This window comes from Petromyzon marinus, chromosome 19 (assembly GCF_048934315.1).
Source record: "Petromyzon marinus isolate PM22_M1 ecotype Great Lakes invasive population chromosome 19, UKy_Petmar_22M1.pri1.0, whole genome shotgun sequence".
NCBI classification, from domain to species: domain Eukaryota; kingdom Metazoa; phylum Chordata; class Hyperoartia; order Petromyzontiformes; family Petromyzontidae; genus Petromyzon; species Petromyzon marinus.
This window is the reverse complement of record NC_133685.1, coordinates 3951098-4363607: the sequence shown is the minus strand read 5'-3', so window position 1 is coordinate 4363607 and position 412510 is coordinate 3951098. Positions and strand designations below refer to the sequence as shown.

The 412510-nt window shown below is 49.1% G+C and overlaps 5 protein-coding genes across 9 annotated transcripts; 2 read left to right on the top strand and 3 right to left on the bottom strand.

Annotated features, from left to right (window-relative positions):
• The first annotated feature begins 9003 nt into the window (after window positions 1-9003).
• Window positions 9004-19362, top strand: CCDC126 (coiled-coil domain containing 126). Of its 4 annotated transcripts, XM_076067962.1 has the most exons (6): window positions 9004-9236; window positions 10628-10726; window positions 12368-12438; window positions 13636-13687; window positions 14715-14977; window positions 16960-19362. In XM_076067962.1, the coding sequence occupies exons 5-6, from the start codon at window positions 14752-14754 to the stop codon at window positions 17118-17120; spliced, it is 387 nt and encodes a 128-aa protein (XP_075924077.1). In that variant the 5' UTR covers window positions 9004-9236; window positions 10628-10726; window positions 12368-12438; window positions 13636-13687; window positions 14715-14751; the 3' UTR covers window positions 17121-19362. The 4 variants fall into 4 exon arrangements, with proteins under 4 accessions (XP_075924077.1, XP_075924076.1, XP_032812833.2 ...); XM_076067961.1 differs by lacking the exon at window positions 12368-12438; XM_032956942.2 differs by lacking the exons at window positions 10628-10726; window positions 12368-12438.
• DNPEP (aspartyl aminopeptidase) lies at window positions 19245-49788 on the bottom strand. 2 transcript variants are annotated; one of them, XM_076067958.1, is made up of 16 exons: window positions 49549-49788; window positions 45050-45187; window positions 43152-43242; window positions 41524-41612; window positions 39716-39829; window positions 37163-37288; window positions 34225-34349; window positions 33171-33255; window positions 31697-31804; window positions 28768-28845; window positions 27975-28058; window positions 26357-26517; window positions 25198-25237; window positions 23867-23968; window positions 21664-21831; window positions 19245-19895 (listed from the first exon to the last, which is right to left on the bottom strand). In XM_076067958.1, exons 2-16 carry the CDS (start codon window positions 45059-45061, stop codon window positions 19845-19847), a joined length of 1434 nt encoding a protein of 477 aa, XP_075924073.1. In that variant the 5' UTR covers window positions 45062-45187; window positions 49549-49788; the 3' UTR covers window positions 19245-19844. The 2 variants fall into 2 exon arrangements, with proteins under 2 accessions (XP_075924073.1, XP_032812829.1); XM_032956938.2 differs by lacking the exon at window positions 45050-45187 and having other exon boundaries at window positions 49549-49786.
• Window positions 49789-59551: 9763 nt separating this feature from the next.
• Window positions 59552-339895, top strand: LOC116943788 (receptor-type tyrosine-protein phosphatase N2-like). The gene is made up of 20 exons (XM_076067957.1): window positions 59552-60001; window positions 129359-129484; window positions 136277-136431; window positions 137907-138174; window positions 140718-140851; window positions 141091-141260; window positions 152009-152095; window positions 155369-155448; window positions 198118-198182; window positions 316979-317227; window positions 318280-318525; window positions 322424-322571; window positions 324301-324374; window positions 326051-326128; window positions 327654-327773; window positions 327934-328100; window positions 330331-330384; window positions 331240-331304; window positions 336526-336599; window positions 337806-339895. Exons 1-20 carry the CDS (start codon window positions 59944-59946, stop codon window positions 337875-337877), a joined length of 2490 nt encoding a protein of 829 aa, XP_075924072.1. The 5' UTR covers window positions 59552-59943; the 3' UTR covers window positions 337878-339895.
• A 34803-nt stretch (window positions 339896-374698) lies between these two features.
• On the bottom strand, window positions 374699-391576 carry STK16 (serine/threonine kinase 16). The gene is made up of 8 exons (XM_032957261.2): window positions 391390-391576; window positions 388975-389083; window positions 385535-385754; window positions 383064-383197; window positions 382255-382375; window positions 380996-381091; window positions 380384-380505; window positions 374699-377195 (listed from the first exon to the last, which is right to left on the bottom strand). Exons 2-8 carry the CDS (start codon window positions 389058-389060, stop codon window positions 377057-377059), a joined length of 918 nt encoding a protein of 305 aa, XP_032813152.1. The 5' UTR covers window positions 389061-389083; window positions 391390-391576; the 3' UTR covers window positions 374699-377056.
• Window positions 391577-396294: 4718 nt separating this feature from the next.
• NOM1 (nucleolar protein with MIF4G domain 1) lies at window positions 396295-411662 on the bottom strand. The gene is made up of 11 exons (XM_032957262.2): window positions 409338-411662; window positions 407917-408065; window positions 406722-406917; window positions 405916-406284; window positions 404814-404924; window positions 402840-403034; window positions 401887-402008; window positions 400183-400315; window positions 399762-399893; window positions 398295-398404; window positions 396295-397796 (listed from the first exon to the last, which is right to left on the bottom strand). Exons 1-11 carry the CDS (start codon window positions 410943-410945, stop codon window positions 397619-397621), a joined length of 3303 nt encoding a protein of 1100 aa, XP_032813153.2. The 5' UTR covers window positions 410946-411662; the 3' UTR covers window positions 396295-397618.
• Window positions 411663-412510: the final 848 nt, after the last annotated feature.

Here is a 412510-nt window from a genome sequence, read left to right as displayed (position 1 = left end):
TGTGGCCAGGTCCCTTCTGAACAAGAGCTGTATAGCTCAGTGGGCCTTACTGGTAAAGTAAAAAAAATGTTGTAATAGTTTTCGACATTTTGAATGGTCAACTACTTGTTGCAACTAGATTTTAGTTTATAAACTCAAAAAGTGAATAAAAACATTTTATATCTGCAGCCTACTTGGGCAACGCCAGTTGGTGCGGGTTATGTTAAGCTGGGCGGAGGTGTGGGAAAGGACGAGAAAGAACCAGTATCATTCACCAATCATGTTAGAAAACGTTCGATAAAACATAAATAACTGACCGAAACGTCATCAATTATATATGTACATATTTTCCCTTCGAAGGCCACTTTGTTATTTTCGAACGTGTTGAGTTTACTGTAATTTGTGCTCGTGTATCACCGTCAACGCAGTATCATTGCCCAATCATCGGCTGCGTCTCAAAATATAGACCACGTGGTAACAGCACCGCCCGCTGCAAACCAATCGGTGGCCTGACAGCATTTAAGATATTCAGCAAGCCACTCATTATATTGCCCACTTGCTCACCAGAATCATGATATGTATTAATACTAGAGGAATCCGATGGGCTATAAAGCACTTTTCACAGATGTCCAGTAGAGGCGGGTCAGAACGTTACAACAACAAACAACTACAACAAAAATGCTATAGCGGTGGAAAGTATAAGAAAGGTAAACATAGCGTTTAAAACGAATCAAAGAAAACTACATTCATTTTATCTTACCAAGTAAAGCCCACCGAGGTGTTAACTTATTTTTCAGAAGCGACCTGACCACATATGATAGCTTTGATGCATTAGTGGAAGACGTCTTACAAATAAATGTAAATTATTATTATTAAGAAAGTGGCTTATGATGTGGACATTTACAGCAGCTGAATAATCTCTAACTGTAGGTGAACAGATATGTGTTGCTGATCAACTCAACAATAAAAAACTAGGGATAGAGCACTCTAGCTTTGTTACAAAATTCATTGCAATGATTTCATCTCCTCCATCATAACCATCAGCCATTCTCGACCAACTGCTGGTTGAAAGCCTCCCCAAGCAGTCGCCACCAGAGCATTTCTTGAGTCTGAGCATTTCTGTTCGGGCACTCTTGCGAGGCCAGTCCCGTCACGAATGTGCACCAATCACACGTAGAAGGTGAGCTGGTAAATCGTTCCCGGTCTTTGGGCCGGCGACCCCGAAACTGCGTTGGCAGTTCCGCACAAGGTTCGCAAGCGGGCAGTGGTGGAAATGGAGCGGAACGCCCCGGGACACTGTGGTGGGAGTGAAAATTTGAACACGACTACGTTCCGGAAGGAATCAAAATTTTTTTTGACTCACATACACCCCTAGACTAACAAAGAGACCCACCGACGCGTACAGAAACCCACAGACACGCTCAGAGAATCACAGATATACACAGATACCCACAGACACGCACTGAGACTCACAGATATACACAGATACCCACAGACACACAGAGTTTTGATTGTGGTGTGTTGATCTTTAAAGGTGTATTGAGAAATTTTGATTCTGCTACTGAAGCTCCTGCTGTTATGGAGTGACTCATGCAGCCAGCTATGGCTGCGGGGTTTGGTCGTACATGTTATGTATATCGTTTGTTGTTGGATTTGAATCACAGTTCCTATGATCACTGTTACATTGTTTTTGTGGCTTTATTTTGGTGATTTTGAGGACGGTTTGGTCTGTCCATGTTTGTTTGTTGTAGTACAGAGTTGGCCTGATAACTTTAATCTACATTGTCTTATGGTTGTTATTGTTTGACTTGCATCCCACTGGGATTTTTGCACACAGCGTTGAAATGCGGTATTTTTTTCTGGTAGACTTTGCTGTTTTTTCCAGGATTTTTCTGTTGCGTGTAGTCACTTTAAGATGTTTTTTGTTCATGTTGTATTGTTGTTGCGGTTGCACCCGAGTTAAGAGCCGCATGGCTCACAGGGTTATACCTAATAAATGAAAAAAATGATGACTCAGACACACAGAGACCCACAGACACACAGAGACCCACAGACACACAGAGACTCACAGACACAGAGAGACTCACAGACACACAGAGACCCACAGACACACAGAGACTCACAGACATACAGAGACTCACAGACACACAGAGACCCACAGACACACAGAGACTCACAGCCACACAGAGACCCACAGACGAAGCGAAGCTCCTCCTCAGATCTAGTGTACGGTCCAGATCTAGTGGTGGGGGGGGGGGAGGAGGGCGGAAGCATTTATGAATTTCCCCAATAATTTGTTCCCATTTCCATCCCTGCACGCGGCTAAAGCAGATCACCATTAGCTGGCACGGACCTCCAACGTCAACGACCCCCTCCACCCAAGTGAGCTGCGCCACGAGCTGACATCATCGCTCCGTCATCCTCTCGAATGCGTCTTCCTCCCTTTGGCTGCCACACACTCCCGTCGATATTCTCGAACACGTGCAGAGAGTTATTTGTATACTGACAAATGACAAAACTAAAATGTACGAACTGAAGACTTAAAACAGTGGTGGTGGTGGTGGAAGAGTAGGCCAGAACAATATCTTGAGAGGCTCTGTATAGCTCCCTGCGATTGGTGGCCCTTCTGCCAGCATTGGCACGAGCAGGCAATTGCAGGGCCGCGCCTTTCAATTTCTCGCAGTGTTTCAATAATGCACCTACCGTCATTTTACCGCACATTTATTGTAGAGTTTGCACTGTGCCACCTTGTGTGATACACTGGAGGTCGTGAGTTCGATCCCGACCCTGACCGCCTGCATATTTGGAGTTTGCGTGTCTCTCTCTCCCCGTGGTTGCGTGGATTTTCCTCCGTGACCTCCGGTCGGTTTTCCCCTCAACATTAACAAACGCGCGTCTCCAGTATTTGGCTGCTACAATTGTCCACACGATAAGCCACTTCCGTTGAGCTTTCATTTGTGGCCCGGTCGCTTCTGAGAAAGAGCGACACAGCTCAGTGAGCCTTACCTGGTAGAAAAATACCAAAATGGTTTGTGTCATGATAATCGGTTTTTACCCTTTTATCTGGCAACAAAACTGACACCCTATTATCATATTTTGCTACTGGCAAAGGAGGTCTCATGATGGTTTGTGTCATAGTTTAGTTGACTCTTCGATGCAGGATTCACGACTGCAACATTGCATGTCCTCATTTATTAGCGAATGGCACCCCCTAGCGGCGAAGATATGGCAATGCATCTTACGTAAAAACGTCCCTGCAGGGTGGGCTGGTAGGAACATTGGAATTTTTCACTTCGTTAAAGTATTGAAAGGGGACGGACGGACACATTAATCTATTGCAGGCTGGTACACTCAGTTTACAACTTCGTTCCTACCAGTATTAATGCATACATAGTAATCACAGATAATGAGTTTTATTTTGAGTTAGATCGCGTAAATATGAATGTGTCGTTAAACCCACCACAGCCAATAAGTAAGGTTTGTCACCAAAAGAAAACATGACACTTCGTTACTAGTACAGCACATCGATGTGTTGGAGAGCAAATCCACAACATTTAACACAGCAGTGTGCTGTACTAGAAATTAATTGGCATGTTCTATTTACGTGACAAACCTTACTAATTGGCTGTGTCGGGTGGTGGCGGGTTTAACGACACATTTATATATTTACGCGATCTAACCCCAAAAAAACTCTATTATGGATATTGGTCGCGAAAACCTACGTGTTACAGTAATCATAGAGTATACGCATTAAACAAATGTCCTTCCTGCATATGTCAGATGCATTGTCATATTTTTTATGACACACACATGGAAATGTAAAACTCTCCCGCAGTGTGTGACTGTTGTCACCCAGACCATGGAACATGTAACGACTCAAAGCCCTATTCACAAAAAATAGGCATCACAGCGATGTACTCTGCTACTCCTGACGAAATTATCCGACTCAACCACATCAATGTCAAATTATGGCAAGTAGCTCGACATCGTCAGCAGCCATCGAAGAAGAGACTCAGTATAACAGTTAAACCACGACTAGTACTATTCACTTAATTGCTTGGCCGTTAATTGCCCATGATTAAAGCTACCATTTTAGCACACAGGGCACGGTGGTTTACGAAAACCGTGGGTTTGATTAACGTTCGTGAAATTTTGGAAACGGTTTTCAAAACACATGAGTTCCAATCTTTCAACATAAATCTATTTAATTTCCTCTAAATGTTCTGGGGTTAATGGTGTTTGCAACAGTTGGTTGAGCAGTTTGCTACGCACCCGCCAAACTGAATTCGAGTGCCGTACATCAGCCTATTAATTGACTTTCCACACCAATATTATCAACACAGCGTTTGTTTCTGCCGTGTAGCCGTAACATAGCCGTGGATGTTGCATACGTGGAGAGACAAACGCGGGAAGGAGGCTTGATACCTGCTGTGTCTTGTGCGACTGTAACAGCCGTGATCTCGTCGTTTACACATTGGGCTTACAGCCAAGAGGGCCTACATCTTCTGGCAATGCGGTTGAAACATTTGGGCAGGTTTCTCAAATTCCCCTCGCATCTCTGTTGACCCAGCAGTACAACGTACAATTAATTGGTTATAATGTGCTGTCGTTCTTTGCCAGTGGTGCATACATAAAATACCACAACATTTTTTTAAAATAACACTGCCTTAAAAGGAAACATGTGTTATAGGCCACGTGTCCGGGCAATGGCTCAGGACTGCACCACTTAGTGGATTATGTAAATAATGCTTTGGTGGAACTCACTGTTACCGGGCTGCCATGTAAAAATTCAAAGCAAAATTGAATCGCAAGGGCGAAATACATTCAAATTAAACGAGTGTAAAATGGCTCTCATACAATTATCTACCCTACCTGCAAGGTTCATGAAATTAAAACAATTGAAAGTCCCTTTGATCCTTTTAAAGAGCCTCTCTCATCCTATGGAAATAATTGGTCACATAATTGCGTCACTAAATAGATTAAGTTACTGTAATGGTTATGCTGCTAAAATGTGTTCAGTTTGTTGACCTTCCCCTGCACCTCCGATTAGTACGGTTGGCTACGTAGGCACGAAAGAACTTCAACATGCATATTCTGTTGAACGAAAACTTGGTTACCCACAATGTTACGTGTTAGGAATATTTAATCATTTATCTTTAACATGAGCTTATTTCGTAATGTGTTTGATTATTGAAAGATCTGTCTTGTTACTCTATACCTACTAATAATAGGTAACATGCCAATTAAAAATTTTCATTAGGAAGCATTTTTATTCGATTTTAATCAGATCCCATGGTGTAAAGTGCAGACTAGAACTCATAATACCCAATCTCTGGCCTCGTGTGTTATAAAGGGTCTTTGCCCAAAACGTCCCCTAGTACCTTATACAGTATGATACTGTATATTATTGCTTTTAAAAATAAATTAAATGGCTACAAATAAAAAAATGTTAACCGTTCGGATAGCTAGGAAGCGAATAATCAAATATATATTTTGAAATGCATGCCTATACAGGTCACCATACTTGAATTGGGATTACCGTTGGCACGGCTATGTTAGTGCACACAATCGACAGGATGTACAAGTGTAATAAGATCATTGTTATAATTCAGTAGGCTCACATGACATTGACTTCTCCAAGACAGAGGTTCTCTGCAAGCCATCTGGCTACCATGAGAGATTCGTTCATGAGGCTATCCACATATACAAACACAGAGACAATTTCAACCGAGAAGATGGATTCTGGCTTAGCAATCATTGGAAGGATTTGATAAACCATTTCGGGTCTTAATTGATTGTTCACGCTTACAGTGGCTTTCAGACCGCATCCATTATTTTCGTCTCCCCCCTCCTCTTTTCCGAACATAGATGGACTCGTCCATCTGAAGAAACTGCCAAATCGCTCTCCGTGGTGCTAACGTTAAAAAACCGCCACTTTTTCAAAATTTATTGCTGTGGTTTTCACACCTGATGATGATTGCTTGTGTTTCAGTCGAAACGTCGTGAGAATTTTATAGTTTTATATTTTTTTATTTTTTTATTGTTTCCCTCCTACGTGACTTTACCGAAAGAACCAAGAATATAAGTGTAATAAGCTTGCATAATGTGCATGCATAACGTACGTTGATTACCATATAAACAATCAAACCGCCAATAGATACCCATTGTCATTTCTATGCATTCATTAATCCTCCCCAAACCATTTCGCGCAAGAAGTGTTCGCAAGTGACGTCATCACATCTACGCCTCTATTTAAGGAACGAAACAGGAGGATTTATCCACAAATCTGGCTGTCGCCTGATGAAGCTAGTTGTAATTACTGGCGAAACGTCGTACTCAGATTGTAAATGTTGTGGCTTGGCTCTCCAACACACCGGTTTTGCTGTACTCAAAACAAATCGGCATGTTCTGTTTATGTGACAAACCTTACTAATTGGCTGTGTCGAGTGGTGGCGGGTTTAACGACACATTTATATATTTCCGCGGTCTAACCCAAAAAGCCTGTATTATGAGACAGATGCCATCCAGGCATCCACCCTACGTCCTTCCTTGTGGAAGAGATACTTAAATGACACATTCGTCATCTGGCCACATGGCCTACCAGCTCTGGACCAATTCTTCAACCACATCAATTCCATACACCCAGCCATCAAATTCACCATGGAGGTGGAAAAGGATGGCAAGTTACCATTCTTGGATGTTTTAATCGAAAAGAGACCAGATGGCTCAATGGAACACTCTGTCTACAGGAAAGCCACCCATACGGATGCCTACCTAAAACCTGACTCCCACCACCATCCATCCCAGAAGAATTCCCTCATCAAAATTCTACACCATAGAGCTAGTTGTATTTCCGACCATCACCACCTAACCAGTGAACTGGAGCACGTACACCAAGCCCTCAAGAAGAATGGATATTCAGACTACACAATCCATAAAGCTATCACCCCAACCGTTGGGAAATAACCATCTGAGGACCCAATCAAAACCGTCACCTTGCCATACATAGCAGGGGTCACCAAAAATATTTCCAAAATCATGAGCAAACACAAGATCCAGGTTCGATTCAACACAGTACGTAAAATTCGTGAGCTGATCCCATCTGTGAAGGATGTGATCCCTGACATGTCTACAAACTAAGCTGTGTATGGGGCAGCAGTTACATTGGGGAAACTAAGCGACATGTCTTGGACCGGGTTCGTGAACACAAGGCAGATCTGAAACACGGTAGGACCAATACCTCAGCCGTGGGTGATCATTGTTTTAACGCTGTGGGCACACACTAAATTGATTTTGCCAAGACGAATGCCCATCTAACCACGCTACGGCAGAATTAGACACGGTTCGCTATCCCGGTCCGGACCACAAGCTGGGTCCAGGACTGCGTGGCTAGAGGCTTCTTCTCCCCGACGTGGATCTTCGAACACCAACACTGGAAGAACCCCGAGCTCCTCATGGAACTCTCGTTATACGCTCCCTGGCTGGGGATGGCTCCGCCCTTAGCCCCGCCCACCTTCCAGGCTACTCGGGCCCCTTCTCGAATGTTCCCGAGAGCTCTCCGGGACCACGTGACCGCCCCTCGGCCCTCGCCCACCGGTGGGCCCCCCTCCAGTACCGTCCGGTCACGTGACAGCAGGTCAGCCAGAGTACCATGCCCCAGCGTAACCGTGGCTGGCTGACGCTCGCTCTCGCTCCCTCACTGGGAGCCGGCACCCCACACTGCTCATGGTGCCCCCGAGCGCTAACCAGCGCTCACCCAACCACCGCTAGTGTTGGTACTGCAGCCTGCAACCCAGGCTGCCCGCAATGACATTACCAGGCCGTGACTTCGCAAGTCCCGGCACCACACAGTGACAAGTACAGTCACTACACATTGACATGCTAATCTCTCACAATACAATGGCCACCCCCACAGCTTCGTCATCGTGGGTATGGCTCAGCTCTCCGATCTTACATTTGCATGCAAATTTCATCTCTAGCCCCGCCCATTTACCTTTCGGCTACACCCATCTCAAACCTTAATAACATCCTGCCTTAGCAGCTCTCCCGCCACATATTTTTCCTGCCTCAGCAGCTCTTCCGCTATATTTTTGTTCACCTCATGACGATTGCTTGTGTTGCGATCGAAACGTCGTGATATTGTTATTATTTTTACTATCTACGTGGCTTTACCGAAAGACCCAAAGAATATGGGTGCACAGTCGACCGACAGGTCGACTGTGGTGGGGAAAAGCGTGGGCATTTGCCACATCTGGTCAGCGCAAAATGATTAGACCAAGCGCAGAGCGCCTTCGGCGGGATAGAATGAATCCGTGACAGAAGTTTCAGGGCTGCGCCTTTACCCACGTGGATACGAGACACGTGGCTCGTGTCGTCAACAACCACGAGCACGCGGTTCAGAATCCTCTGGAAGCATCAAAAGCTTCCGCAAAACCATCTTCCGGAAAAGGGTAGACACTTCCATAAGTTCCGAATTCCTGAACTTGTGGACGTTCTACCTTGTGGAAGTTCTACCTTGTGGAAGTTCTACCTTGTGGAAGTTCTACCCTCTGCCGGAAGACGCCTTCCGATCTTCCGCAACCTTCAAAAAACGTCTTACGGAAGAAGGAATTCCAAACTTCTGGATGTTTGAATTTGGAATTACTTCTGTAATTTCTGCTTTCTGGAAGTTCGGAATTCCTTCTGGAAGTTCCAAATTCCTCCTGGAGGTTCGGAATTCCTTCTGGAAGCTCTAACCTTCTTCCGGAAGACCTCTTCCGATCCCCCAGAAGTTTCAGTTAAACTATCTTCCGGAAGAAGGCATACCAAACTTCTGGAAGTTCTACCTTCTGGAAGTTCCACCCTGCTTCCGGAAGACATCTTCCGTTCTTCCGGAAAGGTTTTACGCAAAAAAAAACAATCTTCCGGAAGCAGTAACTGCGATCTTCTGGAAGTTATTTTCTGTCTTCCGGAAGAAACAGATCTCCCATAACCGCACACAACACAACCGGTGCTCTTAAACCCGATTGGCCGGTCCCTGTGATGACGTAATAGGCCAAGCGGGCGGTGACGTCATTTGTCTTCAACACGCAGCGCGGCGTTGCCGCTTCGACCGCAGCGACAACAGGCGTCGTCGTCTTAGTTTGAGTGTTTATTATTATTGGTGTGATTAGCGCGTGTCGGGTGTTTAATCTTTAATAGCCGCCGACTTGCCGCGATTGTCGGCGGCGGGAGCAGCCGCGGTTGTATAAAGTCCACAAGTTGCCGCACGCTGCTGTGTGAGTATAACGCGCGCGCGCGCGCACATTGAATACATTGGTTCAAAGATAGCGGAGTTTGACTAGAGTTATTACATTGCACAATTAGCGACATGGAACTCGGCACGTTCGGCAATGGTAACGTCGTGTCAGTGTGTGTGTGTGAGCGCGCGGCAAGGAAAATAAAGCGAGGGTGTAAACAGGCGACGTTTCGAGCAATAGCCCTTGTGCAAGCGTGGAGAAATACGTATACACTGTACACGCTGTCGTATGTAGAGCCGAGTGTTTGTCAATCCACGTGGAGGGCTATTTGGCCATACTTCACCACGCTGGTCAGTGCCTGGTATGGCGGAGGAGGATAGAACGATTTTATTTTATTTCACATGGCCCTCTGCAACCCAGGCTACGTTAGAAACTAGCGCTCCGCGTGTTTATTTTGGTTATTTGTTTTGGCCTAGGTTTAGAAGAAAGAAAGAAAAACATGTTTTGGGGGAAATAAATGACCACGGTGTTCGGGGGGGGGGGGGGTTACGCCATAGCGGCCTGGTTACAACAACATCAACAACAACGTAACAATCCAACAGCAACTGGCCAAGTGGGTCCGTACGGTTTTTGGATTGGGCCAACGTGGTGGTTTTCTACCGAAATTCTTCGTCGTTCACGTCGCCCAAACGTCAATTGCGTTCACCCGTTTTCCTTTGCCAGTACTGAAGCGGTCGTGACCATTCCGCATTTCTGTGACGGGACCAGGTATACAATAATGCGGTAGGGCAGGCCAACTGCTGCAGTGTTCGCCACGACGTGGTTCCATCCTTGGCTGTGTGTTGGTATTGACCCTGGGAGAGAGATTGTTGATGAGCACAGTATATGATGATGATGTTTATTGTGATGGGGGTTTTTTTTAAACTAATTTATTTAAAACGGCTTTTTTCCGTTTAGTGTATTGTCCTCCCCTCCGCACCTCCCGATTCGTACGCACGGTGCGAAAGAAGTTCCAACACGCACAGTGGTTTTTTTTGGGATCTCAATGTACGCAGACGCAAATTTCATCCGAACTCTGTCGCCTTGCCCATTTCCCAGCAAGGCACGCAGAGGAGGAAAACTTATTTTAATTTCAGTCGCACGCTGAGAACCCGGATTTCGCTTCCCCAGTCTATTTAAGAACACTCCCTGAGCACCTTGGCATTACCCGCGAGCGAACAAAACTGACCAAACCGGACGGGCGGAAAGGGCCATCCATGTGCTTACCAGTGAAGTTCATGCCAAAAAAAAACACCCGGAGCCTGTGGGTGGTGCAGTAGTTGGTAAACGTTGCGTCTGTTGTCATTTGAGCTGGGTCGATTAAGTCAACCGTAAATCGTAAATGACTATTTTTGTAGATGTTTACGCAAATTTTTTTTATCCACGGCCAGAAACCCCAGAGGGGTCACATCAATCGTGACGCCGATTCGAATGACGTCTACCAAGCACTGTCTATCACCTCCCGTCCAGCGGCACACATGGGAACAGGGGTGAGACTTATTTTTCGTGTGACATCCAATAATTTAAGTAATCAAACAGTTAATTAAATAATCGTATAGGCCAGCCCTGGTGTTAATGACACATGTAAGTTATAACATGATTAATGCGTTTTTTTTTCTTATTTTACTATTGTTATTCTGTTGTACATAGTATTTTATTATACGTTTATATTTGTATGTTTATTCTGTCATGGCCTAGCCGGAGCACAGTTCCTCTTTGTTGGAGACGAAATACGTTCGAATCCAGAAGCTGCTATGGCTATTACTGGGTGCTTTCACTGTAAAACTACGCACAGCCTACTCACAGCGGACGTGAAAGATCGTCATTCGCAAGAGTAGACTATTTGTGTGTGGGTGTCATGGTCCAAAACGTGCCAAATTTGAAAAATTACCCATAAATTATTCAGTTGGAATTAAACATGTAAATCATCACCCCCTTAATGCCAAAAACTTGGCAAAGCCCTGCTGAAAAGGGCACGTGACTCAGAGAGGCTCTCCTAAGTAAAGCAACATAATAATAAAAATATTTTCCCCGATTGTGCTGGTTGAATCTTGGACCCACACCAATAGGACTAACATCAGCCTCCTCTCTTATTTTGTTTTACCATGCCACCAAACCACGCCATCAGCTCTGCCGCACATCGTAGCGTTAAGTCACAGACCTCGCCAGCCTAGAAATATTCCCCGGCCTCTTGAGAGGGGCCGACCAGTAAGCCACAAGTGTGATCTGGTGGGACAATTAAACACAAACGGGCACTGCCCCAATCATTCCATGGGTCACAGCAAAAATTGGTACCACCAGAGGTAGCAATTTTAGTCTTACCAAATTTATGTATGTAGCTAATAAGAGCGACTAATTTGATAACCTCATTTGGCGTATGGTTATTACGTAATTTACTGTTGCTGGGCCACAAAGAAATTGGAACCGCTAAAGTTCTGCCACCTCTGTGTTACCGACAAGTGAAATATCTGGCCTGGGCCTAATGGACTCTGCCTCATATGGTCCTTTGGAGGGAAGGGTAAAGGAAGATACTTGCTCACGCCACTGCGGTAAGCTTCACAGCCTCTATAGAGAGTGTTGGCCTACTCTTCCATCTTGGGAGAGGTGGAGTAGCCACATTTTATGCCACCACAGGCAACATGCCCATTGACTGGTGTACCCATTTATGCTGTGTGGCGGACAGGCGGGTGGGGGGATTTAAGGAACGCGACTTATCACTTCAACGTCCATACCGGGCTATGGAAGCCGGCGACCACTGGATTGGAAGTCTCTTGTGCTAAACATTACACCACGGCAACATCCTAAGTAGAGTCATTTCTGTGAATATTTTATGAAGGCCAGTCGGTCAAAATCTTAATTCCTGAGGGATTTGAAAAAAAAAAATTGTTTACATGTTAAATGATTCGTGTATAATGCATATGACCAAATCGCTTGCAATTTTCCTGATCTTGTCACATTTCAGAAGCTATGCTTGCACATGGATAGTGTTTTGGATTGGTAATCACAATTTCCGCTAGGTTGTTATAGGCGGCTGCTGGGTGGTGAGTATGGACAGTAGAGAGCATTCTAGTCAAATCCATGATTGTCCTGTGTTTCTATGTTCCCACATCTATGATTCCCGTCTTCACCAGGCCACCCCTGTGACTCATAGCGAGGAGAGGGTCCTCATCCAGCAGTGGATTGATAAAAGGGCCGTACACATGTGGGTTCATTGTTTGTATGGTCTTATTACAGTAATGTATATGTGAACCATTTACTAGATTGTCATACTCATCCAAGCAAATTAACACCAGCTGGCTGAGAGTTTAACATCTCCAATATATATGTGTTCGACACTATCTAAATATGCGCTTGACACAGTGCGGAATTTATATGCAGAGTAGTTGGGGGCATTTGCAGTACACCGCTAGACATTGTTGATGCTGGTGTTTGGTGCAAGATTGCATTGCAGGATCGTCGATGGCAACCAGCTGTGGGAGGCCTTCATCCAGCAGTGGATATATCATGATCATTTAAACTTCAATACAGCCAAAAATGGTGAAGGGTGGCAAATCAGATCATGCACTGTGCTCTGAACTGGGCAACGTGAGTTTTATTCGCAGCCACGGCTAAAATCAGTGGCGAGTGGTATCTGAACTGGTCCAGCACAAGCCCGCTTTCCCCCCCGTCATCAACCTGTACTGACAAGCATGGTAAAGTACGGTAAATAAGTTCCCAAGACGGACGCAACGTGAGGGCCCTTCATCCATAATAAAGGTCTTGTGTACCAACGAGAAAAAGCAGTTTCCATTGCACGTAATTATCTGACGTTATCTACAAATGTAGCAGTCGTTCTCCCTTCTCTTTCACCAACCACACATTGACTGGTGAAGTATGGTCAAACAACACTCATTACTCTTAAAACTGCATGGGGAGGCCTACTTCCAACAATGTATTGACAAAGACCTTAAAATTAACAATACAACAAAAAATTCAAGTGCAATAAAAACATACAATCGGCAAACATTTTGGCAGGGATATTTTTGATGATGGAGATTGTCGCGTAATTATCAAACTTAGATTTGATACCGAATGCAAATCATTCATGCACATTACTATAAAGGTGTTTCTACGTTATTATTAACCCAACCAAGTTAATTTATTTAATTCTAGATGTGCATTTTAAGTTATTTCACTTTGATATTTCGCTTGAAACCGAGAAATTAATTGGGACAAGAAGCACCCGGGAAAGGCATTGGGTGTTAAAAGGCACCTCTGTTAAGCCACAGAAACTTCGTAATTGTGGATGTTTATTATTTGCTAGCACGCCTGAAATGCTTGCGGCCCTGACCTCTGCACACGTGTGTGACATTTATTATCGAGTTACTCATTTCCCCTTGTGTTGTGCGTTTGTTTGCAGGTGCCGTGACATCCTCGCATAAAAGCCCTTCTGCGTCGTCTGCGACTCTGTGGTGAGGCAATCGGTTACTGTAATTTTCCAAGGAACTCAAATCAATGTCCACGATGGACACGGCAGCTCACCGTCAGATTACCGCCTACTGCCCCCACCTCACTCTCGACCCTGACAGTTGCGCCGCCGCAGCAAGCTATCATCAGATAACGTGCCCGCAAAGCAAGGCAGTCTTCCAGTAACATTTGAGAGCAGGAGGCGTGCGAGCGGGGTGCATATGTTCAGTAGCGTTGGCTGCATTGGTAACTGCTTGTAAAAAAATATATATAAAGTGCGGCCCAGTGTTTGCTGACACCACTGCTGGAGGAGTGGCCTCCACTGGAGGGAGCTCTGGATACCTCATCTCGAGGATATGTTTTAAGATACTTTCCACACTAGCCAGACATCTTACAAGAGGTGGGAAAACCCACATTTTTCCCCGTTACAGGCAAATCTGCCTATCGACTAACTCTGGCGTATCCATGCATACTGCTGGGTGGACAGGCGGGCGGCGGGGGGGGATTTTAAGAAACTCGCCCATTGTTTCAGCTGCTGCGCCAGGTGATCGAACCGGCCGACCTCTGAATTTAAACTTCGGCATGCTAACAATTACACCATGGCAGGACTGCTTGTAATAATTAGTAAATGCATGGGTCGCCTGTGTCGCATGTAAACAAAATTGGGTTTCCAATAGTGTTTTTCCTCTTTTTTTTAATCGCTCAGGAAACCTGCAAGATGCAATCTTGTGTATGTAACCACTAAAGATGTCATCTTGTAAGTATTGACTCAAGCTGTTTATCGACAGCTGAAGCTTGGGAAATTGTTGCTTGTCAAAGCCGTTGTCGGTTAGTCAAGATATTTGTAAAGAATGACCTCCCCTGCCACTTACCAAACTTTTTCAGTCCTGTTTATCGATGGCCTTCACAGATTCCGTTTGCAAGCTATTTTCTAAAAACTAAATCGACACGTAACACGCTCCGCAACCAGGCCTGCACTGCCCCCACCCATCATCGTTACCCAACACCCCTCATCCATTCCCACCTCTTCAGGAAGGCAAGCAGGAAAGGAAGGGGGAAGTGAGGTGCCATGGCAATGCAATGGAGGCTGGGTTCCCATCGCACTGGCCTGGTGCTTGTCGGCATGGGCCTCATTTGGATGCTGCTCCTGCTGCTGGTGACGCTGAGGCAACACGGCGGCGCCAGGCAGTCGAGCACGGCGCAGCTGCGCGAGCAGATCCTGCGGCTGAGCCGCGAGTACGTGCACCGATTGACGCTGGAAAAGGACGACGTGTTTGCGGGGACATCTGGGCACGGTGTGTGGCGACCTGGGATGTACAAAAAAAAAAGCAGAAACTACACGCAAACGCTTGGCTGTCGGCGGTAACAGCGCAGTTCTAAATCCATTTAAAAATTCTAGTTCAGACGCTTTGAAAGGTATTTTTTTTATTGGCATTGGTCAAATAGGGCTACGTTTGAATGCTGTGAAGGTGGAATTTATGTATGCAAAAAAAGGTCTCCCTTGAAAATAATGTTTCTTGCATCATTAGGTTCTTGTACATGTACACAGCTCTTTTGTCAATCTACTGCCAGATTGTGGAGGTTTAACAATGCTAGTCGGTGCACGTTAGTAAAGGCATGTTACAGACATTGGGGCATGGTAAATGACAATGGATTTTTCTGCACAGGCTTACGCTGACAACGTAACCCTGCACCAACCCACAGAACCTGTTTTATGCATGGCGGTCACTCATCCGAGGCACTCTCCAGGCTTAATTCTGCTTAGCTTCCATGATCTAATGAGGTCGGGCACATTCTGGATGATTTGGCCACATCCTTGGATTCTTACCCAATTAAAATAAGGTCCATGTTAAAAAGGTTATTTTAATTATTACTTAACGAAACTGCAATGTTTCCATACAGAGGGTGGCATAAGCCGAAGTATTAAAAATACAATAACCTTGGCAAATTGTGCAATGTGAGCGGTCATTTTTTGTGGCTGACGTGTAGCGAATCCTGGCATATTGCTGAAAATTACTGAAATTCCATTTTTATCACAATAGTTATAAATGTATCATTAGTCGTGGTCAATCCACTGCTGGATGAAGGCCTCCCCACCATCCTGCGATGCGTTATCGTTTGGGGGGGGATTTTAACGTTCGATATATTGTTTTGAACAGCAGTTAATTGAAGAGTTAATGGGTAAAAGATGCATTTATATGCATACTTTCCATAATTATGTTATTGGCTCTAATCTAGCTATAATTACATACAATGAAGACTTACAATTGGGAGTGGCTCGCAATCAGGTTGCGAGTTCAAATCCTGTTTGGGGATTAACTCGGGCCATCATCGTTCTGGGATCAACGTGGCTTTTGCGAGTTTCAATACAACCCACGCAGTACTTCACGCAAAAAGTATCTACACACATTTTTTTTTTCAAATTCAACTGCAGAACCGTGCCGTGCTTGTGCAAAAACAACAAGTTGTTTGCTTTAACTCAATTGGCGGTTGTTGTTTTTTGCCTTGATAAATAACATCTGTACAACGGAGCTAAATTAAACAAAATATAATGAAAACCTTTTTTAAATGACATGAACCTTATGGCGGGAACCCGGTGTCCCAAATAAACGGGGGGGGGGGGGGGGGAAAGAAAAAGAAATCGTTATTTATTTATTTTTGGCGACTCCATCCCACCGCGCACACAAACGCTGCAACCCACCTGGCGCGGATCATTATGTTGTCATGTCCAAGCGCAGAGAGCACGAATGCGCAGAAGCAAAACTTTGATTAGCGGATCGTGTAGAGCTCGTCGAGAGGAATAGATTGCCGTATCGTTTGCCTTCAGCGGACATAAAATGATGTCGCAACGCAGTTACAGCCCCGGGGGCTTATGGGACCCCAGGGTCCCGCCATAAGGTGTATATATAGGACTCGGGAAAGCTTAGCTCTCACTCATTTTGAGTTTCTTCCTGGATCAGCATGTTTGGCCAGTTCTATTCATGCATGCGAGGGGGCCGGTAACACTGCAACAACTTTCCAAAAATACATTGCTCTGCTGTCATCCTACCACTATCTCGCAGCCCAAGTGCACAACACTTGGTATATTCCCATGCAGTTCCCCCATCCGAGTACTAACCCACGCTCAACTCGGCTTCCGAGATCTGACGATAACCAGACTTGTTTACGGCGATTGGGTTAATTTAGTCATTGACTTGAGCGGAAAATGATGTTTTCTCGTGTGTAAAAAATAATTTGTCGGAAGCAATAATTTTCTCTGTACCATTTGTCGCAACAGACCTAAAGAGCACCATTGCGGTGCTGATGGAAAACATTTTGAGTAAGGTCGTGGAGCTGGAGAATGACGTCGACAGACTCTACAATTGCACGAGGTTAAAAAGAGACCAGGAGCGTGACCGACGGGATTCTTCACACGAAATAGAGAAAGGAAATGGATGAGAGCCGAAAATGAATAATCACAACTTCTGCGACGGCGCTTGAAGGCTCGCTAAATGCACCACCTGCAGAATTGAAAGCCAAGGAGAAATCATCCAGCGTAAATGATATTAACAGTTTAACTCAAAGCTGTGACCTGGTTATGGTTGACTTAGGTTTTTAAAAACTTCAAGCAAATCATGAATCACATATAATCAAGTGGAACTGCAGCACAGTCACAAAGAAACTATTCTTATGCTGTTTGTTTACCCAGGAAAGACTCGCAGAGTCTCACGATTCGCTCAGGAGGGTCGTTCTGCCGAGTCTTCGCAGTTGAGGGCGATGATTGCCATGCTTATTCCAAAAGAGTTTTCAGTGCTTCGTGTTTTTTGGCAAGGAAAGTTGGACGATATCATCAGCACCTTTGGCCTTTACTACTTTAATAATGAAGACAATAATTATTGTTTGTACGATTTGCTGGTTCCACGAAGTAGTGAAAATTGGTCTTAACGTGAAGATGGCAACAGTAGGCATATGGCATGCTGTTAATAAGTACGATTCTAAAATCCATGAGAATCATGTCGTTCTCTTCCTAAATATCGTTCTGTCGCAATTGTTGCTAATTTTATTTTAATTAAATATAAAATGTTCTCATGTAAATGTATAAAATTATTAACTCAATTATGTAAATGCACAGCTATTATCCATTAAATTACCACTTTGTCAAATGTTTTAGAGCAATTTCACAACTTGGCGATTATATGAATTCATCATTTTCATAGTTATTGTAATTATTTATTTCTCGTGCGACTGACGAAGTGCACGTTTTACGTATTATATATTGTAAAGTTGCAAATAGGAGACTTATGGCAGGATTGAGTGAACTGCAGTTGCAGAAAAATATAAGCACTGTAATCTTCGTACTGGAAGTACAGCAAAAACACAAATGAAATCAAACAATACCATTGCAAAGTACAATTTGCAAAGTTATGGAAAACTAATATCGCTACGATACCTTGTTGAAATGTAAGATCATATGTGAAAAATCATTGTGCGGCACGCCTGCTTAGCAAACATACAAAAGGCACATAGGGGGCATGATTGTACCTCAGTATTGAAATATAGCCTTTTGCCCATCCAAGAGCGGGTGTATTGCAGTTAATCTAAAACTTGCAAGCGAAAATCAGACTGCAAGGTGATATTCATTGCATTAATGCGTGTGCAATTTGTAAGGGCGCGTTGACACAGACCTATTTCATTTAAAGGTTATAAACCCTTGTTCATCCTGACGTCCTTACTTTGATGTCTCAACAGCGTTACAGAGATCACGTGACGTGAGGGTTCTGACTTTGTAGTGAGGGTTGTCAGTTGACGCCGAGGAGGGCGGAGGAGGCGCCTCGGCCCCCCATGTGGAGTGACGTCACCCGCTAATTATGAATAGGGGGGTTGGGGGTGTGTGTCCATTTGGAGGACGTCACTTGCTCATGATTATTAATGGCTGTTCGATGTGGAATGACGTCACTTGCGCATTATTCGTGCGGGGGGGGGGGAGTACTCCATATTGAGTGACGTCACCCACTCATGATTATTGAGGGATGGGGGGTGTTCATTTGGAGAACGTCACCTCATGAATATTAATGAGGGGGGCTGGTCAATGTGGAGTGACGTCACGAGCGTTAAGGACATTCCTGGGTGATTATAGCAGGTATATTCCGTTTGCTACAGATCATTTGATGCAAGCTATATTTTTCAGCATGCTTTTCCTCGAATTTACCATAACGTTTAGTTTTGCCGAGTTGGACGGTGAATTGCCACCTTAAATGTAATTTTAAAATAAATAATATATATCTTGATTAATAATCATGAAATAATTTACATCACTAAGCCAGTCCACTGCTGGATGCTGTTCTTCGCATATCACACCGATCATGGGGGTTGTTTGAACATACTTCACCATACTGGTCCTGGCAGCCCAGGACGAGTTCAGATACCACTCGTCCACCGATATCCATGGCTAAGAATCGAACTCAGCTCGTTGGGTTAATGGCGCAGAGCGCTAACCACCGCACCAGTTCCACCCCTATCTCTTGAATAATTATCCTAAAATTAAATCAATCGGAAACACAACCACACAGTAAATATCAATCAGCAAGTGCCAAAGAAAGTGTTTATTTTTTTCATGTATGAAGAAAATTAAAATGTCAATGTTTGGAGGAAAAAAGTTATTCTATTAAAATCTATTGTCAAAATAAATTGCAGTTGACAACCCAGTGTTTTTGGTTCATTAATACTCTGTGGCAGAGAAGGGTATGAGGGTAGTGTTAAATGGAAGTGATGTCTCGTACGTGTGAATAACTTATTATTTTGCACCGTACGCAGCCAACTGTACTAATCGGAGGTGCGGGGGAAAGGCCAACTGCTGTGTGAAAACATTTGAATGAATCGGAGGGTAACAGAACATGATTTGGTTTTATTAAAGTCATATCAATGTTTAGTCCCACTTACAAGTCGATGTAGTTTTGCATTTTAACAACATGCTGGTTTTCACACAATGACAACTTAATTAACAAATTAAGTAACGTTTTTTTATATTTGGAAGAAACGTATTGTAAAGCACCAGTTTTCGTTGCCAAGTGATAAATAGCAAGAATCTCAGGGCAGATTAAGTCTCGAAGAAGGGCTTTTGTTCATGGGATGCGGGCGACTTGTTTTCCAACACGGCACCCTTCGCAGTCCAAACTTGCCATCTCAGTCCACGACCAGGGAGGCATTCACAGAGGGGAAATGCTCAAAAAAGGCCTGCAGCACAAAAAAAACAATGGATTACACACACACAGCAGAACTTAAATTTGCAGCACTTCAAAGGTTTGTTCAAGCCACTGCAGGCTTTCGAAAGGTCTCTTCGAGGGCCCCTCTCAAAGGTACTTAGGCCTACTCTTTCATGCTGGCCAGATATCCTGGAAGGTCGTGAAAATACCCACACTTTGCCCAACCACAAGCAAGCTACCGATCGACTAACTGATGCACCCATTTATACTAAACGATTATGATTCTACCCGCTGGGTGGACGGGTGGGTGGGATTTTAAGAAACCTTTTGATTGAAAGTTCCCGTGACGACCTTTGGATTTCAAGTTCCAGTGTGCTAACCATGACATCACGGCAGCATCCTTAATCTGCAGTATACCTTTTTTTCTGCTTGTTCCAAATTTTATTTCGACATCACTGTCACGAGACCAAGAATCCAAGATAAACTTTAACTGAGCAGTGTAAACCTGTATACGAGAATGATCTGCAGAAAGAACAATTCACAGATTGCCTTTAGAGATAATGGCAAATTTGATTTTTTTTTTTATCCACACTGGCACAACTGTCCCAAATGCCGTAGTCAGAAAAGTGTTGCACAACATTCAAAAGAGATACATTTTGTCATCAGCCAAAACGTATCCAAATTAATGAAAAAAACTGGTCCAACGGTGACCAAACTGAGATCAACTCGCTACACTTACAAACTCCATAGAAATCACAGGTCAGGTTCATTCGTTCATTTCTCAGTCCGCTTGTCCTGGTGAGGGTCGCGGCAGCAGCGTGTTGAGAAGGGCGGTCCAGCCCTCCTTTTCCCTGGTGACGGACTCTTCCTGGGGAATTTCCTGGCCAGCCGAGCTACATAGTCCCACCAGCGTGTCCTGGGCAGGCCCTGGGGTCTTTGCCCAGTAAGGTGCCAGTGCAAATTTGAAACTGATTGTGACCAATGCCAGCTCTGTGCTCTTGACCTCTGAACCACCCACGTGGCCCAACTCTGGTACTCTTAAAAGATGCATTTTAATTATTACAACAAATATAACGCCTACACAAACGTTTGCAGTTTATACCTAACGACAATTGGCGGCGATTTCACAATTCCAATTTCATCACGAATATATATAAAAGTATTGCCGAGTCATAACTTTCTCGTGAGGGCCCTGTATTGGGATCTTTTCATTATGGTCAAGTGGGAGTGCGACACGACTTGCCGATCACCTCGTGGCCATGAAAAAAAAGTTCCTCCACTTGCTTAAAGCCAAAATCTGCAAAGCTCTAGGACTGCAAGTACAGTTACCACCTGTTCTAGTTTTTTTTTCCCCATGATCGTCCTCTTTTTTCTTCAACGGTTTTAACTTAACTTGACTCCTATGTTTGTCGTGGTCTAATTTTGTAATAAAAATGTAGTCTACTTCCTGTTGTCCAATCTAGTTATTTACTTTTTAGTGCACTTTAAAATAAAACCGTTGTTTAAAAAAAAAAAACTTGTTTCAACGAGTTTATTTTTCAAGTAGCTGCTTGTCCTGGGAAATCTAAGAGCCTCCCCAGGACATTTAAAGTCCCTGTGTTTAGAGCACACTCGGATGCCATTCTCCCCTCTTCCGGCGTGATCCACCTTTTCCGATATTCCTCCCACGACATGTTATTTGTCGTTGTTGCCGCCTCAAGAGGTTGCCACCCGCGTGCGCTCGCGCACCAGGCACAAGAGGTGGCAACCGTGCACGCGAGCCCAGGCAGGCGAGCGCGTGTCGCGTGTTGCGTGCGTACGTGGAACAGCTGGATGCTGAGCAGCACGTCCGAGGTGCTGCACATCTCGCGTATGGAGTGCATGGAGAGCTGCGGCGCCCCAATGTCGAGCACGCGCATGCCCAAACGAGCGGACAGGATGGGTCCGATGGTGCTGCCACACGGGCTGTCGTTTTTCACCATCACATCCTGCGTACACTCGCGCACCAGGCACGCGCACACGTGGTGGGGCACGGATTCAGCCGGTGACGTTAACGCTGTCCCCCAACGACGCTAATGAAAATGCCGTAACGTAGCTAAAGGTCAGCGGTATACTTCGCTGTACAGCAGGGGAAACCCTACAGCCTGCGGGGCGGGTACGACCCCGCGACATTTCATACGGCTTGTGGTCGTGTGAGCCTTATTACACGAGGCCTGTCGTGAGAGGCCGATCGTGAAATGGCCTTAAAACTATCGGCGCGGGCATCTCTGCGGCACTAATCAGGTACTATGGGGGAATATTTTCGAGCTGCCAACGCCATTTATCATTTTAGCGCAGCCAGTAAAGTTTGGCGTTATTTTGTTCTCGACGGATAATGCTCAGCTTTGTGTTCGTGTGTATGCTTGCCCGCCAAAGGTACTTGAAAAGTCTGTTTTGGCCCACGGTTGCCCACCCCCTGCCGTGTGACCTCCCACAGTCATTGAGTAAACGACGATGGTTCTGAGAACAAACACCGTGCGGCCTAATGACGGGAGCAACAGATGCACACGCGCTACAAAACAATTAGGATTGACGGAGCGTATAAATGCGACTGCCTTCTCAATACACTGTAGCGCACACGGAGAGAACCATTCCATGTAGAGTAGGGGGGGGCGCTGGCGGGAGCTGAAGCCCCCCTACCTCCCACTGCTGAAGACTCAGCCCCCGCCCCCCCCCTTTCTAAATTCTTATAGGGAAATGAGACGTTGGTTACAATATTTAATGCCAGTGGCAGTTAAGTGATGGGCGTCACAGCATTTCCTTATGCACACGGGGGGGGGGGCGAGAGCCAGAGAAGAATGCTTAATCGACAAAAGACAGCATAATTACTCATTATGTTTAGCATTTGATATTTGTTGAAATCTGTCTGTAATCACTGGTTGTAATCACCGGTTGTAATCACTGGCGAAACGTCGCACTCGGATTGTAAACGTTGTGGGGTTTGCTCTCCAACGCACCGGTGTGCTGCACTAGTAACGAATTGGCCACGTTCTGTTGACGTGACACAAGCTTACTAATTGGCTGTGTCGGGTGGTGGCGGGTTCAACAACACATTCATATTTACGTGATCTAACCCCCCAAAAAAACCTTACATTATGTTAAAAGTTTGTTCAGCATTCACTGTCATGCCCCCCCCACCCCCCCCCATGAATGTTTGTATGCGTATCCTCCCCCAACCCTTATAAACAAGATCACATTACAGGGCTGAGAGGTACCATGCACATGGAATGGACTTGGAAGAAGAGAGGGGGTTTTTAGGAAAAAAAATGTACCGCAGGGAGTGGCATAGAGGCAAATCAGGGACAACGGGAAGGCAAAGACTTTGAAGATAGGCGGGAATGTATCGGAAGTGTTAGGATGAATCACAAGAGAGAATAGTAAAGTCGACGGTGTGAATGGAGTGCTTATGAAGCCACTTCGTAGAGAAGGGACAATCACAGGCGAAGAAGAAGAGTATGACCTTGAGGCTGGCCTTGAATCGAGGGAAAGGCCGTGCAATCAGCACAAAGTGGCTTTTATTTCCTCCACCACAGATTGATTGCACCCTTCACACAAGTCTATCAAATACAGAAAATGTTGTGAAGAGTTGAGCAGAGAATCATTCTGGTTGGAAGCAACCAGGGACCTCGGGTTATTGGTGATGCCCTATGTCGGCAGTGTCATTCCGATATTTAAAAGTTCAGAATTGGGAATAATTTTGGAAAATGCAAAAAGAAACAGGTAACACTTGACCACCAAATGAAGTCTCTCCAATGGGTACTTCAACCACGCGGGGAAAGATTTGGTACTGGCGCACGAGTGGTGCAGCTACTGGGTGTGCAGGCCGTGCAACTGCACCAGGGCCCCATGAGCTTAGGGGAGTGGAGGGTCTAGACACCAGGCTACGAAAGGGGGGGGGGGTCCTCCCCCACCCCCAATTTCATTCTTGCACCAAGGTCGATCCCACCCATGCTAGACCACTGAGAAGCATCATGGGTAACGTACCTGCAACGGGACATCGGCTTTGGCCGCCACCTCCCTGACGAGTGCTGCCGTGATGGCGGTGGTGGCGTAGCGCTGGTTGCTGTTGAACTTGATCACAGGGCCCTGCGGAGCGCAGCGACGGAGGATGTCAAACAGCTGACGGCGCACACACACGCACGCCCCGGTGTGGATCGGGCATCGACGCCGGCGCAACGCGCAGCGCTGGCATTTTCCTAATCGATGAACGGATTGATTCATTTATTTCGAAGGAAGCGATGAAAACCGGATTGAAATTGACACTTCTTTGTATGTATATATATTTTTTTTACTATGGCCAATATATTATTTTTCAGTATTATGCTGTTGTTTTGTCTACCCAATGCCGATCGCAGCTTTGGTCTGGACACCTGTAAAAAGTAGCTTCATAAGCTCATTAGATTATTCCCGCTGTAATCAAATATCAACGTCTAATAATGGGGACATTTAAACAGTCACCTTCGCTCACTAGTTTCCACTCCGCGCTAAAAACTCACTTATTTTTCCCTAGCTCACCCCACGACTCGTTAATCTCCTCCTCATAATCGCCACCGCACTACTTTTCCCTCTTTGTATTCTCATTAAAAGGCTTTCACTCAATCCCCATACATTCAATCCATTCATCATCATTTACTGCCACCAAATTCCCACATTACAGATTCGCCCCCATTGCTTCCGCTCATCAATGTCATTCACCTCATCTCCACCATTACATCCATGTTGTACCATTGTTACTTGTGTAAAGCACCTTAGACAAGGTGCTACATAAATTCATTTGACTTAAGATATGCAATTTTCTCAAAGGCTACCATATTCTCCGGATTAATAGATGCTCTGCCAAAAAAACAGAGGCACCCACGAATTCTGCCAGATGTCAATAAAAATGAACGAATCTTGTCGCACGCGCACACACACAGTTGCCAGATTTTAAGATGCACAGCCAAATGTTTATTAACAATACGAGGGGGAAAAAGTGGGCCTTTTAATCTGGAGAATTTGACAGTCATTTATCAAGGTAAAAATTCCTTTTAAAAAGTTATTATAACCTTTGATATATTAAATTATGTGCTGACAAGTGTATATATTTTTTTGAAATACACAATTAGTGAAGCTGTCTATTGTATTTACTTAGTAGGATTTGTGCTTGAGGTGCTCTGTAACATTTTGTTTGACGATGAAATGTAGCTACGAGTGAACACTTATTCATATTTACTTCTTACAATGTGCAATACGCAGGCAGTATTAATACATACATTCTGTAAACAGCACTGGCTCATTACAAAAGCAGCACGTAGTCAAAAGACGAATGGACTTACCTTGTGGAACAATGGACGGTGATTCTCTTCGTGCTTGTCTCTTAAAAGAAAACAAAAAATAACCATGCTTTATAGCAGATAATACGAATGTGCAATTTACGGCCATTTGCATCATGAAACCTCTTGAGGTTTTTCACATCACATCTCAGAATGTGCCACACTGTAGTCACCGGTAAGCTGTGGCTTCTGGTAAGAAGTGCACGCATGCCAGGTGGCCTCGGGAACTGGGGATCAGAACCGTGGCAGACACCGCTGAGATCCTGCCTTTGAATCCAGGATTCATTCGCCAAAGAATAAACTGGGTCCCTCAAGCGTAGCGGACTTGACGGCCTCAGCATTGTTATCGATGACTGCGCAGGGAAAAAACACTATTGTGTTCAAGGTCGTTATTTTTTTTGTTTCTGCTAAAATTTGGCTACATTTCGGATGAGAAATAAAAAATTATGACGTTTGTTAACGTGACAAACAATTCTCTCAGCAGGGCACATGGGAAAGTGCATCCTACCCACCCCCCCCCCACCAAGTCTGTGTATTAAAAAATAAACGAAAAAGGGAAGTCTCATGCAGAAAAATTACAGCAATATCTCTGCCGCTTCGACAGGCTGTTTATCAAAACGCAGGGGTCGCCGTAGCTGCACGCGATTTCCACACAGATACCCTTGTCTTGTGGAATGTTGGCGATAGCACAATCGCAATCAAATTAGATTTTTTTGTTTAAAGAGGTTTCACAAAGTCACGAGTCCAGTTGACCGTGCCTGCTGTGTGTGCGCGCCATTGATTGTTTCCCTTTTCGCAGGCCTCTGCGGAGGAACTTCCCCTCCTCGGTTGTCAAAATGGAGTCGCCGAGGGCGGTTGTGGTCCGAAGGTGCCGTGTCAGAAAACTAGTCGCGCTTCCCAATGAAGCCCTCCCCTCTCAAATTACATCGACGCGAGAATCTTATTTTTGTTAAGTGTGACAAAACCACTTGCCGATGGAAATGGGTTGCTCAAATTATTTGTTCGTGACAAACCCCACATACCGCAGGACGCACGCCGACTTCCGCGCAACCGCCATCAAATTGGAGGGAAAAACAAACACGCGGCAGCAGAAGCAATCGTCAAAAAACACACAAACACACACACACACCAATGCGTTTTTCACGAAAAAACGAGCACTCACGCGTAGTTGGGGTGCACGCCGTGCGCCATGTCGGCGCTGATGATCAGCGACTTGGGCACCGCCTGCTCGAATGCCACGGGGTTGGAGGCGCTGGACGCCAGCCGCCGGAGAATCATCTCCGTGAGGTTGGACGCGGCGCCGTGCGCGCTCTCCGAGCCGACCTGTCGACCAGACGCGGAGCAGTGGTGCCGGCGCCGTTACGGGGGGGGGGGGGGGGGGGGGCACGATGAGCATTAGGGCAAGGGTGGGGAAACCTCTTTCTTACAGAGAGAGGGGGGGGGGAAATATATCTCCACCATCATGAGGACGTTTTCTATGCATGCCAATCTTGTGTTTTAGTTTGTCGTCATTCCCCCCCGCACCTTCGATTAGCACGTTTGGCTGCTTACGGTGTGAAAGAAGATCGACATACCGTACATACAATCTTATAACGCAAGACGATCACGGAGGCACGATGTTTTCACAGACTATAGTCTGCGGTTGTTGCACACTGAGGGCCAATGCTGCCAAATGTTTTTTTTTTATCCAATTCCGTATTTTTTTTTGTCATTTTCACACTTGCCAAATGTTGACCATTGCGGCGGCACATGTGGCCTATACTTTTTCTAACGCCACGGGTTTTTTAACATCCACTCTGAGGCGGATTGCGTATTTATTTGTTTGATTAACACACCGACGCTATTAACCAGGGCGGCCGCTGGACTTGAACCGCGAACCCCTGCAACATGTACCAAACGCTCTATCACTCGGCTATGTTACCGCCCATGAGTCGATACTAAACTCTGCCCAAGCTAAAGATTGTATGCATTAAATCTGCTCATAACTACTTGCAAAACAACAGGTGACCATCGCGAACTAAAAGGCCCCCCCCCCCGCCTCGGCCTTCTGGCTTTCGGCCTTGATTTCAGCTTTGGCCTCATGGGTCCTAGCCTTGAATGCAAGAAATCCAGGTTGCAATAGTTACTCGTAATAAATGCGTTGCCAATCGAGAAAGACTGGTCACAATCCCCCTAAAATTTCGCGAGTATATCACAGCTTTCGAATTGTCTTCATACTCAAACAAGCGTTAGGTGGTGATTATCTCTGCTGATGGTCTGGAGCCAATGCTAGCCAATGTATTATTTTCCTGTCCATGAAAAAGCGTGATTTTTTGAGCTTGAAGAGAGTGCCTCAAGAGACAGATTAGTGAGCTCAACTTCACAGCTATCCACTCTTTTTCAAGCAAGCCGTAAGGTAACCCTAAGTACACATCAGAGGGATAGAGCACTGAGATTGACGCTGCTTGACTGTGCCCAACTGGTTTCAAAATAGCTGCGATCAATAACATTCAAAACATCAAAGCGCCCTCATGAGCAACTCAATGTCGGCAACATTTTTCTCCTTTGGAAAATTCATTTTGACGAAATGTATTACCCTGGCTCTGCTTGGCCCCAAAGCCAGATAGATTCACATGCCTCGCGAGGCCAGAGTTTCATGATTCAGCTCCGGCTCGACACGACAAGACGGTCAGTGGAAAAAGACCCACACTGCGAGGGCCCCGTGCTGGCGCAGCTTGGATGTGCCAGTGGAAAATGGACAAGCAATTCAATCAGTTCTGACAGGGACCAGAAGACATTACCTCCTCATTGTCAAAGAGTGTCACGATGCGGATGTTGGGGTCGTTGTCAAGGGAGGCGCCAGCCACACTCGACTGGATCAAAGCCTGGTGCAGAAGGCGTGAAACAGTCAGAGAAGCTGCGCTCCAGCTCCCAAGGGTCAAGTCGCTTACATGACATGGATAAACACTTGAAGTATAAATATTTAGACGGTGTTATTTGATGAAAAGGCTTGCGTGCGTGACTTAAGTATTTAAATATTGCCGATCTGTAAAAGTTTGCGCAATGTTGGTACAACATTTACGTGGAGCAATTGCATGCGGACAAGATCGCGGCCAGAAAAAAATGCAAAAATAAAATTCTGCACGTGCAGCTATCCATAAACGGAAGCTTGGTCATGCCACTGCTAGGTTTATATTTTTGACCTCTTCCACGCTGGTCAGACATTTTGGAAGAGGCGGGAGCACTCACACTTTACCCCACCACGAGAGACATGCTGGTCAACTTTACAGAGGTGCTGGGTGGACAGAATATTAAAAAACTTGCTCCCATTGTTTCAACTGCCGCACCGGGAGATCTGAATGGCGACTTCTGGATTGCAAGTCCAGTGTGCTGCCCATTCCAATCATGCGCCAGCAGCCAAAACATGTGACCAAAATTCAAGATAGCCACATGTAAACAGATTGAAATTCTGAGTTACAGACACATTTTTAATAAACACAAAAGTAATAGGTCTTGGCTATAGAGGCTAAACAGGGAGAGAAACAAATGCGAACTGGAGTGACAGCAAGGATAAGAACTCCCACTGGTTGTTACCTGCATGGCACAGTAACAACTGTGCAAATTATCCAGCCGTGGCCCAAAAATGAATTCTTCAAAGGCTCCACCCAAGGCCTTGCACGGGAGAAAAAAATATATATTACAAAATGCAGACAACCTGAAATTGGAACGTGATCTCAAAGTCGACTGTTGATCCCATTCCATGAAAAATAAATGTGCTGGAATTAAAAATTAAGTTGTGCCACATCCACGATGACATTTAATGAGAACAAAAAAAACCTGAATATGCTAAACGATCAAATAAAACAAGACGTCCAAATTTTTTTTTAAACAGGTACAAAATCATGTTATGGGGGGAAAAAAAAAAATCACAATTATAATTACATAAACCATTGCAAATTACAGCATTTCATGCAACGAATGTCATTCTTAAGTGAAAATGTTCCAACAATAATAATTTTAACAAACGCTATTGCAATAAAAATGCACGTGGTTTTCGTAACGGCCTTATTGAAATACGACAAGAATTAACAATTTACGCATTCGGCTTCCTTGAAACGCAGTCGAAATTATCGCGCGAAAAATTAAGAAATCCTGCTTCATGCCCGTGAGATGGCCTTCTCCGAAGTACCGGCGCCACAGCGCGCACAACATGGAAAAATTGCACTTGAAGGGAGGAGACGACTTTTGCCTCACGATGTTACAACACTTTTGATTTAAAGCTTTCGTGACTGCAGGGATTCATATTCTTGGTTCTTTCCGTAAAGTCACGTAGAAGGGAAACAATAAAATAATTAAAAAATAATAAAAATATAAAACAATAAAATTCTCACGACGTTTCGACTGCAACACAAGCGATCATCCATCATCAGGTGTGAAAACCACAGTAAGAAAATTATTTTTTTATTATTTTATTGTTTCCCTTCTACGTGACTTTACCGAAAGAACCAAGAATATGATGTTACAACACGTTTCCGTGCCAAACTTCACATTTAATCAAATGTCCGTTAAGTTCCATTCAGTTCATCGTCTCCCCCCCACCACCAAGCCCTCACCACCTTCCCCCTTCACGATTCTGCAACGCAACAATCCACCCAACGGCTGCGCAGGGGTTTATTCCGTGCTGCGCATCCTCCCTCGGTGGACGTCCTCTCGGAAGAGTTCCACGCCGTCACTATTCCAGACGTCCGTGAAAAAGAGCTTCATAGCTCATCGGATTTCTCGACGGTAAAATAAAGATTCTACCGATTCCGTTCGTTGGCCATCATCCCTTCTAGCGATGTGTCCTGCTCAATCGCACTTTTCTAAACGGTATAAATTATGTCAGATGTACAGATTCCCCCCATGCCACCCCCCACCCCCCCCCCAGAGATTCTATGAATTGTGATGTGGGGGTGCGATTCGATAAAAAAAAGGATTCTTTGTAATATTTTTAGCATCTCACTTGCATACATTTTTTTCGTTTGTCCAGTTTCGCTTGCTCCATTAGCATACAAAAATACGGTGATTTTATACAAAACGTTCACACAACCCTTTGTCAAGCCACTGCATAGCCTTTCCATGCCGTGTCAGTCATTGGGTTTGCTCGACTGTACTTCACCATGATGGTAAGTGCAGTGTGAATTAGAGGAGGGGCCAGAACCGGTTCACTAATGACGTTAGCTTTGGGCACAAATGGAACTCAGGTATCCGGGTTCAGTGCGTAGGGCACTAACTGCTTACCGAACGTTAGGATATAGTCGACATCATAATCATCCATTTTAAGTCATTGATTCTTACATGCACGATCAATGCATGTATAGTAAGCATACATAAGTTACCAACTCAATATTCCAGTTCACTCTCGGTTATCCAAGGATGGGACTATTGGAATTGCGGATTATAAAACGTGTGTTTTTACGCTGGCTGTTTTAATCGATTATTCTCTTGATTCCCGCTCGTCGAAGCGTTCATGACAAGCAACTTTAAGAAGCAACGAAAACAGTCAACACATTCTCCGTCTTAAACTGCATCCTACATCGGTGAGCAATAATTATGTTGTTGTAGCCTCATCTGCATTGGTTTTGCAGCACCCTAACTTTTATTTTACCCGAGCAATCCCTCCGTGCTCCATAACCCTAGATAATTGAGAGCTGACTGTACAACGCAATGGTATTTGGTAAAATAAATATTTAAAAAAAACACGCATACTGCATTGGAGGTGGTGCACAAGTACAAATCACACAACACACATAACATATTCGTCAAACATTGCAGAGATGCTACGAAGAAAGGCCGTTGACTGAAATGTCACTTGTTATAGATTGCTTTTCTCTCTCTCTCTCTCCCCCCTTTTAGGGCAGTGCTATTGACGAATGTGTTGAGTTTTTAGTAATTTAGTAAACAGTGCCCGACGCTGAGCAATGTCAGAAGACAGCCGTCAAAACGTGACGACTCGTGTGCTCGCTACTGAGCACTTTCTGTGGGTAATTATCAAAGCCTGATGCTGGCTGCAGAGCACATTGGAAATAAACCTGTGACATCATCATAGATGAACACACAGACCCATCCACCACCGTCTTGTCACCACCAACATTCTGACTATTACCCATTTCAAGTGCGGTGGATTGTGCACGCGTCAATACTGCCATGTGCGTATAACAAAAACCCATAAGACAAAGATCCACCGTATAGCCTTAAGACTGTTGGGGCAAGTGCTGTTAGCGAGCACCCATGAAGGCCGGAACGGCACACCAGGGGGTGGGTGGCCAGCACCACGCCCAGCCGTCGTTGTCTCCCCGATGGCGATGTTTACACACTGCACCAGGTACTCATTTGAGGCCGAGTCGACCTAGGGGAGACCGAGGACCGGTTCAGATAATTGTCACGGTGTTGGTCATGAGCGGGAATCGACAAAGCCACCCAGGGCGAGGATAATTATGGTTTTCAATTGTAGGATACGTGCAAGGGGAGGAGGCGCACTTACCGCGGGCTGCGTGTCCGCCAGACAGAGCTCAAAGTCGAGGAGGTCGCCGGGGTCAACCTTGAGTCTCTCGCAGAGGATGGAGAGGAGCACGGGGTGGTGCTTGTCCGCCTAACGAACACGCCAAACACACGCTTGTCATGGGTTTTCGTCCCGTACGTAGGATTAGAAACATTTCAAAACACTGGCTGCCAAAGCCAATCACCCCCCCTCTCCCCCCATCACGCCCCCCCCCCCACTCCTTCATCGCCATGTCTACGTTTTGGTCCGAGCGGTTCAGGAGGGGGGGAAAAAAGGCAAGCACCAGGGGCACATGGTGGATGAATCACATGACTCCTATAAGTACATTCTGAAGACAGAAGCATCAGCAGCGGCTAGAACGTGGGCACTGTTCACGCACAGCGCTTGTTGTCAATCCCCAACTGGGAGAGGATCTCTCTGGCCTCTCTCTGTGCTGTGAAGGGCCATTGCCCAAAACGTTGGCTATCATATAAACCTTATGGCGGGACCCCGGGGTCCCGAATAAACAGAAGTCAAAATCGTAATTAATAAATTTACTTTTGGCGACTCCGTCCCACCGCGCACATAAACGCCGCGACCCACCAGAAATCAACCCTCTCGTTCTTCGCCAAGCACCCGTGTCGTTGCCAAAATTTCCGTAGCCATAAACAAAACTTTTAAACATAGCGCATCGTATAGAGCTCGTCGAGAGGAATCGTTCGCCTTCAACAGACATAAAATGACGTCGCAACGCAGTTTATGCGAGAGCCGGAGGCTTATGGGACCCCGGGGTCCCACCATAAGGTTAATTTATATTTATTTTTAAGGCGGTGTTATGAACGAATGTGTTGAGTTTCACGGTTGCTATTTGTGCTTGTGCACCCCACTGCCAATGTAGAAGAAGCACCAAATAAATGTTTTATTACTCAAGTTCATTCAACATCCAAACGTGCAACAGCCTTAGCTCCTTCGTATTTCATCATGCGGTGACGACAATGTTTTTTTTTATTCTCTCTGCTTGAAGAATTACACAGGTCTAATGTGTTAACCTACTATATGGTATTTCACCCTGGCCCATCAGAGATTCCTCTGAAATTAATCCTGCTCTGCTTACAGGTCGACACATCCACGGAGACAGATTTGAACAAGGTAATCAATTCCACGTTCATGAAACCTGTAGTTGTAAAAGCACGTGAATCAACACTATTGTGGAGCCCTTTTTTCCCCCGTACAGAAAGCAATCTCTCTCATGCTGCGTCTAAAAAGAAATAGAAATAAACGGACGCGCGCATGCCGCGTTTGAAAATATGTTTGCATTTGGCGGCAGGCATACGCCGCCCATCTACGGCACAATCAAAAAGGATCAATGGCTTCAAATATTCTGCATTCCCAGTCATGTCAATATTAATCATGTACTCTGCTTTGTGTGCTCAGGGGTCCCTCCTGCCATAATGAAAGGAACCCATTAGAGGCTTACTGTTTTCACCGCACTGCTGACATCGCTGCTGCTTTTAGCGCCAGTCTCCAACTCCTCCTGGATGGACGTGGCCAGAATCGGCACTCTGGTGGGCAAAAGTATGCAAGCAAAAAAAAGATAGTGTTATTACCGTATATTTTTACGGATTACAAGACGCACGTTTTTGTTTTTTCTCTCCCCGGCTTTTAAAAGCCAACGTTTCGGGGCGCGTCTTAGGGCCCAGTAGCTGTGTGCGAGATTAAAGTTGTATCACTTTAATAGCACGGGCCGCAAGCTTGTGCGTTTTACTTTCCGAAAGGTCTTATAATCCGGAGAATGTGGCATGTTAAAATATAAGACTATTTAAGTGGCTGGGATACAGTTTAGTTGGTAATGTCAGGCTACCAGGTTGTAAGGTACAGCCCTGCAAATTTTTTGCTCATACTCCGGCAGGCAGAAGGGCCATCACTCGAGGGTGCTCTATTGATTGCCGCGAGCAGGTATTTTGTTCTACTCTTCCACACTGAACAAGCGTCTTGAAAGAAATTGAGACCTTCCGATCAACTGTTGTGCACCCATTTATACTGCTCTGGGTGGACAAGAGGCAGGCGGAAATGGGGGATTTAAGAAACTTGCCCCATTGTTTCAACTGCAGCACCGGGAGAACAAACCGAACTGGGCGATCCTCTGGATTTCAAGTCCGATGCGCTAACCATTACCACAGCAGCAACCCCAGCAGTTGCAAGGCCAATGATAAAATCCTTCCTGGGTTCGATTCAATTCTGTCACTCCACCATCGTTGGTAAAAACGATAACCGCCTAATAAAGCCGCATCACTCAGTAGGAAATGAACGCACAAAAAATGCACACACTCCACGTGAACTATGTATGACACGGAAAATTATGTTTGGTCAGAGCACAGCCGCACCACGCTAAATGAGACGTTAATTGTCGCATCGTGTTCCGTGGTTACTGTTCACAGCCAGGGCATTCAAATACACGTGCATGGTCGTGCGGGGGTGTAAGAGGTGGTGGGCGCGCGTGCAAATGCCATCTCCCAGCGTCCCACAATTACAGGTGGAGCTGCTTGTTGGGGCCAAAGCTCTCATTGACGTCCCTCTGCAGGTGAATGGCTAGGTGAGGGATGCGAAGAATCGGCCGTTCCACGTGTACGAGGCGGTGCTCCAACTTATCGCCATTCTGAAAGAGAGGAATAATAACATGCATGTACTGAACTCTGTCTTCCCGACATATATATATCGTGAGATCTAACAAGGCTTGCAACAATGTAATGCACGGGTGACGCACGGCCAGGTCGTCATCGGCATCTGCGGAGTTTACATGATGGGCAGTGCAGAAGATTCCATTGTCGTTGCAATATTCCTACGCTCCCACAGTCTACGATCGCCTCCTTCACTGACCTGCACCTGTCAATGTGGTGGGAGTATCACTAATTAACTGCCGCAACTAGTCCGGCATGGGTCAGCCCCTCATCCAGCAGTAGATTGACAAAAAAGGGCCGTACAGGTAGACGTATCTTCTAATGTCACCGAAGACTTTTTCCCACAACTTGGCGCATGTGAAGTTCGCATTGTGAATAAACCGCGGGGCACACAAGTCCATTTGCACAGTCATGCATCCTGTGGCATTACAGAGCCTTAACAAGTGTCAAATCATGAGGTCGGTGTAGCGGCTCGAAGACGTGGATACATACAGACAGGCATTCTCCACACACCATTTTAATAAGAAGCGCGATTGGCCCTTGTCGTATCGAGGTACAGCTGGCTACCGAGCTATTACACCCCTTGGGGGCAGCGCCAGTTTCACCTGTTAGCGAGCACCCTTAATGCGACCCCAAGGGAGGCCAACAACGCACCTGACGATCCCCTCTACATTTATTTTCTTCTCTACAGCACAGGGCCGTACCGGGGAAACGCGTTCCGCAGGGACGGGTCGTTTAAGACTGTGTCCAAACCAAGAGAAACCGTGGCAAATTCTGACCCAGTACTGACGGCGATAAGAGAATCCAGCGCCCGTGCAATCGGGCGTAAAGCAAAGCCAATGCCACTGTGGCAGAGAATCACCCAGCTGTTTAGTCAGGTTGCCCGCCATACTCTTGTTCACGACACGCTACGTTAGTAATTTTCACAATGCGCCAATTACCGCAACGCAAGCGTCACTTAACTGTGCAACGGAATTTTCATAACAGGGTCGCAGTGTGGCGCAGTAGTAAGTAACACTTGTGCCTCTCGGCAAGGAAGGCCCAGATTCGATTCCTGACTCAGGCGGATTTCTGCGTGTAATATGTATGTCCCCCCCCCACCCCCCTGCTGTTGCTGATGTGATTATCATGGATCTTACATTGTACAATGTATCCTCGTATTTGATCTTACTATGATCTGTCCAAGTTTGGTACAGGTTTGGTATGAAGTTCAATAATAATTAAAACCTTTAACGTGCACAGTATTTACTCACTCTCGAAGACAGTGAACAACTCATTAGTGTGAAGCCCTGCGGTCCTACATCCCGTAAATTTGTTAAAGTGTTATCAGCCAACTGATGAGTGTTTACATTTGGGAGGAAACCGGAGCACCTGGAGAATACCCACGCGTGCGAGGGGAGACACTCCATCCCTCCATATATACGGAACAGATGGGGGTCCACATTTACTTTTTATACTGCCACGTATGGCACCCCGACGCCCACGAGAAGGGAGTTTTGCAACATTTGTGCGATCCACAAACTCTCGACTCCTCGGCGCTAGATTACAGGCCACTTACATAGCCATCACTGCCGAAACTGCATTAAGAACATTCCCAAAGCAGGCGGTAATGCTGCCTGTTTAAGCTAATCTGGCAAAAACGGGTGCAATACTGGAGACAAACGTCGGTTCTGGTTCGGGGATCGAGGTGCTCGCGCAACAGGAGATTCTGTGGCAGCATTTGAAATAGCATTCGGATTAGATTGCATAACAAAGGATGGAAGGGGGGCATAAATAAAAAAAAGATTGCTTGCACTTGTGATATCGGATACAAACGAGGTTGTGGTTTGGCGATGGCCACGGTGCCAGAGGTCGCCAAGAGGACAATTACATTCACGTAACGGTCGTGGGTGTAATCGAATAAGCAGCCCCTGCAAATGCTATTGTGACAAATTGCATTAACTGGTCAAAAATCAGCTGAGCAGGCTGCTAATGACATTTAAAGAGCACGCGCTGGGGCTTATAATAAGCAAGACCCTGCGAGCAAAAAAAAAAAACTAGACCGGTTAAAAACACACGTGCAGAGAGGTGAACAATCGGCAAGTAAATATTAAAATAGATTACTGCACGCACGATACACGTGTTGATTCATGCGTGTGAGAATTGATTACTGGACGCAAACGAAATGCCAACGTTACATGCCAGGCTTATGGAGTGAACAAAAAATAGGAGACAGAGATAACAAAATTATACAAAAAAAGACCAACAAAAATATTGATCCTGGATGGGAATTGCAACCTCAATCCGTGATGATCCATCGAATCGCTGGGAGGGGCAGAGGGACGGGAGGGTATGAATTGTTACGGTGAACAGCATGCGCTGAATGACTTTCTTTTTAATGTCCAATATCATGAATTCGTTATGAAGCTATTCATGATGTTTAATTAAATTAATCGTCCATAAATCATAATCGATTACCTACATCGTGGTCGATTTGCTCAGCCACCTTTTTAAATGGCGGACACGCCCACATCCTGCCTACTGAAGTTAGGAAACCCCCCCTACAAGCCATGCCCAGCGCAACAGTATGCATGTTGAACTTCTTTCGCACCGCACGTAGCCAACCGTGCCGATCATGCCGATGACGTCGCTAAGCCTCATCCACCACCTCCCGTCCAGTGGTACATGTGTGAAAGGACAGGCGAAATATTGTCGTGTTATCCGATGGGCGTGAGTAATCGAACTAACAATCGGCAGAGTAAACAATCACTTAAATAATACGAGAGCCCAGGTGTACGAAGCGATGTACCACCTTGACAATGACGCGGCCGGCCACGGTGAGGTCCCGGTCGAACCACGTGTTCCAGATGCCTCCTCCGTAGCACTCCACGCTCACTTGCAGGCAGCCGGCGCTCAGCTTCCGCGAGCGTGGTTTCACCTGATTATTCATAATAAAAAGGGCGGGAGGGGGTGGGTTTGGGTTAGAAGTTTAAATGGGTCGTTAACCCGCCACCACCTGACAACGGCCAAACAGGTGAGGGTTTGTCACGTAAACAAAATGTGCCAATTAGTGACTACTTCAGCCCACCCGGTGTGTGTTTGGAGAGTAAATCCACAACATTTACAATTTGAGCACCGTGATGTCTTCGCCGGTAAATTACATCCAGCATCACCGGGGCGATTTTGCCAGAATTGTGAAGAGCTCTACCTGCTCCCGGTCTTAACTAGAGCAAGATGACGTCATCACTGCAAGCCAAACAGGTGCGCAGAGCGGGGGGGGGTTAATTGTAATGATGTTACAATGAACCGCCCCCTCGGCCTATGCACACGCACGCACGTGCAAACATAGCCGCAGCAATAACAACTATAGCTACCGCCACTTGAAACTCCGCGACGATATCGTGACGACGACGACGGCGCTTCTGCCAGGCTGTGCGCGACTTGAGGCCCATGTGAAGTGTCAAAGATTCACTGGCAGGTCACGGTACGGGCCCAATTGTTATGGTGTCAGTGGCCGAGATGGCTCGGATGACACGCGCGCACAGTTTAGCCGTACAAGCTGATGAGGCAAGTGCTGTTAGTGAGCACCTATGAAGACCAGTATCAACCAATCAATCACTGTTTATTTATATTCTTTGGGTCTTTCGTTAAAGCCACGTAGATAGAAAAATAAAAAAATATATCACATTTCCTGCCTCAGCAGCTCTCCCGCTATATTTGTTCACCTGATGACGATTGCTTGTGTTGCGATCGAAACGTCGTGTTATTTTTATTATTATTTTTCTATCTACGTGGCTTTACCGAAAGACCTAAAGAATATGAATTCCTGTAGTCACGAAAGCTTTAAGTCAAGATTTCACGGTTGATTTGTTCTACAGATATTATGATGTATGAGGGGGCGGTACAGCCAGCACCATGCCTAGCCACTTTCGTATCCCCAGTGCCGATATTTACACAATGCAACAGATACTCATTTATGGCCGAATGGACCTGACGGGAGGGCCCAAGCCCAGTTCTGGTATCACTTCCAATGGTGTTAGCAGTAGCCAAGAATGGAACTCAATTTGTCGGGTTCATAGCGCAGTGTTGCCAACCAGTAGGCCAACTGCTACCAAATCAAGGTACACATGCACGCACACACAAATTGACAACAGTCCCCCATTTACACTTATAGACAGTTGGAGCAAGTGCTGTTGCAGCCCGAACCACTCCTGACGTGACAATCAGCAGACAGCCAACAGCGGACGTTAGAATAACAAAACGCACACTCAAACACGTTGGCAGCGAAACTGTAGGCAGCATTCATTCCAGGGTGAAAGCTCTCCACCAGTGTCATGATTAGCGCAGCCTTATGGGTGACGTGTAAATGGATGGCGTATAATTCACGTCCTCATATCCTGTCTCACCGAGGCTTGGCTTGGCACAATATTGCGAGAGCTCCACTCCACTCTCTTGAGCTGCCCCCCTTGGCTACCACCTCTACGTGGGCACAGCTTTACTCCTCTTGCCCGTGGGGCTGGGGAGAATTACTGTCGTATTAAAACCCCGAGTTTAAATTCTCTTGCTAGAAATTCCTTTAAAAATTTCACCACTTTTGAGCATATCCCATCACCCCCCCCCCCCCCCCACCTTTCAAGCTGGTGCCGAGATCAGCAAGGTGAGCCGTGCAGCTTTCACTCCCATCCTGCAAAAATATCCCCCTCCTCCCCCTCCTCCCTTTTCACTCGAAAAAATCCTACAAGGGGCTATATTATCCTATCTCTCCAAACACCTCTTCCCCCCTCCATGGCCGTCCTGCAACGACTCAGTGTCATCTGGTTTCCACCAAGGCCATTCAACAGAAACCGGCCTCCTTCATGTGTTAAATAATATTATCTCTGCAGACCTTGGGCCATTCTCAGTCCTAGTTCTCTGCAACATTTCTGTTGCATAACAACAGCACTCCATTCTCTGTGAGCATGTCTATGACTAAATAGATATCTCCGCGAAACTACTTCCCAGATTCCACTGCCACCTCTCGAACCTTTCCTTTTGTGTTTCCACAACCGAAGATGCTTGCTTTTTTATGTTTTTAAACGAAGATGCTTAAATAGGCCTTACTCTGCTGATGAGACCCAGAACATAGAAGCCAGTCCACAGGTTTTCTTACTTAACAAATGCAGCTCTAAATATCATCGGTTCGCAAAGTCCATACACTGACGGACTGAAAAATAATGTTTTATATTCGCCTGCAGAGATGGCGTCTGGATTTTTCGATTATCAGATGACAATCAAGCGAGGTGAGCAGTCTCTTTTTTTGAAGGGAGAGCTCATGATGAGACAACAATGTTGGAATCGGTGAGACAAAGACCACGGTGTTTCTGACCCTGAGACAGGGGCTGTCCGTGTGAGCTCCGATGATGCTGAACCCATTCCCGGGCTTGTACTTGCCGCCCACGGCAAACGCGATGATCGTCGAGTAGTTTCTAGTCACAAAGTACTGAAAAAACAAATACATAAAACACACACCATGTAAACTCCGGCATGAGATTGAAGGCGACATTGCAAGTACCGGAGGTGCAATTATCAGGAGTGTAAAGATGCATATTGTATGTTGAACTTCTTTCGCACTGTGCATAGTCAACCGTGCTAGTCGGAGGTGCATCCATTAACATAGAATGTCTTTAGTTACTCATAATATTTAAGCCAAACTGTCAGTTGAAGATAACTTCACTTGCAATTGCATTTGACAGCATACATAGTTGACACAGTTGCTTTTGCACCGATTACAATCGCTTATTCGTTTCACTCTTGCCATTGTGGTGATGAACTGCGACAATCCTAGTCTCTAGAGTTCTTACTTGTGTTAATAAATATAAAACTTGAAACTCTACTCTTAAGGCTCCAGATGCATACAATTGTGTGTAACGTTTATGTGAATTATATGCTAATTATATGCTCGAGTTAAGTTTGGGATAATTCAGTGAACAAATCAGACAAATAAAAAAAACATAGACAGTAATAATTAGACGAATAAGGATGGATTCTTGAACAAAGTGGCAGCCGTGAATAGCAACAATTTATCACCAGAAAGGTGATTCATTGCAACCTAACCAACAATGCAAAAATTTTAATACATTTTTTGTCACGATACACACATCAAATCGCACACGTGAGAATGCAATATTTAAACATTTGTATACGTTGTAAGGAATGAGGTCATGTGACCCCCCCCCACCCTGCAACCCGAGAGGCTGCCAGATTCGAACCGTGACCTCTGAACCATAAGGGCCTGGCAAATCATAACAACAGGCCTATACACAGTACAGTGCAACAAAGTCGCATTTATAAATACCAGGGCAAGGTATAAAAAAATTCAAGACATATTATGACGATGCCAACACTCTCCAGAAAGCCTTTTAAAGGCTCCAATTGTTGAATCGCGCCTGCCTTCTGTCTGTTTCGAATAACAAAATGCTTCTCTTTTCGGCATTGTATACAACCAATGAGGCGGCAACAATTTGTGTTTAACAACACGTACTACACAATGCGCTGCTTGTATAATCCTCAAGTCACCAATAGCAGCCGTCGGTCCGTGAGTAATACTGTAATACCCAACTTGCCATGCAAAATGGAGATTTCGTGTCGCAGTGACGTCTTCAGAGATCCTTAGTGCGTGTGGTTTTTTTTTTGGTTCATTAATATTCCCACATTGGCGAGAATCAATCTTTGAGGCCCGCCTGTGGAGCAGACAATCTAGGACGCCCGGGTGAACTCATTTTAAAAAAATATATATAAAGATACAGCCCTGCAATTGCTTAAACACTAATGCTGGCACAAGAGCCACCATTAGAGTGAGCTCTGGAGATCCCCTCTAGCAGGTAATTTGGCCTACTCTTCCACGCTGGCAAGGAGCTGTGAAATAATCAGGGGCAAGCACTGCCGAATGACAGTGCTGTACCCATTTATTCTGCTGAGTTGACAGCGGCGGGGAGATATAATAAAACCTGCAACCTTGTTTTAACTGCTGTGCCGGGACGTCGAACCGGCGAACTCTGGACTCAAAGTCCATTGCGCTCTAACCATTACATCGCAGCAGCAGCAACTCGGAAACCCATAGCGGCCACAGTTTAAATTGAGCTGGGAAAAGGGAGGAGTGCATGGCAGAGCTGACGACCAAGGTGAAGGGGGTACCTTGTTTTCTGGCGCAATGTCCCACTGCTCAGTCTCCTTGAGCTCTTGGAATCCCGCCAGCTTCAGCTGAACCTTGCACTCCTCCACCACTGGGAGAGGACCCACGCGCACAAGACATGAAGAGGCCACACCAACTCGGCCCACTGAAGTGCATCGCAAAGTCACTACGATTTTTGGCCTATTTTTCAACTTTTGTTTTTTTTTGTTGCACGCAATGACATTTCCTGCAGGCGAATTTCACAACGTAATAAGGCAACTGACAAAAAGTTAATGTCCAAAGGTGCAGTGCTTGTTACAATATCTGAGTATTTTTTTGCATTAAACTGACAACTTGCAAAAATAATGGCAAGAGTTTCCAAATCGGGAGAAATTAGCACTTGCATGATCTGATATTTTGTAAAAATATATGCACTGCACTGCACGTTATGGACGTCTATTGTTAACACTTTTCAAACTAAGGTTGAAAGCAGAGCTAATTCATGCATTAGCTGTCCTTCTTTCTGTCCATCTGCCTGTAACATGGGGTCATGAGAACTCCTATAAAGGTGATCTAAAATAAGTACAATGATCACACTAACCTGTATAGCTATTAGGCACTTACTGGATAGAAAACCAGCCGAAAAATCAGTGCCAAATAAGCCTTTGCAGCCAAGGCCGTGATGTCACACGCCATGCATGTACCTCGCCTCCCATGAACTTGTGTGACATCATCTGTCAACGTCACACTTCAAGCCCTATGTGACGTCATCTCATTGTGAAAACTCGGATCGTGACATTATTACCGTTAATTAAATACATGGGAATGCATGATTTTTATTCCTGGACGTATACTATGCTGGTACTAACACTAAACATAACAATTTAAATGTGCACCCTAGGGGAGATCAAACTTACCACCCTCTAGTCACATCACAAAGTTAACTATAATACAAAGATGTTTTGATTTAAAGCTTTCGTGACTGCAGGGATTCACATTCTTGGTTCTTTCGGTAAAGTCATGTAAGAATAAAGAACCAAGAATAAAGACAATGTTTGTTTAATGGGCCTGGTTTGCTCAAAATATTTTCTTGCAATGAAATTTTACTTGGGATTTGTTTGCAATTTAAATGGAACCGCATTTTAGTACAAATATTGGATAAAGCTCTCCGATGTGTTTCGAGTTGTGCCGAGTGTCGTTCAGCGTGATGTTCAACGTATCACTCCAAGTGCTGGGATCTTCTTCACGGTAACTTCTTCAGAAAAAATTCAGTTTCTGAGAAGCTCTCAGCATTTGAAGAAACTCAAAAAACACATCGAAGAGCAGCACAGGACAGAACCGCAATAACCTACGCAGTATATACGAGACACAGGAAAATGGAATTTAAACTGAAATTGCATCTCGTGTAATTTAATTGAATGCACGCTGGACAAAATCCACATCCCCCCCCAGAAACCAACATTAGTTTAATAATGGAGGGGAGGGAAAGCCTCAGCAAGGATGGCAATCGTGCCGGCAAACCTGCTTTCATGTAGACGTGACTCAATGGCAAGTGAAGATAATTAACCGAGCATAAAGAGCAACATCTAAAAGGAGGCAGGGTTGTGCGGTGGTGACGTAAATACAATTTGAAAGTTAATGACGCGCTTACCATGGTAAGGTGACGGTCCCTTGTTGACAAATGAGAGGAAGTCCTTTGCCACCGTGCGGATGGTGTCACTGCGAGAGGCTTTAATTGTGGCCTGAAATCAAATCAGCAGGGTTTTTTTGTAAACTGCATTGGGCCATACACTTTTTTTTTTACAAAACGTTCCAAAAATGTAAATATATTTAGTCCAGAATTGCCCTGCAATTATCTTTACCCTGGACCTGTAATGGTAGGCAGATACATTTGTGTTAATAGAATCCGGGTTAGGTGTCTCATTAACTCATTCTTTTGTGCATCTGCACTGTACTTGCATTATTAGCATGCTGCGAATCGGCACCTTCATTAACAACTCGGGCGTTTCTTATCCTTTAAATGAAGTTCTCACTCAAGACAATGACTCAGGTTCCCCCGTCGGCCCACAACCCAATAGTAGTAGAGCTGACCACAATTAGCTCTCGATTTTATCCGTGGGCAGAGCATTCGGGTTGCGGATTAACCTTGATCATCCATGCGTATTGGTTAAGTTATTAGCTCCTCCTAAATCGTTGGAGGTCAGTGACTCAGTGTGCCCACATTACTACAAACACAAAGGCAGACAAAAATAGATTATTTTCAGAAAACAAATCCAGATGACACATTCTACATCTTTACCCCCTGTTCTCCATTAGTAAACAGAACGGATGTGTTTAAAGCTTAATTTAAAATTTGTTTTGCATTATCCTTGTTTTGGTTTTATCTGGGCCATCACTCCCCCCCCCCCCATTACCCCAGATAATCGAGGCAACTGTAGCTCTGGGTGTGAGTCTGGTAAACCTGCACAATACTGAGTTACACTGGAGCACAGATTGCACAACTAAACACTTACCAAAAAATGGGCTCAACGGGCATTTAATTACAGCGATATTTAAGATATTCAACCGTTTAATATGAAAGGTTTGTTTAGAAGCTACATTTTTAGGACATAAAATGATGGGTGTTACATTGGATGCCTTTTACCATATCACCCCGGATGCGCCCCAATCTCAGCAAAAGTCAGAAGCCAAGCAAGCACTAGTCCGCTTAACGTACAAACCACGTGAAGACCTTAGTCACCATGTGGTACGTTTGCGCTTGTCTCTAAGTTGAAAGATTAGGGTGCACAACAAGTACGTTGTTTTTCCACACACGACTGCGAAACTTCTCCCATTACGGACCCAAAGCAGCCTCCCCGAACAAGCCGGATTTCGAAACTGGACGTAGCTGCTGCGAACTCATCCGTTGCCTTCAGCATCCTCAAAGAGAATGGTTATGCTGTGTTCCCAACAAAACCGGCACATGCATTGACTGACTTCTCTGCTGCCCTTTGACACCTTTTGGCGTCACGGCCTGCTGCTGAAGATGGCTAAAATGATCAGATGCCATTCTACTGTACTCTTAGGGTGCACATCGCCAGTAAACACAGCCGCAAGAGAATTGTGAACAATATTCTCCCTCAAGGCTCGGTACGAGCACCATGTGTGCGTGTACGTTAAACTTCTTTCGCACCGTACGTAGCCAACCATACTAATCGGAGGTGCGGGGGAAGGACAACAAACTAAACACTAAAAACAGTTCTAAAGAAGTGAGTTTTCCTAACATCGGAAGAGCATCTGAAAGCGTGCAATGCAGTAACCGACTTTGTTCCATGGTTAGCCAAAAGCAGCTGCTGTGAGGAAGACCATCACTATTCAACAATATGTGACCTGCCATTAACATCATCTCGCAGGTTCATATTTGCAGATGGTATAGCCCTTTATGTGCAGGGCAAAAACTTCGAAGACATTGCCAATTCTCACACAGCTGAGATTATGCTATTCGAGGGATATTTCAATCGCCAGAGACTCCAACCAAATCCATCCAAAACCACCGCAGGTGCTTTCCACCTCAACGTTCATGCCAGCAGATAACCACCCTTGATGTTGTCCTTCGGTGGTAACCCAGTGTACTATAACCCCCTCTTCAAAAATATCCAGGGGTTATCATGGACAGAAGTCTGGCCGTCAAGCTCCACGTAAACTGATCTGTGAAAACAGCAAATCAAGATATTGTCCTGCTGCAGAAACGTTCAGGAACAACCTGGGCTGCCTCAACCCATGTGCTGCCAACTGCCGCCCTACCACTGCCCATCTACTCCAGGGGTGGGGAACCTTTTTTCTGCCAAGGGCCATTTGGATATTCATAACATCATTCGCGGGCATTACAAAATGGTCAACTTAAAAATTAGCCTGTTATATTTGGTCAAACATTTAATTAACTCGCCCTTAATGCGATGGTTGGAACTGCTTCTCTGTGACGAGGCGTGTGATGTTAGCTGGTATTGATGTTCCTACTAGCAACTGCTTTTCCAGGTTTGCTCCTAGATTTGTTGAATTTCGAGTTCCGCCTGCGGTTGCCTTGGCAGGGCCAGAGACCAAATGATTTCGCGGACCTCATACGGCCCGTGGACCGGACGTTCCCCACCCCTGAACTACTCAGTGGCAGAAGTACTGTGCGCCTGGCTTGAGAACTCGTACGCAAAACTGCCACGTGCACAATTGAACAACGCAATGCACATCCATAACCAGGACACTGAAAACCGACGCCAATCCCCTGGGGCTCCCTGGATCTGCGGACATTGATGCCACCAAATATCCACAGAGACATGCAAACCTCAAGGGAATATACTGTACACGTGTCTTACCAATGACAACCACCTATACCCATCATCAACCAAAACCTCAACAAGGTACCTGGCAACAATCTCAATTCCCCTTTCTGGGATCGTTCTGCCACCATTCTATAAACTCGCTCAGATCCCGAAGAATAAACCACCTCGTTTGAAACCCGAATGTCGCCCCTTCTGGCTTGTGACGGTTCTCAAAGACACTGTTGTAACCATCGGCCGCATCAGAACATCAACACGCTGATGTGCATACATATCCTTCACGGACGGAACATTAAAGGCATGCAACCCAAACTATGAACCGCACACTAAATCACTGTAGTCACGGTGGCCAATCATTAAGCCAACGCCGCCACCTCTCATGATCCTGGCGAGATGTTAACTACCTCGCCTGGTATACAGGAGGTTGCGCGTTCGATCCTGACCCTGACGATGCCTGCAGTATATTTGGAGTTTGCGGTGTCTCTCTCTCATCATTATCACAATTGCGAGATGTTAACTACTTCGCCTGCTATACAGCAAGTCGTGGGTTCCATCCCGACCCCGGACGCCTGCTGTACAGCGGTGCTTCAAAACAATGTTAACAACTTCTGAGACTTTGCAACAACACCACAAAGAAGGAATGTGCTGCTGCCTCTGGAGACCACCTGGAGAAGGTTCCAGGGCACACGTTGACAACGATGGCGAACAAGTGGAGATGATTTGAAGCTATTAACATCCACGTGTCAATATAATTATTATATAGTATTAATCCGTTATTTTATCCATTAAAAACGACAAGTCCCATAGAAGTGTTAACAATATATTTTGAAGCACCAACGTGGTCGCGTGGACTTTCCCCTCCACTCACCACCACCACCACCCCGCTTCGTCCATGTTGAGACTCAACGTGCGATTAAAGAATCTCAAACAAGCAACGTTTGCCCGAACTTAAAATAGCGCAGCGCCGTTTACTGCCGTGCCACGTGCGAGTGTCCTTTAAGTCTGGCTCAACGAGCACACACAAACACACACACACACAACAACAACCGCCATTCGCCACTAAGTGGCGGTGACGTCACCACGACGCTTGTGCCAGGACATGTGCACCTTGAGGCCACGTGAAGTGTCGAACTCCCCCGCGGGCAGGAGGTCACGGGGCAGACCCAGGTGCCACGGGTTGACTGACTGAGATAACTGGCTGATGCACCACCTGTGCCCCCTACTGTGCCAACCTGCTGTGCTTTAGCCACCCGGCGCTCCGCTCGTTGTTGTGAGCGTCGCTCCTCCGCCCTCCGTTGTTGTTGGAGGGCGACTACCTCCAACTGCCCAGTAGCATCCTTCACGAGCCTCCTGCACAGAGGCCATATTGACACCGCTGGTACCAGTCATCGGCAAGTCCACTGAGCTCCACGTCCTCCTGTACCACATCACTCCATCTCTTCTCTAGCCCGTGCCGCGCCCGTTTAGCCCCCTCGATCCGGCCGAACAAAAGCTGTTTCGGCATGCGGTGGCTGGGCATGCGGGCTACATGACCCAGCCATCGCAGCCTTGCCCGTCGGAGCTCACCGATGGGACCTTGCCCAGATCTTTCAAGGATTTGTGAGCTACTCACACAATCCAGTCTGGTTAAACCCCGGATGGATCGTAGGCAGGCCAGCCTAAATGTTTGTAACCGGCGAAGATGTTCCATTAGGGGGGTCCACGTTTCGCAAGCGTAGAGAAGGGAGGGAATGACCGTGGCCGAGAAGACCTGAAGCTTAGTGCGGAGCGACAGACCAGGTAGCTTCCACACAGCGTTACGCAACCGATGAAAAGATATTGCCGCTCGACTGATTCGGAGTGAGACCTCTGCTGTTAAACTGGAGCCGGTCATAAGCACACTTCCCAGGTATGGGAAACTCTTCACTCTCTCCACAACTGCCACATCACCGATTGGGAGTTGTGGGGGTGGAGTGTCCGATGGTACAAAATACCCAGGCAGGTGCTTAGTTTTGGTGGGGCTGATGGTAAGGCCCCATCTCTTAGTGGCACGCTCCAGTCTCAGCAGCAGCGTCTCCAACTCCTCCTCTGAATAAGCAGCTATTACCAAATCATCAGCATACATAACGTGGTTGAGCAATAGGGAGCCATCCCTTGACCGCACCCGGGCATCGATCAGCCTCCCATTATATCTGTACCATATGGAGATTCCCCCGGTACAGCTATTGAAGGCTTCACGAACTACGTGGTCGAAATAGATGTTAAATAGTGTGGGAGCCAGAGGACATACCTGTCGCACCCCAAGGTGTACAGGGAAACGCTCAGACTCCCGGCCACGTAGTTTTACCCGGGCCCGCTCACCATCATAAAGGTCCTTAATGATCGTGAGCAGAGGGTCAGGTACTCCAAAAGCACGAAGAACAACCCAGAGCCCAGGCCTATTGATGGTATCATAGGCCTTGACCAGGTCAATAAAGCAGAGATGTAGGTCTTGCTGGAATTCCCTACACCTCTGCTGTAGCAGACGGACAGAAAATATGGCATCTGTGCAGGACCGCCCTTTCCTGAAACCGCATTGGGGCTCCGCAAGCCTCTCCTCAGCGTGCCTGGCAAGACGATGTTGAATAATCCTTGCCAGGACCTTTCCCGGCACACTGAGGAGTGAGATGCCCCTGTAGTTGTTACAGTCTGTGCGGTCCCCCTTCTTAAAGAGGGGGACCACCAGGGCATCCTTCCAATCCTGCGGAACCCGTCCAGTGGTCCAGACTGTTGTTATGATGTCATATAGGGCAGTCTGTGCACAAACTCCACCCTCCCTCAGCATTTCGCTTGGGAGAACATCTCTGCCCGCTGCCTTTCCTGGTCTCAGACTTCGGATCGCCCTCAGTACTTCCTCAACAGATGGCACCTCAGCCAGCCACTCACAGGGGGTGACTTCTTCCAATATTTGAGGCACCGCAGCCTCAGCAGGGTCATCCTCACTTTGTGCCACAATGTTTTCCTGGCTGAGGGATTTTCCCTCCCCCAGGACCTCACAGAAATGCTCAGCAAATCTGCAAACCTGTTCCTGGGGGTCGGAGATTGGATCACCGTTTTTTCCCCTAATGTTGGTAATAGGTGTGGTGCTGCAGGTTACTTTTTTGATGGAGTTAAATAGAGATTTGTGATCGCGGGCCACTGAGGCAGACTCCATCTCCTCAGCAACCCGCGACCACCACCCATCCTTGCAGCGCCTCACGGCTCTCCGAACCTCCGAGCGAAGGCTGCGGTAAGCCTCCTCATTCTCTGACGTGGGATTCTGTAGCCGATGACAGTGGGCCTGTCGCTTTTTCTCAACCATCCTGAACGCCTCCTCTGTCAGCCAGGGTCTCTGGGGACCTCCCCAGAGACAAACACACAAACACACACATAAACACACACGCAGGCCAACCCAGCACCCGAGTGGGTGAAGGCGGGGGGGGTAACAATGACAGGTTTTTTTATGCGTGCATTTCACGTCTTAAATCATCAACGTGCCACGCTCAATCCGCCGCTCGATGGCAAATGACTTCTCGCCCGCTGACACAAATCGACGTGGACCCCCGTGCGAGTTGCATCGCTCTCACGTCTCCTGTCGGTGAAAATACTAAAAAAAAGAATATATTTTAAAAAAAAAAGTCTGTCCCGGATTCGCTCTAAGACAAAAACGTAACCTTGGCGCGTGAATAACGTGTGTAGTACACACACACATAAGACTTATTGTTGTGTGTATGTATATACCTGCATGCTTGCTGTGGGTGCCGTTTCAAATTCGGTCCGAGGAAGCTTTTTCAATCTTGATTTGAAGCGTCGTGATTTGTTTCAGTTTATTTCTACCTCAGCGACTTTACCGTAAGAACCAAAAAGAGCGTGGAGCTTTATATTCTTGGTTCTTTCGGTAAAGTCACGTAGAAGCTTTCTTAGTTTCCGGCAGACGTCCGCTTACAGAGAGAGTGAATCGATTCCGGATGTTTAAAAATAAACTACGGAGGACCCCCACAATCGACTCCCGCGATTTACCCCGCAAGTCGGGCGGTGGTTTGGGCGGTGCGGGAGGGAGAATCGTTTCTACACATTTAATCGTTTCGATTAGGCTTGCAATCGAGAGAATCGAAAGTGTGTGGGGCGGTAGTAGGGAGCGGTGGCGCAGCGGTTAGCGCTAACCGCTGCGCTACGAACCCGGCGCCCGAGTTCGATTCCCGCTCGCGGTCAACACCGGTGACGGGTTATCTGAACCGGTCCTGGGCCCCCTTCACCTAGGTCGACTCAGCCTGAAATGAGTACCTGGTTTGGTGTGTGAACATCGCAACTGGGGAGACAAAGGCGGCCGGGCGTGGTGCTGGCCACCCACCCCCTCGTTAACAGCACTTTGCCCCTACAGTCTGTTGAGGCTACACGGGGGATCTTTTGTCTTTGTGGTGTATTGATATTTACAGCGAGAGGATATGGAGCTGAGTGGACTTGCCAATAGCTGGGACCAGCGGTTGTCAAGATCGGCCTCTGTAGAGGGAGGAGGCTCGCGAAGGACGCCGCCGCTGGGCAGCAGTCGCCCCTCCAGCAACAACGGAGGGCAGCAGAGGAGCGACGCTCACAACAACGAGCGGAGCTCCGGGCGGATAAAATGCCTGCAAGTTGGCATAGTAGGGGCCACAGATGGTGCATCGGCCAGTCATCTTGAGTCAGTCGACCCGTGGCATCTGTTGTCGGGTCTGTCCAGTGACCTCCTGCCAGCGGGCGCTCAACACTTCACGTGGCCTTAAAGTGCACCTAGCCTGGCACATGCGCCGTGGTGACGTCACGAATGACGGTTGTTGTTTATAGAGCTGAATAAGACCGTATTCTACAGATTATAAGACGCACTTTGTTTTTCCCCGACCCTTTCTGAAATTGTTTCGTAACGTTCTTACCCCATGCCCCGACTGGATATTTGTGAAAAAGAGCTTTATAGCTCATCGGATTCCTACTCCAATAGAAATAAATATTATGATTCTGGCTGCGTCTTATAATCCGGCAAATCCTGTGTGTATATGTGGCTAGATTTGTGTGTAGTTTTCCTGACGCCAGGCACAAGCAAGGTTTTGGGGGTGAATGCGTCTTACCCTCCAGAGTGTCTTGTCGTAGTGTAGAATACGATACGGGCAAATGCTCGTGCCGATAAAGGGTGCGTGTGTAAAGTCTAACGCGTAGACAGCTTTAGGGCGTCAGCGTATTTTTCGCGAGTGCGTACAAGTAATGTGTTTAATTTCATTCGCGCATCTCTCGAACAAATGTATAATTTAAAGGCCCAACCCTGCAATTACTCGTTCAGCAGTGTGCTAACCATTACACTATGCCAGAATCCCCAAACGATGCTGATAATGCCATTTATCCAAGAAAGCCTCATTGAGTCTCAATACTGTTTTTTTTTTGCAAGATGGTCCTGCTACATTGTGGATGGCTGACCAATTACTCTACATGAATGAGAGCCTGGATTCATATGAGAGGAATTAAACTGCAGAACCCAGAGAAAATCCGTCAGGTACACAAGAGTGTGGTTGTACCTCGAAACGTGAACATTAAGTGAAACATCGTATAGCGAAACGCGTTTTCCCACTAGATCCCATTATATAACCTAACATGTGTTCCTAAAAAAATATTTCCTGACCTAAAACCTACAAAAATAACACGTTTCAAAACAACTAAGATATTTGCATGCGTATGTAGTGAGTCCATTGAGTCGCAGACGTTGTCTTGGGAGCAACACTATTTATTACATCAATTCAACACAACATAAGTTAACGTACACTTGGGTGTTGAACGCCCATCTATCCACGCTACGGCAGAACTAGACACGGTCCCGCTATCCCGGTTCTGGATCACGAGCTGGGTTCCGGACCGCGTGGCTAGAGGCTTCTTCAACCCGACGTGGATCTTCACTCACCAACAGTCAAGAACCCCAAGCCCCACACGGGGCCCCCCGTTATATCGGCCCGGGCTGGGGCTGGCTCCGCCCCTCGCCCCGCCCACCTTCTAGATCTCTCGAGCTCTTTCACGAAGGCTCCCGAGAGCTCCTTGAAACCACGTGACCACCCAGCGGCCACCGGTGACCCCCCTCCAATATCATCCGGTCACGTGTCGGCAGGTCAACCACCGTATCATGCCTCAACGTAACCCTGGCTGACTGACACTCCCTCTCGCTCCCTCACCGGGAGCCCGCACCACACACTGTACGTGGTTCCTCCACGCTGACCAGCGCTCACCCAAGCCCCGCTAGGGCTAGTACTACGCCCAGTAAGCGGGCTACACATAATGCCAACATTGTCCGCCATGACCTAGCAAGCCCGGCACCACACAGTGACATTCACAGTCACTACACATACAGTGAGGGAAAAAAGTATTTGATCCCCTGCTGATTTTGTACGTTTGCCCACTGACGAAGAAATGATCAGTCTATAATTTTAATGGTAGGTTTATTTGCACAGTGAGAGATAGAATAAAAACAACAAAATCCAGAAAAACGCATGTCAAAAATGTTATAAATTGATTTGCATTTTAATGAGGGAAATAAGTATTTGACCCCCTCTCAATCAGAAAGATTTCTGGCTCCCAGGTGTCTTTTATACAGACAGGTAATGAGATGAGATTAGGAGCACACTCTTAAAGGGAGTGCTCCTAATCTCAGCTTGTTACCTCTATAAAAGACACCTGTCCACAGAAGCAATCAATCAATTAGATTCCAAACTCTCCACCATGGCCAAGACCAAAGAGCTCTCCAAGGATGTCAGGGACAAGATTGTAGACCTACACAAGGCTGGAATGGGCAACAAGACCATTGCCAAGCAGTTTGGTGAGAAGGTGACAACAGTTGGTGCAATTATTCGCAAATGGAAGAAACACAAAAGAACTGTCAATCTCCCTCGGCCTGGGTCTCCATGCAAGATCTCACCTCGTGGAGTTGCAATGATCATGAGAACGGTGAGGAATCAGCCCAGAACTACACGGGAGGATCTTGTCAATGATTTCAAGGCAGCTGGAACCATAGTCACCAAGAAACAATTAGTAACACTACGCCGTGAAGGACTGAAATCCTGCAGCGCCCGCAAGGTCCCCCTGCTCAAGAAAGCACATATACATGCCCGTCTGAAGTTTGCCAATGAACATCTGAATGATTCAGAGGACAACTGGGTGAAAGTGTTGTGGTCAGAGGAGACCAAAATGGAGCTCAGTGGCATCAACTCAACTCGCCGTTTTTGGAGGAGGAAGAATGCTGCCTATGATCCCTAGAACACCATCCCCACCGTCAAACATAGAGGTGGAAACATTATGCTTTGGGGGTGTTTTTCTGCTAAGGGGACAGGACAACTTAACCGCATCAAAGGGACGATGGACGGGGCCATGTACCGTCAAATTTTGGGTGCGAACCTCCTTCCCTCAGCCAGGGCATTGAAAATGGGTCGTGGATGGGTATTCCAGCATGACAATGACCCAAAACACATGGCCAAGGCAACAAAGGAGTGGCTCAAGAAGAAGCACATTAAGGACCTGGAGTGGCCCAGCCAGTCTCCAGACCTTAATCCCATAGAAAATCTATGGAGGGAGCTGAAGGTTCGAGTTGCCAAACGTCAGCCTCGAAACCTTAATGACTTGGAGAAGATCTGCAAAGAGGAGTGGGACAAAATCCCTCCTGAGATGTGTGCAAACCTGGTGGCCAGCTACAAGAAACGTATGACCTCTGTGATTGCCAACAAGGGTTTTGCCACCAAGTACTCAGTCATGTTTTTCAGAGGGGTCAAATACTTATTTCCCTCATTAAAATGCAAATCAATTTATAACATTTTTGACATGTTTTTTCTGGATTTTGTTGTTGTTACTCTGTCTCTCACTGTTCAAATAAACCTACCATTAAAATTATAGACTGATCATTTCTTTGTCAGTGGGCAAACGTACAAAATCAGCAGGGGATCAAATACTTTTTTCCCTCACTGTACATATTGAGAATAATAACGAGACAGGTAAGTAAAAACAAACTATACTGTAAATTACTAAACCAGAAACTGGTGCACGTCTTGTGAGGTGTTAAGGGGTGGAGGGGTTACCGGGAGGGAGACGGAGGGGCACTGGGGCTCCTGCTTTCCCCTGTGGTGGAACACATAGTAGTTCGAACTGGCTTGAAACAGTGGATTCAAGAATCCACGGTGTAACTGACATCTCCTGGGCAATTTGCCTTACAACACTTGGTATTCCCAAACCGTCTCCTATCCAAGTACTAACCAGGTTCAAAGCTGCACGGCTTCTGACCGCCGATAAAATTGTGCGAATGCATAACTGAGCGGATAATAGAGATTTTGATGAGGAATTGTTCAATTGATGATACAAGGCAAGACACATTGCATGAACATTCTTACTGTGTAAAATAAAAAAAAGTAAATACGAGCTTACTAAAAATGCAAGATGGACTCCATACTTAAAGATGGTCACATTTTTCACCCGCTGATGCCCATCTTCAACATACATTGGCGGAGTTGTCAGATGTGAGTTGCCATCTGCCAAGGCCTGATGGTCACCCATCTCAGTACCATATGAACTAGGCTCAGGCCTGCTTAGCTTTGACCAGATCGGGCACATTTTAGGTAATTTGTTCATCTTAGAATGATGTAATGTTTTTGTTGGCAAATAATCAGGAAAAAACATGAGAAAAGAAAAATGTAATCAAGTGAAACCAATCACCCCCAGCGTAGCATGTAATGTAAGCTTTAACACAATTTTAAATACAATTAACTTAAGCCAATTTATTTTGTAGCAGTGATTCAGGGTGCATATGCATCACGATTAAACCGGTTTGAAATTAATTTAAAACAAGAAAGAAAATCATGCATACGCATTGATTCAATAATTCTTTCCAGCACACTTTTCTTATCCTGGGATGTATTTAATTAACGGTAACAACAACAATATAGCTCAGGCCAGGCGCACAGACTTACACTCAAGGTAGGTGCTCATATTGGATAATCTTGATGAGATTGTCCATGTACCTTCCTCCGTTACAGACAGACGGACAGAGGGAACGCTGTGTCAATTTCAGCCTTAATTGTAAAACGTAAAAGATAATAACAATCTGTAGATATTTTTTCAAGCTCAATAATTTGATTGAATTAAAAGCTCAAATAGAAACACAGCCTTTGCTGTGGTAGCAACTATCACTGTAAATGAGATAACATGTATCCATTCCATGCTACTTTTTTGTTTTTAATGCAATTGTAGTGACATCGGGGATGTCACTGTATGGTGCCGGCCCGGAAGGGTCATGCCGTTCGATGTTCCTACATCGTGGACAGCACCGTGTGGGTGGCTGTGTGTAACACCAGCCCTAGCGTGGACAGCACCGTGTGGATGGCTGTGTGTAATACCAGCCCTAGCGGGGCTTGGCGAGCACTGGGATAGTGCGGGCACCACACACAGCGTGTGGTGGGGGCTCCCCCGAGGGGGAAGGGGAGGGGGTGAGTGACAGCCCAGGGGCAGGGTTGCCCCGGGCCGTGGCACTCTGGTGGACCCCGTAGACACGTGATCCGGAATGTCCACACAGGGGGCCCCAGGTGGGGGGACTAGTGGGTGATCACGTGTCCGGAGAGAGCTCTTGAGAAGGATCGAGAGGGAATGAGAATGCTCGAGAAGGCGGGCGGAGTCGAGGGCGGAGCGGCCCCGACCGTAGGGGGATATAAGGCGGGTCCCTGAGAGGGATCAGGGTCACTGCATTCTACAAGCTGGAAGCTCAACATCTACAAGCGGGAAGCTCTACGTCTCAAGCTGAAGCTCTCCGTCCTATGAGGCAACCACGTGGTCGGAGACCCGAGTGAGGGATCGACCCTTCGTAGCAGTAACTCGGTGTAGTCTGGTAAAAGGGCAGTTACCCCTTTGTGTTACAGTGTTATGCTGTTACAAATAAAAGTGTTGCCTCTAAAAGGAACAACGTCTGCGACTCAGTTGGACTCACTACAACTGGTGTCGGAAGTGGCCAACACGCTAGTTACTCAGCTATGTGTAGACTATGTCTACACGTCGTGGCCCGAGTACCTGGAGATCGAACGACGAAGACGAGGACTTCGTGCAGCTTGCAGCTCAGGAGGATGCAGGGGAGACGCTGTCAGCGGAGCCGGGCGTCGATACTTCGCCGTATGCGGTGGTGACCCTCCGGGAGGCGCACAAGCGTCTCGCGGAGCTCCTCCACATGCTTCGCTCCTGGCGGAGTTTAGCCTCGCGGTCTCGCTGGCGACGGAAGGTGCTGCGATACTGCTCGTGAATGGCGACTCTGCCGCCATTTAACGACGGGAGGGAAACTCGGTGGCGCAGCTCGTGCGATCGGCTTCATTTTACCGTTGGCACGGAGTCGGGCAGCCCGCCAAACTTGAAGGCGCGCCGTCGGCGCCGAGGGACAGCCCAGCTCTCCAATGTCAGCTTCCCTTTGTCGAAGAGTTCATGGCTCCCAGTGGCAACTGAGTTGCCTTTAAGCGGCGGTTCCTTGCGAACGCCGGTTTGGCGAGGTGGTCAGAGAAGGAGGCGCTGCGGGCAGCATTTTTCGTCATCCCGCTGCTGGCATCCATCTACGGGCCTCCGGCGGATGCACACCACAAAGTCGCCAATTGCGTCTGAGCCCAGCAACTTTTGCATCGAGATGGGGCGTTGGCGACTTGTGCTGTGTACCGCACAGAGCCGGGACCACCGCATACGGCGGGGCCCCGTACGGAAGGTGCGTCGACTCGGAGGGGTGGCGATCGGGGTTACGGTGGCACGCGGCGGACGGACAAGCGGGGGCGGTCGAGGTCGTCTTCTCGTTCCAGAGGCTGCCGTGTTACCTGCTACCAGTGCGGCCTGCCGGGCCACGTGGCTTTGGGCTGCCGCGTCCCACGTCGATGCCTCCCGGCATCATCTCCATCCTGCTCTCCTCTATGACCTGAGGCGAGTCGCGAAGCACTCCACACTCGACCCCTGGCCTCACTTCACCCATCTAGGCAATTTGGTTCACGGCCCGATTGCGCGTCGGTAGGGGAAAGTCCTACGCGGAATCACGAGGTGCGTCAGCTCCGACCAGGTCAGTGGTTGGAGCTGGCCCATCGAGTTGTGGCTGCGACCGAGGGTTGGCCTACGGTGCTTGGGTCTAGCGAGGGTGTGGAGATAAGGATGCTGATTTACATGGGTGCATCGGCAACTATCATTACGGTCCCGATTTTTTACATTCTGCCCCCTAAGTGTCAGGTTCTTGACCTTGTCGATGCGCTGTGTGTCACTGCTGACGGCGGCTCGTTGGGTATCATCGGTCGGATCATGGCCGAGGTACGCATCGCAGATGTTAGCTTGTCGGGACACATTTTTGTTTCCACGTCCCTGACTGGTCCATGTTTACTTGGAACCGATTTCCTTGGCAGGATGCTATTGGAAATTTGCATTGACGGCGGTCGTTTGAATTGCCATCCGGACTCCGTGTGGCATTTTTGCCTTCCCCTACCCGGTTGTGTGCGGCTAACTCTACGGTGCAGATGTCCGCGCGCCGAACGGGGGAAATTCCGCCCGGCGCGCAAAGTCTGTTCCCCTCCGTTTGAGGGAGCCGCTCGATTTGGGTACTGCGGGGTACGGAGCTATAGCTCAGACGTTGGTGTCCGACGACCAGGAACCTTGTGTTCAGGTTAAAAATGCTGGGTTGGACATCACGGTCATTCAGGAAAGTACGGGGTTGGCTCATGCGGATCCGAAACGTCCGGTAGGTGGCGTCGGGAATGCGAGTGCGGAGCCTTGCACGCGACGATCCCGGGATGTGGTTAGTTGCTGTGCTGTCCGTCCCTCTCGCCTTGAACCGGTCATCGCGCTGCGCGAATTCATCTCATCTCCATATCGTCGGGGCTGAGTGTTGAGTGCGTCCGGCGACCCGAGGTGGGTGGCCGCGCATGCCGGTTTCGCGGGCATCGAGGGGGGGTGGACCCGCCGGCCTGGCCTACTGCTTTTCGTGAGGAGCCGGGTCCGGCAGAACATTGATACATTCCCTGCGGGTCCTCCAGGGGTGCGAGGCCACCTCCCCTGTGGGGGGGGGGGGGGGGGGGGGCGGCGTCATGAACCCGCTCAAAGACTCGTACGTGATCCTCTTGCACACACGCTCCCACGCTGACGGTTGTTCGTCGCGCCCGCTGAGTCGTTATTAGTTTATCCTGGCCGCCATTGCGCTCGCGTGCATCGTTACACAGTGAAGGTGGGAGGTGTGATGGTAATGGGGGATCCCGTGGGTTACGCGTTTTTTTTTTTATATTATTGTTGGAATAGCGTTTTTTCGTGATTCCCTTGCACACATGCTCCCATGCTGTTGGTTGCTTGTCGCGCTCGCTGAGTCGTGGCTGTCATTGGTTGAACCTTGCCGCCATTTGCACTCGTGTCCATCGTTACACGATGAAGGTGGGAGATCTGATGGTAATGGGGGATCCCGTGGTTCACGCTGTTCTTTTATATTGTTGTTAAGACCGAGTGGTTATTATGGGTTCGTTGGTTGCCACCCTTCTCCCTGTTGGTTTTGTACATTTGTATATCGTGTAATGTTTGTACAGGTAGGTTGGGGTATTTATTTCGGTTCTTGTTATTGTTGAGGCACACTGTGTTTTTTTTTTTGCTCGTTGCATTCCACTTATTGTTCGTTGAGGGGGAGTTGACAGCCGGGACGGCTGGATGCTACGAAGGGGGGGGGGGGGTGATGTAGTGACATCGGGGATGTCACTGTATGGTGCCGTCCTGGAAGGATCGTGTCGTTCGATGTTCCGACATCGTGGACAGCACCGTGTGGGTGGCTGTGTGTAACACCAGCCCTAGCGGGACTTGGCGAGTACTGGGATAGTGCGGGCACCACGCACAGCGTGTGGTGGGGGCTCCCCCGAGGGAAAGGGGGTGATTATCAGCCCAGGGGCTGGGTTGCCCCGGGCCGTGGCACTCTGTTTGACCCCGTAGACACGTGATCTGGAATGTCCACACAGGGGGCCCCAGGTGGGGGGGACTAGCGGGTGATCACGTGTCCGGAGAGAGCTCTTGAGAAGGATCGAGAGGGAACGAGAATGCTCGAGAAGGCGGGCGGGGCCGAGGGCGGAGTGGCCCCGACCGTAGGGGGATGTAAGGCGGGTCCCTAAGAGGGACCGGGGTCGCTGCATTCTACAAGCTGGAAGCTCAACATCTACAAGCGGGAAGCTCTTCGTCTCAAGCTGAAGCTCTGCGTCCTACGAGGCAACCACGTGGTCGGAAACACGAGTGAGGGATCGACCCTTCGTAGCAGTAACTCCCTGTAGTCTGGTAAAGGGGCAGTTACCCCTTTGTGTTATGGTGTTACAAATAAAAGTGTTGCCTCTAAAAGGAACAACGTTTGCGACTCAGTTCGACTCACTACACAACAAATATACTAATTACTATATTTCTGGGTGGTGCAGTGGTTACCGCATTGCACAACGAACCAGTGGCCTGAGTGAGTTCAATTATCATCTGTGGGGAATGCAATCTCACCCGGTGCAGTGGCTACATCACTCCTCCGACCTTCACTAACCCGCACTGAGCAGCGTGCTGATGGGAGTGTTGTCGAACATTAACCTAGTCCAATCTGATTAATTTCGGTGTATTTTCCTTAACGTGCAAAATTATCCAGACTCACTATTCCCCTAAGCCAAGAGCGGTCACAGTAAGACCACCAGAACAGCCTCCCATCCCTGTGCCCCCTTCCCCGCGAGACACACAAGGCAGCCAGGCCGTCCCTCCTCCTCGCTCTCTCTCTCTCCACCCTCATCCCTCCCTTCCCCTCCTACCTCTCACCCAGAACGCCTGCGGTTTCCTTTATGCCGACTGCACACATGCACAGAGCAGCACACTTTGGGCGGGCTAGGGGGCTGGGAAGGATGGTGATGGTAGGGCACAAACTGAGCCTGTGATATGTGAGCGCGCATCAAAGCGACAGAAACGCACCCACGCACACGCACGCACGCAGACACGCACACACACAGAGAGACGCGCGTGGACGAGGAGACATCACAGCAGAGGAGACAGGCGCGTAAGAGCGGGGCAAGCAAGCGAGGAGGCGGATTGTGTGCAGTCTGCGAAGACAGCGGCACGCTATGTTGTTCCTGAGCTGAGTATACGGACGGGAAGATGCTCGCCTCCTTTATAACGTTAGCTCTTTTGGTGATCGTTGCCGGCTCTGAATATGGTGAGGAATCACGCGTACATACATACACACGTACATACGAACACTCACGGAGTAATATTCACACAAATCCTGAAACACGAATGTACATTCACAAATACCCGTTCGAACGTTCATATTGTATACAAAAGCAGCACGTACACACACACACATGAACCACCAAGCGCGCACGCGCTTGCTCGCAATACCGTTGCGTGTCTACGCGACTGGGTTATGAAGATCATGTTGCATGCTTGATTTGTACTCTGCCTTGTATTTCTTGCGCGTTTAATTCGCACTACGTGGTGAGTATGAAATCCTCGTGTGATTGGGATAAGTGGGGCGCAGCTTGCGGACACGTACAATGAATGATTGTGCAAGCAGTCTTGGTAAGGAGGCCGTATTCTTTCAACATCGTGGACAATGTCAAGATTTGGCCTCGAGACGACGATGCGAAATAAAATCGTGTTTGTTATATCTGGTGTATACAAGTACATGATTCTACAGTAGCATATATAACATCCAACATATTCGGCAATCGCTGTCTTAAAGGAACCGAATATACTCTACGACGTTTCGGGCGATGGCCCTTCATAGTACATTAAAAGGCCACTTAAAGCGCCATTGTCCGAAACGTAGCATATTATATATTGTTTCTTCTTTTAAGGCAAGGGTTATTGATGAGTGTGTTGAGTTTTTTTTATTGTTGTTGTTGTCTGTGCTTGTGCACCACTGCCAATGCAGCAGCATCACAAAGTAATTTGTCGAATAAATATACAGCGTTGTACATTTAAACACACGCACACCCTTATCAATAGTCGCCACTTCTTGGCAGATCTCACAAAAGTTCACCCCAGCAATTCAAATGGATTATGAGAAGATGATGATAAATAAAAGGTTTACATCTCTTTATGAATGGGTTATTGTCGAGAGTGCATTGGAAAAAGCAATTTTTGCTAATGCAAAATACCGTCTATTAGTGCCCCGTAGACCCTGCACAGTGTGGCACCTCTGAATGTTAGTCTCACACAAGCACTTCAAATGCACTCGAGGATTATAATTTCTCTCTCTATATATTTTTATCTTTAGCTTTATTATTCCGAGAAAATGATTTCAGGATTTTGCAGCTGCAGCAGCAGCAGCAGCCAGAATTGTAATCTTAAATTCAGCACCACTGCCCCGTGGACAGCTCCCGAGTAGTGGGACCGCCCGGTTGTGCAGATTTGGCCCGGCTGTGCGCACTGTATGTAGAAGCAAGGCAAGTCGTGCCGTTATTGATGGGCAAGCAGAACATGGGTGAATTATAAAGGCTCGTGTCTTTGAATTGCAATAGGGGGACATACAGATCGGGAATCCCTGATTCAATGAATCAATAACATTAAGCATTGATTTTTGGGCACCCCCCCCCCACCCCAATAACCCAATATAGTAATGTAATCTTCCTTACAGTATAATTGATTTTTTGTTATATAAAATATAGTGATATACGCCATGGAATTAAATCTACTGTATAATATGTTATGCATTAAATAACGGCCAGCCATTCCCAATTCCCCATTAGATGAAGGCTAACCCATGTCATGTTGGTCATGGGTTTTGACAATACTTCACCACGCTGCTTAGTGCGGGTTGGTAAAGGGTGAGGGGGGAGAGGGCCGGATCTGTTCTGATATTAATTGCCACTGATCTTAGCCATGCTGGAAATGAATATTGGGTGGCCAGGTTCACAACAGAGCATGGTAATCACTCTTCCACTGATCACCCAATGTGATGCTTATGATTTGGCACCTTGTCAACATACACTGTACTATGGAATTATCTGCATGTCAAATGTGTTGCCTTGTAGAATGTTGAGCCCAGACGGATGTGTCGAAACCCAGCATGCAGACGTGCAGCCCCAGAGGTATTTTTGCGTAAAAGCGCAACGACAATTGTGGCCGTCTGCCGCTAAGCGACGGCGACGTCACCACAGCACTTGTGCCAGGCTAGGTGCACTGAGGCCATGTGAAGGGTCGAAGGCTTGTTGGCAGGAAGGAACGACACAGACCCAGGTACTATGCCAACTTATAGCGCGCGCACACACACACAAACCTATTTGGGTGGCATCCAGGATCTATAATGCTAACCTTTGCAATTCAAAAGAGAGTCTGGGATAATTCAGAATGGCTCATCGGGTATATATAGAAAGCAAAAGAGCTCAGTGTGTGCAATGCATTATGGAGGACTGTGAAACAGCATGAGGAATGCAATGTGATGGATATGATCCGGCTCAGTGATTCTTTAATGCTTATTATCATTATTATACCCAGGCTTTGGCTGCCAAAGAGACAATGTAACCGAACAAGATTCTCACATTCATGCAACTAAAGAACATCTTAGATTCATTCATTATCGAGGTGATTGGTCACTCGCCTGGGCACTTTGCCAGATAAAATGTCCACGTGCCACATTGACAGCTCATTTTCACCGTAACTACATGATATAATCACCATGTCTAATAACAATAGAGTACCCTTTGTCAATCCACCACCGAATGAAAGCCTCCCGACGCCGCGTTAGTCGGGGTGTTTGGCTATACTTCACCATGCTGGTAGTGTGGGTCAGTGAAGCTGTAGGTACGGGCGGTGGGGGAGGGTGGGAGCGGCAGCGGAGCGGTCAGCGAGCTGCGCTATGAATAAGGCGACCCGTGTTCGACACCCACTCACGACCAACATCCGGTGAGGATTATCTGGTCCTGGGCCTCTCCTAGGTCGACTCAGCCTCAAATGAGTGCCTGGTGTAAACATCGCCACTTGGGAGACAAAGAGAGCCGGGGGGGCGGGTTGTGGAGGGTGGGTGGGAGGGTGTGTGACAGGACTGGTTCCGAAATAAAGATATCACTCGCCATTGTGGTTAGGACTCGCGACAACAGGGTTCATCGCGCAAAGTGCGCAATGTGCGCTATGAACCATTTCGGCACTGCGTGTTCCATGTTACGTCTTGCGACGTGTGAATTATGTTTAAATCGTATTGCATTGCAAAAAAAACAATACTGTAAAGCACTGCAAATATTCCAAGTGCACTTGTTGTTGAGCTGTAATGGCCATATCTCTTAATGCAATTTGTTAATATTCGAGAAAATAAATTATATATTGTCTGTTTTCAGAGCTGTAGTACAACGTGATAATTCTAGATTTGAAGCTTTCGTGACTGCAAGGATCCATACTCTTTGGTTCTATTCGGTAAAGTCACGTAGGTAAAAAATAAAATAACAAAAATCACGACGTTTCGGCCACAACACAAGTGGCCTTCATCAGGTGAAGGGACCGTGCTGTCATGAGGACAGCGTTGGAGTGAAAACAGCCAAGCCCAGGTCGCGTCCTTTAAGCTGTGTGGGAGGAAGCAAAACGCTTGACAAAGGAATTAGCGTAAAAATGAGCACGATGTACGTAGGAGGTGCATAATTAACAACGTGATAATTACCAATGATTTTTATATTAATTACATTCATTTTATATTCTTAGTTTTTTCGGTAAAGTCACGTTGAAGAGAAACAACAAAATAACAAAATATATATAAAACAATAAAAAATTCTCACGACGTTTCGACCATAACTCAAACGGTCATCATCAGCAAACCGACACACCTGATGATGACCGTTTGAGTTATGGTCGAAACGTCGTGAGAATTTTTTATTGTTTTATATATATTTTGTTATTTTGTTGTTTCTCTTCAACGTGACTTTACCGAAAAAACTAAGAATATGAATTACTGCAGTCACGAAAGCTTTAAATCAAAATTTACATTCATTTTATTTTTAAATGTACATTTTTTTCCTCCTCAGAGCTGTAGTACAACGTGATAATTCTAGATTTGAAGCTTTCGTGACTGCAAGGATCCATACTCTTTGGTTCTATTCGGTAAAGTCACGTAGGTAAAAAATAAAATAACAAAAATCACGACGTTTCGGCCACAACACAAGTGGCCTTCATCAGGTGAAGGGACCGTGCTGTCATGAGGACAGCGTTGGAGTGAAAACAGCCAAGCCCAGGTCGCGTCCTTTAAGCTGTGTGGGAGGAAGCAAAACGCTTGACAAAGGAATTAGCGTAAAAATGAGCACGATGTACGTAGGAGGTGCATAATTAACAACGTGATAATTACCAATGATTTTTATATTAATTACATTCATTTTATATTCTTAGTTTTTTCGGTAAAGTCACGTTGAAGAGAAACAACAAAATAACAAAATATATATAAAACAATAAAAAATTCTCACGACGTTTCGACCATAACTCAAACGGTCATCATCAGCAAACCGACACACCTGATGATGACCGTTTGAGTTATGGTCGAAACGTCGTGAGAATTTTTTATTGTTTTATATATATTTTGTTATTTTGTTGTTTCTCTTCAACGTGACTTTACCGAAAAAACTAAGAATATGAATTACTGCAGTCACGAAAGCTTTACATCAAAATTTACATTCATTTTATTTTTAAATGTACATTTTTTTCCTCCTCATTATACACACCACACTTACATCACGAAGGAAAAACGCTGTACTGTGGTACGTAGTCTTTGGTTTTTACTATGCCGCAGTCAAGCCTGTACAGTTATTTCTCAAGATAAGGGCATATTAGTGTAACAACAAACTACAGAGCGTAACGGATTAAAAATGCCACACTCTGACTTCAGATGGCAGGCGCTTGCAGGCACAAATGGCCCCCGCCTTCATCCTCCCTTGCTAACCCCATACTCGCCTCCTTACCTCCTCCCTTCACACTCCTCCCTCCATCCTCACCCCACCCCTCCATCACCCACCCACCAAGCCACCACCAACCTCATCGTTTCTCTTCTTCCATCCTTCTCCCCCTGGCGCACGGGCAGATTACCCAGGAGCACTTTCTCCCTTGTTTAACAAATAATGCCCCATGATATTTCCAACGCGCCAGCCCCGCAATTGACAGCCTCCGCTGGGACCCGGAATGTGTTCCCTGAGCCTTCGCCTGTCGATTACGCAAGGTCTCAAATTCACCCCCCCTCCCCCACCTCCCTACAGCAAATTAGTGACCCGTAGATCCGTAAAGCCTTCGCACACCACACTCAGCCACCGGCGTAATTTGCTAATTTCTCGACCGTTTTGTTGTTGTTGTTCTTTTTCCTCTTTCCCTCGTCTCTTCTCACGAGCTCAGGAAGGCCCCCCACCCCTTGTTTTTCACGGCGCGCTGATCGCCCCCCACCCCCCCCCCCCAGCAATTTTCCGAGATCACCATTAGTGGCGGATAATTGTCACCGCATCGTCGTCGTTGTTGTTGCTGCTGCGTTCGTGCCGCTCGCCTTGCTGGCATGAACAAAGAGTGCCCCCTCGATATTCCCCCACCATCCATCATTCGCGATGCCGTGTTTGTAGTTTATGGCACGCAGGTGGCGATTATGGATCTCCGACGCGCGCGTGCACGCACGCACTGCACGGGACAGCTGCACCGCTCAGCTGTTCGGCCGCGGCGTTCAACCCGTTCGTTGTGTGCTTGTGTGTGTTTTGTGTGGCGTGGCTTTTGAATTATTAAGAACCCATTTTGCAGGGCGAGTTTCTTGTGCTTTGTTTCGCGCGCACCTGACGGGCGAGCGAGCGGGCGGGCGGGCGGGCGGGCGGGCGGTCGCGCGCGCGTGCACTTTCACGAGCGACGTTCGACGACGAGAAGAGACTCTCGGCTTGGACGTGCGGCACGGGGGGTGGGGGTGGCCGTCGTCACGGCTACTGCTGCTTCTGCTACGGCGGCGGCGGCCCTTCGTCGTCGCATAAGAAGGCTCGAACGAGCTTGTGGTTTGGTCTTTCTTGTGTGTGTGTGGACGAACGAAAATACGCCGCGGTGGCCCGAGGCCCCTGAAATGTCACGAGGACACGCTTCCGCACATCGTTGGCGGTGTCAGCTTAAGACGATGATGATACAAAAACAAACAAACGTGTTACGCTGTGGATCAATGTGTTACGCTCCTTTTGTCGTTTTTGTTGTTGTTGTTGTTAACACTGAAGCGATTGGAGATGCTGTGCCCCCGCTATAACGACATTTGTAGGTAATAGCCTTGGCAGGGCGAGAGTGTGAACTGCTGACATCCATTTGACAGGCAGGCATTGTTTTAGGTTTAGCGAAAATCCATTTCTAATGCACTGCAGGTAAGACCGTCTTTTCTCGTGTCGAAAATAGCCCGCTCATTGCGGCTGCACTCGTGTGATTGCATGGACAGCAGCTAGCAAACGAGTCACCCTCCCTAGCGATGGAAATAAGTGTCTTGATTCAGGGTCACAATTTGATTCAACAATCAATTTTTTGGAAGAAAATAAAAAAAACAGAATAGGTTTTACCCTTTCTGGCAATAAAACAGGGAGGCGTTAAGATCGTCAAACACCAAATAGAAACCTTTTTGCAAGGAATAAAGTCACTGCATTAACCAAACACGGTACTCGTGGTGAACATGCAAACAAACATGCCGTGATAATCAATGGCATTGTCTTTGAAACGGATTAGCCTAGACCAGAGACAGTCTGCTTTAGTGCCTGGTCTCACCACCAGTGTCAGACGAGAAAACGCCAAAAGGCGAGCTGAACAAGGACAATGCCACTATCAGAATATTTATAGCTCGGAGTGAGCAGCTACATCATGGGACCTTTTTGGCAGTATCAAAGTATGAAAAATAAACATCTATATTTGCTAAACATTGCAGCGATTGTAGCGCCCTCTCGTGTCTTGATGGGTTACAAAATAAATTTAAATAAAATAAACAATTAAAACACGACGTTTCGGAGGCAACGCAAGCTTCCGTCTTCAGGTGGGACCAGTCACGGCAAAATCGCTGCATCACTTTGTGCAGCGATTTTGCTGGAAGCTTGCGTTGCAAGATGGAAGCTTGCGTTGCCTCCGAAACGTCGTGTTTTAATTGTTTATTTTATTTTAATTTGTTTTACCTACGTGACTTTACCGAATAAAACCAAAGAGTATGAATCCTTGCAGTCACGAAAGCTTAAAATCTAGGGTTACAATGTACACAAATCGAACAACATCAGTTCTTACAAACGCAATTCGATGCGTACATCAAGGACTTAAACATCAATATGAATCGATTATTCGAGGCATAATTTCACTTATTATTTATAGTAATGGTGTGAAATGGAGCCCCAATAATTCTGCAGCACTTGCGCCAATGGCCTATTACTGTATTCTCCGGATGCTATGGTGCACTTTGTTTTTCTCAGCGTCCACTCTACCTATGTTTTTAATGATATATGTTACGGTGTCTTCTGCTTTCACAGGAGGTAGTATATTGTCTACAAAAATAATTGTCAAATGGACCATGAGTTTGGGGAGTGTCTTACTTTTCAGAGTGTCTTTTCATTCCGAGAGTATGGTAAGTAGTGCATTTTTTGTTGGAATATAATACATATACTTTTTTTTGGGCCTACCAATGAGGCCAGAATTTGACAATTGGTGATGACTTCCAATTTAATGACAATCATGCAAAACAGTACACTGGTCAGCAAACGGGAACATTTGCCAACTTCCATCATTATATCGACAAACATCGACCTACGATGCTTTATTTAGCCAGAACCTTAACCTTCCCCCGAGCAATTTAATTTAGCATGCAGACTTTACTCAGGATTAACACATCTGTTCCTAGTAACCATATATTTCACCGTTGTCACTATAACGACGGTGACGCAGAGCTTCGTCCAAGTGTGCTTGTGTTTGGCTATGAAATTGGTTTGATAAATAACGCCGCTAAGTAAGCAGAGAGGTGCACTTTACCACGCTCGCACGGTTTTTGGTGAGGCTCCAAATGCCCCATCAGTGCCGCCCAACAGAACGGAAAGTTTCGACGGATGTGTCACTGAAAAGGAAACAACACAGGTTGACATAAGCGGGGTTTTGTGAAATGTTAAAGGTTCACAAGGGAGACATTAATTAATAATGTGGTGGCGAAAGCCTACGTGTTAAACTGATATCATGTCAGTCTGTCTGTCTGTATAGATGTCCATCCATCCAGCTGATGACACTTCGGGCAAACTACAAACCCCCTAAACTGACTGCTACGAAACTTAACACACACAGCTTACCAATTCACCACTGTGCAGACCGGTATAGGTTTTGGGTAAGATTGGTGATTACATATTTGAAGATTTTGCTTATTATTTTTTTTTATTTTACTACCGCATCGGTTTTCGCATTTGTGCTGTACAGCGTAACGTCAGTTCCTGAGAAAGTCCTCGGCACGTGGAACGGTACGTTGGACATAAAAACCCAGCGAGGCGCCGTAGAACCCAAAACCCCATAGGAGAGAGATATTTGGCGAACAATAAATCGTGACATTCAACACACCAGTGCAATATGAAGTGCGCGTGCGTGGGTGTGAGATTGATGACGATTATCTGAACCGGCCCTGAGCCCTGCCCCCCCCTCCGAGGCTGGTTCAGCCGTAAACGAGTACCTGGTGTGCTGTGAGCGGACAAAAGGCGCTGGCCACCCACATCCTCGTGCGCCGTGTCGGCCTTGATAGGTGACTCTTGTACTCAAGAGTCTGTTAAGGCTATAGGGAGTGGGAGGGAGGTGGGCTTTGTCTTGAACATACACGTACGTTGCGCGTCCATTTTGCACGCGAGTTTGCCCCCCCCCCCCCCCCGTTAGGGTGCTCGCAATTATTTGCACAGTAAAAATTTATCACGAAACGGGGACTCTCCTTTACGCTGCCGCTGACTCGCCAGATTGCCATTTATATTATAATAATCCTTGTAAAAAGGTTTCAGTTTTGTTGCCAGAAAAAAGGGGGAAAACCCTATTATTACATTTTGGTACTGGCAAAGGAGGTCTAATGATGTAATTTATGTTTGCTTTTTTTTTTACTTACACAAGTGTTCGGCGCAACAAACGAAGGACGAATAACGCTTCAAAATGTGTGTTGCCGCTGTCGATCATCTTTTTAAAATGGGCAAAAAAATGTCTAAGTGCTTTTTTTTCTAAAAAGCTTCAGGTGTGTGGAGGATGATGTTTGTTTGTTGTTCTTGTTGAAGGAGAAAGTAGTCACGGGTGCCAATGTCGAGCAGACAGAAGCGGCCCTAAAGACTATGACCGGAATTCCATTCAGATTATAAGACAAACATTTTTTTTTAAATCCCCGTATCTTTAAAGCAAATGTTGTGGAGTGCCGTCTTAATATGCGGTCGCTGTGTGCGGCGCGCATAAAACGTCAGCACTTGGGGAGACAAAGGCGGCCGGGCGTGGTGTTGGCCACTCACCCTCTCGTGCGTCGTGCCGACCTTCACAGGCGTCGTTCGCTCACAGCGCTTGCCCCGACAGTCTGTTGCGGCCCGTACGGGGGGGTGGGTGGGTGGGATATTTGTCTTTGTTTGGGCAGAATTGTAAAGCTTTATTATCGTCGTGCACATTTTTGAATCTCCAAAGCGTCTCATAATCTGGGGAGTACGGTGATTTGATGGGTGGCGCAGCAGTACGGCTTGCACCTTCCTGTCCAAAAAGGTTCAGGGAAAGAGCATCTGCCTCTTCTCTCCTCGAGTTTACACAAGCTTTGGTAGGGCAGCATTAGCGAGGTAATGTTACCCATTTATTTGATGGCCATTTACTTGTTAACCATTTACTTGCAAATGTGTGTGTTTTTTTTTAAGTACACATATGCACTATGCACTCAAAGACATAGAAATGTCAACAACAATAATGCTTCCAATGCGAATATATATATATTTTTTTAAATGCAAACGTAAATAAAACAGGTCCCTGCAGGGTGGGCTGGTAGGACAAGTCTCTGCGCTGTCTATTGCTGATTTTACACCCAACAGCACGAGATTTCACTTCGTTAAAGTATTGAAAGGGGACGGACGGACGGACACTTTAATCTATTGCAGGCTGGTACACTCAGTTTACAACTTCGTTCCTACCAGTATAAACGTTTTGTCATTGTTGAGCGCAGGTACTTGGGAAGTATACATGAATCGCGAAAATCTGACCCATGTACGAAATTTCAAATGATGTGGAAAAATATATAATTATTTCAGATTGATCCGAAAGTATGACATCACACGTCATATAAGTGATGTCACTTTGTATGGCATCTCTTCCGTGCTTTTCCAACAACAATTGGTGTCTTGGTGCCAGGTCTAATGACGCCTCTGTTGTCGGAATAAAGACATTAAATTACGACGTCATGTAAATTATCCAAAAATCTGATAAATACATCCGAAATTGAGACGTTGCATTGTTAGGGAAACTTAATTTTTAGGTTTTGTTGCACAGATTCCAACCTTGACCTGTTAACAAGGTCCACTTACACTCTGCCATCATTAATAGAAAACATGCGGTCCACTGGTGTCACATTAGCAATGCAAGATAGCCTTGTAATGTAGCAGTTTGTATCGTTGTCACTGTGAAGACAATCTTATCGCATCTCCCAATTGTCAATTTACGCTGCCAATGTGGTATGTCATTTCACGCGAACTTTTTCTAAGCGCTGCATCTCTCAGCAATTATGTTCAACATCAGGAGTGCTGTCCCTCAGCTTTTGACTCAATGCTTTAAAGGGTGCAATAGGCCATCGCTAATTAAAGGCTGCTTTTATACACTTCGTTGTTTGATGTTTGTGGTGTTAATGGCGGTGCCCTTGTCGCCTATCAGCAACGGAGCATGAGTTCCTGTTTCTATGGCAACAAGCAGGCACTGTCTGACCTCTGACCCAATTTGAAATGACATCAGCCTAACAACAGGATTGGCCTGGAAATTCGCACCACTGCGAATGTATTATTAACGTGGGCTAATAATGGCACAGAGTCACTCCCACCAATTATTTATTTTGCAACCAACCCTATGATTATCGTTTGCCTCTTGTAATAATTACCGTTAACGCACCACTCGTATCTGTTGAAGCATATGGGCCTGTCAAGAAAACCATCGAAGTTAAAACCTAACTGTAAAAAAAACCCGTGTTTTGTAATGCGTGGCCACTGGCTGGTTTTTTGGCAGACTTAAAAAAAGTCCCCGTGTGGTATAATTAGAGTATTGGAAATCAAATCACCTTGCGTGTGGCCGACCTTCGTCAGATCTCCCACAAGCCAGGCATGGCTGAGTGTAATTCGGACTTGGGATTAAGACAGTGCCTGGGGAAGGACACTTGGTGTTGTCAGCTTAAGCTGCGAGGTGGCCGGGAGATGACGACACAGCAATACATTTGTTGAACCTTTATCTCGTTGGACGTACGAGTCGGTGGGTTTTCTCCGAGCACTCGAAGATTCCTCCCATCGGGAGCTGCTCGTTCGGTGGAATTGACCAAACATCCCGTTGCAGTAGGACCCTCCTGAATTCAAAGTCCCAAGACTCGCCGAGGGCTTTTTTTTAAATGAGTAAATAAAAAAAGGCATTATTACGATTCTTACCCCCAAAAATATGAAAAATAGCGATCGCACAGATTTTCGCGGTCGACCTGCAGCTCTCCGACGTGCGTGTGGGTTGCGCCGCTCTCTATCATCCAAGTGGCGCGCTGCCTGAAGAAGAAGTAGACGAATAAGAAGCACGTCTTGGCACGCGAAGTGAAACGTCGGACATGGTGCCGGGGGGCAAAAAAAAAGGTCTCATATTACGCCACGTCTCACTATCAATTAAAATCCAGTACGCCGTACACGAGAGTATGTAATTATGGAGCATTTAGAGCGGGCGTCACTGTTTAAACGACGCGTTTCCAGCTCAGCAGAAGATTTGCGGCAGGGACACGAGACGTTATTTCGCGCCATCGCACGTGGTCATTCCCGTCGTGCGCGTCATCACGCACGTGGTGCGTGCGGCAAATCGTGTCTGCCGTCTGTGGACTGCTGACTTTCCTCGCAACCAGCTCTTGCCTGCTGGGCCATCGAACAAAGACGGTGGTCACCGCATCGCGCGCTTTTCAGATGCGCTTCAGCGGCCGTCTGGAACGCTCTTCCTTCCGATATTAGGAAGCCACAGAGAGAACCGCTTTTTGTCGTTTAGTTTATTTTCCGTTTCCCCAGACCTCCGATTAGCACTGTTGGCTACGTACGGTGCCGAAAGAAGTTCAACGCACAGTACATACGTACGTACCCGAGTGGGCATCGTCGAAGGAGACACAAGCCGAGTGATTACTTCAATGACACAGCTCCTGCAGATTGCAGTTAAAGGCCTCGGGGCAGTGCGTAAAGGCCTCTTCGTGTCGTGTCGGGCAGCTCCGATTTAAACAAATATATATTGGTAAAGGTGCTGCCCTTAAATTCCTTGTTCACGCCACTGCTGGCAGAAGGGCCTCCGCTACAGGGAGCCCTGGAGGGATACTCCAGAGGGCATTTTGGCCTACTCTTCCACACACGGCAGATGTCCGTGGGAGCGGCCACAAACTGTACTCCTACCATATTCGCCCTGCCGATGGGCTAATTGCCGTGCACCCATTGTATACTGCCATTGTATAATGTAGGACAGAACCGCCGATTATAATCACACAACGGTAACATCCCGATACATACATCATTGCAAATTGTAGGAATAGGTTTTACCCTTTTAACTGGCACAAAAACTGACACCTTTATTCAAGGCATCATGTTTGCAATAACCACAACACAAGCAGTCAAAATGCAAACAAAAAAGACAACTCTGATAATATGCACTGTCCTTGAATTTAATTGGTCCACACCCGAGACAGCTTTTGCAAATTGTTTATCCAGGAAAGCTACATTGAGTCTCAAGACAAAACATTTTTTTCAGGAGGATCCTGCAGCGAGATGTTTGGACAATACCCATTGATGGGGATGTTTGGCGTCATATGTGGCGAGAAACCGGAGGACACGGCGGGGGGGGGGGTGGAACAAACCCAGCCATGCCAGAGGTAACACTCAACACTGCCCTCTCCTGGCCATCTGATAGCCCCCACTTGTTTGACATGAACATCTGTTTCAACTGGAGCCTCATAAACGCGTGCTCCTGGCTTCTCGACCATGCTGTGGTTTTCATCTTTCCTGACCGGTATACCCTCGTGCGTATATCGGTGTTTTACGCGAAAATATTTTTTCCCTCCTTCACATTATCCTTTCTCTTCTTCGTCGCCTTCTTCATCTGATCCTTCTTCATATTCTTCTTCATCTTCTTCATCATCAACACCTTACTGAATTACCTTTTACCCACATCGACGCGTCTGACGACTACGTGGTCGGCCGAGTTTATTCTGGTTTCGTCGGATTCCGGTTTCAATCAGCCGCGACAGGCAACCCGAACCGGCGCGCCGGCCCTCCGGGGTTTTGAAGGTCCATCGACGCCAACACCATTAGGTGGACATGGGCAGGAAAGAGCCTTGCGGCTCATCGGATTTTTCCGGGATAAAACAAAGATTCTGATTTACAGCGCAGCAGAGGCGAGACGAGCGCTGTAGAAATGAACGTTGCCCGTCGTTCTTTATCCGTTATTATTTCATTTATCCGCCTATTTATTTCGCGGAGGAAGAGCGCATGCGAGTTGCCGTCGTCGACTGCAGAGTCGTGCCACGCTGATCGTATGCCTTGGGAATATTAAAATGAGGCATGGAGAGAGAGAGACAGAGAGGGGACGGGTGCTCCTGTTGCAAAGGGCACTCGTTTTATACCAGGCAAAGCTGCGCCATCCGAAGTCGTGTGTTTGGAATAGGTAGGTGACAAGGGTAGTGGGTAAAGCAGAGAACAGAGAGAGACAATTTAATTTTGCTCGTTGTTTTAGCTCAAAGGCTCTTCATTGCACCATGCAGTGCCGGATTATCGTAGTAGCAAAAGTAGCTGCATATGTAGCAGCTATACATATATAGTAGCTACGGGCCCCGCAATTTGAAGGGCTCCGCGCTAAATGCTTTCAAGCTATCAATTCCGGTTCAGTGATTCTGCACTTGCTCTATTACTATAGTACTATACCGCCTTCAACTTTTATAAACGACTGGGTGTTTAAGGTTAGCAATTTTTAATTTGCTGTATAGCAAATAAAAAAATACAATTACTTTACTATGCAAGAAAAAATTGTGTTTTAATATTTACGTGTTTTTTGTTTTTAATTTAGGGTCCTTTTATAACAGATGCTGCAGGCCCCGCACTAGCTTAATCCGGCACGGGCACAATGATGAATTGATTGTCACCCTTTGGCCACATGACCTGAAAAAGTAGACGCATTTCATGAGCTCGGGTAGAGGCGAATTGAAGAGGCAATGCAGTCAATATTTTTAGGATTTTAAAAAATGCAGCTCAATATTTTTAGGATTTAAAACAAAGCAATGGCAAGTAAATACATCTAGGAAGGGCCTTCACAGTTTTGGTGCGAATTAAATTAACGGTGCATAGAGCGGGGCAGTAATCATAAGCCATGCTCCATCCACTGCTAAATGAAGGCCTTCCCGAACCATCGCCATCCCTCACGGGCCGGCGATGTCACTCACGATCCATTTCACGCCCGCAACAACAAACTCGTCCCCGTAATTTCATCTCGTCCGGGGGGTCCCCCCTCGTGTGCCCATTATTTCCTGCGCGTGGATAATAGCTACAATGAAACACGAAGCAGATAGCATTGCCTCTCCGCGAGAAGAGGGCGAGAAGAAGGCCTTATCGCGGCGTAGCTTTTTGTTGTTGTTGTCGCTGTTTGTTTACCGCAGATGTTAAGCGTATGCCCAGTGGTCAATAGTTTTTAATGCCCATCAACTAAAGATCGCTAATGATAGGCACAGCCAGACGAGAAAGCTTATCGCAGTGCTTGAACGAGGCAAGGCTACGGATGGGGGGTGACTGCCAACGCCAGCAAACCAAGCACGGCTGGTGGACGTCAAAGACGTTTCTTGAATCGAGAGCGGCTACGAGAGCGTGGGAAAGTGGACGAAGGGAGGGCAGCACGAATGGTCTTGGCGTGCGACGAACGAAGGAGAAGAGAGAGAGACGTGCGCACGGTGGTTGAACGCGGCGGACGCGAGGAGCGACAAACCCATAGTGGTAGAAAGGAGCTTCCTCTGAGCTGGCGGGAGCCGTTGTCAGCGTGAAGTTCATGGGGACAATGACCACGGCAACGGGTGGTAAAGAGGAGGGACGAGGAGGTGACCACAGGGAATCAGTGAAGAGGGGGGTTAAAAGAAATCGACACCCAGCTGCTGGGAGCTCCGTCCCCTTCTCCTGCCACTCCCTGCCCCCAGCCCAAGCTATGGCCAGACCTTCCACAAAGCCCCCTCCTTAACCACTCCCTGCCACCCATTCTCTCGTCACAATAACCCAACTAAATTTTGATTTAAAGCTTTCGTGACTGCAGGGATTCATATTCTTGGTTCTTTCGGTAAAGTCACGTAGAAGGGAAACAATAAAATACTGTTTTGTTTTATATTTGTATTATTTTAAAATACTGTTTTGTTTTATATTTGTATTATTTTATTGTTTCCCTTCTACGTGACTTTACCGAAAGAACCAAGAATATAATAACCCCACTCTTTATTTCAACCACTGCCACACCACCATTGTCGCAAAAAGCGCGTTGGAAGAAGGCCGCTATGTAAAGCTACGTAGGATAACATAAGCAGCGGTTACCCCCCCCCCCCAACCTTTAGCCGGACGTGTGCGTCGTACAGCAGCAGTGAGTGGGCCGGAGGTGCGGATGGTTCGGCAGGGAGAACAACACGAAGCCAACGACTGCTTCTGATGAATCGTTTTTTTTTTCTCTCGCAGATGTAACAAAAATACACGTTTTATTTTTTACTACCTGCAGTTAAGGCCCCACAGAGCTATCGCAGCTCTTTGTCGGAAGCGATCTGGCTGTCACAAATGATAGCTCAACGAAGTGGCTTTACATCGCGTGGAAATTGAAAGCGGCCAAATGATCGAATCGCGCGATGATGATTCTAAATGTGGAGGGAAAAATCGGAGGACCCGGAGAGAAAAAAAACTCCACGCGACCACGGGAGAGAGAGAGACACACACGCTCCAAATATACAGCAGCAGCAGCAGGCGTCAGGGTCGGGATCGAACCTACGACCTCCTGCATACCAGGCGAGGGAGTTAACATCTCCTAGCCACCGTGATGATGAGAGAGAGACACGCAAACTCCAAATATACAGCAGCAGCAGCAGGCGTCAGGGCCGGGATCAAACCCACGACCTTCTGCATACCAGGCGAGGAGTTAACATCTCCTAGCCACCGTGATGATGATGATAAGAGAGAGACACGCAAACTCCAAATATACAGCAGCAGCAGCAGGCGTCAGGGTCGGGATCGAACCCACGACCTCCTGCATACCAGGCGAGGGAGTTAACATCTCCTAGCCACCGCGGCGTCCCACCGCGTTGTGCTGTTATAGCTCTCCGATGCATTTTCGTTCGGCACGATGTCCAACGTTTCGCTCCACGTGCCAACAGCTTCTCCGGTAACGAAATGCTCCCAGTACATGCTCCCTTCGTTGACAGCCAAATTGGACGTCTCTAATTTGCGATTGTTCTCTGATCCACGTGTCCAGTTACGTAAATGTGTGCACCTTCATCCCTAAATGGGGGTAAAAAAAAAATAAACACCCGGGAACTGATTAATGTTATATTTGTATCTTTAACACAGCTTTCACATCCCTGAACAGTTGTGTTTACCACGTCAGAGTAATTGCTATACTGTACGCATAATAATTCACCCTGCCCTTATCCCTCTAACTTTCCAATATGATGAGTTTTCGTAATTTATTTTGGGGGGGGGCACAATTTTATTTCAGGAAACCAATTACTTTTTGCATTGTTTGTGCTATCTTGCTCATACCATATGTTTCATACGTACCGTCTGCAATTGCCGGTCTCGTTTAAATGTGCGTTCCATCTGCACTGCCTGTTGCCATTTCTTGTCCTTCTGCACTTTGTCATTTGTAGTCTGTCTCAACCGTGGCTTGTGTCAATGCTGTCTGTCCCACGTGCAGCGTCTGGTTCCGATATCGAGAATAAGCTCACCACCGTGGCTAGGAGTCGAACTCAGGTGGTCAGGGTCATAGTGCTGTGTGCAAGGGTGGCAGTACGGTACGGTATAATATTTTTTTGTCCGTATTTCGTAAACGAAAAAAATATCGTATCGTTATTTCGTACCTTTTGTCGTGTCTAAGAGAAAACAAATCTTATGGAAATAAGGGATCGTTGACAAGCAAGCTTCCAGTACGCTATTTTGTTTTGCTTATATTTTTTTATAGAAAGCTCCTTCCTTTGTAATAGAAAAAATTATGTAAAACGTTTGTTTGTTTGTTTGTTTTTTTAACTCGAATTGACGAAAATTTTTAATCCAAAATCGCATATTCGAAATATTGATTTAAAACACTTAACATTATCATCCGTTTTCAATAGGAAGTGAGTGGCAGTAAGACAAATTAATCTTGCCTGCCGTTTAAGTTTTTTTTTTTACAACAGATGTGTTAAAATTATTCTCGCCGCCTTTGAAGACAAGAGAGTAGAATGATGATCAGGAATGAATAAAGCTTCGCTTCCAATTAATTCATCTCCTGCAGTTGGTACGAAAAGGGCACGAAAAAATATATATATACCGTATTTTCGTACCGTACGTGATGTAAAAAAAATATTGTACCGTAATATTGTACCAAAATATCCCCGTAACGTGTCATCATTTCGTACCGTACCATACCGCCACCCGTGCCTGCGTTGCTAATCATAGCGCAGTGCGCTAATCACTCGGCCACCCTTCCCCCAGTGTGTTTATTAACGGTGATATAATTCACACCTTCCGCCACAGCTGATGAGCACCGCTCCTCGTTTCCTTCTGACAACTTACACGAAGCGTTCCCTTGCAAGCAATGACGCAGCCTCGCAACATGAATAATAATGATTCCGTATCTCTAATGAACATGGGAAGAACACGTGTTTTTTTTTGTTTAAATCATCACAGTAACGACGTGAGTTTCATTCGACGTATGCTCTGGTTTAGTCGGTCACCTTCAAATAGACGGTATACCGTGTAATTAATTCAAAGCACAGTTTCCTCTGGTTACCACGCTGGATTTCCAATCCAAAGCTCACCGCTTTGATTCTATCTTACGGCGCAGCAGTTGAAACATCCGTGCAAGGTTCTTAAATCCCAACCATCTCTCCCCCGCCCCGCCACCTCTGTCCATTCAGCAGCACAAATGCTTCCTTATCTGACCTGTAGTCTGCCCTCCTATCGGTTGTTGTATTGTTTGTTGCTGTAACCTTCTGCCCCCAGTGCCCCCGACCTCGAAAATCTCTGATCCTCATAAATGGGCACACCATCGCAGCGAGTCGATCGGCGGTTGCCTGTGATGGGATAAAGTGTGGGTACTCCTACCTCTTCCAAGACCTCTGGTCAGCGTGGAAGCGGAGGGCAAATACCCTCGAGAAGGGCTCTCTCGAGCTCCCTCTAGTGGAGGCCCTCCCACCAGCAGTGGTGTGAGCGAGCACTTGGAGGGCTGCGCTTTTACCTCCTTTTACAGTATTTCTATGGATGCTGTGAATTTAATCAATCAAATGTACTAAGTACAAACACACGCACACTGTGCTCAATAATTTATACCTCGGTTGTGAGCACCTTCAAATAAATGGCTCTCGCTAAATATTTGCTCAAATTCTGTGCTGGGCTTCCTCGTGTCGTGCCAAGCATCCATTCAGCGCGGGCCATCGAGCCTGTTTATTAAATTAAACTTCGCCGCGTCGTTCATCGAGAGACGACAACAACGCCGCTGAACGCGAACATATGTTTCCTAGTCCGGAAATAGAAGCTACAAATGACCAGCGCCACGTCCGGTTGTGCTTAACTCAACCCCTAAGACCCCCAATAATTGGTACGTGATTGATATTCCCCAGAGAAAATTATACGCTTAATGATTATTTTATGTAGGGCATTATATACACAACTTGGAATGTCGGGACCGCCACCACTCCCCCCTGGGAGGTGTCTTAATCCACCTCTGCTGAAAACTGATTTTGAAAAATGCACTTCATCATCATTATATGTACGTGTGTTGAACTTGTTTCACACCGCACTTAGCCAACCGCGCTAATCGGATTGTGCGGGGGAAAGACAACAAACTAAACACAAAAAAGCAGTTCGAAAGAAATGCGTTTTCAATTTAGATTTTAAGGTGCATAGCTCCAGTGGTTCTCCTTCATATCGGAAAGAAGAGCGTTCCAGACGGCCGCAGAAGTGCATCTTAAAGTGCGCGATGCGGTGACCACCGCCTTTGTTCGACGGTTAGCAGCCAAAAGCTGCCGCTGCTGCGAGGATGCGCGGAGTTTGCGTGATGGTGGTTTATGCTCCTTTACGAGATCATCAAGGTATTGTGGTTCATTTGTGGCAAGCGCTTTGTGATTTGATGATGATCCCATCATCATCATCATTAAATGTCAATTTCAAACCACGTTTCCCTGAAGAAGGTCCCATTACCTTGAAAGCAAAACGTCTGCCATCGCAACCCGAAACACATACATGCACATTGTGAATTTAAACAAAGAACAAACTCAACAGGAAATAATCGATGAAATACTGTCTTTCACAACAGTCGAGCTGCTGTTTGATGAATGTGCCAGATCCTGATGGTGCATTGGCCTTGCGGGGAACCTTTGAGAGCGCGTACAAAGTTTGCACGCGTTTATGGAGGCCACGCAATACACAGCAAAAATACATTTTTCTTTTGCTGTAACATCACAGCGTGGGGCAATTGAGATTATTTTACCAATGGCTTGATCGTCAGAATGGGCCGGTCAGACATTGTCGGATGAGCTTTTGCGGTTTCTTAAACTTCACCCCACCGAATGACGGGAAATGCTGCTTGAGAGGCTCGATTTTTAGCGAGGGTTCTTCTGCCAGCAGTGGCGTGAGCCAGCGATCGCAGGGCTGCTCCTTTGCCTTCACGAGTCAGAGTGGAGGCTCTGTTGAGAGGGGGGTGCACCCAGGGTCGGAATTCGAGATTACTAAAGGCCCTATTAGCCCAATGGGTTAATCCAGCCGTGGGCCCACACTCTGAGACGTCGGTTTTCACCCTGTGAAACATTGCCACGTGGAGCGGCTCGCAAGTCAGGAGCGCTCATCTCGCCGGATAATGGCTTCCAATCCGGCGTTAAAGCCACACCCGTGATCACGTTCAGGGTGCAGTGAGTTTTGACGGTCTGAGCCCGGTCGCCCGTGACTGCGGACAAAAAATTTAATGAAGCCCAGCGTATTACATTTGTGCTTGCACTTAATTTAGCAAAACAAAAATTCCAGCTCTTGAGGATAATTGAAAAATGTCAGCTTGACTGCCGTGCCGCGAAATGAACGCGTCTGTGGCAAGGCTTGTTGGATAGTGCAGTGTCCCCAAGTGTGGGTTGAAAACGTCACTTGAAATTATCTCATAAGTAGCTCTGTGAAATCACCTTCCACGGGCCGTTCTCCAGCACACAGCATAATGCACGACTCTGCAATTGTCTGGAATGGATACTCTGTCTCGTAACACACTTAGAACAACAAAAAATGAAAGTCATATATTGTTTCCATAATTGTCTCCAGATTGTGCGATCAGCGTCACGTCACAAGACAAAGATTGCATTTGGATCTCTCGCAGAGCAGTGCAACCCTTCCTGTTACGGAACGGCCCGTGGAAGTGGATATCACAGGGCTACCTCCGAGATGCTTTTATAAAGTGACCTCTGATCTATTTCCCGCACCTCCGATTAGCACGGTGGGCTATGTACGGTGCGAAATACATTCAACATACATACATTTGGCAGATGTCTACATTTTTCCCACCTGTCTTGCCATTGAGACCAATATGCAACACATGAGCGACAAACCAATAGTTTTCACTCTCAGAAATGGAATTTGTTTCAGATCTAAACTTAACGTGATGATTTGTTTTTCGTGAGGGCATTTGTAACCAAACCTGCGACCATCAGCTCACCACGCTTGAGAACACCTGTTTAATCATGCGCATCTGAACCTCGGAATCGAACCTCGGTTCTCAGCGGTACCAGCTTAGCGATTTGACCTCTTAGCCACTGGGTCACATCAATCAGATGCTATCTTAATTATCGGCACATTCAGTGACTTTGGCAACATTGCATGTGAAGGTCAACGTTATAGGTTGAGGATTGTGGCCTATAGGGAACTGTAGCTGTGTACCACCAACAAGGGTAAAAATGGGTCCGTAAATTACATTTCATATGCAACGTTTGACAAGACATGCAAGTGCACGTGGAAACAAAACAACCTCACTCAGTAACACAAATTTGCTCAGCTGGGGACAAACGTGCACAACAACACTTTGGGTTTAATTTGTGCTTGCTCATGGCAGGGTCGCCAACCTGTCCTGATTTTCCCCAAGATCGTCCTATTTTTGGGGTAGCCGCTGTCCTGGGAAATCTGTAAGTTCTCCCAGACCATTAAAAGCCCTGTTTTTTTTTTGCATTTACATATTGCTTCCCACCCCCTCTTCCAAAATTGAGACATTTTTACGTTCCCTCATGATACGTTCTGGGTATTTTTTTCCCCTTTCAGAGGTGGCAACCCTCGCTTGCGGTGTCAAAACGTGAGAGAGAGAGAGCGAGCGAGCGCGTGCGCGCAGTTCGACATCAAAACTCGGTGTGCACAAACTGTGGTCACCACCCACAACAGAACCGTGGAACACGCACAACGACGACTCGATTAAATCTATAAAAGCTTACGATTTTTTTTTTCACCAGGTAAGGCCCCTTCACCGACGTGTGGTCAAATAACGCCCCTGCAACTAACGTGGCATCGGAAAGCCATCATCCAGCAGTGGATTGATAAGAGGGCTGTAAATTATTAGTGACATGAATGTATGCAAGGGAATTCACAGCCCCTTTGTTAATCCGCTGCCGAAGAGCTCTCCATTCTGTGTCGGTCGTAAGGGTTATTTGACCATACTTCACCACGGTAGTCAGTGCCCGCTTGGTGAAGAGGGGTGCCCAGGATCGGTTTAGATATTGGTCGACAATGATGGCCAGGAATTGATCTCGGGTCGTCGGGTGAAAAACTATTTTATTTATTTTACCGTGTCATTGATTCGATTCTAAATGTGGAGGGGAAACCCGGATGGAAGCGGAGAAAAATCCACGTGACCACAGGGACAGAGAGGGACACGCAAATTCCAAATATACGTACGTCGTTAGGGTCGGGATCGAACCCATGACCCCGCCTGTATACCAGGCGAGGTAGTTAACATCTTCGAGCCACCGTGACTCAATGCCCCATTCATAAATCGGAAGGAGGAAGAGGCGGCGGTGGCGGCGGCGGCGGAATCATCACAGCGGCGACGATTGACCACTCCGCTACTCCTGACGCAATTGTATATGGCACAGGCGCCTCGGTGTTTAAATTTTAGCCGCTACTCCCCACATCAGCGTCAGCGACGCGAAAACAGACGACGGTGAAACTCGGCAAAAAAATACAAAAACTTCTCTTCTTACATTCACACCCTTCTCATCGCGTGTTTTGTGTCTGCCGGGTGCGTCATTGCCATCCTGTGTGCGTCGACTGGGACGCTTTTGCACGTGTGGATGCGACGCATGTCACGTGCACGGGTTGCAACGTTTTGAAATGAAGATAAGGTACACGGCACGCCTACATTATGATGAAATTTCAGCGCGTGTAAATTGTTCTATCCACAGTGATCAACCATCCAAAGCCACTGTCCAGGCTAAAAATTCAGCACAGACTTCTTGAGATTTGACAGACATAGGCGATTTCTGGGTTAATTTGGTCCAAAAATTGTAGTTTTGAATTTCGATTTAAAGCTTTCGTTACTGCAGGGATTCATCTTTTGGGTTCTTTTGGTAAAGTCACGTAGAATGGAGATAAAATAATAAAAATAATAACAGAATAAAATTCTCACGACGTTTCGGCCACAACACAAGTAGCCTTCTTCAGGTGAAGAAACAGGACTGTCTGGAAAACTGCGCTTGAGTGAACCCTACCAATTATGGCAGCGTCTTTTAAGCTGTGTGGGAGGAACAGAGCGCCTTGACAAAGGAGTTGACATAAATTAGCATGTAACTGGGGGATTAGCATGATGTTGGTGTGGGAACGGAGGAGGGGGGAGAGGAGTTTACATATAAATTAGCATGTAACTGTGGGATTAGCATGATAATCCCACAGCTTAAAAGACGCTGCCATACTTGGCAGGGTTCACTCAAGCGCTGTCTTCCAGACAGTCCTGTTTCTTCACCTGAGGAAGGCTACTTGTGTTGTGGCCGAAACGTCGTGAGAATTTTATTCTATTATTATTTTATCTCCATTCTACGTAACTTTACCGAAAGAACCCATAAGATTGTAGTTTTGAGTTTGTAAATGTGTAGTGGTTGAACTTTACACGAACAACTTGTGTTTCTTCAACCACATCTTTATTTTCATCGTTTAAAACACGTCCTCCACACTCCACCGTATCCTGGACACCGCAGCTCGCTCGCCGTGCTTCGCCCGTCTCTCTCACCACCTTGGTTCCCAGTATCACGTCGCTTTGCTCCGCACACACACACGTCTTCAACTCTTCTATTCCTACGCTCTCTCCACTGCTGGCTATCCTCCTCAGCTATACAGCGTCGTCGCACACAGCGAAACCCAATCTCACTTCTCTGTCTCCACACACCTCGTCTCCAGCTCCTCTATTAATACGCTCTCTCCACTGCTAACTGCTTCGTCTTCGCTATCACTATGCTCTCTCCGCTGCTAACTGCTCCGTCTTCTTCAGCTTCGCTATCACTATGCTCACTCCACTGCCAACTGCTTCGTCTTGCTTCGGCTTCGCTATCACTATGCTCACTCCACTGCTAACTGCTTCGTCTTGCTGTAGCTTCGTTATCACTATGCTCACTCCACTGCTAACTGCTTTGTCTTGCTTCGGCTTCGCTATCACCATGCTCCAACTCTCTTCTAAACTCTGTTTCCGAACTCCACGTCTTCACCGCACAGCTCCCAACTCCAATCTCCCTCTCTCTCTCTGTCTCCCCCCAAATTTATCCCCATTCTCATTATCGCTAATTAATTGGTCCGCGTGCCTCCGCACGCCTCGCGTCTTCAACCGCCTCCCTTTTTCCAGACACCTCGACGCCTCCTCGGCCCCAGCAACAGCACCAACCAATCACAGCCCTTCTGGCTTAATTGGCCCGACCGTTACCTCATCACCCCAGCCTCTTCACCTGGCTGTCCTAACACGACCCCACTGAATTTTGATTTAAAGCTTTCGTGACTGCAGTAATTCATATTCTTAGTTCTTTAGGTAAAGTCACGTTGAAGGGAACCAACAACGTGACTTTACCGAAAGAACTAAGAATACGACCCCACTGTTTCCGCCGTCTCCTCAGGCTGACCCCAGATAAACCCCACACTGTCCGTGTGATCAATACACTCGGGCAGTTTCCCCAGCACACCTTCCTACTCCACTACAAATGTATATTCTTACAGACGACCCGTATTTTCAGTGCACGTGTAGCTTTTCACAGCATGCAACACACGCGGAACTAGCTGACACAGCTGATATGCATTGTTCCATTTAGAGTGATTCCGACAAGGGCGTGCCCATTAAAATGTTTCATTACAACACAGTGATGACATGAATGTCACATGTCACAGTATGAACCATAAGCTGAGTTACCCCCCCCCCCCAAATCCACCCAACCCACATTTTTTTTGAAAACCCCATTACAGATAAGGGGACATTGTGAATAATGTCAGGTCGTTTCGGGTAAATGGCATTATAGAAAACGTGTTAGACGGGCGAGTTTATTTATTTAAACGTTTTGAATATGACCTCTGCAAAGAGAGGAGAGGGGGGAGAAACACACAGAGCAACTGTAGATTCATCCCAACCTCCCTGAGACGTGCAGTCCTAAACTAACACCCCACCCCGGCAGTGCCGGATTAAGCTAGTGCGGGGCCTGTAGCAATATGTTATAAAGAGGCCCTAAAAAAAAACACGTACATATTGAAACACTAATTTTAACTTGCATAGTAAAGTAATTGTATTTTTTCATTTGCTATACAGCCAGATAATACGACAAATCGCTAACCTTGAACACTCAGTCGTTCATAAAAGTTGAAGGCGGTAAAGTACTATAGTAATAGAGCAAGTGCAGAATCACTGAACCGGAATTGATAGCTTGAAAGCATTTAGCGCGGGGCCCTTGAAAGTGCGGGGCCCGTAGCATGTGTAGCTGCTACATATGTGGCTGCTACATATGTGGCAGCTACATATGTACATATGTAGCTGCCACATATGTAGCAGCTACATATGTACATATGTAGCTGTGTAGCTGCTACATATGTAGCAGCTACATATGTACATATGTAGCAGCTACATATGTACATATGTAGCTGCTACATATGTAGCTGCTACATATGTAGCTGCTACTTTTGCTACTCGTATAATCCGGCACTGCACCCCGGGGCAATAAGGGGGACCATGAGCCGTGCAGAATTGTCCACCCTATACCCACAGCAAAAATCAAAGATCTCCCCATCCACCCAACCCGCGCCCCGTAGCCTTGAACAGACAGTTGGGGCAGGTGCTTTGAGCGAGTCGCACCTATGAAGGCCCGCACTGTGTGCACACGAGGGGGGGGGGGGGGTGGTCAGCGCCACGCCCGGCCGCCTTTGTCTCTCCCCAGTATGCGACGTTTACTACACACCTCGCGAGCGCCACCTTCTCCTCCACACGGGCTCCCTCCTGAAGCAACCCCGGGGTGCGTGGAGGGTGGCGGGGCCGAGCGGGAATCGAGTCTGATGTTGTGTTTAACTTGATGTTGTTATTTACTTGATGTTGTTATTTACTTGATGTCTGGTGGTGATACTGCCCATGCCCCTGGCAGCAGCGCACAAGCGCTGTTAACAATGACACTGCGGCTTAAATAAAATAAAAATTGGCGACGTTTCTGGCAATGGCCCTTCTTCACAGCACGTCAGGTGTTGTCGCTAACACGTTTCCCACACCTCCGATTTCAGCACGGTTGGCTACGTACGGTGGGAAAGAAGTTCAGCATACATTTCATCTTGATGATCATGGAATGGGTACATTTGACAAATCTCCTCACTTGTCTTCCTCCTTCTCTTTCCTCAAGCTACTGAACTTTGGAACTCCCCATCATCTCGTTGGCACGAGTTCCTAAACCCTCTGCTTGATTAAACAAAAACACGTCTGGGTCCTAACCATCTGCTGTACATTGAATTCGAGAGCTCAGTTGCTGGCTTTGTGACCCCCCGCCCCTTCCTCCTCCTCCTCCTCCCCATAGTCCCTTCTGTCGTCCTCAAGTTCCTGCTACAATCACTGTGTGAATAGATGACACGTGTGCTGATGGGGTTGTACGTGTTGTTGACCGTGTGTGTGCGTGTGTCGGAGTGGGGAGCGGTAGTGTCGCGGTTAGCGCTACGCTGCGCTGTGAACCCGGCGACCCGGGATCGATTCCCGCTCACGGCCAACACCACCAGTGACGATTATCTGAACCGGTCCTGGGCCTCCCCCATGTAGACTCCGCTTCAAATGAGCACCTGGTGTGGTGTGTAAACATCGCCACTAGGGAGACAAAGGCGGCCGGGCGTGGTGTTGGCCACCCACCCCCTCGTGTGCCGTTCCGGCCTTCATAGATGCTAACAGCACTTGCCTCAACAGTCCGTTAAGGCTACACGGGGAATATTTGTCTTTGTTGTCGGTGTGTGCTTGCCATCTGCCACAGTAAGGGCGGCACAGCTGGTTGCACCTGCCGGTCATCTCGGTCGGTCAACCCATGCATGTCACGTGGGTCTGTCCCCGTGACCACCTCCTGTCGTGCGTGCCTTCAAGAATCAATTCACGTGGCCTCGGAGTGCACTTGGCCTGGCACAGGCGCTGTGGTGACGTCGCCGTCACTTAGTCGTGGTGAATGTCCGGCACCTCCCAGAGGGTGATGCCCTTTCTGGGGGTGCGAGACATGCCCGATTTTTTCATTATTATTTATTAACATTCTAAAAAATTGTTAACGATTGAGGAATCAGTGAAGGTCAAGAACCACTGATCTAACGACCCCGCCAGTGAGTCGCGTGGCAACTCAACATTTCCCAAAGGTTATAAAGGCGCAGGCGAAGTAATAAGGTGCCTCGTGACCGATATCATAAACACACACAGTGAAAGCCTCCTTTGCCGCCACCACCACCGATGTTCTGTTTATATTAATTTATACAATCGATGGACTTTGGAACTGTTATATTCCAACGTTCGGAGGCGTGTACTCTAACTCCACGTTATATAGCTGGCTGTGCATGGTAACACTCGTAAAAAAGGAAACACGATGAATATAATTTTACGGCCTCCCTTTGTCAATTACGGTTGCCATCCGTCCCGACTTTCCCAGGATCAGTGCTCTTATGAGACAGCTGTCCTGGGACGTTAAATGTCCTGGCTTTGTCAGCTGCGCAACAGTTGCACGCCAGTCGACACAATGCGTTCACAACAAATACGTACGCAGTTGTCCTCCTTTCAGTACCGTGAGTTAATATCCTTACCCTTAGTCCACATTTTGTTGGTACCCTAAGAGGTTGGCCACCCTACTGTCAATCAGCCCTTTGAGAAAAGCCTCCCCATACCGTGTCAGTTGCGGGGATTGTTTGAAGGTACTTGAAGGCACTTTACCACGAGGGTGACCCAGGACCGGTTCAGGCATCACTTGCCACTGAAGGTTGCCCGTAACCGGGAATTGAATTCTCGCTCCGTAACTCGGTGTACGCTTCTCGAACCTGCACCACCACTCCACCACCCCTCCACCCCATAACGACCACGCGCTCTAATTCGGTTGATTCTATTTGTACGCAGGATATTATAAACTACCGTATGCACATCAAACTGAACGTGCTTCTACGTGTAAAAATAGCGACATTACCAATCATACAGCCCCCCCCCCCCATCTCTGCCAGCGATTTGATAAATTGTCACGATGTGAAATAAGAGTGTTCATTTATTGACACGTTGCGGTGAATGTTACAGTACGACCAATTTTCGCCTCGTCCTAATGGACCTCCAAAGCTGAGCAAAGTTGAGCCTGGCAAGTGCTCGGATGGAAGATCAACAAAGCACACACACAGGTGGAGTCGGCATTGTGTGCAGTAGCGGGCAGTGCAGGAACAATCCTCTCTTGTCCAGGTAATCTCCTTGAATATACACTTACCTCCTCATGGCCTATACGGAGTGCGTTGAGGACCTCATACAGCTGTGGATTTGGCAAACGCTCCGTGCACGTGGCGAGCGTAGCGGCCTCTAGTGGCTGCGCCAGAGGTCGCGTGAACCCATTACGTACGGCGTGTAAGAAACACAAACACAACTGTGTTGTGAGATGAGAGAATCGGTGTTAAATTGATTAAGAGAATCGTTGTTGCATTCCTAGTCATGAGCTTTTCAAACAACGAGGAAATTATTTTAAATGAATTTTTTAAAAATGGAATATGTTAACATTTTCTACAGGCTGTTATATATGTTTTCAAACGACGATCTTTTGATCAAAATGTTGATTCCAGCCGATTAGAGAGAAGATAAAAGGGTGTCTATTCCGCCTTTATTTCTATATTGTTTTGTTAGATATATTTTGTTGAGCACAAAGCCAATACCGCAATGGCAGACACTCAAACAATATCCACACACGTTAGATTAAATCAAGCGATAATGCAATGGCATTAAGCATTCCGTGTGTGTGTTTTGAACATTAAAGTACTGTATTATTCATTATAATGTGCTGTATATCCTCTATTGCCTTGCATAGATATAGGAGGGAAAATAACCAAATCACCCAGCATGCCCCCGGTCTAATAAGATATCGCAAGCTAAGTAGGGGAAAACATGAACCTGGATAATGCTCGGACGGGTGAACAACGGTGGATAAGACAGCTAAAATGCAGCGGGACTATGTTGTTAGCAGAGGGCAGTGCAGCAACATCCATGTTGTACTGCACTTCTAGTCATCCAAAGTCTTACGCAGGACCACGTGGTGTTACTCACTTTCGCCATACCGCAATGGCCAGAATGGTGAAATATGGTCGAACAGGGCTCCATGACCAACACGGGTGATAGGGAGGCCCTCGTCCAGCAGATGGACAAAGGTGGCTGTACGCGTAGCCCGTGAATGTCCATGCGTACGCATTAATGTGCACTCATTGATATAAGCCAACGTCGAGACGCGCATTTTATAGACATATCTAATTCAACCTCCGCATTACAATCCAGGGAAGCACAACATGTTTCACAAGACACACACAGTGCACGCTTTGTCCACATTACTATATTCATGACCACTATTTTAATATTTTAAAGACACTGTTGCAGGTGACATCAATGGGTGGGTACTCGCGGTCGCCGCGTGAAAAGTGTTGCCCGCTGCGCCGCGCCGTTGCGCGCGCGCGTGGGCCGGAAGTTGTGGTGGGGGCGCGTGGGCCGACAGTTGTGGTGGGGGCGCGTGGGCCGATAGTTGTTGTGGGGGCGCGTGGGCCGGCAGTTGTTGTGGGGGCGCGTGGGCCGACAGTTGTTGTGGGGGCGCGTGGGCGGACAGTTGTTGTGGGGGCACGTGGGCCGGCAGTTGTTGTGGGGGCACGTGGGCTGTAAGTTGTTGTGGGGGCACGTGGGCTGGCAGTTGTTGTGGGGGCACGTGGGCTGGCAGTTGTTGTGGGGGCACGTGGGCCGACAGTTGTTGTGGGGGCACGTGGGCTGGCAGTTGTTGTGGGGGCGCGTGGGCTGGCAGTTGTTGTGGGGGCACGTGGGCCGGCAGTTGTTGTGGGGGCACGTGGGCTGGCAGTTGTTGTGGGGGCACGTGGGCCGGCAGTTGTGGTGGTCGCGCGCGCGATGGCTCTTTGTGTCCACGCGATCGTCGCCTGGCGATGAGCTTTGCTCGGACCGTGTTAGGGAGTTGGCGGTGCCGCCGTGCGTAAGGCCAAAACGAGAGTGACATGTCAATAATGTCTGACGGGCCATCTGAAGAAGGCGCTGTCCACAGTGTCCCGCGCAGAATTCGCATTCCATAGGATTCGTTTTAGTATGCAGGCTGCTGCGGACAATATATATTCGGCAGTGTCGCCGATGATATACAGGGTGCTTCAAAACATTTTTTTTAACACTTATATGGGACTATCGTTTTTAATGGCGAAATAACGGATAATACACTGTGACGAGATAGAAAATGGATGTTAATAGCTTCAAAAAGTCAAAGAGTCTCCATTTGTTCGCCATCGTTGTCAACGCGTTGCCTGGAACCTTCTCCAGGTGGTCTCCAGAGCCCGGAGGCGCTTCTCTTGCGGTGTAAAACATTTATTTTGAAGCACCCTGCACTTCTTTTAGAGTCACGGAGCTATTGACGAAGGTGTTGAGCTGTTTGCTGTTGGTTGCCCGTGTCTTGTGTGCCACTGATCAACGACTGAAATAACCGACGCTCGCGATGCTATTCCAATATTTTGGTAAACACTGACGATCGTTGACCCTGGCAGACGATGTTGTTGTAGCCTAGCGTCCTTGCATTAGTGCGCCTGCCGTTTCATAGAAACGCCCATCGTTTTGGGTAACCTACGTGGTCCCCTGCCGTCACGACGGCGTGTTACCCTTTGACCTTTCGTTTGCACTCGCTGGCCAATCGTTAGCCGTGGCCGGAATCAAAGGACACCGGGTTTATAGCCGAGTGTGCCAATCGCTGTGCCCCCCCTCCCCCACCTCCCGCCTCACTCCTACCTGGTGGGTAGGTGAGACTACGGAATAGATTGGTCGTGTGATGGGTCGCTCCCCTCGTTACTATGTTGTCACAATGCAGGGTCACAATTCAATTCAAGGATCGGTTACTTTATGTTTCGTGTCCCCTCCTTCGATCGCGGACGAATGCGGCCGCCCTCAAGTGGTTACGTCAACACGTGAGCACGAGCCAAAATCTATCCACTGCTGCGCGAAAGCCTCCCGCACGCCATCACCCTCAATCCTACTTGTGTCACAGTCCATCTCGCCAGCGCACACATGGGCTGGTGTGTCATTGCTTTGAATCCCATGGCGGTTTGTCCTCTCCGATGTGGCCTTACCCAAGGCCACGTTCCTTCGCGACCAATGGGATGCCCCCCTTACAGGGACCCCTCCACTTGCGGACATTCGACTTACGCACTTTCAGAGATACGAAGCAAACCTGTGCGAATGTCCGGTTACCTGGTCGGACCGAGAGACGTAAGTTCAAACGCCGCGTCAATAGATGGCGGTGGTGGCATCTGCATCTGCAGAAGATGAAGAACCAGTGGCATTTACAGGAGATTATACAACTTTTAAAGCCATGCCCCCTGTTTAGTGGACACGCCGTACGTGTTTGGAATCGACAGGAGTAAAGTTGGACTTACGAACAAATCGACTTACGAGCAGACCTCTGCAACCTCACTTCTTCGTAAGTAGAGGAGTCCCCGTATTTGTGTTTGCACCCCCCCCCCCCCGATTCGTGTGCTCCTCCTTTGTTGTGTCTGGGAGTGTAATACTAAATAGGCATATCTCCGTGAATAATGGTGTACTTTTGAGGTTTTATTTAATTTCCCTTGTCAGCGTTCACCTTTGTGATCTAAAGCCATGCCTGGCGATATGCACTTCAGCGCTCAATTGATGGCTCTTCTTTGTTTGCATCTTTGATTCATCATTTTTTGTATCCACATTGTGTTTTTTTGCAAGAGCTGTTGAGCACAGGTTCAAGGGACCAACACATCAGCTGGCCAGCAACAAACGGTACCGTCGAATTTGTAGATAGACGAGTTAGTGCGTTTCTTGAATTAAGCTCGGAAAAAATAGATGAAGGGAGCGAATTCCAAAGTGGGAGCAGTGCGAGGATAGAAGCAGAAAGGGAAGGGAGGTGACCTGCGGTGTGGTGGTTAGATGAGTGAGTGAGTGATTGAGTGGGTGAGTGTGTAAGTGAGCGGATGAATGAGTCAGTGGGTGGGTGATTTGAGTGGGGAGTTGAGAGTGTGAGTAAAAGAAAGAGTGGGTGGGTAAGTGAGCGGATGAGTGAGGCGGTGGATGGGTGATTTTAATAGGTGAGTTGAGAGAGTGGGTGGGTGAGTGTGTAGGTGAGCGGATGAGTGAGTCGGTGGATGGGTGATTTTAGTGGGTGAGTTGAGAGATAAAGAGTGGGTGGGTGAGTGTGTAGGTGAGCGGATGAGTGAGTCGGTGGATGGGTGATTTTAGTGGGTATGTTGAGAGTGTGAGTAAGAGAGAGAGAAAGAAAGTGGATGAGTGAGTGTGTTGCTTTGACCTGCAGTGTGCTGGTTAAATGAGTGAGTGGTTGGGTGAGTGAGTGAGAGAGTGGATGCGTGGATGAGTGAGTGTGTTGTTGTGACCTGCAGTGGTGGTGGTGGTTGAATGCCGTGTGATGAATGAAACGAAACAGTGTCTGGTAGACCGAGTACTGGACATGGGTGGTGATATCAATGAGCGAATTTCATGGGAACGATTGCCGTGGCCGTGGTTGACTTACGCAAGTAACTATATTGCTGCGTTTTGCAGTTGCGTGTGTTTATTTATTTAGTTAGTTTCCAAATATCCAAACGCAAGTTGAGAGTAATTGCTCCTTGCGCGTCCGTCTCACTGCGTGTATCCTGAGAGTAGGGAATTGATGAATCGATGCACTGTTACATCCCTGCTGTAGAGGGCATGAAGTTGTACGGATCATTTAGAGTGGCGTTCACAACAACAGTGGGGTTGGTTGTGCCTTGCGCGTGAAATATGAAAACGAAGATAAGTAAAAAAAGTTTGTGATTTTTTTTTCAACGAATATAATATTTCACGCTTTGAGCAGTTAGTTTGTCTTCGGAAGTATTCAATTAGCGCTGATTGCTTTATGTTTCAAGCCGCACAAGGAGATGGTGCGCCATGTAATGACGTCATGGGGGTGGTGTCGTAAGGAAAGGGAAGGAGGAGTCATTTGTCTTTTAGCGCTGGTTTTTGGGGAAAAAAATGTGTGCCGGTATTTTATCTCCCATATGTTGACAAACCCTCTGATCAATTTGCCCGGTCGTCTCTAGGACAAGTGCCTAATGAAGCAACACAACTTTACGTTACAGGCTCACTCACGGTGGCTCATCTTCTCTAGCGTTACCTCCTCCCACCGCTCCCAGACCCACAAAGTTGTGGATGGTCAGATGGACGGACAAAACACCCTATGTTAACAGTATTCGCTTGCTATCCGCGATTATTCACAAACTCGCTATCCGCGATTATTCACAAACTTGCTCTCCGCTATTTTTTATTTCCGCTAATCGCATCTGGAGCTCGACAATGCCTGTATCACAAAAGAGTTCTAGAGAGAGAGAGAGCGATGAGAGCACAAGTGATGAGGTCAAGTGACGAGAGAGAATGTGATGCGAGATAGTGATGAGCTAAAGCGATGAAGTGATGATGTGACGCATTATTATAATTTAAGGTAAGTTCATGTATTCACAATTATTTAATACTTTCATATGTATTTAAATTTACTTTATGTTAATTGTAACAATGTTTTTGTTGTTATGCTAATTTACATGTATTTAATAGCTTACTTACGTATTTATTAAAGGTCGTTCGTTAAAAAAAAAAGGTTTTATCATCACCATCCACGAAATTTGCTATTCACGGGCATCCCTCGCGAAAAACGAGGGAACACCGTACTCTCAACCTTGGCAGGTGAACCGTTACACAAGGAAACCTCACACATTGGATCAACTTTCCGATTTCCCGCTGGCGCTGGTGCGTCCCCTGTGCCTTGAGCCAAAACACGCGTGATTGCATGCCGCCTTCAAGGTTCGAACCGCCCGCTGAACTTTTTGTCGAGCAAAAAATGTCAGGTTTGTTCTGAGTGAGAGACCTGGGTGTTTATTATCCATTAGGACAAACAACAACAACAACAGCAGCAACAAAAACAGCCCCCCAATCAAGATGAAACAATAAGGGTGAATGATTGTCATCGTGGGGGTCACGAGTTGATCATTATCACAGCGTGCTAAAGTGGCTCATCATCTGCCACCGCCTGTTTTCTCAGTGTCTGTTCATTACCAATCGCGCTTCTCCCAAGCTGCGGCGAAAGTGAAATGTAAATTCACGACAGTCTTTGACGATTTACAGCGCTTTTTCCAGTCATCCTCGCAGCAGCAGCAACAGCTGTTGGCGAACCATCGAACAAAGACGGCAGCCGCACCCCATCGCGCGCCGCTTTCAGATGCGCTTCTGCGGCCGTCTGGAACGCTCTTCCTTCCGATGTTAGGAGGAGCTATGCACCTTTAAACCTCGATTGCAAAACTCATTTCTTGAGAACTGCTTTTTGTGTTTAGTTTGTTGCCCGCACCTCTGATTAGCATGGTTGGCGACGTACAGTGCGACATCCATACACAATCCACTGCCTGTGAGATGTAAAGTTTTGACCTAAACTGGAATAACCCTGTGAGCTTTGAGGCTCCTTTTCACAGAGGTCCAACCCGAAGCTGGCAATTGGCAACCGTGGGAAATTACAGAAGAAGTTACATGGGTAGATAAATTCAACAAATGATGAAGTGGAACAACGGAAGAGTATGGGGGCGGGGGGGGGACAATAACAGCAATGGTTAATGATAATACAAATAAATTATGTATTACACTGACGAAGGTCCTCGCCACGCCAAGTAGGTTTGCCGAGGTAGGTTTGCTGCTCTGAAAGTGACATTTTTCGACAGTTAACGGTTTGCAGATCTCTGTCAATGCATGCACTGCTGTATGAAGGCCTGCACCCACGCCGTGCCAGTCTGTGGGCACTATTCGATCAATCGTGTTTGACCCCTCCTGGTCAGCGCTGGCTGACACAGTTGAGCGAGGGAGGGGTGGAGGGAAGAGGCGTTGCTTACCGCTGATGTTAGCGGTGGGTAATGCCTGGCACGAAACCCCACGAATCAGCACGTTCACTGCCAAGCACTGCACCACTCCTTCCACTCGAAGCAAAATTATAAATAAGATGAATACATTCCACCCACTCTCAATCCAATCTTTTCTCACGTCATGTTGGTCATGGTTATTTTTTTCTACCATACTTCACCACGCTGGTCAGTGCAGCTTGGTTGATGGGGGGAGGGAAGGCAGGACCGGTTGTGATATCACTCGCCACTGATGGTAGCTCTGACCAAGAATTAAACCACGACTCGTGGGGTCACAACGCAATGTGCATCAAGACTGAGCCCCCCCTTACCACCCGCTCCTCCACTCCTACACCCAAAGTAAAACGACCGAGCTAAAATTAGCGCCACGTACATCCGGCGATTGATTTTAAAGTAGATTTTGCTCAATTTCGTCTCACAGAGGAGGGGGGAGGGAGATGCAATTCACAGTGGCTAGAGACTGCGAAACGCTCATGATTTTTTTTTTACAATAAATAAGAAACATTATTTTTCTAAATTATAAAAGGGGGGGGGGGGGGGCGGGAAATATTGCCAATGTCAGCTGTCCTGCCGTTGCCATGGTGGCGATTGCACGCTAAGCGATTGCGTCATGGAACGGCTGCAATTTACGGTGCTGCTTGTTCGGTGTCATCAATCTTTTGTTGTGTGGTGTGGTGTGAAACATCGGTCGGCTCCGCCCGGCCGGCAATCCACAACTCTCTAAGGCCTCTCTCGGGGGTTCTCGACTGCCCAAGACGATTTCGGGAGAAGCGGCCCCATCGGAGGACAGAGATCAAAACCAGATCAATGTGAAAACGACGAAATGCCGAGGGGGCATTTTTAGCATTTCCCCCCCCCCACACGCACACCACCCCCATCTTCCAACCCTTACGTATATTTTAAAAAAAAATATTTCCGTGGTATTCCTGATTTTATTCGCCGTGAGATTTTTCACGAATGCTCGCTCGTTCCGTGGCACGTCGCCCGTGCGCTTATCTCCTTGGAATAACGACGGGCTGCGTTGCATCGTCGCCTGTCTGTGGTCGCTGTTACTCGACAACGTCAACCGTTTGAATATCCGTACATTGAAGTGACGTACTTTGACGTACCATGCAATGCATACGCAGAGACTGCTTTCAAATTTTTTAATAAAGTACTAGCAAAGATGGACTTATCATACCTGACGTGAGACAGGTCTCAATGTTGTAGAAGCAGAACACGCAAATATAATTGATATAATCTGAAAATAGATTCAAAACTCAGTGAGTGACAAGAGTATGTTTTTTTGCCCTTTGGCATTTGATATCTTGACCGGTCCTGTCATCGAGCCATCTACACTTCACGTGGCCTCAAAGTGCACCTGGCCTGGCACAGGCGTCACCGTCACCACCTATGCACCAACCTTCAATGCCCAGCGTGGTGAAGTATAGCCAAGCCCCCCCCACCCTCCCCCCGCCATGAACAACAATGCATTGGTGGATTGTCAAGGGGTTGTCAATTTGAATTATTTTGCAGATGCATACTTTGATTTAAAAGACACATGGTGGTGCGAAAGGGAGGTGTAGACGTGGTACAGTGGCTAGTGCACAACTCTAAGCACCCGGGAGATCCGATTTCGATTATCGGCCACGGCTAGCATCAGTGGCACGTTCTGTCAGAGCTGGTCCTGTATCCTCAACCATCGCGCAATCCTCCAACCCCTCGCCAACGGCAAAATGGTGAAGTATGGTAACAAAAAATCGCCATGAGGCGACCTTCATTCAGCAGCCGATTTACAAAAGTCTATAGCGTTTTTTTTTATTCTGGTCATTATTCAAAAATTATTTTAATAAAAAAAACATCGGTGTACCATTATATTGCAATTATTTGAATCGTTAAAAATTAAATACCTTCTTTATACTTCTCGCGCATCACATCCCCTCTGATTTTGAAGACTTCTCCGATTATGATTTTTCTTCTGTACCGACGAAAACACGGTGGGTGCGTGAACAATAGCACCAGCGTGTTGCGCCAAAAAAATAATTTAAAAAACCCCACTCCGTTAGACCTCCCAGGTGCATTTCATTAACGTTCGCTGATGATAATCCTGTGGCTGTGTTCACGTGGCGTACGGCTAATGCACTGCAAAGAAAATTAATCTTACGTCAAACCCTCGTTAAAAGCAAAATAGCCCCCCACCCCACCAGGAGGATCACTGATGCTTTCCTGGGTAAAATAATAGGGCATTAATCGTATTACCATAAAATGAGGCAACAGTTTTCTGTTTTCAATTTGGATTGCATTTTACGCAGAAATTTCACAAAACGGTGTAACTTCGTTCAATGTAACAAGCCCCCTTTTAAAAATAAAATTTTACACGGTTTGGCATTTTATTGACAGGTTCAGACCTTTACATTTTATGTGAGCGTCGTGAAACATCGGTCACGTGCACGTTCGTTACATTTTCAAACCGGATGGAATATTTGAAAACACATTGAGGTCTTTCCGTTCATTTTCTCTTAAATTTAAAAATGAACATTTGTTTCTGTATGCTGTTCGAATTGACGCTTTCGTGTCATCAAATGACGATGCGCCTTTCATGAACTCTCACCGAGAGGTGCTTCACCGTGTGTGTTAGAGAAAGGCTCGCGGAAGAAGATGTCACCGAACTACATCCTAGATCCCTTCGCCCGATCTTTTTCTATTGATGCACTCCACTTTGTGTACATGCCCTGCTGCATCGAAATATTCCTTGCATGGCAATAAAACTGACATGTATATTATTATTCTCACATTCGTAATTTAACCCAATGAAACGGAAACACCAAATGTTACGTGATGTGTGGCAGGGGGGTATTTGTGCAGTTATTGGTGACCATTCAGGACATTCGGTTTGGACCTCTACCAATGTGGTGGGCGAAGGGAGGAAAACAAAATCCACCCTGTGCACATGGGCATCATGAGTTGGTTTAGGCCAAGAGGAGAAAGGATAAAGTACTAATTATAAGATCACACCTGCACATCGTATTCTGTGCAGTGTCCCCTATGGATTTGATTAGCATTCAGTGTTTATTTCATTGCTCTGGCTTTGTTAAGAAAAAAAAAACACTTTATTTTTGTTTCATCCTGAGGGCTTTCTTTGGAACCCTCGCACCTGTTGACAGATCCCTGGTTCACGGTCACTCGCGCAGCGCAGCTGGTGCGAGCGCAGTGTCCGGGACAGGTGGCAGTTGCCTTTTGTGAACCCATGGACATCAATGAAGCACCGCGGCACTGAGGCCACTGCAATGGGGCCGTGCATTAAGGTGGTGCCGTGCACTGTCATTAAATGAACGTGATTGGACGGCGAACTTTATTACGCGTGAAATTTTGCTTTAAAAAAAAATATAAACAAATCTCGCAACGTATTTAATCCCGGGGGGCTGAGCTTTCGCAAGATCCCGAGCCCAACTTTCGCAAGGTTTTTTTTTCTACGAAATGTCAAACAGCTCCGGTAATCGCTTTCCACTGGGCGCGTTACGCCCCCAGACGGTTCAGAAGCCGATGTCGTTCGCAAACAAAAACCACGGGACGAAAGCGAAACATGCACAAAGCAGTATGGAAGAGATGCATCGCTTAGAATAACGTCGAGATACAGGAGCGCAGCGTTTACAGGACATACGCAGGTTCGTGACAGGCGCAACACACGCGTCCGAAACGTCGTGATTTATTTTATACCCTACGTGACTTTACCGAAGGAACCAAAGAGTATGGATTCCTGCAGTCACGAAAGCTTCAAATCAAGTTATTCAAACTGTTAAGAACGGTAAGTGGGCTTGGGCAGGACATATCACTAAAAGGGACGATGGTTAAGAATAATGACGACGTGGCAGGCAAGGAATGGAACGCATCCGAGAGGGAGACATCAGCCGAGGAGACGGAGCGATGAAATAAGCTCGTGTGCTGGTGCCGGGTGAATGCACATAGCAGGATTGCGGCTGATTGGGGAGGCCTTCATCCAGCAGTGGAATGACCATGGCTGATGATGATGAATTAAGACGAAGGTTTGAGATGTGTCGATATAATTACGCACGGCGGCAGGGCCGGATTCAGGTTGTTGAAGGTCCTAGGAACTCCTGTTTCGTAGAACTTCGGTGATAACTCTCTGCAGGTGGTACTGCTTCTGCCCCATGTTACTACCAGTACTGCCGCTGTCACTCCGCTTGTTTCACGCCTACTTCGCCCAGCCGCGCTACTTCTTCCCTGGCACTACTCTCTATTGAGCAATGAGATTGTGCGAAAAAAACACCATTTGAAGATGACATTTGCCAATTTTTGCAATGAAACAAAATCTCGAAAAGTTAATCTCCGGTGTTCATTTCTCTCAGCTTATGCAAAACAAAAACAACGATTGGCATTCACATGACTCTGCCTCTTTCTATAAACATTGCGCCTATCCTTGCTATATAAATATATTTATTTAAGAAGATATCGTGGTTACATTTGTTATTATACAAAGAAATTTTAAAAAACACGGTCATGTTATTTTTTTTTCTTTCCCGTAGGCCTTTTAGTTTTTGTTTTATTTCGTAGGCCCTACGCACAGTGCCAACTGTGGCCTATCGTATAACACGGCCCTGGCGCACGGGGGTCGTGTGAATGTCGCATCGGCATTGTCGAGCGAGCGAGCGACAGAGAGAGAGACAGACAGACAGCCCCAGCTGTTTGACAGCTTTCTCGGCCGCGGTTGCTTCAGAGGCTACAATCGCGTCGCGTGTCGCTGCGAACGGGCACTGCGAGAGGCCTCTCTGTCCGGCGGGCTCAAGTGTTGAGGCAGGGCCTTCGTTGCCAAACGCGTCGGCCGCAAGGGTCAAACTGCCGTCGAATTACAGCAATTGAACAATGGCATTGCACCTTCGTGTATCTGCCCCCAATAAAGCCCCTGAGCTCTGCACGCACGAGCAGATTGCATGAGATTTCATGGGCAAATTTCGGCTGGATGTAGAACACACACACACGCGCGCAGAACATTAATTGCAAATATCTTCCCCAACTGTGTCCAACTTTATGCATAGCCAGCAGCGAGGTTGGGATGGCAGGCGGTGGGTGGGGGGAGGGTGAATTGGCCACTATCCGTAGGTTTGTGCGCCACATTCCGCGGGAGGCAAATTGGTTCACTAATTATAGAGCTTCAATTATTGGCGGCGACTTATCGGGCGTGCCACCGCCGTCTTTCCGCTCCTCCGCGGATTCCTCCTCGCGCCTCCGAGCCCGTTCTCTCTATTCTCTCTGTCATCTCTCTCTCCTGTTTATTTGTGTTGCTGGTGACTTTGTGTATTTCGTATCGGAATCGCCTCCAGTGCTGTTGCTGCTGGCGGCAATAAAAGTTGTCTAAAAGCCAAAGTCAAAAGTCTCCTCTGCGAGAGCGAGCGAACACTGTGCGCATTACAAGTTGAATGTATTACATCCTCTACCTTTAAGTGGCATGACACTTAAGGCATGCAATCGCTTTAGGTTGTTTGGGGCCCACATTGCCAACAAAACATTCCCCCCCCCCAAAATTATATTCCACAGGGTAGTCCAGATGTCTTGTGACCCCCCCCCCGCAATTAATTAAATGCAAATTATTTTTTTGTTTTAAATAAACCTCATTGAGATTTAGAGAATCAAATGGAGCGGGTATAAAGACGCATTGAGATTTACGCGATCTAACCCAAAAAGCTCTATCATTGTCAACCATAATAGAGGTTTTAAAAAAGAAAATATGTTTTAACGGTATAAAGCCCCGTACGTATCTTTAACTTGTTTCACGCCGTACGTAGCCAACCGTGCTTATCGGATGTGCTTGTAATGAAGCCTTTAATAAACACGCTGGGTTTTTAAGGGGGGGTCACAAGACAGATTGACCAGCCTGTGCTGTGTTTGTGCCTAAGTCTTAACGTTGTAACTCGTGTACGACAATGTGAAAATGTGGATCAGTTAGCCCATCAAGTAACATCATAATACAGTAAAGCCCCCTCGTAACGACCACCCCTGTTAAAGACTCATCGCTTAGCGACGGGCATCCATAGAGCCCAATGTGTAGTGTATAGTAGTGTAGTGTATAGTGTAGTGTTTAGTAGTGTAGTGTATAGTAGTGTAGTGTATAGTAGTGTATATTAGTGTAGTGTATAGTGTAGTGTATAGTAGTGTAGTGTATAGTAGTGTAGTGTATAGTAGCGTAGTTTATAGTGTAGTGTATAGTAGTGTAGTGTATAGTAGTGTAGTGTATATTAGTGTAGTGTATAGTAGTGTATAGTGCAGTGTATATTAGTGTAGTGTATAGTGTAGTGTATAGTGTAGTGTATATTAGTGTAGTGTATAGTGTACTGTATATTAGTGTAGTGTATAATGTATTGTATATGAGTGTAGTGTATAGTAGTGTAGTGTATAGTAGTGTAGTGTATAGTGTAGTGTATAGTAGTGTAGTGTATAGTAGTGTAGTGTATAGGAGTGTAGTGTATAGTAGTGTAGTGTATAGTATAGTGTAGTGTATAGTAGTGTAGTGTATAGTAGTGTATTGTATATTAGTGTAGTGTATTGTAGTGTAGTGTATAGTGTAGTGTATATTAGTGTAGTTTATAGTGTAGTGTATAGTAGTGTAGTGTCTAGTAGTGTAGTGTATGGTAGTGTAGTGTATAGTAGTGTAGTGTATAGTAGTGTAGTGTATAGTAGTGTAGTGTATAGTGTAGTGTAAAGTAGTGTAGTGTATAGTGTAGTGTATAGTAGTGTAGTGTATAGTAGTGTAGTGTATAGTAGTGTAGTGTATAGTGTACTGTATATTAGTGTAGTGTATTATGTATTGTATATTAGTGTAGTGTATAGTGTAGTGTATAGTAGTGTAGTGTATAGTGTAGTGTATAGTAGTGTAGTGTATAGTGTAGTGTATAGTAGTGTAGTGTATAGTGTCGTGTATATTAGTGTAGTTTATAGTGTAGTGTATATTATTGTAGTTTATAGTGTAGTGTATAGTAGTGTATAGTGTAGTGTATATTAGTGTAGTGTATAGTGTAGTGTATATTAGTGTAGTGTATAGTGTAGTGTATATTAGTGTAGTGTATAGTAGTGTAGTGTATAGTGTAGTGTATAGTAGTGTAGTGTAGAGTAGTGTAGTGTATAGTAGTGTAGTGTATAGTAGTGTGTTGTATAGTAGTGTAGTGTATAGTACTGTAGTGTATAGTGTAGTGTATATTAGTGTAGTTTATAGTGTAGTGTATATTAGTGTAGTTTATAGTGTAGTGTATAGTAGTGTATAGTGTAGTGTATATTAGTGTAGTGTATTGTGTAGTGTATATTAGTGTAGTGTATAGTGTAGTGTATATTAGTGTAGTGTATAGTGTAGTGTATAGTTGTGTAGTGTATAGTGTAGTGTACAGTAGTGTAGTGTAGACTAGTGTAGTGTATAGTAGTGTAGTGTATAGTAGTGTAGTGTATAGTAGTGTATAGTGTAGTGTAGTGCCTCCATAGTGCCCAATGTGTTCGCTTACCGACCATTCCCCTGTCAACGACGGGCTGTTGGGGGTACTTTAAATATTAATTCATGCATTGATTAACCATATATTTTTTATATTATAATAGTGTTAGTATCTTTATGCATTAATATCCATTGTTGCAACATTGTAAAGTACGTTTTTTGGGTGAAAAAGGGTAACTTTCGATGCTTTCGGAACGAATGAATCCTTTAACGTGCATTTCCAACACTCCCCTAACGACCAATTCACTTAACGACCAGTTCTGTGGAACCAATCACCGTCGTTAACAGGGGTTCTGCCGTAAATATGTCTGGATGTACGAGATGGACGAATGATAGTCACTGTGGAAAACCATGATCACAATGTTCACAATCATGTTCAGCGATGGAGGACTCACGCAATACTCGTGGCACCAGGTTACGAATGATAGTCACTGTCGAAAACATAATCATCATGTTCACAATCATGTTCAGCGAAGGAGGAATCACGCACTACTCGTGGCACCAGGTTACGAATGCGTTGGAGGCAGGCGGCGGTGGTTTAGTGTCCGTGGACTGGACACGGATCGGCTGGGAATACGTGTAGGTAATTGAACAAGACGAGGGGTATTTCATATTCTTAGCTCTTTCGGTAAAGTCACGTTGAAGGGAAACAATAAAATAATATATATATATATAAAACAATAAAAGACGAGGGGTGTTCGTATCCCCACGGTACAATCCTGCGCGTTGTATTCATTGCGGCACTCATCTCGGCAAAGAAATATAATTAACTGCCGTGTTAAAAGTGTAGGAGATCTAATAGATTATGGTTTTTGAAAACATTATTCCCAACAACACTTATATTGTACTCTTTGGTTCTTTCGGTAAAGTCACGTAGGAGGAACAATAATAGATTACTTCAGCAGTTTTTTCTTGCTGTGGTTGTCCCACCTGATGACGATTGCTTGTGTTGCGATCGAAACGCCGTGATCTATTATTTTTCTACCCACGTGACTTTACCGAAAGAACCAAAGAGTATGGATTCCTGCAGTCACGAAAGCTTCAAATCAACATATATATTATATAACTCATCTGGCTAAGGAGGAATTAAAGAAGCTGGTGGTTTTATTTTCCGTGTCAAAAGCCCTCTTTAACTTCAAACAATTATTATTACAGCTGTAGAAAGCACAAATTCGGCCAACGTTGAAATTCTGCTGTTGTCATATTTGGGACGGAGCGTACTGTGTTCAACCACCACACTGCAGGTCGCAACAATAGGAAGACAAAGATCCACCATCCCCCCCATTGCCTTCACACAGACTGTTGGGACAAGTGGTGTTAGCGAGCACCTTTTCGGTCCAGCACGTCACACGAGGGGGTGGGTGGCCAGCACCACGCCCTGGCCGCCTTTGTCTCCCGAGTGGCGATGTTTACACACCGCACCAGGTACTCACTTAAAGGCTGCGTCGACCTAGGGGAGACCCAGATAATCGGCACTGCTGTTGACCGCGAGCGGGAATCGAACCCTGGTCGCTGGGTTCATAGCACCGCTCCCCACAGGTCACAGCAACACACTCACTCGCCCACCCACTCACCCACTCACCCATTCACTAAATCACTCCCTCACCCACCCACTGGCTCACTCACTCGCTCACTCGCGCCACCTTGCAGACCACAAAACAATCATCTGTCTGCTTCTTTCCTCGTTCTACTTCACTTTGGAATATTCCCTCACATCGTGGCCTATTCCACGTCCTAAAAGTATCATTGCTCCTTTCAAGAATAAGGACAAACGCACTCATCTATTACAATTTCAAAAGTGCAATTAATTCGTTGCTGTCCGCTAGGCGTTTTTGGGCCCTGTGCTTTAATAATAACAAACAAACCTATGAAGAAAACTAAATTCTCACGTGTTTAATAAAGGCTTCATTAAAAGCACCTCCGATAAGTACGGTTGCTACGTACGGCGCGAAACAAATTCAAGATACGTACAGGGCTTTATACCGTTAAAACATTTTCCTTTTAAAAACCTACATTGTGATGGTTCACCATAACAGAGGTTTTTGGGTTAGATCGCGTAAATATAAAGGCGTCGTTAAACCCGCCACCACCCGACACAGCCAATTAATAAAGCATTGGCTGTGTCGAGTGGCGGCGGGTTTAACGACACATTTATATTTACGCGATCTAAACCAAAAACCTCTATTATGGATATTGGTAGCTAAAGCCCCCCTCGGCGATAAACTGGCGGCTTGACGGTCGAGGTGGAGTGCGAACCTCAAACGTCGCCCCTCCGCGTTCCGTGGCTCGAACATCACTCGAGACGCGCCGGTGTCCGGCATTCGAGAGCAGGTCACGCGAATGCCGTCGCAAGAGGTCACACGATTGGCGCAACGGCCCTTCGCTGACTACGCGTTGACGAATGAATGATAAATATATATGTTTCATTCATAATAAAGGTTTTGGGGTTAGATCGCGTTATTTATAAATGTGTCGTAACCCTCCACCACCCGTCACGGCCAATCAGCAAAAAAAAAGTGTCACGTTGACAAAAGACAAATAATTCACTACTTTAGCCCACCGGTGTGTTGAAGAGTGAATCCACAACATTTACAGTTTGAGTACGACGTTTCGCTGGTAAATACGTCACCCTGCTGCTCTATATAAAACCGGGAGCAAGCGAGGGCTTTACCATTCTGGCGAATTGCCCGATGATGCTGGATGTATTTACCAGCGAAACGTACTCAAACTGTAAATGTTGTGGATTCACTCGTCAACACACCGGTGGGCTAAAGTAGTGAATTATTTGTCTTTTGTCAACGTGACACTTTTTTTTTGCTGATTGGCCGTGTCGGGTGGTGGAGTGTTACGACACATTTATAAATAACGCGATCTAACCCAAAAACCTTTATTATGAATAATATTCGTCGCGAAAGCCTACGTGTTAAACTGATATATTTTTTTAACCGAACAAAAAAACGCGTTCGCGCGTGACGCTAAACGTGCGAGCGGTTTTTCTTCTGGGGCAAAATAAAAAATCCGTGCCTCATCCCCAGTATTCTCCAAAACAACGGCGGCTTTTTTGTTGGGCCAGGATTTAGTCGCCACCACCCCCCCCCCACACCCCCCCCCCCCGAATCGTAATCGATCGCGAACACAAAACGGGCAGGCGGGCGCGCGTACGATCCCATGGCCGTCGGCACAATGAAAATCGATGTCTTATCTCGGAATTGAACAGTCTGACTTTTGGCTAGAAGGCAGCAACTGCGGGGCCATCTGTGGAGACAGGCGGATGAGCAAATTCAATATCAGGGAGATGGATGTATGGCGGTGGCGGTGGGGGCATTTGGGGGGGGGGGGGTGAGTGAGGAAGTGAGAAGAGAGAGGAGGGAATAAAAACCCGAACGGTCCCCTGATGGCCTTAATAGTCCGGCGCCACGACAATACACAAATAATGAGACTCCCACCACCCCCCCCATCATCATCATGCTGCTGTCACCACCCCCCTACACCTCCCCTCCAATGCTTTCAAACGGTGTGGCGGTCCTCACGCACACACACACACACCGAAGCGATGTCTTAACAGTAATAATTATTACGACGGCGACGCTAGATTTTAGAACGCGCACAATTTTCACTCTGGCGAAGAGGAAGAAGAGCCGCTGGGTTGTAAGGCATCAGCGGTGGCTCTTGGACGCGTGGCTCGTCGCCTTGAGGTTGTGAGGGAGGAGACGGAGGTTGGTGGGGGGGGGTCGGAGCTGTAACGGGAAGGAGTCGAAGCCCCCCTTAGGCCATCGTAAACAAATCGTGGCTCTCGTTCTCTTCATAGAGCAATCGTTGACTGGTGGGGTGAGTGGGGTGGGGGTGTGGAATCTGCAGGTCCAGATGAGTCGCGGCTGTGTGGACAAGGGCATTGTGTAAGAAGGATATTTAAAAAAATATATAATCTTGAAAACCATTTGCATGTTTTTGTCTGCGTGTGAAGGGAAGCGGCGGTGTAGCGGTCAGCGCGCTGCGCTAAGAACCCGGCGACCCGAGTTCGATCCCCGCTCACGGCCAACACCGGTGACGATTATTCGAACCGGTCCCGTGCCTACCCTAGGTCGACTCAGCCTCAAATGAGTACCTGGTGCGATGTGTGAATATCGCCACTGGGGGGTGTGGAGTTGCCCCCCCCCCCCCACCCTCGTGTGCCGTGCCAGCTTTGATAGGTGCTCGCTAACAGCACTTGCCCCAAATGTCTGTTAGAGGCTATACGGGGGGAACCTTTTGTTTGTGTTGTGTGCGACGTTCACCCTCATACAGACACACGGTGCGTGAATGTAGCCGCAGTGGTGATGGTGATAATCGCTTGTTAGTTTCACACTGCTGTAGGAGCATAGTCGTGCGTGCGAATTGCAATCTCTTTAATTGCCGAGGAGCAAACCGCACCTCCGATCATTAGCACGGTCGGGGCTACTACGTAAGGTGCGAAAGAAGTTCAACGCACTGTAAGCGCGGTGCGTACAACGGTGGATGGCAGCAGCCAACAATCGTGGAAGAAAGTGTGGAATTGTTTCGTCTTCACTTATAAACGGCTCTACCATAACCTTCAACCGACGAGGTGAAGTATGGTAAAGCAACACCACCCCCCCACCGTCCCCACAGAAGACGACGAGTGTGCCGATTCATTCGGTCTGCAGCGTGCTGACCAAGAGGTTGAAATGCATTCATCTTCATAATCGCCATCCATAATATAGAGGGGGGGGGGGGTTGTGAGGGGGGTAGATCACTTAAAAATATAAATGTGTCATTGAACCCGCCACCAGCCGACAGAGTCAGTTAGCAAGGGTTTTTTTGTTCACGTAAACAGAACGTGCCGATTCGTTACCGGTACAGCAACACCGTTGTGTTGGAGAGCAAATCCACAACATTTACAATCTGTCTGGATTTGCTCTCCAACACACACGGGGAGCTGAACTCGTAACGAATTGGGCACGTTCTGTTAACGTGACACAACCTTTATCATTTGCTGTGTCGGGTGGTGGCGGGTTTAACGACGCATTTATATTTACACGATATATATATATAAAAAAAAAAATTATAGATATTGGTTGCGAAAGCCTGGATGTATAATCACCATTGTGTTTTGGGGGGGATGGGGGTATCTCTGATTCTACACTGTTGCCAAAGCCTTTTGTTTGCTCATGGATGATATTTTATGGCTCTAGAGAAGAGATGGACTGCTGTGCTACATACAGAAGGATGTGCAGTTCATTGGACTTGCAGGATAACCTGGTACCAGCGGTGCCAAAATCGGCCTCTGTGGAGGAGGCTCGTGAAGGACGCCGCCGCCGCTGCTGTTGCTGCTGGGCAGTTGGAGGCAGCAGTCGCCCCTCCATCATCAACGGAGGGCGGCAGAGGAGCGACGCTCACAACAACGAACAGAGCGCCAGGTGGATAAAACAAAGAGAGTTGCCACAGTGGGGGGCATGGATGGTGCATCGGCCAGTAATTCCAGTCAGTCAACTACCCATGGCACCTGGGTCCGTTCCGTGACCTCCTTTGCCAGCCGGCCTTCAACTATTCACGTGGCTTCAGACTGCACCGAGCCTGGCACAAGTGCCGTGGTGACATCACCGCCACTTTTGTGGTGAAGGGCGGTCGTTGTCGATGTTGTTCATGGCTCTGGCAGCAGAGCCATTCGTAGTCGTATTTATACCCGTCAACCCCTTGTCAGTGCCTACCTTAAAAAAAATGTATACCTTATTGATCACCCCGTGCCCTTATACATCTCAAAGTTCATCCTACAAAATCCAATCACAAGGGAAAAACACAAATAGACAAAACAATCTAGTTTTCTTTCATTACCAAATAACGCTTTGTGTGTACTCATACCTGTCAACTCCTTATCAGTGCCCTACCTTATTATAGATAAATTCAGACCTTATTGGTCACCCCGTGCCCTTACACATCTCAACGTTCATCCGACAAAGTCCCATCATCACAAGGGAGAAACACAAATAAAATCGACAAAGGTTAATTTTTGTTTCACCAGTATTAAAACGGCAGTACGCCGCATAAACCTGAAAACTCAATTTCCCTGACCAAGAATACGGGGTCAAGCGTCTGGGTTGACAGCTATCATGGTAGTGGTCAATGGTGAGTGTGGTGTTAAAGCACGGCGGAGCAAATCATCATCGACGTCGCTGACGACGCTAGCGGCGGGAATCGAGGGCCCTCCGGTCCATCACTGCCCTCTGCTGATCGTTTCGGCGCGGCGTTTTGGGGATTTATTCCGCACGACCAGAGCGAAGATTCCCTCGCCCGCGTCTCGGTGTGCTGGCCCCTGCAAGCTCGTTCGTACAGAGGACGCACAATGGCCTGCCCGACAGAGGGCGTCCTGTGTGCAAGGGGAATGCTGTGTTTCGTGAATGGCTGATGTGAATGCAGAGCAGACGACTACGATTTCACATTCTGGTGCTAAAGGCCCAGATCACCGCATCTTCTTGTCCTATGGCTTACCGCTGAGCAATGTTTTCGGGATCTATCGCGTGTTGTTCGGACCGATGTGCCCTGACAATTTACTATGCGTGCTGGCAACCTCTACAGGAAAGTAAAATATATTGGACGTATGCATGTTGAACTTCTTTCGCACAGTACGTAGTCAACCGTGCAAACCGGAGGTGTGGGGGAAGGACATCAAACTAATCACAAATATAATGTTTTTTTTTGGGGTGAGATCTCGTGTAGATAAATGTCCTTAACCCCCCCACCACCTGACATAGCAAGGTTTCTCACGTAAACAAAACGTGCCAATTAGTTACTACTTCAGCACACCGACGTGTTGGAGAGTAAACCCAGAACGTTTACAGTTCGAGTACGACGTTTCGCTGGCGATTTCAACCAGCTTCATCGGGCGATTTGCCAAACATGCGTGTTAAACTAAAACGCCAAAAATCAGTTCTAAGGCGATTTCGCGCAACTCCGATTAGCACGGTTGGCTACGTACGGCGCGAAAAAAGTTCAACCTACGTACTTTGCCCGCTGACGAAAATTACGTTTCAATCTCGGCCAACGTGCCAAGATTGAAACGTCGGACAACGAGCAGAACGTCACGCGGCACTTCCCGATATCACGTCGGAGTGCGCGAGGAAGCCGAGCGGTCCATTCTTTTTTTAGCTCGTCTTCAAAATCCAGACTCTCAGCGGTGTTTGTTCTCTTTTATACCCCCGGACCTGTGCATTAGCTCCCTTTAGCCACCGAGGCTATTCGCTAAAAAAAACTAAACTCAATTATGCAGCAAAAATACACAAAAAAAATCAGCTCGCAGTCAAATTTGTTTTTTTTGTTTACGCCGCTTTTCCGACCATCCTAATTAGTCGTGATACTGGAAGGCAAAATTAGCATGTAAATAATGCGGCTTTTAACAACAACAACAACAAATGTTACTTAATTAATTGGTACACAAAGTGAATACATTAATAATAATAATTGTTTTCCTTGTTGACCCAGGGCAGCCAGCGGCTCACTGAGTCTCGAACTTCTCCTTTTGTTTCTCAGGAGGGTCCTGGCCACGTTTGGGGGTCGTTTGGGCGTAATCCCATAAACGAGGGGGGTTTTTACGGCAACCTGGGGGCCGTCAGAGTGGGAAAGTCCCATGCCTATGAGGCAATAACAACACTCAGAGCCCCCCCCCCCCCACATACACACAGATGCATTCAATCGATTTGCTGTACTGCCATTCTCTGGCCACCTCATAACACCCCCCTCATCCCCCCCCGCCCCGCAACAGGTTTGGCGAGACGTGACTTTGTCAAATTTAACACGTAGGCTTTCGCGACCAATATTATTCATAATAAAGGTTTTTGGGTTAGATCGCGTTATTTATAAATGTGTCGTAACCCTCCACCACCCGACACGGCCAATCAGCAAAAAAAGTGTCACGTTGACAAAAGACAAATCATTCGCGAATTGCCCGATGATGCTGGATGTAATTACCAGCGAAACGTCGTACTTAAACTGTAAATGTTGTGGATTCACTCTTCAACACACCGGTGGGCTAAAGTAGTGAACTATTTGTCTTTTGTCAACGTGACACTTTTTTTGCTGATTGGCCGTGTCGGGTGGTGGAGGGTTACGACACATTTATAAATAACGCGATCTAACCCAAAAACCTTTATTATGGACTTTGTCAATTGTCGAAACAAAACCTAAACGTCGATAACATCTCGTAAAGTTATTGACGGGTAAAGGCGCAGGCCCTGCAAGTTGCCTGCTCACCCCACCGCTGGTAGAAGCACCTCCACAGGGTATTTTATAACGTGCTCTTCCGCACTGTCAAGAAACACAGCGTCCGTAGAATACCGTAAAAATAAGTTAAAAGCGCAGCCCTGCAATTCCTTGCTCACGCCACCGCTGGCGGAAGGACCTCCACTATTGGGAGCTCCAAAGCCCCCCCCCGACCCCCTAGAAGGTATTTGGCCTACTCTTCCTCGCTGACCAGACCTCTTGGAAGAGGTGGGAGTACACACACTTCACCCCACCACACGACATGCCGATCGTCTGACTGCGGTGTTACGCGCTTACACTGCTCTGGGGGGGGACAGAGGCGGCGGGGAGGGGGTGGCGGCGGACTTCTTTTGCGCCGTACGTAGCCAACAGTGCTAATCGGAGGTGCGGAGAATGACAACGAAAGTAAACGAGAAAAGTAATTCGAAGGAAATTGGTTTTCGATCTCGAAAAACTGGGATGTCAGAAACTTCTCCCATAGCTTCAACTGCCGACCAGTTTATAATTTTATGGAGTGCCATTAACTAACAAATCACAGATCATAATTTTAAATTATTTACCTAATTGCTTAAAAAATTAACATTTGTCTTTTGCGATTGAATGTTTTTTCTATCAGGTGGTTTAGTGTCTTCCTTTTTTCCCAAAGATGATTAGAAAATATTACTTTTGCGTGACCTTTAAACAGAAGGAAATGCCAAGTAGAAACTTCCGCAGTATCTTATAAAAAATGCATTGGGTGCCTGCTTTAGAAATAAAATAACAAGTTTCCAGCGGAATGAGCATTAGACTTTCATTTTAGGTAAAGCCTGAAGCTCAATGCAAGTGTAAAGTTAACCCTTACACTGACAGCCACAGTAAATGCATCAGCAACGCATTACTCATCGGTTTACGCTCACCATTCACGTAATTATAGCTTTACAGCATGTTTATAAAGCGTATAAAAATATATAGATTCTCCCCAGGATAGCTCTCGGATGGGCATACCAGGTGTTACAGGCTGCTTTTCGTCATGTCTCCTGTCCAACCTATATGCAATGGCGGAGCCAGGATTTTCAGGTAGGGGGGACAACCCCTCCAGCAATGACAAATGATAGAGGAGTTGTTAGTAAGTAAGGAGTTGTTAGTAAGTAAGGAGTTGTTAGTAAGTAAGGAGTTGTTAGTAAGTAAGGAGTTGTTAGTAAGTAAGGAGTTGTCAGTAAGTAAGGAGTTGTTAGTAAGTAAGGAGTTGTCAGTAAGTAAGAAGTTGTCAGTGAGTAAGGAGTTGTCAGCGAGTAAGGAGTTGTTAGTAAGTAAGGAGTTGTTAGTAAGTAAGGAGTTGTTAGTAAGTAAGGAGTTGTCAGTGAGTAAGGAGTTGTTAGTAAGTAAGGAGTTGTTAGTAAGTAAGGAGTTGTTAGTAAGTAAGGAGTTGTTAGTAAGTAAGGAGTTAGTAAGTAAGGAGTTGTTAGTGAGTAAGGAGTTGTTAGTAAGTAAGGAGTTGTTAGTAAGTAAGGAGTTGTTAGTAAGTAAGGACCTGTTAGTAAGTAAGGAGTTGTTAGTAAGTAAGGAGTTGTTAGTGAGTAAGGAGTTGTTAGTAAGTAAGGACTTGTTAGTAAGTAAGGAGTTGTTAGTAAGGAGTTGTTAGTAAGTAAGGAGTTGTTAGTAAGTAAGGAGTTATTAGTAAGTAAGGAGTTGTTAGTAAGTAAGGACTTGCTAGTAAGTAAGGAGTTGTTAGTAAGTAAGGAGTTGTTAGTAAGTAAGGACTTGTTAGTAAGGAGTTGTTAGTAAGTAAGGAGTTGTCAGTAAGTAAGGAGTTGTCAGTAAGTAAGGAGTTGTTAGTAAGTAAGGAGTTGTTAGTAAGTAAGGAGTTGTTAGTAAGGAGTTGTTAGTAAGTAAGGACTTGTTAGTAAGTAAGGAGTTGTTAGTAAGGAGTTGTTAGTAAGTAAGGAGTTGTTAGTAAGTAAGGAGTTGTTGGTAAGTAAGGAGTTGTTAGTAATTAAGGACTTGCTAGTAAGTAAGGAGTTGTTAGTAAGTAAGGAGTTGTTAGTAAGTAAGGACTTGTTAGTAAGGAGTTGTTAGTAAGTAAGGAGTTGTTAGTAAGTAAGGAGTTGTCAGTAAGTAAGGAGTTGTTAGTAAGTAAGGAGTTGTTAGTAAGTAAGGAGTTGTTAGTAAGTAAGGAGTTGTTAGTGAGTAAGGAGTTGCTAGTAAGTAAGGAGTTGTTAGTGAGTAAGGAGTTGTTAGTGAGTAAGGAGTTGTTAGTAAGTAAGGAGTTGTTAGTAAGTAAGGAGTTGTTAGTAAGTAAGGAGTTGTTAGTAAGGAGTTGTTAGTAAGTAAGGAGTTGTTAGTGAGTAAGGAGTTGTTAGTAAGGAGTTGTTAGTAAGTAAGGAGTTGTTAGTAAGTAAGGAGTTGTTAGTAAGTAAGGAGATGTTAGTAATAATTAAGGACTTGTTAGTAAGTAAGGAGTTGTTAGTAAGTAAGGACTTGTTAGTAAGTAAGGAGTTGTTAGTAAGTAAGGAGTTGTTAGTGAGTAAGGAGTTGTTAGTAAGTAAGGAGTTGTTAGTAAGTAAGGAGTTGTTAGTAAGTAAGGAGTTGTCCTTTGCTTTTTACTCAACGCGTGTGCGGCGATGACGCAGCCATCGATCGAGGGTCGAATTCGAACCGCGTTGTGTGATCGGCATCGCGCTCGCTGAAGGTGTTGATGCCTTCAGTGAAGTCGTGCACTGTATACGCAACTGCGCACAATTCTGAGTCACTTATAACTGCTTTGCCGTTACTTATTGTCAACTATGGACTCAGACTATTGTCATATCATCTCACAGAGTCCCTGGCATGTAATAATATGGTATACAGTGGCAGTGGGGGTCGCAAAATGCCGATTTATTACTAATAAACCCGAATGATCCGATCGAAATTAGTGATTTAGATCGGATCGTTGGGGGGGCACGTGCCCCCCACCGCCCCGCACTGGCTCCGCCAGTGCCTATATGGCTCTATAATGCAGGTTTTTTTGGGGTTAGATCGCATAAATATATAAACATGTCGTTAAAACCCGCCACCACCCGACACAGCCAACTAGTAAGGGTTGTCACGTAAACAGAACGTGGCCAATTCGTCACTAGTACAGCACGCTGGTGTGTTGGAGAGCCAAGCCACAACATTTACAATCCGAGTACGACGTTTCACCAGTAGTTACAACTAGCTTAATCAGGCGACAGACCGCTTTGTGGAGAAGTCCACCTGTCTCGCTCCATAAATAGAGGCGTCAGATGGTGGCGGGTTCTACGACACACATTTACGCGAACTAACCCTCCAAAAAAACCTGTATTATGGATGATATTGCTCGCGGAAGCCTCCTGCGTGTTAAACTACAGTCTATGGGTCTCTTCCCAATATTCTGCACAGGCCACTGCTTCTGGCGTTGGCATTGCCGAACCTTGAGGAGCGGCAGCATTGCGTGGTGATGCCGCAGTGCATCTCGGGAGATGTGATCCATGGTTTGCTTCTCCTGGCAAGCGCACATCGGTCGGTTGTGTAGAACCCCCCCCCCCACGCCGCCCGTCAATGATTTCACGAGAGAGTGGCATCTGCCGAAACCCACTTTCTGAGACATCTGAGACATTCGTAATTGGGATCCAGACGTGAGCTCCTCACAAGGGAGGGCGTAGGGGTGGGGGGGAGGGCGGGTGGTTGATTCCTCGTCGGCTCCATTCGTCAGCTTTGTCGCTTGATTATGTTTTATCATTTTATTTTTATTTTTTCTGCCAGAGGAGAAGAAAATCGAGAGTTCTGCTCGATTTCGGCGATGCGTTCCAGCCATTTGGAGGGCAGCGACATCACCTCGCTGTATCGAGTAGAGGACGGGAACTTACCATGCTCCCTCATCCGTGCTCCTTGGACTTCGCCGGCCACAATCGGCCAAGCGAAGTCGAGTACCGTCAAGCGAGCCGCATGCTGAGCGAGGCGCAACACGAGAGTACTCGTGAGAGCGTTGAAACTAGTGGGAGAAATGCGGAGGCTTTGAACGAAAAATCTTTTCTAAATAAGCTCTAACTCTGCGGGCCTTGCCTGCTGGGATGGTTTTTAGTTTCACTTGTAATGTTTTAAGGTGGTTTTGTTTTGAATTTCCTGTACTTTGCACTACTATCGCGTTTTCAGTTTGTTTTGTTGTGGTAACGTTCTTACCCGCCCCTCACTGGACATCTGTGAAAAAACACAGCCTTATAGCTCATCGGATTCCTCCGGTATAAATACATATTCTGATTTTAGCGGGACATCCGTTAAATGGACATTTGGTGGCACATTGCGTGTGCTAAGGGGCTGCACTGCTTGACCCTGCTGCGATGGTCATTTTTCCAGGTACTATTTTCTTCTGGGCCACTTTAACGCCGGATCTCAGAGCCTCAAAGAGTATTTCCACTGCATTTATATATTTTAAAAACACTTCCAATAATACTCTTTGTTTTTTTCGGTAAAGTCACGTAGGTAAAATAAAATTAAAATAAAAGAAAACAACTAAATTAAATCACGACGTTTCGGAGGCAACACAAGCTTCCGTCTTCAGGTGGAACAGTCACAGCAAGATAGCTGCATCAAGTGGTGAGCTCTGAGGCCCTCGAGCTTATATACAGGTTAAGGGGGGAAGGAGCCAAGTAGTGGACGTTGATGGAGTGATGGTAAGTTAATCCGTCTTTTGTTATGTTGAGGGTTCGGGGGATGTGGTGGTTAACTGCACGGGGGCAATGGAAAGATGGAAAAAAGGGTTGTGTGCTTATAAGGCAGCTAATTTTTTGACTTGGTTTATGACATCTTTCCAGTGGTTGCTTAATTTAAAACCATCCTCTCAGTTGAAGTTGTGTCTATGTTTGTAAATCTGGATGGCTTCATGGACAAATCTTTGGTAATAACCGGGAGGTTTGCAGAGAACTTTGGTATCGGAGAAAACAATGTCATGAGAACCCGCTGTGTTGAGACAGTGATCAGCCACGACCGAAGAATTGGTCCTGCCGTGTTTCAAATCTGATTTGTGCTCGCGAATTCGGTCAGAAATATGTCGTTTCGTCTCCCCGATATAGCAGTCACCGCAGATACAACTCAATTTGTAAACACCGGGGTACTGTAAGTCAGGAATGACATCCTTTACGGATGGGATCAGATCACGGATTTTGTGTACTGTATTGAACCGAACCTGGATCTTGTGTTTGTTAAGAATTTTGGAAATCTTTTGGTAACGCCTGCTATATATGGCAGTGTGATGATTTTGATCGGAGTGTCAGGTGGTTGTTTCTGTATGGTGGGAGAAACAGCTTGGCGGATGATACGGTCTGAGTAACCATTCATCTTGAGGGCTAGATGTACATGTTTTAATTCACTGGTCAGGTGGTGTTGGTCAGAAATGCAATGAGCTCTATGGTATAATGTTTTGATGAGAGAATTATTTTGAGCCGGGTGGTGGTGGGAATCAGGCTTCAAGTAGGAATCTGTGCGGGTGGGCTTCCTGTAAACAGAATGTCCCAAAGAGCCATCAGTCCTCCTCTCAAACAGAACATCCAAGAATGGCAGCTTGCCATCTTTCTCCACTTCCATGGTGAATTTGATGGATGGGTGTCTGGAATTGATGTGGTCTAGGAAATGGTTCAAAGCTGGGAGGCCATGTGGCCAAATGACAAAAGTGTCATCCACATATCTCTTCCACAGGGAAGGACGAAGGGTGGATGTCTGGATGGCGTCTGATTCAAATTTCTCCATGAAAACATTGGCTATTACTGGTGACAGAGGGGAACCCATAGGGGTACCCTTATTTTGTTTGTAGAAGGTGCCATTCCAGGTAAAGTAAGTGTTGGTGAAGCAGTGCCTAACCAGCGCAGGTACATCAGGGTTCAGTCCATGTTGGACCACATCTTCAATTATTTTTATGGTATCAGGTACAGGGACCTTGGTGAACAGAGAGACCACATCAAAGCTGACGAGGATATCGTCAGGAGATAGTACAATGTCTTTGACCATAGAAACCAATTGGGTTGAGTTAAGTACTGCTGACGTGGTCTTGCCAATGAAGGGAAGCAGAGTATCCGATAGAAAACGGGCTAGCTTGTAGGTAGGGGAGTTGATCGTGGACACGATGGGTCGTAGTGGGGTACCTTCTTTATGGATCTTGGGAAGACCATAGAATCTGGAAGGTCTTGCAGCGGAGGGTTGTTGTACGAGTTGTATGGATAAATAGGACCTACTCAATGATGGGAGTTACTCAAAACTTAAAAGTGATCCTACTAACAGCCTAACGATAAAAACCAACAAGATCATCACTAGTTCGACTTCCCTAATCGAACCAACCAAACGTCCCTCCCTAGAGACCGCTACATGTGAGCTGATTTTACGAGACGAAAAAAAATCTAAAAACCCCAAACGTTCCATGTAATAGCTCTTTGGTTCTTTCGGTAAAGTCACGTAGATTAATTAAATAATAGCATACGACGTTTCGATCATCAGGTAGAACTACATTTGAGAGAGAGAGACAAAACACAGACGCGGAGACACACAGACAAACATACAAGCAGAGAGAGACAATACAGACACAGAGAGAGACACACAAGCAGAGAGAGACAACACAGAGACACACAGAGAGAGAGAGAGAGAGACACACACAACAAGTTTATCCTATGTAATATTTAAAAGTGCTAACGAGTGCGGGCTTTGAATGCAAAATTAAATTATCATGCATATAATGAGCGGTTAGTCTTCATTGTTTTGCCCGGATTTGTCTAAGGGCTTTCTATATGCATATATTTAAATATAAATAAAGTAACAGATGATTATTAACACATTTAAATATAGCCGACTGTGAACAGCGAACAGTCTCCCGTCACAATGCCGCATATTTTTTATTTATAATATATACAAAGAGACAAATATCCCACGTATAGCCTTAACAGACTGTAGGGGCAAGTGCTGTTAGCGAGCACCTATAAAGGCCGGCACGGCACACGAGGGGGTGGGTGGCCAACACCACGCCCGGCCGCCTTTGTCTCCCTAGTAGCGATGTTTACACACCACACCAGGTACTCATTTGAGGCTGAGTCGACCTAGATGAGGACCAGGGACCGGTTCAGATAATCGTCACTGGTGTTGGCCGTGAGCGGGAATCGAACCCGGGTGGCCAGGTTCCTTGCGCAACACGCTAACCGCTACACTACCGCTCCCCACACAATATACACACACACACGCACACACACACACACGCACACACAAGAACAGAGCCTTACATAATACCCTCCTGTGTTCGTTCCCATGGAGATGATGATTCATCTGGACCGAGCCGATGCTGCGAGGATTTCGTCTCGGTGGAAATAGATTGGGCCCGGCATCTCTATGACCTGGGCAATTCGTCATTAGTCCTCGTGAAAAGAGGCCACTGAAGTGGGCGCTCGCCGGCTTCACAGCCCCCCCCCCCCCCACCGGCCAAGAGTTCAACAGTTTTACCCACCGACCCCCCCCTCCAACTCGGCTCATTTATTATTCACCCCTTCCCCCCCACACACCACACCCACCCCCATCACCCCCCCGCCCCCACCGTTTTTCAATCGGGGTTCCTCTTTGTGTTGTTCGTGGCACCGTCGTCTGCCAGGGCCGCCGCCGCCGCCACTGCATGGGGGAGTCATGGTGCTGTTCGTCCCAGCGAACGACTCCCGGCGGCTATTGATTAGTGATTATATTGCAGATGCACTGCGCTGTGATGGGGGGGGGGGGGCGGGGTGCGAGGTTGTTTGACCGTACTTCACTACTCCGGTCAGTGCCGCTTTGGTGAAGGTGCGGAGTTGCAAGTCGGAAATGGGTCGTTGCCGAACTGATCCAGGTGTCTTGACTGAAAGCTTTCGTGACTGCAGGAATTCAGATTCTTCGGGTCTTTCGGTAAAGCCACGTGACACTTGGAATAAGTCAAAGCACTGCACCCAAACACTCGAGTGAATGCGCATTTCGGGGGTGTCGGAGCAACTCTGCGTGAAGGGAAGAATAGAGAGTCCAAGCCGCGTGACTATAATCCCAGATGGTGGCAGCTGTCCTCCTGCCGTTTCCACGTATTTATTTATTTATTTTAAATCACCACCGTTGCATGAGCACAGGGCCCAAAGGCTCAAAACTCCACGCGGCCGGCAACAAACGGCAACACTGAAGTGGGGATAGCTAAGAGTGAAACACCCCACCTTGATTGAGCAAGGGTTACAGGAAACCATTTGGGGGTGGGGGGTGAGGGGGGGGGGAGAGACGACGTCGGTGCTGGACAGAAATCCGCAACAGGATCTGTGGCGTGCGAACTGCGCAGTTAACTGGCGCTCCTGTGCACGGGCCCTTGCATTGCAGGTGCCACGCACCCTGACCCCCTAATCCCACCGTTTGCCGGCCTGCGATTTTGCCCCACTCTTACCGTCACAACACCTCCTCCCCCCACCCCACCCAAACCCCGCAATTCCGCCCGCCCATGTCCACGCCGCGCATCGTTCGTTCACCCGATCGTCCGTCCCGAGCAACGCTGATGACTGAATCGAGCCTCGGAGCGACGAGGCAGCTCTGCACTCTGCACGCGCTGCGTCTTGGCACGAGTGCGATACGATGCTAATCATAACCCCATTACCAAACGAGTGCAAGCCTCCGCCTCGTCCATCACCGTGTCCGCGTCCGTATCCATAGATTTGTTTTCTTCCCCCCGCCGCCACCCCCCCCCCCCCTGCAGACAAAAGCTTTTTTTTTCTTTCCAAAAAGCCAAATGATCCATAATATATAGATTTTTTGGGGGGGGGTTAGATCGCGTAAATATATAAATGTGCCAATTGTCTTCGCACACAAAAACAAAAAGATAGATTTCCCCCCTCCCCACCCATCCCCCCCCCACCCCCCGGCCTTACAGCCTTAAACTGACTGTCGGGGCAAGTTGTGTTAGCGAGCACCTATTAAGGCTGGAGCGGCGCGCGAGGGGCGGCCGATGTGGTCAGATGCGCGCCCGACACCAACTTTATCTCCGCCAATGCAATGCCCTTCCTGCGTGCGGCGGCGATGCGTCGGACAGCCGGACGCCAATGTCGAGCTCTGATGGCCACGGGAGGGCTACGGAGCACGTGGTCGAGTCGTGTGTGCTCGTCCTCCATCGAAGGCAACTGATTGTTTAGAGGCTGGGTCGACTCAGAGACCGGTTCAGATTAATCGGCACTGCCGTTGTCCGTGAGCTGGGGAAATTAAACTGGAAATCACAAACGCAGTGCGCTCACCGCAACCGCCACCGCTCCCGGTCTCCACTTTCGCAAGCGTAGAGAAGTGAGGGCGCCGTTGAATGTAATCGACGTGGGAATAATCTCTTCATTGGCTACCGGTCAAATTCCGAGTGGATTTCAAGATACTGCTATTCACCTATATGGCTTTTAAAGGGCACAACCCCACATTACTTGCGTGAACTAATACATTTATGTATTCAATCAAGGTCCTTAAGATCTTCTGATCTTCAACTGCTCAGCACCCCCCGGTTTAGGTTGCGCTCTTCCAGCAACCGAGCTCTTTGTTAGCGTGGCACCCAAGCAATGGAACGATTTGCCACTTGGAGTCAGGATATTAGAGTCGGTAGATATATTTGAGTCTCCTTTGAAAACCCCACCTCTTAGAAGTGGCCTTCACTCTTTAGTTTGGTCGGTTCTGTTTTTCTGCTTTCCATACATTGCGCATTGGGATCCTAGGATGGAAATTCGCATTATAAATTTTAATTATTATTATTATTATACTTGGCGATCATCACCCCCGACTGCAGAATAACTTGGCAGGAGCTGCCTGAAAAAGTTACGAGACTGGAGTGAGGCACCTTTCTGGAACCACGAGAATACGAATTTAACAGATTCGTAAAATTGTCACTGAAAATAAGTCACAGGCCATGCAGCTTCCTCACAGTGAGTGGTACGTAGCGAATGAAGAGATAATGACAGTCGACTGATTGAGAGTGAGACCTCTTCTGCCAAACAGAGGTATGTGGGTCTCTGTGCGAGTGTTCGATGATTTCGGTTTATACAACCGGTATGCTATCATTCAGGGATGAAGCTCTTTCCCGAATAAAGTTTTGGACGTCGTTTCTCCATAACTTGTAAAAAAAAAGATCCACAGTGCAGGTGAGCATTTAACATATTTCGGATCTAATGCCCTTGCTGCACAGTTTTCAAAGTGCTATGGAAATGCGAAGTGTGGTAAGTGTGTGGGGATCTGATGCATTAACCGGCGGTGTTGATTGTCGCACAATCACTTGCTGAATGTGTGGAAATGCATTTTTAAACAAATGCGTGAATGGAGGGAGTGGTGGCACCGCGTTTAGTGCAGTGCGTTCGCCGCGGTGGAGAAATGTTAACTCCCTCGCCTGGTATGCAAGAGGTCGTGGGTTCGATCTCTACCCTGACGCCTGCATATTTGGAATTTGCGTGTCTCTCTCCAAGTGGTCGCGTGGATTTTTCTCCAGGTCCTCCGCCCCCCCCCCCCCTCAACATTTAGACTCGACATCATGCTATTAGAGTATTTGGCTGCTATTAATGTCCACAAGGTAAACCACTTCTTTGGTTATTTCGGTAAAGTCACGTAGAATGAGAATAAAATAATAAAATAACACAATAAAATTCTCACGACGTTTCGGCCACAACGCAAGAACCAAAGAAGATGAATCCTTGCAGTCACGAAAGCTTCAAATCGAAATGTAACCACTTCGTTGAGCTATCATTTGTGACTGCACGTCGCCACGCTGGTCGTGGTGGGTTTTTGGTGAAGGCAGGGAGCATAGATGTGACGGGCCACAGAAGCACAGTACAGTACAACAATGGACGTTGCTGTACTGCCCTCTGCTGCCTACAACGCAGCCCGCAGTACTGATGCATAGCTCCATTGCCCGTCGTTAGCATGCAAATATCCCTTCCAAACGCTATCCAGACTCAAGCCTGCTTCGATTTCCAGTTCTAATGAGGTAGCATTATTTGGTCGTAAGTACCCCCATTACAAATGCAACTTTCTACATCAAAAATATTAAGAATATTAAGAAGTGCAAATTCGATAAATGCGCAGGGGACCTGTTGCTTTCTATTCGCGATTCACTCTTTGCTTTAGCGTTCTGTTCAGTGCCACGGTCAATTCCTCAATCCGTCGCGCGTGTCGACCGATCGCGCGCACCTCGGGGAGACCCAGGGGCGGTCCAGAGTCGTCCTTCGCCGGCGTTGTTGGCGGATTCCGAAATCGGTTGGTCACCGGGCCGGGGCACCCCGAGGACTTTGCACGACCCGAACCTTCCCAACGCGTCAACGGCCCAAGGGTTCCGCGTGAACGGAAAGTTCTCACCTCGGCACTCAAGCGCGCGCGCGCACATCGATTTTTCACGATGCAACACGATTTTTTTTTGTGTTCCTGGGTAGTGAGTGTACTTTTTATAATTGCTCGTGGATCAAAAGTATAGACAATGGCTATTATTCCCCACGAACTTTGCTTTTGGGACCAGGACTTCACGTGAAGGAACTACACAAATGCGCACCACGTTGTCTCATTGAAAATAGGTAAATTTCAAAATATCACTGTCCTGGTCACAAAAGCATAGTTTGTGGGGAATAATAGCCATTTTCTGTACCTTTGAGGCATAAGCAATTGGGAAAATAACACTTACTACCCAGGAACAATTTTTTTTGTTACAAATAATTAATTATTCCCTTTGCGTCTGTGTGCGTCGAGCAACCAGTTAGGTCGGCATCGTTCCGTCCTTTTATTTCCACCTCATCCCCCCATCTCTTCCTCCGCACCTGCGCCAGGTACCGCCAGCTAGTAAGTAAATGCGTTCGTCAGCGCGCGCGTGAATTTCGCCATCCGAACGGCGCCTGCCACTGCAGCGGCAGCCTTAAATAGCTTGAAGTTAGGGGAGGGGTGTTAGTTGGGCCTCTCGCTCGCCCCCTCCACCACCCCCCCCCCCCCCGGCATCGCTTTGGCGTAACGCGCGATGATTTATGAAACGTTCGGGGAGGGGGGTGGGGGAAGAAATAAAAACGAAGACCGCGAGAACGTCACCTCGGTATTTACGACGCCGAACGGGCGAGCGGAAAGCTTCCGCGTCGCTCGTCACGGCCGGTACAAACAAAAGCACATCGATTCATCTCCGCTAAATATTCATGGACATTTTGATAAACTCCGTTGTTTTTGACGGGGGTGGGGGGGGGGTGCTGCAACTTTGCTTGCGACTGGTGAAGCAAATGTCGCTGGAATAGAGAAAGAGAGAAAAAAATATAAACCGCGCACTGAATTTGTTTTTTCGTGTTTTAGTTTTTTAAACGTACGAGTGCCAACACAGGTGCTGTCGGCAGTTGGCGCAAAGGGGGTTGACATTCCCGAGGAGCAAACGTGTTCACTTACCCCTCCTGTCTCGCTACACACGAGGGCAATGGCCATCGCGAAGACAATTACGTAAGCGGGCCACAGCTAGGCGGGTGATGTTTTTTGTTTTTGTGCACGCATTTGATTCACCGCTAAACGGTTTAATTACCCACCACGGCCGTTTCATTGAATGCCCACACCCCCGCTCGCGAATGTAGATCCTGTACAAACTAATGGGACGCGTTAAAAAAAACAGTTAAGTGGTTTCAGCTGGGATTACAAATAGTCTCCATGAAGGTTCGGGAGGCGGGATTCGGGCGTTTTGGGAGAAGAGGCAAATGCGGTGCAATTCGCGGGGTTATTGAGATTAGAAACATATAGATTCACGCAGAGACACATACACATACATAGAGACCCATTTACTCGCACATAGACTCGGAGACTCAGAGACCCATAGACTCAAAACCCGACCCATAGACTCTCGTAGAGACCAATAGACTCACATTGAAACCCTTGGATTCACAAATAGGTCAATTAAATCACATAGAGACCAATAGACTCACATTGAGACCAATATACTCACATAGAGACCCATATACTCACACTGAGACCTATAGACTGTTATAGAGACCCATAGACTCACATAGAGATACATGGACTCACAAATAGGTCAATTGACTCACATAGAGACCCATAGCAGAGAGGAACCCATACACTCACATAGAAACATAAATATTAATATAACGGCCCATAAACTCACACTGAGAGCCAAATACTCACATAAAGACCCATAGACTCACACTGAGACCTATAGACAATCATAGAGACCCATAGACTCACACAGAAACCCATATACTCACATAGCGACCCATAGACACACTGAGACCCATAGACTGTCATAGAGTTCCATAGACTCACACAGAGAACCATATACTCACATAGCGACCCATAGACTCACACTCCGACCCATATACTCACAGAGACCCATATACTCACACAGAGACCCATTGACTCGCATAGAGACACATGGATGAGAAGGGCGAAGGAGATGCCACCGGTGCGGGGCAGAAGGGAGTCGAGAGAGAGAGGGAGCGATGGTGAGACGGGAGGATGAAGGGGAGTGCGTCCACAGCAGCGCGGCGCGAGTGTAACGAAGCAAAGTCATCGCCACTCCTCGCACTCGCTCGGAACGTGAGCCGCGAGATGCGGCGAGGCGCCGTTCCCTCCGATCAAGGCGCGGCGTTTGGTGGGGGGAAGGCGGGGGGGCGGTGGGGGGGCGCAGCGGGGGGGTGGGGGGGGGTCAAAGTGGGAAAAAGTTTCGCGGGAGTCAAGGAGCTCGCGGCGACTTTCGTGGCCGGTTCCGAGGGCACCTCGCCCCCCCCCCCCCGCGCGCAACAAAGCACGGGGAGGGGGTGGAGGGGGGAACGGAGAGCAAGCGGACGACTCGCCGGACGCGCTGTCCACGAACAAGGAACGACGACGGCGATAAAAGAAAGAGAGAGGCGGGCGGGGGGGGGGGCATTGACGAGTTTGTAAAAACGAAAGCCCCGGGCGGGCGGGCGTGCGCGATCGAGGACCGCAACTCGATCCGCGCGGCGTTTAAACCGGAGGCGGAGTGGCGACGCACGATCGATCCCCGCCGAGTGATCGTGGAATGGAGAACCGCCCTCGAGGGTTTTTTGGTTTTGTTTTTGCCGAAGCTTCTCGTTGCCTTTTTTGTTATTTGAGGAGGAGGAGGAGGGGGAGGGCTCTCTTGCTACGTTGGGGAGAGGGGAGGTGCGGGCGGGCGTGGACGTATTCGGACGACGTCGTTCATGAAATAAAAATAAACCCACAGAGGAGGGGGTGGACGTGGTGGCGAGAGAGAGGGGTGTGGTGGGGTGATATTCTGCACCGCCGTCTCTCAGCCACGTTGCAGCACCCAGGCTAAACGATCTGGTCGCCACCCATCCGAGTCCAGCACTGTAGTATTAACCGGACTTAACCGTGCTTTGCTTGTGAGATCCGAAGAGGTGGGAGGCACGCAAGGTGATACGTCATAGGCGTAGTGTGAACGCTCAACAATTGCCTGGACACATTGATAGAGAGGACTGCAGAGCGTGGGCAATTTGTTGGTGCCTGTTCACTGTCTGGCTCCCTTCCAGTTTGTCTGTGATCTGTGGGTCCACAGTGATTGCGAGATGCAATTTTCATGAAAGACGCTGTATTCATATATAAAACGAAACATCACAGGCAGCAAACCTGAGTGGAGCTTGTTAATTCTCTCATACACTCGAACATTCTCTCTTTGGTTCTTTCGGTGAAGTCGAAAGGAATTAAATAAAATAATAATAAAATACGACGTCTCGATTGCAACACAATCAACCGTCATCAGGTACAAACGAATGAGAACACAAACATAGTAAACTTGGAAGTGTAATGCAATACAACACAGAGAGTCTGTAGCAACGGATCGACCGTGAGACCGGTTGGCTCTATCCACCAGCGTGTGTCCTTCTTGACTTGGAGGCAGGGAGCGAGGACCCTGTGGTTGTACAAATCATGACGGCACAAGAAGTCTGCTGCTTCAGGGCTTACAATCTCATTTCATATTTTACGAGTCCCTCGTAGGCCATTATCCAGCAGTGAGTTGACCACGGCTTATGATGACGACGACGACGATGATCACCGTGGTATACTGGAGCAGGTGGCACGTGAGTAGTGGCCACGGTCGTAGCGGGAGAGGTATACTGGACGTGGTGTTTCGGGCGAGGAAATATTATCTGAATTGCCGACGCATGCGGGCCCCGCTGAAGCCGGCCGTGGGGGACTCTTCACCATACTTCACCACGCCGCTCGGTGTTCATCATCGTCATCATCATCATCAGCATTCCGTGTCAACAACAAAACAACTTAGAGAAATGCCGAGCATTTGTGGGGGGCGCAGGCCCGCGCAAGGGCAGTAAGGGTGCTCGTACATGGTGAGCCCTGCACGGCTCCCCCAACAAACGACGCTGGAGCGGACGACCGAGGAGTCGACCGAGGAGTCGTCGACCGCTCTCCACCGCAGACCCAGCTCGTGTTCCGGGCCTGCTCCGAGAAGGCCCCCACTTCCTTAGCGAGGTTTTACTTTTTGTTTTTGCTCTGCAGTGGCCGACAACATCGATGGCGGAGGCCGTTCAGGCATTCTGCTGAGCCCCCCGATGGAAGAGTCTCCGCTACTCGCAGTCTCATCACCTTAGCAGCTGTCGATGTCGCTCGCTGCGGTGCGTTCCGCAGTTGTAAGCCGCGTGCTCTCCCGCGATGGAACTCTAAAACGATTTATTTTTTATTTTACCAGGCAAGGCCCACAACTGAGATGCTATACGGCTCTTTTTGAGGAGCGACCTGGCGATCGCAAGTGACAGCTCAACGAAGTGGCTTGTCACGTGGAAAATTATAGAAACCAAATTCTCTGAAATGCATGTTTCTAAGGGTGGAGGGACAAACGGGGAGAACACGCAAACTCCAAATATACAGGCGTCAGGGTCGGTATCGCACCCACGACCTCCTGCATACCAATCAAGGTAGTTAATATCTCGCTATCGATGAGCTGAGACGTCCTGTGATGGTGGTAAAACTTTTCCGCCACTTGAGTCTACGACTGCTCAGTTTTGATTGGTGGCAGAGGTTTGAGGGCACCAAGACCACTGATGGTAGCTATGGCCCGGACAGAATTTCAGGTCACCGGGTTCATAGCGCAGTGCGCTAACCGTTGCTCCACCACTCCACCCATTTATGTCGGAACCTCTTGTTGTTGCTGTAATTGCCAATTTCAGAATTTCATGACACTGAGTGGGACTGACCGCGAAGCCGGGGTTTAACCAACATGATTAAATCGAAAGATGCCACATTACCGCGTCGCTTAATATCAGCACGCTGACATTGCGCCCAATTGATCTGTGGGCTCCATTTAAAATGAAACTCTTCATTGACCGATCGATTTAATTCATTTTGCTCCTGATGTCCAGGAAATAGGTAACTAACTAGACAGGCAGCATTGACACGAAATAATTAATGGCCTTTATCTTATCATCATCATCATCATCATCCATAATGTATCCACTGCTGGATGAAGGCATATCCATACAACCGCCATCGTTAGCAGTCGTGCGATGCCACAATCCACCTTGCCTCCTGCACTTATCACCGCGTTCTTGTTCCATGGCTGTCATTCTCTTGGGCGTGTGTTTTTTTCTCCGTTGGCTGAGGTTCCTTCACGGGCCTCGTCCACTGCTGTAGGAACGGCTGCCAGCGTTTAAAACCGATGTCGTTGTCTCCTCTTGCAAGGCGTTTGCGACGGAGTGCGTCCTGCAGTGCGTGGACCATTGCGCCACAACGTTTACATTCATACGAACGATCGCACGTCAATAAACGTAACGATTTAAACGAAACTATTTTTTAAAATATTTATTGTACCAGGTAAGTCCCACCGAGCTAAGTAGCTCTTTTTTTGTCAGGAGCGACACGGCTATCACAGACGAGAGCTCGACCAAGTGGCTTGTCACGCGAAAAATACACAGCAGCCAAATATTCCTAACGCGTGAGGTTCGTTCTAAATGTGTGTGGGGGGGGGGAAATCGGAGGACCCAGAAAATATCACGTGACCACGGGGAGAGAGAACATGCAGACTTCAAATATACGACGTGCTTCAAAAACATGTTAACACTTAAATGGGACTCTCGTTTTTAATGGAAAAAACGGATAATACTACACTGTGACATGATAACAAATCTAGATTTGAACCTTTCGTGACTGCAAGGATCCATACTCTTTGGCTCTATTCGGTAAAGTCAAGCTGTTTCTCCCTCCATACAAAAACAACCACTTGATACTCCGATCAAAACCATCAAACACAAGATCCTGGTCCGGTTAAATACAGTACACAAAATCCGTGACCTGATCCCTTCCGTGAAGGATGTCATTCCTGGCTTACAGTACCCCGGAGTTTACAGATTGATCTGCACCTGTGGTGACTGCTATACCGGGGAGACGAAACGACATGTCTCTGACCGAATTCGCGAGCACAAATCAGATTTGAAACACGGCAGAACGAATTCTTCTGCTGTAGCCGATCCCTGTTACAACGCTGTGGGTGATCACGATATAATTTTCTCCGATACCAAGGTTCTTTGCAAACCCACGGGTTTTTATGAGAGATTTATTCACGAGGCAATTCAGATTTACAAACACAGACACAATTTCAACCGAGAGGATGGTTTCAAATTAAGCAACCATTGGAAAGATGTTCTAAGTCGAACCAAACATTAAACTAATTTTCAATGGTACAGTATATTTTTTTCAAGTAGTGGTATCCCAAACTTTCGCAGCTGCTTAAATTCCCTTTTCACACCATCAATATGTAAACTCCCCCTCCCCCCCTCGCGGGTCTGCACATGTTCACCCCCTCTACACCGTTCATCATGCTAAGTCCGCCAATTAAATGGTAATTTTTATGCTAATTCATTTGTCAAGGCACCTTAATTCCTCTCACACAGCTTAAAGGTCGCGGTCTGAGCTTGGCTGTGTTCACTCCAGCGCTGTCCTCGAGACAGTCTGGTCCCTTCACCTGATGAAGGCCACTTGTGTTGTGGCCGAAACGTCGTGAATTTTGTTTTTTGTTTTATACTTTTACGTGACTTTACCGAATAGAACCAAAGAATATGATAACAAATGTAATGTTAATAGCTTCAAAAAGTCAAAGAGTCTCCCACTTGTTCGCCATCGTTGTCAACACGTGCCCTGGAATCTTCTCCAGGTGGTCTACAGAGCCCAGAGGCACATTCCTTCCTCGTGGCATTGTTGCAAATTGTCATTTGTATTGTTGCAAATTCTATATTGCAACAATACAGGCGTCATCCGGGTCGCGATCAAACCCACGACCTCCTGTACACCAGGCGAGGTCATTAACATCTCCGAGCCACTGTAGTCGCCCCAAACTGCCACGACCGACCCAAGCGGAGAAAGTTTCACGCAGCCAGCTATGGTTCTAGGATTTGGTGGTACATGTTATTCACGTAGCTTATTGTAAAAATTCGGCCACAGTCCCTATGATCACTGTTACTCTGCAATTATGGATTTATTTTTTGGTGATTTCGAAAAAAAATTTGGTTTGGACATGTTTGTTTTGTTGTAGTACGGAGTTAGACTGACGACCTTAATCTAAGTTTTCTCGTGGTTGTTGTTGTTTGACTTGCATCCCACTGGGATTTTTTTTGCACACAGCGTTGGTGTACGGTGCTTTTTTTTCAGGAATATTTTGCTGTTTTTTTTTCTTCATGGATTTTCTGTTTGCACAGTCACACAGTAGTCACTTTAAGATGCTTTTATTGTTCGTGTTTTTTTGTTTGTTTGTTGTGGTTGCACCCGATTCAAGAGCCCGAATGGCTCACAGGGCTATACCAAAATAAATGAAACTGAAAACTGAAGCGCTCCGCCGTTCCTTGCCCTGCGTTGCGTGCAGACGGAGCGCCGGATGTGAGCGGCACGCCGGGCGCGAGACCTCGCGGCGTCGCTCCGATGCCACCGCCGCCGCCGCCGCCGACGCGACAGAGAGGAGGCGTCGACGCGACGGAGGTGGCTGCTCACGGTGAGACGCTCGCTTACCCCCTTGTTACTTTTAGTTTTTTGATCATCTCGATTCGCGCCGTCGGCGTCGCGCATTCGGCACGCGGGAAAAGGCCCGCGGGGTGCTGCAGAGCTGCAGTCGAGATGACTCCAGGTGACAGGCCTCGTTGCATACGAGCAGGGGGAGCAGCAACTTTCTTTACGGGCCGCGCTGCCACCGTGGGCAATTTTACCTCTCACGAGCTGGAATTTATCCATGCTGAGCACGTGACCAAATTCAATGGGATTTATTTATTTATTGTTTCGTTGCGTGCGGTCATTCGAAACTCTTTGTCGTCAAGAACACTGTGGCCCAGAAATGAGAATCAAATATGTAAGATAAAGTGCGACATTCCGGGTGCCAGGGTGGTGAGATGTCATCTTACACGCCTGCTATGCGGGAAGCCGGGGAGTTCGATCCCAACCTTGATTCGTGTATATTTGGAGTCTGCATATTCACTCTCCCCGTGGTTGCGTGGGTTGTTCTCCGGGTCCTCCGGTTTTTCCCTCCACGTTTAGAATGATCATCAGGTGGTTTTAAAGTATTTGCCTGCTCCACATTTCCACGTGATGAGCCACTTTCGTCGAGCTCTCGTTTTTTGATAGCCAGGTCGCTTCTTAAACAGAGCTATACAGCTTAGTGGGCCTTACCTATGGGCCTTACCTATGAAGAACCATTGCCTGAAACGTCACCTACTATTTTTTTTCCTGTTGCGGCCGCAGTGTTATTGACGAACGTGATGTGTTTTTTTATTCTTTGGTTCAAAGAAAATAACAAAATAGTACGACGTTTCGATCGCAACACAAGCGTTCCTGATGACGAACCTATCGACGTGACTTTACCGAAAGACCCAAAGAATGTGAATTGCTGCAGTCACGAAAGCTTTAAACCGTGATGTGTTTTGTTGTTGCTGTGTTTGCTTGTGCACCACACTGCCAATGCTGCAGCAGCAGCAGCAGCGGAATCACGAAATTATTTGTAGAGCTACAGTGGCAGGACACGTGAATAGGGATGTACGCAATTTATTTATTTATTTATTTGTTTGTTTGGGCGAATGGTCAGGACAAACGAAAAGCGTCCCATCTCGCTCGCATTATTACTACTAGCACCACATTATACTTTAACTGACTGTTGGGACAAGTGATGTTAGCGAGACAACTCTTAGAGCCGAGACGCCACACGAGGGGGTGGGTGGCCAGCACCACGCCCGGCCACCTTTGTCCCGCCAATGCCGATGTTTACTGCACATCGCACCAGGTACTCATTTGAGGCTGAGTCGACCTAGAGGAGTTCAGATAATCGTCACTAGTGGTGGCCGTGAGTGGGAATCGAACTCTGTTCGCCGGGTGCGCAGCGCGCTAACCGCTGCACCACCGCTCCCCACACACGCACACTAAACAAGAAAATACTTTCTGCTTAAGAAAATATAAAATAAAAAAACGATATATTTAATTATATATACGTGCTCCTGTCATTGCCGATGTGACCAAATTCTCCTGCCTGGGCCTCCCTCCCCCCCCCCCCCTGTTATTCAACTAGGTCACGGACTATTTAAAGTGATTTTAAACTAGGTTACAAAATTACCCTAATTGAAGTCATTAATTCTATAATGAGAAAACCCGGGACAGATGTTCTGCAAGTGCTCGTCTCCCGTAGACATGTCATATGCTCGGAAAAGGAAGGTTATTCAATTGTATTTAATTATGCGGCACCATGATTATGAAAACACAGCCAAGAGTGCATGGAGGAGGGGGGGGGAGGCTTACCCGATCACTCACTAAGTAGCCATGCGTCTTGTTTAGGCTGCACAAGATCCGGTTACCGTGCCAGCATGTGGCCAGAGTCGCAACGTTGTTGAATTATTTTGTTGGTTGCCGTTCAAAATATTTCCCTCCAACCACAATTCGTTTTTTTGTTTTTATTTTTTTACCCCCCTCCCGACTGTTGCAATCGGCGTCACGTCGCGAGACGAAAGCGCCCATCCCGGGGATCCTCCAGCCCAGCGGCCCATGTGGAACCCCTTCGTTTGCAGAGCAACGTCCCGCGGAAGTGGATGTCACGGGGCTACTTTTGAGGTCCCGTCAAGCGGCCTCTCTGGTCCACAGCAGAAAATTAATGCAATTTGAAGTTACATACTTCAAAAATTTATATCTATTTTACGGGGCGCCACGGTGGTGAGATGTTATCTTTCTCGCCTAGTATGCAGGAGGTCGGGGATTCGATCCCGACTCCGGTTTTCCCCTCCACATTTAGAATCAACGAACGTCACGCGTTTTGGAGTATTTGGCTGCTCGACACATTTTCGTTGAGCTATCATTTGTGATGGCCAGGTGGCTTCTGAAACACAGTTTTGTGTTATTTTTACCTGTTCAAATAAAACAAAAGAGTTACGTTTTTTTTTAGTTCAGGATCACCTGCACAGGAGTTGGCGTTCCCCCTTACCCAGTGTTACGGATGGACAGACAGAGCCAAAGGAAAAAAAAATGGATCGACGGACGAAAGCGTTTATGGAGGTAACTCCATAAACGCTTTCGAACCCTTTAATTGGAAAGCTTTTAAAAACAACAACAACAACAACACAAATCACTGGGCTGGGCAAGCGTGAGCTAAACAAACCTCGGCTTAATCCTCCTCAATCAGAACATCGACTCGCGTAGAAATGGCTTCGGGCAGTCTCCTGAAACCACTTTTGAAGTTTAAACCGCGCGCGCCACCCCACCCATAGAGACATTGTACGAACCATTTTATAAACGATTATATTATTGAACGAGCACTAATTTCCATAAATACTCGTGCACCGTTGGTACTGTGAATATGGGACTGACGCGTAGAGCAAATGCATTCTGCTCTTAATCTGTGCGTCTTTGATTTTGCACGCGCGCACCTGGAGCGGTGGGTGTGAGTGCAGTGTGGTACGTCTGTGTGCGGTGGGTGTGTGCTGTGTGTGTGTGCTGTGTGTGTGGTGTGTGTGGGGTGTGTCGTACGTGTGTGGTGGGTGTGGTGAGGCGTATGTGTGTGTGCGGTGGGTGTGAGTGCAGTGTGTGTGTGTGTGTATGGTGTGTGTGGCATGTGTGTGTGCGGTGTGTGTGTATGGTGTGTGTGGCATGTGTGTATATGTGGGGTGTGTGTATGTGTGTGTGCGGCGTGTGTGTGCATGGAGAAACGTCCTCCAAAGAGAGACTCCTTCAAAATGATCTCTGCGTTCATGAACTCAATGCCGTTACCGGTGCCTCGAAGCGAAACGGAAAATGCGATGCAGCATTTAAAAAAAATTGTTTTAAAATCAAGCATTAAACTTTCCGTCGAGATGAAATGCAACGCGATCGTGCGACTGTGTTTTTTTTAACCATTGTTATCGATCGTCCCACAATCGCGTCAATGCAATTGATGGAATGCAGTTATTTAGTGGTAACGAGATTCTCACCGAGACTCGGTTCAGCTGACGGCATTTAACCCCTTGTCGGAGCGATTGTCTCCTAGCCTTCAACATTGTCTTTCCCACTTTCTCTCACCCCCAATAACACCGAAAACAACCGAGCAAAGACAAAGATCCCCCATATAGCCTCAACACACTCTAGGGGCAAGTGCTGTAGCACCTATGAAGGCTGGCACGGTACACGAGGAAAGCCGGCACGGTACACAAGTGGCGATGTTTACGCACCGCACCAGGTACTCATTTGAGGCTGAGTCGACCTAGGGGAGGCCCCTGGACCAATGTCAAACAATCGCCACTAGTTTCTGGCCGTGAGCGGGAATTGAACTGGGATCGCTGGGTTAGGAGCGCAGCGCGCGATCCGCTGTGCCACAAACAGTCAACGACACGCGCACGCGTGCAACACGCACGCGCGCAACACGCACGCGCGCAACACGCACGCGCGCGCGCGCAACACAGATGGACCGCTGTAGCAAAAGCGCACATATGGCGCTCTTTAATTTACCCGCAGCGTTGAAATTATCTGCGCCGGTGAGCGAGTGCATGCAATGCAGATGTGACCCCCCCCCCCGACCCCACAACTACTACCCCCCCTCCGCCCCCCCCCCCCCCCCGCTGTAACAGGACGGAATGAATCCGTGGGCCTGAAAATTTTACATAATTTACCATTCTGTCGCGGGATTCATTTCGCCCGGTTATAGCGCGCGTCCGACTAACAGGTGCGATGTTCAGAATTGAAGGCGAGCCACCCACGAGGAGGTTAAAGGGGTTGCGCGGGAGACGTAACGCTCTCCTCTCCCCCCCCCCCCCCCCAATTACGCAGCATGCCACGCTGCGCTCATCCCACCCGCTCACCCACCCGCTCACTCACCATCTCGCTCGCCCGCTCACCCACCCGCTCACCCACCCGCTCACCCACCCGCTCACCCACCCGCTCACCCACCCGCTCGTCCATTCCCCCAAGCACCCACCAGTCCGTCCGGCCGTCCACCCGACCCGCTCACTCACCCACCCACCCACAGGATAACTCGCCCACCCACCTACTTGTTCATTCACCCTCTCGCTCGCTCACCCGCCCGCTGGCCCATTCACCCACCTCATTCGCTGTTTCACCCACCCACTCGCCCGTTCATCCACGCACTCTCCGGTTTACCCACCCGCTCTCTTCCCATCACCGACTCACTCACTCGCTCGCCCCACCCACCCACCCGCTCGCTCGTGATTTGCCCGCTGGCATTTTCTGCACGCAAATTCAAAAAATACTCGTGGGCAGCTCACAGGCGGTAGGTAGCGAAGCGGTGCCGGGAGGGATGAGCCCGGTGGTTATCCTCCTTTCGGGGAAAAATAATCGGCACCTCCATTGCGACACTGCCCATGCCAGAGCTGTCGAGCAGACAGCTCTGACATCGTCAGCATCGCAGCTACTGCGGTGCAACGGTTGGGCACAGCTGGACTTGTAAATCCAGAGGTTCGCAGGGTTCGGCCTCCTGGCACAGCAGTTGAAAGCATGGGGCACGTTTCTTAACCCCCCCCCCCACACACACACACACAACACGTGTCTGTGTCCACCGAGCGATATAATGGGCAGCACCGCAGTCGATGTGCTGATGAAGCTAGTTGTAATTACTGGTGAAACGTCGTACTCGGATTGTAAATGTTGTGGCTTGGCCCTCCATCCCACCGGTGTGCTGTACTAGTAAGGAATTGGCACGTTCTGTTTACGTGACAAACCTTACTAATTGGCTGTGTAGGGTGGTGGCGGGTTTAACGACACAATTATATATTGACGCGATCTAACCCAAAAAAACACCCCCTCTATTATGGATAATATTGGTCGCGAAAGCCGACTACGTGTTAAACAGACTAAAGTGGTTTGTCACACACGGCACGCCACGCCCAGTATAACTCTCGCTGTGGCCATGGTCACCAGGAGTCACTTACCGACTCCAGTCTGTCGGCGACCCAGAAAATATTCCGTGAGAAATGTCGGCGGGTTCCTGTCGCAGCCGGCGAACCACCACTGATATTCACCTTGGCTGGGAATCAAACTCAGGTAGGCAGGTTCCTATCACAGCCCTCTAACCACCACTGATATTCACCTTGGCTGGGAATCAAACTCAGGTAGGCAGGTTCCTATCACAGCCCTCTAACCACCACTGATATTCACCTTGGCTGGGAATCAAACTCAGGTAGGCAGGTTCCTATCACAGCCCTCTAACCACCACTGATATTCACCTTGGCTGGGAATCAAACTCAGGTAGGCAGGTTCCTGTCACAGCCCTCTAACCACCACTGATATTCACCTTGGCTGGGAATCAAACTCAGGTAGGCAGGTTCCTATCACAGCCCTCTAACCACCACTGATATTCACCTTGGCTGGGAATCAAACTCAGGTGGGCAGGTTCCTAATACAGCCCTCTAACCACCACTGATCCACCTTGGCTGGGAATCAAACTCAGGTAGGCAGGTTCCTGTCACAGCCCTCTAACCACCACTGATATTCACCTTGGCTGGGAATCAAACTCAGGTGGGCAGGTTCCTAATACAGCCCTCTAACCACCACTGATCCACCTTGGCTGGGAATCAAACTCAGGTAGGCAGGTTCCTGTCACAGCCCTCTAACCACCACTGATATTCACCTTGGCTGGGAATCAAACTCAGGTAGGCAGGTTCCTATCACAGCCCTCTAACCACCACTGATATTCACCTTGGCTGGGAATCAAACTCAGGTAGGCAGGTTCCTAATACAGCCCTCTAACCACCACTGATTCACCTTGGCTGGGAATCAAACTCAGGTAGGCAGGTTCCTGTCACAGCCCTCTAACCACCACTGATATTCACCTTGGCTAGGAATCAAACTCAGGTAGGCAGGTTCCTATCACAGCCCTCTAACCACCACTGATATTCACCTTGGCTGGGAATCAAACTCAGGTAGGCAGGTTCCTAATACAGCCCTCTAACCACCACTGATTCATCTTGGCTGGGAATCAAACTCAGGTAGGCAGGTTCCTGCCACAGCCCTCTAACCACCACTGATATTCACCTTGGCTGGGAATCAAACTCAGGTAGGCAGGTTCCTAATACAGCCCTCTAACCACCACTGATTCATCTTGGCTGGGAATCAAACTCAGGTAGGCAGGTTCCTATCACAGCCCTCTAACCACCACTGATATTCACCTTGGCTGGGAATCAAACTCAGGTAGGCAGGTTCCTATCACAGCCCGATAACCACCACTGATATTCACCTTGGCTGGGAATCAAACTCAGGTAGGCAGGTTCCTATCACAGCCCGCTAACCACCAAGGGATCTGCGCCCCGCCCCCACGCCGTGTGCGATGCAGGTGGCGCGTCGCGAGCCGGGGTGGATGGCGGCCCCCCGGCCCCCCACTCGGTGCTCAGGGCCGAGCTGCTGCAACAGCTTCTACTGCTGCTGTTGGCGGAGAGGCGCCAGCCCCAAGCGGAGCCGCCCAGCGCCGTGAAGGAGCGCGCAGTGCGGGTAATTTTAATGTCTTTTTTTAATTTTAATTTCATATTTATTTTCTATTTTCTATCTAAGTGACTTTACCGAAAGAACCAAGAATATGAATTGCTGCAGCCACGAAAGTTTAAAGTCAAAATTTTATATTGTTCTGTAGTCCAGTCGGCATTTAACTTAGCAAGGTTGCTCGTGGGGGGGTGGGGGGGGCAGATGCCCTTGGGGGCAGATACTTGTGGGGTGACAGAGGCTCGTGGGGTGGCAGAGGCTCGTGGGGTGGCAGAGGCTCGTGGGGTGACAGCTTCCTGAAATAACTACTCGTCCAGCAGAGGCTGCTCGCTCTTCGCGAACACCAACGAGAGGCGTTCCTCCCCTGACCTCCTTCCCAGCCGCCCCCCGTTAAATAACCGCGGGTCAGGGATCTGTGTTGCCTGATATTCGGCTTGATGCGAAAAATACTAAGATGGGGGGCCATGATTCAAAATTTGTGGACGTTCAAACAAAAATTAAAAAAAAATCGGGTTGCCTGCGTCGCGTCACCACCACTCTTCCCCGCAAAAGGCGCCGTCGGGTGATGTCACCGTGACTTAAATTACGACAATTTAATAAATGTTGACGATAGACTGATTGCTTTTGCTGAGGGTAACACATTTTTTTCCGTTTCGGTGAACCTATGCAGAACAAGAAAAAAATCGAGCTAATTTAAAATAATTCTAAATAATTTCGTGTTTTGTTTCTGTCACCCAGAGGCTTTACAGAAATAGTCAGGATTGATTAAAACATTATCGAGAATTAAAACATTGTTGTGAATTAGCAAACAGTCGTTCATTAACTAAAAAAACAAATTAAAAGGTGCGGTCCTGAAATTACCTGTTCATGCCACTGGTGGTGAATGGGTCCCTCTAATAGGTTGTTTTGGCCTACTCTTCCACGGTGGCCAGACGTCTTGGAATAGGTGGCAGTACCCGCACACGTTACCTCACCACACCACGATTTGCCGATGGCCGATCTGATGTACCCATGTATGCCCGCTGGATGGAAAGCGGTTCGCAACCTGTCAAGGGACTTTCCCCGTCGTTTCGCCTGCCGCGGCAGGAGATCGAATCGAACCAAGGGCCTGTAAATGTCCACGTGATAAGCCACTTTGCTGAGCTGTCATTTGTGGCCAAGTCGCTTAACTGACAAATAATCTGTTTTGTTTGTATATTTACAAGTGATTTGTTTATCTTTCCTATACTTTCCATTTCCTGTCGTGTTTTTGTATTGTTTGTTCTAACATTCTGACCCGCCCCAACTGGACATCCGTGAAAAAGAGCTTCATAGCTCATCGGATTCCCCCAGCGTCAAATAAATATTCCGATTCCGTGTGCTCGCCACGACTCTTCGGCGAGCATTCCTCTTCCACGAAACCTCGACCAAATTTCCCTCCCGACGCGTTCAACCCCCGCTGAGCGCTTTGCTTTTATTTATCTCTCCGCCCCCCCCCCCCCCCCCAGGCCCACTACGAGAAGGCCCCATCCGGAGGCTCTCTGCTCAGCCGATGGGGGCTTCTCGCGGGCCGCACCCGGGCGCTGGCACGCGACGCCCCTCGGCGGCCTCCGCTCTGGCCGCAGGGCCGCTCCCCTCTCCCTGACGGCGCGGGGGTGGCGGCGGCGCGAGGGAGCCACGGGGCCTCGGAGCGGCCGGAGGAGACGGCGAGAGCGGCAGCGGCGGACGACCGGGAGGGGGGTGGCGATGGGACCGCGAGTGCAGCGACGCGGAAAGGTGCGGTTTTCCGAATCAGCATCTTCATTTAGACCGGGGGAGGGATTCCGACGAGCGGATGTCCAGGAGTTTGCGGAGGAGATTTGCTTTCTGCTACAGCGGCGTTTGGGAAACTGCTATAACTGGCAAGCTGTGTCTGACCCGAGACTTCGGTTGGTAAGGCCTGAGGCCACGCGAGGCCGTACCGTTTGGAGACAGCTCGCGATCAGCATTTATCTGTCATTTGCCAGCATCTTGGCCGCGCTCATCGAGTACTGGAGGGTACGATTTTCAAGCGGGCAGCACCGCGTGTCCGATTTAAGCGCACTCAAGTTGACTCTGTCACAAAGATACTGCATAGGCCGAGGGGTCATCAACCTGCGGCACCGAAGCCGCACGCGGCTCCTTAAGGGACTCCTTAGTGACGTCATTTATTAGATGCGTTTTTATAAAATGCGCTTCTGCGGGCCGTCTGGAACGCTCTTCCTTCCGATATTAGGCGAGCCACTGGAGCTGTGTGCACTTTTAAGTCATCTGGATTGACAAACTGATTTTTTGCTTTTTGTGTCTACTTTGTTGTCCTTGCCCCGTACCTCCGATTAACACTTTTGACTACGTACGGTGCGAAAGAAGTTCAACATACATTCTGGATCATCTAGGCGGGGGGGGGGGGGGGGTATGCAGTAGTGAATTAAAGTGTCCAGTCACCATGTTACAAAGGCAAAGATGCCCCAGCATTACCGTTTTGAAAAAAAAGTATCTTTAATTCCCAATTTTTTTTTTTACCTGCATTACATTTTAAATCATACATCGCCAATATCACACGCTGAGGAGTTACTCCCAGGACAGGACAAACTTTTCTGCGGCGCATAATAACTTATCGTCAGAGCGGCGGTGGCAACGGCGAGCCAAGATTTGAAGGGGCGTTGCAATTCCCAAAACTTGCGGGTGGCAAGACAACTTATTGAAAGTAATAATTGCAGCGGCACACGCTGTACCCATCCCCACTGGTGCCGCCTCCTCCCCCCGAGGCCACCGTTCCTTCACCGCGCACGCCACACCACGCGGGAAACCCGAGACCCACTTCCCAAAATGTGCCACGTTGCTGTGGAGACATTTGTTATTTTTTTCTTTTTACATATTTCACGCCACACGATCACGCCACACGATCAATTGGCTTGGGGTGGGGGCGGGGAGATTATTTATTTTATTCATCATTCGGCAAAGCGTGGCAGCAGCCCCCGTTTACCAATGTGGGTGGTCGGTGGATCACGCAGCGATGCGACCGATGCGGGATTCCAAACGGCGCGCTTACCGTGGTGGCGCGCGTGGGAAGCGTCGGCTTTTTTTTTGTTGTTGCGACGCCCGCTCTTGGCGTGCGGAGTCGACGGGCGTTGCTCTCGTCGTACGTGTGGGCACTCTGCGGGCACGCCCCGGCGTTCGTCGCCCACGCGGAAGACGACACGTCGGGAAATTTGCACCGGCGTCGCAAGCTGCTTTGGAGCCTCATCGAGGCTTCTTTTTTTTTTCTGGATGAGAATGGAATTATTATTCGGCGCGTGCTGAATTTACACTTGCTTTCGCTTTAAAGACTTTCTGTGCACGTGTGTGTGTGTGTGCGTGCGTGCGTAGTGGGGAGCGGTCGCGTAGCGGTTGGCGCACTGAACTACATACGCGGCAAATCTGAGTTCGATACCCACTCACAGCCGATGCCAGTGACGATTATCTGAACTGAAGCCTGGGCCTCCCCTACGTTGACTCAGCCTCAAATGAGTATATATTGCGGTGTGTAATTGTTGCCAATGGCGAGACAAAGGCAGTCGGGCGTGGTGCTGGCCACGCACTTGCACCAAAAGTATGTGAAGGTTATATGGGGGATCTTTGCCGTCGAGACAGAATTGTAAATGTCACATTTTATAAGAATGTATATATTGGGGAGGTTATCCTGACTTTTTGGTAAAATCTGAAAATGAAACCTAGATACATTTCGGACAATCTGTAATATATTTTGTTTTGAGGATTGATTTGGAAAGTCTGACATCGTAAGATAGTGATGTAACTTAAATAAAATTACAACTTTGGAGAATGTATCGCCAAAGGGATCAGGCGACATCATTTATGTTCACGTGAGAACGCGTGAGGACGCGTGAGGACGCGTTAAATTGTGATTCGGTGCAAATGGTGAAACAAAATAATCCAAAGAAAATGCGAAATCGCTCTGAAAATATTTGAAACCCCGAAAATATTTACATTAAAAAAACGATCTCAAATGCATACTTGTTACCGACTTGTTACGAAGTGCATTCACACCACTCAAGTAGAGCCTTTCGTTGTCTGCGTCATGCCACTTTTATATCTTACACACCCGCGTACGGGCGGTGTGTTGAGCGAGATGTACAAAACAAAACGTGACGTTTAAAAAAAGAAAAACGAGCAATTTGCACAAACACCACCAAGCCACCCTGGAGACGCGAGGAGGATTTTTTTTGGTTATCGGGTGAGCAAGGAATTATTATTAGCGCCGCGAATTTACACTCGTCTTGCCTCGTACGTGCGTGTTGCAGGAAGCGTGGATGGGAAGCAAGACGCGGCTGTCAATCAAGAAACTGTCAACGCTCGTGCGGCCGAGGAGGGATTGGAAATCGTGCGCAGCGCGACGCGGGACAGGGAATTGCCAGGGGCATTGCTGACCCCTCTGGTGAGCTCAGTAAATTGTTTAAATAAAAATAAAATGAGAAACGGGGTGGGGGTGGTGGGGGCAAAATAAACAACCACCCTTGAAATTCGTAACCGCTTTAACAGACGCAACGAAATCGAAAACCAAAAATGTTGGGGAGGGGGGGGGGGTGTCGGGGGGGAGAGGAGGTGGTGGGACGGTGACGCTCACGCAAAAGTTTGCGAACGACGCCCGCCAGCCAATTCTGAATTGCATCGCAGGACCGGGCCGCGAGGCCCCGGGATGCGTCCCCAGCGACGCACGCTGCCGCCGTCCGTCCAGAGGAGGGCGACCGCGGAGTGTCGCTGGACGCGGCCGAGGTCGGGCGGCGCAGGAAGGCTTCGCCGGACCGCCAGAGTGCGGAGTTTGGCTACATCGTGACGGATAACAGGTGACGATTTGCACGCGCGCAACTCACGCGCGCACGCGCAAGGCAGAGGTAGCCTTGATGGATCTTTTGCTGCAAGCGCTGTTGGCGAGCACCTATTAAGGCTGGCAGGGCGCACGAGGGGGTGGGGGGGGGAACCAGCACCACGCCTGGCCGCCTTTGTTTCCCCTTGTGCCAACGTTTACATACCAGGCCAGGGCACTCCTTTGAGGCGGAGTCGACCTAGAGGACCGGTTCAGATAATTGTCGCTGATGTTGGCCGTGAGTGAGAATCGAACTTGGGTGGCTGGTTTCGTAGAGCATCGCACTAACCACAACACTGTTGAGCCCCATTTGCACGGGCACACACACGCGGATACACACACGCACGCGCAAACACACAACAACAACCGCAATTCGCCACTAAGTGGCGGTGACGTCACCACGACCTTGTGCCAGGCCATGTGCACCTTGAGGCCACGTGAAGTGTCGAACTACCGCCTGCAGGAGGTCATGGGGCAGACCCAAGTGCCACGGGTCAACTCACTAAGATGACTGATGGCTGGCTGATGCACCACCTGTGCCCCCTACTGTGCCAACCTGCTGTGCTTTAGCCACCCGGCGCTCCGCTCGTTGTTGTGAGCATCGCTCCTCCGCCCTCCGTTGTTGTTGGAGGGCGACTGCCTCCAACTGCCCAGTAGCAGCGTCCTTCACGAGCCTCCTCCACTGAGGCCGATCTTGACACCGCTGTTTCCAGTCATCGGTAAGTCCACTCAGCTCCACGTCCTCCTGTACCACATCACTCCATCTCTTCTCTAGCCCGTGCCACGCCCGTTTAGCCCCTCGATCCGGCCGAACAAAAGCTGTTTCGGCATGCGGTGGCTGGGCATGCGGGCGACATGACCCAGCCAACGCAGCCTTGCCTGCCGGAGGAGCTCACCGATGGGACCTTGCCCAGATCTTTCAAGGATTTGTGAGCTCCTCACACAATCCAGCCTGGTTTAACCTAGGATGGATCGTAGGCAGGCTAGCCTAAATGTTTCTAACCGGCGAAGATGTTCCATTAGTGGGGGTCCACGTTTCGCAAGCGTAGAGAAGGGAGGGAATGACCGTGGCCGAGAAGACCTGAAGCTTAGTGCGGAGCGACAGACCAGGTAGCTTCCACACAGCTTTACGCAACCGATGAAAAGATTTTGCCGCTCGACTTATTCGGAGTGAGACCTCTGCTGTTAAACTGGAGAGGGTCATAAGCACACTGCCCAGGTATGGGAAACTCTCCACTCTCTCCACAACTGCCCCATCACCGATTGGGAGTTGTGGGGGTGGAGTGTCCGATGGTACAAAATACCCAGGCAGGTGCTTAGTTTTGGTGGGGCTGATAGTAAGGCCCCATATCTTAGTGGCACGCTCCAGTCTCAGCAGCAGCGTCTCCAACTCCTCCTCTGAATGAGCAGCTATTACCAAATCATCGAAATACATAACGTGGTTGAGCAATAGGGAGCCATCCCTTGACCGCAGCCAGGCATCGATCAGCCTCCCATTATATTTGTACCATATGGAGATTCCCCCTGTACAGCTATTGAAGGCTTCCCGAACTACGTGGTCAAAATATATGTTAAATAATGTGGGAGCCAGAGAACATCCCTGTCGCACCCCAAGGTGTACAGGGAATGGCTCTGACTCCCGGCCATGTAGTTTTACCCGGGCCCGCTCACCATCATGAAGGTCCTTAATGATCGTGAGCAGAGGGTAAGGGACTCCAAAAGCACGAAGAACAACCCAGAGCCCAGGCCTACTGATGGTATCATAGGCCTTGACCAGGTCAATAAAGCAGATATGTAGGTCTTGCTGGAATTCCCTACACTTCTGCTGTAGCAGATGGACAGAAAATATTGCATCTGTGTAGGACCGCCCTTTCCTGAAACCGCATTGGGGCTCCGCAAGCCTCTCCTCAGCGTGCCTGGCAAGGCGATGTTGAATAATTCTTGCCAGGACCTTTCCCGGCACACTGAGGAGTGAGATGCCCCTGTAGTTGTTACAGTCTGTGCGGTCCCCCTTCTTAAAGAGGGGGACCACCAGGGCATCCTTCCAATCCTGCGGAACCCGTCCAGTGGTCTAGACTGTTGTTATGATGGCATATAGGGCAGTCTGTGCACAAACGCCACCCTCCCTCAGCATTTCGCTTGGGAGATCATCTCTGCCCACTGCCTTTCCTGGTCTCAGACTCCTGATCGCCTTCAGTACTTCCTCAACAGATGGCACCTCAGCCAGCCACTCACAGGGGCTGACTTCTTCCAATATTTGAAGCACCGCAGCCTCAGCAGGGTCATCCACACTTTGTGACACGATGTTTTCCTGGCTGAGGGATTTTCCCTCCCCCAGGACCTCACAGAAATGCTCAGCAAATCTGCAAACCTGTTCCTGGGGGTCGGAGATTGGATCACCGTTTTTCCCCTATTGATGGTAATAGGTGTGGCGCTGCAAGTTACTTTTTGATGGAGTTAAATAGAGATTTGTGATCGCGGGCCACTGAGGCAGACTCCATCTCCTCAGCAACCCGCGACCACCACCCATCCTTGCAGCGCCTCACGGCTCTCCGAACCTCCGAGCGAAGGCTGCGGTAAGCCTCCTCATTCTCTGACGTGGGATTCTGTAGCCGATGACAGTGGGCCTGTCGCTTTTTCTCAACTATCCTGAACACCTCCTCTGTCAGCCAGGGTCTCTGGGGAGGTCTGAACCAATGCAGCTTCATGAGTGACAGTCGTAAACCTCGCCCATTTACCCTCGACATCAGGAGGAGTGTTGGACGATGCCAACCCCAGCCGCAAGCGATGATGAAATTCTCGCTTGCAACTTTCATCAGATAACTGAGACCAGGCCACTTTAGGTTGGAATGGGGCCCTGGGTGTACACCCACCACCGGAGTGGAAGAATGGCAGGCGCATCTTACAGATTACAAGTCAATGGTCAGAGGGCAGATCAGCTCCACGGTAGGTCCTGGTGTCAAGGACATGGGCTCGCATCCACTGGTCTGTCACTATGTAGTCCAGCAGATGTTCTTGCTTGGACCCGGCATGCATCTATGATGTTGTGTGGATGCGCCGATGCCGGAACAGCGTGTTGGTAATTACAAGCCCATGGGCTGCACAAAAATCTAGTAGCCTCCTACCGTTGTTATTGAGCTGATCTGGCCCATGCCCTCCAATCACTCCAAACCAGGTGCAGCATCATGACCAACTCGGGCATTGAAGTCACCCAACACGATGACTCTATCCCGAGGGGCCACTTTAGCCAGCACCTCTGACAGGCGGTCATAGAAGGCATCTGACTCACCGGCTTGCCTGCATCCCTCCACGGATGTTCATCTTCGGTCGGGGCATAAGTAACCACGACCACCACTCCTCGCCTCCGGTTGATGGGAAGGCGAGCCCAAAGTAGACTGGGGCTTACAGCTTCCCACACCTCACCGCCATGTTCCCACGCCCCCTTTATTCTTTTGTTCAAAAGAAGTGCCACACCCTTTTGTTTGGCAGTCTGCTGCCCCGAGTAGAGGACTGTCCACTCCTTATGGTGGCAGGACCCAGAACCGGTCCACCGGACCTCCTGAATGCCACAGAGATCCAGGCGGTACCAGTCCAGATCCCGACAGAGGAGTGGCAGCCTCTCCTCCGCAGTGAGCGTTTGAACATTCCGCGTGGCCACACGAAGTGGCTTTTCGTTGTTTCTGGAGGAGCCCCGAGGGTAGAGATTCAATCTCCTGGCTCCGCCAATTGGGGTTTGGCCAGGAGACGTCATCGACGCCTGTCCCCCCGGGGCCTCCGGCACAAGCTTATTAGTTAGATATTTTAGACGTGGTTTAGTGGTACATTTTTGAAGGTGGAGGGGTTACCAGCCCCTTGCACCCGTCCAGAACCCCCGTTTAGCCCCTGTGGTGGTCACAGACGCGATGAGGGGAGGATACAATCGGAATTGGCCCTCCTCCCACAGCACTGTCCACGACAGAGTTGCCTGTCCGGCACCGCGAGGAGGTAGGGGGTTGTTTTGCCAAACTACACACACACGCGCACACACACGCGCACACACACGCGCACACACATGCAACAACAACAACAGCCATTCGCCATTAAGTGGCACCACGATGCTTGTGCCAGGCCATGTGCACCTTGAGGCCACGTGAAGTGTCGAACGCCCGCTGGCAGGAGGTCATGGGGCAGACCCAGGTGCCACGGGTCGACTGACTGAGATGCCTGAGATGATTGGCTGATGCACCACCTGTGCCCCCTACTGTGCCAACCTGCTGTGCTTTAGCCACCCGGCGCTCCGCTCGTTGTTGTGACTGTCGCTCCTCCGCCCTCCGTTGTTGTTGGAGGGCGACTGCCTCCAACTGCCCAGTAGCCTCACGGTGCACCTAGCCTGGCACTGCCCAGCAGCAGCGTCCTTCACGAGCCTCCTCCTCCACAGAGACCGATCTTGACACCGCTGGTACCAGTCATCGGCAAGTCCACTCAGCTCCACGTCCTCCTGTACCACATCACTCCATCTCTTCTCTAGCCCGTGCCGCGCCCGTTTAGCCCCCTCAATCCGGCCGAACAAAAGCAGTTTCGGCATGCGGTGGCTGGGCATGCGGGCTACATGACCCAGCCAACGCAGCCTTGCCTGCCGGAGGAGCTCACCGATGGGACCTTGCCCAGATCTTTCAAGGATTTGTGAGCTCCTCACACAATCCAGCCTGGTTAAACCTAGGATGCACCGTAGGCAGGCTAGCCTGAATGTTTCTAACCGGCGAAGATGTTCCATTAAGGGGGTCCACGTTTCATCACGTACACACACACGCGCACACACAACAATCCACAACAACCGCCATTCGCCACTAAGTGGCGGTGACGTCACCACGACGCTTGTGCCAGGCCATGTGCACCTTGAGGCCACGTGAAGTGCACACACACACATGCGCACACACGCCCGCACTACCGCTGTAAAAGGACAGGTGAACGAAACGAGCCTCATTTCTGATCGTGGCCATGAGCCACTCTCCGAAATACCACTTGGAAATAAATAAAATAAACTCGTGGCTTTTATAAAGTACATTAACACAATTAGGTATATGTTTTTAGCATCTGTTTAATGCATCAGTGACATCGTACACACGTGTTCACGCACAGCTATTTTTTTTTATAGCTATCCACTGCTGGATGAGGACCTCCCCTACGGCTTGCTAGTCGCGAGGGGCATTTTGACCGTACTTCACCACGCTGGTAAATGTGGATTGTTCAAGGTACGGAGGGAGCGCAGATGAACAACAAACTTTCCTGCACTGCCCACAGCCCGTCTAGAACCTGTGCTTATGTTCGTGGTGGTCACCCATCCAAGCACTTTCTAGACTCAAGCCTGCTTAGCTTCCAAGATCTGACTGGATCGAAATTCCGGGTTCATTCTAGGTCATTTGGCTAAAATCTTACACATCTGCACAGAAATCCAATCGGTGTGCGTGGGCGCGGGGGTGGGGGTGGTGAAAGGCACATAACATAAAAAAACAAGTGGTGAAATTATGCATTGTTTCGTAGATTAATAATCATTACTCAACGAGGTGCACGATATAGCGTCATATCTCTTGCATATAAGAATCTCCGTTTTGTTTAATAATGCCACCGATGTCACGCGCAACGATCGAGGTGAGACGCGGGTAATGACAAAAAAGCTATCAACCCCCCACCCCATGGCCCTGCTTGGCCCCAAGCCAGATTGAGATGCTCTTGTGAGGGCTAGTTTCACGGATTGGTTCTGGCTCAGCTCGGCCAACACCCACGCCGGCTTGGAGCCCCAAGCCGGCGTGGGTCGGATGTACCGGTGGAAAACAGGTATGAGTTACTGTCATGATGGTGTATGTACGAGTGTTGCACTTTTTTCGCACTGTAGGTAGCCAACAATGGCTAGTCGGAGGTGTGGGGGAAGGACAACAAACTGAACACAAAAAGCAGTTGGTATTTACCAGCACGAGGTGCAGTGCAGGTGCTTATGATCATCATCCTCTTTGTGCAATCTAAACTCAACTAAACTATTAAACTAAACTATTTTTATTTCACTAGGTAAGGCCCACTGAGCTATGTAGCTCTTTTTCAGAAGCGACCTGGCCACAAATGATAGCTCAACGAAGTGGGCTTATCGTGTCGAAATTAATAGTAGCCACATACTCAAAACGCGCGATGTTGATTCTTAATGTGCAGGGCAAAACCAGAGGACCCGGAGAAAAATCCACGTGACCACGGGGAGAGAGACATGCAAACTCCAAATATACATGAGCAGGCGTCAGGGTCGGGATCGAACCCACGACCTCCTGTACCCTAGGCGAGGTAGTTAACATCTCTGAGCCACCGTGATGATGATGAGAGAGAGAGACACGCAAACTCCAAATATACAGCGGCAGGCGTCAGGGTCGGGATCGAACCCACGACCTCCTGTGTACCAGGCGAGGTAGTTAACATCTCTGAGCCACCGTGATGATGATGAGAGAGAGAGACACGCAAACTCCCAAGATACAGCAGCAGGCGTCAGGGTCCGGATCGAACCCACGATTTCCTGGTATGCCAGACGAGGTAGCTAACATCTCATCACCATGGCGCAAACCCTTGCTCTAAAGCACTGAATTCCAAACCCATATCGTGCCAGACCCACACCTCTGTTTGCATGCGGATAGGCATTGTGCACAAAATAACATCGGCAATGCACGCCGTCTTCTCTTGGAAATTTAATTAAAATCTGAATCACCTTTTAATTCGCAAATATTTGACTAAGTTAATACGTGTAAATGTTAACGCACCGCATTACTTGTTGCGGAAGATCGTGGGTTGTGGTTACCCCTCCGCGTTTTTCACTCTCCCATCGGCAGAGGTGCGGTTGCTCCCGAGCGAGCGGGGACCAGCGTTTGTTTTTTTTCGTGGCCGTCAAACGATAGCCCTTGTGCATCGCATTACGCCCGGAGACGTCATCCCCACACGGAAAATCCAATTTAAGCGTCATTGTTTAATAAGGTCAAAGTATGCAGCCCGAGGTCACGCAGCGGAGAGATAGAGAGAGAGAGAGGAGAGGGACGGGAGACTCACCCTTGACTTTTGTGGCATTTTCCCAGCGAGCGCGAACCGGGTTGGCAGCTGACGCAACTGACCGTCGGTTTTATTTTTTTCTCAGGGCCAGCAGCTGGCATTGGTCGGCTGAAAAAGGCACCTGCCAACGGGTCAAAGGGCAGCTGCGCAGGGTTAAGGGTGAACCTCGGTGCGAGTCGGTCGGAGGAGGCCCGGGCCTCACGGTCGCCGTGCTCTAATCTTTCACGCCCTTCCGTGTTCCCGATGATCGGGGACGCCATCTCGCTCGACTGTGAGCAATTCCTATTTCGATGGCACTTAGCAAAGTGAATCTCCCTAGAATTGCAAATAACCGGAAAGGCGGTGGGTGGGTGGGTGGGGGCGAACTATAGTTGTCAATGTCTCGTGGTGGAAGTAGCTTAAATGAAACAGGCCTATTAGTAACGTTGCTTCACCCGACAGCTTTAGAAACAAAGGAACGAACCGGGGGTAGATTTCTGGCTTTACATACGATTTGCTTTCTTTTAGACTTTAAATTCCGTGACCCCGGTCTTTCCCGTCGGGGACAAAAAAAAACTAATAAAATATGCACGTTGACGCAATTCTATCAGGAAACACGACGTGTGGTATTCACACTCTCATCCGTACGGAGAAAGCCGTTCTGCATCTGCAAATGATTCGCGTCGCGTGTCAGCGCACGACAGAAGCACCGTCGGGGAACAGGAACACAGCGACAATTAAAAGCATTTCTTAAAAGAGGGCACATTCCCCTCCCCCTCAAATGATGCGGTCTTACAGGAAGAGAAGAACACGAACCAAAAAATATATTTAAAAAAGCGCTCCCCGACGAAAATTGTTGGCGCGTTTATTTATTTATTGACGCAAACGACCGAAGACCCCCCCTCCCCCCCCATTGCCCCTCCCAGCGAGACCGCTGTCTGCCCGTGATGGCTGCGTTGTTGCTCTGGAGATGTTGCGAGGTGATAATGCTGCCCTCCCTTTTCATTCCTTCTTGAGGCCGGATTAATTTCCTTCCTATTAGCGGCTTGACGCGCGCCGCGCCGCAATTTGTAAACCGCCGCGGAGCGGAATGCAAATTTGTAAACCCAGCGTCTCCGCTGGGACGAGGACGCCCGGAATATTAAACCAGCGCGCACGCGCGCGCGTGCGCGTGCGTGAGAGCGTGCCGTCACGGCAAACAAGCCGAGCGGCTTCTCTGAATTTTAAAACGCCGATATTTGCCCTTGCGTTGGGAGTTCAAAACTAAAAATGTCATGAAAATTACAAAAACAATAAACATTATTGTCATTTTTCTACTCGGAGGATTTGGGTATCGCTGTCACGAGAAAGGCCACCCCCCCCCCCCCCGCCGTGTGTCTGCCGCACACGCCCTGCACGCTGCTGCCAGCTGCTCCCTCCACACTCGTGTCCTGTCTTGCGAACCATCAACTGAATATTACAATAAATACGTGACTTATTTTATGCAGGAGAGCCGCACCGAGTCACGTGACTCTTCTTCAGGAGGGTTCTGTCGCTCCACTGGGGGTTTTAACATCAAGGTGTTTTCAACCGATGAATGATGGAGTTGTGTTTATTATGCAAGTGGGAGGAAAAAGGAGCACCCGGAGAAAACCCACGCGTGCGAGGGGGCAATGCTCGATCCCCTCCCCCACATACAGATCAAAACAGATGGCGATTAGTCCACTTGCCGCACCGCCTTCTCTTGGCGTGCCAGGGTACTGCATGTCCTGGTCGCCCACGGGAAGAGAGTTTCACAACATCCACCAACCCTCGCTGCTGCCTCCGCGGTACTGGATTACAGGCATCCGCGTGCAGCAGAGCCACTATCACCCAGCAGTGGAGTGGGGGGGTATGGATATGCGGTGCTGAATAACCGCACGGCTAAGCGGCCCGGTCTCTCTTTCTCTCTCTGTCCGCGCGACGTCACAACCTGGTCTCCATCTGTGCGAATCGGTCCCGGGGAAGTTTGTGGCGATGGACGAAGAGAAATTGACCCATTGGCCCGTATCTCCGACACAACATCACTCCCAACAACAAACGGCCCCTTAACTAAAAATGTGCCGCATCAAATCGTGTCGGGGGGGGGGGGGGTGGGTGGGAGTGTAAGGAGTGGGGGGCCCGCACGGTAACCAACCAGCGCGTCCACGCCGCCACCGCCGCTTCACGACTGGGCAACGCGTAATCATAAAAACAGACGCGCGCGCGCGCAACGCTACCGCAAATGCTAAAGGAAAACTTAGGATGGTTAGGTGTTGACATTTTACGGGGGCCAAAGCTATTTTCTGTCAGTGGCACAGTGAAGGTCATCTCTGTGTAAATGTCACCCCTTCCACAGTGGGGGGGGGGGGGGTGTTGGTGGCGGCTCTCTGGCAGCCATGACGAAGACTTGCGAGGGTAGACCGCCGTTTAAAGAGATGCCCGGCAAGCGCGCGTGCCTGTGCCCGTGCCCCCGGGTCGTGTGCCCGTGCCCCCGGGTCGTGTATCGGTGCCTTGGTTGACCGCGACCCCCGCTCTCCCCCAGGATGGCCCCTGGCCCCCGGCCGTGTTCCGGCAAAGACCCGGATTAGGATCCGCAAAGTCCACGCTCCTGCCCTGACCCCACCACCACCCCTCCCCCCGACGCGAGCCTCGTATCGTTTGCGGATATCAGCGCTGCAAGATCCCGGTGCCGCCGTTCTTTCGTGCCAAAAGCTCTCCCAACCACCGCCCCCCCCCCCCCATCAAAACCGCGACCCTGACCCACGTCTGGGGAAGGGGGGGGGGTCTCTGGGTTGAACCCTCGCACACCGACGTGCGACACCGCGTAGCCCAAGAGGACTGTCTTGGGATGAAATCAAACATGAGCGGCGCTCTGTTCCGTGCCCTGACCTCTACGTGAATTAAGCGTTTAAACCGTCGGCCCCGCAAAGCCCGATTGGCTTTGCGGGGCGATATTAACCGACGGCATTCATCAGCGGAGTCAGGCTTGCTGGGTAGCTTTGTGGAAATGCCACCGTAAGCATGGTTTTGTGTTTTTTTTTATGGGGAGTGGGGGGGGGGAGGAAATTATTGAGCCCCCACCCCCTTCACCTCGTACCGACGCCAATTAAAATATCCTGCAATGAGAGCGTCAGACGCCGAGGGGGAACGTGCCCGAGCCACTTCACAGCGAACGCATTTGCGACCGTCACGTGTCCGTCCTGACCGCGTAACCGCGCGCAGGCGGCGTGACCGGCACGTTCGCGCCTCCCGCACCCACCGGGTGTGAAATGCGGCGTGGTGAAGTGCACCCCCGGGGTCACGGCCGTCGGGGGGCAGCGGCCGCAAGCTCCAACTCGGACCGCGAGGCGCGGTCACTTTTGCTGGGGAAACTTTCAAGGCGGCGAATGGCCTCACCACTGCACAGACCCATCTCCTGCGCTTAAAAAAAGCCATCGCGAGTTTATCTTGCGGTGGGGGAGCGGTGGCACGGCGGTCAGCGCGCCACGCCGCGAAATCCACGGCTAACGTCGGCGGTGTGTACATCTGAACCGCGATCGGGCCTCCCCTAGGTTGGCTCAGCCTCAAATAAGTATCCAGCGCGGTGTCTACAGGCATCGTCGTGCACCGCGCCTCGCTGACGGCGCTAGCGCCAACGTACCGTTCGAGGGGCTCCGTGGGGGATTTTTTTGTCTTTGCTTTCTGTTGCCGCAGGCCGCTGAGCTTGTCGTCGGCTGTACGACTGCTGGAGGCCCTGGCTGGGGAAGTGAATCTCCCCGCCGACTCCTTCACAGACGTCAGGTGAGCGGATGAGCCGTGGCGCAGTTCGTGACTCGTCGATCAAATCGAATTCTCCGCGCTCGCGGCGTCATGGTTCGAAATCGTGCGAATGGCGAAGAGATGGGGGGGGGGGGCGGTGGTGGTGGTGGTAGGGGGGTAAATGATTGTATCCTCACTGTGGGATGTGTCTGGTGGGGTAAAGTGTGGGTAATCCCACCTGTTTTAAGACGTCTGGGCAGCGTGGAAGAGTCGGTCAAAATTATCTCACGAGAAGGGCCCTCTCGGCCTCCCTGCTAGTGGAGGCCCTTGCGTCACGGGAATTGTACGCAGAGCCGCAAAACTTGTTTGGTATTTTCTACTTACCACCACCACCACCTTAAATTTTGACTTAAAACTTTCGTGACTGCAGGAATTCATATTCTATGTCTCTTTCGGTAAAGTCACCACCTTCTCTGCTAAACGCCTACCATGGCGAGCGCCGGGTAGCCTGCAACTATTTCTCAATGGAGAGACAAAGGTGGCTTGGAGTGGCGGAGGCCACACCACGCCTTCTTCGTGCTACGCCGGCCCATAAACATGCGACACTATTACGCCCCCCCTACCCCCTCCGTCTATACAAGCGCTCGCGTCCTACACGCAAACGCCGCAATTAGGCAATTAATCAAGCACTCAATGCGCCCCACGACAAGGATGAAGCAACCCCCTTGACCGGACAGACCCCAGCCAGGGTGCCAATCTGTCTACCAGTCCCCAGGCAGTGTTCCGGCCCAGCCCACGACCCACAGCACGGCCCACGGCACGGCCCGTGCCAAACGACGGCCAAGTCGGGCCGTCGTTTGGCACAGAGGGTGGTTGAAGACGGCCAGGCAGGTCCCTGTGTCCGCAAGAATCGTGGGCAGTGAGGAATAGAACACGGAGGAGGGGGACGGGGGGGGGGTCGCGAGTCGGAGAGTGAAAGGGAGGCTGGGAGGAGGAGTAGGAGGAGGAGAGTAGGGTTAGGAGGTGGTGGAGGGCGGGGAAGGACCAGGAGAAGGGCTGCTGGTAGCAAGAATAGTGGGGGGGGGGCGGGGAGGGGGAGGGGGGGGGCTTTTTTCTGGGAGTAAGAGCAAAGGGAAGAAGATCAGGATGCCCGCGAGATGCTAATTGCTTGTCTGGTGGGGCGCTCGGAGGAGGCGGCCCCCACTGATTGCCGCGCCGTCGCCCCAGTTGCCGCACGGAGCAGTTTTGTGATGCAGATTTTTGGCTTTAGCTCAACGAGAAAAGAGCGCTGGAGGGAGGAGGGTTGGGGCGGGCGGAGAGGCAGGCAGAGGGGGCCCCTTGCACCCCCCACATTGTCATGTAAATGTGAGCCCTTTTCCTCGGGCGAGGGAGCGGGAGAGAGAGAGAGAGATCGAGGGAGAGAGCGCGAGTGAGTGTGAGCGCGGGCGAGAGTTTGGCGAGCGAGCACGGGTGCTTATGAGCGGCGGCGGTCATCGTGAGTTGCGTTGAACCTTGGCGGCAGGGCGGTGATTAAACAAAAATTGAGCAAATAAATAACCGGGCCAGACGAGGCCGGCGGGCGGCAGTACGGCAGAACGAGCGAGGGGAAGGATTGGACGGAGCTTGACGGCTGGCCCGTTAGCGAGCTCCAGCGGCTATATCGGGCGTGAAACGGAACCGAGGGGCATCTGATGGCGCTCGTCCGTGCAGACTTAACAGGGGGAGGCGGTGGCGAGGGGGCCGGGGGGGGGAACGACTCCACATTCAAACGGCAAAATGCAAAGGCGCAGCCCTGCAAATTCCCTGCTCGCCGCCACTGCCGGCGGCGCAAGTGTCTGGGGGGAGCTCCCGAGAGTACCCTTGCAGAGAGGGGTGTTCTTGGCCTGCTGTTCCACGCCTGGACAGCCGTCTTGGCCAAAAGGCTTGGAAGCGCCCACGCCTTAGCACGGCAGGCACGTGACCTTGCCGATCGACGAAGGGTGGTGACCCCAATTCACGCCTCTGGATGGACGCTGGCGGGCGGGGGGGGGGGGCGATTTATATTGAACCCCCAAACCGCGAACAAGAGAGAGGGCTAACAAAACATGCGGGCAAAGAACACAAAACTGGGGGGGGGGGGGGGCGTGCCCTCTGCGTGTCTATTCTCCCCCTAACGGGGGGGGGGGGGAGGGGCTAATTAGGGTCTTATTGCTAGGGGGTCGGCAACGAAAGTAACAAGAAGAGCCACTTTTTTCTCGAAATTCGGTAAAAATAAAAAAAACCCCTCAACATTGCAAGGGCCGCAAGGCAATGCGAATGACGTCGAGAGTCGAGTCCTTGAGAGAGAGCTCCATGCGCGTCCCGAGCCGCCAATTTCCCAACCCCTTTCCTGCTGGAGGTGGATCTTAGGGGTGTCGGGAGACGAAGACACGCGGTGGGAGATTTAAAAAAAACCCGTCCAATGTTCTTCGACTCTGCCGCGCCGGGAGATAGAACCGTTGATTCGAACCGGTGACCCCTTGAGACCTCAAGTCCTTGCGTGCTAACCATTACACCGCGGGACAGCGTCATCGTCGTCATCATTTACGCTGTAACTGATATTGCACACGCACGCACACACAGCTGCACGCACGCACGGTCAGCTCACGTGCAAGTAAACTAATAAGGGGGCTGACAGACACACCGAAACCGCCGTTAGTGTACGGGACAGTCATCGAATATTTCTCCGACGTCTTTCTTCGTTGTCCCGCGTGTTGTTCGGTACGTAGTCCGTCGTTTTTACCCACGTTACCGCGTCCTTCTCCAGGTTCTGAACTCCGAGCACGTGGAGCGAAATGTCCGAGATGATGATGATTATGATGATGATTATGATGATGAGCTCATGATTCTGATAAACAAACGATGATGGCTTGCGCGGTAATGCTGCTGCTACTGATGCTGCTTTTGATTGCTTTGCCACCTGACTGGGTTTGACCCGGTTTGACCCAGTTTGACCCGGGCAGTCTGAAAAATTGGCATCTGCCGTGTTCGGGTGGCAGAGATTGACTCGCACCGAGATCCGGTGGTGGCATTGTGCTGAATGTTGCTACCACAGGAAAACACAGCACAATGTTGATAGACCTTATGCACCACTGCCAACGCAGCGTCACCAAATAATCTGTTTTAATATTCATAGGCCGAGGCTGACTTAAAGATTATGTCCGGGATTGGGTACGTGCAAAAGGCGGCAACCCAAGCTGATTCTGCTGCTGCTGATGATGATGATGAACAAACGATGATGATGCTGCTAATGGTGATGGTAACGATCATCTTGGTGACGGTGATTTATGCCCGCAGTGTTGTGGGTCCGGCTGTCGCATTCCGGCTACGGCCGAACAAGTGGAAGCTGACGGTGAGGGACACGGTGAGCACCGTCGGTAAGAGACACACACACTCCCTCTCCCTGAGCCTCCAGCTCGCTTTCTCCTCTCTCTTCTCTCGCTCCTCTCCTTCGCTCTCTCGCATGTCACTCTGCTCCCCCGTCTGGCTCTCCGATGCGTTTTCGGGGGGTCGGTACCGCGCGTCGTTCGGCACGACGTCCGACGTTTCGCTCCACGTGCTCGGGAGCCTCTTCGGGAAACGGAATAGCTCGCGAGTAATTTTGCGTGAATAATTATTATTCACGAATAATTGTTCGCGAGTTTTTTACTATTTCAGCTCCAGGATTCCTAAAGACAACATCGACGTATCACCGTTTTTATTTTTTGTAAACAAAAACAATACATTTACGTCCGTCTGCAAAACAGTTACTCGTTCCGTTGACCCATCCTTCCGGGGTCAAGGGCCCCTAAGGAGCTCCCGATTGGCCGGGGTCGCGTATAAATAGAGGATGGTGAAACCAGTGGGGTGGGGCGGGAGCTGCAGACGACAAGGTCGACAGGATCCCGAGATGCGTCTTTGAGCTGCATTGCAAAGTCCCCTCCATCGCTACGGAGGCCGATGGCAATCTCCTGGCTGCTGGGGGTTGCCACCCCTGAGGTAGCAATATACAGGGACATATCATGGGGCCGCATGTACGTTGAGCTTCTTTCACACCGTACGGAGCCAACTGTGCTTATCGAAGGTGTAGGGGAAGGACAACAAACTCAACACAAAAAGCAGCTCTGAAACATTTTTTTTTTCAATCGTGGCCAGGTCGCTTCTGAAAAAGATCTACGTAGCTCAGTGGGCCTTACCTGGTAAAATAAAAAAAAAACTGCATCGCCGTGAATGGTGCAGTAGTCCGTAGCATTATTATTGTTACGCAATTGACAAAAATCAGGACTTTTTAATATCCTGGTAAAACTGATAGATTTCCCAGGACAGCTCCCTCAATAAAAAAAGGGGTAACGATCGTGGAGAGATAAAAAAAACACGTAACGCCAGGACAGGTGGGGCAACGCGGCTGGCTGCTCGTGGGTTCCCCCGTTTCCAGCGTGTATCTCGTGGTGCCCGTTCGCCCTTGACGAACACAACAAGGCAGCGCGCTCGACTTCATCTTCTGTGCCGCAAACTTTCCTCCTCCGCTCGGCACGTAGGTGTCCGACATCGCGAGATGCGAGCTTTTTTTTTAAAAAAAAAAATCTCAGCGACGCCGATTTACGTTACGAGCGCGCGGCTATTTGCACCTCTCCTGCGCGCACCCGCGTCGCTTGCTGCACGTACTGGCTCGTTACGCGGCCACACCTGGGAAAGTGTCGGATGAGACGGCCGACCTCACACGCCGAGGCTACCAGCGGAGGGCAAGACTTGGGTGTTCACGGCTGCGATGCGGGTGATGACGGCCCTAATGCGGATAGGCGGTGTCATTAGATGTCTGGGTAACGACGTAATGTGTCACTTTAATATCATTGGTTTCGCCCAAATACGAATACATTATGAGGTCGCGCTCATTACTCACCACGAATGAACCACAAACCCATGCCGATCTCATCAAGGAGCATAAATCATCTTGCAAAACTCCGGTATAAATAAATATTCCGATTGTGACTTTTGGTTGGCTATCAAACAAAGACTGTCACCGTATCGCACTGGACTTTTCCAGATGCGCTCCCGTTGCCGTCTGGAACGTTCTTCTTTCCGATATCAGGAAGCCATTGAAATAAAACAACATTTTGATTTTTCAGCGAAGACAAGCCTTACCCCCCCCCCTTCCCCGCCACCTCCACGTTTAGTGAATACGAAGAGCTTGCCACAATGCGGGCGTAAGATGATCGTGCGTTGTAATTGCCAAACGGCAGCCACGAAATCACGCGACGCTCGAAGCGGCGCCCGAGTTTACCCGTGGCGCGCGAGCAAGGAGATGTGAACGCGACTGCGCGCGCGCGCCGGAGAGAGCCTTTGCCTTTGCCCTTTATAATCCCTCCGAGAATCAATCAAGCAGCCGCGTGTCTAGTTCAGCACGGCGCTCTCCGAGCGCTAAGCGATGTCTGACTCGTCTTAAATTATACACCAAAGCTTCCCAACACGCAAAAGCTATAGATTCCCCCTATAGCCCTGACAGACTTTTGGGGCAAGTGCCATCGGCGAGCAGCTCCTTTGAAGGCAAACATGCCGCAGGACACATGTGGGGTGGGGTGGGGTGTGGGGGGGAGAGCACAACGGTTGTGCTTACACACAGCAAGTACTAATTTATGTCCGAGTTGACCGAGGGCACGTTACAGGACCGGCCATGGGTCGCCGGGTGCGTAGCGCACAGTGCCGCTAAGCTTGACGCTACCGCTGCCTGACGCTGGGGTGCACGCGCGCAGGCTCGTGCACGGGCAGACGTGGAAGATAACATTTAATCGACGGCCGCACCTCCCAGTAAATCAGGCTTTCGGTCAGAAATATTCGACGGGCGCGGAAGGTAACAGTCCAAGCACGTGCGAGTCTTTGCATTACCGGAACAGCTGTTTGCCCATTCAATACGACCTGAGAGAGGGGGAGTGGGGGGGAAACTAAATATAGATGGCGGTGACGTCCAACTGGGTTGTAATGAGCCTTCGTCTCAGCAGTCACAAAGATTAGCACGCTTTACCTCGGGATGGGAATTGGCTGGCCGAGAGCAGGGTGGTTGGGGGGGAGTAAAACGCGGGATTTGAAGCACGCGGCCCGGCCGCAACCGTGGGGAGGTGACCAGTTGTCGCCCCGGACGCTCGCGATCCGGAGGTCGCCGGTCCGATTTCGATGTTCCCGGCGCGGCGGTGGGAAAGAATAAATAAAGAAACCGTTAGGATTCTCGATCTGTCCACCGCTGCCTCTGTCCGTCCCGGTGGCCGGCACCAAGTGGGTGCAGCAACCACGGTTGTTGATCACCGATACGGCGGGCCACGTTCTGCCATGAGGGCCCTTTTGGAGCGTGGGTCTATCCCAATGCTTCGAAGCTGCCTGGGCAGCGCGGGGAAGAGATCGGCCCGGCTCTCGAAATCGAGAGCTACCTGCAGTTCGCGTGTGGGAGCGGGCGAGCGAGCGATCGGATAAAGTGAGCCACGCACCGTGTTCCTTTGCCTCACACCTGGCACATCTGCTGTAAATATAAGACGAATGCAACGGCAGTGGTGGTGGTGTCGGCGGCGGTGGCAGTAGTAGTAATAATAATAATAAATAATATAACGCACCGATAATGAGTTAAAACGTGAATAGGAATTTGATTCACGGCACACTGCCAAGAGGAAAAAAAAAGTGACGTGAAAATTAGCGTCTCCGACAGCTTGAATTAAGCCCCCCCCCGCTCATTACCGCCGGGAACAGCACGGCCACCGACTTCTTTGCAGCCATAATTAAACCCGGTAGACTCACCCCGGTAGACTCGCTCCGCCGCTGAAATAAAGACTCCCTTTATTTTCCGTTGCGTCGTTGTATTATTGTGGCCCCCGGTTCCTCGGCTTTCGCCATTGTTGTCCAAGATTCGATCTCTTAACGGTTTCACGTTCTGGGGGGGTGGGGGACAAAAAATGGTTTGGGGGGGGGTGGAGGAGACTTTCGTGAAGAGATGTTGCATGCGTGTTGCGTGCGTGGTAAATGAAAAGCGTGCCATGTACAGCATTCCCTTGTTATTCGCGAGGGGTACCGTTTCCGGAGTTGCTCGTGAAGAGCAGACTTCGCAGATAATGATGTTGGCCTACGGAAACCTAACTCTTCTTTTCATGAATTCTCTTACATAAATACGTAATTAAGCTGTTAAATACAGGAAAGTTATCTCATCACTTTCTCGCATCACTTTATCTCTCATCACTTTATTTGATCACTTTATCTCTCATCACTTTATATTATCATTGTATCTCTCATCATTTCATCTCTCATCACTTTATCTCTCATTACGTTCTCTCTCTCCAGTCGTGCAGAGTTCCAGATGCGATTCGCGGATAGCCAAAAATCGGGAAAAGCAAGCTCGTGATTGACAAGACAATGCCGTACATGAAAGGCTTGGCCAAACTGGTGATTTTTGCAGGTTCACGAAAAATGAGACCCTCGATCGATGATGGAATTGTGGTTAATGCACCGGCCCGCCTGTGGCCTTTGATAGGCTCGCCACTTTGGGACGTGCCGCTTCTCGGAAAGAAGCGAAATGGGGGGCTCATGTACGTACAACGTACGGTACAACGTACGGTACAACGGGCAACAAAAGCACGTGGAGGTGTTTAATAACTGTGAACATAGGTTAAGGGAAGTCCTGCACGGCCAAATTTAGATAACTGTATTCCACAAATACTGAAAAGGTGACTCTAGAAATATCTATTAAGGGGGAAAACGTTATTACTTTTTGGTAATCCCTCCAGAACTTTTTCAGCCCAAATGTCACTGAAGTAAAATTACTTTTCAGTTGCTCTATTTTTGCCGTGCTGTGCGGTGAATTTGCAAGCTCAAGATTCAAGTATATTTTAACCGGGTGACAATGAAAGTGACCAGGATGAGTCTCCTTTGCCAGAGTAACCTGGGTTACCAAAATGACAAAGACACTTTGATGATCATGATGGGGATGATGATGATGACTATATATCACAAATACTTCTTCTTGTGGCTGACATAGATGTACAGCAACGATTGTAATGTTAGATCGAGGCGGTCGAGCCAGATGTTTGTGTCAGAAGTAGCGGAGTGCTAAATCATCACTGTTGTGATGATGTGTCCTTTGAATAAATCACTGTGTGAGTCTACAGGTCTCTAGATGCGTTTATGGGTCTCTACGCAAGTCTGTGGGTCTCTATGGGAGTATAAGGTCTCTAAGCTAGTCTGCGAGTCTCTAAACGAATCTGTGGGTCTTTAAGTGAGTCTGTGTGTCTATAAGTGAGTCTGTGGGCCTCTACGTGAGTCTGCGGGTCTCTAAGCTAGTCTGTGGGTCGCTAAGCGAGTATGTGGGTCTCTAAGCGAGTCTACGGGTCTCTAAGCGAGTCTGTGGGTCCTTAAGTGAGTGTGTGGGTCTCCAAGTGAGTCTCTGGGTCTCTACGTGAGTCTGTGGGTCTCTACATGAGTCTGTGGATCTCTACGTGAGTTTGCGGGTCTCTAAGTGAGTCTGCGGGTCTTTGTGTGAGTATATGGGTCTTTAAGTGAGTCTGTGGGTCTCTAAGTGAGTCTGTGGGCCTCTAAATTTGTCTGTGAGTCTCTAAGCAAGTCTGCGGGTCTCTAAGTGAGTCTGCGGGACTCTAAGCGAATCTGTGGGTCTTTAAGTGAGATTACGGGTCTTTAAGTGAGTCTGTGGGTCTCTACGTGAGTCTGTGGGGCTCTACATGAGTCTGTGGGTCTCTAAGTGAGTCTGTGAGTCTCTATGTGAGTCTGTGGGTCTTCACTTGAGTCTATGGGTCTCTAGGTGAGCCTGCGGATCTCTAAGCGAGTCTGTACGTCTCTAAGCGAGTTTGTGGGTCTTTAAGTGAGTCTGTGGGTCTCTTAGTTAGTCTGTGGGTCTCTAAATGAGTCTGTGAGTCTCTAAGCGAGTTTGCGGGTGTGGGTCTCTAAGCGAGTATGTGGTTCTCTACGTGAGTCTATGGGTCTCGAAGTGAGTCTGTGGGTCTCTAAGTGAGTCTGCGGGTCTCTAAGTGAGTCTGTGGGTCTCTAAGTGAGTCTGCGGGTCTCTAAGTGAGTCTATGGGTCTCGAAGTCAGTCTGTGGGTCTCTAAGTGAGTCTGCGGGTCTCTAAGCGAGTCTGTGGGTCTCTACGTGAGTCTGTGGGTCGCTAAGTGAGTTTGTAGGTCTCTAAGCGAGTTTGTGGGTCTTTAAGTTAATCTGTGGGTCTCTAAGTGAGTCTGTGGGTCTCTAAATGAGTCTGTGGGTCTCTAAATGATTCTGCGGGTCTCTATGTGAGGCTGAGGGTCTCTAAGCGAGGATGTGGGTCTCTACGTGAGTCTATGGGTCTCGAAGTGAGTCTGTGGGTCTCTAAGTGAGTCTATGGGTCTCAAAGTCAGTCTGTCGGTCTTTTAGTGAGTCTATGGGTCTCTAAGTGAGTCTGCAGGTCTCTTTGCGAGTCTGCGGGTCTCAAAATGAGTCTGTGGGTCTTTAAATGAATTGTGGGTCTCTAAGTTAGTCTGTGAGTTTCAATATGAGTCTGTGGGTCTCTAAGCGAGTCTGTGGGTCTCTATGTGAGTTTGCCGGTCTCTAAGTGAGTCTGTGGGTCTTCAAATTAATTGTGGGTCTCTGAGTGAGTCTGTGAGGCTCTAAGTGAGTCTGTGAGGCGCTAAGTGAGTCTGCGGGTCTCTAAGCGAGTCTGTGGTCTCTAAGTGAGTCTGTGGGTCTCTAAGTGAGTCTGTGGGTTTCTAAGTGAGTATGTGAGGCTCTAAGTGAGTCTGCGGGTCTCTATAATGAGTCTGTGGGTGGCTATGTGAGTCTGTGAGGCTCTAAGTGAGTCTGCGGGTCTCTATGTGAGTCTTTGGGTCTCTAAGCGAGTATGTGGGTCGCGATGTGAGTCTGCGGGTCTCTAAGTGAGTCTATGGGTCTCGAAGTGAGTCTTTGGCTCTCTACGTGAGTCTATGGGTCTCTAAGTGAGTCTGCGGGTCTCTAAGTGAGTCTGCAGGTCTCTATGCGAGTCTCTGCGTCTCTAAGTGAGTCTGTGGGTCTTTAAATGAATTGCGGGTCTCTAAGTGAGTCTGTGAGTCTCTCAGCGAGCCTGTGGGTCTATATGTGAGTCAGCGGGTCTCTAAGTGAGTCTGTGGGTCTCTAAGTGAGTCTGTGGGTCTCTAAGTGAATCTGTGGGTCTCTATGTGAGTCTGTGGGTCTCTACGTGAGTCTGTGGGTCTCAAAGTGAGTCTGTGGATCTCTATGCGAGTCTGTGGGTCTCTATGGGAGTCTGCGGGTCTCTAAGTGAGTCTGTGGGTTTTCAAATGAATTGCGGGTCTCTAAGGGAGCTGTGAGTCTCTATGTGAGTCTTTGCGTTTCTAAGCGAGTTTGTAGTTCACTATGTGAGTCTGCGGGTCTCTAAGTGAGTCTGTGGGTCTCTAAGTGAGTCTGTGGGTCTCTAAGCTAGTCTGCGGGTCTCTGTGTGAGTCTACGGGTCTCTAGGTGAGTCTGTGAGGCTCTAAGTGAGTTTGCGGTTCTCTATATGAGTCTATGGGTCTCTAAGCGAGTTTGTGGTTCTCTACGTGAGCCTGCGGGTCTCTAAGTGAGTCTACGGGTCTCGAAATGAATATGTGGGTCTCTAAGTGAATCTATGGGTCTGCAAGTGAGTCTGCGGGTCGCTAAGTGAGTCTGCAGGTCTCTGCGAGTCTCTGTGTCTCTAAGTGAGTTTGTGGGTCTTTAAATAAATTGCGGGTCTCTAAGTGAGTCTGTGAGTCTCTAAGCGAGCCTGTGGGTCTCTATGTGAGTCTGCGGGCCTCTAAGTGAGTCTGTGGGTCTATACTTGAGTCTGTGGATCTCTAAGTTAGTCTGTTGGTCTCTAAGTTAGTCTGTGGGTCTCTACGTGAGTCTGTGTGTCTCTGAGCGAGTCTGCGGGTCTCTATGTGAGTCTGCAGGTCTCTATTCGAGTCTCTGAGTCTCTAAGTGAGTCTGTGGGTCTTTATATTAATTGCCGGTCTCTATGTGAGCTGTGAGTCTCTATGTGAGTCTGTGGGTCTCTAAGCGAGTCTGTGGAATCTCTACGTGAGTCTACGGGTCTCTACGTGAGTATGCGGGTCTCTATGTGAGTCTCCGGGTCTGTAAATGAGTCTTTGGGTCTCTAAGTGAGGGTGTGATTCTCTAAGTGAGTCTGTGAGGCCCTAAGTCAGTCTATGGTCTTGAAGTGAGTCTATGGGTCTCTAAGTGAGTCTGAGGGTCTCTACGTGAGTCTCTGGGTCTCTAAGTGAGTCTGTGGATCTCTATGCGAGTCTGTGGGTCTCTATGGGAGTCTGCTGGTCTCTAAGTGAGTCTGTGGGTTTTTAAATGAATTGCGGGTCTCTAAGTGAGCTGTGAGTCTCTATGTGAGTCTGTGGGTCTCTAAGCGAGTCTGTAGTTCTCTATGTGAGTCTGCGGGTCTCTAAGTGAGTCTCTGGGTCTCAAGTGAGTCTGTGGGTCTCTAAGCGAGTCTGCGGGTCTCTGTGTGAGTCTATGGGTCTCTAAGTGAGTCTGTGAGGCTCTAAGCGAGTCTGCGGGTCTCAATGTGAGTCTATGGGTCTGTAAGCGAGTATGTGGTTCTCTATCTGAGTCTGCGGGTCTCTAAGTGAGTCTATGGGTCTCGAAGTGAATCTGTGGGTCTCTAAGTGAGTCTATGGTTCTCTAAGTGAGTCGGTGGGTCTTTAAGTGAGTCTGCAGGTCTCTATGCGAGTCTCTGCGTCTCTAAGTGAGTCTGTGGGTCTTTAAATAAATTGCTGGTCTCTAAGTGAGTCTCTGAGTCTCTAAGCTAGCCTGTTAATCTCTATGTGAGTCTGCGGGCCTCTAAGTGAATCTGTGGGTCTCTAAGTGAGTCTGTGGGTTTCTGAGCGAGTCTGCGGGGCTCTATGTGAGTCTGCAGGTCTCTATGCGAGTCTCTGCGTCTCTAAGTGAGTCTGTGGGTCTTTAAATTAATTGCGGGTCTCTTAGAGAGCTGTGAGTCTCTATGTGAGTCTGTGGATCTCTAAGCGAGTCTGTGGATCTCTACGTGAGTCTGCGTGTCTCTACGTGAGTCTGCGGGTCTCTATGTGAGTCTCCGGGTCTATAAGTGAGTCTTTGGGTCTCTAAGTGAGTGTGTGGGTCTCTACGTGATTCTGCTGGTCTCTAATTTAGTCTTTTGGTCTCGAAGTGAATCTGTGGGTCTCTAAGTGAGTCTATGGGTCTGTAAGTGAGTCTGCGGGTCTCTAAGTGAGTCTGCAGGTCTCTGCGAGTCTCTGCGTCTCTAAGTGAATCTGTGGGTCTTTAAATAAATTGCGGGTCTCTAAGTGAGTCTGTGAGTCTCTAAGCGAGCATTTGGGTCTCTAAGTGAGTCTGCGGGTCTCTAAGTTAGTCTGTGGGTCTCTACTTCAGTCTGTGGATCTCTAAGTGAGTCTGTGGGTCTCTAAGTGAGTCTGTGGGTCTTTAAGTGAGTCTGTGGGTCTCTGAGCGAGTCTACGGGTCTCTATGTGATTCTGCAGGTCTCTATGCGAGTCTCTGCGTCTCTAAGTGAGTCTGTGGGTCTTTAAATTAATTGCAGGTCTCTAAGTGAGCTGTGAGTCTCTATGTGAGTCTGTGGGTCTCTAAGCGAGTCTGTGGATCTCTACGTGAGTCTGCGGGTCTCTACGTGAGTCTGCGGGTCTCTATGTGAGTCTCCGGGTCTGTAAATGAGTCTTTGGGTCTCTAAGTGAGTGTGTGGGTCTCTAAGTGAGTCTGTGAGGCCCTACGTCAGTCTATAATCTTGAAGTGAGTCTATGGGTCTCTAAGTGAGTCTGTGGATCTCTATGCGAGTCTGTGGGTCTCTATGGGAGTCTGCGGGTCTCTAAGTGAGTCTGTGGGTTTTTAAATGAATTGCGGGTCTCTAAGTGAGCTGTGAGTCTCTATGTGAGGCTATGGGTCTCTAAGTGAGTCTGTGGATCTCTATGCGAGTCTGTGGGTCTCTATGGGAGTCTGCGGGTCTCTAAGTGAGTCTGTGGGTTTTTAAATGAATTGCGGGTCTCTAAGTGAGCTGTGAGTCTCTATGTGAGTCTGTTGGTCTCTAAGTGAGTCTGTGGGTCTTTAAGTGAGTCTGTGGGTCTCTAAGCGAGTCTGCGGGTCTCTGTGTGAGTCTATGGGTCTCTAAGTGAGTATGTGAGGCTCTAAGTGAGTCTGCTGGTCTCAATGTGAGTCTATGGGTCTTTAAGCGAGTATGTGGTTCTCTATGTGAGTCTGCGGGTCTCTAAGTGAGTCTATCGGTCTCGAAGTGAATCTGTGGGTCTCTAAGTGAGTCTATGGGTCTCTAAGTGAGTCTGCGGGTCTCTAAGTGAGTCTACAGGTCTATATGCGAGTCTCTGCGTCTCTAAGTGAGTCTGTGGTACTTTAAATAAATTGTTTGTCTCTAAGTGAGTCTCTGAGTCTCTAAGCGAGCCTGTGGGTCTCTATGTGAGTCTGCGGGCCTCTAAGTGAGTCTGTGGGTCTCTAAGTGAGTCTGTGGGTCTCTAATGAGTCTATGGGTCTCTAAGTGAGTCTGTGGGTCTCTAAGCGAGTATGTGGGTCTCTAATGAGTCTATGGGTCTCTAAGTGAGTCTGCGGGTCTCTAAGTGAGTCTGCAGGTCTCTGCGAGTCTGTGCGTCTCTAAGTGAGTCCGTGGGTCTTTAAATAAATTGTGGGTCTCTAAGTGAGTCTGTGAGTCTCTAAGAGAGCCTGTGGGTCTCTAAGTGAGTCTGCGGGCCTCTAAGTGAGTCTGTGGGTCTCTAAGTGAGTCTGTGGGTCTCTTAGTGAGTCTGTGGGTCTCTGAGTGAGTCTGCGGGTCTCTATGTGAGTCTGCAGGTCTCTATGCGAGTCTCTGCATCTCTAAGTGAGTCTGTGGGTCTTTAAATTAATTGCGGGTCTCTAAGTGAGCTGTGAGTCTCTAGGTAAGTCTGTGGGTCTCTAAGCGAGTCTGTGGGTCTCTATGTGAGTCTGCATGTCTCTAGCTGAGTCTGTGGGTCTCTAAGCGAGTCTGCGGGTCTCTGTGTGAGTCTGTGGGTCTTTATGCGAGTCTGAGGGTCTCTACATGAGTCTGTGGCTCTCTACATGAGTATGTGGGACTCTACGTGAGTCTGCGGGTCTCTACGTGAGTCTGCGGTTCTCTATGTGAGTCTCCGGGTCTGTAAGTGAGTCTTTGGGTCTCTAAGTGAGTCTGTGGATCTCTAAGTGAGTCTGTGAGGCCCTAAGTGAGTCTATGGTCTCGAAGTGAGTCTATCGGTCTCTAAGTGAGTCTGTGGGTCTCTACTTGAGTCTGTGGGTCTCTAAGTGAGTCTGTGGATCTCTATGCGAGTCTGTGGGTCTCTATGGGAGTCTGCTTGTCTCTAAGTGAGTCTGTGGGTTTTTAAATGAAATCTGGGTCTCTAATTGAGGTGTGAGTCTCTATGTGAGTCTGTGGGTCTCTAAGCGAGTCTGTAGTTCTCTATGTGATTCTGCGGGTCTCTAAGTGAGTCTGTGGGTCTCTAAGTGAGTCTGTGGATCTCTAAGCGAGTCTGCGGGTCTCTGTGTGAGTCTATGGGTCTCTAAGTGAGTCTGTGAAGCTCTAAGTGAGTCTGCAGGTCTCTATGCGAGGCTCTGCGTCTCTACGTGAGTCTGTGGGTCTTCAAATGAATTGCCGGTCTCTGAGTGAGCTGTGAGGCTCTATGTGAGTTTGTGGGTCTCTACGCGTGTCTGCGGGTCTCTAAGTGAGTCTGTGGGTCTCTAAGTGAGTCTGTGAGGCTCTAAGTGAGTCTGTGGGTCTCTAAGTGAGTCTGTGGGTCTCTGAGTCTGTGAGGCTCTAAGTGAGTCTGCGGGTCTCTATGTGAGTCTGTGGTGTCTATAAGCGAGTATGTGGGTCTCTACGTGAGTCTTCGGGTCTCTAAGTCAGTCTATGGTTCTCGAAGTGAATCTGTGGGTCTCTAAGTGAGTCTATTGGTCTCTAAGTGAGTCTTCATGTCTCTATGCGAATCTCTGCGTCTCTAAGTGACTCTGTGGGTCTTTAAATGAATTGCTGGTCTCTAAGTGATTCTGTGGGTCTCTAAGTGAGCCTGTGGGTCTCTAAGCGAGTCTGCGGGTCTCTGTGTGAATCTGCGGGTCTTTATGCGAGTCTGCAGGTCTCTAAGTGAGTTTGTGGATCTCTACGTGAGTCTGTGGGTCTCTACGTACATCTGTGTGTCTCTACATGAGTCTGTGGCTCTCTACATGAGTGTGTGGGTCTCTACCTGAGACTGCACGTCTCTACGTGAGTCTGCGGGTCTCTATGCGAGTGGCCAGGTCTCTAAGCGAGTCTGTGGGTCTCTAAGTGAGTTTGTGAGGCCCTAAGTGAGTCTATTGTCTCGAAGTGAGTCTATGGGTCTCTAAGTGAGTCTGTGGGTCTCTACGTGAGTCTGTGGGTCTCTAAGCGAGTCTGTGGGTATCTAAGTGAGTCTGTGGGTCTGTAAGTGAGTCTGCTGGTCTCTAAGTGAGTCTGTAAGTCTCTAAGTGAGTCTGCAGGTCTCTATGCGAGTCTGTGATTCTCTAAACGAGCATGTGGGTCTCTATGTGAGTCTGCGGTTCTCTAAGTGAGTCTGTGGGTCTCTACGTGAGTCTGTGGGTCTTTAAGTGAGTCTGTGGGTCTCTGAGCGAGTCTGCGGGTCTCTATGTGAGTCTTTGTGTCTCTAAGTGAGTCTGTGGGTATCTGAGCGAGTCTGCGGGTCTCTATGTGAGTCTGCGGGTCTCTACGTGAGTCTGTGGGTCTCTAATTGAGTATGTGGGTCTCTACGCGTGTCTGCGGGTCTCTAAGTGAGTCTGTGGGTCTCTACGTGAGTCTACGGGTCTCTACGTGAGCCTGGGGGTCTCTATGCTAGTCAAACTATTGATCTATCTTATACGTAACGACTCATGTTGTTGTAGAGCAGCAGCTGTGATTTTACATCGAGGCGGTTTAGTTAGATAATTGCGTCAAGATTAGCGGTGTGGTGAATCATCACTACTATGACAATGCCTCCTCCTTCTTCGTAGTTGTCAATGGGGAATCGAGTCGTTGTGTGTTCCACGGTTTTCTGTTCTGGCTGGCTATCCCTGTTGCCGCACACTCCCCGGAAATGTTTTAATTTTCCATTTGTGTATCATCATCATCATCATCAAGTATATTAACTGCATCAACTGCTGCTGCCGTGGTTAGTCATGCGGGATGATGTGTCCGGGGGTTGTGGCCCCATAAGCTTCACGGCCAGAGATCGAAGCTAGGGAGGGGGTCTTCTGTTTCAGAGATGTCCCTGCACGTGTGGCACGTTGGGTATTCACTACTCTCGCTTAAATGAACGAATTCAGAGCCCTTTGTAAGTCGACTGCTGGATGAAGTCGTCCCTTATGCCGTGCCGGTTTATGGGGGTTGTTTAACCGTACTTCACCACGTCGGTCGGTGCGGTATGGTGACAGGGGAAGGCCGAGAACTGGTTCAGACATCACTCACCACCGACGTCAGCTGTGGCCGGGAGTCGAACTCAGGTTGTTAGGTTGAGCGCAAAGTGCGCTAATCACTGCACCACCGCTCCACCACCCGTGCTGTAACTGTAGTATCTAATATCCGTACGAGGACACCTCTTCCATCGTTTAAAGATACGCACACACGTGCACAAGACAGTCGAGTAACAGAGACTTATTGAACGTGAATCGCTTCTGTTTTGTCCAAAATTGAATGTCTCGCAGAGAATTGTAAAATGCCAGTTTCTATATCAGCCGTACGCTGACGCACATCAGGGCACTCCTCTATGAAATAAAATAAACTTTTTCGGAGCTGTCTACCTCCGCCTAATGGTCAGAAATATAAATAAACAAAAATCTTCATGGCTTTTTAATCTCATTCAATTGATTATGCCACTCAGCAGCAGTTTATATACCTGATAGGCCGAACGATAACTCCATTTGTGTCCTTACCAAGGCTGCTGCGTCACAAGTGCACCCACCGCATCTGGATCTCTGGACGGGCACACAAACCCACAGCGTGCCGCCCCCGTTGCCAACCAGATGCCCACGTGGCGCGGGTCGGCGTATAAATTGATGCTAATGCCGGCGATGCACTACCGAGTGGCGTCCCTTGATAACAAATCCTCCGCGCTTCCCTTGTTCAAGCTCCATGGACCACTGGGGCCAAGCGAGTGCTGTTGGGGCGAAGGGCATATGAAGGCCAGCCGTGGCACGTAGCCAGCAGAAGTTTAAAGATTCAACGGTTTGTGATTGGATTCCGAGGGCGAAGTTATTTTTTTTTAATACATCGCGGAGAGGGTGGCAACTGCTAGCGGGGGCTGCAGGGGTCGTGCGGGGCAGTGACGACAGACCAAGGGTGGCATGTATTGCACTTGTTGCAGGTTAGCGATTCGATCCCAATGGCAGCCCTGGTTAATATCGTCAGTACACCGCGGGTGTATTAACCAATAAAAATGCGAGGCACGGTCCGCTCCACAGTGACCGTGAGAAATCCCGTGATGTTCATAAAAAAAGAGTAGGCCGTTGTGTGCCGGTGACGCGGTTCCAAATTCGAGGAATTCCCAAATTCCAGGATTTCCAAATTTGAGGGGCACGGTGGTGGCGAGATGTTAACTACCTCGCCTGGTATACAGGAGGCCAAGGGTTAGATCCTGACCCTGACGCCTGAAAATTTTCAGTTTGCATGTTTCGCTGTGGTCGCGTGGATTCTTTCTCCGGGTCCAACGGTTTTTTCCTCATCTCGGTTCTCTGTCTCGCCATTAGATTGCTGCACGCTGACTCTCTGAGTGCAAACGTGATCCGTGCCCTACGATGCACACACGTAAATCCCTAGCTCAACACGTTTCCGCTCTTGGCGCGGCACTTCCCAGGAATGCGTCCCTCGCCGCGTCAAACGGGGCCTTGCCGTTGCGTGCTTCGCAAAAAAGCCCTACGGAACCAAAGGGAATTGAAAGCACCGATGGAACCGCGGACGCCCGCGATGGTCAGCTGACGCTGCACTGCACTCCACGCGGCTGACGGTGACAATGTGCCGAATCGTAGATTTATTTCAGGCCGAGTTAACCTAATGGTGGGGGGGGGAGGATACATAGAGACTCATAGAGATGCATAGAGGCTCGCAGAGATACTTAGAGACTCGTAGAGATACGTAGATACTTATAGAGATACAGAGACTCATACAGATTCATAGAGACTCATATAGACATCGAGACTCATAGAGGTACATAGAGACGTATAGAGACACATAGAGACTCATAGAAATAGATAGAGACTCATAGAGATACATAGAAACTCATAGACTCATAGACACACATTGAGCCTCGCAGAAATACTTAGAGACTCGTCGAGTTAAATAGAGACTCATAGAAATACATAGAGACTCATATAGACATAGAGACTCATAGAGGTATATATAGACTCATAGATACACATAGAGACTAATAGATACACATATAGACTCATAGAAATGCATAAAGACGCATAGAGACTCATAGAGATACATGAAAAAAATTCGGTAATATCGTCTGTTTTTGGCAGTAGCGGCACAACAAAAACCCCAACACGTTCGCCATTAACACTGCCCAAGAAGGGAAAGGATTACGTAACAGGCGATGTTGCCTGCGATAGCACTTCTCCATAGCACAGAGAGTTCATCTCTCTGTGCTATGGAGAAGGGCCGCTGCTTGAAACGCCATGACAGAGAACATCTTCTTGCGATGTACGTACCGTATGTTGGACTTCTTTCGCGCCGTACGTAGCCAACCATGCTAATCGGAGGTGCCATTGCCCGGAACGTCGCCTGTTTTATATATACGATATATTGTTTCCCCTTTTATGGCAGCGTTGCGGACGAAAGGAGGGGAATGAAGCGCGGTTCCAGATATCGATTGGCAACACCATACATGCGGCCGAAACTTAGGTCGCCGGGATTACATTGCAGCGCGTTACGCGTGATCTTATTCTTTCGTATGGATTAATAGCAGCACATTAAAGATGTCATTTTAGATTTGTTATCCACTCAATGTGTCTGCTCGGACGCAGAGCGGAATCGCGTCCCATTCCTCCTTCGAAGGGGCGAAGGCAGCGGCGGCGGCGGCGGCGGAGTGTTTACGATGTGGCGGTCGATGGTTTGGGAATCGTGGCCTCACCACCCGCAGGCCGCCGAATCTTTGATGGCGCCATTTGTGGCATCCGCCGTGCCCTGTCCCGATTCGGTCGACTTATTGGCGGTGTGGAAGGTTGAAGCCAGGAGGTTCGACGGTCGGGTCGCCGCCGTACGAGATCCTTATTTTTTGACGTCTGCCGCGGTCCGGACTCTCGCTTTCGTCCCTCGCCCTCATTTGTATTTGTGGCGTGGGGTTGAGGCCGCTGCTGTGATACAGAAGGGGCGGCGTGATTTTAGGCGAACGGGCGGCGCTGGGTCTTCGTTCCGGTGCATCGGAAGGTGCGGGTTGACGAGCATTTTTTTTTTGGTGCTCCGTTATGCCACCGGCACGCGTCAAATCTACATTTTGCGCAACACACCGGGCACGCGGGAGCGCACGCACAGCCACGTGGGTTGTCGCGAGATCGACAGCTGCCACTCAGGGGGGGGGACACGTTGGGCTGTCAAGGAGCAAAATGAAAAGGCAGCTAAACGAGTCGTGACCAGAGTAATTTGCGTGGATGCTCGGGACTCAGCTGTGTTGCCTGCCAGAGCTATTAGATTCGTCATTTCGGCCACAAATGGCAGTCATGATAAGATGAAGATTGGCCACACCTGAACAGCGAAGGAGCAGGGGGTGGACGGGTGGGTGGGCGGAGGGGCGCGCGATTGAGGGGGCAGCTATGCACAAACATCTCGCTTTGACCTCTAAACTGCGAGCCATTACGACGAAGATTCTTCCTCCTCCTCCTCCTCGTATTTTCGTCGTCCAGGGGAGGATGTGTGTGGGGGGGAGGGCAAATGGCTCGTCGGGCAGATTGAGGCAGGATCCGTTTGGAACTGTCAAGTCCGCGTGAGTTCAATTACTTTGTGCCAGGCGTACGTGACCCCCACTCGCATCCAACAGCCTCGACTCATTGCGAACCGTGTGGGACATCATTCTGCCTCATTTCTCCAGCGCGGGGTGTTTTTGTTGTTGTTGTTGTTGTATCTATCAGTGAATGGCTTTAACAAAAAAAAAATGTTTTTTTGTTAAAATCAATTGTTATTGTATAAAAATTACACGGGAGTTTTATTGGAGGGTGTGGGGTTATTTAGTATTGCTATTTTCAAGGGAAAAGACGTTGGCGGTTTCGCGTGAATTTATTTTCGCTCGATAAATAAAACACGACGGGTGTCCACGGGTGAGCCCACTGTAGGCACTGTAATAATTTTAATTTTTAATTTTTTTGCAGGATAAAAAAAGAGCACACACATATATACACACTTATAAAAAAAAAACGCCCAATGGCTTGCGCAGCTTCGCCCATCGTCGGCTTTCTCACCCACCCCAACCCACCCACGGGCACTGTACCGAGATTACCGAGGAGGGAAATGATCGCCGCGTTGCAAGCGACGCGGTCGGGGGTGGTTGCGTTGCGTTACGTTACGCGTTTCCCCTTTTTAATTCTCCCCATCCTTTTGGACGCCGCGCGGGAAAAAAAAAAATGTTCATGCCGAGTTTCGTCGAAACGTCGAAGCGCAGCAGTCGTGATCTTCGCACGAAACACAGAGCGAGGAGGGGAGGGGAGGGAAAAAAAAACCCCAACAACAACAACAACAACATGAAGCGTTCCGACTTCCCCCACCTCGGTTCGGGCAGGACCCACTAAAACGTTGTTGCTAGGCGACGGCTCTCTCCGTTACCACGGCAACCGCAGCAGGCTCGGATGTAGAGAGCAGGCGACAGGGACAGTGTGGGGGGGAGGGGGGGGGGGAATTGTGGGGGGGGGGGGGGATGGAGGAGTGAGCACGGCAGTGAGTGGGATGCACGGACGATGATGATGATGATGATGTTGTTGTTGTTGTTGTCGATAGGTGCGTTAAGGCCGCCGATTGTGCTCGGGCAGCAGGTTGGTGCTGCGGGAGGTGAGGCTTTGAAGGGAGGAGGCAGGGACGGGAAGGCGTGGGTGGTGGTGGTGTTGGTGTTGGTGGTGTGGTAGAGGCGGCTTGGTAGGGAAGAGGGGAACGTGGGAAGAAGATGGGGGAGGATAAGAACGTGATAGAAAGAGAGATGGCTAGGGACGGACGCAACGTGACGGACGGAGAGAGCGTGGCGGTGAGGGAGGAGGGGGGAGGGACGGGAGGTCGAGCGATAGAAGCGAGAGACAGAGAGAGGATGAAAACCCCCCCCACAAAATGCGTTATGGGCGGAAGAGCGCAAGCTGATTAGCACTTCAAACGTACGGCATTATCCTCAGCGTGGGGCGTTCAGGACAGGCAGCTGCTGCCACCCCTCGCAGCGAACCGTGCCGACTTACGCAATCAGGGCAATGCAGCCCGGCACGGGCGGGCCGCTCACGAACTCGTGCTTGCACGGAGCAGGGAATAGTAACAAAAACAGAGAGAGAGAGAGAGTTCAACATTCCCAAACGACCAGGAGACACTCGCCGCTGCCCCTGCGTACCCGGCGGCCCCACGAAGCTCCCTGTCTTCTACTTAGGGCTCATCCGCAGGCGAGGCAGCGGTGGGTGGATGGGGTAACTCTGGTTGTCCGCGAGCAACTCCGGATTATCAGCGGCAGGGTTCGTGAAAATGCCAATGATTCATGGGGCCATGTCCTTATTATTACCCGGGGTATTCTTTTTTTATTTTTGTACTTACTTTACCCACCGTGAGGCTAGAAGAAGAGTCTCTATGAGTCTCTATCTCTGTGTATCTCTTATGTGTCTCTATGAGTCTCTATGTATGTATGCCATGCTCTATGAGTCTCTATGTATGTATACCGTGCTCTATGAGTCTCTATGATTCTCTATGTATCTCTATGAGTCTATATGTATCTCTATGAGTCTCTATCTCTACGAGTCTCTATGTGTGTCCATGATTCTCTATGTATCTCTATGAGTCTATATGCATCTCTGAGTCTCTATGTATCTCCATGAGTCTCTATGATTCTCTAAGTATCTCTATGAGTCTATGTATCTCTATGAGTCTCTATCTCTATGAGTCTCTATGTGTGTCTATGATTCTCTATGAGTCTATATGTATCTCTGTGAGTCTCTATGTATCTCCATGAGTCTCTAAGAGGCTCTATGTATCTCTATGAGTCTATATGTATCTCTATGAGTCTATCTCTATGAGTCTCTATGTGTGTCTATGATTCTATATGTATCTCTATGAGTCTATGTGTATCTCTATGAGTCTCTATGTATCTCCATGAGTCTCTATGATTCTCTATGTATCTCTATGAGTCTATATGTATCTCTATGAGTCTTTATCTCTATGAGTCTCTATGTGTGTCTATGATTCTCTATGTATCTCTATGCATCTATATGTATCTCTACGAGTCTCTATATCTATGTATCTCTATGTGTCTCTATGATTCTCTATGTATCTCTATGAGTCTATATGTATCTCTATGAGTCTCTATCTCTATGAGTCTCTATGTATCTCTATGAGTCTCTATGATTCTCTATGTATCTCTATGAGTCTATATGTATCTCTATGAGTCTCTATCTCTATGAGTCTCTATGTATCTCTATGAGTCTCTATCTCTATGAGTTTCTACATATCTCTATGAGTCTCTATGATTATCTATGTATCTCTATGAGTCTATATGTTTTTATGAGTCTCTATGTATCTCTATGAGTCTCTATGTATCTCTATGAGTCTCTATGTGTGTCTATGATTCTCTATGTATCTCTATGAGTCTATGTATTTCTATGAATCTCTATGTATCTCTATGAGTCTATATGGATCTCTATGAGTCTCTATCTCTATGAGTCTCTATGTGTGTCTATGATTCTCTATGTATCTCTATGAGTCTATATGTATCTATATGAGTCTCTATGTATCTCTATTAGTCTATATGTATCTCTATGAGTCTCTATGTATCTCTATGAATCTATATGTATCTCTATGAGTCTCTATCTCTATGAGTCTCCATGTGTGTCTATGATTCTCTATGTATCTCTATGAGTCTATATGTATCTCTGAGTCTCTATGTATCTCCATGAGTCTCTATGAGTCTCTATGTATTTCTATGAGTCTATATGTATCTCTATGAGTCTCTATGTATCTCTATGAGTCTCTATGTATCTCCATGAGTCTCTATGATTATCTATGTATCTCTATGAGTCTCTATGTATCTCTAAGACCTGTCGTGGGGTCAGAGTCCCCTCTTGGAATCCGCGTTCCCCAAAATGGGTCAAAGCAATTTTGTTTGTAAAAAAAAAAATCCATGAGTTTAAAATGTTGCTTTGCCGATTTGTGTTCACAACCAGTTACGATAGCGATCCCCAACCTTTTTGGCACCAGGGACCGGTTTCGATGAAGACAATTTTTTTTTCACAGACCGGGGGGGGGGGGGGTCATCATTGGGTCTTTCCCCCTTTTCAAAGAAGCTCTCCAGCGACGTTTGTTTTTTACTCATTGTGGCTACTAGGGGTTAGAGCTTGTGGGCTTACTCATTGTGGCTACTAGGGGTTAGAGCTTGTGGGCTTTATACCAACACTGTGACTGAGACAAGTGCGCAGTGCGGGAAAGAGGCGCGGATGGAAGTGGTAAATAATAAAATAATGGGGGCGGGCTACGCGCGGACTCACCGCTCTCACCTCCTGCTGCTGCTGTGCGGCCCGGTTCCTAACAGGCCACGGACCGGTCCCGGTCTGTGGCCCGGGGGTTTGGGACCCCTGAGGTATATGCTGAGTCGCATCACGAGATGCGGAACTGTAAACGGTGCACCACCTTGTGTGAGACGGCCGTCCCTGCAAGACGGCATTACGTCATGACATCGCATCTTTCAAAACGCCGTGGTGGTGCACCTTCGTGTGCACTGCGAAGAGTGTCGTAATTATCATCAGCCATGCTGGATCCACTGCTGGACGAGGTGGGGGGGGGGTGTCTCCCTAATCCGCCGGCATCTCTCGTGATCCTGCGATGTAATGATCCGCCGAGACCCTGCACGCGACCTCATCTCATCTCCCCGATTGACGCTCACCTTCCTCGGTTGCCATCGTCATCATAATCATCATCGCCGCCGTCATCCCTTCTGGTGACGCGTCGTGCCCAGCAACAGTTGCAGGGGGCCACGAAATCAAATATCTGTTTCAGTCCCCAGAGCTGGAGACTATGCCGCATTAAGTGAAAAAATCTAATTTAATATGATGGGTTTTTTGTGCACTCATTGGTGACCGGGGCTTAGACCATCGACAACGCCACACTTGAGGACCCGGTTTAATCACGGTCGGGTGGCTGAAACCCGGATTTGAGCCGTGGGATCTGAGAGCCGTGCCGGCTCAACGTCTCCGACCCAACGCCGGGACCCCTGGGCCGCCCGGCCATCTCAATTATGACTCTGGCATAAATGTGGCAGCGGTTTGATGCTCAATTGCTTTTTCACAAATGCGCGTAAACAAAGCGAAACTCGACGACTCCCAACGACTGGTTAATTGTTTTTTTTATGAGCTCGGTATGAATTTGTAACGAGTCCTCTGTTTCATTTACATTTATTAGCAAAAAAATGTCGCGAACAGATTTTTGACATAGGTTCCCTTATATATAAAAAAACCGTAAAGACACATTTACGCTGGGGTTTTATGATCTGGCGCTTCGGGGAAAGTGCAACGCTGCGCGAGCGTGGAGCGACCAACCAATTTCCCGTGAAAAAATGCAGCGAACACTGTAACACAGAGAGAGTCAGTGGGGCTTGGGGCAGTACGTTGCCGCTAGAACGGGGGAATCGGGAATGATGGTCAAGACGAGTAATGGAGTGGGCAGCCAAAGAATGGAGAGCGCACCAAGAGGTCGTCTGACAGAGAGACGGAGCGATGAAATTACTTCGTGTGCAGATGCCGGCGGGTGGATTGGTGGCGGTTTGGGGAGGCCTTCATCCAGCAGTGGATTGACCATGGCTGATGGTGGTGGTGGATTGACGAGGGCTTCATCCAGCAGTTGACTGACCATGGCTGATGATGTTTGATGATGATAGGTTATCCACAAAGATACCTTCCAATTTTTCGAAGATGACAATTCGACAGCAGTTTGAACTGCGCGGTTGGTTTTGGGTGTTGGCGTTACGCGATAGATAAAAGTTGGTGCCTGAAGAAATCATCGAAAAGCTGACGCAATTCGCCGCGGCACGCAACAGGAGCACTCCGAAACCGCGACAGCCAACAAGCTAGCGGAACGGCTGGGAACTCTTTGTCCCTCACGCATCAACGCGACATGCGTCGCCAAATGTCATGGGGGGGGGGGGGGGGGTGGTGGGTGGGGTGACGCGTGGAGGGTCGTGTGCGCACAACACGCGAGTTCGATTCCCGCTCACGGGGAACCAACACCATTGTCGATTATCTGAACCGGTCCTGGGCCTCCTCTAGGTTGACTCAGCCTCAATTGAGGAGCTCTTGATACGTGTAAAAAAACATTGTCACAAGGGAGATAAAAAGGCGGCCGGGCGTTGTGTTGGCAACTCACCTCCTCGTGTGCTGTGCCGGCCTTCATAGGTGCTCGCTAACAGCACTTGCCCACACAATCTGCTAAGGCTATACTGGGGATCTTTGTCTATGTGCGTGGGCGAAAGTCTATCGACCCTGCTCAAACAGCTGTCTATTTATAATTACTGTAATTAACAATGGATGATACCTATATAGATAGGTTGTATATTTTGACAAGTGTGTATGGTAAGTGACGCCTTTCGGATTTGAACATTTCGGATTTCCAGGTCGTTTACATGCTGAGTCAATATTTCACACGTCTAAGTAGCCGACAATTGTGATGTGACCAGATATATCACGTGGGCACCTTTTTTGGCGAGAAAAGCGCAGAAGTGACGTCCCTTCCCAGTTTTCGGTCCGCTCCATAATTATGTTTGTGTGTATTTCTTATTTTTGTTTCAACATCAAAATTTCACATTTGATTTATTTATAAGTTTTTTGTTTTGTTTTAAATATTAATCCAAACAACCGCGGCGACAAACAGGATCGACTCACCCCCAGCCACGTGGCATCAGACGCATCAGCGTGTGCCCCCGGCTCTCCCCCTAGGTCAACTTAGCCCGAAATCGGTTTCTAGCGACGGCTTGTCAACATTAGCGGCTGGGGCAACAAAGAGACCGGTCCGCGGGGCCGACCCCCATCACCCTCCGGTGGGATTTAGACGGGGGTCAACAGATTCCCTTGTACATCGCCTCTCTATATGAAGCCAAATTGTATTTGTACTGTGTAATAGGCACTCGCTTGGAGCATTTGCGCGCAGTCTACCCAGCCGGACTGGGTTAGCGGGGGGGGGGGGGGTGCTGTCGTCGCGTCTTAAAAAAAAAGAGGAGCGAGAGAGAGATCCGCTTTCAAGTCGGTTTGGAAAACGGCGCGATCACGATGGAGCCGCGTTGACCACGACGCTGTCGTGATACGGAAGCTTCGTCGATCCACTGCTGGATGATGGCCACCCTACCCGTGCCGTGCTGGCCACGGCACGCGGTTGCACGGGGGCTGCGTTTGGGCGTACTTCGCCGCGCTGGTCGGCGCGGGTTTTGGCGAAGGGCGGAGGAACGGAGCGCCGGTTCGGATAAATCACTCGCCGCTGATGTTAGCCGTGGCCGGAGGGGAATCAAACTTGGGTCGTCGGGTTCGTGGCAGCAGTTTCGCGAACCACTGTGGGACTGCACCCCCCCCCCCCCCCATTTGGAATGATGTTGTTTCCTCCCTTAACATCGTAAATCTTCCTTTAAAAAAATTCTGATGCAGAAGATTAGTGCTGGATACGGCCACATTTGCAAATGTGATTTGTAGCTTTGATCCTTTAACCGCGTATCGATAGTAGAATTTTAATGTGGCATTTCATTGAAGGACTGTTTGTTGTCTTGGTGTGGTCTGGGGCTGTGTTTTTGTTATTTTGCTGCCTTTCCCAAGCTTGCATTTAGTGTTGACAAAAATGTGGATTTATGACAAGAAAATACCTCATTTGTTTTCAGTGACTTGCTTACCTTTTTCTCAAAATTTGCACTCCTATCGGTTTTTTTTAAATATCGTTTATTATTGTTTGCTGTCACTTTCTGACCCCGTGCCCCCCTACTGGACAAAAACTATTTTTACAGCTCATGAGATTCCTCCTCCTGCAGCCTGAGTACACATTCTGATTCTGACATCACTGATCACGTGACACGATGACGTTGGTTACTTATCAATGTGGCTTGCCATCAGGGGCAAATGGCAAACATATTGTGGTGACCCAAGTTAATGAACAAGTGTATATGTATATATACACTTGCTATATACACATATATATGTATATTTTGTATATATACACATTCCCTTTGCTGTTCAACCATTCGAGAACTCACTGAGACTTCAAAATACTTACATTTTACGAAGATGGACCTGGAATACATATATTTATATTAATATAAATATATATTATAAATATATACAGCTGCACAGGAGTGAGCGTTTAAGCACGGACGCACTGAAGCAAGACTCCTAGTCATGAAATAAAATCAACAAAATCACTAAAACATGAAACCAGTGGCGTTGTAGCGTGGTTGTCGTGGGCCCTGGCGCCTCCTCCCCTGTCCAATTCCCTCCCCCTACCTCTTTGTAGGCCGGCCTACGCTTTACTTGTCCGTAGGCCCTGGTGCAGTTGCACCTCAGGCTCACGTGGAGCTACTCCACTGCATTAAAACCAAACTCCTTTGGCAACCACCCGTTGCGTAAACAATTGCGCAAACGGTAGAACAAGTGTGTCTGCACCTGGAGGCACAGAACGGAATTGTGCTTATATACATGCATTTACCCAGAGTGCTCTGCAACAACACGTCATGAGTTTGTATGAAAATAGTGCCTTCTGTGTTGGACTGAGCCCTTAAGTTTTTGATGGAATGCTCTTGCCAATGACATCTGGTAACCCATAATAGAGGTTTTTTTGGGTTAGATCGCGTAAATCTATAAATGTGTCGTTAAAACCCGCCACCACCCGACACAGCCAACTAGTAAGGGTTGTCACGTCAACAGAACGTGGCCAATTCGTCACTAGTACAGCACACCGGTGTGTTGGAGAGCCAAGCCACAACATTTACAATCCGAGTACGACGTTTCGCCAGTAATTACAACTAGCTTCATCAGGCGACAGCTAGATTTGTGGAGAAGTCCACCTGTTTCGTTCCTTATATAGAGGCGTGGATCTGTTGACCACGCTTCTGCGCTCTTGCACAATGTGGGGGGGGGGGGATTACTGAGGCAACGTACATCATGCATAATTATTATGCGAGCCCTTTGTACTTGTCCTTCCTGTCTATTGTGTTTATTAAAATAGCCCTACCAACGGTAATCCCTATTACTAGTTAGCTGTGTTGGGTGGTGGCGGGTTTTAACGACACATTTATATATTTACGCGATCTAACCCAAAAACCTCCATTATGGATGATATTGGTCGCGAAAGCTCTCGTGCTAAACTGGTAACCCTACAACTCCCAAAACCGACGTGACGTGGGGGAGAGGGCTTCATCCAGTAGTGCACTGATAAATGGCTGCACATTTTTGAATGATTATTATACTTAATTCACCGATGACGAGGAATGTACATCGGTGTTTTTGAACGCCACGGTCCAGAAGTCAGCGCCGTTCACCGCTCGTTGCAGAGGTGCGCGGCTCGAATTCAGCGGCCGCCCCTATTAACACTGCCGTGCGTGTCTTAGCCGTGAAAAGAGACCAGCCCCTATTAACACTGCCGTGCGTGTCTTAGCCGTGAAAAGAGACCAGCCCCTATTAACACTACCGTGCGTGTCTTAGCCGTGAAAAGAGACCAGCCCCTATTAACACTGCCGTGCGTGTCTTAGCCGTAAAAAGAGACCAGCCCCTATTAACACTGCCGTGTGTGTCTTAGCCGTAAAAAGAGACCAGCCCCTATTAACACTGCCGTGCGTGTCTTAGCCGTGAAAAGAGACCAGCCCCTATTAACACTGCCGTGCGTGTCTTAGCCGTGAAAAGAGACCAGCCCCTATTAACACTGCCGTGCGTGTCTTAGCCGTAAAAAGAGACCAGCCCCTATTAACACTGCCGTGCGTGTCTTAGCCATAAAAAGAGACCAGCCCCTATTAACACTGCCGTGCGTGTCTTAGCCGTAAAAAGAGACCAGCCCCTATTAACACTGCCGTGCGTGTCTTAGCCGTAAAAAGAGACCAGCCCCTATTAACACTGCCGTGCGTGTCTTAGCCAAATTTGTCAACATTTCAAAAAGGAATCCGCAAGTTTCTTAACCCCTCCCCCCACCTCCTCGACTGCAAAACACTTCGCAGGACGCTTCCGAAAAAGAGTCGTGAGGATCAGTAGAGCTTTCGTGAGTAAACAGGAGTCATAACAATAATAAATACATTATATAATGCTGGCGCTGCCCGATGAGTGTTTGGTGGCCAGAATTGTAAATGTAGGTTTTTTTTTTTGAAAAAACATGTTTGAACTTAATTTATGCCAAAAAAAGAAAAATCAGATTTTTCTTGTCGATCCAGAGCACCATTATAGAATTATTTCCATCAGTCACTCGAGCCAGGATCATCTATATGCATTGGACCGCGTAAAACGAAGGCGAAATATCGAGGAAAATTTGATTTCTTACAAAACGAAGGCAAGAGCCCATTGAGACAAACAATTCTCGTTCACGTGGGAGATCCGAGGTGAAATATAGATGTATAATATTTCATCAGCCATCAAATATCCGCTGTTGGATAGAAGCCCCCCACCTCCCCTCCCCCACCCCCCACAAATTCGTTGCCATTCTTAAGGGTCTCTAGTCACAACAATCCGTGTCGCCCCTGCGCGTTGAGCTAAGCTCATTCTGCTCCATCTGCCGCGGTGGTCGTACTTTCAGGCATGCTCCTCTACTTGAGAACGCCACGGCGGCGAGATGTCAACTACCTCGCCTGGTATACAGAAGGTCGTGGGCGTTTCGACGGTCAAGAGAAGCGGCCCGGAGGTCGTGAGAAACAGGCGCCCTTCCGTAAACGGACCGAGCGAGGTCATCGACTCCCGATTCCCCGACCCGCCGGGCGAACAGAGTCGCCCCCCCCCCCGATTGTCTAAAGTAGCGGAGAGGGTACAAAAAAAGGGTAAAGGGGCTGCCCTGTGATTTCTTGCTCATATATGTATGTCTTGTGAACTTCTTTTGCACCGTACGTAGCCTAAGAGGGCACTCGCTCCAGACCTTAGACCTCCAAACGGACCTTAAGAGGGACGGCCAGAGAGCGGCCTCTAGAGATAATGTAGTTTATTTAGGCCTAATCTTTTACGACCCGTCAAACATATTGGAAGAGGTGGGCATACCCACAGCTGCACGCGACCTGCCGATTGACAAAATTGTGGTGCGACCCGTTCGTACGGCCGGCTTTTAGGAGGATTTAAGAAACTTCCCTCCAACCTCCCCCATTGCTTCGACCGCCACGTTTGGAGATCGAATCTAAACCGGCGATCTCCGGATAGCCAAATGCGGAGCACCGACGTTCACGGCCACCGCACCGTCCCTCTCTACTCTAGACCCACGGGAACGAGGCTTCTCCATGACCACGGTCCCGCTAGAAACTATTTATTTTTAACTTTAACCAGGTAAGGCCCACTGAGCTATGTAGCTCTTTTTCATAAGCGACCTCAACCACAAATGATAGCCCAACGAAGTGGCTCTTATCACGTGGAAATGTATCGCAGCCAAATACTCTGAACGCACGTTGATTCTAAATGTGGAGGGGAAAACGGGAGGACCCAGTGAAAAGTCCACACCACGCGGAGAGAGACATGTAAACCACAAAAATATACAGCAGCAGGCGTCAGGGTCGGGATTGAACCCACGAACCTCCTGTATACCAGGCGAGGGAGTTAACATTTAGCCACCGTGGTATCCCATTGCCAGCCAAAACGCCACGGAAAGGCGAAACGTAATCCCTGCTGAAATAGAAAACAAAAGCCATGAATAAAAAATACCCAGAATCCTACTGCGGAACACTCAAACGTTCATTTTTAAAAGGAGGGGTTGAGGTGGAGAAGGGGGGATTTTACGGAACGGGTAATATTTTACGGGATCGTACTGATTGGCATAAACAGGTTGGACAACAAAATAAAGGAGAGTAAATTAACAAATGGTTATTCATGAGATTGTGCCTCCCATTTAACCAAAAGCACACAAAAAAAACCTTTAAGCGAAATAGCACTTGGGAAACATAAAAGTGAAACGTGAAAAAGATTTCATTATTATATAAATAAGCCCACCTGCATTAACATGATGAAAATTCAACAACAACAACAACAACAAAACACTTCACAACATCAAATGCTTGGTGGGGGCCAGCTCCATTGCAGCACGTTTAGGAATATGAATAATGCGGCGTGCGACAGGAGATATTGAAAGAGGCTGGTATAATGGCATCGGTCTCGTTTAATGACTGGGTGTAACCAAAGGCTTTAATCTCTGCGGCGTTTGGGCGGCTGTTGTCCTCGTGTTGGATTTTTTTTCGCTCTCTTCCTCCCGGCTTCCGCGGCGTCGGCGTGGGCCCTGAGAGGGCACTCTCTCTCGCGCGCGCGCCCTGTTATATATAAAAACGTGCGTTGGTCGTGAACGTGAAAAATAATTAATATTGTTTAATTTGTTTTACGGCTCTTGGAGGAGATATCCGCAAATCTCGTCCGCTTTATTATGGTTAGTGTTTAAAATGAACAAAAATGTATATTCATTTAGAGCTGTTATATATCAAGGTCTCATATCTCCCCCCCCCCGCACACGATGCCCCGATCAGTCACGTTGGATGGTTTGACCATACTTCACCGCGCTCGGCAGTGTGGGTTTGGTAAGAACAGCGGCATGCCGGGCGACTAAAATGCTGCGAGTTTTGACACGGTGGGGGGGCACCGGTGGTGCATCTGTCAGGCATCTCAGGCAGTCAACCCATAACACGTGGGTTTGTCGCGTGACCTCCTGTAGACGGCGACCCTTGGACACTTCACGTGACCTCAAAGTGCACCTAGACTGGCACAAGCGCTGTGGTGGAGCGAGGTACCAGGACCTGTTTAAATATCACTCGCAACTGATATTACAGCTGTGACTGGAAATCAAAACTAAAAACGAAACTAAACTATGTTTTTATTCAACCAGGTAAGGCCCCGCTGAGCTGCTGTATAGCTCTTTTTCAGAAGCGACTTGACCACAAATGCGGACAGCTCGACGAGGTGGCATATTCACGTGGGAATATTCGTCGACTGCCAAACATTCTTATCGCGCGTTGATTCTGAACAAAACTCGGTTTCCCAAAGGTTCACGGCCGAGTTCAGCGCTCGCCGCTGCGCGCCATCGCTGCGTCCCTGCCAGGCCGCATTAAACATGCGCGCGGTGCCACGTGCTCTGCACCCTACACATTTCCAGAAGGGCCCTACGTCGTGAGCAAATGCGTGGGGATAGGCAGCTCGGCTTGCGATGCCGCATTGGGGGAGTTTAGCCAGGAGGAGGAGGTGGGGGGGGGTGTTATCGCGCCAGTCTGAAATCAACAGCAGCAACATAAATAAACGAGCACGAAAATATTTCACTAAGTGTCGATAATGTAGCACCAACAATGAATCTACAACACGAGTCGCGGCGCAAACGCGACAGCTGTGGATGTGTCAGTTCAATGTGGTCACGATAATGTCACTTGCATCTGCGTTTCTTTGGTGCCCTGGGCCCTGTTGACATCAAGAGCTGGAGTCCCCCCGCCGCCGCCACCCCCTGCTCTTTTTTTTTCTAATGACGCCATTCACGATGAAAGTGCCTTCAGGTATCCAGCGGTGGCGATGCTTGATCGCGCACTTTGTTGCATGAAGACGCACACACGTAAACATTCTCTTGAGAGATTTTGTTTGTCTGTCTTCAAATATGGGGGGTGGGGGACGACGACTTCCAACAGTAGACTGATATCAAAGCACCACTTACCGTATTCTCCAGATCACGATGGGCAGTTTTGTTTAACCTGCCCTCCGTGTTACAGCAAGAGGTGGGTAGTTGCATCCAGGGCCGGGGGCTTTAGGGCCCTGCAGCCCAGGGGCCTCCGTCAGCTGGAGGGCCTCCAGGGCCCCTAGAGACCATGCCTAAATCCGGCCCTGGTTGCGTCTTAGAATTCGGAGAATGTATCTCCCGGAATACAATTTTTTCACGGCAAGGCATTGTTGCCCACCCTGGCTTTGAAATTCGCACCTCCGATTGGCACGGTTGGCTACGTGCGGTGCGAAAGAAGTTCAACGTGCGTGCGTTCTCCTCCTCGCAGACACAGGTGCAACCATCGATGGTGTGAGGACATCAACAGAGGGCCGCTGCGCGCATTGCACGGCGGCGTAGATTATCGGGTGTGCAGGCGGTGCAACTGCACCGGAGGGAAACCACGGGGGCCGGAGGTTGGGAAGCGGGGGGGAGGCGATGGGTTCTCGGGGCGTTGAGTTACAAAGAGGAAATGAGAGAATCGGTCAGGGGTGGGCGAGAGGGCCCGCGCAGGAGACTCAGAGGTGGCATCACGGCTCTGGATTTTCTTTCGTAATCCCGAAATCATCGTGGAAATTCGATCGCGTCCCCCCCCCCAAACGTCTCACACCCCCCCCCCACCGCGCCACGAACTTCTTGCGACAATAACGAGCGGCGCATTCGCTCTGCGGCTGCGGAAATGATGCGCGAAACCGGATTTGTAACAGGCCAAACCAAACAAAGCGTCAGCCGTGATTGGTCAAATCAGATCTCGCGGGCGATGCAGCGCGCGTACACTCGGCAGCGGTGACAGATTATTGTGACAAAGCGTGGCAATGTTCACGAGAGATATTGTTTAAACAGGGCACCGGCCTCTCAGCATCCGCCCTGGGTGTCCTTTAGGATTCGCTCGGTGTGTGTTGCTGTGAAAAATGTTCTACATTATCCACAATTCGATTTTTGTAATAAAGCGTGGCGAAATGCGAGATAATGCAAGATAATGCAAGATAATGCGCAGCGGTAAAAGGTCCCTTCCTCGACGAACGCTTTCCCAATGCAATTCCGGGCAAAGGTTTAATGCATAACGGGGCCCAGTGGCCACGTGACATGGTTGGTGGGCCGCACTCTGAAAACCTATAAGGGGTGGGGGGGGGGGAGGGGCAATCCGAGTTGCATCCCCAGCGATGTTCTTCGCACGCCAGTGTCGAGCGATATGTCCACAGGCATCGCGTGGGGCAGCGCGGTGAGACACGGTTCAAGTTACCGCCGTGACCGACACGACGTGGGGATGATGCCGTCATCCAGCAGTGGATTAACAAAGGGTTGTGAATCGTGGCAAACGCTGCGTCGATCCACTGCTGAACTGAACTGAAGGGCTGTAAATCTTTATTTCATTTAAAATATATATTTTTTTATAATCACGGAACTTTCAAATGTTATTTAAAATCGCGTGATTTTTTTTCACCGTTATAATATTGCATAGTCTCCTCTGAAATATATTATGCTCAAAAAATAAAATTTCTTTCGGGAGTTTAGGCTTACGGCTCGATGTCAAAATGATGTCATCAGGATGAAATATCTGTGGGAGTTTGTAGAGCTTCGCAGCGAATGATTACAACAAATAATTAAACACAACGATATGGTAAAGAGATGCACTTAGCTAAAAGATGCTGAAATTCTTCATGGCCCCTTCAACTGCTCTGTTGGAAATGAATACAGGGACTCCTCTACTTACGAACGAGTTAGGTTCCTGTGGTCTGTTCGTAAGTCGATTTGTTCCCAAGTCCAACTTTACTACCGTCGATTCCAGACACTTTGTACAGCATGTAGACTTAACTCGTTTATAATCTTCCGTAGATGTACATGCCAGTGGTGTCTTCACGTTCTGCAGCTGAAGATGACACCGTCTATCGGGCGGAGATTGCGCTTACGACGCTCGGTTCGGACACGCAACTGGACCATACGGACGGGTTTGCTCGTATCTTTGAAAGTTTGTAAGTCGAATGTTCGTAAGTAGAGAAGCCCCCTGTACGAGCCTCTCCTCATAGTAAAGGGGAACTGTTTTCCCCTTGTATCTTAAAGAAAAAGTTGGGGGTGTATGTCTTGTAATCCGATGAAGGTATGTGTGTGTATAATCAGATTTGTTTATGTGCGGAGTGGTAGTGCAGCGGTTGGGTACATTGCACTACGAGCCAGGCGCTCACGACCAATAACAGTGAACCGGTCCTGGGTCTCCCCTAAGGTCGACTCAGCCTCAAATTAACACCTAGTGCGGTGTGCATAAAGCATCAGCACTTGGGGAGACAAAGGCGGTCGGGCGTGGTGCTGGCCACCCACCCTCCCGTGTGTCGCTCCGGTCTTCACAGTCACCGCTCGCTCACAGCACTTGCCCCCAAAATATGTTAAGTCTATTGGGGGGGGGGGTTCTTTGTCTTTCTTCGAGCAGAATTGTATAGCTTCAATAATATTGGGCACAGGTTTGCGATGCCTTTTACTTTCCGGAGCATCTTATAATCTGGAGAATACGGTAAATGCCCCTTGAGATAACAGAACGCCCCCCCCCCACCACCCTAACCCCCCCTTCTTTCTTCAACCCCACCTCGAACCGAGGGAAACAAAGGCCCAGCGAAAACCTTTTCAAAAAAGCAACGGGGGTTCAACGCATCAAGAGAAAAAGGGAAATACAGGTTACCCACGTGGCACCGCGTTTACGCCTGAAACGCCACATATCGAGCGCCTCTAGCAACGAGTGCTTAATGTCACAGCAAAATATTAATATTAAATTCATAAGCACTGGCTGATCGCCTCGGAAATTTGTTTTTGGTACCCCCCCCCATCACAATACTGCCACTACCACCACTACTACTACAAGCATCATTACCGCCACCTCCACCACCACTACTACTACAAGCATCATTACCGCCGCCACCTCCACCACCACCACTACCACCACTACAACTACAACTATTATCACTGCCGTCACCTCCACCACCACCACTACCACCACTACTACTACAACCATCATCACTGCCACCACCACCACTACCACCACTACTACTACAAACATAATCACTGCCGCCACCTCCACCACCACCACTACCACCACTACTACTACTACAATCATCATCACTACCGCCACCACCACCACTTCCACCACTACCACCACTACAACCATCATCACTGCCGCCACCTCCACCACCACCACTACCACCACTACTACTACAAGCATCATCACTGCCGCCACCTCCACCACCACCACTACCACCACTACTAACACCACAACCATTATCATCATCATCATGAACATCGTTATTACCACTGCCATCACCACAGTCGTAATCACCACCACCACCATCATCATTATCAACACTCCCCACGACTGCAAGTAACAGCACCAAAATCACCATCGGAGGCATCATGGCGGGGGGGGGGGGGAGCAGTGAGGGGTGGTGGGAGTGGTTTTGGGGGGGGAGGGTCATTCCCACCAAGCGTCCCACGACTTTTCACAGCTTAACAAATGAAGAAACGCTCGTGCGTGCGCGCGCGCGGATTTTATGGTTGGAGCGGTGGCGCAGAGGTTAGCGCGCCAGCCACCTGGGTTCGATCAGTGGCGATGGCTCCGGCCGCCCGTGGCGAGCACTTCATGAGACGTGTCCCGGCACATTCATCAACCCACGGTGACCAACGTGGTGAAGTATGTTCGAAATGACCACATCGACCGACGCTGCACGGGAAGAAGGCCCCTCAATCAGCACTAGATTTGGAAATATCTTCCAATGCTAATAACGATTGTTGTTTTTGTTCACACCTAAATATATATTATCGCGCAGAATTGCGCAGCTCAGCTCTGTCTCTCTCTCTCTCTGTCCGACGCGTTCGCCGGTCGAACCGCGCGTCGTCGTCGTCGTCGTCCTTCAGCACACGACGTCCCCGACGTTCCGCTCCACGCGTCCGGGAGCTTCTTCGGCAGCAACCCAAGAAAAGCGGCTCCCGGCACGTGGCAGCGAAACGTCCGGGACGTCATTGCGCGAAGCGGCCCTCTCGTGCGACCCGCCACGTGTGCCAAAGTGTTCAGATATCCCATCGACGGTTCTCCCCGGGTCGATGAAACTTTCGTCACTGCTTTAACGGCCGCGCGCGCTAGCGAAAATTGCACCCTCAAAGCCGGTGTGGGAGACAGACGCAAGTCCAATGGGGACCCCCCCGCCCGCCCTCCCTCCCCCCCCAAACTCTTCAACCTACTTCGGTCGACTGTTGCATCGAGCCGGGCGGCTGCAGGTGCTACATCAGCCTAACACTTTAGCACCAATTTTATTTTTTCATTTGCACCCTGGCAAATTCCCCTGGGCGGGGGGGCGGGGGGGGGTGGGTAGTGGCCCTCCTCCTCCCAGTGTGACAGCTCCGGTTAGGAAACGTCCTCGCGCACACATCCCCGGGCTCGCGGTGATGGACACGTTCTCTCCCACGGAACAACCAGACGCTCGCTGCACGCGCGCGCGCGCTCGCTCGCTACGCCCAGGACCGAACAAAACAATTTTAATCTAAACGCCCCAATGGCAAGAACCGCTCGCATAAGGGGAGGGGGGGGGGCCTGATTATACCCCGGTGTTTGGCGAACGGCGTTAACCTTTTTTTCTCTTGATTTATTTTATTGGCGAAAGTGTGCTGATGTCGCCATCAGCTATTAATAGGTGAAATCGTCAAGGCGATGTTGCTGTCGGGTTTTTTGTTCGGATCGGTGACCACCACACAGAAATATCCTGACCGCTGCATCGTGCGGCGCTTGCAGATGTCCTTCTGCGGCCGTCTGGAACGCTCTTCCTTCCGATATTGGGAAGCCAGTGGAGCAATGCACTTTTAAATCATCTAGATTGAAAACTCATTTCTTTAGAACTGCTTTTTGTGTTTAGTTTGTTGTCCTTCCCCCGCACCTACGATTAGCACGGTTGCCTACTTCCGATCCGAAAGAAGTTCAACATGCATACATAACCTACTCACACTGACCAAAGTGGCGAAGTATAGCAAATTAAGCCCTGCGACCAACACGCCATGGGGGGAGGATACCATCAAGGATTGTATCGACACAAAGTGGCTATGAATGTACACGCTGATATATTGCAAGTCACAGGACACCGATGAAATAGAGCCGAACAGCTTATTGGGCCCTTCCTGCTCAAATAAATACAATCCAAAACCTAAATCTATCGACAGGTGACAAACCAAATTTAATGCATTCTTTTTTTTTGCTGTTTGTTGCAGTCATTAGTGACGGGGCTGAGGATATTCGACTTGCCAAGTGAGACTTGAGAACGCGGGTTTAACATGAACAACTACAAAGGAAAAACCACGCTCACATTCCTGAATAACATTACGGCCTTTATAGGGAGAATATATAACAGGAGACAGTTCGGGCAATGGTCCTCATTCGTAGCGCACAAAGAGGCCGGAGAGAGGTACAGTGGATACGAGTTTGAGAATCTTGAGCGGGTTCATCGTGGGTGGCCTGGACCAGGATTCAAACCCAGGGGTTCCACCAGCACAGAGCCAGCTCAGGGCTCTTTGACCAATAAATCACCCGGCCACCTCCTGAGCCACGAAATGCTGAAGACAAATGGGCAAATATATATATCTATGTAGAACTGAAGGAGGTGCGTATTCAATCCTATACATTCTAAGCATTGTTAAATGTAATGCGTCTTAGTATTGTTTCAGTGGACGCTCATATTTGGGGGGTTCAGTGTGCGCGGATATTTGCTTCGCAATCTTGCCCACGCTATTCTTTGCAAATTAAACGGCTATTGGCACTGCGGTGACTGCGGAGTCAATCATGGTCGCCAGTGTGTAAAAAATCAGTAACCTTCATATAATTTAGCAAGTCTTGTGAATCGCTCCTTTTGTACTCGTCACCCGTTGTTGAACATTCAGCTTCCACGCCTGCACTGGCAACCAATTTTGTTCCGCGTTTAACCCAGGCCCACCTTGTCAAAGGAACCGCTGTCTGCCATTGTCTCTTTGCGTCTGCGTGCCAAAGGATGGCAGTGATTTGCTTCATTTCCTTAAGTGTTTGTGACGACGGCTCTGTTTTTGACGATGTCCTTTGGGCTCGATCAGGCAAGTAGTCAAAAATCACTCGTTAAATGCGGATACATTTTGCACGGTTGCATGGAAACGTTTAGTCACATATGCAGTAAACACCATGATTATCCAAAAGAGTTTTTTTTTAGATATATAAATGTGTCGTTAATCCCGCCACTGCCCGACAGCCAATTGGTAAGGTTTGTCACGTTAACAAAACGTGCAAATTGGTTACTCGTAAGTGTGTGTTGGAGAGTAAACCCACAACATTTACAATTCGAGTTGCGTGACGTTTCGCCAGCATCATCAGGCGGACAGCCAGATCTGTGGAGAAATCCTCTTCCTGTTTGGTTCTTAAGAGGGATTAATGCGATGTCGTCACTTGTGAGCCAAAGTCGTTAATTGGCTGAAAACATCTTAGTGATATGTAGAGTGCTGCAGAGCTTGGGCAATTGTTGTCGCGAGCTCACCGCCTGCCTGCCACTGCCGTCCGTCTGCCGGCTGACTCCTCAGCGAATGCGAGATGCAATTTGCACGAACAATGACGCGAATGTAAAAAATAAAAACGTTATTATGACTTATAATGTTTAAAAAAACATTCTGAAAAAATAATAACGTAGCGTATGATGCGGGTAGGGATAGAACGAAGGACACGTGGAGTCGGTTAAAGACGTAATTTTGTTTGTATGTTGAACTTCTTTCGCACCGTACGTCGCCAACTATGCAAACCAGAGGTATTAACCGTTAACCCTTTCCCGTTCCGAGGCGGCTCGGTGTTAATTTCATTTCGAGAGGGCTAGTAGCGCCGTTGTGTTTTTAAATGACGTAGTTACTCACCGTAGCGACACGACCGCCGCACTCTACGATAGCCGGCGCCAAATTGTGCCACCACGCCCTCCCGCGTGGCCTTGTGGGGATCCTCGGCACATCTTCCGACCATAAGACGAATCGATAAAGATATTATGTATGGGGTTTGCCCATTGGGTTATTGTACGTCATCAGAACGGAATTGGAAGAAAGACTTATGACGCGAACGCACGTCATCAGAATGGGAAAAGGTCAAGAGAGAGAGAGAGTTGGGAGGTTGTGCGGGGACGGGTCACGTGCGTCGACGGAGTGATGGCCGAGGGAGGGAATTCGTCCCTGAGAAGAGTCGCCGCGCAGATGGAGCGATGAAATCATCCGCGCTTTGCGGGTGTGCGCGAGGTGCATTTGCCACTACATCGCAGCGATGCGAGAGAGATGGCGGTGGCGGCGGTGGCTTGCGGAAGCCTTCATCCATCGGTGGATTGATCATGGCCGATGATTACTTTAGATTAAATTATTGTATCCATTTCATTCCGAAACTTGTATTGCTCCACAATCTTGTGATTGGTGCTGTCAAGTGCCACCGAGCCTTATTTGTTATTGTTGTATTTAGATGCCATATAAATCAAAATTGATGACGATGATGACGATATTGGGGGATGTTTGGCGGGGAAGCGGCGGGGCGGGGGGGGGGTATGTTACTCGTGTTCTGGATGGTCTCAATGTCCCGCCTCTCTTCCCTGTGATCTCCACTCTCCGTCAAGGCGGAGAAGCAAAAAGCGAGCGGCTATTTTTGTTGTTGTTGCGCACGCAAATAAAGACGGAACGCCGTCCGCTCGCAGAAAAACGCGCGGGAGAATAGCCCCCCACGTTCCCGCTAGGCCCCCCGGGGCAACGGTGAGGGAAGGGGTGTACCCGGGGATACCAACACAAATAACGCCGAACACATACACGTGGGTGAGGCCGTTACAACGTAATTCGCGTCAGCCAGCGTGCGATGGGGGAGAAGGCGCCGAGTGCACCGTGGGTTTTCTGTTGCTTTTTTTCTTTCGTGAAATCTTTTTTTGTTATTCCACGTCCTCAAGAGAAGTGGGACTGCCTCGACGACGGAGCATTTTGTTTACGACTCTCGATATAGCGGCCACAAAAGCCATTTTGAGTACGTGGAAGAATCGTGAATCCCCTCCCCCCGCCTCCCACACTCAATGGCTGTATTCATTAGGCCCCATCTCAGCACTGAGCATCTGAGCTATTAGCTCAGAGACAAGGAAGGAGAATACAGCACGTGCATGGGGTCCATTTCTAAACTTTAGAAAAGTCTCATATACCTGAGCACAGACCGGCAATGACCTGGCTAATCCTCCCTCCACATCACCCAAAGAAACCCCCCCCCCCCCTCGCCTGGTCTGATGAGTCCCGTGCGCCTTATACAGTCGATGCCCCTCGTAATGTCGTCCAGAATGCCAGGATGTTTGTTTTGCTTTTTTAAAAGTTGTTTTTCTTGAAGTCATCGGGTTTTTACTCGGCGAGCCACTGGGCCCCCTCGACCAGCGATGAGAGGCTCGGAGTGAAACCGGCACGAAAATGCCGGCAAATCCATCATGGGATCTCCCTTGCCAGTATCAAAATATAAGAATAGGTTTTCACCCTTACCCTAGAAAGCCTTACCCTGATACTGGCAAGGGAAGTCCCATGGTGTAGCTGCTCACCCCGAGCTCTCAATGTCCTGATCGTGGCATTGTCTTTGTGCTCTTCGCCTTTTGGCGTCCTGTGGTCTAACACTGTTTGAGACCAGGCTCTAAAGAAAGCTGTCTCTGGTGTGGACTAATCAGTTTCAAAGACAATGCGTATATCTTCTTTGGTTCTTTCGGTAAAGTCACGTAGAATGAGAATAGAGTAATAAAATAATAAAATAAAATTACAATAAAATTCTCACGACGTTTCGGCCACAACACAAGCAGCCTTCTTCAGGTGAAAGAACAGAACTGTCGGGACGACAGAGCTTCAAGAAGGCTGCTTGTGTTGTGGCCGAAACGTCGTGAGAATTTAATTGTATTATTTTATTTTATTATTTTATTCTCATTCTACGTGACTTTACCGAAAGAACCAAAGAAGATGAATCCTTGCAGTCACGAAAGCTTTAAATCGAAATTTAATGCGTATATCATCAGAGCGTGTTTTTTTATGTTTGCATGTTCACCACAAGTACGTGTGGTCAATGCAGACGTGACTCCTTGCAAAGGGTTTCCGTTTGGTATTTTAACATCTTAACACAAACTGTTTTTATTGCCATAAAAGGGGTAAAACCTAATTCTTATATGCCGGCGAATCCGTTCACCCCCCCCCCCTCCTGCCGCATAAGCGGAGAGTTACGTGGAGAGTGGTTGCGGGGCGTTGCAGTACGGTGGCCTCGTGATGAAACACGCGCGGCTGCCGTGAATGAGCAATGGCAAGCAGAAGCCAGAACGAAAAAAATGTTTCGGGCGATGCCCCTTCGCGTGCTACGAAGAAGGGCCGTTGCCCGAAACGTCGCCTGTTTTTTTTTTTTACTTTACCGTTTGAATGTGCTATTGACGAATGCGTCAGGTTTGGTTTTGCGCCGTGAAGGAGGGCCATCTTGCCCACCTATAATATTTTTAATTTGTGTGATTATTTTTAAGGACACACATTGCTATTGACGGATATGTTGTTGTGATTGTTGTTAATTGTGCTCGTGCACCACAGCCAATGCAGCAGCACCGAAACAATTTGTGCGACAAATAATTAGAATGACTGTAAAAGCGATACTTTGACACGGCGTCTGTATCGATTGGATTTGTTTTTTTTACTTTTAAGTGAAATCTTAGGGAAAACGGGCGCACGACCACACACGTAGCCGGGAGTAAAGGGGATATGTAAATATAAACGGGCACAACACGTTCAGTAAATATGGCATGCAGGGTGGCCTAAAAGTCAGGACACATAGGGTTATGATATTTATTGTAACACATCACATTGGGTGTTTTCATTCATTTTGACAAATGTTTCCAAAATGACTTCCACTATCAATAATGCACGAGGCATGAATTCTATTTTGAAATTAATTTCTGACCTTTTTTTTAGAATACATGATAATAAATCAAATATAAACTTTCAGATTTAACAATTCAACTATTCTAAATGCCAGTGTGTTAAATTAATTAAATAACCATATGGGCCACCCCTGTATTCGCAAAATGCATTACGTCGAATGAAACCCAAGTGCCTGACTATTATTAAAATACCACGATTGTCAAAATACCCCACAAACGCTGCTTCGCACCTCCGTCGTGACTTTTTTTACTTTCACAACAAACAAATTATCGTCACGCCTCGTCGATCACTCTTTATTTCGGGGGGGGGGGTGGGCGGGCGAGCGGGCGGGCGGGGGGGGGGGGGTGTTAGGCCACGCACACACGCGGCCCCGTTTGTTTAATGCCAGAATTCTGCCGTTTAGCCTCCGCCGCCCGACGGGATCGTCACGCTCGCCGCACGGCCGCCCTGGGTGTTTATCCTTAAAACTAAAAAAAACACAAAAAAATACTCCCCGCGGGTTTGTGGAGCATTTGGCCGTCAAAGCGAATCACAAGGGGGCCCTCCCGATCTGCGTCTCTACGTCGTATCAATTACAAATATCGGGGCTTTCTTGTTTTGTTTGTTTGAAGTCCCATCGGCGTTCCAGACCGCTCTTACACAGCTACTGGGTTTCATTTATCTCCACCTTCGGCTGTCCATCGCCAACCGACGGCGGGGAACAGCGAGGAGCGATTTTTGACTGCGCGCCCGTGGGATGAGAGGGAGCCACCAAGCCCTTTGAGCGGAAGCCGCACCGTGGGCAGGAGTCGTCAGTCTGCAGGACGGGATTCATGTTTTGTGTCCGCCGCTCGTGTCGTTTTTCGATGCGTTTCCGCTTATCGATTTATCGATATACTGCACTTTTTTATATATACACATACAAACAATCGCATTAAACAGTAAACATAACGTCTTATTCATGATACGCTTGACGCGCGCCTCGCATGCGGTACACGGGACCAGTGCCGGATTAAGCTCGTGCGGGGCCTGTAACACATGATATGAAGGGGCCCTGAATAAAAAAAAAACACAAATATTAAAACAGAACAATGTTTTACTTGCATAGTAAAGTAATTGTATTTTTTAATTTGCTATACAGCAAGATAATACGACAAATCGCTAACCTTAAACACCCGGTCGTTCGTAAAAGTTGAAGGCGCTATAGTACTATAGTAGTAGAGCAAGTGCAGAATCACTGAACCCGAATTGAGAGCTCAAAAGCATTTAGCGTGGAGTCCTTGAACGTGCGGGGCCCATAGCATTTGTAGCTACTTGTGCTACTGGGATATAATCCGGCACTGTACGGGACTACGTATAATTTACGAATTCTGGTCCTTGAGATGGACTCATCCCACACCGAGGGGGGGGGAGGCTCTCTATCACCACTAATTTCTTACGAGTTAATTATATACGGCACAGAGCGACACTATTAGCCTACGCGCACCTGTGTGTGTGTCGGTGCGAGTGAGTGGGGAGTGGTGATGCAGTGGTTAGTGCGCAGTGCTCAGCCAACACCGGTGACGATTACATTGTGTAACATAAAAAAAATGTTCCTGAGTAGTAAGTGTTATTTCCTAATTGCTTATGCCTCAAAAGTACAGACAATGGCTATTATTCCCCCAGGAACTTTGCTTTTGTGACCAGGACAGTGATATTTTGAAATGTACCTATTTTCAATGAGAAAACGTGGTGTGCATTTGTGTCGTTCCTTCACGTAAAGTCCTGGTCACAAAAGCAAAGTTTGTAGGAAATAATAGTCGTTTTCTATACTTTTTAGGCAAACGCAATATTAAAAGAACACTTACTACCCAGGAACAAAAGTTGTGTTACATAGTGGTATCTGAACCGGTCATGGGCCCTCCCCTAGGTCGACACAGCTTCAAAATGAGTACCTGGTGCGGTGTGTAAACATCGCCACTGGGGAGACAAAGGCGGCCGGGTCTGGTGCTGGCCGCCCGCAGGGTCGTGTGCCTTGCCGGCCTTCATAGGTGCTGCTCGCTAACAGCACTTGCCCCGGCAGTCTGTTAGGTCAATACGGGGGATCTTTGTCTTTGTATGTGTGAGAGTGTGGGTGAGTGTGAACACACTGACAGCTTCCTGCCCACGCATGCAAACCTGCCGGCTTGGGCAACGCCATATACGTCTCTCTCTCTATAAAGAAAAAGACCCCACGTATAGCCTCAACAGTATGTTGGGGCAAATGCTGTTAGCGAGCACCTATAAAGACGGGTACGGAACACGAGGGGGTGGGTGGCCAACACCACGCCCGACCGCCTTTGTCTTCCCACTGGCGATGTTTACACACCGCACTAGCTACCCATTTAAGGCTGAATCGCTCTAGGGGAGGCCCAGGACCGGTTCAGATAATCGTCATTAGTGTCGGCCGTGAGTGGGGAATCGAACTCGGGTCGCTGGGTTCGTAGCACAGCGTAGCGCTAACCGCTGCATCACCGCTCCATATACAAACCACACCACCCACTCTCTATACACACCACACCAACCACTCTCTATACACACCACACCACCCGCTCTCTACACACACCACACCACACACTCTCTACACACACCACACCAACCACTCTCTACACACACCACACCAACCACTCTCTACACACACCACACCATCCACTCTCTATACACACCACACCACCCGCACTCTATACACACCACACCACACACTCTCTACACACACCACACCAACCACTCTCTACACACACCACACCATCCACTCTCTATACACACCACACCACTCACTCTCTATACACACCACACCACTCACTCTCTACACACACCACACCATCCACTCTCTATACACACCACACCACTCACTCTCTACACACACCACACCATCCACTCTCTATACACACCACACCACTCACTCTCTATACACACCACACCACTCACTCTCTATACACACCACACCACTCACTCTCTATACACACCACACCAACCACTCTCTACACACACCACACGCACGCAGCGCAGGCGGTGTGCGTGCGTGCTGATGACGTCCCGACGCGACCGGGCGCGTGCTCTGTGTGCCGCCGCTTTTGCAGAGCAGCAGAGGAGGCGCCTGGAGGACGCGAGCCGGGTGAAGATCGTCCAAGCGGGCGTGGGCGAGGTGAGAGCATCGCCGCCGAGGGCGTTTGGTCGGTGGGAACCTTTTTGCCCGGGACGAAGTAACCGCGTCTCGGGTGTGGGTAATGGGGGGTGGAGGGGTAGGCAGGGAGCGGCGTTAGGGACCGTACGATGTTCCTCATCTCGATAGGCACCGAGAGGAAGACCCTGTGGACCGATCTCTCTCTCTCTCTCTCGATAATCATGATAATCGGCCACCTCTCGGTGTCGCGCCGTGAGCTCGTGTTTGGCGTTGTGCGTGGTACATTAAAACGTAAATAACAACACGACCAGCCGCGTGGGTGCGGGCTGCTGCATGGGATGTTTCTCTGCGCTTCTTGTCGAGAGACATTCGCGTAAAATCTCGGCTCAACCTGCCGCTTGTTCCGTTGGAATCGTCGGGAATTTTTTTCAGAAACGTGCACCCCGTCCCTGCTCGTGCTGCGAACCCGTGGCCTCCGTTCATGCGCGTCGCCAAACGTAATTCTTGTTGAATGTGGCGCTTTAGTCGTTACGCGAATAACATACGTACTTACTTTTTCCATATATATACAAATGCGTGTATATACGGTGCTACACGTGTGTAGTATGTAATCTTGTGGGGGGGGGGGTGGGGGGGGGGGGCTGTGTGGTGGCTTGCATGGAGGGCTGTACAGCAAAACAAATTGTTGCTCATGTCACGTCGAATCCCTACCCCGCTTCAACCCTCGCGCTGACCGGTGCGGTGAAACAGCGGCCCGTGGGGAAGATATCCCCCATCCAGCAGTGGATCGATAACAAAAGCGGGGGGGGGGGGTGGTGCTGTGCGTGTACCGGTGCGGTCCAGGCGCAGCGTGGCGCAGCCGAGGCTGCTCCAGAAGCCGAGTGTCGCACTCAGCGCGCGTCTCCATCGCGCCGTCATTGAGTCAGGGGGACACGAGACGTTGTGTGGGACGCGTGGTCATGTAGAGTGCGTGGCCGGAATGCGTCCCGAGCGGTGGAATATACATTGTGGAAGGTGAATAAATGGCACGTGTGTGTAGTGTGTAGTGCATAATGTGTGTGGGTGTGTGGGGTGGGTGGGGGGGAGCGGTGGCACAGCGGTTAGCGCGCTGCACCAGATCCCACGCAGCCGTGATGCCCGAGTACTTGTGTGGTGCGGTTGTGTGAGCATCAGCACTGGGGAGGGAGACAAAGGCGGCCGTGCGGGGATGCCGGCCACAGGCGCTCGCTCGCAGGCGTTTGCCCCAAACAGTCGGGTGGAGGATCTTCGTCTTGTTTTAAAAAAAAAAAAATTTTGTTACATGAACTGTGCTCTGTGAATGTTGAGGTGAGAAGGAGAAAAGGGGCCGAAGTGGGACTGTACAAGGTCGCGTTAACAGGAGGGGGGGCGGGGGCGGGGGGTCATCAGCGCGTTAACAAGGGGGGGGGTCGGGGGGGGTCATCAGCGCGTTAACAAGGGGGGTGGGGGTCATCAGCACGTTAACAAGGGGGGGGCGGGGGGGTCATCAGCGCGTTAACAAAGGGGGGGGGCGGGGGGGTCATCAGCGCGTTAACAAGGGGGGGGGCGGGGGGGGTCATCAGCGCGTTAACAAGGGGGGTGGGGGTCATCAGCACGTTAACAAGGGGGGGCGGGGGGGTCATCAGCGCGTTAACAAGGGGGGGGGCGGGGGGGTCATCAGCGCGTTAACAAGGGGGGGGCGGGGGGGGTCATCAGCGCGTTAACAAGGGGGGGGGGCGGGGGGGTCATCATCACGTTAACAAGGCGGGGGGGCGGGGGGTCATCAGCGCGTTAACAAGGGGGGGGGGTGGGGGTCATCAGCACGTTAACAAGTTAACCCGTCCCCCCTGCGTTGTCGCGGGGTGGGGGAGGGATAGCGTGATTGTTGTGTACGTGTCTATCCCACGTGAACGCAACGAGGTGCCATTCAAGTTAAGTGCGGATTCATCACGCGTGTATGACGTACGTCTTCGGGACGCGCTCACATCTCTTCTTTTTGCACGAATCAATCAAAAAAATCTCAATAAAAAAATCGGGCCCAGATGTAACATTTTAGATTATCCCCCCCCCCCCCCCCCCCAAAAAAAAAACAGTTTTCGATTGATCCGGGAAATGTGACATCACAGGAAGTGCCATCACTCTCGCAACATTCAGTCACCTGTCGAAAAGCCAGCGAGAGAGGGGGGGGGGGGGCACTCGAAATGATTGGGGCGTCTACGAGTGGATCACAGTCTTGACGGAAGGATCCTGCCGCTGTGGTGCGGTGGGTGAGCAGGCACCACTCCGCTCGCCCGTCCGGGAGCTCGCCGCTTCCATTCAAATCTCCCAGCGCGGCAGGAGGAACGAGACTTTCTGAACTCCCGCCCAACCCAGCCCCACGCCGGCCTGTCCACCCAGCAGTATAAATGGGTTCACACGAAGTTAAGTCCACCGGTAGGTTGCTTGCGGTTGGGAAAAGTTTTGGTAAACTCCTTCCCCCTCGTCTGGCCCAGTTGTCCGGCCAGCGTAGAAGAGTAAGCCACACGTGACCTCTAAAGGGGGGGGGGGGGCTCCTCTTCTCCCTGACGTTGCCCCTAGCGGAGGCCTTTCCACCAGCAGCACTGTGCGTGAGGCGCAGCGGCAGTGGCCCGTGGCGATCAGCTGCTGCTGCTGCCCCCTCCCCACCACCACCAGTTTCACCGGGGGTGGTGGGGGGGGTCACCGGCGCCCGAAGATCTGGAACCAGCGACTGGCGGCAGATGGTCGCGGTCCATCCTCGGGTCTCGGCCGGTGGTTTTGCGACTGAGCTAACAAAAAACAACAACAACAGCGTCGTTAGTCCAAAGGGCTTGGCGAGCGCCAGCAACGAGCGTCCGCGATGGACTGGACTCGTGAGGGTTCACGATAATTACAAGTGTTCGGACTTCTTACTCGCAACGTAATTGCAGGGCTGCGACCTTTATACCTTTGCATGAGGATTAGGCAGATGACCCCATAACCCCCCTCTCTCTCCCACCACGAAATAATTACGCGTCGCTCGCTGGCTGTACCACGGCGCGTTGCTTTTTGAGCCTCGCGCGAGACTGTGCCGCCTTTGAGCATTGCCCCAGGCATCGCTTGGCTTGCGCGCGCGAGAGAGAGAGATAATTAATAAATATTTCCGGCGGTCTTACCGACAACATTTCTGCAGGGTCCTATCACATTTCAGCTGATGTATAGAACGCAAGCCCCATCTGTTATATTTTCCCTAAACACCAACGCACCTTTACAGATGGTTACACAAGTCAGCCAACCTCCTTCTGTGCAATTATAGTGTTGCTGTCGTGTGTGTGTTGGGGGGGGGGGTGGTGTAGCGGTTAGCGCTACGCTGCGCTACGAACCCGACGACTCGAGTTCGATTCCCGCTCACGGCCAACACCAGTGACGATTATCTGAACCGCTCCTGGGCCTCCCCTCAGTCGACTCGGCCACAAATTAGTACCTGTTGCGGTGTGTAAACATCGCCACTGGGGAGACAAAGGCGGCCGGGCGTGGTGCTCCCCAACCCACCCCCACGTGTGCCGTGCCGGCCTTCATAGGTGCTCGCTAACAGCACTTGCCCCAAAAGTATGTTAAGGCCATACGAGGGATCTTTGTCTTGTGCGAGACCACAGAATACGCTGTGGATGACGCCGAGCTGTGCGTGAATGTAACACACACACACCTTGTATTTACGTCTTATCACCGAATGTATTCCGGATCGCAGGTAGAATGAGGAAGGTGCCAGGTGTACGAGTAGCCACGGCCATAGCGATAGGTATACTGGACGTGGTGTGCCGGGTGCAGACATTTGAGCCGGGTTGCCGACCAGAAGAAACCCGGCTGAATACGGGTCCTGATTTTAGCTCTTCTCGCCGCGTGTGGCAGTTCAATATATTCTAAAGTAACAAAAAAAACCGTAAATGACGTTTACTGCATAGAATCTGAATCTGTGTGTATACTGGAGGAATCCGATGAGCTATGAAGCTCTTTTTTCACAGATGTTCTAACAGCCGGTGAGTGTGCAGGCGGTGCAATTGCACCAAGGCCCACGAGCCGGAGGGGCCCAGGGCAAGGCCCACGGGCCAGAGAGGCCCAGGTGCCAGGCGAAGAAGGGGAATAAATTGGACAGGGAGAGACCGCACCTCCGACTAGCGCGGTTGACTATGTACAGTGCGAAAAAAGTTCAACGTACATACACCACACCTCTGACTAGCGCGGTTGGCTACGTACGGTGCTAAAGAAGTTCAACGTACGCACATACACACTTCATTCCTCACAGCAGGGCCCACGTTTAAATCACGCCACGCCAGGTACATTTTTACATATCCTGATCGAGACCAGCTCCCGAAACATCTAATTCGCGTTTATGACGTGCTGCTCCAGATGCACGCCTTCCGTACCTCACTCGTAAACATGATTGAGTCGTTCAGCAGTGGACTGACGAGGGACTGCACGTACGTGCAGATCGTGCGTCAACGCTTGATTTATTGAGATCGCGCCTTGCCGTCCGTTCCATTGTTATCTCGACAAAAAGAGGGGCTCGTAGTTACTCACATTGGGGGGGGGGGGCATGGGTGATGAGTGTGAGCTCACAAAGACTGACGCAACATGCTCGAGCCCACGATGAAGCCACAAAAACTGCATCCGTAAATATATTACACCGTGTAATGTTGCAGATGATCATATTACTGTTACGCCACCAAAAGATGGCAATGTGAGCACGTGGATGAGAACGCAAACACACGCACGTCGGTACTCCTCCAGCAGTGGATAGAGCACAAAGTGCACGATTTCTATGGAAACATGTCCGGCAGATAGACGGCAACGTCGCGGGTTCGCTCGGCACAACGACGAGAGGGCTCCAGGCAAGGGAGAGTCCGTGTCGTTGATTGATGTTCCTCCCTCCCTCCTCCTCCACTGAAGTAGAGCAACATCTCACAGTGGTTTACTCCGTGTGCCCTTAGTTTTTGGAAGTCGCATGGCCACAATCCACGCTCCTGTGGACTGCGCCTTCAAGCGGGCATCTGTAAAACAAGAGCTTCACGGCTCATCGGATTCCTCCGAGTGTAAATTAAGATTCTGTTGGTGCCAAATTTCACACGTACGATGAAGCGTAGAGAAATGCACACTCGGACTCAATCGCACATTGGAGACCTCAATGATGACAGTTAAACAGAGTGAATTAATTTGTACAAGGTACATTGTGTCTCCCAAGGGAGTGAATTGGCTTGGGCAAGGTACATTGTGCCTCCCAAGGGAGTAAATTGCCTTGGGCAGGTACATTGTGTCTCCCAAGAGTAGTGAATTGCCTTGGGCAAGGTACATTGTGTCTCCCAAGGGAGTGAATTGGCTTGGGCAAGGTACATTGTGTCTCCCAAAGTTAGTGAATTGGCTTGGGCAAGGTACATTGTGTCTCCCAAGGGAGTGAATTGGCTTGGGCAAGGTACATTGTGCCTCCCAAGGGAGTGAATTGCCTTGGGCAGGTACATTGTCTCTCCCAAGGGTAGTGAATTGCCTTGGGCAAGGTACATTGTGTCTCCAAAGGGTAGTGAATTGCCTTGGGCAAGGTACATTGTGTCTCTTAAGGAAGTGAATTTCCTTGGGCAAGGTGCATTGTGTCTCCCAAGAGTAGTGAATTGCCTTGGGCAAGGTACATTGTGTCTTCCAAGGAAGTTACTTGCCTTGTGCAAGGTACATTGTGTCTCCAATGGGTAGTGAATTGCCTTGGGTAAGGGACATTGTGTCTCCCAAGGGAGTGAATTGCCTTGGGCAAGGTACATTGTGTCTAATAAGGGAGTGAAATGGATTGGGCAAGGTACATTATGTCTCCCAAAGATAGTGAATTGCCTTGGGAAAGGTACAGTGTGTCTCCCAAGGGAGTGAATTGCCTTGGGCAAGGTACATTGTGTCTCCCAAGGGTAGTGAATTGCCTTGGGCAAGGTACATTGTGCCTCCCAAGGGAGTGAATTGCCTTGGGCAAGGTACATTGTGTCTCCCAAAGGAGTGAATTGAATTGGGCAAGGTACATTGTGCCTCCCAAGGGAGTGAATTGCCTTGGGCAGGTACATTGTGTCTCCCAAGAGTAGTGAATTGCCTTGGGCAAGGAACATTGTCTCCCAAGGGAGTGAATTGGCTTGGGCAAGGTACATTGTGTCTCCCAAGGGTAGTGAATTGCCTTGGGCAAGGTACATTTTGTCTCCCAAGGAAGTGAATTGCCTTGGGCAAGGTACATTGTGTCTCCCAAGGGTAGTGAATAGCCTTGGGCAAGGTACATTGTGTCTCCAAAGGGTAGTGAATTGCCTTGGGCAAGGTACATTGTGTCTCTTAAGGAAGTGAATTTCCTTGGGCAAGGTGCATTGTGTCTCCCAAGAGTAGTGAATTGCCTTGGGCAAGGTACATTGTGTCTCCAATAGGTAGTGAATTGCCTTGGGTAAGGGACATTGTGTCTCCCAAGGGAGTGAATTGCCTTGGGCAAGGTACATTGTGTCTAATAAGGGAGTGAAATGGATTGGGCAAGGTACATTATGTCTCCCAAAGATAGTGAATTGCCTTGGGAAAGGTACAGTGTGTCTCCCAAGGGAGTGAATTGCCTTGGGCAAGGTACATTGTGTCTCCCAAGGGTAGTGAATTGCCTTGGGCAAGGTACATTTTGTCTCCCAAGGAAGTGAATTGCCTTGGGCAAGGTACATTGTGTCTCCCAAGGGAGTGAATTGAATTGGGCAAGGTACATTGTGCCTCCCAAGGGAGTGAATTGCCTTGGGCAGGTACATTGTGTCTCCCAAGAGTAGTGAATTGCCTTGGGCAAGGAACATTGTCTCCCAAGGGAGTGAATTGGCTTGGGCAAGGTACATTGTGCCTCCCAAGGAAGTGAATTGGCTTGGGCAAGGTACATTGTATCTCCCAAAGTTAGTGAATTGCCTTGGGCAAGGTACAGTGTGTCTCCCAAGGGAGTGAATTGCCTTGGGCAAGGTACATTGTGTCTCCCAAGGGTAGTGAATTGCCTTGGGCAAGGTACATTTGTCTCCCAAGGAAGTGAATTGCCTTGGGCAAGGTACATTGTGTCTCCCAAGGGAGTGAATTGCCTTGGGCAGGTACATTGTGTCTCCCAAGGGTAGTGAATTGCCTTGGGCAAGGTACATTGTGTCTCCCAAAGTTAGTGAATTGCCTTGGGCAAGGTACATTGTGTCTCGCAAGGGAGTGAATTGCCTTGGGCAAGGTACATTGTGTCTCCCAAAGTTAGTGAATTGCCTTGGGCAAGGTACATTGTGTCTCGCAAGGGAGTGAATTGCCTTGGGCAAGGTGCATTGTGTCTCCCAAGGGTAGTGAATTGCCTTTTGCAAGGTACATTTTGTCTCCCAAGAGTAGTGAATTGCTTTGGGAAAGGTACATTGTGTCTCTTAAGGAAGTGAATTTCCTTGGGCAAGGTGCATTGTGTCTCCCAAGGGAGTGAATTGGCTTGGGCAAGGTACATTGTGTCTCTTAAGGAAGTGCATTTCCTTGGGCAAGGTGCATTGTGTCTCCCAAGAGAAGTGAATTGCCTTGGGCAAAGTACATTGTGTCTTCCAAGGAAGTTACTTGCCTTGTGCAAGGTACATTGTGTCTCCAAAGGGTAGTGAATTTCCTTGGGTAAGGGACATTGTGTCTCCCAAGGGTAGTGAATTGCCTTGTGCAAGGTACATTGTGTCTCCCAATGAAGTGAATTGCCTTGGGAAAGGTACATTGTGTCTCCCAATGAAGTGAATTGCCTTGGGTAAGGGACATTGTGTCTCCCAAGGGTAGTGAATTGCCTTGGGTAAGGTACATTGTGTCTCCCAAGGGTAGTGAGTTGCCTTGGGCAAGGTACATTGTGTCTCCTATGGACGTAAATTGCCTTGGGCAATGTGCATTGTTCCCCCAAGGGTAGTGAATTGCTTTGGGCAAGGTGCATTGTGTCTCCCAAGTGTAGTGAATTTCCTTGGGAAAGGTGCATTGTGTCTCCCAAGGGAGTGAATTGCCTTGGGCAAGGTACATTGTGTCTCAAATGGGTAGTGAATTGTCTTGGGCAAGGTACATTGTGTCTCCCAAGGAAGGGAATGGCCTTGGGCAAGGTACATTGTGTCTCCCAAGGGTAGTGAATTTCTTTGGGCAAGGTACACTGCGTCTCCCAAGGAAGTGAATTGCCTTGGGCAAGGTACATTGTGTCTCCCAAGGTTTGTGAATTGCCTTGGGCAAGGTGCATTGTGTCTCCTAAGGGTAGTGAATTGCGTTGGGCAAGGTACATTGTGTCTCCCAAGGGTAGTGAATTGCCTTGGGCAAGGTGCATTGTGTCTCCCAAGGGGAGTGAATTGCCTTGGGCAAGGTGCATTGTGTCTCCCAAGGAAGTGAATTGCCTTGGGCAAGTTACATTGTGTCTCCCAAGGGTAGTGAATTGCCTTGGGCAAGGTACATTGTGTCTCCCAAGGAAGTGAATTGCCTTGGGCAACGTAAATTGTGTCTCCCAAGAGTAGTGAATTGCCTTGGGCAAGGTACATTGTGCCTGCCAAGCGGAGTGAATTGCTTTGGTCAAGCTACAATGTGTCTCCCAAGGGTAGAGAATTGCCTTGGGCAATGTACATTGTGTCTCCCAAGGGAGTGAATTGCCTTGGGCAGTGTGCATTGTTCCCCCAAGGGTAGTGAATTGCCTTGAGCAAGGTGCATTGTGTCTCCGAAGTGTAGTGAATTGCCTTGGGCAAGGTACATTGTGTTTCCAAGAGTAGTGAATTGCCTTGGGAAAGGTACATTGTGTCTCCCAAGGAAGAGAATTGCCTTGGGCAAGGTACATTGTGTCTCCCAAGGGTAGTGAATTGCTTTGGGCAAGGTACACTGTGTCTCTCAAGGGTAGTGAATTGCCTTGGGCAAGGTGCATTGTGTCTCCCAAGGGGAGTGAATTGCCTTGGGCAAGGTGCATTGTGTCTCCCAAGAGTAGTGAATTGCCTTGGGCAAGGGACATTGTGTCTCCCAAGGGTGTGAATTGGCTTTGGCAAGGTACATTGTGTCTCCCAAGGAAGGGAATGGCCTTGGGCAAGGTACATTGTGTCTCCCAAGGGTAGTGAATTTCTTTGGGCAAGGTACACTCTGTCTCCCAAGGAAGTGAATTGCCTTGGGCAAGGTACATTGTGTCTCCCAAGGGTTGTGAATTGCCTTGGGCAAGGTGCATTGTATCTCCCAAGGCGAGTGAATTGCCTTGGGCAAGGTGCATTGTGTCTCCCAAGGAAGTGAGTTGCCTTGGGCAAGTTACATTGACTCTCCCATGAGTAGTGAATTGCCTTGGGCAAGGTACATTGTGTCTCCCAAGAGAAGTGAATTGCCTAGGTCAAGATACATTGTGTCTCCCAAGAGTTGTGAATTTCCTTGGGCAAGGTACATTGTGTCTCCCAAGGGAGTGAATTGGCTTGGGCAAGGTACATTGTGCCTCCCAAGGGAGTGAATTGCCTTGGGCAGGTACATTGTCTCTCCCAAGAGTAGTGAATTGCCTTGGGCAAGGTACATTGTGTCTCCCAAGGGAGTGAATTGGCTTGGGCAAGGTACATTGTGCCTCCCAAGGGAGTGAATTGCCTTGGGCAGGTACATTGTCTCTCCCAAGAGTAGTGAATTGCCTTGGGCAAGGTACATTGTGTCTCCCAAGGGAGTGAATTGGCTTGGGCAAGGTACATTGTGTCTCCCAAGGGTAGTGAATTGCCTTGGGCAAGGTACATTGTGTCTCCAAAGGGTAGTGAATTGCCTTGGGCAAGGTACATTGTGTCTCTTAAGGAAGTGAATTTCCTTGGGCAAGGTGCATTGTGTCTCCCAAGAGTAGTGAATTGCCTTGGGCAAGGTACATTGTGTCTTCCAAGGAAGTTACTTGCCTTGTGCAAGGTACATTGTGTCTCCAATGGGTAGTGAATTGCCTTGGGTAAGGGACATTGTGTCTCCCAAGGGAGTGAATTGCCTTGGGCAAGGTACATTGTGTCTAATAAGGGAGTGAAATGGATTGGGCAAGGTACATTATGTCTCCCAAAGATAGTGAATTGCCTTGGGAAAGGTACAGTGTGTCTCCCAAGGGTAGTGAATTGCCTTGGGCAAGGTACATTTTGTCTCCCACGAAAGTGAATTGCCTTGGGCAATGTTCATTGTGTATCCTAAGGGAGTGAATTGGCTTGGGCAAGGTACATTGTGTCTCCCAAGGGAGTGAATTGGCTTGGGCAAGGTACATTGTGCCTCCCAAGGGAGTGAATTGCCTTGGGCAGGTACATTGTCTCTCCCAAGAGTAGTGAATTGCCTTGGGCAAGGTACATTGTGTCTCCCAAGGGAGTGAATTGGCTTGGGCAAGGTACATTGTGTCTCCCAAGGGTAGTGAATTGCCTTGGGCAAGGTACATTGTGTCTCCAAAGGGTAGTGAATTGCCTTGGGCAAGGTACATTGTGTCTCTTAAGGAAGTGAATTTCCTTGGGCAAGGTGCATTGTGTCTCCCAAGAGTAGTGAATTGCCTTGGGCAAGGTACATTGTGTCTTCCAAGGAAGTTACTTGCCTTGTGCAAGGTACATTGTGTCTCCAATGGGTAGTGAATTGCCTTGGGTAAGGGACATTGTGTCTCCCAAGGGAGTGAATTGCCTTGGGCAAGGTACATTGTGTCTAATAAGGGAGTGAAATGGATTGGGCAAGGTACATTATGTCTCCCAAAGATAGTGAATTGCCTTGGGAAAGGTACAGTGTGTCTCCCAAGGGAGTGAATTGCCTTGGGCAAGGTACATTGTGTCTCCCAAGGGTAGTGAATTGCCTTGGGCAAGGTACATTGTGCCTCCCAAGGGAGTGAATTGCCTTGGGCAAGGTACATTGTGTCTCCCAAAGGAGTGAATTGAATTGGGCAAGGTACATTGTGCCTCCCAAGGGAGTGAATTGCCTTGGGCAGGTACATTGTGTCTCCCAAGAGTAGTGAATTGCCTTGGGCAAGGAACATTGTCTCCCAAGGGAGTGAATTGGCTTGGGCAAGGTACATTGTGTCTCCCAAGGGTAGTGAATTGCCTTGGGCAAGGTACATTTTGTCTCCCAAGGAAGTGAATTGCCTTGGGCAAGGTACATTGTGTCTCCCAAGGGTAGTGAATAGCCTTGGGCAAGGTACATTGTGTCTCCAAAGGGTAGTGAATTGCCTTGGGCAAGGTACATTGTGTCTCTTAAGGAAGTGAATTTCCTTGGGCAAGGTGCATTGTGTCTCCCAAGAGTAGTGAATTGCCTTGGGCAAGGTACATTGTGTCTCCAATAGGTAGTGAATTGCCTTGGGTAAGGGACATTGTGTCTCCCAAGGGAGTGAATTGCCTTGGGCAAGGTACATTGTGTCTAATAAGGGAGTGAAATGGATTGGGCAAGGTACATTATGTCTCCCAAAGATAGTGAATTGCCTTGGGAAAGGTACAGTGTGTCTCCCAAGGGAGTGAATTGCCTTGGGCAAGGTACATTGTGTCTCCCAAGGGTAGTGAATTGCCTTGGGCAAGGTACATTTTGTCTCCCAAGGAAGTGAATTGCCTTGGGCAAGGTACATTGTGTCTCCCAAGGGAGTGAATTGAATTGGGCAAGTTACATTGTGCCTCCCAAGGGAGTGAATTGCCTTGGGCAGGTACATTGTGTCTCCCAAGAGTAGTGAATTGCCTTGGGCAAGGAACATTGTCTCCCAAGGGAGTGAATTGGCTTGGGCAAGGTACATTGTGCCTCCCAAGGAAGTGAATTGGCTTGGGCAAGGTACATTGTGTCTCCCAAAGTTAGTGAATTGCCTTGGGCAAGGTACAGTGTGTCTCCCAAGGGAGTGAATTGCCTTGGGCAAGGTACATTGTGTCTCCCAAGGGTAGTGAATTGCCTTGGGCAAGGTACATTTGTCTCCCAAGGAAGTGAATTGCCTTGGGCAAGGTACATTGTGTCTCCCAAGGGAGTGAATTGCCTTGGGCAGGTACATTGTGTCTCCCAAGGGTAGTGAATTGCCTTGGGCAAGGTACATTGTGTCTCCCAAAGTTAGTGAATTGCCTTGGGCAAGGTACATTGTGTCTCGCAAGGGAGTGAATTGCCTTGGGCAAGGTACATTGTGTCTCCCAAAGTTAGTGAATTGCCTTGGGCAAGGTACATTGTGTCTCGCAAGGGAGTGAATTGCCTTGGGCAAGGTGCATTGTGTCTCCCAAGGGTAGTGAATTGCCTTTTGCAAGGTACATTTTGTCTCCCAAGAGTAGTGAATTGCTTTGGGAAAGGTACATTGTGTCTCTTAAGGAAGTGAATTTCCTTGGGCAAGGTGCATTGTGTCTCCCAAGGGAGTGAATTGGCTTGGGCAAGGTACATTGTGTCTCTTAAGGAAGTGCATTTCCTTGGGCAAGGTGCATTGTGTCTCCCAAGAGAAGTGAATTGCCTTGGGCAAGGTACATTGTGTCTCCCAATGAAGTGAATTGCCTTGGGAAAGGTACATTGTGTCTCCCAATGAAGTGAATTGCCTTGGGTAAGGGACATTGTGTCTCCCAAGGGTAGTGAATTGCCTTGGGTAAGGTACATTGTGTCTCCCAAGGGTAGTGAGTTGCCTTGGGCAAGGTACATTGTGTCTCCTATGGACGTAAATTGCCTTGGGCAAGGTACATTGTGTATCACAAGGGTAGTGAATTGCCTTGGGCAAGGTACATTGTGTCTCCCAAGGGAGTGAATTGCCTTGGGCAATGTGCATTGTCCCCCGAAGGGTAGTGAATTGCCTTGGTGAAGGTGCATTGTGTCTCCCAAGTGTAGTGAATTGCGTTGGACAAGGTGTATTGTGTCTCCCAAGGGAGTGAATTGCCTTGGGCAAGGTACATTGTGTCTCAAATGGGTAGTGAATTGTCTTGGGCAAGGTACATTCTGTCTCCCAAGGAAGGGAATGGCCTTGGGCAAGGTACATTGTGTCTCCCAAGGGTAGTGAATTTCTTAGGGCAAGGTACACTGTGTCTCCCAAGGGTTGTGAATTGCCTTGGGCAAGGTGCATTGTGTCTCCTAAGGGTAGTGAATTGCGTTGGGAAAGGTACATTGTGTCTCCCAAGGGTAGTGAATTGCCTTGGCCAATCTACATTGTGTCTCCCAAGGGAGTGAATTGCCTTGGGCAATGTGCATTGTTCCCCCAAGGGTAGTGAATTGCCTTGGGCAAGGTGCATTGTGTCTCCCAAGGGTAGTGAATTGCCTTGGGCAATGTACATTGTGTCTCCCAAGGTAGTGAATTGCCTTGGGCAATGTGCATTGTTCCCCCAAGGGTAGTGAATTGCTTTGGGCAAGGTGCATTGTGTCTCCCAAGTGTAGTGAATTTCCTTGGGCAAGGTACATTGTGTCTCAAATGGGTAGTGAATTGTCTTGGGCAAGGTACATTGTGTCTCCCAAGGAAGGGAATGGCCTTGGGCAAGGTACATTGTGTCTCCCAAGGGTAGTGAATTTCTTTGGGCAAGGTACACTGCGTCTCCCAAGGAAGTGAATTGCCTTGGGCAAGGTACATTGTGTCTCCCAAGGTTTGTGAATTGCCTTGGGCAAGGTGCATTGTGTCTCCTAAGGGTAGTGAATTGCGTTGGGCAAGGTACATTGTGTCTCCCAAGGGTAGTGAATTGCCTTGGGCAAGGTGCATTGTGTCTCCCAAGGGGAGTGAATTGCCTTGGGCAAGGTGCATTGTGTCTCCCAAGGAAGTGAATTGCCTTGGGCAAGTTACATTGTGTCTCCCAAGGGTAGTGAATTGCCTTGGGCAAGGTACATTGTGTCTCCCAAGGAAGTGAATTGCCTTGGGCAACGTAAATTGTGTCTCCCAAGAGTAGTGAATTGCCTTGGGCAAGGTACATTGTGCCTGCCAAGCGGAGGGAATTGCCTTGGTCAAGCTACAATGTGTCTCCCAAGGGTAGTGAATTGCCTTGGGCAAGGTACATTGTGTCTCCCAAGGGTAGAGAATTGCCTTGGGCAATGTACATTGTGTCTCCCAAGGGAGTGAATTGCCTTGGGCAATGTGCATTGTTCCCCCAAGGGTAGTGAATTGCCTTGAGCAAGGTGCATTGTGTCTCCGAAGTGTAGTGAATTGCCTTGGGCAAGGTACATTGTGTTTCCAAGAGTAGTGAATTGCCTTGGGAAAGGTACATTGTGTCTCCCAAGGAAGAGAATTGCCTTGGGCAAGGTACATTGTGTCTCCCAAGGGTAGTGAATTGCTTTGGGCAAGGTACACTGTGTCTCCCAAGGGTAGTGAATTGCCTTGGGCAAGGTGCATTGTGTCTCCCAAGGAAGGGAATGGCCTTGGGCAAGGTACATTGTGTCTCCCAAGGGTAGTGAATTTCTTTGGGCAAGGTACACTCTGTCTCCCAAGGAAGTGAATTGCCTTGGGCAAGGTACATTGTGTCTCCCAAGGGTTGTGAATTGCCTTGGGCAAGGTGCATTGTATCTCCCAAGGCGAGTGAATTGCCTTGGGCAAGGTGCATTGTGTCTCCCAAGGAAGTGAGTTGCCTTGGGCAAGTTACATTGACTCTCCCATGAGTAGTGAATTGCCTTGGGCAAGGTACATTGTGTCTCCCAAGAGAAGTGAATTGCCTAGGGCAAGATACATTGTGTCTCCCAAGAGTTGTGAATTTCCTTGGGCAAGGTACATTGTGCCACCCAAGGGTAGTGAATTGCCTTGGGCAAGGTACATTGTGTCTCCCAAGGGTAGTGAATTGCCTTGGGCAATGTACATTGTGTCTCCCACGCGAGTGAATTGCCTTGGGCAATGTGCATTGTTCCCCCAAGGGTAGTGAATTGCCTTGGGCAAGGTGCATTGTGTCTTCCAAGTGTAGTGAATTGCCTTGGGCAAGGTACATTGTGTCTCCCAAGGGTAGTGAATTGCCTTGGGCAATGTACATTCTGTCTCCCAAGGGAGTGAATTGCCTTTGGCAATGTGCATTGTTCCCCCAAGGGTAGTGAATTGCCTTGGGCAAGGTGCATTGTGTCTCCCAAGTGTAGTGAATTGCCTTGGGCAATGTACATTGTGTCTCCCAATGGAGTGAATTGCCTTGGGCAATGTGCATTGTTCCCCTAAGGGTAGTGAATTGCCTTGGTGAAGGTGCATTGTGTCTCCCAAGTGTAGTGAATTGCGTTGGACAAGATGCATTGTGTCTCCCAAGGGAGTGAATTGCCTTGGGCAAGGTACATTGTGTCTCAAATGCGTAGTGAATTGTTTTGGGCAAGGTACATTCTGTCTCCCAAGGAAGGGAATGGCCTTGGGCAAGGTACATTGTGTCTCCCAAGGGTAGTGAATTTCTTAGGGCAAGGTACACTGTGTCTCCCAAGGGTTGTGAATTGCCTTGGGCAAGGTGCATTGTGTCTCCTAAGGGTAGTGAATTGCGTTGGGAAAGGTACATTGTGTCTCCCAAGGGTAGTGAATTGCCTTGGGCAATGTACATTGTGTCTCCCAAGGGAGTGAATTGCCTTGGGCAATGTGCATTGTTCCCCCAAGGGTAGTGAATTGCCTTGAGCAAGGTGCATTGTGTCTCCGAAGTGTAGTGAATTGCCTTGGGCAAGGTACATTGTGTTTCCAAGAGTAGCGAATTGCCTTGGGAAAGGTACATTGTGTCTCCCAAGGAAGAGAATTGCCTTGGGCAAGGTACATTGTGTCTCCCAAGGGTAGTGAATTGCTTTGGGCAAGGTACACTGTGTCTCCCAAGGGTAGTGAATTGCCTTGGGCAAGGTGCATTGTGTCTCCCAAGGGGAGTGAATTGCCTTGGGCAAGGTGCATTGTGTCTCTCAAGAGTAGTGAATTGCCTTGGGCAAGGGACATTGTGTCTCCCAAGGGTGTGAATTGGCTTTGGCAAGGTACATTGTGTCTCCCAAGGAAGGGAATGGCCTTGGGCAAGGTACATTGTGTCTCCCAAGGGTAGTGAATTTCTTTGGGCAAGGTACACTCTGTCTCCCAAGGAAGTGAATTGCCTTGGGCAAGGTACATTGTGTCTCCCAAGGGTTGTGAATTGCCTTGGGCAAGGTGCATTGTATCTCCCAAGGCGAGTGAATTGCCTTGGGCAAGGTGCATTGTGTCTCCCAAGGAAGTGAGTTGCCTTGGGCAAGTTACATTGACTCTCCCATGAGTAGTGAATTGCCTTGGGCAAGGTACATTGTGTCTCCCAAGAGAAGTGAATTGCCTAGGGCAAGATACATTGTGTCTCCCAAGAGTTGTGAATTTCCTTGGGCAAGGTACATTGTGCCACCCAAGGGTAGTGAATTGCCTTGGGCAAGGTACATTGTGTCTCCCAAGGGTAGTGAATTGCCTTGGGCAATGTACATTGTGTCTCCCACGGGAGTGAATTGCCTTGGGCAATGTGCATTGTTCCCCCAAGGGTAGTGAATTGCCTTGGGCAAGGTGCATTGTGTCTTCCAAGTGTAGTGAATTGCCTTGGGCAAGGTACATTGTGTCTCCCAAGGGTAGTGAATTGCCTTGGGCAATGTACATTCTGTCTCCCAAGGGAGTGAATTGCCTTGGGCAATGTGCATTGTTCCCCCAAGGGTAGTGAATTGCCTTGGGCAAGGTGCATTGTGTCTCCCAAGTGTAGTGAATTGCCTTGGGCAATGTACATTGTGTCTCCCAATGGAGTGAATTGCCTTGGGCAATGTGCATTGTTCCCCTAAGGGTAGTGAATTGCCTTGGTGAAGGTGCATTGTGTCTCCCAAGTGTAGTGAATTGCGTTGGACAAGATGCATTGTGTCTCCCAAGGGAGTGAATTGCCTTGGGCAAGGTACATTGTGTCTCAAATGCGTAGTGAATTGTTTTGGGCAAGGTACATTCTGTCTCCCAAGGAAGGGAATGGCCTTGGGCAAGGTACATTGTGTCTCCCAAGGGTAGTGAATTTCTTAGGGCAAGGTACACTGTGTCTCCCAAGGGTTGTGAATTGCCTTGGGCAAGGTGCATTGTGTCTCCTAAGGGTAGTGAATTGCGTTGGGAAAGGTACATTGTGTCTCCCAAGGGTAGTGAATTGCCTTGGGAAATGTACATTGTGTCTCCCAAGGGAGTGAATTGCCTTGGGCAATGTGCATTGTTCCCCCAAGGGTAGTGAATTGCCTTGGGCAAGGTGCATTGTGTCTCCCAAGGGTAGTGAATTGCCTTGGGCAATGTACATTGTGTCTCCCAAGGTAGTGAATTGCCTTGGGCAATGTGCATTGTTCCCCCAAGGGTAGTGAATTGCTTTGGGCAAGGTGCATTGTGTCTCCCAAGTGTAGTGAATTGCCTTGGGCAAGGTGTATTGTGTCTCCCAAGGGAGTGAATTGCCTTGGGCAAGGTACATTGTGTCTCAAATGGGTAGTGAATTGTCTTGGGCAAGGTACATTGTGTCTCCCAAGGAAGGGAATGGCCTTGGGCAAGGTACATTGTGTCTCCCAAGGGTTGTGAATTGCCTTGGGCAAGGTGCATTGTGTCTCCTAAGGGTAGTGAATTGCGTTGGGCAAGGTACATTGTGTCTCCCAAGGGTAGTGAATTGCCTTGGGCAAGGTGCATTGTGTCTCCCAAGGGGAGTGAATTGCCTTGGGCAAGGTGCATTGTGTCTCCCAAGGAAGTGAATTGCCTTGGGCAAGTTACATTGTGTCTCCCAAGTGTAGTGAATTTCCTTGGGCAAGGTACATTGTGTCTCCCAAGGAAGTGAATTGCCTTGGGCAACGTACATTGTGTCTCCCAAGAGTAGTGAATTGCGTTGGGCAAGGTACATTGTGCCTGCCAAGGGGAGTGAATTGCCTTGGTCAAGCTACAATGTGTCTCCCAAGGGTAGTGAATTGCCTTGGGCAAGGTACATTGTGTCTCCCAAGGGTAGAGAATTGCCTTGGGCAATGTACATTGTGTCTCCCAAGGGAGTGAATTGCCTTGGGCAATGTGCATTGTTCCCCCAAGGGTAGTGAATTGCCTTGAGCAAGGTGCATTGTGTCTCTGAAGTGTAGTGAATTGCCTTGGGCAAGGTACATTGTGTTTCCAAGAGTAGTGAATTTCCTTGGGAAAGGTACCTTGTGTCTCCCAAGGAAGTGAATTGCCTTGGGCAAGGTACATTGTGTCTCAAAAGGGTAGTGAAGTGTCTTGGGCAAGGTACATTGTGTCTCCCAAGGAAGAGAATTGCCTTGGGCAAGGTACATTGTGTCTCCCAAGGAAGAGAATTGCCTTGGGCAAGGTACATTGTGTCTCCCAAGGGTAGTGAATTGCTTTGGGCAAGGTACACTGTGTCTCCCAAGGCTAGTGAATTGCCTTGGGCAAGGTGCATTGTGTCTCTCAAGGGGAGTGAATTGCCTTGGGCAAGGTGCATTGTGTCTCCCAAGAGTAGTGAATTGCCTTGGGCAAGGGACATTGTGTCTCCCAAGGGAGTGAATTGGCTTTGGCAAGGTACATTGTGTCTCCCAAGGAAGGGAATGGCCTTGGGCAAGGTACATTGTGTCTCCCAAGGGTAGTGAATTTCTTTGGGCAAGGTACACTCTGTCTCCCAAGGAAGTGAATTGCCTTGGGCAAGGTACATTGTGTCTCCCAAGGGTTGTGAATTGCCTTGGGCAAGGTGCATTGTGTCTCCTAAGGGTAGTGAATTGCGTTGGGCAAGGTACATTGTGTCTCCCACGGGAGTGAATTGCCTTGGGCAATGTGCATTGTTCCCCCAAGGGTAGTGAATTGCCTTGGGCAAGGTGCATTGTGTCTTCCAAGTGTAGTGAATTGCCTTGGGCAAGGTACATTGTGTCTCCCAAGGGTAGTGAATTGCCTTGGGCAATGTACATTCTGTCTCCCAAGGGAGTGAATTGCCTTGGGCAATGTGCATTGTTCCCCCAAGGGTAGTGAATTGCCTTGGGCAAGGTGCATTGTGTCTCCCAAGTGTAGTGAATTGCCTTGGGCAATGTACATTGTGTCTCCCAATGGAGTGAATTGCCTTGGGCAATGTGCATTGTTCCCCTAAGGGTAGTGAATTGCCTTGGTGAAGGTGCATTGTGTCTCCCAAGTGTAGTGAATTGCGTTGGACAAGATGCATTGTGTCTCCCAAGGGAGTGAATTGCCTTGGGCAAGGTACATTGTGTCTCAAATGCGTAGTGAATTGTTTTGGGCAAGGTACATTCTGTCTCCCAAGGAAGGGAATGGCCTTGGGCAAGGTACATTGTGTCTCCCAAGGGTAGTGAATTTCTTAGGGCAAGGTACACTGTGTCTCCCAAGGGTTGTGAATTGCCTTGGGCAAGGTGCATTGTGTCTCCTAAGGGTAGTGAATTGCGTTGGGAAAGGTACATTGTGTCTCCCAAGGGTAGTGAATTGCCTTGGGAAATGTACATTGTGTCTCCCAAGGGAGTGAATTGCCTTGGGCAATGTGCATTGTTCCCCCAAGGGTAGTGAATTGCCTTGGGCAAGGTGCATTGTGTCTCCCAAGGGTAGTGAATTGCCTTGGGCAATGTACATTGTGTCTCCCAAGGTAGTGAATTGCCTTGGGCAATGTGCATTGTTCCCCCAAGGGTAGTGAATTGCTTTGGGCAAGGTGCATTGTGTCTCCCAAGTGTAGTGAATTGCCTTGGGCAAGGTGCATTGTGTCTCCCAAGGGAGTGAATTGCCTTGGGCAAGGTACATTGTGTCTCAAATGGGTAGTGAATTGTCTTGGGCAAGGTACATTGTGTCTCCCAAGGAAGGGAATGGCCTTGGGCAAGGTACATTGTGTCTCCCAAGGGTTGTGAATTGCCTTGGGCAAGGTGCATTGTGTCTCCTAAGGGTAGTGAATTGCGTTGGGCAAGGTACATTGTGTCTCCCAAGGGTAGTGAATTGCCTTGGGCAAGGTGCATTGTGTCTCCCAAGGGGAGTGAATTGCCTTGGGCAAGGTGCATTGTGTCTCCCAAGGAAGTGAATTGCCTTGGGCAAGTTACATTGTGTCTCCCAAGTGTAGTGAATTTCCTTGGGCAAGGTACATTGTGTCTCCCAAGGAAGTGAATTGCCTTGGGCAACGTACATTGTGTCTCCCAAGAGTAGTGAATTGCGTTGGGCAAGGTACATTGTGCCTGCCAAGGGGAGTGAATTGCCTTGGTCAAGCTACAATGTGTCTCCCAAGGGTAGTGAATTGCCTTGGGCAAGGTACATTGTGTCTCCCAAGGGTAGAGAATTGCCTTGGGCAATGTACATTGTGTCTCCCAAGGGAGTGAATTGCCTTGGGCAATGTGCATTGTTCCCCCAAGGGTAGTGAATTGCCTTGAGCAAGGTGCATTGTGTCTCTGAAGTGTAGTGAATTGCCTTGGGCAAGGTACATTGTGTTTCCAAGAGTAGTGAATTTCCTTGGGAAAGGTACCTTGTGTCTCCCAAGGAAGTGAATTGCCTTGGGCAAGGTACATTGTGTCTCAAAAGGGTAGTGAAGTGTCTTGGGCAAGGTACATTGTGTCTCCCAAGGAAGAGAATTGCCTTGGGCAAGGTACATTGTGTCTCCCAAGGAAGAGAATTGCCTTGGGCAAGGTACATTGTGTCTCCCAAGGGTAGTGAATTGCTTTGGGCAAGGTACACTGTGTCTCCCAAGGCTAGTGAATTGCCTTGGGCAAGGTGCATTGTGTCTCTCAAGGGGAGTGAATTGCCTTGGGCAAGGTGCATTGTGTCTCCCAAGAGTAGTGAATTGCCTTGGGCAAGGGACATTGTGTCTCCCAAGGGAGTGAATTGGCTTTGGCAAGGTACATTGTGTCTCCCAAGGAAGGGAATGGCCTTGGGCAAGGTACATTGTGTCTCCCAAGGGTAGTGAATTTCTTTGGGCAAGGTACACTCTGTCTCCCAAGGAAGTGAATTGCCTTGGGCAAGGTACATTGTGTCTCCCAAGGGTTGTGAATTGCCTTGGGCAAGGTGCATTGTGTCTCCTAAGGGTAGTGAATTGCGTTGGGCAAGGTACATTGTGTCTCCCAAGGGTAGTGAATTGCCTTGGGCAAGGTGCATTGTATCTCCCAAGGGGAGTGAATTGCCTTGGGCAAGGTGTATTGTGTCTCCCAAGGAAGTGAATTGCCTTGGGCAAGGTACATTTTGTCTCCCAAGGGTAGTGAATTGCCTTGGGCAAGGTACATTTTATCTCCCAAGGAAGTGAATTGCCTTGGGCAAGGTACATTGTGTTTCCCAAGGGTAGTGAATTAACTTGGGCAAGGTGCATTGTGTCTCCCAAGGGTAGTGAATTGCCTTTGGCAAGGTACATTGTGTCACTCAAGGGTATTGAATTGCCTTGGGCAAGGTAGATTGTCTCCAAATGGTAGTGAATTGCCTTGAGCAAGGTACATTGTGTCTCCCAAGGAAGTGAATTGCCTTGGGCAAGGTACAATGTGTCTCCCAAGGGTAGTGAATTGCCTTGGGCAAGGTGCATTGTGTCTCCTAAGGGTAGTGAATTGCGTTGGGCAAGGTACATTGTGTCTTCCAAGGATAGTGAATTGCCTTGGGCAAGGTGCATTGTGTCTCCAAAGGGGAGTGAATTGCCTTGGGCAAGGTGCATTGTGTCTCCCAAGGAAGTGAATTGCCTTGGGCAAGGTACATTGTGTCTCCCAAGGATAGTGAATTGCCTTGGGCAAGGTGCATTGTGTCTCCAAAGGGGAGTGAATTGCCTTGGGCAAGGTCCATTGTGTCTCCCAAGGAAGTGAATTGCCTTGGGCAAGGTACATTGTGTCTCAAATGGGTAATGAATTGCCTTGGGCAAGGTGCATTGTGTCTCCAAAGGGGAGTGAATTGCCTTGGGCAAGGTGCATTGTGTCTCCCAAGGAAGTGAATTGCCTTGGGCAAGGTACATTGTGTCTCCCAAGGATAGTGAATTGCCTTGGGCAAGGTGCATTGTGTCTCCAAAGGGGAGTGAATTGCCTTGGGCAAGGTGCATTGTGTCTCCCAAGGAAGTGAATTGTCTTGGGCAAGGTACATTGTGTCTCCGAAGGAATGGAATGGCCTTGGGCAAGGTACATTGTGTCTCCCAAGGGTAGTGAATTGCTTTGGGCAAGGTACACTGTGTCTCCCAAGAAAGTGAATTTCCTTGGGCAAGGTACAATGTGTCTCCCAATGGTAGTGAATTGCCTTTGGCAAGGTGCATTGTGTCTCTCAAGGGTAGTGAATTGCCTTGGGCAATGTACATTGTGTCTCCCAAGTGTAGTGAATTGCCTTTGGCAAGGTGCATTGTGTCTCTCAAGGGTAGTGAATTGCCTTGGGCAAGGTACATTGTGTCTCCCAAGGAAGTGAGTTGCCTTGGGCAAGTTACATTGTGTCTCCCATGAGTAGTGAATTGCCTTGGGCAAGGTACATTGTGTCTCCCAAGAGTAGTGAATTGCCTTGGGCAAGGTACATTGTGCCTCCCAAGGGGAGTGAATTGCCTTGGTCAAGCTACAATATGTCTCCCAAGGGTAGTGAATTGCCTTGGGCAAGGTACATTGTGCCTCCCAAGGGTAGTCAATTGCCTTGGGCAAGGTACATTGTGTCTCCCAAGGGTAGTGAATTGCTTTGGACAAGGTGCATTGTGTCTCCCAAGTGTAGTGAATTGCCTTGGGCAAGGTGCATTGTGTCTCCCAAGGGAGTGAATTGCCTTGGGCAAGGTACATTGTGTCTCAAATGGGTAGTGAATTGTCTTGGGCAAGGTACATTGTGTCTCCCAAGGAAGGGAATGGCCTTGGGCAAGGTACATTGTGTCTCCCAAGGGTAGTGAATTTCTTTGGGCAAGGTACACTGCGTCTCCCAAGGAAGTGAATTGCCTTGGGTAAGGTGCATTGTGTCTCCCAAGGGTTGTGAATTGCCTTGGGCAAGGTGCATTGTGTCTCCTAAGGGTAGTGAATTGCGTTGGGCAAGGTACATTGTGTCTCCCAAGGGTAGTGAATTGCCTTGGGCAAGGTGCATTGTGTCTCCCAAGGGGAGTGAATTGCCTTGGGCAAGGTGCATTGTGTCTCCCAAGGAAGTGAATTGCCTTGGGCAAGTTACATTGTGTCTCCCAAGGGTAGTGAATTGCCTTGGGCAAGGTACATTGTGTTTCCAAGAGTAGTGAATTTCCTTGGGAAAGGTACCTTGTGTCTCCCAAGGAAGTGAATTGCCTTGGGCAAGGTACATTGTGTCTCAAAAGGGTAGTGAAGTGTCTTGGGCAAGGTACATTGTGTCTCCCAAGGAAGAGAATTGCCTTGGGCAAGGTACATTGTGTCTCCCAAGGAAGAGAATTGCCTTGGGCAAGGTACATTGTGTCTCCCAAGGGTAGTGAATTGCTTTGGGCAAGGTACACTGTGTCTCCCAAGGCTAGTGAATTGCCTTGGGCAAGGTGCATTGTGTCTCTCAAGGGGAGTGAATTGCCTTGGGCAAGGTGCATTGTGTCTCCCAAGAGTAGTGAATTGCCTTGGGCAAGGGACATTGTGTCTCCCAAGGGAGTGAATTGGCTTTGGCAAGGTACATTGTGTCTCCCAAGGAAGGGAATGGCCTTGGGCAAGGTACATTGTGTCTCCCAAGGGTAGTGAATTTCTTTGGGCAAGGTACACTCTGTCTCCCAAGGAAGTGAATTGCCTTGGGCAAGGTACATTGTGTCTCCCAAGGGTTGTGAATTGCCTTGGGCAAGGTGCATTGTGTCTCCTAAGGGTAGTGAATTGCGTTGGGCAAGGTACATTGTGTCTCCCAAGGGTAGTGAATTGCCTTGGGCAAGGTGCATTGTATCTCCCAAGGGGAGTGAATTGCCTTGGGCAAGGTGTATTGTGTCTCCCAAGGAAGTGAATTGCCTTGGGCAAGGTACATTTTGTCTCCCAAGGGTAGTGAATTGCCTTGGGCAAGGTACATTTTATCTCCCAAGGAAGTGAATTGCCTTGGGCAAGGTACATTGTGTTTCCCAAGGGTAGTGAATTAACTTGGGCAAGGTGCATTGTGTCTCCCAAGGGTAGTGAATTGCCTTTGGCAAGGTACATTGTGTCACTCAAGGGTATTGAATTGCCTTGGGCAAGGTAGATTGTCTCCAAATGGTAGTGAATTGCCTTGAGCAAGGTACATTGTGTCTCCCAAGGAAGTGAATTGCCTTGGGCAAGGTACAATGTGTCTCCCAAGGGTAGTGAATTGCCTTGGGCAAGGTGCATTGTGTCTCCTAAGGGTAGTGAATTGCGTTGGGCAAGGTACATTGTGTCTTCCAAGGATAGTGAATTGCCTTGGGCAAGGTGCATTGTGTCTCCAAAGGGGAGTGAATTGCCTTGGGCAAGGTGCATTGTGTCTCCCAAGGAAGTGAATTGCCTTGGGCAAGGTACATTGTGTCTCCCAAGGATAGTGAATTGCCTTGGGCAAGGTGCATTGTGTCTCCAAAGGGGAGTGAATTGCCTTGGGCAAGGTCCATTGTGTCTCCCAAGGAAGTGAATTGCCTTGGGCAAGGTACATTGTGTCTCAAATGGGTAATGAATTGCCTTGGGCAAGGTGCATTGTGTCTCCAAAGGGGAGTGAATTGCCTTGGGCAAGGTGCATTGTGTCTCCCAAGGAAGTGAATTGCCTTGGGCAAGGTACATTGTGTCTCCCAAGGATAGTGAATTGCCTTGGGCAAGGTGCATTGTGTCTCCAAAGGGGAGTGAATTGCCTTGGGCAAGGTGCATTGTGTCTCCCAAGGAAGTGAATTGTCTTGGGCAAGGTACATTGTGTCTCCGAAGGAATGGAATGGCCTTGGGCAAGGTACATTGTGTCTCCCAAGGGTAGTGAATTGCTTTGGGCAAGGTACACTGTGTCTCCCAAGAAAGTGAATTTCCTTGGGCAAGGTACAATGTGTCTCCCAATGGTAGTGAATTGCCTTTGGCAAGGTGCATTGTGTCTCTCAAGGGTAGTGAATTGCCTTGGGCAATGTACATTGTGTCTCCCAAGTGTAGTGAATTGCCTTTGGCAAGGTGCATTGTGTCTCTCAAGGGTAGTGAATTGCCTTGGGCAAGGTACATTGTGTCTCCCAAGGAAGTGAGTTGCCTTGGGCAAGTTACATTGTGTCTCCCATGAGTAGTGAATTGCCTTGGGCAAGGTACATTGTGTCTCCCAAGAGTAGTGAATTGCCTTGGGCAAGGTACATTGTGCCTCCCAAGGGGAGTGAATTGCCTTGGTCAAGCTACAATATGTCTCCCAAGGGTAGTGAATTGCCTTGGGCAAGGTACATTGTGCCTCCCAAGGGTAGTCAATTGCCTTGGGCAAGGTACATTGTGTCTCCCAAGGGTAGTGAATTGCTTTGGACAAGGTGCATTGTGTCTCCCAAGTGTAGTGAATTGCCTTGGGCAAGGTGCATTGTGTCTCCCAAGGGAGTGAATTGCCTTGGGCAAGGTACATTGTGTCTCAAATGGGTAGTGAATTGTCTTGGGCAAGGTACATTGTGTCTCCCAAGGAAGGGAATGGCCTTGGGCAAGGTACATTGTGTCTCCCAAGGGTAGTGAATTTCTTTGGGCAAGGTACACTGCGTCTCCCAAGGAAGTGAATTGCCTTGGGTAAGGTGCATTGTGTCTCCCAAGGGTTGTGAATTGCCTTGGGCAAGGTGCATTGTGTCTCCTAAGGGTAGTGAATTGCGTTGGGCAAGGTACATTGTGTCTCCCAAGGGTAGTGAATTGCCTTGGGCAAGGTGCATTGTGTCTCCCAAGGGGAGTGAATTGCCTTGGGCAAGGTGCATTGTGTCTCCCAAGGAAGTGAATTGCCTTGGGCAAGTTACATTGTGTCTCCCAAGGGTAGTGAATTGCCTTGGGCAAGGTACATTGTGTCTCCCAAGGAAGTGAATTGCCTTGGGCAACGTACATTGTGTCTCCCAAGAGTAGTGAATTGCCTTGGGCAAGGTACATTGTGCCTGCCAAGGGGAGTGAATTGCCTTGGTCAAGCTACAATGTGTCTCCCAAGGGTAGTGAATTGCCTTGGGCAAGGTACATTGTTTCTCCCAAGGGTAGAGAATTGCCTTGGGCAATGTACATTGTGTCTCCCAAGGGAGTGAATTGCCTTGGGCAATGTGCATTGTTCCCCCAAGGGTAGTGAATTGCCTTGAGCAAGGTGCATTGTGTCTCCGAAGTGTAGTGAATTGCCTTGGGCAAGGTACATTGTGTTTCCAAGAGAAGTGAATTGCCTTGGGAAAGGTACCTTGTGTCTCCCAAGGAAGTGAATTGCCTTGGGCAAGGTACATTGTGTCTCCCAAGGGTTGTGAATTGGCTTTGGCAAGGTACATTGTGTCTCCCAAGGAAGGGAATGGCCTTGGGCAAGGTACATTGTGTCTCCCAAGGGTAGTGAATTTCTTTGGGCAAGGTACACTCTGTCTCCCAAGGAAGTGAATTGCCTTGGGCAAGGTACATTGTGTCTCCCAAGGGTTGTGAATTGCCTTGGGCAAGGTGCATTGTGTCTCCTAAGGGTAGTGAATTGCATTGGGCAAGGTACATTGTGTCTCCCAAGGGTAGTGAATTGCCTTGGGCAAGGTGCTTGTATCTCCCAAGGGGAGTGAATTGCCTTGGGCAAGGTGCATTGTGTCTCCCAAGGAAGTGAATTGCCTTGGGCAAGGTACATTGTGTCTCCCAAGGGTAGTGAATTGCCTTGGGCAAGGTACATTTTGTCTCCCAAGGAAGTGAATTGCCTTGGGCAAGGTACATTGTGTTTCCCAAGGGTAGTGAATTGACTTGCGCAAGGTGCATTGTGTCTCCCAAGGGTAGTGAATTGCCTTTGGCAAGGTACATTGTGTCACCCAAGGGTAGTGAATTGCCTTTGGCAAGGTACGTTGTGTCACCCAAGGGTAGTGAATTGCCTTGGGCAAGGTACATTGTGTCTCCCAAGGGTATTGAATTGCCTTGGGCAAGGTAGATTGTCTCCAAATGGTAGTGAATTGCCTTGAGCAAGGTACATTGTGTCTCCCAAGGAAGTGAATTGCCTTGGGAAAGGTACAATGTGTCTCCCAAGGGTAGTGAATTGCCTTGGGCAAGGTGCATTGTGTCTCCTAAGGGTAGTGAATTGCGTTGGGCAAGGTACATTGTGTCTCCCAAGGATAGTGAATTGCCTTGGGCAAGGTGCATTGTGTCTCCAAAGGGGAGTGACTTGCCTTGGGCAAGGTACATTGTGTCTCCCAAGGAAGGGAATGTCCTTGGGCAAGGTACATTGTGTCTCCCAAGGGTAGTGAATTGCTTTGGGCAAGGTACACTGTGTCTCCCAAGAAAGTGAATTGCCTTGGGCAAGGTACAATTTGTCTCCCAATGGTAGTGAATTGCCTTTGGCAAGGTGCATTGTGTCTCTCAAGGGTAGTGAATTGCCTTGGGCAATGTACATTGTGTCTCCCAAGGGTAGTGAATTGCCTTTGGCAAGGTGCATTGTGTCTCACAAGGGTAGTGAATTGCCTTGGGCAAGGTACATTGTGTCTCCCAAGGGTAGTGAATTGCCTTGGGCAAGGTACATTGTGTCTCCCAAGGGTAGTGAATTGCCTTGGGCAAGGTACATTGTGTCTCCCAAGGGTAGTGAATTGCCTTGGGCAAGTTACATTGTGTTTTCCATGAGTAGTGAATTGCCTTGGGCAAGGTACATTGTGTCTCCCAAGGGTAGTGAATTGCCTTGGGCAAGGTACATTGTGCCTCCCAAGGGGAGTGAATTTCCTTGGTCAAGCTACAATATGTCTCCCAAGGATAGTGAATTGCCTTGGGCAAGGTACATTGTGCCTCCCAATGGTAGTCAATTGCCTTGGGCAAGGTACATTGTGTCTCCCAAGGGTAGTGAATTGCCTTGGGCAAGGTACATTGTGTCTTCCAAGGGTAGTGAATTGCCTTGGGCAAGGTGCATTGTGTTTCCTAAGGGTAGTGAATTGCCTTTGGCAAAGTACATTGTGTCACCCAAGGGTAGTGAATTGCCTTGGGCAAGGTACCCTGTGTCTCCCAAGGGTAGTGAATTGCCTTGGGCAAGTTACATTGTGTCTCCCAAGGGTAGTGAATTGCCTTGGGCAAGGTGCATTGTGTCTCCCAAGGGTAGTGAATTGCTTGGGCAAGGTACATTGTGTCTCCCAAGAGTAGTGAATTGCCTTGGGCAAGGAACATTGTGTCTCCCAAGGGTAGTGAATTGCCTTGGGCAAGGTACATTGTGTCTCCCAAGGGTAGTGAATTGCCTTGGGCAAGGTACATTGTGTCTCCCAAGCGTAGTGAATTGCTTTGGGCAAGGTACATTGTGTCTCCCAAGGGTAGTGAATTGCCTTGGGCCAGGTACATTCTGTCTCCCAAGGGTAGTGAATTGCCTTGGGCAAGGTACATTGTGTCTCCCAAGAGTAGTGAACTGCCTTGGGCAAGGTGCATTGTGTCTCCCAAGGGTAGTGAATTGCCTTGGGCAAGTTACATTGTGTCTCCCAAGGGTAGTGAATTGCCTTGGGCAAGGTACATTGTGTCTCCCAAGGGAAGTGAATTGCCTTGGGCAAGGTACATTGTGTCTCCCAAGGGTAGTGAATTGCCTTGGGCAAGGTGCATTGTGTCTCCCAAGGGTAGTGAATTGCCTTGGGCAAGGTACATTGTGTCTCCCAAGAGTAGTGAATTGCCTTGGGCAAGGTACATTGTGTATCCCAAGGGTAGTGAATTGCCTTGGGCAAGGTACATTGTGTCACCCAAGGGTAGTGAATTGCCTTGGGCAATGTACATTGTGTCTCCCAAGGGTAGTGAATTGCCTTTGGCAAGGTGCATTGTGTCTCTCAAGGGTAGTGAATTGCCTTGGGCAAGGTACATTGTGTCTCCCAAGGAAGTGAGTTGCCTTGGGCAAGTTACATTGTGCCTCCCAAGGGGAGTGAATTGCCTTGGTCAAGCTACAATGTGTCTCCCATGGGTAGTGAATTGCCTTGGGCAAGGTACATTGTGCCTCCCAAGGGTAATCAATTGCCTTGGGCAAGGTACATTGTGTCTCCAAAGGGTAGTGAATTGCCTTGGGCAAGGTACATTGTGTCTCCCAAGGCTAGTGAATTGCCTTGGGCAAGGTACATTGTGTCTCCCAAGGGTAGTGAATTGCCTTGGGCAAGGTACATTGTGTCTCCCAAGGATAGTGAATTGCCTTGGGCAAGGTGCATTGTGTTTCCCAAGGGTAGTGAATTGCCTTTGGCAAAGTACATTGTGTCACACAAGTGTCGTGAATTGCCTTGGGCAAGGTACACTGTGTCACCCAAGGGTAGTGAATTGCCTTGGCCAAGGTACATTGTGTCTCCCAACGGTAGGGAATTGCCTTGGGCAAGGTACATTGTGTCTCCCAAGGGTAGTGAATAGCCTTGGGCAAGGTACATTGTGTCTCCCAAGGGTAGTGAATAGCCTTGGGCAAGGTACATTTTGTCTCCCAAGGGTAGTGAATTGCCTTTGGCAACGTACATTGCGTCTCCCAAGGGAGTGAATTGCCTTGTGCAAGGTGCATTGTGTCTCCCAAGGGTAGGGAATTGCCTTGGGAAAGGTACATTGTGTCTCCCAAGCGTAGTGAATTGCCTTGGGCAAGGTACATTGTGTCTCCCAAGGGTAGTGAATTGCCTTGGGCAAGGTACATTGTGTCTTCCAAGGGTAGTGAATTGCCTTGGGCAAGGTGCATTGTGTTTCCCAAGGGTAGTGAATTGCCTTTGGCAAAGTACTTTGTGTCACCCAAGGGTATTGAATTGCCTTGGGCAAGGTACACTGTTTCACCCAAGGGTAGTGAATTGCCTTGGGCAAGGTACATTGTGTCACCCAAGGGTAGTGAATTGCCTTTGGCAAGGTACGTTGTGTCACCCAAGGGTAGTGAATTGCCTTGGGCAAGGTACATTGTGTCTCCCAAGGGTATTGAATTGCCTTGGGCAAGGTAGATTGTCTCCAAATGGTAGTGAATTGCCTTGAGCAAGGTACATTGTGTCTCCCAAGGAAGTGAATTGCCTTGGGAAAGGTACAATGTGTCTCCCAAGGGTAGTGAATTGCCTTGGGCAAGGTGCATTGTGTCTCCTAAGGGTAGTGAATTGCGTTGGGCAAGGTACATTGTGTCTCCCAAGGATAGTGAATTGCCTTGGGCAAGGTGCATTGTGTCTCCAAAGGGGAGTGACTTGCCTTGGGCAAGGTACATTGTGTCTCCCAAGGAAGGGAATGTCCTTGGGCAAGGTACATTGTGTCTCCCAAGGGTAGTGAATTGCTTTGGGCAAGGTACACTGTGTCTCCCAAGAAAGTGAATTGCCTTGGGCAAGGTACAATTTGTCTCCCAATGGTAGTGAATTGCCTTTGGCAAGGTGCATTGTGTCTCTCAAGGGTAGTGAATTGCCTTGGGCAATGTACATTGTGTCTCCCAAGGGTAGTGAATTGCCTTTGGCAAGGTGCATTGTGTCTCACAAGGGTAGTGAATTGCCTTGGGCAAGGTACATTGTGTCTCCCAAGGGTAGTGAATTGCCTTGGGCAAGGTACATTGTGTCTCCCAAGGGTAGTGAATTGCCTTGGGCAAGGTACATTGTGTCTCCCAAGGGTAGTGAATTGCCTTGGGCAAGTTACATTGTGTTTTCCATGAGTAGTGAATTGCCTTGGGCAAGGTACATTGTGTCTCCCAAGGGTAGTGAATTGCCTTGAGCAAGGTACATTGTGCCTCCCAAGGGGAGTGAATTTCCTTGGTCAAGCTACAATATGTCTCCCAAGGATAGTGAATTGCCTTGGGCAAGGTACATTGTGCCTCCCAAGGATAGTGAATTGCCTTGGGCAAGGTGCATTGTGTCTCCAAAGGGGAGTGACTTGCCTTGGGCAAGGTACATTGTGTCTCCCAAGGAAGGGAATGTCCTTGGGCAAGGTACATTGTGTCTCCCAAGGGTAGTGAATTGCTTTGGGCAAGGTACACTGTGTCTCCCAAGAAAGTGAATTGCCTTGGGCAAGGTACAATTTGTCTCCCAATGGTAGTGAATTGCCTTTGGCAAGGTGCATTGTGTCTCTCAAGGGTAGTGAATTGCCTTGGGCAATGTACATTGTGTCTCCCAAGGGTAGTGAATTGCCTTTGGCAAGGTGCATTGTGTCTCACAAGGGTAGTGAATTGCCTTGGGCAAGGTACATTGTGTCTCCCAAGGGTAGTGAATTGCCTTGGGCAAGGTACATTGTGTCTCCCAAGGGTAGTGAATTGCCTTGGGCAAGGTACATTGTGTCTCCCAAGGGTAGTGAATTGCCTTGGGCAAGTTACATTGTGTTTTCCATGAGTAGTGAATTGCCTTGGGCAAGGTACATTGTGTCTCCCAAGGGTAGTGAATTGCCTTGGGCAAGGTACATTGTGCCTCCCAAGGGGAGTGAATTTCCTTGGTCAAGCTACAATATGTCTCCCAAGGATAGTGAATTGCCTTGGGCAAGGTACATTGTGCCTCCCAATGGTAGTCAATTGCCTTGGGCAAGGTACATTGTGTCTCCCAAGGGTAGTGAATTGCCTTGGGCAAGGTACATTGTGTCTTCCAAGGGTAGTGAATTGCCTTGGGCAAGGTGCATTGTGTTTCCTAAGGGTAGTGAATTGCCTTTGGCAAAGTACATTGTGTCACCCAAGGGTAGTGAATTGCCTTGGGCAAGGTACCCTGTGTCTCCCAAGGGTAGTGAATTGCCTTGGGCAAGTTACATTGTGTCTCCCAAGGGTAGTGAATTGCCTTGGGCAAGGTGCATTGTGTCTCCCAAGGGTAGTGAATTGCTTGGGCAAGGTACATTGTGTCTCCCAAGAGTAGTGAATTGCCTTGGGCAAGGAACATTGTGTCTCCCAAGGGTAGTGAATTGCCTTGGGCAAGGTACATTGTGTCTCCCAAGGGTAGTGAATTGCCTTGGGCAAGGTACATTGTGTCTCCCAAGCGTAGTGAATTGCTTTGGGCAAGGTACATTGTGTCTCCCAAGGGTAGTGAATTGCCTTGGGCCAGGTACATTCTGTCTCCCAAGGGTAGTGAATTGCCTTGGGCAAGGTACATTGTGTCTCCCAAGAGTAGTGAACTGCCTTGGGCAAGGTGCATTGTGTCTCCCAAGGGTAGTGAATTGTCTTGGGCAAGGTACATTGTGTCTCCCAAGGGTAGTGAATTGCCTTTGGCAAAGTACATTGTGTCACACAAGTGTCGTGAATTGCCTTGGGCAAGGTACATTGTGTCTCCCAAGGGTAGTGAATTGCCTTGGGCAAGGTGCATTGTGTCTCCCAAGGGTAGTGAATTGCCTTGGCCAAGGTACATTGTGTCTCCCAACGGTAGGGAATTGCCTTGGGCAAGGTACATTGTGTCTCCCAAGGGTAGTGAATAGCCTTGGGCAAGGTACATTTTGTCTCCCAAGGGTAGTGAATTGCCTTTGGCAACGTACATTGCGTCTCCCAAGGGAGTGAATTGCCTTGTGCAAGGTGCATTGTGTCTCCCAAGGGTAGGGAATTGCCTTGGGAAAGGTACATTGTGTCTCCCAAGCGTAGTGAATTGCCTTGGGCAAGGTACATTGTGTCTCCCAAGGGTAGTGAATTGCCTTGGGCAAGGTACATTGTGTCTTCCAAGGGTAGTGAATTGCCTTGGGCAAGGTGCATTGTGTTTCCCAAGGGTAGTGAATTGCCTTTGGCAAAGTACTTTGTGTCACCCAAGGGTATTGAATTGCCTTGGGCAAGGTACACTGTTTCACCCAAGGGTAGTGAATTGCCTTGGGCAAGGTACATTGTGTCACCCAAGGGTAGTGAATTGCCTTGGGCAAGGTACATTGTGTCTCCCAAGGGTAGTGAATTGCCTTGGGCAAGGTACATTGTGTCTCCCAAGGGTAGTGAATTGCCTTGGGCAAGGTGCATTGTGTCTCCCAAGGGTAGTGAATTGCCTTGGGCAAGGTACATTGTGTCTCCCAAGAGAAGTGAATTGCCTTGGGCAAGGTACATTGTGTCTCCCAAGGGTAGTGAATTGCCTTGGGCAAGGTACATTGTGTCTCCCAAGCGTAGTGAATTGCTTTGGGCAAGGTACATTGTGTCTCCCAAGGGTAGTGAATTGCCTTGGGCCAGGTACATTCTGTCTCCCAAGGGTAGTGAATTGCCTTGGGCAAGGTACATTGTGTCTCCCAAGGGTAGTGAATTGCCTTGGGCAAGGTACATTGTGTCTCCCAAGGGTAGTGAATTGCCTTGGGCAAGGTACATTGTGTCTCCCAAGGGAAGTGAATTGCCTTGGGCAAGGTACATTGTGTCTCCCAAGAGTAGTGAATTGCCTTGGGCAAGGTACATTGTGTCTCCCAAGGGTAGTGAATTGCCTTGGGCAAGGTACATTGTGTCACCCAAGGGTAGTGAATTGCCTTGGGCAATGTAAATTGTGTCTCCCAAGGGTAGTGAATTGCCTTGGGCAAGGTACATTGTGTCTCCCAAGAGTAGTGAATTGCCTTGGGCAAGGTACATTGTGTCTCCCAAGGGTAGTGAATTGCCTTGGGCAAGGTACATTGTGTCTCCCAAGGGAAGTGAATTGCCTTGGGCAAGGTACATTGTGTCTCCCAAGAGTAGTGAATTGCCTTGGGCAAGGTACATTGTGTCTCCCAAGGGTAGTGAATTGCCTTGGGCAAGGTACATTGTGTCACCCAAGGGTAGTGAATTGCCTTGGGCAATGTAAATTGTGTCTCCCAAGGGTAGTGAATTGCCTTTGGCAAAGTGCATTGTGTCTCCCAAGGAAGTGAGTTGCCTTGGGCAAGTTACATTGTGCCTCCCAAGGGGAGTGAATTGCCTTGGTCAAGCTACAATGTGTCTCCCAAGGGTAGTGAATTGCCTTGGGCAAGGTACATTGTGTCTCCCAAGGGTAGTGAATTGCCTTGGGCAAGGTACATTGTGTCTCCCAAGAGTAGTGAATTGCCTTGGGCAAGGTACATTGTGCCTCCCAAGGGGAGTGAATTGCCTTGATCAAGCTACAATATGTCTCCCAAGGGTAGTCAATTGCCTTGGCCAAAGTACATTGTGTCTCCCAAGGCTAGTGAATTGCCTTGGGCAAGGTACATTGTGTCTCCCAAGGGTAGTGAATTGCCTTGGGCAAGGTGCATTGTGTTTCCCAAGGGTAGTGAATTGCCTTTGGCAAAGTACATTGTGTCACACAAGGGTAGTGAATTGCCTTGGGCAAGGTACACTGTGTCACCCAAAGGGAGTGAATTGCCTTGGACAAGGTGCATTGTGTCTCCCAAGGGTAGTGAATTGCCTTGGCCAAGGTACATTGTGTCTCCCAAGGGTAGGGAATTGCCTTGGGCAAGGTACATTGTGTCTCCCAAGGGTAGTGAATTGCCTTGGGCAAGGTACATTTTGTCTCCCAAGGGTAGTGAATTGCCTTTGGCAACGTACATTGCGTCTCCCAAGGGAGTGAATTGCCTTGTGCAAGGTGCATTGTGTCTCCCAAGGGTAGGGAATTGCCTTGGCAAAGGTACATTGTGTCTCCCAAGCGTAGTGAATTGCCTTGGGCAAGTCACATTGTGTCTCCCAAGAGTAGTGAATTGCCTTGGGCAAGGTACATTGTGCCTCCCAAGGGGAGTGAATTGCCTTGGTCAAGCTACAATATGTCTCCCAAGGGTAGTCAATTGCCTTGGCCAAAGTACATTGTGTCTCCCAAGGCTAGTGAATTGCCTTGGGCAAGGTACATTGTGTCTCCCAAGGGTAGTGAATTGCCTTGGGCAAGGTACATTGTGTCTCCCAAGGGTAGTGAATTGCCTTGGGCAAGGTGCATTGTGTTTCCCAAGGGTAGTGAATTGCCTTGGGCAAGGTACACTGTGTCACCCAAGGGTAGTGAATTGCCTTGGGCAAGGTACATTGTGTCACCCAAGGGTAGTGAATTGCCTTTGGCAAAGTACATTGTGTCACCCAAGGGTAGTGAATTGCCTTGGGCAAGGTACACTGTGTCACCCAAGGGTAGTGAATTGCCTTGGGCAAGGTACATTGTGTCACCCAAGGGTAGTGAATTGCCTTGGGCAAGGTACATTGTGTCTCCCAAGGGTAGTGAATTGCCTTGGGCAAGGTACATTGTGTCTCCCAAGGGTAGTGAATTGCCTTGGGCAAGGTGCATTGTGTCTCCCAAGGGTAGTGATTTGCCTTGGGTAAGGTACATTGTGTCTCCCAAGAGTAGTGAATTGCCTTGGGCAAGGTACATTGTGTCTCCCAAGGGTAGTGAATTGCCTTGGGCAAGGTACATTATGTCTCCCAAGGGTAGTGAATTGCCTTTGGCAAAGTACATTGTGTCACCCAAGGGTAGTGAATTGCCTTGGGCAAGGTACACTGTGTCACCCAAGGGTAGTGAATTGCCTTGGGCAAGGTACATTGTTTCACCCAAGGGTAGTGAATTGCCTTGGGCAAGGTACATTGTGTCTCCCAAGGGTAGTGAATTGCCTTGGGCAAGGTGCATTGTGTCTCCCAAGGGAAGTGAATTGCCTTAGGCAAGGTACATTGTGTCTCCCAAGAGTAGTGAATTGCCTTGGGCAAGGTACATTGTGTCTCCCAAGGGTAGTGAATTGCCTTGGGCAAGGTACATTGTGTCACCCAAGGGTAGTGAATTGCCTTGGGCAATGTAAATTGTGTCTACCAAGGGTAGTGAATTGCCTTGGGCAAGGTACATTGTGTCTCCCAAGAGTAGTGAATTGCCTTGGGCAAGGTACATTGTGTCTCCCAAGGGTAGTGAATTGCCTTGGGCAAGGTACATTGTGTCTCCCAAGGGAAGTGAATTGCCTTGGGCAAGGTACATTGTGTCTCCCAAGAGTAGTGAATTGCCTTGGGCAAGGTACATTGTGTCTCCCAAGGGTAGTGAATTGCCTTGGGCAAGGTACATTGTGTCACCCAAGGGTAGTGAATTGCCTTGGGCAATGTAAATTGTGTCTCCCAAGGGTAGTGAATTGCCTTTGGCAAGGTGCATTGTGTCTCCCAAGGAAGTGAGTTGCCTTGGGCAAGTTACATTGTGCCTCCCAAGGGGAGTGAATTGCCTTGGTCAAGCTACAATGTGTCTCCCAAGGGTAGTGAATTGCCTTGGGCAAGGTACATTGTGTCTCCCAAGGGTAGTGAATTGCCTTGGGCAAGGTACATTGTGTCTCCCAAGAGTAGTGAATTGCCTTGGGCAAGGTACATTGTGCCTCCCAAGGGGAGTGAATTGCCTTGATCAAGCTACAATATGTCTCCCAAGGGTAGTCAATTGCCTTGGCCAAAGTACATTGTGTCTCCCAAGGCTAGTGAATTGCCTTGGGCAAGGTACATTGTGTCTCCCAAGGGTAGTGAATTGCCTTGGGCAAGGTGCATTGTGTTTCCCAAGGGTAGTGAATTGCCTTTGGCAAAGTACATTGTGTCACACAAGGGTAGTGAATTGCCTTGGGCAAGGTACACTGTGTCACCCAAGGGGAGTGAATTGCCTTGGACAAGGTGCATTGTGTCTCCCAAGGGTAGTGAATTGCCTTGGCCAAGGTACATTGTGTCTCCCAAGGGTAGGGAATTGCCTTGGGAAAGGTACATTGTGTCTCCCAAGCGTAGTGAATTGCCTTGGGCAAGGTACATCTTGTCTCCCAAGGGTAGTGAATTGCCTTTGGCAACGTACATTGCGTCTCCCAAGGGAGTGAATTGCCTTGTGCAAGGTGCATTGTGTCTCCCAAGGGTAGGGAATTGCCTTGGCAAAGGTACATTGTGTCTCCCAAGCGTAGTGAATTGCCTTGGGCAAGTCACATTGTGTCTCCCAAGAGTAGTGAATTGCCTTGGGCAAGGTACATTGTGCCTCCCAAGGGGAGTGAATTGCCTTGGTCAAGCTACAATATGTCTCCCAAGGGTAGTCAATTGCCTTGGCCAAAGTACATTGTGTCTCCCAAGGCTAGTGAATTGCCTTGGGCAAGGTACATTGTGTCTCCCAAGGGTAGTGAATTGCCTTGGGCAAGGTACATTGTGTCACCCAAGGGTAGTGAATTGCCTTGGGCAAGGTACATTGTGTCTCCCAAGGGTAGTGAATTGCCTTGGGCAAGGTACATTGTGTCTCCCAAGGGAAGTGAATTGCCTTGGGCAAGGTACATTGTGTCTCCCAAGAGTAGTGAATTGCCTTGGGCAAGGTACATTGTGTCTCCCAAGGGTAGTGAATTGCCTTGGGCAAGGTACATTGTGTCACCCAAGGGTAGTGAATTGCCTTGGGCAATGTAAATTGTGTCTCCCAAGGGTAGTGAATTGCCTTGGGCAAGGTACATTGTGTCTCCCAAGAGTAGTGAATTGCCTTGGGCAAGGTACATTGTGTCTCCCAAGGGTAGTGAATTGCCTTGGGCAAGGTACATTGTGTCTCCCAAGGGTAGTGAATTGCCTTGGGCAAGGTACATTGTGTCACCCAAGGGTAGTGAATTGCCTTGGGCAATGTAAATTGTGTCTCCCAAGGGTAGTGAATTGCCTTTGGCAAGGTGCATTGTGTCTCCCAAGGAAGTGAGTTGCCTTGGGCAAGTTACATTGTGCCTCCCAAGGGGAGTGAATTGCCTTGGTCAAGCTACAATGTGTCTCCCAAGGGTAGTGAATTGCCTTGGGCAAGGTACATTGTGTCTCCCAAGGGTAGTGAATTGCCTTGGGCAAGGTTCATTGTGTCTCCCAAGAGTAGTGAATTGCCTTGGGCAAGGTACATTGTGCCTCCCAAGGGGAGTGAATTGCCTTGATCAAGCTACAATATGTCTCCCAAGGGTAGTCAATTGCCTTGGCCAAAGTACATTGTGTCTCCCAAGGCTAGTGAATTGCCTTGGGCAAGGTACATTGTGTCTCCCAAGGGTAGTGAATTGCCTTGGGCAAGGTGCATTGTGTTTCCCAAGGGTAGTGAATTGCCTTTGGCAAAGTACATTGTGTCACACAAGGGTAGTAAATTGCCTTGGGCAAGGTACACTGTGTCACCCAAGGGGAGTGAATTGCCTTGGACAAGGTGCATTGTGTCTCCCAAGGGTAGTGAATTGCCTTGGCCAAGGTACATTGTGTCTCCCAAGGGTAGGGAATTGCCTTGGGCAAGGTACATTGTGTCTCCCAAGGGTAGTGAATTGCCTTGGGCAAGGTACATTTTGTCTCCCAAGGGTAGTGAATTGCCTTTGGCAACGTACATTGCGTCTCCCAAGGGAGTGAATTGCCTTGTGCAAGGTGCATTGTGTCTCCCAAGGGTAGGGAATTGCCTTGGCAAAGGTACATTGTGTCTCCCAAGCGTAGTGAATTGCCTTGGGCAAGTCACATTGTGTCTCCCAAGAGTAGTGAATTGCCTTGGGCAAGGTACATTGTGCCTCCCAAGGGGAGTGAATTGCCTTGGTCAAGCTACAATATGTCTCCCAAGGGTAGTCAATTGCCTTGGCCAAAGTACATTGTGTCTCCCAAGGCTAGTGAATTGCCTTGGGCAAGGTACATTGTGTCTCCCAAGGGTAGTGAATTGCCTTGGGCAAGGTACATTGTGTCTCCCAAGGGTAGTGAATTGCCTTGGGCAAGGTGCATTGTGTTTCCCAAGGGTAGTGAATTGCCTTGGGCAAGGTACACTGTGTCACCCAAGGGTAGTGAATTGCCTTGGGCAAGGTACATTGTGTCACCCAAGGGTAGTGAATTGCCTTTGGCAAAGTACATTGTGTCACCCAAGGGTAGTGAATTGCCTTGGGCAAGGTACACTGTGTCACCCAAGGGTAGTGAATTGCCTTGGGCAAGGTACATTGTGTCACCCAAGGGTAGTGAATTGCCTTGGGCAAGGTACATTGTGTCTCCCAAGGGTAGTGAATTGCCTTGGGCAAGGTACATTGTGTCTCCCAAGGGTAGTGAATTGCCTTGGGCAAGGTGCATTGTGTCTCCCAAGGGTAGTGAATTGCCTTGGGTAAGGTACATTGTGTCTCCCAAGAGTAGTGAATTGCCTTGGGCAAGGTACATTGTGTCTCCCAAGGGTAGTGAATTGCCTTGGGCAAGGTACATTGTGTCTCCCAAGGGTAGTGAATTGCCTTTGGCAAAGTACATTGTGTCACCCAAGGGTAGTGAATTGCCTTGGGCAAGGTACACTGTGTCACCCAAGGGTAGTGAATTGCCTTGGGCAAGGTACATTGTGTCACCCAAGGGTAGTGAATTGCCTTGGGCAAGGTACATTGTGTCTCCCAAGGGTAGTGAATTGCCTTGGGCAAGGTACATTGTGTCTCCCAAGGGTAGTGAATTGCCTTGGGCAAGGTGCATTGTGTCTCCCAAGGGTAGTGAATTGCCTTGGGCAAGGTACATTGTGTCTCGCAAGAGTAGTGAATTGCCTTGGGCAAGGTAAATTGTGTCTCCCAAGGGTAGTGAATTGCCTTTGGCAAAGTACATTGTGTCACACAAGGGTAGTGAATTGCCTTGGGCAAGGTACATTGTGTCTCCCAAGCGTAGTGAATTGCTTTGGGCAAGGTACATTGTGTCTCCCATGGGTAGTGAATTGCCTTGGGCCAGGTACATTCTGTCTCCCAAGGGTAGTGAATTGCCTTGGGTAAGGTACATTGTGTCTCCCAAGAGTAGTGAATTGCCTTGGGCAAGGTGCATTGTGTCTCCCAAGGGTAGTGAATTGCCTTGGGCAAGGTACATTGTGTCTCCCAAGGGTAGTGAATTGCCTTGGGCAAAGTACATTGTGTCTCCCAAGGGAAGTGAATTGCCTTGGGCAAGGTACATTGTGTCTCCCAAGAGTAGTGAATTGCCTTGGGCAAGGTACATTGTGTCTCCCAAGGGTAGTGAATTGCCTTGGGCAAGGTACATTGTGTCACCCAAGGGTAGTGAATTGCCTTGGGCAATGTACATTGTGTCTCCCAAGGGTAGTGAATTGCCTTTGGCAAGGTGCATTGTGTCTCCCAAGGAAGTGAATTGCCTTGGGCAAGGTACATTGTGCCTCCCAAGGGTAATCAATTGCCTTGGGCAAGGTACATTGTGTCTCCAAAGGGTAGTGAATTGCCTTGGGCAAGGTACATTGTGTCTCCCAAGGGTAGTGAATTGCCTTGGGCAAGTTACATTGTGTTTCCCATGAGTATTGAATTGCCTTGGGCAAGGTGCATTGTCTCTCCCAAGGGTAGGGAATTGCCTTGGGCAAGGTACATTGTGTCTCCCAAGCGTAGTGAATTGCCTTGGGCAAGGTACATTGTGTCTCCCAAGAGTAGTGAATTGCCTTGGGCAAGGTACATTGTGCCTCCCAAGGGGAGTGAATTGCCTTGGTCAAGCTAAAATATGTCTCCCAAGGGTAGTGAATTGCCTTGGGCAAGGTGCATTGTGTTTCCCAAGGGTAGTGAATTGCCTTTGGCAAAGTACATTGTGTCACACAAGGGTAGTGAATTGCCTTGGGCAAGGTACACTGTGTCACCCAAGGGTAGTTAATTGCCTTGGACAAGGTGCATTGTGTCTCCCAAGGGTAGGGAATTGCCTTGGGCAAGGTACATTGTGTCTCCCAAGGGTAGTGAATTGCCTTGGGCAAGGTACATTTTGTCTCCCAAGGGTAGTGAATTGCCTTTGGCAACGTACATTGCGTCTCCCAAGGGAGTGAATTGCCTTGTGCAAGGTGCATTGTGTCTCCCAAGGGTAGGGAATTGCCTTGGGAAAGGTACATTGTGTCTCCCAAGCGTAGTGAATTGCCTTGGGCAAGGTACATTGTGTCTCCCAAGAGTAGTGAATTGCCTTGGGCAAGGTACATTGTGCCTCCCAAGGGGAGTGAATTGCCTTGGTCAAGCTACAATATGTCTCCCAAGGGTAGTCAATTGCCTTGGCCAAAGTACATTGTGTCTCCCAAGGCTAGTGAATTGCCTTGGGCAAGGGACATTGTGTCTCCCAAGGGTAGTGAATTGCCTTGGGCAAGGTACATTGTGTCTCCCAAGGGTAGTGAATTGCCTTGGGCAAGGTGCATTGTGTTTCCCAAGGGTAGTGAATTGCCTTTGGCAAAGTACATTGTGTCACACAAGGGTAGTGAATTGCCTTGGGCAAGGTACACTGTGTCACCCAAGGGTAGTGAATTGCCTTGGACAAGGTGCATTGTGTCTCCCAAGGGTAGTGAATTGCCTTGGCCAAGGTACATTGTGTCTCCCAAGGGTAGGGAATTGCCTTGGGCAAGGTACATTGTGTCTCCCAAGGGTAGTGAATTGCCTTGGGCAAGGTACATTTTGTCTCCCAAGGGTAGTGAATTGCCTTTGGCAACGTACATTGCGTCTCCCAAGGGAGTGAATTGCCTTGTGCAAGGTGCATTGTGTCTCCCAAGGGTAGGGAATTGCCTTGGGAAAGGTACATTGTGTCTCCCAAGCGTAGTGAATTGCCTTGGGCAAGGTACATTGTGTCTCCCAAGAGTAGTGAATTGCCTTGGGCAAGGTACATTGTGCCTCCCAAGGGGAGTGAATTGCCTTGGTCAAGCTACAATGTGTCTCCCAAGGGTAGTGAATTGCCTTGGGCAAGGTACATTGTGTCTCCCAAGGGTAGGGAATTGCCTTGGCAAAGGTACATTGTGTCTCCCAAGCGTAGTGAATTGCCTTGGGCAAGTCACATTGTGTCTCCCAAGAGTAGTGAATTGCCTTGGGCAAGGTACATTGTGCCTCCCAAGGGGAGGGAATTGCCTTGGTCAAGCTACAATATGTCTCCCAAGGGTAGTCAATTGCCTTGGCCAAAGTACATTGTGTCTCCCAAGGCTAGTGAATTGCCTTGGGCAAGGTACATTGTGTCTCCCAAGGGTATTGAATTGCCTTGGGCAAGGTACATTGTGTCTCCCAAGGGTAGTGAATTGCCTTGGGCAAGGTGCATTGTGTTTCCCAAGGGTAGTGAATTGCCTTGGGCAAGGTACACTGTGTCACCCAAGGGTAGTGAATTGCCTTGGGCAAGGTACATTGTGTCACCCAAGGGTAGTGAATTGCCTTTGGCAAAGTACATTGTGTCACCCAAGGGTAGTGAATTGCCTTGGGCAAGGTACACTGTGTCACCCAAGGGTAGTGAATTGCCTTGGGCAAGGTACATTGTGTCACCCAAGGGTAGTGAATTGCCTTGGGCAAGGTACATTGTGTCTCCCAAGGGTAGTGAATTGCCTTGGGCAAGGTACATTGTGTCTCCCAAGGGTAGTGAATTGCCTTGGGCAAGGTGCATTGTGTCTCCCAAGGGTAGTGAATTGCCTTGGGTAAGGTACATTGTGTCTCCCAAGAGTAGTGAATTGCCTTGGGCAAGGTACATTGTGTCTCCCAAGGGTAGTGAATTGCCTTGGGCAAGGTACATTGTGTCTCCCAAGGGTAGTGAATTGCCTTTGGCAAAGTACATTGTGTCACCCAAGGGTAGTGAATTGCCTTGGGCAAGGTACACTGTGTCACCCAAGGGTAGTGAATTGCCTTGGGCAAGGTACATTGTGTCACCCAAGGGTAGTGAATTGCCTTGGGCAAGGTACATTGTGTCTCCCAAGGGTAGTGAATTGCCTTGGGCAAGGTACATTGTGTCTCCCAAGGGTAGTGAATTGCCTTGGGCAAGGTGCATTGTGTCTCCCAAGGGTAGTGAATTGCCTTGGGCAAGGTACATTGTGTCTCGCAAGAGTAGTGAATTGCCTTGGGCAAGGTAAATTGTGTCTCCCAAGGGTAGTGAATTGCCTTTGGCAAAGTACATTGTGTCACACAAGGGTAGTGAATTGCCTTGGGCAAGGTACATTGTGTCTCCCAAGCGTAGTGAATTGCTTTGGGCAAGGTACATTGTGTCTCCCATGGGTAGTGAATTGCCTTGGGCCAGGTACATTCTGTCTCCCAAGGGTAGTGAATTGCCTTGGGTAAGGTACATTGTGTCTCCCAAGAGTAGTGAATTGCCTTGGGCAAGGTGCATTGTGTCTCCCAAGGGTAGTGAATTGCCTTGGGCAAGGTACATTGTGTCTCCCAAGGGTAGTGAATTGCCTTGGGCAAAGTACATTGTGTCTCCCAAGGGAAGTGAATTGCCTTGGGCAAGGTACATTGTGTCTCCCAAGAGTAGTGAATTGCCTTGGGCAAGGTACATTGTGTCTCCCAAGGGTAGTGAATTGCCTTGGGCAAGGTACATTGTGTCACCCAAGGGTAGTGAATTGCCTTGGGCAATGTACATTGTGTCTCCCAAGGGTAGTGAATTGCCTTTGGCAAGGTGCATTGTGTCTCCCAAGGAAGTGAATTGCCTTGGGCAAGGTACATTGTGCCTCCCAAGGGTAATCAATTGCCTTGGGCAAGGTACATTGTGTCTCCAAAGGGTAGTGAATTGCCTTGGGCAAGGTACATTGTGTCTCCCAAGGGTAGTGAATTGCCTTGGGCAAGTTACATTGTGTTTCCCATGAGTATTGAATTGCCTTGGGCAAGGTGCATTGTCTCTCCCAAGGGTAGGGAATTGCCTTGGGCAAGGTACATTGTGTCTCCCAAGCGTAGTGAATTGCCTTGGGCAAGGTACATTGTGTCTCCCAAGGCTAGTGAATTGCCTTGGGCAAGGGACATTGTGTCTCCCAAGGGTAGTGAATTGCCTTGGGCAAGGTACATTGTGTCTCCCAAGGGTAGTGAATTGCCTTGGGCAAGGTGCATTGTGTTTCCCAAGGGTAGTGAATTGCCTTTGGCAAAGTACATTGTGTCACACAAGGGTAGTGAATTGCCTTGGGCAAGGTACACTGTGTCACCCAAGGGTAGTGAATTGCCTTGGACAAGGTGCATTGTGTCTCCCAAGGGTAGTGAATTGCCTTGGCCAAGGTACATTGTGTCTCCCAAGGGTAGGGAATTGCCTTGGGCAAGGTACATTGTGTCTCCCAAGGGTAGTGAATTGCCTTGGGCAAGGTACATTTTGTCTCCCAAGGGTAGTGAATTGCCTTTGGCAACGTACATTGCGTCTCCCAAGGGAGTGAATTGCCTTGTGCAAGGTGCATTGTGTCTCCCAAGGGTAGGGAATTGCCTTGGGAAAGGTACATTGTGTCTCCCAAGCGTAGTGAATTGCCTTGGGCAAGGTACATTGTGTCTCCCAAGAGTAGTGAATTGCCTTGGGCAAGGTACATTGTGCCTCCCAAGGGGAGTGAATTGCCTTGGTCAAGCTACAATGTGTCTCCCAAGGGTAGTGAATTGCCTTGGGCAAGGTACATTGTGTCTCCCAAGGGTAGTGAATTGCCTTGGGCAAGGTGCATTGTGTCTCCCAAGGGTAGTGAATTGCCTTGGGCAAGGTACATTGTGTCTCCCAAGGGTAGTGAATTGCCTTGGGCAAGGTACATTATGTCTCCTAAGGGTAGTGAATTGCCTTGGGCAAGGTGCATTGTGTCTTCCAAGGGTAGTGAATTGCCTTGGGCAAGGTACATTGTGTCTCCCAAGGGAAGTGAATTGCCTTGGTCAAGGTACATTGTGTCTCCCAAGGGTAGTCAATTGCCTTGGGCAAGGTACATTGTGTCTTCCAAGGGTAGTGAATTGCCTTGGGCAAGGTACATTGTGTCTCCCAAGGGTAGTCAATTGCCTTGGGCAAGGTGCATTGTGTCTCCCAAGGGTAGTGAATTGCCTTGGCCAAGGTACATTGTGTCTCCCAAGGGTAGGGAATTGCCTTGGGCAAGGTACATTGTGTCTCCCAAGGGTAGTGAATTGCCTTGGGCAAGGTACATTTTGTCTCCCAAGGGTAGTGAATTGCCTTTGGCAACGTACATTGCGTCTCCCAAGGGAGTGAATTGCCTTGTGCAAGGTGCATTGTGTCTCCCAAGGGTAGGGAATTGCCTTGGGAAAGGTACATTGTGTCTCCCAAGCGTAGTGAATTGCCTTGGGCAAGGTACATTGTGTCTCCCAAGAGTAGTGAATTGCCTTGGGCAAGGTACATTGTGCCTCCCAAGGGGAGTGAATTGCCTTGGTCAAGCTACAATGTGTCTCCCAAGGGTAGTGAATTGCCTTTGGCAAGGTACATTGTGTCTCCCAAGGGTAGTGAATTGCCTTGGGCAAGGTGCATTGTGTCTCCCAAGGGTAGTGAATTGCCTTGGGCAAGGTACATTGTGTCTCCCAAGGGTAGTGAATTGCCTTGGGCAAGGTACATTATGTCTCCTAAGGGTAGTGAATTGCCTTGGGCAAGGTGCATTGTGTCTTCCAAGGGTAGTGAATTGCCTTGGGCAAGGTACATTGTGTCTCCCAAGGGAAGTGAATTGCCTTGGTCAAGGTACATTGTGTCTCCCAAGGGTAGTCAATTGCCTTGGGCAAGGTACATTGTGTCTTCCAAGGGTAGTGAATTGCCTTGGGCAAGGTACATTGTGTCTCCCAAGGGTAGTCAATTGCCTTGGGCAAGGTGCATTGTGTCTCCCAAGGGTAGTGAATTGCCTTGGGGAAGGTAAATTGTGTCACCCAAGGGTAGTGAATTACCTTGGGCAATGTACATTGTGTCTCCCAAGGGTAGTGAATTGCCTTTGGCAAGGTGCATTGTGTCTCTCAAGGGAAGTGAATTGCCTTGGGCAAGGTACATTGTGTCTCCCAAGGAAGTGAGTTGCCTTGGGCAATGTACATTGTGTATCCCAAGGGTAGTGAATTGCCTTGGGCAAGGTACATTGTGTCTCCCAAGGGTAGTGAATTGCCTTGGGCAAGGTACATTGTGTCTCCCAAGGGTAGTGAATTGCCTTGGGCCAGGTACATTGTGTCTCCCAAGGGTAGTGAATTGCCTTGGGCAAGGTACATTGTGTCTCCCAAGGGTAGTGAATTGCCTTGGGCAAGGTACATTGTGTCTCCCAAGGGTAGTGAATTGCCTTGGGCAAGGTACATTATGTCTCCTAAGGGTAGTGAATTGCCTTGGGCAAGGTGCATTGTGTCTCCCAAGGGTAGTGAATTGCCTTGGGCAAGGTACATTGTGTCTCCCAAGGGTAGTGAATTGCCTTGGGCAAGGTACATTGTGTCTCCCAAGGGAAGTAAATTACCTTGGGCAAGGTGCATTGTGTCTCCCAAGGGTAGTGAATTGCCTTGGGCAAGGTGCATTGTGTCTCCCAAGGGTAGTGAATTGCCTTGGGCAAGGTACATTGTGTCTCCCAAGGGTAGTGAATTGCCTTGGGCAAGGTACATTGTGTCTCCCAAGGGTAGTGAATTGCCTTGGGCAAGGTACATTGTGTCTCCCAAGGGAAGTAAATTACCTTGGGCAAGGTGCATTGTGTCTCCCAAGGGTAGTGAATTGCCTTGGGCAAGGTGCATTGTGTCTCCCAAGGGTAGTGAATTGCCTTGGGCAAGGTACATTGTGTCACCCAAGGGTAGTGAATTGCCTTGGGCAAGGTACATTGTGTCTCCCAAGGGTAGTGAATTGCCTTGGGCAAGGTACATTGTGTCTCCCAAGGGAAGTGAATTGCCTTGGGCAAGGTACATTGTGTCTCCCAAGAGTAGTGAATTTCCTTGGGCAAGGTACATTGTGTCTCCCAAAGGTAGTGAATTGCCTTGGGCAAGGTACATTGTGTCACCCAAGGGTAGTGAATTGCCTTGGGCAATGTACATTGTGTCTCCCAAGGGTAGTGAATTGCCTTTGGCAAGGTGCATTGTGTCTCCCAAGGAAGTGAATTGCCTTGGGCAAGGTACATTGTGCCTCCCAAGGGTAATCAATTGCCTTGGGCAAGGTACATTGTGTCTCCAAAGGGTAGTGAATTGCCTTGGGCAAGTTACATTGTGTTTCCCATGAGTATTGAATTGCCTTGGGCAAGGTGCATTGTCTCTCCCAAGGGTAGGGAATTGCCTTGGGCAAGGTACATTGTGTCTCCCAAGCGTAGTGAATTGCCTTGGGCAAGGTACATTGTGTCTCCCAAGAGTAGTGAAATGCCTTGGGCAAGGTACATTGTGCCTCCCAAGGGTAGTGAATTGCCTTTGGCAACGTACATTGCGTCTCCCAAGGGAGTGAATTGCCTTGAGCAAGGTGCATTGTGTCTCCCAAGGGGGAGGGAATTGCCTTGGGAAAGGTACATTGTGTATCCCAAGGGTAGTGAATTGCCTTGGGCAAGGTACATTGTGTCTCCCAAGGGTAGTGAATTGCCTTGGGCAAGGTACATTGTGTCTCCCAAGGGTAGTGAATTGCCTTGGGCCAGGTACATTGTGTCTCCCAAGGGTAGTGAATTGCCTTGGGCAAGGTACATTGTGTCTCCCAAGGGTAGTGAATTGCCTTGGGCAAGGTACATTGTGTCTCCCAAGGGTAGTGAATTGCCTTGGGCAAGGTACATTATGTCTCCTAAGGGCAGTGAATTGCCTTGGGCAAGGTGCATTGTGTCTCCCAAGGGTAGTGAATTGCCTTGGGCAAGGTACATTGTGTCTCCCAAGGGTAGTGAATTGCCTTGGGCAAGGTACATTGTGTCTCCCAAGGGAAGTAAATTACCTTGGGCAAGGTGCATTGTGTCTCCCAAGGGTAGTGAATTGCCTTGGGCAAGGTGCATTGTGTCTCCCAAGGGTAGTGAATTGCCTTGGGCAAGGTACATTGTGTCTCCCAAGGGTAGTGAATTGCCTTGGGCAAGGTACATTGTGTCTCCCAAGGGTAGTGAATTGCCTTGGGCAAGGTACATTGTGTCTCCAAAGGGAAGTAAATTACCTTGGGCAAGGTGCATTGTGTCTCCCAAGGGTAGTGAATTGCCTTGGGCAAGGTGCATTGTGTCTCCCAAGGGTAGTGAATTGCCTTGGGCAAGGTACATTGTGTCACCCAAGGGTAGTGAATTGCCTTGGGCAAGGTACATTGTGTCTCCCAAGGGTAGTGAATTGCCTTGGGCAAGGTACATTGTGTCTCCCAAGGGAAGTGAATTGCCTTGGGCAAGGTACATTGTGTCTCCCAAGAGTAGTGAATTGCCTTGGGCAAGGTACATTGTGTCTCCCAAAGGTAGTGAATTGCCTTGGGCAAGGTACATTGTGTCACCCAAGGGTAGTGAATTGCCTTGGGCAATGTACATTGTGTCTCCCAAGGGAGTGAATTGCCTTGTGCAAGGTGCATTGTGTCTCCCAAGGGTAGGGAATTGCCTTGGGAAAGGTACATTGTGTCTCCCAAGCGTAGTGAATTGCCTTGGGCAAGGTACATTGTGTCTCCCAAGAGTAGTGAATTGCCTTGGGCAAGGTACATGGTGCCTCCCAAGGGGAGTGAATTGCCTTGGTCAAGCTACAATATGTCTCCCAAGGGTAGTCAATTGCCTTGGCCAAAGTACATTGTGTCTCCCAAGGCTAGTGAATTGCCTTGGGCAAGGGACATTGTGTCTCCCAAGGGTAGTGAATTGCCTTGGGCAAGGTACATTGTGTCTCCCAAGGGTAGTGAATTGCCTTGGGCAAGGTGCATTGTGTTTCCCAAGGGTAGTGAATTGCCTTTGGCAAAGTACATTGTGTCACACAAGGGTAGTGAATTGCCTTGGGCAAGGTACACTGTGTCACCCAAGGGTAGTGAATTGCCTTGGACAAGGTGCATTGTGTCTCCCAAGGGTAGTGAATTGCCTTGGCCAAGGTACATTGTGTCTCCCAAGGGTAGGGAATTGCCTTGGGCAAGGTACATTGTGTCTCCCAAGGGTAGTGAATTGCCTTGGGCAAGGTACATTTTGTCTCCCAAGGGTAGTGAATTGCCTTTGGCAACGTACATTGCGTCTCCCAAGGGAGTGAATTGCCTTGTGCAAGGTGCATTGTGTCTCCCAAGGGTAGGGAATTGCCTTGGGAAAGGTACATTGTGTCTCCCAAGCATAGTGAATTGCCTTGGGCAAGGTACATTGTGTCTCCCAAGAGTAGTGAATTGCCTTGGGCAAGGTACATTGTGCCTCCCAAGGGGAGTGAATTGCCTTGGTCAAGCTACAATGTGTCTCCCAAGGGTAGTGAATTGCCTTGGGCAAGGTACATTGTGTCTCCCAAGGGTAGTGAATTGCCTTGGGCAAGGTGCATTGTGTCTCCCAAGGGTAGTGAATTGCCTTGGGCAAGGTACATTGTGTCTCCCAAGGGTAGTGAATTGCCTTGGGCAAGGTACATTATGTCTCCTAAGGGTAGTGAATTGCCTTGGGCAAGGTGCATTGTGTCTTCCAAGGGTAGTGAATTGCCTTGGGCAAGGTACATTGTGTCTCCCAAGGGAAGTGAATTGCCTTGGTCAAGGTACATTGTGTCTCCCAAGGGTAGTCAATTGCCTTGGGCAAGGTACATTGTGTCTTCCAAGGGTAGTGAATTGCCTTGGGCAAGGTACATTGTGTCTCCCAAGGGTAGTCAATTGCCTTGGGCAAGGTGCATTGTGTCTCCCAAGGGTAGTGAATTGCCTTGGGGAAGGTACATTGTGTCACCCAAGGGTAGTGAATTACCTTGGGCAATGTACATTGTGTCTCCCAAGGGTAGTGAATTGCCTTTGGCAAGGTGCATTGTGTCTCTCAAGGGAAGTGAATTGCCTTGGGCAAGGTACATTGTGTCTCCCAAGGAAGTGAGTTGCCTTGGGCAATGTACATTTTGTATCCCAAGGGTAGTGAATTGCCTTGGGCAAGGTACATTGTGTCTCCCAAGGGTAGTGAATTGCCTTGGGCAAGGTACATTGTGTCTGCCAAGGGTAGTGAATTGCCTTGGGCCAGGTACATTGTGTCTCCCAAGGGTAGTGAATTGCCTTGGGCAAGGTACATTGTGTCTCCCAAGGGTAGTGAATTGCCTTGGGCAAGGTACATTGTGTCTCCCAAGGGTAGTGAATTGCCTTGGGCAAGGTACATTATGTCTCCTAAGGGTAGTGAATTGCCTTGGGCAAGGTGCATTGTGTCTCCCAAGGGTAGTGAATTGCCTTGGGCAAGGTACATTGTGTCTCCCAAGGGTAGTGAATTGCCTAGGCAAGGTACATTGTGTCTCCCAAGGGAAGTAAATTACCTTGGGCAAGGTGCATTGTGTCTCCCAAGGGTAGTGAATTGCCTTGGGCAAGGTGCATTGTGTCTCCCAAGGGTAGTGAATTGCCTTGGGCAAGGTACATTGTGTCACCCAAGGGTAGTGAATTGCCTTGGGCAAGGTACATTGTGTCTCCCAAGGGTAGTGAATTGCCTTGGGCAAGGTACATTGTGTCACCCAAGGGTAGTGAATTGCCTTGGGCAATGTACATTGTGTCTCCCAAGGGTAGTGAATTGCCTTTGGCAAGGTGCATTGTGTCTCCCAAGGAAGTGAATTGCCTTGGGCAAGGTACATTGTGCCTCCCAAGGGTAATCAATTGCCTTGGGCAAGGTACATTGTGTCTCCAAAGGGTAGTGAATTGCCTTGGGCAAGGTACATTGTGTCTCCCAAGGGTAGTGAATTGCCTTGGGCAAGTTACATTGTGTTTCCCATGAGTATTGAATTGCCTTGGGCAAGGTGCATTGTCTCTCCCAAGGGTAGGGAATTGCCTTGGGCAAGGTACATTGTGTCTCCCAAGCGTAGTGAATTGCCTTGGGCAAGGTACATTGTGTCTCCCAAGAGTAGTGAATTGCCTTGGGCAAGGTACATTGTGCCTCCCAAGGGGAGTGAATTGCCTTGGTCAAGCTACAATATGTCTCCCAAGGGTAGTGAATTGCCTTGGGCAAGGTGCATTGTGTTTCCCAAGGGTAGTGAATTGCCTTTGGCAAAGTACATTGTGTCACACAAGGGTAGTGAATTGCCTTGGGCAAGGTACACTGTGTCACCCAAGGGTAGTGAATTGCCTTGGACAAGGTGCATTGTGTCTCCCAAGGGTAGGGAATTGCCTTGGGCAAGGTACATTGTGTCTCCCAAGGGTAGTGAATTGCCTTGGGCAAAGTACATTTTGTCTCCCAAGGGTAGTGAATTGCCTTTGGCAACGTACATTGCGTCTCCCAAGGGAGTGAATTGCCTTGTGCAAGGTGCATTGTGTCTCCCAAGGGTAGGGAATTGCCTTGGGAAAGGTACATTGTGTCTCCCAAGCGTAGTGAATTGCCTTGGGCAAGGTACATTGTGTCTCCCAAGAGTAGTGAATTGCCTTGGGCAAGGTACATTGTGCCTCCCAAGGGGAGTGAATTGCCTTGGTCAAGCTACAATATGTCTCCCAAGGGTAGTCAATTGCCTTGGCCAAAGTACATTGTGTCTCCCAAGGCTAGTGAATTGCCTTGGGCAAGGTACATTGTGTCTCCCAAGGGTAGTGAATTGCCTTGGGCAAGGTACATTGTGTCTCCCAAGGGTAGTGAATTGCCTTGGGCAAGGTGCATTGTGTTTCCCAAGGGTAGTGAATTGCCTTTGGCAAAGTACATTGTGTCACACAAGGGTAGTGAATTGCCTTGGGCAAGGTACACTGTGTCACCCAAGGGTAGTGAATTGCCTTGGACAAGGTGCATTGTGTCTCCCAAGGGTAGTGAATTGCCTTGGCCAAGGTACATTGTGTCTCCCAAGGGTAGGGAATTGCCTTGGGCAAGGTACATTGTGTCTCCCAAGGGTAGTGAATTGCCTTGGGCAAGGTACATTTTGTCTCCCAAGGGTAGTGAATTGCCTTTGGCAACGTACATTGCGTCTCCCAAGGGAGTGAATTGCCTTGTGCAAGGTGCATTGTGTCTCCCAAGGGTAGGGAATTGCCTTGGGAAAGGTACATTGTGTCTCCCAAGCGTAGTGAATTGCCTTGGGCAAGGTACATTGTGTCTCCCAAGAGTAGTGAATTGCCTTGGGCAAGGTACATTGTGCCTCCCAAGGGGAGTGAATTGCCTTGGTCAAGCTACAATGTGTCTCCCAAGGGTAGTGAATTGCCTTGGGCAAGGTACATTGTGTCTCCCAAGGGTAGTGAATTGCCTTGGGCAAGGTGCATTGTGTCTCCCAAGGGTAGTGAATTGCCTTGGGCAAGGTACATTGTGTCTCCCAAGGGTAGTGAATTGCCTTGGGCCAGGTGCATTGTGTCTTCCAAGGGTAGTGAATTGCCTTGGGCAAGGTACATTGTGTCTCCCAAGGGAAGTGAATTGCCTTGGTCAAGGTACATTGTGTCTCCCAAGGGTAGTCAATTGCCTTGGGCAAGGTACATTGTGTCTTCCAAGGGTAGTGAATTGCCTTGGGCAAGGTACATTGTGTCTCCCAAGGGTAGTCAATTGCCTTGGGCAAGGTGCATTGTGTCTCCCAAGGGTAGTGAATTGCCTTGGGGAAGGTACATTGTGTCACCCAAGGGTAGTGAATTACCTTGGGCAATGTACATTGTGTCTCCCAAGGGTAGTGAATTGCCTTTGGCAAGGTGCATTGTGTCTCTCAAGGGAAGTGAATTGCCTTGGGCAAGGTACATTGTGTCTCCCAAGGAAGTGAGTTGCCTTGGGCAATGTACATTGTGTATCCCAAGGGTAGTGAATTGCCTTGGGCAAGGTACATTGTGTCTCCCAAGGGTAGTGAATTGCCTTGGGCAAGGTACATTGTGTCTCCCAAGGGTAGTGAATTGCCTTGGGCCAGGTACATTGTGTCTCCCAAGGGTAGTGAATTGCCTTGGGCAAGGTACATTGTGTCTCCCAAGGGTAGTGAATTGCCTTGGGCAAGGTACATTGTGTCTCCCAAGGGTAGTGAATTGCCTTGGGCAAGGTACATTATGTCTCCTAAGGGTAGTGAATTGCCTTGGGCAAGGTGCATTGTGTCTCCCAAGGGTAGTGAATTGCCTTGGGCAAGGTACATTGTGTCTCCCAAGAGTAGTGAATTGCCTTGGGCAAGGTACATTGTGTCTCCCAAGGGAAGTAAATTACCTTGGGCAAGGTGCATTGTGTCTCCCAAGGGTAGTGAATTGCCTTGGGCAAGGTGCATTGTGTCTCCCAAGGGGAGTGAATTGCCTTGGTCAAGCTACAATGTGTCTCCCAAGGGTAGTGAATTGCCTTGGGCAAGGTACATTGTGTCTCCCAAGGGTAGTGAATTGCCTTGGGCAAGGTGCATTGTGTCTCCCAAGGGTAGTGAATTGCCTTGGGCAAGGTACATTGTGTCTCCCAAGGGTAGTGAATTGCCTTGGGCAAGGTGCATTGTGTCTTCCAAGGGTAGTGAATTGCCTTGGGCAAGGTACATTGTGTCTCCCAAGGGAAGTGAATTGCCTTGGTCAAGGTACATTGTGTCTCCCAAGGGTAGTCAATTGCCTTGGGCAAGGTACATTGTGTCATCCAAGGGTAGTGAATTGCCTTGGGCAAGGTACATTGTGTCTCCCAAGGGTAGTCAATTGCCTTGGGCAAGGTGCATTGTGTCTCCCAAGGGTAGTGAATTGCCTTGGGGAAGGTACATTGTGTCACCCAAGGGTAGTGAATTACCTTGGGCAATGTACATTGTGTCTCCCAAGGGTAGTGAATTGCCTTGGGCAAGGTACATTGTGTCTCCCAAGGGTAGTGAATTGCCTTGGGCAAGGTACATTATGTCTCCTAAGGGTAGTGAATTGCCTTGGGCAAGGTGCATTGTGTCTTCCAAGGGTAGTGAATTGCCTTGGGCAAGGTACATTGTGTCTCCCAAGGGAAGTGAATTGCCTTGGTCAAGGTACATTGTGTCTCCCAAGGGTAGTCAATTGCCTTGGGCAAGGTACATTGTGTCTTCCAAGGGTAGTGAATTGCCTTGGGCAAGGTACATTGTGTCTCCCAAGGGTAGTCAATTGCCTTGGGCAAGGTGCATTGTGTCTCCCAAGGGTAGTGAATTGCCTTGGGGAAGGTACATTGTGTCACCCAAGGGTAGTGAATTACCTTGGGCAATGTACATTGTGTCTCCCAAGGGTAGTGAATTGCCTTTGGCAAGGTGCATTGTGTCTCTCAAGGGAAGTGAATTGCCTTGGGCAAGGTACATTGTGTCTCCCAAGGAAGTGAGTTGCCTTGGGCAATGTACATTGTGTATCCCAAGGGTAGTGAATTGCCTTGGGCAAGGTACATTGTGTCTCCCAAGGGTAGTGAATTGCCTTGGGCAAGGTACATTGTGTCTCCCAAGGGTAGTGAATTGCCTTGGGCCAGGTACATTGTGTCTCCCAAGGGTAGTGAATTGCCTTGGGCAAGGTGCATTGTGTCTCCCAAGGGTAGTGAATTGCCTTGGGCAAGGTACATTGTGTCTCCCAAGGGTAGTGAATTGCCTTGGGCAAGGTACATTATGTCTCCTAAGGGTAGTGAATTGCCTTGGGCAAGGTGCATTGTGTCTCCCAAGGGTAGTGAATTGCCTTGGGCAAGGTACATTGTGTCTCCCAAGAGTAGTGAATTGCCTTGGGCAAGGTACATTGTGTCTCCCAAGGGAAGTAAATTACCTTGGGCAAGGTGCATTGTGTCTCCCAAGGGTAGTGAATTGCCTTGGGCAAGGTGCATTGTGTCTCCCAAGGGTAGTGAATTGCCTTGGGCAAGGTACATTGTGTCACCCAAGGGTAGTGAATTGCCTTGGGCAATGTACATTGTCTCTCAAGGGTAGTGAATTGCGTTGTGCAAGGTGCATTGTGTCTCCCAAGGGTAGTGAATTGCCTTGGGCAAGGTACATTGTCTCTTAAGGGTAGTGAATTGCGTTGTGCAAGGTGCATTGTGTCTCCCAAGGGTAGTGAATTGCCTTGAGCAAGGTACATTGTGTCTCCCAAGGGTAGTAAATTGCCTTGGGCAAGGTGCATTGTGCCTCCCAAGGGGAGTGAATTGCCTTGGTCAAGCTACAATATGTCTCCCAAGGGTAGTGAATTGCCTTGGGCAAGGTGCATTGTGTTTCCCAAGGGTAGTGAATTGCCTTTGGCAAAGTACATTGTGTCACACAAGGGTAGTGAATTGCCTTGGGCAAGGTACATTGTGTCGCCCAAGGGTAGTGAATTGCCTTGGGCAAGGTACATTTTGTCTCCCAAGGGTAGTGAATTGCCTTTGGCAACGTACATTGCGTCTCCCAAGGGAGTGAATTGCCTTGTGCAAGGTGCATTGTGTCTCCCAAGGGTAGGGAATTGCCTTGGGAAAGGTACATTGTGTCTCCCAAGCGTAGTGAATTGCCTTGGGCAAGGTACATTGTGTCTCCCAAGAGTAGTGAATTGCCTTGGGCAAGGTACATTGTGCCTCCCAAGGGGAGTGAATTGCCTTGGTCAAGCTACAATATGTCTCCCAAGGGTAGTCAATTGCCTTGGCCAAAGTACATTGTGTCTCCCAAGGGAAGTGAATTGCCTTGGTCAAGGTACATTGTGTCTCCCAAGGGTAGTCAATTGCCTTGGGCAAGGTACATTGTGCCTTCCAAGGGTAGTGAATTGCCTTGGGCAAGGTACATTGTGTCTCCCAAGGGTAGTCAATTGCCTTGGGCAAGGTGCATTGTGTCTCCCAAGGGTAGTGAATTGCCTTGGGGAAGGTACATTGTGTCACCCAAGGGTAGTGAATTACCTTGGGCAATGTACATTGTGTCTCCCAAGGGTAGTGAATTGCCTTTGGCAAGGTGCATTGTGTCTCTCAAGGGAAGTGAATTGCCTTGGGCAAGGTACATTGTGTCTCCCAAGGAAGTGAGTTGCCTTGGGCAATGTACATTGTGTATCCCAAGGGTAGTGAATTGCCTTGGGCAAGGTACATTGTGTCTCCCAAGGGTAGTGAATTGCCTTGGGCAAGGTACATTGTGTCTCCCAAGGGTAGTGAATTGCCTTGGGCCAGGTACATTGTGTCTCCCAAGGGTAGTGAATTGCCTTGGGCAAGGTACATTGTGTCTCCCAAGGGTAGTGAATTGCCTTGGGCAAGGTACATTGTGTCTCCCAAGGGTAGTGAATTGCCTTGGGCAAGGTACATTATGTCTCCTAAGGGTAGTGAATTGCCTTGGGCAAGGTGCATTGTGTCTCCCAAGGGTAGTGAATTGCCTTGGGCAAGGTACATTGTGTCTCCCAAGAGTAGTGAATTGCCTTGGGCAAGGTACATTGTGTCTCCCAAGGGAAGTAAATTACCTTGGGCAAGGTGCATTGTGTCTCCCAAGGGTAGTGAATTGCCTTGGGCAAGGTACATTGTGTCACCCAAGGGTAGTGAATTGCCTTGGGCAATGTACATTGTCTCCCAAGGGTAGTGAATTGCGTTGTGCAAGGTGCATTGTGTCTCCCAAGGGTAGTGAATTGCCTTGGGCAAGGTACATTGTCTCTTAAGGGTAGTGAATTGCGTTGTGCAAGGTGCATTGTGTCTCCCAAGGGTAGTGAATTGCCTTGAGCAAGGTACATTGTGTCTCCCAAGGGTAGTGAATTGCCTTGGGCAAGGTGCATTGTGCCTCCCAAGGGGAGTGAATTGCCTTGGTCAAGCTACAATATGTCTCCCAAGGGTAGTGAATTGCCTTGGGCAAGGTGCATTGTGTTTCCCAAGGGTAGTGAATTGCCTTTGGCAAAGTACATTGTGTCACACAAGGGTAGTGAATTGCCTTGGGCAAGGTACATTGTGTCGCCCAAGGGTAGTGAATTGCCTTGGGCAAGGTACATTTTGTCTCCCAAGGGTAGTGAATTGCCTTTGGCAACGTACATTGCGTCTCCCAAGGGAGTGAATTGCCTTGTGCAAGGTGCATTGTGTCTCCCAAGGGTAGGGAATTGCCTTGGGAAAGGTACATTGTGTCTCCCAAGCGTAGTGAATTGCCTTGGGCAAGGTACATTGTGTCTCCCAAGAGTAGTGAATTGCCTTGGGCAAGGTACATTGTGCCTCCCAAGGGGAGTGAATTGCCTTGGTCAAGCTACAATATGTCTCAAAAGGGTAGTCAATTGCCTTGGCCAAAGTACATTGTGTCTCCCAAGGCTAGTGAATTGCCTTGGGCAAGGTACATTGTGTCTCCCAAGGGTAGTGAATTGCCTTGGGCAAGGTACATTGTGTCTCCCAAGGGTAGTGAATTGCCTTGGGCAAGGTGCATTGTGTTTCCCAAGGGTAGTGAATTGCCTTTGGCAAAGTACATTGTGTCACACAAGGGTAGTGAATTGCCTTGGGCAAGGTACACTGTGTCACCCAAGGGTAGTGAATTGCCTTGGACAAGGTGCATTGTGTCTCCCAAGGGTAGTGAATTGCCTTGGCCAAGGTACATTGTGTCTCCCAAGGGTAGGGAATTGCCTTGGGCAAGGTACATTGTGTCTCCCAAGGGTAGTGAATTGCCTTGGGCAAGGTACATTTTGTCTCCCAAGGGTAGTGAATTGCCTTTGGCAACGTACATTGCGTCTCCCAAGGGAGTGAATTGCCTTGTGCAAGGTGCATTGTGTCTCCCAAGGGTAGGGAATTGCCTTGGGAAAGGTACATTGTGTCTCCCAAGCGTAGTGAATTGGCTTGGGCAAGGTACATTGTGTCTCCCAAGAGTAGTGAATTGCCTTGGGCAAGGTACATCGTGCCTCCCAAGGGGAGTGAATTGCCTTGGTCAAGCTACAATATGTCTCCCAAGGGTAGTGAATTGCCTTGGGCAAGGTGCATTGTGTTTCCCAAGGGTAGTGAATTGCCTTTGGCAAAGTACATTGTGTCACACAAGGGTAGTGAATTGCCTTGGGCAAGGTACATTGTGTCTCCCAAGGGTAGTGAATTGCCTTGTGCAAGGTACATTTTGTCTCCCAAGGGTAGTGAATTGCCTTTGGCAACGTACATTGCGTCTCCCAAGGGAGTGAATTGCCTTGTGCAAGGTGCATTGTGTCTCCCAAGGGTAGGGAATTGCCTTGGGAAAGGTACATTGTGTCTCCCAAGCGTAGTGAATTGCCTTGGGCAAGGTACATTGTGTCTCCCAAGAGTAGTGAATTGCCTTGGGCAAGGTACATTGTGCCTCCCAAGGGGAGTGAATTGCCTTGGTCAAGCTACAATATGTCTCCCAAGGGTAGTCAATTGCCTTTGCCAAAGTACATTGTGTCTCCCAAGGCTAGTGAATTGCCTTGGGCAAGGTACATTGTGTCTCCCAAGGGTAGTGAATTGCCTTTGGCAAGGTACATTGTGTCTCCCAAGGGTAGTGAATTGCCTTGGGCAAGGTGCATTGTGTTTCCCAAGGGTAGTGAATTGCCTTTGGCAAAGTACATTGTGTCACACAAGGGTAGTGAATTGCCTTGGGCAAGGTACACTGTGTCACCCAAGGGTAGTGAATTGCCTTGGACAAGGTGCATTGTGTCTCCCAAGGGTAGTGAATTGCCTTGGCCAAGGTACATTGTGTCTCCCAAGGGTAGGGAATTGCCTTGGGCAAGGTACATTGTGTCTCCCAAGGGTAGTGAATTGCCTTGGGCAAGGTACATTTTGTCTCCCAAGGGTAGTGAATTGCCTTTGGCAACGTACATTGCGTCTCCCAAGGGAGTGAATTGCCTTGTGCAAGGTGCATTGTGTCTCCCAAGGGTAGGGAATTGCCTTGGGAAAGGTACATTGTGTCTCCCAAGCGTAGTGAATTGCCTTGGGCAAGGTACATTGTGTCTCCCAAGAGTAGTGAATTGCCTTGGGCAAGGTACATTGTGCCTCCCAAGGGGAGTGAATTGCCTTGGTCAAGCTACAATGTGTCTCCCAAGGGTAGTGAATTGCCTTGGGCAAGGTACATTGTGTCTCCCAAGGGTAGTGAATTGCCTTGGGCAAGGTGCATTGTGTCTCCCAAGGGTAGTGAATTGCCCTGGGCAAGGTACATTGTGTCTCCCAAGGGTAGTGAATTGCCTTGGGCAAGGTGCATTGTGTCTTCCAAGGGTAGTGAATTGCCTTGGGCAAGGTACATTGTGTCTCCCAAGGGAAGTGAATTGCCTTGGTCAAGGTACATTGTGTCTCCCAAGGGTAGTCAATTGCCTTGGGCAAGGTACATTGTGTCTTCCAAGGGTAGTGAATTGCCTTGGGCAAGGTACATTGTGTCTCCCAAGGGTAGTCAATTGCCTTGGGCAAGGTGCATTGTGTCTCCCAAGGGTAGTGAATTGCCTTGGGGAAGGTACATTGTGTCACCCAAGGGTAGTGAATTACCTTGGGCAATGTACATTGTGTCTCCCAAGGGTAGTGAATTGCCTTGGGCAAGGTACATTGTGTCTCCCAAGGGTAGTGAATTGCCTTGGGCAAGGTACATTATGTCTCCTAAGGGTAGTGAATTGCCTTGGGCAAGGTGCATTGTGTCTTCCAAGGGTAGTGAATTGCCTTGGGCAAGGTACATTGTGTCTCCCAAGGGAAGTGAATTGCCTTGGTCAAGGTACATTGTGTCTCCCAAGGGTAGTCAATTGCCTTGGGCAAGGTACATTGTGTCTTCCAAGGGTAGTGAATTGCCTTGGGCAAGGTACATTGTGTCTCCCAAGGGTAGTCAATTGCCTTGGGCAAGGTGCATTGTGTCTCCCAAGGGTAGTGAATTGCCTTGGGGAAGGTACATTGTGTCACCCAAGGGTAGTGAATTACCTTGGGCAATGTACATTGTGTCTCCCAAGGGTAGTGAATTGCCTTTGGCAAGGTGCATTGTGTCTCTCAAGGGAAGTGAATTGCCTTGGGCAAGGTACATTGTGTCTCCCAAGGAAGTGAGTTGCCTTGGGCAATGTACATTGTGTATCCCAAGGGTAGTGAATTGCCTTGGGCAAGGTACATTGTGTCTCCCAAGGGTAGTGAATTGCCTTGGGCAAGGTACATTGTGTCTCCCAAGGGTAGTGAATTGCCTTGGGCAAGGTACATTGTGTCTCCCAAGGGTAGTGAATTGCCTTGGGCAAGGTACATTATGTCTCCTAAGGGTAGTGAATTGCCTTGGGCAAGGTGCATTGTGTCTCCCAAGGGTAGTGAATTGCCTTGGGCAAGGTACATTGTGTCTCCCAAGGGTAGTGAATTGCCTTGGGCAAGGTACATTGTGTCTCCCAAGGGAAGTAAATTACCTTGGGCAAGGTGCATTGTGTCTCCCAAGGGTAGTGAATTGCCTTGGGCAAGGTGCATTGTGTCTCCCAAGGGTAGTGAATTGCCTTGGGCAAGGTACATTGTGTCACCCAAGGGTAGTGAATTGCCTTGGGCAATGTACATTGTCTCTCAAGGGTAGTGAATTGCGTTGTGCAAGGTGCATTGTGTCTCCCAAGGGTAGTGAATTGCCTTGGGCAAGGTACATTGTCTCTTAAGGGTAGTGAATTGCGTTGTGCAAGGTGCATTGTGTCTCCCAAGGGTAGTGAATTGCCTTGAGCAAGGTACATTGTGTCTCCCAAGGGTAGTGAATTGCCTTGGGCAAGGTGCATTGTGCCTCCCAAGGGGAGTGAATTGCCTTGGTCAAGCTACAATATGTCTCCCAAGGGTAGTGAATTGCCTTGGGCAAGGTGCATTGTGTTTCCCAAGGGTAGTGAATTGCCTTTGGCAAAGTACATTGTGTCACACAAGGGTAGTGAATTGCCTTGGGCAAGGTACATTGTGTCTCCCAAGGGTAGTGAATTGCCTTGGGCAGGGTACATTGTGTCTCCCAAGGGTAGTGAATTGCCTTGGGCAAGGTACATTGTGTCACCCAAGGGTAGTGAATTGCCTTGGGCAATGTACATTGTGTCTCCCAAGGGTAATGAATTGCCTTTGGCAAGGTGCATTGTGTCTCCCAAGGAAGTGAATTGCCTTGGGCAAGGTACATTGTGCCTCCCAAGGGTAATCAATTGCCTTGGGCAAGGTACATTGTGTCTCCAAAGGGTAGTGAATTGCCTTGGGCAAGGTACATTGTGTCTCCCAAGGGTAGTGAATTGCCTTGGGCAAGTTACATTGTGTTTCCCATGAGTATTGAATTGCCTTGGGCAAGGTGCATTGTCTCTCCCAAGGGTAGGGAATTGCCTTGGGCAAGGTACATTGTGTCTCCCAAGCGTAGTGAATTGCCTTGGGCAAGGTACAGTGTGTCTCCCAAGAGTAGTGAATTGCCTTGGGCAAGGTACATTGTGCCTCCCAAGGGGAGTGAATTGCCTTGGTCAAGCTACAATATGTCTCCCAAGGGTAGTGAATTGCCTTGGGCAAGGTGCATTGTGTTTCCCAAGGGTAGTGAATTGCCTTTGGCAAAGTACATTGTGTCACACAAGGGTAGTGAATTGCCTTGGGCAAGGTACACTGTGTCACCCAAGGGTAGTGAATTGCCTTGGACAAGGTGCATTGTGTCTCCCAAGGGTAGGGAATTGCCTTGGGCAAGGTACATTGTGTCTCCCAAGGGTAGTGAATTGCCTTGGGCAAGGTACATTTTGTCTCCCAAGGGTAGTGAATTGCCTTTGGCAACGTACATTGCGTCTCCCAAGGGAGTGAATTGCCTTGTGCAAGGTGCATTGTGTCTCCCAAGGGTAGGGAATTGCCTTGGGAAAGGTACATTGTGTCTCCCAAGCGTAGTGAATTGCCTTGGGCAAGGTACATTGTGTCTCCCAAGAGTAGTGAATTGCCTTGGGCAAGGTACATTGTGCCTCCCAAGGGGAGTGAATTGCCTTGGTCAAGCTACAATATGTCTCCCAAGGGTAGTCAATTGCCTTGGCCAAAGTACATTGTGTCTCCCAAGGCTAGTGAATTGCCTTGGGCAAGGGACATTGTGTCTCCCAAGGGTAGTGAATTGCCTTGGGCAAGGTACATTGTGTCTCCCAAGGGTAGTGAATTGCCTTGGGCAAGGTGCATTGTGTTTCCCAAGGGTAGTGAATTGCCTTTGGCAAAGTACATTGTGTCACACAAGGGTAGTGAATTGCCTTGGGCAAGGTACACTGTGTCACCCAAGGGTAGTGAATTGCCTTGGCCAAGGTACATTGTGTCTCCCAAGGGTAGGGAATTGCCTTGGGCAAGGTACATTGTGTCTCCCAAGGGTAGTGAATTGCCTTGGGCAAGGTACATTTTGTCTCCCAAGGGTAGTGAATTGCCTTTGGCAACGTACATTGCGTCTCCCAAGGGAGTGAATTGCCTTGTGCAAGGTGCATTGTGTCTCCCAAGGGTAGGGAATTGCCTTGGGAAAGGTACATTGTGTCTCCCAAGCGTAGTGAATTGCCTTGGGCAAGGTACATTGTGTCTCCCAAGAGTAGTGAATTGCCTTGGGCAAGGTACATTGTGCCTCCCAAGGGGAGTGAATTGCCTTGGTCAAGCTACAATGTGTCTCCCAAGGGTAGTGAATTGCCTTGGGCAAGGTACATTGTGTCTCCCAAGGGTAGTGAATTGCCTTGGGCAAGGTGCATTGTGTCTCCCAAGGGTAGTGAATTGCCTTGGGCAAGGTACATTGTGTCTCCCAAGGGTAGTGAATTGCCTTGGGCAAGGTACATTATGTCTCCTAAGGGTAGTGAATTGCCTTGGGCAAGGTGCATTGTGTCTTCCAAGGGTAGTGAATTGCCTTGGGCAAGGTACATTGTGTCTCCCAAGGGAAGTGAATTGCCTTGGTCAAGGTACATTGTGTCTCCCAAGGGTAGTCAATTGCCTTGGGCAAGGTACATTGTGTCTTCCAAGGGTAGTGAATTGCCTTGGGCAAGGTACATTGTGTCTCCCAAGGGTAGTCAATTGCGTTGGGCAAGGTGCATTGTGTCTCCCAAGGGTAGTGAATTGCCTTGGGGAAGGTACATTGTGTCACCCAAGGGTAGTGAATTACCTTGGGCAATGTACATTGTGTCTCCCAAGGGTAGTGAATTGCCTTTGGCAAGGTGCATTGTGTCTCTCAAGGGAAGTGAATTGCCTTGGGCAAGGTACATTGTGTCTCCCAAGGAAGTGAGTTGCCTTGGGCAATGTACATTGTGTATCCCAAGGGTAGTGAATTGCCTTGGGCAAGGTACATTGTGTCTCCCAAGGGTAGTGAATTGCCTTGGGCAAGGTACATTGTGTCTCCCAAGGGTAGTGAATTGCCTTGGGCCAGGTACATTGTGTCTCCCAAGGGTAGTGAATTGCCTTGGGCAAGGTACATTGTGTCTCCCAAGGGTAGTGAATTGCCTTGGGCAAGGTACATTGTGTCTCCCAAGGGTAGTGAATTGCCTTGGGCAAGGTACATTATGTCTCCTAAGGGTAGTGAATTGCCTTGGGCAAGGTGCATTGTGTCTCCCAAGGGTAGTGAATTGCCTTGGGCAAGGTACATTGTGTCTCCCAAGGGTAGTGAATTGCCTTGGGCAAGGTACATTGTGTCTCCCAAGGGAAGTAAATTACCTTGGGCAAGGTGCATTGTGTCTCCCAAGGGTAGTGAATTGCCTTGGGCAAGGTGCATTGTGTCTCCCAAGGGTAGTGAATTGCCTTGGGCAAGGTACATTGTGTCTCCCAAGGGTAGTGAATTGCCTTGGGCAAGGTACATTGTGTCTCCCAAGGGTAGTGAATTGCCTTGGGCAAGGTACATTGTGTCTCCCAAGGGAAGTAAATTACCTTGGGCAAGGTGCATTGTGTCTCCCAAGGGTAGTGAATTGCCTTGGGCAAGGTGCATTGTGTCTCCCAAGGGTAGTGAATTGCCTTGGGCAAGGTACATTGTGTCACCCAAGGGTAGTGAATTGCCTTGGGCAAGGTACATTGTGTCTCCCAAGGGTAGTGAATTGCCTTGGGCAAGGTACATTGTGTCTCCCAAGGGAAGTGAATTGCCTTGGGCAAGGTACATTGTGTCTCCCAAGAGTAGTGAATTGCCTTGGGCAAGGTACATTGTGTCTCCCAAAGGTAGTGAATTGCCTTGGGCAAGGTACATTGTGTCACCCAAGGGTAGTGAATTGCCTTGGGCAATGTACATTGTGTCTCCCAAGGGTAGTGAATTGCCTTTGGCAAGGTGCATTGTGTCTCCCAAGGAAGTGAATTGCCTTGGGCAAGGTACATTGTGCCTCCCAAGGGTAATCAATTGCCTTGGGCAAGGTACATTGTGTCTCCAAAGGGTAGTGAATTGCCTTGGGCAAGGTACATTGTGTCTCCCAAGGGTAGTGAATTGCCTTGGGCAAGTTACATTGTGTTTCCCATGAGTATTGAATTGCCTTGGGCAAGGTGCATTGTCTCTCCCAAGGGTAGGGAATTGCCTTGGGCAAGGTACATTGTGTCTCCCAAGCGTAGTGAATTGCCTTGGGCAAGGTACATTGTGTCTCCCAAGAGTAGTGAATTGCCTTGGGCAAGGTACATTGTGCCTCCCAAGGGTAGTGAATTGCCTTTGGCAACGTACTTTGCGTCTCCCAAGGGAGTGAATTGCCTTGTGCAAGGTGCATTGTGTCTCCCAAGGGTATGGAATTGCCTTGGGAAAGGTACATTGTGTCTCCCAAGCGTAGTGAATTGCCTTGGGCAAGGTACATTGTGTCTCCCAAGAGTAGTGAATTGCCTTGGGCAAGGTACATTGTGCCTCCCAAGGGGAGTGAATTGCCTTGGTCAAGCTACAATATGTCTCCCAAGGGTAGTCAATTGCCTTGGCCAAAGTACATTGTGTCTCCCAAGGCTAGTGAATTGCCTTGGGCAAGGGACATTGTGTCTCCCAAGGGTAGTGAATTGCCTTGGGGAAGGTACATTGTGTCTCCCAAGGGTAGTGAATTGCCTTGGGCAAGGTGCATTGTGTTTCCCAAGGGTAGTGAATTGCCTTTGGCAAAGTACATTGTGTCACACAAGGGTAGTGAATTGCCTTGGGCAAGGTACACTGTGTCACCCAAAGGTAGTGAATTGCCTTGGACAAGGTGCATTGTGTCTCCCAAGGGTAGTGAATTGCCTTGGCCAAGGTACATTGTGTCTCCCAAGGGAGTGAATTGCCTTGTGCAAGGTGCATTGTGTCTCCCAAGGGTAGGGAATTGCCTTGGGAAAGGTACATTGTGTCTCCCAAGCGTAGTGAATTGCCTTTGGCAACGTACATTGCGTCTCCCAAGGGAGTGAATTGCCTTGTGCAAGGTGCATTGTGTCTCCCAAGGGTAGGGAATTGCCTTGGGAAAGGTACATTGTGTCTCCCAAGCGTAGTGAATTGCCTTGGGCAAGGTACATTGTGTCTCCCAAGAGTAGTGAATTGCCTTGGGCAAGGTACATTGTGCCTCCCAAGGGGAGTGAATTGCCTTGGTCAAGCTACAATGTGTCTCCCAAGGGTAGTGAATTGCCTTGGGCAAGGTACATTGTGTCTCCCAAGGGTAGTGAATTGCCTTGGGCAAGGTGCATTGTGTCTCCCAAGGGTAGTGAATTGCCTTGGGCAAGGTACATTGTGTCTCCCAAGGGTAGTGAATTGCCTTGGGCAAGGTACATTATGTCTCCTAAGGGTAGTGAATTGCCTTGGGCAAGGTGCATTGTGTCTTCCAAGGGTAGTGAATTGCCTTGGGCAAGGTACATTGTGTCTCCCAAGGGAAGTGAATTGCCTTGGTCAAGGTACATTGTGTCTCCCAAGGGTAGTCAATTGCCTTGGGCAAGGTACATTGTGTCTTCCAAGGGTAGTGAATTGCCTTGGGCAAGGTACATTGTGTCTCCCAAGGGTAGTCAATTGCCTTGGGAAAGGTGCATTGTGTCTCCCAAGGGTAGTGCATTGCCTTGGGGAAGGTACATTGTGTCACCCAAGGGTAGTGAATTACCTTGGGCAATGTACATTGTGTCTCCCAAGGGTAGTGAATTGCCTTTGGCAAGGTGCATTGTGTCTCTCAAGGGAAGTGAATTGCCTTGGGCAAGGTACATTGTGTCTCCCAAGGAAGTGAGTTGCCTTGGGCAATGTACATTGTGTATCCCAAGGGTAGTGAATTGCCTTGGGCAAGGTACATTGTGTCTCCTAAGGGTAGTGAATTGCCTTGGGCAAGGTGCATTGTGTCTCCCAAGGGTAGTGAATTGCCTTGGGCAAGGTACATTGTGTCTCCCAAGGGTAGTGAATTGCCTAGGCAAGGTACATTGTGTCTCCCAAGGGAAGTAAATTACCTTGGGCAAGGTGCATTGTGTCTCCCAAGGGTAGTGAATTGCCTTGGGCAAGGTGCATTGTGTCTCCCAAGGGTAGTGAATTGCCTTGGGCAAGGTACATTGTGTCACCCAAGGGTAGTGAATTGCCTTGGGCAAGGTACATTGTGTCTCCCAAGGGTAGTGAATTGCCTTGGGCAAGGTACATTGTGCCTCCCAAGGGTAGTGAATTGCCTTTGGCAACGTACATTGCGTCTCCCAAGGGAGTGAATTGCCTTGTGCAAGGTGCATTGTGTCTCCCAAGGGTAGGGAATTGCCTTGGGAAAGGTACATTGTGTCTCCCAAGCGTAGTGAATTGCCTTGGGCAAGGTACATTGTGTCTCCCAAGAGTAGTGAATTGCCTTGGGCAAGGTACATTGTGCCTCCCAAGGGGAGTGAATTGCCTTGGTCAAGCTACAATATGTCTCCCAAGGGTAGTCAATTGCCTTGGCCAAAGTACATTGTGTCTCCCAAGGCTAGTGAATTGCCTTGGGCAAGGGACATTGTGTCTCCCAAGGGTAGTGAATTGCCTTGGGCAAGGTACATTGTGTCTCCCAAGGGTAGTGAATTGCCTTGGGCAAGGTGCATTGTGTTTCCCAAGGGTAGTGAATTGCCTTTGGCAAAGTACATTGTGTCACACAAGGGTAGTGAATTGCCTTGGGCAAGGTACACTGTGTCACCCAAAGGTAGTGAATTGCCTTGGACAAGGTGCATTGTGTCTCCCAAGGGTAGTGAATTGCCTTGGCCAAGGTACATTGTGTCTCCCAAGGGAGTGAATTGCCTTGTGCAAGGTGCATTGTGTCTCCCAAGGGTAGGGAATTGCCTTGGGAAAGGTACATTGTGTCTCCCAAGCGTAGTGAATTGCCTTTGGCAACGTACATTGCGTCTCCCAAGGGAGTGAATTGCCTTGTGCAAGGTGCATTGTGTCTCCCAAGGGTAGGGAATTGCCTTGGGAAAGGTACATTGTGTCTCCCAAGCGTAGTGAATTGCCTTGGGCAAGGTACATTGTGTCTCCCAAGAGTAGTGAATTGCCTTGGGCAAGGTACATTGTGCCTCCCAAGGGGAGTGAATTGCCTTGGTCAAGCTACAATGTGTCTCCCAAGGGTAGTGAATTGCCTTGGGCAAGGTACATTGTGTCTCCCAAGGGTAGTGAATTGCCTTGGGCAAGGTGCATTGTGTCTCCCAAGGGTAGTGAATTGCCTTGGGCAAGGTACATTGTGTCTCCCAAGGGTAGTGAATTGCCTTGGGCAAGGTACATTATGTCTCCTAAGGGTAGTGAATTGCCTTGGGCAAGGTGCATTGTGTCTTCCAAGGGTAGTGAATTGCCTTGGGCAAGGTACATTGTGTCTCCCAAGGGAAGTGAATTGCCTTGGTCAAGGTACATTGTGTCTCCCAAGGGTAGTCAATTGCCTTGGGCAAGGTACATTGTGTCTTCCAAGGGTAGTGAATTGCCTTGGGCAAGGTACATTGTGTCTCCCAAGGGTTGTCAATTGCCTTGGGAAAGGTGCATTGTGTCTCCCAAGGGTAGTGAATTGCCTTGGGGAAGGTACATTGTGTCACCCAAGGGTAGTGAATTACCTTGGGCAATGTACATTGTGTCTCCCAAGGGTAGTGAATTGCCTTTGGCAAGGTGCATTGTGTCTCTCAAGGGAAGTGAATTGCCTTGGGCAAGGTACATTGTGTCTCCCAAGGAAGTGAGTTGCCTTGGGCAATGTACATTGTGTATCCCAAGGGTAGTGAATTGCCTTGGGCAAGGTACATTGTGTCTCCCAAGGGTAGTGAATTGCCTTGGGCAAGGTACATTGTGTCTCCCAAGGGTAGTGAATTGCCTTGGGCCAGGTACATTGTGTCTCCCAAGGGTAGTGAATTGTCTTGGGCAAGGTACATTGTGTCTCCCAAGGGTAGTGAATTGCCTTGGGCAAGGTACATTGTGTCTCCCAAGGGTAGTGAATTGCCTTGGGCAAGGTACATTATGTCTCCTAAGGGTAGTGAATTGCCTTGGGCAAGGTGCATTGTGTCTCCCAAGGGTAGTGAATTGCCTTGGGCAAGGTACATTGTGTCTCCCAAGGGTAGTGAATTGCCTAGGCAAGGTACATTGTGTCTCCCAAGGGAAGTAAATTACCTTGGGCAAGGTGCATTGTGTCTCCCAAGGGTAGTGAATTGCCTTGGGCAAGGTGCATTGTGTCTCCCAAGGGTAGTGAATTGCCTTGGGCAAGGTACATTGTGTCACCCAAGGGTAGTGAATTGCCTTGGGCAAGGTACATTGTGTCTCCCAAGGGTAGTGAATTGCCTTGGGCAAGGTACATTGTGTCACCCAAGGGTAGTGAATTGCCTTGGGCAATGTACATTGTGTCTCCCAAGGGTAGTGAATTGCCTTTGGCAAGGTGCATTGTGTCTCCCAAGGAAGTGAATTGCCTTGGGCAAGGTACATTGTGCCTCCCAAGGGTAATCAATTGCCTTGGGCAAGGTACATTGTGTCTCCAAAGGGTAGTGAATTGCCTTGGGCAAGGTACATTGTGTCTCCCAAGGGTAGTGAATTGCCTTGGGCAAGTTACATTGTGTTTCCCATGAGTATTGAATTGCCTTGGGCAAGGTGCATTGTCTCTCCCAAGGGTAGGGAATTGCCTTGGGCAAGGTACATTGTGTCTCCCAAGCGTAGTGAATTGCCTTGGGCAAGGTACATTGTGTCTCCCAAGAGTAGTGAATTGCCTTGGGCAAGGTACATTGTGCCTCCCAAGGGGAGTGAATTGCCTTGGTCAAGCTACAATATGTCTCCCAAGGGTAGTGAATTGCCTTGGGCAAGGTGCATTGTGTTTCCCAAGGGTAGTGAATTGCCTTTGGCAAAGTACATTGTGTCACACAAGGGTAGTGAATTGCCTTGGGCAAGGTACACTGTGTCACCCAAGGGTAGTGAATTGCCTTGGACAAGGTGCATTGTGTCTCCCAAGGGTAGGGAATTGCCTTGGGCAAGGTACATTGTGTCTCCCAAGGGTAGTGAATTGCCTTGGGCAAGGTACATTTTGTCTCCCAAGGGTAGTGAATTGCCTTTGGCAACGTACATTGCGTCTCCCAAGGGAGTGAATTGCCTTGTGCAAGGTACATTGTGTCTCCCAAGGGTAGGGAATTGCCTTGGGAAAGTTACATTGTGTCTCCCAAGCGTAGTGAATTGCCTTGGGCAAGGTACATTGTGTCTCCCAAGAGTAGTGAATTGCCTTGGGCAAGGTACATTGTGCCTCCCAAGGGGAGTGAATTGCCTTGGTCAAGCTACAATATGTCTCCCAAGGGTAGTCAATTGCCTTGGCCAAAGTTCATTGTGTCTCCCAAGGCTAGTGAATTGCCTTGGGCAAGGTACATTGTGTCTCCCAAGGGTAGTGAATTGCCTTGGGCAAGGTACATTGTGTCTCCCAAGGGTAGTGAATTGCCTTGGGCAAGGTGCATTGTGTTTCCCAAGGGTAGTGAATTGCCTTTGGCAAAGTACATTGTGTCACACAAGGGTAGTGAATTGCCTTGGGCAAGGTACACTGTGTCACCCAAGGGTAGTGAATTGCCTTGGACAAGGTGCATTGTGTCTCCCAAGGGTAGTGAATTGCCTTGGCCAAGGTACATTGTGTCTCCCAAGGGTAGGGAATTGCCTTGGGCAAGGTACATTGTGTCTCCCAAGGGTAGTGAATTGCCTTGGGCAAGGTACATTTTGTCTCCCAAGGGTAGTGAATTGCCTTTGGCAACGTACATTGCGTCTCCCAAGGGAGTGAATTGCCTTGTGCAAGGTGCATTGTGTCTCCCAAGGGTAGGGAATTGCCTTGGGAAAGGTACATTGTGTCTCCCAAGCGTAGTGAATTGCCTTGGGCAAGGTACATTGTGTCTCCCAAGAGTAGTGAATTGCCTTGGGCAAGGTACATTGTGCCTCCCAAGGGGAGTGAATTGCCTTGGTCAAGCTACAATGTGTCTCCCAAGGGTAGTGAATTGCCTTGGGCAAGGTACATTGTGTCTCCCAAGGGTAGTGAATTGCCTTGGGCAAGGTGCATTGTGTCTCCCAAGGGTAGTGAATTGCCTTGGGCAAGGTACATTGTGTCTCCCAAGGGTAGTTAATTGCCTTGGGCAAGGTGCATTGTGTCTTCCAAGGGTAGTGAATTGCCTTGGGCAAGGTACATTGTGTCTCCCAAGGGAAGTGAATTGCCTTGGTCAAGGTACATTGTGTCTCCCAAGGGTAGTCAATTGCCTTGGGCAAGGTACATTGTGTCTTCCAAGGGTAGTGAATTGCCTTGGGCAAGGTACATTGTGTCTCCCAAGGGTAGTCAATTGCCTTGGGCAAGGTGCATTGTGTCTCCCAAGGGAGTGAATTGCCTTGTGCAAGGTGCATTGTGTCTCCCAAGGGTAGGGAATTGCCTTGGGAAAGGTACATTGTGTCTCCCAAGCGTAGTGAATTGCCTTGGGCAAGGTACATTGTGTCTCCCAAGAGTAGTGAATTGCCTTGGGCAAGGTACATTGTGCCTCCCAAGGGGAGTGAATTGCCTTGGTCAAGCTACAATGTGTCTCCCAAGGGTAGTGAATTGCCTTGGGCAAGGTACATTGTGTCTCCCAAGGGTAGTGAATTGCCTTGGGCAAGGTGCATTGTGTCTCCCAAGGGTAGTGAATTGCCTTGGGCAAGGTACATTGTGTCTCCCAAGGGTAGTGAATTGCCTTGGGCAAGGTGCATTGTGTCTTCCAAGGGTAGTGAATTGCCTTGGGCAAGGTACATTGTGTCTCCCAAGGGAAGTGAATTGCCTTGGTCAAGGTACATTGTGTCTCCCAAGGGTAGTCAATTGCCTTGGGCAAGGTACATTGTGTCTTCCAAGGGTAGTGAATTGCCTTGGGCAAGGTACATTGTGTCTCCCAAGGGTAGTCAATTGCCTTGGGCAAGGTGCATTGTGTCTCCCAAGGGTAGTGAATTGCCTTGGGGAAGGTACATTGTGTCACCCAAGGGTAGTGAATTACCTTGGGCAATGTACATTGTGTCTCCCAAGGGTAGTGAATTGCCTTGGGCAAGGTACATTGTGTCTCCCAAGGGTAGTGAATTGCCTTGGGCAAGGTACATTATGTCTCCTAAGGGTAGTGAATTGCCTTGGGCAAGGTGCATTGTGTCTTCCAAGGGTAGTGAATTGCCTTGGGCAAGGTACATTGTGTCTCCCAAGGGAAGTGAATTGCCTTGGTCAAGGTACATTGTGTCTCCCAAGGGTAGTCAATTGCCTTGGGCAAGGTACATTGTGTCTTCCAAGGGTAGTGAATTGCCTTGGGCAAGGTACATTGTGTCTCCCAAGGGTAGTCAATTGCCTTGGGCAAGGTGCATTGTGTCTCCCAAGGGTAGTGAATTGCCTTGGGGAAGGTACATTGTGTCACCCAAGGGTAGTGAATTACCTTGGGCAATGTACATTGTGTCTCCCAAGGGTAGTGAATTGCCTTTGGCAAGGTGCATTGTGTCTCTCAAGGGAAGTGAATTGCCTTGGGCAAGGTACATTGTGTCTCCCAAGGAAGTGAGTTGCCTTGGGCAATGTACATTGTGTATCCCAAGGGTAGTGAATTGCCTTGGGCAAGGTACATTGTGTCTCCCAAGGGTAGTGAATTGCCTTGGGCAAGGTACATTGTGTCTCCCAAGGGTAGTGAATTGCCTTGGGCCAGGTACATTGTGTCTCCCAAGGGTAGTGAATTGCCTTGGGCAAGGTACATTGTGTCTCCCAAGGGTAGTGAATTGCCTTGGGCAAGGTACATTGTGTCTCCCAAGGGTAGTGAATTGCCTTGGGCAAGGTACATTATGTCTCCTAAGGGTAGTGAATTGCCTTGGGCAAGGTGCATTGTGTCTCCCAAGGGTAGTGAATTGCCTTGGGCAAGGTACATTGTGTCTCCCAAGGGTAGTGAATTGCCTTGGGCAAGGTACATTGTGTCTCCCAAGGGAAGTAAATTACCTTGGGCAAGGTGCATTGTGTCTCCCAAGGGTAGTGAATTGCCTTGGGCAAGGTGCATTGTGTCTCCCAAGGGTAGTGAATTGCCTTGGGCAAGGTACATTGTGTCACCCAAGGGTAGTGAATTGCCTTGGGCAATGTACATTGTCTCTCAAGGGTAGTGAATTGCGTTGTGCAAGGTGCATTGTGTCTCCCAAGGGTAGTGAATTGCCTTGGGCAAGGTACATTGTCTTTTAAGGGTAGTGAATTGCGTTGTGCAAGGTGCATTGTGTCTCCCAAGGGTAGTGAATTGCCTTGAGCAAGGTACATTGTGTCTCCCAAGGGTAGTGAATTGCCTTGGGCAAGGTGCATTGTGCCTCCCAAGGGGAGTGAATTGCCTTGGTCAAGCTACAATATGTCTCCCAAGGGTAGTGAATTGCCTTGGGCAAGGTGCATTGTGTTTCCCAAGGGTAGTGAATTGCCTTTGGCAAAGTACATTTTGTCACACAAGGGTAGTGAATTGCCTTGGGCAAGGTACATTGTGTCGCCCAAGGGTAGTGAATTGCCTTGGGCAAGGTACATTTTGTCTCCCAAGGGTAGTGAATTGCCTTTGGCAACGTACATTGCGTCTCCCAAGGGAGTGAATTGCCTTGTGCAAGGTGCATTGTGTCTCCCAAGGGTAGGGAATTCCCTTGGGAAAGGTACATTGTGTCTCCCAAGCGTAGTGAATTGCCTTGGGCAAGGTACATTGTGTCTCCCAAGAGTAGTGAATTGCCTTGGGCAAGGTACATTGTGCCTCCCAAGGGGAGTGAATTGCCTTGGTCAAGCTACAATATGTCTCCCAAGGGTAGTCAATTGCCTTGGCCAAAGTACATTGTGTCTCCCAAGGCTAGTGAATTGCCTTGGGCAAGGTACATTGTGTCTCCCAAGGGTAGTGAATTGCCTTGGGCAAGGTACATTGTGTCTCCCAAGGGTAGTGAATTGCCTTGGGCAAGGTGCATTGTGTTTTCCAAGGGTAGTGAATTGCCTTTGGCAAAGTACATTGTGTCACACAAGGGTAGTGAATTGCCTTGGGCAAGGTACACTGTGTCACCCAAGGGTAGTGAATTGCCTTGGACAAGGTGCATTGTGTCTCCCAAGGGTAGTGAATTGCCTTGGCCAAGGTACATTGTGTCTCCCAAGGGTAGGGAATTGCCTTGGGCAAGGTACATTGTGTCTCCCAAGGGTAGTGAATTGCCTTGGGCAAGGTACATTTTGTCTCCCAAGGGTAGTGAATTGCCTTTGGCAACGTACATTGCGTCTCCCAAGGGAGTGAATTGCCTTGTGCAAGGTGCATTGTGTCTCCCAAGGGTAGGGAATTGCCTTGGGAAAGGTACATTGTGTCTCCCAAGCGTAGTGAATTGGCTTGGGCAAGGTACATTGTGTCTCCCAAGAGTAGTGAATTGCCTTGGGCAAGGTACATTGTGCCTCCCAAGGGGAGTGAATTGCCTTGGTCAAGCTACAATATGTCTCCCAAGGGTAGTGAATTGCCTTGGGCAAGGTGCATTGTGTTTCCCAAGGGTAGTGAATTGCCTTTGGCAAAGTACATTGTGTCACACAAGGGTAGTGAATTGCCTTGGGCAAGGTACATTGTGTCTCCCAAGGGTAGTGAATTGCCTTGGGCAAGGTACATTTTGTCTCCCAAGGGTAGTGAATTGCCTTTGGCAACGTACATTGCGTCTCCCAAGGGAGTGAATTGCCTTGTGCAAGGTGCATTGTGTCTCCCAAGGGTAGGGAATTGCCTTGGGAAAGGTACATTGTGTCTCCCAAGCGTAGTGAATTGCCTTGGGCAAGGTACATTGTGTCTCCCAAGAGTAGTGAATTGCCTTGGGCAAGGTACATTGTGCCTCCCAAGGGGAGTGAATTGCCTTGGTCAAGCTACAATATGTCTCCCAAGGGTAGTCAATTGCCTTGGGCAAGGTACATTGTGCCTCCCAAGGGGAGTGAATTGCCTTGGTCAAGCTACAATGTGTCTCCCAAGGGTAGTGAATTGCCTTGGGCAAGGTACATTGTGTCTCCCAAGGGTAGTGAATTGCCTTGGGCAAGGTGCATTGTGTCTCCCAAGGGTAGTGAATTGCCTTGGGCAAGGTACATTGTGTCTCCCAAGGGTAGTTAATTGCCTTGGGCAAGGTGCATTGTGTCTTCCAAGGGTAGTGAATTGCCTTGGGCAAGGTACATTGTGTCTCCCAAGGGAAGTGAATTGCCTTGGTCAAGGTACATTGTGTCTCCCAAGGGTAGTCAATTGCCTTGGGCAAGGTACATTGTGTCTTCCAAGGGTAGTGAATTGCCTTGGGCAAGGTACATTGTGTCTCCCAAGGGAGTGAATTGCCTTGTGCAAGGTGCATTGTGTCTCCCAAGGGTAGGGAATTGCCTTGGGAAAGGTACATTGTGTCTCCCAAGCGTAGTGAATTGCCTTGGGCAAGGTACATTGTGTCTCCCAAGAGTAGTGAATTGCCTTGGGCAAGGTACATTGTGCCTCCCAAGGGGAGTGAATTGCCTTGGTCAAGCTACAATGTGTCTCCCAAGGGTAGTGAATTGCCTTGGGCAAGGTACATTGTGTCTCCCAAGGGTAGTGAATTGCCTTGGGCAAGGTGCATTGTGTCTCCCAAGGGTAGTGAATTGCCTTGGGCAAGGTACATTGTGTCTCCCAAGGGTAGTGAATTGCCTTGGGCAAGGTGCATTGTGTCTTCCAAGGGTAGTGAATTGCCTTGGGCAAGGTACATTGTGTCTCCCAAGGGAAGTGAATTGCCTTGGTCAAGGTACATTGTGTCTCCCAAGGGTAGTCAATTGCCTTGGGCAAGGTACATTGTGTCTTCCAAGGGTAGTGAATTGCCTTGGGCAAGGTACATTGTGTCTCCCAAGGGTAGTCAATTGCCTTGGGCAAGGTGCATTGTGTCTCCCAAGGGTAGTGAATTGCCTTGGGGAAGGTACATTGTGTCACCCAAGGGTAGTGAATTACCTTGGGCAATGTACATTGTGTCTCCCAAGGGTAGTGAATTGCCTTGGGCAAGGTACATTGTGTCTCCCAAGGGTAGTGAATTGCCTTGGGCAAGGTACATTATGTCTCCTAAGGGTAGTGAATTGCCTTGGGCAAGGTGCATTGTGTCTTCCAAGGGTAGTGAATTGCCTTGGGCAAGGTACATTGTGTCTCCCAAGGGAAGTGAATTGCCTTGGTCAAGGTACATTGTGTCTCCCAAGGGTAGTCAATTGCCTTGGGCAAGGTACATTGTGTCTTCCAAGGGTAGTGAATTGCCTTGGGCAAGGTACATTGTGTCTCCCAAGGGTAGTCAATTGCCTTGGGCAAGGTGCATTGTGTCTCCCAAGGGTAGTGAATTGCCTTGGGGAAGGTACATTGTGTCACCCAAGGGTAGTGAATTACCTTGGGCAATGTACATTGTGTCTCCCAAGGGTAGTGAATTGCCTTTGGCAAGGTGCATTGTGTCTCTCAAGGGAAGTGAATTGCCTTGGGCAAGGTACATTGTGTCTCCCAAGGAAGTGAGTTGCCTTGGGCAATGTACATTGTGTATCCCAAGGGTAGTGAATTGCCTTCGGCAAGGTACATTGTGTCTCCCAAGGGTAGTCAATTGCCTTGGGCAAGGTGCATTGTGTCTCCCAAGGGTAGTGAATTGCCTTGGGGAAGGTACATTGTGTCACCCAAGGGTAGTGAATTACCTTGGGCAATGTACATTGTGTCTCCCAAGGGTAGTGAATTGCCTTTGGCAAGGTGCATTGTGTCTCTCAAGGGAAGTGAATTGCCTTGGGCAAGGTACATTGTGTCTCCCAAGGAAGTGAGTTGCCTTGGGCAATGTACATTGTGTATCCCAAGGGTAGTGAATTACCTTGGGCAAGGTACATTGTGTCTCCCAAGGGTAGTGAATTGCCTTGGGCAAGGTACATTGTGTCTCCCAAGGGTAGTGAATTGCCTTGGGCCAGGTACATTGTGTCTCCCAAGGGTAGTGAATTGCCTTGGGCAAGGTACATTGTGTCTCCCAAGGGTAGTGAATTGCCTTGGGCAAGGTACATTATGTCTCCTAAGGGTAGTGAATTGCCTTGGGCAAGGTGCATTGTGTCTCCCAAGGGTAGTGAATTGCCTTGGGCAAGGTACATTGTGTCTCCCAAGGGTAGTGAATTGCCTTGGGCAAGGTACATTGTGTCTCCCAAGGGAAGTAAATTACCTTGGGCAAGGTGCATTGTGTCTCCCAAGGGTAGTGAATTGCCTTGGGCAAGGTGCATTGTGTCTCCCAAGGGTAGTGAATTGCCTTGGGCAAGGTACATTGTGTCACCCAAGGGTAGTGAATTGCCTTGGGCAATGTACATTGTCTCTCAAGGGTAGTGAATTGCGTTGTGCAAGGTGCATTGTGTCTCCCAAGGGTAGTGAATTGCCTTGGGCAAGGTACATTGTCTCTTAAGGGTAGTGAATTGCGTTGTGCAAGGTGCATTGTGTCTCCCAAGGGTAGTGAATTGCCTTGAGCAAGGTACATTGTGTCTCCCAAGGGTAGTGAATTGCCTTGGGCAAGGTGCATTGTGCCTCCCAAGGGGAGTGAATTGCCTTGGTCAAGCTACAATATGTCTCCCAAGGGTAGTGAATTGCCTTGGGCAAGGTGCATTGTGTTTCCCAAGGGTAGTGAATTGCCTTTGGCAAAGTACATTGTGTCACACAAGGGTAGTGAATTGCCTTGGGCAAGGTACATTGTGTCTCCCAAGGGTAGTGAATTGCCTTGGGCAAGGTACATTTTGTCTCCCAAGGGTAGTGAATTGCCTTTGGCAACGTACATTGCGTCTCCCAAAGGAGTGAATTGCCTTGTGCATGGTGCATTGTGTCTCCCAAGGGTAGGGAATTGCCTTGGGAAAGGTACATTGTGTCTCCCAAGCGTAGTGAATTGCCTTGGGCAAGGTACATTGTGTCTCCCAAGAGTAGTGAATTGCCTTGGGCAAGGTACATTGTGCCTCCCAAGGGGAGTGAATTGCCTTGGTCAAGCTACAATATGTCTCCCAAGGGTAGTCAATTGCCTTGGCCAAAGTACATTGTGTCTCCCAAGGCTAGTGAATTGCCTTGGGCAAGGTACATTGTGTCTCCCAAGGGTAGTGAATTGCCTTGGGCAAGGTACATTGTGTCTCCCAAGGGTAGTGAATTGCCTTGGGCAAGGTGCATTGTGTTTCCCAAGGGTAGTGAATTGCCTTTGGCAAAGTACATTGTGTCACACAAGGGTAGTGAATTGCCTTGGGCAAGGTACACTGTGTCACCCAAGGGTAGTGAATTGCCTTGGACAAGGTGCATTGTGTCTCCCAAGGGTAGTGAATTGCCTTGGCCAAGGTACATTGTGTCTCCCAAGGGTAGGGAATTGCCTTGGGCAAGGTACATTGTGTCTCCCAAGGGTAGTGAATTGCCTTGGGCAAGGTACATTTTGTCTCCCAAGGGTAGTGAATTGCCTTTGGCAACGTACATTGCGTCTCCCAAGGGAGTGAATTGCCTTGTGCAAGGTGCATTGTGTCTCCCAAGGGTAGGGAATTGCCTTGGGAAAGGTACATTGTGTCTCCCAAGCGTAGTGAATTGCCTTGGGCAAGGTACATTGTGTCTCCCAAGAGTAGTGAATTGCCTTGGGCAAGGTACATTGTGCCTCCCAAGGGGAGTGAATTGCCTTGGTCAAGCTACAATATGTCTCCCAAGGGTAGTCAATTGCCTTGGCCAAAGTACATTGTGTCTCCCAAGGCTAGTGAATTGCCTTGGGCAAGGTACATTGTGTCTCCCAAGGGTAGGGAATTGCCTTGGGCAAGGTACATTGTGTCTCCCAAGGGTAGTGAATTGCCTTGGGCAAGGTGCATTGTGTTTCCCAAGGGTAGTGAATTGCCTTTGGCAAAGTACATTGTGTCACACAAGGGTAGTGAATTGCCTTGGGCAAGGTACACTGTGTCACCCAAGGGTAGTGAATTGCCTTGGACAAGGTGCATTGTGTCTCCCAAGGGTAGTGAATTGCCTTGGCCAAGGTACATTGTGTCTCCCAAGGGTAGGGAATTGCCTTGGGCAAGGTACATTGTGTCTCCCAAGGGTAGTGAATTGCCTTGGGCAAGGTACATTTTGTCTCCCAAGGGTAGTGAATTGCCTTTGGCAACGTACATTGCGTCTCCCAAGGGAGTGAATTGCCTTGTGCAAGGTGCATTGTGTCTCCCAAGGGTAGGGAATTGCCTTGGGAAAGGTACATTGTGTCTCCCAAGCGTAGTGAATTGCCTTGGGCAAGGTACATTGTGTCTCCCAAGAGTAGTGAATTGCCTTGGGCAAGGTACATTGTGCCTCCCAAGGGGAGTGAATTGCCTTGGTCAAGCTACAATGTGTCTCCCAAGGGTAGTGAATTGCCTTGGGCAAGGTACATTGTGTCTCCCAAGGGTAGTGAATTGCCTTGGGCAAGGTACATTATGTCTCCTAAGGGTAGTGAATTGCCTTGGGCAAGGTGCACTGTGTCTTCCAAGGGTAGTGAATTGCCTTGGGCAAGGTACATTGTGTCTCCCAAGGGAAGTGAATTGCCTTGGTCAAGGTACATTGTGTCTCCCAAGGGTAGTCAATTGCCTTGGGCAAGGTACATTGTGTCTTCCAAGGGTAGTGAATTGCCTTGGGCAAGGTACATTGTGTCTCCCAAGGGTAGTCAATTGCCTTGGGCAAGGTGCATTGTGTCTCCCAAGGGTAGTGAATTGCCTTGGGGAAGGTACATTGTGTCACCCAAGGGTAGTGAATTACCTTGGGCAATGTACATTGTGTCTCCCAAGGGTAGTGAATTGCCTTTGGCAAGGTGCATTGTGTCTCTCAAGGGAAGTGAATTGCCTTGGGCAAGGTACATTGTGTCTCCCAAGGAAGTGAGTTGCCTTGGGCAATGTACATTGTGTATCCCAAGGGTAGTGAATTGCCTTGGGCAAGGTACATTGTGTCTCCCAAGGGTAGTGAATTGCCTTGGGCAAGGTACATTGTGTCTCCCAAGGGTAGTGAATTGCCTTGGGCCAGGTACATTGTGTCTCCCAAGGGTAGTGAATTGCCTTGGGCAAGGTACATTGTGTCTCCCAAGGGTAGTGAATTGCCTTGGGCAAGGTACATTGTGTCTCCCAAGGGTAGTGAATTGCCTTGGGCAAGGTACATTATGTCTCCTAAGGGTAGTGAATTGCCTTGGGCAAGGTGCATTGTGTCTCCCAAGGGTAGTGAATTGCCTTGGGCAAGGTACATTGTGTCTCCCAAGGGTAGTGAATTTCCTTGGGCAAGGTACATTGTGTCTCCCAAGGGAAGTAAATTACCTTGGGCAAGGTGCATTGTGTCTCCCAAGGGTAGTGAATTGCCTTGGGCAAGGTGCATTGTGTCTCCCAAGGGTAGTGAATTGCCTTGGGCAAGGTACATTGTGTCACCCAAGGGTAGTGAATTGCCTTGGGCAATGTACATTGTCTCTCAAGGGTAGTGAATTGCGTTGTGCAAGGTGCATTGTGTCTCCCAAGGGTAGTGAATTGCCTTGGGCAAGGTACATTGTCTCTTAAGGGTAGTGAATTGCGTTGTGCAAGGTGCATTGTGTCTCCCAAGGGTAGTGAATTGCCTTGAGCAAGGTACATTGTGTCTCCCAAGGGTAGTGAATTGCCTTGGGCAAGGTGCATTGTGCCTCCCAAGGGGAGTGAATTGCCTTGGTCAAGCTACAATATGTCTCCCAAGGGTAGTGAATTGCCTTGGGCAAGGTGCATTGTGTTTCCCAAGGGTAGTGAATTGCCTTTGGCAAAGTACATTGTGTCACACAAGGGTAGTGAATTGCCTTGGGCAAGGTACATTGTGTCTCCCAAGGGTAGTGAATTGCCTTGGGCAAGGTACATTTTGTCTCCCAAGGGTAGTGAATTGCCTTTGGCAACGTACATTGCGTCTCCCAAGGGAGTGAATTGCCTTGTGCAAGGTGCATTGTGTCTCCCAAGGGTAGGGAATTGCCTTGGGAAAGGTACATTGTGTCTCCCAAGCGTAGTGAATTGCCTTGGGCAAGGTACATTGTGTCTCCCAAGAGTAGTGAATTGCCTTGGGCAAGGTACATTGTGCCTCCCAAGGGGAGTGAATTGCCTTGGTCAAGCTACAATATGTCTCCCAAGGGTAGTCAATTGCCTTGGCCAAAGTACATTGTGTCTCCCAAGGCTAGTGAATTGCCTTGGGCAAGGTACATTGTGTCTCCCAAGGGTAGTGAATTGCCTTGGGCAAGGTACATTGTGTCTCCCAAGGGTAGTGAATTGCCTTGGGCAAGGTACATTGTGTCACCCAAGGGTAGTGAATTGCCTTGGACAAGGTGCATTGTGTCTCCCAAGGGTAGTGAATTGCCTTGGCCAAGGTACATTGTGTCTCCCAAGGGTAGGGAATTGCCTTGGGCAAGGTACATTGTGTCTCCCAAGGGTAGTGAATTGCCTTGGGCAAGGTACATTTTGTCTCCCAAGGGTAGTGAATTGCCTTTGGCAACGTACATTGCGTCTCCCAAGGGAGTGAATTGCCTTGTGCAAGGTGCATTGTGTCTCCCAAGGGTAGGGAATTGCCTTGGGAAAGGTACATTGTGTCTCCCAAGCGTAGTGAATTGCCTTGGGCAAGGTACATTGTGTCTCCCAAGAGTAGTGAATTGCCTTGGGCAAGGTACATTGTGCCTCCCAAGGGGAGTGAATTGCCTTGGTCAAGCTACAATGTGTCTCCCAAGGGTAGTGAATTGCCTTGGGCAAGGTACATTGTGTCTCCCAAGGGTAGTGAATTGCCTTGGGCAAGGTACATTGTGTCTCCCAAGGGTAGTGAATTGCCTTGGGCAAGGTACATTGTGTCTCCCAAGGGTAGTGAATTGCCTTGGGCCAGGTACATTGTGTCTCCCAAGGGTAGTGAATTGCCTTGGGCAAGGTACATTGTGTCTCCCAAGGGTAGTGAATTGCCTTGGGCAAGGTACATTGTGTCTCCCAAGGGTAGTGAATTGCCTTGGGCAAGGTACATTATGTCTCCTAAGGGTAGTGAATTGCCTTGGGCAAGGTGCATTGTGTCTCCCAAGGGTAGTGAATTGCCTTGGGCAAGGTACATTGTGTCTCCCAAGGGTAGTGAATTTCCTTGGGCAAGGTACATTGTGTCTCCCAAGGGAAGTAAATTACCTTGGGCAAGGTGCATTGTGTCTCCCAAGTGTAGTGAATTGCCTTGGGCAAGGTACATTGTGTCTCCCAAGAGTAGTGAATTGCCTTGGGCAAGGTACATTGTCTCTTAAGGGTAGTGAATTGCGTTGTGCAAGGTGCATTGTGACTCCCAAGGGTAGTGAATTGCCTTGGGCAAGGTACATTGTGTCTCCCAAGAGTAGTGAATTGCCTTGGGCAAGGTACATTGTGCCTCCCAAGGGGAGTGAATTGCCTTGGTCAAGCTACAATATGTCTCCCAAGGGTAGTGAATTGCCTTGAGCAAGGTACATTGTGTTTCCCAAGGGTAGTGAATTGCCTTGGGCAAGGTGCATTGTGCCTCCCAAGGGGAGTGAATTGCCTTGGTCAAGCTACAATATGTCTCCCAAGGGTAGTGAATTGCCTTGGGCAAGGTGCATTGTGTTTCCCAAGGGTAGTGAATTGCCTTTGGCAAAGTACATTGTGTCACACAAGGGTAGTGAATTGCCTTGGGCAAGGTACATTGTGTCTCCCAAGGGTAGTGAATTGCCTTGGGCAAGGTACATTTTGTCTCCCAAGGGTAGTGAATTGCCTTTGGCAACGTACATTGCGTCTCCCAAGGGAGTGAATTGCCTTGTGCAAGGTGCATTGTGTCTCCCAAGGGTAGGGAATTGCCTTGGGAAAGGTACATTGTGTCTCCCAAGCGTAGTGAATTGCCTTGGGCAAGGTACATTGTGTCTCCCAAGAGTAGTGAATTGCCTTGGGCAAGGTACATTGTGCCTCCCAAGGGGAGTGAATTGCCTTGGTCAAGCTACAATATGTCTCCCAAGGGTAGTCAATTGCCTTGGCCAAAGTACATTGTGTCTCCCAAGGCTAGTGAATTGCCTTGGGCAAGGTACATTGTGTCTCCCAAGGGTAGTGAATTGCCTTGGGCAAGGTACATTGTGTCTCCCAAGGGTAGTGAATTGCCTTGGGCAAGGTACATTGTGTCACCCAAGGGTAGTGAATTGCCTTGGACAAGGTGCATTGTGTCTCCCAAGGGTAGTGAATTGCCTTGGCCAAGGTACATTGTGTCTCCCAAGGGTAGGGAATTGCCTTGGGCAAGGTACATTGTGTCTCCCAAGGGTAGTGAATTGCCTTGGGCAAGGTACATTTTGTCTCCCAAGGGTAGTGAATTGCCTTTGGCAACGTACATTGCGTCTCCCAAGGGAGTGAATTGCCTTGTGCAAGGTGCATTGTGTCTCCCAAGGGTAGGGAATTGCCTTGGGAAAGGTACATTGTGTCTCCCAAGCGTAGTGAATTGCCTTGGGCAAGGCACATTGTGTCTCCCAAGAGTAGTGAATTGCCTTGGGCAAGGTACATTGTGCCTCCCAAGGGGAGTGAATTGCCTTGGTCAAGCTACAATGTGTCTCCCAAGGGTAGTGAATTGCCTTGGGCAAGGTACATTGTGTCTCCCAAGGGTAGTGAATTGCCTTGGGCAAGGTACATTGTGTCTCCCAAGGGTAGTGAATTGCCGTGGGCAAGGTACATTGTGTCTCCCAAGGGTAGTGAATTGCCTTGGGCAAGGTACATTATGTCTCCTAAGGGTAGTGAATTGCCTTGGGCAAGGTGCATTGTGTCTCCCAAGGGTAGTGAATTGCCTTGGGCAAGGTACATTGTGTCTCCCAAGGGTAGTGAATTGCCTTGGGCAAGGTACATTGTGTCTCCCAAGGGAAGTAAATTACCTTGGGCAAGGTGCATTGTGTCTCCCAAGGGTAGTGAATTGCCTTGGGCAAGGTGCATTGTGTCTCCCAAGGGTAGTGAATTGCCTTGGGCAAGGTACATTGTGTCACCCAAGGGTAGTGAATTGCGTTGTGCAAGGTGCATTGTGACTCCCAAGGGTAGTGAATTGCCTTGGGCAAGGTACATTGTGTCTCCCAAGAGTAGTGAATTGCCTTGGGCAAGGTACATTGTCTCTTAAGGGTAGTGAATTGCGTTGTGCAAGGTGCATTGTGACTCCCAAGGGTAGTGAATTGCCTTGGGCAAGGTACATTGTGTCTCCCAAGAGTAGTGAATTGCCTTGGGCAAGGTACATTGTGCCTCCCAAGGGGAGTGAATTGCCTTGGTCAAGCTACAATATGTCTCCCAAGGGTAGTGAATTGCCTTGGGCAAGGTGCATTGTGTTTCCCAAGGGTAGTGAATTGCCTTTGGCAAAGTACATTGTGCCTCCCAAGGGGAGTGAATTGCCTTGGTCAAGCTACAATATGTCTCCCAAGGGTAGTGAATTGCCTTGGGCAAGGTGCATTGTGTTTCCCAAGGGTAGTGAATTGCCTTTGGCAAAGTACATTGTGTCACACAAGGGTAGTGAATTGCCTTGGGCAAGGTACATTGTGTCTCCCAAGGGTAGTGAATTGCCTTGGGCAAGGTACATTTTGTCTCCCAAGGGTAGTGAATTGCCTTTGGCAACGTACATTGCGTCTCCCAAGGGAGTGAATTGCCTTGTGCAAGGTGCATTGTGTCTCCCAAGGGTAGGGAATTGCCTTGGGCAAGGTACATTGTGTCTCCCACGGAACCACAGCGGAAGGTGGAGGGACGAGTTCGGCTCCTGGGCGTGGCAGAACCGCGAGGGTATGGCGCTGACTTTGCCGAAGGCGACGACGATGATGACGATGACGACGATTATGACGATGACGACGTTGATGACGATGACGACGATTATGACGATGATGACGTTCATGACGACGGCGATAACGACGATGATGACGATGATGGCGATGACGATGACGCCAGATGGACGCGTGGCGCCCGTCGCTGACGGCCACGCACAGGCCACCTTCCGATTGTGCCTCCAGCGAGCTCTTAAAACGCAACGGGGGCGACGCGCGATGGCGATAGCGTCCGTGGGGGGAGATTGTGCCGCTGCTGCCGCCGCCGCCGCTGATAATGATGATGTAAACCGGAGGTGCGACGGGCAAGACTAAAGTTTTGGCGAGACGTATACATATATATTTTTTTAAACTTCCTCGCTCCCCTCTCTATCTCGCCCGCAATGCCCTTTCAAAAGTTTTTTTTTCTCCTCTCTCTCCCTTTGCCCCTGCCGAGGCTGCTTTCTCGCGTAAGTCGTCCTTTGTCTCGGATCATAGTGGGGCCGGGGGGAGGGGGGGAGGCACAAGATTCCCCCGATTCTCAATCCGCGCGCACACAGCCGATGGGGCCCCAACGCGCACACGCGCGCACACAATACGCGGCGTGTACATTCAACCCCGCGCACAAAGCAAACCGCACCAACCACGGCCAGCCAACCAACCACCCAATCTCTCTCTCTCTCCTCTCTCGCTTTCCCAACCGCTCGCTCGCTCGCCCGCCACCGATCCCTCCTCTATCGCTCTTCGCTTCTCTCTGCGTTTTCTCTACCCCCCCCCCTCATCCCTCCACCGCCCCCTCCACCGCCCCCTTCACCGCCTTTCACAAAAAAAAAAACTGTCCCGGCTGGCCCAACACTAAACCTGCGACCCCTGCGGAGAGTGGCAGTGCACCCCGCTGCGTAATGCCTATTGTGCTGGGGGGGATTGTGCTGCGAGTTGGTGGTGGAGGCGAGCTGGGGGTGGTGGTGGTGGTGGTGGTGCATGGTTGGATGGGCCCGGTCACAGAGGCCTTGACAGAGGGGAGAGCAAGAAGCATTCAGTCACCGCTCACAACTCCACTCTCCTCCCTCTCTCTCTCGCCTCTCCACCGCTACCCCCCTCCCCCAAACCTCTCCCCTGCCAAAGGAGAGAGAGAGAAATGGGAATGTAATCCCTCTCACACTCGGCACAGCATCGAGAGAGAAAAGCATGAGAAGGGAGCGAGCGAGGAAGGGAGCGAGCGAGCGAGAGAGGGCGAGAGATGAAAACAACGAAAAGTGCGGCGGCGGTGGTGGTGGTGGTGGTGGCGGTGGTGGTGGTGGCGGTGGTGGTGGTGGTGGTGCCGGCGGTGGTGGTGGAGGAGCGGCGGTAGTTGGTGGTTTGCACGAGGGGACAAACAGCGGCAATGACAAAATTACGTTGGCGAGTTTTTTTAAAAAAAATTCGGGGGGGGGCACAAGAAAAATGACAATGGGCTGGGGGACAATGGGCTGGGGGACAATGGGCTGGGGGACAATGGGCTGGGGGACAATGGGCTGGGGGACAATGGGTCCACGAGAGTTCCGCACGACACTCCCACACAGGGCTGCCCCCCCCCCCCCACCACCACCCCCAAGTTGCTTTAAAATACGGGAGTTGTTGGACCATACTTCACCAAATTGGTGAGTATGAGTGCGGCCTGGTGATGGAAATAAAGGGGTAGGGATGTATACTCCTTGGTTCTATTGGGTAAAGTCACGTAGGTGAAAATAAAATAACAAAAAATCACGACGTTTAGGCCACAACACAAGCGGCCTTCATCAGGTGAAGGGACGAGACCGTCTGAAGGACAGCGCTGGAGTAGAACCAAAGCGTATGGATCCTAGCAGTCACGAAAGCTTTAAATCTGGAAGGGTAGGGATGTGCTGAGGTGTGGACCCCACGACCGGTTCGGAGCGCAGTGAGCGAATCGTTGCGCCACCGCTCCCCATCAAGCCGGATTTAAAAAAAATTACACATAGCAAGCGGTGACTCGCATAGCCCTCTCTGACGTCCGGGGCGAAGCGATGCAGACATCCAGCAGTAGATTGAGCATTTACTGTGGGGAGTGTGGGGGAGGGGGGGGTAGCACGCTTTGCGATGGACCCCTGGCCACCTGAGTTCGATTCTCAAACCACGGCCAACGTCGAGCGACGGATATCCGAACCGGAGATAGCTCGACTCGGACGAGCCACCTGCGGTGACGTGCGGACATCAGCACCGGGGGATACAAAGGTGGCCGGGCGTGGTGCTGACCCACACCGCGCGCACACACACTCACCTCGCGCGCTGCGTGGCCTTAACAGGTGCTCGCTAACAGTACTCGCGCCAGAAGTCTGTTTGGCTGCACGGGCCGGCAGGGAGAGAGAGAGAGAGATAGAGAGAGGATCCCTTTGTCTGTATTCCTCCTGCTAATTGCTTATATCTGGGGGCCGCGTGGATTCAAATTCTCGAATTTTTAATTGAAGGAATATTTTGTTCAAAGGGAATTCGGAGCAGAAAGAAACTGTCAAGGACTTTGACACATTGCAACACAATGGCGCGTCTGCTTATACGTTGCGGGGTGCATTATGGGCTGCACCCTGGGTCGCCCATTCGAAGCCAAATGAGCCAAAATTCGTGCAGAAATTAACACGACTTTCGTCTGTACTTCAAAATGCCGATAAGTGGTCTACGCAAGAACGCAATCGCCGTTGTGATGCGCGCCTTGCTAATGAGTTCAGAGATACGCGTGGATCAGAGGATATACTGTATATGTGCAGGTTAAAGGGATGTCACATTTCACTGTTTTGATAAAGAAGAAGAATACCGTAAGTGCACGGCTTGGGTATGAAATTTAATTCATTCTCTTTGGTTAGCCTATCTCTGCATAAATGATAAAAGCATCTTTGGGTCTGTGGATCTAAAGGCCTTTCAAAAACAAAATCCATCGAATGTGATTGTGCACCACTGCTAATGCAGCATCATCATCAAATTATTTCATTTGTTTCGAGACTTTTCGGAGGTTTCAAAATATATATTGGACCCTTTTTTGCCCGTATCATGATGACGATGATGAAAAGGCTTTACCCACTTCTGGAAATGGATACTGGAGGTGTTGAGATGTCCAACGGCCACAATGGACACAAGGCATGAATGAGTCTTAGCATGAACCACACACGCCGGCTAAACGCACAAACATTGCTCCGAAAATGTATGCAGCATTTGTTTAAACATGGGGGGTGGGGGGGGGAAGGCTGGCCTGGAGTTTCGCCTTTCTGAAGCTCATCAGCAGTCAGACAGACGCGTTAAGCAAACACTGCATAAAAGCCATTTCGTTGGGTTATCATTTGTGGCTGGGTCGCTTCTGAATAAGAGGCTTATAGCTAAGTGAACTTTTACCTGGTAAAGTAATAAAATAGTTTTTTTTCCCCCTCTGTATTTGTTTTGTGATTTTTGCTTACCTCTCCTATACTTTGCACGCCTATTGTGTTGTTGTTGTGTTTGTTGTAACGTTCCATGGTATGTACATTGAACTTCACTCGCACCGTACGTAGCCAGCCACACTGACCCGCGCTCTGAATGGGAGTCTGTGAAAGAGCTTTATAGCTCATCGGCGTTCCTCGAGTAGACATAAATATTCTGATTATTGGTAAGAGCTCTCCTCCATACACGAAAAGCCATCGGTTAACAAAAATATATATCGTGCAAAAAGTATTGCATTATGTCAAATCAATAAAAAAAAAACTAAATCATGTTCTTTGGTTCTTTCGGTAAAGTCACGTAGAATGAGAATAAAATAATAAATTAATGAAATAAAATAACACAATAAAATTCTCACGACGTTTCGGCCACAACACAAGTGGCCTTCATCAGGTGAAGGGACGAGACTGTCTCGAGGACAGCGCTGGGGCGAATTTTATTGTGTTATTATTTTGTTCTCATTCTACGTGACTTTACCGAAAGAACCAAAGAAGATGAATCCTTGCAGTCACGAAAGCTTTAAATCGAAATTTAACTAAATAATGTTTACACATAAAACATAACATATTTGAGTCCATTGGCCTTCAAAACCTAGGTGATGACTCAAATGCATTTGAATCGGATATTTTTGTATGATGTATGACTCAAATGTATTTGAGTCTGCAACTGCTGAACATCTGTGAAAGAGCTTCGCTGCTCATCGGATTCCTCCAGCCAGTCCAAATAAAGATTTCTGATTGGGTATTGTGTAAGCTCGGCGATGTTACTGTGTTGCTGTGTTGCTGGTTTTTTTTGTGTGTGCTGACGGCCAATTGAGCAGAGGGACAACGCTTACCAATCTCTATGTCTAAATCAGCGGAAGCCTCCCGTACATCACGTGACTTCTGTGTGGCCATTCCCCCCCCCCCCACTCTGAACCCCTCCCCCTCTCCACACCGCCCACTGTGAAAAGAGACGCTGCTGCTGCTGCTGCTCTTCCGTGCAGCAGCAGCAGCGTCGAGGCTCTGATGTGATGAAAAACTTAAGTATTTCAACTTTTTTTATTTATTTTATCAAGACCCCACTGAGCTATTAGTCCTTTTTCAAGATGCGACCCGGCCACAAATGAGAGTCCAACGAAGTGGCTTTTGACTAGGAAATGTGTTTGCAGCCAAACTCCAAATATACAGACGTCAGGGTCGAGATCGAACCCATGACCATCCTGTATACGAGGCGAAGGTAGCTAACATCTCGCTACCACAGCACCCCATTCAGCCTCTTCCGCATCGCTTCCTCATCCTCATCTCCCCTGAACCTGTGCTCCAGCTTTCTCCCTTCCTTTCCCATCCATTCCTATTCCTTCGCCTCGTAATTCCCCATTATTTATCTCCTTCTCTCTTCGCTTGAGCGTTTTTTTTCGCTATTTCCCCACGGATTCTCTCCTTGACTCTGGCCACGGGTAAAACAGCTACCAGCAGCATCTCAGAATATCAGAATATTTACTTACGCTGAAAAAATCCGGTCGGGGCACGGGGTAAGAACGTCACGACAACAAACAGTAAAAAAAAACCGATAGGAGCCCAAAAAATTGCGTCGATCACGCCCGACTACGAGGAGACGTTGCATTCTGAACAAGCAAAGTGTGGAAGGGCCAATACGCAGATGGATAACATGATAAATATATTTTATTTTGTTGTTCTTGCGTGAAGACACGGAAGGTCATAGACGTAATGCATCGGACAACTTCCCGTGACAGTGTGAGGTTTGACGGACGACCGTGGAAGTTTTATGCATTGTAAATTTTTGCTGATGGCACATGGGGGGGGGGGGGGGAGTGTAGTAGTGGGAGGGCACTTACCAATAACATCTCGTACGCCGGCAGCGTTTAGCGTCCCCGACTGCTGATGAGCGGCCAGAAAGGGCGAAACGGTCCGTAGTTCAGGTGGTTACAATTTTTTTTCACTGCCGGTTAGCGCAAGTCTGCAAGGTCTATAGCGTGACAGACCTGAAAAATAATATCGTTTTTGCGTGGAGATACAGGAAAGGATGGCAGATTATGTAACAGTTCAATAAGTGCATGGCTTGGCACGTGTGAATTCATGTCCAGGTTTGGAAAATGCAGCAGCGTTACGTCTTGTTCCTGTTAACGCTATGTTCAACCCTTTTGCACAATGAAGGCTTCCCTAACGCCGTTTCGTTTATGATCGGAGGTTGTGTGAGCGACCATATACTTCACCGTGGTGGTGGGTAAAAGGGGGTGGGTGGCCCCAAGACCGGGTCAGATGTCGCTTGCCTCCGACGTCGAACGTGACCGGGAATCGAGCCTTGCGTTGCCGAGTCCATCGTCTAGAGCGCTACCCGCTCGCGCCCGCCACGGCATCCCAAAAAAATATACTACTGGACATCTGTGAACAAAGTGCTACGTAGCTCATCGGATTCCTCCAGTATGAATATTTATACTGATTCTGAGAATTTAAAATAGACTTTTTGCACCATTCTCTCTCCCTCCCCGCACACAGCAGCGTCTGAAGCAGCAGCAGCAGAATTTAATTACAGCCCATGACATATATAATTTTCGGCCATGATCAATCCACTGCTGGATAAAGGCCCATTTAGAGAGACAGCCAGCACCACAGTCGTGTTATATTTCTCTCCGAAATGTCGCGCCTGAAATCCTCCCCAGATTCATCAATTATTTACTACATGGCCTGTAAACAATAACAACAACGACGACCACGACGACATGCAATGCATACATTTGCATCGCACATTTTGCCCGCAGCAACGTGACATTGTCATTCCATGAGAACCAAGTTCGATTCCCGTCCACGGCTAACGGCAGCGAGGGGTGGACGCAGTCGTCAGCACACCCAAGTGACCTGATTTTGATTCCGCCGCTCACAACGAAATGCGGTGGCGCATATATATGTATATTTGCACCGGTCCTGGGCATCTCCAAGGTCGACTCAGCCTTAAATGGTTAGCTCGCGCGGTGTGTGAACGTCAGCACTGGGGAGACAAAGGCGGCCGGGTGGGGTGTTTGCCACCCACGCCCTCGTGTGCCGTGCCGACCTTCGTAGGCCGCGAGCAGCACTTGCCACAACAGTCTGTTAGAAGGCTATACGGGGGATATTTGCCTTTGAAATACGGCCCTTGAACGAGCGGCGTATGGAGTCATTCATTCAGCAGCAGACTGACAAATAGCTGGAAATTATTATTTCTAAATGTGACACGTGATGAATAGTACGTTGTGTATATATCATGTCTGTTTGTATACACACACACACGTACACGCATGCGCTCATTTGTGTGTAAGCCTTAATTCCACTACGAATCTGTTGCTTGCATGCATTGCGTCATTGTCAAGATGATGACGAGATGTAAACCACCCTACGCTGGGTTGGTCAATGTGGGCTATTTGACCATACTTCACCACGTTGGTGAGTGCGGTTTGGTCAAGTGGTGGGGGTGGGAGGCCCAAGACCGGTCAGATATCACTCGCCACTGATGCTAGCCGTGGCCAGGAATTGAACTTTGGGTGCTGGGTTCACACACAGCGCAGTATGCTAACTAACCCCCGTGCAGCGGCGGATGAATTACAGTCAATATTATATCTCGTCTATTTTTTTTTGTCTCCGGGTCGAACAAATAAGAGGCGACTACGGTAGCACGCGGATTATTATTCTCGGGTTGCTACCGCGCGCTGTGTTGGCGCGATGTTTCGACGTTTCGCGCCGCGTGCCTGGGGAGGCCCCCTTCTTCCGGCGACCACAGCACGGCGGAGCGATTCGTAACCACGCAGGAGAGGGTGCAGCAAGCACAACCGCCCTCACCCTACACACCCATCGACAGCGTTGAACCGCTAATCTGCATTTAATGTGCAGCGACTTGTACATACCGTAGGTTGGGATATTTGAGTGGACATTGTCGGACGTTTGCCACCGCCACGTGTTTACGAAACAACTAACATTACCGGCTGCCCTGCGTATAAGCACATTGACCCTATCGAGGGTGTGTGTACAACCGCGGACGAAGCGTTGGTCAGGGTGTGTGTCAAAACTTAGAGTGATTCAAATTCACGTACGTTTTAGCGTACAAAACTACCCACTCGCATGCACACGTATGAAGAGATTATAGACCGGTGTATTGCATGAATATACCGTGGAGGGTTGTTTGCGAGCACCTATCAAGGCATGTTACGGCGCGCAAGGAGGTGGTAGCGGTCAGAACCACGCCCGGACGCCTTTGTCTCCCCCAGTGGCGATGTTCACGGCAACGCCGCACGAGCGGCACTCACGCGAGAGGCCGATTTGACCTGGGGGGGGTGGGAGCGAGAGAGGGGAATCGAACTCGGCGGCGCGCTAACCACCGCACCACCGCTCCCCCCGCATCCCCGTCTCGCGCACACACGGAACCGGGGATGGCAAGACGCCGCTCACAGACAAAGATCCCACCCCCGGTTGTAGCCTGAACAGAACCATTGGGGCAAGCGCTGTTAGCGAGCACCTATGAAGACCGGCACCGTTGCGTAACGAGTGATGGTCAGGCACTCACCCCCCCACCCACCCAAAGCCAGAATAATCGCTTCAGATTTGAACCCACCAATCCACCGCCCCCCCTCCTCCGCCCGTTCCAATGCACGTGGGTTAATACAGTGTTTAATGGGCTCCTATTTATTTACTTCAAACAATAGGCCGCGTCGTTTATGGGGCGAGCGTTGAGAGGGGAACACGCGGCGGCGAGAGGAGGAGGCGGTCGAGGAAGGCGAGGGGTGGCATCATCCATTACGGCTCCAGACGCGAGCTGCTGTTGTTGTCGTCGACTGCGGTCGGTTGTCCGGGGCCAGTTTCACCCCCCCCTACCCCCCACACTTCTCCCCCCCCCTCCACCGTACCATTCCACCCCCAACACTCTAACCATCCCGCACACCCCCTCCTTACCCCCTCTCCCATCCTCCACCTCCTCCACGCCTCATCCTCTCCGACTCCCCCTCTCGCCTCGGATAGAGTCTCCAGGGGCAACGCTTGTCGACATCCTTTCCCTCTCCCTCCCTCTCCTTTCTCTCACTCTCTCTCTCCTCTCCCTCCCTCTCCTTTCTCTCACTCTCTCTCCTCTCCCTCCCTCTCCTTTCTCTCACTCTCTCTCTCCTCTCCCTCCCTCTCCTTTCTCTCACTCTCTCTCCTCTCCCTCCCTCTCCTTTCTCTCACTCTCTCTCTCCTCTCCCTCCCTCTCCTTTCTCTCACTCTCTCTCCTCTCCCTCCCTCTCCTTTCTCTCACTCTCTCTCTCCTCTCCCTCCCTCTCCTTTCTCTCACTCTCCCTCTCCTCTCCCTCCCTCTCCTTTCTCTCACTCTCTCTCTCCTCTCCCTCCCTCTCCTTTCTCTCACTCCCTCTCCTCTCCCTGCCACTCTCTCTCCCTTCTCTCACTCTACCCCCCCACCCACTCTCTCCCTTCTCTCACTCTCTCCCCTCTCCCTCCCTTCTCCCCTCTCGCCCCCTGCCTGCCTCGGCTCTGTCCGTGGTGTGTGTGTCCACGCCCATGGAAAGATTTGGGGAGAGAGTGCACGAGAGAGGTGGGTGGAGGGGGGGCATGGTCTCAGCGTGGGTGCGGTGGCTGTGGCGGTGGGGGCAGGGTGACGAGAGGCGGGGAATTGCGCTCCACGATGAGATGGAGACAGAGAGAAGAGAGAGGGGAGAGAGAGGGATGGATTTGGGGGTGGGGGTGGTGGGAAGTGTCGGGGAAGTGGGATGGTGGAAGGGGAGGGGTGGTGCTCGAGGTTTTGTATGGCGTGGTGATGGGTTGTTGCGGGGGGAGGAGGGGGGCCGTGTGGGAGGAGGAGGGGTCGGGGTTAGAGCGGGTTACGAGTAACGTCAGGGATTGAGCGGCGGATTTGTGTTTTTTTTTTGGAGGGGGGTGGTGGTCGTCGTGGTGGTGGTGGTGGGAGAGAGAGAGAGACAGAGAGTGGGAGAGACAGAGGAGAGGGGAGGGAGCAGGAGTGTGTTGGATGTGCGTGAAGGAGACGCCGCGCCATCCAATCGAGAGCTAGCGGATGCTACAGGCTGCTGCTGCTGCTGCTAGACGCACGCACGTAACGTGTGCGCCTTGCCTGCGTGCGTGAGTCCATGGGTGTGCGTGCCTCGGGAGATAGAAGCTCGCGGGTTAGGGTCAGCATTCATATATATGAGCGACGCGCATTTAGCATCATCATCACCACCACCATCACCATAATCGTCGTCAACGCGGGTTGCAATGCGCCCCGCACATCGCGGATGAACGCGATGGCCGCGTGCGTTGTGTTGGCACGGCGCGCTGACATCTCCAGGATTGCGCTCGCTCGTTTTTACAAGGGGGGGGGGGTCTGCAGGACTTCCTTCCTGGATCTCCACACGTCCATGTTTTGTGGCGACTACGACGATAGGCGGTGCGGTGCGGGCCTAATGAATTGGCATCTGGCAGCGAGCGACAGGGCGCGTGCAATCTCCGCTCCTCCGAATTGCGCGCTCGTCCTCGTCACGGACGACGATAGATTAGCGGCGCTCGCTTATTAAGATCACAACCGTCGGCAAATTTGGATGGATCATTGAGAGATGGATCGAGGGGAACTGTGTTGGGGGGGGGGGGGGGTGGGTGGCGTTTGCCTGTCTGTCCGCATCCACGTCTATCAGACGTCGCTTATTGGGGTGGGAGGAATCTGTTTCGTGATTTCGAAGAGCGACTTTGCTCGGAGTGCGCGACGGTCAATTCTGTTGACGAGGATGCGGAGTGGAGCCCCCAGGGGTTTGATTCGTGGCCGCTCGTGCGAGCGCTTCGGCGGTGTCGTTTGCGAATTTTCGCCGTTGTGGATTCCGCCGCAATGGCTAGAACGTGGCCCCAGCAGCAGAGGGACTCCCCCCCCACCCACCCCGACCTCGACCCCGTTCGAGGGAGTCCTGGAGAGGAAGCCGTCCCGGATAAATGCAGGACGTGATTTGTGTCACGTTAAGTGTGCGTGGACTTGGCGTTAATTCTCGGTGGATGTCGTCGTTGTACCGCGTGTGTTGGGGACGGAGTGAGCATACATTACGGGGTGGGGGGTGGCGGGTGGGAGGGGGCGATTAATAATCGATTGATTGATTGACCATTACCGGCGAGCGCGATGGGCCTCCACTCACAAAGACGTCGCGGCATCTGCACGCACGGCTGCAAGGGCGGGCAGGCGGCGTCCATCGGGTGAGTGAGACAGCGTGTGATGTGTGGTTGTTTTTATTCGTTTTTAAATATTAATATTTCGCGACCTCAGCTTCCCCCACCCCCTCCCCCGCGCACCCACCTCCCTTTCTGTGTTGTTGCGTAGCCAAAAATATTTTGTTAAAATTGTACATGAGCAAGACATCGCAAAGTGACTATTGCACCAACGCGTGCGTTTTGTCGTTGTTGTTGTCTGAACGCGCCGATGTCAACGTGTTTACATTCGTGCAAAGTGAACTTCGTTGTATACAATTCTACGACGATATATTTGTGTTTCGAACGTACGACCAAGGCCTTGCGCGTATATAATTGCATACGCATACATAATGCGTGGACGCTTAAGAAAAAAAATCAACCTACATGATGTAAAAAAATGTTTTGTCTCTCTCTCAAATTTAGTTCTACCTGTTACAATCTAAACGTCGCATTCTATTATTTAATTTACTTTCTTTCTACGTGACTTTACCGAAATAACCAAAGGCTGTATGACATAGCTTACGTTAGTTGCAGTCGCAATAATGCCATAGCTATAATTTAAATGTTATATATAAACACCTGCTGTGGGGTTTATTTGTATTTCTAGGATAGTGAATACATGTCTAGCGTATACGTGTACGAGTTACGTATGTATACAAAGATAACGCCGCGTGTTACGCATCCGTGTATATGCCGCATGCAACTATGTGTACATAACACGCTATTCATTTGTCCGTGGATTGCGTGCGTATATATATATGTAGCTAAATACCCGGTGAAATGGAGAACACACGTGCGCATATAACTCGTGCAGTATAGCACGCGTACAACTGGCCACGTCAAAGTTGACGCGGCACAAATGAGACTCATTTTAAAGTTACAACAAATCTACAAATTCTTCGATGATTGCTGCCGAATTCGCAGCGTTGCACAAGCACAGTTAACAAACAACTCAACGCGCTCGTCAACTAACACGGTTGCTTTAAAATAATATGTGGATGATGAGCAACGTTTCAGCCAATGGCCCTTCCTCGTGGCACATGGATCATCGGTAGAGTTGGATCAACTCAATAGGTCAATTTGCTCGTTTGACAGTTATATATATTTTTTATTAATATTTCGTGCTTTGGTATATATATACACGTCTTTAGTGTAACATAATTATACGTGTATTACATTTGTAAAATTCATAAAAATGCATTATACATTTCAAGAAAGTGTCGAATGGGTATATGGCTACACGAATTATGTATTTATCACGGATAAAAATGTGTACTTTTTCTTTTTTTACACTTGTTAACATTTACGTAGGCAATTAGTGTTAAAGAGTAAATAGACGCACTTGCGTTCACGTAGGAACATTTATAATTGACGTTCCATTTATACGCAGCCGTACATTCAACTTCAGTATCATACACAAGAGAAAGACACATACATTCACGCTTCTGTTACCTTATACATGACAGACAAAATAACGACACTCAACAACATTACGTCAAATAGTAATGCCCACATATATATGTAGTCATTTACATTTCAGGGCATTCATCCGTGTTCGTAGAGCAAACCAATGTAGTCTGCGTTCCCTCATTGGAGGAGGAGGAGGAGGTGGAACAGCAAGACGACACAAACTCTCAAACCGACTGAAGCCCTCTCGTCGTGGCCAGTAGCAGACCTCGACATTGGGCATCCCGTAGCTCCTGAATTAGTATCGCCACTCGCAAGAATAGAATATGAACACGAATATAGCGATGCGGAGATTAGGGTTGGTGGATCACACAAATGTCGCGGAATTCTATTCCCGTGGGCGACGAGCAGAAGCCATTCCCTGGCTCGAAAGAACAGCAGGTGGCGGTACAGCAAGTGTGGACTCAATCTTCATCTGTTCCATCTGTACGAGATCTAGTTGTGGCCCTCCCGCGTGAAAGTGGATGTCCTCCTGGTGCTCTGGTTTTCCTCCCACACGTAGAACAAACGCTCATTAATTGGCCCAAAACATCTCCATCGATCTGTGCACCTCCACGTTTGTGGACTAAATATTATCGATGATCGTTATCGTCATCGTCAACATTAATGTTCGCGTTGTTACTGGATAACTGCAATTCGTGTGTGTGTGTGAGGGCTGCCAAAGGAATTTGAAGGTCTAATTTGGCCCTTAGTAAGGAACCGGGTTCCGCCAACCCTTGAATATTTAACAACAACAACAATCTGCAGCTACCTACCACACCAACCCACACACCTCTCCCGTGTCAGCACCACAGACAGCAGAACAGTGTCCTGGCCCATCACGTTAGCGGTGGCGAGTCGGCACGAGCCAACGTCGCCTTTTATACAAGCGATGATTTTGTGCGAACTTCCAACGGTTATACCCCCCAAACCCCCATAGCCCGAGCATAACAAAAACACACACACACACAAACAAAAAAACTAAATAAGAGCCATTGGCGTCCTCTGGTCTAACACCGTTTGAGACGAGGCTCAAAAGAAAGCTGTCTCTGGTGTGGACCAATCAGTTTCAAGGGCAATGCATATATTATCAGAGTATGTTTTTTTTGTTTGCATTCTGACCATAAGCATTGTGGTTAATGCAGACATGATTCCTTGTAAAAAAAAGGTTTCAGTTTTGTTGCTAGAAAAAAGGGGAAAAACCTATATTCTTATATTTTGGTACAGGCAAAGCAGGTCCCATGATGAGAGGTGGGCTCCTCTCGGCAAGAAGCACCTCCTCCTTCTCGCGGCCGCCCGAACCGTAACCGGTGTATCTGCGGGGAGAGCCGTGGGAGCATAATGAACCCCTTGGCAGGTTCTCAAAGCCGCCGCCGTGACCCGCGCTAGTCGGGGACTTGGCATTTCGGTAATGAGCTGCGACTTAGCTCGTCAGCTGCGGCGGCGGCGACGACGTTTTCCGTTCGCGGGGGGGGGGGGATGGGAGATGGAGGGTGAGTGAAAGGGAGAGAGCGAGGAGAGAGGGTCGTGGGACTGCAGGAGCCCCCAAACGCTTCGTCGTTCGTATCGTCGACGCAAAACAATTTTTATTTTAATTATCAGGTAATACCCCCCCCCTCCCCTCCCGACTGAGCTATGGAGCTGTTTTTTGTTTCTTTCACAAGCGACCAGGCCACAAATGATAGCAATTCAACGAAGTGGGCTCATCATGTCTAGCAACAGTCAAACACTCTGAACGCGTGGCGTTGATTCTCAACGTGGAGGGTAAAAACCGGAGGACGCGGAGAAAAATCCACGCGACCACGGGGGGAGAGAGAGACAGGCAAACTCCAAATATACTGAGTCGGGATGGAGCCCACGACCTCCCGTGTACCAGGCGAGGGAGTTAACATCTCCTAGCCACGCGATGTTCACTCTTTATATTTCCTCCTTAAAGTTAACCGGCTCACAGAATTCTGACGCGTTTGACCCTCGCGAAGCGAGGGGCAGTAAACAGCGAAGCCTGCGGGGTGCGTGAAGATGTTTGTTTTGTTCTCAAGCTGCCGTTAATCTGCAACCCGGGTGATCATCTATCCCACAGATAACTGGAGAGTTCACTCTGTGGCACAAATCACGTGTGCGTGTGTGTGTGTATGAAGGGCCAAATGAGCAGTAGTGGAGCGGTTAGCGTGCCGTGCTACGAACCTGGTCGTCCCGGGTTCGATTCCCCGCTCACGGCCAACACCAGTGGTGACGATTATTTGAACCGGTCCTGGGCCTCCCCATAGGTCGACTCAGTTTCAAATGAGTACCTGTTGCGGCGTCTAAACATCGTCACTGGGGAGACAAAGGCGGCCGGTCGTGGTGTTGGCCACCCACCCCCTCGTGTGTCGTGCCGGCCTTCATAGGTGCTCGTTAACAGCACTTGCCCCAACAGTCTGTTGCAGGCTACACGGGGCATCTTTGTCTTTGAAGTGTGGCGTGGTGTAGCGGTGAGCGCGCTGCGCTACGAACCCGGCGACCCGAGTTCGATTCCCCGCTCACGGCCAACACCAGTGACGATTTTCTGAATCGGTCCTGGGCCTCACCTATGTCGACTCAGCCCCAAATGAGTACCTAGTGCGATGTGTATATATCCCCGCTGGGCGTGGTGTTGGCCACCCACCCCCTCGTGTGCCATGCCCGCCTTCATAGGTGCTCGCTGACAGCACTTGCCCCAACAGTCTGTTAAAGCTGTACACCGGCGATCTTTGTCTTTGGAGAAAATAAAAGAATGGGTATTTTTGTGTTCAACAAAGATACGTCGATTTGAGAGTGATTCGTATGCTTGCCGAACCTGGCCTATGAGACGCCTCGGAGTAAAAGATGGCACTCGAAGTAAGGCGATTGTAAAATGACAGCAGGTGGACATTGCTGTAAAAGTGAGGTCTGGTTCTGGATATGCATTGAATTCACAATACTTGTATTCTTTATAAGACGATCGCTCACAGATGATATCTGCATCGATATTTTCGTTACTGAAATAGTTAATTATGTAAAAATATAAATACTTTTTGGGGTGGCCTTATATTTACAAACGTCTCGAATCCAATCTCACGACTCTCAACCACCTCTAATCTCTCAACATCAGCTCCTCTCTCTCTGTCACCAGTCTCTCCGTTCGATGCTCCCGATGGTCTAATGCACATGCTACGTGCAAAGAAGCATTGTCCCAGCGTATATTGGACCAATGAATTATTCTACGAAAATTCCTTTTATGCCATGTATCTACTATGCCTCTTGTTCTAAGATTTTTTAATTATTTTTTCGTGTGTGAATACATATTATATGCACTTTAATGTCGCCGTATTTATTGAAGGCCAAGTCCGCTTACATCTTTTGTGTGCAATATAGCACAGTATGTAAAATTTATTCCATTCGTCTGCGTGGATTTTTTGTTATTATTCTGTTACACACGTGGAGCTTTTTCCGAGCCCTCCCTGCCGTCCTACGACGAGAATCCACCCAGACGCTCCTTGTCCAACGCAATTGGGCAAAACGCCCCAGTAATGAGATTTAGAGATACCTTAACGTATAAAGAGATCAATTGTTATTATTATTATTATTCTGGGTTCTTTCGGTAAAGTCACGTAGAAGGGAAATAATGAAATATTAAAAATTAAATATAATAAAATAAATTCTCACGACGTTTCGGCCACAACACAAGTAGCCTTCCTTAGGTGAAGAAACGGAACTGTCGAAAAGACAGCGCTCCAATGAACACTGCTAAGCTTCATTGGAGCGCTGTCTTTCCGACAGTTCTGTTTCTTCACCTGATGAAGGCAACTTGTGTTGTGGCCGAAACGTCGCGAGGATTTTATTTTGTTTTATTTTTTATTATTGTATTATTTCCCTTCTACGTGACTTTACCGAAAGAACCAAGAAGATGAATCCCTGCAGTCACGAAAGCTTTAAATCGAAAAATTATCATTATCATCACTACTTGTCAATGCATTGTGGGTCACGAGGAATGGCGGTGGCTTGGGAAGGCCTACCTACGTGCAGCGGTTGTTTCGAGTTTTATTTTGTTTGACCTCGGGTGAGACGTTAACAGGCCGGGATAGTGTTTCCTTTTTCATCGAAATTAACGAAACGTGAACCCACATCAAATAGAGCCCCGCGCAGGCGATGAAGCGACTAGGACAAAAAAAACAACTCGCATGATAAATCGAAAAACGTTGCGAAAAAAAACACCTCTCGAATGTTGAGTCATAAATACCCTGTAGATTATTTTTAGACCGACTGTAGCACAATTGCCAATTAATTACAGAAACCACAACACAGTTAAGGGGTAGTAACTACTGTACTCGTACGTATGTAGCAGACAAGAATATCTGTCAAATGTGTGTTTGCATGTTAGTACACCGGATTGACATTGGATTGACCGTGGCCTCCGCCGATGATGATGATGACTCCACGTCAGTGAGATTTTATCAATAGGCCACAGTGACTTTCCTCACAGCTCAAGGGATACAATTGCATATCGATGACAAATAAACCCGAGCTGCATTGCAAACGTTGTAGCAGCATGCGACACCACGGTCGTTTCGATGCCGGCGAGCCGAGTTCGATGCCCGGCAGGGGCTAACATCAATGGGCGAGCGGTAGCTCAGCCGGTCCTAGGCCCTACCGCCCTCCGCCGTGACCGACTGACCAACGTGGTGAAGTATGGTCAACGGGCCAAAATAACCCACATTACTGACACGGTGTTGGGGGTGGGGGGGGAGGCGGGCCTTCATCCAGCAGCGGATGGACATAGATGGCTGTAAACACAATATATACGTAGTGCCTTTTACAGCTTGAACGGACGCAGACGCGCACATTGAGCCGCCTGTCCGCACGTTGTACGCACGCAAGTAATTCAGCTATGCATCACCGTTATCGCGCAAAACACGGGACGCAAATTGCGCGCGGCCCCACTTTGTCTCCATATTGCGAAAGCGAAAAGGGGGAAGGGGGGGGGGATGCCGTTCCGATCGCGCATTTTTAAATACAGGGCAGCTACCGAAACGCAACAAAGGAGGCGATTCGTTTCGTTTTTGTTGTTACTGTTGCACGTAAAAACAAAAAATGTAAGGCTGAAGTCTTGCACGGCGCGAGAAAAAAATTAACTTAACAACTAAAATTTGAGATGGGGGGGGGGGGGGGGTAATCGTTTGGGAGGATGAAACTTTCGTTACGCATTCAAAGAGACGTGCACGCCGCGCCTTTCACTGGACGGCCGGAAGACGTTCGATCAACGCTCAGCCGTATGCCCGCAAAGCGATCGGCATCGGTGCCAATTGCGAGCAGATTCCCCCCCCCCCCCCGCCAGCCAAAGGTATACTGCTCGTCAAAGTGAAACAAACAAAAAACAGTGTCATTGTACTACATCGGATTCCTCCAGTATGAATAAGTACACTGATGATGATTGCAATTACTCTGAAGTGTTCGTGGAAACACTGACGCTATTGTGCTCACATCATTGGACACCTGCGCCTCCACTCGATCTTTTATTTTTGTAACAATTTTTTTTTCATTTCGGCGGTTGGGCAGAGGGGAGCGGTGCAAGTGGTCAGAGCACGACTGACACCAGTTGCGAGTGATATCTGAACCTCCCCCGTGACCCCCTGCCATTCACCAACCCGCACTGACCAGGCGGTGGTGAGAGGCACGGTCAAACGGCCCTCGCCATGGACACAACGCAGGGTAGGCCTTCCTCCAGCAGTGGATTAACACACGGCCGCACGTCTCTATTCAATTGCTCGTCCAACGCACGGGGCTCATTTAGTCATCTGTTACGATCGTAGTAGGTGGCGAATTAGGCCTCCGCCGGCCGATTTCAACGGTTTGGTTTGCCCTGAAAACAATTGGCCGCTGTTCGTCGGTGACACCACCTTGAAAGGAGTTTTTTTTTTTGGGTCACAGCAGGGAAGGCCATTGGCGCATGAAGAAGGCCCGCTGCCCGAAACGTCGGCGATTTTACGTACGGCGTCGTTGACGAACGCGCCGCGTTGCCCTCTCCCCGCCGGCAGCGCTCCATCGGCGAGCGACGGCTTCGCTTCTCACCACGCGTTTCGTTTTGCCGGTGCGGTCGGCGATGTGAACCGCAGGCGCGGTCTACACGTTGAGTAACGCGCGGCGAGACGGAGCGCAATGAGGTGGGGCCCCACCCCGCACGACTCGGTGCGTTTGTCGCCGGACACTTTTCTTCTTCTTGTTGACCTTGCGTGCGGTCTTTTTTGTGTGTGTGTTTTTTGTTTTTTGTTCACGATGATGGGAATCTCACGGGGCCGGAGAAAATGTTGGGTTGTGAATTGCGCGGAGGAATTGAGGCTCTTGATGACGAGAGTGCGTGGGGGTGCACGTGTGCTTGTTTGTGTGTGTATCTCAGTTTGTGTGTGTGTATCTCAGTTTGTGTGTGTATCTCAGTTTGTGTGTGTATCTCAGTTTGTGTGTGTGTGTATCTCAGTTTGTGTGTGTATCTCAGTTTGTGTGTGTGTGTGTATCTCAGTTTGTGTGTGTGTATCTCAGTTTGTGTGTGTGTATCTCAGTTTGTGTGTGTATCTCAGTTTGTGTGTATCTCAGTTTGTGTGTGTATCTCAGTTTGTGTGTGTGTGTCTCAGTTTGTGTGTGTATCTCAGTTTGTGTGTGTGTGTATCTCAGTTTGTGTGTGTATCTCAGTTTGTGTGTGTGTGTGTATCTCAGTTTGTGTGTGTATCTCAGTATGGGGAGCGGTAGTGCAACGGTTAGCGCTACGCTGCAGAACCGGCGACCCGAGTTCGATTCCCGTTCACGGTCAACACCGGTGACAGGTTATTTGAACCGGCCTTGGGCCTCCCCTAGGTCGACTCAGTCTCAAATGAGTACCTGGTGCGATGTGTAAACATCGTCACTTGGGAGACAAAGGCGGCCGGGAGTGGTGTTGGCCACCCACCCCATCGTGTACCATACAGGCCAAAATAAATGCTCGCTAACATCAGTTGGCATACAGACTGATGTCTTGATGACCGTACTTGTGTTATCGTACTTTATTTGATTCCGTATGTCGGTGAGAGTGCGGCCTTAATAGGTGCTCGCTAACAGCACTTTCTCAAAAGGGCTGTTAAAGGCTACATGGGACATCTTAGTGTGCGTGTACCCATTTACTGAGCCGTGAGAGATGCTCTTAAAGCATATAAAAGACAAAGATTCGCCGTGAAGCCTCAACAGACTGTAGGTGGCAAGTGCTGTTAGCGAGCACCCTATGAAGGCCGGCACGGCACACGAGGGGGTGGGTGGCCAACAACACACCCAGCCGCCTTTGTCTCCCCAGTGGTGATGTTTACACATGGCACCAGGTACTGATTTAAGTCTTACGTCAACCTATGGGAAGCCCTGGACCGGTTCAGATAATCATCACTGGTGTTGGTGGCAGTGAGCGGGAATAGAACTCGCCACTACCGCACGCAAAGACAAAGATCCCCCGCGTAGCCTTAACAGACTGTTGGGGCAAGTGCCGTTAGCGAGTGGCACCTACGAAGGCCGGTACGGCACACGAAGGGGGGTGGGTGGGTGGCCAGCACCACGCCCGTCCGCCTTTGTCTCCCCAGTGGCGATGATTTTACACACCGCACCAGGGACTCATTCGAGTACGCAGGCCCACATGCATGCACGTACACACACACGAGAAGACACACACACAGAGTGCACCGGGAGGGTCAGGGAAGGGGGGGGGGCAGTGGGGTGGGGGAGGGATTTCCACCCCCTTCTCTTGCCCGCAACCACCCCCCCTCCTCCTCCCACCCCTTCCCCCACCGTATTTGAATGGTCAATCCAGCGCGAGTCCTCCGAGCAGTTTCCTAATCCATCGCCTCCCAGCTCCTGTCGGGCGCCCCCTCGCCTGTCTATCACTGTGGAGAGCACCTTTGATATGGTAAAGACTTCCAACTCCCTCCCCACTGCCCGCCCGTCCCACCGCACCACCCCCGGACTCGCCCCCATCTCCTCCCCTCTCTCCTCCACCCCCCCAAAGACAAAGATCCCCCGTGTAGCCTTATACAGACTGTTGGGGCAAGTGCTGTTAGCGAGTAGCACCTTTGAGGGCTGGCACGGGCGCACGATTGGATGGGTGGTCAACACCACGCCCGGCCGCCTTTGTCTCCCTCTACCCCCACGTACTCTTACAAAGACAAAGATCCCGTGTATGGCCTGAACACACTGTTGGGGCAAGAGCTGTTATCGAGCACCTATGAAGGCCGGCACGGCACACGAGGGGGTAGGTGGCCAACACCACGCCCGGCTGCCTTTGTATCCCTAGTGGGGATGTGTACGCACCGCACCAGGTACTAATTTGAGGCTGAGTCGACCTAGGGGAGGCCCATGACCGGTTTAGACAATCGTCACCGGTGTTGTCCGAGAGCGGCAATCGAACTCTGGAAGCCGGGTTCGTAGCGCAGTGTAGCGCTAACCGCTATGCTACCGCTCCCCATGCACGTGCACACACAGACACGTGCACGCACAAACACGTGCACACACAGACACGTGCACGCACAAACACGTGCACACACAAACATGTGCACACACAAACACGTGCACACACAAACACGTGCACGCACAAACACGTGCACGCACAAACACGTGCACGCACAAACACGTGCACGCACAAACACGTGCACGCACAAACACGTGCACACACAAACACGTGCACACACAAACACGTGCACACACAAACACGTGCACACACAAACACGTGCACACACAAACACGTGCACGCACAAACACGTGCACGCACAAACACGTGCACGCACAAACACGTGCACGCACAAACACGTGCACGCACAAACACGTGCACGCACAAACACGTGCACGCACAAACACGTGCACGCACAAACACGTGCACACACAAACACTTGCACACACAAACACGTGCACGCACAAACACGTGCACACACAAACACGTGCACGCACAAACACGTGCACACACAAACACTTGCACACACAAACACGTGCACACACAAACACGTGCACGCACAAACACGTGCACGCACAAACACGTGCACGCACAAACACGTGCACGCACAAACACGTGCACGCACAAACACGTGCACACACAAACACGTGCACGCACAAACACGTACACGCACAAACACGTGCACACACAAACACGTGCACACACAAACACGTGCACGCACAAACACGTGCACGCACAAACACGTGCACGCACAAACACGTGCACACACAAACACGTGCACGCACAAACACGTGCACGCACAAACACGTGCACACACAAACACGTGCACACACAAACACGTGCACGCACAGACACGTGCACGCACAAACACGTGCACGCACAAACACGTGCACGCACAAACACGTGCACGCACAAACACGTGCACGCACAAACACGTGCACGCACAAACACGTGCAAGCACAAACACGTGCACGCACAAGCACGTGCACGCACAAACACGTGCACACACAAGCACGTGCACCCCAGCTCTGGCTTCTAACACAGAACCGCACCAACCCAAGCGGCACAAGCGAGCAGCACCTTCCATCTCCTCCTCCCTGCTGCCTTAGCAGTCCTGGCCGACCACCACCACCACTCCTCCCCCCCCCCGCCCCAAAGTCCCAACAGCCATTAATCATATTTGAGTACCGGCGATGCACTGCGGAGCGTAAACCCACCTAATGAGCCACCCATAAAGGCTTATTCAGCGGAATGGGATTTTAAGGAATAAACAATGGGCGGGCGATCGTCACCTTTGTCAATTGGCTCGAGATGAAGCGAGTGGGGGAACAAGTGGCCGGGTGACGCTAATACCGGGGGTGGGGGGGGGGTATTGTCGGGAGTAGCCGTTTGTGTTAAAACATTGAAACAAAAAACAAGCCCGTGCATTCCGGAGAAATGTAACCACGCGTGTGTGTGGCGGTGGTGGTGAGGGTGGCGGAGCGGTGGCGGAGTGGTCAGCGTCGCACCGGGCTGTGAAACTCGGCGAGCAGAGTTCGATTCCTGGCCCGTGGTCATCATCGGTGATATCCCAACCGGTCCTGCACTGTCCAACCCCCGCTACCAACAGGCAATGAGCGGCGTGGTGAAGTATAGTCTCAAATAATCCCGATGGCCGACAAGGCATGGGGAAGAGCCTCGTCCGTCGTTGGCTTGGGGAAGCGCCGTGCGGTAAAATCGTCAAAGTGCACCGGGCCGGGGTGCTTGGTGCGTGTGCAAATTTCCATACAGGTTGCGTGACCGTTGTAAAAAAAATAAAAGAGAATTCATGGTGCAGAAAAACAAAAATACTGTTAGGGGTTTTGTGGGATTTCTGTGCTTTTTATTTTATTTATTTATTGACGAACTCGACACGCTTGCAAACCGTGCAAGTTGCAAATAGTGCTATTGTTATTCTTATCTAATGTGTCCAATAATCATTTAAAAAAACAAATAACGTTATGCAAGTGTACTCCCTGAACAAGCGGGATGAGTAACGGTTGAGTGGGTGCAGGATTTGAAACATTTCTAGAATTACAGAAGGATGTACAACAACGACAACAACAACAACGACAAGGAGAAGTAAAATGCCCGTAGATGCTGGATGTAATTACCAGCGAAACGTACTAAAAAAAAAATTGTAAATGTTGTGGATTCACTCTTCAACACACCGCTGGGCTAAAGTAGTGAACTATTTGTCTTTTGCCAACGTCACACATTTTTTTACTGATTGGCTGTGTCGGGTGGTGGAGGGTTGCGACTCATTTATTACGAAGGAGAAGTAATTCACGCGCACGTCCGGCGCTCGTTTTTTGGGAAAGCCGCGGAAACGGCAACCAGCTAACACCTTCCTTCGGTTTCCATCGTTCGTAAAAAGAAACGAAATAACAAAAATTTACTTGGGTGATGCTGTACGCGAAATGGAACGCGCCGCCACCGCCGCGTCGCGTTCCAAGCGAGGGATTTCGCACGAAAGTAAAAAAAAATCAAATCCGCTGATTTTTTTTTTACAGCGACGTTGAAATCGCGCGCGTTTCCAGCGAGTCGAGGAGCACGCATCGAGAGACCCCCCCCCCCCCCCCCCGGCTCTGTAAGCGAACACTGACAGATGATTAAAATAAATAAATATACACAATAAAAAATAAATATATCTGATAACAAAAAAACATGGCGCAATTAAGCGGCGCCGCACGTAACCGCAGCCTCTCCCCGAGCGCGTGTGCAGCGACGGTCTTGCGTGGAGACCGGCGACAACGTGTCCTCCCGAGTATAAGACGCGTTGCTACCCCCCTCACCCACCCGCCGCTGTTAAAGCGCAATTTGGGGGTGCGTCTTGTCGTCTGATAGGCGTGCGCGCGTGCGCGCGTGCGTGCGCGCGACCGGATGTGGGGAGCGGTGGCGCAAATGGTCAGTCGCGCCGCACTTCGTTCCTGCGAACTCGGCGACCCGAGGTGAAAATTCCCGCTCGCGATCCCGACAATCAGCGGCGAATATCTGAAACCGGTTCTGGGTTCTCCCCGAGGTCGATTGAGGCTCAGGTGAATACCCGCTGTGGTTGTGTATACAACCCGCCAGCGCTGGGGAGACAAAAGGCAGCCGGGCGTCCACCCAGCACATCCCCTCTTCATCGGTTGCACGCTAACAGCACTTGCCCAAACAGCCTGTCGAAGGCTATGCACTGCTTGGGAATCTTTTGCCTCTGTGTGACCTGATTTGCGTAACTTTCATTGGCATGGGGCGTAATGTTTTTTTTGACGCGTCTTACTTTCCCGAGCATCTTCTAATCCGGAGAATACGGTAGCAGGAGTTTTGCAGCTAGAAAGTCAGGAGGCCTGCATGTGCGTTCAATGCCTTCATAATGTATTTGATGACAGTTATTTCAAATACTGTAGCGTACGTTAATGCCATTCAACTGCTTTGACCCATTATTTATTACCTTATAATGCATTATGCTGTGGAGGGGTGGGGGGGGGGGAGTTGGTAGCACAGTGGTTAGCGCACTGCACAATTGAGCCGGGCAAACCCGAGTTGGATTCCCGGCCACTGCGAACATCGATGAGCGAGTGCAATGGGAGCAGGTCCCCACGACCACCACCACCACCACCACCCCTGTTCGCCGATCAGCACGGCGGAGTATGGTCAAACAATCCTCGTATGAGCAATGCGGCCTTCATCCAGCAGTGGATTTGGACGCAAAGAGCTGCGGATGATCAAATTGTACGACGTGAATAACCGCGCCGTGGCACGAGACGATCACGCCTGGCGGTGAAAGACTCGCGAATCCAAACGGCCTCGGAGCACAAAAGTCCACAAATCCTGAATGGAAAATACGACTTAAAAATAAAATACCTTCAGAAGAAAATAGCAACGCGACACGGAGGTCAACTCAACCCGACTGTTGGTCAACGACGAATGGAGAGGGGCAGCGGGGGGGGGGGGGGTGGGGTGAGATGGTGCCTTGCGATTGTCCCCACAAATGAATGCAATGAAACTAAATAATTGAAGTAATTTCTCACACCCTAAAGCTGATTTTCAAACTTACAAACCGCCCCCTCCCCCTGGGTTTTGTGTTCTCCGTCTAGACTTTGCAATGCCCCCCCCCATTCTAGAAAAAAGTAGAGCTCCCGTACGTTGTTCTCCACATATCTAGTATTCTTCTTCTTGATTTGAAGCTTTCGTGACTGCAGGGATCCATCCTCTCTGGTTCTTTCGGTAAAGTCACGTAGACGAAAAAAAAACACAATAGATCACAACATTTCGATCTGCTGAAGTAGGCTTTTTTTCTTGCTGTGGTTGTCCCACCTGATGACGATTGCTTGTGTTGCGATCGAAACGTCGTGATCTCTTATTTTTCTACCCACGTGACTTTACCGAAAGAACCAAACAATATTCTTCTTCTTATACGAAGGGTAAAACAAGAACGAAGATTTGGGTGGGGGGGGGGGCTTGCATCGGCAGCGCTGCGCAGGCGAGAATGGCAAACGCTCTCGAAGCGCTTTCGTCAGGAACGCTACGGTACCCTGAGAGGGGATACATATATAAAGCGGATGGATCTAGGTCACTGCCGTACGGTGCGAAAGAAGTTTAACATACACAGATACATTATGAAAGGCAGTTTTCGCGAAACGTCGCCTGTGATACAGAAATATTTTTTTTTCCCTGAGACGACAATGTTCATGATGAATGTATTGAGATGATGTTGTTGTTGTTGTTGCCGATATATATAAAACGACGAACAATTTATTGGAAGCCTGCTGAGGGGAATCGTAGAGAAATTTCAGAGACGTGAAAGGCTATTTTTGAAGCCTGTGTAGTGTTGGCTGATTTTTATTCTGGGGGTTGAGCGCAGGGAGTATGAAAGAGAATCACTGGCAGGAGGATTACGACAAAGAGATCCGCAGTCGGTATCACCTGTAAATAATGTGCTCCCCCCCACCTCCCCCCTCCCAGTGTGTCACAGTTCATATCTACAACTGGTAACATTATTATTGAACTCGTTATTATTAAGAAATCGAAGCAAAATATATTTGGTGGGATAAATGCCGAGTTTTTAACAGGATCTTATTTGTCTTCTTTGGTTATTTCGGTAAAGTCACATAGAATGAGAATAAAATAATAAAATAAGACAATAAAATTCTCACGACGTTTCGGCCACAACACAAGCAGCCTTCATCATGTGCAGAACTGTCGGACGAGAGTTCTGTTCTTTCACTTGATGAAGGCTGCTTGTGTTGTGGCCGAAACGTCGTGAGAATTTTATTGTCTTATTTTTTTATTCTCATTCTACGTGACTTTACCGAAATAACCAAAGAAGATTAATCATTAATCCTTGCAGTCACGAAAGCTTTAAATCGAAAGGATCTTATTTGGTCAGGTAAAAGTTATTTCTTCAACCAAATATTTACGTTCATGACATTTTATAAACTGTCGAAGGCAATCAACATGTAAATAAATGGGTACGGTATTGTTGGTCTTGATATGTACAAAATAATAAATATATACATATATAAAATATCCCAAGCAATGTCAACATTCATGACGCATATTATTTCCACTCTGCGATGTGGCCAACAGCATATTTACACGGCTAAATGCCACGTGAATTACAAGCGCAGAAGCCACACAATTTTTTTTTAATGTGTGCGTATAACTCTACGTGTCGATACACGTTTGCCGGATATGTGGCGTCAGTTGCCACCCTGGACACACACCGTTGCAGACGGCACGGCTCCATCTCAAGGGATTTTCCAGGTAGAAACCTTCAAAGAAATGTAATATTAACTAAATAATGCGGCGCGCAGTTGGTTACGTACGGTGCGAAAGAAGCCAAAACACACATACGTGCAAATGTTTAAAACACTCGTATATTGATTAATTCACTTCTCTACTGAGATTTGCATTTTGACAACTATTTGTTCGTGTTTAACGGAGATGACAATTGTACACTATCATCATTGCATCATCGTCAGCCATGATCAATCCACTGCTGTATGAAGACCTCCCCCGCAAGCCATCGCCAACTTTCACTGTCCTGCGATCGTTTGACACTAAATCATAATTATAATCCTTTTTATGCAGCTTAAGAAAGTAAAATCGGTATTTTTGACCAGATGATGACCCATTGACACTATACACACACATATCTCCTTTTTACGAGAGATCTGAGTAGCAAAATTTTCATTTTAAAAATAGATGCAATATATATAAAAACTATGCGATTGCAATAAAAAAATAGAAAATCTCACCGAGTGTCTGAATCCATGCTCAGGAAGGTACTCAACCAAAAATAGTCGGCCAGTTCCTTACAGATTCAACGTCGTACATTAGTGTGCACTCAGGGATGAGTTTTGTATTTAAATATACAACTTCCTTTTTAACGCGTATTATATCCGCACGAAATGTAATCATTTAGAAAAAATACCAATCTATTGTGAATTTCTTACGTTGCCTTGCAATCTCTAAAACAATCATGTGAATTTTGATTTAAAGCTTTCGTGACTGCAGGGATTCATATTCTTGGTTCTTTCGGTAAAGTCACCACGTAGAAGGGAAACAATAAAATAATAAAAATATAAAACAATATTTTTATTATTTTATTGTTTCCTTCTACGTGACTTAACCAAGAATAATAATGGGAATGTTAACATTTTCACATTTTTATAATTAAAGCAAAACTGGTGTTGCTTAACGTCAAAAATTACGTCACGCGATGGAAGTTTAGGGTGTGGACAAAGCTAGCGTAGAGATGTCACTCCCTGCGACTTCCTGTGACCTCACAGTTTTTTTTATCAATCATAAAAAATATACAATCTTAGAAATATATACGACCGATTTTTGTTGTTTAGATTAATCGGGAAAATCTGGAACACATACCTCGTGTGTATTTTACGTATATAGCCCACTGTGCAATTGTTGGTCAATTATTTATTCAATGGTAATGCAAATTGTTCATTAACCTAAGATCTGTGGAAATTAAGGTTATTTTAAATAAATATCGGTTTTTGAGAGATGAATGAATGCTTTGATACAAATCGAAATCACAAAATACGTGACACTGTGTTATTAAGAATGCAAGTCCAAATACTCTTTAACACGTAGGCTTTCGCGACCAATATCATCCATGATGAAGCTAGCTGTAATTACTGGCGAAACGTCGTACTCAGATTGTGAAATGTTGTGGCTCTCCAACACACCGGTGTGCTGTACTAGTGACGAATTGGCCACGTTCTGTTGACGTGACAACCCTTACTAGTTGGCTGTGTCGGGTGGTGGCGGGTTTTAACGACACATTAAGAGATTTACGCAATCTATCCCCCAAAAATGTATATTATGGCCAAATACTCTTATTCATAAAACAATGAGAAAGTCACACTTTATGCACATATAATATCCGGCACTTTGTGTAAAGAACTGTTGAATGAAGGAAGGCCTTCCCCCACGCTGTGTCGGCCGTGGAGGTTGTTTTGACCATACTTCACCAGTCGACGGATTCATAATGTAGCGTGCTCATCGCTACACCACCAATCACCACCACATGCCCCTATATCAGTGCTTCTTAACGTGGGGTGCACGCTGCACCACCCTGGGGGTGCGAGATGCCCTTTCTGGGGGGGTAGCGAGACATGGACAGATTTTATGTCAGCAGGTAAATAAACTTGATTTGAAGCTTTCGTGACTGCAGGAATCCATACTCTTTGGTTCTTTCGGTAAAGTCACGTGGGTAGAAAAATACAAATAATATTATTGTATTATTTTTCTACCTACGTGACTTTACAGAAAGAACCACAAAGTAGGTAAATAATAATCGAAACCACAAATTAAGCACGGGGACGTAAGTTACAACTACTTCGTTTCATCATCCCTTCGTATTTATTAGCATTATATAAAACAAAATTAACGATTAAGAAGCAAAGGGGTGCAGGCTGGGTAAAGGTTATGTATGTATGTTGAACTTCTTTTGCACAGTACTTTGCCAACAGTGCTAATCAGAGGTGTCAAAACGATGTAAAAAAAAGTTTAAATCGTTGCCTGGTGAAAATGACATTATACAAATGATTTGGAAAGGACACTTAATTCATTGGGAATGAACAGTGCACATGAAGGCAGTCGTTACAAACTCTGTTATAAATGGAATCAATATATGTACCATGGAGGGCGTCTTCATTTCGCACTGAATATGAGCCTGGTTGCGAGTAGGCTTGAGTAGACAACACTGAAACGCCACTTTTGGTTCAGTGCTATTGACAAATGTGTTGAGTTTTCGTTTGTTTGCGATTGTGTAACACTGCCAACACAGCATCACCAAAAACAAAATGGGTTGAATAGTAAAAGATCTCGTGGTTACCTGTTCACCACGCATGGCGTGATTGGCGAAAGAGCGCTTCGATGTTCAGTCGACGGCGCTGAAACAGTTTTCATACAAACCGTGGTGCGCATTATATATACGTGGTATTGTTACGACATAAGCTATCGGACTATTTGACTGCGTTCACAAACATCCGTATTTCCGCAACACAAAAATAAAAACACGCGGTCGGCTTTCGCGACCAATATCAACCATGGTAGAGGTTTTTAGGGCTAGATCGCGTAAATATATAAATGTCTTGATTTGAAGCTTTCGCGACCGCAGGAATTTGGTTATTTCGGTAAAGTCACGTAAATAGAAAAATAAATAATAAATAACGACGGTTCGATCGCAACACAAGCGGTCTTAATTTATGTTTTAATTTTAATTATATTTTTCTTTTCTACCTACGTGACTTTACCGAAAGAACCAAAGAGTTTGTAAATGTGTCGTTAAAACCCACCACCACCCGACACAGCCAACTAGTAAGGGTTGTCACGTAAACAGAACGTGGCCAATTCGTCACTAGCGCGGCACACCGGTTGTGTGTTGGAGAGCCAAGCCACAACATTTATAAACTGAGTACGTCGCTTCGCCAGTAATTACAACTAGCTTCATCAGGCGATAGCCACAAATCTGGCTGTCACAGTGCAGTAGTATGAACCACCTTGCGAGTAGCGTATCCGTGCGCGGCGTGTGAATGCAGAGGCCTTCCGTTTTTTTTTTCTAAGCTTCGGTCTGGAAGTTGTAATAATATATTTTGATTTAAAGCTTTCGTGACTGCAGGGATTCATATTCTTGGTTCTTTCGGTAAAGTCACGTAGAAGGGAAACAATAAAATAATAAAAACAATGATTGTTTTATATTTTTATTATTTTATTGTTTCCCTTCTACGTGACTTTACCGAAATAACCAAGAATATATATAAAAAAACAATAATTGTTTTATATTTTTTATTATTTTATTGTTTCCCTTCTAGGTGACTTTACCGAAAGAACCAAGACTATAATATATTTTTTTTCAATTCCCAAAGAATATTTTCTGCTAGTTTTTAGCGTGCCTTTGAAAATCGCCCAGCACCCCCGCCGTTATACGCGGGACGCGGTGTATGCTATACCACCTCGCCCACGTTATTTCGGCAGGAAACCTCGCAAACGCGTATCGTCCGCCCCAATGTCCCGCGCGCCCCACATCGTTATTCCCCCCCCCCCCCCCCCATGCGTCAATATCACGCCGCTGACATTCTCAAATGAGTTATTCTGCACCTATTTTCAGGACAATGCTATACTCGGCCTGGCAGGTCATTTTTATTTTATTCAGTTTCTCCTCTACCGTAAGTAATGTCAAACAAAATAAAAAAAAAAGCTCGCATTTTTATCTATTCTTCCCCCCACGTTGAATATTTCCCGCGTGGAATATATTAATATTTTTTGTCGTTGAATTTTTACATTCAGACGGCTTCGCGGAGGAGCATGAGCGGAGAGATTCGACGCTTGGAATTGCATTGAGACGCAGAAAGAAGGAGCGAATGGATTATAGGAACAGACGCAGGTTAATGACATCATTCCGACCATTAAGAAAAGTAAACGAATTATTTGGCGACGCTGCTGCTGCCGAAATGGCACTGGTGCGCAAGCAAAACTAATAGAGAAATGCACCACTTTCGTCAATTACACTGCGGCCTTAACCGAAAGAAAAACATATATATAGCGTATGACATTTTCGAAAAATGGCTCAAATTCATCGCAAGTAAATCAATGTCGTTTAGGGCTATGACGACCAGCAATTTCCCCCGAAACGTCGCCTATTATATATTTATCTTTTAAAAGTGATGAAAGCGTGGAGTTGTTTTTTGTCATAAACAAAAGTAAGTCGGCTCAGGCAGAACAACTAACCGTGTCTCGGGAGGACAGCCGTTGGTGAGAATAATGACGGAATGGCAGCCAAATGGGTGGCACGTCCTCCGAGGGAACGTACTCTGGCGAGACCTTTATCCGGCAGTGGCTTGATCATGGCTACTGATGATTAAGTCTCTCTCCGAGGATTCCCAAGATTTTAAAGAAACCAATAACACGTAGATCAAAGCGACTCTCCGTATAAGAGCTCGTGTCAAATGGTAGTTTTGGCGTGTGTTATACAAGTGAAAGGTGGAGGAGTGGGGTGAGAGTGCGTGACATGCCAAGGCAATGCGGGTTGTCGTTCTCCTCTCCCGTTTCGTAAAAAAAAAAACAGGGCAGAATATTTTTTTTGTTTTATTTGTGCCCGGCTAAATCGACGATCCACGATCCCAATCGCACAGGCCCTGTGTGCCAGGGTCGTGAGAGGGAGAGAAGATGCATGCGCGGAACTGGGCCCTCCCCCCTGGCCCACACCCACGTCCGTGCTCTGCTCCTCTCTATACCTAGATAATTCTCCATTGCTTTCCCACGTCACTGCTTTAGTGGATGGGGCCTCCCCACCTAAATGGGAGCTCTGGAGAGCCCCTCCAAAAGGTGTGTTGACCTACTCTTCCAGTCACCTCCGAAGACGTGGGAGTACCTATACTATACCCCACCACACGCGACATGCTGTATGGACTTAAACTGAATGTTCAATTATTTTTTATTTTACCAGGTAAAGGCCCCACGGAGCTGTGTAGCTCTTTTTCAGAAGCGACCTGACCACAAATGATAGCTCAACGAAAGTGGCTTATCATCACGTGGAAATTTACGGCAGCCAAAATACTCTGAACGCGTTGATGTTGATTCTAAATGTGGAGAGAAAAATCGGAGGACCCGGAGAAAAATCCACGTGACCACGGGGGAGAACATGCAAACTCCAAATATACATCAGAGGTTTTTGGATTAGATCGTGTGAATATAAATGTGTCGTTAAACCTTGCCACCACCCGACACAGCCAATTAGTAAGGTTTGTCATGTAAACGTTTACGTGACAAACCTTACTATACATACGCACTCTAAACCAAACACCTCTTATGGATAATATTGGCCGCGAAAGCCTACGTGTCAAACTAACCTCCAAATATACAGCAAGTGTCAAGGTCTTGATAGGACCCACGACCTCCTGTACATTAGGCGAGGTAGTCAACATCTCACCACCGTGGCGCCCCTATCAAAAAAACAGGCTTTACTGTGGTGTACCTGTTTATCCAAGTCGTGGAATATGCAAAGCAACCATCGCCCCTACTGCGTAAACTTGGCAGGACACCTCCTGAAAAAGAGCCATTGAGGCTCGGTGAAGCTTTCCTGGGTAAACAAGAATATTTAAATAATGATTATTAAAATAAGGAAGACTGCTGGGGTGGGGGGGTTAAGAACTGGTGACCTCTATATGGAAATTGGAATGTGCTAGCCATTACACCATAGCAGCATCCCATGCAATTGTAGATGTTACCGTGTGCAAACACACGACGGAACAAAGCACTTGCCACAAATGAACCACAATACCTTGCCTATCTCGTCAAGGAGCGTAAACCATCACGCGAGCTCCGGTGGTCATCCTCGCAGCAGCAGCAGCAACAGCAGCTTTTGACTACTGGGCCATCAAACAAAGACGGAGGTCACCGCTTTGCGTGGCGCTTTCAGATGCGCTTCTGCGGCCGTCTGGAATGGTCTTCCTTCCGATATTAGGAAGCCACTGGAGCTATGCACTTTTAAATCATCCAAATTGAAAACGTATTTTCTTTAGAACTGCTTTTTGTGTTTAGGGTGTCCTTCCCGCCACCTCCCCCCCCACCCTGCCCCCACACCTTCGATTAGCGCGGTTGGTTACGTACGGTGCGTACGAAGTTCAACTAACACACGCGACGGAACAAACAATTTGACTTCTCACGACTATTTCTAGAGTATTGCTTGGCGCGGGTGATCCCGTGCGGCCAATCAAGAGTGTTTATATTGCCAGACTTTGTTGTGGATTTCTCCATTGGGTGTGTGGGGGGCCACCGCTTCGATGCGGAGGCGAGGCTTTGGGCCCTGTAGGCCCGAGTATCTCCAAGCACCGGATAGGGGCACCGGTGCGAGTCGCGGACTCGGCGAGAACAAATTTTTATGTTCCCCCTTCTCCAAACCACGCTGACCGGCACGGTGAAGTATGGTCGAATGTCTTCCCGCGATAAGGCAATACGCTGCAAGGAGGCCTTGATCCGTCGGGTGGGTGGACAAATTTACTCGTTGAGTGTGTGTGTTTTTTTTGCGATCATTGGAGCTATGGGACCTAAACTGACGGAGGGCAACGGCTTGTTTTTTTTATGTGTTTATCAAATCGGTATTCCTGGCGTAACCGCGCCTGTGTATATATGTTAGGTGAAGTATGGTCAAACAGCTCTCCACGATCGTAGGCCTGGTGAGGGGCCTTCATCCATCCAGCAGTGGATTAACGATGGCTGCTTTAGATGATTATTGATGATGATGGCTGATTATGCTTAATGATCATGATGGGTGGTAATTAATAATGATGATATATGAGAATTGATGATGAATCATGATTGACGATGAGAGATGATAGTTGATAAAAACTCAACTATTTTCAACTAAACTATTTTTGATTTTACCAGGTAAGGCCCGCTGAGCTATATAGCTCTTTTTCAGAAGTGACCGGGCCACAAATAATAGCTCAACAAAGTGGCTTATCGCGGTGAAATGTATAGCAGCTAAATACTCTAAACGCACGTCGATTCTAAATATCGGGGGAAAAACCGGAGGACTCGGATAAAAAAAAATCCATGCAACTACGGGGAGAGAGACATGCAAACCTCAAATACACAGATGATAATTGATGATAATTGAGGATGGATGATGATCGGGGCATGGAAGCCGATCTGGAAAGCTGTCTGGGATGTGGTAAAGAGAGGAGGCATGGGGCAGGGGTGGTGGTGGCAGGAGGAAGGATGGGATTGGGGGGGGTGGGCGGGCGGTGTTGTCGGAACGCCCGAGCGGGCACTTGGCAAGAGAGGAGAGAAGTTCTGTCCAGTAATTTCGCTTTGTTTGCCTGAATGGCACTTTCACGGCTGTTTGTTCACACCGTAATTAGTTTTCGGGGCGGCTGCAATGGCTACTACTAATCCAGCGCATGCACAGTGGGAGTCTAATTAGATACAAGTTCGTGGTAGCAGGATGTTCGCCCATTCCTTCTTGGCAAGTGTCGTCTTTCCCACCCCCCTTCGCTGCCTCTGCCGTGGCAGGGGTAAGAGAAAGATGTGGCACGTCCAAGGATTAACAACTAGGCAGACACAAAGATGCCCCACTCCGTCTTAACAGACTGTCGGGGCAAGCGCTGTCGGCGAGCACCTACGGAGGCCGGCACACGAGGGGGTGGGCGGCCACCACAACGCCTGGCCGCCTTTGTCTCCCCAGTGTTGATGAGGCTGGCTCGACCTAGGGCAGGCCCGGGACCGCTTCAGATAATCGTCACCCGACATTGGCAGGAAATGTAAATCGAACTCGGGTTGCTGGGATCGTTGCACGGCGCGCTCGCCACTGCGCCCACCACTCCCCAACTCAGCAGACACACAATGTCAAACTAAACTCTTTTTTTATTTTACCAGCTATATAGCTCTTTTTTTTTAGATGCGACCTGGCTATCACAAATGATGGCTCAACGAAGCGGGTTATTATCATGTGGAAATGTATAGCAGCCAAATACTCTAAACGCGTGGTGTTAATTATAAATGTGGAGGGGAAAAACCGGAGGACCCGGAGAAAAATCCACACGACCACGGGGAGAGCATGCAAACTCCAAATATACAGGCGTCAGGGTCGGGATCAATCCCACAACCTCCTGTATACCAGGCGAGGTAGTTAACATCTCCTAACCACCGTCGGACCCTCTGTGATGGGATGCGGGGCGCCAGGACAAGAATTGGGCTTAGCGAGTCCCTCCCTGCAGCGGTCTCCTGCCGCATCCGAACCACTTTAGCAGCCTTGCAGCGGGTGTGCTTGGAGGGGAATGCTGCCCCTCCAAGCACACGGCAGTCCGGCGATATCGCGGTAGCAGTTGGAACAATGGTGAGGGTTGCGAACCCGTGTGTGTGCGCGCGTGTGTACAGACATACGGGGGAGCAGCAGTGCAGTGGTTACCGTGCTGCGCTTTTAGAACCCGACGACCCGAGTTCGACTCCCGCTCACGTGCCAACACCAGCGGTGACGGTTATCTGAACCGGTCCTGGACCTCCTCCCCTAGTTCGACTCGGCCTCAAATGAGTACCTGGTGCGGTGTGTAGTAAACATCGCCACTGGGAGAAACAAAGGCGGTCGGGCGTGGTGCTGACAACCCCACCCCCTCGTGTGCCGTCCCGGCCTTCATTGGTGCTACTCGCTAACAGCACTTGCCCCAACAGTCTGTTAAGGCTACACGGGGGAAATATCTGTCGTTGTTTTTCATATACACACGTGTACACATATAAAACAGTCAGTCGATCGGGCTGGTCACGGATGAACAGATCGCAGCACTTCACCGCGCCGGCGAGAGGGGCCGGGACTCTCTGTGTCATCGTAACGTGCGTGGGGGTGAACGGCCCCGTGTGGCCGCGTGGCCGCGTGGCCGCACGGCCTCCACGGCGTGCGGCTGTGTGCGGCTAAGCGCGTCACCGCCTTCTCTCGAGCCACGTTGCTGCTCACCGAGCCCGGTCGACGACTCTTCCCGCTGAACGCGTACGACAACGTTCAGTCATAGATAGATATATATAGATATATATCCGTGTATGTTAGTGTTGCAGGGTGTCTTCCAGACACCGAGCTGATACCGCGCAAACCCAACCGGCATAATCCGTGAATTTGATGAAAACCCCGGAATTTCCGCGAACACCAAACTTAGCCCATTTATTCCATTGGCATCTAGCGGCTCAACATAATAACACTCAACAACAGGACAGGATGTAACCGCTGTAGCAGCGGGGATTCGGGAGCGCCGGCCTCGCAAGTGAGCCCGAGTGCATTCGCAGCCTTCTCAGCCCTCTACCTCTTCCCCCCCCACCCCACTCCTCACTCTGCCGCCCAGCAGCAGTCGGCCCCCGAGGGCTTCTCCCCGCACGACCACGACGAGGGCGGAGGCCGCTATGCGGCGCTCGTCGTGCTCTCTGTGGCGTGCGTCCTCGGCCTGCTGCTCGCCTCCGCCGCGTTCTACTGCGCGCGAGGCAGCGGCGGCGCCGGAGTCGCGGCCGGGGTCTGGGGCGGCGCGCGGGCCAAGCGCCGCTCCGAGTACACGAGCCTCGACGCGGAGCCCGGCGCGCACGCCACCGCCGACTACCAGGTTTGGTGGGGGGGGGGGGGGGGGGGGGGCCCTCACTGCCGCCCGTCTGTTCTGTTACGTGTGCGTTGAGTTCAATGACCCTGCCACGTTTGTCTGTGCGCGTGCGTTGAAGTTCTTTCGCGCCGCACGTAGCCGGCCGCGCTAGTTGCGAAGAACCCGGGTTAAATGTCCCTGCCACGACTATCTGTGTGTACGTGCATTGAACTTCTTTGGCACCGTACGTAGCCAACCGCACTAATCGTCCCAGACGACTGACCACCTGTCTGTCCGTACACCTGTCCCCGCTGCCCCTCCATCCCTCCGTCCATCCGTCCGTCTGAATGCCCCGTCCATCCCAATGCTCATATGGCCATCTGACCGCCCATCTGTCTGTAAAAATTAAAACTAACTCAAACTATATTACCAGGTAAGGCCCACTGAGTTATATAGCTTTTTTTTATCAGAAGCGACCTGGCCACAAATGATAGCCCAATGAAGTGGCATATCACGTGGAAATTTATAGCGGCCAAAATACTTGAAACGCATGACATTGATTCTAAATGTGGCGGGAAAAACCAGAGGACCTGGAGAAAAATCCATGCAACCACGGGGAGAGAGACATGTAAGCTCCAAATATACAGCAGGCGTCAGGGTTGGGATAGAACCCACGACCCCCTGCATACCAGGCGAGGTAGTAAACATCTCGCCACCATGCCCATATAACCGTACATGTGTCCATCCGGCTGTCCGTCCATCCGAATACTCGTATGACTGACCATCCATGAAAAATAAGCTAAGAGCTTAATGGGCTTAACCTGGTCAAATGTTTTTGTGATTTGTTTACCTTTCCTATGCTTTCCACTCCTATCGCGTTTCCGTATTGTTTTAACGTTCTGACCCCGTGGCCCACGCTGGACATCTGTGAAGAATACCTTTACAGAGCCCATCGGACTCGCCCAGCATAAATAAACGTTCCCATTCCGATTCTTCTGACCCACGCGGATGCCCGTGTACCCGCGCCAACGGCCGTGTTGCCCCCGCGCGCCTCCTCCGCGCCCGCCCCTTCTCCTCAGGAGCTGTGCCGCCAGCGAGTGGCGTCCCGCTCGTGCGAGCGCGCCGAGCCGCTGCTGCGGCCGCAGGCGGCGCACGTGTCGCGCGTCAGCAGCGTCTCGTCCCAGCACAGCGACCCGGGGGTCGCCGGGGTCGCCGGGGTCACCGCCGCCGCTGCCCTGAGCCCCTCGCCCAGGAGCAGCGTCTCATCGTGGAGCGAGGAGCCCGCGTCCTCCAGCCTCGACATCACCACGGGACACATGATCCTCGTAAATATCCCTCGCCCCCTCGCTCGCTCCCTCCCTCCCTCCCTCCCTCCGATCAGAAGAAGCAGAAAAAACATGGGTTATTCGGCACTTTGCTTCCGTTCATCGTGTCGTTGTTTTCGTCTCTGATTTTTGGCTTTCATGGCCTCCCAGCATCAGGATGTTTGGCCAGGTCGATCAACGTCGGTGCGTCTGGCATCCGCGCGTGAGGAAAGCAAGAGCTGCCGGATAGAAACCCACCCTCGCCACGCGCTCGGAGGCACGGACAGCGGCCAAAAGGCTCCGCCACGGACTGATTAATCGCGCTTGCCGGACCGCATGTCCGAGCGTCGCCTCACGGCCCAAGCGCGGGAGGGGCCGCGATTCGCGAGTTGCACGAGAGTCTGTGCCGCGTGATCCACCAACCCCGCCCCGCCGCCCCGTACCACCTCGCGCTCCTCTCCGCCAACTCCCGCCGCGTCTCTCTCTCTCTCTCTCGTCGAAAAATTACCCAAAAGCCGCCCGTACGCGCCGTCGCGGCTGTAATTAAACGCAGTGTTCGTGACCTTTACGTGACCACAACCAGAGGGGGGGGGGGGGGGGGGGAGTTGTGGGGGACAGGGGGCGGCGTCAGAGGAAGGGCGGCTGAAAACAATCGTCCTTATTGACGCCTGTCATCGCAGCGTGGCGTGCCCGAGAGGTCGGCGCGCCGTCGCGTGTTTGGCTCCCGAGGCCCCCTGTAATCTAAACTCATTGTCGAGCTGTCAGAGCGGCGATGACAGCACCCGCCCCTCTCCTCACATCCGCCCCCAACCCCCCCCCCCCCCACCACACTCCGCGTTCGCGAGCGCGCCCCTCATTTCCTGCTCAATCCCATTTGACTCGGACGGCGCTTGGCAAATCTGTATAGATCTGCCCGCTCCATTTGATATCAGCAGCCATTAACATTCACACGCGTGGTTGGTCCCCCCCCCCCCCATCCACCCCCCCCCCCCCACCGTGCCACCGGGGGTGCTGCTCTCGCTCCTAACCCAATTAGCAGGGGGGGGGTCACACGGCACCCCCCCCCCCGCTACCACCCCCCCCCCTTCCTCAGCTTGTTGTTACGTTTCAGGACAAATGAATTTGGCAGCGATGGTGGAGGTGGTGGTGCAGGAAGTGGTGGGGGGGGGGCAAATTCGAGAAGACGAACGCCTTGTCGCCACGTCGCGCGATTGCTCCCACCCCCCCCCCCCCGTCCAAGCTGCAGCTGCTGTCGAACCCCACCGCCTCCCTTGCTGTGCCTCCACCTCTGCCCTGTGCCTCTGCCCCGCCTCCACCTCTGCCCCGTGCCCACCTCATCCCCGTGCCCACCTCATCCCCGTGTCCACCTCTGCCCTGTGCCTCTGCCCTGCCTCCACCTCTGCCCTGTGTCCACCTCATCCCCGTGTCCACCTCTGTCCTGTGTCTCTGCCCCGTGTCCACCTCTGCCCCGTGTCCACCTCTTCCTCCTGTCCACCTTTGCCCTGTGTCCACCTCATCCCCGTGTCCACGTCTGCCCCGTGTCCACCTCATGCCCGTGTCTACCTCTGCACTGTATCCACCTCTGCCCCGTGTCCACCTCTGAAGGAGTCGTATTGTTTGCTTATTTCGTTTGTCCTTTGCTAGCCATGTTACCTTGCTCCAGTCCTACGCTCGCAAACCTTTTTGCTTCAATGTTCTCCTTCATTGCACGCGAATCCCCTCTCATCCATCTCTTTGTCTCCATCTGCTTGCATTTCATTACATTCAAGAACTCGTGGGCAGCGTTCGTGTAGTCGTGCATGGGTGCTGTCGAGTGTACGGGGGTAACTTGTTCGCGTGTCTGGCCCAACGTGGAAGAGGAGGCCAAGCAACCACCGAGGGTGAAGGCCCCTTATGCCAGTTGTGGTGGCGTGAGCAAGGAATTGCAGGGCCGCGCCTTTACCTCCGCTGTGAGTAAATCGGGTGCTGTCGGCACGCTGGAGCGTGGGTAATACGAGTATACAGCTTTGGTGCATGGGCAACGCGAGCTGATAAAAGCAAAGGTGGGGGGGGGTTGTTATTGTGATAATTATCGGGTAACGTTGGCATCGACTCGTGGGGAGCACTTGAAGTGCAGCGATGCGTGGGGCGGCGAGATGGTGAGCATACCGCGCTACGAGCCCAGACGGAATCCGAGTTCAATTCCCAGCCACGGCGAACATCAGTGTCGAGTTCATGTATAAACCGTTCCCGGGCGCACCCCAAAAAATCTCTGCCTTCACTAAGCAATATTGACCAGCAATGGTGAAATATGGCCAAACAACAACTCCTTTATATGTGCCCGCGTTCGATTAGGAAGTTTGTTAAGGCCATCTGCCGATTTGGGTTTTCCAGGCCAATGTTTGCCGGCGGAAATTTATTTCGCCATTTCGTTCACGGGGCCCGGACTCTGCTGATGAAGGCCCAATTAAGTCAAAGTCCCGTCCCAGCGTTTGCTTGCTTAAACATACGCTGCTTGATAATGTTATTATAATAACTGGTGTGGAAAGCCAATAATTATTATTGACTAAATAGACGCAGTTTAATGCACGCTTTCACTGGAAGTTTCTATACAAATCCGCAGTCATATATTTATTTATCCGGCTATATATATATTTTTTTTATTTTAAAACACACCCGGCTTAAAAGAAAGAGACGGGGCGGGGGGGGGGGGGCACCTGGCAATCACGTTCTCCTTTCGCCCACAATGCTTCACGCACAACGGGTTCGCATGACGGTACTGGCGCTACTGCAGGTGCTGGGCCCTGCACCACCAAACGTCCCCCTTCCCTTTGCGCCGGGCAAAGTTCACTCTCCATCCCGTGATGATGCCCCCCCCCCCCCACAGCACTACTGGGGCCCCCCTCACCCTCAACCCCCCCGCCCCCCCTATCCGAGAGAAGCTGGAGCGAGATCTGTCGCGTTATGTAAAGTAACGACGCGTTGATTATGTCAGAACGGTGCGCTCAAGTAAAGGCCGTTCTATTATTCCCCGCTTTGGGCTGTATTAAGTGGCCGCAAAAAACCCAAAAAATCTTCACGTGTAGGGGGACCGCAGAGTTTGGGCAATTGTTGGTCGGCGCAGGCTCACCGCACGGCCGCTCCCTGCTTGGCCGTGCTTTCTGGCGCCTCCGAGTCGTTCTCTCTCTCTCTCTCTCGACGATAGCGAACGAAGACTGTGCGCCTCACAAGTTGAAATGGTTACCGTGAGCCACGTTGACGGGCGCAGCTAGACGCACCACGTCTTGACAAATCTCTCGTCGCTTGTGCGCGCGTTTGTGGAGGTTCGTGGCGTGGCGTTTCGCTCTCCGCCCTACGAACCCGGCGGCCCGAGTTCGATTCCAGCTCGTGGGCACAAAGACGATTATCTGGACCTGTCCTGAGCCTCCCCCTAGGTCGACTCAGCCTCAAAATGAGTACTTGGTGCGTTGTGTAAACATCGCCACTCGGGACATTAAGGCGGTTGGGCGTGGTGCTGGCCACCCACCTCCCTAACAGCACTCGCCCCAACAGTCTGTTAAGGCTACACGAGGGATCTGTGTCTTTGCGCAACGGTTAGCGTAACGGTTAGCGCACTGCGCTACGAACCCGTCCACCCGAGTTCGATTCCCACTCACGGCCAACACCGGTGACGATTATCTGAACCGGTCGCGGGCCTCCCCTATGTCGACTCAGCCTCAAACGGCTACCCAGTGTCGTGTGCAAACATCGCCACTGGGGAGACAAAGGCTGCCGGGGCGTGGTTGTTGGCCACCCACCCCTTCGTGCGCCCACGTCCCGGCCTATCACAAGTGCTGCTCGCTAACAGCACTCGCGCCAAGTCTGCCGCAGGCTACACGGCGGACGACTTCGTCTGCGCGCGTGCGTCCGTGCGTGCGTGCGTCTGTGCGGCCGTGCGCAGTCGTACATGGAGGACCACCTGCGCAACAGGCACCGCCTGGAGCGCGAGTGGGTGGCGCTGTGCGCCTACCAGGCGGAGCCCAACGCGCGCTCCGTCGCCCAGCGGGCGCCCAACGCCGCCAAGAACCGCGACTCCAACGTGCTGCCCTGTGAGTCCGGCAAGCGCCGCTGCGAGCCTCGCGCGGTTCGCGGGCGTCTTCTCGACCGCCGATTTTTTTTTTGCGTATCTGGATGATTGTGGGGGGGGGTGGGTGGGGGAAAGCAGGGCCAGGGTTGTTTACGTTTGTTCGTCACGCTCGTCGCGTCTGCGCTCGGCGTGTCTGCGCGCGGGGCGACTTCGTTCACAGCGTGCGATGTCAGCGGCGTCGCTCAGGTGCCAGGATGGAAAATCAACCCCCGGCACATTTTGAGCCATGCCACGCTGGCTCGGCACGGCCCTGGCACGGCTTAGTTGTACAGTGGAAAAAGAAGTTTAAGTACCCAATACTCGCCATTTTTCCACGAAGTTACGGTGACGTCACCACGGCGCCTGTGCCAGGCCAGGTGCACTTGGAAGTGTCGAAGGCTCGCCGACAAGAGGTCACAGGACAGTTTCAGTTTATTTATTTTGGTATAGCCCTGTGAGCCATTCGGCTCTTGAATCGGGTGCAACCACAACAAACAAAAAAACACGAACAAGGAAAACATCTTAAAGTGACTATGTGTGACTGTGCAAACAGAAAATCCATGAAAAAAAAACAGCAAAATATTCCTGCAAAAAGCACCGTACACCAACGCTGTGTGCAAAAGACCCAGGTGCCTCGCGATGACTGACTTAGAGGACTGGCAGGTGCAGCAGCTGTGCCCTCTACTCTGCGAAGTTGCTCCGCTCATTGTTGTGAGCGTCGCTCCTCTGTCCTGCATTGCTGTTGAGAGGGCAACTGCCTCCACTTGATCAGGAGCGTCCTTCACGAGCCTCCTCCATAGATACACTAACAGGTTCTATTCACTCATACACAGTGGGGTTTTGTCCCCACGGTTGGCTGTGGTTATTTTAATTTGTACATTTTCAGGAGCGCCATGGGAGTGTGCTCACGTCTGGCTCCGCTGTCATGCTCAAGTAGCCCAGACCACTCTGGCTTCCGCAGATTTTCTTCTTTAAAATTAAATTATATCGACGGTTAAAAATCTGCGGGAGTGCCCTGGTTGTAACGCATCTGGCTCTACTTTCAGGTTTAAGTACCATGGGCCACTCTGGCTTCCGCAGATTTTCTTCTTTTGCAATTAAATTAAATCGACAGTTAGAAATCTGCGGGAGTGCCCTGGTAGTACACTCCTCTTGCAGGTTCGAGTACCCCCCCCCCCCGGCCACTGCCGCTTCCGCACATTTCCCCCCCCCCCAGCCACCCCCCTCCATTTCCAATGACGTTTTATCGAAACATGATCTCAGCCTCTCTCGAGTCGCACTTGTAACTGCCCGAGAGCCGCACGTCGCTCAGGTTCGGTGATTTGGCCACCTCGTGGCACCATGCACCGCATGCATGGTTCGCCGTCGAACACAGACGGGTCACTCTCATCGCGCGTGCCCTCGGATGTGCTTCTGCGGCCGTTTGGAATGCTCTCGAACTTGGCAGGACCAATCCTGAAACAAAACACGGAGCTCTTTTGAAGGCTTGGCGGAAGCTTTCATGGGTAAATATATGGCGGCATTATTATTATTATTATTATACAAGATGATGATTGCCACTTATAGGATTGCGACTGCTGCTGCGGCTGCTGCTGCTGCCCCTGTTATTGTTGCTGCTGCTGCTGCCACACAAGCCCAGCTGTATTCTCACATGACAGATAAATGACACGCTCGTGCTCACTTAACCAAAAGCAATTTTCTGAAACCCACAGACGACCATGCCAGGGTCGTTCTCAAGACAGAAGGCAACATCTCCGGTTCAGATTATATCAATGCCAGCCCCATTGTGAGTGACTCATTTACAAACCTATAATCACGTTTTGCTCATAATTGCGCTTAATTTGCACGTGGCACTTTGATGTGCGAATTTATGTTTTGTGTGTGTGCGTGAGTGCGAGGGGAGCGGTGAGGAGTGGGTAACGCAACGGTTAGCACGGCGACCCAAGTTTGATTTCAACGAATGGCCAACAACAGTGACGATTAACTGAACTGGCCCTGGGCCTCCCCTAAATTAACTCAAATGAGTACCTGATGCGGTGTGTGAACATCGCCACTGGGGAGACAAAGGCGGTTGGGCGTGGTGTTGGCCACCAGGGGCGGAGCCATAGGGGGGCTGGGGGGGGCTCGGCCCCCCCTGTAATTTTTGGAAAGTCGGTAATCGGGATAACTGGATATCCGGCTGCTGCAAAATGCTGCTGGCTGCCACCTTGTACTGCCCTGCAGGCTGCCACCTTGTGCTGCCCTGCAGGCTGCTACCTTGTGCTGCCACCTCGTGCTGCCCTGCAGGCTGCCACCTTGTGCTGCCACCTTGTGCTGCCCTGCAGGCTGCCACCTTGTGCTGCCACCTCGTGCTGCCCTGCAGGCTGCCACCTTGTGCTGCCACCTTGTGCTGCCCTGCAGGCTGCCACCTTGTGCTGCCACCTTGTGCTGCCCTGCAGGCTGCTACCTTGTGCTGCCACCTCGTGCTGCCCTGCAGGCTGCTACCTTGTGCTGCCACCTCGTGCTGCCCTGCAGGCTGCCACCTTGTGCTGCCACCTTGTGCTGCCCTGCAGGCTGCCACCTTGTGCTGCCACCTTGTGCTGCCCTGCAGGCTGCTACCTTGTGCTGCCACCTTGTGCTGCCCTGCAGGCTGCTACCTTGTGCTGCCACCTCGTGCTGCCCTGCAGGCTGCCACCTCGTGCTGCCACCTTGTGCTGCCCTGCAGGCTGCTACCTTGTGCTGCCACCTTGTGCTGCCCTGCAGGCTGCCACCTTGTGCTGCCCTGCAGGCTGCCACCTTGTGCTGCCCTGCAGGCTGCCACCTTGTGTGCTGCCCTGCAGGCTGCTTGAGCGGCAGCCTTTCGAACTTATCGAACTTATCAGCCACATCAGCGGCTCTGACCTATTAATAAACTCCGCGTTCAAATCCAATACAATTTGTTTTATACATTTGTGGCGCCCATTGGAAAACATAAACACTGGATATCTCAGAATATTGAAGTCAGCCCCCCCAAAGTCAAAATCCTGGCTCCGCCCCTGTTGGCCACCCATCCCCCCTCGTGTGTCGTGCCGGCCTTCATAGGCGCTAAGGCTATACGGAGGATCTTTGCGTGCGCCTGTATATTTCGCGTCAAAAGTGGGCTCTTTTTATTTCTGCCCAGGCGAGCGTTGAGCCGGCGGCGCTCGCCGACTTCTTTTTACCCGCCCAGACTCGGTGGTCTAAATTCCACATGCCTATGACGGTGCTGAAGGCCGCCCCCTCCCACAAGTCGACCACCATCTCCCGCCCCCCGTCCCCAAACCAGTAGTTGAACTTGCAACAACTTCCGCTTGCGAGCCCCCCTCCCCCCCCCCCCCCCCCGCTCTACGGCCGAGCCGCCTTGCCAAAAGGCGCTGCAAATTGGTAATCCCCTTTGTATACAAGCGAAGTTACTGCATGTGCGTATACAATTTATTTCCTTCTTCTCTTCAACAATTCCGACAGATGGACCACGACCCCCGCAACCCGGCATACATCGCCGCGCAGAGCCCCCTGGCCGAGACCGTCGCGGACTTTTGGCAGGTTCGTCGCCGACCCCGGCGTCGTCGCTCCGCGCAGACCGCTTCCCGGCGGGGGGGAAACGGGGAGGGGGCACATCGGCGTCGTTGTCCGGCGCGTGACGTCACCGGCGTGCAACGTCGCCGGGACATGCCGGTCATTTTGCAGAGTTGCGAGGTTTTGCGGCGACATCGCGGAACAAAAAGGTTGCGTGTGGTCTCGGCGGCCTCGTGCCTCGTTATAAGTAAAAGGTTGATGTTATCAACAATTAAAATGTGTGATAATTATGCTAATGATAGTAGCCCTAACGCACTACGATGGACACGTGACGTGATTCAATGCGTTACGCAGTCTGCGAGCTATTTTCCTCTCCGCTGCTGTACGTACGTACCGTACGTAGCCAACCGTGCTCATCGGAGGTGCGGCATTGAGAGTGCGAGTGGAGGCTGTGTCAGAGCGGTGGAGTCGATGGACATCGGCCAGGTCGGTCACCCATGACCGCACGTTCAATTCAATTCTTTGTTCCGCACTTTAAATTCGGCCGAGTTCCAGCGCTTGAGGATTTAAAACATCGGTTGGACAGACCCGGGGGCTCACCCGAAGCCCTCTTGGCCTTGGCCGGCTTAGACCTCGACATTGGCATTGAGCTTTTGAACAACATTGCTGCTTCTGCTGCCAGATTTCCTCGAGGCGTCCAGGGTTGCAAGATGTTCACGACCTCGCCCGGTATGCAGGAGGTTGCGGGTTGGATCCCAATCTTGACGCCTCTTGCATATTTAAAATTTGCGTGTCTCTCTCTCACCGTGGTCGCATTGGATTGTTTTTCCTCCGGGTCGTTTGGCTTTTCCTTCCACATTTTGAATCAATGTGCGTTTAGAGTATTTGGCTGCTGTACATTTCCACGTGATAAGCCACTTCGTTGAGCTATCATTTGTAATAGCCAGGTCGCTTCTGAAAAAAAAGCTACAATGCTCGGCGGTGCATTGCCTGGTAAAATAAAAAAAATGGTTTAGTTTGAGTTGAGCCTATTGTGCCTATGGCACGATTGCCATCAACTTGTGGGGAGAGGTTGTTTTGTGTTCGTTTGTAAAAGCAGAATAAGCGTGTGAGCGCACCGACGGTGTTGTGGCTGGTCTGTGCTGGCTTCCAGTAAGCTTTCGCATCCAGTATAAGTTGGCCATTCTGGTCTATAGAGCTCTGCATGGTCTTGGACCAATGTACGTGCGGGCCCGACTGATCTGTCACACGCCTGGGGTTGAAACCCAACGACTACTCTCTCAGCCTCGGCTCTTGCGCTCGACGCTGGGTAAGGGGTCGGGGCCTTCTCAAGCATTGGCCCGAGGATGTGGGAACGCCTTTCCGGCGGTGGCCCAGCACGCTACGTGCGTTTTAGGATGGGAGTGCAAGACTTTTTTTCCCGTGGCTTTCACTTAAACATCACTGCATTGTCTTTTAATTTTATTGTAGGGTGCAATGTCTTGATAGCCCCCTTGAGTGGAGGCGATTTCACATTGAAACTAAATATGGTTTACTGTTTGTGGTGTGGCAGATGGTGTGGGAGAGCAGCTGTGTGGTGATCGTGATGCTCTCTCCGCTGGAGGAGCAAGGGACGGAGCAGTGCTTCCGCTACTGGCCCGAGGACGGCTCCCGTCTCTATCACATCTACGAGGTGAGCGGGTCGCCACAGCCACGGTGGTGGTGGTGAGCAATGTTGGTGGTGAGCGGTGGTGACGGTGATTGACAGCGACAGTGGTGGTGACGACTCCCCCATCCCCTCCCTCCCGTATCCCCCCCCAACCCCCCCCTCCACCTCTTCCCGCCGCCCGCAGGTGAACCTCGTTTCGGAGCACGTGTGGTGCGACGATTTCCTGGTGCGCAGCCTCTACCTGAAGAACACCCAGACGGGGGAAACCCGCACGCTCACGCAGTTCCACTTCCTCACCTGGCCCGAGCACGGCGTGCCGCCCTCCGCCCGCTCGCTCCTCGACCTCCGCAGGTCCCCCCTTGCCCCCCCCCCCCGCCATCCCCCCAAAAGCACCAGTATCGTGATCGTGTGGGGAAGGCGGTTGACCATACTTCACCGCGGTGTGATCAGTGTCGTGTGTGCTGCACGGGAGCCCCCTGTCCAGGACAGAATGGCTCCTCAGGCCTACGACGTTCACGGTCTTCTGAGATGGCGAGGAAGCGCCCCGTTAAAGAATCAAACCGAGACCCGCAGACTCGCATAGAGACCCATAGACTCACGCAGAGATCCATGGACTCGCATAGAGATTCATAGACTCGCAGAGACCTATAGACTTGCACATAGATCCATAGTCTCGCATAGAGACCCATAGACTCGCGCAGAGATCTACGGACTCGCATAGAGGTTCATCAACTCGCAACTCCCGAGAGAGAACCCGCTTTAATCGGGGGGGGGGGGGCAAAAGTCTCCTGGTGACTCGAGAACCCAGGGACCTCGGTGGTGCGATGCTCCGAGGCCTCCCGAGCGCCTCACTTTTACGAAGTCTCCGTCGACGACGCGCGACCGTGTCACATTCCCTTCCAGTGACTGCGGGGGGGGGGGGGGGGGGGTGGGTGGTGGGGTGGGGGCGGCTGCATCGTCGGCGTCGAGCGGCGGACGACGCCTGCAAACGTGCCGGCGGCTGATGTCATTTTTGTGATTTGCAACTCGTTTTACGTGTGAAGTTGCATAGTCACAAAAGTGATCATCAGAGGCCTGGGGCCCTGCCAGCAAAGCATCGACTGGCCGATAATTGATGGCCCAAAGGAGGAGGAGGAGGAAGAAAACCCAAGAGGCGACGTCTCCCCTCGCACGCCAAGAGAGCTGGGGGACGGCTTGCTTCCATACGAGTGCATTTGCCCTTCACAGCTCAACGGATTTCTCCAGGATATAGATTCTGATTCCGAGCTCAATGTAGGGTTTAGTCAGAGTGGTCGAGCAGACCCCCATTGGAGGCACCGGATGCGTACGTTGTGTTTGTGGAGGGGGCGCCTACCCTTGTGGTTTACAACTCGAATATGGGTGACGACGGAGGAGATATGGGGACGGGAGGTTGAGTTGTAGGACGATAAGAGACATGTAGGGAACACTAAAGGTGTCGCGAGATGAGAGATGGAGACGAGATAGAGGCGAGAGAGCAATTAATGAGCAGTTTTATTTAAATTAATTTATCCCACGTCTGCTTTCGTGACCCAATGTTACGATTCTTAATCGATTCTTTAGGGTCAGATCTCCGCGTATGCGAATTGTGTGTGGTGCACCCTCCGCCACCCGACGCGGCCAATGAATGCCGTCGTCGCGTGATGAACAGACACGGCCAACTTACGACTCCGAGGAGCTGACACTTAAGCGGTCTGCACAGACGGGGTTTTCCAAACCTGCTTCCTGTACTGCGGGCTCACAGCCCAAGCGGCGTTTTGCGAGTTAAATTTTTTTTATCCGCCAACAATTCACCTCTGCGCCGCTCTATCGTCACCAACGTGCAGCAGCACGATGCGCCAACAGAACTCATTACCCACATCGATTCCTTGCCCATCAACGCCTGGCAGTTCACCAGCATTGGGTCCAGCGGAGCTGACACGGGGCGCCGCGGTGGCGGGATGTTACCTCCCTCGCCTGGTATGCAGGAGGTCGTGGGTTGGATCCCAAACGTGACGCCTGCTGTGTATTTGGAGTCTGCGTGTTCTCGCCGTGGTCACGTGGATTATTTTTTTCCTCCGGGTCCTCCGGTTTTTCCCTCCACGTTTAGAATATGTGGCTGCTGTAAATTTCGACATGAACAAACGTGAGCAAATGTATCACGTGTGGTGAGGTTGCTTCTGAAAAAGAGCTATAGTAGAGCTGAGTGGGCCTTACCTGATAAAATAAAAACATGTGTTTGGTTTAGTTTAGACTCTGCTGATGAGACACCGAATGCCGAAACCAGTTTCTCGCCTTTAAACATCTGGCAGCTCACCGACAATGGTTGAAGCAAGGTCGACCGGTAACACATTTTTTGCTTTTGATGAACCCAATGCTGCTGAAGTGATGCATTCCCCGAAGGCCACGTGGCTGATTGGATTTATAAAAATAAAAAGAGACCTGTTATAAATATACATCTATATATTTTTTTTTTAAATGTACACGGCGGGGCCAGACGCGGGAAGGCGGCGTTATTTTGTCCGCTTGTGTGTGTGCACCGTGCTCGCTGAGCGTCTCTTTCTGTCCGTCTTGTCTCTTGAAGGAAAGTTAACAAGTGCTACCGGGGCCGATCCTGTCCCGTCGTCATGCACTGCAGGTACGTCCCGGCGAGCAGCACCGCGCGCCATTCATCCCGGGGGGACTGGCGGCGGACGATCGAAGGCGAATACTGAAATGAATACGTGCAACTGTCTGCTTTAGCACACGTAGACTTTCGCGACCGTCGTGCAATGCGGCGGGGAAACAAACAGCAGCCGCTGCGCGGCAAGACTACGCTGCGACCAGTTATCCCGCCAATGTTCCCACCCCCCGCCCCCCCCCTCTTTCTCCATACACCCAGCCGGTGTGCAGAACTAGTAACGCGTTGGCATGTTCTGCTTACCTGACGAACCTTACTGATTGGGTGTGTCGGGTGGTGGAGGGTTTAATGACACATTCATTTGACCCAAAAAAACGTCGTTTATGGATACAATTCGCTATTGCCCCCCCCCCCCCCTTTCCAATCCCTACTCGGCAGATTGCAGGAGAAAAAAGTAGGCTGATAAGCGTCTCGGTAAACATTGGCAAAACCCTTGCGGCACAGGGCTGGTCGCACATGGAGAAAAGAGCTTCTGAGCTCCGATGTGCTATACTCGGGAAGTAAACGTCCGAGACGTCTGACGAGCTAACCGACTTGATTTTCTTTTTTAATGGCAAAAGGTAAAAGCTGCCTTTCGTTGAAAGCGTTTACGATTCATTTCTGCGAAGGTAAGATCTGAATTTAAAAAGGAAAAAAACCCCGCAGTTTTCTGCCACACAAATTCTCAGATTCAAAGCTGCGTCGTTCTCAGTAGCAAGGGTGGAGGGGGGGGATGGTGCCGGACATTTGGTCGTGCCCCCCGGACGAGAGACTGCGCTGCAACCCGTCGTCACCTCTTCTTCCTCTCTCCCTCTGTCTCTTTTTTTGCCGCAGCAACGGTTCTGGCCGGACTGGAACGTACATCCTGATCGACATGGTGTTGAACCGCATGACTAAAGGTGAGGCAGGGAGGGAGGGCAGGGTGCCCACGGCACCTTGGCAACGGTGGTGGTGGTGGCAGTGGCGGTGGTGGTAATCGCTCGCATGCGGACGTCTCTTGCAATCGGTTTGCGAGCAGCTGCGCAACCGGCTGCCCTCAGTCGAGGCACAAGGCCAAAGACTGTTGGGGCAAGCGCCGTTCGCGAGCGCCTGCGAAGGCCCGAACGGCACACGAGGGGTTGGTTGGACAGCACCACGCCCGGCCGCCTTTGTCTCCTAGGTGCCGATTTTTAGACGCCACACCAGGTACTCATTTGAGGCCGAGTCGACCTAGGGGAGGGGTCCAGGACCGGTTCAGCCAATCGTCACTTGGTGTTGGCCATCAGCAGGAATTGAACTCGGGTCGCCGGGTTCCTAGAGCAGCGCTAACCGCTGCGTCACCACTCGCCCCCAGCGGAGACACGGACTCCCACCGTCAAACGTCGATCTGCTCGGCGACGTGTAGCGACACGCGTCATTCATCACGCGCCGCAGATTTGCGAACTGCGATTGGTCGATAACGATCCTGGCAATAATGCTGGAAGGGCCGTGGCCAAAGCCACGTCCTTAGACGTGGACAAAGCAATCGCAGGCGGCGATGTTTGTGAGATTCTCGAGAAGCGTTTTTTTTGGTTGTGGGTGCGCACCTGGACCTGGGGCTTTTACTTTGCGTTTCAAAGTGAGCCGTGGACATTCACCTCCTGTTTGAAGCCCTCAGCCAGGTGGTGGAAATTCCCCATTTCTACGGCAAGCGGGTCCGAGTCCATCTATATGACAACCATCGTGGACTTCACTCACAAAGTAGTACCTGCTTTTTTTTTAATCGACCACGCCCGTCATAAAGATTCTCATTGTTGTGGTCACTGAGAGTGAAATGCTCCCCACGTCCTTGTCACCGCCCACCCGATCATTCCAATCTCAAGAGTCGGGGCTTCATTCATTGCAGCTCGTGAGACTCCACGCCAAGCTAAAGCAGTTCCGTTATAAAGACGACCACAGCCCAACAGGGTAGGAGGTGGCAGCAGTTGCAGGAGATCGCAGTTACACAGAGAGCCATAGAGTTGCACAGAGAGCCTCAGAGTTACACAGAGAGCCATAGAGTTGCACAGAGAGCCTCAGAGTTGCACAGAGAGCCATAGAGTTATGTAGGGAGACATAGAGTTACACAGAGAGATTCGAAGACTAACTTCTCTAAATGAGTACATCGACGCGTAATCTTATTTTTTATTTAAGTGGCCCGATTGTAAGATGGAGTGTGGGGGGGGGGTTATTTTCTCTTCAATTTATAAAAAATATATCGGCTCGAAACATGGTTGAGACATCTCCACACAATCCATAGCAATACGCAGGAGGTGCTGGGGGTGGAGGAGAGGGGGGGCAGGGCAGGAGTGGGGACTAAAAATCGAAACAAGCAAACAGCAGGAACACACACACACCCTCGATTATCTTCCAAACCACTGCGGCGATGCGTTACACGAGGCTTAAATCGTGGATTTCGACAGACGGCAGAAAAAACGAGGCGTTTGAACCACGTCCCAAAAGTTATGGGGGCTGCCCCCCACGCGACGAACGGACGCTCCGGCTTAATGATGGGCGTTCACAACGGCAGGGTCATCCATAACGAGAGCTACACACACACACGGCAGGGTCATCCATAACGTGATCTACACACACACACGGCAGGGTCATCCATAACGTGATCTACACACACACACACACACGGCAGGGTCATACATAACGAGATCTACACACACACACGGCAGGGTCATCCATAACGAGATCTACACACACACACGGCAGGGTCATCCATAACGAGAGCTACACACACACACACGTCAGGGTCATACATAACGAGAGCTACACACACGGCAGGGTCATACATAACGTGATCTACACACACGCACGGCAGGGTCATCCATAACGAGATCTACACACACACACGGCAGGGTCATACATAACGAGAGCTACACACACACACGGCAGGGTCATCCATAACGAGATCTACACACACACACGGCAGGGTCATACATAACGAGATCTATACACACACACGGCAGGGTCATACATAACGAGATCTACACACACACACGGCAGGGTCATACATAACGAGATCTACACACACACACGGCAGGGTCATACATAACGAGAGCTACACACACACACGGCAGGGTCATCCATAACGAGATCTACACACACACACACGGCAGGGTCATACATAACGAGATCTACACACACACACGGCAGGGTCATCCATAACGAGATCTACACACACACACGGCAGGGTCATACATAACGAGATCTACACACACACACGGCAGGGTCATCCATAACGAGATCTACACACACACACGGCAGGGTCATACATAACGAGATCTACACACACACACGGCAGGGTCATACATAACGAGATCTACACACACACACACACGGCAGGGTCATCCATAACGAGATCTACACACACGGCAGGGTCATACATAACGAGATCTACACACACACGGCAGGGTCATACATAACGAGATCTACACACACACACGGCAGGCGATTGACGTACTAGGCCCCGGGTGTAATAATGATGCAGGAGGGTGAGATGGAGTGAGACCCCCCCCCCCGCCCCCCGGTTTGATAATGACTCCGTATCGATTGGGGGCGGGCAAACAACAACAACAACAACAACGAGGACGACGACAAAGCGTTTAACCCTGCAGCTGCTTAACATGAAAGTGAAGTTTGGCTGCACAAAGTGAAAAACAGTTTTGTGTTTGCTTTTGTCTCCAGTCAGTTTCCGGGCTGAGACCATCAACTCCAACTCGCCGCGCTTGAGAGAGCCCCGGTTTCATCGTGGGTCAAACCCCAGCTTTTTCTCAATGGTGCCGGCTCTAGTGCTTTGAACTTCGAGCCACCGAGCGGTCAATAGACAACATCACTTTGTACAACAGCAAACTTTCATATATATGTGTGTGTGTCCGTGTGCGTATGTGTTATTGGGAGCGGTGGTGTAGCGGTTAGCGCGTTGCGCTACGAACCTGGTGACCCGGGTTTGATTCCTGCTCACGGCTAACACCAGTGATGATTATCTGAACCGGTTCTTGGGCCTCCCCTAGGTCGACTCAGCCTCAAATGAGTACCTGGTACAATGTGTAAACAAAACCACTAGGGAGACAAAGGCAGCCGGGCGTGGTGTTGGCCACCCACCCCCTAAGTCGATTAGGGGATCTTTGTGTACACACAAATACAAATATCCCCCGTATAGCCTGTAACAGACTGTAGGGGCAGGTGCTGTTAGCGAGCACCTATGAAGGCCGGCACGGCACACGAGGGGGTGGGTGGCCAGCACCACGCCCGACCGCCTTTGTCTCCCCAGTGGCTATGTTTACACACCGCACCAGGTACTCAATTAACGCCGAATCGACCTAGGGGAGGTCGATTACCGATTCGGATAATCGTCGCCGGTGTTGGCCGTGAGCGGGAATGGAACTCTGGTCGCCAGGTTCGTAGCGCAGCGCGCTAACCGCTCCCCACGCACACATTTATATACGAACAGAATGTGTTAAAGCAAGCAAATTCCGGGATAGTTTTAACCGTGTTGTTCTCAGCAGCCAGCCTATTGTCTGGTAGACAAGTAGTAGGCTCAAGGATTGAAACGTTATTTTCTTCAAGTGGACAAACTTGGGGACTTTTACCTTCTTATTAATGTATTTCTTAAAATGTAAAACACGGATCCGTCGAGTTGAGGACAGCAGTGGCTTATGAACGAGCGGCGATATCGAGGGCCGTGTAAGTAAGGCCCAGTAAGCACATTGTGTGGACCCCGCATTACGAGCAGGGGGTGGGGGGGGGGGGTGTCACAGGTCCCGTTGAAAGTGCTGCCGGACCACCAGACGCAATTTATCGGCGCGTCCGCCACCGCATATTATCCACCACCACCGCGTCAGTGCTACCACGCGCGGGCGGGTTAGGGCGTGCGAGTGGGGAGCTCCCAGTGTAAGCAAAGGAAGAAAAATAAAATAAAATGTACATCTTCATTTAAAAACCCGTGCGCTACGCACGCCCCGAGAGCGTTTAAAATGACGCGGCCCTCGAGATGAAAAAAGGACGCGAGGCGGTGCCGTGGCTCGGACCGAGCGCTCGGGTCAGTGCAGCAAGCGCAGCAAGCGCAGCACGCTTCACACGCGCGGCAAGCGGCGCGGCGCTTTGTGCTCTCCCTTCAAAGACGAGGGCGCACCTTTCAAATCGCGATTCAATTTTCGATTGGTGGGCGGTCAAAGCGGCACGCCGCACGTCACCGCCAGAATGAAAGCCCTCTTCTCTTGAAACGCAGGGCTTGCCGAGGGTGGTAAGGGGTGGCTAGGGGGAGAAGCGGAGAGGGGGGGGGGGCGGTTAGAGGTATCGCAGCCGGTAACCACTGAGATTTCCCTGGCTTCAAAGAAAATCGGGTTTTAGCCGCCCTCAACTAAAACGGGAGTAGGTTCTTGGTGGACGAGGAACGGTGTCCGATGACAACCAAAACGTTACAACATTTTGGTTGTTTTCTTGATTTGGGCCATATTCTTGCTTCGAAAAAAGAGAAAGGGGTAAAAAAAAAACACATTTTCACCTTTGATCGCCACGTGGTGGGGGCGTGGTGCAGCAGGGCCCCTCTCGTGTGGCCTCAGGGTCGCTTGAAGCGATCGCTCAGAAGCGGTTTGACGGCGACACAAAGTCGTCGTTTAGCCGAACGTGCGCCCCCTGCACCGTCTAATGCGGCGGAGAGCCCCCCCCCCCCGCCCCCCCCCCACCCCGTCGCCAGTGCCGGATTATCTCAGTAGCAAAGGTAGCTACACATGCTATGGGCCCCGCACTTTCAAGGGCCCCGCGCTAAACGCTTTCAAGCTATCAATTCCGGTTCAGTGATTCTGCACTTGCTCTGTCACTACAGTACTATACCGCCTTCGACTTTTACGAACGACTGGACGTTTAAGGTTGGCGATTTGTCGCATTATCTGAGCTGTGTAGCAAATTAAAATATACAATTACTTTACTGTGCAAGTTAAAAAATGCGTTTCAATATTTACGTTTTTTTTTTTTTAAATTAGGGCCCCTTTATAACATCATGCTACAGGCACCGCACCTAGCTTAATCCGGCACTGCCCGTCACCCCGCACTGCCGAGACTTTGACCGTCGTGCTCGTTGCGCCCATCCTCTCGCCTTCTTTGTCGCTGCAGGAACAAAGGAGATTGACATCGCCGCATCCCTGGAGCACGTCCGAGACCAGCGGCCAAGGATGGTCGAAACCAAGGTAGTACAGCGGTTGCGCTCATTGCGCACCACAACACGGAGCTTTCGAATGCGCTTCCGCGGCCGTCTGGAACGCCCTTCCGATAATTAGGGAGCCGCTGGGGATCTGTACACTTTTAAATCTACAAAGCTCGTTTCTTTAGAACTGCTTCCTTTCTTTATAGTTTCTTGTGCTTCCCCCGCACCTCCGATCAGCACGGTTGGCTACGTCCGGTGCGAAAGAAGTTCAAAGTACGTACATACAATGGGACCCGGGAGTGAGGATTACCCATACAGAGATGAAGGTGCTGTCGTGATTCTGGTGGTTGTGGTGGTGGCCACTGAGAGTGAAATGCTCCCCACTTCCTTCTCACCGCCCACCGGATCGTTCCAATCTCAAGAGTCGCGGCTTCGTTATTGCGGCTCATGAGACCCCACGCCGAGCTAAAGCAGCTCCGTTACAAAGACGACCACAGCCCAGCAGGGTAGGAGGCAACGGCAGTTGCAGGAGATCGCAGTTGCATAGAGTTACACAGAGAGCCATAGAGTTACACAGAGAGCCATAGAGCTATACAGAGAGCCATAGAGTTACGCAAAAAGCCATCAATTTACACAGAGAGCCATAGAGTTACGTATCTGAATTGGTCATGGGCCCTCCACCCCCCCCCCGCCTCCCCCCCCCCCGCCTCCCCCCAAAACAACTATGCCAACCAGCACCGTGAAGTTATTTCGCTTTCACAGAATTCTTTCTGAGCATTGTAATTTAAGCTTCAATAATTTTTCTTACTACTACTGCTGCTAATAAATAAAGACGATTCATACCGCGTGCACATATTTGGCGAATTGGACACAATGTTCGTACAACAACCTGGACGGGTGACGGCCTGGACAGGTGACGGCCTGAAAGGGTGACAACGGCCTGAACGGGTGACGGCATGAACAGGGTGAGAGCCTGAACGTGGTGAGAGCCTTGAGCTGCTGCTTGAAGGTGGTTAATTGTGATTGGATGCTGCTGCGTGCGTGCAATGATCATCTACAACATCCCATTTGTTCATTGCTCCTCGACTTGTACCGCAAGGGGAGGCACGGCACGAACAATCAATGATGACGACGACGACGCGATGACGGACACTTGGGTAGGCCTTCATCCAGCGGCGGAATGGATCATGGCCGATGAGGACTCGGACGATGAATCGCGAACGATCCCGTGCGTCTGCGCGTGTTCCAGGAGCAGTTCGCCTTCGCGCTCACTGCCGTGGCCGAGGAGGTGAACGCGATTCTCAGGTCCCTGCAGAAGTGACGGTGCCAGCGGCTGCCTTGGACAGAGAGCGGCCGCTGTCGCCGCCCAGGCGATCCACGGCCTTCGGGCCGGGGACAGGCGCGGAAGGCAGCGAAACAACAAAAAAGAGGAGACAGCAGCCGCTGCCGCACGCTGCTGCTGCCACGGCATCACATCACACGCTCGTCAATCTCACTCGGCGTCACATCACACGCTCGCCAATCTCACTCAGCGTCGCATCACACGCTCGCCGATGTCACTCGACGTCACATCACACGCTCGCCAATCTCACTCGGCATCACATCACACGCTCGCCAATCTCACTCAGCGTCGCATCACATGCTCGCCAATCTCACTCGGCGTCACATCACACGCTCGCCAATCTCACACGGCGTCACATCACACGCTCGCCAATCTCACACGGCGTCACATCACACACTCGCCAATCTCATTCGGCGTCACATCACACGCTCGCCAATCTCACACGGCGTCACATCACACACTCGCCAATCTCACTTGGTGTCACATCACACGCTCGCCAATCTCACTCGACGTCACATCACACGCTCGCTGATCTCACTCGGCGTCACATCACACGCTCGCCAATCTCACTGGGCGTCACATCACACGCTCGCCAATCTCACTGGGCGTCACATCACACGCTCGCCAATCTCACTCGGTGTCACATCACACGCTCGCCAATCTAACTCGGCATCACATCACACGCTCGCCAATCTCACTCGGTGTCACATCACGCGCTCGCCAATCTCACTCGGCATCACATCACACGCTCGCCAATCTCACTCGGCGTCACATCACACGCTCGCCAATCTCACTGGGCGTCACATCACACGCTCGCCAATCTCACTCGGTGTCACATCACACGCTCGCCAATCTCACTCGGCGTCACATCACACGCTCGCCAATCTCATTCGGCGTCACATCACACGCTCGCCAATCCCACTTGACGTCACATCACACGCTCGCCAATCTCACTCGGCGTCACATCACACGCTCGCCAATCTCACTCGACGTCACATCACACGCTCGCCAATCCCACTTGACGTCACATCACACGCTCGCCGATCCCACTCGGCGTCACATCACACGCTCGCCAATCCCACTCGGCGTCACATCACACGCTCGCCAATCTCACTCGACGTCACATCACACGCTCGCCAATCTCACTCGGTGTCACATCACGCGCTCGCCAATCTCACTCGGCATCACATCACACGCTCGCCAATCTCACTCGGCGTCACATCACACGCTCGCCAATCTCACACGGCGTCACATCACACGCTCGCCAATCTCACTCGGTGTCACATCACACGCTCGCCAATCTCACTCAGCGTCACATCACATGCTCGCCGATGTCACTCGGCGTCACATCACACGCTCGCCAATCTCACTCGGCGTCACATCACACGCTCGCCAATCTCACTCGGTGTCACATCACACGCTCGCCAATCTCACTCAGCGTCACATCACATGCTCGCCGATGTCACTCGGCGTCACATCACACGCTCGCCAATCTCATTCGGCGTCACATCACACGCTCGCCAATCCCACTTGACGTCACATCACACGCTCGCCAATCTCACTCGGCGTCACATCACACGCTCGCCAATCTCACTCGACGTCACATCACACGCTCGCCAATCCCACTTGACGTCACATCACACGCTCGCCGATCCCACTCGGCGTCACATCACACGCTCGCCAATCCCACTCGGCGTCACATCACACGCTCGCCAATCTCACTCGGCGTCACATCACACGCTCGCCAATCTCACACGGCGTCACATCACACGCTCGCCGATCCCACTCGGCGTCACATCACGCGCTCGCCAATCTCACACGGCGTCACATCACACGCTCGCCAATCTCACACGGCGTCACATCACACGCTCGCCAATCTCACTCAGCGTCACATCACGCGCTCGCCAATCTCACTGGGCGTCACATCACACGCTCGCCAATCTCACTCGACGTCACATCACACGTTCGCCGATGTCACTCGGCGAGCGTTTTTGGGGGGCTGGGAGGGAGGGGTGGCGGGGGGGGGGAGGGGGGAGGAGATTGGTAGACGAGACGTCGACGAGAGATTTGACGCGATGTGGCGAGATGAGAGAGCAGTAGACTAAAATATAGTGAGGTGAGAGGTGAGATTAACTCGGGCCGGTTGTATTTATTTAGGATCTGAATTTCAGCTGATGTTTTTGATGCACTTCCAAGTGTTGTTTGTGCATCTGGGGCCCCGACTTGAGCTGCTTGGGGTGCTACATCTTGCTTTGCTCGGTTTAACACGTGGATTTTCGCGACCACTCTTATTCATCACAAAAGTTTTTTTCCTTGGGTGACATCGCGTAAATTATAAATGTGTCGTTCACCCACCGCCCACCCGACAGGGCCAATCAAGTAAGGTTTGTCCCGTAAACAAAACGTGCCAATTTGTTAGCTACTTGAGCTCACCGGTCGCGTTTGCAGAGCAGGCCCACACCATTCGACACTTTGAGTGCCGTGACGCTTTCCGCCGGCGATCACAACAAACAAGCAGCTTCAAATCGGGCGACTTGCCACGAATTGCAAAGAAGCCTCCTGGAAACGGGATATAAACTTTCCAGTTTTGTCCGGTCCAATTCTCTGCATCGCTTCACGAGTCACAGTGCGGTCCAGCTTAGGAGGGAGTTGTTTTCACGGACAAGACACAAACAATAGGCTCTTCCGTCCCTCCCTCCACACCAGAACTACCCTCCCCCGCCACCCCCCAATCGCACGAAATATGATCAAGATGTCACCGTCAAGGCGAAATCCGCAGTCACTGCCACCACCACCACCAGCACCACCACCAATGCTCCCCATAGACCCCCCCCTCCCCCGTCACCAGCTGCCGCAGCCGCTGCACAGTTGATCCGAAGCGGCGACCTCCGCGACCTTGCCCCCCCCCACCCCCACCCACACGATGACGACGGCTTTCCGTCGCCGTCCACTCTCAGTTCTCGCCCCGGGTCGCCGGGACTCGCCCAGACCCGTGACGTACAGCGTCGTACTCTACATTTGTCCGGAGGGGGAGGAGGAGCCGGGAGGGGGGGACGGGAGCGGGGGGAGGGCTTGCGTTTCGGTGCAGCGATGGATGCGCACGAGCTTTTGCGTCGGGACGAGGCCCAGAGCCACGCGCACCAAACTGGAGGGCGTGCGGCTGCGTAGGTGTTGCAACATAGAGCCCCCCCCCCCCCCCCCCCATTACAGGTGTGACTGGTAATGTTAATTGTTGAATTGTGCTTGCCAACTGCTGTGGATAATGAAAAAAAAAATTCCGCCCCACCCCCTATCCCCCTGTACCTGAATGCTGGTAAAGACAACTTTTTTTATAAATGGTACAAAAGAAATAGGTGAAAGGAGCGACCCTGCAAATGCCCGCTCACGCCGCTGTTGGCGCAACGGCCTCCACTAGAGGGAGATCGAGAGAGCCCCCCCCCACCTCCGCCCTTCGAGAGGTATCTTGGCCTAAGCTTCCACACCGGCGCAAACGTCTCGCGAGAGCGGCGGGGAGCAACCCAGGCTTTTACCCCCGGCCGAGTCCCACCTGCCGATGGACCGAGCGTAACTTTTTTTGGCAAGGCTAATTTGACTCGTGACAATTTGCGTGGAACAAAAAAAAGAAGAAGCAATGAGCGAAGAGGAATAAATAGAGAGAGACGATGATGATGCATCGCGCCAACGCCCTCACCCGCGTTTGAATTTGTTCACTTGCGCGCATCGATGCAGCTTATCGACCGAGTCCGCTTGACAGTCGCCAAATCGTCTTCTGTTCATTCGTTCCCCCCCAACGCATGGGTTCCTCTATTGCGGTTCAAAACGGTTGCTATTATTATGATTATTAGTTTTCGACGGCGAACGGAGATGCCCTGTGCATTTATCCGCGGCGTTTTACTTCACTCGTGTAATTATATACTGTATTTTAGTAAACTAAATACGAATCTATTTTACTACTGTGTACCAAACAACTTTAACCACTACGGCACAATAAACATAACCGCAATCATATTAATGTATATACGTTCACGTTTCCGAGGCGTTATCTTCGGCTTATAACTTTTTGTTGTCATTTTGTTTAATTTCGTTGCCCTCCGTGCCATTTTTTTCCCTCCCAGCATTTTGTTGTTGTTGTTGGAACATTTTAAAAACGGACCAGTCGAACGTAATTCCCTCGGCGTTTCCATCACCACCACCTTGCCAAGTCCATCCACACAGACGGAGAGAGATTTTTAGTAGAGGAAGATTAAGACACGTTCAGCGCGATCAAGCCTCCTTAAGGTGTCTAATTACCCCAAATCCCTTCCGTCGTTTTCCTCGATGTCCTTTCTCACGGTGCTACGCCATACAAATAGTTTCACCATACGCCGAGGACCGCGGTACCAGTTTCCCTTGGCGTTGTAAAATCGTGTTTGGCGATGTCATCGTGTCGACCCGGGCGCTTTAAAACCTCGAACGCTTACGTACCGTACGTAAAGTTGAACTTCTTTCGCACCGTACGTAGCCAACCGTGCTAATCGGAGGTGCGTGCTGGGGGGGGGGGGGGTGATGTAGGGTAACAAACGTGCACACACGAAAAATATTAAAGGGTTAATTTAATTGTGAAAATTATCATATTCCTATAAGTAGCGTGCCGTCAATTACTCGGTAAAACTTTTTTTGAGCAGTTATTAACCTAGCACTCTTAGCTACGCGAGCAACGTTAATCTCAAGACGATACGTCAGCAAGACGGGCTTGTAGGATCGTCGCAGATGTTACATTGTCATATTGCGGCGTCGCCAAATCCCAGACTTTTACTGCGACGTCGTTCAGTTACGTAGCCTTCCCCGCGCGTCAAACGTTCAACGCACCCGCCGGATAATCTCTGCTCAGTGCCCCCAAAGGGCTGGACGCCGATGAAGAGCCACTCCGCCAATTGCCCAGCAGCATTGTGCATTGCCAGGCATTGAACACGAGTCAGTGGAATGTCTCACGTAATTCTCCAACGTACATATTCTGTGCACGTATAACAGTAAGCGCGTAAAACAACATCCCTGCCATTACGAATCCACAAATGGATGGCAGCCTGCCTCCGCCACGTTAGTATGGGGGTTGTTTGACCATACTTCACCACGCCGGTCAGTTTGGGTCCGTGGAGGGAGGTGGTGGGGGAGAGCTATACCAGTTCTGATATCAATCTCCAATTGCCATTACTATAGCGATTGGCAAATCCCTTTGTCAACAATTCAAAGCCCTTTGCAGTCAGTCCACTGCTGGAGAAAGACCTCCCCACGCCATGCCAATTATGGTTGTGTTGTCCAACCGTACTGCGCCACAATGGCCCGTGCAGGCCAGCGACGATGCTGGAGCGGCCTAGGACGGGTGCGGATTAGAGAGATCGCTCGCCATCAATGTTAGCCGTGTCCCCCCGGGATCCAATTAATGTCGCGGGGCATATCGCACGGTGTGCTCACCACTGTGCCACCACTCCCCGTCCCCCCTCTGTCCCCCTACCCAGACCTTGCCCCCCCCCCCCACGTATTATACCACATATATGCATCGTGAAAATTTTGTATCGCTCATTTTCATACCTTGATCGTACATGTAGCATGATATTTATACACTATATATAAAACATTACATATATTATACATAATATACTGCAAATGTATATATGTAATTTTTTTATATATACTAAAAATACTTTGAGTGAAAATATACCAGCCTCTTGATCAACATTGTATAGTTTTAGATATGAATTATATCACTTATAATCTATACTCTTTGGTTCTATTCGGTAAAGTCACGTAGGTAAAAAATAAAACAACAAAAATCACGACGTTTCGGCCACAACACAAGTGGCCTTCATCAGGTGAAGGGACCGGACTGTCCAAAGGACAGCGTTGGAGTGAAGACAGCCAAGCCCAGGTCGCATCCTTTGATGTGTGGGGGAGGAAATAAAAAACGCCTTGACAAAGGAATTAGCATAAAATGATGTAGCATGAAATGATGTACTGGACCGGCACGGGGGGGGGGGGGGGGGGTGGGGGGAGTTTACATAATGTTGGTGTGAAGGGAAATAAGCTGCTGTGAAAGTTTGGGATACCACTACTTGAATAAATATACTGCACAGTTGAAAAATAGTTTAATGTTTGGTATGATTTAGAACATATTCCAATGATTGCTTAATTTGAAACTATCCTCTCGGTTGAAATTGTGTCTGTGTTTGTAAATCTGAATTTCCTCGTGGACAAATCTCTGATAAAAACCCGTGGGTTTGCAGAGAACCTTAGTATCGGAGAAAACTATATCGTGATCACCCACAGCGTTGTAACAGTGATCAGCTACGGAAGAAGAATTCGTTTTGCCGTGTTTCAAATCTGATTTGTGTTCGCGAATTCGGTCAGAGACATGTCGTTTCGTTTCCCCGATATAGCAATCACCACAGGTGCAGCTCAATTTGTAAACTCTGGGGTACTGTAAGTCAGAAATGACATCCTTCACGGATGGGATCAGGTCACGGATTTTGTGTACTGTATTTAACCGGACCAGGATCTTGTGTTTGTTTAGAATTTTGGAGACCGCGACCTTTAAGCTCTGAGCGTGGCTGTGGTTCACTCTAGCGCTGTCCTCGAGACAGTCTGGTCCCTTCACCTGATGAAGGCCGCTTGTGTTGTGGCCGAAACGTCGTGATTTTTGTTGTTTTATTTTTTACTTACGTGACTTTACCGAATAGAACCAAAGAGTAATGACGATTATGTCAACGTCTAGTTTTGTTATATGTGGAACTGGGTTATTCTTTGATAGGTGGTTGAATTTAGAAATCAGGTTAGCTTTGCATTTGACTGACAGTGAATCAGCAGAAGAAGCAGTCATGTTGTCTACGTGGTTCCAATCAGAAGGTGACATTTTTTGTGTTAACATTAAATGAGCTTGTAGGAGAGTCCTGTATAAAGTATCGAGTTCAAATCGGAGTAGCCTTATCATCTCTGAGATTAAAGATAGGCTGGCCTTAAACAGAATCTGTTTAGAATTCGGCGAAGATACAGCAGCAGAAGTGAGTGTGAAAGCGATGGGTATTACCTTGTGGTCGCGACATCTTTTGAGGAAGGTCAGCGTCTCGATGAGCTGTGACTTCTTGTCCCGTCCCGTTCAATGGAGTCAACATTTTATCTGAATTGAAGCAGCGAAACACTATAATGGTATACGACTCACACATTGAATTAAAAACTAAATAATAATACTGTACAATGCTTTTCCAATAGACTCCCCATATCATATTATTCAAGGCGGGGGGGTTGACCATACTTCACCACATTGAACTGGACTATGACCGGCTCGGATATCACTCGCCACTCATGTCTTCACCGCGGCTGGGAATCAAACTTCACGTAAAAATATGTCTTTGTGTGTGAATAGGGCATGAATGGCTTTTCCCATTCATTTAGTAAACAAAAAAACGTGAGCTTTGTTTCGGACGGTCATTGCGACTCTACTCCTAGCCTAAAAACGCCTCTCATCACTTTTCACGAAACAAAGAGAAAAATAAAGAACGTGATGACGGACGCTTGCGTTGCGCCCGAAACGTCGTGATTTAATTTAGTTATTTTCATTCTATTATTTTAATCATTATTATCATTTAAATTTTTCATCTACGTGACTTTACCGAAAGAACCAAAGCGTACTATTAAAACTATTGACTTCATACTAGTTGATCTGCGACAAAAATTGTTAACCTTTTTTCAGAGGAACTCGCCAAAAGGAGCTGCTGCACGTGGAGGCGTCACTGCTGCCACGGCAGGGACACCGCGACGCTGTCGCGGACCGGAATCGGCATCTTTATTTAGACCGCGGGAGGGAATGTGATGAGCTATGAAGCTCTTTCTCACAGATGTCCAGTCCGCGGGTGGATGACGACGACGACGAGGCAGCCTCCCGGGTGGCTTCACGCCCGATGATATCGTGGCGTGCAGCCGGAGTTGAAATATCGCTCACGCGGGAAATTCGATTTCGTTGGTCGAAAAAGTGCGCGTCACCTTGCCAATGGGGGTTAACGCGACATTCCGTAAACCGGAGTGTTCGTAAAGCAGGACCCTTCCAACCGCCCGTATAAAAATGTTAAGTCTTAAGTTTAAACTTAGAAAAAGTAAAAAAAAAGTTTGACGCCTAACGTTGGCGGGACCGAACTGAGCGTACGATTTTCAGATGACTCTCTATCCACAGGCGTCGATTCGACCATATAATTGCTAAGCGTCAACATTCGAGCCCTTCTTAAACATCGCCAGAGTCAGCGGCACTCGGTCATAATCATCTATAAACAGTGTACCTCTCTGGCCTCTTTGTGCTGTGAAACAAGCGCTTATAAAGTATTGGGCTGCTATACATTTCCGCTTGATAAGCCACTTTTGTTGGCTTATCAAGTGGCCAGGTCGCGTCTGAAAAAGAACTACATAGCTCAGTGGGCCTTTCTTAGTAAAAGAAAAGGGTTAGTTATTCATTAATTATATAATAGCGGACGTTTCCTTTCCCGCAACGTCATCCCATTGTTTATTTTTAAGCGCAGTGTTATTGACGAATTTGTTGAGATTTTTCATTTATTTTTTGCTTATGTAATTCCACCAGCGCAGCAGCATCGCCAAATAATTAGTTTGATGCACACTCTTGATGAGTAGTAGCATGATACCCACACAGGCGTCATCCATAATTTATTAATCGTATTTAACATTTCAATTTAAAGCTTACGTGACTGCAGGGATTCATATTCTTGGTTCTTTCGGTAAAGTCACGTAGAAGGGAAACAAGAAAATAACAAAAAATATTTTATTATTTCCCTTCTACGACCTCGTGGATACCAGGCCAGGGAATCAACATCTAGCCACCGCGGTGAGATATAAAATATTTTTATTATTTGTATTATTTTATTGTTTCCCTTCTACGTGGCTTTGCCGAAAGAACCAAGAATACTTATTTAATATCTCACCGCGGTGGCTAGATGTTGATTCCCTGGCCTGGTATCCACGAGGTCGTGGGTTAGATCCCGACCCTGATGCCTGAAAATATTTGGAGTTTGCACTTTCTGACCGTGGTCGCGTGGATATTTCTCCGGGTCCTCCGGTTTTTCCCTCCACATTTAGAACCAACATCCACGTGACGATAAGCCACTTTGTCGAGCTGTCATTTGTGATGGCCAGGTCGCTTCTGAAAAAGAGCTACGTAGCTCAGTGGGGCCTTTACCTGGTGAAAACATTTTAATTTAGACAGCAGTTTGAACTGTGCGGTTGACATGTTGGCAGTGTACACCTGGCGCACACTCGATTACAACCTGGCGCACACGGACAGAAAGTCGTCGATTGGTGTTCCGTAGCAACGCAACAGAAGAAGCCCCCTTGACATGATCGCGGCTGAGAGGCTCGACTATCTAAACTTTACATCTGCAGGTGAATATATATGTACAGTATTTGTCAAAATGCACAACGGAGATTGGGAGAGTGCGTGTGCGGTGCTGTCATTCACGCAAGGGTCTCCGACTTAAAATGTATCGGACAACGTTACATATCCGATCCTTGGACTGCTATAATATTTGCCAAGTAAAACCCACTGAGTTGAAAAGCTCTTTTGTCAGAAGCGACCTGGCCACAAATGACAGCTCAACGAAGTGGCTCATCATCACGTGGAAATTTAAAGCAGCCAAATAATCCAAACGCACGCCGATTCTAAATGTGGAGGGGCAAACCCGGAGAGAAAAATCCGCTCGACCAAATTGAGAGAGACACGCAAACTCCAAATATACAGCAGCGTCAGGGTCCGGATCGAACCCACGACCTCCTGCACTCCAGGCGAGGTAGTTAACATCCCCTAGCCACTGTGATGATGAGAGAGAGACACGCAAACTCCAAATATACAACAGGCGTCAGGGTCGGGATCGAAGCCGCGACCTCCTGCATACCATGCGAGGTAGTTAACATCTCCTAGCCACCGTGATGATGATGAGATAGAGAGACACGCAAACTCCAAATATACAGCAGGCGTCAGGGTCGGGATCGAACCCGCGACCTCCTGCATCCCAGGCGAGGTAGTTAATATCTCCTAGCCACCGTGATGATGATGAGAGAGAGACACGCAAACTCCAAATATACAGCAGGCGTCAGGGTCGGGATCGAACCCGCGACCTCCTGCATGCCAGGCGAGGTAGTTAATATCTCCTAGCCACCATGATGATGATGAGAGAGAGAGACACGCAAACTCCAAATATACAGCAGGCGTCAGGGTCGGGATCGAACCCGCGACCTCCTGCATACCAGGCGAGGTAGTTAACATCTCCTAGCCACCGTGATGATGATGAGAGAGAGAGACACGCAAACTCCAAATATGCAGCAACAGGCGTCAGGGTCGGGATCGAACCCGCGACCTCCTGCATTCCAGGCGAGATAGTTAACATCTCCTAGCCACCGTGACGATGATGAGAGAGAGACACGAAAACTCCAAATATATAGCAGGCGTCAGGGTCGGGATCGAACCCGCGACCTCCTGCATACCAGGCGAGGTAGTTAACATCTCCTAGCCACCGTGATGATGATGAGAGAGAGAGAGACACGCAAACTCCAAATATACAGCAGGCGTCAGGGTCGGGATCGAACCCGCGACCTCCTGTATACCAGGCGAGGTAGTTAACATCTCCTAGCCACTGTGATGATGATGAGAGAGAGAGACACGCAAACTCCAAATATACAGCAACAGGCGTCAGGGTCGGGATCGAACCCGCGACCTCCTGCATACCAGGCGAGGTAGTTAACATCTCCTAGCCACCGTGATGATGATGAGAGAGCGAGACACGCAAACTCCAAATATACAGCAGCAGGCGTCAGGGTCGGGATCGAACCCGCGACCTCCTGTATACCAGGCGAGGTAGTTAACATCTCCTAGCCACCGTGATGATGATGAGAGAGAGAGACACGCAAACTCCAAATATACAGCAGGCGTCAGGGTCGGGATCGAACCCGCGACCTCCTGTATACCAGGCGAGGTAGTTAACATCTCCTCGCCACCCAGCGGCGCCCCTTGCCGGGGGACTGACGGTGTAGGCGGTTGTGTGAAAAGTTCGGATGTGCGAATAACTCTGGGAGAATTATAGTTGCACGGGGGCGCAAATACCGTGCCGGTTGTGGGCGGTTCAGTGGTCGCGGCGGATAAGAGAGACGGTCGGATATGCGACGTGGTATTGTAGGTCGGTAACAATTCACACATGCGCACCCCCGCCCCTCGCCGTGCAAACAGTGATCCGATGACTCCTCACAATGTCGAGTGGTAATTATGTTGAAGAATATATTTTTTTATTCTTATTAATGTCACATTTGCAACCTAGTTGGGTATTGTTTCCCGTGTTTCTTTTGACGTGCCGCGTGCAGTTCTGTTGGCGCAATTGACCTGAATGCAACATAAGCGTATTGGTCACGTGCCATTTACTGCTGGACATCTGTGAAAAAGAGCTTCATCGCTCATCGGATTCCTCCAGTATAAATAAATATTCTGATTCTGAAAATCATCGCGTTCTCATACTAATAATTACTTGACGAGCTCTACTCGTCGCCTTTGTACCGCTAAAATCGGAACATCGTTTTGTACGTAAGTAAAAGTACGTTAAACTTCTTTCGCACCGTACTTAGCCTACCGTGCTCATCGGAGGTTTCACGCCAACCATCCCCCTTACCCCCCTTTGGCGACTTAGTCCAATATTCTCGCTCCTTTTGCCTCCGAATCCTAAAGTGTGTGTGTTGGTGAGAGCAGACGTGCATGTCTGGACTTTGTGTGTATGTATGTATATATATGCAGGTGTGTCTTTGTGTAGGGAGCGGTGCTTAGCGCACTGCGCTACGTACTCGTCGGCCCGAGTTCGATGCGCGTTCTCACGGCCAACACCGGTGACGAATATCTGAACCAGTAGTCCTGGGCCTTAACCCCTAGGGTTAACTCAGCCTTCAATGAGCACCTGGTGCGGTGTGTGTAAACATCGGTGCTTGTGGGAGACAAAGGCGGCCGGGCGTGGTGCTATCCACACCTCGTGTGCCGCGTTGGCCTTTTCACATCAGGTGCTCCCTAACAACACTTTGCCCCAAAGTCTGTTAAGGCTGCACAGGGGAAGAATGATCTTTGTTTGTCTGTGATCCCATAAAAGATCGTCCCACTGAAAAGTCCGGGGGAAACATTTTTTGAGCAACGTAAACATCCTCCCACCGTAAAACATCACCGCGCAATGCCAAGCGGAACAGGTGAATGGATACGAATGGAAGGAGAAGAAGCAGTGAGTCAAAAAACAAACTCGTCCCCTCTCTTAACTGTGCAGAGATATCTCGAAAAAGCATTCAATGCCGTATTGTACGTATGACTACGTAGTGCTTGCGGTCGCCTGTCCTTGTCTCGTCTCCCTTTACAAATTGGCCGGTGCATCCCCCCCCCTCGCCCCCCCCCCACCCCCGCGCCCAGCCCCCCCCCCATTCGACGCGGTACCGGTGGCGCGCGTCACGTCTCGTCAAAACTAATGCCAACCTTTTAAGTGTCAGCGGAAATCAATAAATCGTGGTCGTGCTGCGTCCGCCGTGGTTTTGTGCCAGTGGGTTATTGAGCAGTCACCGTGCGCTGTGGTCTACAGCCGCTGCCGTCAAGGCAAATCTTCGATACGGGGTCACGGGGTCAAAGGTTGCAGGGCCCTGCAAATTCTTTGCTTGCACCCACTGCTTGCGGAAAAGCCTCCACTAGTCTGGAAAGTTCTAAAGAGAGATCCCCCGGCACCCCCCCCCCCCCACCTGCCTCCCACCCCACTGCCCCCTAGAAGGTATTTGGCCTACTATTCCACGCTGTACAAAAACGCCGAGCCTCTTTTTTAATGTCCCTGGGGAGAGTGGCAGATTTTCTTAGCGCAGCTTGCCCTCTCCTCAACGAGAGAGCCATCCAGGAAAAATAAAAACAAAAAAACCTGAACAGGCGGCAACCCCATTTCAGAGACCTCTCCGAGCCACTTATCCCAGGTTATGATTGCTTTCCAGTGCGTTTAGCCGCTCACTCAACACTCGTGCCTTCGTGGCCGTGTGCTCAATGGAGGAGGGAAGGGGGGGGGTGGTGGTGGCGCAGTAGTTTTAGCGAGCCGGGTCGTGAACTCAAGCACCTGAACTCTGGATTGCCTGTGGCTGGTGGCTGGCGGTGGTGGCTTTACATTGCTACAGTTATTGGAAGAGCTGGGAGTGACCCCCCCCCCCCCGCCGGACGGTCGACTAACCGCGGCGTTATTACGAACGTGCGTTGAGAGCGTTGGCTACTGATTTTAATTTCCACGTGATAAGAAAACTTCGTTGAGCTGTCATTTTCGGCCAGGTCGCTTCTGAAAAAGAGTGGTATAGCTCACCGGGCTTGAGCTGGTTATACTGTCAACAAAAAAAAATAGTTTAAATAGCAAATTGAACAGGGGAGGGTGTGGGCAGCGGTGGCGAGATTTTGAGAATCAGGATCGTTATTTATCCTGGAGGAGATACCTGACGAAGTTATGAAGTTCATTTGTGACAGATGTCTAGTGGTGGGGTGGAGGAGGGGTGGGGGGGGGGGGCGTGTGGTCACCGAGTTACATCAACAAAAAAATAAAGAAAGGATACAAGTGGAAAGAGAGGGAAAAGTTTAGCAAGTCACTTAAAAATAAGTCGAAAAATAAATGTGAATAAAGCGCAGAAGTATAAATTTTCACTCGTGCAGAAATTCCTGCAGATTTCGTTCGTTCCTCAGTCCGCTTGTCCTGGCGAGGGTCGCGGCGGCAGCGTGTTGAGCAGGGGCGGTCCACACCTCCCTCTCCCTGGCGACAGACTCCAGCACTACTACACTATACACTACTACACTATACACTACTATACACTATATACCCCTATACACTATACTACTATACACTATACAATACACTACACGACTACACAACACACTACACTACTATACACTACACTATACACTACTACACTACTATCCACTATATAACCCTATACACTATACTACTATACACTATACAATACACTATACACTACTATACACTACACGACTACACAAAACACTACACTACTATACACTACACTATACACTATTACACTACTACACTACTATACACTATATAACCCTATACACTATACTACTATACACTATACAATACACTATACACTACTATACACTACACGACTACACAAAACACTACACTACTATACACTACACTATACACTACTACACTATACACTACTACACTATACACTACTATACACTATATACCCCTATACACTATACTTCTATACACTATACAATACACTATACACTACTATACACTACACGACTACACAAAACACTGCACTACTATACACTACACTATACACTACTACACTATACACTACTACACTATACACTACTATACACTATATACCCCTATACACTATACTACTATACACTATACAATACACTACTATACGCTACACGACAACACGAAACACTACACTACTATACACTACACTATACACTACTACACTATACACGACTACACGATACACTACTACACTACTATATAATACTATACACTACTATACACTACTACACTACTATACAATACTATATACTACACTATACACTACCATACAATACTACACTATCCACGACACTACTACACTATACACTACACTATACACTACACTATACACTACTATACACTATGCAATACACTACTATACACTACACGACTACACGAAACACTACACTACTATACACTATATACCCCTATACACTATACTACTATACACTATACAATACACTATACACTACTATACACTACACGACTACACAAAACACTACACTACTATACACTACACTATACACTACTACACTATACACTACTACACTATACACTACTATACACTATATACCCCTATACACTATACTACTATACACTATACAATACACTACTATACGCTACACGACAACACGAAACACTACACTACTATACACTACACTATACACTACTACACTATACACGACTACACGATACACTACTACACTACTATATAATACTATACACTACTATACACTACTACACTACTATACAATACTATATACTACACTATACACTACCATACAATACTACACTATCCACGACACTACTACACTATACACTACACTATACACTACACTATACACTACTATACACTATGCAATACACTACTATACACTACACGAAACACTACACTACTATACACTACACTATACACTACTACACTATACACTACTACACTATACACTACTATACACCATTATAAACTACTCGACATTAAATTTTGATTTAAAGCTTCCGTGACTGCAGGGATTCATATTCTTGGTTCATTCGGTAAAGTCACGTAGAAGGGAAACAATATTTTATTGTTTCCCTTCTACGTGACTTTACCGAAAGAACCAAGAATACTCTACATTAATATACACTATTCTACACTATACACTAACTACACTGATATATACAGACTCCTAGATCTTCCTGGGAAATTCCCAGGCGTTCCCAGGCCAGCCAAGCGACATAGTCCCACCAGCGTGTCCTGGGCCAGCCCCGGGGTTTTCGCCCAGTGGGACATTGCTGCCCAGTAGGGCTCCATGTGGAATCTACTGGGTGAGCATTCTTACTGGGTGCCCGAACCACCTCAACCGGCTCCTCTCAATCCGGAGGAGCAGGGGCTCGACTCCGAGGCTCTCCCAGATTACCGAGATCCTCACCCGTTCACAGAGAGTGAGCCCGGTAACCCTGCGGAGAAACCTCATTTCGGCCGCTTGTACCCGCGATGCCATCCTTTCGGTCATTACCCAAAGCTAATGACCATAGGTGAGGGTGGGAACGTAGATCGACCTGTAAACCGAGAGCTTTGTTTGATAACTCGGCTCCCGCTTCACTACCACGGAACGGTAGAGTTGCCCGCATCACTGCGGACGCCGCACCGATCCGCTGGCCGACCTCCCGCTCCCACTCACCATCGCTCGCAAAAGAGATACCGAGGTACTTAAACTCCTCCACTAAGGGCAGCTGTGCCCCCTCACCTGGAGCGAACAATGCACCGTCTCCCGGGAGTGAAGCATGACCGCAGATTCGGAGGTGCTGATCCTCATCCCAGCCGCTTCACACTCGGCATCAAACCGTTCAAGTGCACGCTGGCGATCGCAGACTGACGAGGCAAAGAGGACAACGTCATCTGCAAAAAGCAGCGACGCCACCTCCATGCCCCCGTACTGGATATTATCCATGCCTCGGCTGCACCTTGATATCCTGTCCATGAAAATCACAAACAAAAGTGGAGACAAGACACACCCATGGCAGAATCCAACACCCACAGTGTACGACTTTGATTTAACACCAAGAATACAGACACAGCTCTCACTACCGGGAATAAAGGGACTGGAAAGCGCACAAAAGCGGCACCGGAGCATCATATTCCCGCAGCACCTCCCACAAGACATTGCGGGGAACACGATCATGTGCTTTATCCAAGTCTACAGAGCATAAGTAGTCTGGAAAAGCATACTCCCATGACCCCTGAAATATCTGTGAGAGGTATAAGAGCTGGTCAATTTATAAGAATAGGTTTTACCCTTTTAACTGGCACAAAAACTGACACCTTTATTCAAGGCATCATGTTTGCAATAACCACAACACAAGCAGTCAAAATGCAAACAAAAAAGACAACTCTGATAATAATATGCACTGTCCTTGAATTTGATTGGTCCATACCCGAGACAGCTTTTCTTAGAGCCTAGTCTCCATTGGTGTTGGACCAGAAGACGCCAAAAGGCGTACAACTCAAAAACAGCGCACTATCAGAGTATTGAGGGCTCGGGGTGAGCATTAACATTATGAGACCTCCTTTGCCAGAAACAAGATATAAGAATAGGTTTTACCCTTTTAACTGGCACAAAAACTGACACCTATTCCTTATCTTGTTTCTGGCAAAGGAGGTGTCATAATGTTAAAGCTGGTCAATTGTTCCATGACCATGACGGAATCCACATTGTTCCTCCTCAATCTGAGGCTCGCCCATCGGGCGGACCCTCCTCTCCAGCACTCTGGCATAGGCTTTACCTGGGACGCTGAGGAGTGTGATTCCTTTGTAGTTGGAGGACATCCTCTGGTCCTCTTAAAAAAAAATGGGAACCACGACCCCAGTTTGCCAATCAAGAGCTACTTTACCCACCTTCCATGCAAAATTGAAGAGGCGTGTTAACCACGACACTCATTCACTATGCAGCGCTTTCAACAACTCTGGGTGAATCTCGTCCACCCCAGCAGCTTTGCCGCTACGAAGGCCCTCGACTGCCGCAGCGACTTAAGCAGCCGTGATGGATCTCTCCCCCCCCCCCCCCCCCCCCACTAGCTGTTTCCAGGGATGCCTCCTGAGAGGAGGGCATGTCCACCGAGTTGAGGAGCTGCTCAAAGTGTTCTTCCACCTCTCAATGATCTCCTTAGTTGAGTTCAATGCTACGCCACCCTTACTGAAAACAGCCTGGGCCACGTCCCGTCGACCCCTCCGAAGGCGTTGGATGGTTTGCCAGAGCATCTTTGAGGCTGCTCGGTGGACCCTCTCCATGGCCTCTCCAAACTCCTCCCACGCCCCGGGGGCTTTCGCTTCAGCGACTGCTGCAGCTGCCGCCATCTTGGCAAGCCGGCACCCCTCAATCGAGCCCGGAAACCTTTTTTCGAGCATAGCTCGGAAAGCCTCCATCTTTAACTTGACAGCTTCCCTCACCACTGCTGTCCACCAGCAGGGTCCCAGGGTTGCCGCCATGACCGGCACCAACTGCCTTCTGACCACAGATTTTCGCAGCTGCATCCATAATCCAGGTCCTGAACATCCTCCACTCGGACTCAACGTCCACGACCTCCTCGGGAGTCAGGAGAAGTTTTCACGGAGGTAGAAGATTAAATCTTTATGCACTGGGCCTTCCGCCAGACATTCGCAGAAAACGCGTACCATTCGTTTGGGTCTTCTACGTCTATCTGGTTGGTGCCCCAAGCGTCGGAAGGCAGGCCAAAGGGCCCCCTGGTGAGGAACACGCGCTCCTGGAACGGGGCATGGCCGGCCACGAGAATACTCGTCCACGTGGCCATGAACGCTTGAAAGTCCAGGCTGGCGCCTTGGCTCTTGTGAAGATCCCCCATGATCTTGCGCACTTCATCCGGGTCACACGCACCCGCCAGGTAGGGCCGCATGTGCTTCACGAGCAGATTCTGCAGCGCATGCTTCCTCATGGAGACGCTCCCCGCGCCTCCTTCACAGTTGGCGCAGAACTCGCACACAAAGATGTCCATCACAGCACTCAGCTCTGCCTCTCTCTTCACCAGAGCGTCCAGAACATACGGCCTTAGGTCCGATGATACAACTATAAAGTCAATCATTGACCTTCGGCCCAAGGTGCTCTGCTGCCAGGTACAATCATGAGCATCCTTGTGTTCGAACATGGTGTTTGTCATTGACATTCCGTGACTAGTGCAGAATTCCAATAACATCTGACCATTCAGATTCAGATCAGGGGGGGGCATTCCTCCCAATCACGCCTCTCCAAGTATCTCCGTCATTTCCCACGTGAGCATCGAAGGGACTCAGTAAAATTGTGGAATCTGTAGGTGACACTCTGTTGAGCACTGCACCCCACCGTCTCCAAGAAGGCCGAATATTCTGAACTGCTGTTTGGTGCATGACCACCGACAATAGTCAGAGTTTTACTTTCTGAGACCCGAAGTCTCATTGAGGTGACCCTCTCATTTACTGGGACAAACTCCAACTGAACAACACCCAGCCTTGGGCTTATGAGTATCCCCACACCCGCCCGGGGCGTCTCACCAGGGGTTCTTCCAGAATAGGAGAGAGACGACTCCCAATCGAGAAGTTTGGTCCCAGTGCCAATGCTGTGTGTGGAGTTGAGACCGACTAGTCAGTGCTTTTCCACCTCCTCCACCAGCTCTGGCTCCTTCCCCCCCAGTGACTTGACATTCCATGTCGCAATAGCTAGGTGTCCATCGCCAAGGTCCAGTCCGTCTGAGACCATCCCTCTCCCTGCCATACTGGCATCGCACCCAGTCCTCGCCCCTTCGTTCTGCGGATGATGGGCCCACAGGATGGCACCACGTAGCCATTTCGAGCTGGGCCCGACCGGGTTACGTGGGTGGGTCACCTGACCACGAGGCGCTTGCCGGCGAGCCACCACCCCCAGGGGTATGTCCCGGGCAACCCTTGTTCGGGCGAGGTTCTCTGTGCTTTTTGTATTGTTTAACCATTCATGAGGGGCTTGTTTTTTTTATTTGGACCGATATTTGTCTGGAACATCCGCACAGACCTGTTCGCCAAGGGAGATCTTACCAGGAGTACAACACTTCAGGCCGCATTGCTCTGTGGAACACACAAACCCCATCACCACGATAAGGTCACGATCCTTCGGTGGGGTCCTGCAAATCTGTTAAGGCCAAATGGAAGCTTGGGCAAGGCAGCAAAACAACAACGACAACAATCCAAGGCCACACCAAGCCAATTACAGTCCCTCCATTACATGTCGCTTGAATCGAGAAACTTGCGCCACCGTTTCAACCCACCACGGTGGGAGATCAAACCGAGCCGGCGACCTCTGGGATCGCTAAGTCCTGTGGGGTTTAACCGTGGCGCCACTGTGATAAAAGGCAACATCCCTCCCTGTCGTTTGGATGCCAATATAAATAAACAACCCCGACTGGCATATCGGGGGAGGGGGGGGGGTTGCCATAGGACGGGGGGGTGGGGGGTCGACAACCAAAACACACAAGAGGAGGCATTTTTGTTCGAATTCGGTAACAACAAAATAAACTCCTCAATATGTCAAGGGCCGCAATGGCGCACGTGGTGGTGGTTCCTTAATAAATAACGACGATCACGAAGCAGTTCCTTAAAGAGCCGCGTGCGGCTCCGGAGCCGCAGGCTTCTGACCCCTGACCCAGGACGTACATGTGGTGGACAGCAAATAGGGGTGCGGAAAACCATTGTGACCCTGTACCTAGATCCCTCCCAACATCAAATACCCCCCCACCCCACCCCACGCCTGCATCAGCGTGGTGAAGTATGGTCAGATAACGCCCACGAACCACATGGTGTGTGGGCGGGGGTGGGAGGGTGGGAGGCCCTCATCCAGCAGTGGATTGACAGATAGCTCCCAGCGCCATTATAATCCCACAATTGTCTCATATTGACACCGATAAATGAAGGGGGGGGGGGGTTAAGCTTCGAGACGAACACGACGAGAGAGTTTTGTCTCGTTTAAGCCGCCCTGCGATGTGGACACTAAATGTGTCGTAGCGGGCGCCCCCCGCGATATGCGCGAAACATTTTTTTGTCCCTGCTGGGAGATAAGGAGGGACGCGATTTGTGTGTGTGAGGAGGGGGGAGACGGGTGGGGGGGGGGGGAGCTTAGACATCAGCCATGCCAATCGCACCATTATCGCCAAGCCTCTTCTATTTAACAAATAAAACCCGATGTAATCCCTCTCTATATTCATGAGCTCAGAGATTGGCTGAGAGAGTGAGGTCAGATGTTGGGTTAGCAGGAGAGAAGGCATTTGCTTTCCTGCCAAAGTGCATGGCCTGCCACTCAAAGAAATAAATAAAATAAACTGGGGGGGGGGGGGGTGGGAGGTGGGAGGTGGTGATGGTGGTGGGTGGAAAATAAACCCCATCTCAACCCAGTTTACGTGCAGGATGCGTGGATTTTCGTGAAAATTGCTTTTGCCGCTCTTTGCGACAATTTGCGCGCGCGTGGTGCTGCTAACACGCCGTGGGGGGAAGAGGTTGACGCTCGCGCGCACACGCACGCACGCACACACGCACACACACGCACACGCACGCACGCACACACACGCACGCACACGCACCCACCACACGCACGCACACGCACGCGCGCACACACGCGCAATTATCGCGGGAATTATTATTTTTCTCTCTCCCAGCTCTGGGGTAATCCCTGACCCTTGCCACACAATTACGCGCCCCGTGATATCTGATATAGAAAGAAGAAGAGCCTGCGCCTATTAATTGCCGGATGTCACTATACGCACGGTTTAAGATTTTTAAATCGTTCAGTGTTGAGAAGGCGGCGGCTGGCGTGGCTCAGGGGTCAGAGACAACTAAGAGCCAACATCACCATGCTGCACATCTGTAAAAAAAAACACTTCATAGCTCATCGGATTTTCTCCAGGCTAACTTAAGATTGTGATTCTGGCAGTCACCGGGTACGAATCCTGGTTGCAGCCACGCCGTGCTTAAACCGAGTTCTCAAATGTTACGGCCGATAACTGCTACGCAGAAAAAAAACACCCCCACCCCACACCATTCCTGGAGTTTTCTCTTCTTGTCCATCAATCATCGTGGCCACCAATAGCCACGGTCAATCCACAGCTGATTCGGGGCACGTGGTAGGAGGGGGGTGGGGGGGGAGACGCGAAGTCAGGTGCCTGAGTTCATGACCCCGGCTCGCCAAACCATTGCGCCACCACTCCCCTCCTCACCTCTTTGACCATGTGGCACTCCGGGCACGAATGTGCGGGGTGGCGCTAAACGCATTGCGATGCAACCACCACACAGCCTGGATAAAAGCGGCCCAGGGAGGGTCTCTGCAATGGGGGGTTGCCACCTTTATCCAGGATTGTTCTCTCGTTGAGGAGGAAGCTGTCCTTTGAAATTTGCCAGTCGCCCCAGGGACATTAAAGAATCCCCGGGGTTTTGTTTTAGTTGCGTCATAGTAATAATAGTACTGCACCACGTAAGACAATGGGTCTGCATGTAGTCCTCCCCAATTCCAGTATTGTAAAGACATTCGACTTCCCACCAGACAGCCTGGTTTCTCTTTTGTTGTAGCAGAGGTGGCGAACATACCCCCCTGAAAATCACGGCGAATCTAAGGGGCCGTCCATAAATGACGTCACGCGATTTTGACGATTTTTGACCCCCCTCCCTCGTCACACGGCGTCACAAAAAAGTTAGACCCCCCTCAAATATGACATCACAAAACTCTGCCCCGCCCCCCCAAATACATAAAACATGCTTCAAATCGCTTTAAACTATTGTCATAGTAGTGCGTATTTAATGTGGCGCTGCACTCTGATGTTGTAGGAGAAAACATTAATTAAAAAGTCTATTTAATGAAGTAGAGCGTGTTGTCTAAATGTATGTAAAGTTGCACATTTTGATGTGACATCACATTTCTCAAACCCCTCCTCGTCACACATCGTCACAAATGTCTGACCCCACCCCCTAGCTGCGTGACGTCATTTATGGACGGCCCCCTTCCACATTCTTCGGATTATAAGACTCCTCGGAAAGTAAGTCGCACCATAAGCGTGTTCCCGATGTCAGTACAATTATACCAAATCTTGGTCGCACAAAGACAAAGATCCCCCATATAGCCGTAACGGGACTGTAGGGGCAAGTGCTGCTAGCGAGCACCTATGAAGGCCGGCACGGTACACGAGAGGGTGGGTGGCCAGCACCACGCCCGACCGCCTTTGTCTCCGCCGTGGCGATGCTTATGTCATGTGTCTAACTAACTACACGGAGACGGCTTCTGGAGGCCCTTTTATTTAGCAACAGACTCAACTGACAGCGACTGTAACACGAAGGGTTACGGCCCCTTCAACCCGATAGCCTCCCTTCTAGTGTGCCCTACACACCCCGGCTACGCTTCACACACTCCCTGGCCACGGCCGCTAGACCGACCCGACCCAGCCAGGGTACGGGTCCCACTACTGGTCCGCTACAACCCGGCTCTGACAAGAGCCTCGGTTAAGGGTCCCCGGGTGCTGGTCCAGTCTTCAGGCTTGAGTTGGCGAACACTGCCCGGACCAGTTCAGAGGGCCGGCTTTTATCCCAGGTCGGGCTTATCCCTCCCCTCATCACCCCTTCTCAAGTACCTTCCAGAAATGTCTGGGAGGTTCTGGAAAGGTCTTAAAGGGTCTTAAATCTTAAAGGGTCTTAAAATCTTAAAGGGTCTTAAAATCGGCCTGTGGCCCCTATCCCCGCCAGCCCCCAGCCCTTGGGGGTCTGGGGTGTCAACCTCCGGTCACGGGACACCCGGGAGGGGGGGGGGGGTACCTTTGGTCAACCCCTACACACCTCGTTCTCTTTCTCGGCTGCCCCCTGTCGGCCAGTGAGCGTGGTGGCAGGTAAAGCGACAGCGCCTTGGTATGGCGCAACATTTACACACCGCACCGAGTACTCATTTGAGGCTGAGTCAACCTAGGGGAGACCCAGGACCGGTTCGAATAATCGTCACTGGTGTTGGCCGTGAGCGGGAATCGAACTCGGGTCGCCGAGTTCAAAGCGTTGTGTGCTATCAGTAAAATTATACAAATCGTGTCACACACACACCTACTAGATTATTAGCCGCACTCTCAACGTCTGCTGTGATTAACAAATTATGGTTAGGGGGTGGGGTGCTTCTTATTATTCGGAAAAACCGGTCGCGTATTAATGACATTTTGTCATAACGAGGGCCAAGACGACGCGCGAACACGTGGGCCCCCCTTACAAAGCCACGTGCTCCCAGCACGCGCCTTCCCCTCTCAAGAACGAACGGTTGCAATGATCTTAAGCGTAATTGATGCGTCACCGCCAATTAAGCCCACGTGTGCGTAACAAGGGCTCACTATCAAACGCAACGCTCGATAGGGGGGGTGGTGAACCCGCTGGGGCAGGTGCAGTTGCCATCCCGCATTCTGCGGATAATAAGACGCACTCAAGCAAAACAAACACTCCCTGTAATCCGGCGGTACAATACTGGCGATATTTTACGTGCGCATGCTGTGTGTTGGCCTCAAGGCCGTATAGCCATGGAGTCAACATTGGGGGGGACCAAATCTTCCAGGGGGTCCGGGGGTCCCCCCTCCCCCCCCCAGAAAAAAAATCTACATTTGAAAACGAATTTCCTGCCATTTCCTGCCTAAAATATTTGAAAATTCACGAACACATGGGATGTACTTTTTTTACAATAATGTCTAATAGTGTATTGTATTACATTGCTCTGTTTTTTTTCTTTCATTTTTTACCTTTTCTTGTTTCATTGTATGTAATGGCAGAGATTAGGGATTAATAAAGTACAACCATAACCAGACAAATAATATATCACGACGTTTTGGACGCAACACAAGCGTCCGTCATCAGGCGAAAAATGGTGAGAGTATGGATTCATGCATTCACGAAAGCTTCAAATCTTGAATAGAATGTTGGGGCAAGTGCTGTTTGTTAGTGAGTAGCATCTATGAAGGCACCACGACACACGCTCACAAAGACAAAGCTCCCCCGTATAGCCTTTAATAGACTGGTGGGGCAAGTTGCACATTGCTGCTCCAAGTCTCTCACTGAGCAAATTCACACAGACACACAGCCAATCATCATCGGTAGTAAACCGAGGAGGAACTCGCCTCCTGTGGAGTGTGACGATACAGCCGATAGAAAGTGAGCAGACCTGTTCCGGATACGTGTACTACAGCACGCGCGTGTTGTATCCATGCCAAACGCCAAACGCCTCCTATCTAATGCGCTCGTTGACTTTAACGGGTGACAGACAGCAGGCCGATGTAATCGCTCCATCTCCGCAGTGGATGGTGATCTCTCGGGCGTGGCTATCGCAGGGCCACGTGAACGATCTGGAAGAATACGCGTTAGCGTGCTAACACAACGACGGCGACAACCTTTCTCCGCGGGCAATAATTAATACCCGCAAAACTCATCTCCGTCCCAACGTGTGTCTTCCACGTGGACGGAGTGAAGTGTCAGGCTACCATCTCTAAGGTGTCCCTGGTTTGGCCGGGAGAGAGAGTTTCACCGGTCGGGTGTCTCAGACTCCAGAGAGTTTGCGAAAAATGTGGACGAGCGACTCGAGGGTGAAAAAAAGCTCTCTCCCTCTCTCTCGGCTTCACGCTCGACTGACGATAGGATCAATAGCGCGGGGCTACCTGAGCGCTGGGTGAGGCCTATGGGCAGTGGGCGGGGCTGATGGAGAGAGGGGTTGCCAGCTTTCACGCCACGTGTCCCAGTTTAGCTTCCCAGGAACGTTGTGCATGTCTCGCTGATTGTATTGTCTGTTGTGTCCTTCCACGGTGGCAAGGAGATGTTAACTACCTCGCCTGGTATACAGAAGGACCGTGAGTTCGACCCCGACCCTCACGCCTGCTGTTGTATATTTGGAGTTTGCATGTTTCTCTTTCCGTGGTTGTGTGGATTTTTCTCCGGGTCCTTCGGGTTTTCCTTCCACATTTTAGGCTCAACATGCGTTTAGAGTATTTGGCTGCTATAAATTTTGTCCACGTGAGAAGTCACTTCAATGAGCTATAAATTGTGGCCAGATCGCTTCTGAAAAATAACTATATATATATCTCGGAGGGCCTTATTATTAAGTTTAACATTCATACGTTCACGGACCAGCGTGGTGAAGTATGGTATGAGGCTGTTTCTTACCGCGTAAGCAAACACAACCAATCTTAAAACTGCGAAAATCATCACTTTTGAAAGAACGGCATAGAGAGTGCTGCACAATACGTATACGCCGTTCATTGAACAGCAACATGTGGATGCCAAGGTGACATCCTGTGCAAAATCTACACACACACATTATGATAGACACCAGCTCAAGAGAGAATATTGTGGCATTCGGCTAAATTGCCTCTTCGGCTCTGCAAAAGTGGTTTGAAATTTGACTTAATAATTAGAACAATGAAAAAATATATATACACACAATTCAAAATTCAAGGGAGAGAGGTTTATTTCAATCATAATATATATAAAAAGAACGTGCACACAGCAAATGAAAGACACGTTTGTATTGGCATTGGCAATGTTAGGGCTGGGATGATTGTATTGATAGATGATTGATTGTATTGACAGATGAAAGCAGGACAAACCTGTCTATGGGTTGGAAGTTAACGCAGCTGACACGTGTTGAATTTTCGATCACCGCACTCTCCACAGCACACACATAACTGTGAAGCGAGAGAGAGAGAGAGAGAGCGCTTCATAATATTTGGTGAACCCAGCAGTATTATTTTAGCGCACCGGACTGCTGATGAGCCCCACAAGAATGGCGACACAGTTCCAGAGTTTGCATGTTAACATGCTACTGGTTGGCACAGGTCTGTAAGGAAAATAGATTTAAATACACGGCCAGTTTAACACGTAGGAGGCTTTTGCGAGCAATGTTATCCACAATAGAGGTGTTTGGGTTAGATTGGGTACATATAAATGTGTCATAAAACCCGCCACCACCCGACACAGCCAAAACACACCGGTGTTGCTGTGCTAGTAACGAATTGGCATGTGTTGTTTACGTGACAAACCTTACTAATTGCCTGTGTCGGGTGCTAGCGGGTTCTACGGGACATTTATATTGACGCGATCGAACTTATACACCTCTTATGGATACACATATAGAGTTCGTGTTCTGACTTTGTTTTAATCCAACCGATGTTCTGCCGATTGGGCTGTGTCAACTAACGAAGAGTCCAATTGTAAATCTCACAGATTAGTGACCCACACGTATTGGCCAATGGCCGGCAGAAACGACTTTCACTTCTTTAGAAATCCTTCGAATGGTCTCCCTTTTCACATTTTACACCGTAGGGGGGCGGTGGGGGCGGTGGGGGCGGTGGGGTGGGGGCGGTGGGGTGGGGGCGCAATTTCTCAAAAGCTCTGTTGTGAGATTGTTGCAAGACAGCAAATCAGATTTTTTTTTTTAATTCTCAGAGGGAATTTAGCCAGACCAAGGGCAAAAACCAAACGTAATCATAAGACTATTTGTTATTTTGTACAGATATTTGGTGACCGGGCTGACGCCATCAACTCCCCTACATTTCAGAACCCAATTTTAATCACGGGACAGCTGCCCCCGATTTGAACCCGGGACCTCAGCAATGCCAGCTCATTGTTTCCACTTCAAAGACCACCTGGTTATTTTATTACGTTTTGTGAAAGCTATGGAATGGAGAAATGGAAATTGATTAAATTAATTGCATCGTATGTAATTGCATAATCAACCAGCACCGAAGCGCAAACATCTGTCCCTCCGACTCCTGTAACGCCGACGACGACTTTCAGCCTGCGCTTCTTTACTCTCAAGAGCAGGCCAATTGTCTAACGAACTGAGCTTGAATTAATATTATTCAGTCACAACACTGAGATAAAGATGCTGATCAAGTATTTTTAACACTGGATTCAGACTGCAGCAGCTGTCTAGAAATTATGCCAAATCGCTCTATAAACAAGGACAGGCAAAAAAAAAAGTTAATCAAATCACGACGTCATCAGATGGCCACAGTCACAGTAATTTTACTGCGACTGTGGCCACCTGATGAAGGAGGCTTGTGTTGCCTCCGAAACGTCAGTGGTTTGATTAACTTTATTTTGTATTTTTAACCTACGCGATTTTACCGAAAGAACCAAAGAGTATGGATCATTGCAGTCACGAAAACTTCAAATCTAGAAAGGACAGGCAAATTAAATGTTTTTTTTTCCTAGCTTAGCCTGACAAATAAAATTCCGAAAAGATGTTTCAGTGTTCCAAATGCAATCGAATCGCTTTTTTGTTGTTTGGTAAAATATTATGGCTATTGCTAGGGGGGGGGGGGGGGTTACGGTTAGTTGTATGTATGCAGACTCATATTTGCACCGTACGTAATCAAACTTTGATTGAGGATGGTTATTAAAAGGTACGTTTCATGCAGTGCACTGCACCCGGAATTTAAATGTTTATTTTGGCACATGTTGAAAGTGACATATTGACTGAAGACGCAACCCAAGACACGCCGAGGCTGTGTGCGAGAGGATGTCCAACACCAGTTTCAAACTTGAATAAGGGGCCGTCCATAAATGACGTCACGCACCTGGGGGAGGGGGGCAGACATTTGTGACGATGTGTGACGAGGGGGGGGGGTTTAGAAATGTGACGTCACGTCAAAATGCGCAACTTTAAATAAATATAGACATCACGTTCTACTTAATTAAATAGGCTTTTTGATAACTGTTTTCTCCTTCAACATCAGTGTGCAGCGCCACATTAAACACGCACTGCAATGACAATAGTTTAAAGCGATTTGAAGCATGTTTAAAACATTTTTGGGGGGGGGGGCAGAGCTTTGTGACGTCATAAATCGTTCAAAATCGCGTGACGTCATTTACGGCCGTGTCTATAATAAGGGATTTTGTATAACGCTTTCCAACGCACACGTTTTTTTTCCTCTCAAGTATTAATGATGGACAAAATAATAATGCTTCGCGACTCTCTACCAATAACGCTGGAGGTTCATATTCTTGGTTCTTTCGGTAAAGTCACGTAGAAGGGAAATAATAAAATAATACAAATAAAACACTAAAATTCTCACGACGTTTCGATTGCAACACAAGCAATCATCATCAGGTGTGAAACCCACAGCATGAAATTTGGAAAAAAGTGGCGTTTTTTTAACGTTAGCACCACGGACAGCAACTGGCGGTTGTTCAGACGGAAGAGTCCATCTATACTCGGAACGGAGGAGGGGGGGAGGAAGAGAATGGAATGTGGAGGTGTTAAGATGTTCAAACACCCAATAGACAAGCACCTATTGCAAAGCATCAAGTCTGCCATAACCACATACACTTGTGGCAAAAAAGCATGCAAACAAACATGCTCCGAAAATGTATCCATTGTCTTTGCGCCTGATTGACCAACACCGGGGACAGCTTTCTTTATGGCCTTGTCTCGCCAGTGTTAAGACCAGAGAAAGCCAAACGGCGAACAGTACAAAGCATTTTAATTTGCGATCATAACGCTATGTTCCAAGCCGCAGAGACATTTTTGGTCAGACCAATTTGGTCGGTTTTTTTTTTAAGCGGTAAGTCCCAGTAAGTAACGTAAGTTGACGAGACAATTTCGTTGCTACTGGATCGTCTTTTCCAGAATTATAAAGGGACCCCTCCCCCCACCCCACTGTTACAGGCAGGCAGACAGAGCTAACGCACTCACGCCTTGAACCTTCGTTGGGAAGTGTCACAAACACATTCCTGCGGAGTGGGCTGGTAGGAAATTTTTAAGTAATTATGAATTAATTATGTACGGATATTTAAGCCAAACTTGTTAGGGTCGTGCGCAGAAGAAAGCAAAATGAAAAGTGAGCAGGATTATAAAACAACGCCAGAAAGTGCAGTGTATAATCCCCTGCCTCCTGTGAATTAATCCCGGTTGGGCTTCCAGTCCATATAAGGGCACCACGGGGTGACCAGCCCCTCCCCACCCAGTCCCACCCCACCCAGCCCCACCCCTCCCACCCCCCACCCAGCCCCACCCAGCCCGTCGCCACCCTCCCCTCCCCACACAGCCCCTCCCCACCCAGCCCCTCCCTACCCTCCCTTCTCCACCCAGCCCCAGACGTGGACAGACATCCACAGACATCCACAATTAATCCCGGTTGGGCTTCCAGTCCACTACGTTTCCTACCAGTAACATATATTTTTAAAGTTATGTCCTATTTCTCTATTGACGTCACGCCACCGACGGCACCGATTCGTCGAATATGAATTATGAATCTCACGATACATGCGGTGATTCACGTGTGGGAGAGAAAAAAAAGATGACTTGACATTGTGGGAGACAGGTCATCCACATTGAGTCAATGCTATAATGTTGAACAGCTCAGGATAAGCGGCAGAGGCAATTAAATCTAGCAAGAGCAAAGTCATTTTTTTTCTTCCATATATAGAGTTGCAATATTCATTTAAAACGTCGGAGCAAATCGACACCGCTCAGACGGCACTGCTATCACTCCTGAACCTACTACGAAACCGTTGGTATGCGAAGTGATTCCAGGTGCATAGACGACTGTCTCGGCAATTATAATGTAGACGCGGATAAACATTTGAAAGCACGTTTCGTATGCACAGCTTTTGTTTGAAATGTCTGAATTAATCTTGGCATGGCGTTTTCACGTTTGCGAAAAGATTCGCGGGTGTTTAACACTTTTTTTTTGAGCGACATTCACGAAATGTCACTCACGAAATGTCGCTCAATTTGCACATTGCAACAGTTACGATTTTTTCCTTAACATATTTTTTTTTACACGAGCCAGCTGCGGTTTAAAAAATATAAATTGCTCTTTACATTAATGAGAAAGATTGAAAACTATGGGGGGGGGGGGGGGGGAGGGAAATAAAGGCAATGTTTAATTTTAATAAAAATTAGTACAGAACGTCGCATATCTGACTCACTGGGAACTGAGATAAGGGGTGGATATGTGAAAAGATCTGATGTTTGAACATCTGTAGGCGATTATTTACACCGTGCACAAATAGGTTACAGTAAGTCCTCGTTGAAAGCGGTAGACGCGTTTCTTAAAAAGTGCCATCTTGAAGCGAAATAAGCGTTCAGCGAAAACTATCTCGCCATCAAAACCAGGTCACGACGACGTTTGGCATTGACGTGATGTAGGCGAGAGCGCACAGTGAGACTGCGGGACGAAGAATTCAGTGGTACGCCGCACACATCACCGTATCACTCCGTTGAGCCGCGCAGCTCAAGAAAGTAGTTCCTCGTCGACCGCTCAGAAACCGCGTTACAGTGAAACCGTGTTATAGTGAAACCGCGTTATAGTGAAACCGCGTTACAGTGAAACCGTGTTATAGTGAAACCGCGTTACAGTGAAACCGTGTTATAGTGAAACCGTGTTATAGTGAAACCGTGTTATAGTGAAACCGCGGTATAGTGAAACCGCGGTATAGTGAAACCGCGTTATAGTGAAACCGCGTTATAGTGAAACCGTGTTATAGTGAAACCGCGTTATAGTGAAACCGCGTTATAGTGAAACCGCGTTACAGTGAAACCGCGTTACAGTGAAACCGCGTTATAGTGAAACCGCGTTATAGTGAAACCGCGTTATAGTGAAACCGCGTTATAGTGAAACCGCGTTATAGTGAAACCGCGTTATAGTGAAACCGCGTTATAGTGAAACCGCGTTATAGTGAAACCGCGTTATAGTGAAACCGCGTTACAGTGAAACCGTGCTACAGTGAAACCGCGTTACAGTGAAACCGTGTTATAGTGAAACCGTGTTACAGTGAAACCGTGTTATAGTGAAACCGTGTTATAGTGAAACCGTGTTATAGTGAAACAGCGTTACAGTGAAACCGCGTTATAGTGAAACCGCGTTATAGTGAAACCGCGTTATAGTGAAACCGTGTTATAGTGAAACCGTGTTATAGTGAAACCGCGTTATAGTGAAACCGCGTTATAGTGAAACTGCGTTATAGTGAAACCGCGTTATAGTGAAACCGTGTTATAGTGAAACCGTGTTATAGTGAAACCGTGTTATAGTGAAACCGTGTTATAGTGAAACTGTGTTATAGTGAAACCGCGTTACAGTGAAACCGCGTTACAGTGAAACCGCGTTACAGTGAAACCGCGTTACAGTGAAACCGCGTTACAGTGAAACCGTGTTATAGTGAAACCGCGTTATAGTGAAACCGTGTTATAGTGAAACCGTGTTATAGTGAAACAGCGTTACAGTGAAAATGCGTTATAGTGAAACCGCGTTATAGTGAAACCGTGTTATAGTGAAACCGTGTTACAGTGAAACCGTGTTATAGTGAAACCACGTTGTAGTGAAACCGCGTTATAGTGAAACCGTGTCATAGTGAAACCGCGTTATAGTAAAACCGTGTCATAGTGAAACAGCGTTATAGTGAAACCGTGTTACAGTGAAACCGTGTTATAGTGAAACCACGTTGTAGTGAAACCGCGTTATAGTGAAACCGTGTCATAGTGAAACCGCGTCATAGTGAAACTGCATTATAGTGAAACCGTGTCATAGTGAAACTGCGTTATAGTGAAACCGCGTTATAGTGAAACCGCATTATAGTGAAACCGCGTCATAGTGAAACCGCGTTATAGTGAAACCGCGTTATAGTGAAACCGTGTCATAGTGAAACCGCGTTATAGTGAAACCGTGTCATAGTGAAACTGCATTATAGTGAAACCGTGTCATAGTGAAACTGCGTTATAGTGAAACCGCGTTATAGTGAAACCATGTCATAGTGAAACCGTGTCATAGTGAAACCGTGTCATAGTGAAACCGCATTATAGTGAAACCGCATTATAGTGAAACCGCGTCATAGTGAAACAGCGTTATAGTGAAACCGCGTTATAGTGAAACTGTGGCATAGTGAAACCGCGTTATAGTGAAACCGCGTTATAGTGAAACCGCGTTATAGTGAAACCGTGTTATAGTGAAACCGCGTCATAGTGAAACCGTGTTATAGTGAAACCATGTTATAGTGAAACCGTGTTATAGTGAAACCGTGTTATAGTGAAACCGTGTTATAGTGAAACCGCGTTATAGTGAAACCGCGTTATAGTGAAACCGCGTTATAGTGAACAACAATATGCTAAACCAGGACTTACAAGACAACAAGTGCCGCGCAAACCGCTTTAAACATGGGGGGAGGGTCCATAACGTTTCCCTGTGCTTTAGACAGGCAGCGTACGCGAGATTAAGAACGCATTACCGGGTGTGAAAAGGCCGGATGTATGAACATCTGTTCGAAAATGACATTACACCGTGCATATATAATGCCCTGGGTGTGGGTGGTTAATCAAACGCATAAAATGTTTATGCAACAGAGGCAGACTTTGAATGACTATTTCAAGCTAAACTAAACTATTTTTATTTTGCCAGGTAAGGCCCCACTGAGCTGAGTAGCTCTTCTTCAGAAGCGACCTCGCCATCACAAATGATAGCTCAACGAAGTGGCCTATCATCATCACCACGTGGAAATGTACAACAGCCAAAATACTCTAAACGCGTGACGTTTGTAAATGTGGAGGTGAAAAACCGGAGGTCTCGGAGAACATCCCCACGACAACGGGTGAGAGAGACACGCAAACTCCAAATATACAGCAGCAGCAGGCGTCAGGGTCGGTATCGAACCCACGACCTCCTGTATACCCAGCGAGGCAGTTAACATCTCGCGCCACGGTGGCGAGATGTCTATCTAATAATCCTGTCGTACTCTTCCAGGCCGATTTTTCGGGTCTATTCCATTCCACACTGACATACACAAGCAATTGACCATAATTGCATGTGAATGGGGTGGGGATTTCTGGGCTGTGTGAAAGCCGAGCGACCGAGATTAAAACCCAATGCCCAAGTTCCATTTACGGCCGAGTCAAGCTTTGCGTTATGATCCCACCTCATTAAAGTGTTGATGTAAAGTGAAAAAATGGCATTACTGTGCAACACACCATTATCAGTTGGGGGGGGGGGGGGGGGGCGAGAGTTGTGAGAATTAAGGATGTAATGGTTATTGCAGTCGAATAACCAAATTAGATGTCATCGCTTCTCGCTGCACCGCCACATTATATTCGCAAATCAGCGAGCGCCAGGCGTTGTGGAGAGATCGTCGCGCACGCGACTTAATTTCTTTACGACCCCGCAGCCACACGATGCCCGCCACCTCGAAGGGGGATATTTTTTTTTTGGTATCGCATCGCTCCGAGCACCCTCGCGGAAAATGTTGTCGACCTCGGAGATCGCGAGCCGACATCCGAGAGCGCGTCGGCGTGAGCAACGCCGAGGTGCGCGTTCGTGCGTGGCCAGCCAAATTGACCAATTTGAAAGTCCTGTTTGGTACTCATGAAGAGGCAAAACAAAAAAATAGTGCCATTACCCCTGCTCTCAATACGAGCCGACCTCTGCTTCAGCGAGCTTGATCGCAGGCAGCCAAACAAAGGAGTTTGAGACAGTTGAGCTCTTGGGAGACTCTGCTCTTTGTACCGTTTAATATTTTCTTTCGAATCAGCTGTGGAAATTTAAGCAACTTAAGAATGAATTCGAATATTATTTTTTTATTGTAGATTCAATAACCAGTTTCGTCCAGTGCAACGTAACCCATGTGCATTCGATGGCGGTGGAGATCTCTCTCTCTCGATCTCTCCGCTGAAGAATTCCATTCGCCATCGCACAAACGTGCAGAGGAAAAAATGAAAAACACCCAACGCCCAAAATCGAACTAGCAACGCAAACTGATGGATGGGCTCAAACAAAGCAAACCTTTGTGCACTGCCATTGCCAACGATGAGCACAATCAGATTTGCGTTCGTTGTGTTCCCCCAACGGTCAATCCGGGTATATGCAAGAGATCATTCAAAAGTAATGGCACCGAATTCTCGCGGAAATCTCCACGGGTGCCCTCGAAATAATGCGGGGGTGGATATACCGTGTCCTGCAAATGACGAGGCTTGGTGGGAGGGGGAGGGTGCGGGTGGCATCCATCGAAAAATATTGTTTACGGAAAAAAATCCCACTCCTGCGACTTGACAATTGAACACAGCGTGCGAGGCAATACCGCCTTGTCGTTAGCCGCGTCTCGGCACTACGCAGGATCGGCACGCGTGGCAGGCAGTCCCAGGTGGCACTTGCGCGATTGCGCGTTTCACACATTTTTGTTGGCGGTTTCGGTGACGTGGGGGCGTTTTTTTTGTTGTTCACGTTACCTTTCTTTCTCACTGCTTATTTTCATCTGTAAATATATATCGATATAATTCGGCTTTACAGGCTGCAAAATTGGCTAAATGTCGTCTTCACGGGAATAACGGGATTTTAAAGCGGATATAATAATACAAATTATAAAAGGGGCAAAACTCTAACCGTGAACGAGCCCCCCCCCCCCCCCCCCCGCATTCTGAGAGCAAAAGCTCCGTTGTTGTACGCGGGGGTCAAACCGCTGGGGGTCTCTCCCCCACCCCCCCCGCCAAACAACTCCACGTCGTTCTACCGTGCGAACTCTTCTCCATCTATGGAACGGAGAGAGATGTTTGTTTATTGACGCTTTCCCCACCGCGGCACAAATAATGCGAGACCACGTGGCCACCCCCCGCCCCCGTTCGGCACACGCGGCGACTGCAGCGGCAACAACGAAAAGACGCGAGTCCCGCCGTGCAGTCTTCACCTTGCCCCTTACAATATCTCTCTCTCGCTCTCTCTCTCGCTCTCTAATTTGAACAATAAAGGGACTCTCCCGTTTCACTCCTTTTTCATTCCCCCCCCCCGCACGCCCGCAACCACATGCGGATGAAGAGGAGTTCCCGACGAGCGGAGTTACCCGTCCGCTGGCTTTGCCGCTTCGCGCAAAGCCCCCCACCCCACTGCGAGTTTTTCAGTGGCGCCAGTTTTAGCTGCCATCGGGCACAGGTGGCAAAAAAAACCACGAGCATCGAAAGTGGGGGCGACCCCCCCCCCCCCCAAAAAAAACAAGTTGAAATCTACACAACGGTTTTGCGTGTAGCTCTCCGAAATGTTTTCCGGCAGACGTCGCCGCACGCCGTTTGGGCAGGACGTCCCGGCGTTTCACTCCGCGCGCTTCTTCAGGAGGTCGCACGGCGAGAACGCGGCCGCGTGGGGGCCACCCGTGCCGAACCCGACCACGTAGGGGCCACCCGTGCCGAACGCGGCCACGTGGGGGCCACCCGTGCCGAACGCGGCCACGTGGGGGCCACCCGTGCCGAACGCGGCCACGTGGGGGCCACCCGTGCCGAACGCGGCCACGTGGGGGCCACCCGTGCCGAACGCGGCCACGTGGGGGCCACCCGTGCCGAACGCGGCCACGTGGGGGCCAACCGTGCCGAACGCGGCCACGTGGGGACCACCCGTGCCGAACGCGGCCACGTGGGGGCCACCCGTGCCGAACGCGGCCACGTGGGGGCCACCCGTGCCGAACGCGGCCACGTGGGGGCCACCCGTGCCGAACGCGGCCATGTTGCGGCCAGAAGCCACCGTCGGGAGAGCCGCGCAGCAGCACAACTCCTCGCTTGACGAAGTTGTTCCCTCTCTGGTTACTCCGGCCCAATGGTGCCTAATTGTGGGGTGCCCTTTCTGGGGGTGCGAGACACGGCAAGATTTTCTTTGGAAATATAAATAATCGAAACACAAAATACAGGCAAGTACAACCACTTTGTTTCATCAAAATTTTGAATGTTTTTTGTTTACGATTGAGAACCAAAGGAGTGCAAGGCTGCCGTCAAGTTTAAGAACCACTGCTCTAGACTTTTGATTTTTTGGGTGAAAACAGTGAAGTTTATTTAGAATAACCTCTTGTACGGTGCATCTGAAAATCGTTCCGACTTGCAGTTGCCATTTCAGACTGAACCCCCCTTACCCCCTCCCCTCCCCGCCACAAATTAAAGTTGCAGTGGAATGCATCATGCGGGGTGGGAAAAAATGACATACATTAACAAAACAAACCCCAAAAAGGCACACAGCAATAAACCATTAACAGCAGCAGTACACCTACACCAACGCAGAATCGTCTACTTGGGGGCCATCCATTTAGTACGTACGCATGGAGGGGGGGTTAACCCAAATGCATACTCTTGCATATGGGGGGGTCTACTAATGTACGTACGCATAGGAAACGGGGGGGGGGGGTGAAGCCTCGATAATAATTTGTCTCCATTGACCTTCAAATGAGCCACAGTTCAGTTTCTTCAGCTGTCAGACAAAGTACTACCGGGAGAAGTGGGACTGTGGGAGAGGTGTCACTCGTGTGCCACCGTGCCCCTGACTGCTCACTATCGCGCAGCTCAGCAAAATAAGTGGCCAAGGTACGCAACTTAATTCTTTAATGCAGCCGGCGGTGGACTATCTGTTTGCTGAAACACGATCCTTGATCGTTTCTGCGTGGATTAAATATCGGCCGTTCTATAGGATTCGGAGGGGGGGTGCGTCAAGCGAACTTACTACGCAGGTGGGGGGGGGAGTGTAAAAAGTACGGGGCGTCAAGTTGACAGATTCTTGCGTACCTACTAAATGGATGGCCCCTTACAGAATAGTCGACTTACCAGCTATACTAAGCAGGTCAGTGTGGCCTTGCACAAACACAGTTGACGTACGCAAAAAAAATTCGATCTATTGATCTTGTAAACACTGGGAATCACTATACAAGGAGTCATTGCACTCAATAATATTAACACCACTGGACACTGCATAACGTTACCAGTATACGTGTGGAAATTAATGCTGTTTTTCTTCAACCCTAACCATATGTGTAAAGACCAGACATTTGTAATACCTGGTATCAGACGCTGCACGTTACCATCTTGGATGCCACTTAAGGTGCAGTGTCCAATGTCCATAACACGGCAATGATATCAATATCACTCGAACAATTCATAACTTCACCTTCTGACACGTGGACAAGAATGCGATATTATTTTGCATAAATACGCGTAAAAAGAGTACGCACATATCCGAAAGGACTAGACTCTTCAAAAACCTTGGTACGGGGACTCCTCTACTTACGGACAAGTTAGGTTCCAAACGTCTGTTCGTAAGTCGATTCCAAACATGTTGTACGGCATGTACACTAAACAGGGGCAACGGCTTTAAACGTTGTATATTCTCTGCTGTAGATGCCACTGGTTCTTCATCTTCTGCAGATGTAGATGCCACCACCGGAATCTATTGCGCGGCGGTTGAACTTACGGCTCTCGGTCCGAACAGGCAACTAGGTTTGTTTGAATCTCTTAAAGGTCGTAAGTCGAATGTTGGTAAGTTGAGGAGTCCCTGTATTGAACGTTGCACGTTAAGATGCCGGGGACACATGCCCCATAGGATGGCAATCAAACGGAGCAAGTGAATGCGGCCAGCTGGTTGCGTTAAACTCAAGATGTGCCGAGTTTCGCTAGGATCAGTCACTCAAAAGACACCTCCCCCCTCCCCCCTCCACCCCCCCCTTTTAAACCCTCCTTTGGTTTGCTCCCTTGACAATCCCAGAGAGGTTATGCTGCTAATGCATTCGGCATTGCTGGGGGGTAAACTCCCAAAACATATTTACCATTGTGCAGAAAGGCATGTGTAAGAACCTGTTTAAACTACAGATGTTATAAATGAAGCTCGGAAGTTTAGTTAAAATGTGTGACATTGCATGACGGCACTGTCGCGATATTCAGAGAATGTGCATTTTCAAGTTTTCGTCCTCTTGTCCGTTACCCACAAATAATTGAACTCCCCGCCCCCCCCCCCCCACCCCAAAAAAAATTAATCGGCCCCATCGTAGCTTTGGGAAGCCTTCATCCACCAGTAGAGTAACGACCATGTCTGATATATAATAATGAGAATACAGGCAAGAGTCAAAAGAACAAAAAAAAAGCACTCCTAATTCGCCCGCCTTTATACTTTCATCTGGGCAGGGCAGTAGCAGCCAAGGTCCAGGCGTTGCGCCCGACTGAACACGAATGCTCCTCCCCTTACCGATCCCGCTGTACAGCAGCTTCGATACACACGCACGCGAGCATGTGTGCGTTTCAGAGGGAACGGTGACAAAGCCGTGATCACACGGCACTAACAATCCCAAGCGGGCACTGGCTTGACTCCTGGCCTCGCGCGTGCGCGCACACACACACACACACCCCAGTGAGAGAACCGGTTTGGAAAACTGGACGTGGTCCCCCCACCTGGGTTGACTCAGTGTAAAATGCATACCTGGTGCAGTGTGTCTACATTTAGCACTGCAGACACACTGGTCGTACTGACCAAACCACCCATCTGCTCGGGGTGATGTCCCAGCCTGAGCAGCTGTTCAATAATAGCACTTGCTCCAAAAGTAAATTTTTAGCCGTCGGTGACATCTCTGCTTTTGACTTTGTACAAATGTACGTGCATTTGTGTGTATAACCTTTGTAACTTCACGGGTTGTGCACATGCACCGAGCCTTCACACCAATCACTGGCAAATGACGGAAAGTTGTTGTTTGTGCGTGGAATGCTATATAACCAGCATAGCATATAAGAGCGCTCCAGCCAACCTTCGCCACTTCGCGCGGCCTCAAAACGCACCAAGCCTGACACAAGCGCTGTGGCGACGTCACTGTCGCCGTGTAGCGAAGCGAGGTTCGTCGTCGTGTGGAATGCATTGAGCAAGTTAAGATTTTCTGAGCGAGGAGGCTGAGTAACAACAACGATGATGACGACGACGACGATGACAACAACGCCTCGTTGCAGTGCTCTGAAGCCGGGGGAAGACAAGACGGCTGGCTGGCGCTCTTTGTCAACACAAGCTCGGCCTCCTGAAACTCTCCCCGGACATCCACTTTGGGAGCGGCGGCCGCTTTGAAACTCAGACGGCCGTGTTGTGCGTGGAAGAGAAGGTGCCGCGCAGCTCGTTTGCTTGCTCCAGGGCGCCGTCGGCCGTGGGCCTCTCCGAGGGGTCCACGTCCATAAGCGAGGTTAGCAGTTTGCGCAGAGGTTGTGAATACCTGCGGAGTTAAACGACCATCGGTTAACCCCCTCCCCCCACCCCCGCCGCGCAAACCCACCCCCTTCCCCGTGGAATACATCGAAGCATTAAAAAAATATATATATAGCGAGGCACCATAAAAATGTTTCTTGCGCTCTTGATTGATTTTTTTGTTAACACAGAATCATCCGTGTTGGATCTCCTTTTGATAAATTACGAAAAAACTGGCAGCTTTGTACCCATGGCCGCACACCACGGGAAGGGGAGTGGAGTCAAGGAGAGGAGGAATGGAAACTCAAAAAGGAACAGGAAGTGAAGATAACAAAAAAATTTGACTAAGAAACAAATAAGAGGATGAAAAAGGAACAGAGAAACGGGAGCACTGGGTTCAGGAGAGATGATGATGGGGAGGAGGAAGTGTCTACATCAGGGTTTTGACGCGGCTGCTGTTTTCAAAGCGGGCGGCGCGGACAGGGGGAAGGATTCATAGTCGGGGTGGCCACTCAGAAGTCACGTGATTTACTGGAGGCTCCGGCTGATTTAGACATATAGATGAATGCAAGTTATTTTTTCCGGTGAATGGAGCGAGGGAAAACTGTAAAAACAAAAGGGAACAATCTGGAAACGAAACAAAGAAGATGATTAAAAAAAAAGTAATGAAAAATAATCGCCACCCTGAATTGGGACAATTCACCGAACTGCTGGGATGTGAATACTTGGCTGTTAACCCTTCACACTGGCCATGGGTTTTGCATTATGTTTTTAAAAGACCTGTCCATTAGCTCTCTATGCTACCGATTAAAATTCATATTTGTTTTACTTAAATTGTGCCCAATGCTTGCAAATAGGACTTTATCGTCCGACTTGCCATCACGTTCAAGCGACATGCCCTCGCTAACACCTTTACCTCTCTAATCACACAGTAAGAGGGACGTCAATGCCTTATCTTTTATTCGGATACACTAAAAAGCACCACTTTTGCAATCGTGTGTAGTAAAACTCTGGAGAATGTGCAATTTTAAACAAAGTGCCCTTTGAAACACGTGTGAAATGAGGCATTCAAAGAGTGCGAATGAAGCCTAATTTGTGCCCGCTCAGCAACTGGCTAGCGTGTTTGCACCGCTCCAAATGTGCCATAAAATAACCATTTTTGCAAGAGCAATATTTATTTTCTTAAGTGCACGACTGTGCTGCATCTGCTAACGTGGTAACAAAAAAAAAGCCATTCTCGCAGACGATTACACGAAATGTACTTAAAGTTACACTCGACATTACCCTGATGTGATCCACTTGGGGAGTCGGCTCGCTGGACCAATCATGGGGACCAATCATGGGGACCAATCATGGGGACCAATCACGGAGACCAATCACGGAGACCAATAGCGTGCTGCCGAATGGTCAAGCCGCCTGCATGTAGGTCTGCAGTAGCAGCGATGCCAGCAACAGCATCAACACGAGCGGTAACCTTTCATGCCAGCAGCACCATCTATACCAGTGGTAGCGTCTATACCCACGGTACCATCCATACCCTCGGTAGCATATATATAGCTGTCTTCGCCGCATGCCCATCAACTCAGGCTCTATCGAACTGGCATTTGCGCATGAGTAGAAGATCATAGTTCGCGTTGCTCACTATACCCACATACTCGGCTGGTGCTATGCTATTCGGAGGGTGTGAAATGTTCACATTCCATTTGACTGGTGGGGCTGGTGTCTTGGCGCTGAAGATTCGCAGCCGAGTAATTTTTTCATCAAAATCTCGCGTTCAGAGCATCAGAACGGTTTACTCACGAAAGGGCCCCCCCCCCTCCACCACCATTAACTCCACCTAGCTCGTCAGGGCAGGAAGCCACAGACAAACTGGAAAGCAACCCAAATCCAGCGTCAACGATGGCCCCAAGCTTTGTGGGGTCTCTGTAAAATCCCAACGTGGTGTAACTCTGCGGGGCAATTTGTCTCATTTGTCAGTGTTGGACCCATTGACGCCGGCACATAATGGCATACTCTTGCGAACGACGTCACAGGACCTTGGACATCCACCGTGAGAGCAGAGGGCGTGATTGAAAATCAAAGGGCCTGTACGTTTTACAGAAATGACATGACATGTCGTGTGACTGTCACAATCGCCATGTTTCCATTTTGCTCGCCCTCTTCAAATAGGCACCCCGTTTGTTTGATTAAAGTCGTTTGGAAACTTCGATGGGATGGTTATAAACATATATCCTTCCTTCCTTGCGAAAATAACCACCTCATTCTACTCATGCAGATGATAAGGATGAATAAATGCATTGAGGATGCTATGAATATGGTTTAAAACGAAAAAGGTTGCACACGACAGATTCTCTCCGGTTATAATCGGGAATACGCTGTAAAACACAACCTACATCGCAGCACACCGCACGATGTGGGCATTAACGCAGTGCAAGGAGGCACTGCTGCCAATGAGTCAACTGCCACAATGAGTCAACTAGCTCGCCGGTTCTACCTCTTGCTGGATACCACAGCCATCATTTCCTTACCGCTGCCTTGTGCCCAAGAGGGGCTTTGTTTGGACAAGCCCTCCCTCCCCTCATCACTGCGAGGACAATCTGGCACGGCCTAATCATCTAATTGCCCTACAGCTGCCTAACATACTCCGGTCAATTTTGAATCTTGGTGGTCTAACACACGAAGCCCTCACCCTTATACACGGGAGCAATGGTGATTTGATGCGACACACACGGCATGATGGCTGGAATTACCCTCTCGTCACAATCGCACCTTTCGCTGTCTATAAATCGCTTTTTTTTTGCGTGGGGAGTGAATTGTGACGTGCATTCCAGCTACACGGGGAAGAATAAAATTGATTAACCTTAGGAAGTCATGACGACATGAAACCACTGAGGTGTCTGGAAATTTCTAACGCTTACACTGGCAGTGAGCTAATAAAGCATGGCAGTTCTCCGGTGCCTTTCCGGTTTGCATCGCGTCGTCATTGTTATTCGGCACCATGTCCCACGTTTCGCTCCTGACGGAGCCGCCAGCACCCACAGCGAAACGTCGGACGTCGCGTCGAACAACACGCACGCACAACGCGACCAAAAACATTGGAGAGCTGTACGACGCAACCCAAAAAAAAAAGAACAAAAACTACACGCAGTATTACTGCAATTATTATTATTATTATTGTTATGGCTACGATGTCATGCCCGTTGTTGGCGTCGTCACCTGCTGCTGGACGGGACGTTGACGCTGCTCTGCACCGCGAGAGCGACACTGTCGCCGCGCTGGAACACGCCGTCAAACGGGCCCTCCAGGAACATCATGGCGAAGAGCACGCAGCCCAGGGACTGCGGCGGTGAAACAAACGCGAGACAGGCGCGCTCGAAAAAGCCAGACGATTGACGCGTACGTGCGCGTTACAGCCTTTTTGTGAATCCCAATGCCTAGACGAGGTCTTCCTCGCGACCCGCACGGCTCATGCAGCTCACGTGGCCGCCACGCTTCGCCACGCTGGTGAGCAGGGGTTGTCGAAGGCGGGGAGCATAGATGTGAGAGCAGAGACGTAGAGTACAACAACGGATTTATTTCTGGACTGCCCTCTGCTGCCAATCACGTGGCCCTACACAAAGCCCCTGGACGACCTTTTTATGAAATATTGTGGTGGTGGTGGTGCTTGAACATAGTGTGGGTGAAACGAAACGGTCGGTCTACTATTCCGAGTCCTCAACGTGCGAGGTCATGTATGCATGTTGAATGTCTTCCGCAACGTACGTAGCCAAGCGCGCTAATCGGAGGTGCGGGGGGAGGCCTCATTGTCTGCGAGTGTGCGATACGGACCCAGATGTCTGTCCGTGCGTCGATGATGCAGTGGCTCGGAACGGTGAACAGCTCTGGGGCACGGTACGATATGGTGCAGCGCTCTGCAGCCCGATCCTGCACACGGCGCGCATACACACACACACATACACACACACACACGCGCGTGCGCCCACACGGCGAGAGATGCAAGACACAAGTTGAAGGAGGCAGAGGCGGGGAAAAACACATTCAAAGTACAAATGACTGCAGTGACGTAATGTAATATAGATATAAATTGCCAATTAAATGTGTCTGGTGTAATTTAGATGCCAATTACTCATTACTTTGAGCTGTGTAATTTAGCTACCAATAAAAAATTACAAATGTAATGACATTATATAGACTTAAATTACATGTAATCTAGATACGGGACATCTCTGGACACAAGATATCGCGTGCTCCACACGTCAACTAAAGTCTCCGCGGCATTTCTGCCGAAACAAACACGATACGGCATGCATTTTCACAATATGACAATTATCACAATATCAGTTTCCGATAAGTGTGTAAATGTATTTCGCTATTTTATTGTCGTTTTTGTGCTCTACTGTAAATTCGACTGGACATCTGTGAAAACGAGCTTTATAGCTCATCGGATTCCTCCAGTATAAACACACATTCTGATTGTGATATTCTGATTTATATCATGAATAAATATTACTTGTAATTTGTTTACTCAAGATAATCCTGGCTTAAGACTTCGAAAAACTGCAACTTTATTATCTAAAATGCGTGTAACACACAACGTGATCAGTTACACACATCATAAATAATGACATGAGCCACTTCCATTGTTAAGGCTGACTTAGAGTTGTGCTGCTAGAAAACAAGCAAGACCGTGGGCAAGGCAACCATTCATATGTAAACTTTCATTATTTTATTATCGCGCACATATTCCCTAATAAAACACACGTTTAAAGAAAAAGCAACAAATTCATTCTAGATTTTAAGTTTTCGTGACTGCAGGGATCCACGCTCTTTGGTTCTTTCGGTGATTCAATTTATTTTATTTTATACCTACGTGACTTTACCAAAAGAACCAAAGAACAACAAATTCATATCGAGCAAAACTGGCTGGCGTGCCTACCATTGACCTTACACTGTCCAATATGTCGCAGCAAGACCGCACTGCGGAAGAAGCCACGGCACGTGGGTTGTTACATGTACCGTGTGCGTCGAGAGCCCTTCCCCCGGGTTCAAAATGCACGACGAAGGATGACGAGGTGCGTTTACGTCACCTGCAGTGCCATAGCCTCCCTCGAGTTTTTTATCTCGATGCGAGCCTTCTCCATGGAGCCGAGGTCCATGAGGACGGGGACGTCCTCGTCAGAAAGAAGGACGTTCGTGGGTTTCAGGTCTCTGCAGGATCACAAGAGACGTGCGCGTTGCCGTAACCGATCCACAGCCTCTTGCGCATCGAGGTTCACGCTTAATTTGTTTTGACCAGGCGAGAATTCAAGTGACCAGGATAGTCTAATTTTGCAAGTGACCTGGGTCAGTAGTCTGCCGGTAAGGGGGGGGGGCGATGATTGCTCTGGATTGTCCCAATTTAGTAATTTGGCTGTGTATGTACGTTGAACTTCTTTCACACCGTACGTAGCCACCTGTGCTGCTAATCAGAGGTGTGGGGGAAGGACAAAAAACACTAAACACAAAAAGCAGTTCTAAAGGTTGCATGACTGGGTATGGCTGAAATGAATGGCAACATTTAAGCATTGTGTGCAGTTTGGTTAGCCAGGAAGTGACTTCAGTTGATGCGCACTGGATTGCTTCAATGCCTCCGTTGTTTCAGAGTTCACAGTGGTAACGACAAAACTCGTTTTTTTTTATCCAATTTGATGTGGGTGGCACGGTGAAGTCAAAGGCGCAGCCCTGCAATGACCTGCTCATGCTACTGCTGGCTGTAAGGCCTCCCCACTAGAGGGAGCTTTAGAAAGCCCCTCTAAATGGTGTTTTTGTTCGACTACATCATCAGCCAATGATCAATTCTATTGCTGGGTTGATAATTTCTGCTGATGATGATAACGCTGCCGATGGGCATACAGACCTGTGCGCAAAGCCCTTGTCATGAATGTCCTTGAGGCCGCTGCAGATGCCACGGAAGATGCCGACGATCCTCTCCTCCGTCATGAAGCTGTGCTTGTTGCGGAGTTTTTCCAGCTCGTCCCACAGTGTGCCTCTCTGGGAGGTAAACACAAACACATCACGGTCCATCTCAGCTTCACCACAATAGTACACTTGTCATCATCATCAAACTCCACGGGCAGAAAGTCTGTAGATGTCCACTGCAAAATGTTGTTTCCACTTCCATCTACCCTGTGCCAAAGTGCTGAGAGGCTATGCCACAAAGCTGGATCACTGCCAGACTGCATATCCAGCTTTGTCTGTGCTTCCACAGCGAGTGTGAGATGTAATTTAAACCAACGATGATATATAAATTAAACGTGAATATTATTACATACAAAATTCAGTGTTAACGTTATTGCTGGTGCACATCTTACAATTGGTACACAACACCGCTCGTATACACAATGTTACCGTAGCAGTAAAACAAACTCCATTCTCTGCCTCCACGCGTATTTTCTTTTTTACAATCAGTTTGTGTACAGTTCCGGTAAAACATTTTCTCTCTCCTTTCTCAACTCCAGCCGGCGGATAAAGTGGCATATATATAGATTGGATGCTGAGCGTCGATTGAAACGCGCATGTCCAGGAGGCAAGATTTAGACAAACCAGGTTATATTATACACCCCCAATTTCAGCTTTTAACGCAATTGGAAAAAAAAAGTTAACCTCATAAGCCACAGAATACAGTAACACCACCCCGATTAACTTTTCTACTGCCAGAACTTTCTTGAATTATCTCCCCCACCTCTGGCGGGACTGATTTTACATTCAGTAAAAACCAGACACTTTTGATACTTGAGAACAATTAACAAGGTTTTTGTCCGACTTTCACCTGATTCACTCCTGGGATGCACCGTTACTTGATGAGAATTATTAGACATTTTTATGTACACTTTCCTAGGTACCTTAAATGACAATTCATGATATTCAACGGCACGTGTATGTGCATATGCACAGCCCTTGCCAATCCACGACTGGACGAGGGCCTACCTGTGGCATGTGCAACATCGGAGTTATTTGATCATACCTCACCACGCCGATCAATGAAGGTTGGTGAAGGCGGAAAGCATACATTTGGGAACATAGTGCAGTACAACAATAGATCTTCCTGACAATGTAGCCCAGCCGTACGACCACAGCCCAGTTTGATCACTCATTCTATTTACATTCAAACAGCCTTGGGTTCATGCTGGCAGAGCGACTCCCTCTCGATACCGACTCAATCAAACCAACACCGCTCTGATTCCTATCCCTTCTCAACCCTCTCCACTTCCTTCCTCCTCGCATTTTCTCCCAAATCGAAACCATCGAAACATTATTCTAGTTGGAATGTACAGCAATAACCTTCGTTAAATGAACCTATACCCAAACCCATTGTGCAATGTATTGTGTTGTAAATTGTGCTGGGTTGCGTCATTTCAATGGAGCACTCTAACCAATAAGACATGGTAAATCCAGCAGAATATACTTAACAAGCCCGACTCTACTGCTGATGAAACCCAGAAGGTTGAAACCAATTGTGAATATATTTGCTTAATCAAATACTGCTTGATAGTATTGTTTTGGAAAGCCAACAGGCTGATGGGACTAAAACTAGTTTTTTATGTGTGTGTGCTTGTTATATACATGGATGAATGCAGGTTTTTTTAGTGCCAGTAAAAAATGTAACACACCCTATGACAATGCAGTCACCTGCTAATCTTAATCTTTTGTACGGCTGATGTAGATGCTGAGCAACAACTACAATTTCACATTCAGGTGGTCAAGGCAGATAACCACGTCAGAAGCAGCAGAGTGTATAGATGTGATGTCTCCTTCGTAATTGTGGATCGGACGTTGCGTCATTATATGTTGTACGTTCTGTTCTGGATGACCACAGTCGTACGCTACCGTAGAGTTTTTCCTTTCCCATTTGTGCATCAGGTATCCGCATCCGCCACGGTCTGTGCAGATGAAATTTAGGGTGGACCATGAGCTTCGTGTTGAGAACAAACCCAGGGATCTTCTGCGGTTGGCATACCTGTCAACCCCTTATCAGTGCCCTACCTTATTACAGACCAATTCAGACCTTATTGTTCATCCCTGTGCCCTTATATATCTCAACGTTCAATCTACAAAGTCCCATCACAAGGAAGAAACACAATAATATTACACAAAACAACTTTTTGTGCCCGTATTGAAATGGCTATACGCCGTATGGACCCGAAAACTCAAATTCCCTATACAAGAATACGGGTAAACCGTGTGGGTTGACAGGTATGGGTTTGGGTCTTTAACAAAGGTGTTAGTTTGCGAGCTCATTTGAACTCCTTTCAGCTCTTCTGTGAAAGACCCTACCCCCTCACCTCCTCACAAACCCCCCCAGCCTCACGGCAACCCCCCACCACGCACCTGGTAATAGGGCAGCAGCAGCCAGACCTCGCACTTGGGGCCCCGTTCCACCACGCGGCTGCCCTCCAGCGGGAGGACGTTGGGGTGGCGGAAGGCGCGGTGCATCTCCACCTCCCTGAGCGCCCCCTTGTGGTCATCCTTATCGTGGCACACGATGCGCTTCAGTGCGTAGAAGCGGCCGTTGTGAGCCCCCTCCACCAGGTCCACGTAGCTGAAGCCGCTGTTTGGGAAAGGTGGCGGCGTCACCACGGGGAGAGCAGAAGCGCGTTTCAAAGCACGGCTCTGCCCTCTGATGGGCCCCGTCTGTAGAATATACCAACTTATTTTGTTTGAGTCAGCGGTGGAGAGCAACGCCTAGCATTGATGGTCATCAGTGGCCCACCCTGCCGACCTTTTCACCAACTATCCAGTTTGGTGAAGTATGGTAAAACGACTGACACTGCATCGGAAAGGTCTGCATTCATCGGTGAATTGACAAAAGGATGTAAATTATTTTTAATTTGTTCACACGCTCAGTCATTTCTGTCACTGCAAGGGCCTTTGAACACTGTAGTCGACACACATGTTATTTTTTGCGTGATTCTTGGATAACATTGGGGCATGGTCATAGAAGTTGGGCTACATTGTGTTAACGTGTGGACTGCTCGAGGTAGTTAAACACCCTATTAAGATCTCAGGTAAAGGTTGATCGCCCCTGCTTGACTGATCAGGGTCATCAGCTCTGAATCAAATACTCTTTCATTCATAAGGATCAGCATATTTCGGGCGGTACAAAGATTCACCTCTCTCGCAATGTAATTAATTGTCTCAATTCAGTGCTGCGATTTGACTCAATAAACTATTATTTTGGCATTGTTGCGAATGCAGCGCTTCTAGTGGCTGCAGGATATCAAGGTTTACCCATGAAACAAAACACAATTAAATTCCAGCCATTCTCAATCCACTTATCTACCAACTGATTAAGACCTCCCCAATGCCATGTCAGTCATGTAGGGTTTTTGATCATATTTCACTGCGCTGGTCAGTGCGGGTTCATGAACAGAATAATAAAATTAATAATCGATTAATTGATGCACTGTTACACCCCTAATATTTACACTCGCAGACCACTTGCACTGAATGAAAGGCAGTCTTGTAAGCATCTCTACACGCCCGCCCGCCCACCAAACCCTAACAGTCTAATGCCGCAATATGCACTTGACACCACAATCCCTGGCTGTGCAAAAACAAATTAAACATAGTCAACTTTGGCCCTGAGCACTCACATCATTGCCCAACTGGTTAAATGCATGGCAAACATTTTTTTAGAAGTTAAAGTTCCACTACCATTCGCCTGTCACGGAAGCTGATCACCCCCCACTTCCCTGTGGTTGGATCAATAAAAAGCCCTTACAAAAAAATAATTGAAGTTCCATAATCGCTGCGTGTCCACGCTTACACTTCTCATCAAAACTTCTCTGATGGGGCCAAGTTAAAAGTAAACAGTAACCATTTACTTTTTCTTTTAAAAAATAAAGTTTCAGACCCATTTTGAAGCGATTGTGAAAATTAAGAAACACACACGCTCACTACCCGTGCACTTGAATTTCAAAGCGACTGGGAAAACCGTGATTACCTCCAGCGGTGAAGAGAATTAGATTAGACAAAATTTACGGTTGAACTGATTCTAGATTGTCCCGCTCGTGATTGAGAACCAACTGCTGAGCTCCAGTAAATTGAACAGATTTCGCAAAAGCACATAGCGGCTTGCGAGCACACGGTTGAAGTGAGAAAATACACCTTTCAAGGCTATTTAAAATTACAAGCGTCGGCTTTAATTATCTCCTAAGGCATACACTTTCGTTTAAACTTCAGGTTTTTGCCATTATGGTGCGTTGTTTCTGTTTCAATACAAATGTTTTTAATAAGAAGTGTTAAGAAAAAACAACACTTACAATTTAGTGGCTTGCCAAGCAATCTTTATATTAACACGTAGGCTTTCGCGACCAATATCATCCATAATATAGGTTTTTGGGTTAGATCGTGTAAATATAAATGCGTCGTTAAACCCACCAGCAACAGCCAATTAGTAAGGTTTGTCACGTAAACAAAACGTGCCAATTCGTTACCGGTACAACACACCGGGGTGTTGGATTGTAAATGTTGCTGCTTTGCTCTCCAACACACCGGTGTGCTGTACTAATAATGAATTGGGATGTTCTGTTTACGTGACAAACCTTACTAATTGGCTGTGTCGGGTGGTGGCGGGTTTAACAACACATTCATATTTACGCGATCTAACCCAAAAAGAAAATCTATATTATGAAGCTTTAGATTGTAAAAGATAATCGTGGACCACTTGTTGGCAAGTTACTACAAAAGCTTGGTTCATTATTATTGGTTGTTCTGTTTTATTTGAATAAAACACATAAGTGTTAATTCTTGAATGTTTAATTTGAAACTTTTTTTTATTCACATATAAATCATATACTGCATTGCTTTGTGACCCAAGCCTTCGTTTAAAAAAAAAAGTTACTTTGTCTCAATGGACTAATTTGTTGAAACGTCTACACAGGACAGTTAACTCTCGCCTAACTACAGTAATGGAGGAGAGGAATGAACCTAATAAAGACACAGATAATGCAAAACATTAAAATTAGGTTGTTAAAACACATGTATGGTTCTCCTACATAGAATCGAGGTGAAGATGGGACAATGCGTGGCAATAGTGGGTACGGCTATGAAGTAGACGCAGCAAATAATTTAAGCAGCACGTGCACAAAAAGCTGAATGAGCATCGTTAATCCGTAACTCGGTTAAACCGCGACGAATAATTTAAAGATGAGTGTATAACCAGGTAAGAGCCCGTTGTCACGAAAAATCATCTTTTGCAAGTGAGATCTACTACAGGACAGTAGCTTAGCTATCGAATATGTAGGCCCTGCAACTGCACAGAGGCCCGCAGACCAGAGGGGCCCAAGTACCAGGCTCTGAAAATGGACAGGGGCCCTATTTGATTCCTTGCACCAGGGCACATACCAACCAAACTATGCTAGATCCCAGCTGCTGGGAGTACCATCATGAAAGTGTGGTAGGAACAGGGGCCCAGCCGCTGTGGGTGTCGTGGTTGTCTGGACACCCCCGGCATTTTTAGGCAAAGAGACACCCACAATGTTTTGGACAATAATCATGGTATTTTTGAGTGTGCGTTTTTCTCACTTTAACAAGGTGACATGCTGGCCTCAGTATTGAGTTTGTAGCCAATAGTTATATCCGTTTGATATAATTATGATACAGTAGAACTCCAGTTATCCATGATGAAGCGAGGGGAACAAACTTCAAGGATTCCATCTGCAATCTAATACCCTCGACTTACAAATGTCATGCGCTCCTGGGTATGAATACCACGTTGTCTACAGCTCATATAAGCTTGGCCGGTACTCAAAACATCAATGTCCTACCCTTCGCCAAGCTGCTCAATGAAGAAGTAGCGTTTGTCGTCGATGGAGAAGATTCCTCGAGAGCAGATGCAGTTCGCCTGCCCCATTGCTTCCTCCTCATCCTCCTCTCCTGCCAAATAACATTAATTCCTTAGCAATGGTAAATCATTTTTTTATATACATAGAATCGATTATCTGAGCTAATGACGAGGACAGCCGCAGATTATTCAAAATCACGGATAATCCAAAAATAACCATTTTCCGCAGAGCTCCATGCCAAAAACCACTAACATTTGTATAAATTACGTTTGAGTTAAGAAAATTTAGTTTGCTAATGAACAAAGCAAACATTTGTAATAAAGAATGTATTGTGTTCAGTGATAACACTTTCCTGATCCTGCCCAGAAGACTCGGCCCACTCAATGGACAGCAGAGCCATGCCAATAAAAATCAAACTCCGCCCACTGTTGTAAAGATATGCAACTACTGTATTATAGAGGTGATCACGTGGATTTCAGATTAACCGGAGTATATATTTGTTCGGTTTAAGCACGTGCTTATAATAAGCATTGCCAAGAATAACAAAGAATGTATAATTGTTCTTAGATTAATAATAAAGGTTAGATTATTAAATTGGGCTTAAGGGAAAATCCATGAGTTATTAATTTATGTAAAAATCGCAGGTGCATAGTTAATCCGTAAATCGGATAGACCACAAGCGGATAATAAAGAGTCCACTGAATATATTTTGCAGCCGTTCGTCAATCGAATAATTGGTGAATGCCTCCCCATGCCAAGTCATGGGGGGTGTTTAACCATACTTCACCACGCTGATCAGTTAGAGTTAATGGGGGGGGGGGTGGGGATCGGTACCGGCTCACAACGGATGTTAGCAGCGATCAGGAATTGAACTCAGGTGGCCAAGTTACTAGTGCAGCGTGCTAACCACGGCTCTCCAAATTAGTGACCCATCACCATCGTCAGCCATGATGAGTCAGTCCAGTGCTGGATGAACGGCTCCCAAATCTGCCGCCAATACGTTAATAACAGATAACAACCCACGCATTCATGGAAACGTGTCCCAAACCATGTAAAAGAAAAAAACTAATCAGAGTACAACAATTTTTGCTTCATAAGCAATTGGTTTGGTCAACAAAAACTTAATTGGGATTGTTACTTGGAAATCACGGCAATATCGGTGATACAGTACTGTATTTAACAACTATAAAATTGACAAGACAATGAGTTAATATTCCAGCGACACCTCCATTGGCTCTGTCTATGTGTCCACACGGATGCACGTGAGTGTACGTGGCACTGCTCTTTGCAAACCCACTGCCGTACGAGTTTCCTTCCCCACGCCGCGTGTGTCGTGGGGGTCTATTTGACCATACTTCACCGCACTAGTCAGTGCGGTTTGAATGCGGGAAGCGGAGACGTGGGCGCATAGAAGTACAGCACAATGTCTTTGGTTCTATTCGGTAAAGTCACGTAGGTAAAAATAAAATAACAAAAAATCACGACGTTTCGGCCACAACGCAAGTGGCCTTCATCCTCTGGACAGTCCGGTCCCTTCACCTGATGAAGGCTACTTGTGTTGTGGCCGAAACGTTCGTGATTTTTTGTTATTTTATTTTTACCTACGTGATTTTACTTTACCGAATAGAACCAAAGAGTATGGATCCTTGCAGTCACGAAAGCTTCAAATCTAGAATACAGCACAATGTATTTAGCCGCCATGCCCTCTGCTGTCAACCAAATAAAAATAAACACAATCATTACACGCGTGTCCCCTTATGTGATTTGCGTGCACTTTAAACGATCACCGGACAAGGTGTGAACTATGATTGAGTAATACTATGACTATTACTGCGGGGTTGAACCCGGCTAACATCACCTTGAAAGGAAAAATTAATTGCGGTGACCAGCGTGGTGAAGTATGGTCACGGAACAAGACCCCGTGAACAACCACATTCATCCGGCAGCGGAATTGCCGAAATAATACAAAATATATATAACTCACGGCACAACAAAACTCAACACAATCGTCAATAATGATACTTACGCGACGATTATTATTGCATTCTAAGGCACGGTAATCGCAACAGTATGTTAGCTACGCGCGTTTCCAATGTTAACACGAATCACCAAACATTATACTTCAGCCGTGCCAACAAAGATAACTTTAATTAAAGAAAAAAACTGACAGCCTCCCGATGTTTACGATAGATAACGATGGCATTACACCGTATTATTATTATCGTTACATAATTATGACGAGCCGAGAGTGCGGCCTAGGGCAATCCGAGCCTCGCAGCCACCACAGGCTTCAAAGCCTCAACCGGGCCCCAACAATACACTTTTTTTTTAAATAAAAAAACGTAACAATCAACATTCACAAAGGGGGCACACAACGATAAGCGACACTCAACTCACACGAGAAAACCTTGTCTCAGCGGTTTCGTTCTAGCGCCAGCCTCTTAACGTCGTCTTCGTTTTAAAATAAAATAAAGCCCCTGCTATCTAACACACAACACAGAGTGCTCACGTGTCAACACACACACAAAGTGATCACGTGTCCTGCTGTGTCTCAACTCGGCCACGAGAGGGCATTTCACCATCACTACCACCACCATCATCACCATCACGCACATGCACGCGGGCACTTATGTGTGTGTGGTGATTTCTTTGAGCTCACTTCTTAAAAAAAATATTTTTAGCTCACTTCTTAAAAAATAGATGTTTAGCTTACTTCTTAAAAATAGATTTTTTTTAGCTCACTTCTTTAAGAAAAGATATTTTTTTGCTCACTTAAAAAAGAGATTTTTAGCTCACTTCTTAAAAAATAGATTTTTAGCTCACTTCTTAAAAAAGAGATTTTTAGCTCACTTCTTAAAAAAAGAGATGTTTAGCTCACTTCTTAAAAAATAGATTTTTTTTTAGCTCACTTCTTAAAAAATAGATTTTTAGCTCACTTCTTAAAAAAGAGATGTTTAGCTCACTTCTTTAAAAATAGTTTTTTTTAGCTCAATTCTTAAAAAATAGATTTTTAGCTCACTTCTTAAAAAATAGATTTTTAGCTCACTTCTTAAAAAATAGATTTTTAGCTCACTTCTTAAAAAATAGATTTTTTAGCTCAATTCTTAAAAAAATATTTTTAGCTCACTTCTTTAAAAATATATTTTTAGCTCACTTCTTAAAAAAGAGATTTTTAGCTGACTTCTTAAAAATATATTTTTAGCTCACTTCTTAAAAAAGAGATGTTTAGCTCACTTCTTAAAAAATACATTTTTAGCTCACTTATTAAAAAAGAGATGTTTAGCTCACTTCTTAGGAAAGAGATGTTTAGCTCACTTCTTAAAAAATAGATTTTTAGCTCACTTCTTAAAAAAAAGATTTTTAGCTCATTTCTTAAAAAAGAGATCTTAACCTCAAGGGTTTTTTTTTAACCCGGTTAAGTAAAGGTGGTAGAAAAAATGTTTATCCCTCCAAACCGCACATTTTCGTCACTTGTTTTCCACTCTCCTCTCTGCCCTGCGCCAAAGATGCTCGAGCAGGTGCCGTGGCCACACATCTTTCTGGCAACCGATCTCTGTCGTCGTTGTCAAAGTCATTCTCTTCATCGCTGCCAACCCACGTACGGTTTACCCCGTATTCCTATACAGGGAAAAATCGAGTTTGCAGGTCCATACGGCGCAACAGCCGTTACATTACGGGCACACAAAACAATGTGTCTATTTGTTTGTGTTTCTCCCTTGTGATGGGACATTGTAGGATGAACGTTGAGATGTATAAGGGCAGGGAGTGACCAATAATGTGTGTAATAAGATAGGCACCGCTAAGGGATTGACAGGTATGGAGACCCAAAGAGACCCACAGAGATACACAGAGACCCACAGAGACACACAGACCCACATAAATACCACACCTGTCAACCCATACGGTTTACCTGTATTCTTGTACAGGTAAATTGAGTTTTCAAGGTCCATAGGGCGCAACAGCCGTTACAAAACGGGCACACTCGAAACAATGTGTCTATTTGTTCGTGTTTGTCCCTTGTGATGGGACTTTGTAGGTGAACGCTGAGATTTATAAGGGCACGGGGGTGACCAATAAGGTCTGAATTGGTCTGTAATAAGATAGGCACTGATAAGGGGTTGACAGGTTTGTTCTCTAAGTCTTCCTCTCTTTCCGGTTCCTTCCATTTTTCGGAACACTTTTAATTAAAATGTTGTTGTCCATCCTCCATAAAACTATAAAAAAACAATGTTTTATTTGATCAGATAAGACCCACTGACCTATATACTTATTTTTCAGAAGCAATCTGGCCACAAATGATAGCTCAACGAAGTGGCTTATCACGTAGACATTTATAGCAGCCGAATACTCTAAAAGGCACGTTGATTCTAAATATGGAAGGAGAAAAATCCACGCGACCACGGGGAGATAAACATGCAAACTCCAAATATACAGCAGGCGTCAGGGTTGGAATCGAACCTACGACCTCCATGTATACCAGGCGAACCAGTTAACATCTCTCCATTGTCCAAATAGTGCCAGTTTATTTATCATCACTGCCTGCATCATCAGGGTTGGAATCGAACCTACGACCTCCATGTATACCAGGCGAACCAGTTAACATCTCTCCATTGTCCAAATAGTGCCAGTTTATTTATCATCACTGCCTGCATCATCATTATCAGGTCTTCTTGTATACGCAGCCCTTTTCTTCTACGTCGGTCAGTCTTTGGGTCCAGTTGAGATGCAGTATCCTTCTACAGCAATACCTTTAACTAATAAACGGTTCATCATTGTCATGATATACCCACTGCTGAAGGACTCCCCAAAGCCTTGGTCATCTCACGGTCACCCTGATGCAGCTGATCCACCTAGCTCCCGTCCGTACACGAGCTAATTTCATCGCTTCATCGCCTTGATTGGACGTCCTTCACGGGACGCGTTCCTTCCATCCCATGCTTTGGCTGTCCAACCGCTAATTGTGCTTGATCGTCTGTCAGCAACTATCCCTTATAGCCATGACGAGTCCTACCCAATCCCAACCTATTGTATACATGTACTGCATACACACCTCTACTGTTTATCGGGCACATATTTGCCGGAGGTGCAAAATGGATTAAATATTTTCATGATCCACAAACCGCCACATCAACGTTGCCGGATCATTGCCGTGTGGCCGCTACGTCCGGTCTTTTTGGTCAATATTTGCCGAGCCTGATAGAAACTCGCGCCACAAAGTTGACATTGCTCGTCCATGACAAACACAGGTGCCACTAAGCCTTGGCATGAACTCTAATCCGAGTAAAATTTTCCACGTTTTGAGCACTGTAATAGGGTTGCCAACTATTCCACTACAGTTTAGACCAAACCCGAACATATATAGGGGCGCTGCGGTGACATGTTAGCTACATCGCTTGGTATGCAGGAGATCGCGGGTTCAATCTAGACCATGACGCCTGTATATTTGGAGTTTGCATGTTTTCCCTCCGCATTTAGAAACATGCTATAAATTCTCACATGCTAATAAGCCACTTCGTTGAGCTTTCATTTGTGGCCAGGTCACTTCTGAAAAATATCTATATAGCTCAGCGAGCCTTACCTGGTAAAATAAAAAGTTAGTCGTAAATATCTTTCAGTCAGTCCAAGGTCTATTGACACTTTGCAGAATACTGCGGTGATAAAAGTTCAGCACAATACTACCACCATATCTTAACAGTACAAATCAATTCCTTACACCTGTGAAACAGATGCCATTTCTCAGAATGACTGGGTCATACCCGGCCAGATGGTTAACAGTCAGTGTGTTCAGTGCCTCTACGACTTATAAGGTGATTCTCTATAGGTTTTCAATTGAGAAATTATGTCAGCGTTTTGTTTATCGCAAGGATTTCGGAGTCATTTAATAAATTAACGTATTGGCAGTACACCAGTGTGCAGTATAAAAGAGCAATTTGTTGTACCTCGTGGATAGCAACCCTAGTGTGAATGTGTCAATCATTGTCGTCATGTCGGAAGACGAATGTTACATGAGCAGCTGAACACGAAGCTTCACGGTCTGTTCCCGTATAGCAGCACCCAGCCTGGTGACGATTGGCTGGCTCCCAGTGTTCCAAAAGCAGCTAGATTTGACTCCTCGTGCCCTACACTTAGACCAGGGATGGGCAAATTTTGACTTGCGGGCCACAATGGGTTCTAAAATTTGACAGAGGGGCCGGGCCAGGAACAGATCGATGGAGTGCTTGTGTGAACTAATATAAATGAAATGTAAAAATCATTAAATGAAAGGATTTGGCCTTTTACAGGTAGCAAAGCATTAATTTGCAAGGCAATTTAACAAATTGCACGAACATGAACAATATAAAAACATGTCGTAACTCCCAAAGTGCGCCATCTAATAAAAAAATGGGGGCATTACAGGAGAAATGTTAAATTTAATTTAATAAGTTCGGCGGGCCGGATTAAAAAAGCCCAACGGGCCGTATACGGCCCGGGAGCCGTACTTTGCCCATGTCTGACTTAGACGGTTCCTAGATTCAGGCACACGTTCGATTGGGAAAGCGGCTGCGGAATAGAATGCGACTTGCCGTGCGAGAATCTGCAGCTCAGTCAAGGGGCAACAGCGACATCGTCAGACTGTCTTACGAGGACTCTGGTGCGTTATGGTGCACCGGTGTGTCGCCAATACGTCCAAATGGTGTTCGTCAAATCTTAAAAATGATCACCATGGGAGAAAAAAATGACTTTGTTTTCAAACTGTTCTCCCCGCTTGCAATGCACTTAGAACTCACGACGTTGAACCTCTTTTACAACGCACGTAGCCAACCGTCCTATTTGGAGGTTACTGCATTGCACGAGAAAAACGTTATTCATTTTATACAGCAGGAATGACGTGGAGTAGAGATATCCTTTTCATCATTTGACTCTTCCAGGCATTAGACTGTTGCTTAGAGGTAGTCCAAAATCAGCAACCTCCTGACACTTGATATTAGCCATCTCAAAGATGACAGCTTCATTATGTCTTCATTCATCTCTTACCGTCACAAGTACGTCGTTTATTAACCCACTGCTGGATGAAGACCACCACCCCACGTCTTGTCAGCCATGGGGGATAATTTAACCATACTTCACCATGCTGGTCAACACAATAAATGATGAAGGGCACAGAGACTCAGACAAGTTCAGATACTATTCGAGTGATTTTTGCCATGGCCGGGAAAATAAATCAGGTTGCCAGGATCACAGCCAACCCACCAGTGCGGGTTGGATAGACCGGTACACACAGCTCAGGAATGTTTCTGCCTTTACGAAATTTCTCACAAGACAGCGAATTGTATAGTTTAATGTCAATGTTTTGAATAGTTTCGGAAAAGCCGACACATTTTTCCATTCAGTCTTCTATTGCACAGATATGTCAGAGCAATTGAAATTATATTCGTGATCGGAATGTGTTTACTGTAATTCACCGAGAGCGGACAAGGCACACGTTAATTTAAAATGTAATAGAAAAGCGTTTTACTTTTCACAAAGATGTATTCAATCACCGTAACAAAGTTCTACATTTACAGTATTTACAATTGATGTTGCAATAACAAAAGTAACATCGCCAGGCCCTTCGTCACTCTACTGCTGACGACCTCCCCCATGCTGGTCAATGTGTGTTGAAGTGCATACCAAAGGACTGGGTTAAATATCACTTTTGCCACCGAAGTCAGCCCTGGCAAACTCCAAACCATGGAACACGTAGCGTCCCACTGCCCGAAATATAAACTTGAAGTGTTTGGAACTGGAATTCAAAATCTCAAAAGCACTAGAATGGCGAAATTATAATTTAATCACTTTATGGCTAGCTGGGTGTAGGTAATGGTGGCAGCACACACCTGCAATGCAGCACTCTGGAGGCGAGGTTTGGAGGATCAGACAAATGTTGTGAAACTTCCTTCCCGTGGGCTTCGAGGAGCCATACCCAATCGCCAGGGGGTGGTAGTGCAGTAAAAAGTGGGCAATCACCTGTCCCATGTGTATGTTGAACTTCTTTCGCACCGTACATGGCCAACCATGCTGCTCGGGGGTGTTCATTACCTCGTTCTTGTTTTGGTGCACAATGCCTGTGGCTTATTTTTTTGTTCTTTTAAGCACTGTGGTTGCCTGTGCACCCCTCACGTTTTGTTCCGTTGATGCCTCTTCTTCTGTACACATCCCTTTGATGTTGTTTTTTCTGTTGTGAACTAGATGGGCAACTGGCTCACCGAGACTTTCCGTGGAACAAATACGCATCGGAGTCGTGCAGCACGACAAACACATCGAAAGTCAGACCGGGTGACTCGATAACTCGAGAAAACGTTTTGGAGAGCACCTATTTAATGGGCAAGTTACCACGAACATCACAATTCAATAAATATTTCATCGGAAAATATATTTTTAAAAACGTAAATGAGCAAAGCTCATCGGCGCTGAACCAACATTTATCAAAACGGACGATGGGATTATCGCGGGGATCGAGTTTTGCACGACACATCACCGGTGTCGCCGCATCACTAGGCCTCCCTGACCGAAGCACAGGACTGGCGGCGCAGAGTGTTCTTGTGGAGACGACAATAGCAGCGGTAACAGCGGGCGGGCCCCCTCTCTGCGTGCGTGCGTGCGACCATCACAGATTCACGGCCGGGTTCCGCTCCTGCTCCAGGGCTTTCTCCGCCACCTCGATCCTCTGCCGCAGTAGCTCGGCCTCGTCCGCGTCCCCCGACGCGGCTCCGCGCAGCATGAAGTGCCGCATGAAAATCTTGAGTCCCTCCCGGAGCAGAGCAAGCTTGGGGTTGCCCGCCGCCCTGTAACGCCGGGGCAGAGAGCGGCGCGTCAACAAAGCAATTTTGTAGTTGCCCCGCGTAGCCCTCCCGATGGGTTTTCGGGCGGCGCCCATTATAACATCTTCTGTGAACGCGTAAACAACCGATGTACAGTAAAACCTTGGATTGCGAGCATAATTCGTTCCGGAAACATGTTTGTAATCCAAAGCGCTCGCATATCAAAGCACTCGTATGTCAGTTGTGATCACGTGACGCTCGGCAGACAAAGCGTCTATACGTACACTGCTCGTATTGCAAGACCCTCGCTCGTTTATCAAATTAATATTTATTTTAAAATGTTGCTCGTCTTGCAAAAGACTCGCAGACCAAGTCACTCGCAATCCAAGGTTTTAATGTATATATACGCCTGGGCCCTATTGTCGTTCCAATGCAAGATGGCGCTCTGTCCGCAGGCGTCCACGCACGCTTTTCATCGCTCGTTTAAAAAGAAAGGAAAAACGTGCGCCGCGCTTTTCTTACTTTGAAAATATGTCGGGCAGATGCTCTTCGGAGGCTTCCAGGAGCAGCTTCTGCAGGACCTGACGGAGAAACTTCACCGACAGCTTGTCCATCTCGCTGAACTCCAACGCCTTGTTTTTTGCGAAAAGAGAAGAGGGCGACACAGCGGCCACGCGAATGCTGACGAGCGCCATCGCTGCGATTCTATCCTTGCGCACGGCAGCGGCAAAGCGTTCGGGAAATAGATGCCAACATCGAGGTCTGCTAGCCACGAGGGGACTTCGGGAGAGAGTCGGTGGGCCAAGGGACCTATGAACTTAAAAGCATTCAAAATGACCAGTCCCTCGTCTCCACAGTGCCAGGTTGAATTAATTATTAACTTTGCTTTTTGTGTCCTGGTCACAAAAGCAAAGTTTGTGGGGAATAATAGCCATTTTCCTTACTTTTGCGGCATAAGCAATTAGGAAATAACACTTACAACCCAGGAAAAAAGATCGTGTTACATAGTGTTATTATTCTATTCTTGCGTGTGGCAACACGTTCAGGAGCGAGGTGCCAGTGTCGAGGTCGGCTCGGCATTACGAGAGAGCTTCAGGAGAGAGAGTTCGTGTAGCTTTGCGATTTCCCCTCCTCCGTTAACGGTAATGTCCACAGACTAACATTGCCCCATAAGCTATTCTATCCTTTGCACATGATGGCGGCGGCAATATGTTTCGGAGCCACGTGCCAATGTGGAGGTCTGCTGCTGTCCACGACGAGAGGGCTGCATGACAGTGTGTGTGTGCGTGCTTTTGCTATTCCTCCTCCATTGAAGCAGCGCAGACTAGAGTGGTTAACTCTACAGTCCATCGACTAACACTGGACCCACGGCTGGTCAATGCAGGAGTTTGAAGGGCAGGGGGGCCCCAGGGACAGTTCACATATCACTCCACCACACTGGTCATGTGTACATACACCTATATGGGATTATCGCTTTGAATGAAAAAAGGACGGATAATACAATGTAACATTTTTCGATTTAAAGCTTTCGTGACTGCAGGGATTCATCTTCTTGGTTCTTTCGGTAAAGTTACGTAGAAGGGAAATAATGAAATAATGAAAATTACTTTGTTGTGTTTAATTTTAATTATTTTATTATTTCCCTTCTACGCGACTTTACTGAAAGAACCAAGAAGATGAAACACTGTAACATAATAACAAATATATGCTAAAAGCTTCATAAAGTCAAAGAGACTCCACTTGTTCGCCATCATTGTAAACCGCGTGCCCTGTAATAGTCTCCAGGTGGTCTCCAGAGCCCGGAGGCACATTCCTCGTGGTATTGTTGCAAATTCTCGGAAGTGTTAACATCTTTTTGAAGCACCCTCTATACGTGTACGATCATAACGCCGTATCACATCTCGGCACTCGGTGCAACAGCCAAGTTGGTCCAACCGAGGCCGAACGGACCACCATGCATTCGAGGGCCACGCTCCGCGCGCGGCTCACCTTGAACACAGTCACGGAGAGGCCCTTGTGGATGAGCAGGTGGCTCAGGACGTTGACGAGGTTGGTGGTGGCTGTGGCGTTCAGGTTTCCCAGGGTCTTGAAGCGATCCCACATGCTGAACTGAAATGTCATCTGGTCGCGCGCAAGCGTGCACACGAGGGCCTCTTTTGCTTTCAGTTTTTCGGCATTGGCAAAAACAAAAATCCACGACAAAAATGCAATTCAAAATCAGATCGTCGGTTATTGCCAATCGAATGTTTGAAAGCAAGCTGTCATACTTGCTAGTTTAAACCGCTCGCTTCTCTTAATTTGACAATATCTACATACGTGTTTAACACGCAGTGCTTTCGCGACCAATAATCATCCATAAAACCCTGTATATCTACATATATATACCTGAAAACACAAGAGGCACGCTCACCTTAAACCTGCGGTCAAACTGGCAGAGCTTTTGTCCGAGGTAGGCGTAGTAGGGGTTGAAGGACTTCTCCTGCAAGCAGCAGTCCATGAGCACGTGCACGATCTCCCTCTCCTGCTTCTCCTTCAAGCCCATGCTGCAAAAGAAGGGTCGCGGTGCGACGGGTCAGCCCCGACCGCCACACCAGTTTTCTTCCCAATTTCCTCTCTCGCATTTTTTTTTTTTTAAATAAAATCCCCGCTACGCTCGTTGTCACGTCGCGAGACGAAAGCATCCCAACGGGGATCTCCCCACAGCAGCGGCGCGGACAACTTTGTGCGTGACGACGGGGCCACCGTGGAAGCGGATTTCGCAGAGAGACCCACCCCCGAGATGCCTTCAAGTGACCAGGCTCACAATGTAGAGTGGGGCAGCAAACTATTCCACTCGCTCCCTGCTATGGGAACTAAACGGTTTTGCCGCGTGGTTATTTTTGATTCTCAGCGCTGGGATTTAGTCAAATCAATTGCAAGAACCGTAAATTATCGGGTTGTTTTTTTCATGCAGTCATTGGTGGCCAGGCCCGAGGCCGCCAACTCGCTGCACATTTGTCAGAAATCCTAATGTTTATTTATCCTGGAGGAATCCGATGAGCTACAAAGCTCTTTTTCACAGAGATCCTGTAAGGGGCCAGGTCAGAAGAGGCCACAACAACGAACAATGCAAAAACACGACAGGAGTGCAAAGCATCGGAAAGGTTTCGCCGAAACTCAAGATTCAAACCCAGGATCCTAACGACGCCAGAGCTCAGCGCTCCGTCCTCCGAGCCATCCTCGGCCACCTAGGGGAAGGTTGGTACCCTTTCACTGAGAGAACACGGCCAGGAAGAGCTCGTAATCTTTCGGCACCGAGACGTTCGACAAAAAAAACACCACGCAGATCCAATGGACGTTTGATGCATGCCTCAAGGGACCAGAAGGAAGTGAATGAGTGCAATGGGCTCATGTTGGAGATGGGCTATTCGATTATCTCAGACATCGACTCCACAACCGACTCGATTGTCATCCGACTCGTCGTCAGACAACACGAAATCAGTTGGGGAGGGCGGCGGGTGGGGAGGGGTGGTGGAAATCACCCCTGTTCCCGCACGTGCCGGGGGACGGGAGGTGACGGGGGAGATTTGGCGATGCCGTGGGTATCACCGGCCGCATCGCACTGGGCGTCGCTTGTTGGGGGTTTCCCACCTTCGACAGGGTGGGAAGTTACGGTGGCCGCTTGTGTTTAATTGACAACAATAAAAAAAAGTCGATTTAACAGTTGATCAATCGTCCAGGCTCCGGACTCACAATAAGAAGTGGGATCATCGTTAGGGAGGTGGTTAGGTGGTGGCTCAAGGGTGAGAGAAAGAGAGATTCTAGGTTTTGTATCTGGGATTCAGCCACCCGTGGTTAAACCAGGGTCTATAGGCCAGTTGGTCGATAGGCAGGCCGCGTGCGGTGGGCTAAAGTGTGTCCCCATACTCCCACCTCTACAAGAAATCTGTCCAGCATGAAAGAGTAGGCCAAAATACGCTCTCCCTCGAGCTCCCACGAGTAGAAACCCTTCCGCCAGCAGTGGCGTGAGCAAACAAATCCATCGCAGCCCCGTGTGTGTTTTTATTATTACTATTATTCTAATTCTTCGCGGGAACCGAAATACACGACAGACTCTTAAACTCTGGACCCTCACCGCACGAGCTTCTCAAAGGCGTCCACGTAGTCCTCGCTCGTCATGAGCACGCAGAAGATCCCGCGCCGAATGTCCGTGTTCATCCTCTGCTTGCGCGCCAGCTCCATCATCTTGGCGCTCATCTGCACGCCGGGTTGCCACCAGATTCGTTAGGATGTTCGCCGTGCGTTGTTACCGAGTCTGCGGAGGTTTCCGAAACATCGGATCCGTTGAGCGCTGCCGAGAGATGCTGTCCGTTGGCTTCACGTCTTTTTTTTTTTGCTTCTAAAGTATTTTCCACAATGGAGGTTTTTGGGTTAGATCACGTGAGTATAAACGTGTCGTTAAAACCGGCCAACACCCCACACAACCAATTAGTAAGGTTTGTCACGTAAAAAAAAACATGCCAATTCGTGACTAGTTCAGCACAGCGGTGTGTTGGAGAGTAAACCCACAACATTTGCAATTCGAGTACGACGTTTCGCTGGTAAGTACACTCAGCGTCGTCAGGCGACAACCAGAGTGTCAAAAGTATTTTATTATCAAGGCGATTCACGTACTCAAGAGGGTATGAAAGGAGGTTGACGCCAGCACAAACACATTACGGATTGCAGTGCAATGCAAACCTGTCTAAACCACGTTTCAATAAACTGCTTCAATAAACTCTAGAACCCCCCCTGGTGTCTTCTTAAGCTCTGATACCCCTGCAGGAGAAGGGAAAACTCTAGAACCCCCTGGTGTCTTCTTAAGCTCTGATACCCCTGCAGGAGAAGGGAAAAAAAATACAAGGGAGGGGGGGGGGGCGGCAAGGGGTGGTGGCGGAGTGCCTAAATGCCCAAATGAATGCTCTTAAGAATCAATGCTCACTGGGGTAGAGGTCGTGAAGGCGTTCTATGTTTGGTGGCAAGCTTCCTCCCCGCTGGCTTCAACCTCTTGACATCTCACGCCACAGCGGCATACGCAAAAATGCTCACCTCCCCTCCGACCGGCAGCTCAGGCCGCTCCTCGCCGGCTTGGGCCGAGCCTCCGGCGGCGCCCGTGCTCGCAGGCGCCGCCCCGCTCCACGACGAGCCGACGATCCACCAGCGCCCGACGCGGTCCGCTGAGAGCAGCTGCTCCAGCGACACGCGCAGCACGCGGTCGCTGTCGCCACCGGCCTGCGAGCGCACCTGGGAAAAACGGCGGGGTGGGGAGGGGGGGGCAATGGGGGGGGGCAGCACCTCCGATTAACACGGTTGGATACGTACGGTGCTTGGCTGTGTTCGCTCCAGCGCTGTCCTCCAGACAGTCTCGTCGCCTTCAGCCTGATGAAGGCCGCTTGTGTTGTGGCCGAAACGTCGTGAGAATTTTAATTACGTTATTTTACTTTATCAATTTATTATTTTATTCTCATTCTACGTGACTTTACCGAAAGAACCAAAGAAGTACAGGGACTCCTCTACTTACGAACGAGTTAGTTCCAGAGGTCTTGTTTGCAAGTCCAACTTTACTCCTGTGGATTCCAAACATGTTGTAAGGCGTGTACACTAAACACGGGGAATGACTTTAAAAGTTGTATTATCTCCTGTAGATGTAAAAGCCACCAGTTCTTCATGTTCTGCAGATGTAGAGGCCTGCGCAGAAATGCTGGGAATTCTGGGTAATGACACCGAACAAACACCGCTATCTATTGCGCGAAGTTGAACTTACGACTCTCGGTCCAAAAAGGCAACTGGACATACGGACCAGGTTTGTTCGTATCTCTGAAAGTTTGTAAGTCGAATGTGCGTAAGTAGAGGAGCCCCTGAACGTGTGTGTGTATGTGTCCATACACGCAGGGCACGGAGGAGGGGGGACAGCCCTTACAATGGTAAATAATTCGGCGCATTCATCCAGCAGTGGATAGATTGTGGCTGATGCTGATGTAAGTACGTACACGAGATAAAGGTAAGATATGTCTGCATTTCAAATACACAGGCTTCGTCGATAGACACCCGCTTCCGTTTATTAAACTAAACTATAAACTAGTTGGTTTTTTTTTACCAGGATACGGCCCACTGAGCTATGTAGCTAATTTTCAGAAGCGACCTGGCCACAAATGATAGCTCAATGAAGTGGCTTATCACGTGGAAATGTATCGCTGCCAAATACTCTAAACGCGTGATTGCGATTCTAAATGTGGAGGGGACAAACCAGAGGACCCGGAGAAAATTCCACGCGACCACAGGGAGAGAGAGAGAGACACGCAAACTCCAAATATACAGGCATCAGGGTCGGGATCGAACCCACGACCTCCTGCATACAAGGTGAGGTGGTTAACATTTCGCCACCGTGCCATTCCTCGGATGAATGCATCACGCCCCCCCGCCTTCAATCACAGCATAGAAATCAACCGATTAATTCATCACTCTTTACTCTGGGGCCCTGCGAGCGTAAGAATGTTTTCCATTGTGAAATGCCTATTGTCAAAATTCTAGAAATTTTACAATGTATTGGGAGGAGAGAGAAGATATGGTCACGTCCAAATGATGCGCAAGTTGTTAGTTTGAACAAAAAATTTACATTTTTAAATACCTTTTTTTTTTTTTTAAAAAGCTTGTTGAGGCGGCCGGGTGGCTGAGAGCCTGGGTTCGAATCCAGGCAGCTGCCTGTGGTTATCAAGAGTAGCGAGTTGCTGTCATGCGACAAATGCGCCGAACATTATTCCACGTAGCAAGGCGGGTGGGAAAGTGCTGCCCCGTACTGTGCGAGCCTAACAATCGATCACTTGAAGACATCTCAGTGGTAGCTCTATCGCATCTGCTTCCGTGGGCCGTTTTTTAAACGGCAAAGATTGCACCGTCCTGCGACAGATTCTCAACGGACTATGTTATTCGTCACGTGACATGACGGCCGATATCACGATGGGGATCAACTCGCGGGGGTTAATAAAAAAATAACGAAAAACGCTCCAAGGGCGAGCCGCTCACCAGTGAGCGGAGGAGCTTGCGCAGCCTCTCCAGGTTACTCGGGTCGTACCCGGGAATCTTGCGCACATCATTATTCTTGAGCGCCAGCATCGTATCCAGGAGGTAGCGCACCTGCGTTGAAAAAATACACGCGTATATACAGACCGCCGGGGTTGGCGAGTGCTTCTTCGCGAGCGGCGCCGATGAAGGCCGGCAAGGGCGCGCGCTGCCGACCGACTTGGTCTCGCCCAGTGGCGATGTTTACTACGCACCGCACCGGGTACTCATGTAAGCCCGATTCGACTTAAGGGAGGCCCAGGACCGGTTCAGATAATTGTCGCTGGTGTTGGCCGTGAGCGGGAATCGAACTCGGGTCGTCGGTTTCGGAGTAGCGCAGCGTAGCGCTAACCGCTACAACTGCCGCTACCCACAAACACAAAGATCGCCCCGTATAGCCCGAACAGACTGTTGGGAGGCAAGTGCTGCTCGCGAGCACTTGCCCCGACACACACAATGCAATGCTATATATGTATTCATATGTTACGTATATATTTGCAAACCTGGTAGATGCAGTGTGATGGGACAGCCACTTGTGAATTACATACACAGGTGGCCTCTGGTTCACGACCAACATTCACAAGGTTTATACGACGCCACCGTGGATCGATTGACGACGCGGAAACTCGATGACGGAAGCATCATCCCACACGACTCGCGAACGCGTCTGCTGTCCGACGTGGACTTGGCGTGGGGCTTTCGTTATCCTCAAGCATTGGTGTGGATTTTGTAACCTACTCAAACACCGTTAAACACGGCCGACAGAAGGAAAAACACATCGGCAAGTGACGTTTCTACTCTCTGTGGGGAAAATAGTGGTCCGATTTACTACGACGGGGTTTCAAGGATGGCGTTGTAACGTCGTAAAAGAGGGGACCCTGCCTGTACAGAGATATCTATGCGGGACTGCCGGGTGCTACGCTCATCTCCGATTTCCCGCACGGTGAACTTCTTCCGCACCGTACGCAGCCGACCGTGCCGATCGGGGGAGGTGCCCGGACCATTCCCACCGTTTCGTGCCGCGCCCAAAACAAACAACCAAACAACCAAACAACCGCCCGCTCACCCTGGTCCCGTCGCGAGCGGTGCCGTCGGCGGGCGCCCCTCGGGCCGCCGCCACAGCCCCGCCGACCGCGGCGGCCTTGCGCTGCGCTTCGGCCACGAGCTCGCGCAGCCCCAGCGGGTCGTCGCGCCGCAGCGACGTGCCGCTCGAGCGCAGCAGCAGCAGCGCCGCGTCGAGGTCGCGCTCGCCGAAGGCGGCGACCAGCCGGCGCAGCACGTCGAGCACCAGCGAGCAGTGCACCACGCGCGTCAGGTAGAGCTGGGCCAGCAGCGCCGCCGCGTTCTCGCGCTCCTTGCCGCCGTCGTCGCCGTCTCGGGCGCGGTGGAGCGCGTCGAAGCGTTTGGCCAGAGCCTCGAGAAAAGCGGCGCCGATCTGTCCGCATGAAGAACAACAGCATTACAAAGGTCGTCCACCCCGCCCCCAACGTGTAGAGCACTGGGGGGCGAGCGCTGGCAGCGAGCACCTGTGAAGGCCGGCGACGGCACACGAGGGGGGTGGGTGGCCAACACGACGCGCCCGGCCGACTTTGCCTCCCCCAGTGGCGAAGTTTGCACACCGCACCGCACACGCATTTGGCGCTGAGTCGACCTAGAGGAGGCCCATCACCGGTTCAGATAATCATCACTGGTGTTGATGGCCGCGAGCGGGGAATCGAACTCGGGTTTTTTTTGCGCGCAGCGAGCTAAACCACCACGCTCACCGCCGCGACGATCGCACGCGCGCGCACACACACGTGGGGGTGGGGTGGGCGGCGGGATCAAGGGGGGGGGGGGGGGGAGGAAGGGTCAGGGGTCACGGGGTTGCGTCACCTCCACGCCGACGTTGTGGTGCAACGCGGAGACGAGCATGGCGTGCTCCCCGAGCAGTCGCTCGGGAGTGGGGGCCGGCGTGACGCACGCGGCGAGCACGGCGACGGTCAGCGTGCCGGTCACGTCGTGCCGGCTGTGGCGCAGGAACAGCTCCTCGAGCTGGCCGCTCACCCACGGCAGGTTCGCCTCGCTCAGCCTACCACGGCGGAAGGGGCGGGCGGGGCGGGGGGGGGAGAGGAATACAAATTGCAAATGTTGCCGCGCCGCCCGTGAGCGTGCTGGGCAAAGGCGCATCCGCAGACGTTTCGATTTGTGCATTTGATGATGATGATGATAATAATAATTTCATAGCTGTCGACCCATCACGGTTTACCCCGTATCCTTGTACAGGGAAATTTGAGTTTACAGGTCGGTATGGCGCACAGCCGATTCAATACGGGCAAAAAAAAAAAAAGTTTGTCTCTGTGTTTGTGTTTCTCCCTCGTGGTGGGACTTTGTAGGATGAACGTTGAGATTTATAAGGGGCACGGGGTGACCAATAAGGTCTGAATTGGTCTGTGATAATGTAGGCACTGATTTCGATCGGCAACGCGCCGCACACCATTCACACGCCCACGACGAGCGACGGACCGTCCGTGACGTGAGAGGAAACCACACGCGGGCAGGAATACAGCCGCCCCAAGCCAAGGCTCCACGCTCCTCTATACAGGGACTCCTCTACTTCTGAACATTCGACTTGCGAACTTTCAGAGATACGAATAAACCTGTCCGCATGTCCAGTTGCCTGTTTGGGACCGAGAGTCGTAAGTTCAACCGCAGTGCAAAAGATGGCTGTGGTGGCATCCACATCTGCAGAACGTGAAGAGCCAGTGGCATCTACATCTACAGGAGATTATACAACTTTTAAGGACATTCCCCGTGTTTAGTGTACATGCTGTACCACAGGTTTGGAATCGACAGGAGTATAATTGGACGAACAAATCGGCTTATGAACAGCCCTCTGGAGCATAATTCGTTCTTAAGTACAGGAGTCCCTGTACACATTGAACATGTTTTTGGCCAAAGAATGAGCGCTTACAAGCGGGAGGAAACCGCTGCACCTGCAGGACAGGGCTGACGGTAGAAAAAGGCCCTCGCCGGTTCACGACACGTCCCCTTGTCGAGCCTCACCGAGAAAACCTCGAGCAGCCCTCACCGATTAACGAGCCCTCTCACGGTCTTGCTCAGCCTTTGCAGCTCCTCCTTTTTCTTGGCGTCTTCTTCGGGAGGCCGCATGCGCTGGTACGGGGGGACGTACTTTACGGCTTGGCTTTCAGCAGCAGAAGCAGCAGCAGCAGCCGGAAGCTGCACGAATGAAAACCAGGCACCTTGCACAGCTTACAACGGATGGCAGTGCAACAACAACAAAAATATCCATTATTGTAGCTTTACAACCGATGCTCCCGCGTCTGAATTTACGGTTCCCACAGTTGGCGTCGCGCGTGCTTAGCGTGGACCCCCCCCCCCCCCGGTGTGAACAATGAATGGGCCACGCGGTCTAATTTTCAACCCCCCCCCTCCCTTCTTCTTCGAAGAACCGTGGGTACCGATGCAGTTGCAAACCGTCTGGACACTGGACAGCTCTGCTAATGGCTCACTCTCTGCCATCACCAACCCGATTTGACCAGAGTAGTGAGGCATGGTCATGACTCTCATACCCTGCAGGGCATGGGTGGGGTGGGAGAAGCCCTCTCCCAGCGGTGGATTGACAAAATCCACCCGGTGCCACGGTGGCGAGATGTTAACTACCTCGCCTGGTATTCACGAGATCGTGGGTTCGATCCCGACGCCTGTATATTTGGAGTTTGCATGTCTCGTGCCCCGTGGTCACGTGGATTTTTTCTCCGGGTCCTCCAGTTTTTCCCTCCACATTAATAAACAGGCGTTTAGAGTATTTGGCTGCTATAACAAAAACAAATCGCGCGATAAGCCACTTCGTTGAGCTATCATTTGTGGGACTTACCTGGTAAAACACATTTTTTTTACAGTTTAGTTGACAAAGGTCCCCCTAAAGCCTTAACAGACTGTTGGGGGCAAGAGCTGTTAGCGAGCACCTATGAAGGCCGGAACGGTACACTAGGGGGTGGGTGACCAGCATCACGCCCGACCGCCTTTGTCTCCCCAGTGGCGATGTTCACACACCAAACCAGTTACTCGTTTGAGGCCGAGTCGACCTAGGGGAGGCCCAGGACCGATTCAGATAATCGTCGCTGGCGATGGCCGTGAGCCGGAATCGAACTCGGGTCGCCGGGTTAGCAGTGCTGCGGGGCACACCTCTGAAAGACACTCGGTTACAGGAAAACAGTGCAGCCGCTAGAGGCCGCATCACTCGCTACAATGTAACAAGAGGGTATTTTGTGGCTCGAATTGCAACAGTGAAGTGTGTGACATTTCACTGAATCTGTGAATTGCTACATCCCCACTGTGATGATACTAATAAAAGAATAAAAATGAAAACCTCAATTACTGAACTTTCAGGAATTAAAATCTGAAAGCCTACGTGTTAACGTGAATAATTAAGTCTGATTTCACGTTACCCCGCTGTTTATTTACACTTTGTGTTGTTCTTTAACTCACGCTAGTTTGGTCGTTTTCATCACCACCGCTCTCACACGCATCATCATTCGAGGCGCTGTCACCGTCATCACCATCATCATCTTCTACATCGTCATCATCATCTTCTACATCGTCATCATCATCTTCTACATCATCATTATCTTCTACAGCAGACAACTGCTCCTGTCCTGCGAGCTCATCATCAATCACGTCAACTTCTCCTTCCTCCTCTTCGCTCTGATCGCCTCCTCCCTCACCCTCCTCCTCGTCGCCCGATATCTCTTCCTCCTCCTCTTCATCATCTTCATCATCCGACAACCCAAGCTCGCCCTCGGAAGACGCCCCATCGCCGCTCCCTGCCATCTTCTGTCGCTCCCGTTCCGGGATCGCGGCCTTGTTGCCCGTGGCCTCTTCGAGACGACGCAGGCTATGCTCCTTCACCTCTTCCTCCTCTCGCTTCACCTCATCGTCCTCCTCGTAAAACGCGAGCGCCTTCCGCCCGCTCACTGCGTCCAGGATGTAGTCCAGGCCGTCCAGCATGAACGCCTGCGGAAGCCTCGCCTCCTCCGACTCTCCCCCCCTCTTGCCCTTCTTCTTCTTCTTGTCCATGTGGAGCAGCTTCTCCAGGCGCTTTATCTCCCTCTCCTCCGCTCGGTTCGCCTCCATCAGGCCCATCCTCCTCACCTCGTCGGCTCGCGTCGCCCTCACCTCGTCGCCAACATCGCCCTCGCTATCCTCGTCCTCGCTGCCGTCGTCGTCGTCGTAGATTCTCTTCCTTTTGCCAACCTTCGTCTCGTGCAGCCCTCGCTCGTGCGTCTCCGTCTTGCCCACTTCCTTCCCCTCCGACTCGGCGTCGGCCCTCGCGAGCGGGCTCTTGCCCCGCGCCTTGCGGCTCGCTACCGCCGCCGCTGCTGCTCCGCCCGCGTCTCCACCACCACCACCTCCTCCCTTGTTTTTATCGCCGCCGTCAGGGCGATGCCGCTGGAACTTGGCAAAGTGCGCCTGCCGCTTGCTCTTCTTCAGCGCCCGCTCCCGCTTGCGCCTCTCCTTGCGCGAGGGGCCCTGAGCGGAACCCCGAGAAAGGAGACCCCCGCAGGGGCCGTGGGGGACACCGCCGGCGTCGCCCTCGCCAGGACCCTTTGGGAGATCCTGCGGGGGGCCCCAGGAGTCACTCCGTGGGGGATCCTTGTGGAGACCACTGGAGACGCCCCGCGTGTAACCCCCCATGGAGGAACCGCCCCTTGAAGTCCTCCGAGAGAGACCCCGGTGTGAACCCCGCGAGACGCCGCTCGCGTCACCTTTAGCAAGATCCCTCGCGGGACCCTGGGAGGGACCCCTCGAGTCATCGCGGGAGGAACCCCCACGGGAGAAACCCCTAGAGAGCCCCCTGGAGGGACCCCGAAAGTCCGACCCCTCGCTTTCTTTGAAGTCTCCGCCCCTCGCGAACTTTTCCACAGAAACTCGCAGCCGCCTCAAGTTGTCCTCCTTCCTGTGTCCTCTTACTCCTCCACCTCCTCCTCTTCCACCTCCTCTACCTCTCCCTCCTCCTCTTCCACCTCCTCTACCTCTTCCTCCTCCTCTACCTCCTCCCCTCCCTCCTCTTCCTCCCCCGCCTCTGCGATTCATCATGGTTCAGTCGCAGTCACTGTTTCGCCTTCTCGGCTCGAGTCTCCGTCTCGACTAAGCGATCCCTCGCAGCCCACGTGCAGCCACGCTCCCACTGGGCGCAGCCATGTCGGTCGAGAGACGAGCGACTTCATTGGTCGGAGGCGCTCGGCCAATCGGAGCGCGGAATACTGCCCCACGCGTTTTAGGATTTACTACAGTTGATAAGCGGCGTGAGGTCGAGAAATGTTTGGATATACTACATGGGATAAGTGTGACTTTTGAAAAATGAATATAACCGCTGTTTAAATATGTTCTTATGGTAATGAGAATGTGCAACGTATACATTTAGTAAATATTATGCTAATTAGAAAAAATACCAACGCAATAATGCAAATAAGTCGTTGAATAGCAAGTAAATAAAATATAACTCACCTGGTTGACTCAGCCCATCATACCCGCCTGTCTATAAAATGTGTACCACTTTGTGGGGCGGTTGTCCTATGGATATACTTACCCCCATCCCCGCCATATTAATGTGGGATTTCCACTAAGGGCGGTAAACAGCAGATGAGAACCAAGGTTAGCACCGAGAGCCTACGTGTGATGAATTGGTGAAACGTTTAATCCATCCAGCCGATGTCCTTGCCTCATCTCATCCAGCAGTAGAATGATCACGGCTGCCTGATGGATCTGATTGATGGTGGTGACAATTAATTGGTGGAACGTGAATCCATACAGCCAATCTCATCTCTCCATCTCATTCAGCAGTAGAACGATCACGGCTGCCTCGTGGATCTGATTGGTGATGTGGTGGTGATGAATTGGTGCAACGTGAATCCACACAGCCAATCTAATCGCTCCATCTCATCCAGCAGTAGAACGATCACGGCTGCCTCGTGGATCTGATTGGTGATGGTGATGGTGGTGATGAATTGGTGCAACGTGAATCCACACAGCCAATCTCATCTCTCCATCTCATTCAGCAGTAGAACGATCACGGCTGCCCGATGGATCTGATTGGTGATGGTGATGAATTGGTGCAACGTGAAATGTCTGCCGGTGTCCCCGGCAGGTGGCGACACGAGCTCTCGCGTTCGGACCGTTTCTGTTGCTGAACGATGTCGACCAATAATGATGACGCATGATATCACCCCTGAAAACTCAGCCTTCTTCAGACTCTGAGAGCAAAGCGAAGCCGAATGTTTTTGTTTTGTTATTATTGACAATGATCATCGCCATTATTATTATTATTGGAATCACCCATGATTAGTCCACTGCTGGATTAAAATCTTCCGCAAATGAGTCGCTAACTCCCGCTGTGCTGCAACAGCAACAACAACAATAGCCATTCGCCACGAAGTGGCGGTGACGTTACCACAGCGCTTGTGCCAGGCTACGTGCACCTTTATGGGGCCACCTGAAGTGTCGAAGGCTCGCCGCTTGCAGGAGGTTACGGGTCAGACCCAGGTGCTGTGGGTTGACTGGGATGGCAGATGCAAACCACCCGTGGTTCCCTACTGTGCCGATTCACCGCGTTTTACCCGCCCGGCGCTCCGCTCGTTGTTGTGAGCGTCGCTTCTCCGCCC

Coding starts and splice junctions, on each gene's coding strand:
- CCDC126 (XM_032956942.2), top strand. CDS start 14,752: ATGGCAATGCAATGGAGGCTGGGTTCCCATCGCACTGGCCTGGTGCTT. Junction 14,978..16,959: donor TGCGGGGACATCTGGGCACG/GTGTGTGGCGAC, acceptor TTGTCGCAACAG/ACCTAAAGAGCACCATTGCG.
- DNPEP (XM_076067958.1), bottom strand. Junction 33,256..34,224: donor CCCAACAAGCAGCTCCACCT/GTAATTGTGGGA, acceptor TTTGCCCACCAG/AGTGCCGATTCTGGCCACGT. Junction 31,805..33,170: donor TCAGCAGTGCGGTGAAAACA/GTAAGCCTCTAA, acceptor CGTGTTCGTTAG/GCGGACAAGCACCACCCCGT.
- LOC116943788 (XM_076067957.1), top strand. CDS start 59,944: ATGCTCGCCTCCTTTATAACGTTAGCTCTTTTGGTGATCGTTGCCGGC. Junction 198,183..316,978: donor TCCAAGCGGGCGTGGGCGAG/GTGAGAGCATCG, acceptor GCCGCCCAGCAG/CAGTCGGCCCCCGAGGGCTT. Junction 322,572..324,300: donor CGACTCCAACGTGCTGCCCT/GTGAGTCCGGCA, acceptor TGAAACCCACAG/ACGACCATGCCAGGGTCGTT.
- STK16 (XM_032957261.2), bottom strand. CDS start 389,060: ATGGGGCAGGCGAACTGCATCTGCTCTCGAGGAATCTTCTCCATCGAC. Junction 383,198..385,534: donor TGCTGCTGCCCTATTACCAG/GTGCGTGGTGGG, acceptor TTTACCTCCCAG/AGAGGCACACTGTGGGACGA. Junction 377,196..380,383: donor AACGTCCCGTCCAGCAGCAG/GTGACGACGCCA, acceptor TTAACTCCGCAG/GTATTCACAACCTCTGCGCA.
- NOM1 (XM_032957262.2), bottom strand. CDS start 410,945: ATGATGAATCGCAGAGGCGGGGGAGGAAGAGGAGGGAGGGGAGGAGGT. Junction 406,918..407,916: donor GTGAGAGGGCTCGTTAATCG/GTGAGGGCTGCT, acceptor CCGCCGTGGTAG/GCTGAGCGAGGCGAACCTGC. Junction 403,035..404,813: donor GCAAGCTCCTCCGCTCACTG/GTGAGCGGCTCG, acceptor CGTTTTTCCCAG/GTGCGCTCGCAGGCCGGTGG.